Source organism: Lepus europaeus, chromosome X (genome assembly GCF_033115175.1).
Source record: "Lepus europaeus isolate LE1 chromosome X, mLepTim1.pri, whole genome shotgun sequence".
In the NCBI taxonomy this organism is placed as follows: Eukaryota; Metazoa; Chordata; class Mammalia; order Lagomorpha; family Leporidae; genus Lepus; species Lepus europaeus.
This window is the reverse complement of record NC_084850.1, coordinates 22,247,046-22,823,761: the sequence shown is the minus strand read 5'-3', so window position 1 is coordinate 22,823,761 and position 576,716 is coordinate 22,247,046. Positions and strand designations below refer to the sequence as shown.

Here is a 576,716-nt window from a genome sequence, read left to right as displayed (position 1 = left end):
TGAATTTGGTCTAGGCCAGCCTAGTTGTTGGGCACATGGGGGCATTGGGGGAGTGCAACAATGGATATGAACTAGTTTCTCTCTCTCTCTCTCTCTCTCTCTCTCTCCTCTCTCTAGTAAGTAAAAAAAAAAAAATGATGTAGTACCCATGGAAACTAGCTGGTCTGAAGAAAAGTTAGACCTAATTGACCCACAATTGATCTCCATATTGAATACATCTGCCTAAATATACCATAAAGTGGCAATAACTGTAGATAAATGAACAACAAATTATGAAAGTGTTTGTAATGGAATCCTAGGAATGACAAGTTGCTTTTTAAAATCTTTTTCTATACCACATTGGTTACTTCAAATATGAGGGATGTTTCTAGTACTCTTTAATCATATCTGCTTTATAAATATTTGCTGAAAAAAGTACATGAAGACAAAAATTATGATCATGGGATGGTTATAAATGATCCAAGAGGTTACTGCTGTCACAGAAATATGACTGAGGTCCCATCAAATCATGAGACTCCAAGATGTAGCTCTAGATTTGGAATCAGCCTCATGATCACAGTCTTTCCTTTTCCTTTCCCTCCTATATGGGACATGATAACCTTGGGATGAGCCCACCTAGCAATGGGGGATTTTCAGTTTGTGCTATGAGTTTCTCCATGAGAATAGTCAATCACCATTTTTTTTCTGGAGAAAAGTTTTGATCAAAAGGAGAGAAATGAGAAATGAATTTAAAACCAGATAAAACTGAGGCTCACTAAAAATCATTAGCCCAGGGGAAAACTAGGTTATGGGATGGTGTTAGTCAGGTTCTCATTATTATAACCTGAGAGGAACTACTTAGGACGGGAGGAGATTTATTTCATCACATCATTTTGGAGGTTCACAGTCCAAGATCAAGTGGCCCTGTTAGACTGGCATCTGGTACAGAAAAGATAACGTGGCAAGCTAGGAAGCAGAAAGAGAATGGCTAGGCTGAATCTGGCTTATATAACCAACCCCCTTGTGAGAACTATCTTCCAAGGGCATGCTCTCAACCATCTAAAGACCTCCTACTAGGTCCACCTCTCAGACACCATAATGAGCCTTTGGAAGACACCAGGCTATCATCCAAACCATAATAGATTGTCATCACATAAGATCCTGAAGTATTAGTTAAGTTTTGCTGGTTGGTTGACACCATTTGGACAACAAAAATGCAAGCAAAGTGTATGTTTTCTTTAAAAACTCAAGTAAAGGGCATGTTCCTACTTATCACCATTTCTTCATGGAAAGGATAGCATGAAGTAAACAATTGTCAACCAACAGCTTGTGCTACTCTTGTTAACCAATGCAATTGTAACAAGCACTTGGTGGTTACCCCCTCTGTTCCTCTTTTTTGTTGTCGTTCTACTTTAGTCACCCCGCTCAGACACCATTTGGGAGTACTTATTCTGGGAAATCAGAATGTGTACTTCCCAGTGGCCACCCTCACTTAGCTCAAATAAACTCTCTGATTCTCACATTGGGTGAGATGTGACTTGCTTTCTAGATTGACAATTTAGAAAGTGTTTCCTTGGCCTGACAAATGGGAATCATTCAGCTCACCACGAACACTAAGCCAAAGAACGGGGTAGCAGGGAAAGAAAGGAACAAGAGAACAGACTGGGCTTGGTTGTGTGGCACAGTAGGTTAAGCTGCCACTTCGGATGCTTACATCCAATATTGGAGTGCTCTTTCGAGTCTCAGCGATTGTGTCTCTGCTCCAGCTTCCTGCTAATGTGCCTGGGAGACAGCAAATGAGGGCCCAAGTACACACTTGGGCCCATGCCACCCACGAAGGAGACTAGGATGGAATTCCTGGCTTCTGGATTTGGCCTGGCCCAGAACCTTCTGTGATCATTTGGAAGAGTGAACCAGGAGATGGAAGATCTCTCTCTCTCTCTCTCTCTCTCTCTCTGCCTCTCCCTTTACTCTGTCACTCTGCCTTTCAAATAAATAAATCTTTTTTTTAGAGAGGAATGACCGTATACAGAAATTATCCTAGTAGTTATAAGTCATATATGCAGCCACGCAGTAAAGTAAATGGTACTTTAATTAAAGTCATCAAAGCTAGGACCACCTCCTGGACAACTCCTCTGCTTTTAGAAAATGTGTTTATATTTTTATTTATTTTATTTGAAGAGGAGAGAGAGAGAGAGAGAGAGAGAGAGAGAGAGAGAGATCTCCTATCTACTTCATTTCCCAAATGCTCACAACCACAGAGCTGGGTCAGGCCGAGGCCAGGAGCCTGGAATTCAATATGAGTCTCCCATGTGGGTGGCAGGGAACCATGTACTTGAGCCATTACCTGCCATCTCCCAGGGACTGCAATTGGCAGGAAGCTGGGATTTGAACCCAGGCACTCTGATATGGAGTGTGGACATCCCCAACAGCATCTTAACCACTATGCCAAACACCCACCTCCTCCCCTGCTTTGGAAGTTTGGGGCACAAAATCTGAGGTCAAGCATATAGTGTGAACAAGGAATAAGCCACAGCCTTGGCCTGTCCATCCAGAGCATCCACTGTTGACAGGGTCCTAAATATTAACTCTCAAGGCAGGTGGCATGTGTTCAATGCAGACAGTCGGCGGTCACGATCAGGGGAGGGCTAAGCACACTGCTGCAGGTGGTTCAGGCCAGGGGACGTATTGACAGCAGGTAGTAGAGAAACAGAAGACCTTGAACAAAGGCCTGGAGGCCGAGGGACATCTGGGGACAGGCAAAAGGAGGAGAGTGGGACATCTCTGTGCAGAGGGTGAGTGGCCACAGAGGGAGGGGGGCAGCAAGTGAGCAGAGTCCCTGGGTGAACGGCACAGAGGCCTGGCAGGCAGGAAGGAAAAGCTAGCTGGAAACGTGGCACTGATCGGATCATGTTCTTACTGTACCAACCGAGACCAGTCTCTTTCTCTGTTAGCCTTATCCTGTAAGCCAACACTATTTACACCATCTTTAACACATGTATTGACAAGGGGGAGAAGAAAAAGCCTGAGCAAAGCAACAATAAATACATCTGGCCCTGTGTCTGATTAATAGCACACTTGTGGGTTGTCAGAGTGAAGCCATCCGCAAGGAGTTGGTGCGTTTCATCTCGCACAGGGAAATTTTCCTGTTTATTCCTCCCACTCATGTTCTAGAATTTTATTTATAACACTTTTTTGGCCTGTTCTTTAAAGTGTGTGTGTGCTTCTGTGTGTGAGAGACTGACTGAGAAACTACTCTATTGGGCTTTGAGCGTCTGGAAGCCAGGCCCCACATACACTCCAAGTCTTCCCATTCTGATTCGCTCTGCATAAGGAGAAGCAGAATCGTCGGTGCCCCTCTCTCTGGCTCTACCGTCTTGCATGGCTCCTCCTAGAAGCCCAGCAGGCCAGCCTCAGCTTCCTAGGCCATCCCAGCAGGGCCACCAGTCCCCCAGGGCCATGGGCATCTCTGGGCGCCTGACTCACTGCACTGGGGGCCCACCTCCTGCCACCTGCCAGGCAGGTCCCAGACAGCTGGCTACAGAGCAGGAGAGCAGGAGACAGGTGGAGAGAGGGAGAGGCGGCCACCAGCCCCACATGGCACCTGGCTCAGGATTGACCCAGCCTGACCAGCAGGGACTGCTTCCCAGCTCCCAGAGGGAGCAGTGGGCCTCCTGGTCACTGTTTGTGGCTTGGAGGGAGGCCCTGGGAGAAGAATGCACCTTGCCCACGCTGAGGCCAAAGTGAGCCACGGCGTCTTACCTGAGACAGCGCTGCCGCTTCGGCTCTGACCCAGGCCTGGACAGTCGCTGGTCCTCTCACTGTGGGGAGGCTGGGTGACATCCTTCCCGGGGCAGTCTGTGGCTGTGGCTCCTCTGGAGGCCCACAGACAGAGAGGGAGTAGCTTAGCACTTGGCTTAGGGCTCCATGGACAGGACTGAGGCTTGCCCTCAGTTGTCTCCAGGTGTGGGTTTGCCCATTAATTGCAAAAGGGCAGTGTCATAACAGTAGAATGGGACAACCTTGTGTTTGACCTTGAGACTGTTACTGAATCTTTCTAGGCTGCCATTTCCTTAAGTGTAAAGTGGGAATAAAAGCAGTGCTTTCCACAAATGATGGTTTGTGACAATGAAAGGTTATCTTGAACATACACAGGATCTTCAAAAAATTCATGGAAAATCTATATTTTTATTGGCATTCACTTAAGTGTACTTGTATTTTCTTGCATTAATTTAGGAATTCAATGTGAAATACGCACACACAAAAATGTCCCAGCCTCTGTACTTTTACCACATACTTTTTGATCCATTCTTATAGGAAACAGTCAATGTAAAAGATGGGCCATTTTGTAGAGGGGTGCTGAAAGACCCATTTGCAACAGGGGTGCTGAAATGACTTTTGTAGGGTTGGTTGTTGAGTTCTCAAATGGCTGTCCTAGTTTATTACTGGTAAAGAAAAGGAAAATGTGTTGAGGCTGGTGCTGTGGTAAGGGGTTAAGCCTCTGCCTGCAGTGCCTGCATCCCATATGGACACCTGATTGAGTTCTGGCTGCTCCACTTCTGATCCAGCTGCCTGTTAATGTGCCTGGGAATGCAGTGGAAGATGACCCAAGTGCTTGGGCCCCTGCACCCACCTGGGAGACCCAGGTGAAGCTCCCGGCTCCCAGCTTTGGCCTAGCCCAGTCCTGGACATTGGGGTCATTTGGGGAGTGAACCAGGGGATGGAAGATCTCTCTCTTTCAAATAAATGAATCTTAAAAAAAAGAAAAGGAAAATGTGATTTGAACTATTGTCTATTTCTAAAAAAATAAGACTTACAAATAGGGCACTTTATAAACAAATCTATGTTGTGTTCATATCTGGTAGCCACTTTAGGGAAAAATGAGAATCTGGAGAATGAACAGTTACATTCTATTATGACTACTATGTTCTTTGTTGAAAAGGTTGTAGTGAGTCTTCAGTTTCAAGTGCAGTTTGAACATGTAAACATTATCATGTGATTCATATAAATGCAATGATGCCCATGAAAGCACTCACTGTAACAGCATTCACTCTGTGTACAGCTCTAGGACTATGGAGGAAAATCTCTTCAAATAAAATAGTTCTAAACCAAAAAAACAAACAAACAAAAAACTATATATGCATTTCGAAAAATTTTTAGCACCCAAAATAAACATAGTGTTTACTTCCATTTTCCACGAACTCTTTGAAGTACTCTCATAATACAGAGATGATGAATGTCAACTCCTTTCATTTGTTTATCCTGATGTACCATCCAGATTTTTAAAATTTCAAAAACCATAAAGGGTCTCAATTTCCGTTGCTCTAAATATTGCTTTTAATACATGTGCCAGAGTCAGTGTTATGGTACAGCTGGTTAAGCCACTGCCTGCAATGCATCCCATATGATGAGCACTAGTTCAACTCCAAGCTGCTCAGCTTCTCATCAGCTCCTTGCTAATGCATTTGGGAAAGCAATGGAAGATGGCCCAAGCACTTAGGCCCCAGCCACCCATGTGGGGGACCAAGAGCTCCAGGCTCCTGGCTGTGGCCAGCCCAGGCCTAGCCATTGTGGCCATTTTGGGGAGTGAACCAGCAGGTGGAAAATCTCTGTTTCTCCCACTCTCCCTGTCGCTCTGCCTTTCAAATAAACAATTTAAAAAAAAATATGCCACTGCCTAGCAGTTTAGCTGACATTTGGCAAAGGAAGGTGGGGCTGTGATGGCAAGTCTTCTAGCAGGCCCTCCTGTGTATATCGGGAGCTTTTCATTCCTTCGGTGGTTTTTTTTTTCCCCTAAGCCCTTTCCACATTTTTTAAAAGATTTATTTATTTCAAAGTCAGAGTTACACAGAGAGAGAAGGAGAGGCAGAGAGATAGAGGGGTCTTCCATCCACTGATTCATTCCCCAGTTGGCTGCAATGGCCAGAGCTGTGCCCATCCAAAGCTAGGAGATTCTTCCAGGTCTCCCACATGTGTGCAGGGGCCCAAGGACTTGGGCCATCTTGTACTGCCTTCCCAGGCCATAGCAGAGAGCTGGATTGGAAGTGGAGCAGCCGGAACTTGAACCGGCACCCATATGGGATGCTGGCACTGCAGGCGGTGGCTTTACCCAGTACGCCACAGCACCAGCCCCCTTTTTCACATTTATTTTCTCCATCCATCCTACAGAAGAGTTCCAAATTGGACCCAGAACTTTAGCTAAGTTTTTCATCATTAAAATGGCAAATGGGAGAATGTGTTCTTGTTTCTGCAGATTTAATGTTTGTGAATGAAAAACCCAAATCCTACAGCCGTATCTTCATCTACATTGAAAATAATAGTCCTTCCTATTGAAATAACAAAAGCTGAGGGTGCTTCAAATAATTCCTGGGAAAAAGGAATTGAAGATCACTCTATTTTTTTAGAAAGCTTCTATTTAATAAATATAAATTTCATAGGTACAACTTCTGGAGGTCATTTTCTTTTGGTGAAAAAATTTGAAATCTCTGCATAGTTTTTCCATAATATGCATTTTCTAGCAACTTTTTGGAGATTGCTCATAATATAAGTTGTATTATATTATATAAGTTATACTATATTATTTAAGTTGTATTAAATGAGATTCGATGGGTCAAGTGTTTGGTATAGAGTAGGTGTAATTCACAAGGTCTGTTATTATTTATACTTCGCTTCTTGATGATGAAGCAGAAGATGCTGGAAGAAGACATTTGAGCAAAATGCTTTACCTTCCTGTCCGTCGCCAGAATGCTGCTCTCGGGTTGGGAACACATAACATCAAAGGCCTATTCAGGCATCTCAGCAAGATTCTGAAATTCCCATCTACAGTCAATGAAGTCCTCATATTTGTCAACTTGATCCTGGAGCCTGAGCCCAGAGACAAAGAGAAGGAGGCGGGTCAGCCTGAAGTTCTTTGTAATTGCTCCAAATAAAAGGTTAATGAGGAACTGGAGAGGCCCTTCCTGGGGGGACCCGAAGATGAGGCCCTCCCTTCAAGGAACTTAGAATCTCCCCTTGACTCGGTCTGTGTCTTATTATGCCCACTTGTATGTTGTTTCATTAAGGGTCCTCAAGTCTTTTCTCAAGAGAGTGCTTGGAGAGCACTAATTAGGCCTGTAAACCTATTGGAAACAAGGACTCCTGGCTTTTACTCCTTTTGTTTCCCTCTCCCTCTCACAGCAGACCACAACAGTAGCCAGCACATGGCAAGGCCTCAATAGAAGTTGCTGACTGTCCGACCTTGGGGACTTGGTCAACAGGCTAGTTAGAAGCCCCAGCTTCAGTTGTGTTAAGTGGCATTCACTGATGACTGAAGCTCACGGGCTGGTGCAGACACAGCAAAAGGGACCCCAAGTCCAATCGTGCCAAGGACGGGTCAGTAGGGAAAGCAGGCTGTGAGCGGATGGGGGTGGACACAGGGATGGCTCTGCCTTCTCGCTTAGTAGGTTGGAGGTAATTACCTCTACTGCAATAGCCCAGATCACCTTCCTTGAAACTGAACATTTGACAGCAAGCCAGTGAAAATGCTAGAAGCCAAAGGAGGTGCAGGTGAAGAGGAGGGGGAAGTTTTGAAAGGCCTGACGTTAAAAAAAAAAAAACACACCTTATTTTCATTTTATTCGAAAAGCAGAGAGACACAGAGATCTCCCATCTGCTGGTTCACTACCCAAATGCACGAAATAGCTAGGGCTGGGTCACATCAAAGCTAAAAGTCTCCCCACCCACCCAGGGGTGTGGTGCTGTGGTGCCTCCATCCCATATGGGCATCGGTTCAAGTCCCAGCTGCTCTTTTTCTGATCCAGCTCTTTGCTATGGCTTGGGAAAGCAGCAGAGGATGGCTCAAATGCTTGGGCCCCTGCACCCGCATGGGAGACCCAGAGGAAGCTCCTAGCTCCTGGCTTTGGATCGACCCAGCTCTGGCCATTGCAGCCAATTGGGGGAGTGAACAGAGGATGGAAGACCTTTCTCTCTCTCTCTCTGTGTGTGTGTGTGTGTGTGTGCGTGTGTGTGCCTGTAACTCTACCTCTCAAATAAATAAATAAGTAAATAATTTTTTAAAAAAGCTAAAAGCCCAGAACTCAATCTGGGATCTCACATGAGTGTTAGAGATCCAAGTACTTAAGCCATCACTTGCCACCCCCCAGGCTGTATACTAGCAGGAAGCTAGATCAGAAGCAGTGTCAGGACTCTGGGTATCCAAATCTACAACTGAACCCCTGGGCCAAACACCCGCCCCAAGCCTGGCCTTTTAAGGTGTGTTTAATACTTTATACATCTTTTTCTTGAGTTTCATATGGTATCTGCCTCCATTTGCTAAGGACTCATTTCGTACCCTAGCCAAAGCACAGCATTCTGGTGGATCACGGGAGTTTAGGGCAGCCTTTTTGTCTGCAGGAGTAGAGAGAGCATGCCTGAGTCAGGAGGGATTCTGAGTGCAGCCACTGGGATGCTGTGTGCCTGAGGGACTGTTGTCTCCCTGCTTAGGATCAGCTTCTTCCTCCGGGAATGGAAGGACGAGAATGCATCTAACTGACTAGCTCGTGCCAGAGCAAGTGCCTAGGCAAATCCCAGGGTCAGTAATAATGTTGCTGAGGCCCTACTGGAGGAATTGGGAGCCGATTTAATCCCCGGGATTCCTTAGGGCAGAGCTGGGATCAAAGGGAAGTTACAAGGAGGCTGATTTCAACTTGCTAACCCATTAGAGCTGTTGAAAATTAAATGAGGAGCCGGTGCCCTGGGGTAGCTGCCGCCACCTGGGGTGCTGGCATCCCAAATAGGTGCCAGTTCGAGTCCCAAGTCCAAGGCTGCTTCACTTCTGATCCAGCTCTCTGCTATGGCCTGGGAAAGCAGTACAAGATGGCTCAGGTCCTTGGGCCCCTGCACCCACGTGGGAGACCTAGAGGAAGCTCCTGGCTCCTGGCTTCGGATCGACCCAGCTCTGGCTGTTAAATCCATTTGGGGAGTGAACCAGGAAATGGAAGATCTCTCTCTCTCTCCCTCTGACCCTGTCCTTCAAATAAATAAATAAAATATTTTTTAAAAATGTAAATGAGTTCCTTGCTAAAGTAAAGAGTTCTGCTTTCGGGGAAGTGTTTAAAGCTGCAGCTTTAGTCCTCCCAACTACACACCTCTGTCTGAATTTACAAAACCAAAGCCGTAACCGCCCACTAAATAAGGAACATCCACATCCCAAATCAGACTGCTTGAGACCTGGTGCTCTGCTCCCAATTCACCATTCCTGGCAATTCACATCCTGGGAGGCAGCAGGTGATGGCACAAGTCCTTGAGTCTCTGCAATCCAGGTGGGAAACACAGATGGGAATTCCTGGTTCCTGGCTTCTGCCTGGCCCTGGCCCTGCTGTTGCCAATATTTGAGGAGCGACAGTCTCCCTGTCTGTCTGTCCTGCTGCCTTTCACATACATAAAAAGAAATCAGTAAACATTTTTTTAAAAGTGACTACATTCGGCACATTGTTATGCTGATCTACCTTTGTTTGGCTCCAGGAACACTGCCCTAAAAATAGAAGCAGTGGCCCGCAGGCCAGTCTTCTAACTGGGGCGGGGCTCCAAACTCTGCACTTCCTAGAGAGGATTAAGCTGCTGCTGCTGTGACCCTTGGTGGGGGGTGGGGAAGCGGGGACTACAGACCCAGGTACTGAGGCTTCCTTCCATTGTCTGGCTTTCCAGGTGCCAGACGGACCCTGGCCCCCTACCTGTTCAACCAATTCCCCAGGCAGGTCCATTCCTCGGCCTCCAGGGAGAGCCGCCACCAAGCAAGCTTAGCAAGGAAATGCAAGACATTTTACAAACGCCAAACCATTTTTCACCAGCTTGCCAGTCCCCTAAAGGTACTCCAAGGGGAAAAGACATGAAATTAGCATTCTTGACCTTTGACCTCTCACAAATCATCATTCCCCTGCAAAGGCCACTGTTCACCAAGCAGAATTCAGCCATTCTGGCCTGATACACAGAGCATTTGTAAGACCGATTTAGAGCCATCCTGAGTTCCCTCCGACCTTTAAATGTATTCAGCCTGCAAATGTGTGTTCAGTACTAAGTGTTCCAGGTGAGACTTTCAATCATAAGACTTTACATAGTGGGGGAGGGAGTCATCTATTTAAGATTTGCAAGCCTTTTCTAGAATGTGGACCTAACCTGTGTGCTCAATTTCAACAGCCACCCAGGAAGCCGAGGCCTTCATGTATTCAATGACTGGCCTCTGATATCATTTGCTGATCTGGAGCTAAACAGAGAAAGCAGAAGCCATGACAATGAGCAGGCCTTCCTTCCCCGTTGGTCTGTGTGAGGCTGACCTGTTACGGGGCGGAAGGAAGCATCACTCCAATCCCTTCCTGGGGCTGTGCCTCCTGCCCGATCTCTAAGAGGTGTGGCTGTGGAGAAGGTTTTCGGCGTCTGATATGTCTTCTTCCACCTCCAAATCTGATCCTAGAGGTGTAGGAACAGATCTTCATTATTTGTGTAACTCAACAAGCCAGATATTTTTCTTGATGTCTATTGTTTTTGTTAGATTTGAGAAAACTTTTTTTTTATTGTCCATTTTGGTTTTCAAAGGCTTTTAGAATTTTTAAAAAGTTCTTCTTCCTTCTTATTTTAAACAATATTTATTTATTTATTTATTTGAAAGGCAGAGCAGCAGAGAGAGCAAGAGTGAGAGTGAGAGTTTGAGTGAGAAAGAGAGAGGCAGAGAGAGAGATCTTCCATCTGCTGGTTCATTCCCCCAAATGCCTGCAATAGCCAGGGCTGAACAAAGCTGAAGCCAGGAGCCCAGAGCTCCACGCAGGTTACAGGGGCCCAAGTACCTGTGCCATCTTCCGCTGCTTTCCCAGGTGCAGCGAACTGGATCAGAAGCAGAGCAGCCAGACAGCCAGGATCTGAACTGGTGCTCATATGGGATGCTGCTCATATGGATGGCAGCTTACCCCACTTAAACCCACAACACTGGCCCCCCTTCTTCTCTTTTAAATGAGGGACTACACTGGAGCTGGGAAGCTCTCAGCATTTGCTTAGCTCTTTGAAATACACTTGTAACAGGCCCCTTGACTGGTTCTTTCTGCTCTTGGCTGGCTCAGAGCCCACTACCATGCACTTCCGTGAATGGTACAAAGAGCAAGGAATGCCCTGTGGGTCCCTGCCCAGGCACCACTTTCTGTCTGGCCCTGGAGGAGCTGCGAGTCCCTGTGAGAGCAGCAGGGCTCAACTGGTCACCAACTTGGTCCAGCTGAAGCTTTGCAGGAGTGCTGGGGCGTGGGGTGGGTGAGGAGTGGCCACAGCCGTGTCTACTCTTCCTCATGGACACATGGGCAAGGGGCAGGTGCAGAAGGGCGCATGTGCCCCGTAGCACAGCTGGAAATGGTGTCAAGGATGCGATTCCGTGGAGAATTTACAGATGCATGCCTTGCCAACGTGGGTGGCAGAGAGGATGTTGAAGGGGGAGGCATTTCGCACCTTATTGTTTCTAGGTGCTTTCTTATGCTATTAGGGCACTTGAAAAGGTTCCTGGAAAATGGAATTTAAAGATGAGTTTACTTTGAAATCTATGCCTTCGAGGAGTCTTCCGAAGCTTCCTGGGAAATGTTTACTGTAGGAAACTGCATGAATTTCAAATACTTTTGGCACCAAAATAAGCTTCTATTTCAATTCCATTGTATACGGACTTGTTGAAGTACCCTCGTGCCCTAGTTTCTCATGTAATCCTTCTAGCAACCTCCTGAGATAGATGTCACCACCCCCATCCTATAGATGAAGAAACCGAGGTGCCGGCATCTCTCCAACGTCACACAGCTGGTTGTCCGGGTACTCCTGTGCGTATAACTTCCACACCCATGGCCTGCTGGCTTCCTCATCACAGCACACCAGCTGCTCAACGCAGCCGGACAGGGAAGAAGAAGGAAACAACCGGAGATGCATTTATTCCCTGGGTAGTAGTCCTAGCTATGTACTATGCTGGACCTGGGAGGGTCTTGGGTTACCCAGCTCCTTTGATACCTGCGGGCCTCTCCCCATGTTTAACCCCGCAGATACCCCAGGAACACACAGAATCTTTAGTGTGCCTGGCCCCCCTTCCCTCCCCCTCAAATCCATGCTGCAGCTCTTATCCTAGAATGCAACCCTCCCCCGGAAGCAGGAATCTATGTGCTAATGTGTTAATCCCCCTATTCAAAAGGTCGCTACTTCCCTACTGTGGAGACCTGCAGTGGTCTATAACCCGCCTGGTACAGTATTTCTGTCCTGGGGTGAGCCTTGTTCCAGCCTAATTATGGCACAAAGAGGAGTTTAGACCCACTCAGGCACTTGTTTAAATTTAGAGAGCCATTGGGGCGAGAGGATTTGGAAGGTAGCAGTAGGGCTCCGACATCTATGGCCAGAGCTCTTCTTGCAACCACGAAGGCACAGAGGAGTTAGGCACGTGTGCCCCAGGCACAGGGATGCCCCAAAGGGGCTGGAGTGGGTGGGCAAACTATCTGGGACCCAAACAGGAGGAGCGGGGCCCTCCCTTTGGCCTGCCATTGGTGCCTTTGGCCTGCTTTGGGCACCTTTAGAAAAGCTGCCTGCATTGTGGGAGCCTTTCTCTCCTGTGTGGGGAAGAACAAGGCTCGGAATTCCACCTAGCAATTCTGAGAAAGTCTAGGAAGAAGACAATGGGGGCTGGCTTTTGTGGCGCAGCAGGTTAAGCCACTGCTTGCTTGTGATGCCTCATCCCATATTGGAGTTCTGGTTCGAGTCCCACATTGGAAGTGGAGCAGACAGAACTGGCGTCCATATGGGATGCTAGCACTGCAGGCGGAAGCTTAACCCGCTGTGCCACAGTGCCAGCACCACGATCTACTTATTTTAAAGAATATTTTGCATGCACTTTTTGAAGTCTTCTCATGTAAACAAAAAGCACTGTATTTAATCACTAAGCGATGTGGAAAATAATTTTCCTAACACCTACTGTGTATTTCTCAAACCATACCTGGGCCTTCCCCAAGCCTTAACCTCTCCTCTACCAAATATCACTTTGCTTCTGAAAAATCATCCTATTCCTCATCCAGTGTGAAACCAGGTTTTTTTCCAAGACATATTACTAAGTAAAGTGCAGGTGGAGGCGGCCCCCCAAAATCTCTTTGTCAAATAAATAAATAAATCTTTTTTTTTTTGACAGGCAGAGTGGATAGTGAGAGAGAGACAGAGAGAAAGGTCTTCCCTTCTGCTGTTGGTTCACCCTCTAATGGCCACTGCAGCCGGCGCATCGCGCCGATCCGAAGCCAGGAGACAGGCGCTTCTCCCAGTCTCCCATGCGGGTGCAGGGCCCAAGGACTTAGGCCATCCTCCACTGCCTTCCCGGGCCATAGCAGAGAGCTGGCCTGGAAGAGGGGCAACCGGGACAGAATCCGGCGCCCCAACCGGGACTAGAACCCGGGGTGCCGGCGCCGCAAGGCGGGGAACTAGCCTGTTGAGCCACGGCGCCAGCCAATAAATAAATCTTTAAAAAAAATAGAAAGGCGTGGTGGGCACAGGCAACCAGGGCCTCTCATAGTGGTGGCAGGTGCTGAGGAGGGCCAGTGGCAGCCTTCTTATGTAATTGGGGCTTCCTTAAGAATACAGGCTAGGTCTACCTAGCCTATGTCACTGGGTGGATGTGGAAGGGACCTGTGATGGACTGGAAGGAGCATTGCACTAGGAGTCAAGAGCAGGGATCCGCTCTCTTTCGTGCTCTGGCCCTGGGTCTTCATCCTCTGGACTCTGAGCTGGACTAGGTCATGACTGGGAACGTTTACAGGTCTACTATTCCAGAATCTGCCTCCTGAGGAGGGTTCGTGGACATTAAAAGGTAGCATAGGATGTGAGACTAGAACACACGGAGGACTCCGCCCCTCTGGGGAGTCAAAACTGGGATGCCCTGGTGGTAGCCCACTGCTCAGCCCTCCTGAAGCACTCTGTGAGATCACAGATAGCCACCCATGGCTGGGGCCCACTGAGCACCAGTCTATTGTTGCCCATAAGGACTTTCAGACTGGCCAAAGTCGTAAGATCCTAATGAGCATGCCAGGCAAATCAGCGCTCATTGCATCACTGAGATTAGGGATGATGGATTTCCCCCCCCCCCCTTTTTCTTATCAGATTCTTCAGGAAAAGCGAGTTATTTTAATTTATCTAAAAATTGCTCTGCTAAAAGGAAGTTTTCCAGGGAGCGCCATCTATAGGTGGCAAAGATGACTAGGGCCTTAATTGGGCTGAAATTTACTTTGGAATTACTTTGTCCAATAAGCTAACCACTAGCCACATGTCATTAAAATGAAGCAAAGCTTAAATGTCAGTTTGTCAACTGTACTAGCCATATTTCAAGTTCTTAGCAGCTACATGTGGCTGAGGACTGCAAATCAGACATAGAATATTCTGTTATCTCAGAAAGTGGCACTGGATTGTGCTGCTTTGGAACATCCGTGAAAATGGGCTTGGAAGGCAAAGTTATAGCAAATGTCTGCTAATGGTACACTGGCCCAGAGGGACACCAGGGACATGAGTTGGCAGGGAGGATCGCAGAGAGCCCTTTGAGAAATTTGGACTTGATCCTGATGACAATGGAAACACACCGGAAGGTATACTGCTGAGGATGGATTGGAGGGGAGTAAGTTTGGATGGAAAAAGTCAGTGGATTTTCAAAAAGCCCTTCTTCTATTCCCAAAACACTTACTAGAGTCACTCACCAAGCTTCCAACCCATTTCTATGTGTCTCTATAGTACATCCTTTTGTCTCTGAGAGTGTCTTGCAGGTAACAGCCAGGAATCAGTCAATAAGCTAATTTACATTTGTTTAACTCACTTATATAAATGACTATAGGTGCAAGGCACAATGCTAAGCAATATGGGAAATATAAAGAAGAATATGGCCTAGTTACTGCCCACAACTCTTACTTTAAAAGAAAAAAAAATTATTTATTTATTTGAAAGGCAAAGTGACAGAGAGGGAGACACACACACACACACACACACTTTCCATCTGCTGGTTCACTCCCAAATCTAAATGCCCTTAAAAGATAGGGCTGGGCCAAGCTGAAGCCAGGAGCCAGGAACCCCAACCATATCTCCAGAATGGGTAGTAGGGGTCCAAGTACTTGGGCCATCATCTGCTGCCTCCCAGGCACACTAGCAGGAAGCTGGAATGAAAGCTGAGGAACCAGGACTCAAACTGGCACTCTGATATAGTATTTGGGTGTCTCAAGCAGTGGATTAGTCCACTGTATCACAATGCCCAGCCCTATCCTACTTTTTGAATATTCTAGGAATACATCAGAGGTTTGTTTTTTTTTTTTTGACAGGCAGAGTTAGACAGTGAGAGAGAGAGACAGAGAGAGAGAGAAAGGTCTTCCTTCCATTGGTTCACCCCCAGATGGCCTCCACGGCCGGAGCTACACCAATTCAAAGCCAGGAGCCAGGTGCTTCTCCTGGTCTCCCATGCGGGTGCAGGGCCCAAGGACTTGGGCCATCCTCCATTGCCTTCCTGGGCCACAGAAGAGAGCTGGCCTGGAAGAGGGGCAACCGGGACAGAATCTGGTACCCCGACCGGGACTAGAACCCGGGGTGCCAGTGCCACAGGTGGAGGATTAGTTAAGTGAGCCGTGGCGCCGGCCCGGTTTGGCTGTTATTTAAACAGTACTGAATATAATGCAACTCTAAGACGCTGATACATGTTTAAAACTATAACAACTAATAATAACTTTTGTTTATATTAGAAAGCGATATGGGCTGGCGCCGTGGCTTAACAGGCTAATCCTCCGCCTTGCGGCTCTGGCACACCAAGTTCTAGTCCCGGTTGGGGCGCCGGATTCTATCCCGGTTGCCCCTCTTCCAGGCCAGCTCTCTGCTATGGCCCGGGAGTGCAGTGGAGGATGGCCCAAGTCCTTGGGCCCTGCACCCGCATGGGAGACCAGGAGAAGCACCTGGCTCCTGGCTTTGGATCAGCGCGATGCGCCGGCCGCAGCGGCCATTGGAGGGTGAACCAACGGCAAAAAGGAAGACCTTTCTCTTTGTCTCTCTCTCTCACTATCCACTCTGCCTGTCAAAAAAAAAAAAAAAAAAAGCGATATGAATTTAGGTAGAAATTTGCTCTACCAACATTAAAATACAGTATGGAGATGTCGTGATTGGCCAAGAGAAGTGAGAATGTGAACAAACTCTCTGTGTATAAGCAGTTGGCTCTTCTGAACATGGCGAATGGACTGACAAACAGTACTTCTTATTGCTGACAAGGCGGTGATAGAAAACTTACTATCAAGTCCCATGAGCTATTTCAATATGAACTTGTGTATGCAAGACATTTCCCTTTCTGTTCTTTTTTTCTTAAAAAGAAAAAAAAAAGTTTTCCCCTTACTCTATTTCTCAAGGGGATTTGGTTCTCTTTCTCCACCATGATTTCCAGAACATTTCAAAAATCGTCAAAGAAAAATATGCGAGTCATGACTTGCGGGTAGCAAGTTAGGAATTGTGGGGACAGCAAGGGGGAAGGCTAACCCTGAGATCGGCCAGCAATTGTCTCTCCCCTTGATTCCAATGAAGGAAAAGCTCATGTTATTTATACAGCATAAGGTTCCAGATTTTCAGGAATGAAATCTGAGCCCAGCATGTCAACATATTGGTCTGGTCTGTCTTGGAATCTACAGTAGATGGATTTCTTTGTGCTGGGAACCATTAGGAAGGTCAATATTCTTTTCTGATTTTTTTTTTCTTTTAAGAAAAGGGTTCATTCTCACACTCTAAAGTGGTGGTATTAGATATCACCCAGATAATACAGTCAATGGTCGTGCTGGCTTCAGTTTCAAACCTAAAGCCCCAGGGCAAACAGCTTTTATGGATTCAGTTACATGTTCTTTATTTCACAGATAATGTTCTTCAATAAATACTCTGCGCTTGGGAGGAAATACAGAAGTGAACAATCCAAATAAGAAATAGTGAAATCAAAATAAGAGTGATGTTAGTAAGTCCCAAATCGCAAAGAATCTACACAGACATCATGCTGGGTTTCCCAATCACCATCGAGTTGCCCAGGAAAGAACCCAGTGGAAGCAGCACGTTAGGCAGAGGCCTGTTGGCAAGGGTGAGTGGTTGGCCCTGCTGGGCAGTGAAAAAAGTGTTAGGCTGGCGATCAGAGGACTTGGCTGCGTGTCCTGTCCTCTTTCTGATGAGCTGTGCAAGAGGTGTGATCTCTTCGCCTCCCTGGCTTGCAGTTTCTCAGATTCAAAGAAAAGGGGTTGGCCTAGCCCGGGAGGAAAGGGCACACACAGCCTCTGGAATCAGACAGTTGGAAGTCTGCCTCCTGGCTCTGCCACCCTCTGCTGTGTAACCCTGGTCAGTTACTCTCCAAGCTGCAGATTCCTCCTTGTAAATCAAGATCACTAGTGCCTTCCTAACTGAACTACCCTAAGCGTTCAAAGGGTTCCCGTTTTTGAAGTGCCTGGTACACAATAGGCAGCACTCAGCACTTCTCATTCATTTGCAGCTCTCTCTAGAAGTCCAACCCTAGAACTCTCAGGCTACAATCCAGTCCCTGTGGCTGCCAAATCCAGTCCACGGCTTAGAGAATTCCCTAATTCCCAATCGCTGCAAGAGCACACACACCTGAATTGCCTCTTTCAGTTTTCCAAATTGCCACTAAAACATTCTTCCTGGGAAGTGTTTGCCCGGATTCTGCATCTCTTAAAGAGCCCATCCGCCAGGGGTTTTCTTCCCTAACTGCTTGGACTTGCCTTTGGCAAGGCAGCAGCAGAATGCAACTTAGGACAAAAGCGACTGCCTATGGGACCGCCCTGGGCACAGAACTCCTCTTAGCGTCCCATTTCCGCCTCCAGGTGTTGCATGGCCAGGCCAAGGTTTAGCAAGTGTTTCCCGTGGTGGGGTACAAACTCGGCTTACCTTCCAGATTCCCACTTTGGGATTAGTGGATTCAGAATGAGGGTCCCGGTGGAGGTGTGGTTTCGCGGTGGTTTGACCCTAGAGGCGTGGGTGGAGGGGCTGCAGCTTGGTGGGCCTTAATTCCAGGAGGCTTCAGATATGTATTTATGAAAGTAACATATATAATTTATAGATAGTTATAACAGGGATATATTTATAACAGGGATCTAACCACATTACAGAAACTTTAAAAAAGGACTGGCAAGTGGAATTAAAAGTACGTTTATTTTGCTGCCAAAAAAACATTGCTGTGAATGTGTAGTGGGCCCACTGGAGGAACCCATTGCCTTGATGTGGTCCAAGCTGCAGGTGTGAGAAAGGTATATCTAGAAGCAGCCATTTGGACAAATTGAAGGCAAAAGAGGCTGGGCTCCAGACATGAAATTGGCATCAAGGATTTGGCAAAGAGATGAAAGCAAAGTGAATCTTGGATTTGGTAAAGAAATAACAGAGTCTATATCGGGTCCAGGGAGGAAGGAGCACTCCACTGGGACTGTCATTTATTGAACACTTTCTCTATGCCCAGGCACTTTTTGGAGGCTATCACAATGAATTCTCACAATGACCCAAGGAGAGAAGTACTCTTCATTATCCACCCTTGCACATGTGGAAACAGGATCAGAGAGGTTCAGAAAGTTCATGAAAGGGCTGGCATTGTGGTACGGCAAGCTAAGCCACCATTTGCAAAATTGGCAATCTACATTGCAGTGGCTAGCTTGAGTCCTGGCTACTCCACATCCAATCCAGCTTCTTGCTAATGTGCCTGGGAAGGCGGCAGATGATGGCCCAAGTGCTTGGGTCCCTGTCACACGTATGGGAGACCTGGAAGGAGGACCTGGCTCCTGGCTTTAGCCTGGCTCAGCCCTGACTCTTGTGGCCATTTGAGGAGTGAACCAGCAGATGGATGATCTCTCTCTTTTTCTCTCTCCATCTGTTGCTCTCTTAAGCAAATAAAGAAATCTTTTTAAAAATGTAATGGGAACATGGATTTGAAAGAAGTTTATTTTGCTGCAGAACTCTTCTGACATCTTTGGGTGATTGTTTCATAATATGCATTGCCATGAACTCTGTGAAGGTCCCTGGTATATTTATAAGCAGCGGGAGTGAGGATGTGAAACAGGGTCTTTCTCCCTCAAACCTGGCAGCGGCAGCGTTGAGAACAAGATGTGGACAAAAGGAGGAAGAGAAGCAATAGTTAGGCAGCTCATGAAAGCTGGCGGCCGGGCCTGAGATGAGAGCGCAGTGGTCCACACGTGCATATTCTGTTGGAAGGGAGGGCTGATCAAGGCCGGATGAGGACTCTGAATTCTGGCTGCTCACCTGTTTGAGGGCCCTGTGCCACAGCGCTCTGCCAGGATGCCAAGTCCTCTTAGGACCAGCATAGTGAGTGCAAGGCTATGGGGACATATTTGCCTCGACATGCTTTACTTTCCCCCAAATCAATAGACGGATATGTCTTGTGCTCCATTCCAACTGCCTCTCTTGCTCCCAATTAAAGTGGGAACTCTGTTGGGTTTAGGGGGTTTGTGGCAAACAAAGCCAAAATTGAGGTGTTCATCTCCCAGCCAACCCATTTCAACTCCTCATTTCTCCAAAAAGAAAAAAAAAATTGAAAGGTAGATTGTGTTTGGCCACCAATTCAAATGTGTTCTGATTTTACCACTTTCCCTTCTGCAGATGGTTGTTGGGCTCAGGAAATTATGAGCCAACACAAAGGCCTCGGAAGCAAAGTCTCTCTCTTTCACCTGGCCTCCTGTCTCCTGCTCCTCCTTCTCCGCCATAGAACTGGAATTTCTCTTCACTGAGGAGTGCCTTAGAAACTAGAGACTAGGTTTTGTCTTTTAAAAAACATATTTATGGGGCCTGCACTGTGGCACAGCAGGATAAGCCATGGCTTGCAGTACTGGCATCTCATATGGGCGCCAATTTGTGTCCCGGCTGCTCCACTTCGGATCCAGCTCCCTGATAATGCGCCTGGGAAAGCCCAGAAGATGGCCCAAGTGCTTGGGCCTCTGCACCCATGTGGGGGACCCCCAAGAGGCTCCTGGCTTCCGTCTGGCCCAGTCCTGACTATTGTGGCCCTTAGAGGGAGTGAACCAGCAGATGGAAGATCTCTGTCTCCCACTCTGTCTCTCTGTAATTCTGACTTTCAAATAAATATGTAATTCTGACTTTCAAATAAATAGATCTTAAAAAAATGTGCTGGCCTAGAGCTGGGAACTTGGGCGAGGGGAGATTAAAAGGGAAAGAAGTGAGTGCCTGTTACTTACCAGGTCTGTTTTGGGTGTTGACTCATTTTCCCTTCCAACAATCACTGTAGTAGTAACACAGATGAGGAAGCTGAACCTCAGAGACATCACTTAGCACAGCTAAGCCCACACGTGGCGTTAGTGGAAATTCTGGGCCCAGAAGGCAGATCTTCATACCTCAGAGCCTGTGCTCTTAATTATACACCATTTTCTCCCATTATACATACCTTCATAACATGCTATACGATTCCTGGCCTTTTAATCTTACAATCTTGTAGGGGAGATAAGATAAATAAAAATACATACGCAGCTGTGGGCGTTTGGCATAGTAAGTTAAGATGCTACTCGGGATGCCTGCATCTGCTATTGGAGTCCTGGGCTGGAGTCCTGACCCCGCTTCTGATCCTAGCTTCTTGATGTTGTGTACCCTAGGAAGTAGCAAGCGATAGCCCAAATACCTGAATCCCTACCACCCACATGAGAGACCTGGATTGAGTTCATGGCTCCTGGCTTTTGCAGGCATTTGGGGAATGAAATGGCAGATGGAGGATCTCTCTGTCTCTCTTTCTCTCTCCATATATATATATATATATATATATGCCTTTCAAATAATTTACTAAAATACAGATACAAGCAGTACTTGGTTTATGGATCCTCATCACAAGTCTCTTAGATCTCCCAGCTGGAGACAGCACCCCCACAGGTGTTTTAGAAGGCCAGATTGGGCTGGAGAAAAACTTGGCTTTCATCCACACTAGCCTTGCCCTTGGGGTTTTTAATGCTATGATCAAGGCTGACATCCACCACTGCTGTCCCAAGTCCTAAGACTGCAGATGGAGGATTTGTTCCATGCTCCCTTTAACAACTAAGGTACTGCTTCTCAGACTTTAATACACAGACGAATCACCTGGAGACATACTAACAATGCAGCTACGGAATGAACAGGTGTGGAGGTGGGGGCTGAGTGTCTGCAGTTCTACCGAGCTCCCCGGTGGTGCTCATGATGCTCGTTTGAGGGCTGGGCAGGTACAAGAAGTTAAAAGAGTTAACCCAGACCCAAGCCTCAGTCCTGTCCATGGAGCCCTAAGCCAAGTGCTAAGCTACTCCCTCTCTCTCTGTGGGCCTCCAGAGGCGCCACAGCCACAGATTGCCCCGGGAAGGATGTCACCCAGCCTCCCCACAGTGAGAGGACCAGCGACTGTCCAGGCCTGGGTCAGAGCCAAAGCAGCAGCGCTGTCTCAGGTAAGACGCCGCGGCTCACTTTGGCCTCAGCGTGGGCAAGGTGCACTGTTCTCCCAGGGCCTTTGCAGCCTGTGGCCGCTCCCTCCAAGCCACAAACAGTGACCAGGAGGCCCACTGCTCCCTCTGGGAGCTGGGAAGCAGTCCCTGCCGGTCAGGCTGAGTCAATCCTGAACCAGGTGCCATGTGGGGCTGGTGGCCGCCTCTCCCTCTCTCCACCTGTCTCCTGCTCTGTAGCCAGCTGTCTGGGACCTGCCTGGCAGGTGGCAAGAGATGGGCCCCCAGTGCAGTGAATCAGGCGCCCAGAGATGCCCATGGCCCTGGGGGACTGGTGGTCCTGGTGGACAGCCTAGGAAGCTGAGGCTGGCCTGCTGGGCTTCCAGGAGGAGCCATGCAAGACGGTAGAGCCAGAGAGAGGGGCGCCGACGATTCTGCTTCTCCTTATGCAGAGAGAATCAGAATGGGGAAACTTGGAGTGTACGTGGGGCCTGGTCTCCAGACGCTCAAAGCCCAGAAGAGATGAGCATGCTTTCTGCTAGTCTGGGCACCCTCCATAACTGTTTCAATGTGAAATGGTTTGCAGTTTCTCCATGTTTGATTGCATGCTGGGAACGGGTTGCACGGTAGAAGAGGAGAGAGGCAATGTGCGGTAGTGTTTTACTAAGAGTTGAAAAAATTATTTGGAGCATGTGCGCTTTAGGAGTTCAAACAGGGTGGGGGAAGGGAGGGCCACGGTATGAGTGTTGACAGCAAATTCCCTACAGCTGAGGAGCATGAGCTGCGCCTTTAAGGAAAACCAGGATTTGGGCAGGGAGGATAAAAGGGTCCAAAAACACTGAGGCAGGAATGGAGCGCTCACCTGTGTGCTCCTCACACAGGTGAAATAGACTAAGGCCCTTGGCTGGAGTCAAAATATCAGGCCCGATGGAATCGGAGGAAGCAGCATCTACAGAGCTTTTATGAGAAGAGTAGAAGAGGGGAGGTAGAAGACGATTAAAAGGGCCACCAACTATCACCAGGACCATCGGCCAGGCGCTCTACCTACCTCCATTGTCTTGCTCACAGGGCTCTAGAAAGATGGGTGACGTCCTCCTTGCTTGGATGAGGAACACCCTGCAAGAGGTGAAGTGACACTTTTGAGCCTTCACGGCTGTAAGTGCTAGAATCAGGCTTTGAATCCAGATCTAGGCGGGTCTTTCCACGATTCTATGCTGTCTTCTCCCTGAACATGGCCCTGACTCATGTGTTGGCTTGACAGTAGCCAAGGAAGTCGACGTTTATGAAAAGCTTCCAAAAGCTGTCTAGCCTCGGTCCTTAAAGTCTGAAGCCAGTGCATCTGTACTACTTTTCTAGGGCAACCTCCTGTCCCAAACATTTATTGCTTATGATGTTGAACTCATCCAAAACACCCAGAATAATGAGTTTTACAAATATCAGTTTATTTGAAAGGCAGGATGACAGAGAGATGGTCTTCCATTGTTGTTTCACTACACAAATAGTCGCCACACCCAGGTGTAGACCAAGCCAAAGCCAGGAGCCAGAAACTCCAGCTAGGTCCTCCACGTGGGTGGCAGGGGCCCAAGTATCTGGGCCCTCTTCCACTGCCTTCCCAGGCACATTAGCAGAGAGTGGGATTAGAAGTGGAGCAGCTGGGAATTGGGATGCTAGCATTGCAAGCCAAAGTTTGCATCCGTGTGCCACGACGCTGGCTTCAAGTTTAGTTCTACAATGTATTTGAGCTTTATTTTATATAAAGTTTTATTTTACATAAAGGTTTCCTTCAGCAGCCAGATAGAAAAGGTTTCATTTTTTTTACATCTTCAATGTTCGCATAAGAAACTTGAAAGCACAAAGTGAATGACTTGTGGTTTTACCACCTTCATAGAGCTGCTTTCTGTTCTTCACAGTAGTCCATTTCATTATGGTCCGCGTATGTCTTACCTCCTTTGTGGCGTCTCCACGTACTTTTTCCACAGGCTTTAATGTTCTTTCTGCCTTCCAAAAGCATTTTGCGAATTACAATGCTTTTCCATTTGTTTGCATGACTGTCTTCTGCTTTGACTGAACCTCCTGGACAGTCGGGGCTGTGAGTTCTTTGTATCTCCCATACGCATCACAGCACTTCATTATGGCTTCTGAAATGAATTCATACATGTATGTGCATAGTGATAATCATGCCAAGCATGCAATTCTGTTATTTGCTTCTGCCACTGAGCAGCAGAGTCTGTGTGTTTGTACGTGCTGTTCCTAATCTCACGTAATGTATTTCAATAGTTTGAATATGTAATATATATATATATATATAGTTCCATTAGTAAGTGCTCATTAGTGTAACCATTCCCCTCTTTGGGGGAATGTTGTTTTCAACCTCACACTATTCAGAATAATACTGAACTAAATGCCTTCGTTCACATGGTGTCTTGTTAATTTTTCAATGAAGGAAATTTGTAAGAGACCTGCACTTTTTAAAAGACTTTTTTATCTGAGTGGCAGAATTACAGAGGCAGAGGCAGAGAGAGAGTCTTTCATCTGCTGTTTCACTCCCCCGTTGGAGTTTTTCTGAAGGAAAAACTATGTTTGTAATTATTGTCAAGCATTATCATAATTTTTCCATTTGAATTCAATGGAATTTAACAAACACTTATTTTGAATTCTATGTGTAGTGCACACTTTGGAACCTAGATAAGTCTAGAAGTTTCTGGGTGTCCAGTGCTAATCCATATAGAACAAGCACAAGAGCAAACTTTACTGTTTAATAAAACGTGACCCCTAAGAGAACCTGCTATCCCAGTACAGACTAGACACCATGAGAGGCCAGACCTTCCTGAGACACACAGAGCTGGTGTAAAGGATCTGTTCTGGACATCTCTAGAATGGCTCCTCCAGGTACAGCAGCTAAAGCCTCTACTTACAAGTACGTGTAGTGAAACAGAGGGGAGACCAGCGTGTCTTCTACAGGAAGAAACATCTTGTGGCTCTCTGCTATAGTGTGAGCGCTGTCGTTTAATCGAGTTTTGATACCTTCTTGAAGTCCTTTCAATCATTTCCAGCTCTTAACATCAAGCCAGTTGACCAAAAATATACTTCGTGACTACCGAGTTTGTATTTGGATACTATTGCTGCTGTTCTTTTCCTTCCTGAAAATGCTTCTTCCTCCCATAATTTTTTTCTGCTTCTTCTATGAAGTTCTTTTGACACAGGTCCACTGACAATGAGTTCTCTTAGTTTGATGAAGGTCTACTGACAATGAGTTCTTAGTTTTCTTTTAGCTGAAATTATCTTCTATAGGACAATTCTTCAGCGGCCTTGGCGCAACCAAGCTTTTCCACGTTCTTGCTTGTAGTTATCAAGAACAACTGTAGAATGTGCTGGGCCTACAGAAACCGGAGATAAAGCAGAGTAGTTAGTAGAGCTGGACTCTGGTCCAGCCCCCTCTAGAAACAGGAGGTTTTTTTTTTTTTTCTTAAGATTTATTTTATTTGACAAGCAGAATTACAGAAAGGTAGAGATGGAGAGGTTTTCCATCCACAGGTTCACTCCCCAGATGGCTGCAACAGCCAGAGCGGCACCAATCCAAGCCAGGAGCTTCTTCCAGGTCTCTCATGTGGGTGCAGGAGCCCAAGCACTTAGGCCATCTTCCACTGCTTTCCCAGGCCACAGCAGAGAGCTGGATTGGAAGTGGAGCAGCCGGGACTAGAACCAGCATCCCATATGGGATGCCGGTGCTTCAGGCCAGGGCTTTAACCCACTGCACCACAGTGCCAGCCCATGGAGGGGTTCCAACATATTAGCCCAGTGTGTCCTGAGACCCTGCAGTATAAAGCCCAGGCTTCCTCAGCTGTGATGCAACAGAGTATGAGTGGTTGATACTTCATCCACTATGGGGAGCGTTCTTTAGCCCAGTAGGGGTGGCCAATGTCCAGCTCATGGGCCATGTAAGGCCTGGGGAATCTTTTGGTCTGGCCTTCCTAAGGCAACTGCAGGTAGATTTTGAAATTTAATAAATCTATGGCAGGCTGATACTTAAGTTGATAATTTTGTATGGCCTGTGAATGATGTTATAAAAATCCAAATAGCCCTCGGCAGGCAAAAAAGGTTCCCACTCCTGGAAGGCAAAGACTCTCAATGATCCTAGGCTCCATTTGTCCTTTGCTTGCTCTCTGCAAGTGATAGATGTGACTTGTGGGTGGGTCTTCAGTCTCGCCGGATTCAGACAAGTGGTAACCGGTGTACAGTGATTCTGCTTCATATATTTGTTTCACTTTCACTCTTTAAAAAAAAGATTAATGAATTAATTTGAAAGACAGAGTGAGAGAGAGGGAGAGAGAAAGAGATCTTCATCCATTGGTTCACTCCCCATGTGCCTGCAACACCCAGGTTTAGGCCAGACCAAAGCTAGGAGCCAAGAATTCCATCTGAGTCTCCCACATGGGTGGCAGGGGCCCAAGTACTTGGGCTATCACTGCTGCCTCTCAGGGTGTGCATTAGCAGGGAGCTAACTTTTCATTAGAGAAGTCAGGCCTTGAATTAGGTGCTCCAATATGGCATAAGGATGTTCCAAGCAGTGGTTTAACCACTTGTATGATGATGCTTGTCCCTGACTTTCACTGTTGAAACATTTCAGTTGTTATATAATTCTGGCTTTTTTCTCTCTCGGTGCTTTTAAAGGTGTTTAACTGTCTTCTGACCTTCATGGTTTCTGATAAGATCATTGTCATTTGAACTGTTATTCCTCTGTATGTATTTTATCTGGCTATTAGTGCGATTTACTTTTTAAAAATTTATTTGAAAGGCAGAATTACAGAGAAAGAAGGAGAGACAGAGATCATCCATCTGCTGGTTCACTCTCCAAATCATTGCAACAGCCAGGGATGTGCCAGGCCGAAGCCAGGAGGCAGGGGCTTCTTCTGCATCTCTCACATGGGTGGCAGGGGCCAAAGCACGTGGACCATCCCCCACTGCTTTCCCAGGCACATTAGCAGGGAATTGGTTTGGAATTGGGGCAGCTGGGACACGAACCAATGCCCATAGAGGATGCTGATGTCACAGGCAGCAGTTAACCTGCTATGCCCTGGGATTTTTTTTTTAATTAAACTTTTATTTAATGAATATAAAAATTTCCAAAGTACAGCTTATGGGTTACAACGGCTTCCCCCCTCCCATAACTTCCCTCCCGCCCGCAACCCTCCCCTTTCCCGCTCCCTTTCCCCTTCCATTCACATAAAGATTCATTTTCAATTCTCTTTATATACAGAAGATCAGTTTAGTATATATTAGGTAAAGATTTCAACATTTTGCCCATATAGCAACATAAAGTGAAAAAACTACCATTGGAGTACTAATTATAGCATTAAATAACAATGTACAGCACATTAAAGACAGAGATCCTACATAATATTTTTTAAAATTAATTAATTTTCTATGCCATTTCCAATTTAACACCAGGTTTTTTTTTCATTTCCAATTCTCTTTATATACAGAAGATCAATTCAGTATATAATTAGTAAAGATCTCATCAGTTTGTACCCACACAGAAACACAAAGTATAAAAATACTGTTTCAGTACTAGTTATAGCATCACTTCACATTAGACAACACATTAAGGACAGATCCCACATGGGGTGTAAGTACACAGTGACTCCTGTTGCTGACTTAACAATTTGACACTCCTGTTCATGGCGTCAGTAATCTCCCTAGGCTCTAGTCATGAGTTGCCAGGGCTATGGAAGCCTTTAGAGTTCGCTGACTTTGATCTTATTCCGATAGGGTCATAGTCAAAGTGGAAGTTCTCTCCTCCCTTCAGAGAAAGGTACCTCCTTCTTTGATGGCCCCGTTCTTTCCACTGGGATCTCGCTCACAAAGATCTTTCATTTAGGTCTTTTTTTTTTCATGATATCTTGGCTTTCCATGCCTACAATACTCTCACGGGCTCTTCAGCCAGATCCGAATGCCTTAAGGGCTGATTCTGAGGCCAGAGTGTTGTTTAGGACGTCTGACATTCTATGAGTCTGCTGTGTATCCCGCTTCCCATGTTGGATCGTTCTCTCCCTTTTTGATTCTATCAGTTAGTATTAGCAGACACTAGTCTTGTTTGTGTGATCCCTTTGACTCTTAGACCTATCAGAGCCATCAATTGTGAACTGAAATTGATCACTTGGACTAGTGAGATGGCATTGGTACATGCCATCTTGATGGGATTGTGTTGGAATCCCCTGGCACTTTTCTAACTCCACCATTTTATGCCCTGGGATTTATCTTTATCCTTGACTTTCATCCTTTTGATTATAATGTATTAGTTACACCATTCTTTATATTTGTCCTGTTGGGAGTTCATTAAATTTTAGAAGTTTTTGGCCTATTAAAAATTTTTTTTCCTCTTCCATTCTCTTTCAAGAACAATTACTTTCCTGTATGTTAGATCCTTTATCTAGGGTGGACACCAGAAAACTATCAATTCAAATTATTCTACCTTAACTGTAAAAGTGATTTGAGTGTGCCCCAGGCATACAGCATTCAAGGGCCAGTGGGTCAGCCACTGGCCTTAGCAGAGCTAAGAGAAACCTTAACAGAGCTGATGACTAGGAATTAGAGCTACCCTGTTCTGTATCTCTCCTTTCTAGAATTCCTCCAACACAGTCCAACTGGCTAGAGTTACCTTGGGTTCTGATAGCTGGCTCTTTAGCCCAGAAAGATGGGAGATTTTATATTGGCATTTTATTGACTGATTTTTCTTTTAAAGATTTATTTATCCGTTTGAAAGGCAGAGTCAGAGTGGGAGAGACAGAAACATCTTTGATCTGCTCATTCACTCCAAATGGCCACAATGGCTGGGGTTATGCTAGGCCAAAGCCAGGAGCCTTGAACTCCATCTGGGCTTTCCACGTGGATAACAGGGGCCCAAGGACTTGGACCATTGTCCTCTCTTTGCCTAGGTGCACAAGCAGCAAGCTGGAACAGATGGGGCTGAAAGTGGTGCCCATATGGGTTGCCAGCATTTCAGGGGGTGGCTTAACCTGCTGAGCCACAAAATCAGCCCTGTATTAGCATTTCAGTTGCCTTGTGCTATTCTATAAGTAGTCTACATTTAGGCTAGAGTCTTAAAAAGGAAACTCGCTGCCTGATCGTCCCTTCTTCCCAGGTTAAGCTCCCATCTCAAATTTGCCTGTTCTGTCATTCATCAGAATCTCCAGGCCTTGTTCTTTTTTCTTTTTATATTTTCCTCTGAGTCTGTACTTGTTATTTGCAGAGATATTGCACTCTTAATGGTGTATTCCTCCATGTTGGTAATTAAATTATTTTCAAGCTTTGAGTAAAAAAAATACCTTGGACTTATTGTATGTCACAAAATTAATAGACATTTAAAAACTTTATTAAAATTATATTTGTTTTTAAAATGCTTATTTTTTATTTTAAAGGCAGAATGTCTCTTTCTCACACACACACACTCACTCACACACACACACAGATTTTCCATCCACTGGTTCATTCCTCAAATAGCTACAACAGCTGGGGCTGGGCCAAGGTGAAGCTAGGAACTCCATGTCTCCTATATAGGTGGCAATGACTTAGTACTTGAACCATCATCTGCTGCCTCCTAGGTGCATTAGCAGGATGCTGGATTGGAAGCAGAGGTGGAGGGGTGACTTGATCCCAGGAACTTTGATATGGGATGTAGACATCCCATGTAGCAGCAGCTTAAACCACTGTGCCACAATACCTGCCTCCTATAACCTTATTTCTAAAGGACACTTTGTGTTAACATTTTGACATTTTTCTTTCTAGTTTTATTTCTTCATGTATATTTATATCCAAATGTGCTGATCTATGCATAGAAATAAGTATTTCTTATACTAAAATAGGATACCATTGTAGTTGTAATCTGCTCCCCCCCCCCCATTTTAGCAATATGTAATAAACACTGAAACGGAGCTATTCTGGGTTTAACAATAAAGGGTTGGAGCGCTTATTAAAGACACTTTGGAAAATGAGGCCTTGGCTCCAGAAGGGGATGGGGCTGGGGACCGAAGTTTGGCCTACTTGTTCAGTGCCTGTGTTCAAGCCCTACCTCCAAAGCGGATCCTGGGAGGCGGCAATGATGGCTTGAATAGTTGAGTTCCTGCCACTCATGTGAAACTTGGAGTGAGTTCTCAGTCCCTGCCATTGGGTGTGAGGTCTCTCTGTCTGTCTCACTGCCTCTCCAATCCATCTTCAAAACTAACTAAAGGGGCTGGCACCATGCTGCAACTAGGTAATTCCATGTAGGTGCCGGTTTGAGTCCTGACTGTTCCCTTCCGATCCACTCCCTGCTAATGCACCTGGGAAAGTAGCAGAAGATGGCCCAAGGACTTGGGCCCACTGGGAGATGTGGATGGAGTTCCAGACTCCTGGCTTTGCACTGACCCAGCCCCAGCCATTCTGGCCATTTGGAGAGTGAACTAGTGGATGGTAGACCTCTCTCCCTCTCCCCTCTTCCCCCACCTCCAGCTCTCCTTCTTTCGCCTCCCTAACTCTGCACCTCAAACAAATAAATAAATCTTTAAAAGATTAACACCTCTCAGCACTACCCGCTTTTCAGTTCTCTTGAAGGATGAGGTCTGTAGCAGGTCTGAGGCCCCTGACCTTCCTGGCATGATGGAGAAGAAGGAACGAGGGTGTATATGTGTGTGTGTGTGTGTGTATTTCCCAGTGCTAACTACCTGGGGAGGAGCTGAGGGTTTGGGATTGGGCTGTGGTTTTTTTTTTCCTGCTGACTCCTGGCTATTAGGGACTCTGATGGGAGGAAGTCCCAGCCCTGGAGTCTGTGGTGGACTAAGCAGGCCACACACACAGTTCTGCAGGATACTGGGAGTCCCTGAGGCACCTGGGTGGCCCTCCAGCTGCAGGTCCTGACCAGTGCTGAACGCACATGTGAGAGGTGAGGGTAGGGTGCTGACTTAGTAGAGCACAGCTACTGTTGGCTGCATTGCTTTGTTTTTTTTTTTTCACTTGCTATTGACCATACTCAAGGATAACTTCCTTCAGAGTCAAGTTACTTGATGCCAATTCATTTCTCATTCTTCAGAATTGGTTTCCTTTTAGACAAGTTTGACTCAAGGTACTCACTATTCTTTCCTACCAATCTGTTCCAAATGCCGAGTCTTCAATGAGATACACTCCGTCCATTTTTTTTTCCTTGCCACCAACCTCAAACTCTGTGTGTATTTCAGTTCATCGTTTTCCCTCTAGGGCTTACCTACCTTCTACCTTTCATATGTCTGTTCAGAACACCTACCCCGCGACCTCCCCAGGTCTCCCGGCTGCAAACAGTCTTCACTGACTCCTCCCCCCAGGCCTCCATCTTGCAATAAATTGCAAGTTTCGCTCAGTAGAGAAGAGCCAAGGGAGGATCTCGACTACAGTCAAATGTGGTTGAATGTGAGCTTGAGTAAGGAGAGTGAACCCGAGCGCGCAGGGGAAGCAATGAGAGGCAGAGTGACCAGTTTGGAGCACAGCAATAGACTTTGGGAGGGATGAAAGCAGTAACTGACATGGAGGAGAGCCTTTCCAGAGACAGCTCGCAAATGAAATACCCGAAAAATAGAAAAAACAGACAAAGCAAAATGAGGAACTCTTCCGGTTCTTTCACTTTAAAGGCAGAAAAACACATAGATCTCCCATTCACTTTTTCCCTCCACAAATGCCCACAACAGCTGGAGCTGGGTCAGGCTGAAGCTAGGAGATTGGAACTCAGTCTGGGTCTCCGATATGGATGGCGAGTAGCCAAGTACTTGAACTCCCAGGAACCTTTGTCAGAAGTACAGCTGGGACTGGAACCAATGGGCTGTCGACACTGCAGGCAGATGTTTAACCTACTAGGCCACAGCACCAGCCCCTAAGATAAACTCTTAAATTTTTATTTCTTATTTATTTCAAGGGAGAGAAAGGGAAAAGTATCTTCCATCTACTGGTTTGCTCCCCAAATGCCCATAACAATTGGAGCTGGCAAGGTCAAAGCCAGGAGTCAGGAATTCCATTTCTGTCGGAATCTCGTAGTAGATGGCAGGGGCTCAAGTACTTGAATCACCACCTGCTGCCTCCTAGGTGTATTAGCAGGAAGCTGGATAAGGAAGCGGAGGTGGGACTTGATCCCAGGCATTCCGATATGATATGCCAGCCTCCCATACAGTGGCTTAACCTGCTACACCACGTAGCTCAACCCGAGGTAAAATTTTAATGGAGTGTAACCTATTCATAAAAGTACACTGATCATAAGAGTTGGCTTGATGGATTGTCAATCTAAACACACCTATGTAGCTATTACCCAGATTGAGAAATGGAACATTATGACATCCTCAAGCCCCTTAACTCCTACTCCCAGTCACTCTTCTCTAAGGGTGATCACTAACCTGATATCTAAAAACATAGATTGATTTTGCTTGTCTGTTAATAATATGAATGGGATCATATAATTTGTATTTTTCAGTGTCTAGCTTCTTTCAAGTCAGCATCCTATTTATGAGATTTATTCATTTTTATTTAAAAGATATCTTTTGAAATTCTGAGTTATAGGCGCTGTGGTGCAGCGGGTTAAAGCTCTGGCCTGAAGCGCCAGCATCCCATATAGGCGCCGGTTCTAGTCCCGGCTGCTCCTCTTCCCATCCAGCTCTCTGCTATGGCCTGGGACAGCAGTATAAGATGGCCCAAGTCCTTGGGCCCCCGCACCCGCATGGGAGACCCAGAAGAAGCTCCTGGCTTCAGAATGCCACAGCTTTGGCCGTTGCAGCCCTCTGGGGAGTGAACCAGCAGATGGAAGACCTCTCTTTCTGTCTCTACCTCTCTCTGTAACTCTTTCAAATAAAATAGATCTTTAAAAAAAAAAAAGAGCAATATCTTCCATCTACTGGTTCACTCCCTAGATGGCTACATTGGCAAGAGCTGGGCCAGGCCAGAGCCAACGGCTTCATTTGGGTCTCCTATGTGGGTGGCAGGGATCCATGCACTTGGGCCATCCTCTGCTGCTTTCCCAGGCCATTAGCCAGGAGCTGGATCGGAAGTGGTGCAGCCGGAACACAAACAGGCGCCCATACAGGATGCTGGCATCACAAGCGGCAGCTTTACCCACTACACCACGACACTGGCCTCCACATTGTTTTTAATATAAATAGTTATTTCCTTCTGAAGTCTGTATAGTGCTGATTCTATTAATAGCTCCCAACTGGAAAAGACCCAAATGTATTATGAATAGTGCTCCATGAGCATTCTTCTGTATATCTTTTTTGGTATATATGTGCCTACATTTATGGTGGGAATATAGAAGTGAACTTGGAGGAAGGTGTGGCACAGCAGGTTAGGCTGCCACTGGTGATGTCTGCATCCCATGTGGGAGTGCCTGGCTGGAATCCTGGCTGCTCTGCACTTTCAGGAGGCAACAGATGATGGCCCAGGCACTTGGGTTCCTTGCCACTCAGATGGGAGACCTGGATGGAGTTTCTGGCTCCTGATTTAGCTTGACCCAACCCCAGCCCAGCTGTTTGGGCATTGGGAAGTGAAACAGCAGATGGAAGATCCTCATTTCTCTTTCTCTCTCTTCTCATTCTGTTATTGTTACCCTTAAAATCAATCTCTTTTTAAAAAGGAGTGAATTTTATTGGTTCATAGGATATATGAAGATAATTTAAACAGTTCATGAAAAGTAGAATCAAAATAATTTTTGGTGCAAAACATTTCTTGAAATTCATGCATTTTTTCCAAGACTTTTATTTACTTGAAAGGCAGAGTAATGAGGGAGAGAAGGAGAGACAAAAGATCTTTCACTCACTAGTTCACTCTCCAAATGGGTGCAACGGTCAGGGATGGGCCAGACTGAAGCCAGGAGCTTCTTTCAGGTCTCCTGCATGGCTGCAGGGACCCAAGCACATAGGCCATCTTCTGCTTTCCCAGGCAAATTAGCGTGGAGCCGGGACTTGAAGAGGACCCATGTGGGATGCCAGCATTGCAGGTGACAGTTTTACCCATTATACTACAGCACCAGCTCCCATGCATTTGTTCATAATACACATTGTACATGAAATTTTTGAAAATCAATCTCTCTCTCTCTCTCACACACACACACACATACATACACACACATGCATGATACTGCCAAATAGTTTCTCAGTGTGTTTGTGTCAATTTATACTGTGGTTAGCAATGTAAGAGAATTCCAATTGTTCTAACAATTGGCATTGTCTACCTTTGACAATTGTAGTCACTCTGAAAAGTATGGCAGCTGTTTCTTCTGCTGTCAGATGTAACCAAATAGAATCCTATGCATTAAGTTGATTCAAAATACATCAAATTAAAGAGTGAACCTACATTCAAGCAGCTCAAAATCCAGCTGGGGACTCACTGACATGTAAACAGATGACTACAACATCGTGTGCTGTTATAAGTATTAGAGTAGAGGGAAGATAATGTTAGCTTAGTCCAGGGAAATAAGTAGCTTGTTCTGGCTATAGCGGTGTAAAACTGATCAGAAGGGTCTAGAGGAAGCAAGGAGACTAGTTATGTGACCGTTAAAACAGTGCAATTGTGAGGTGAATAGAGAACAAAAGTACTGGGGCTGGTGCTGTTGTGCAGCAGGCTAAAGCCCAGGCCTGTAGCACCAGCATCCCATGTAGGCGCTGGTTGGAGTCCCGGCTGCTCTACTTCTGATCCAGTTCCTCACTGATGTGCCTGGGAAAGCATCAGAAGATGGCCCAAGTTCCTGCACCCGCATGGGAGACCTGGAAGAAACTCCTGGCTTTGGCTCAGCTCTGGCGATTTGGGGAGTGAACCAGTGAATGGAAGACCTCTCTCTCTCTCTGTCTCCACCTCTCTCTGTAACTCTTTAAAATAAAAAAAGAGAACAAATGTATTAGAACTGTAAAGCAGGTAGAAGTGACATGATTAAATGATTTCAAAATGGAGAAAGAATAGAATCACCGGGTAGTGATATTAAGGAAGTAGAATCTGCAAGTCTAGGCAGCCAGTGAAATGTGGAAAATTGGAGAGGTATCAAAAGTGACTCCCATTCGGGGCTGGTGTCATCAGTTGAGAGAAGGGAAATGGGTGACAATATAGGTTGAGAGTGGAAAGAAGGAAAGATGGCTTCATTTTGAACATTCTGGGTTTGAAGGGCTTATGGGATATCCAGGTAGGGTTAGTATCAGTAGTAATTTGGCAAAATTAGCCTGCAGCTCTTGTTATTTGACCTCCTCTAGACTGAGATCTATGTGTTATTATAGGTTGGGGGAGAAAGCAAGCAGACAGGAAGGGGTTGGAAAACATAAGCGGTAGACATGAGGAATGATTGCAGCAAAGCCTCATAAGGGTGAAGGGATTGACATTGAGGGCCCCGGAGATGAGGAGGGACATCACTGGCTGATACTGGTGGGATATAAAGACAAGATGGTTTTTGGAAACATGCACATACAGGTAAACTTGAAAACGGGAAAGGAAGTGGTAGTTGGCTTTTCATTTCTGTAATAGAATACCTGGTATAACCTAACCTGATGAAGAAGGGAGGTTTAGTGTGGCTCATGACTCTGGAGGTGCAAGGTCTAAGGGCCTCATCTGGGTGTGTGGTCTTGCTGGCAGTCACCAAGTGGCATTTTACAGCAAGAGAATGTGATCACACATGTTTGTGTCTGCCTCTCTGTCTCTCCTAGTGAAGTCCTCAGGATTCAATCCTGAGGGCTCCAACCTAATGACCTTATCTGATCTAATAACATCTCACAGGCTCTGCCTCTGAACTCCATAATCAGATTCAGTTTCTACTCTCTTGGTACCATGGATGCATAAGATTCTGGGGACTAAATTGCATGAGTTCACCAAAGCCTACTCAAACCATAGCAGGGAATCTGAAGGTCACACTAGATAGCGTGTATTTTCTTGGGAAGGATTTCTGCAAGGCAGCTTGCTAAGGGTAAGGGACAGAGAGGTGAGGCTGGGGACTTGAAAAGTGGCAAGCCTTGGGTTAGTCATTGTGGTTAAGGGAAGGCGCAGATGACTAGGGACAAAACGGGACCGCAGGGTAGCCCTGAGGTCAGCTATTAAGTCAGTCAACATTTCTTAGCGGAAGGAGAGCTGTGCAAGCAAATTGGGCAAGTCAACTCCCCCCTGGGGCCAACATCCCACCAATCTACATGCTGAGCTTCCTGAGCCTTGCTGTTTGTCGAAGGGACAAGAAAAAGCTTAAGTGGGGAGAATCCTCAGTGTCTTATTAACTTGCACAATGGGAAGAGGGAATGAAGCCATGTCAGGGATGGTGTCCTTCAGCTGGGTTTCTCATTGGTCCCTCTTAGGGTCGCTTTCCCTTCTCGTACCTGTGGGATCCAGCCACCTCCCCTTTTGCCCAGGCTGTTGGCAACAGTGATAGAGTAGAACTCTCAATTATCCTAGTTAACATCTGGAGAATTCTTAGCGGTCAAGTCAAAATGAACTCAGATTTTTGCTTCCACTTCGATCTGCTTTTTGTGCTGGCTGGGTTCCTTAGCCAGTCATCAACAGAGCATCCTGTTCTTCCATTTGAAACTAGCCAGTGGGAAAGCAAAGGCACCTTACAGATGATAGATTACACTTGAGAAATGCAGGCCTAGAAGCATCATCTTTCCAAATTAGATGGGAAACTAGGGGAGGTTGTGATCCAGTGGGACCTCCAATGAAGATCTCATTACAGCGTTAGCAAAATTTTGGATGTTGACCAAAAACTGTCCATCAACTTGCAACTCCAGCAATTATAGCTTCCACATGGGGATTTTTACTCTAGATGGGACTACATTTCATCCAGGGAGAGCTATGGGGATGGCTCTTATTCAGGATGCAGGTGTGCTGGGAGACGTAAGAAGTTAACTGTTGTAAAACATGCTGAGCCCTTTCAGTGAAAGGCATTTTGACAAGAGCCCACTATTGCTAGCATCATCTTCTTGAGACACTCCAGGAGCCAGAGCACTTGTTTCCACACTAGTTTCAGGAAAGAAAGGCACTAAATGAACCCGTTCCTGAAACAGGCCCCAGGATCCAGCACAGGTTCAAAAGTGACTCTGAAGAGTCAAAGTCCTCCCAGCACCAATTATGCCAAGAGTTGCTAAGCAAATTAGCACATGGGCTAATTAAAAAAAATAGCTTAGAAATAGTCAGTGAAAATGGCCCATCACCTTGACAAATAGTCCCTCTGTTTGAGTAGCATTTCCAGTGTTAATTGAGGTCTGGGTGACTCTGTGCCCTGGTGGCTAAAAAAAATAAGTCCTGAGAAAAAGTTCAAGGGAAGGTACTTGGAGGCCAGGCCTCAGAGCCCCTGGCTTCTCACATCTGCACACAGCCCCCAGGCCAGCCCTTTAGAGCGCCAGATGTTTACGCTGCACTTCCTGACCTCCTTTTCAAATGGCAGTTCTTGGAGCCCCACGGAAGGGCTTTGCAGGCTGCTTGTTATTTGTGTGGAGTGCTGTGCATTTGATTTTTGCCTGAAATGACTTCCTACAGAATCGTTGCCCCCAAATGACAACATTTCACTAGGAAATGGTTTGAAAGCAAAAGCCAGCATGGCTGCAATGTTCTCTGTAGGCCCGAGACCCCAACAGTACCCAGGGGTGGGTGAACAGAGATTCCCAAAGAGCCAAAGATCTTTGTTTCAAGGCAAGCTATCTTTCAGAAGCCCTTGGGAGATGCGAGTCTGGGAGAGGGCTGCCTTCCCCAGTGTGGAAACCATGCCAAGGGGAATGAGAGAAGTAAATGAAAATGTTAAGCCTGGCAGTAGGAAAGACTGTAGATGGCCGCCTATGGGTTTACTCAAAGTGGCTGGAGAGACCACCTTGTTGGTGGGGCAGCCCCACCTAGGCAATGACACGTCAGTAATGATGGGCCTGTCACTCTTATTCGCCCCAGACTTGGGTTTTGCATCCCATATGGGCACTAGTTTGAGTCCCGCCTGTTCCACTTCCAATTCAGATCCCTGTTCATGGGCTCGGGAGAGCAGTGGAGGACTGCTCAAGTCCTTGGGCCCCTGTACCCACCTGGGAGACCCAGAAGAAGCTCCTGGCCTCAGATCAGCCCAGCCTCAGTCATTGTGGCCATTTGTGGAGTGAACCAGTAGATAGAAGATCTCTCCTTCTCTATCTTACCTTCTCTCTAATTCTGTCTTTCAAATAAATCAATCTTTGATAAAGTTCATGGAAAATGCATATTGATAAAACTATGCATGGATTCTAAAACGTTTTGGCCCCAAAATAGACTTATCTTTTCCATTCCATTTTCCATGAACTTTTTGAAGTACCTCCATCGAACCAAAACAGCCTGGAAACTACTGGCCACTCATTCTAGGCCCAGGTGCCCTAGAGGACAAGTGCTACATGTCAGTTTGCTGGGGAGCAGAGAGAGACACACAAAATGACTAGAAGCTGTCGTGAAACAATACGACCTGAGCTGTGCATTGCATGCTGGGAGAGGGCTCACGGATTTTTAGCATCCCAGGTGGAGCATCACAGCATGAGCAAAAATGCACAGGGCAGGAATGGATAGGCCAGAGTGGGCCAGGTCTATGAGCATGAAGCGAGGGAGGGTAATTGTTGCAGAAAGTGGGAGATGAGGCTCGGATTGGGTCGGGTAGGGACATGGACAGACACCCAGCTGACGGCACAGATGGGAGCCCTGCAGTTAGGGTTAGTGCTGGGTTCAAATCGCCCTTCACCGCTTCTCCTCTTGGGTGAGGAACTCCACTTCTTTGATCCTGTTGGCTTCCTTGTAAACTGTCTTGTAGGGTGATGTCTGGGACAAATGGAAGTGCCTTCCCCTCCCCACCAAGCCCAGCCCGGCTCCCTCGCAAAGACTTCTGGAAGAAGAACCGATGGGATTTAGTAGCAGGTAGGACTAGAACTGGGGGAGGCTGGGAGCCACCAAGGATGGCCCTGGCTCAGATGGGGGAGAGTAGCGGCCGGGCTGTGGGAGCCTGACGGAGGAGCTGTGGCTGGCAGGGGCTGGTGACAGGCAAGCGGCCCTCTGGCTCAGAAGCGCTGGTGAGGCCCAGGGGAGCCGCCTCGGAGGCGTGTGTTTTCTGTGTGTATTCTTCTTCGCTGGTGCTCCGCCTCCAAGAGGGCCTTGTTTAGAGAACCACCGCGGCCAAGCTGGGGAAGGTATATTTTAAAGTGACAGGTCTAAAAATACTGCTCTCGTCTTGCCCTCTCACAGCTGCGGATTCCCAGTCCTGATCCTCACTGGGAGAAATAATAAAATGCATATGTTTATAATAAAAATCATATTTCCCTCTTCCTGTGATGTCTCCCAGTTGTAGGTTCCCATCCGTTTGCTGTTTTACCTATCATTTAACAAATGTATTTTAAGAAAAGTAATCTTTTCCACTGACATTTCCTATAAACGTCACATCCTCAGCTTTGGTTCTCATTGAGGAGCAGAGATGCATGTTTTGAATATTTCCAAAGATGCTTTTTACTCCATTCCCAGGCAGGGAGTTTTAAATGCTTGGTCTGAGACCAAACAGACAGACCGTGCATGCTACAAGACCGTGGGTCCCTTGGGCCTGGTTGTCAGAGGGCAAGAGGAAAGTTTGGGTTCTGGGAAAACTCGCGACAATCGGCAGCTGGCACCCAGGCTTCAGTGCCTCTGTGGCTTGGCACTCGGGTGTGCTTGGCTCAAGACCTTCTGGGAAGCCAGAACTCGGGCACTCCAGTGGGCTCTGGCAGACTTCCCACGAAGGAACGGAGTGGTGCTGTGGAAGGCAAGATCGACGTAGGCCGGTTGGCCAGCTTGGAGTTCAGTGTGCAGGGCGCAGAGAGCACTCCTTTCCTGGGGCTGCGAGAGGAGGCCCAGGCTGAGGGCACACACAGCAGCCTCGGACATTTGGAGGGGAGCTGGCTTTGTTTCGTGACACCTCTCCACGTGTTCTATGGATGAAACAAAATGTGTACAATGTACTTAGTGTGGGGACAAGCACACAGCAGACACTCAAGCAAGCAGTGTGTGCCCCAAGGGAAGACATGTCAAGACCTCTGCTATGTGTGCTAGAAGTTCAGGTGGGCTTGGGATAGCGACCCAAAGTGGGGAGGAGACACGAAAATGGTGTTACAAGAGCCAGAACCATCAGAAGAGAAACGAGGGAGCTAAGACAGGCAGAATCGATAGGATGGGGGAGAAGAGGGCAGAAAGAGCTTTGGTTAGGGCACAGGCATGTAGCGAGTTCCCTCCCTTGGTCATTTCGCTGGTTCACTCATTCATCCAGTCAACAAATATTTATTAAGGATCCACTATGTTCTAAGTTACCGATACAGCAATGAACCAAACAGAGAGAAGGATTCTGCTGGAACAGTGTTTATGGACTCATGGCAACAGGCAACAGAGGTAATTAAGGGGTTGGTCAGTGGTGTTGGAGTCCAGAGCTGGCCTACCCAAACCCCAAAACCTGAGTATCATTTGCCCTGAACAGTGGTGGATGACCCGCCCCCACCCCCAAGCTTCTTTAGAGGGCTGGCTTTGTAGAGAGCTACAGAAGACACCTGATGCAAAGAATATTTCTGGGCGCAAAGATGGGTTCCCCTGCCCCTACTTCCTGTTGACTGTGGTTGGAAATGCCCTTTGCAGAGATGGAAGACTGACTTTTCCCTTTCCCAAAGCCCACACGGATTAGCAGGATAAAAGCTTTGCCTAAGTGACTGACTGCAGGGAGGGAGAAGGTGGCCAGGTTCTGTTATTTGTTCCGCTATCTCTGAGCATTTACTCAGTGCCAGTCTCTGCTGGACGATGCAATAGGAAACAGAAAGCAGTCTCTGCCTTCATGAAACTTGCACTTGGAGGGTGAGCATTGTGGTGCAAAAGGCTAACCTGAGCTTGGGACATGAACATCCCATATCAGAGTGCCAGTTCAAGTCTTGGCTCCTCCTCCACTTCTGATCAAGCTCCCTACTAATGTACCTGGGAAGCAGCAGATGATGGCTCAAGTGCTTGAGTCCCTGCCACTCCATCTGGGGAGACCCAGATGGAATTCCTGGCTCCTAGCTCCTGGCTTTGGCCTGACCTAGCCCTGTCTGTTGCAGGCATTTGGAGAGTAAACCAGCAGGTTGAAGGTTGATGTCTGTGTCTATCACTCTGCCCTCTACCTTTCAAATTTTTTAAACGATGTATTTATTTGAAAGGCACAGTGGCAGAGAAGCAGAGTGAGTGAGTGAGGGAGAGGGAGAAGAATCTTCCATCCACTGGTTCACTCCCCAAATGGCCACAATGGCCAGGGCTAGGCTGATATGAAGCCTGGAGCTTCTTCTGGGTCTCCCACATGGGTGCAGGGGCCCAAGGACTTGGGCCATCTTCTACTGCTTTCCCAGGCCATAGCAGAGAGCTGGATTGGAAGTGGAGTAGCTGGGACTCAAACCGGTGCCCATATGGGATGCCGGCACTGCAGCCAGTGGCTTTACCCACTACACCATAGTGCCAGCCCCATAAGTTTTTTTTTTTTTTTAACAAAGCCTTGATTTTTGGCAGATAATAAATGATCACAATGGAAAGAAATAAAGGGGAGAAAAGAGAAAGGAAATCTTGGAGAGGGCTACACATTTAAACAGTAGAGTCCAGGAATCCTTTGAACAAGGGACCGTTTGCATGTAGACTTGAAGAGGGAAAGGAAGCATAGCAAGCAGGTCTGAGGGGGTGGGGAGCGCTTGTTCTAGGAAGAGGAAATGGTCTGAGCAAAGGTCCTGAAGTACCAGTGTGCCTGGAACAATAAGGAAGTTGTTGTGTCTGCAACAGAATGGATGAGGTGGCGACAGTGCAGGAAGGCACAATGCGAGGCCAAATCCGGCGGGCCTTGGAGACCGTGGTAAGGATCTTGGCTTTGACTCTGGCTGAAATGGGGAGCCACGAGAGGGTGCTGAGCAGAAGTGTCATCCTGTCTGAACTAGAGTTTAAATGGATCAGTCTGGCTGCTGTGTTGAAGGGAATATAGGAGAGTAAAGGTGGAACCACAGAGGGGGCTATTGGCATAAGCCAGAATGGGGAAGGCAGTGGCTCAGGCTTGGGATGGAGAGGCAGAGGAGATGAGAAGCAGTCAGATTCTGGATCTAGTTGGCTGAACCCACAGTATTTGCTGATGGAGTGGATGTGGCATTTAAGAGTGAATGAGGAGTCATGGCAGGGACTGACATTGTGGCTCCAGAGGCATCCCCCCCTTTTTTTTTTTAATTTATTTGACAGAGTTACAGACAGTGAGAGAGGAAGAGGTCTTCCTTCCGTTGGTTCACTCCCTAAATGGCCACTATGGCCGGTGCGCTGTGCAGATCCGAAGCCAGAAGCCAGGTGCTTCTCCTGGTCTCCCACGCAGGTGCAGGGCCCAAGGACTTGGGCCATCCTCCACTGGAAGAGGAGCAGCCTGGACTAGAACCGGCGCCCGTATGGGATGCTGGCACTGCAGGCAGAGGATTAACCAAGTGAGCCATGGCGCCGGCCCCCAGGCATCCCTTATGAGCACTGGTTTGAGTCCTAGCTGCTTCACTTCTGATCCAGCTCCCTGCTCACGCACCTGGGAAAGCAGCGGAAGATGGTCTGAGTGCTTGGACCCCTGCCACCCACTCGCCCACATGGGAGACCTGATGGGAAGTTCTGGTTCCATTTAAGGAGTGACCCAGCAGATGGAAGATCTCTCCCTGTCTCCCTCTCTCTAACTCTGCCTTTCAAATAAACAACAAAAAGAGAATGAAGAGGCAGGGATGAGGCCCACATCTTTGTTTTGGCTTATTTATTTTGTGATGCCCACCTCTTTGAACCTGGCAACTGGAATAATGGAATTGCATTCCAAGAAAGTGAGAAGACTTGTGGGTAGGTTTGGGGAAGGAGGCAGAAAAAGATCGAGTTTGGTTTTTGGTGTAATAAGTCTGATGATCTCGCCTGACATCTAAACAGAAAGTTGAGTAGACAGTTGGCTGTATGCATCTGGAATTTCTAGAAGAGCTTTCTGTGGACCTTTGATTGCCCAAGGGAAGCTTCTCCGGCAGCGATGTGGAATCTTCTCCTTCATGTCCACTCTCGGGACTGGAGCTGGAGCTGGGAATGGGATCAATCTTTGGTGGAGGAAGTTGAGCTTCCTCCTCCATTTTCTGTCCCCTTGGCCTCTCTTCCCTGGATTCTAGCCTCTCTGTGCTATTTTTTGGCCACTCGGAGTTCCCCAACTCGAGGCCCCTCTCGTGTGTACTTTTCCCATAGGAAAGCTCCTGGGAAAGGAGCAGCAGAGACAAGGTGCACGGTTGGATGCGTGAGCTGGGTGGAGGTGGTTCCAGTCACCCCAGAGTGCTCAGGGTCACTGGCTATTGGCATCACCTTCTGAAACAACTTACAGGGATAAAGTGCTGGGGATATGGCAATTAGTGTGTTCTTTGAACCAATATGTGTAATTAACATCTTCTTTGGAGGTCACATTTCTCATGTTTGTAGAAAGGATTTTTTCCCCGTGATGCTGTAGCGACATGTGTAAGTCAAGTGAAATAGTGTACACAGACTGGAATCTTTCTTGGATGGTTGCCTGACTCGTTCTTTTGGATTCTTCATTTTCTCGCATGGTGCTGTGAGTTCCCAGAGGGCTCATGTCTGTTCTTAGGTATTCCTGATGAAGAGGGCCCCTGCACATTCCAAACTTCCAGATGGCTTACCTCCATAATTTTGTGGCAGCCCAACTTGGTACCCATGAGTTGGAGAGTGAGCTGCTGCTTCCGAAGTGTGTGACAATATCACGAATGCTCTTGCCGTGTGGCCAGCAGCCAATCGCAGAAGACCTGGGCTCTGCCGGTGCACACAGAGATACTCCAGTTACTAACTGGAATGAGCCCTCTCTTCTTGCCACCCGACACTATTCCCGAACTCTGCTCTTATGGAGTGCACATTTAGGTACACGGATACGCTTGGAAGAAGCATGGAATTATTTATTTTCTCATCAAGTTATTCTGACTTAATTGCATAGAAACCTTATGGAGCTTTGGAAATCTTCTGTTTATGAGTCACAGAAATTAACTTTCTCTTCATAAGAGCTCTTTATAAAAAGAAAAAAAAAACACAGCCAAATGCCTGTTCTTTGAACTTAAGTTGCCTTTCTGTGACTCGCTGAAACCTGAAGCTGGATGTCTGTTAGTCTTATCCTGGTTTTAACTTTGAATTCAAATTATCCAGCCTCTGCCTCTCGGAGAAGGCCTGGAGCAAATGTACCAACCTGGATGCCTCCCACTTCTGAACTCCATCTTTTCCTGCCCTTGTCCCCATTCCTATGTGGCCCTCAAAGGGAGCAGAGGGAATTTAGAGGGAGCTGTGGCCAAGTGGTCATCCAGGGTTTTATAAAAACCTGCAGGGATCCTAGGCATGGAGATTGTGATGGCACCTATCATTCTGGGTAAATCAACTAAACTAGCATTAAACTGAAAATAAGTGTCAGCAGCCCAACAAAGTTCTGATTTTGCCAGAATGACTGCTTCAATTGTATTTCTCAAAAATCTCCAATGCTTTCAGATACTTTTGGAGGATACATTCACTGGGCAGGCACCCTGAGCAGGGGTTACATCCATGTTGCCAGGGAATTATTTGTGACCATGTTAAGCTCCATAAAAGTAACTGGGGATAAAATTGGGTCTTGGCACGGTCGTCATCACTTTATAATTTTAGGCTTCCTGGAATAACCTTTAAAAGATCTATTTTCTATTGAAAAGGACTGAACTTATTTGATTTCAACCACTAGAAATGAGAAGGTATCTGAGCTGGGCCATAGACAACTATTGATCCCTGGAGGGATTAGGGAGAGGTGAAACTTGCAATCAGTTGGAGCTGGGGTTCTGAGGCAAGTAGGTAGGCTGGGGGAAAGAGACAGGGCAATAGGGTACATATGGGGGACTTCCAGAAGTTCTTGGAAAAGTAGAATTAAAAGATAAGCCTATTTTGGTACAAAATCTTTTTCCAAAAATGTTTGCCTTTCAAGTAGGTCAAAATAAACAAAAAGAGACAAAAGTAAAGTAAAAACAAAATAAAAGTGCAAAAGTAAAGACAAAAAGCAGGCGGAGGATTAACCAAGTGAGCCATGGCGCTGGCCCGGGATATTTTTAAAATTTATTTGACAGAGTTAGAGAGAGAGAGGGAGAGGTCTTCCTTCCGTTGGTTCACTCCCCAAATGGCCTCTATGGCCGGCACTGTGCCGATCTGAAGCCAGGAGTCAGGTGCTTCTTCCTGGTCTCCCATGCAGGTGCAGGGGCCCAAGCAGTTGGGCCATCCTCCACTGGAAGAGGAGCAACCAGGACTAGAACCCGGCGCCCTTATGGGATGCCGGTGCTGCAGGTGGAGGATTAACCAAGTGAGCCATGGCACTGGCCCCAGCTTTATCTTTTAAGCTTTGCAGTGCCCCCTGTCAAAAGAGCTTAGAGCAAGCTCACCAGAGACCAGACTGGAAACACTTGAGGAACCTCATGCTGGGTTTGCTGTAGTTAAAGTACTTCCTCCAGACTGATGGTCAGTGGGTGTCCCAGACAAGCCATGAGTCTTTGTTCCCTTCTTCTGCAGACAGAATTCTAATTTTCCTGATGTGCACTCCTCATAATGAGCATCACCTTACTCTTCTTTGTTCAGAAATTCTTAATCCAATTGACCCAGAGACTTGCTTGTTAATACTCCAAATTCTCTTTAGAACTAGATTCTCCTCCTCTTTCTTTTCCTTCTACTGTGCTAAAAGTATATAAAAATGTTATGTTATCCATTTTAAGTGTACAATTCATTACCATTAATTGAGCTCACAATGTTATGCAGCTCTCACCATTATCATTTTCAGACTATTTCATCACCCCAAGCAGAAACTCTGTTAAGCAATAACTATTATAAACCTATTAAGCAATAACTATTCCCTACTCCCTCCAGCTCCTTGTAACCTATAGTATACCTTTTGTCTTGACAAATTTGCCTATTCAAGACAGTCCATGTAGGGGGAATCGCACAATACGTGGCCTTCTGTGTCTGACTGACTTCCTTCAGCATAATGTTTTCAAGGCTCATTCCTGTTGTAGCATATATGAGGAGAACTTCACCCACATTTAAGGCTGTATGTTCCATTATTGGGATATAGCACATTTTGTTCATGCCTCTGTTGCTGGTCACCTGGGTTGTTTCCACTTCAGGGCTCTTGTGAATAATGTTGCTAGTAACATTGGTATACAAATACCTGTTTGAATTCCTGTTTTCAATTCTTTGGGATATATATATATATATATCCCAATCTCCCAATCTTTTATGTACTTTATATATGTATATATATTTATCTTTTATATATCTTTTATATGTATGTATGTATCTTTTATGTACTTTGGGATATATATAAAATATGAATCTGGTGGCAGAATTGCTCCACCATATGGTAATTCTGTGTTTAACATTTGAGGAACCACCAAACTGTTTTCCACAGCGGCTGCACCATCTTACTTTCCCATCAGCTCAGTTTGAAAGTTACACATTCCTCCATGTCTTCGCCAATACTTATTATTTCCCCTTTTTAAAATTATAGAGGGTGTGATGTGGTGTCTCTTTGTGGTTTGTGCTTCCATTACCATAATGTTTCGTGATGTTGAACATCTTCTCATGCACTTAGAAGCCATTTGTATATCTTCTTCAGAGAAATGTCTATTTACATTCTCTGGTGTTTCCTTAAATCTAAAAATGTTTTCTATTACTGAGTTGAATTTCTTTTTCAGAAATTTAGATGCTGCCTTGGCAAAAATGTACTCAATTCAAAAGAAATCTGTAAAAGAAAAAAGATGAACAAAAAGGACATGAGATATAGAAATACCCAAACCAAAATTATAGCTATACATCCAACTATATCAATATTCAGTGTGAATGAATTAATCTCTTCAATTATAAGGCAGATATTGTGAGACCGGATACAAAAAATGAAATTCAACAGTATGTCGCTTACACAAAAAGCACTAATACACTGAAAGCAAGAGGATAGAGATATAATTGTTATAGAAACAACTACAGAGAAATTAGAATGTTTATCATAATAACAGGCTTTAAAACAAAATACTACTTCACACTCGCGAATTGTAACAATAAAAATGATAGTGTTTCTAAGGATATAGAGAAATTGGAGTCCGTACACATTACTGGTGAATATTGAAAATGATGTATTTTGGAAAATATTTTGTAGATTCCTTAAAAGGTTAAACAGTTATCAAATGACCCAGAATTTCCATTCTTTCAGAAACTTGTACATGTGATAGCCAAAGAGTACTAAAAACCCAAATACCAATCAACTGATTAACAGATAAATGAAATGTGGTATATCCATATAATGGAATACTATGCAGCAATAAAATGTTTTTGGCATATTGTTACATGCTTAAACAGGAAGAAACTTGGAGAACTCTGTGCTAATAGCATCTAGTTCAAAGCTCACATATTTTATTTATACAGCATATGCAGAATAAGCAAAGCTAAAGATTAAATGTAGATTTGTGGTTGCTTTGACCTAGGGGATGGGGTGGAGGTGAATGGAATGAGGATTGATAGCTATTGGGTATAGGAATTCTTTTTTTTTTTTTTTGACAGGCAGAGTGGATAGTGAGAGAGAGACAGAGAGAAAGGTCTTCCTTTTTGCCATTGGTTCACCCTCCAATGGCCGCTGCGGCCGGCGCATCTCGCTGAACCAAAGCCAGGAGCCAGGCGCTTCTCCCGGTCTCCCATGTGGGTGCAGGGCCCAAGGACTTGGGCCATCCTCCACTGCCTTCCCGGGCCATAGCAGAGAGCTGGCCTGGAAGAGGGGCAACCGGGAGAGAATCTGGTGCCCCAACCAGGACTAGAACCCGGTGTGCCGGTGCCGCAAGGCGGAGGATTAGTCTGTTAAGCCACGGCGCCGGCCAGGAATTCTTTATAGTGATGAAAATTTCCTGAAATTGTTTTGATGATGTAGAACTGAGAATATAAAAAAATGAACTATATACCCTGATAATGTGTAAATTGTATGTGACATACATTTCAGTAAAATTGTCAAAATATATAAATATCAGGTGAAATGTATGTTTGGTTAAAATAGAATTTTTGACATACAATGAATGTTTAGCTTATGCCATCTATTTACATGTGTCACAAATATTGCATATTATAAAATCACTTGTATTTCATTTAATAACAAGTTTATAAACTATTGTTTATATCAAATTCAAATTTAACTTAGTATCTTGTTTTTTAAAGCACATTTACTTATTTGAAAGAGTTAGCTCTTCCATTTACTGGTTCACTGCCCCGATGGCTGCAATGGCCACAGCTGGGCCAGGCTGGAGTCTGGAACTGCATCTGGATCTCCTATGTGGGTGGCGGGAGCCCAGGCACTCGGGTTGTCTGTTGCTTTTCCCAGGCACGTTAGCAGGGAGCTGGATTGGAAGCGGCGCAGCTGAGACATGAACTGGCACCCACATGGGATGCCCATGTAGCAGACAGCAGCTTTACAGACTATGTCAGAACACCGGCCCAGTATCCTACACTTCTATTTCACACACCTGGCAACCCTACATCAAGACAAAATAGTCTGGGCCTAGATAGCACTTTATCTGGCTTTCCTTTTGAATAACTGCCTACAGTACTCCAAGCTGGGTTCACATCTGGATACTTTTTTTTTTGATTGAAAAGATGTATTATTTGAAAAGCAGAGCAATGCAGAGAGAGGGAGAGAGATCAGTTCCTGATTAATCAGAACACTTAGCCTTTAATTTCTTATCTGTACCCACTTCTGGAACTCATTAATTCTTAATGTATCAGAGATGGAAGGTACCCGAGTGACATTGTCAAGAGGTTTCCAAACTGTTCCACAGAAATCTGGTCCTCAGGTATCAGGTGGGGCATAGCAGGGTGGCATTTGGGTGCCCACCTTTGTTCAACCAAAGCTCCACTCCTTGTATCTGTTTTATGGATTAGGATTTAGTGTATGGTCTTGCTTGGAGAAGGGGTTGATTGCTGTATCATCTTTGTGAAAGGCAGAGCATCGCGCACACACACACACACACTCTGACACTCACTGATCAACTGAACTTCCATGAGCTTATTCATTCCCCAAATGAACTGCAACACCCAGGGCAGTGCTAGGTCAAAGACAGAAGCCTGGGACTCCATCCAGATTTCTCACATAGGTGACAGGAGCATAAGGACTTGGACAGTCTTCTGCCTTCCTAGGTGCATTAGCAGGAATGTGGGTAGGAAGTGGAGCTGCTGGGACTTGAACCAGCACTCCAACTTTGATTGCAAGCAGTGGTTTAACTTGTGCCACTACACTGACCCTGCTATATCTTTTGGTTGCAAATAATTGAGACTGACTGAAAAAAACAAGTAAATGAATGGAGGGAATAGACTTGGTAAGGAGGAAATGGGAGTCGTTGAAGGAAAATATGAACTATTGGTCTCAGAAAGAATAGGGACAGGACAACCCTGGAGATGTCCATTGGGGGAACTCGGGGTCAGGCTCATCAAGCCCCTCTGCTGAGATGAATCAGTGCCAACTGATTTTCACTTCTTTGTCATTTTACTTGGCTAGACATTCACTGTCTCTGGAGACTGGCTTATTTTAGTTCAGCTGGTTACCTCTGGCCAGAGCAAGACAAGAAATCTTCACTGACAGTTCCAACAAGATAGCATGAAATGGAGCATGAAATGGAGGAGAGGTTGCTTCCCAAAAGAAAGCTCAGGTTTTCTTATGAGAAAAGGGAGTTACCTAAGTGTTACCTAGGTGATACCACTAAAAAATTTGAAAACCCATGGTCCAGACCAGGACTCAGCAAATAGCTTATGGGTCGAATCCAACCAGCAGCAAGTTTTTTAAGACCTATGAGCTAAGCACTCTTTATATATTTAAAGGATTTTTTGAAACTAAAAGAATGGAACAAATATTTATAAGTCATGTGTTTGATAAGGGATTTGTATCCCTTGCCAATGAGTAATAAAAACAACTCCATTTTAACATGGGCAAAGTATTTAAGAAGATGTTTCTTCAAAGAAGATACACAAATGGCCAAGAATTACATGAAAATAGGCTCAGTACCATGAGTCATTAGGGAAATACAAATTAAAACCATAGTGAGACACCAATTCACACCCACTAAGATGATTATAATCAAAAAGATACACATGGGAGAGAAGCTGGAGAAATTGGAACCTTCATACTTTACTGGTGGGATGGGAAATGGTGCAGCTCCTTTGTCAAACAGATTGACCATTCCTCAAAAGGTTAAACATAGGTATTATGTGACTTGGCAGTTCTGTCCCTAGTTATCTCCCCAAGAGAACTGAACATATAGGTCCATACAAAAACTTGTACATGAATGTTCAGAGCAGCATTATTCATAGCGGTTCAAAAGTGGAAATGACTCAACTGTCCATCCGCTGAGACCTAGCACAAATATTCAGTCATAAAAAGGAAGTGTTGATGCATGTAGCCATGTAGATGAGACTTGAAGATATTATACTAAGTGGAAAACCAGGTCTAAAATATTTACTTTATTCCATTTGTATGAAATGAACAAAATCTACCAATCTATAGTGATGGAGGGGTTGGTGGTGTGGCACAGTCAGTTAAGCTGCCATCTGCGATGCTGACATGCCATATCGGAGTGTGGATTTGAGTCCTGGCTGCTCCGCTTCCTATCCAGCTCCCTGCTAATATGCCTAGGAAAGCAGTGGATGGTGGCCCAATACTTGGATCCCTTCACCCACGTGGGAGATCCGTGTAGAGTTCCAGGCTCCTGGCCCAGCCCTGTTGTTGGGGGCATTTGGGGAGTGGGCCAGCAGATGGAAGATCTGTCTCTCCCTCTCTCTCTCTCTCTCTCTCTCTCTCTGCCTTTCAGATAAGTAAATGAGTAAACTTTGTTTGAAAAGAAAGTAGAGGCTGGTATTGTGGTAAGCAGGTTAAGCCACTTGCTATGCAGGCATACCATGTGAACTCTGGTTCATGTCCTGGCTGCTCTACTTTCAATCCAGCTCCCTGATAATGTTCCTGGGAAGGCAGTGAAGATGGCCCAAGTCCTTGGGCCCCTGCACCCACATGGGAGACCCAGAAGAAGCTCCGCATGGCTCAACCCTGGCCCTTGTGGCCATTTGCAGAGTGAACCAGCATAAGGAAGATTCTATCTCCAACCACCCCCCCCCCAACACTACCTTTTAAATAAATAAATCTAAAAAGGTAGAAAATAGATTAGTGGCTTCCTGGGGCTGGAAGCGATGGGAGCAAATGGGTACAGATTTTTGTTCTGTGTGTAGTGATGAAAATCTAAGATTATGGAGTCAGACAACCTAGTTAATGTACAAAACCCCCAAGAACTGAACTCTTCAAATGGGTAAATTGGATGACCGACAAAAGCTGCCACAGAAGGCTAGGGTCTGAGAGCACAGCATGTGGGCCCTGCCGGTGCTCGATCAGCTTCTGAGTCATTCCCCAGACCAGCTCTTTTTAACTCGCTTCTGTTCCCTAGAGGGGTTGGAGATACCACCCCCAAAGCCCTGGGGCTAAAGGTTTCCCAGCACAAAGTAGCAAACTCCTGGCGAGACTGGAGGAAGTGAGCAACTTTCCCTTTCCCATCAGCTATTTCCAGGGCTTGGGACCTGCTAGGTTTGTGCTACTTGGGATTTAAAAACACAATTTATTTTCTTTGCTAAGGCCTATTCTCCTAACACCCTGCCACATTTACAAATCGCTTTGGAGGAAGAATCCTTCGAAAGTGCTCTCAGTAAGACTCTGGATCCCTTATCATAAAACATTGAAAGTAAATTTTAAGCGCGGATTTGGGACTGAGGTTGAAGGGCATTTCATCTTGCTCCTGTAGGATTAAAGGTGTGCACGAGCCTCTTGCTGGGGGGTGGGGAGTAAATACAAGAGCCCTGGAATAATGCTTTAACTCTGGTCCGGGGAGTGCTGACAAGTAGGCTGGCCCCTCTGTCCCCTGGGCATGTGTGAGATGCTTTTGGAGGCTGCCCCCCTCCCAACCCACTTAAAGTGAACTTTGATCTCTTTCTAGGATATGGGAATCTTTACATATATAGATACTTCAAAAAAATTCATGGAACATTGAATTCAAGGATAAGTTTATTGTGTGGAAAAAAAAATTGAAATCCATGCATAGGTTTTTTTAAATTTTCAAATAAAATTTTGTATTTAAGTAGTTTTTAGCAGACACATAGATATCGTACATGTGTTTTGGCGTTCCATGTGTAGTTGTGATACATGCTTACATTGTGCAATGTCCAATCAGGGTCAATGTATCTTTTGGGCGAAAGCATTCCAAATCCTATCTTCTAGGGGATTTAATGTATATACTTAAATTTAATAGAGACCAAAAAAATTAGGCCCTCCGTGAATGTTCTGAAGACCCCTTGAGAGGCCAGCAGGAAGGGGTGAGAACATATCACAACATATGTTAGGGTAGGGATGGTGTCATCCTAAACAGAGAGCATCCCACACAGCCCTCTCGGATCCATGGAGATAAGCAGGTGCCAGTCTCTGGGGAGTGTCTCTAGCTTTGTTTCCCACACATCATCTGGCCTTGAATGGGACTTGCGTAGCAGGTACAGATGAGTTCCCTCCCTCCTTGGCCCATGTCTTTGTTCCCCTCTTGTACCAGCCCCAATACATTCCATGTCCTGAGTTTGGCCTTGGCTCCCAGCACCAGGCCCTGGGTCAGTACTGGGGTCCTTGGTCCCCGGAGGAGAATTCCCACAGTTTGTTCTCGGCTCTTCCTCCTCCTGGCCTCTTGAGCTGAGGCTCCAGTGGAGCCCTGCATTTCCTGCAATGAAGTAAAGGAGTGGCCTGAGGTGTCCAAGTCAGAAAATTCGCTCTTGCCACTTCTGCTAGCTTTGGGGACAAATTCAAGCTAACGGGCTGCTGTCTGTCCTGATGCCACCTCCTCCCCAGCCTGCACCTTGGCTTGTGAAGTTTCTGCTGGCGAGCGAGTCAACCCCTAGCTGGAGTATTTCTGCTGGGCTGGGTTCGGTTTGCCTTTTGAGGCCAAGGAGGTAATAGACCCATGCAACAACAGAGATACATGCAGGTCCAGGTAGGGGTGAGAAAAGTGTTCCCAGCAGGATAACACAGGACTCTCATATCATCGTGACGATAAGGATAACCTGTGTCTGAAACAGCCCAAGCGCCGTCTACAGCCACAGCTGCCAGTCTTGAAACATTCATTTCAGGACTTTCAGTCACATTTTCCAGCCCAGTTCTGAGGCTGGGAAACATGGAGACAGTTGATGAGCAAGCTCCTCTCTTTCCAGGAGTGCCGGAAAATGCCAAGAAACTTCATGGATCATTTCGCTGCTCTCGATTCTCTCTCTCGGGTCATTGTTGGCCTTCGTCCCAGGCCGCCTCTGGTAGCCAACTCCCTCATTCCAGCAATCATTTCTTTGCAGGAGTTTGCTTCTAACCTTTCAGCGTGTGTCCCAAATATTTAGCGATGGACTCAATCCAGTAGAAAGATGTGTGTGTGTGTTTTTTTTTCTTCTTTAACTCATTTAAATCACTTAGGAAAAATGAAAGCTATAAGCTGAATAAACATTATAGCTGCCTCAGTGCAGTCCCTGCTGGCTGGAGCCTCCCTGATCTGGCAATTCTTGGGGCCCCTTCCGTTCTGCCTCTCACCTGCCCCCGCCCGTCCAAGGGCACTTGGGATTTAATGATCCAGTCCCACGTGCAGGGTTCTTTGTACCGTGCCAGCCACTGGTGCCCCTTGAGCAATCAAACCTGGAGTTTTCTCTATGCTCTTCTTTGTTTCCTCCAGGTTGATTATGGGGCGTGACACCTGCCATTGATCATCTGACCCCGTAGCCTGGCTTAGCTGTACAGGGATGGAAAAAATCGACTTCCCTCTGCGGGCGGGGCGGGGAGGTGGGGTGGGAGGGGGGCTGAGGACTGGCACAGGGCGAAGCTGCATCAGGCTCTCTGGCTCTGTTTATGACTTGCTATTTTGGGACTTTCTTCCCATGGAAATGTCGCATGGCTCCAGTGCTAGCAAGAAGCATGAGATGAGTTCCATGTGAGGCAAACATTTTGAGTGTGTTGACACATGTTTATCTTCCCAGACAAAGTGAGGAGAAATGGAGGGCTGTGAGGATTAGATTACCTGAGTCCTTCAGGGCTGGAAGAAAGAAGTGCACAGACAGGGAGGGAAGGAGGGAGGGAGGGAGGGAGCAGATATTTGGCACCGTGGTTAAGACGCTGCTTGGGATGGCTGCATCCCATATTCGAATGCCTGGGTTCGAGTCCCAGCTTTGCTCCCTATTCCAGCTTCCTGCTAATGTGAGCCTTGGGAGGCAGCAGGTGATTGCCCAAGTAGTTTGGGTCCCTGCCAGCCACATGGGAGACCCAGATGGAGTTCCCAGCTCCTGATTTTGGCTTGGCCCAGCCCCGACTATTGCAGGCATTTGGGGAAAGAACCAGTGGGTGGGATCTGTTTGCTTTTCAAATGAAGAAATAAGAATTTGACAAGAAGGAAGGAAGGAGAGAGGACAAATTCAAAGCACGTGGTCCCAGTTGTCTCCCATAGTCTGAGGTACCAGATTCGTGTGGGATGCTTTTGCTCTCTTTCACACTTGATTGTGTGTGCAAGCAGCTCCAGCGAAGCCCCTTTTTACTTAGTGGTTATGACCATTGAGGCTCTGGGGAAGCTAAGGGGAGAGGCTCCTCTTAATGCTAGGATCGCATTATGGTTTCCAAGACAGCCAATTTACTCCCATAGCTCTTCTTCGTGTGAGAGGGAAGCGGGCATTCCGGTTTCCCAGACGGAGGAGGAAGGACCGGGGAGCCACAGGCAGTCAGCAGAGGACCCAGACTGCCTCCTGCCTGCCTCTGGGAGAAGTAGGAAGCATGTTATGAACAGGAAGAAGCCATTGAGGCGAACCTTCCCATCTTTGCGGGATTGCCTTTAATCCCATCTTTCAGCCCTTTCACCCTCCCTGATTCTTCCTGACTTCTCGCACAGATCTAGGTGTCTCATTCTGGGGCTGGAGCTGTTCTCACGCGGGCAGCCCGTTGCCCTGCCTCTGATAAGCTATTCCATATGGCTGGGGCCCTTTGTTCTCACAGTGCTAGGTTTTACAACTTCCCATTGACTTGGAGTTGCTTATGTTTTCAATGGGCTCTTTGGGGATTTGCACCTCCTGCTAATAGACAAATTATTTTCTCAGTTGCGTCATGTCCGTTCCTGATGTTGAAGCCATTTTATAAGGAGCGCTCCCAAATAGGGACCAGCCCGAGGAATGCAGGAAATAACCCATGGAGCCTCAATTCTCCAGGCCAACCTTTCAGACACCATCTTGGGCAGCCTGCTCAGAAGGAAAAACAAACCCTAAGACTTTTGCTGTAAAAGTCGAAGGAAGGCAGCTCAGGATAGTCAGGGCCTACCTGCGGTCTGAAAACTCAAGATAGGTAGAAAGCGCAGGACTCGGAAGTGAACTGAGGACGCTGTTGAGGGGTAGACATTAGAATGGAGGCCAGGTAGCCGCCCTCGCCTCCCCCAGTAGGACAGGGAGCAGCATCCATCGCCAGTTGTTTGATGTTAGTGCTTTAAATAACTTCAGTCTTGCTTTTTGAAGCAACCAGTGCTAAAAATATAAAGAGCCCAATAGTTCACATCTATGCCAGACGAATGTACCTAGGAAATAGCAGGGTACAAAACGGTGGTTTTACTGCTATATATTAGAACCACCTGGGGAGCTTTTAAAACCTAGTCATAGCCAGGCCTCACCTCCAGGGACTCTGCTTTAATTGGCCTGGGATGGAACCTGGGCATTGGGATGCTTTATAGCTCCCCCGGTGATCCCAATGTGCAGCCAAGGTTAAGGACCACTAGTGTCAAGGGAATGACACGGTCTTTGGCATTAGAACTAGATTCCAATCCTGGCTCTGGGCTGTACTCGTGGAGTCTCTTGAGCCTCAGTTTCCTCGTCCATAAACCAGAGATAACAATGCTGCCTCTATTGAGAGGGAATGAGCTAATGTATATACAGCACTTAACACCGAGCGCACAGATTCCCCCGACACACAATGCCATCTTTTAAACCATTGAGCCCCAGCAGTTTGTTCAAATGATTCCTATTTAAACATTTTGTCAGATCAAAATATATGATGCGGAGCAAGAGCTAATGAGAAAGAACTTTTTTTTTTAAATCTATTTGAGAAGGAGGGAGAGGGAGAGATGCTCCCATGTGCTGGTTCACTCTCCAAACACCTGCAACCACCAGGGCTGGGCCAGAGGCAGACACTGGGAACTCAATCCATTATCTCCAACATGGGTAGAAGGAACCCCATTACTTGAGCTATCAGCGAGAACTTCCAGGGTCTGTTTTAGCAGGGAGATGGAGTGAGGAGTTGGAGCCAGAGCCAGGAATCAAACCCAGGTAATCAGGAAGAATATGGAACTCAAGGTTCAACATTGAGGTCTAGGCCTTCTGGTTAGAAGAATTTCACAGCAGTTTGCTTTAGTGTCTAGAACTTAGAAAGTGGGACAGACACAAAGGGATCTGTATAGTTCAGAAACAGTTGATTGTACAAAGGGCAGGTACGGGAGACATGGTTTGAGGAATGGTTCACATGATAAAGACCTTGGGAGCCTGAGCTAACCACAGGCTAAATAACAACTGCCCAAACAGCCAACACATTGTAACAACATTCAGAAGAACAGGCAAAGAAACCCGTCATGCCCCTGCCCTGGCAAGGGCAATCCTCTGCAGAGGTTGGCACCCACATCTGGGCATCTGTCAGAAGGATTTTGGATGAGTCCAGAGGAGGGTGATGGTGAAGACAAGTGGAAAGCACGCCCCGTGGAGAACCTGTGGAAGGAACGCAACATTTGGAGAGGCTACACTGTCATCAAATCCTTACCAGGGAGAAAGATTGGCTTCCGGGATGTCCCAAAGGGCAGAACTAGAATCAGTGTGGGTGGCAGTTACGAGCAGCTCTGTTTCAGCTTATTATGGGGCACCGGGTCCAAAGCAATCACTTGGACAGTTCTGAGAGAATATAAGTGTAAAAGGATCTCGTTTTTAGCGCCTCAGAGCAGGCATTTTGCACAGTGATTAAGACACTGTTTGGGACACCCACATCCCTTTGCTTCCAACACCAGTGTCAGTGTCCGGCAAATGCACATCCTAGGAGGCAGCAGGTGATGTCCCAAGTACATGGGTATTTGCTGCCCACGTAGGGACCTGGATACAATCCCAGGCTCCTGGCTTCAGCCTGGCCCAGTCCTGACTGTTGTGGGCATTTGGGGAGTGAATAAGCAGATACGGAAAATCTCTTTTACCCTTCCAAATCAATCAATCAGTAACTTATAAACTGCACTTGTGACTGTGACCCTGGGCAAGTCACTTCTTTGTCTCTGGGCTTTAGCAAGATGGTATTGAGCTAACTGATAGCCAACTATTTACTAAGCATTGGTTATGAGCTCATCACTGAATTAGACTTGTGCCCAGGTATTGTTTCATCCAGGACATTTCAGCACTTGTTCACAGCATTTCCTCTGTGTTACGTGATCTTTCAAAACACATTCCCATCGGCCTCCCCGCATTGACCCGCTCTAAACCCAAGTGTTGCAACTGAGCTAAAGGAAGACCCATTGCGTTCTCAGACCAGAACAATAGGAGACTGGAGAAACTTGCTTATGTGATTTGCCCAGGCTGAGTGGGAATTAAATCCAGATTTACCCCCTGAAGAAGATAAATGCTCCTTAGAAGAGAGCTTTTTAAGAAACTTCACTGTAAGCAGCTTTTCTATATCAGATTTGTGGATCAAAAGCATTTTCTCCACATTCATATGGGTATAGATGTAGGCATATGGCAGGCTTCGGGAACCTCTGGTTCAGTGCCTAATTGCATCCAGCCCTGGCGAAGTTCAGTTGAAAGTTTGGGAGTCTGTAGGAGGGGGACAGGGTATGCTGGGCCCTCTAGTGAACTGCCAAGTACCCTAGGGTGATCACAAAGCATTTTCTGAAGGAATTGGGCTGGAGGGACCCTGACCGAAACATAAACCTGACGTTGGCCTGGATCTCTCTCTCTCTGTCTGGAGTTAGCAGAGTAGAGAACCGGGGGTCAGCCTGGGGCGGGAGACATTTAATCCACGTTACCTCCGATTTCCCAGGAACCTCCGGCATTTTGTGACTTGACCCCTGTGCTTGGCGCTGGGGGTGGACATGTAGATCTGCCCTGAGGAAGAACAGATACTCAGCCTGGGGCTTAGGCTCCTGCTTTGGGCTGAGGGAATCAACGGGCAACACCAGGGGGCTGTGTCCCCGCGCCTGTGCCAACCTGGGGACGCCAGCAAGCCCCTTCCAGGCAGCCTGCACTCTTCCATACCTAGCGGGTCTGAGGCCTCCAGGTCTGGTTACGCTGTCTCTGTCAACTGGATTCAGTCTGGTGGGGTCTGAGGCCTTCTGCTTTCCTCCCTAAATTCAGGTTCATCATGCAACTTCAAACCTGCATAAATGTTGTCTGGACTTGCCCTGAAAGTCTGGAATGTGGGACTGCCTGTACTATGATGGACATACTCCTGGCCTGGGAATGTGGAGAACTGAATCCCGGCCTCGGCTCAAATAAAACCTTGGCCAACTCATTTCCCTTCCCTGGGCCTCAGTTTCCCTTGCAATAAGAGAGAGACTCTGATTTCCTGTTGCATTTTCTCTTCCTTGTATATTTTTCCATCTTCCCTTTCTCTGTTACACTCATTGACCTCTTTGTCTTCCATTTTGTTTGTTTCAGTTCTCCCTTGCTGCTAACCACGGTCTCTTTTCCCCCTCTTTTATTTATTTATTTATTTGACAGGTAGAGTTATAGACAGTGAGAGAGAGAGAAAGGTCTTCCATCCGTTGGTTCACCCCCCAAATGGCCGCCATGGCTGGCGCTGTGCCGATCTGAAGCCAGGAGCCAGGTGCTTCTCCTGGTCTCCCATGCGGGTGCAGGGGCCCAAGCACTTGGGCCATCCTCCACTGCCCTCCCAGGCCACAGCAGAGAGCTGGACTGGAAGAGGAGCAACTGAGACTAGAACCGGTGCCCATATGTGATGCCGGCGCCGCAGGTGGAGGATTAACCAAATAAGCCACAGCATCAGCCTCATCCCCCTCTGTCTTTTTTGATCACCCTTCTATCTTTCTTTTCCCTCTCCCATCTGTTTGCCTGTCAGTGTCCTTATTCCCACTCTCTTAAAGCCCTCTCATTTAACCACTAGAGGGAATAAGGCATATTTATAAAATAGAGTGCATTGTTGAACAAGTGTGTATGGTTCACTTTCTTAATTATCTGGTGTGGGATGCTAGAAGGTAAAAGCGTGCCCCAACACCTTCCCCTTCCTTAACAGTCACTACCAACAGAAGTCACTTTTGATCATTGTGTGTGACCTACACTTGACATTTGGTTTATGGGTCAGTGGCCACCATGGAGGAGAGGCCCCCTGCCCTTGTCTGTAGCATGTGACCCACTTGGTTAGCTCAGACTGTTGAGCTGGGCTTTCCTAAAAATAAGTAGGTGTGGATGGAGGCATCTTCTGTGTAGCTTGGGACTTGTTGCATCTGTGAGATGAGAAGGGAGTGCCTTGCTTTCTATATAAAGCAATGACCTTGGATGCATTTAAGTCTTCCGTTTTTTTTCCTTAAGACTGGAAGGGAAGGACACATGGACTTGATGAAAAAAAAAATCCCAATTTCAGATCTTTTCAAAAAGAGCCTCACCAGTAAGAGCAGTACATAAGTAGTTAGACTTTGAGCAGTGAGCACATCCCGGGGTAAGCAGCAACAGCAGGAGGGTGAGTAGCAAGGACTTCACTAAGTCCTGGATGTCCCCAGGCTGGAGGCCTCTCTCCTGGGGACCCTCTATGTGCTTGGTCCATCCTTGCTTTTCCCATAGAGAGTCCAGCTGGTTGGACGATTGCAACTGCAGATTTGGTGGAGTGGGAATGAATGAAGCATGGCTCTGTACACTTGAACTTCAACCCAGTTACCTCCAGGCCCCTTTCTGTCTTCCTGTCTTCTGATAGCTGGGTGTCCATTCCTTCTACTCCAAAGGAAATTGTGTACTCTTTGGCATTTCAAATTTTCTTGTGTTCAAGAACCCTCACTAGCTTTTTCTACCTAGTGTCTGCTACATTTACAAATGTCACTGGAGCATCCACTGGGAATGTATTAGCCCCTCTGTCAGGTGACCTAAGAGTGCAGTCAGTAGATGTGTTCACAAAAGGGAGAGACAAGCGAAGTTTCTCACCGTGATAGGAGGGATGTGTAGTCAGCAAAGGGTAAGCTCATCAAGTGGTAAAATTAAGACCCTGTGCATTTCCAGTGTGTCAATTTTGCCTCAAAGAACAATAAACAAATATTGCATTCTAGTTAACAATATGAAGGATCCAGTGTTCAGAGGTAAAATATACTTATGTCTGCAGCTTGCTTTGAAATGAATCCAAAAAATGAGATGGACTCATGGTTGGATAGAAGGATGAGTAAATGGATAAAAAGTGATGTAAAGCAAATATGGCAATATGGAAAATGAGAGAAAAAGCTGTCACTGGGGTGGTGCAAGGGTGATTTGACCAACTGTCAAGTCACCCCTTTTGCTTTCTAGAATCAGCATTTGTGAAAAGCCAGTGGTTCAGTGGCTTGGAGAGAAGTTGAGAGATTCTTGGACAAAGTCAGGTACATTTTCTCCTTAGCCTTCCCTTGACCCGATCACCAAGTGTCAACTACAGAAGCAATAGTCCCTCAGCATGCACACCTGTGCCCAATTGGGTCACTTCAGCCACTGTTAGTCATTCAACAGGTGGATGTTGGCCACTGATTGCTTGCCAAGCAGTTTTAGGGGAGAAAGAGAAATGCTGACATGAGCAAGTGTCAATGTCTGCTCTTGAACTGTGTGCAAACCAGTAGCTGAGCTACACAGAGGGTGACTTGGGGGGCCATCTATGCAGTTGGTTTCCTCCCTCCCACTCATGTGCTCACATTGTCTAAATCAACATTTCCTGAGCTCCAGACCCAAGTGAGTGTTGCCTCCTTACCATCTTCTCCAAGATAGGTCCCTGAAACTGAGTGTGTCCCAAGCCCAACTCAAGATTGGCCTTCTAAAACTCTCTCCTTCTTTTGCATCTTCTATCTCATATCCTGATTTCTTTTGAGACACAAATCCCACTTCACTTCTTCACTGTACCTTTTCCAGATCCCTCCGTGAAGGTTTATTGACCACCCCCTTCTAGCTGTTTCCATTATACCTTGTAAAAAACACCTATCAGAACACTTATCATCGTGTGTTGTAATTTTTTTAAAACTTGGCTTCTCCTATTGTACAGTGAGTTCCTTCACGGTAGCATTTGTATACTTTGTCACTAGTGTATCCTTGTGTTTAACATTGAATGGCATGTGAAAGGAGCTGTGTATGCATTAGCCACACTGAATGGAACTGAGTGACTATACCAGTCCAGGAATTTTTTTTAAAAATTTATTTATTTGTTTGAAAGGCAGAGTTACAGAGAGGTCTTCCATCTGCTGCTTCACTCCCTAGATGGTTGCAACGGCCAGAACTGTGCCGATCTGAAGTCAGGAGCTTCTTCCAGGTCTCCCACAAGGGTGTAGGGGCCCAAGGCATTGGGCCATCTTCTGCTTTCCCAGGCCATTAGCAGAGAGCTGGATAGAAAGTGTAGCAGCCAGGCCTCGAACCGGTGCCCATATAGGATGCTGGCCCTATAGGAAGCAAGGGCTTCAACCTGCTGTGTCACAGTGCTGGCCCCTCCAGGAAAATTTGATACGATTTCATAGAGGAGATTATATTTATACTGGATCTTGGATACTAAAAGTTCGCTAGTTGCTGGGGGAGTAGGACAGGAAGGGGAGACGGAAAACCTGGCTCATTTGACACAGAATAAGAGCATGGGCTAAGGGTCAGAGAGAAACAAGGTATGGCATGTTCCCAGCATGGCAGGTGGTTGAAGTAGCTGGAAGTAGAAGGAGTGAGTCTGAAAGAGTAGGTATGGCCCAGATCACAGTCTCCAATAGTAACCTATGGATTTAGATTTTAGCCTGTAGATATAATTAAAGGGGACTCATTGAAGGGTATTAAAAATGGGTATGACACAGAGATGGGCATTTGGCACAGCAGTTAAGAGGCCAGTTAGGATGGTCATGTCGCATATCCGAGTGCCCAGGTTTGAGCCCTGGTTCTGCCCCCAATTCCCAGCTTCCTGCTGATGTACACCTTGCGAGACACCAGGTGATGCCTCAAGAGTTGGGTCCTTGCCACTCATGTGGGAGACCCAGATGGAGTTTCTGGCTCCTGGTTTCAATTTGGCCCAGACCTGGCTGGTGTAGGCATTTAGGAAGTGAATAAGTGGATGGAAAGCCAGTTTCTCTTTCTCTGTCTTTCAAATTAAATAAAGGAAAATTTAAAAAAGAAAGAAAGCTGCTTAATCAAATGGGCACAACATAATGAGCTGTCTGTCAGTGTAGAGAACAGATTTCAGGACTAGGAGAAACTGGAGGCAAGGAGATTAGGAGACTCTTATAGTCTAGGTGAGAGAGAATGAAAGCATGGGTCAGGGAGGGATAGCAGACACGGGGAAAAGTGAAATTGAACCTGGAAATATTTTCTACCTTCCATACCTTACCTAGAAGGTAAATTTCAGGCTCGTCAAACAATTGGGCAATTTTTTTCCCCAAACATGTCCTATTTAAGTATTTTATTACCTGAAGTACTAGGCCAGAAAGTAATTCCATGTTTTCAGCCTTTGTTGAGCTATTTAGAAACATCTAAAGCAGAATCCATAGATGGTTGTGACTAATTAAAAATATGGAATGAGGAGCCAAAGAATACTTCAGGGTTTGGGGCTTGTGTGACTGAGTAGGTCTGGACTTGAGCGAGTGGGGAAGGTGCTGTCTGGACATGTTGATGCATGAGGTGCTGTGAGACACCCAAGTGGAGCCATCTGGGAGGCAACTGGATACATGGGCCTGCAGCCCAGGAAAGAGATCTAGGATGACAATGATGATTTGGGAGTTGCCGACTTGGAGACAGAAGTGAAGCTATGGGGCAGATGAGATCACCCAAGACAGAGTGTGAAGGGAGAATAAACAGTGAGGACAGAACCCTAAGGAAGATCAACTTTAAGGAGTTAGCAGGGCAGAAAGAACCCATAAAGGAGACCAAGAAGAAGAGCAATAAGATGTGGGAGATGGAGAGCAAGAGTGTGATAGGAGGAAAAAAGCAGAAAACAAGTGCAGAGTCCACAAAGAGGTAGATCTACCCCAAAGAACATATAAAATGGCCAACAAGCATGTGAAAAGATGCTCAACATCCTTAGTTGTTAGGTAAATGCAAATCAAAACCACAATGAGCTATTACTTTATACCCACTATTTTTAAATGAAAAATAGCAGGATGGGTAACATGGTATAGTGGGTTAAGCTGCCACTTGGGACACACACAAACCATAGTGGAAGGCCTGAGACCAACTTCCACCTCTGCTTTCAATCTAACCTCCTGCTAATGCACTTGGAAGGCAGCAGATGGTGGCGGTGGGGCGTGACAAGTACTTGAGACCCTGCCATCCACATGGGAGACCTGATGGAGTTCCTGGCTCCTGGCCCAGCCCAGGCTATTGCTGGCATTTGGGGAATGAATCAACAGATGGAATCTCTCTCTCTCCCTCTGTTTTTCTTTGTTGCTTGCCTTTCAAATAAATAAAGATGAATAAACAAACGCTTTTAAAAAAAACAAGTGTTGGCTAAGATGTGGAGAAATTTGAACCCTTATATAATGCTGTTGGGAATGTAAAATTGTATAGCCACCATAGAAAGAGTTTGGTTCCTCAAGAAGTTAAACATATAATTATCAATTGGCCCTGAAATTCCTCTATTAGGCATATACCCAAAAGAATTTAACCATGTTCAAAGAAAACAGTGGATACAGATGTTCATAGCATAGTACCATAGCCAGAAGGTAGAAACAATCCAACTGCAAATGCCCATCAGTGGATGAATGATATATAATACACACAATGGAGTATTATTCAGCCATAAAAAGGAATGAAATACTTACACATGCTGTAGCATGGATAAACTTTGAAAAGATTGAAGTGAAAGAAGCCAGACACATAAGGCCAAATTTTATGATTCTTTTTATATAGACTATCCATAATAAATCCATAGAAACAGAAAGCAAATTAGTGATTGGCAAGTGATTGGGGGCAAGGGACATTAGGGAATAACTACTAATGCTTATAGTTTCTTTTTGTTTTTATTTTTTATTTTTATTTTTTTTTATTTTTGACAGGTGGAGTGGACAGTGAGAGAGAGACAGAGAGAAAGGTCTTCCTTTTGCCGTTGGTTCACCCTCCAATGGCCGCCGCGGCTGGCGCGCTGCGACCGGCGCACCGCGCTGATCCGATGGCAGGAGCCAAGTGCTTCCTCCTGGTCTCCCATGGGGTGCAGGGCCCAAGCACTTGGGCCATCCTCCACTGCACTCCCGGGCCATAGCAGAGAGCTGGCCTGGAAGAGGGGCAACCGGGACAGGATCAGTGCCCCGACTGGGACTAGAACCCGGGGCTGGCGCCGCAAGGCAGAGGATTAGCCTAGTGAGCTGCGGCGCTGACTATAGTTTCTTTTTGGATTGATGAAAATGTTCTGAACTTATGGTGATGATTGCGCAACTTATTCAATATCTACTAAAAATGACTGAGTTTTATACTTTTAAAAGGTTTAATTGTATGACATATGCATTCCACTACAGTAAAACTTCTCCAGAAAAAAAAAATGTCCTGATTGGAGTTTGTCAGTAAAGTGGATGGTGGTGTCATTTTCCAGGGCAGAGCAGATGGTGAGAAATGTGGAAATAAATAGATTAATTCAACAGGTCAAGGATCAGGCACCACTTAAGTGGAGATGTGAATGAGAGGGGGAAAAAGCATAAGGTCTTTTTTGTTGTTGAGGAGGGAGGGAGGGAGAGAGAGACAGACAGACAGACAGACAGAGACCTAAGGTTGAAATGGAACTGAAGGGAGAGAGTTGCCAAGCGCTGGAACAGAGGTGGGGGTGGAAGCTGGGGGTTGGGATAGGCTCACCAGGAAGAGGCAGAGGAGATGATGAGAAAGCTCAGGTGCAAACTCTGCAAAAAAATAGTTAAGGTGTTGGAGGAGAAACACTGTTATGAGGAGACCAAGAAGGAATAGGCTGAGTGGTAGGGGGAAGGAGAAGGGACAGTGACAAAGTGTCAGCAGTGAGAAAGTTGAACAGGATGAGGGAAACACGAGAAGTCATGTGTGCTTTTGAGAGAGGGAGCCTGCTCCCTGTCCTGGATCCAGGGGAGATGGAGAAGTTGTAGCTCAGGGACTCAGGCCATCTCCTTTCTAGGCCCTGCTGCATCATTCTTGTGGCCCAATCTCTTCCTCCTCCCAAGCTCTAGGCACTGTTTCCCTGTGATCTTGGCCTTTAGCTCAGTGATTGCTGGGGGGGTCTCTGTATTATGCTGGCTCCCATCAAGCTTTGTGTCACGTTTGCTGACAGTTAGCTGAACTACCTGAGACCGGCTACCTGCCACTGCATGCCATAGCACATGGCTTGAGCCTCAGGACACTGGTGTGGTGTCCCCTTCTATTGCTGTATTTGTTCTCACACCCCACCCCACCTTCCCTCCTTCTTCCCTTCTTTTTTCCTATCTTCCTAGAATACATATTTCTTTTTTTGTTTCATTATAATATCTATTTTTTAAAAGCTCAGATGCAGAAAACAACATAAAACAAAGCCATGGCTCAGTTCTAACCTTCGAACTACAACCCAGGATGTGAAATAGGACTTGTCAGCTACCCCAGAAGCTCTTCTGTCTGCCCCATCCCAGTTATAGCCCGTCTCTTCCCCTAAATGTAAATCACTGGAGTCTGCCCTTGTATACAGGTGATGACAGAATCTCCATTTATTGAGCAATTATTTCATGCCAGGGTGGCTGTACTAAGCATGCTTCTTGCGTGTTATCTCATTAAATCTTCACAGCAATCCCCTGAAATAGGCACTGTTTTTTTTTTAAACAGGCAGAGTGGACAGTGAGAGAGAGAGACAGAGGGAAAGGTCTTCCTTTGCCGTTGGTTCACCCTCCAATGGCTGCCGCGGCCGGCGCACCGTGCTGATCCGACGGCAGGAGCCAGGTGCTTCTCCTGGTCTCCCATGGGGTGCAGGGCCCAAGGACTTGGGCCATCCTCCACTGCCCTCCCAGGCCACAGTAGAGAGCTGGCCTGGAAGAGGAGCAACTGGGACAGAATCCGGCACCCCGACCGGGACTAGAACCCAGTGTGCCGGCGCCGCAAGGCAGAGGATTAGCCTAGTGAGCTGCGGCGCCGGCCCAGGCACTGTCTTAATAGCCATTTTGGAATTGCAGAAGTTGAGCATGGGAACATATAGCAATTTGTCCAAGGTCACATACAAAAGCCAGAACTGTAGCCGTGGTGTGTTTCACTTCCTCCCATGCCAGGCAGCACCTCCGAGCTGAGATCTGAACGAGGTCTCATGGAAGAGGCTGTCTGCCTGAGCTTGTGGGGATAACAGTTGTCATAGAACTCAATCCAGTGGCCTCCCCAGCAGGAAAATAGTAAAACTGGAGCAGCCATGCCTCACCGGCAAGGAAGCTCCATGAGGTGGGCTCTTGACTCTCACCAAGCCTTTTTTGGATTCCTCAGAAAGACAGAAAGCAACTTCACACACACACACACACACACACACACACCCCACCAACACATTTGCAACTGCCTGTACATTCTCCTTGTCATCTGATGCTAACGTCTCTCCATAACCCAATGGGAAAATAAACAGTGAATGGCCACACCAGTTAAACTGTTTAATTACGTAGGTTAGGAAGAATGACATTTGTATACATTCCCAGGAGACATGGATTAAAGAAATGACCTTTCCCTCGGTGTGAAATTAATTTGTCGTGTATCGGCGCTCTGATCACTTCAATTGGGCCATGCATTTCGTTGCCCTGATATTTATGGCAGAGACTGGAGACGAAGCTGAATGAAGCTCCATCTTCGGCTGCATTGATTTGTATATTAGCATTTTTGAAAACATCACCCTCTGAAATATATTTTCAAAGAAATCTCTCTTCCTGTAGCCATTCCTTGTACTTTGTGGCTTTATTCTAATGTAAATGTATCTGAAGACATTAAAGGAACAAGAAAACAGTGTTTGCTATGAGTCACAGAGTGGAAAAAATGCCCACAGTCCAGTAAGGGCTGTTCAAGAGATATAGGAGCATCATTTATGGCACTGGTGCTCTTTCTGTAATTAGAAAAAACATCTGGAACTAGCAAACAGTCATGGGACCAAATGTCAGGTGTCATATTGTGAGAGCTTTATTGATTACTAATTAGTAAACGTCATTAATTCTTAATTAACTTCATTATAATGTTTCTCTCGGGGAGCATTTGGGCTGTTAGTCAAAACACAAACACATTCAGATTGTACTCTTCCTCTTAAGTGTTATTTCAGAATGAATCATGGGTACATTTCTATAGTAGTCAGAATGTTCAAAACATTTTAAAGTGCACGAACAAACTCAACTTCTATTTATTTAGGTTCAGGGAACTCTTGGCTGATTTTTCTTTCTTCAATACAGAAAAATCTTTTCTGTATTGAAAAATCTGTAAAAATTGGTTCTCTTTGGAATCTTATGTTAAGAAAAATTAAATCTATTTTCATTTTATCTGAAAGTCAGACACAGAGCGATCTCCCATTCAGTGACTCAACGCTCAAATGCCCCAGCAACAAAGGCTGGGCCTGACTGAAACCAGGAGCTTGGAACCCAATCTGAGTCTCCCACATGAATGGCAGGGAGCTAAGTACTTCAACCGTCGCCTGCTGCCCTCCAGGATAAGCATTAGCAGGAAATGGGATAGGAAGCAAAGCCAGGACATGGACCAGGCACTCTGATATGGCAGGTGTCTCCAGCAGGGTGTTGACCCCTGTGCAAGATGCCCATCCCAACGTCTGAATTGTAAGGGAAGCACGTGGAGTGACAAGCTCCTGGAGCTTCAAGTTTCAGAAGGAGAGAGAGCAGTGATGAAGCAATATTGTTCCTCTGATGTCCCACTGAGCAACACCAGCCTCCACCAAGGACAGGAAGGTTCACAATTTTCAGCCTAACGGGTTTGGCCCTGTGGTTTGAATTTTCTAAAATAAAATGCTTTTTTTAGGGGATAAAAGTCACCAAAGAAAATCTACATGACGTAGCACTGAAAGAGGAAAAACTCCAATAGATTCTCCATAGGCCAGAGTGGTGAAATAAGATCGGATGTTTATTTTGAAAAGGATCTAACTTTAAACAAAATATACTCGATTTGATTAACAGAAACTTTCTAGACAACAAAATCACTAGCTGTATAAACATGCCAGGAGCTGTTCCTAGGCTTCTAACAGGAACCCCCTTACCTCAGCTGAGGGGAATGCCATTATGTTGCAACCAAAAAATCTGACACTTCCTAGGTTCTGCTTCCTTGCCTGCTACCTCCTACCCCCACTGTGGGCATGAGCACCCCCCTCAGTGTTTCTCCCAGGACACAATGCTGGCCTGCGATGGCTCCACATGCCAATATCTGGTTAGGAGCTGGACGCAGCCAGGCCTGGTTCTGTTACTTCTCAACTTCAAAGTCCCGATGTTCGTCTCAGATAATGACTTCAGAGCCAACCTATTGATCTGTTGGCCTGCGCTGAGTTCCCTAGGAGAATCTTGAAACGTTTCTTTCTTGGCTCTTTCTCTTCTCCCAAGATAGCCCGGGAGGTACAGAGTCGTTTTGTTTTCTTGTACATTCCCGGCTGAGCCCCCTTTCTCTCTGAGGACGGCTTCAGCTCTGTTATTCTTGGCTGGCCACAGAAAACTCAAATTCACCTTATTGTGATGTTGGCTCCTAGCTGCTGAGTTCCAGTTATAGTTTCCACACGAAACCAGTGCAGTGGTACCATGAGTTAGGTAGCTGTAAAAACACACAAAGAAGGTGCAAATTTGGTCATGTTTTATTCAAATAAGTCTGCCTGAAGTCTTCATTTTCCTCCCTTATGAGACCTGGCTCTTTTTTTTAAAGGTTACAGATTTCTCAGACACAGAACTCTGCCTTGAGCATCGGTTGGCTATTGGACAGCATCCTTTTCTCAAGACAACCAAGATTCAGGAAGCACTTCCTCTTTTCACGTTTGAAGATCACTGGGCCTTTGACAGTACTATGAGAGTGAATAGCTAAGTAGAGCTCAGTGTTGAGATCAAGCCTCACAGAAGAGTTTATCAGACTTGTGTAACGGCATGTTCACTTGGCTCTATGGGGGCATGGTAACCAAGTATAAATGATGCATGGTTAGTGAAAATGGCAGTGACTGGTCAAATTTCAAGATAGCCAACATAAGTGTTCCAGGAAGAAAACTCCGGAAGGTGGAGAGGAAGTCAGTTGTCCTTAGTCCTTTCCTGGAGGAGGTCAGTCATTGCTCTGGTGACATCCTACACAAGCCTTCCTTCCATCAGGATAACTGAGGCCAGACCTGCCAATGTCCTAGGGTCTATGTCGCCTTACATCAAATTGTCCCAGAACCCCAGGGATTGGTGAGTCTGTCAATAGGTTCTCTTGGCATGCCTGTCCAACATGCTGGTCCTCCTGGCTCTTAAGCTAGTCTTTAGTGGGAACTTAGAAGGGCTTTTTCTTTCACCTAAATTTTTTTGCCTCATCTTCCTCCATTTCAGCCAGAGGAAGGGACTGGGTTGGAAGTGAGATGTCAAAAGATGCTTATCCTCTGTCTTCCTCCATCCTGATCTCCCAGGGTTGCATTATATGAGGGTACATTAAAAGGTTCATGGGAAAATGGAATTAAAAATATCTTCATTTTGGTACAAGGAAATTGAAATCCACGAGTAGTTTTTTTTCATAACATGAATTTTTCAAGAACTTTTTGAATACCCCTTGTATACATGGATTTTGAAATGTTTTATATAAAAATAAAATTATCTTCTTATTCCATTTTCCCATGAAATTTTTAGAGTCCCCTTGTACAAGAAGGTAAAACCAACTGAAGGCTACGGTTTAAGTATCAGTCCTCAACCGTGGCTACACAATGGAATCATCTGAGTGGGGAGCTTTTAAACATGTTCATACCTGGGTCTCCTCCTCACAGATTCTGATCTAACTGTTCTGGGTCATGGCTTCCACATTGGGAGTTTTTTTTTTTTTTAAGATTTGTTTATGTATTTGCGAGGCAAATACAGAGAGAGAGGGAAAGAGAGAGAGAGAGAGAGAGAGAGAGAGAGAGAGAGAGAGAGAGATATCTTCTATGTGCTGGTTTGCTCCCCAAATGGTTGGGGCTGGGCTAATTAGGAGCCAGGAGCTTCTGCAGGGTCTCCTATGTGGGTGCAAGGGCCCAAACACTTGGGCCATCTTCCGTTTTTCCAGGCACATTAGCAGATAGTTGAAGTGGAAGTGGTGCCCATATGGGATACCGGTGCTGCAGGCAGCAGCTTTACCTGCTACACCACAGCACTGGCCCCACATTGAGAGTTTTAAAAGTCTACCAGGTTAAAATAAAATTCAGCTAAGGGCAAAGGGAAGGTTTATAGCTAATAAGTTTATGCAAAAGTACTTTCAGATGATTGTTTTCTGAACCACTCACCAGGAAGATTTGAGAAATAATCAAAGACAAGTCTCATGGAGTTCACTCTTGCCAATGAGTGTGATAGGAGGACTTTATCCTGCCACAAAGTATTTCAACATTCTATAGTTGTCTAGTAAATTTCTGTGACTTGAGATCAATCCAGTTTCTTCCATGCGACCCCAGGATTCCTGGACTCTAAAGGCTCACCTTAGGGAACTGAGGCCTCTGCTGGTTCTATTGTTCTCCCTTCTTTGGTATATCATGGAGGGAATAGACAGCATCTTATTGGTCAGGGAGGGAGCTTGCTTGAAATTGAGGGGCATCCATCCTGTATTAGTTTCCTAATGATCTAAGAAGTTACTACAAACATTGTGGTTTAAAAGCCACAGAAATTTATTCTCCACACTTCTAGAGTCCAAGTCCAAAGTCAGTACTAGTGGCCCCAAATCAAGAGGTCACGAGGGCTTCATTCCCTCTGGAGACTCTAAAGAAACATCTCTTCCTTCTTCCCGCCCTGGTTGCTTCCAGCATTCCTCAGCTTGTGGCCACGTCACTTCAATCTACTCCCAAGGTCACATTGCCTCCTCCTCTTCTGTCTGTCCAATCTCTCTTTCTCTCTTAGAGACTTTGAATTGCCTTTAGGGCTCACCCAGATAATCCACAATGATCCTCCCATCTCAATATCCTCAATTTATTAACATCTGCAAAGATCTTGTTTGCAAATAAGGTAACATTAATAAATTCTGAGCATTGGGATGGAGGATGTTGGATGGCCACATGTCGGCCCACAAGACCTTCTGGGAGGTCATGGTCATGGATTGGGGGTGAGCCAGTCCTATCAGTGGAGCATGTTCTCAAGAGGTTGTTAAAGCCTGGAGAAGGAAGCAGGGTGGAGGCCTGAGGGCTGGAAAGATTAGGAGTAAAGGCGAAGCCTGGACAATTGTGCAAGCAGTTGAAGCTGGGAGTTGTGTAGGAGGTGGAGAGGAGTTGTTGCCTAAGGCTGGGTTGGTGCCTGTTTCTGGCACTTGCTTTCATGGGCCTCAGAGGAGAAGCAGCCTCATCAGAGCAGGCTTGATGAGTCGTTCCAGCATGTGTGGAGAGGGCAGTAGAGAGCCCACTTGCACCGTGAGCTGATGGAGGATGACCTCACACTGACATTTCACCTTTGACCTTAAGAGGGGCTGATCCTGCCACTGACAGACCTGCTCGGAGTTCCTTTGTACCCCATCCCTTCTTATGATGCCACCCATGGCCTTTGTGCCTTAGCATCCCCTTGTCTCTAACTCTGATTCTCTAAGGTCATATTTTTGGGGCAAAAATTCAGGACTGGCTTGGACTGCCAATCCCGTGGTTTTTTACCAGAAGGTTTCCTTCTTTGTAAAACAGAAGATGGGCTCAGCATCAAGCATTCTGTGGAAACATTTTGTGTTTCTAGACTTTGTAATGCTTCCAGTGATCACTATAATACATTGGGGGAGTGCTGGTCAAAATAAGCTTGTTTTTTTTTTTTCTTTACTTTTGGCTTCCTTACAGTCATGAATATGTGTTGCAAAACTGAACGCTAATATCACATTGAATCTATATTATCATTTCCAAATTATCAGAAGGACCAGATAGCACCTAGTTCTTGGCTAAACCACAAAACTCGTGCTAACAGCCGAGCTGAAAACCTAACAATTCGGAGAAGCACTTTTATGCTTCTTGGCTCTGGCCTTGACTTTGGATAAAAGGAAGAAGAGGTGTTATTTCTAAATGCCACCATCTTACTGTGTTAGGTGGGGCTGTGTAAGAGAGACTGAACCAAGGCCTCTTATTTTGAAAACTTGGAGTTAGAGATGCCACTTGCCATACGTGCAGCTGGCAGCTCACCCACATATTTACCCAAGCGCTCAATGTGCCCGGGCAGAGCACAAGGAAAAGGAATGCCCACGTTGGGCAGGGAAAGTACTTTTGCCGTTCAGAAGTCGCCTTTGCAGATTAGGAGCCCAGGCCTACAAAGGCTGCTCTCTGCAGTGTGATTTCCCACAGGGAGAACAACAGGGCACCTGGAAAATCAGTGTTTGAACCCTGTGCTCACTGAGGCAAATGGCCAGGGCTGCAACGGAGCCAGAGTGAACATCAGAGAGAACCAAGCGCAAATTTGCAAACTGGTGGCCACTCAGGTGGGTTCATCATGTCAGAGTTTCCTTTGAGCCAGATACATATTGCTTTCAGCTTTAAATTAGTTGCCAGCATTTAAAATCCATATATTTGGCTTCTAGAGGGAAATGAGAATTTGGGCACCAAAGGCCCGACTTAGCCTTCGACAATGAGCTGGGCTGGCCACCCGCTGTTCCCTTGAGACGGGCCATGCATTCTCCAATATACCACAGTCATTCCTTGGCCTGCTGTGCTTCACATATTGAGGTTGCTTGCAGGGTCCCAGTTAACACTTGAATTTGAAACCTCTGCCACGGTTCAAACCCCTTCCTGAACTTATATGGCCTTTATCATGGATACTGGGTTCCCAGAACAGCAGAGTAGAACGGACAGAGCATGACCTTGGAGGTGGAGGACTGCTGTCTAAACCTGGCCCTGCCACTTAGCTCACTGTATGACTTTTTTTTTTTGACAGGCAGAGTGGACAGTGAGAGAGAGAGAGAGACAGAGAGAAAGGTCTTCCTTTTCCGCTGGTTCACTCCCCAATGGCCGCTGTGGCTGGCGTGCTGTGGCCGGCGCACCGTGCTGATCTGAAGCCTGGAGCCAGGTGCTTCTCCTGGTCTCCCATGCGGGTGCAGGGTCCAAGGACCTGGGCCATCCTCCACTGCACTCCCGGGCCACAGCAGAGAGTTGGACTGGAAGAGGGGCAACCGGGACAGAATCCGGTACCCCGACCGGGACTAGAACCCGGTGTGCCAGCACCACAGGCGGAGGATTAGCCTAGTGAGGCGCGGTGCCAGCCACTGTATGACTTTGATCCAATAAATTCCCTCCTATATAAAAAGCACAACCAGAGCACGGCTTACATGAGATGATGTGCCTGACAGCACTTGGCATGGACTCAGTAACTAGCAACTGCTCAGTAGCTCTCATTGTGTTCATTGTTCTCCCTGCTTTGATCCAGCTCCGGCCCAGCCATGGTGAGCATTTGAGACATGGATTAAGAGGACGTGAGACCTCTGTCTACCTGGCAACAAAGTGGCCTGGAGCAATGGAGAGAGTTCAGTAGATTTTAGTATGTTCAAAGAATCATTCAACAGTGGCAGGTGTTGTGGTATAGAGGGTTAAGCCACCGCTTGCTATGAAAGCATCCTATCTTGGAGTGATAGTTCAAGTCCTGCCTACTTTGCTTCTGATCCAGTTCCCTGCTAATGCGCCTGAAAGGTAGCAGATGATGGCCCGAGTAATTGGGCCACTGTCAACCACATGGGAGATCAGGTTGGAGTTCCTGGCTCCTGGCTTCAATCTGGCCCAGCTGTGGTTGCTGTAGCTGCTGTAGCCATTTGGTGAGTGAACTTGCAGATGGGAAATCTCTCTCTCTCTCTCTCTCTCTCTCTCTCTCTCTCCAACACTCTGCCTTTCAAATTGATCAACCTTAAAAAAATTGTTCAACCATTCCCTACTATCTAATTTTGTAAAATTTCAACACTCTCCCCAACAAAGCAACTTGTACTTATTAGTTGCATTTCCTCCACAGTGAGCCCCGTACTTCAGCCCTAGGTACCCAGTAATTAATTTTCAGTCTCTACAGCTTTATCTGTTTTGCACTGTAACATGGGTGCAATCATATAGCAGGTGGCTGTTGGTAACTGGTTTCTTCCCCTTAGCATGTTTTCAAGGTTCAGTGATGCTGTGGTATATGTTAGTACTTTATTCTTTTCTATGGCTAAATAATATTCCACTGTACAGATAAATTATATTTTGGCTAATCTTTTCATAGAATGGGCTGTTTCCATTCTTGGGTTGTTTCCACCTTTTGGCTCTTATGCATAACCCTGCAAATAATATTCATGTACAAGTCTGTTTCTTTTTAGGTATATACTTTGTTTTTCTAAGCAGCATTATTGAGGTACAATTAATGTATCATACACTTCACCCATGTAAAGTGTACAATTCAATGGCTTAGGGTATATTACATTATTAATTTTTTAAAAATCTGGTAAAAGGACCAGCATTGTGGCTTAATGGGTTAAGTTGCTGCCTGCAATGGTGGCATTGCATGCGAATGCTGGTTTGAGTCCAAGCAGCTTCACTTCTGATCCAACTCACTGCTAATGCACCTGGGAAAAGAGCACTGGAGGATGGCCCAAGTCCTTGGGCCCCTGCACCCATGTGGGAGACCTGGAAGAAGCTCCTGGCTTTGGCCTGGCCTAGCCATGCCTGTTGCAGCCATCTGGGGAGTGAACCAGTGGATAGAAGTCCTCTGTCTTCTCTCTTTCTGTAACTCTGCCTTTCAAATAGGTAAAATTAATCTTTAAAAAAAATTGTGGTAAAGTACATGTAATATAAATCTTACCATTTTTACCACTTCCAAGTGTAAAATTTTGTGTGCTTAATTACACAATATTGTGCAGAAATCACTATGTATTTGAAAAGTTTCATCATTCCACATGGAAAGTATGGAACCATTAACAATAACTTCCTGCTCTCCTTCCTTCCTCCCTACCATTGGTAACATGTAATCCACGTTTTGTCTCTGTGGCTTTGTCCATCTAGACACTTCACATAGGTGGAATCATAGTATTTGTATTTGTACCTCTGTGTCTTCCCTCGCCTGGCATAATGTTTTACAAATTCATCCATGTGGTAGCATGTATGAGAACCTTTTTCATTTTATAGCTGAATACTATTCCACTGTATGACTATACTCATTTTGTTTGCTCATATGTTGATGGACATTTGATTTGATTCTACCTTTTGGTTACTGTGAATCATGCTGCAATGAACATAGTTGTACAAGCATGTGTTCAAGTCCCTGTTTTAAATTCCTTGACATTTATACCTTGGAGTTGAATTGATGGGTCATGTGATAATTCTACATTTAACATTTTGAGGAACTGCTGGCTTGACTTCCAAGCAGCTGTGCACTTTTACATTCCCACCAGCAATGTGCTCCACTCCCGCACTATCACTTGTTATTTTCCAATGCTCTATTATAGTCATCCAAGTGGGTGTGAAATGATATCTCCATGAGGTTTTGATTTGCATTTCCCTAGTCATGATGGTGGTGCTGAGCATCTTTCTTTTAAATGTTTATCATTTTGTTTTTTCATTGTCTTTATAATTTTTATTTAAAAATTTTTAGTTTCTATCAGATTCGATATAGTTTGTAGATACTGTTCTAAGAGTGTAATGGTATTCACTTCCCTCCCCCCCATCTCTCCCTCCCTCCCCATCTCTCCCTCCAACCTTCCCTCCCTCCATCTCCCTTTCTTTTTTTAGTTTTTGAGATAACATTTTAAATTTGTATCACAGTAAAATGTAATGCTTCACCAAAGAAGTCGAATAAGTAAAAAGCAAAAAGACCTAGTTTAGTGGGAATATAGGCAATGACTATAAACAATAAAGAAATAGAAAAATGACAATTTCTCCCATATACAGTCAATTTGATGTAATCACAGATCATTGAAATTGTAGTAGAAGTATCACATTCTTAACCATCGGTTGACAAAGGTATAGAAGAAAGTTTTACAAATCTATATTTGGAGCCATACAGATGCATATGAGCCTTTCTTTTCTTTTTTGTTTAATATTAGCTCACACATATAAGGGAGAATATGCATTATTTGTCTTTCTCTGGCTCATTTCACTCAACATGATGTCTTCCAGTTGCATCCATTTTGATGCAAATGGTAGAACTTGATTCTTTTTTATAGCTGAATAATATTCCATTGTGTATATATACCACATTTTCTTCATTCATCTTATGATGGACACCTTGGTTGATTCTAAATTTTGGTTATTCTGAACAGCGCTGCTATAAGCATGATGGTGCAGGTATCTCTTTGATAAAACATGTTCATGTCTTTTGGATATATACCCAGTAGGGGGATTGCTGGATCATATGGCAAGTCTACTTCTAGGTTTTTAAGAAATCTCCACACTGTTTTCACAGTGGCTGTGCTAATTTACATTCCCACCAACAATGTATAAGTGTTCCCCTTTGTTTACATTCTAGCCGGTATTTGTTATTCTTTGTGTTTTGGATTGTAGCTGTTCTGGCAGGGGTGAAGTGATATCTCATTGTGGTTTTTGATTTGCAATTCCCTGATGGCTAGTGATTTTGAGCATTTTTTCAGATATTTGTTGGCCCATTGTATTTCTTCTTTTGAAAACTGTTCAGGTCCTTTGCCCATTTCTTCGCTAGTTTTTTTTTTTTTTAGATCTATTTATTTATTTGAAAGTCAGAATTACAGAAAAAGAGGGGAAGAGAGAAATGGAGAGATCTTACATCTGCTGGTTCACTCCCCAGATGGCCACAAAGGCCAGGGTTAGGCCACGCCAAAGCCAGGAGCCAGGAGTTTGTTCCAGATCTCCTACATGGGTGACAGGGGCCCAATACTTGGGGCAATCCTCTACTGCATTTCCTAAGCATTAGCAGGGAGCTGGATTGGAAGTTGAACAGCTGGGACATGAACCAGCACTCACATGGAATGCCAGTGTTGCAGGCAATGGCTTTACCTGTTACAGCAAAACACTGGCCCTTGGTGGTGGTTGTTATTTTATTGCTATTGTTGAGATTTTTAAGTTGGTGACATATTCTGGATATTAACCTTTTTTTAGATAGGTAGCTCACAAACACTGTTTTTTTTTCCCATTCTGTTAGATGTCTTTTCAGTCTATTGTTCATTTCCTTGGCTATGCAGAAGCTTCTGAGTTTGATATAAGCTCATTTGTTTAGTTTTGCTTTTATTGCCTGTGCTTTGGGAGTCTTGTCCAAGAAGTTATCCCCTATACTATTGTCTTGGGTTGTTTCCCCTACATTATCTTCCATCAACCTTATAGTCTCAGGTATTAAATTTAGGTCTTTGATCCATCTTGAGTTGATTTTTGTTTATGGTTTGAGGTAGGGATCTAATTTAATTCTTCTGTATATACATCCAGTTTTGCCAACATCATTTGTTGAAGAGATTATCTTTATTCCACTGTGTGGTCTGAGCATTTTTGTCACAAATCAATTGGCTGTAGGTATGTGGATTAATCTCTGGGCTCTGTTCTGCTGCATTAATCTATGTAATGATTTTTATGACAGTGCCATGCTGTTTTAATTACTATCACTTTGTAGTATGACTTGAAGTCAGATATTGTGATGCCTCCCACTTGATTTTTCTTACTCAGGATCACCTTGGCTATTCTGGGTCTTTTGTGATTCCATATGAATTTTAGGATTTTTTTCTAATTCTGTAAAGAATGTCATTGGTTGCCATCTCACTAGTCCAAGTGATCAATTTCAGTTCACAGTTGATCACACTGATAGGTCTAAGAGTCAAAGAGATCACACAAACAAGACTAGTGTCTGCTAATACTAACCGATAGAATCAAAAAGGGAGAGAACGATTCAACATGGGAAGCGGGATACACAGCAGACTCATAGAATGGCAGATGTCCTAAATAGCACTCTGGCCTCAGAATCAGCCCTTAAGGCATTTGGATCTGGCTGAAGATCCCATGAGAGTATTTTAGGCATGGAAAGCAAAGACACTCTGGGGAAAAAAAAAAAACCTAACTGAAAGGTCTCTGCAAGTGAGATCCCAGTGGAAAGAATGGGGCCATCAAAGAAGGAGGTACCTTTCTCTGAAGGGAGGAGCGAACTTCCACTTTGACTATGACCCTTTCGGAATAAGATTGAAGTCGGCGAACTCAAAAGGCTTCCATAGCCTTGGCAACTCATGACTAGAGCCTAGGGAGATTACCGATGTCATAAAGAAGAGTGTCAAATTGTTAAGTCAACAACAGGAGTCACTGTGTACTTATGTCTCATGTGGGATCTGTCCTTAATGTGTTGTCCAATGTGAAGTGATGCTATAACTAGTACTAAAACAGTATTTTTACACTTTGTATTTCTGTGTGGGTGCAAACTGATGAAATCTTTACTTAGTATATACTGAATCGATCTTCTGTATATAATGATAATTGAAAATGAAAAAAAAAACCTTGTGTTAAATTGGAAATGGCATAGAAAATTAATTTTTAAAAAATATCATGTAGGATCTCTATCTTTAATGTGCTGTACACTGTTATTTAATGCTATAACTAGTACTCAAACAGTATTTTTCACTTTGTGTTGCTATGTGAGGGCAAACTGTTGAAATCTTTACTTAATATATACTAAACTGATCTTCTGTATATAAAGAGAATTGAAAATGAATCTTGATGTGAATGGAAAGGGAGAAGGAGTGGGAAAGGGGAGGGTTGTGGGTGGGAGGGAAGTTAAGGGGGGGGGAAGCCATTGTAATTCATAAGCTATACTTTGGAAATTTATATTCATTAAATAAAAGTTAAAAAAGAATGTCATTGGTATTTTGATAGTGATTACACTGTATCTCTAGATTGATTAAGGTAGTATAGACACTTTCATTATATTCTTTTTTTTTTTTTTTAAAGATTTATTTATTTATTTGAAAGTTAGAGTTACACAGAGAAGGAGAGACAGAGAGAGGTCTTCCATTTGCTGGTTCACTCCCTAATTGGCCACAATGGCTGCAGCTGCGCTGATTGGAAGCCAGGAAACAGGAACTTCTTCAGGGTCTCCCACATGAGTGCAGGGGCCCAAGAAGTTAGGCCATCTTCTGCTTTCCCAGGCCATAGCAGAGAGCTGGATTGGAAGTGGAGCAGCTGGGACTCAAACAGGTGCCCATATGGGATGCCAAAACTGCAGGCGGCAGCTTTACCCACTACCCCACAGTGCCAGTCTGTTTAAATAAAATTTAAAAATTATCAAATATTGATGAAAGAAATCATGAAGGACACAAAAAAATGGAAAGGTAACCCTTGTTCATGGATTGGAAGAATATAATGAAAGAGGCTTGCTGGGAAAGCAGTAGAAGATGGCCCAAGCCCTTGGGCCCCTGCACCCACATGGGAGACCTGGAAGAGGCTCCTGGCTCCTGGCTACGGATCAGCTCAGCTCCAACCATTGCAGCCATTTGGGGAGTGAACCAGTGGATGGAAGACTTCTCTTTATCTCTGCCTCTGCCTATCTGTAACTCTGCTTTTCAAATAAATAAATCTTTAAAAAAGAATATAATGAAAGGGCCCGACACTGTGGTGTTACAGGTAAAGCCACCACCTGCAGTGCTGGCATCCCATATGGGCACCGGTTCTAGTCCCAGCTGTTCCTCTTCCAGTCCAGCTCTCTGCTACGGCCTGGGAAAGCAGAAGAAGATGGCCCAAGTCTTTGGGCCCCTACACTCACATGGGAGACCCTGAAGAAGCTCCTGGCTTTGGATCGGCGCAGCTCTGGCCGTTGTGACCAACTGGGGAGTGAATCAGTGGATGGGAGACCCCTCTTTCTCTCTGCCTCTCCTTCTCTCTCTGTGTAACTCTTTCAAGTAAAATAAATCCTTAAAAAATTTTTTATGGGGCCAGCGCCGTGGCTCAACGGGCTAATCCTCCGCCTTGCGGCGCCGGCACACCGGATTCTAGTCCCAGTTGGGGCTCCGGATTCTGTCCCGGTTGCCCCTCTTCCAGGCCAGCTCTCTGCTGTGGCCAGGGAGTGCAGAGGAGGATGGCCCAAGTACTTGGGCCCTGCTCCCCATGGGAGACCAGGATAAGCACCTGGCTCTTGCCAACGGATCAGTGCGGTGCGCTGGCCGCAGTGCGCCAGCCGCGGTGGCCATTGGAGGGTGAACCAATGGCAAAAGGAAGACCTTTCTCTCTGTCTCTCTCTCTCTCTCTCACTGTCCACTCTGCCTGTCTAAAAAAAATTTTTTTTATGGTATGGAATTTTATGTATTTAGATAATTTTCATTGTAGAGATCTTTCACTTCTTTAGTTAAATTTATTTCCAAATATTTGATTTTTTTTGGTGGCCATCAAAAGTGGAATTTCTTGATTTCTCTTTCAGTAAGTTCATCATTAGCATATAAAAAGCTGCTGTTTTTGTATGTTTATTTTGGAACTGGCAACTTTTCTGAATTAGTTGATCAATTCTAATAGCTTTTTGGTGGAGTGTTTAGGTTTTTCTGTGTACATCATGTTGTCTACAAATATAATTTGATTTCTGCTTTTCAATTTTGATGCCCTTTATTTCCTTCTCCTTCAAAATTGCTCTTTTTTCAAGATTTACTTATTTGAAAGAGTTACACAGAGAGAGAAGGAGAGGCAGAGAGAGGGAGGGGGTCTTCCATCCACTGGTTCACTCCCCAGATTGCCGCAATGGCCGGAGCTGTGTGGACCCAAAGGCAGGAGCCAGGAGCTTCTTCCAGATCTCCCATGTGGGTGCAGGGACCCAAGCACTTGGGCCATATTCCACTGCTTTCCCAGGCCACAGGAGAGAGCTGGATTGGAAGAAAAGCAGCCAGGACTTGAACCAGCACCCATATGGGATGCCGGCACTGCAGGCGGCAGCTTTACCCACTACGCCACAGCGCCGGCCCTCCTAATTGCTCTTTCTAAAAATTCAGTTACTATATTGAATAAGACTGGTGAAAATGGACATCATTGACTTGTTCCAGATCTGAGGGGAAATACTTTCAGCTTTTTCTCATTCAGTATGATATTGGTGTTTGTTTGTCATATATAGCGTTTATAATTTTGAGGTATGTTCCTTCTATACCATTTTTGTAGAGAGTTTTTATCATAAAGGGGTATTGAATGTTATCAGATGCTTTCTCTGTATATATTGTGGTGACCATATGTTTTTTTTGTAATTCTTTGATGTGATTTTTTTAAAGATTTATTTATTTGAGAGGCAGAACTACAGAGAGAGGGAAAGACAGAGGTCCTCCATCTGCTGGTTCATTCCCCCAGATGGTTACAGTAGTCAGAGCTGGGCAAATCCAGGACCAGGAGCTTCCTCAGGGTCTCCCACGTGGGTGCAGGGGCCCGAGAACTTGGGGCATCTTCCACTGCCCTCGCAGGCCACCAGCACAGAGCTGGATTGGAAATGGAGTAGCAGAGACCTAAACCGGCACCATTTTAATGTAATTAGTGACACGGATTTTTGAATGCTGAACCACTCTTGCCTTTCTGGGATAAAACCCACCTGATTATGATGTATGATCTTTTTGATGTGGTTTTGGATTTAGTTTGTTAGTATTTTGTTGAGAATCTTTGCATCTGTGTTCATTAAGGATATAGGTCTATAGTTTTCTTTACATGTCATGTCTTTGGTTTTTGCATCAAAAGTGATGCTGGCCTCATGAAAATTGTTTGGCAGAGTTCCATCCTGTTCAGTATTTTGTAATAGTTTGGAAAGTACAGGAGTTGGTTCCTCTTTGAATGTTTTGTATAATTCAGTAGTAAGTTCATTAGGTCCTGAATTTTTGCTTAATGGAAGTCTTGTGATTACTGCTTCGTTATCATTGCTTGTCATGGTTCTGTTTAGATGGTCTGCATCTTCTTTGTTTAATCTTTGTAGGTTATATGTATCCAGGAATTAATCCATTTCTTTGAGGTTTTGTAGTTTATTAGCGTATAGTTTTTCAAAGTAGTTTCTTATGATCTTTTGTGTTTTGGTAGTGTCAGTTGTAATATCATCTGTTTATCTCTAGTTTTATTTATTTGAATTTTCTCTTTTTTTCTTTGTTTGGCTAGAGGTTTATACATTTTGTTTATCTTCTTAAAAAAAACCCAACTTTTGGCTAGCGCCGTGGCTCAACAGGCTATGGCCCAGGAGTGCAGTGGAGATGGCCCAAGTGCTTGGGCTCCGCACTCCATGAGGGACCAGGATAAGCACCTGGCTCCTGCCTTCAGGTCAGCGCGGTGCGCCAGCCACAGCGCACTGGCTGCGGCAGCCATTAGAGGGTGAACCAACGGCAAAAGGAAGACCTTTCTCTCTCTCTCTCTCTCACTGTCCACGCTGCCTGTCCAAAAAAAAAAAAAAAAAAAAAGATTTATTAAAGAAAGAAAAAAAAACCCCAACTTTTACTTATCCTATGTTTTTTTTAGCTACAATTTAATTTATTTCTGATATGATCTTTTTATTTCTTGCCTCCTGCTGACTTGGGGTTTGGTTTGTTCTTGCCTTTCTAATTCTTCAAGATGCATCATTAGATCTTTGAGACATTTCTCTTTTTTTGATGTAAGTGCTTAATGCTATAAACTTCCCTCTTAATACTGTTTTTGCTGTATTCCACAAGTTTTGATATGTTGTGTTTTCATTTTTGTTTCAAGAAAGTTTATTTCCTTTTTAATTACTTCAATGACCCATTGATCATTCAGTAGCATGTTTAATTAACAAATATTTATTCTTGTTGTTGATTTCTAGAAAATGCTACATGTGCTGATGAGAAGAATGTGTATTCTGTAGCTGTTGGGTGAACTGTACTGTAAATGTCTCTGAAGTCCATTTGCTCAATAGTATGTTTAAACTCAGATGCATCTTTATGGATTTTCTGTCTGGACGATCTGTCCATTGATGAGAATGGGGTGTTGAATTTGCTCACTATCATTGTATTAGATGAAGTTTTTCTCTCTCTTTAAGTCTAAATACCCTTTAGGTCTAAATGCCCTTTAGGTATTTTCTGTATATATCTGGATTATCTTGTGTTTGGTGCATATATATTTATGATTGCTAGGTCATTTTGCTGAATTGAACCATTTATCAAAATGTCCTTCTTTATCTCTTTTTACTGTTTTTGACTTAAAGTCTGCTTTATCTGATATCTGGATAGCTATTCCTTCTTGTTTTTGGTTTTCATATTCCTGGTATATGTTTTTCTAGCCCTTCACTTTCAGTTTGTGTGTATCTTTATAAGTGAGTTTCTTGTAGGCAGCATATAGTGGGGTCTTGCTTTTTTCTCCATTCAACCAACCTAAGACTTTTGGCTGGAGAATTTAATCCATTTACATTCAAGGTTAATACTGATATATAATAACTAAGGCCTGTCATTTTGATGATTGGATACTGTTTCTACCTGCTCTGTTAGTGGATTTGATGGTGTCCTGTGTTTTCATGTTTACTTCTAATGCAGGATGCCCTTCAGAATTTTTTGCAAGGCTGGTCTGATGGTGGTGAATTCTCTGTTTTTGATTATCTGGAAAATACCTTATTTCTCCATCACTTTTTAAAAAAGATTTATTCATTTATTTGAAAAGCAGTCTTACTTAGAGGCGGAGGGAGGGAGGGAGAGAGAGAGAGAGAGAGTGAGTGAGAGTCTTCCATCCACTGGTTCACTCCCCAGATGGCCACAAGGGAGCCAGGAGATTCTTCTGGGTCTCCCACATGAGTGCAGGGGCCATCATATATTGCCCTCCCAGGCCATAGCAGAGAGCTGGATCAGAAGTGGAACAGCTGGGACTTGAACTGGTAACCCATATGGAATGCCAGCACTACAGGCGGAGGCTCTATACCACAGCACCAGCCCCTTTCCATCACTTTTTACTTTTATTTTTTTATTATTTTTTATTTTTTTAACTTTTATTTAATGAATATAAATTTCCAGTGTACAGCTAACGGATTACAATGGCTTCCCCCTCCCATAACTTCCCTCCCACCCGCAACCCTCCCCTCTCCCCTTCCATTTGCATCAAGATTCATTTTCAATTCTCTTTATATACAGAAGATCAATTTAGTAGAAAGATTTCAACAGTTTGCACCCACATAGAAACACAAAGTGAAACATACTGTTTGAGTACTAGTTATAGCATTAAATCAAAATGTACAGCACATTAAGGACAGAGATCCCACATGAGGAGCAAGTGCACAGTGGCTCCTGTTGTTGACCCAACAAATTGACACTCTAGTTTATGGTGCCAGTAACCACCCTAGGCTCTTGTCATGAGTTGCCAAGGCTATGGAAGCCTTCCAAGTTTGCCGACTCTGATCATATTTAGACAAGGTCATAAAAGACAGAGTGAGGATAGTAACCAATGATCCTAAGAGTGGCATTTACCAGGTTTGAACAATTATACAGCATTAAGTGGGGAAGAGGACCATCAGTACATACAGGTTGGGAGTAGAGCCATTGGTGGTAGAGGTTATGATTACAAAGGAATGAGGCCCAAGTATGCTAGACAGGGTCTAGAACAAAGGACAGAGTCATTATTAGAGGAGCTAAGAAAGGTGCTAAGCTACAAGTAATTTTTCGGATTGAGAGGCAAATGGAACCTGATAGAAGGGGCTTGATAATAATCTGGTGGGCTTTAGGCCTTGTAAGTTAAGAGGCCCAGACCTATCTATCTCTTCACATGGGGTATATCCTAAGGGAGGTGTGAACCTCCTAGGGGAAGGCACTCTGTTGACTCTCATTACTTGGCTGGTCTGGGAAGAGAGCTGGCCAGGTCAAGGCAGGTGGCATCTCTAACAAGAAATGTACAGTTCTGCCTGCAATGTTGCTGACCCTACTTGACCATACCCTCAGCTGCAGTGGTCACTTTGGAAGTTGGGCTGAGTGAAGGGCTTTTCAGCTTAGAGCCAATAAGATCTGTGGCTCTGACCTGGGCATCCTTCGACTCCAGGGCAGGTCCATTTCCAGTGATCCAACTCTTGGCAGAGCTGCCAGGGCTCTTCACAAGCTGACTTCTGCTGAAGCCCAGGCTTACCACATTGAAAGCCACTGCAGTGGACTGGCCTGTTGGGTCTCCTTGAGGGCAGATCACTGTACAGATCAGCCATTAATAGGCCTGCCACCCATTGCTTCTGATGCCTAGCTTTCATTTCTTTCTGGTTTGTGTTAAAGCAGACCAGAGGATGCAAGTCAAGGGAGTGCCCGTATCCCATCTCTAATCTTCGGTGGCCTGAACTACAAGTCTATAGTCACAGGCATGTTCTGTAGTATTTTTTCTAAGGTAGACAATGCCCATGAGGAAAATTATATTCTCACTTTAAAACTTTCTTTCCATTTTGTCTGAAAGGGAGGTTTTTTCTACTTACTGTATACTTCGCTGATGGTGAAGTAAATCTAGCTATGAGATTATTATTTAAGTTCTTATTTTGGCTATGCTATTACAGAAAAATGTTAGCCATCTCTTTTCGCTGGATATAATATTATTGGTTGAAAAGTTTTTTCTTGTAAGACCTTAAATATATCATCTCACTCTCTTCTGGCTCATAGAGTTTCCGCTGAGAAGTCTGATGTTAATCTAATTGGTTTTCCTTTATATGTAACTTAACGTTTTTTTCTTAATGTCTTTAGGATTCTCTTCTTTAATTTGTGATAATTTGACTACAATATGCTTTGGAGAAGATATTTTTTGATTGAGCCAGTTTGGGGTCCTCTGAGCATCTTGTATCTGGATGTCCTCGTCTTTTTTAAGACCCAGAAAATTTTCAACTATTATAACATTTAACATGTTCTAAACAATTTTCCCTTTTATTCTCCTTCAGAAATACCTATAATATGAATAGTTGGTCATTTACTGGTATCCTAGATTTCACATAATCTTTCTACATTCTTTTAATTATTTTCTCTTTATTTTTTGTCTGGGCTATTTCAAAAGTCTTGTCCTTGAGGTCAGAAATTCTTTGTTCTACTTTATCTATTCTGCTGTTAAAGCTCTCAATTGCATTTTTTCACTTCACTGATTGAGGATTTCATTTCCAAATTTTCTGTTTGGTTCTTAATGATTTCTTTCTCCTTAGTAATATTTTTATTCATGTCATTCATTGATTTCCTCATTTCTTTTATCTCTATGTAGTCTGTTTTTAAAAGATTTACTTATTTATTTGATAGGCAGAGTTAGAGAGAGTCTTCCATCTGCTGGTTCACTCCTCAAATGGCCACAATGGTTGGAGCTGTGCAAATCTGGAGCCAGGAGCTTCTTCCAGGTCTCCCACGGGGGTGAGGAGCCCAAGGACTTGGGCCATATTCTGTTTTCCCGGGCCAGGGAGAGAGCTGGATCAGATGTGGAGCAGCCGGGACTTGAACCGGCACCCATATGGGATACTGGCACTGCAGGCTCTTGCTTTATCCACTACACCACAGCCCTGACCACTATCTGTAGTCTCTTGATCACATTTAATTTTCTTACAATCATTATTTTGAATTTTATATCTGTCATTTCCTAGGTTTCCTTCAGTTCAGGATCTAATCCTGGAGGGTTATTGTGTTCTTTTGGATTTGTCATGCTACCTTGCTTTTTCATGTCTTCTGTGTCCCCATGTTGACTTCTGCATATCTGGTGTAATCATCCCTTCTTTATGGAATATATTTTATTGGAAAATAGATTATGGTTTAGCTCTAATTCAGGGTATCACTTGGCTTGTTGCTTTGGCTTTGGTTCTAATCTCTGAGTGATTTCTTTTGTCTTAACATGAACTATGTCTATATGTGACACAGTGGTCTAATCTGTAGTTTGTAGTGATAGAAGTGTGACTTTGAAATAAATGTGCTAGGGGCTGGCACTGTGGTGTAGCAGGGAAAGCCGTGGGCTGTAGTGCCAGCATCCCATATGGGTGCTGGTTCGAGTCCCAGCTGCTCTGCTTCCAATCCAGCTCTCTGCTATGGCCTGAGAAAGCAGTAGAAGATGGCCCAAGTCTTTGGGAGACCTGGAAGAAGCTCCTGGCCCCTGGCTTTGGATCAGCACAGCTCCGGCTGTTGTGGCCATCCAGGGAGTGAACCAGTGGATGGGAGACCTCTCTCTGCCTCTCCTCTGTGTAACTCTGACTTTCAAATAAAATCTTTATTAAAAAAATGTGCTTTTCCTAGGATGTGTATTTTCAGTGCATAGAGTTCTGTGTTAGTATCCCTGGAGGTTGTGATAGCCAGGACCTTGTTTTTGGTGCTGAGGGAGACAATGGGGGCGGTTCCCCTGCCGCGCTGGCAGACCTGAGGGATGCTGAGCCTTATGGCACCAATTGCTGTGGCTCTCAGACTGTGTGATGTGGATGGGCTGTTCTTCAGATCCTGCTAGGAGTGTCCAGCTGGTGCTGTGGCTATGATACCAACAGCCCTGGTTCTGGGACTAGGGGATGAGTAATGAATGTTCTGGTTTACATGATGACTAGAAGGTATACAGGATATTTTGGTCTGGCAGGTATGAGTCCAGAGAGGTGGAATGCAAGTAGAATCTTCCCAAAGTCCACCAAGTATATTCCAGTGGCACTGAGAATTTTAGAAGGAATTGTTACAGTCTTGGTATTACCAGGCATAGATCTTCCAGTGTGGGAGCAGACTTTTTAATTAATTAATTAAGGAATACAAATGTCATAAGTACAACTTTAGGAATATAGTGATTATAGTGATTCTTCCCACCATACCAGCTCTCCTACCCACACTCCCACCCCTCCACTTCCTACCTCTCCCCTTACCAGTTCCATTCTCCATTAAGATTCATTTTCAATTAACTTTGTACACAGAAGACCAACTCTACACTAAGTAAATATTTCAACAATTTGTGCACACACACGCACACACAAAACTGTTTTGGGGAAAAAGTATTACATTTAACTCTCATAATGCAACTCATTGAGGAAAGAGGTCCTGCATGTGGAGATAGTGCACGGTGACTCCTGTTGTTAATTTAACGATTAACACTCTTATGTATGATGTCAGTGACCACCCAAGGCCCTTGACATGAGCTGCCTAGGCTATGGAAGCCTTTTGAATCCACAATCTCCACCAGTATTTACACAAGGCCATAAGCAAAGTGGATGTTCTCTCTTCTTTTTAGAGGAAAGTACATCCTTCTTTGATGGCCACTTCTTTCTCCTGGGATCTCATTCACAGAGATCCTTCATGTAGAATATTTTTTGCTGCAGGGTCTTGGCTTTCCATGCCTGAAATGCCTTCATAGGCTTTTCAGCCAGACCAGGTAGCCTTAAGGGCTGATTCTGAGGTCAGAGTATTACTTAAAGTGATTGTCATTCTATGAGTCTGCTGTGTGGACTGCTTCCCATGTTAGAACATTCTCTCCTTTTTAATTCTATCTACTATAATTACCCCACACTTGATCCTATTTACATGGTCTTTTTAACACTTCATCCTATCTATATGTTCACTTTAACACTTAATATGATTACTTTAACACTTAAGATGGCATTTTTATCACCCAACGCAATGGGATTTGGGGTCCCATGAGAATTTTTAAAACTATACCCTTAGAAGTTCTTAGGAATGTGTGTAGAACTGTACAGCTTTACAGTTAGAAACTTCCTCCTCCCTCTCTTATTACCATTCTTATTTCTTACTGAAATCCATCTTCAATTGACTTTATACACATATGATTAACTATGTTAAGTAAAAAGTTCAACAAATAGTATGAAGAGAAAAAAAAAGGCCAAAAAAAGCTGTTCCTCTACAGTCAAGAAAAGGGCAGCTCAAGTCATCCCTTCTCAAAGTGCCAATTTCACTTTTGCAGATTTCGTTTTAGGTGCTCTATTTGTTCTCGTAGATCAGAGAGAACATATGGTGTTTGTCCCTTTGGGACTGGCTTATTTCACTAAGTATGTTTTGCAGATTCATCCATTTTGTTGAAAAAGACCAGATTTCATTTTTTTTACTGCTGTGTAGTATATTCCCTAGTGTACATACTCCATAATTTATTTATCTAGTCTTCAGTTGATGGGCATTTAGGTTGGTTTCATGTCTTAGCTATTGTGAATTGAGCTGCATAAACATGGGAGTGCAGATATCTCTTCAATTTACCGATTTCATTTTCCTTGGGTAAATTCCCAGGAGTGTGAAGGCTGAGTCATATGGTAGGTCTCTATTCAGATTTCTGAGGTATCTCCAAACTGATTTTCATAGTGGTTTGACCAGTTTACATTCTCAACAATAATGGATTAGTGTCCCTTTTCCCCCACATCCTCGCCAGCATTTGTTGTTTGTTGATTTCTGTATGAAAGCCATTTGAATGAGGGGTTAGGTGAAACCTCATTGTGGTTTTGATTTGTGTTTCCCTGATGGCTAGTGATTCTGAATACTTTTTTCATTTGTCTGTTGGCCATTTGGATTTCCTTTTTTGAAAAATGTTTAAGTCCTTTGCTCATCTCTTAAGTGGGTTGTTTGTTTTGTTGTGGAGTTTCTTGATCTTTTCATAGATTCTGGTTATTAATCCTTTGTTGGTTGTATAATTTGCAAATAATTTCTCCCATTCTGTTGGTTGCCTCTTCACTTTCTTGAGTGTTTCTTTTGGAGTACAGAAACTACTCAATTTGATGTAATTCCATTTGTTAATTTTCGCCTTGGCTGCCTGTGCCTCTGGGGTCTTTTCCAAGAAGTTTTTGCCTGTGCAGGGTTTCCTGTGTCTTGCAGGGTTTCCTCAATGTTATCTAATAATTTGATGGTGTTGTGTCATAGATTTAGATCTTTAATCCATTTTGAGTGGATTTTTGTGTAAGGTGTAAGGTAGGGGTCTTGCTTCGTATTCGTATTTCTGCATGTGGAAATCCAGTTTTCCTATCACTATTTGTTGAAGAGACTGTTCTTGCTCCAGGGATTGGTTTTAGTTGGTTGTAGATGCTTAGATTGATTTCTGGTGATACTAGTCTATTCCATTGGTCTATCCATCTGTTTTTGTAACAGCACAAGGCTGTTTTGATTATAACTGAACTGTAGTATGTCTTGAAATCTGGTATTGTGATGCCTTCAGCTTTGTTTTTGTTGTATAAGATTGCTTTAGCTATCCAAGGTCTCCTATGTTTCCGTATGAACTTCATCATTTTTTCTAGATCTGAGAAGAATGTCTTTGGTATTTTGATTGGTATTGCAATGCATCTGTAAATTGCTTTTGGAAGAATGGACATTTTGATGATATTGATCCTTTCAATCCATGAACATGAGGATTTTTCCATTTTTCTGGTATCTTATTTCTTTAATGTTTTGTAATTCTCATCATAGAGATCATTGACATCCTTGGTTAAATTTATTCCCAAGTATTTGAATTTTTTGGTAGCTATTTTGAATGGGACTGATCTTAGAAGTTCAGTCTCAGCCTTGGCATTATGTATACAAGGGCTGTTGATTTTTGTGCATTGCTCTTATATCCTGCTATTGAGTTGCAATAGTCTCTTGGTGGAGTCTTTTTTAAAGAAAGCTTTTATTTAATAAATATAAATTTCATACATACAGCTTTTAGGATATAGCAGTTCTTTCCCCAATACCCACCCTTCCACCCCCACCCCCGTTCCACCTCCTACTCCATTTCCCAACCCATTCTTCATTAATATTCGATTTTAATTATCTTTATATACAGAAGATCAACTCTATACTAAGTAAAGATTTCAACAGTTTGCACCCACAGAAACATACAAAGTATAAAGTACTGTGTGAAGACAAGTTTTACTGTTAATTCTCATAGTACAACTTATTAATGTCAGAGGTCCTACATGGGGAGCAAGTGCTCAGTGACTCTTGTTGTTGATTTAATAATTGACACTCTTTTTTATTTTCTGTTTTTTTTTCACTTTTATTTAATGAATATAAATTTCCAAAGTACAGCTTATGGATTACAATGGCTTTTTCCCCCCATAACTTCCCTGCCACCCACAACCCTCCCATCTCCTGCTCCCTCTCCCATTCCATTCACATCAAGATTCATTTTCAATTCTCTTTATATACAGAAGATCAACTTAGTATATATGAAGTAGAAATTTCAACAGTTTACACCCACACAGAAACATAAAGTGTAAAATACTGTTTGAGTACTACTTATAGCATTAATTCACATTGAACAACACATTAAGGACAGAGATCCTACATGAGGAGTAAGTGCTCAGTGATTCCTGTTGGTGACTTAACAAATTGACACTCTTGTTTAAGGCATCAGTAATCTCCCTAGGCTCTTGTCATGAGCGGCCAAGGCTATGGAAGCCTTTTGAGTTCGCCAACTTTGATCTTATTTAGACAAGGTCATAGTCAAAGTGGAAGTTCTCTGTAATTAACACACAATTATTCTTAGGTGTTTAAATTTAACTGAAAAGTGATCTCTGTTAAATATAAGAGTGGGAATAAGAGAGGGAGGAGATGTACAATTTGGGACAAGCTCAAGTTGAATTGCCCCAAATGGTAGAGTTAGAAACGTGCCTGGGGATTCCAATTCAAGGCCATCAAGGTGGCATGTACCAATGCCATCTCACTAGTCCAAGTGATCAATCTCAGTTCACAATTGATCACACTGATAGGTCTAAGAGTCAAAGGGATCACACAAACAAGACTAGTGTCTGTTAATACTAACCGATAGAATCAAAAAGGGAGAGAACGATCCATCATGGGAAGCGGGATACACAGCAGACTCATAGAATGGCAGATGTCCTAAATAGCACTCTGGCCTCAGAATCAGCCCTTAAGGCATTTGGATCTGGCTGAAGAGCCCATGAGAGTATTGTAGGCATGGAAAGCCAAGACACTCTGGGAAAAAAAAGAAGACCTAACTGAAAGACCTCTGCGAGTGAGATCCCAGTGGAAAGAACGGGGCCATCAAAGAAGGAGGTACCTTTCTCTGAAGGGAGGAGAGAACTTCCACTTTGACTATGACCTTGTCTAAATAAGATTGGAGTCGACACTCTTATTATTTATGACATCACTGATCACCCAAGGCTCTTGTCATGAGCTACCAAGGCTATGGAAGCCTTTTGAGTTCACCAACTCCAATCTTATTTAGACAAGGCCATATTCAAAGTTGAAGTTCTCTCCCCCGTTCAGAGAAAGCTACCTTCTTCCTTGGTGGCCACTTCTTTCCCCTGGGAACTCACTCAGAGATCTTTCATGTAGGTCGTTTTTTGCCGCAGTGTCTTGGCTTTCCATGCCTGAAATGCTCTCATGGGCTTTTTAGCCAGATCCAAATGCCTTAAGGGCTGATTCTGAGGCCAAAGTGCTGTTTAGGACATTTGTCATTCTATGAGTTGGCTGTGTAGTCTGCTTCCCATGTTGGATCATTCTCTCCTTTTTAATTCTGTCTATTATTATTAGCAGACACTTAGTCTTATTTATGTGATCCCTTTGACACTTATTCCTATCTTTATGATCAACTTAAACTGATCACTTTAACTAGTAAGATGGCATTGGTACCTGCCAACTTTGGAGTCCATGGTAAGTTTATAGTTTTACCCTTATGGGAAAGTCCGAATGAGTATATGCCGAACTGTGTACCTCCTCCCTCTCTTATTCCCACCCAACCAATGAAATTAAGTAGAAAGGGAAAATACTGAAAAGAATAAAATAGTAAGCTGTTCCTCGACAGTCAGGACAAGAGCTGATCAAGTCATTGTTCCTCATAATGTCAGTTTAATTTTTACATGTTTCCTTTTAGGTGCTCAGTTAGTTGTCATAGATCAGGGAGAACATGATATTTGTCTCTTTGGGACTGGCTTATTTCACTAAGCATGATGTTTTCCAGACTCCTCCATTTTGTTGCAAATGATCAGATTTCATTTTTTTACACTGCTGTGTAGTATTTCATTGAGTACATATCCCATAGTTTCTTTATCCAGTCTTCTATTGACAGGCATTTAGGTTGATTCCATGTCTTAGCTATTGTGAATTGAGCTGCAATAAACATGGTGGTGCAGATAGATCTTTTATTTGCCAATTTAATTTCCCTTGGTAAATTCTGTGGAGTGCGATGGCTGGGTTGTATGGTAGGGTTATACTCAGATATCTGAGGTCGCTCTAAACTGACTTCCATAGTGGCCTTACCAGTTTACATTGGTGGAGTCTTTTGGATCCCCTATCTATAGAATCATGTCATCTCCAAATAGGGATAGTTTGACTTCCTCCTTCCCAATTTGTATCCCTTTGATTTCTTTTTCCTGCCTAATGTCTCTGGCTAAAATTTCCAGGGCTATATTGTGTAGCAGTAGTGAGAGTGGGCATCTTTGTTTGGTTCCAGATCTCAGTGGGAATGCTTCCAACTTTTCCACATTCAATAGGACACTGGCCATGGGTTTGTCATAAATTGTCTTGATTGTGTTGAGGAATGGTCCTTCTATACCTAATTTTCTTAGAGTTTTCATCATGAAAAGGAGTTGTATTTTATCAAATGTGTTCTATGCATCTATTGAGATAATCATATGGTTTTCATTCTATAGTTTGTTGGTGTGATGTATCACTTTGATTTGCGAATGTTGAACCATCCCTGCATACCAGGAATAAATCCCACTTGTGTTGGGTGAATGATCTTTCTGATGTGTTGTTGGATTCGATTGGCTAGAATTTTGTTGAGAATTTTTGCATTCATGTTCATCAGGGAAATTGTTCTACAGTTCTTTCTCTGTTGCATTTTTTTGGGTTTAGGAATTAAGGTGATGCTGGCTTCATAGAAAGAATTTGGGAGGATTCCCTCCCTTTCAATTGTTTTGAAAGCTTGAGAAGAAGTGGAGTTAGTTCTTCTTTAATTGTCTGGTAGAATTCAGCAATAAAGCCATCCATTCCTGGACTTTTCTTTGTTGGGAGTCTTTGTTGCTGATTCAATTTCCATCTTGGTTATGGGTCTGTTTAAGGTTTCTATGTCTTCATGGCTCAATTTAGGTAGATTGTATGTGTCCAAGAATCTATCAATTTCTTCTAGGTTCTCCAGTTTGTTGGCACACAGCTCTTTGTAGTTCTTTCTGATGATTCTTTTTATTTCTCTCATATCTGTTGTTACATTTCCTTTTTCATCTCTAATTTTATTGATTTGGGCCTACTTTCTCCCTTTTTTGGGAACAGATTTTTTTATGGGCTGCTTCTGCTAGCCCCCAGAAGCTAAGGTGAATCCCTCTTGCTCACATAGACTAAATAAGCATAGCTCTGGAGCTAATGTCCCAAAACTCCCAGTTGCAAGTTGCAGGGAATCTCTGCTTTGCTCCACACACTTCCCTCACTATGAATATGACTTTGATTTTTGGTAGGAGTGGACCAGCGGTCCTCTGTGCAACTTTTTGCATAGATATCTGGTGCTCTGTGGTGGTGGGAGTGGGGAGGGAGTCAATGCAGCTTCCCTTTTCCAAGCCTGACTGTTATTCAGGTACTGAGCATCTTGCTTGTTGGCCTTTCCTTGAAGAAACATCTATTCAGATCCTTGCCTGGTTTTTGACTGGATTGTCTTTATATTATTGAGCTATAAGAAGTATTTATGTACTTCAGACACAGATACAAGTCTTTTATCAGAAATATGATATGAAAATGTGTTTTCCCTTTCTGTGTGTCATCTTTTCATTTTTCTTGATATCCTTTGGAGCACAAATCCTTTAATTTTTTTAGGTGTGCAATTCACCTACTTTTTTCTTTTGCTGCTTATACTCTTTGTGTTTTCTAAGTACCAATTGTCAAATCTGATGTCATAAAAATTACCCTTAATTACCCTTGTTTTTCTTTAAGCATTGTATTAAGTCTTATACTTTAGTCTTTGATCCATTTTTGCTTCTTTTCAAGATTGATTTATTTGAAAGGCAGAGAGAGAGAGAGAGAGAGAAAGAGAGAAGGTTGCAGTTTCACTCCTGAAATGGCCACAGCAATCAGTGCTGGACCAGCCCAAAGATAAGAGCCAGGAACTCCATCCTGATCTTCCACATGGGCCATCATCCACTACCTTCTCAGGTACATTTGCAGGAAGCAAGAATGGAAGTGGAGTAGCTTGGACTTGAACTGGTGCTCTGAGATGGGATGCTGGAGTTGCAAACAGCAGTTTAACCAACTGCACCAAAATGCTGACCTCCCTCCCCACACACATACATTTTAAGTTAATTTCTTGTGTATAGTGTGATATAGGGGTCTGATTTTCTTATACATGCAGGTATCCAGTTGTCTCTGTCCCATTTATTGTATTTTTAAATGTTTATATATTTTTATTAAAAGGCAGAGCAAAAGTGAGAGAATGAGCGAGAGAGATATGCTTTCTACATTTGGGGCTTGTCCAGGCCAAAACCAGGAGCAGGAACTCTATCCAGGTATCACACATGGGTGGTAGGGGCCCAAGTACATGGGCCAGCATCTGTTGCCTCACAGGGTGTGCATTAACAGGGAGCTGGATTGGAAGCAGAGGTGGAACTCGAACCCAGGAACTCTAATATGGAATGAGCACATCTCACGTGGTGATTTAACTGGCTTACTCCCTCACCATTTATTGAAGAGACTGTTCTTTCCTCATTGAATAGTCTGGACTCCCTTGTCAACAATCAACTGGCCACAGATGTGTGTTCATTTCTGGAATGTCAGTTCTGTTCCGATGATCTGTATGCGCAAGTACAACACTCCCTTGAACTTGATTATAGTTGTTTGGTAATAAGTTCTGAAACGGGAAAGTATGATTCCTCAAACTTTGGTCTGTTTTCAATGCATTTTGGCATCAGCTTGTTGATTTCTGCCAAAAAATAAATAAACCGACCAGCTAGTATTTTAAGAATTTATTGTCATTTCATGAGAGAGAGAGAGAGAGAGAGAGAGAGAGATCTTTTCCATCTCACTGGTTAACTCTCCGAATGCCCAGAAATGGCAGAACTGGGCCAGGCTGAAACCAGGAGCCTAGAAATCCAATCCAAGTCTCCCAGCTTGGTAGAAGGAGTTAAGTACTTGAGCCATCCCCAACTGCCTCCCAGGGTGCTCATAGTAGGAAGCTGGATCCGAAGTAAACCAGGGACTCTACTATGGGATGTGGGGCATCTCAAGCAGCATCTTAATTACTGAGAAAAATGCCTGCCCCCAGTAGCTGATATTTTAATGGGAATTATGTTGAATTTGCAGATAATTTTGGAGAAAAATACCGTGTTTTTCCTCCTGGGCTTTTTCAATAGCAACAGGCCCTGCTAGCTTCCCCATCAGTGTTGAGCATCTATGGTGGCAGGTGCTATGAAAAGCCAGAGAAGTCAAATATTCAAATTTCTTATTAGTCCTGGATTGCCCTGTCCAGTACAGAGGCCACTGGTCACATGTGAATCTTGAGCATTTGAAATGTTGCTGGTATAAATTGAGATGTGTTATATACTGAAAGACACACCTGATTTCAAAGATTTTGTGCAAAAACAGAAATGGAAAAGATCTCATTAGTAATTTCAATAGTATTTACAAATTGAGATGACAGCATTTTAGGTATTCTGGTTAAAATTAAAATTTTATTAAAATGATTTTCACTTTTTTATTTTTAAAAGTGACTACTAGAAAATTTAAATACCTATGTGGTTTGCATTATATTTCTGTTGGTCATTACTGCTTTAGGGACTTGTAATGTAGAGTTAATTTAGAAGGACCACAGTAGGAGACTCAGGAGCCAAGTCTGGTGTATCTGGGTGTAAGTTATATATTGCTGCATAACAAATAACCCCAAATGTAGCAACTTTAAAAGCAAACATTGATCATCACATGGTTCTGTGGGTCAGGAATCAATGTGGCTTAGCTGGTTTTGCAGTTTCATGGTCTCTGGCCGTCATCAAGGGCTGCATTTCGCTCAGGGCTTGGCTGGAGGTAGCTCCGCTTACACACTCATTAACTGGGCTGTTGGCAAGCTTCAGTTCCTTGCTTGCTAATATGTGGAGACATTCACTTTCGTCATGGAGACCTCTCTACAATTGCAATGTACAACTTGGCAGCAAGAGAGCAAGTAAGATGGGAGCCACAGTCTCTTGTTTGTGTGGGAAAATATAAGGAAGCTACAGTCTGTCCCCAATCTCATTGCTTTTGCTTCATTAGAAGCAAGTCACCAGTCACCATGCCCTGTCTATATCCAAAGGGAAGAGATTACCCAGGGGCGGGGATAACAGAGGATCATTGCGAGCCATCTGTGCTACGCTTGAGAGACCTAAGCTTCATCTCATTCTCAACAACATCTCTGGCTACCTCTCACCCAAAAAATAGAGGAAGAAGGGAATTCAATGGAAGGGTTTGATTAAAGAAGAGATTTCTTGCAAAACTTCGGTGCTAAGTACAGGATCTAACCATTTTGTATCAGCTTTTTAAAAAAGATAAGGAAACAGACCCAAAACTCAATGTATCCTTAAGTGGAGTTATGAAATGATCACAAAGTGTATTGTCTCCACTTTACAGTTTTCTCCCAGATGTAATAGATTTTATGGGCTGCTAATGTTCTGTGTTCCCACCACGGGATTCGCCTCTCAGAGCCTGTAGCTTTCTTCTGTGACTCTAGATTTGAGTATATATAGATCATTCTAGTCCAGATGGCTTTACAGGCTGTGGCGCATTCTCTGTAGGATCTCGGTCTCTGCCTACTATATCTCACGTAGATTTCCTATACCTGAGGAGCCAGCAGAGCCTCTGAAGCAGGTATACTGAGTCCCAAGGGAAGCCAAGTCCCTGTGGCCGCATCACTTAGCGTGGGTGGATTTTAGTTCAAATCCAGTGAGCGTCTACTGCGGGGATGGTGTTCGTTTCTTCTCATTTTTAATTTCCTGCCTTTGTTAACCTTTCTCCTTGGCTCCGAGAACCAGGTGTGTGACCCTTTCCGTGAGCTAAGACTTGCAGAGTCTGGCCATGGCCAGGCTGCACTGATGAGGGTGAAGGAAAGGGAATGCCCAGCCTTCTGCTGCTGCCAGCACGTAGAAGTGAAAAGCACAAAATATCGGGCCAGATACGCTGTTATTCTTGGAAAAGCATTCTGGAATCGGCAGTTGAATTCTGCCTCCCTAGAATGGAGGCCTGAGCAGTCTTGTGAAAGGCAAGTCTCCAGATAAGTGCATTGCTAGGCTCCCAGGAGGAGAGGCGGGGGCCTGTGCGTGAGTTACTGCAGGAGAAAAAGACCATGCCATTTGAGCAAATGTGTTTTTTCTTCTCCATGGCCCTTGAAGTGAATCTCCATCTGTTTCTCTAAGGAAAATTCATGTCTTTTAGGCCTCGTAGGGAATGCCGATTCTAATAGGCTCTCCATCAATTGCTCTGGCATCTGCCTTGCAGCCTCCAGGCGATGTAAACACTCTATAAGGCATTTCTTTGTTTGATTCTTGTCACCAGCACTGATGACAACTGGGAGTTGGTGATAAGAACCCAGGAGCTCTCACATGGAGAAAGCTCTAGATTCTGGCCAGGGAGAGGCTGCTTTGTTTCGGATCCCATTCATGAGCTGACCACCAGGAGAGTTGTGGACTGGATTGTAGGAGGCCCCAGGCTCTAGCACAACCCCAGTATCTCCTTTATCCCAAGGCCATACTTTCCCCCCTCCATTGGCTGAGGGAGTTAGTGAGTTGGTCTAGTTGACCTCAAGGGCTTGCCTGCTCTGCTGGGGGTGGGGGTGATTTTTGTCACTTCCTATATGTAGCACATACAGTGGATGTGCCAAGCCCAGGGCCGGGGGGAGGCTCTGCTCTGGACCTTGTGCTCACTGCAGCACAAGGTCTACCAGTTGCCCTTGACTAAAGGCCTATGCTGAGCTGCTACCAGGTCCTGGCCAGTCTTTCCCCTCCTGGATCCAGGACTGAAGCTGGACTTCAGGCACCTTCCCACCATGTTCCTGGCAACCTCAAATCCTGCACCTCCACCATCCCAAGCAGCTATTCTGACTAGCAGTAGAAAAACCGTATTGGGTTGGCAGGGGTTGGGGGGTGGGGGTGGAGCTCAGGCAGGAAATCCACACTCCCTGAGAGCTCAAACAGGGCCATCCAATTCACTTCCCATTGCAAATCGGCACCTAAGAGTGAGTGCGCCCTTAATCATCTCCGTTTTTATAAGAATGCAGAGTGGGTTTGGAATGATTACAAATACAAAATGCCAGAAGATTTTTGGAGAAGAAACTCCGAGCTCTGCAGCTTCCGGAGAATTCTGAGCAAGGAAGAATGTGGAAGGCACTTGAAACCAGTCCTGGCCGGCTGCCGGCTCGGAAGCCTACGGCTTCATGCGGGCTCCCAGAGACCTGATGGATGGCACCGCTGGGGAGCCCAGCCACTGAGCAAGTGGGGTGCAGCTGCTCCCTTGTGCCTTGCATCACAGCCATGTCTGCATGCTGGCTTTGATCTCACCAGGGAAGGTGAACTTTTTAAGATTTTTAAAAAGTATTTATTTATTTAAGAGTCAGCCACAGGGAGGGAGGGAGAGAGAGGGAGAGAGGGAGAGAGAGAGAGAGAAAGCTAGCAAGTGCAAGCATTTCCATCCTCTGGTTCACTCTCCAAATGGCCACAACGGCCGGAGCTGCGCCGATCCGAAGCCAGGAGCTTCTTCCAGGTCTCCCACGTGGGTGCAGGGGCCCAAGGACTTGGGCCACCTTCCACTGCTTTCCCAGGCCACAGCAGAGAGCTGGATTGGAAAACGAGCAGTGGAGATGTGAACCAGTGCCCATATGGGATGCTGGTGCTGTAGGCGAAGCCTTAACCTACTACGCCACAGCAGCAGCCCCCGTTGCATGGACTTGTATGAGGGGCCTGGGCCTGGTCGTGGGAGCAGGCGTGTGACTCACCATGTCACAGCCCAGCGGTGGGCTCCCATGGGAACTGGGTGTTGGCTGCGGGCACAGGGGCTGGTGGACTTCCTGCCTCCCTGCTGGAGAATGGCTCGCGGTCACTGAAGCGCTCTCATCAGGATTAACTGGGTGGATGGGCCTGGCAAGCTCTTGGAGGACACGAGTGCCTTTTTCCTTAGGTCTGTGGCCAGCTCATAGCACAGGCTGCAGCTGTTCTTCTCAACTCTTGGGAGGCCTAAGCTTTCCTCACGGTTTGGCTGTACCGAATCTGATCTCCCGTTAGACACTCCTCCTGCTCCTAGTGTCCTACTGGCCTGCAACCCGTGCTCGCCCCTAAACTGTTGATGGCCCTGTGTGTACCCTCTCGAAAGCTCGGATTGTGACTAACAGTTGGCAGGTGATCCATTTGGATGTGACAGTGCCCTAGAGCGGACTGACATAGATGGACATCACTCTGGGCCTTACCTCAGCCCTAGCTAAGCAATGAAGCAAAAGGGACCAAGAAGAGCAATGTTGCAAGATATCTGAGACAGAGTCTTGAGCCCCGAGATACAGAAGATGGGGGGACTGGATGCCCACTCATTGTCTGTTACAGTCAGACCGATGGAAAGTCTTGACCAAAGGCCATTTCGGGAAAAATCAATGAAGAGATGAGGTGAGGCAGATTAGTAACCTCTTTCAGCTGTGGTCATGTGGCCTCAGCCGTGGCTGTTTGTGAGTAGTCCATGTTCTCTTCAAAAAGGCACACTGATTGTCAGCGTGAGACGAAGCCAGAGTCGTCCCTTCTTCTCTGTCTTGGTCTCTTCCTTCTGACAGCGACCTCTGGGCCCCAAGGATGAAATACGGACCTATGAGGGTGGGCAGGCAGGAGGCGGTTACACAGGTAAGCTCCTGAGCATGCTAGGCCAACAGGGCCTGGCGGTTACAAAGGCCCCAGCATGCCCAGGGGCCTCCCCCTCCTCTGGGGCATGCCATAGTGTTCTCCGGTTCTTGATCTCATCTCATCACATCCAACCACTGGTGCTGATGAAACTCTTAAGGAATGCATCAAACTGTTCAAAACACTCCCTCACATAGACCTAAGAACACGCCCGGGGTGGGCATTACAGCACTTACTGTAATCTCGGGTTTTCGTGACACGGCGGCAGGGCTGGTGATAGTGAGAGGGTGTTGACGGCAACATCTCCAGTTTCCCCAAGTTTCCTCAGATTCACATGAGGGAGCCATGTTGGGAAATCATCACAGCATCAGGTGCCGTAGAACTAAGGGAACATCTGAAATTGCAGCAAACGAAACCATTAACATTAGGAAAGAACAACACAGTTTATCAGCAACCTAGGGAACTAAAGAGATGGAAAAAAAGTTTGTGGCAATTAATTTGGAAGAGATTCTCATTCCTTGGGAGCCCCAAGCTGTATTTTAAATACTCATGATATTAGACAGATGATCTCCAATGGCTTCTCAACTGAAAAAAAAAATAATGTGACACATTCTTTATAATGCAACAGATCTGCCAAAATAAATACTCCATTTTCTTCTTGGATATGTACATATACAGCACATGGATTTTCCTAAAGTACTGAAAAAATACATGTGACAGAAACATTGGGAAAATATTTAATCTCGCTTTGGTAATTTAGGACTTGGATTGCTCTGAGCAGGGAGTTAGGGAGAAAACTCATTCAGAGAGCTGGTCCATTTGGGGCCATTTGTAAACAGCCCAATTTTTGCTGTTGTGCCTAGACATTTTTGCCCCATACTCATGAACAAGTGCAAGACAAGTTTGGGGAATAAAACTTTCTTGTTGGTCAAGTTGCAGAAAATAATGTGATATCTGTGTGATGTAGTGGACTGTAAATTACTAATGAGTGCGCCACTAGTAGAAGATTAGACAGGACAATTGGCCAGTACCTGGTAGCCTTGTTGCCGTATAGATACGGGCATGGTACCGGTGGTCTGCGAGAAAATGCATAGTTTTCACCCCATCTGCTGGACATTCCGATACTGAAATGAATGTTCATTCCATAAACATCTGTGGTGGCCATGCCGGGAGAGATCTCAGGTTGAAGCTTCTAAAGGTTCTCATTGTCAGCAAGTTTAAGGTACACATCTTTTCTTTTTATTATTTTAAAAAAAATTATTTAAGGGACAGAATTGCAGAGCGAGCGAGTGAGCTTCCATCAGCTGGTTCACTCCCCAGATGTCCACAACAGCCAGAGCTGGGCCAATCCAAAGCCAGGAGCCAGGTGCTTCTTCTGGGTCTCCCATGTGGGTGCAGGGACCCAAGGACTTGGGCCATCCTCTACTGCCCTCCCAGACCATAGCAGAGAGCTGGATCAGAAGTGGATTAGCCAGGGCTCGAACTGGCACTCATATGGGATACGGACTGTAGGCCAGGGCTTTAACCCATTGAGCCACAGTGCCAGACCCTAAGGTACACATCTTATTTGGAGTTTCTAACTTTCCAGACGCTTCTCCCATCACAAGCATGGTGAGGCTCTTGGGGGGCAAGGTACACGTCTGTGGATTTTCCAGAAGGGGGAATCATGGTTACTATCAACAGTGTATCATAATAGTAAAAGTAAATGCAATCAGCCACGTAAATTATGAAATGGAAATCATGCTTGTGTGTATTCCATGACAGCATAACAATGCAAAATAATTTGTGTTGAGAGAGCAAGCAAAACCCACTGTAATCTAACTCGGGGGAGCTGCGCCTTGCCCTCCTCTGGGGTCTCTTGCCTTGTTGTATTTTGCTGGCTCAGGGTCCAGTAAAATCCACACTCCTCAACGTAGACACAAGGAAGTCAGCGTGCTGGAGACCACGCAGGCAGAGAGAGAGAGAGAGAGAGAGCGCGTTTAGTGTGCTACGACAAAAAGAAGGGCAACAATTCAGCCCAGGGACTCCACAAAGATGCCGAGGTGACCGGCACTATTTTCCAAGACGGAACTCTTCCCGGCTCCTCCATTTGAGCGCTCGGTCCATCCCGTCGTCCTTTGCACGTACATCTTGGCTGAGGGGTGGGGGTGGGGGGCCTTAGAGGCTTCCCTGAGGGAACAGCACAAGGAGTTACCTAACTCCCCTGTGGGAGCTGTAGCCGCGTCCCGGATGGTTCCACGTCTAGACTGATTACAAAAGCACCGAGAAAACAAAACAAATACCTAACATCTTACAGAAAAGCCAGGAAACCCAGTGCTACGGGCCAGGAGAACAATGCCTCTGTTGTGACAGGGAGCCTTCACGAGGGTGATGGAATTCCCACACCCCAGGTTCTAATTTGTAAGGGCAACATGAAACGGCTCCGAGCAGGCCCTGGCTTGAACGCATTAATTTGGAAAAGCAATGTGTTTTGTTAGATAAGGGATTTTTTTTCCCAACTGCCAGTAGGATCAAAATGAAGATCAGTATAACTAACCCTGTCTGTGTGTGCACAGATTTCGGGAAACAGCTTCCCTCATGCTCAGCTATGTAGCCATTTGTTAATTTTGCGCTTTGAGAGTGAGGGAGCTATAGATAATGTAATTCAAAAGCCTCTGACTGAGTCAGGCTTGACTTTGCACTCACCTTGCTGTGTGACCTGAAGGAGGTGTCTTAACCTCTCTGAGCCTCAGTTTCTGCATCTGTAAAATGATGGGGGTTGGAGGTGATAATCTATCTTTATGAGTTAAAGACTCCATCAAAGCAGAATAGAGCCAACAATTGCATTGCTTAATGGTGCTAAGGACTGGAGATTTCACCCAAAAAAGAAACCTATAATTATCATGTCCCAGTCAGCTCTTAAATATGCCATTGCAAACTAAAGCTGCACAGTTGAGTGATTGTTTACTCTCAAACTCTGGGTGGCAAGTCCTGTGTATCACAGAAATCGAAGGTATTTTTGTTCAGTCAGTTGTTTCAAGTACCCTGAAGCAACACACTTTAAATGCTTCTGTGTGCATCACCTGAAGACATATTTACTGAGCACCTACTATGTACCAAGCCCTGGAGAACAAGACTTGGCTCCTAGAGTCCTATGCTTTCTTGTACTCCCTCCCTCCATTTCTTCTTTGGTTTTGTTCGTGTTCTTGACCTCAGGTGCAAAGGCTTGAGTTAAAGCGTGGGCTCAGGGGTGGATATTTGGCCTGGTGGCTAAGCTGCCAATGAAAATGCCCAGTTCACAGTACCCGGGGTTGAAGCCCAGCTCTGGCTCCCGACTCCTGTTTCCTGTACAATGGCAATGGCTCAAGTAGCTGGGCTCCTGCCGCCCACCTAGGAGACCTGGATAGAGTTCCAGATCCTTGCCTTGGTCTGGCCCAACCTCAGCCACTGTGGGCATATGGAAGGTAAACCAGCAAATGCATGTGCCTTCTGTCTCTTTGGAAAAAAAACACAAAAGCAATCTACTGCTCAGCTGATGCTATGTCAACATAGTTGGTCCAGACAAAGCCCCTGTCTTGCGTGGTTTGATTCATGAATTCTGTTTCCTCCCGAAAGCCCCTTCCATTGCCCTCCCTGCTAGGGCATCCATTCTAATGGCACGTCCATGTAAACCTTTTAGTGAAACTTTTTTTTTTAATATGAAATGTATATTGTCTTTTGTGCTGGTATTTTAATTCATCCCAATGGAGAGACTCGACATAGCCCACTGGATTTCTTGCCTTGTTTACCCACACTATGATTTTAAGATCCTTCCATGCTGCTGGCTGGATACGCGGTTCATTGCTTCTGACTGCTGCATATTATTACATTGTGTGCGCCTTCCGCTGCCTACCTGGCCCTCTCCCGCGGAGGTGCCTGCTGGTGGGCAATGTCTCACCATGGCAAAGTAACAAACGATGCGGCTGCATCACGCTATTCTGAGACATCACCCCGTTCGGAGACACGCTTCCCCCTTCACAGCCTGGACAAGGTCTACACTTCCTTCAAATGGCCTTCTTCCTCTTAACTTGGACATGTTCTTCATTCTGTACCCTTTTCAAGGATCATATCCATAATCCCGTTGACCGTACTATGTAGCCGTTCTGCTCTCCCATTTATCCCATGTAGTGTTTATATTGCACTGTAATTTTTAAATTCATTTACTTCTTTGAAAAGCAGAGTGACAGGGAAAGACAGATTTTCTGTCTACTGGTTTACTCCCCAAATGGTTTTAACAGCCAGGTCTGGGCCAGGCTGAAGCCAGGAGCCAAGAAGTCCATCTGGGTCTCCCACATTGGACAGCAGGGGCCCAAGTACTTGCCCATCATCTGCTATCTTCCAAGACCCATGAGCAGGGAGCTGTAATGTAAGTGGAGTAGCCGGGACTCAAACCGGCACTATGATATAGGGTACAGGTATCCCAAGTGGTGGCTTAACCCACCACACCACAATGCTAGACTGTAGTTATTGTAATTTTTTTAAAAAAATATTATTTTAGTCAGGGCAGTGGTAGGGGAAGTGCATGGGAGAGTGAGAGTGCACTCGCTCCCATCCACTGGTTCACACCCAAATGCTCACAGTGGTCAGGACTGGGCTGGGCTGAAGCCAGGAGCTGGGGACTGAATCCAGGTCTCCCATGAGAGTGGTAAGGAAGTCAGTTACTTAAGCCGTCACCACTGCCTCCAAGGGGCCACACTCACAGGAAGCTGGAGGCAGGAGCCAGTCAGGACTTGAATGCAGGTACTTAGAGGTGGGACATAGATGTCATTTCTCTGACTCCCACAATACATGTAAAACCCCTGAGGGCAGGGGCTGTATCAGATATCGTGTCTCTAGGCTACAACTCAGGGTCTTGCACAAAGCATTGCTCAAAAATCCTTGTCGAATGAATACTGGATTAATCAAGTCATTACTAAGCACCAACTGCATACTAGCCATGTGCTCTTTTTAATGTGACTCTTTCAAAAGATGATCTATTTATTTCTAAATCAATCAAAGGTGAATAACAAGCAGTAAGCTTATTTTGTTGGCCACAACAAACCCAGCAGAGCGTCTACATCTAAACTAGGGCCCTTACAAGAGCCCCCCTGCTCCAGGGAGAGTGTCCTCAAAATTTCTAGAACTTTTCTTTGGCAATAATGAAAAAACCTTTCTAGCTTGTAGCACATTCTTTGGAACCTTCTCCGGTGTGGGGGTGGGGGCATTTGTTTCTTGAGGGCAGATTTGGTTTTTGGAAACAGATAAAAGCTACTTGGCAGCAAATGCAGTGAATGAGGTGAGCGATCAAGCAAATAATATTATTTTTGGTTCCAAACACGGTGTGACTATAAAGAAATAAGGCTGGTTTTCTTGTATGGCACATCAACTGGTTCAACAGCAATTCCAGAAAAAGGATTTCAAAAATGCTGTGGCCTTGGCAAGAGAAAAGTATTTCTCCATCCCAGTACGTGTGCACACCCACACTGAGTATATAGTGTGTGGCACGATACATAGACAAATAAAACCAAGAACCTTTAGAATTTCTTCGTATTAAAAGATTTAGTTATTTGAAAGGCAGAGTGACAGAGACAGAACTTCCATCTGCTGGTTCACTCTTTAAACTGCAGCATCAACCAGAGTGGGGCCAAGCTCAGAACTCCAGCTGGGTCTCCCACATGAGTGGCAGGGGCCCAAATGCTTGAGCCATAAGGTACATTAGCAGGAAGTTGGATGGAAAGTAAAGAATCCAGGACTTGGGCCAGGCACGCAGACATGGGATGTGGGTGTTCCAAGCTCCAGCTTAGCTCAATGCACCAAGTGCCTGCCCTGGAATTTCATTTTTAAAAATCAGTTATTGGGTCCGGCACTGTGGTGCAGTGGGTTCATCCTCCACCTAAGGTGCCGGCATCCCATGTGGGCACTGGTTTGAGTCCTGGCTGCCCCACTTCCAATCCAGCTCTCTGCTATGGCCTGGGAAAGCAGTGGAAGATGGTCCAAGTCCTTGGGTCCCTGCACCCATGTGGGAGACCTGGAGGCAGCTTCTGGCTTCAGATCGGCCCAGCTCTGGCCGTTGTGGCCTTTTGTGGAGTGAACCAGTGGATGGAAGACCTTTCTCTCTGTCTCTCCCTCTCACTGTCTGTAACTCTAACAGTAAAATAAATGAAAATCTTTTTAAAAATGGTGTGGGGCAGTCATTGTGATGCAGAAGGTTAAGCTGATACTTGTGATGCCTGCATCCTATAGGAGTGACTGAAATGGAGTCCCAGCTCTCCAATTCCATATGATGTACCATGGAGACAGTGAATGATGGCTCAAGTGCTTGGGTTTCTGCCTCCCACATTGGAGGACCCAGATGGATTTCCTGATTTCTGGCTTCAGCCTGGCCCAGCCTTGGCAGTTGTGGCCATCTGGGGGAGTGAACCAGCAGATGGAAAAATCTCATTCTGCCTTTCAAAAAAATAAATCTAAGAAATGAGTTGTGTAAGTATGGGATGGAAGAGACCAGGTTTGATGGCGATTCTTGCAGAAACATCTCGGGGGTTCAGCCAGCCAGCAGTTCATCACGTTTTAGAGTGTGATGTGTTTGCTAAGCGAGTGTGTGCATTCCCAAAGTATTCTGGTGGAATTCCTGGGCTTCTACGGGTACATAATGACCCATCATCCTCTGCTCAGGCTCTAGCTGCATCATGGGTTCCGCTGTGGGCCCAATTGCATGAGAGGACCTCCACCCTACTGGGCCATGGAATAAGGCTGCAGGAGGTTGTAAACCTTATACGTGCAGGAAAGTAACCATCACAGAAGAGGCAATCCCATGATTGAAGGCAACGAGAATAGTGGTGTCATTTTAATCTCATGGTGCTCTTTACAGAAGATTCAGACCAATGGGTGGAAATCATAGATGTACAGATTTGGGCTCAATCTGATGAAGATGGGTGCATATTTACAGAATTCTGTGTTCAGCATATCCCCGTGTAGGAGGCTACATACACAGCGAGGGCAAACAATGACTAGAAGCCCTGTACCTCAGTCATTAGTATTGGATATTTATGAATACAGAATTATGGGGAAAACAGCACTTCAAAAACTATAAACATTTGTTAGAACTTTTATGAGTTGTAATACTTCTGTTGTAATAACCTATCCCTACTATACAGCAGTCAAAAACAATGAAATCCAGTCATTTGCAACAAGATGAAGGAATCTGGAAAACATTATGCTGAGTGAATTAAGCCAGTCCCAAAGGGACAAATATCATATGTTCTCCCTGATCGGCGACAACTAACTGAGCACCAAAGGGGAAACCTGTTGAAGTGAAATGGACACTATGAGAAACAGTGACTTGATCAGCTCTTGTCCTGACTGTTGATGTACAATGTAATACTTTATCCATTTTAGTATTTTTTTTGTTCTAGTACTAGTGGTTGAACTCTGTAATTAACACACAATTATTCTTAGGTGTTTAAATTTAACTGAAAAGTGATCTCTGTTAAATATAAGAGTAGGAATAAGAGAGGGAGGAGATGTACAATTTGGGGCATGCTCAATCGGACTTGCCCCAAATGGTGGAGTTAGAAACGTGCCAGGGGATTCCAATACAAACCCATCAAGGTGGCACATACCAATGCCATCTCACTAGTCCAAGTGATCAATCTCAGTTCACAATTGATCACACTGATAGGTCTAAGAGTCAAAGGGATCACACAAACAAGACTAGTGTCTGCTAATATTAACTGATAGAATCAAAAAGGGAGAGAACAATCCATCATGGGAAGCGGGATACACAGCAGACTCATAGAATGGCAGATGTCCTAAATAGCACTCTGGCCTCAGAATCAGCCCTTAAGGCATTCGGATCTGGCTGAAGAGCCCATGAGAGTATTTTAGGCATGGAAAGCCAAGACACTCTGGAAAAAAAAAAAAAGAAGACCTAACTGAAAGACCTCTGCGAGTGAGATCCCAGTGGAAAGAACGGGCCATCAAAGAAGGAGGTACCTTTCTCTGAAGGGAGGAGAGAACTTCCACTTTGACTATGGCCTTGTCAGAATAAGATCAAAGTCAGCGAACTCAAAAGGCTTCCATAGCCTTGGCAACTCATGACTAGAGCCTAGGGAGATTACTGATGTCATAAAGAAGAGTGTCAAATTGTTAAGTCAACAACAGGAGTCACTGTGTACTTACTCCTCACGTGGGATCTGTCCTTAATGTGTTGTCCAATGTGAAGTAATGCTATAACTAGTACTGAAACAGTATTTTACACTTTGTGTTTCTGTGTAGGTGCAAACTGATGCAATCTTCACTTAATATATACTGAATCGATCTTCTGTATACAAAGATAATTGAAAATTAATGTTGATGTGAATAGACTGGGAGAGGGAGCGGGAGATGGGAGGGGTGCGAGTGGGAGGGAAATTATGGGGGGGGGAAGCCATTGTAATCCATAAACTGTACTTTGGAAATTTATATTTACTAGATAAAAAGAAAAAAAGAAAAAAATATTAAATAAAAAAATTTAGAATATTAAATGATAAAAAAATACCTATTCCTTTGAAAAAACAATTTTTAAGGATTTCATTTGAGAGATAGTTACAGAGGAAAGAGAGAGAGAGAGAGATCTTATATCTGCTGGTTTACTCTCCAGATGGCCTCAATGGCTGGAGCTGAGCCACGAGCTTCTTCCGGGTCTCCAATGTGGGTGCAGGGGCCCAACGACTTGGGCCATCTTCTGCTTTCCAAGATCACAGCAGAGAGCTGGATGGGAAGAGAAGCAGCCGGGACTTGAACCGGTGCCCACATGGGATTCCGGCACCTTAGGTGGAGGCTTAGCCCACTACACCACAGTGCCAGCCCCCCCAAAAATAATTTTGCTTAAAACAGGCAGGTGTCCAGCAACGAAACAGGCTGCTTTGTGACCTCATAAGTGCCCTGCCTCAGGAGGGCGGGATGAGCTATAGGGTCCCTTTCAGCCATGAATTAACCCTGTTGAGCCAGTGGAAGTTCGTGTGCTCATCCAATGAGAAGGAGTCCTGGACATTTCCTACAGGACGAGGCAACTGTCTAGCCACCGGGCCGCCTCTTCTGACAGTAGTCACCTCAACCTCATTCACGTCTAGGAAGTTTACATTGAAGGGTAAAATAAACATCTCCAAGGTGAAAAGCCACTACTCGCCTGTAAAACACATAGGGGGATCCAAAAAGGCACCAAGAGTTCCAAGAGACAGACTGTGGAGGAACTGTACATGTCAATAGGAGATGGTAGTTTTGCATGCTTTCTAAGCGTGGGTGGTTATCCATTTAAATCGCACCTGTGTTGCTGAAGCCAGCAGGCCTTGGGCGTTACAGGGGCATTGTCTTCAGGCCCACATCACTCAGCCTGGGGAGGATGATAGCTGGGAGATAGAGGGACAGGACAGCAGAAACCCTGGCTGCCTTGGGTCATGTGCTGGGAACTGCTGAAGCATGTCAAACATGATCAGATGCTGGCGTTGGTGGTGTGTGGGGGAGACGAGAAATGTATGACACAAATCCTACTCAAATACAGAAATATTGGGGAATTTAAAAACAAAGAGAATTGGCTGCTGCTTTCGAATCTTACCAATGATTACAAGTTCTTGAATTCATCTTAACGAACACAACTGCCTGTAGTCTGAATTTCAACATTAACTGCAGGAAAACACTAGACGGAACCTTTCCTATCTGTGCCTGTGGGCACGTCTGCAAAGGACAAAACTGGACATTGGAAACCTGTGCTCCGCAGGAGACTGACAGAAGTGTGTTGGGCACAGCAGGAGGGGGGATGATAAGTTGTGAGAATTTACACCTACCGCTTCCCGCATGGTGACCTCCTGCCATTGTGCTGAAATCGGAGCTCCTGACTGGGACCACCTCCTAGAATCAAAGGGGATTTCTCAGCCCATTCCTTGACCTCTGCTCACAGCCCTTCCCTGCATTTCATCCTTTCTCATACTTCCCAGGTGGGAGGTCGGGCTCTCACTCTTTAGAAAGAATCAACAATGTCTCCATTGACTTCATCTGGCAAAAGAGCAATGGGCTGAGTGTCACACACATGATAATAAAGGCAAGTTGGTTATTCTTGGGCTTCCCTGGGAGCAGAATGTCCATGTAGCAACCTAGGTGCCATTATTGCAATGTCATATGTGGGGAACAAACAGAGTCAAGTAACAGTACTGGGATTATGATTGACAGAAAGCTGGTGTTGCGATTGGTGTTGGTGCCAGACCGTTAGTCCCATGAGAGCAGGGATTGAATCTATTGTGTACCCCACCGTCTCCGGCCTCTGGGACAGTGTCTGAAACCCAATAGGTTGGCAAAACAACATCGTTGAATGCATAAATGCTAAAGATGCCCACCTGAGGCCAAGGGTGAGCGTTCTTCCTAGACAGGCTCAAGGATGACATCCTACCCAGGGCAATTGCTGGCCTTGCCATGTGTGGCAGCCCCTGGAGAGAGAGAGAGAGAGGTGACAAAAACCAAGCCTGAGTCAGCAGCATGGAAACACAGGGCATTATTTCTTTGCACTGTTTGACCACCTTTTTTGGGGGGACAGGGGAAGGACGAAGAGTTTTTGTGCAACTGTATGATGAGCTGCACAGAGGATTTCTTAGCAAAGTGACGCTTGTTCAGACAGACCAGCCCTGGGAAATCTTTGGCGACACCTGTGGTATCACAGGCGACATTCCAGGCAGGGGCTTTAGCTGGAGACTGCGGAGTGTGTGTGTGTGTGTGTTGGGAGGGAGTGGGTTTCACTGGGGCTTGGGGTCAGTTTTGATACCACCTCCAAAAGGCCAGTGGGGAGGTGGAATGTGAGGACTCCACTGGGTTGGACCTGATGGCATTTTCATAAAGAGAAAGCAGGGTGAGAAGGAGGAGGGTTTGCAGAAAAACAACAACAACAACAACACATTTTTATTTGATCATTTATTTTTTTCCAAAGAAATCCATGCAAAGAGAAAGAGAGAAAGACACATGGTAACCATGTTCTAGCAGCCAAACATAGGAAAATAATTTGGCACAAGTTGATTTCATTTTCTCTGCAAAAGGACAATCTATCCTACCACTAAAATTTACCTTCCTCATAAAGATACCATTTGATTTTCGAAAAACGTAACTCGTGGTTAGTCCTCTACTTAATGGCTGGAGGAGGTATACGAGATAAAAAAATAGAAAACAATAAGAAGGTGGTTCCCTTTATGCAGGAAAACCACAGGGTGCTGCAGGGCAGCACGGGGACTGGGCACTAAGAAGTCAGTGCACCAGGAAGAAGAAGCACGCCACATAAATGGCCATGCTGACGAGCAGCGGCAGCGGGGACCGGGCATTCCCGAGGTTGTGTGAGGTGGCCAGCTCATTGTCCTTCTGATTCACGTGTTGCTTGCTTCCAGGAGCATCGTCCACGTCCAGGTCGTAAGCCAGTTCTGCCGAAAGAAAAGAAGGATTTGAAATGCGGGAGCACCCACGGCATCAGGTAGACACTTCTCATGGCTCCAGCATGTTTCTGAACTGTTGGGAATCCCTGGCTTCGATTCCCTCCTTTCTTGGGAAGAAAAGGCTCTGGGAGATGGGAAAGATGAGAACGATGTGTATGGGTGGTGGTGGTCATAGCAAGAGGGAGTGAGTAGGTGGCACCCCCGCCCCTCTGGCTGCACCCATAGCCCAGGGCGCACGTTGGTCCTTTGCAACATCTCATGGGTATGGCTATGCTTGAGGGACATTATCACCACATCTCATTGGTATCAAAATGTACGGTGCTATGTGAGTGATGGCACTTGTGTCTTTTAAAATTTTTTTTTAAATAGATAGAGAAAGAGAGACAGAGAATCTCCCATCCACTGGTTTACTTCCCAAATGCCTACAACAGCCAGGGCTCAGCCAGGCCAAAGCCAGAAGCTGGGAACTCAGTCTGAGTTTCCCATGTGGGTGGGTGGCAGGGACCCAAATTCTTGAGCCATCATCTGTTGCCTCCCATGGTGCACATCAGCAGAAAGCTAGAACTGGAAGTAGAGGCAAGGACCCAGGCATTCCAATATGGGGTGTGAGCACCAAGACATGTCTTAACCACTGCACCAAACCCTTGCCACTACACTTGTGTCTGTGTGTATGTGTTGGCGGGAGCCTATAAGCATACTTTACCTGTGTGCTACACCCCATACACTCTTCTTTGTCTTGGGTACTTTTCTTTTTAAAGATTTATTTATTTCTATTATATTTGAAAGTCAGACTTGAAAAAGAGATCTGCTATCACTGATTCACTCTCCCAGATGGCCATAATGGCCAGGCCAAAGCCAGGAACTTCTTCCAGGTCTCCCACATGGGTGTCAGGGGCCCAAACACTTGGGCCATTTGCTGCTGCTTTTCCCAGGCCATTAGCAGGAAGCTGGATTGGAAGTGGAGCAGCCGGGATTCAAACTGGTGCCCATATGGTGATGCTGGCATCCCAGGCGACAGCTTTACCTGCTATGCCCCAGCGCCGGCCCCAGGTACTTTGCTTTAATTAGGGTTGAGGATAGGGTAGTTTATTTTGAAGGTTATTTTACTTTTCCCAAATAGTTCTTTTCTTTACAAGGCCTTTTCTACCACCTTCCCCCCACTAAAAAGTAAAAAATAAAATCGATCTAAAACATAGAATTTAAAGTGTTATCAAGCTTACTGAGATGAACAAGAGGTTAATGGGTAAGGCTACTTCATCTGTTCACTGCCTGCCATTCAGAGATGTATTCTTGGTTCTGAAACCAGGATGCCTTGGGCTTGGCTGGATACAGAGAGGTCTCCCAGGAGGCAAGTCTAAGCAGACAGCAGTTTATCAGCAGATTCAAGATGGCTGACCCTAGCGCAGGGTTCCATTTCTTTCAGGTTTTCTTTTCCAAATTTAGAGTTCAAACCTACTCCCTTGGCATCTCTCGACTCCACAGCCAATGTTTCTATGTCAATATTTTGTGAAGGTGATGTGATGTGAGCACCCTCACCCGCCAGCCAACTGTCCCGTGGCCAAGGGAGCTGGAAAGATCTCCCTGAGACTCTGAGATGCAACGGCAGCAGGCACAGAGGAAATGACTGGGATTCTGCCGAAGGGAGGAAGGGGAAGAGGCAGCTCCTCTTACAGGGCATGAAACACTCAGTAAGTCACAGGAAGAAAGTGTGGGGAACTCAGCTGGTCCAGGATGTGTGCGGATCGGGGCTCAGGACCAGGGCTGCCCTGAGGCTGACACTGGTTAGAGCAGGCAGCAAGGTCAAGGTGATCAAAACCAGAGGCTCTCATTTCATAGACTGTGACAGCCCTTTCCAAAAGGGCTACTGCAATTTCTACAGCCACCAGCAAAGATGAGGGAAACACTTTACTGTGCTACCATCGAGGAAAGGGATTTTTGTGAATATCAGGTGATATCTTAAGGTCTCTTTAATTTGCATGTATTCGATTACTAGTGAAGATGAACTTTTTCTGTGTTTTAGTTTACTAATTCTATCTCTCAATGCATAACCCTTCATATCCTTTTTAATCCAATGGGTAATGATATTTTTCCTATTCAGTTGAATAATATATATTGCATTGACTCCTTTGCCTCTGGGCAATGCAAATCTTTTTCCATTTTGTTATTCATTCTAACAACTTTTCATTGCTATACAAGGAAATGATGTCTGAACTTTTCATCTATATGAATATGATTACATCGTACTCTGTAAAAGTTGGGAAAGTCTTTCTTCCGGAGTGCTGACAGTAATTGAGCTCAAATTTTCCAGGGAACCCTCTTATCCACGGAAAAGCAACAGAGCAAACCATGTAATCCAGATCCTCCATCCCCAAAGAAATGCGCTCAAATGAAATATAAAGAGAAATGGAACAAAGAGCAATGTTTTCTTGGGAAATGAAACCTCTCTCTCTAAAAGGTGAACGATGCAGGGCACACAGAGAAGGCTGAGGTCAGCTGTCAGTCGGCAAGGACAGCACAGGCTTAGGTCACGATCGGATTTCACCCAAGTGGAGGGCACATATGGCCGGGGCTGTTGAAAGCCCTGCCTTGAGTCCCACGGCAACTTCTCCACTTCAATGAAGGGGAGTATTTTTAGGGCTGACCTGAATGAGAGCACTCTCAGTATTGCTCTCAGATTCCTTTTCTGGGTGATGCCCCTTGTCCAACATCAAGATGAAACACCAGCTATTAATGTGACCACTCAGCTCCTACACGATTTATTTTGCTCTTCAAATAATCCTCTCAAATAGTTTTGTTTACTGTAGCACTTATGGTAAGCCCGGCAGGTCAGTTAACTCTAGCACTTTCTAAGCATTTCTTTTTCTTTTTCTTTTTTTAAGTTGCCAAAGGCATCTTTTGTTGTTTCTATCTCCTGGGCTCTCTTTTTTGAAATTATAGAAATGACCTCCTGCTATTGAATTTTCATTGCATGCCAGGCACCATGTTATGCGATTTATATACATTATCTCACTTAATTTACCCTTCTCCACAGTATCTTGAAGGTGGGTACTATAAGTTCTCATTTTCCCAGTAAGTAGGCTCAAGCTCAGTTGAATCATGTGGCTCACATTTACACAGCTGGTAAGCAGCAGAGGAGCCACTGAGAATCCAGGTCTGATTCTAAACTTCATTTGGAGCTGTACTGCCTCTTGAAAACTTATGTATACAAAATACATGGCAGTGATGAATTAGTCATAGATTGCTTCTTGGACAAAAAAAAATTTTTTTTTTGATTAGTAAAATATACACAGCCAAAGAGAATATCCCCAAAGTAAGAAAAATGGGTTTACACCTAAAACTGACCACATATCTGATAAAGCAGCTTTGCTGAACTTTGAGACATACTGCAAAAACTCTGGGGTTGGGGATCTGGAAGGAGAATTATCATGTCTATTTCCCTGAGGAAATGAAAGCTGGCCCCGGGCCATTTAGACACCCCAGGCACCAAGCTGGGTCAAATGTTCTATCTCCAAAGAGCTCTTAGGAATATTCAGACGTTACCTCTTTTTGCGTTTTAAACAGTGGCTACAAATTTCCTGAAGCTCTCCATCCCAACTCCACTCTCAAGCTTCTGTGGCCGACATTCCTAGGAATCCAAGCAAAGCTACACTCTGGGCCTGCGCCACCGTCATAAAGGTAAGCGATGAAGGGGATGGTTTAATATAACAAAGAAGCCTTATGGGAGACAGAACAGGATTTTCATAGAGGATAAATATGGACATTCCTGGACAGGGGAAAGATAATCCAACGTAATCCAACAAACAACGCTAGCCTGCTGAGTCTCAAGGCCTGAGCTAAGAGGTTGCAGAAGACTTAGTGTGTGTCTTCAGGAATCCTACACCCTGGCAAGGGAAACAGCCCATCAGACAAGCCAACTAGCTTCTTGGCTCAGATAAACGCACAAGTAAAAACACCATGAGGTAGAAGGGACAGAGAAAAATTCCAAGTAGAAGGATCTGGGAGGACTTCTGAAATATTTAGGATACAGTCCGCACCAGGACACAGGAGGAGAACTGTGGCAGGGCTGAATGAAATGGTTATTCCAGGCAGATGGTTTAGCTTGAGCCAAATCGCCAAAATCAGAGAACATAGGGAAGGCATGGTCAGGATGTACGAGAAGTCTCCATGGTAGTAGAGACCATGGAGTGTACTCTGTTGTGGGTTGTGCACGTGTAGGGTGGTAGGTGGTGGGGGATGAAAGAAAGGTAAGGCAAGATGGACAAGTAAGGGTCAAATCATGGTACAGTAGAAGTGCTACAACTATTCTGTGGGCAACAGGGCACCACTGAAGACTTTGAAGTAAGGAAACCACACAATTTGACTTGTGATCTTGGAAAACATGTAGCCTGTGGGAACTGTATCTGGGTATTAGCCAGTAGCACATATAAAAATTTTTTGACAAAAAAACCTACAAAGCAGCTAAATCTACACCAGACCAAAGAATTTCCAGTTTGTTACAAACCATGCATATTATGGAACCACCACCAACCATTCTCTTTTAAATAATTCATCTTTTTATGTTTATCACTGATTTTTCCAGAACATAAATTGTTTCTTTCTAAAAGTCAGTCATCAGTGAGAACCTTTTTGCAGCCAACAAGGCAGTTTTCATACCAAATCCAAAAATCTGTTTCTATTTGTAATCAGTTCAACTATGCCCAGAGACCCAGAGGGTAGGCCCAACAATCTGTACTATTTGCACACTCCTCCGACTCTCCTTCCACCTACGGGTCCTTTGTGTTGCACATTAGATGCTCATTTTAAAGTACCAGTCACTAAGATCTGCACTATGTGTTGGCAAGTTCTCTGCACTGGGGAAAGCACCGAGTGGGGGGAGTCGTCTGTCCTTAGCGATTCTGCCTCTAAGGAGACTGTAGCATGCTGGGAGTCTGGAGTCCTGGGTTCCTGGCCTGACTCAGCTACTGGCTTACTGTTTGTCCTTAGACAAGTAATTTCCTCCTCTGGTCTTCAGCTGCCTCATCTGGTACAATCAGAGTGTTGAACCAGATGACTTCTCAGTTCCCTTCCAGTTTGATTTCTCTCTGATTCCAAGTTCTTGGAGCCCAGTGAGGGGCACAGTCTGTTGCAGCCAAGGCAGCTGGCATCAACAGAGCCTCCCTAAGCAAGTGGTGTCCATCAGCTGCTTCTCTCGGGATGTTTCTCTGGTGGAAGTCATCAGCTACCGAATTCTGAATTCTCTCTCTTCTGGAGCTGATCTGCTCTTGGATGAGAGACTCGGGCAATCACTAAACCCATGCCAGGCTGCTTTGGTTTTGTTTTTAAACCCTGGCATAATAACACCCACTGAAGCCAGTACACATGAAGCTTTCCGTGGCGGGGGAGAGACGGACAAGCAGCTGGACCAGGGCACATCAAGCAGGCATGCACAGGCAGCAGGGAGGATCTGTCAGCCAGGGAGACAAGCCTTTGGACAAAGAGTTGCCATAGGGGCTTGACGCACACCAACAAGAAGACTTCACAGAGCAGCCTGAAAGAAGAGCTGCTTTCAGAATGCCAGGGGAGAGAATGCTGATGCTGAGCCAAGCTTGGGGGCTTCTTCCTTGCCAAGCTTGAACCAGCAGATAGCTTCATTCCGGACCTAATATAGCAACCGAGCAACACTGCTAGGCCTGTGGTTTTGCATTTGCTGTGTACACTTGGCCCCCACGACATGAATATGTGAAGACTCAAGACACTGCTTGGCAAACCCCAGAGGTTGAAATCGGGGGAAATCTCCAGGGAAATTGCAGTCATTTAATAGGGCTCATTCTGCGCATTCCCACAGAAGCCCTTGGGCACTGCCATTCATTTCTGAATCCCAAACAGATCTTGGTTCCTTGGCCTCTCCTAAACACAACCTTCCTCCCTGCCACATCAATGCTCCCTCCTCTGGGAACATTCTGACCTGTAGGTCTCCGGGAGTCTAGATTTTCCTCACCACAGATCCGACCAGGAAGAGAAGGCACACTTGGGCCTCTAGTTTTTAACGGGTCTAATGGGATCCCTTTTTGACTGAGCCCATATCACAAGGTGCCTTTTTCACAAACAAGTAAGCTGCCAATTCTGCCCTCTAAATGATCATAAAAACAGAAAATAATCCAATTTCCTAACCTGGAAGAAGGTTGGGGCAATGAGATGCCCACTTATTTTAGGATTTTTTTTAACATTCCACAGGGGTTTTATACATTTTTGATTAACATATACATTTTCATTAACACATTTGCATGGCATAGCCAATTCTAGCCTGAAAACATCTTCAATTACAGCCACTAGATATTGAAAGAACACAATGGATTTTCCCCATTAGTTGAGATGTGGCCTCTCATTATTGGCCTCAGTTCCTCAATCAATATATATATCTATATTCAAGACACACTTCAGTGGGCCATGGGTACATGGAACCCTGGCATGCTTCTTCCTAGAGATGCAGGCGAAACGTACACTATTTTATACTAAAACATCAAGCCTTTAAGATGGAGTAGAAACATACTATTTGCTAACTCACTGAAGACTTTATAGAACATTTACTATTAGGAGGACCCTCAGTCCTGGGTGTCCTAGATCCCCAGGAGCAGGGATTCCCTCTCTCTCTCCTCTGATATATGAGGGACCTAGATGGGAAGATTCCTACCTCCCATTTTTTAAAAAGATTTATTTATTTGAAAGGCAGAGCTGCAGAGAGAGAGGTCCTCCATCTGCTGGTTCACTCCCCAAATGGCCACATTGGCCAGAGCTGGATTGAAACAAAGCCAGAAGCCTGGAGCTTCTTCCAGGTCTCCTATGTGAGTTCAGGGGCCCAAGGTGTTGGGCCATCTTCTACTGCTTTCCCAGGCCACAGCAGAGAGCTGGATCAAAAGTGGAGCAGCCGGGATTCAAACTGGTGCCCATATGGGATGCTGGCACTGCAGGCGGTGGCTTTACCTGCTTTGCCACAGTGCCGGGCCCTGGGAAGATCTTAAAAGCATTGTTAAGTAACTTGGTTCACCTGGGCTTTGTCAACTAGAATGCTGAGCATGATCAGTGACTTAATGTGGCCTTTTCTTTCTTTTAGAGATTTTTTTTTATTTGAAAGAATAACAGAGGACATGAGAGAGGGAGAAAAAGATATCTTTCTTCCACTGGTTTGCTCCCCAAATGCTCTCTTTTGGCCAGGATCAGGCCAAAGCCAGGAGCCTAGAACTCCATCCTGGTCTCCCACATGGGTGTCAGGGGCCTAAGGACTTGGGCCATCCTCTGCTGTTTTCCCAGGTGCATTAGCAGGAGGCTGGATCAGAAGAGGAGTAGCCAGGATTCAAACTAGCACTCTAATAATGGGATGCAGGCATCCCAAGTGACAGCTGTTAACCTGCTTTCTCATAATGCCCACCCACATTTCGCCTCTTCCGTGGCGGTTTTCTTGGCAGGAGGGGAGCACCACAATAGCTGCCCTTAAGGAGGGCTCAGACTGTTTACTTTCCTGACACAAATGGTTTCCGGGAATTTCAGCCACAGACTATGCCTCACTGTTGGGTTTAGCCATTAAAAAATGAACAAAAACAAAACATGACTTCATTTGTTTGAAAAGAAATCAGCTTACTGTAGATTCTTACAATCTGGGCCACTCCTATACTTCTTTAGGTGCATCATACGTCACATGATGGTCCCAGAAACAGAACACCGCCATCCTGGAAACCCTGGGAGTATGAGTGCACAGTGGGTACGCTGGTCACCTTTGCAAGACCACCCTGTGTCTGTCACTCTCGTGTCTACACATGCTTCTCACCCCCCCCCCCCCAGGAATCCCAGCTCATCATAGCCTTGGCTTCCCACAAGAGAGAGGGGCCCACGCTCGAAGGGAAATGATAGACCTGAGAGCCCGTGGAAGAACAGAAGCTTGGGACAGAGACACCGTTCCGCTGACAGCAGTGGAGAAGCTGCAGAGCATTGGCCTAGAGAGGGCAAGGCAAGCATTTTCATTAAAGAGGGTGTGCGGCAATGCAGGCAGATGTTGTGGAGGGTCAACAAAAATAAGAAGCTGCTCAAGAGGTTGATTAGATGACAGGTGATTTTTCAAAGACTAAATTTTAGTAGGGGGAGTTAGGTCAAAAGCCAGGTAAGACAGTACTGAATTAAGAAGAGTAGGAGGCCGGCGCCGCGGCTCACTAGGCTAATCCTCCGCCTTGCGGCGCCAGCACACCGGGTTCTAGTCCCGGTTGGGGCACCGATCCTGTCCCGGTTGCCCCTCTTCCAGGCCAGCTCTCTGCTGTGGCCAGGGAGTGCAGTGGAGGATGGCCCAAGTCCTTGGGCCCCTGCACCCACATGGGAGACCCAGAAGAAGCTCCTGGCTTCAGATCAGCTCTGGCTGTTGCGACCATTTGGGGAGTGAGCCAGCAGATGGAAGACCTCTGTCTCTCCCTCTCTCTCTCTCTCTCTCAAATAAAATCTTTAAAAACAAAATGACGTCTTGCCACACACTACCACATGAATGAGCCTTGAAAATATTATTCTAACAAAGAAGTCAGTGATGTGTAATGTACTGTACAATTCTGTTAATAGGAAACTTCCAGTGTAGACAAATATATGGAGGCAGAAAGTAAATTGGTGATTTCCTAGGAGCAGGGGAAGGAACAGTTATAGCTTAATGGTTACAGAGTTTCTTTTTGGGGTGATAAGGTTTTGGAGAGCTGCCACTTGGGACTCCCCTACATCCCACATCAAAGTGCTTATTTGAATCCTGACTACTCTGCTTCCAATCCCAGCGTCCTGCTAATGCATCCTGGGAAGCAGCAAGGTGACAGTTTAAGTCCTTGGGACCCTGCCACTCATATAGGAGACCAGGATGGAGGTCCAAGTTCCTGGATTCTGCCTGGCCCAGCTCTAGCCATTGTGGCCATTTGGCAAGTGAACTGGCTCTCTCCCTGTCTCTTTCTGCCTTTCAAGTAGATAAAAATAAACATGTTTTTGCTTAAAAACTACTCCTCAACAAATATAACCACCTTTAACAATTTTGGGGGAAATAGCAGTGATGTTTGCACAACATTGTGAATGTAATTAAAGTCATTGAATTGTACACTTAAACTAATTAAAATTACAAGTTTTATGTCACATATTTTACAATTAAAATAAAAAACTAGTAATCAAGAGATAATGGAAGCTGAGGCACATAGACTTTCTACTTTCTAATGGGAATGTCCTGCTACTCTGGTATCTTACCTTGTAAAGGGGTGTGTGTGTGTGACAACAAAGCAGCCACCCTAAATGGTACTCATTCAACGCTTTGAAAGTCAAGTCATCCAAGAGACATGAAATGAATGGATATTTAAACACTATCCAGGAATTGCAGATATGGCTTCCCCATTGGGAATTGCAATTTTTGTCAAGATTTTAATATGAAGCTATATTTTTAAGTGTTTTTTTTTTTAAAGCAGCTGGCATTGTGGAACAGCAGGTTAAGCCATACATCAGAGCAGCGGTTCCAGTCCTGGCTGCTCCACTTCAGAGTTGGCTCCCTGCTAATATACCTGGAAAAGCAGAGGAAGATGGCCAAAGTACTTGGGCCTCTGCCACCCACATGGGAGATCCTGATGGAGTTCTGGGCTCCTGGCTCTGGCCTGGCCCATTCCTGGCTTTTGAGGGCATTTTGGGAGTGAACCTATAGTTAGTAGACCTCTTTCTCTGTCTCCCCCTCTATCACTTTACCTTTCAAATAAATAAATGTTAAAAAGATAAACTTTTTAAAAAAAGACTTATTTATTTGAAAGTCAGAGTTACACAGAAGAGAGGGAGAGAGAGAGAGGTCTTTCGTCTGCTGGTTCACTCCCCAATTGGCTGCAACGGCCGGAGCTGTGCCGATCCGAAGCCAGGAGGCAGGAGCTGCTTCCCAGTCTCCCACATGGGTGCAGGGGCCCAAAGACTTGGACCATCTTCTACTGCTTTCCCAGGCCATAGCAGAGAGCTGTGGAAGTGTAGCAGCCAGGTCTCAAACCGGCACCCATATGGGATGCTGGTGCTTCGGGGCAGGGTGTTAACCCACAGCGGCAGCCCCCCAAAAGATAAACTTTTAAAAATATATAATTCATTAATTTGAGAGGCAGGCCGACAGACGAGCGAACTCCATCCATTGGTTGATTTCCTAAATGTCTGCAATGGCTGAGGCCAGGGGCCAGGAACTCAGTCTGGACCTCTCACATGGATGACAGGAAACCAAAGACCTGAGACATCTGCTACTGCCTCCCAGGGTGTGCATCAGCAGGAAGCTGGAATTGGGACTGGAGCTGGGACTTGAACCTACGTACTCCTATGTGGGATGTGGGCATCTTAACTGGTGTTTTAAGCTCTCAGCCAAATGCCTACCCTTACAAAAACATTTAAAATCACCTCAGAAAACTTATATTTGCTTTTGTAACTCACAGAAATGATGTTAAGGTGCAAAAAAAATGAAAGAGTGCATGCTATTCCAATTACTTTTTTAAAAAAATTAATAGTTTAGAAGCATGGAGCTCTGATTATAATATAAATTTTAGGTATGACACAGCTACAGAACTATGCACCATGGACTGGTAAGGGGTCAGGGGAGTGAGGAAGTGGCCTTGTATTCCCTCAGAGCCCAATCAAATGTACCATATCAGAGTTCCATCAACTATACCAGGACTTGACTTGGCTGGGAAAACCCTCAATGTGGTAACCTTCCTTTTTTTAATCAGCCGTGGTGGATCTTACAAAAAAAAAATGCACCTGGGAACTAAAATGCTTGCCATGTCCCAGCAATGCCCAACAGCAAGGGAAATCACCGGTACAACAGCCAAGGGGTCACAGTGACTCAAGTCCCTGAAAGCACTGGGACGGAGTGTGAGAACAGTGCGGTCCAGAAAGCAGCAGCAGCAGGCAGGTGTTCTCATAAATGAAAGATGAAAAGCCTCCCTAAGTTGTTCCACCTAAATTTGCTCCTTACTTGCCCATGGAGAAATTTCACCCTCCTCGTCAATGGGATTTGGGAGACACGAAACAGTTTCCCTTCCCTTGACTTGGAAGCACACATTGTCATCCTGGCTCCATGCTCCTACCTTTGGCTCTTGACTGTCAGCGGGTGCCCATTCTCACATTGACACAGGCACCAGCGCAGCGCCTCTCTCTTTGGATGCTCGCCATTTCGCCTTTTGCCTTTAGCTCCCTCCCCCATCCCAGTCCTCAGTGCCCCAGCCAAATAAGATCTCTGTTTCTCTCCAACAGCCCCTGGCTGTCCAGGGAGAAGGAATGCCCTAGTCTGTGACAGCTGGAACAGGACAACACTCTTTTCCTCAAACACATGTTGAAGCCCATTTCTCTCTCCTGCAAAATCCTTTGGTAACTCCCTACTACATGTGGAAATAGTCCCAGTTCCTTACCACAGCATTCAGGGGCTTCTCCATCTCCTCTCTTCTGGCTTTCAAGTTCCAGTTGCTATGATACTGCAGTCACACCACCCCATTCACCATTGGCTGAAGGTGCCAAGTACTTGGAAGTTTCCATACCTTTCTCTTCATGCTGCTTCCTCAGCCTGGGATGGTCTCACTCTCACTCACTCCTCTCTCAGTTATATCTTTCAAGCCTCCACTAACATGATATTTCTTCCAGGAAGCTTGTCCTTCTCATCTAAGCCTAGATTCTATGGCTATTCACTGGGTTGTACTTTTGTTAAAACACTCATTTCCACCTGTCTCAAAGTTAGTCATTTCTAGAATGTTCTCTGCAACTATGCTAAGGCCTAGTGAAGTAGCAAAAACGAGTCTGTTTTCTCAGTACCCCCCACACGGCATTTGGCCAACAGAGATGGTTAAAAACATGCTTGTTAACCGACCAAATGACTTACATGGCTTCAAGAATGAGGACATTATCCTCAGCCTACTGAGAATGTGCAGGCGAACAGGTACCTCCTTACAAGACACTCTTTCCAAGGACCTGATCCTTACCAACTGGTGTTTCCCCTAGGGAAAGGAACCACCGCTGGTCCATGCTGAAGTTAAAAGGAAGACAGGACCAGAAAGCAAATGGCAGGGCTCAAACCCCGACCCCTGGATTCCAAGGCATCTCTGAGCAATAGCCCGTTCTGATTACCCATAGCATCAGTTTACTGCACTCAGCGTGGATGGAATCCACACAGATTCTTTCCTTATTCCCTTTTGCTGCTTGGAACTTGATGCTTTGTTATGTGAGCAGCTGACACATGCTGCATTCTGTGAACCATGCTGGGCAGGAAACAGGTTTTCTGGTGAGCAGGTTCCAGTCATTTCTCACTGGGAGCCTTTGTGATGGTGCTCTCATACCTTTGACCCCTGTCTCTACCTCATAATAGTCCCACCCCTGGGCCACACCCTGCCCTTCCCAACACCACTCTATCCTGTTCCCAAGCACAGGGCTTGGTGGTGACTGGGGCTCCAATGCCTGTTTCTGTGACATCAAAATCTAGCCTCATTAATGAAGTCCCTCACTTGGCTTTAGTAGAGCAAAGCGAGAAGACTTCAATTGCTGCAGTAACACATGCCGGCACCCCTCTCCCCTTGCAGAGGTCTGTGGGATGGCTGCCAGGAAAATACAATTACGTGCTGGCACAGGAATACATACAATTCCTTAACCTGAAAGTTCTATGGTTTCATCCCCCCTCCATTTCCATAGCTCTAAGTCACTCCTGTTTCTCTTGCCATTGCTCTTTAAACTGATTTCCTGTGTCCAATCATTCTTGTCATTTCTCTACACAGCATTCTCTCTTGTTTCCACAGTGCTCTTTCCATGTCCTTAGGCAAAGGATAAGGTTGCAATCCTTTGGTTTGAGGCTTAAAGATGCTTTTCTGATCCTCCCAACTTTGATTTAAACTTTTTACAAAACGTTGTATTTATTTGAAAGGCAGAGTTGTAGAGTGAGAGCAAGTGAGTGAGTGAGAGAGAGAGAGGATGGCGAGATCTTCTATCTGCTGGTTCACTCCACAAATAGCTGCAACAGCCAGGGGCTGGGCCAGGCTGAAGCCAGGAGCTTCGTCCAGGTCTCCCATGTGGGTGCAGGAGCCCAAGGACTTGGCCCATCTTCCACTGCTTTCCCACGTGCATTAGCAGGGAGCTGGATGGGAAGTAGAGCAGCCGGGACTCGAACTGGCGCCCATATGCGATGCCAGCACTGCAGGCAGCGGTTTTACCCGTTACAGCACACAGTGGCCCCTGATTTAAACTTCCAACATGGGTTGTTCCATTTCTTTTAGAAGATGTTTCACAATAACATAGAAGAGCCCTTGTCTAGATTGTTGAGGAACAGTTCTCTTAGTTTTTAAATTTTTTTTTCCTTTTTCTTTCTTAGACTAAACAGGAGTGGGAGGAGGAAGGGTGGAGTGGGTGGGAGAGTGGGTACAGTGGGAAGAATGACTATGTTCCTAATGTTGTATTTATGAGATACATACAAATTAAAAAAAGATGCTTCAGTATCTCCTCCTCTGACTTTCCATTTCGTCACTGCTTGGCACCACGTCTGCTGCTTCCCTGGGCTGCTTTTGTCTGCCCCGCTAGAGCTGCACACCTATTTCTCTGACGCTGCCGAACACCCGACAACTGCCCGCGCCTTGTTTATCATTTCCCTTCTCTACTCTAGATTCCTCTTGCCCCACAGCCATGCCCGACACCATGCTGCTTCGTGCGGTCACCGTTCTTCTCAGGGGAAAATGATTTTGGATTTATAATAATAAAACTTCGAATGAGTAGTACAATTTGAAAACAGGACATGTAAAGGATCAAGAACTAGCTAGTAATTAGAATTGTCTGAAAACTGTAGAGGCTGCCTGTGAGCAGGGAGGCCTATCTCAGAAGGTGGTCCAGGACAGTTTGGACAGTCAGTAGGTAGAGATGTTAGCGGAGGGGTCTAGACAGAATGAGCAGTGATGGCAAATCATTTCGGCTGCCTCTTCCAGCCCTGAGACACTAGGAGTTCGTGCAGGATGGAGAGGTCTCATGGCAGGGATGAAGGGTGAAGGCATAGGCATTAAAGTGGCCCTTGTAGTCTTTCCTTTGACACAGACAGTGCCAGCAGTGGAACCCAAACAGACTGTCTTGGATCCTCTCTCAAAGAAAGCAGTGTCTACTTGAGACCATGGCTAACGTAGAGGAGTTAGCAACCAAGACATTTCTAGGGGAGTAACTAATTCCTGGCTAGTCCACAGAGGTGGAAATAACCACATAAGCTCTCCAGCTTACCAACACTGTGCATATTTATCAGGTAACATGGCATAGAGCTTACATGGTCTGACATGGTCATATGAAAACACTGTGTTTGTGAAAGATGGCGTAACCAATTCATGAGCTGTTTCCATTGAATTGGTTCCCCTACCAATAGGAAACCATCAGTAATTGCAGGTAACAGACACATCGCTTAAGGCAATCATACAATGGGATCACTCAGGATGCTGTGGAAGAACAGAAGGGCCTCAGATGGAGAAAATTCATTTTGGGCACATGATTGGGACACAAGTTGGAAGGACCCAATGGAAAGACAACTGAGGAGAAAAAGCTGGATGATCCTCATACAAACAGCTCTGTGGGCATTAGAACAAAGTAGGCAAGTGCAAAAGGAGGCCAGGAAAGGTAGGAAGATGCCAAGTGGCCCAACACATAGCTATAAAGATGTAAAGGGAAAAATGGAAAAGTCTACAAAGAATGGCAGGCAGATCACTGAGGAGGAGTATAAAAAGCAATAGGAGATTGAACCAAAATAAAAAGAAGATGCAGTTGGCAAGAAATGAACACTTTAATTAAGTAGAGTCATTGGCAGCCTTTGTTCCTTATAACTAAGGAGTGGCAACAGCATTCCATTTTCTTTTTACCTAACCACAGAATATATCAAATGTGCCTGCTAACCAAGACAAATCTATCTTGTGATTAGATTAGTCAAATTAAGGAGGAAAATGAGATTGACAAAGCATCATGCTACAAGTATCACAGAGGTATTAGAAAATACAATGGAGCTGGTACTGTGGTGTAGTGGGTTAAGTCTCTGCCTATGGCTTTGGCATCCCATAGGGGTGCTACTTTGAGTCCCAGCTGCTCCACTTCCCATCCAGCTCCCTGCTGATGCAGCTGGGAAAGCAGTAGAAGATGGCCCAAGTGCTTGGGCACCTGCACCCATGTGCAAGACCTATAAGAGGATCCTAGCTCCTGGCTTTGGATTGATCCAGCTCTGGCCATTGCAGGCATCTGGGGAGTGAACCAGCAGATGGAAGATATTTCTCTTTCTCTCTTCTCTCTCTCCTCTCCCCCCCTTCCTCCCTCCCTCTGCCTTTCAAATAAATCTTCAAAATAAAACAGATCTCATATATTGCAGGGCCAATAGTGAAACCATGCAGAAGCATATTAAAATGCAAAGAACAAAAACATATAAAGATTAATGCTCTGTAGCCTGATGATCTAAACTTCTTTCAAGATAATAATAATACCAACAATAATCCAAATACAATGAATCTGTAATTATCCAAAGGTGGACAGGTCCTAGGGTAGTAATATTCATGGGTTGGTAGAATGCAAATCAAATGTATAAACTAGTTAACATGGCAGGGTGGAGGGACTGAGGTGTGGCATCAGTAATCTCCTAAGTTTCTTGTCATGCTATTTCATGGGGCTTTTTCCCAAGGTAATTAAGAAGAGATTACATTGGAGAGCTCACTGTTGGAATCACAGCTTGCCTCAAACTAAACTTCAATGAATTCTATTTTTTTACTTTTCATTTTAAACAATGTTATAAAGACATAATTTACATGCCATAAAACCCACCCATTTCTGGTGAACTCCAAGTATACACATACAACGATTTTTGGTAAATTTACTGAAGTATGATGAAAACATCACCATAACCCAACTTTAAAATATTTTCATCACCCTGCTGAGATCCATCATGCCAGTTTACAGTTAATTCCTCAATAGAATCTTTACTTTTTCATTTTGAGCTCTTCTTAGCGAGTAATACTGTTGGCCACTGCCTGCCTTGAAATTTGGTGTTCTTAATTTCTCACACAGCTTCCTCTTGATCCTCTCCTACCTCTCTGATCATCCCAGTTCCTTTTTTGGGGTTTTTTCTTTTGCTTGATTCTAGCTAGCTAGCTAGCTAGCTACATATCTGGCAGACACACACACACACACACACAGAGGGAGAAAGAAACAGGTACAACTCCCATCTGACTCTCACGTTTCTCACAATAGTCAGGGCTGGACCAATCTGAAGCCAGGAGCTGTGAACCGAATCCAGGTCTGTGCTAAGTGCCTCCCAGGGTCTGCACTGGTGGGAAGCTGAAATCAGGAGCTGCAGCTTGGACTTCAGCCCAGGCTCTCTGATATGAGTGTGCCTTAACTGCTCAATGTCACAATGTTGCCTGGACCCTCTCTTCTGTGCCCTTAGTTTTATCCATCACTGAGGATTCCCAGATCAGTCTTTAGCTCAGATGTCCTTCTGGAGATCGATCTAACTGCTATGAGACTGCTAACTCTCATGAAAAACTATACACGGATTTAAAATATGTTTTGGTACCAACATAAACTTAATTTTTTATTTCCTTCCATTTTTTCCACAATTTTTTATATGCCCTTAACTGCTCACCCTCTTGTGTTCCCCAGGTCCGTGAATGTCTCCATTGGTCACCAGGTTGTCCAAGCCAGAAATCTGCCATTGACCCTAAGATTCCTGTCGCCACATCCTGTAAATTCTTTAATATTCTGTGAATCCTCCTTCTCTTCATAGCCCCTGCTTCCTATTGCTGAGATTATGTCCTCATTGTCTCTCAGCAGGACAACTGCAACAGCCTCCCCATCTTACCCTCCTCCAAAACCACCCTACCAACACTGTTGAGAGAGTCCTTTAACTTTGTTAATTTTTAACCACTCAACATGTGAATATATTCTTTAAGCTAAAGACTCAAACATTACCTAAGTATGTAGAGGAAAGGGGAAAATAACCCTTCAACTCCCTGCCCCCAGCACACACAACTCCCTGGGGGTAATTACTGGTAAGTATATTTTTATGCATGTGCATAATTGGATTCAGACTATAATGTCTTGGAAATCTTTGCATGTTAATACAGGTCGATTTACCTCATTCTTTTTAATCATTGCAAGGAATTCCATGGTTTGAATATAACACAGTTAGCCATTTTAACAATGATGGGGGCATTTTTAGATTGCTTCTAATTTCTCCCCCTGTAAACAATACTGCAGTGAACATCTTTGGCCATCCATGGTGTGTACTGACAGGCCCTTTCCCTATAATAACCTTGCCATGTAGGAATGGAGGCTGTTTGGGGGACAAGTGGTAAGAAAGGAGGACAGAAGGTGGGACAGAATGGAGAAAGCCATATTGAGACAAGGGGAATTAATGTGTTGATTTTTCTTCAAAAGATGATGTAGAACAAGAAAATATATTAAGACATGTTGGGGGAAATCATCTCATAAAGCTATCACCCTAACACAGCAGCTATTAAAAAATAACTATTCATTTAAAATAAGCTATGCATTTTCAGGATATAACAAATTTAGCTGGGCACAACTGCTGTAGATTACCTGAGTCACAGTGACCCATCACTAAATATGACTTGGCAATAAGTGTGCATTCATCAGCACACTATGTAACCAGCATGAAACTGGGTTACATAAATTGGATTGTGGAACAAATCCTAGTACATAAGCTACCATTGTGGATCTTGGTTCTTGGTTGGACTCATTAAGAATATTAACTTGGAAAAAATATTTATTTGAAAGGCAGAGAATGAGCGCGCAGGAGAGACTGAGATTTTTTTCATCTTTGGTTCATTCCACAAATGCCTACAATAGCTGGGGCTAGGCCAGGCTGAAGCAAGGACCCAGAAACTCCATTCAGGTCTGCCGTGTGGGTGGTAAGGATTCAAGTACTTGAGCCATCACCTGCTGCCTTCCAAGATGCCTATTAGCAAGAAGCTGGAACACCAGTAAAGGAGTCAGGACTAGAAGCAAGCACTCCAGTACAAGATGCGGGTATCTTCAGTGGTGGCTTACCCTGGTATGCCACAAGGTCTGCCCCAGGAATATTTCATTTTTATTTTTACAATTTTGAGATGTTGAAAATACTTCTCCAAGAGGAGAACCAAAATCATTAAGCATGTGATAAACAGATCATTTGCAGAAGTGTTAAAGGGAATGTAATTACCTAGTGACCTTTGATTCACTTCCAAAAGTGACATTTTGGTGCTCAGATTCGCTTGGTCAAGAATTTTAATGGAAGAAATAAGTGCATTGCTCAGCCTGCAAATTCACAACTTCCTAAGTAGCAAGTGACAATGTAAAGAGAAAGTCAAAGTGAACAAACTATAATTATGCATGCAATGTCACCAGAGAAAGCAATTTACTGAAGGGATTACCACGATTAAAGATGCATTCTCCTTAAATAAAGATTGTTTCCTTCAATTGATTTGTCCCAATCAGTTCTCCCTGTGCCATGTAGAATTCGAGTTGGAAAACAATTTCTGGTTGTCTCTTTAATTTTTCTGCCAAGAGATTAGAAGAAGTAAATGGAGCCTCTCCAGTCACGATAATTCTCTCACAAATGGAAGAAGTATTAACAGAGGGCTATGGAGACAGATTACAGCTTAGGTCACCCAAGGGAGAAATCCGAAGCCCCCTTTTGACTAACAACAAGGTAAGTAATCCTGAAATCTTTTTTCTTAATATTAAGCCTAAAACGAAGTTTAGGAGGCCTCCTTTTCAATTTGATCATTTTCTGCTGGATAGGCATGGGGGCAGGTAGGGGGGATGGGTTTACCTTTCTCATGTCCCAGCCAGCCAGGCAAGGAGGCAGGCGGCATTTAGGGGTTGCAGGTGCCACAGCACAGACGTGGGCAGCATTCCTAGCCTCTCAGCCTCTCAGCCTGCTTTCTTTACTTCAGGATTTAGTTTGGCTTCTTTCCCTAAAATCTCTGTCTCGTCTTTGCTATTTCCTTATTGGAATACCTTTTTAGGGAAAATCTAGAGTTAGAATATGTCAAATTGTGGCTCCTGATCTTTGTTTTTTAAAAGAGTTATTTATTTGAAAGGTAGAGAGCGAGAGCGAGAGCGAGAGAGAAAGAGGGAATTTTTCATCCTATGGTTCACTTCCCCAGTGGCTACAAGGGCCAGGGCTGGCCCAGGCAGAAGCTAGGAGCCTGGAACTCCATCCAGGCCTTCCATATGGACGGCAGGGGCCCAAGGACTTGGATCATCATTCACTGCCTCCAAAGTGTCTTAGTAGGGAGATGGATTAGAAGCACAGCAGCCAGGACTTGAACCAGCACTCTGATATGGGATGCTATCTACACAGTCAGTGGCCTAATCCACTGTGCCACAATGCCAGGCCCTGGCTCCTGATCTTTGTTGTTATTATCTGCATCCTTATAAAATATTTGGCCTAAATATGTTATGGATTATTTCCTGAAGTGAATGCGTGGTGGCTATAGCAACCACAAGTGAACAGACAAGTTTACATTGTGTTTAGTACAATGGGATTAACTTATTTGTTCTGAAACTGAGTTACATAGAAAGAGAGGGGGAGGGACAGAGAGTGAGATCTGCCATCCATTGGTTCACTTCCCAGATGGCTTGCAATGGCTGGTACTGTGCCAGGCTGAAGCCAGAAGCCAGGAGCTTCCTCCAGGTCTCCCATGAGAGTGGCTGGGGTTCAAACACTTGGCTCATCTTCTGCTTTCCCAGGCCATTAGCAGGGAGCTGGATTGGAGGTGGAGCAGCTGGGGCTCGAACCATAGGGGATGCCAGCATCACAGGCAATGGCTTTACCAGCTATGCTACAATGCAGGCCCCATAGAGCAATGGGATTAGCTTAATTCATTAAACGTGTATTGACTGTTAGAAACATTTGCTGACATACTAGGAACCAAACAGGCCAGGCACTGGGGATCATGGAAGCTGCTCTCAAGGAATTCTCCATTGAGTAGGAGATGGATGGATGTTAAGAGGGGCAACAACAAACACGAATTAGGCACTTGTTGTTTGTAAGACACTGGGCAAGGGGCCAGCACTGTGGAATAGCAGGTAAAGCTGCTGCCTGCAGTGCCGGTATCCCATATGAGTGCCAGTTTGAGTCCTGGCTGCCCCTCTTCCAATCCAGCTCTCTGCTATGGCCTGGGAGGGCAGTAGAAGATGGCCCAAGTTCTTGGGCCCCTGTGCCCACAAGGGAGACTGGGAGGAAGCTCCTGGCTCCTGGCTTCAGATAAGCACACGCTTCAGCCACTGTGGTCATCTGGGGATTAAACCAGTGGATGGAAGACCTCTTCCTCTCTCTCTGCCTCTGCCTCTCTATAACTCTGCCTTTCAAATAAATAAATAACGACACTGTGCAAGGTGCTGTGGTGGACACAGAGAGGAAGAAAACAAAGTCTTAGCCTGAAGGAGCTATCTGTCTTATGAGCAAGATGTTTTTCAGGCTGGAAAAAAAGTGTCAAGGGAATTGTGAGCCATGGCTGAGCCTCTTCAGGGTTCTGAGAAGAGAAAGGCGGGGGAAGACTGATTCACAGACCGCTGCTGCGCTGCATGTAAACAGAGCTCACCTGATTATTCTGTAGCAAGTTGTACCGCTTCTCAAGTGAGAAGAGAGAAGTAAATGTTCTTTTTTAAATCTCAACGTGCTCCAAAAGCATAAGATGCTGTGTTTTTTTTTTTTTTTTTAACAGGCAGAGTGGACAGTGAGAGAGAGAGAGACAGAGAGAAAGGTCTTCCTTTTTGCCGTTGGTTCACTCTCCAATGGTCGCCGCGGTAGGCGCGCTGCGGCCGGCGCACCGCGCTGATCCGTTGGCAGGAGCCAGGTGCTTCTCCTGGTCTCCCACGGGGTGCAGGGCCCAAGCACTTGGGCCATCCTCCACTGCACTCCCTGGCCACAGCAGAGAGCTGGCCTGGAAGAGGGGCAACCGGGACAGAATCGGTGCCCCAACCGGGACTAGAACCCGGTGTGCCGGCACTGCAAGGCGGAGGATTAGCCTATTGAGCCGCGGCGCCGGCGCGAGATGCTGGGTTTTTAATTTGAGAAAACTATGAAGATGCCTGGAGAAAACACTGCTCTAGAACCTTCGGAAATCTCTCAGGCTTTCACATTATGCCCCTCCCCTTTTTATGTATATATTCATTCATTCATTTATTCTCTCTCAACCCTTGTGTGTATGTGAGTCCATGTCCTCTGTCTCATCTCATGTCTGTCTGTCTCTCATCTTTATAATTCAGTGAGCTTAAGTGTTCAGGGACACATCTTGTGCTTTGATCTGTCACTGACTGACTGACTGACAGGAGACCCAAGGCCATCACCCAGGCAGGGCCAGATGTACGGAAGGCACAGATTGCTGGCTGGGGGCCTCTGCCCTGAGGTTGGCTATGGCTGCACTTGGGGCAGTTCCCACTGGCCTGCCTCAGCGGCGTGGGGTATGTTTGAGTACAGGCACCGAGGGGTACAGCTGCTATTGAAATGAAACCCTACACCCTTTCAAACACATGACAATCCGTCTACTTTCTCCGTTTGTGAAGCTCTAAAGATTTCCCTCTGTGCATTTTTCCAGCATGATGTGAGATGCCAGTTAGTCAAGAGAGATTTAGGAGCACGTCTTAAATGTAGTAGCTTCCTTTAAAAAGGATTCCCCTTCCCCTGGAGTTTTTTGCCATGAACTGTCAATTTATTTGCACATTTTTTTTGTTGAACTGAAGAGCACATGTATTGTCATTTTAAAAGAAATCCTGATTTAACCATTCCACAGATGAGAGGACTTGAAAATGTTCATGGAAAGGGGAATTCAAAGTTAAATTTAATCTAGTATGAAATTTTTGAAATCCATGGGTAGGTTTTTGTAACATGCACTTCCATAAACTTTTCACAGACCCATCACATATATCAAAATATCACATTTCATCCCCTAAATACATACAACTATCGTTTGTCAATTTAAAAAAAAAAATCAGATTGGCTTCTCTGCCTGTGCCAATTATGGAAATGAACAGAATTAAAAGCCAGACAGATATCATCAGAAAGGTCAGAGGCAATGAGATAAGGGAGTGAAAACCCTGTCTCTTGGTCTCACTTTTGCTTAAAGAAAGAAGAGGGAATGACCCATCTTAGAAAGTAAGGACACAGAGTCCTTTGCTTCCCAACTTATTCTCAATCTCCTGTTTAAAAATATTGACTCACCTTAGCTGAGAAGCACATCAGTACTGTAGTGAAGTGAAGGTTTCACCCAGAAGATTGGTAAACACAGGCTATCAGCTTGAATTACTGCAATTAGCAAGGCTAATGCAATGTCACTATTCAAAACAGTGCCAATTTGGAATTTCTTAATGGCCTCAGGAGAGGGAGTCCTTATACATCCTCTTTATACATCTCTTCATTCTTACCTAAATTCCTTCTCATAGATGTTGTGAATGGCCTGTTTTGTAGCCAACACAAACTTTGTCCAGTAAAATAATGTAAGGAACTCGGAATGAAAAGAGATTAGCTGTTCCTGGCTCCTGTTATTTTAAAGCAGAAATAACTTTGGCTTCTACCGATTCATAGACAAAGCTTGAAATGCAAAGCATGCTCAACTCCAGATTCAGCATGAAAAGGACCTTAAAATATGCCCAAGTGCAAGTGATGGACTTATTAAAGGGAAGAAAAGAGGCACTTTTCACACACTCCCAAGCGCTTTAGTCCTGTCATATCAGTAATCTTGCTTAAGAATTTCATCCTATTTACATTTCTTCTCCCTTTAAATATCCTCAGGACTCATATGGCATCAAATATTGAAGCTTGTAAGACATTAATTTCTTTATGTTAATTATGAGGAAGGCATGTAAATGCACAAGTGATAGAACTTGGGAGAACTGGCAATGATTTCAATAGGAATTAAAAAATCGGTTCTGTAGTTTTAATTGAACACCTGATAATTTGTCAGCACAGATATGTTAGGAAGCAAACTTGAAGTATCTTCTTTGGACAATTTTTGGCATTGTTCCAGAGTGAGTGCATTTTTTCCATCAGGAAATTTAGTTTCTATTTTATGACAAAAGCATGAACTGTACCATTTGGGTGATTATGAAAACATTTATAAAATGAAAATAACATGAAGGCTTTCAGGCCACAGCACATAAAACACCACACACAGTTCTAAAATATGTGCATGCACACAAATATAGGCTTTCTGTTTCAACTTTAAGAGAAATTAAAAAAAAAAAAAAGAAAATAGTGCCTGAAAAAACATTTGGGTATCTTGGAATATTTATGTGAATTCAAAAAGGTGAAGGAGTCATGAATGCTGCATGGTATTAGCTATGCTGATTTTCCAAAGACTAAATCAATTCCTTCATGCCAGTGCCTCAGTCTCCATCTGTGAAGAGCTTAAGGTAGCACAGTGGGATTCAGATGGTGTTAGCCACGTACGTTCGGATGAAATGTTCATCTGTTCTGCCATGATTAGTTAAATGAACATCCCCACCCTAGGACCACCTTGGAGATATCAGGGTCTAGAGGGGCAGGATGACAGATTATCCCAGGTTGCCTACTATCTATGTGACCCGAGTCTTTCAAACCTGAAATTTTATAATATTCAAAATAAGGACAATGATGCTGCCTTTCTAAGATAGTAGAAGAAATCGAGATATTATATGACGATACTTCAAAAGGTTTGTTAAAGAAGTGGAATTAAAAGGTACACTTAGGAGTGGGTGTTTGGCCTACTTATTATGATGCCTACATTACATATCCGAGTACCTATATTCGATGCCCACCTATAGCTCCTCACTCCAGCTTTCTACTCAAGTAGTTGGATTCCTGTCACTCACATGGAAGATCTAGATAGGATTCCTGGCTTCTGACTTTAGATCTGACCATCCCAGGCTGTCATAGGCATTTGGGGAGTGAATCAGTAGATGAGAATGCTCTTGTTCAGGCACGCACACTCTCTGTCCCTCTCTTTTCCTTCCCCCTCCTCACTCCTCCGCCCTGTGTGTGTGTCTCTGCCTAAGAAACAATACATTTTTCTAAGAAATCAAAAAGAGAAGTTGGGGCACATGTAGTGGGTGCAATGGGTTAAGCCACCACTAAGAATACCCACATCGCATATCAGAATGCCTGGGATAAAGCCCTGCCTGTACTTCTGATCCAGCTTCTTGAAATTGCACCTGGGAGGCAACAGATGATGGCTCAAACACTTGGGTTCCTGCCACCCACCTCAGAGACCCAGATGGAGTTTTTGGCTCTTGGTTTTGGCTATCCCAGCTCTAGCGGTTGCAGGCAACTGGTGAGTGAGTCAGTGGATAGAAGATTTCTGTCTATGTCTTAACCCCCCACCCAAACCCCCATAACTCTGCCTTTCAAATTAATAAATTTAAAAACTTGAAAAGGAAGAAATAGTGTAAAACATTTTGAAATTCATATGTAGGCAGGGTCATCAAAAAGTTCATAGAACATGCACATTATAAAATACCTGCATGGATTTGAAAAAATTTTCACCAATATAAAATCTTTTTTTTTTTTGGACAGGCAGATGGACAGTGAGAGAGACAGAGAGAAAGGTCTTCCTTTTGCTGCTGGTTCACCCCCCAATGGCCACCATGGCCGGCGCGCTGCGGCCGGCACACGGTGCCGATCCGAAGGCAGGAGCCAGGTGCTTCTCCTGGTCTCCCATGGGGTGCAGGGCCCAAGCACTTGGGGCATCCTCCACTGCACTCCCTGGCCACAGCAGAGAGCTGGTCTGGAAGAGGGGCAACTGGGACAGAATCCGGCACCCTGACAGGGACTAGAACATGGTGTGCTGGCGCCGCAAGGCGGAGGATTAGCCTATAAAATCTTTTTATTCCATTTTCCACGAACATTTTGAAGGATCCTTGTACATGTCCCTGTTTGTGGACCACAGACAGGGAAATGATCAAGGACATGGAGACAGTAAAGTGACAAATATGTTGCTGCCCTTGAATAGGGTTAGAGAATTATGTCAGGTTGGGTTTGGGTGTTTCAAATTTGTTTAGAAGAGGCAGGTATGTGACACAGTGGTTGGATTGCCACTTGGGATGCCCACATCCCATTCTGGAGTGTCCTGAGTTTGGGTCAGAGCTCCACTTCCAATTCCAGAGTCCTACAAAGGTGTGCCTTGGGAGTCAGCAGATGATGGCTAAGGTTGGGTCCCTGCCAACCTCACTGGAGACCCCTATTGGATTCTTGGCTCTGGGCTATGGCTTGGCCCAGCCCTGGTTGTTGTGGGCGTATGGTGAGTGAATCAGGAGATGGAAAATGCTCCATCTCTCAGTGAAATAAAATTAATTAATTTAAAAAAACTTTTAAAGAAAAGAGAATACTAAAAATAAAAAATTAAAGACCCACAAAATATTTTTTTAAAAAGGAAGAAACATTTGTTTAGGAACCAATAAATAAAGCAGGGATATAGGATTTGAAAATAGTTGAAAAATAAAAGGCAACCTAGCTACCTAATGCAATGTTCCCAAGACACAGCTGTTTTGTCAAATTCAATATTATTTTTTGGAAAGTCAGTCCTACTGATTTTCATCTAGGTAGACTGAACTTGAATATACACATTTAGTTATACTTAGTACTAAAAACACCAGAAGTGATCATATTTACAAATTCTGCATAAATGAGAAAACAAAAGAGATGGTTATAGGTAATAGCTAAATCTGAAGATATGAAATATTTCTTATATTAAGTTCCAGTAACTACAGTGAAACGCCAGATCCTGGGGTCAGGGCTGTGGTGTGGTAGGTTAAGCTATCATCTGTAGCCCTGGCATCCCATATGGGTGCCAATTCGAGTTCTGGCTGCCCTGCATCCTATCTAGCTCTCTGCTATGGCCTGGGAAAGCAAGGGAAGTTGGCCCAAGTGCTTGGGCCCCTGCACCCACGTGGGAGATTTGAAGAAGGTCCTGGCTCCTGGCTTTGGCCTTGACCAGGGTTGGCCATTGTGGCCACTTGGGGAGTGACCCAGCAGATGGAAGATCCCTCCCTCCCTCCCTCCTTCTCTCTCTCCCTCTCTCTGTAACTCTCAAATAAATAAATCTTTCAAAAAAATCCTAAGTCCAGATCCTAGATTTTCAGATATACATCAAACTGCTGCTTCTCCTAACTTTATTACTGGTGAAACCCAAAGAGCCAGCACATTGAGCAGTTTTAAAGTAACAAAGCTCTAATACTTGCTTTTTCCCTTTTGAGATGATTCAGTCTCCTTGGCTCTTAATTTTCTGAAAAGGTTCCCATAAATTTTAGTTCTCCACGGCCAGGACCCCCAGTCCCAGGCACTAAGGAGGATTTTATTTAACCAGGCTCGACCCTACTTCACATTTCTAGCTACAGGAAGAAGTGAGGCTTGAGCAAGCCATTTCACCAGGTTCTATTTTCCAATCCCCAGGCTGTTTCTACAATTATCTTGGAAACAGTGTGCTAGAAAGTTTAGGTCAAGTCCGAATTATGAAATCATAGCCTAACAGGGGAGTTAAGGGACATGGGGTCCCAAAATCAAGCTGTGTATTTAGATCCACCCGCCAGTGACCTGCTACTGTTAGTTTGACTTGGCCTGGTTTATTACCCTTGTACTCTGCAACTAACTCATTAGCCTTTTAGGGAGAGACTGCCCACAGAAGTGACAGGGATCTGTACCTGCCTCTCCCCCCACCCCCAACACACACACAAGAAAGCTAATAGCACTGTCGTATTTCTACCCAAAAATTGACATGTGGGACATCTTTGTTCCCCTCTTCTTAAACTATTTGACAGGCAGAGAGAAAGAGGGAGCTCTCATCTGCTGGTACATATCCCAGGACTGGTCCTGGCAAAACATAGGAGGTGGGAACTCAATCCAGGTTTCTCATGTGGGTGTCAGGAACCCAATTACTTGAGCCATCACCACTGCTTCCCAAGATACGCATTAGCACAAGCTAGAGTTTGTAGCCAGAGCCAGGAATTGAACCCAGGTACTCTAATCAGGATGCAGATATATATTTTTTAAACATTTATTTATTATTTATTTGAAAGAGTTACAGAGAGACAGAAGGAAAGACAGAGACAGTCCACCTGCTGGTTCACTCCCTCCAATGGCCACAATAGCCAGAGCTTGGCCAGGCCAAAGCCAGTAGCCTGGAACTCCATTTGGGTCTCCCATGTGGGTGGCAGATGTGCAACATCTTTCACTCCTTTCCCAGGCACATTAGCAGAGAGCTGGATTGGAAATGGAGCAGCCGAGATTCAAACCAGTACTCATATGGGAAGCTGGCATGGCAGGTGGTGGCTTATCCCACTGTACCACAATACTAGTACCAGGATACAGACATCTTAACCAGCATCTTAACTGCTAAGCTAAACGCCTACTTTCTTACTGCCATTTCTATTGTGGTCCTTTTTAAAAAAGATTTATGTATGTATTTATTTATTTGAATGTCAGAGTTAGAGGGAGGGAGTGAGGGAGGATGGAAGAGTCAGTCTTCCATTTGATGGTTCACTCCCCAAATGGCCACAACAGACAGTGTTGGGCTAGGTTGAAACCAAGAGCTTCATCCCAGTCTCCCACATGCGTGGTATGGGTCCAAGTACTTGGGTCATTTTCTGTTGCTTTTCCCAAGCCATTAGCAGGGAGCTGGATCAGAAACGGAACAGCTTAGACTTGAACCAGTGCCCATATGCGATGTTGCTACTGCAGGCAGTGGCTTTACCTGCTACTCTACAAAGCTGGCCCTGTCCAATGTGGTCCTTATCCTGTGAAGAGATATGCTAGCTTCATGTGTCCTATAGCTGATCAGGCCAGTCTTGGAGTGACACTGCTCAGTCAATTTTCTCTCTCCCTCATCAGAATGTAAGAGTCTCACACCCTATTTCTGCAGGGCCATGTGTTTTGTTTAAATGGCAATGGGTTGTCATGAGCAAGTCCTAGAATTTGATCCCTTTCCAATGATTCATACTGTGCACACTCTAAGAGAATGAGATGTAGCAGAGAGGGAGGTAGTGTGGAATAGCGGCAAAAGTCCTAGGCTTGAAGCCAGTAAACACAGCTTTTAATACTGGCTCTACTACACATCAATTCTGACTTTAGGCAAGTTACATAATTTCTCTGCGCCATATGTCGTTTCCTCACCTATAAAACAGGGTTGCTGTGTGGATATAGGAAAATATTTAGCATGGTGTCTGGCACACCAAAGGTGCCCAATAAAGGTCAGCACTCCAATGAAAGGTGAGCAGGGATGAGAGATTCAAGTCCCCCACCCACCCCGGCTTTAGCCCTCAAGATGTAAAAAGGCCTATGGAAATACGAGGTATTTTGGTCATGCAGATCGATAGATCGAAGCTATAGGGAAGTTTAATTCTCAAACAGATTTTAACCTCTCTAAAGTAATGCTTTACAAATTCTTTCTCTCAAGGCATCTCCTGGCAAAACCCATACAAATATGCTAGTAACGAAGCACCAGAAGAATGGAAGATGAACAATCGATATAACCACTACAAAAATATCAGGCAGATGCTCTTCTTTCCACTGGTTCAAAGTTGCTAAGTCTTCATGCTGGTGTCTCCTTTTTAAACAAATATGTTGCTGCAGATGGTTTATATCCTTTCCATTAAACTGTGGGATTTCACATGTATGGGAGGTGCTAGGCAAAGATGCAGAAACTGTCACATCTTTAATACCCCAGTGAAGTACAGTCAGGCTTTTTCAACACCCACTGCCCTGTGATCCTCCCCAGCTGCTCTCTCCTGACCCTCACAGTAGCCCTGCATGAATAAATAAAAGCCAACCTTGGGAGCAGTTGTCACATGTCTGCTCAAAAGCCATCAATGCCTCACCACTGTTCACAAGATTAAATCCAAACTCTTTTGTATCTCCCTTACCCCTACAGAGCAGGTTCTGTCACATGAGAGAACTTGAAAAAAGTTTGTAAAAAAAGGAATTAAAGGATAAGTTTATTTGGGTGCATTTTTTTTGAAATGCATGAATGGGCTTTTAAAAAATATATTTGTTTAATTTATTTGAAAGGCAGCGAGAGACAAAGACAGAGACAGAGATATTCCATCCGCTGCTCTACTTGTTTGCAACAGCCAGAACTGGGCCAGGGGCAAAGCTGGGAGCCAGAAAATTCATCCAGATATTTCATGTGGGTGGCAGGGACCCAACTTGGCCATCACCTGCTGTTTCCCTGGGTCCACATTGGCAGGAAGCTGTCATCAGAGCGGAGCTGGGTCTCAAACCCAGGTACTCCAACATTGGATGTAGGCAACCCAACTTCTGTCTTAACCACAGTGCCAAATACCTGCCTCCAGAGCTTTCTTCATAATGGCCATTTTTCCAGAAACTTTTTGAAGACCCCTCATACACGGCCTTTTTATCGAAGCCCTACCTCTTTGTCTTCATCATACCTAACACTCCATGCTAGGCACGAAGGAAAGAGACACTCCATAAATCATTGGGAATTGAACCAAAATAACTAGCTGACCTGAATTCTCTCTCTGATCACCTTCTCTTCACTCCTCATGCCCTCTGCAAGTTGTCTTCAGTAAGGCCATTTGCATTATGTGCATGCCATCAACTAAGGAGGAACTCTGGGAAACTTGGAAGGTCCTCACTAACAACAGTTAAAGGGCCCACCTCCAAAGGACTTTTGTAGCTGCGGAGCCCTGAACAGATTTATGCTTTTTTTTCCCCCAGAAGTGAGCAACGAAGTAGTTTGTGGTGAGAAGGAAAAAGTGATCCTGGGGTGCTGTAGAGCAGAATCGGGTGTGTTGCAGGAAGAGACACACCTGATTTCAAACCCAAGTCCTACCCCTTCACAGCAGGAAGACTTTGGGCAAGTGACATTAGTTTTTTAAGCCTCAACTTTGTCATCTATACAGTGGTCATACTTTACACCCCCACAAGGTTGCTGAGAGAAGTAAATGAGAGTATTTACGTAAAATTCTTCACATAAGGCTTGATATTTAGCAGGACCTCAATAAATATTTGTTGATAGCGTTGGAAGAGTGAATGCTTTTTTTTCTAAATAAAGCAGTCAGACCCAGAACTGGATGTGCTAGGAAACTTCTTTTTAAATATAACTGAGCTTTACATATAGAACTTTCCAGGCTCTACCATGATACCCCTCAATGTGCACTGATAGCTTCATGGATTCTTTCAAAGACTGACACCTGTTTAGATGACACTGGGTCTTCCAGCAAGACTGCCAGACTGTCTAAAGGGCAAGAGCCAAGGGGAGGAAGTGATGTATTCCTAAGTGCAGCTCAGAAAACACTATCCACTTCCAGACTCCCGTAGGGTGGTTCTCCCCCAGAGAGGACAGGAGAGGCCAACTTATATACAAGTATTAGGGGGTGTTTTGACTTTCTTTTTAAATAATAGTAATAGTAATAGTAATTGCATAGTGGTGGAAACCAAACATGTACTAACACCACTACTTGCCTCCCTACACTTCCAAAATCTTTAGCTCTACTGCAGCTAAGCCTGGGACACCTACTAAAATCACATGGGATATCAAATTGAACATCACCTACGTGGATAGCTGTGGGTGTCTTATGCAAATACAAGACCCACCAATTGGTATGTGCTGAGGAAAGTGAGCAGTCTCTAGGCAAAACACGGCCAGGTCTCTTCTTCTTACAGACAGGGCCTTATTCCCTTGGCATCACCCTGCCTCTTCACTACCAGATGCACAGAGCTCAAACACACTAACACTGATGGATCTTGTGATTTACCTCAAGGTCACCTTCCAGGCTATAAAAAGTGCTTTGTTCAAAGTGGAAAAAAAAAAAGATTAACAAAAAGAAAAGCCTTAAAGTCTGTCCAGATGTCAATAGGACAACGAAGATGGAATAAAATTTCAAAGGTATTTTCACTTTCCCTCTAGTAGGTCCTTATTGTAGCTCTAAGAAATCAGAAACAACACAGACTAAATATCCTGCACATTTAAAAACCATGGCTAAATTTATGAGTATGGGCAATTCACACTTCACTGTGTAGAGTCCGCTAATTCCAAGAGGACAGTAAAGAGCTGTACATGTTGCCTATGTAGGACCAAATGTACATTTTCCTCAGCAGTCAAACCAATGGTCCATGGCAGAGTCCTTTCACTTGGTTGCTTTTCTTCCACTCGAGTTCTCTGATTCCTGTTTGAAATCATCCTTACACTTATCTTCAGAAAATGTGGTTAAAACCTATTGACCAATGTCTTGGGGAACTGAAGATGTTTTTCCTTTCCTGTAGGAGTATTTTTCTTAAGGAAATATAGAAATGCAGTTGAATTCAAAGACAACTTAGAATTCAACATTCTTCCATGTATCTGCCAAAAACGGACTGCAGAGAGGCCCATATCCAACAAATAAAAACTAGGGCTCATTTACAACGCATGTCTTCCTCTTGGCTTTATGAGAGGGGCACTTTAGGAGAAACCAAAGCATTTCTCATTTACTCATGAAACGCTGAATGACATTTCAAATATACCCCAAATTTTATATACCCCTTCGAAGATATTTTGAGAAAAAGGAAGTCATAGTGGTCAAGAATAAACAAACTACCAAACCAGTTGAAATGATTTAAAACTTAACAATGCAAACTTTCAAATGGATTCGATCTTAACAAAGGATGAGCTCCAGGAGAGCTAAATCCTCAGAGAATAATCACAGAGCTGGAATGAAGTAACAGCCAATGAACCTGAATTGCTCATCCGGATCCCCAGTTCAGGAACAGAGAATTCAGCTATAATCCACAAAGGATGGCTCCCTTTTGTAGGCTAACAAGAAAGTCATTGGAAGGCAAGTGACAGAAACAACAGATCACCCCCCAGAATCCTGGAAAGCACTTCTCTGCTCTCCACCATCTTCCCATCTCTAAAGGGGTGCCTACTGACTCTACAAACATTCACATGGTACCTACCCTGTGCCAGGCACAATCTTAAGTGCTGAGAGTACAAAGTGGGCCCTGTCCTCAAGGACAGCTACAATTGATAGAGCACCTAATATGTGAGTCCTTAGCATACATAATCTCATTTAAACCTTACAAGAATCCTATGGGGGGGCAGGGGACGGCACTGTGGTGTAGTAGGCTAAGCCTCTGCCTGCTGTACTGGCATCCCATATGGGTGCTGGTTCAAGTCCTGGCTGCCCCGCTTCTGGTGCAATTCTCTGCTGATGGCCTGGGAAAGCAGTGGAAGATGATGCAAGTCCTTGGGCCCCTGCACCCACATGGGAGACCCGGAAGAAGCTCTTGGCTCCGGATCAGTCCCACTCTGACTGTTGCAGCCATCTGGGGAGTGAACCAATGGATAGAAGACTTCTCTCTGTTTCTCCCTCCCTCTGTCTATAACTTAAGGAGACTTCAGTAGTCTAGATAGAAAAAGAATGACACATATAGGCATAGAGAGGCACGGAAAAATGGACAATACTCAGCAAACAGTTCAGCTGCACTATGGGAGAAGCAGCAAGAAATCAGACCAAAAAGGTCAACTAGGAAGAAATTACAGAGGGCCATGATGAAATGAATCATACATGAAGAAATGAATGAACAAGGCTAACCAGTTGCTTAATGCAGGTGAGTTCTCAATGCTAGTCATAATCCTTTGGGAGCTGCCATGCTGCAGCTCTCTTTCTGACTCCACTCAAGCATCAGTAAGATGCCAGGACCAACTATTGGAAGCTGGGGATAAGAGCTGCCCGTCCTCAGAGGAAAGTCTACTGCTGTGAATCCTGTTTATCTTAATTATCGTCCATGGGAGTTTCAGCTGAAATGAAGATAGAGCTTCAATCACAATAGCTTTGAAACATCATTCCATAAAATCTTCACTAACCAAGCAGGCTTAATATTTTTCTGAGAAAACCATTTGGGAATTAAATGTCATATTTTAAATCAATATGTGCTGAATGGATGTTGGCATCTATTTTACAGTTAAATTTAAGACACATGTGGCCATAAACACCTATCCATGTAGTGTACCTATAGATACAAACAGTAAGCTCTCAAGAGTAATTTCCATATTGCATAATGAGCAATAGCAGATGGAAGTTATTTCTAGATTACACAAATTTTGGTTATGCTGGAAACATCAGCCTTAACACATTTGTATTGAAAAAGAACATTTTAAAACAGAGACATGAAGAAATACGAGATGTAAGGGGCACATCTGTGGGATGACTCATTCTAAGTTGAATGAAAGAATTCCCTTAACAGTATCTATTCTCCAACCTCTCGGCAGATTTAGGCACCTTTGAGTCTGGGCTTCCTTTTCAGCTTGGGAGTCATTGCCCTCACTATCGTCATTTACTGAAGTGCAATTAGAAACACAGTCTAAGTCCAGGAGTCTGATCTTTGGCCCCATGACCAAATGCTCAGAGTGATTCACCATTCTATGTTGCTCTTTGGCCATCATTATACCGCTGTGCCAGTGTACCCAGCCTTATTACTTAGAGACAGGATACTCTGTAGTTGGGTTTTAAGAGTGCTCATACAGGAACTCAAAAAATCTCATAGAAGAAGATGTGTTTGAATCTTAAACCTACCTATTGTCTGTTATTTTAGTATTATATAGCTTTATACACTTATACATATGTGTATGGTACAAGTGTCATGAGAATTTAGAAGCATGAAAAGAGATCAGACTTTTTTCTTCTTGTGTTGAAGCCCACATCTTGGTTGAATGCAGTATTTTTATTTCTTTGATGTTTATTTGCATTCCCTCGTAAATCTACAAGTGAGAATGGTTTCTCCGACAAATGGCAATATTGAACACCATCTAAAATAGGAAATTAGTTCCAGAACTTATTTCTCAAGACATAGCCAGCTTTCAAAAGTGTCACAAATGACACCAACAGACAGTTAAAGCATCATATTTGACTTTTGCCAGCCACTTATAGTCTATGCATTTAGGTTAGCTACTTTTTCCAGGTGTCCTGATAGCCATTTTCTGTAGCTGTTCTGATTAGGACACTGAGAACACTAGTTGGATTTTTTTTTAACTTATTGGGTGCCTGTGTCTTCAGCTTCAGGCTAACAAACCACCATGTTCTGAGATTTAACTCTACTCTACGCTTACTTCAGTGCCATAGGCTCAGGACAGGGTGGCAGAAAGATTGAGAATCATAGGTTACTTCAGATAAGGTTGCAGAATGTTAAACCTTTTTGTTGCCTCTATGGTTCTAACGATAAGAGACATTGAAATTGCAAGGAAAGGACTGCCTATAGGCCTGTTTTCCATCCAGAGATCTAATGGTAACTATGAATCACATGTTCTTTTCTGAAAGACATACAGCAATATTATTATTATTATTGATTGAATCTTGTTTTAAGATATTAAGTTGAAGCTAACAAAGTACTTTACAGCTTCTTATTAATCATTTTAGATAATATGGACCACTTCACAGCAGAATACACATTTTTCTCAATTGTACATGAAAAACTCTTCAGTATAGACCATATACTAGGCTATAAAACAAGCCCCAATATATTTTGGAAGATACAAATACTGAAAAGTACATTTTACCATTATAGTGGAGTGAGTTTAGGAATCAGTAATTGAAAGCTATTTAGAAAATTCACCAATATGTGGAAATTATACAATTCCACATAAATATTAGTTAAAAGAGGAAATTTCAAAAGAAATTGGAAAATACTTTGAGATAAATGAAAATGAATATATAACATACCAAAACTTAAGGGAGTCAGGGAAAGCAGTGCCCAGAGGGGGAAATTTACAGCTATAGTCACCTACATTAAAAAAGAAGAGAGGTGTGTGCTGTGATGCAGCAGGTAAAGCCACTGTCTAGGATGTCTGCATCCCATATCAGTGTCTAGGATATAATCTCACCTCCACCTGCAACCAGTTCCCTGCTAATGTGCACTCTTAGAGACAGCAGATGATGGTTCAAATACTCGAGTCCCTGCTACCTATGTGGGAGACCCAAGTGGCTTTCCTGGCTCCTGACTTCAGTCTGGCCTAGCCCCAGCTGTTGTGGGCATTTTGGGAGTGAACCAACAGATCAGAGTTCTCAATTCCCACCCCTGCCCTAACCCCCTCCCCTGTCCACACAACACTCTGTAACTGCCTTTCAAATAAATTTTTTTAAAAGAAAGCTTTTAAATCAATAAATTCAATCTTCCATTAAAAAAATAGGAAAAAGAAAAGCAAATTAAACTCAAAGCACCCAGAAGGAAGGAAATAATAAAAATTACTGATGAAGTTAATACAATAGAGAATAGAAAAACAATGGATAAAATCAACAAAACCCAATAGTTGGTTCTTTAAAAAGATGAAAAAAATCTGAACAGGACAAACCAAATTACTAAAATCAGGAATTAAAGAGGTCCATTACGAAATGACTTTACAGAAATAACAAAGGATCATAAGGGTATTTTATGAACAATTATAAATTATAAATTAGATAACATACATGAAATGGTCAAATTTCATAGAAACACACAAACTAAGAAAAACTGACTTAAGAAGAAATAGAAAATCACTATGAAAAACCCAGGACCAGATAGCATCACTCTACCAAATGTTAAAAGAAAAATAAACAATATACAATTGCAACTCTTCTAGAAATATGAACAAAGCAAATCCATCAAAGTACATAAAAGACTATAATCCATGATCAGGTGGGATGCATCCCAGGAAGGCAAGGCCGGTTTAACAACCAAAATGGGAAAAATATAATACAACATATTAATAAAATAAAGAATAAAATCCCAAATGCTGGCCAGATTGTAGTGAAAAGGGAACCCTAATGCACTTCTTTTGGGGATGCAAATTAGAATAGCCATAATGGAAAAGGGTAGGTAGTTCCTCAAAACACTAAAAATAAATTTAAAACACCACATAACTTAGCTATCCCACTTCTGGGAATACATCAAAAGGAAACGAAGTTAGAATGTGAAAGAGATATGGGTACTCTCATGTTTATTGTAGCACTATCCACAATAACAAAGATATGAAATCAATTGATATCTACCAATGGATGACTGGATAAAGAAAATGTATATGTGCATGCTACGCATGTGCTGTAGCAGGTGGAGTCACCGCCTGCAGTGCCAGCATCCCATATGGGCACTGGTTCGAATCCCAGCTGCTCCACTTCCAATCCAGCTCTCTGCTATGGCCTGGGAAAGCAGTAGACAATGGCCCAAGTGCTTGGGTCCCAGCACCCGTGTGGGAGATCCAGAAGAAGCTCCTGGCTGCTGGCTTCAGGTCGGCACATCTCTGGCTACTGCGGCCATTTGGAGAGTGAACTAGTGGATGGAAGACCTCCAACCCCCCACCCCCGCCTCTCTGTAACTCTCTGCCTTTCAAATAAATATTAAAAAAAGAAAATGTGTTTTTATATATATATATATATATACACACACACACATATATACACACACACATGCACACACACGTGATGGAATATTACTCAGCCATTAGAAGAATGAAATCATGGCATTTGCAGCAACATCAGTGGAATTTGAGATTATGCTAAGTGAAATAAACCAGACAAAGTCAAATACCACGTTTTCTCTCATATGTGGAAGTAACATTGTGGATGCCATATTATTTGGTATATAGACATTTATAAAGGTTGTCTTCACGGACTTATACCCCTTTTATAATAATATACCTTTCTTTCCATGTTTGATGATCTCTGTCTTGAATTCCAAGTTATGTGATAGTAATATATCTATGCTTACTTTTGTTGTATTTCCCTGCTTGTATTCTTAATTCTCACACTTTCCAAATCATTTTGTTTGGATGTATCTCTTATATATAGTATGCAGTTGGGATTGCTGTGTGACCTATTCTGAAAACCATCTTATCTTAATAAAGATTTCCTTGTCCTTAAAGGAAAATGAGGTGTATATTCTGTTACCGTGAAGAATTAGGGTACAAAGAAAAAAACAAGGGGAAAAAAACCTTTACATGATTATCTCAATAGATGCAGAAAAAGTATATGACAAAATTTAATATCCTTTCATGGTAAAAACACCTAACAAACTGAAAATGTAAGGAAACTCTCTTAGCCTGATAAAGGGCTTCTGTAAAAATCCCAGGACTAATATCACACTAAAGGATAAATTAATGAAAGCTTTCCCCATAAGATGGGGAAGAAGACAATGGTATCAGCTCTTGCCTTTTCCATTCAATGTTGTACTTGAGTTAGAGCCAGTGCAATTAGGCAAAAAAAAAAAAAAAAAAAAGAAAGAAAGAAAGAAATAAAAGGCATCCTAATTGGAAACAAAGAAGTAAAAATCCTCACTTGCAGACATCATGATCCTATACATAGAAAAATTCTAATGAAAATCTACTAGAACTATTAATGAGTTCAGTAAGGTAGCAGAAGTCAAGATCAATATGTAAGAAACAACTGCACTTTAGGACTGACATTGTGGCACAGCAGGTTAAGCCATTGCTAGGGACAACTGCATCCCTGCAACTCCACACTTGCAATCCACCTTCCTGCTAATGCGTCTGGTAGGCAGCAGCTGACGGTCCAAGTACTTGGGTTACTGTCACCCACGTGGGAGACCTGGATGAATTTCCTGGCTTCTGGATTTGGGCTTGCCCCAGCCCTGGCCACTGTGGGCATTTGAACAGTGAAACAGTGAATGAAATATATGAAAGATATATTCATTCATTCATTCATTCTCTCTCCCCTTTGTCAAATAAACAAACAAAACATAATAATCAATTATATATCCATACACTTGTAATATATGAAAGTTAAACTAGGAAAATGACCCCATTTATAATAAAATATACATAGTAATAAGTTTAACAAAAGAAATAAAATACTTATACTCTAAATACTACAAAAAACTATTAAAAGAAATTAAGACCTAAATAAATGAAAAGACTCCCCATGGTCTTAGACTGAAAGAAATAATATGGTTAAGATGTCAATATCCTCAAAGTGATCTATAATTTACAGAAATTCACAAAGTGATTCTAAAATTCATATAGAAAGTCAGAACACTAACAACAGTAAGAAAAATTTGAAAAGGGGAAATAAAATTGGAAGACCCATACTTCCCTATTTCAAAGCTTTCCCATCCACATTTCCCCATTTCAATATAGCTATAGTAATCACACAGGATGGTACTGGCACAGGTTTATATCAAAAGAATAGAATTGAGAATCTAGAAATCAGCACTCAAATTTCTAATAATTGATTTCTGACAAGAGTACTGAGATTGTTCATTGAAGAAAGAATGATTTTTTCAATAAATGGTGGTAGGACAACTTGATATCCAGTGGCAGAATGAATGTAGACCTTCTTTTCCATCTCACAGCATATACAAAATTAATTAAAATGAATCAAAGACCTAAATATAAAGAACTAAATCTACAAAACTCCTCGATGAAGACATAAGTGTAAATCTTCCTGACCTTTATTAGGTGATGGTTTGTTAGATATGACATCAGAAGCACAAGTGGCCAAAGGAAAAAGAAGTAAATTGGATATCATCAAAATAAAAAATTTTGTACTTCAAAGGCTACCATCAAGATAGTTCACATAATGGGAGAATATATTTGCAAGTCATCCATTTGATAATTGTCTTAGGTATAGGATACATAAGGGACACCTATAATTTAGCAATAATAAGACAACACAATTAAAAATGGTCAAAGGCTCTGAATAGACATCTTTCCAAAGAAGAGATATAAACGCCAATAAGCACATATAAAGCTACTTAATATCATTATTCCAAGAAAATGCAAATCCTGATTACAAAGAGCTACCATGTCACAAGACTAAGAAGGTTATAATCATAAAAACAGATAGATATTGTTAATGAAGATATGGAGAAATTGGATCCCTCATATACTGCTAGTGATACTGTAAAATGGTATAGCAACTTTAGAAAACAGTCTGGAAGTTCTTGAAATATTAAAGATAGAATTATCATATGACCCAGAAATCCCAATCCTAGTTATATACCAAAAAGCAAGGAAAATGTATGTCCACACGAGATCTTACTCATAGCAGCCTTATTTATAATAGCCAAACAGTGAGAACAACACAAATTTCTGTCAACTCATGAATGGTTAAGTAGAGTGTGATGTAGTCATACAATAGAATATTATCCAGCAAGAGAGAGAAATGAAATGCTGATACATGGATGAGTCTTGAAAATGTTATGCAGAGTGAAAGAAGCCAGTCACATATGACATTTCAAAAATAGGGAAATGCATTGAGACAGAGAATAGGTTAGTACTTCCCTAGAATTGCGCTAGTTGGGAGGGTTGGGGAGTGATGGTTAAGGCGTCAAGGGTTTCTTTGTGGGGTGATAAATGTGTTCTAAAGTGGATTGACGTGACAATTGCACAGTTCTGTAAATACATTAAAGCCCCCGAATTCTATACTTAAAAGTGGTCCAATCATATGATTACATGAATTATATCTCACTAAAGCTGTTGTTAAGAAAAGACCAGTTTTCCATACAGAGCCATATTAATAAAAGCAACATTCTGAATATAGGGGGGGGGGATAATAATTTTTCATTGGCAACATCATATAGACCAAAGATAGTCACCAGTTCAAAGTTATTCCAGTGCACTGGTTATTTCTTACTAGACATCCTTAAGAACACATTTTATATTTTTTAGCTAAAGTTGTAGATTTTTAAGACCAGTATCTTCTTTATGGAACAACTCCAATCTTTGGCTTGCCTGCAAAGCTGAGTGTGAATTATGTGAGTATGTCTGGGCCTAAGGAAAAAAAGAGTATTTATCTGGAGCAGATCTGTTTATATTTCTACAAAAGTCCAAGAAGACTAAATTAATTTAGTCATAGCACACCCCACACACTCCATCTGCAGTCTTATTTCTACCTCCTTTGCTAGGGAACCAAATGTAATGAGGCTCAACGGTTGGCTGGTGGATCACAACAGTATGGTTAGAATGACCAGTTTTAGTCTTTCTGCTGTATGCTGGCTGGAGCACTTCCTGTGGGTCTCAACTGGCTTCTGGCTGTAAGGCTTACAGGGTATAGACAGGAGTACCATGGAGCATAAAGGCAGATGGAGGAGCAGAGGTTAGTATAAAGAGTTTCATGGCCTTTGGAGCCAAAAAGGCACAAGTTTGAATGTTGGCTTAACCATTTATTAGTTGTGTGACCTTCTTGAATTTACTTCATCTTTTTGAGCTTCATTTTTCCTTATTTATAAAGTGAGGGTTATATATTACTAACCTTTCCTAGGGCACTGTAGAGATTCAATGTGGTAACACTCACCCAGACCAATGGAGCATGGTGAAAACAATTAGCTCTAATTTTTAAAATTTTTATTATAGCCAAAATGAGATTCACTCCCACATTCATTATGAATCTCTATAGCATACAATTCTCTGACATACCAAACACCGACTAAAAGTCAGCGTTCCTCATGATCATACACTTTTAAAATTTAGGGTTAAGCTGAAGGGCTAAGAAATAATTCTAATGGTAATATTTTAGTTGGGGCATTGAACCCAAGAACAGCACACGGGGCCTGTAGTCTGGCTGCCATTGTTTAACTTAACTTTCCAAAGCTACATTCAGAATAAACTGTCCAAACCAACTGCTGCCCCAGCAAGTGACAGCCTAGGATGTTACTCAGGCCAGGTGGTCATGGAGCACAAGGCGGCACTATGGATGAAAATTATAGCCCTCCAGTTGGCTCAGAGGAAGGCACACAGATCTCCTAGGCATGGCTAGTGACTGACTGTAACGCCATGTGCTCAGTCCCTCCTTGCTGGGTCCAGGTTCAGACACCCACAGGAATTATGATTCATGGGAAAGACAGAGGGAATGCATAGATAGATATGTAGAGAGAAAGATCTCCTACAGTCCAGAATATTCCAACTCATCTGAGCCGAGAGTTCTGCTGTCTGCTGAGGCTACACTGATCCTGTGCATCAACTCCATGGGAAAAGTCAAGAGTGACAAGCACATTATCAGCTACATTTGCTGGACCATGCAGCAAGGGGTTATGGAAATGAATTGACATCAGAAAGATGTGGGCTTCAATCCTAATTCCTAATTCTTACTATACATTAACCTTAGGCAAGTTATTTAACTCTTTGAGTCTCAGTTTTCGCCTTCATGAGTTGTTATTAAAGCCTGCCTTACAATGTTGTAAGTAAGATTTCATCAGGTGATGAATTTGAAAGTTATTAGTAAATTGTAATCTGCTAGTTGGTTGTTGTTATAAACAGAATGGTGGTGATAAGGGTTTTGGAAAGCAATGTCATGAAGAACTGAGGCAATCAAGAGTAAGTTTTCTGGAGGATGTGGTCTTGAAGTATTGGGAAGCTTTTGAACAGGGGATCTGAGAGAATCACAAGCAGATGTAATGGTGCGAGCAAAGGTCGAGAGGTGCTCATGAACATGGCATGTCAAATTCTGTACATTTACAGTTCACTTAAAGCCATTCCAAAGGACACTGTGGGATCAGTAGCAAATCCACAGGCTCGTGATCTGAGTTTAGGGTTAACAAAAAACCTGGTCTATAAGTTTGAAAATCCAGGTAGTTCAGTTCTCAGTATACCCTTACTCCAGTGCTGAGCTACACACATGGACATTCACCTGCTCCTGGCTAAGGCACCTGACTCCTGGTACCACTTGCACCTGCAACACTGGGACAGCCCAGATAGCAAGAGAGCCAGGCATGATGCTAAGACGAAAGAAGTAACATGGTTTGTTAGACATTGGAATAGTCTGTTTCTTAAAGTAATTGGGCTTCTGTAACATGCAAACAGATAGGGCACGAGAGATTGCTTTGAAAAGTATGAAGTCATTAAGCAAATGGAACGTATACATTTACACACACAGAGATGCACACAGATGTATATAGTATGATTACTGAAATAAGAATAGGGTAATCATGGTGGGGGAAAGCACAATTTAATGTGATGCATTCTCTTAACATTTCAGGCCCTTCCTAACCTTGTCCTTTAAGTTTTTTTTTTTTTTTTCAAGGTGGAAGTGTTTTTATTATAGCTCTGGTCAGATGGAGTACTTTTGTGGGGAGAGAGGATGCTGAGAATCTATTCAACCTTCAAGCCATCTCCTTTTGAATTTTAAGAATGGTAGATGCATTTTACTTGTGAAGATTCATTTTGGAAATAAATAAGGTCATCATTTGGATAGATTTGTTTTAAGTCCTATCCCTACTCATGTTTGCCACCACGTGCATAGAACAGATGGGGTGAAGGCAGGATGGATTTATGCACACTGAAGTGGGCCTCTTCCAAGAACGGTAAATCCTTTGGTTTCCAAAACATTAAAGATGAATTGATAAACCCAGGGCCGAGTGCTTAGTGACCTGGCTGGCTCTACCCATGTTCATCTAAATGATGCAGTGATGGGCTTCTGCATTTCCTGCTCTAACATTCTCCCTTAGTTCCCTTGATTTCTCTGCTTTTCAACAGTCTATACATTTTTGTGCAGTAAACAGAAATAATGTAGTGACCCCACAGGGTTGTTGGGAGGATAAAATGAGCTGATCCATATTTAGTGCTTAAAGCAGTGCCCGGAACACAGTAAGTGCTCAAAAACTGCGAGCTGTGGACTATTATTATTATGGAAAACCTGTCATTATCTCCTTCACGCTTTCTTTTTGAATGGCACTGGCATCTGCCCATTTGCCCAAGGTAGAAACACTGACCTCACTCCTGACTACTCTTTCTTCCTCACTGCCACATCTAAACAATTAAGTCCTGTTGCTTCTTCTTTCTAAATCTGCACTTCATCTACTCTGCCAGAGTGAGCTTTCCAAAATGCAATTCTGACCATGTCATAGTTCTCCCAGCACTTGCAGTCTCTTACCACCCTGCAATCCCCAGGTACACATATTTAAAGCTGTTTACCATCAAACCAAAGTGCCATCTTCAATTTCTTGGTGGTATTTCTCTGCAGTGCCATGTTGAGAAGGATTAGGAGGTCACATCTGGGCTCTATGGAATGGGGTGCTGTGATTGATTATCAATGTCTACCATGGAGAAGGGTGGGGGCTGGGGAGCCTGATGGCCCACATGTTGTGAATTTATAGGATCAAGGCCAAGCTCCTTAACAAGGCAGAGAAGGCCTTCCTGATCTGACTCCTAAAAAAAAAATCTTCTAGCCTGACTTCTTGCCTTTCTCTGCTCTAGCCACACCAGAGTGAATATCATTCCCAGAACCACCCAGCTCTGCCTTGCCTCCATGTCTTTGCTCATATTATCCTGCCAGCCTGCACTTTCCTCCCCTTTCCACCTGGCTCCTACCCACTGTTTCAGACTCAGCTGTTTCTGACCACCTCACTCCGGGTTGCAAAATTCTCCTTTGTGTTTCCACAACTCCCTGTGCTTACTGCACTCAGTGTTTTAACTACATTACATTATATTTATCTAATTAGGTGTTCCTCCTTCTCCCATTTGCTCCCCCCATTTCCCTCCACCCACCCCAACTAGACTAGAAGTTTATATGGCTAGTTACTGTGCTTATTCGTTTCATGGCCAGAGCCATGCAACAAACACTAGCTGAACATCAATTTATGTGTCTGTCATGGACTGGAAATTATCTGATCTCAATGTGAGAAATCCTAGAATGAGTGTTAACAAAGCACTGTATCTAGGGCAAGCTTTTTCTCGGGGGAGGCTGCGTATGAACTGAGTTTTAAAGGCAGAGAAGGGAAAACAATTGTGGGCTAAGGGACCAGCATATGCAAACTATTAGCAGCCAGCATTTTGGAAAGCTACTCAGGTGCATACAATGTGCTAAGTGCTGTACGTATAGCATAAATACAGGGCTTTGTAAACTCAGCAACAGCCAGAAGAACTTAGGGATAGTTGGGACACAGGATGGGGTGGATGTTACTGGGAGAGAAGAATCGAGAAGTAGCCTGGGGTTAGATCAGGGAAGGCTAAGTGGTTAAGAGATTTAGGGTCATTACTCACCGTCCATTCCTGGAATCCAGGAACAGCAATGAGAATGCCCTTCTGACTCCAAGCTGGCTAGAGGTGGGAAGACTACAATCTGTCTTTGAAGGAAGGCAGAATAACTTTCATTCCTTAAGATGAACCTGGTCCTACACTCCTTTGAGGTCTTAAAAAATGCTGTTTTGTTATTTAATGCTATAACTAGTACTCCAACAGTATTTTTTCACTTTGTGTTGCTATGTGAGGGCAAACTGTTGAAATCTTTATATATACTAAACTGATTTTCTGTATATAAAGAGAATTGAAAATGAATCTTGATGTGAATGGAAGGGGAGAGAGAGTGGGAAAGGGGAGGGTTGCGGGTGGGAGGGAAGTTATGGGGGGGGAGCCATTCTAATCCATAAGCTGTACTTTGGAAATTTATATTCATTAAATAAAAGATAAAAAAAAATGCTGTTTTAGGAGAAAGTAAGACTTGTGCATTCGTGTTTAGAAGACCCTAGAATGGAAATGTGCATGATTTCCACAGATATTGCCCAATTCATTACCATGGGCTCCCTAATCTGTCTTCCCTATGCCACCGACCATTCCATAGAAAGTGATGTGTGTGGAGAAGCAAAGTTACAACAGGAGAAAGCTAAATAGATAAATGCCCGAGTCAGAAGGATACTAGTGCAGAAAGTTGCTATCTCTCTGCGTGCAGACTAAAATGATCAAGAACTTATGAACTCTCTGGCACAAAATCCCTGGGTCCCTTTTCATTATTGATTTTTGTCTTCCTGTGCTGTTTCACAGACAGCTTCAAAAATCTGCAGAAGCAGAGTGCAGACATTCTTACTGCAGTGGTGCAGGCTCGTACAAAAAATCTCCAGTGATCCAACCATATTTTGGGAGAATCTCATTTCTCAGTCCTCTAGCAGTTGGTGGTGTATGTGAGTATGAGTAATATGTTGCCTGCTTGCACAAACAAGAAAGAAATGTTGAACAGGAGAGTGGGAGTGTGTTCCAAATTTAGCTTTCCTTCCAACCTTTGCCCATATGGTTGGTGGTTACAAAAATGATTACGGAGCCAACAAGATGTAACCTGATATTAGGAGTTCCAGTTCTAACTCTATGAAACCAGGGTTAATACCAACACACGGTATTCATTTGCCTTAATGCCTTCTGATATAGGGAGGCTGAGCCCTACAAGTGGTCCTTGCCTCAGTGCCCCAATGAGCAATACAAGACCCTCTTCTAGGTTTGGAATAGGACTGGTGAGATTTCCATTGGTTAGCAGACTTCAAAAGGTGTCTCTCCACCTCAATGGAGGAATAAAGTGTTTTAAGAAGAAAGTTTATGGATTGGTTCACAGTGTCCAAGTGAAGGAAGTTTCCAAGTCTAAGATTCCTAGAAGTCAGAGTCGCTAAAATGAGGAGTTCTTTCACTTGTCAGCATAACTAAGGGTAGATAGGAATTTTCTCTCATTTATAATGGGAACAGGTATTGACGTAAGCCAAGAATGTTTAAGGATGAAAGAAGAAAAAGAAATCCTCTAAATACACCCTTTTACCCAGGGTGTGCTGCTAAATGTTTAAAAACTGGCTTTCAAAAAACTAAGTATGCATGCCAGTTTATTTAAAAAAATTTTTTGGGGAATAAAGGATGTACAGCACACAATTTACAAAAATTATATACAATATTTTATAATACTCTTTATTATAAATTCCATGTAGTCAATTGGTTCTCACAGAAGGCCTTCTTTCTCTCTCTCTCTATTTTTTTTTTTTGCCAGACCCTTGTATCTCAAGCAAAGCAGGATTGTGACTGATGAGCAAATGCAGTCCCTATAGGAATACTGGTTGATCAAAGAGCAACACAAAAGTGAAATAACAAAGAAATACTTTGGAACATCACTCCATCAAGGACAAGAGCAATTTCTTCGCTGAACTATATCATAGTTTTAAAATGCCGAAATAGCGTTTCCTCATTTGTTTTGCACTATTCCTAATATAATGACCATAAAAACAACACAATTTTAAGTTTAATCTGCACTTATAGCATTTTTCCTCATCACTTTCTTAAGTCTAGAATCTAGACAACCAACAAAAGTATAAATCAATCTATGATGTGTAGTTTTTTTTTTTTATTTCTATTCTTCATCGTGGACAACTTGAAGCTACCAATAGGACAACACTGGACAGAGTTGGAAGAGTATACCACACAGGTATCACAGATGTACGATTTTAAGAGTGTAGATAATTGTAAAATGTATTAGGATGTGATGTGTTATGAGTGCTTTTTAATAAAATTTGTTTCATTGTGAATTTATATGCAGGTAGAATATTCCTCTTCTGAAAAGTTTGGGAGCAGAAGCATTTTGGATTTTTTCAGATTTTGGAATATCTGCACATATATAATGAGATATATTATGGATGGGGCCCAAGTCTAAATATGATATTCATTTTTGCTATACCTTATATACATAGTCTGAAGGTAATTTGACACAATATTTTTAGTGTTCTTGCTTTTTAAAAAAATATTTTATTTCTTTGAGAGGCAGAGTTACAGAGAGAGGGAGAGACAGAGAGAGAGGTCTTCCATCCACTGGTTCACTCCCCAAATGGCCACAATGGCCAGAGCTGGGCCGATGCAAAGCCAGGAGCCAGGAGCCTCCTCCAGGTTTCCCACGTGGGTGCATGGGACCAGGCACTTGGGCCATCCCCCACTGCCTGCCCAGGCCATAGCACAGAGATGGATGGGAAAAGGACATGAACCAACACCCACATGGAATGCCAGCACCATAGGTGAAGGCTTAGCCTAATTACATGAGCCATTACATGAGGTCAGATGTAGAATCTTCCACTTGAGGCATCATGTCGGTACTCAAAGTTTCATATTTTGCAGCATTTTAGACTTTGCATTTTTTAATTAAAAATGCTTAATCTGTAATTTAATTTTTAATAATGTCTAGGTTGAACAACTCATCCACAAAGATTATGCATATTTAATAATTGGCTTCCAGGAGCCAATGCAAGTCAGCTCTACGATGACACCAATCTCACCCTATATAGGGTGCCTTTGAGCTATTCCATGATGGGATTGAAGGGAAGGAGGGATCCAAGGCAGAGATCCACAGGAGAGGCTACATCTCCCTACTCAAAGTATTGTCTGCTGTTCTGCTATTTGTTGCCCTACTATGCAAGAAGATAAGTACAGAAGTTGTAAATAAGTGCTTAGGAATTTCTATAACAACTTGACAGCCATTTTTAGGTTTGTTGAATCTCATAATTAAAAACTGTGGCTTGTGTTTTGTAGGCCTTTTGTAGTAACTTATTTTTACTGTGTTCTACAAAAGCCTTGGTGCATGATAGATTTGGGAAGAACAAAAACCCACGTTCTTTAGCACAGACTACTTGAGATGCCCTGGTGTATTTTGTGTGGCCAGATCAGAAGGGAGAGAGTGGTGGAGATGAGCGTGAACCAGGCAACCTTGATTTTGACAATTCAGCCATTAGAGCTAATGGCTTGTAGCTGGGGGAAGGGTTCTATCCCAGATTTGCTTTTCTAACACGAGGGCAGGAAGGCCACAAGCCTGGAAATAATTGAGAGAAATGAGAACTGAATTCTTGTAGTAGCAAAATAAATCCGGAGGCTATGAGTGACAGAGGATGTTAAGAATTGCTCCCTGGAAAAGGCTCTGCCATTTCTAAAGATATGTTTGCTTAGGAAGATAGTTACAGAAAATGATAATTGGTGACATGTGGTCAAATGCAAACAACCACAGAGAGCTTTTACTCCTTTCCTTCCTGCTGTCTGAAAAATTGTCTCGTTGGTTTGCTCCATCATCTTGGTTCTCTCATACACTGTTCATATGTTTGCATTGTAACTTCACAGCACCTCAGAACTATGCAGGACCTTAGAAATCAAGAGCCCATGACACAGGCATCTATCCACTCATTGACACCCCATTCTCACCCAGCCAGTCTTTTTGATATATGCTTATTTAATCTCCAAATACCTCCAGAGTCAGGAAGCTGATTGTTTCCTAGAGCGATCTAGTCCATTGATGAATAGCTCAAAGGGTTAGCAAGTTCATCCTTCTGTCAGTCAAACGTGTCCCCTTGTAAATTCCATGCATTGGTCCCAGATCTACCTTCCTCTCCCATATTCCTTCAAGGTGTCCTCTATGCTGCAGACATACAGCGACCTCCCCAGCTCAACAGAGCCCCTCTTCCTATGTGGACGGGAACAGGGCTCTGCTATCTCTTTACTCGCAATGTCGGCAGCTAGAAGTTGAAGGGAACTTCGAGGAAACTGGTTTAACAAGCAGTCTGAGCTGCAGGGATTTAGGCTAGTGATGGAGACATCCATGTTCCATATTGGAGTGCTTGAGTCTGATGCCTCCGACTCTAGCTTCTTGCCAGTACAGACCTTGGGAGATAGTGGGGACGGCTCAAGCGTTTGGGCTCCTGCCACCCACGTAGGAGATCTGGATTGAGTTCTTGGCTCCCAGATAACTAGCCCCAGCCCTGGACTATGTGAGCATTTAGGCAGTGAGTGAGCAGATGCGATTTCTTTGTGTGTCTTTCTGCCTCTTAAAAGTTCATAGCAAAAGTGAATTAAAAGTTAAGTTCATTTTGGTGCCAAAAACTTTGAAATCCATGCATAGTTGTTGCATAATATGCATTTTCCACAAACGTTTTGAAGATTCTTCCTGTTTATTGAACACTTACTAAGTGACAGTTACTAGGCAGAAGGAGAAAGGAGACTGAGGCTGGTAACTGACAGTGAGAATGTGAGCACTGGTGCAGACAGAATCTCCTAATAGCTCCGTGGTGGACTGAAGCAGTAATATAATTATCAAGTACATAAAAAGACAGTACATGCTATCTTACAAGATCTGGTGCCTGAGGACAGCCTGTGTGAGAGCAGGGGGAATCTCATTAGCACCTTCAGGATGGGTTTCAGAGTAAAGTGATTTCCCCAACTAACTGTGAGCTCCTGGGAAGAGAGAAAGAGTCTTTTTCATTCTATATATACAGTTCTCATCCCGAAGGTGCTAATGAGATTTCCCCTGCTCTCACACAGCCTGTCCTCAGGCACTGGGACTTGTAGAATAGCCTCTAACCCACTTTTATTTACTTGGTAATTATATTTATTACTGCTTAGGTCCACCAATGAGCCACACATGAAAAGATTCCATCTGTACTAGTGCTCCCATTCTCACCTTAAAGTAGAGTAGGGGATGTCCAGCACGTGGGCCATCCAGCACATGGCCCACGAAATCACTGGGTCTGGCCCTGCCAAGGCGACTGCAGGTGGGACTCGAAATTCAGTAAATCTGCAGCAAGCTAATTTTTAAGTTGATTATTTTGCATAGCCTGTGAATGATGTTCTAAATATCTAAATGGCCCTTGACAGAAAACAAGGTTCCCCACCCCTGCGTTACAGGCTTATTTATCATCAGCTATATACACTAGGATCATTTATTTTTTAAAAAAGATCAAAAAGCTGTTTTAAAATGCCAGCAAGTGTATTTGGAAGTGGTAAGAACAAAAATTGCCATGGATCAGTTTGCTGGATCATTAAATATCTCTTAGCCAGGTGTGTATGTGGACAGGCTCTGTAATAAAGTTTCAGAAAAATTAATCACACAAAAAGTTGCAGGTAATGCCATCATTAAGGAGGAGAATGGGAAATCTCCTTGGATTTTTTTTAAAAGAGTTTATTGATCACATTTTCCAAGCATGCTACACAGAGCCACAAGGGCCCACACTATAGTTAGCCAGGGGACAGGAAACCATGGGCAAAAGTCTTTACTATGGGTTCCAATGAAAGGAATGGGTGAGGCCTGACGGATAAGCAGCTGAGCAGACTCAGCACTGGGTAGCTGGCATCATTTTGGCTGGCTCTGGTCTACAGAGGTGGTCTCTAGTGCTCTGGTACCTGGCCCCTGACGTTGGCCTGGCCCAGCATTGGCTGCCGTGGCCACCTTGGAGAAAAGAAAGGGAATGTCTGCATCTCTACTCTTTATGCCATATTAACAAAAGGTACAGGGCAGCACTGACTGAATGGAGGGAGAGAGAAGGGGGGAGGAGAGAGGGAGGGAGGGAGGGAGGGAAAGAGAGGGAGGGAGGAGAGTGGGAGTATTGGGGGCAGGTATGTGTATGTGTAGGTGTATGCGCACATACCTGCACAGTTTTAGGTGCTTTGTGAAAGTGACTGCTTGCAAGGCATCTAATAACTTTAAGTCCTCCCTCTTCTCAGGGCAGGACTTCAGTCTTGGCTTCATTTCTGAGCTCCACCGGTAGCCACCAGGTTTGCCCACACCAGTCATCTTTCAGCTTCTGTCTCATTCTGCCGGTTCCTGCCCGATTCCTTGTTATACTGAACTCCTCTGATTTGGCTCCCCCAAGAAATCATGGCTTCTCATGAAAACTTTGAACCATTACATAGGTTTAATTAGATAACTTCATCTTTTTCTCTTTTCGATATGATATTTTTTCCTTCAAAACAGTGCTTCCCATCTGATGGCATACCAGTCCCTTCTCCCAGATCCTCTGGGGATGTTACACTAAAGTGATTGCCTCACTTCGGTTTGGCAGTTTGGTTAGAGGCTTTGGGCTTGCCACTTCCTGCCACTTCCTGCTGCACATTTTCACCAGCTGAAACCTCTCTCTTCTATTCATTTTTATCTATACTAAATCATCACATTTTGGTTGAGGCTTTTGCTAAACTGGCCAACAAGGCTTCCATCCAGAGAAAATCAATTGCACTGTTTAGTCAAATTCATATATTCAACAGTTTCCTCTTAATGTGAAAACTCATTCTAAAGCACAATGACTCCAAATCATTCACACTATCTCTAATACTTGCCCCTTTCATGAAATCATGCATAAAGCTCACCAGCAAGTAAATCTCATAGCATCACCCCTAATAAAAGCCCTAACATCTCAGACAAGCAGGAAAAGCAAACCTGAGAAAATCTCTTCCCAGGGGGTGGGTATTTTGCCTACTGGCTGAGAGGCCTGCGTTTCATATCTGAGTGTCTGGGTTCAATGCCTGGCTCCAGCTTCCTACTCATGCAGACCCCGGGAGGCAGCAGGGATGGATCAAGTGATTAGGTTCCTGCCACCCATGTGGGAGACCTGGATTGAGCTTCAGCCTCAGCCCAGTCCTGACTGTTTTAGGCATTTGGAAGACTGATCCAGTGGACAGGAGCTCTCTCTATTCGTCTCTTGCTCTCTCTTAAATAAATACAATTAAAAATAGAATATCTCCTTCCAAATAATACAAAATTCCCCAAAAGCATCTCACATTTTGGTAAATATGGAAAGTGTGTGCCTTCGTTTACTCTCATCTATCACCAGCTGACCTGTAGCAATTCCCTGGTCAACAATGAGGTATGGGGGAGGGTCCTTTCTTGGTAAACTTACACAATTGGCAGCTAACAGCACTACTAAACCTTGCATCTAAGTCCTTCTTTGTGAACCCTGGGAGCTCCCAAAGCTCTGGAGTGAACTGTATTGTGGATCTATAAGCAAGAACCACCTGGTCAGTATCTGTGTGAAAAGTGCTTTGATAGTGTGAGCTTTGCTTCCCTCAGCTCCTCTCTGGCACTTGATCTCTAAAAGGCAACCACAAGGCATGAAAGTAGATCGCTTATACCTAAGCTCAGGACAGAATAGAAAGAATCAGGGGCCCTCTCTTGATCCTCCCCAACTCATGGTCCACTCCTGCCCTCACTGCACCACTACCACCAAAGAAAACAAAACATAACTAGCTGTGATTCTTTCAAGATGTAGGTGACTACTACTGTTTTGACTATGTGGTTATTTGCACAACTCGGCTGACATATTTGTCATTGTTTAAATACCTTCTTCTCTGGCTTCAGACTACCCTGGGCTAAAAACAAGTTAATGAGTAATTGAAAATGCCACCTTTGGGATAGAGGGGAGGGAATGCTTTTGTAATAAAAATTTGTTGGCCAGACATTTAGAAATTCATTTATAATTTTAGCTAATGGTTTCTGGTGAATAAAACTAACTTACGATAACCCAAAGGTACTTAAAAACAATATTAGTAATACCGCCCTAAATGGGAAGGCTGCTTATAAAGGTGTGGTTATGTCCATTATCATTTGAAAACATTTTATCACCATTTTTCCCATGAAGAAACTGAGGCTCAGATGAATAGAGTAGCTTTGTCCAAGGCCGCACCAGTGGGAAGTGGCAGAGACAGAACAGGGACTCAAGCTTTAGCAGCTTAAGGTTTGTTCAAGCAATAGAGCACATTTTGGGAACACTGCTGTAACTTATCCTTGGACTTGCTATCAACAGATATAAGTGGATACATGATAAGCTATAATGTATTTTGAACTCTGCGTAGGCCTCAACAACTTCCCCCATCACAAACCCATAGGGCATTTCATTCCCCTACAAATGTTCTACTCATTCTGCAGCAGGCAACACGATCCGTCCTACGTCATTAATATTTGCAGGTGTTATCCAGGATAAAAGACCAAATAGAAACTTCCTCCATTTATCCTTTTCACCAGACTAACCCATAGATGAATTTATGAAAACAAAGTGACTACCAGTGCATATTTATGAAGGCCAGACTGGGAACCTTTGAGCGATGGCTAAGCCACTGACATGTCCTTCATCTCAACTCTGTGCACAGCTTTGCTAGGAGTACCAATGTATAGTTACACTTGATCCAGTGGGGGGAAAATAATAAAAACCCTTGGCTTAAAAAATATTTCCTCATTGCTGTTATTTGGAAGTTGTTATTTTTGCCTGCAGATTGAGGAGTGACTTCAGAGAGGGAAGGGAATTTATGGAGGCCACAGCTTTGAAATCTTTTTTTTTTTTAACCGCTGTGAGATCTTTAATGGATTTCTCCATAGTACTACTGGGAAGAGGTGGCCTGCAAGGGGCAAGCCACTGCTTTCCCCCATAATACTGGGAGATGACAGAGAAGAATGGTGAAAAGAACCAGCTTCACCCAGAGTTCACCTTCACCCTCAACCCCAGCAAAGGAACACATGGCAAATTCTCTATTTCTATAAAGATATCTGTTTACCACGGACAAAACACTGCCATTTGGTTATAATATTGGTTCAAGCCTTAATCCTAAATGACGCTTCAGGAATTCTACTCCCCAGCTCACCACCAACCAGCTTAAAACTCTCTTATTCACATAGACTAACAAGGAACGTTTCTGTCTTCTACAGTCTGTTTCCACTTCCCTCGCCCAAAGAAATGGGCTTTTGCACTGTGTCCTGTTTGTGGGCCAGCTTGAGACAAGATTATGTTGTTTTTAAACTTGCAGTTATGAAGACATTAGGTTCCCTAGAATGTTCTGGCTGTACCCACAGAGAGGTGTAAGGTGGAGCAAGAACAAGTCCAGGGAGGACAAGGGGTGGGGGAATGGTAATAGAGATGTCTCGGAGATGAGTGCTTGTTTCAGGGAGTAGCTTTGTGAGTGTATGCTCTAATTGTGCTTCCAACAGGAAGGGTGTGTGTGTGTACTTCTGTGCAAGAAAAAGTGGGGACTTGGTGGAGAAAGTGTAGATGCTTAGGAGGCTTAGTCATCACTTCTTGGCCAGGGACAGCTGGCCAGAGCTTGCAAAGCTTCTCAGGGATCGGCCCCAGCTTAAAGCACTAGGAGTAGCGGACATCCCAAACAGCTTACAATAAGAGCTTTGAGAAGGCCATTAACTAGGAACACTGCTGATAGTATCCTGGTACAAAGAAAGTGGACTTACTGTACCTGGTTCATCATGGATGAAGACCTGTTTTTGAAGGGCAGTCTGTACCTTGGTGTTCACACTCAAGGGCGAAATTAAATTGCTGCAGAAAATACATGAACTAGGGGTCCTGAGAAAACTAAAAAAGCTTCCAGAGATTTAATAATATAATAATAATAATAATTTCCTGGTCATTTTAAATATTCGTACAACTCAATATTTGTGCTACAGTGGCTGATGCCGTGGTGCTCTGGCATCTCCTATTGGAGGGCTGTTTCGAGTCCTGGCGGCTCCACTTCCAACTCAACTTCCTGCTAATGTGCCTGGGGAGGCAGTGGAAGATGGACCAAGAATTTGGGTTCCTGCCACTCTTTGGGGAGACCAGGATGGAAGCTTCAGCCTGGCCCAGCTCTGGCCATTGCGGCCATTTGGGAAATGAACCAGCTTATGAAAAATCTCCATCTCTGTCTCCCCCGCCCCCCGCACTGCTCTGCCTTTCAAACAATCAATCAAACCATTAAAAAAGCCCTTTTACATTCATTAGTATATTTTTACAATAACTCACTGAAGCAGGCAAGGCAAAGGTGATTGTGCCCATTATATACCTGGGAAAACTGAGGCTCAGAGAAGCTAAATAACTTACTCAAGGTCTCACTGCTAGTAAATATGCTAGGACTGGAACCCAATCAGTCACATGGATTACAACTTTGGTGCTTTCACACTTCCTTGAAGCTTGCTGTTGGGTAGAGTTTGGAGGTTTGTTAGATGCCTGAAATAATACATCTAAATATCACTTGCTGGTCATGGTGAAAAAGATCTGTTCAGTGACCAAGGGGAGATGCAAGAGGCACTGATCGGCCAGTGCCGCGGCTCAATAGGCTAATCCTCCGCCTGCAGCGCCAGCACCCTGGGTTCTAGTCCCGATTGGGGTGCCGGATTCTGTCCCGGTTGCCCCTCTTCCAGGCCAGCTCTCTGCTGTGGCCAGGGAGTGCAGTGGAGGATGGCCCAAGTGCTTGGGTCCTGCACCCCATGGGAGACCAGGAGAAGCACCTGGCTCCTGCCATCGGATCAGCATGGTGCGCCGGCCGCAGCACACCAGCCGTGGCGGCCATTGGAGGGTGAACCAATGGCAAAGGAAGACGTTTCTCTCTGTCTCTCTCTCTCTCACTGTCCACTCTGCCTGTCAAAAAAAAATTAAAAAAAAAAGAGACACTGATCATATTCTGAGCTATGTGCTTTATTTGCAAGTCATTTGTTGAAGGAGAAATTTGGAGTACTAAATGAAAAGGTGGTAAATGCACATGGCATTCCAAGTCTAGTTGACTAAATAAATGGATGTTGATGAATTATTATACCAGATTGCATCTCCCCAGATGCCAGATAAAATTATATAATAGCTGACCAAGGTATATAGCCCGCTGTTCCAACTAGCAATAGTGCCATGTGTCTAACAGATTGACAATGAGTCTCCTCTCTATAAGCAGCATTTTAAAGGAGACCCAAGGAACTTCAGACTGGTGGGATCACTGAACAAGTTAGGCAAGTGTAACGTACTGGGGGCAAGGAGTCAGTTTTCCTGTTAATTAAACAAACAACCATTTATGTAGTTTTCACAGTCTACAAAGCACTAAGGATTAGTCATGCTTAACAAATTGACTAGAATTCTTTGAGAGAATAAATGTACATGTGGACAAGGGAAACCAGGGATGTAAACTATTTAGATTTTTGAACAGGCCCTTGTCAAGGTGCCACATCAAGCACTCCTTAAAAAGTGAAGGCACCATGGAATTGTAGAACTGTTGAAATGGACCAGAAGTGGCTTATAAGTGAAGATGATAATGGAGAAGTCTGAACAGTGATATATACTGGCAATCAGTGCTGAGAGCAGATAATATTCTGGTGAATCATATGGACAGCCTTTAGATGACCCCAAGATTTCCACGTACAGGTTTTAGTATCCCTTATCTGAAATGCTCGGAACCAGAGAGTTTCAGATTTTGGAGTTTTTTTTTTTTTTTTTAGAATTTTGGAATATTTACATAGACTTTTACCAGTTGAGCATCCCAATCTGAAATTGTCTTATATGATAGAGTTTTGAGTTAAGAATGTTCAACAAGTAGTAAAATGCAAAGCCATTTGAGGCTTTTTACAATTGCACTGCTGAGCAGACAAGAGTCTCAGTAGGGGCTGGTGCTGTATAGTGGGCTAAGACTCTGCCTGAAGTGCCGGCAACCTATATGGGGGCCAGTTCGAGTCCCGGCTGCTCTACTTCTGGTTCAGCTCTCTGCTAATGGCCTTGGAAAGCAGTGGAAGATGGACCAAGTGCTTGGGCCCCTGCATCTCCATGGGAGGCCCTGAAGAAGCTCCTGGCTCCTGGCTTTGGATTGGCTCAGTTCTGGCTGTTGTGGCCATTTGGGGAGTGAGCCAGTGGATGGAAGACTTCTCTCTCTTGTCTCTCCTTCTCTGTGTCTGTAATTCTGCCTCTCAAATAAATCTTTTAAAAAAGAGTCTGAGTAGACTTGCTCAAGGACTGACCTCTGAAACCTGACTGCCTTCTTCTGACTCCTAACCCTGCCATTAGTGATTGTGAGCTTAAGGAAGTCACTATCTCTTCAAGCATCAGGTTTCTCACGTATAAAGTGAAAACAATAATAACCCCTAGTTCACAGTGGTGTTGTGAAAATGATATGAGAGACTGTGAACTTCTAGCATACTGTTTGGAGTATAGTCAGTATCCAATACACATTAGCTCCTATTTTTTTAAAGATTTGTTTATTTGTTTGTTTTAAAGATTTACTTTATTTGACAGACAGAGTTACAGAAAGAGGTAGAGACAGAGAGAGAGGTCTTCCATCTGCTGGTTCGCTCCCCAAATGGCCACAATGGCCAGAGCTGCACTGATCCGAAGCCAGGAGCCAGGAGCTTCCTCTGGGTGCAGGGACCCAAGGACTTGGGCCATCTTCTACTGCTTTCCCAGACCATATCAGAGAGCTGGATTGGAAGTGGAGCAGCTGGGTCTCGAACCGGCACCCATATGGGATGCCGGCGCTTCAGGCCAGCATTAACCTGCTGCGCCACAGCGCTAGCCCCTACATACATTAATTTTAAAAACCCAACAACTGCATTAAAGTAGCCTGTAGCTCTATTCTTCTAGTTTTCTCTTTTTTAAATTAAAAAAAAAATTTTTTTTGACAGGCAGAGTGACACAGTGAGAGAGAGAGACAGAGAGAAAGGTCTTCCTTTGCCGTTGGTTCACCCTCCAATGGCCACTGTGGCTGGCGCGCTGCGGCGGGCACACTGCGCTGATCCAAAGCCAGGAGCCAGGTGCTTCTCCTGGTCTCCCATGGGGTGCAGGGCCCAAGGACCTGGGCCATCCTCCACTGCACTCCCGGGCCACAGCAGAGAGCTGGACTGGAAGAGGGGCAACCGGGACAGAATCCGGCGCCCTGACCAGGACTAGAACCCAGGGTGCTGGCGCCGCAGGTGGAGGATTAGCCTATTGAGCCATGGCCCCGGCCCTAGTTTTCTCTTAAAGAGAGGAATTGGGCCACCTTCTACTGCTATCCCATGCCATAGCAGAGAGCTGGATCAGAAGAGGAGCAGCCAGGACTAGAACTGGTGCTCATATTGGATGCTGGTGCTTCAGGCCAGGGCTTTAACCCGCTGAGCCACAGCACCAGCCCTTATTTATTTATTTGAAAGTTAAAGTTACACATAGAGAGGGGAGGGGAAGGGAGAAGAGGCGAGAGGAGAAGGGAGGAGAAGGGAGGGAAGGGGGGGGAGAGGGGAGGGGAGGGGAGGGGAGAGAGGGGAGATGGGAGGGGAGAAGGGAGGTGGGAGGGGAGGGGAGGGGGGAGAGGGGAGGGGAGGGGGGAGAGGGGAGGGGAGGGGGGAAGGGAGAGAGGAGGAGAGGGGATGGGAGAGGGAAGAGAGGAGGAGAGGGGAGGGGAGAGGGAAGAAGGGAGGGGAGGAGGGAGGGGAGGGGAGGTGGGAGGGGAGGTGGGAGGGGATGGGAGAGGGGAGGTGGGGAGAGAAGAGGAGAGGGGAGGGGGAGGGGAGAGGGGAGGGGAGAGGTCTTTCATCCACTAGTTCATTCCCCAACTGGCTGCAATGGCCTGAGCTGTGCTGACCCGAAGCCAGGAGCCAGTAGCTTCCTTTGGATCTCCCACGTGAGTGCGGGGGCCCAAGGGCTTAGGCCATCTTCCACTGTTTTCCCAGGCCATAGCAGAGTGGGATCAGAAGTGGAACAGCCGGGACTTGAACTGGGGCCCATATGGGATGCCAGCAACGCATGCAGTGGCTTTAACCTGTTATGCCACAGTGCCGGCTCCATTTACTTTTTATGCTTTTTTCTTTTTAAGTTATTTACTTGACACAGAGAGAGATCCCATCTACTAGTTCACTTCCCAAATTCCCTCAATGACTCAATGATCCCAAGCTGGGCCAGGGGCTAAAGTTTGGAGCCAAAAACTCAGTCCAGGTTTCCTACATGGGTACAAGGAGCCCAATCACTTGAACCATCACCACTGCCTCCAGGGGTCTGCATTAGCATGAAGCTGGAGCCAGGAGCTGGGAGCCAGACATCAAACCCAGGCCATGGAATATGGGCATCTCAACCGTTATGCCACTCGTTTCCCCATGAATTCGCTGAAGACTCCTTGTACGGTATATGCTGTGTTAGATACTTTATAAATCTTCCCCTCTATCAAATCCTACGATCGTCCAGTGAAATTAGGGTTATGATTCCCATCGCATAGATGAGGGACAAGAGACTAATAGAGGAGACTAAGAAACATCTCCTAGGTCATGCTAGCTCCTAAGTCGAGTCAGAATTCAAATACAGGCTTGTTCTACCCCCAGAGCTAATTTTTTGGCCCTGCATCATACTTGAATTTCACTTCGAAGGATAGGTCTAGTTTAAGAGGGCAGACAAGGGGCATATCCAGACAGAAATAGACATGGACAATGGTATGAAGATAGAAATAAGGATGCTTTGTTTAGGTGGTTGTGGAGCACAAATATGGCTGCTACCAACATGGAGAGTTCTAGTGGAAGGAAATTAAGGGGCTAGTGCTAGGCAATTAAGTTCATAAGGGTAGTTTAGGCTACACCAGAGGGCCCTCAAAAACTGCTAAGGAGTCTGAACTTTATCCTCAAGACCATGGGGACAGGATGAAGGAAGCTGAACGAGGGACAGGTTTGAGATGCTTTAGAAAGATTAACTTGGCAGCTGTGCAAGACGAATTTGATAGAATCTTCTGCCTGGGTCGATGATTCTTGGTTCTCTAATCTGCTAGCCTAATGCTCTCAATACTCCTGCCTTAGCCCAGAAATCTGGAGACCACTTAGGATGTAACTGCAGTAGCACATGCAGGAGGGTGGAGGGAGGGAGTAGGCAGGACGTAGTAACAGAAGCAGATAAAATTACAAAGAAAGAACGGATAAGGATTTGTTGCCCAACTGTGTAGGAAGGGTACAGGAGAAGAAAGAATCAAAGATGACTTTAGATTCATGCCTCCGTGATAGAGAGAACAATGGTGACATTAGAAAAATGTGGGAGATGTGGAAGGGTAGCTCAGCGTTGTACACAAGACCGGCAATAATGATTTTATGCTAGTTCCACAACGGTATAATAATTAAAGAATGTTGCTTGTAATATTATGTACAGAAGCTAGGAAGTAAAATCAATCTACGTGTCCACAGATGGATGAATACATAAAGAAGCTGCAGTATAAACAAACAGTGGAATATTATTCAGCGTTAAAAAATGGAAATTCTTGGGGCCGGCACTGTGGCACAGTGGGTTAACGCCCTGGGCTGAAGCGCCGGCATCCCATATGGACGCTGGTTTGAGACCCGGATGCTCCACTTCTGATCCAGCCCTCTGCTATGGCCTGGGGTATCAGAAGATGGCGCAAGTCCTTGGGCCTCTGCACCCACATGGGAGGCCGGGAGGAAGCTCCTGGCTTCAGATCAGTACAGCTCTGGCCATTGCGGCCACCTGGGGAGTGAACCATTGGATGGAACACCTCTCTCTCTCTCTCTCTCTCTCTCTCTCTCTCTCTCTCTGCCTCTCCTCTCTGTGTAACTCTGACTCAGATTAATAAACAGATCTTTTTAGAAAAATGAAAATTCTGCCATATGCAACATATGAAAAAAACTTGAGGCCATGATGCTAAAGTAAATAAGTTGCTTGCAGAAGGACAAATACCACAGACTCTGCTTTATATGACGTAGCTAAAGCAGTCAAACTCAGAGAAGCAGTAAGTAAAATCATGGTTGCCAAGGGCTAGGGGAAGGTTCAGAAATGAGGAATTGTTCAATGGATACACAATTTGAGTCACGCAACCTGAAGAAGTTCTAGAGATCTGCTGTAGAACAATATTCAAACAACAGGCCAGTCCACTGCAGTGGCTTTCATTGTGGTAAGCCTGGGCTTCAGCAGAAGTCAGCTTGTGAAGAGCCCTGGCAGCTCTGCCAAGAGTTGGATCCCTGGAAATGGACCTGCCCTGGAGTCGAAGGATGCCCAGGTCAGAGCCACAGATCTTATTGGCTCTAAGCTGAAAAGCCCTTCACTCAGCCCAACTTCCAAAGTGACCACTGCAGCTGAGGGGATGGTCAAGTAGGGTCAGCAACATTGCAGGCAGAACTGTAAATTTCTTGTTAGAGATGCCCCCTGCCTTTACCTGGCCAGCTCTCTCCTCCCAGGCCAGCCAAGTAATGAAAGTCAACAGAGTGCCTTCCCCTAGGAGGTTCACACCTCCCTTAGGATGTACCCCATGTGAAGAGATAGATAGGTCTGGGCCTCTTAACTTACAAGGCCTAAAGCCCACCAGATTATTATCAAGCCCCTTCTATCAGGTTCTATTTGCCTCTCAATCAGAAAACTTAATTGTAGCTTAGACAGCACCTTTCTTAGCTCCTCTAATAATGACTCTGTCCTTTGTTCTAGACCCTGTCTAGCGTACTTGGGCCTCATTCCTTTGTAATCATAACCTCTACTCTACCACCAATGGCTCTACTCCCAACCTGTGTGTACTGATGGTCCTCTTCCCCACTTAATGCTGTATAATTGTTCAAACCTGGTAAATGCCACTCTTAGGATCATTGGTTACTATCCTCACTCTGTCTTTTATGACCTTGTCTAAATACGATCAGAGTCGGCAAACTTGGAAGGCTTCCATAGCCTTGGCAACTCATGACGACAGCCTAGGATGGTTACTGGCGCCATAAACTAGAGTGTCAATTTGTTGGGTCAACAACAGGAGCCACTGTGCACTTGCTCCTCAGGTGGGATCTCTGTCCTTAATGTGCTGTACATTGTGATTTAATGCTGTAACTAGTACTCAAACAGTATGTTTCACTTTGTGTGTCTATGTGGGTGCAAACTGTTGAAACCTTTATACTAAATTGATCTTCTGTATATAAAGAGAATTGAAAATGAATCTTGATGCAAATGGAAGGGGAGAGGGAACGGGAGAGGGGAGGGTTGTGGGTGGGAGGGAAGTTATGGGAGGGGGAAGCCATTGTAATCCATAAGCTGTACACTGGAAATTTATATTCATTAAATAAAAGTTTAAAAGAAAAACAACAATATTCAAACAACTAAGAGTATTGTACACTTAAGAATTTGTAAAAAGTTCTAGAGATCTGCTGTAGAACAATATTCAAACAAGTAAGAGTATTGTACACTTAAGAATTTGTTAAAAGGGCAGATTTGCAGGCATGTGTTACAGTGCTTGGGATCCCCGTATCCTATACTGGAAGACCTAGTCCCAGATATTCTGCCTCTGGTCCTGCTTCCCCCTAAGCCACTGAGGAGGCAGCAGATGGTGGCCCAAATACTTGAATTCTTGCCACCCACATGGGAGACGCAGACAGAGATGCAGCTAGCTCTCGGTTTTGGCCTGGCCCAGTCTTAGCTGTTGCAGGCATTTGAGTAGTGAACCAGCAGATGGAAGATCTCTATCTGTCTCTCCCCCTCTTTCTGTCACTGTGCCTTTCAGATAAATAAATCGTAAAAAAAGGAGGAACAGAGTTCATGTTTGATGTTTTGATTCCATGAGAAAAAAACAACTTAAACAAGTCATAAAACAAAAATTGAAAGAGGGAGAGTGGATAAGATCTGCGTTCTCCCTAGAGATGGGGGAATGGACAGCAGCTTAAGAAGAAATCTCTGGATAATAGCCAGTTGTGGGGTAGGATTAGGAAGCAGAGTTAGTGAAGGAAAGAGATTGCAAAAGAGATAAGAGCATGCAGTGTCTCAGAGGCCATAAGTGATAGAGTTCCAAGGAAAAGGCTGTGTACCCTAAGAAAGGGCATGATACTGCAAGCCTCAAGATGCAATTTACATGTCCTGTTCTTTCACCTAGGGAAATCTCATTTCTCCTCTCAGCCTTAGGTTTTTAAATGTGTAAAATGGAAGAACGCCTGTTCCTATGAAAGTACTCTGAAAATTCTGATAAGCCATACAAATGTTGTTGTGCCTCCTTGGCCTTGGCAGCCCTGTGTTATTTTTCTATTGCTAGTGTTGTTTCTCCCTAGCTCTGCAGTTACGTGTCACAGCCTATCTATGTTAGACTGTATGTGAGAAAACAAGAGACGTGATGTTCTAAGACGACAAGGTCAGCTGGTGGCTCTTCTTCTGAAAGCTTTCACAAGACACTCAAGGCTGCATGTCTTCTTTTGCATCTCTTTTTAAAACTGATAAGAACCAAAGAAATCTCCAACAGGAAACAGGGCCCACAGATTATGTAGGTTCACATTAGACAACAAGAAAGCAGAAGCTACCCTTTTAATCCACCCAGGGATGGAGATTTTTTTTTAAAGCCTATCTCAAAACTTCACTTTTTTAGAATATAGTCTTTCCTTGGAATTATTTGATGGCATTGTGTGTTGCAGGAATTTTAGATGCATTAGAGAGAGCAGATTCAATTGATTTTTTTTTTTGACAGGCAGAGTTAGACAGTGAGAGAGAGAGACAGAGAGAAAGGTCTTCCTTCTGTTGGTTCACCACCCCCCCCAAATGGCCGCTACGGCCGGCGCTGCGCCGATCCGAAGCCAGGAGCCAGGTGCTTCCTCCTGGTCTCCCATGCAGGTGCAGGGCCCAAGCACTTGGGCCATCCTCCACTGCCTTCCCTGCCACAGCAGAGAGCTGGACAGGAAGAGGAGCAACTGGGACAGAAGCTGGTGCCCCAACCGGAACTAGAACCCGGGGTACCAGCGCTGCAGGCGGAGGATTAGCCTAGTGAGCCGTGGCACCAGCCTCAATTGATTTTTAAATGTCTGAGCATCACCACCTTATCCAAGCTTTGAGCCAGCACGAATCAGTTACCTGCAAGGAAGCGGAGCTGATTCTTCACTTTCATCATTCCATCACCAGAGCCTCCGATGCACTCATCCTCATCGTCGCCGCAGTCTCCGCTCTCAAGCCCTTCCTCATCCAGGTTTTTATCGAGAATTCTACCTTTGGGCACAGACATGGTTCTCAGGAGCTGAAAGAAGACAATAAGGAATGTAGCAGCTCTTCATGGTTCTCAGCTAGGTGTAGAACAGCGTGTTACTAACAGGACGCATGAAGAATTCTAAAAGAACTGCAGATTCTTTCAAATAATTGTCTTTACATTTAAACACAGGTGAACTGCTTTTACTCTTCAGTGTTTCATACTTCTGGATCCCTTGATACCACTGACATGATTCTCCTCTCTTCGTTCTACTTACAGGGCGTAGTGACCACATACAGTCACCATGCTAGGACAACTCACTGATGAGGAACTTAACACATGACAGGCAAAGCACATAAATAGGCCAGGAGGATATCAAGATCAGAAAAGATGCGCATGGAGTCACCCATCACCATATTTACAGCCACTGAATTAAAACAACAAAGGTTCCTCATCAAATAAAGAGAATAGCAGTACCATTGTACATGTTTTATTTTTTAATTATATTTATTTATTTTTCATCTTATTTGAAAGGCAAAGAAACAGCAATCTTCCATCCACTGGCTCATTCCTAAAATACCTGCGGCAGCCAGGGCTGGGACCAGACTGAAGCTAGGAATCCAGGACTCAGCCCAGAGCCTCCTCCTGGGTGGCACGGAACCAAGTACTTGAGCCATCATTTGCTGCCTCCCAGGGAGTACGTTAGCAGGGAGCTCAAATCACAAGCAGAGCCAAGACTCAAACAAGACACTGGGATAAGGAATGCAGGCATCTTGACCATTACACCAAACATTTGCCTGTTTTTTTGTAAGGAAAGGAAGAAAAGCTCAAAATGTTCTTTCCTAGCCAAAATCCTGTAACAATGTTGGAGAAGTCAACACACCTACTATCTTCTTGTCTATCACCAGCTCCATTCTGTTACTCTAATGCTTCCTTTTTCTAACTCTCCCACCTCCTCTACCCCTCACACTACATTTAAATTTACAATATATAAACATAGGCTAAGATAAGCTAGATTAGAGGTACTCAAACATTTTAGCTCCATGTCTCCTTTATATACACAGTGAGGACTCCAGAGAATTTTTCTATGTGTAAGTTTTATCTATCAACATTTACCATCTTAGATATTATGAGAAACTAAAATATATGTACTTAATAGCTCATTTAAATATAATAATCAACCCACAATGTGTTAACCTAAACATTTTATTTATTTATTAATTGCATTTTTATTTATTTGAAAGGCCAAGAGGCAGACAGAGGGAAAGCTCCTAACTTCTGATTCACTCCCTAAATGCCTGCAACAGTTGGGCCAAAGCTACTAGAAGTTGGGAACTCAATCTAGTTCTTCCATGTAGGTGGCAGGAACCAAACTAGTTGAGCCAGGCCCATTTCCTCCCAGGATTTGTATTAGCAAGAAGCTGGAATCAGGAGCAAGGCCAGAGACCAAATCCTGGTACTCTGTGGGACATGGACGTCCTAACCAGCATCATAACCACTAGGCCAAACATCCACCCCAACGTAACATTTTAAAATGAGGAATAAATATATTTAGCCAGAAATAAAAGAATTAGTAGGAAGAACAGCATTGCTTTATGTTTTCGCAAATCTCTTTAATGTTTGGCTTAGTATAAGATAGCTAATTATCATATCTGCTCTTTAATCTGTTGTGATATGTTGTTTTGGTTGAAATATTCACAGAAAAATCCAGCTTCCCACAGACATGCAGTGAGAAAATAGCAAAGTATTTTAGTACATCAGATAATGATGGGTATTTTTCTGATATTACCTAAAAACTCCACAAGTAGCTGCAATGTAGAATATGAAACCATACAAATTAATACTTCATACTCTTATATTAAAGCCCATTGGTATGTTTTGGACTTTGAATAAAAGTATGTTTTTTAGACAATTTTCGCAATGATGTCCTTAAGGGAAATCGCCTTTGATTTTCCTACAAGTGTACGCTAGTGAAGATTACAATGACTGAGTACATTTTGTTGCCACTACCTTGATGTATACAGTGCTGTCAATAATCGTACTTGCCTCTGATTTTGTATCATTGATCCAAACAGTAACACAGTGAAAAAGACAATAATCTCTTGGCATTATTGCACAATTGTGACCTTGTGGGTCCCTGTATTTCAGGAACTCCCAAGGTCTTTAAGCTATTCTTTGAAAATTGTTAATCTAGACTATGGCAGCACACCAGTTTAATTAAAATCCCTAATCTCCTTCACCATTATTTTTCATGGGATATTGCTTGTAATACAAGCATTTTATTTAATTTTCAAGAACGCATCTTTGTGTATGACATTTGTGTATTTCATAGGCTACCTAAATTGATTTTTTTTGTTTGGATTTTTTTTTTTTGAAGAGAGAGAGAGAATGAATGAATGAATGAATGAATTTCTCCCATCTACTGGTTGACTTCTCAAACTCCCTCAACAGCTGGGACTGGGCCAGGCTAAATGCAGGAGCCAGGAACTCAATCCAGGTTTCCTACATGGATATCAGGGACCCAAGTACTTGAGTCATCACTGCTGCCTCCCAAGGGGTATATCAGCAGGAAGCCAGAATAGCGAATGGAGCAGGCACTTGAAGTCAGGCACTCCAATACGGGATGCAACTAGCACAAGTAGTGTCTTAATCACTAGGCCAAACGTCTGCCTCTAGAGTTTTTTACATGGAGGAATTTGTGGCTAGGTGTAGACTAAAGAGCTTGCACTGTCTCAAATATACCTCACATCTGTACATTTCATTCATACCTTTAGTAAACATTGAGAGAAACTGTAAGCTATTATTCATTTCTGTTTATTGAAAACCCTCCATCATTTCAAGCCAAGTTCCAATGTTATGTCATTAATAATGTCTTCTTCCTGGAAGATGGTCATTATAGTTCTCCCTTTCCCACCACTGTTCCCTTTATCTGAACCTTCTACATACTATCTTCTTCTTCTTCTTCTTCTTTTTTTTTTTTTTTTTACAGGCGGAGTCAGACAGTGAGAGAGAGACAGAGAGAAAAGTCTTCCTTCTGTTGGTTCACCCCCAAAATGGCCACTATGGCTGGTGCTGCGCCGATCCAAAGCCAGGAGCCAGGTGCTTCTTCCTGGTCTCCCATGCAGGTGCAGGGGCCCAAGCACTTGGGCCATCCTCCGCTGCCCTCCCGGGCCACAGCAGAGAGCTGGACTGGAAGAGGAGCAACCAGGACTAGAACCCGGCACCCATATGGGATATGGGCGCCACAAGTGGAGGATTAGCCTAGTGAGCCACGGCACCTGCCTAATACTACCTTCTATATGCAACCTGTTATTTTTACATAAGACTTATCTCCATACCATGCTATGAGCTGCCCAGAAATTCCACCTTATAGATTTTTGAATCCCATATCATTTAAGGCAGTGTCTGGCAGGTAGTAGGCGCTCAATAAATGTGCTACCGAACTAAAGTGGAATGAAGTGACATGGTATCTTTAATTATTTAAAAGCTACCTCCACAACCTCATAAAGAAGGACCAAGCCAAGTCCAAGATTAATTATAGGAGAACTTGTGAATGAATAGCTAAACCCCTTTGGATGGCCCTCGCTAAGACCTGTAGCTAATCTTTGACAGGCCATTTTCCAACCTCATGTACAATGCCCCCAGTATTCTCCAGTAGCTCAGTTGAAAACAAAGTGTAATTTAAAAAATAAAAAAAAAACCTTTAAAACTTTGCCAGTGAGGTTACCCCTTTAGGTCTTAAATTACTCCCATTTTGGAGACAACTTCAGCATTGAAGAAGGGTTATAGTACGCTTTTAAGTTATTTTGCACAGAGAGCTACTGATGAGCCTAACCTTCACATCAGTGTGCTGAAAGAAGGGTAATGGGTCATAGAGGAGAAATTGCCAGCAAGGATTGTGGATTTAGGGCAGCCTGGAATTTGGCCCAGAAATCAAATCAGCTAATTACAATTCACAATATTGGCCTTTTTTGTTCACTCTCTCACTCTTTACAATGTCTCTCAGTCTGAACTCTCATTTTATAAAAAAGAAAATTATGAGGGGCTTGCACTCAAATATCAGGTAAATTTAGGGACCGAATGCTTTTGGTTAACTGTTTGCCCTTTCAAAGCACATTGTACTATTAGCTTTCTAAATGCCAAGACTCAGAATAATGATTATCAATGTAAACTATTTTATTAAAACACATGTCTGACTATGTTACACCACTGTCCCCTTAGCCATTCCATAAAACTGACTCAGGCTATGCATTGCTTTCTGCATAGAGGATACTTGCTTATACTAAGGTCATTCATAATCCAGCTTTTTCTATAGCCCCTACCCACTAAACAACTCTATTTTAGCCAATGAGATTATTGTAGCTACCTAAGCATATATAGTTCACTTTACTGTAGAATCTAATATTTTGAGTATATAAGTATCAAATACAATATAAAGTGAAGAGAAAGAAAAATGAGGGGGAAAACTTAATTCTCAAGCTCTAACAATGTTTGTGTTTTAAAGCTAGCTTTTTCAACGTCTTTTTCATATTTATTTTTACATAGTTGAACTCGGATTTTGGAATTAGACAGATTTGGGTTACAATCCCGGTTTTTCTACTTATTAAATCTGTATTTTCAGAGGAGGTACTCAATCTCCCTAAGCCTTAGTCTCCTCATGTGTAAAACAAGTGAAATAATTGCTGCTCCTGCAAATGTTATAATGAGTAGATATGATACATGTAATGCTTTCGGTGTGCTAAAGCATCCAGTCACTAAGGAGTTTATCAAAATTTACTTAACCATTTTCCTAACATTGACTAGTCACAATATTTCCAGTTCTGTTGTTTTTATAAACAAAGATATAATCATCAGGAACATTCACATTACCTTTTACATATTTTAGATTGTTTCCTTAGTAAGATTACAGGGTCAAGATTTTTGTAAATAATTGTATTTCATGGGAGTGCATCTCCAACTTCCATGAGAATCACCTTGGATGCATGTTAAAAGTCAAGCTCTCTGGCTTCTGATTTAGAAGGTCTTGGACACAGTGCATAGACCTGCATTTTAGACTATCCCTGTCCCCCCATCTCACTGTGAGTGAAGCATATATCCACCCTTTAACAAAAATTCCTCCAACATTACTCCATTTCCCAGAAACCCTCTGAAATCATCTTTGGACAGGAGTTACCTTAGCACCATGTATGTTAGAATTCTTAATACCTGCTCTTCAAACCATTTTTAAAAAATAAATGCAATCTGATACTTTCCTTTTCACTGAGGTATGGACATCATGACCTTCTGTCTTTGTAGCTAATGAAAATGCCCTTTGTATAAAGGTGGATGACTTCATTCGATTTCGAGGGGAAACACTTCAAGCTGGCCTTGGAACAGATACTCAGAGTTGTGTGATAAAAGGAAACAAAAAGCCTAGATTAATTGCTCAAGAAAATTAGAAATACAGCATAAGAGAAAAAAACTTTCTGGAATACAGCAATTCCATAATCTTAAAGGCATGGGACAACACAATTTGGCCAAATCTCTTTATGTGCTTGGTCAACAAGAGCACAGAGATCAAAGGACACACTTGTTCTTAGAGGGATCAAATAGGCTGAAATTAGATCAGTGAGAGCAGCAAGTCTGATCTGTCTATATTGTACAAATACTGTGCCTCTTGGAATGATCTTGACTGCAAAGATATGAACCTTATCAGCCACACACTGTGCTGGGGCTTAACATATGTTCTCTCACATAATCCTCTTCACCAATTTGTGTAACAGGGAAGACTGCCAGCCCCATTTCCCACACTAGGGGAGGATACCAAGGCTCAGAGAGAGGACATGCCTTGACAAAGTCATTAGTAAAGGATCAAGATCGCATTACAAACAACATCCTCTTCCCCAAATTCCAGAACTCTTCAAGAAAAACAAGTCTTAGGCGAAGATATCAACTAATGGGGCCTTCATTCCACATTTTTTTGCCATCTTGCCTGCCTTTACCCTCACATAACTTCCAATAAAATCCCACTTTCTCAGATGTTGGGCTTTAACTATAACTTGATGGGAAAGCCCTTTAGTATTGGGTAGGAGGGTGGGAAGGAGATAAGCATTTCACAACACTTCCTGCTGGTTTCCCCAGCCTTGCTATCTATTGTGTCTCAAATAACCCACCTATCTCATCGTGAATGGGATGGTTTTTCAAAAGCTTCAGACAGCTGGTTAGGATGTAACGAAACATTCCAACACTGCTCCTACACAGTTAAAGAGTTTTCTTGACTTTGAGCTCTTCCCCATTTTCAAAAATAAAGGATAAGTAAGAAAGCACATACTGCAAATACGAGGCTGGTTACATATTTTGAGGATTTAGCTGATTTTGTCTCTTGTGGCTACTCACATAACTTCTCTAGGCATTTTTTAATATCTGGAATCCAGGTTACATTTTAAGGCTATTAAGCTGGGCTTACAAAACTGATTTTGAGCAATTTGGATGCTTAGCTTTGTACAACCTGCAAGGAATGCTTTGGGGGCCCGGCTTTCCGTGTCCACAGCAATGTAAACACATGCTTTACTGTTTGTATTTGAGTAGCATAAGCTAATGGGAAACAAATGTGGTGACTCCAATGAATCCCAGCTTTTTTCGAATTCTATTATTTATACGTTATGCACATCCACAAGGCCGAGCACGTGACCTCTGCTTGGCATGCACACTTTCTTTGAACAAATGCACCAAACCCCAGCCACAACTAATTGGAAACAATTGCAACTCTGCACATTTGAGATGAAGCCAGAACCCAAATGTATGGGGCAAGAATTAATGGCTATATGTGCACTTCAGACGCTGGAGTGAGGGCAATAAAGTCTAGGCGTTAAGAGTGTGAGCTTTGGAATTTGACCAACAGAGTTTTCTATCTCTACTTAACCTAATCACCGTGTGCCTTTGGACGAGTCACTTAAATTCTCAAAGGTTCAGAATCCTCACCTGTAGAATGGGGTATAATACTCTTTATTAACTTTGTAAGATTGTAGAAGCACTAGGTGAAATAGTACCATTCACCTTTCACAGTCCTGTGGATCCTTCGCTCATAGAACTTTCCACAGTTTGCAATTATATATTCCCTTGTTGCACCCCCACTAGACTAACAGAAGGGATAATGGTCTGTTTCGATTACCAGTGTCTAGCACAGGATTTGGTACAAAGTGAAGTAATGTTCAATAAATATTCATTAAATGGATGAATGAACGCAAAAATAGAATAATGCATGTACAGTGCTTAGCACATTGCCTGGCAACATAATAAGTTCTTGGACATGTTAACTCTGCTACTCAGGATAATGATGATGATCTTGAGAAGAAGAAAGAGGGGGAAGAAGAAAAGAGGAGGAGGAGGAGCGGCCGCAGCAGCAGACATGAGGAGCTTGCTACAAATGCCTTGTAAGGCAAAACAACTACCGCTCCATGGCCACACACTGAGGCCCCAGAAAGAAGGCTGGGTGGAATTTATGTGAGAGTCTGAAAAAAAAAAAAAAACCCTTCTGGATATTCCCAGTAAGATAAGGATCTAAGCATCAAGGTTGAATGCAGAGATGTTTAGTAATGAAGAGCAAAGAGAGCTGCTAGAGGCTTTGCTTCCAGCTGGTCTCAGCAAGGCCACCCGTGTTCCCAGACACTCTCGTCTGGGCCTTTCTTCCACATTGGCCTCTTAGCCCCAGCACACACTTTTTCTACCGCTCCCAGCTTCCCTGATTCTTACTTACTTTGCGTTTGGCAATGTGGCACTGAAATATATGCAAATAACTCTCTCAATTCAATACATACCTGGAGATGTGAAGGAAGCAAACCCCGCAAGGAATAAAAACCACTTCCTCAATGGTAGAAAAGGTTCTGGGCAGTTTTAGAAAACTGACTACTACCTCAAAGTAGAATATTTCCAGTAATATTACCAATAGGTTTTTAGGCTGTCCAGAGTTTTATTCTAAGTGGAGGCATAGCATGATAGTGAAGGCGCCTACTCTGGAGTCAGGAAATTTGGGTTCACATCTAAACTATCACTTATAAGCCTTTGAACTGTAAACAAGTTATTTGTTTAAAATTTATTTATTTATTTGAAAATCAGAGTTACACACAGAGAAGGAGCAGCAGTGAGAGAGAGAGAGAGAGAGAGAGAGAGAGAGAGAGAGAGATCTTCCATCCACTGGTTTACCCCCCATTTGGCCACAACGGCCAGTGCTGAGCTGATCCGAAGCCAGGAGCCAGGAGCCAGGAGCCAGGAGCTTCTTCTGAGTCTCCCACATGGGCGCAGGGGCCCAAGGACTTAGGCCATCTTCTACTGCTTTCCTAGGCCATAGCAGAGAGCTGTGTGGGGAAGTGGAGCAGCCAGGTCTTGAACTGGCGCCCATATGGGATGCCGGCACTGCAGGCAGTGGTCTAACCTGCTACAGCATAGCACCAGCTCCTAAACAAGTTATTCTTTAGCCTCTCAGAGCTTTAGGTTCCTTATCTATAAGATGGGTATAACAGGGACTGGTGCTGTGGTGTAGAACGTTAAGCCTCTGCCTGAAGTGCCAGCATCCCATATGGGCAGATTCAAGTCCCAGCTGCTCCACTTCCAATCCAGCTCCCTGCTAATGCACCTGGGAAAGCAGTAGAAGATGGCCCCGGTCCTTGGGCCCCTGCAGCCATGTGGGAGCCTGGAAGAAGCTTCTGGCTCCTGGCTTCAGCTTGGCCCAGTTCCAGCTGTTGCAGTCATTTGTGGAATGAGCCAGCAGAAGGAAGATCGATCTCTCTCGCTTTCTTGCTCGCTCTCTCTCTTTCCGTTAATCTGCCTTTCAAATAAATAAATAAATAAATAAATAAATCTTTTTTTAAAAAAAGATGGATATAATAACACCTCTACCTCTCACATAGTGTAATTATTGGGATTAAATGAGGTAATCTGTGTTTAGCATTGATCTTGGCATCAGATATACAGTTAGTCCTCACATAGTAACTAATATTATAGAAAGTACTTGAAAACATTTTTGGAAAAACTGGGGCAGGCATTTGGCACAGCAGCTGAAGTGACTGCTTGGGATGCTGGCATCCCATATCAGTGTCTGGATTGTATCCCAGAAACTCTACTTTCAATTCAGATTCCTGCTAATGCGCACCCAAGAAGGCGACAGATCAGCAGATGATGGTGGAAGTAGTTGGGTCCATGCCACACATGTGAATGACTTGGATGGAGTTTCAGGCTGCTGGCTTCAGGCTGCCCACTTGCCAGGTGTTGGGGGCATTTGGGGGGTGAACCAGTGGATGGAAGATTTCTATCTCTGCCTCTCAAATTAAGAAAAAAAAAGAATTTCAAAAGGTTTGTGGAAAACTGGAATTGCAAGTATGTTTTAGTGCAAAAAATTTTGAAATTTATGCAGTTTTTCCATAATATGCACTTTCCATATATTCTGAAAAAAATTTGCAATAAATAAACTTATACTTTTAATTCCATTTCCCATGAATTTTGTGAAGTACCTTGGTATATTAAAACTATACATTTATAAAATATGAATTTTCAAACTTGGTGAAGTCTGAATTTTGGGGACAGGTTCACATTCAATTATGGCCTGGGTACGGCTAATTCTGTGGAACTCCGTAAGCCCTCCTATTAGCATTTCATTATTTTTATACTTGAAAGCACTTCTGTATCTGTTCTCTCAATTGATCCACCCAGCGCCCCTGTGAAGCAGCAGGGCAGGTGTTATTAACCTCATTTTACAAATGAGGAAATTGGAGTGGAGAGAGATGAGGCAACATGCTCATTTTTTTAGCCTCAAGCCTTTAAACTGGGGTGGCTACTGTAAGGTTGTTAGCATGTGGAACAAGGCCAAGGATGAAGGGCTTTGTACTTCCTCATTAACTTGGAGAGGACATGGCCCTGAGACTGGCACAGTGCCTGGCACATAGTAGGCACTCAGCACATGCTTGGTAACGGCAAGAATGAATGAACCAGTGGGTTAACAAAGGAAATAAGTAACTTATTCAACTAACTTGCAATTTCTCCCAAGCTCTAGCTCTTTGAACTTGGTCTGATGTGCCACTGCTGTTGCCTCTGATATGGTAATAGCTGATTCCTGCTGGGGAGTCCTGATCCGTGGAGGCTAGACAGCTAGACAGATGCACAGGGAGACTTCGCGGGACTCTCAGCATTTACTTCGCTGGGTTACCCTGAGAATCAGGTCTCATATTCCCCTCCAGCTGAGGGAGTCTCCTCCTCTGACAAAGCGAGGTAAAGTCAAAGAGGAAGGAAGACATTTGACCTTTTTAAGCAAATGAACCAACTTACCCAAAGGGATGTGGCCAACCAAAGCACTAAGTGGTTGAATGAGGTTCCCAGGGCCACCCAGTGAGTCTCTTCCAAACCCCAGTTTAAGACTCTATTTGCTAGGTTAGTGTGTCTGTGGGTGTTAATTCTGGGTTCCACAAAGCCCTCCTTGAGGGGCTCCCCCCACTTACTAGAATAAACCTCACTTTAAGGGACCAAAAGCCCCACAAATTCCAAGTTTAGTTATTAGGCCAGGGCCAGCCAGGATTGGCCTAGCCCCAAGAAGCAAGCCAGATCAGGCGGATTTGCTAGTCTGGCAGCAAAGTACAAACACAGCGAGGTACCCTTGTCAATCAACCAATCTAAATCCCTTTTTGAAGGTCTCTGACCCTGGCTATCTCCTTTGTTAAAGAGCAGTGATGTTTTGTGTCCCTGTATCACTTTTTAAAATGTATTTAATTATTTGAGAGGCAGAAAGACAGAGAGAGAAAGAGAGAGCTCCCATTTGGTGTTTTACTCCCAAAATACCTACAATGGCCAGGGCTGGGCTAGGGCAAAAAGCAGGAGCCAATCCAGGTCTCCTATCTGAATGGTAGAAACCTACTTGAGACATCGCTGCTACCTCCCAAGGTGTGCATGGGCAGGAAGCTGTTAGTCAAGAGCCAGGGTCAGGAATTGAACCCAGGTACTCCCACATGGGATGGGGAAGAGTGTATCAACCACTGGGACACATGCTTGCTCCCTGGATTAGTTTTAAACCACTGTGAACAACCACATGAACAAAATGCAACTTCTTTTCTGGAAGGAAAACCTGCTTGGAGGACCCTCTGTGAAATCCTGCAGATGGAATCCCACCAAAGGAATCACCTCAGTCAAATGGAGGCAACCGACAAGAGGGCAAAAGCCACAGTGTGAACGTGTACTGAGATAGTACATAGGTTTTTTGTTTTTTGTTTTTTTTTTTTTTTCAGGGAACTGATGTTACACAGACATGCTCTGAGCATTTCCTATTGTCCCAGTGCAGAAATGCGATTCATTCCAAATAGACATCTTGTGGTTATACTTTTGGGAAATGAGAATTCTTGCCTCTAAAAATAACCTTTGTGTATGAACCACAGCAGCCATGTCATTAAGCCTTGGGCTTGAAGAGTTCCCCTCAATGACAGGGGGAAGATGGTTCACTCTTTCTCCAGAAGACCTCTGGACCACTGAGGATCACAGAGATCTCTCTCATTTCTCTGACAAAAGCTTCTTTGCTTCAAAGATGAGGTCCAGATCATGGTTAACACATGGGTTTCCATTATCAGGTATAGTATTTGAAAACCGTGACTTTTGTTTAAAGAAAGGATTCATTTATTTCAAAGGCAGAATTACAGAGAAGCAGAGGCAGAGAGAGAGAGTCATCCATCTACTGGTTCACTCCCCAAATGGTTGCAATGGCCAGGGCCAGGCAGATCCAATACCAGGAGCTTCTTCCTGGTCTCCCACGTGGGTGCAGGGGCCCAAGGCCTTGGGCCATCTTCTCCTGCTTTCTCTGGCCATCAGCAAGGAGCTGGACCAGAAGTGGGATGCCGGTACTGTAGGTGGTGGTTTAACCCACTACACCACAGTGCCAGCCCCAACCATGACTTTCAAAACTATGTTTCAGTTAATTAAGGCTACTTTGACTTATTCTAAAGTATAATAAATGACCTGGGGCATGTGGTACAAATAAGCAAGCTAGGGCTTAATAAAACACTATAGTGGCAGTTTCTTGTTTTCTTGAAGGTCAGAGTTTGAAACATTTTCCTTTCCAAGTTTTAGATTCTAGAGTCAAAAGGGGAAAATGGGCTCTCACAGGAAACAGGAAACCTGAGTGAAATTATCACAATATTCATATATAATCATATACTTTTAAAGGCTGAAATACAAGAAGCCAAAGAATGGTACTCTTATATTCCTTTTAGCCTTACTCTGTAAGGGAAACATAGCACTTAAGAAGTGCTCAAGGGGCCAGCGCTGTAGCGTAGCAGGTAAGGCCACTGCCTGCAGTGCCAGCATCCCATGTGGATGCCGGTTCGAGTCCTGGCTGCTCCTCTTCTGATCCAGCTCTCTGCTATGGCCTGGGATAGCAGTAGAAGATGGCCCAAGTGCTTGGGCCCCTGCACCCATGTGGGAGACCCGGAAGAAGCTCCTGGCTCCTGGCTTCAGATTGGCTTAGCTCCAGCCATTGCAGCCATCTGGGGAGTGAACCAGTAGACGGAAGACCTCCCTCTCCCTCTCTCTCTCTCTGCCTCTGCCTCTCTATTTGCCTTTCAAATAATAAATAAATAAATCTTTTTTTAAAAAAAATGAAATAGTCAAATAGGGGCCAGCTCTGTGGTGCAGTGGTTTAAGCTGCTACCTGCAATGCTGGCATCCCATATGGGTGCTGGTTCATGCCCTGGCTGCTGCACTTCTCATCTAGCTCCCTGCTAATGTGCCTGGGAAAGTGGGAAAAGACAGTCTAAGTGCTCAGGCTCCTGCACCCATGTGGGAAATCTAGAAGAATCTCCTGGCTTCTGACTTGGGCCTGGCCCAGCCCTGGCTGTTGTGGACATTTGGGGAGTGAATTAGCCAATGGAAGATCCCTTTCTCTGTCTCTGTCTCTCTCTCTCTCTCTTTCTGTAACTCTGCCTTTCAAATAAATAAATAAATCTTCAAAATATGCTTAAAAGATTTATTTATTTATTTCAAAGGCAGAGTGACAGAGAAAGGGAGAAACAGAGAGAGTAAGAGGTCTTCTATCCACAGGTTCACTCCCCAAATGGTTGCAATAGCCAGAGTTTGACCAGGCCCAAGCCAGGAGTCAGGAACTTCTTCTGGGTCTCTGCCATAGGTGGCAGGGAACCAAGCACTTGAGCCATCTTCTACTGCCTTCCCAGGCACATTAGCATGGATCTGGATCAGAAGTGAAGCAGCTGGGACTTCAACTGGTGCTCTGAAATGGGATATGGGATGCCAGCATCACAGACAGTACCTTAACCTTCTGTGTCATGATGTCAACCACGGGTAGTTCTTGTAAATAGGAGAAACTGATACAAGTCCTTGGATGAGTGTTTCCTTTGGCAAATATAGCATTAAAGATGCTAAAATGATGAATTCTTTCTGAATCCAGTATGTGGAGTTTTTACAATACTTTGGTCACAGCAGATGAGTCTTACGAGGGTCCCTGCCAAGCCTAGCTATGTACTGCAGTTTGCCAAGTGATTAAGTACTTCCTTGCTTGGAGTGGTTTGACTTTCTGTACCTCGAATGATTTGAATGGAGTGGTCAAATAGTGGAAAAAGGAGTGTGCAAAGGAACTGCTGGTATTCTCCAATAGGAAAGGAAGTTAAGCCCTGCCTTTGGTAAGGGCTTTAGGACACTGTTTTAAAGGATATCACTGGGGGCTGGTGCTGTGGTATAGTAGGTAAAGCCACTGCTTGCAGTGCTGGCATCCCATATGAGCACTGGCTCAAGTCCCAGCTTCTCCTCTTCCAATCCAGCTCTCTGCTGTGGCCTGGGAAAGCAGTAGGAGATGGCCCAAGTCCTTGGGCCCCTGCACTCATGTGGGAGACCGGAAAGAAGCTCCTGGCTCCTGCCTTCGAATAGGTGCAGCTCCAGCCATTGCGACCATCTGGGGAGTGAACCATTGGATGGAAGACCGACCTCTCTCTCTCTCTCTCTCTCTCTCTGCCTCTCTGTAACTGTTTCAAATAAATAAATAAATCTTTAAAAAAAGGATATCACTGAACACTGTAGTTCAGCTCATTTGGCTATTTAATGCTTGCAATACATTCACTACCTTGTTGGAATCTTGTATTACTCAGAATTTTAACACAGTCACTTCATATCTACTTATTGATATTATTCTAGCACGTTTTAGCTTAGTCAATTCTATCATATACTTGCATAGTGTTTTCCTAGTTATAAAATGTTTTGTTGGGTTGATTGTATAAGCTTATGAAATGACTTCAATTTAACATTTGCCTAAACTAACCTTCACAAAAGAATTGCTATTTAGCATTTGCCTAAACAAATCTTCAAACTTACTTTTCATCTAAACAAAACACTAGTTTATTCAATATCTAAATACTTGCCTGGGGGGCAGCATACCTTAGGTTAATTTCTCTTCTCTGAAATAAGGATAGTTGAAGCCTCCTACAGATATAATTGTTTGTGCTCCCATCTGAGTCTCTCTCGTCACTGCCTTTTCTTCTTGAATTCCAGACATCATCAAGCATTTCTCCTTTTGGCTCTGCCTAGTGATCCATTCCTCAGACAGGCTCCTTGTTCTTCCAAAGAAGCTTATTAGAATTTAGCCACAAGGTCTGGGAAGAGCATCATGTATCCGTGCCCAGCTAATTTGTACTCGGTGTCGGGCAGAGCCTGATCCTGCGCTATTCCGGCTAGGCATATGTTGGTAGATACTGTCATGGATTATCTTCTCAGTTGGCCTTCTCTGGTGGATAGGGTGTGCACATTTTGTTTGCTCCTGAGATTGAAGTGCATAGCTGGCTATCTTACCTGGACTCCGTCCCTATTTCACAAAACTATTTGGTGATGATGGTGATGACAGAGTAGCAAGAATAAGAGAATGTAAGTGTGGGAGGGAAAAAGGACAGTGTATAACAGGCTATCGCCAACACACATTTATAATTCCACCTTTGTTTCTCTTCACTGAGCTCAGCAGGTAAGAATGTCTTGACCAGTTCTAGCCTGGATTTTTCCACTATCTTCTGAGATTCACTGTGATAAAATTCAATTAACATCTTGCTAAATAGACACATCTTTCCCTCCTTGATAACATTTAAATCCTGTTTTGTGTGCCAGGCAATATAAGCACACACATTCTGAACACTGTGTTTGTTCAACATAATTCTGAATACAACGATAGGATTCAGTTTTTAAGAAATCAACTTGAATGCCCTAGCTAGATGCAACAGGAAAAGAGATGTCCGAGAGACAGAAAACTTGCCTCCGACAGTCTAGCATAAGAAATGCTGATACAAGACACCCTGAGCACCTAGAGGTATTCAGCATTATATTCAACAACTTACTAAGAGAATTAGTAGGGAGTGGGGAAGAAGATCACAGACATGGAATGGTAAGTGAGGTAGACAAGACCAGAAAGACCATATGGTCCATTCCTTCCATTTTATAGATGAGGAAAGCAAGCCCATACAGACAACAGATACAGATAGTATGTACAGATATACAGATAGTAAGTAGAGCTTTTCAACTATACCAGTGCTACAAGGGATGCTGAATTTCTGCCTCATTATTGAGGATTTCACAGGAGAATGAGTTAAGGGCAGGGGAAATTTAAAAATAAAAAATAAAGAGGCAAAGGGACTTGAGAGTTACAAAATTAATTTAGGTCTCAGACCAGGAAAATGAGGTTCTTCTTTCTGTGTTCTTAGTCAAACCTGAGCAAAACACAGGCTAGAGAGAGCAACATTGGCCTTGGAGGCATGGAGCAGCCAGTTCCCAGAATGGCATGGATGAGTGGTAGCCAGAGAACACAGAGCCTGCCCTCAAGGAATACACAGTCCATAAGGAGTTCCTCTCCAGAAGATGTGGAAATGTAGCGGAATGAAACAAGTTTAGTGCAGGACAAGGAAAAGCCTTGGTTTCTGCACTCAAAGCATCAATTACTACAACAGTTCAAAGTCCTCATTCTCATTCTGTCCCGATTAGGAGGATAAATCAACCTGCGAAAGTATATGCTCGTCTTTGTTTTTTCCAATTCATCTCTTCCTGCATATTTCCAAGTAATTCCAGGTGAACGCATCTTAGAGAGGCTTAATCATGCTGAAATCTCTGCATTTGCGTCCACTTCCATTTCGTTTTCTATACTCTCAGCTTACATAGGTTTAAGCGTTGGATCAACTTTATTAATACAAACAGTAAATTCCTAAATTATGGCCCCTTTCAACTAAATCAAAACTTCAAATATGTTGTTGTCCTAAAGAATAAATTCGGTGCAATGGTTATAATTTATACATCTTTACATAGCAACTGTATTTCAGGACTGCCCTGACATTTCAGATGGTCAACATCTTGTGTTTCCATGTTTGCAGAAAGAGGCAGGAACATATACAGTGCGATCATAGTAAAGTCATGTGTAGTGATTCCACAAGCTAGTGCTAAATTCTAGCACTGCTATCTGTGAGTTGACTGTGCAGAGATCTTCTGCCATAAATGTGGCATCCACAAGATCAGAGAGAGTGCTCCCAAAGTTCACACACACAGGTACTCACATTTATACAGACACTTTGATGGAAAGCAAATGGGTAACTACTTTACAAGTAAAGTGGAGGATCTTGGGGGTTTGGAGAAAGCTACTGTTGCTTTTAACCAAATCCAAGTCCTTTTCCGTCCTTCATGTCCTTACTCCAGCCCACCCCGACGCTGACTTAACCCCTCTGTCTTATTTCTAGGTACACCAGCTAGAAATAAGATTTCTTTTCCATCAACTTAGGTGAGAAAAGTTTGTTGATTTTTGGAATTAAGGCCTTGGCTCCTTTACACTCAGAAATACTGCCTAACTTTTAGAGAAGCACATTAATTCACTGCATTGCTTTGTAAAATTTCACCTTCTAGCTGTACGATGACTAATTATTCAAACCTATTATTTCTCACGTCTCTGTCTCTACTTCCTTGTAACTTATAGCATTTTTCACTACTCAGTCTGGCTGACAGGGAAATAGGAAAGAAATAGTTCCTTCGACTGTACAAGAGTGATCTTCTCAATCTGTTTCTCCCCAGAGGATTGAGCCTTCTCAAAGTGTGCCAATTCGGCCATCAAACTGGGATGCTTCTCCCATGTTTCAAGTCCTCTACATTAGCAAAACCTATCTGCCAATTCAGCTAGGATCTTACTTGTGGGGATTTAAATTAGCCAAGCGTTAGTCTCCACATTTACCCATGGCGATAATATCACCTACCTTCTATATGGCCTGTCATAAGGAAACAGCATAGTATAGTGCTTGGGCACAGAATGGATGTGGAAGGTATGTCAGATTACTTTTTCAAAAGTGAACAATAATGGTTTAAAACAAGAGACTCCCTTTGGGTGAGCTGTGCCCTTTATAGAGCACCTTGAAGGGAGAACGGCTCACCCAAAGGCGTAAGACTGTCACTGGGAATTGCTGAGACTGAGGTACACTGGATGGAGAGGTTTTTTTTTTTTTGATATTGTTGGAATATCGATGGATGGCTATGGACTCACTCCACATTGGCAGCTGTATTTTCTCCTGTCTTCAAAAACTAACTCAAATTCCCTATATTATAAAGAAAGAGCTTTGGCAGTATAAAAATTAAAACATTAAAAGGAAAACAGCGACCAAATCAAGGAACATATAAAATCAACCTGACTACAGGTGAATTTCTCCTAAATGAAGAATTTTCTTAGGAACCAGAAGTAAATCTAAATATTTATGCTTTGGGTGAATGTGGCTGTTCTTCCATTTAGTTTGTTTCAACAAAAGAATTTAATAAAAAAGTGTTCCAAGAGCTTTAACAAAAATCTTAAACCTATTTTGGTAACTATCTGGAACCATATCAAGAACAAAGGATAAAAGAGACCAAACTGAGTTTGTACATAAAGCAACACAGGGGAATTATCAAAGGCAGCAAGCGAAGTGTAAAAGACAGGGAGGCATATAAAACCTACTGTATTACAGAAAAGCCTTGGCATGGGAGTTTCAGTTTTCTCGTCTGTAAAACAGAACTAAAAATAATGTCTGCCCTGGCAAATGTAATGAACCGATGAGCCGAACTAAGTATTTTAGAAACTGTAAGAGAGTTTTTAGTAAATAAAGTGGCCCCACAAAATCAAATAATTTCATGGTCATTCATGTTATTATTCATGGAAAAACAGATTCTTAAAAGGGATGCAACAACTACAACCCATAAACAGGAAGCAAAAAAAAAAAAAAAAAAAAGGCAGCCACTAGAAACTGTCCCTGAAGAAGCATTGAAGTTACTAGACAAAGACTTTAAATCAGATTTTTTTTCTTTTAAATAATTTTTAAAAGATTTATTTATTTGAAAGAGTTACACAGAGACAGACGGAGAGGCAGAGAGAGAGAGAGAAAGTGAGAGAGAGAGAGAGAGAGAGAGCGAGCCTTCCATCCGCTGGTTCACTCCCCATCTGGCTGCAATGGTCAGAGCTGCGCCGATCCAAAGCCAGGAGCCAGGAGCTTCCTCCAGGTCTCCCACACAGGTGCAGGGGCCCAAGGACTTGGGCTATCTTCTACTGCTTTCTCAGGCCACAGCAGAGAGCTGTATCAGAAGTAGAGCAGCCGGGACTAGAACTGGCATCCATATGGGATGCTGGCACTGCAGGCAGCAGCTCTACTCGCTACGCCACAGCGCCGGCCCTTTAAATCAGATTTTAAAATATGTTTAAACGACTAGAGGAAACCATGTCTAAAGAATTGAACAAGTTTAAACTGAAAGAACTATGACAGCTTAAAGGCAATCAGGGAAGAAGTTTTACTCTTCACTGCTTTACAAGAAGGCCTCACTAAATAGACAATACCAATAAAGAGAGAAATTATAACAAAAAATACCAAAAAAGAAATTCCAGAGTTGAAAAGTAAAACACATGAAAGAAAAAGGGCTCAATGCAGGTTTGAGGAGGCAGAGGAAAGCAACAATACATAGGACTATCAATTGAGGGAATTCAGTGTGAGGAAAAAAAAAACAGGATGAATAACAATGAACAGAGCCTTAGAGTTCTGTGTGAAACCATCAAGTATACCAACTCACACATAATGGGTACACCGGAATAAGAGGAGAAATAATCAAGCAGAGAGAATATTTGGAGGCCCAATGACTAGAAACCCCTCACATTCATAAAGAATATGGATCTATGCCTCTAAGAAACTGCACAAGCAATAACTAGGATAGAGCCGGTGCCGCAGCTCACTAGGCTAATCCTCCACCTGCGGAGCTGGCACCCCGGGGTTCTAGTCCCAGTTGGGGCACCGGTTCTGTCCCGGTTGCTCCTCTTCCAGTCCAGCTCTCTGCTATGGCCTGGGAAAGCAGTAGAAGATGGCCCAAATCCTTGGGCCCCTGCACCCGTGTGGGAGACCTGAAAGAAGCTCCTGGCTCCTGGCTCCAGATCAGCTCAGCTCTGGCCATTGCGGTCATTTGGGAAGTGAATGGAAGACCTCTCTCTCTCTCTCTCTCTCTCTCTCTGCCTCTCCTTCTCTCTCTGTGTAACTCTTTCAAATAAATAAATCTTTAAGAAAGAATGAAAGAGGGGGATACTATTACTGATCTTACAGAACTACAGAATGTTACGCTGGGATACTATGATCACTATATGTGAACAAATTAGGTAGCTTAGATGGTATAGAAAAATCCCCAGACACAAGTTACTGAAACTCAAAGAGAAAGAGAAAAGCCAAATAGATCTACAGCAAGAACAATACTGAATCAGTAACCAAAAAACTTCTGCAAAAAAAGAGTCCAGGAACAGATGGCTTCACTTGTGAATTCTATCAAATTCTGAATAATAACTGATACAGATCCTTCACAAGTTTTCACCCAAATTGAAGAGGAAATAACAATTCCCAACTCATTCTATGGAACTATTACCAAACAGCACTAAAACCAGGCAATGACATCACAGGAAAACCGTACATCAATTCCTCTTATAAATACAGACAGAAAAATCCTTAGAAAATACTAACAAATTGGGCCGGCGCCGTGGCTTAACAGGCTAACCCTTCGCCTTGCGGCGCCGGCACACCAGGTTCTAGTCCCGGTCGGGGCGCCGGATTCTATCCCCGTTGCCCCTCTTCCAGGCCAGCTCTATGCTGTTGCCCGGGAAGGCAGTGGAGGATGGCCCAAGTGGTTGGGCCCTGCACCCGCATGGGAGACCAGGAGAAGCACCTGGCTCCTGGCTTCGGATCAGCGAGATGCGCTGGCCGCAGCGGCTATTGGAGGGTGAACCAACGGCAAAAAGGAAGACCTTTCTCTCTGTCTCTCTCTCACTATCCACTCTGCCTGTCAAAAAAAAAAAAAAAGAAAATACTAACAAATTGAATCTAACAATATATAAAAATAATAATACACCATGAACAAGTAACAATTATTCTTGGAATGCAAAGTTGGTGGAACATATGCAAAACAAGGTATATATGTTAATATAATTTATTACATTAACATAAATTAGTAAAGGACAAAAATCACATGATTGTCTCAATGTCAATAAAGCACTTGAAAAAATTAAAGTTTTTTATAATAAAAACACTGAACAAGCTAGAAATAGAAACATCATTTACCTGATAAGCAATATCTACCAGAAATTCATATCTACCACTACACTTAATGGGAAAAGATTAAAAGTTGTCCTCTTAGGATGAGGAATTTGGGGTCGGCATTGTGGTGTAGCAGGTAAAGCCACTGCCAGAGATGTCGACATCCCATATGGGCGCCAGTTCAAGTCCGAGCTGTCCCTCTCCTGATCCAGCTCTCTGCTAATGGCCCAAGCATAGATGGCCCAAGTGCTTGGGCCCCTGCCACCCACATGGGAGACCCAGGCACAGTGTGGGGGGTGGCTCCTGGCTTCAGCCTGGCCCAGCCCCAGCCAGTGTGGCCATCTGGGGAGTTAACCAGCGGATAGAAGATGTGTGTGTGTGTGTGTCTGTCTCTGTCTTTCCCTCTCTCTGACTTTCAAATAAATAGATAAATCTTAAAAAAAAAAGATGAGGAATTATCAAGGCCAGCATTGTGCCTCAGTGGGTTAAGCCACCTGTGATGTTGGCATCCCATGAGTGCTAGTTCAAGACCCGGCTGCTCTTCTTCCAGTCCAGCTCTCTGCTATGGCCTGGGAAAGCAGCAGAAGATGGCCCAAGTCCTTGAGCCCCTGCACCCATGTGGGAGACCTAGATGGAACACCTGGCTACTGACTTTCGCCTGGCCCAGCCCCAGCTGTTGCAGCCATTTAGAGTGTGAACCTCTCTTCTCCCATCCCCTGTAACTCTGCCTTTTAAATAAACAAATCTTTAAAAGAAAAAACACATCTACTCTAATCACTCCTACTCTACATTGTATTGGCGGTTGTAGCCAGACAAATTAAGTAATAAAAATCAGCCAGATTGGAAAGGGGAAAGCAAAATTATACTCAGGGGTAGGTGTCTGACCTAATGGTTAAGATGCCTATGTCTCATACTGAAGTACCAGGGTTCAATGTCTGGTTCTGCTCCCGATTGCAGCTTCCTGCTAATGTGGACCCTGGGAGGCACTGATGATTGTTCCAGTGTTCCTGCTACCTACATGGGAGGCCTGGATTAAATTCCTGGTTCCCTTTCGCCCCAGTCAGGGGCAGTTGCAGGCATCTGGGGAGTGAACCTGCAGATAAGAGATCTCTCTCCGTCTCTCTCTTACTTGCTCTCTCTCTAATAAATAAATAAAATTGCATTTACAGATAGCCTTTTTATATAGAAAATTCTAAGGCACACAGGAAAAAATGTATCAGTTATTAAATTCAGCAAGATTATAGGATACAAGCTTGAAATAAAAATCAATATGCTTTAAATACCAACAATGAACACTCTGAAAATTGAACTGATAAAATAATTTGACTCACAATAGCATCCAAAAGAATAAAAGGCTTGAAAATTAATTTACAAAAGAAGTGTGAGACTTGTATATTGGAAAATATATAAAACATCATCAAAAGAAATTAAGAAATGGCAAATTAAAAAGACATTCGAAGCAGCATGTGTTGTTGTGAAGCAGGCTAAGCCAATGCTTGGGACACCCACATCCCATGTCATACTGCCTAGGATCAGATGCTCCCTCTGCTTCTGACCCAGCCTCCTGCTAATGTGCCCGGGAGGCAGCAGGTGATGGCCCAAGTACTTGGGTTCCTGCCACCTATGTAGAATGCTCAGATAAAGGTCCTGGCACCTGGCTTCAGCCTGGTGCAGCCCTGGCTATTGCAGGCATTTGAGGAATGAATCAGTGATGGAAGATCTGTCTCTCTCTGTATCTCCACCTCTTTCCATTACTCTACCTTTAAAATAAATAAATAAATATTTTTAAAAAGAGACCTAATATCTATGTATTAGAAGCCTTAGAATTATGATAGAAACACTCTTCAAATTGATCTACAGATTCAAGATAATCCCTATCAAATGTGCAGCTGCATCTTTTTTTTTTAATTGACATGCTGATCCTAAAATCCATGTGGAATTTCAAGAGATCCAGAATAGACAAAACAATCTGAAAAAGCAGAACAATGTCTAAGGCCTTACAACTGCATGCTTTAAAATTTACTGTAAATGTATGGCAATTAAGACATTGTCATACTAGAAGAATGATAGACACATAGATTCATGTGATAGAATTGAGGGTGAAGAAAATAAATCCTTACATTATGCTCAATTGATTTTTGACAGGGTACAGAACACAGTTCAGTGGGGAAAAATATTCTTTTAAACAAATGGAGATGGGAATCCTGAATATCCATATACCAAAGAATGAATCTGAATCCATATGTCAGGCCACATACAAAACTAACTCAAAATGGAACTAGGGCCAAAATGAAAGACTAAAACCTTTTGGAAGAAACATATGGATAAACCTTTATTAACGTGTATTAGCCATGATAAAGGAAAAAAGTGAACTGGAATTCATCAAAATTAAAACCCTTTGTGCATCAAAAAATGTCATCACGAGCCAGCATTATGGCACACTGGGTTAAGCTGCTACTTGTAATGCTGGCATCCTATGTTAGAGTGCTAGTTCCAGTCACAACTGCTTCACTTCCCATCCAGCTCCCTGTCAATGTGTTTGGGAAGGCAGTGGAAGATGGCCTAAGTGTTTGGGACCCTACGACCCATGTGGGAGACCTGGATGGAGTTCTAGGCTCCTGGTTTTGGTCTGACCCAGTCCTGGCCTTTGCAGCCATTTGGGGAATGAATCAGTATATGGAAGATCTTTCTCTCCCTGTCTCTTCGTCTGTCTGTCTGTCTCTGTCACTTTACCTTTTAAATAAATAAATAAAAAATATTTTTAAAGAAGATCAAAAATTGAAAAGAATGCTTTATAAATCATGTATTTGACAAGCAACTCCTATCTAGAATATAAGAACTCTTACAAGTCAAAAATACAAGGACAAATAACCCATTTTTTTTTTTTGACAGGCAGAGTGGATAGTGAGAGAGAGACAGAGAGAAAGGTCTTCCTTTTTGCCATTGGTTCACCCTCCAATGGCCGCTGTGGCCGGCGCATTGTGCTGATCCGAAGCCAGGAACCAGGTGCTTCTCCTGTTCTCCCATGAGAAATAACCCAATTTTAAAAATGGGCAACAGGTCTGAATAAACATTTATCAAAAGAAATGGAAATGGCCAAAGAAAATGTGGTCAGCATCATGAGTAATTAATGAAATAAGAATCAAACCCATGAGATACCCCTTTTCAATCATTAAGATGGCTATAATAATGATTATTTTTAATGGGAATTAACAAGTATTAGAGAGGATGTGAGGAAAGTAGAATCATCATACAATGCTGGTGGGGATGAAAAATGGTGCAACTATTGTGGAAAACAGTTTGGTGGTTCTTCAACTGATTGAACAAAAAATTACCATATTATCCAGAATCCTAATCCTAGGTAGATATCCAAAAGAACTGAAAGCGCAGACTCAAACAGGTATTTGCACACCAATGTTCATAGCAACATATTCACAACAGCCAAAAGTTGAAATGATCCAAATGCCAATTGATGGATGAATGGATACAACGTGATATTTCCATATAATGGAATATTTTTTTCAGTCATAAGAAGGAATGAAGTTCTCATACATGCTACAACAGAGACAAACTCTGAAAACATGCTAAGAAAGCCAGGCCTTAAGAAAAAAACTGCATATTGTATGATGCCATTTACAATGAATGCCCAGAATTGACAACTCCACAGAAGCACAAAGTAGATAAGGAATTGCCCAGGGCTGGGGGAAATGGGCAATGGAGAGTGACTATGCTAAGGGGATGGGATTTCTCTTTGGGGTGATTCAAGTATTTTGGAATTAGATAGTGGTGATGGTTGTACAACTCATCAGTATACTAACAGCCACTGAACCGTACATTTTGAAATGCTGAATTTTATGTAGATATATATTTATTCCAATAAAAAAGAGAAAGAAACGAAGAATTTGCAAACTCCCATTCAGAATTAATACTTCCTATTGTTTGGTGGTAAAGAGATCCTTGAAAACTTCTATTCCTTATAGATAGGATTTGATGTCCCCCATAACCACCCCGTGAAGTCATTTTCTTAAGACAGTTTTTAGGAGGAAACTTGATTTTCAACTTCAGTTTGCCCAAACACTAGTATGCCAGTGCTGAAAGACTCACAGATTTGCTTTCAGTGGTCATTTAGCCTATGGAAAGTTAATTATGCATGGAGACAAGCCATCAAGAAGAAGAAATGCAGTTGGTTCTGATATGACAAGCATCTGTAGAGTTTTAACACATCATGAAGCACTGGGGAAAAAAAAAGAGTTCAATAATAGTTCTTATTTGGCTAAATTCTTAGGGTAGAAATTTATTCCATGAATAAAACATTGGAGAGTTATGGTTCCCTTGGGGAGTTCAATTCGCTCCTATTATTAAGAGTAATAGGGACTGTATGAATGGCTCTCTGGATACCAAGCTGGTATAGTTCTGGAATTTCCACCACATTTTCAGCTTCATCTTACAAAAGACATATTACCATCCAATGCTTTTGGGACATAACTACACTCTCCTCTAAACTAATGTCACTGTCTTTCTGTCTCATAAGTACAAATTCAACAAACCTGGTTAGGTGATTCAAAGGTTTATAGGTTTTCAGTCCACGGGATCATAGGGCAGCAGATGTAATGTTTCAGGGATAATTGTTACAAAATCAGAAAAAAAAAAGAAAAATGTAAATTCCAAAACCCATCCTGTGCAGATAATGAAAATAGAGGATTCTGCAAGAATTCTCTCTATGAGGAAACTGGAACTGCCTCTATGAGCTCTGTGGGCTATGAGAATACAATGCTCACTGACAAGTATTACATTTCCCAAGTCATTGATTCTCTTCACAGAGAGCTGCCTATTGGGCTTCCTGTTTACACTACTTTTTAAATATTTATTTATTTATTTGAAAGGCAGAGTTACAGATAGAGGGAGAGACACAGAGAAAGGTCCTCCATCCACCGGCTCACTCCCCAAATGGCTGCAATGGTCGGAGCTGGGCTGATCCGAAGCCAGGAGCTTCTTCCTGGTCTCCCACCTGGGTGCAGGGACCCAAGCACTTGGGCCATCTTCCCAGGCCATTAACAGTGAGCTGGATTGGAAGTGGAGCAGCTGGGACTCGAGCCGGTGAAAATATGGGATGCCGGTGCTGCAGGCGGAGGCTTAACCTACTACTCCACATTATCAGACCCTGCACTAGTTTTTGACATCAGTAGCTGACATGAAGAGCCTGGGGTCTAAGGCAGAGGAAAAATACCTATGTCTTAACCAGTTTGACTTGTGATTTGTCAAAGGTTTAAGTATCTTAGTGATCTTTAAATTCACCCTTATTTTTGTTGTTATTTATAACTTCTCCATTGTGGAGGCTGTTGTTTAGCTGTTCTAAACTAACTAGACGCTACTTATTTCAATATTCATAAACCAAAGAGGTTTTTTTTGCTTGGTTGATGTCTTGTCCCAAGCGATTATCAAAAACAGCACATCCCTATTCTAAGTAGGCGAATATACTAAGAATCCCTGAAGAGATCCATGTAATAAACCACAGGAGAAAACTGTCATCTTAATTGGTTGACTGTTCATGGATTTAAAACTGGTTAGTGGCATGTGACCTTACATACATACACACCAGCATGTCAATTACCAAGTAAATACAAACATTCACAAAGATTCCTCTTTTTTTCAAAGTAACATATAATATCTTCCTTGTACTCTAGCAGACCTCTCCTACCGAGTCAACTGTTTCCTGATTTTAATTTAGCTTCATAGCATGTATAACAATTACACAGAGGGTATATCATACAGAGTACCTATAAAGCCAGATAATTCATAACAAAAATTCCCTTTAGAATCTGCTATGGGAAGCTACACAAATCAAAGCCACCAAATAATTCCAGTGGATATATCTGACCTAATTGCTACGTGTTTGTACATAAAACAAAATGTTACCTTACAGTTGGCTGTTCATTCTTACATTCCAGGAACACTGATTTATTTCAGGTTTTAAATTTCATGCTCAGCCTACAAATTGTATTACCTACGAGACATCACATTCAGGCATTCAAATAAAGCCCTTGTCATTTCCTTGCTTAATAAATTATAAACAAATTTGACCTGGAGTCACAGACATATTGGGCCCCCATGGATCATCTTCTAATGAGGTAGCACAAGTGTATTAGAGAAAAACACAACACAAGCATTCAGCTGTCCACAGCTCTGCCCTTTTTGGGTCTTCGGGGAAGTCTCCTCTCTGGGTCTTGGTTTCAATTTATGTACATGGTAGGAGTTGGACTACATGAGTTGTAAGTCTTTCCTAGTTCTGACAGTCTAGGATTCTTCGGGATTGCTAAGGAGCAGGAAAAGGGAAATTATTTTAGAATGATTCTTTGTGAAAAAGTTATTTAGACCTTTTTTGTGGTAATGCAAGGAGATCTGATCCTAATTTCAAGTCCAACACAGTAAGAAATAATTGCTAATCAAATGTTAATAAAATGCTTACAGGCTTCAGGTCTGGAAAAGTCATTTTAAACACTTAGAAAAACAATCAGGAGCGTCAGCTGTTTTTTCACCTGCTCCTAGAGGAAATTCTTGGCTTTTAACCATGACATCCTCCTCTAACTCAACTACAGTACATTTAAACCTACGAGCAACCTCTCGTTTTAAATTACACATGAAGATATCCAATCTAGATAATTATCTTTCCCTTGACCTGAATTCTGGCCATCCAAAGATTCCACTACAGAATTAAAGCTCTTGCTTAGCAACGCTTGCTATCTGTATTGGAATGACCTGATGCCTGAATGAAATCCTGAAGCCCTGTAGTCCGATAGTGAAGTTTCCTCCTAAGAGTAGTTTCTGAATCCGATGGCCCACCCTCTTAATTGCCAAAATACCCGGCTGACCTTTCCAGAAGGCAAAAGAGTTGGCTGTTGACAAGTTGAGATCTGAGAGGTGGTAGGTGGCCCTGTGCCCCAAACCTTGTCCTTCTTAGGCACTTACAAGGCTTGACATTCTATCTTTAGAGACATGTTCTTTTGGGATCAACATTGATCACCTTGGGTATCTCCTTGAAATCAATGTTCTCTTACAGAGGTTTTTAAATTTTTATTTTTATTCATTTGAAAGGTAGAGTGAGAGTGAGAGCAAGAGCGAGAAATCTCCCATCCACTGGGTTCACTTCCCAAATGCCCACACAACTGCCAGGGCTGAACCAGGAGCACAGAATTGGCAGGGACCCAATTACTTGAGCCATCATGGCTGTCTCCCAAGGTCTGCTTTGGTATGGAACTGGAGTCAGGAGCTGAAACCAGCCATGGAACCCAGGTACTCTGCTATGGGATGCAGACACTTTACCCATAGAGCTCAACACCCATTCCACACCTTAACAATTAATTTGTAAGTGTACAGTTCAGTAGTGTTAAGTATTCACATGGTTGCACAGCCAATCTCCAGAACTGGATGATCTTGCAAAACTGAAGCTCTATGTCCATTAAACGATTCTCCATATCCTTCTCTCCAAAGTCTCTAGCAACTACCATTCCACTGTGTGTTTTATGTTTCAACTACTCTAGATAGGTCAGGCACATAGTCATACAGCATTTATTCTTGTGTGATAGACTTATTTACCTTGGCATAATGTCATCAAAAGTCATAGCATGTAACAGGATTTCCTTCTTTTTAAGGCTGAATAGTATTCCATTGTGTGTATGTATCACATTTTGTTCATCCATTCATTGCTGATGGACACTTGAGTTGCTTCTACCTTTTTGCTATTGTGAATAATGCTCTCACGAATGTGGGTGTACAAATACCTCTTGAAGACCCTACTTTAAATTCTTTTGGATCTATACCCATAAATGGGATTGTTGGGTCATATGGAAATTCTATTTTTTTGAGGAACCACCAAACTGTTTTTCATGGCAGTTGCACTGTTTTACATTCCCATAAACAGTGCAAAAGATTTCCAATTTCTCCATATTCTCACCAACACTTGTTACTTGTTGGCTTTTTAAAAAATAGTAGCCATCTTAATGGGGATGTGCTGATATTTCATTGTGCTTTTTAATTTCATATTTATCTAATGATTGATAATGTTAACCAATTTTTATATGCTTTCTGGAGGATATTTTTTTTAAGAATCACACAAAACTTCTGTGGAATGCAATTTAGCATAGATTCCCAAGGCAAATGAGTTATAATGATTGTTTTTCAGGGAAGAGAAGTTTTTGTTTATTTTAAAAACAATTAACATTTAGTATTTTAAAAGCAACACTACAGGCTGGCGCCGCGGCTCAACAGGCTAATCCTCCGCCTTGCGGCGCCAGCACACCAGGTTCTAGTCCCGGTCGGGGCACTGATCCTGTCCCGGTTGCCCCTCTTCCAGGCCAGCTCTCTGCTGTGGCCAAGGAGTGCAGTGGAGGATGGCTCAAGTTCTTGGGCCCTGCACCCCATGGGAGACCAGGAGAAGCACCTGGCTCCTGCCATCGGATCAACGCAGTGCACCGGCCGCAGCGCGCCTACCGCAGCGGCCATTGGAAGGTGAACCAACGGCAAAAGAAGACCTTTCTCTCTGTCTCCCTCTACTGTCCACTCTGCCTGTCCAAAAAAAAAAAAAAAAGCAACACTACATAACTACATACAGTAATTATGTGTTCAAACATAGGTGCTCTCTGAGAAGTAGAATTAGGGGTAAGATGATTTATTTTTGCTTATCTGTAATTTCTAGATTTCTGCAATGAATGTATATTATGCGATTTTAAAAGTTAAAGATAGATGGTTCATGGGTAGATAGATCAACAGACATATAGCTCAGTATTGAGTTTGATGTTTTGGCCATAAGCACTCAGCTTCTAGTGATCTCTTCTTTCTTAAACTTTTTATTGTTCATGTGCTCGATTTAGCATTCACTTAATTTCTTATGTTCTTTTTAAATTATTCTATCTTGGTGAAAGACATTGCTCCATAATTTACAAGCTTTTTAGGGGGTTATATTTCTCTTGTTTGCCCCATTAATAATAACTGTATTTTCTAATCCCAACCAAAGCTTATTATCTACAAAGAATGTGTATGTGTGTACACACACATGTCATACCTTTTCAAGTATTTTTTTTGAAAGGCAGAGTGATAGAGAGAAAAGGAGAAACAGAGACTGAGACAGAGAGAGATCTTCCACCAGCTGGTTTAGTCTCCAAATGCCTGCAACAGCCAGGGCTGGGCCAGGCCAAATCCAGGAGCCTGGAACTCCATCCAAGTCTCCCATTTAGATGGCAGGGAACAAGCACATGGGCCATCATCTGCTGCTTTCCCAGGTATTTTAGCAAGAAGCTGGATGGAAGTGGTGGAATAGCTTGGACTCAATGTGGCACTCTATTAGGAGATGCTGGTACCACAAGTGGTGGCTGAACCCGCTAACCCACAATACCCTCCCCTGTGTGCTATATCTGAGTATGTGAGGCAGTTTGGGAGTTTACATATGGGTATTCATGGGTATTCAATACTGAAATTGTTATACATTTGCAATGATACGTGGCTAAAAACAAAGTTGTTTAGAACTGTGCCCCTGAATAATACAGAATTGTTATTCATATACAACAATAAACCTTTCTGAAAACCTTAGGGGCCACTGATATTATAATAAATTTTAAAGTCACTTCTCCAGTAACAAATACACTTACGTTTTTGTGACTATGGCAGGAGATGTTAATTTTTATAATAATGCTCCACTTAATTTTTATAATATTTTGATAAACAACTCAGTATTTTTTCAAAGATTATTTGGTTAGTTTTATGTGAACTGATTGGTCTTAAAATAATCTCCAATCAGAACCTGCCATCTCATCTCTTAGATTTCCTCCTCTGAACAGATGTTCCGAGTCCTCATTGTTTCCAGATTACAATCAGGTTGTCCATAACACAGAGACCCAGACATCTGGGCTGAGGGAATATGGGCAAAGCCATTTAATCAGGTAAGGGAGGAAGCACTTCCTGAAAGTTTGCCCAGCAGCTATTCTCACATGTGATATCCTGAAGGTGTTGGGCTGGCCTTTGCTGAAGCTCTGACACGTGAAACTAAAGTGAACGCTACAGTGTGACTGCCTGCCATGGAAGGAACGGTAAGGGACTCGGAGACCTGGGCTCAAGACCCAGCTCTACCAATAAATATCCCAACGGATACCCCTGTACAATCCATTGTTACTCAGTAAGAGTCTCACCTGTAAAAAGCAGAAAATCAAAGTGTATGCCCCATGGAGCAACTGTGAAGACACAATGAAATAGTAGTATGAACGCACTTTGTAACTTCTTACCCAAAGACACTTTATCTCTGCTCTGGAGCAGAGATGCTCTAACCCTACCCCAGTTAGAAGATGTTCGGCGGCCTCAGAAATTCTCTTTAGCTCAGTGAATTACTTATCACCATTTCAGTCCTTTACTTGTCTAAAATGAAACAAAACAAACAAAAACTCCAGAAACAACTATACTAACAAAGGCCAATTAATACTTAGGAGGAGGGAGTGCCAAACATCTCCTGCCATAGTCGCATCCTTTCTACTTCTTTTCTCCTATTTATTAATGGTAAAATATCTATAAAAACTATTTGAATAGATACTTCATCAAAGGATATATACAAGTGGCCAACAAACACATGATGAGAGACATACTCACTAAGGAAATGTAAAACCACAATGAGATACCACTGCATACCAACTAGAAAGCTTATTATCTATATTTTATTTATTTATTTTACAGTCAGAGTGGACAGTGAGAGAGAGAGACAGGGAGAAAGATCTTCCTTTTGCTGTTGGTTCACCCTCCAATGGTCGCTGCGGCCGGTGCACTGCGGCTGGCACACTGCGCTGATCCAAAGGCAGGAGCCAGGTGCTTCTCCTGGTCTCCCATGGGGTGCAGGGCCCAAGCACTTGGACCATCCTCTACTGCACTCCCGGGCCACAGCAGAGAGCTGGCCTGGAAGAGGGGCAACCGGGACAGAATCCGGCGCCCCGACCGGGACTAGAACCCGGTATGCCGGCGCCGCAAGGCGGAGGATTAGCCTATTGAGCCGTGGCGCCGGCTTTAGAAAGCTTATTATCAACAATTGGTAATGCGAAGCACAGAACAGAATGTGGATATTCAGAACTGTCACACATCACTATTAGGAATGTAAAAATGGTACAATCCTTTTGGAAAATATTAATAGGTTAGCAATTTCTCAAAAAGTTAAACATACATTCATCATATGATCTAGCTATTACACTCCTAGGTATCTTCCCAAAAGAAATAAAATTATATCTACACAAAGACTTGTATATAAATGTTCATTGCAGCATTATTCATAATAGTCCAAATCAGGAAATAATCCAAATGTCCATTAAATGGTGAATGCATAAACAAAATGTGCAATAAACTTATAATGGAATGCTATTCATCAATGAAAAGGGGCAAAATACAGATACATGCTACAACATAGATTAATGTCAAGGGCATTAGGCTAACTGAAAGAAGCCATGGGGCCAGCACTGTGGAATAGTGGGTAAAGCTGCCACCTGCAGTGCTAGCATTCCATATTGGTGCGGGTTTGAGGGTTTGAGTCCCAGGTGTTGCATTTCCAGCCAGCTCCTTGCTAATGGTCTGGAAAAAGCAGCAGAGGATGGCCCAAGTGCTTGGGTCCCTGCTACCCACATGGGAGACCAGGAAGAAGCTCCTCAATACTGGCTTTGGATCCACCCAGCTCTGGCCATTGCAGCCATTTGGGAAGTGAACCAGTGGATGAAAGACCTTTGTCTGTCTGTGAGTCTGCCTTTGAAATAAGTAAATAAATCTTTTAAAAAAAGAGCCAGACACAAAGGACCAAGTCTTGTATAATTCCATTTTTATGAACTATTGCGAAAAAGCAAATCTATAGGGATGAAAAGTAGATTAGTGGTTGCCTGAGGCTGGGGTGGGAATGGAGAGTGTCTGAAAACAGGCATGGTGGAAGGTGTGGAGGTGATGAAAATATTCCAAATCGTGTTGGAGTAAATGCTGCCCAATTGTATAAATTTCAGAAAATCCTTTGGACTGTCCATTTATAATAGGCAAATTTTAAGACATATAAATTATACCTCAAAATATTTTTAAATATCTTTGCAAAAAAAAAAAGAGAGAGCGATGTGTAAGTCAGTATGACAAGTGAAGAATTCAAGCTTGGGTTAAAATGTCTGTCCTTGAAGTCAAAGCCTAATAGGTAGCTGGTTATCTTTCAGCTAGAAATGTCTTACCAGACTCCTTCCCTGTTCTAGCATTCAACTGTCATCAAGCAGGAGTCACAGTAACTACATGAAGTTCAAGTTGAAATTTAGAAAAACTCAATTACTTTTCTTCAGAAATCTTGTTTTCCTTAATATTTGCATTATTTTTGCCTAATCTGCCAGGAAATGTTCCTTTGCTCAGTTGATACCTCTTTCATCTATAGCATGCTTGAGCTACTTTTTTTTTTTAAATTTCTCATCTAATCCCATACTTCATGCCCCACCCACACCCAGCCAAAGTTTAATAGCAATGAATCTGGAGCAGACAGATTCCATTACACAAGTAAACCACTTGCTTTGTAGAGTTAGTCATTCCAAACTTACACTCACTCTTTTACCCATGCAAAACACTATTATTTATCCCACAACACAGAAGGGACAAGGAAGTGAAAATGAGCCAGCTAGAGAGCACTTATTTGAGTTATGCTGTGAGGACTAGAGGTCTCAGGGACAGAGCCAAAGCCAGAAATAGCTAGAAAGAGTTCGAACGTAGGGAAGTCTGTTTTAGATAGGTTTCTACTTTGTAAAAACAACTTGTGACGAGATGACCGTGAACAGTCCTTGTCAACTGTTGAAGGGCAGGTTTTTTTTTCCATACTTTTTGTTGAACTCTTTACAGAGTTACTCTTATGTGTATAAAGTTATTTGAAAATAGATCCTAGCAAAAAATAAGACTGGGAATAGGAGAGGGAAGATGAAGGGTGGGAAGAATCACTATGTTCCTAAAGTTGTATTTATGAAATGCATGAAGTTTGTATATCTTAAATAAAAGGTTTCTGAGAAAAACAATTAACATTTTGAAATTTTTGACATAAACTTCAGGGGTGAAGGAAAAAAAAATATCTTCCTAGAATCTCTAAGAATTCTAGTCATTCAGTGTTTAAAATATACCTAGGAAGGTATGCTGGATACATGCTCTGTTTATTAAACTACAACTAACACACTCATCGAGTTACCTGTGCTGCAAGGAATAAAGATTTTGGAATCAGAAGATCTGGTTTCATATTTCTTTTGTTTTCTCCACTTGCTAGAACTGAAATCTAAGGGCAGTTCATTGGGCCTCTCTAATCTCTAGTTTCCTACAGTTATGGGAATTAAATAGGTTTGTATATATAAAAAAGCACTTTGTAGACTGTAAAAGACCCATACAAATAGAAGCTATCTACTTTTCAGCAAACTCCGAATGTCTTTACATGCTATTCTCAATATATAAGGCACCCTCCAAAATTACTTTCTAAAATGTTCTGTTTTCATTTTCCTGTCTCTAACAGGTCTGGCTCACCCTTGGCACACTTGGCCATGCATATGGCCATTGCTTACTCTGCTGTACACATTAACAATTATTCTGAAAACTGGATTTGTTTTTTACACTTACACTTCCTGGCTCATGAAAGAAAGGAAAAAAAAAAACACAGTTGATGCAACAATTCTATAGCACACTTCTCCCAAAGGATTTCCACATGCATTTCCCGCTGGGTGAAATGCAATTGCTGTTTAATAGCACATAGCAACACTACACTACAGTCTAAGACAGGATGCGAGAGAGGCAATATTGTAGGCAGCTGAAAGGACAAGGGAAGCCCATGTGAACACATGCAATTACCAGATGTGAACTTTGGCCAAGGAGGTCAGGGCAAACACTCCCTTAAGAAGTGCTATGGGATCTTTCATGCCCAAAAGTCACTGCAACCTTGGCATCACATCTTATTCAAAATGGAATCCTCTGGAGCCCTGACCCTTGGCTGTTCCATCAATCCAGTTTTGAGGCGGGGGAGGGTGACTCACATGGCTTTCCTAGCAGACCTCAGCTCACGATTCAGAAAGAGGGCTCTCTGGAAAACCTCCTTCTAAATAAGTTTGGGGTGATTTAAGGAGATGATAGCTCGAATGGATATGGAAACACGCCACCATTCAACACTTCTTCCCCTACAAGGCTACCCTTCTCCCCCCTAACACAGTGGGAAGAGCCATTGTTCTCCAGTCCCACAAAACCTTGGAATGAGTCAAGCATCCTTATTTTGTTCTCACTTTGTCACTTTTTTCCTTTCCAATAGAAGGAAGACGCAGTGGTCCCTGTAGTATACGGTGATGGAAATGAACTGGGAAGAATTATGTTTTAAAAGGCAGCATATGCCTGCAGCTAACCAGATTCAAAGGGACAATTAGAAGTTTACTCACAGTGAATGATACTCTCCACAGGACTTTCCTCCTAAGGTGATCTATGGGGACATACATATGCTGACCGGAAGGAAACACTATTGGCAGAAACACTGATTCACCCAAAGATTGTCCTTCAAACCTATGAAAATCTCAGAGGCAAATAAGGATGTATAAGCACCTGGCACTCAAGATGAGTCATTACTAGGGCAGCCACTGTGGAGCAGCAGGTTAAACTGCCACTTGGGATACCCACATCCCATATCAGAGGACCTGATTCAAGTCAGGAGAACTCTGCTTCTTACCTGGCTTCCTGCTAATGTGCCTGGGAGGCAGCAGATGACGCCTCAAGTACTTGAGTCCCTGCCACCCATATGGGAGATCTGGATGGAGTTTTAGGCTCCTGGCTTCTGTGTGGCCCAGGCCTCCTGCTATTGTGGCCATTTGGGGAGTAAACCAGCAGATGAAAGCAGACTCAGTCTCTCAGTGTCTCTCTCTCTCTCTCTCTCCATTTCAAATACACCAGTCTTAAAGAGATAAGCCATCACTAAATATTATTTAATGAACCTATTTTCAATACAGCAAATAGTGTCAAGTGCCTATGATTTCATACATGATAAGTTGGAATTTTGTCTCCTAGGGAGTCTATATGTGTGGGTCAGAAGAAGTTCCCATTCTCACACCTTAGAAAAGCAAAAAGGAATTTGGCTTGCCTGCTTATTCCATTTTATGCTATGAAGTGTTACTTTCAAAATGTGAGCAGGTCCTTTATTCATGATAAAAACAGGAGAAAAACCGATTACCTGGAATTTATGATCAGTTAATTTTCTCATTCCCCATCTAAAAATGAATTTACTTGTTCCATAGCCAGGCAACCTTTTCTCCTCTGTTGCCTTCTTTCTCTACTATTGATGAATGAAGTCTGTTCATGGTTTGTGGCAGTATTTGTGTAGGAAGGGTGTGATATTTGAATGGGGGGAAGAGATTATAGTAAGGCTCCAAATTGGCCTCCAAAATGATAAATCACCAATAATGTACCTTGTGTTTTCCTGTATGCACCCCTTCGCTGGTGTGCATGTACATCACATCATACAATACTTAGGTCATCCTTGGTTCCACTGCTAGATGTAAACGAATGTACTGTCTCGAATTTAGTACTGGCCCCCAAAAGAGCCAATGTTGTGTTCTAAATACCAGCCCTCCAACCCCAAGGGGATTTAGACTTTTAAGTAAATAAATATTCTATTGTCTAGACTTTTCCCTCAGGCTCCTAACCCACATTTCTAACTGCCACTTGAGTCGCCCAACCTCACCTCCACACACCTTCATAAATCAATGTCCCTTCCAGAGACCACACAGTTTCACACCTCTGTGCTCTGCCCATTTCGTCCTCTTCACCTCGGGTGATCTCCCTGTGGAAGTTCTGTTTATCCTTTAGGAACCCTTCCGTATGTCATTTCCTCTGTGCCTTCTTCCCCGCTCGCTGCAGCTGAGTCTGATCATTTCAGCTGCATTCCCACAGCACTTTGTTTGGACCTGTCTTACAATCCCAATGACATTCTGCCTTGTGTTGTAATGATGTGTGTCTGTGTCTGTCTCCTGTGTGAGGCCAAAGGCTTCTGGAGGGTGGGACTGTGTCTGATTCATCTTCGTGCCTCTCCAGATTCCCAGGGCCTACCAGAGGGCCTGGCACTCAGCGGACAAATCAACAATAAACAATTAGAGTCAGAGCTCAAGCACTATGTGTTGATTTCTTCAACTGTCGGGATGACTTCTAGCTGTTACTCAAGGAGCCTGGCACAGACCACAAACCTAATACAGAACACAGAACATCTGTGGCGGAATAACTCCAAAACTTTTGAAATGTCAATTTTTTTGAAATTCATTTAAATTCTTTCACTTGCATGAAACCTTTGTAGGCCTGGCAGTTAATAGGAAAAAAAAATTCAAATCACTGACTTACCTCCAAGACTTTTAGCCACAGAACATTTTGCAGACCATTAAGAATGAGGGCTTCTGTTTAGGCAGTACTGGTTGATTTCTAATACAGAAAGTTATTTCTAGTCCTACTGTCAGAGGCTAGATTTTGTTATTGTTTTCTCAGCACTGTCGTGCCCTGGGCAAACACCCATTTTGGAGAGTCTGCCTTTGTGAGGGTCCTAGTAGTAGAAACTATCATAGTACAAGCTGATACCCTCTGTCTATCACAAACTAGATGTGGTGTTTCCCTGGCAGGATGTTCTTGCCTCTGCCACCAGAAGCTCCAGATAAATTACATGGAGTTCTTTTCTAGAAAAAAAAAATCAGGGAGTTGGAGAGCACCGTGGAACATATTCCATTGATACTAACAATGTTTCTCACGTCAGGCACAATAAATCAGTGGGATGCTAGGAGTTGATTTGTGTGTGTGTGTGTGTCTGTGTATGTTTTTCTTCCATTCTGAATCCTAGACAGCTTGGAAGCTACGCCATTGATATTCCAACATGCAAGTTATTATCATGACTAACACAGACAGAATTACCTGCCACTACATTCCAGGTATGTTTATGTATTTCCCTTGTCTAACCTGCTTCCTCCCTCCAGCTGTCTCAGAGTGGGGGAAATGGGGACTTTCCCCCCTCCTCTGCATTTTCTCTAACAACTGTGATGTCAAATGCAATTATTTGTGGAGGAATCTGCTGTATGCATGGATGAAAGGGACACATGCAAATCCTCAACAAGAAAGGGAAATACCAGCTATCGGGAACTATGTCCCAAAAGCATGCCGCTCCGGCTCTGGCAGCCTCTGCCCAAGGCCCCCTGTGCAGATATTAACAAGCTGAACACAATATGACTTTAGGAATGCAAAAGAAAAAAACTGTTTAACATTTGAAAAATCTCCTCCTCAATCTGGGGTCAACCCAGCTAATAAAAAAGCTTCAAAAACTTCTGAAAAACCATGAATAAGCCCCAGATGTTCCCGTTCTCAGCTGAACTTTCCAGCAAGTTATTTCATACCCTCTATTTTTCACAAGTAGAGCTATTTCAACCTCTTGTGCCGTCCTATCTCTTTCCAAAGAAAATTGCCTCCAGCCAAATTCCTTCTCCCACCCACAATAACTAATTGTCCATACTGTTATTCATCTCCATTTCTGAAAAATTAAATTGGCAAGACGCTTAGTGCAAGGGTGGAGACCTTTTTTCTACCAAGGGCCACTGACCCAAAGGGGAAAAAATCAATTGGGGCCACACACACATGTAAGAAGCTGCTAGATTCAGTTTACTTTTTGTTTATTTGTTTTTGTGGAAGAAACAGTGAACATTCGCCCCAACCAACCATGCTTTTAAAACAATAACAACGGAGAAAGGAAAATTCCATTCAAGAGATACAACGAATAGTACTCTAGGTCCACGTTCTACATTAAGTTTGGAGAATGATGTGGTTTTAAAAAAAATGTGGGGGAGGAGGAGATGAGGAGATTGGGAAAGAAACAGCAATAGAAAGAAGCCAGGTGATGGAGAAGGAGGGAAGGAGAAAAACAGAAAGTACGAGAAAGGAAGAGAGGGAAAAATACAGCCAAGCTTTCAGCCCGCTCCTTCGCTCCTTCGTTCAAGGGTTCCTTGCAGTAAGCAGCTTGTCCCACCCCTGGCGCTCCCTGTATTGTGGGCATTAGAGTAAGTTATCACTGCCCTTTGAAATCCTTATTAGCTTTCTAGCAGTTTAGGAAAAGTCCTTTTTGTGCTGAGAAACAGCTGGTCTGCTTTGATTTTCAAACTTCAAAGCAATTTTTTTGAAATAAAGGTTATTTTCTCAAGAACGTCTGAAGGTTTTACATGTGTGTAAAGGAACGACTGAAAGTCTCTGACGTTGCAAAGCTGTCAGATGGCCTTATCTTTGGTCTTTGAGAGATTAGGGCTGTCTTATTCCATAAAGCCTGCATGTTACATTTGGAATCAGCACTTATTTCACTGATTTCAGGGTTTTTTTTTTCCCCAAAAAACAAACTTAGTTTGGGGTTGGTTAGATCCTGGTTTAGAGATCAGTATAAGTAGAGACCAAATTCACATGGCTAAGTAAGAAAAAACAGATCAGAATTCACAGTTCTTTAATTACTCAGCTTCTTCCATTGAAAGCGAACTTCTGAATGTGTGCACCTAGCAACCCCCTCAGGGAGAAGTGGCTTTCAAGCTGCAGGACTGATTTTGGAGCTGCTATATCTGTGATCCTGCACCTTGTTCCCAGAATATGTGGGGTTATGTTCTGCTGCTGGCACAAAAGGCAACACGAAAATGTCTAGAGAAGGGAAAATAAAATAATGAGGAATGGAGAACAAGGTAAAGGCACACAAAGGAAAAAAAAAATCATTGACTTCTTGAGTCTGAAAAGAGGAAGGCTAAAGGGGAAAATGAGAGAAGTGCATACAATTGTGATAGGTAAACAGGAATGCAGGGCCTAGAACACTGGAATTGGTGGGGGGTGTTCACCTGAACTTGAAAGAGATGATTTTAGTTAGATGAAGGGAAGCCCTACTTTGCACATCAAATACCAAAACGTAAGGAATTCATTTCCTTAAGGGGTGATGCAGGCAAAAAATAGAAATAGATTTCAAAACGTTTGAGCCAATTAGTGAGTGATGGATTCACATCGGGATATTCTAGGAAGCTCAGATGCTTGAGGGCCACCTCTCCCTGTGCATAGTTTCCTCAGTGTGCCTGTCAGCAAGGAGTTTTAGGTGCCGTGGATCATGCGGCTCTGCCAAGGATCATTTCTCTAAAAGGGCCTTTGTGCTACCCTCAGGATTACAGCAATTACTCCTGGACTATGAAGCTTAAGCGCTGGGTCAGCATACAATGAACAGGCAGCCACCAGGGCCGATATGACTCCTGCTGCCACTTCTCAAGTGGCCAGGTTACTTCTGAGATAGCCAGCAGACATGGAAAGAACTCAGTGGCTGACAGGGGAGATGGGAGTGCTTTGGTCTGATCCAGGGTGGTTTGAATCCCACATCATCTCTATTTCAAAATTTTTGTTTTAAATAGAAATGGATGTATCGATTTTTTTCTGAGATAGAAAAAAATACTGTCTAAAAAGGTCTTCGAGGGGCTGGCACTGTGGTGCAGGTTAATCCTCTGCCATATGGGTGCGGGTTTGAGTCCCAGCTGCTCCATTTCCAATGCAGCTCTCTGCTATGGCCTGAGAAAGCAGTGGAAGATGGCCCAAGTACTTGGGCCACTGCACCTGTGTGGGAGACCTGGAAGAAGCTCCTGGATCCTGGCTTTGGATTGACCTAGTTGTGGCCATTGCAGCCATTTGGGGAGTGAACTATTGGATAGAAGACCTTTCTCTCTGTCTCTACCTCTCACTGTCTATAACTCAACCTCTCAAATAAATAAATAAATAAATTTGAATTAAAAAAGGTCTTTGAGCAGAGTATAGAGATGGATTAAAAAGAACATGAAAATTACCATAATGCTGTTAATATTTTGATATATATTCATATAGACCTTCCCCATACAGAGTTTTGTAAAACTTGGATTGTACTTTAATATCAGCTTAATATTAAAATCTTTTTTTTTCAAAATATTTATTTATTCGAAAGGTAGAGAAACAGATCTTATGTTCACTGGCTCACCCTCCAAATGCTTACAACACCAGGGCTGGGCCAGGTCAAAGTCAGGAACACAGAACTCCATCCTGGTCCCCACTGTGAGTGGCAGGGACTCAAGAACTTGAGCCAACATCTGCTGGCTTCCCAGGAGCATTAGCAGGAAGCTGAATCAGAAGTGGAGTATCTGAGACTGGAAGCAGCACTGAGATAATGGGTTTCAGGCATCCCAAGAGGCACCTTAACCCACTAAACCACATACAGAAATAAAAAAAAATTATTCATGGGGAGGCATTGTGGTACACTGGGTTAAGTCCCTTTTGGGACACCCACATCCCATACAGGAGGGGCAGTTCTAGTCCTGGCTCCACTACTACTGATTCAGCTTCCCACTGATGTGCCTGGGAAGACAGCAGAAGATAGACCAAGTCCTTTGGGTCCCTGCCACCCATGTAGGAGACAGGGATGGAATTCCTGGCTCCTGGTTTTAGCCTGGCCCAGCTCTGGCTGTTGGGAGCATTTGGAAAATGAACCGGCAAATAAAAGGTTTCTCTCTCTCTCTCTCTCTCTCTCTCTCTCTCTCTCTCTCTCTCTCTCTCTCTGCTTTTGAAATATTTTTGCAAGACAGAGAGAATATGAATGTCTGTTCCCATCCAATGGTTCACTCCCCAACTACCACCAATGGCCAAGGCTGAAGCTGGAAAAAGGAAAAGGAACAGGGAAAGCAAGCCAGGTGTCCCATATCGGTGAGAGGAATCCGACTACTTGAGCCATCACCACTACATCATTGCAGGGTCTGCATTGGCAGGAAGCTGGAATCAAGAGCCAGAGCTGCAATTCAAATCCTGGCAATTTGATGTGGGACCCAGGCACCTTAACTGATGTTTTAACCATTAGGCTAAACACTACTCCTAGAGATTCTTATTTTCTTATTAACATCTCCTAAATGTCTCCCACAGAGAGAGGGCCTCTCAAAAGTCTCACCATCATACAGAATAAGTTCCCAGAGCTGATTCAGTGGCATTGGCAGGCAGGGAGGGCCCCTTTAACCTAGCTGATGTCTGGCTGGCACATAGCTAGATAACATTTGGCTGCTCAAAAATTCTGTGCTACATAGCGTTCACCTGGTCCTCGCTTGCGTACTGGGGCAGGGGGTAAAGTATCATGTTCTCTTCCTCAGTGGGCCCTCTATAAATACACCAAGGTTGCGTGGGCCTGAATTGAACACTCTGGCAAGAAACCAACTTTCTCAGGAAGAAAGAGATCAGTTGCATTACAACACAACTTGCAATTCCTTTCCAAACTTCTGGTGCTTTTTGCTTTTGGAAAAAAAAATAAAAACTGCTGCTGTTCATTATTGCTAGCCAAAAGCATTTATAGATTATGGATTTCTGTTTCATCTCGAAGGGAGCACATGGCAAGCATGGTACTCTTTATTTGAGATTGTGAGAGATTCACCCGAGTACTGCCCACGCTCAGCAAGCACTTCATAAATGTGACTTGGTGTTGATCACCAGCTTTCTCCAAGTCATTTCTTATTACTTTTCGTTAAAGACAGAATCACCAAGGGTATAGAGAGGAAAATCAACATGTAACAGAAATTCTTTAATTATGTGGAAGATGAGAGTGGGTGGATACGAAGGGAAAAAAGGAGTTTTGGAGAAAGAGAAGGTGGTATGGCAGAAGTGGGAGTGAAGGAAATAAAGGACTTTAAAAAAGGTAGCAAGTCTTTGTGGTGGCAGAGCAAACAGTTACACAGAAAGCCTGTTTCAAGATAAGCAAAATAGGGGCAGGTTCGGTGGCAGAGTGGGTAAAGCCGCCATCTGCAGTGCCGGCATCCCATATGGACACCGGTTCCAGACCCAGCTGCTCCACTTCCAATCCAGCTCCTTGCTATGGCCTGGAAAAGTAGTGGAAGATGGCCCAAGTCCTTGGGCCGCTGCACCTACATGGGAGACCCGGAAGAATCTCCTGGCTCCTGGCTCCAGATCGGCACAGCTCCGATGCAGCCATTTGGAGAGCGAACCAAAAGATGGAAGATTCTCTCTCTCTGCCTCTGCCTCTCTGTAACTCTGCCTTTCAAATAAACAAATAAATCTTTCAAAATAGATATGCAAAATAAAATATATAAGTCAAAATATAAGTGGAAGTTATGCTTGGAGATCATATTACATTATTAAAACAAAGACAAAGGAAAAAAATGTAGGTTCCTAGAAGCCAAGGGCAGTGACTGTCTCATGGATACTTTTCTAGTTTTTGTGCCCCACATGGCAATGATGGTAAAGGAGGGTAGGCCTGGACTAGGGAGGTGGCATGGAGACAAAAAAGGGTCTCAGAGAATGTTACAAAAGATAGCCCCAAAGCCCCTAGTGACTGGCTCCAGGATTGAGTATAGGACCCATATATACTAAATTGATCTTCTGTATATAAAGACAATTGAAAATGAATCTTGATGTGAATGGGATGGGAGAGGGAGCGGGAGATGGGAGGGTTGCGGGTGGGAAGGAAGTTATGGGGGGAAAAAGCCATTGTAATCCAAAAGCTGTACTTTGGAAATTTATATTTATTAAGTAAAAGTTAAAAAAAAATTTATTTATTTGAAAGAGTTACACACAGAAGGGAAGATACAGAAAGATCTTCCATCTGCTGTTTCACTCCCCAATTGGCCACAGTGCGGAAGGCTGAAGCCTGGAGCCAGGAGCCAGGAGCTTCATCAGGTTTCCCACGCAGGTGGCTGCTTTTCCCAGGACACCAGCAGGAAGCTGGATTGGCAGTACAGCAGCTGGAACATGAACTGGCAGCCATATGGGATGCCGGCCCACGTAGGTGGCAGAGGCCCAAGTACTTGGGTCATATTCTGCTGTCATCCCAGGCACATTAGCAGGGAACTGGATTGGAAGTAGAGGAACTGGAACTGGAATCAGCACTCCAAAAAGGGATGCATTGATATGGGATGCTGGAGTCACAAGCAGCAGCTTAACTTGCTGTGCTACAAAATTTTTGCTTGTTTCCTATGCTTTGGGGGTTTTATCCAAAAACTACATGCCCTTTCCAATGTGAAGTGTTATAATTTTTTCTATTGGTGAATATGTTCCCCCTACTTTCATGCTTTCTCTCTATACATACATATGCATTTTCCTTTCCAAATCCACACCTGTTCCATGTGCAAAATACATTCACTCCATCCCAATAGCCCTAAGAAGTCTCACAGAGCATCAACTCTAAGTAAAAAATCTCACCTAAAGGTGTTGGCATTGTGGCATAGTGGGTTAGGCCCTTGCCTGGGACACTGGCATCCTGTATCAGAGTGCTAGTTCAAGTCCTGCCTACTCAGCTTCCAATCGGGTTCCCTGCTAACATGCCTGGGAAGTAAGCAAATGGTTCAAGTGCTTGAGCCCCTGCCACCCATGTGGGAGGCCTAGATGGAGTTCCTGGGTGCTCTTGGCTTTGGCTTGGCCCTGACTCAGCCATTACAATCATTTGGATAGTAAACCAGTAGATGTAAGATTATTCTCTCTCTCCTTGTCTGTCACTCTGTTTTTCAAATAAGTAAATAAATAAATTAATGTTAAAAAAAAAACAACTCAAAACCTAAATATCATCAGCTCAAAAGTCCAAAATCTTGCCATTTGAACCAAGTATGGGCAAGTATGTGTATGATCCATCCTAGGGCAAAATTTCCCTCTATGTATGTAGCCATGAAAGTATAAAACAAGTTACCTGCTTCCAAAAGATGATGGCAGAACAGCCATAGCATAGCAATTATGGATATTCGTCCCATTATGGAAATAGGCAGGTCACAAATTGCAATAGGAGCTCTCACTTATTTATGCAATAAATATTTTTGGTCACCTAATATATGGCAGACATTGTGCTAAGAGCAGAGAGTGGGACAGACAAGATCCCTTGCCCCAGTGGAATCCCTGTAAACAAGCTCCTACACTGCTTAACCGTGACACTTTGTCAGCCTGTTTAGTATCTGCTCTGACCAGCAAAGGCTCATGGGTACTAAGGTGGAGAGACAAAGCCGTGTCAAGTGCCAACAAGAGCATCTTGGTGAAAGATCAGGTCGGCTCATTGCTGGCACACGCTGGAATAAAATGAACAGGCAGGGCCCCATATGTAAAGTGTATAAAAGTTCTTGGAGACCATTCTAGGAAAACGGCACAAACGACAAGTAGCTGCTGCCATGATTAGCAAACACGGGAGTCGATAACAAATAGGAAAATGTGTTCTAAGAAAGTATGGAGAAGGCAAACAGTCACTGCTTCCCTCTAGTTCCCCCACTCGTCTTTGTGAGGCTGTCACGAAACACAGTAGTCTCTCTAACACATCTAAGCACCCACAGTGGCAGCTGAAGAAAAACACTATAATCTCTCTCGGTCTTTCTCACAGTTTTGGTAATTTTTGAGCCTTCAGTGAATGGATGGCACTCAACATTTCACAGCCAAGGAGCCACTTTTAATTGGAATCCTGACTGGAAAAAGGTGTGTAACAAATTGATTAAAGACTAATAGTTAACACATTCATCAGGGAATCTAAATACCTCATTGTGAAACTTCTGCTTAAGGTTCAATGAGGGACAAATCTCTGCAGGTACTAGAATTTTCTTTTCATTTTGTGCTGCAGGACCTGGAGAAGCTACTGGTCTGCTGTGACAGAATCATGCCGTACTACGTTCTAGTCCTGAGAGCAAACTGCTGCCTGCTACAGCCCCTCCTGTGTCCTGGCTAATGGCCAAAAGATGATTGACCCAACTCGAGGGACAAAGCAGTTCCCATCCCCCAAATATTCATCAGGCAGGGGAAAGGATGGTTAATGAATTTTAATAGCAAGCTTATTTCTTTGCCTTGTAAGCCCTTTTAAGGTTAACTAGGCTCCTTGCCTCCAATCTCTGCTCTCTAAAACACTCTTCACAAGGCCGGCAGAGTTAATGTCATAAAACTGATCTGCCCATGACACTTGTGCTCCAACCCTTTCACACACTCCCCACTGCCAACAGAATAAAGCTCAGGTTCCATACGATGGTATTCATGGCCCTCCAACATTTTATACCTCCTTTTCAGTCTCGTCTTTTACTGCCCATGTCTTCTCCCATTCTGGCCTCTGGCCCCAGCTCTCCAGCCACATAAGGCTATTTGATGTCTTTGAGTCATGGCTCCTACTGAATTCCTCTGCCAGGAAGAGCCTTCCTTCCAATTGCTATCTGTCAAAATTCTCCTCATCTTTCAAAGCCTGGCTTAAAGGCTACCTATTTTTGAAGTGCTGTCTAATTCCCTCAGTAGGAATTAATCCTTCTCTTCACTGAACTAACATAGTATTTGCTTTATATTTTTCTTATGACACTTTTACTATACTTTGGATTATAGTAATGTAGGTATGTGCTCAATACATTCTTTGAAAGCAGAGATTTGGGTAACTTATCTCTGTATCCCTGTCCCCAGTCCCTCTTTCCAGTGCCTGGCCTATGAACTACTTAATAGCAAATAAATGAGTCCAAATAGTAATGATATCTGCATATGTGAAGTTACAGATGTGTGTGGGGGGGGGGAGCTCTCTACATCCATATCAATAGAGCCCACCAAACTCATCACTCACAAACCATAGACGTTTCATAAATACATCCTAAATAAATGGTAAGGATACATACAACATATTTTATATATTGTACTGTATTTTACTTTTTGCTTTATGAGTTTCAATGTGATAAGGAGTCATAGAAGTAATCATGCTTTATGTGACTTCAAGAACAATAGACAAGAACAAAGGCCATTCAACCAAGTAGAAGTTCAGGTCTGAGCTCCATGTCAGCATCTTGCAATGAAACCTACAGCTTCAATGGTAATTTGTACCTGGGTTATCAGAGTATAATTACTGAGCAACCAATTTGCCAAAGGGTAGCTCATAGAATGGCATGACTAAAAAAGAAGTCAGGATTAGACAATCGTTCCCCACATAGATCCCCTTATTCTATACTTGAATCTGGCAAACAAAGGTAATGGCATCACTGGGTTCTGGTCTGGACATCTTTCAGCTCTCTACCGCCTCCAAAAATCCATATGCATCTATTAATGAACTACCTCCAGTCTGGCTTACTCTTTTACGTTAGCTCATTAGTGAGTCTGGATTCTTTCCCCTTTTTCCATGGTATCCCAGGCAGGGACAAAGGCTCAGCCAACAGGGAACAACTTTCCTTTTGCCTGACAACAAGTGCTCACTTGTCCCAGTCTGTGGCTAACACATGCCATAGTTCTCTGAAGGTAGAGCCCAGGGCATGGGTCTCATCTTCCCTAGGCTCCATAATACAAACTAGAGCTCTGGGAATTTGGGCCTCGGCCGTGCTCCTCACAAGAATGACATCACCTCAACAGCTGACAGTGATGGTGTCTCAGGAAAGCTCAGTAGCCCCAAGCCTTGTGAATTCCTTCTGCCACACTGGTATGTGAAACACACACATACTCACAAACATGTTATATGCCGCTCAAAATCATTCTAAATACCTCCTGGGAGACATCTGCCAATAAGGATATCATGTCAGCCGGTTTTTAAATATAGGAACCTCTTACCACCTTCAACCCGACAGCAAAATGCGAAAGGAATGCAGATTCACTTGCTCTGAACTTTATAGCTCTGCGGTCTCTCCACTTGATATTGTCCTTCTGTGAAAGGTCTTGGTGGGGCTGAAGATTAAAAGGGGACTTCTGAATCTTCTAGTAAGATCTCTAAGCTGTACTCCAAGGGCAGCCTGCCTATATATAGTGTCTCCATTTTAGGGCAGAGTTCAAACTTAGGAAAATCTAAAGAGTTTCATTTAAATATACGCATATACATATACATACATATGTACTTATATATGCACATATATATATATATATATAATTTACCATCTTCATTTTCCATTCAGTCACTTTGAGCCAAGCTAAACTTTAAATAGTTCAAAAATCTGTCGAAGTTTGGCTAGATATGTTTTTCCAAGAATCTTTAGAATTTAGATTATTATATTTAGAATTTTGAAATCATCGAAACAACATTCCAACCTAGAAAATGTGTAGTCTTTCCATTTCTGAAGGCAATAAACTAAGGCACAGGTACTCAAGTGACTTTAAAGGTCACTTTTATCCTTCCCTTATGCCAACTCTTCATTCTGTTATAATCGGAAGAAAACGATTAGCTAATAACATCTTGAGAGCCCAACCACATGCAGTATCTTTAATACTTGTAGTAACCCTTGGAGACAGATAACAGCATACCCATTTCACAGATTAGGAAGCTTCTGAGTAGAGGGAAGTAAAATAATTTGGCCTCAAGCCAAGTAACCATAAAGAGACATATTTGGAAATTAAACACCGACCTCTTTGGCTGCAAAGCCTTTGTCCTTTTCAGTAAACTAGATAACCTAGCACTGCAGTTCTCAAATGTCTCACTGTGACTGCAATCACTCACCAATAAGGCCTTGCAACTAAAATGGGTAGCACTGGTTGAATAAAAATTCATATAGAGCAGTGAGTATTACAGTCCCCAAATAGTCCTTCTTAAAGTAAACGTTCCACTTACAAAAATTACTTTGTTTTAAATGGAGGGATAGGGAGAGAGGGAGGGAGAGAGAATCTCCCATCCACTAGATCACTCCTCAAATACCTACAATAGCCAGGCCTGGGCCAGGCTGGAAGCTGGGAGCTGAGGAACTCAATCCAGATCTCCCACCTGCTGCTCCCCAAAGTCTGCATTAGCAGGAACATAGATTTGGGAGCAGAACTGGGACTGGAACCCAGGCACTTGGATGTGGGATACAGGCATCCCAAGTGGTGTCTTAGCTGCTACAGGCAAGCATTCATTCCACAAAATAGTCCTTTTAAACTCTGAAACACGGTGGAGAATATTTGCCAGTCACTTATTTCCACGGCCCCCCTTCCTCATCCTAACATACATATATACACTCTTCCTCTTGCCAATAACAGTTATAACATCAAAAGGGCTGCCAAGTGATTTGCTACAATAGCAGGATATTGCTGTGGGTCACTGAAGGTTTCATAGCTCCTCATTGCTGTTTCCACCCTAACGAAAAACAAAAAGGTCTGCTCAGTTGGATTTGCCCCCCCCACACACACACTTAGGCACTCGGGTTTGTGAAACCACATGTAATAGATTACGTTTATCGCTAGAACATTTCAATCTTGCTAGTTTTTCCTGTCACTGCAGGATATTGAGATAGTTTGGGATTCTGATTGTGTTATCTACACTAGCAAACTCTGCCTATCTTAATGCCATCCCTAAATATTAGAAGTATGACTCCTCTGCCTTCAGTTAAGGCACTGCAAATACAAAGCAAACAACTCCAGGCTGACACTGGTAAGCTAAGAAAATACTCTTCAGGTCTAATAATTAGTTAGCTACACATTTACCAAAGTCGACGATCACTTAGCCAACATTCCTTGTTACTTGCTTGAAATCTCTGTCATACACTTTGCTGACATCTAGACATACCAAGTCTGTGCCAGCTCTCTGATCCTGTAAGGGGTGTGCACGCGCCACACGTGGAAATGGTCTGATTTGTTCCAAGTAAACTTCCAGGAGCTCCTAGTCATCTCCATGACTGCTGCGGAGAACCCGTGCTCTTCAAGAATCTACTCTTGAATTTTGATAATATGTGATACCAGGTTCTGTGGCTACTGCTTTCCACAATCCAATGTCTATACTTTATTGAAGGTGAGGGCAAACAACTGTACCTGTCCCACTCTTTTGGTTCTTCTTCTATTTGTTGTGATGCCTTAAAGTTTACTGACAGTGAAGCATGATAATAACCATTAGACTCCTCAATGCCCACGATGTAACTGGCTTAAACTTGGACTTCATTGTTTTGTGATACAGGCCAAGAATAACTCTTAGCTTTTTGGGGGGCCTTGTCAGCTGCTTGCCCATAATACACAATAGATATAACTCTGAGAAGTGATACTTTGGCAAAATATAGACTATGAATAAAATAATTTATTAAGCAAAAAAGATCATATTCTAAAACTCTTAAGTTATCTAATGAAACCCAGTGCATACAAATAATAATGTAAATTTCACTTTGGACATTAATTATAACTCTGCTGGAAACACCTCAGTTAATAATTACTATGCAAAATCACTGTGGTTACTACATAAAGAAAGCACACCGTTAGGGATACAGATGAATCTCAGTATTCTCATTTTACCTTCACTGCATACCAACACTAAGCCCACACAGTGCAGAGAATCACCCCTGGTCACGTGTTAAATGGAATTATAGTTGAAAGTGAGTTTTCCAAATAATCATGGGCATATAGTAGTGAGAGCAAAGATTTGGTTGGGCCAGTTAATGTGTGACTGCTATGCAGGGGCAACAGTGTCTCTTCTGAACAGAGAAGCTAGTTCAAGACACAAGAGTTCAGTACTTTCCTCTCAATAGATTGTTGTCGGAATCCTAATGACAAGTACAAAGAATATATACATGTGTTTGTTAATTAGGTGCCAAGAAGACACAGCTAGCTCACGTATACTAGAACATGGACCTTCAGTTATCACCGCCAATAGAAATCATGTTACCACAAAGCCATTCTCATTCTTCCATTTGGGCCCCATTTGGACCAATGCTTCATTAGGTGGTGACAGATGGGGATGGGAGGGCATTTTGTGAATTCCTTGGGTACACTAGAGACTTATACATTCACTGGACACTCACATGAAGAAATCGCTCACATGGGATTAGATTAGACCTTTAAGGTTAGTCCCAGAGCACCATGGGATTTTTGTTTTTGCAGTTGGAACCCTTTAAATAAAATCTTACTTAGAAGAGCAATATATAATAGTTTTTTTTTTTTGACAGGAAGAGTGGACAGTGAGAGAGAGAGAGACAGAGAGAAAGGTCTTCCTTTGCCGTTGGTTCACCCTCTAATGGCCGCCGCAGCCAGCGCGCTGCGGCTGGCGCACCGCGCTGATCCGAAGCCAGGAGCCAGGTGCTTCTCCTGGTCTCCCATGGGGTGCAGGGCCCAAGCACTTGGGCCATCCTCCACTGCACTCCCTGGCCACAGCAGAGAGCTGGCCTGGAAGAGGGGCAACCGGGACAGAATCTGGCACCCCGACCGGGACTAGAACCCAGTGTGTCGGTGCCACAAGGTGGAGGATTAGCCTATTGAGCCACGGCGCTGGCCCATAATAGTTTCTTAAATGCAGCTGCTCTAGTTAAAAGAGGAACGAGGGAATCAGAACCCCAAACCACTTCCACACTCTCTATGGCACCCAATCTGCATACAAACAACTGAACTATCTGGCACATAAGCCCTCCGCCTAATACGATATTAATTCTGCCATTCTGGAAGGAGGGAGGATGCACTAGATAATATTACAGGATGTCCAGGAAGGTGCAAGAATTGAGAACCAGGGTATGGAGGGAAAGGATGACTCACTCTAAACGTGGACAAGGGCCCGAATCAGACTGTCAGTGGGTACCAGGTCACACGTAACAAGCCCTACTGACTCTGTGTGCGTTGGGTTCAGTGAGTCCAACAGACTGCACGAGGCACTTGCAACAACTGCTCAGTGGGTTTAATGAGGCAGTAGGCATCCACATGCACTTGTTATGACCAAAGCTAGTTAATATCCACAATGAGGTGAATAATTAACAAGTTCAAGCCTCATGCTGTGCAGCCTTTCATTTAAAAGATGAACTTCTTAGTACAGGTCTCTGCCATGACTGGGAGCACCTACTGTATACCCAAATGTGCTTACATATTTGCAATTATACAAGAAGGGTCTGTGGGAGCTGAGCAAGGGTACTAAAGAATACTGATCAGTTCATTGTCAAGTCCTAGCCTAGTCAAAGCCAGTATGACTTCAGACAAGTCATTAACTCTTGGTTAATTACTTCGTCTATAAAATCAGAGGGTTAAACCTATGATCCTTGCATTTGTGTAACCTTGCTTGTTAGCAGAGAACATGAAAAGTGTCTTAAATGGAATCTAAATTCAGAAATCAGTTGAGGGAACCAAAAATTTATTCCTTTGAATAGATCAATAAAAATATTTTTATGTATTGAGTGTACTACTATGTTAAGTGCTATAGGAATTATATGCATGATCCCACACTTGAGCTCACAATCTAGAGGAAATATATTCATAATGTATATATATATTCATAAACGTATCGAGGTAAGAAGATATCTCTGAATTTTTCAAATAATATTCACACACATACACATGGAAAGTTTTCAAAAAGCGCATGGAATGATGTATTATGAAAGAACTATAGAGGCCAGCACTGTGGTGTAGTGGGTAAAGCCACCACCTGTAATGCGGGCATCCCATATGGGTGCCAGTTTGAGTCCTGGCTACTCCATTTCTGATCCACTTGCTTGCTAATGCACCTGGGAAAGCAGCAGAAGATGGTCCAAGTGCTTGAGTTTCTGCATCCACTTAGGGGATCATGAGGAAGCTCCTGGCTCCTGGTTTCAGATCAGTACAGCTCTGGCCGTTGTGGCCATTTGGGGAGTAAACCAGCAGATGGAAGGTGTCTCTCTCTCTCTCTCTCTCTGCCTTTCAAATAAATAACCAAATCTGTATAAAATTTTGAACGAATTTTAAAATCTTTACACCAAAATAAATTTCTTTTGAAATGTTTATTCACTTATTTTTATTCATTTGAAAGGCAGGGAGGAAGGGAGGGAGATGGAAGGGAGGGAGAGGGAGAGAGGGGGAGAGGGAGGGGGAGGGAGAGGAGGAGGGAGAGAAACAGAGAGAATATGAACCAAGAGAGACAGAGATCTTCCATCTGTTGGTTCACTGCCCAAATGCCTGCAACAGCTAAGGCTGAGCCAGGCCGAAGCCAGGAGCCTGGAATTCCACTTGGGTCTCCTACACAGGGACTGAAATACTTGAGTCCTCCTTTGCTGCCTCTCAGGCTACACGAGGAAGAAGCTGGATAGGAAGCAGAATAACTGAAAGTCGAACTTGACTTTGATATGGGATGTGGTATCCCAGGCAGTGGTTTAACCTTGCTGTACCGCAACACCTAATTTTTAATTCTGTTTTTCCACAAACTTTGTCTTGAAGTATCCTAAAATTTTCTGCATGCAGTAAGGGTTTACAAGAATAGAGAGCAACTATCTGTAACCATTTATTTAAAAATATCATGCTGCATTCGGCCAGTAGGTAACTGTAAACAGAATATGAGAGTCTATGGATTTCATAGATGATTTAGTAACGTATTTCTAGTTTGTAACCTGGTAGCTTGTATAGTCTGATAGAATTCTCTTTTCCTATGTTGTACTTGTTTTTTCCATAGCCAACACTTCTAATACTTCTTTTGAAAGGCAAAGAGAGAGCATGACAGATAGATACACAACAACAGACGGACAGACAGAAAAGCTCCTCTTGCTGGTTCAGTCCCCAAATGCTGGCAATGGCAGGGGTTGGGCCAGTAATCCAATCCACATCTCTCACATGGATGGCAGGGACCCAAATCTGTGAGCCATTACCTGCCGCCTGGCAGGGTGCACATCAGCAGGAAGCTGGAGTGAGGAGTGGAGCCGGACCGTGAACCCAGATACTCTGCAATGCAATGCATGTACCCAACTGGAGGAGGGTTAACTGCTAGGCCAAATTCCTGCCCCCACTTCCAATGCTTATCTGATTTACAAACTTATGCAAGTGTATAATACTGTAATGGAAAAAAAAAAAGCTTATTCCCCTCCACTGCTCAACCAAGAGTACCACACACTGCCCCCAACATGTTGGCTCGCCATTCCCAACTCACCTTCCATTTTTGAGTAATTTAATATGTAAGGACTAGAATACATGTCCCAGTTTAAGTACCTTTAATCCTGTATATTCTAAATATAGCAAATAGTTTATTTTTTAAGAAATTTAATATGAAATACTTGGGAATTCTTCTTGGTACAGTGCTATTAAACCATACTTAGTAATTAAGATATTAAAAACACATGCTCCACAAAGCAAGCAGACAGTGTATTTTTCAGGCTATTAAGTAAAATGTTGGAAGATTTTTTTAAATGATAAGTGTGTTTTGGACTGTATCAGCTAATTCTCTTTTACTTCCTGAAATAATGTTCAGCTCGACAGTATCTAACTCTGGTGTTTAAAAACTAACATTGTCTAGGGTCAGCATTGTGGTGCAGAAGGCTAAGCCTCTGCCTGCAGTGCCAGCATCCCACACGAGCGCTGGTACGAGTCCCTGCTGCTCCAGTTCCAATCCAGCTCCCTGCTAACGCATCTGGGAAAGCAGTGGAAGATGGCCCAAATGCTTAGGCCCCTGAACCCACGTGGGAGACCCGGAAGAAGCTTCTGGATCCTGGCTTTAGATCAGCTCAGCTTCAGCCGTTGTGGCCATTTGGGGAGTGAACCAGTGGATGGAAGATTTTTTTTCCTGTCTCTCATTCTCTCTGTAACTCTCTCTCTCTCCAATAAACAGATAAAATCTTTAGAAAGAGGGGCCGGTGCTGTGGCATAGTGGATTAAAGCCCTGGTCTGAAGCGTGGGCATCCCATATGGGTGCCAGTTCGAGTCCCGGCTGCTCCTCTTCCAATCCAGCTCTCTGCTATGGCCTGGGAAAGCAGTAGAAGATGGCCCAAGTCCTTGGGCCCCTGCACCCACGTGGGAGACCCGGAAGAAGCTCCTGGATCCTGGCTTCACATCAGCACAGCTCCAGCCATTGTGGCCATCTGGGAAGTGAACCAATGGATGGAAGACGTCTCTGTCTCTCTCTCTCTCTCTCTCTCTCTCTCTCTCTCTTTCTGTGTGTGTGTAACTCTGACTTTCAAATAAATAAAATAAATGTTTAAAAAGAGTAACACTGTCCTTTTATGAGTGAGAAGTCACTGGTTGGCTCTTAATATTGCAGATACTCTCTTTTATGAGTGAGAAGTCACTGGTTGGCTCTTAATATTGCAGATACTCTCTCTATTTCAAACACACACACACACACACACATTTTGGTAACATATAAAAATAGCAGTCACCAGAGTTTTGTCAAGATATTTGTATGTGAAGAAGTGTGATAGACACAGTAACATAATTCCATTGGAAAGACCTTTTTTTGAAATCTGACTTTCAACAGGTTTTCCCCTCTATTTAGAAAGTTTAAATCAATGTTGCCTATTCTAGCAAGCATTGAACTAAGCCAATGTTTTATGATTCTCACTGGTTTTATTGTGTGAAGAGTATGAGAACAGGTTACTTGAAGTGCTTTCTGTCATGCTTGAAATTCATTAGTTTTTTTGAAATCGTATGCTAAGGAATGTGCTGTGTACATCTCTGGCACTTAAACCTTTACTAATTATCTTACTTAACCTTTTAACTTTCTGTTTCAAAAACTCAGGTCATCATTATACCAGGGTCTGTGAGGCATCTTGAGAAATACTTTTCTGATACCTACAGAGAGGGCTAGATAGAAGTACAGACATTTCACTACCTGCTGTATATCTGATTTTTTTATTTTACCATTTAACATCATTCTATGAATTAGAGGTATCAAATGGAAAGTGTGTCTGTGATCTATAACTGGAATCCAGGCCACAAAGTGGCACCTGGGTTTCTAAACCATACAAGGTGGTGATTACTTCTCTCAGAATCTTCCCAACTGAGACTTGGTAAACAATGTGCTAATCCTTCTTTACTGCTGATTTTACAATTTTGGAGCATAGAAATTCCTCTACTAGGTACTTGGAAATAGTTAGGCCACAGACGAGGGAATTTTTGTTATCTGTACTCCCGTACATCTATTGTTTCTGAAACTTGCTAGCAGGTGTGCCATGTCTTTATGGAAGTACAAGGAAAGAGCACAGGGAAGGAAATCATTCGCCCTGGGTTCTAGGTCAGGTTCGGCCACTGATTGTATGTAAACTGCTAGCCTTTAGTGCTCAAAGGTTCTTCATCTGCTAAATGCAGGTTTAAACGCCTGCCTTGCTTTCCTCCCAGAGTCCTTGTGAAGTCAGATTTATCGAATACACATGATTTTTTTTTTAGGTTTTTTTTTTTTTTTTGAACAGAGTGGATAGTGAGAGAGAGACAGAGAGAAAGGTCTTCCTTTTTGCCGTTGGTTCACCCTCCGATGGCTGCTGCAGCCGGCGCATCTCGCAGATCCGAAGCCAGGAGCCAGGCACTTCTCCCGGTCTCCCATGCGGGTGCAGGGCCCAAGCACTTGGGCCATCCTCCACTGCCTTCCCGGGCCACAGCAGAGAGCTGGCCTGGAAGAGGGGCAACCGGGATAGAATCCGGTGCCCCAACTGGGACTAGAACCTGGTGTGCCAGAGCCGCAAGGCGGAGGATTAACCTGTTAAGCCACGGCGCAGGCCAATGAGAGATTTTTACAAATGAATTGTGCTGTGTAAATCCAGGGCAGAATTATTGTCATTTATGTGGAGTCACATGGTACCCTATATGGCCCTGCATGAGGGAAACTTAGGTGTAATAAATGCAGAAGTGTTTTTATAAGATTCAGTGTTTTCCTAGTCTGATGAGAACAAGGCAGAGGAGCAGAAGAATGAGGTGAGGGAAGGGCAAGTTTAAGTTCCATCTGCCCAGACTGGAAGCCTCGGGGGAAGGGAACAAGCTCTGAAAAGCTGAGAGATTACAAAGTGAGAGGAGTGACCTGGGAACAGGGTGGCTTACAAAGAGTGGCAGAGTAGAGAATCAAGTCACAAGGCCTGTTCACAAGAGGGTGCTGGCCTAAAGCCTGACCTCGAGCCACCAATCACGGAATCACAGGGCTGGAAGGAATGTCGAAGAGACCATCTCGTCTAAACCCACCCCCCACCCCCCCACCCCGCCCCGATTCAGCAGGACGTGTCAACCATCCCAAACAGGTGAGACTTTATCCAACTTTGAATGAATAGCTCTGCACGGAATGGGCAGGTACTGATCGACTGCTCTGGCTTCCACTGTTTACAAACGGCAAGAAAACAATTTCCGGATTTCATATGAACTTGAACTTATATGGGGAAAATGATAAATGGCTGGATTTTCCTTGGGAACAAGCACTTCCGTAGCAGTCTAGGGACTACTAAATTAGCACTAACTACACAGTTATCTCTAAAGAGAGCAGCAATGTTCCCCCAAAAAACTGGCTTAGCAGATGACAGCCCACAGTGTCCTATGGGTAAGGATGCACTGTGATCACTCTGAGAAATTGTGGACTCTGCCCTCCATGCAAGAGCCTGGGGAAGAATGACACTAAGCAAAACCAAAGTTGCTGCAGAAACAACAACAACAACATGATCCAGCAGATTCAGGAACAGACGATGAAGAGTTCAATCCCTCTCCCAATGCAAGGCAATAAATCCTCGTACAAATTAGAAACTGCAAAGGAAATAAAGCGGTCCTCATTTCCAGTCGTGGGAATGTTACACATGAACTCTGGCTTGGAAGGAGAGAAGAGGAAATTCCACACCTGCAGGCCTTCCCAGGAAAGGGGCCCGCGCCTGATCCTGAACCCATCCCCTCAAGGTTACACCATGGGACTATCACTATGGAAATAATGCTACTTTAGTCCCTTAGTGAGTATATTATTTACAGGGCTATCAACAGCAACTATAATCTGAAAGGAGGCAGCTGAGAATTTCCAAGAAAGAAACTGAAGAAGTTATTTTGGGATAGGCTCATAAATGGCCTGGCTACATACAACTCATATGGATGTGCATACATGCACAGGTAGAGGAATTTATCCTTTTATTTACAGATAAGTGTGTTGGGGGCATGCCCTTGTATTGTTTGAAAGATGCGGCATTAATAAAGAGGTTTAGGAAAATAATTGCACTCCCAAATTCGCCATTCACTTACATGTGAATGTGGGCAAGTGAATTTGATTCTACTTCCCCATCATCAAAACTATAAGTCACTTTAGTCAGGCCTTCAGTGACTCCAGATGTTTGGCAGTGTACAGAAACAACATCTGTGTGATTGATTGACTTTTCTCCTGAACTCACTACAAGTTCTGGCAGCATGCCCACCCAGCATTTAATGGTGTTCCTGCCTCAGTTTCTCTAGCTATAAAAAAGGATAAAGATTATTTATCACTTACCTCCCAGGGAGAAGAGAGGATGAGATAATGTCCAAGAGGAACAAGTTATTCAAAAGAATGATTCTGTGAAAGTACTATATCTTACACAATTCTGAGTTGCATACGTTTTTCCTAAGCAATTTGTCTTTAGAACATGAAATCAGTTTAAAATACGGCTAAATGCTACACAAATACAATATATTATCATTATCACCAACATCATCATCATCATATCTTTCTTGTTTATGACTTCCCTAAAGAGTCTCACTTTCAGATTGAATCATGGCCAAAATATGAACTTTATTTAAGCTCTGAAAAAAAATGTGTTTTAGCCATGTAAAGCAACACCAATGAGAAAAAAGAAATCAGTGTGGGTGTTTGCAGCCCAACCAATTTTAACAGCTCAATTGAAACAGGTAAAACTGGTCTATCAATGACAATTAATTGGCTGCTCCATGGTATTTGTATGGAAACTGGAAATGTTCACAGCCACAGGTAGGAGAAGAGAAATTTAATGATGACCTTTGTTACTATGACTCTCATATACTTTCCAACCTATAAGCTTTTGTAACTAAAAGAAATAAGGAAAGGAAAATAAGGAAATAACATGGGAGGGAGCGGAAAGAAGAGATGCATTATAGGGATCTTCACATACAAAACTGGGGGAACACCATTAGATAGGCACATAGAGTGGAACTCCTTTTCAAACTCTGCTGCCTATAGAGAAAATCTTCAACATAATCCTCTTAACTACCATTTAATGAGTGCCAGTCATGTTCGTGAAGTTATGTATATATTTGTGGCATGGTGGGTTAAACCTCCACCTGTGATACCGGCATATCATATCGGAGCACTGGTTCAAGTCCCAGCTACTCCTCTTTCAATCCAGCTCCCTACTAATGTGCCTGGGAAAGCAGCAGAAGATGGCCCAAATACTTGGCCCCCTGCCACCCGTGTGGCAGATGCCGATAGAATTCCTGTCTCCTGGCTTCAGCCTGGTCTAGCACCAGCTGTGGCAGTCATTTAGGGAGTAAACCAGCAAATGGAAGATGTCTCTCTTCTTCTCTCTTTCTGACTCTCTCTGTCCATCTGCTTGTGAAAATAAATAAAAATAAATCTTTATAAAGAAAAATAAATGCAGAACAAATGGTGGGGGGCAGGGGGGGCGGGGGGGGCAGGGGGTAAGGCATCTGCTAGCTGCTGGATCACTCCCTAAAAGGCTGCAGTAGCCAGGGCTGGGCCACACTGAAGCCAGGACACAGGAACTCCATCTTGGTCTCCCATGTGAGTGGTAGGGGCTCAAGCACTTATACCATCATATGCTGTGTCTCAGAATGTTTTAGCATGATTGGAAGCACAGTAGCTGGTACTTGAACCAGCCCTTGGATATATGATATGGGCCTCCAAAGCAGTGGCTTAACCTGGTGAGCCACAACCCTGGCCCATTTGTGTGCATATTAACACACACACACGCTTTTGATGTCTCTATTAATACTACAGATGAGAGAAATAAAATGCAGAGAGGGTAACTGATTTGTACAAGGTTATATACCTACTAAGATCCATAACTCAATTCAATTCCACCTGAACCCCAAGCCCATACTCTTTCTATGACAGCCAAAGACTTTGGTAAAAAAAAATGTTTGCTCCAAGTATTTTTTAGTGACTGTAACATTATGTATATAGAAGCCCACATTTGATGCAGTGTTCTCTTCTTCTAGGGTGGGGTCCACCCACAGGTCTTTGATCAGATGCCTGCCTCTCTCTGGCTTGCCTTCACCTATTCCAAGCCTACTCATTGTTTACAGCAGCTATCAGCCCTGAGATCTTCCCATGAGCTTCGCCCACCAGCCCGAACTGATACACAGCAACCTTTTCAGGTTGTTCTCTACAGGCTGCCCTCTATCCTTACTACACCTCTTCCTGAGTGTGTGATTCCCTTCCACAGGAGGCTGGGGAAAACAGAGGACTCGGCTTTATTCGCACCCCTTAAGTCCAGGGTGCCTGGCTGAGCACACAGTACGTATTCCATAAGGTTTGTTCTCTAAGGAGACCTGTTGACCGTATCTCTCCCGTAAGCTGAGGGAGACAGTGATGGATCCTTCGATTTTGATCTCAACAGTGCTGTTTGATTGAGCGGAGTCACCCAGAAACATTTGATGTGAGACAATCTGTAGATCATTTGGAAGACAACACCCACCTCTGTTCTCAGGGGAAGCACATCATGCCCTCAGTGCAGCAGCAAGTTTTTACCGCGTCAGTGCTCTGGTCTTTTCAGAGGTGCATTTTGAAATAATCATAACCAGCCATCAACCAGGCTTGACAGAACTTAGTGAGGTTGTGATCTCCCAAAAGGAAGGTCCTGTTATGTTAACACTGTCATTATCATGTGCGCAGCAGCAACAATGATTTATTAAGCACTCACTTTATAGGGCACTGGAGGAGTTACACCCAAGCATGTTGTCAGTACGTTCACAATGCAATTGCAGTGAAATGTACCATTCTAAGAAAGCCCTTTGAAACATTTTCAAAGAACCACAAAAATTTCACTGCTAAACTGTGTATTTAAAAACAAAATCATTCCAATGCTTTCATACTGAAACCTTACTCCTTGCATAAAGATTTTAGTTTCATTAAGTTCCTCCTCAGCTACAAATAGAACTCAGTGATGCCAGGGCCCTCCTACTCATGGATTATGGGGCAGGAACACTGTCACTCTGACATATGGTGGCCTTTTTGGTGGCATTTTTTTATTGTGGCCACAAAGTAATCACAAACAGATGGCACAACTAACTTCTATTTATGTCTTGTTACTAAACTCCTTATGAGAGGACAAACTATGTGTACAGGTCAAGGAATCTGTGGGTGTCTCTGTGCACGGCAGTGAGTCAGAAACTGGCAAGGGTGCAATGCAACTGGACCTCTGCTATCTTGCTGGTGGCAGTGAAAGCTGATACATTCTCATTGGAAAGCAATTTGGAGACACGCATCGAAATGCTTGCATCCTTTGACCCCAGGAACTCCAGTATTTTTAGAACTAAAAAGCTAAGTTCAAGAGGCAGCACTATGTTGGGAGAGGTAGTTTTGTTTATGGTGGCACAAACTTGGAAACAAACTTGAATGTCCAAGAAAAACATAGAATACTGCATACCCATAAAGAAAAACATGGAATACTGCATACCCATAAAGGGGTTAATATGAAGATTTGTGGCAATATCAAAAAGTATTGGCAATATACTACCAAGAATTTAAAGATCGCTGGTATACTTCCAGTTATGTAACAAGTCTGTGTACGTGCGATTTTCTGCACAGATATTAGAAGAAACAGTAGGAGTGGGTGTTTGGTACAACACGTAAGATGCTGGTTGGGATACCCATATTGCATACATGAGTGCCTGAGTTTGAGCCTCAGCTCTGCTCCCATTTCCAGCTTCCTGCTAATGTGAGCCCTGGGAGGCTGCTGGTGATGGCTCAAGTATTTGGGTCCTTGCCACCCACATGGGTGACCCAAGTTGACTTCTGGACTCCTGGCTTCAGTCTGGTATGGTGCCAGCTCTGCCAGGCATTTGGGGAGTGAACCAGCAGATGGAAGATCTCTTTCTGCCTTTCAAATAAAATGAAAATAAATAATTTAACACAAGAGACATGTAAAAATAAAAACTAGGATTGTGAGAAATAGTTCCCTCTCTTTTTAAAAAAAAAGATATATCTATTTTATTTGATAGGCAGAGTGATAGAAAGGGAGGCAATAATGGCCAAGGCTGGGCCAAGATGAACCCAGGAGCCAGAAACTCCATCCAGGTTCCCACATGGGTGCAGGAACCCAAGCACTAGGGCTCTCCTCCATTGCTCTCCAAGGTGCATTAGCAAGGAACTGGATTGGAAGCAGAGCAGCCAGGACTGGAACCAGCACTCCAATATGGGATGCCAGCATTGCAAGCAGTGGCTTAACCTGTTGTCCCACAAAGCTGGCACATTCTCCCCTCTATTTTCCAAGCTTTCTCCATATGGCAAGATTTTCTCTATAATTTAAAAAGCAGGATGAACATTGAGAATCGGAAGTCCTTTGTAGCAGAGAGCTGCTTTGAAGAAAATGAAGGATGGTTGCCTTTCCTAAGGCCCAAGAATACAGTTTGAACAGTCGAAACCATCCATCACTCCCTTTTTGGCAATTTCCACTGGTGCTGGGTATACCACATACCTGGTTAATGTGCTTCAGTTTGTCAATAATTTGACTGACCACTGGCTCAGGACCCTTCATTTTCAGCTCGTGGAGGTTGAATTGATTTTTCATTCCATTCCTTGCTGCCTTCTGGCTGTATCTGTTAAAAGTAAAGATAAAGAAAAGGTTTGTCAAAGAAAATCCTAAGCCCAGTGAGAGCTGACTGTAATCGGTACCAGCCAAGCAGACTGAAGGCTCCCTTTAGTGTGTTAAACCATGGGAATGACTGCGTGGTGTAGAAGTACCCACTCCAGATACAGTGTGCGGTGCAGGATATTCATTCAGGAGGCTTTCTCAAGCCATTTGCAGCATGAAGTCTGCCTGCCAGCTTCTCTCTGTGTTCTCCATGAGAAAGAACATTGGCTCAAAGGAAGATCTTTTTGTTAATAATAATAATAATAATAATAATAATAATTTGTTGGGACCAGCGCTGTGGCATAGCATGTAAAGCTGCCACCTGTACTGCCGGCATCCCATATGGGCACCGGTTCTAGTCCCGGCTGTTCCTCTTCTGATCCAGCTCTCTGCTATGGCATGGGAAGGCAGTAGAAGACGGTTGAAGTTCTTGGACCCCTGTACCAGTGTGGGAGACCTGGAAGAAGCTCCTGGCTCCTGGCTTTGGATCAGCCCAGTTACAGCCATTGCAGCCATCTGGGGAGTGAATCAGCGGATGGAAGATCTCTCTCTCACTCTCTCTGCCTCTGACTCCGCCTCTTTGTAACTCTGCCTTTCAAATACATAAATAAATCTTAAAATAATTTTAAAAAAGAAAACATGTGCTTGATATACGCTTGTTTATCTGAGAGACAGTGAGAGTGAGCTAGCTCTCACCTTCTGGCTCACTGCCAAGTCTGTCATGGCCAAGGTTAGACTGGGCTAGGCCAAAGCTAGGAGCCAGAAACTCCATCTAGGTCTCCCATATGGGTGGCAGGGATCCAGGTACTTGAGTCATCACTTGCTGTCTCTGAGACTATGCATTAGTAGGAAGCTAGATCAGAAGTGGAGTCAGGCATTCCAATATGGCATGTGGTCGTCCCAGGAGGTGTTTTAACCACAGGGCCAAATGCCTGCCTCATTAAAAGAAGGTCTTAATGTGCTCCTCCATGAGAAGCTTCAGATTTAAAGTTTCAAAGTATCAGTATCTATGGACATCCTCATCAGTGTGCAAAAGGGGAGTGCTGGTAGATCTGCCTTTCAGGGTGGAGTTTTGCTCATTTCAACAGGGATAGTGACTTACAACTAAGGGAGTTCTTTCTGCTGTACCTACAGTTCCAGACCTCTACAGAGAGCTATCTCCCATTTTGCAAACCAAACACACAGAAACAAGAAACAGATTGATTTCTCCCTTTCTCTTTCATCATGTGCAAGCAGCCCACCAGTAGGGAAAAAAGGTTTTGAGTACTTTTTGCCTTTCACCTCATCCTGATGACGGGAAAGCTTTCTTGAAGAAATGCGATGAGTCACAGTTCTTTTGCCCTCTTTATAAACCATTTTGTCAATTACAATACAGTAGCCAGGACTCAGGGCAAATTCATATTGAATTTTTAAATTTGAGAGCCAGGTCATCCCAGCTCCCACCTGCCACATACACACAGAGAGAGCTCCCATTTGTTACTTTGCTACCCAAATGCCTGCAACGGTCAGGGCTGGGCTGGCCCAAAGCCAGGAGCCAGAGAGTCCATCCAGGTCTCTCCCTGTGTGGCAGGAACCCAGCTACCTCAGCCATCACACCTGCCTCCCTGTTTGTGCATTAGCAGGACGCTGGGAGTGGGAGCGGAGCTGGGACTCAAACCCAGGTTCTCATATATGGGATATGGGTCTCCTAACCAGTAACTTAAACTTGAGACCAAACATCTAGCCCCTAAATTAATATTTTAACTACAAAAATAGTAATTCTCATTGTAATGAAATCAAACAGTACAGAAATAAAGCATCAAGCACAAGTTCTCCCATTAACTTATCTTTCTAAGAGAGAATATGGTTAACAGTTCCATTTACATGTATATGATTGTACAGGCTTCCACACACATATACTAATACATAACTCTAATCAAAAGTTGAAATCATACTATACATACTGGTTTGCAACCTTTTTTAATCACTTAAATATATACCTGGGACATGTTTCCATGTCAGAACAACTGAATTCATTCTAATATTTTGCTAATATATATGTAATTCTGCAGAGAATGTCCTTGTATACTGATTTTTATACACTTGCACTAATCTCTAAAGGATAAACTCCTGGAATTGCAGCAATTCATATTTCGAATCCCAAATTATGAAGTATGATGAAAAACATCACTGCATTTTTGCAAAGCACGTCACAAAGCAACCTTTATCACTCTGCTAATGTGAACTTGTCAATGACCCTGTGAGGCACACAAGGCATTATTGTTTTATTACCGAAAATTTTACAACTTTGGGAGATACTAATCTGATTCTGTTGATTGTCCTCCTCCATGATTGAATGTATCTGCTGATATTAAGGGAATGCTTTGAAAAACATACATGGTAGCAGAGGAGGTCAAAAAAATCGAGTTCTGACATTCATAATTAAAAGTCATCTTCTGAAAAGGAAAATATTTTGCAGTAAAAGAAGCTGAAGAGAACATCTGATCACATTTCTTCTAAAGTTGTGTTCTAACATATTCAGCTTATTGAACTTTAAAAGTTAATTAGTGAATATACAGATCATAAACCATCAAATACCAATTGCCTTTGGGGGCTGTTCTGAAGAAATGTAAAGAAAGATTCCTTATCTGGTGGGAATAGGCCCACTGCCAGCCTCCTCTTTTATGTTCATATAATGCTATCTATTTAAATATCATGGACCTCTTGATGATACCACTAACTCCATCTTCCCTCTCGGATGCCTGAAGCAGAGACCCTATTGACAGATAAAGAGGTAAAGCTCATTATACGTCTTCTGAAATGAACTCTGGAAATGGGTCTCTAGAGGATTCTCCTTGGACTTGCTCATATCAAAGCTGGCCGGCCACTTTTATGCCCACTGCTACAAGACAAGTGTCCTTCTGAAGCTTGTTATCTGCATTGCAATGGTGTAGAGACATCTGCCAACTTAGTGATTTTGCCCTGTCCTCCCTCTCCGGAACCTATTATAAATATTAAATCAAATTAGTCCCACAGCTGATCCCTTGTGGTCTTACTGCATCATTTTCTGCCATCCAGAAAATGCCCCCTTTAGCTCTATTTTCTTTAAAATTTCTCTCCAAGCAGTAGATAAAGAATAAACATTGCAAGCTCTAAACTCTGTTCCCCAATCTCATGGGGACTTATTTAAAAAAAAAAAAAAAAAAGCTTTGGGTTTAAAAGCTTGCCGAACTTTTTGAAAGTTCAAATAGCATCCACTCTTTCACTGCACCCATGTGCTATTTAAATCCTCACAGGCCTCTAGTAAATTAAGCATGGGTTCTGGTTACAGAAGTGTTGGGAAGAGCTGACCTGCGGTTTAGACCTAAAACTTGCCTTTGTTTCATTTACTTCACAAAACAGTAAAAAAGGAAAAAAAAAAAAAGTACTGAGCCAACTGAGGCGGATAGTTGCCACAATTTACTGGCACTGTTTTAAAACCCTGTGTTTCTGCACTATCCATTAGGTATCTTAATACCTCTGCCCCAACTTCCGACATCTTTTTCCGAAGTTTCTTGTCTCTTTTTCTCCTTAGCTGGATAAAATGGTAAACCACATTTTAAAAGCAGTGAGTGGCAAGATGGAATAAAATGCAGATTAAGAGGGCAAAGTAGATCTGAATGTGTTGATAGGGAGCCCAGGCCAAGACACATTGTAACAGACATCACCAGCAGTGGTTAAGAATGTACAGTAGGAGTCTGTTTGTAATAAAAAATGGGTCTGCACATTCAGTCCAGGAGTTTCCCCTGATCCACGGTTTCATTGCCCACAGTCTCAGTTCCCTACCATCCAGCAGGGTTTGAAAATATGAAATGGAAAGTTACAGAAAGAAATCAGCAATTCATAAGTTGTAAATTGTGTGCTGTTCGGAGAAGCATGAAGAAATCGTGTGCCATCCCACTGCATCCTGCCTGGGGTGTGAATCATCCCTTTGTCCAGCAGATCTACACTGCCTGCCCCCATCAAACACTAGGTCTGTCTCGGTTATCAGGTCAATTGTTGGAAGTATAGAGGGAGAGAGGGAGAGGGAGAGAGAGGGAGAGGGAGAGGGAGAGGGAGAGAGGGAGAGAGGGAGAGGGAGAGAGGGAGAGAGGGGGAGAGGGAGAGGGAGAGAGGGGGAGAGGGAGAGGGAGAGGGAGAGAGGGGGAGAGGGGGAGGGAGAGAGGGGGAGAGGCAGAGGGAGAGGGAGAGGGAGAGGGAGAGAGGGAGAGAGGGAGAGAGGGAGAGAGGGACTGATTCACATAACTTGTATTACAACCTATTGCTTTACATATTACATACATATCATTCTACTTTATGATTGGTTATTTTTGTGACTGTCTCATTGTGCCTAATTTATAAATTAAACTTTATCACTCACACGCGTGTTTAGGAGAAAAGTGTAATATTGTCATGCCTCAGTGTCCAGGAGTCTCCCACAGATACCGACATCCAGAGAACACTTAAGCCCCTTATGTAAAAGGCATAGCATTTGCATACAACCTACACATATCCTCCTGGACACTTTAAATGGATTCTAAGTTCCTTATACCATCTCATGCAATGGAAATTCTATGGACATAGTTGTTACACTGTATTGTTCAGAGGATAATAACAAGGAAAAAGTCTGTGTGTTCAGTACAGACATTATTCTTTTTCCAAACTTTTTTTGAGGTATCACCGACAAACAGATAAACACTGAACATATTTACTAGGCACAATGTGATGATTTGAGATGTATTCGCACACACACGGTGACATGATTGCCGCCAAGCAGCCCATTAAGCTTTCCACGTGTTTGGTGGAGAACGTTCACGATCCACCCTCTTACAGAACCTCAAGTCTACAGAGCAGTATTGTCAACTCTGGTCACCACCCTGGACCTCAGACCGCCGGGGAGCGAATCTGTTTAAAGGCCAAAGAGAACGTCTAACGGAACAAAAATCCACAGTGAGGCTAACTCACACGCATCCCTCAGGGCCTCTAGGAAACCTCTCTTCTGAACACTGGCCCTCACCAGCGTCCTGTCTGAAAGGTGCTTTCTCCTGACACAGTACATAACGGTGCCAATATTCACGCTGTCACCCCGAGTTCCTTCAACCCTCACACGCTCATCTGTGGCTCCCCAGCGTGACTGTCAGGTGCAACAGTTCCTCTGGTCCCTACTCTCCAGTGATGTAACGACTCGCCGGGGTTAACAGGACACCAACTCAGAAGGGATGTAAATGCAGATGTAAATGATCACTAACTCTCTCTCTCTCAAGACAGGGCCAGGAAGGGTGCTCTAGCTCTCTTCTCCTTGTCTGTAAACACCTAACTTCCTCCCTCCCTGAACACCGTGAGCCATCCTGACCTGTGTCTAAACGTTACTACGGGCACCGCCCTGAGTTGCCTGCACATGCTTGCAGCATGTTCCCTTGGCCAGTGCATGTGGTCTGTGAGCTCTTTGAAGGCAGAGTCCTGCTGCCCCATTCTCTTTCACTGTATCTACAGCCCCTCACAGTATTTGCACTAGCTATTAGTTATAGAGTGCTTCCTCTGTGCTAAGTACTGTTGTGAGCACTGATGAAAAAGAAAACTTAGTCCTCCTAACAGCCCTGTTATCAGCCCTTTTTGCAGATGAGGAAACTGAGGCACAGAGACGTCAAGTCACTTGCCTAAGGTCACACAGCTAGTGTGTAACAGAGCTGGCTTGAACTTTGAGAGTCCATCTGCAGCTTGCTCTGTAGACCCTGCTTTCGTAGAGATCACTGATGCTGGCAAAATCCCTCACACGTCGTCCCCACACCACTCCTCCATTGCTCCATTGTCTGAGACAGTCTACAAGGCTCCCAACGGTGCCTGCAGCCATTGCTCTCTGGACCTCTCAGAATATTTCGGGGTTTGCCCTTTCAAAGCCTTTGAGGAGAATTCTGAATCTGGGGTTCCTTCTTTCAAGCAGAAATCCAATGGTGTCAGGGTTCAGGGAAATAATTACATTCTCCAGAGATAAGGGGTTGAAGTTGGATAAAGAAACCATATCCCACCCCCACCAGGGCCATGCCACTGGAAGCTTCCCGAATCTCATAGGACAAAGAGGAAAACCCATGCAGAACGCTGTGCTGAATGTCCCCTTGCCTCCATCCCCTCGGCTACAGCAAAGCAACATATGTCAAGTGCTCCGGGAGCGGGGGTGGGGGGTGTGCATGGAACAGCCCCGCTCTGAGCTTCGAGCCCAGGGGGGATCTGTTAGGGGTGTCTGTGTAGCTTTGAGTTAATTAGTTCGCTCGGCATTTCATTTGCACAGGCTCCCTCTGCAACAACTGGCACGCGCAGTGCATGACAGGCCTTGAATGAGGACTGAGGCACCAGAGCCCCAGTTCTTACCCAAGCACTGTGCAGAGGGTGCCAGGAATGGAGACACTGTAGCCCCTCCCCCCGGGGGGGGGGTTCCACGATGGGCTATCTACTTCATAATACTCACCTGGGACAAACTTCACTGTCCCCCTGCCCAGCACACTGCTGCTTTCCTCATGTTCTCACACAGGGCTGGCAAAGAATACTGGCCAGTGGAGGAGGAACAAAATAAACTGCGAGAAGGTTCCACTTCCACAATCATCTGTGTTCTCAACCGCACGTGTAACGCATGCGGTTAGAAGTGTCGTCCTCTTTAAGCTGGGTAGAAAACCCTATGTGTGGAGTCAAAGGGGGGTGGGGATAGGCTTCTGCTTGGGCAGATCACTTAGGGACTGGGGGCTGAGGAGGGAGTGGGGCGGGGGCGGGGGCGGGGGTGGGGTGGGGGCGAACCTGTGTAAGAGCCACACAGAGAAAAGGAACCTCATTAAAACAGGACATCTGGGCATGCCTGTCTTGGGACAGCTGAAGCAAAGAGAGCACTTGTAGAAGAGGAATAGAATCAAACAAGCGTAAAATGGGCATCTTTTCTTCCCGTTTCTGTGCTGGCTGGGGCTGCAAGGGCGTAGTGGAAGGAAAGCAACGAATTCAAGTGCAGACCACTTGAAGTGGATGCGCCCTCGGAGATCATCTGGTCCACCCCACTCATTGTGTCGCAGACGAAACGGAGACCGGACACGGACTCTTCTAACAGTTCACGCTGTTAGGATCACATGCTCCCCCATTGACAAGCAATCTCTTTAAGAGACGCCTCCAAAGCCACTTTCCTGATTTTTAACACTGCGAGTACTGATTCAGGACAAGCAGACCTAGAGAGAAAATTCACTTTCCTTCTTCCCCGAGGCAAGAGAACGGTGGCAAGTGTCTGAGAGGGATTCTCAAAAGGACTAGTGTCTCATCACAAAAAAAAAAAAAAAAAGTGATTTCAAAAAAGTTTCATTTGCTGCCAGCTTAAAGAAAAAAAAATTGCTACGATCGCACATTCTCAGAGCGCCATCTTATGGAAAGACTGCAGTATTGCAAGGAATCCCTAACCCAAAGTGATTCGTTGGACCGTCTCCTTGGAAAGTACTCCAAGCCGCAATGATCACAGTGGAAAAATGGGATAATTTAAAGAACATACATTGCTTTAAAAACAAACTAGAACTCAGAGAAGAAAAGCCATATTATTAAGAGGCCTAGGAAAATGTTCTGTTTTCTATCTGAGATGCTGTTTTAATTTACATAAGTGCAGAGAAAAATAAAGCAAAGCTGAGATTTGTGAGTCCATTTCATAAAGATGGGAACAATTTGCTTCGTATTTATTTATGCAAAGAAAAATGTTTTGCATCGTTGTCAGCATATCAGTAGCACTTCAGTGCAAATTTTAGCCAGGAGGGTACAGAAACAAATACAATCCCTTGGAATCTCAGGAAACTGGTTTCAGGACCCACACAGTGAACAGCAAAATCCGCAGATGCTCAAGCGTCCTCTATAAAATGGTGTGCTATTTGTATAGAACCTACACACACACTCCCATATACTTTAAATCACCTTTAGATTACTTGTACAAGCTAAATTTGAAAAGTTGTTTTACTGTATCATTTAGGGAATAAGAAAAAAAGCCTGCATATGTTTCGGATGGAAACTATCGAAAAATTGGTTCTTGAACTGAAACTGATTAAATCTGTAGATGTGGAAGCCAAGGATATGGGAGACTGACTGGAAATCTACCATATTCCATGCAGTGTCTGTGTTCCCAAATAATAGCCCATCAGAAATTATACAAATAGAGCTCAGTAGGATGGAAGCAAACTCAGGAGGAAACCAGGGGGCTCTCATAGTGGACATTAGCTACCTAAGGGAATAAGTACAATTAGAATCCATTATTAACCTAATTTCAAACCTTACTCTTATGAGGGACTAAGAGTTTGGCTTTTGAATATAACCAAGAAGTCACTTAAACCCAGGGAGGCAAAGAAGGTTTTCAAGATGGTGAGGAAAACCTGAGAAGTTGGTTGCAGTCCCCCAGTAGAGAGGGACGGTAGAGAGAAAACACCTGGCGACCACTGGCATGTTAGCCTGAAGAAGCAACTTCTGCAGGCAGCCTGGAAGGCAGGAGAGCGAGGAGGAAACACAAACAGCAGAAAGTGAGTATTCTGAGAACTGTGGACAGCCAGAGCCCAGGGTGCAGGCGAGCTGGTGAGAGCTGACGATGGCAGTCAGGATCCCAGGCCAAGGCAGCTGAGACTGGCAGAAGGCCCTGTGATGGGTGTCCCTGAGGGCAAGAAACCAATGCGGAAAGGACTCCATCCACGCATAGTTCTTACAAAACCAGAGAACTAAAAAGATGTAATTCAGAGCTCAATGATGAGAGGAGGGGAACGGAGTAAGACAGCAAGGAGTAATAGGGATTTTAGTGTTCAGTCACCTCCAGATGTTTTCTTGCACCATTGGAGTTAAACCGAAATGAAAGGATCTTGATATGTTTTAGGTGAATTTTTATAGCCCCCCCCCCCCCCATTTGAGAGTCAGAGAGAGAAAAGGAGTTCTGCCTATGGGTTCACTCCCTAAATGCTCACAAGGGCCAGGGCTTGGACCCAAATACTTGAGCCATGACAGCTCTCTCCCAGGGCACACATTCACAAGAAGCTGCAATCAGAAGCAGAGTGGGCACTCAAATCCAGGCCCTCCAATACGGGCTGTGGGCTTCCCAAACAATACCTTAACCAATACAGCAAATGGGCACCCATTAAATTAGATTTTAGCTCATGAAATTAGGAGAGTTCAAAAGGACTTTTGAAGTCTAATGGAGTCCAATGCCTTCTCTTACAGATAGGCGATTTGGGGCTCAGAGAGGCCCAGAACACTCTTATTGGCATCATTGTTAGTGCCAAAACAAAGGTACAAGCAACTGGTCACATACCTCAACAGTCTGTCAGGGCACTGTATGAGCATAACTGATATTCAAAATAACCACCAATTACTGTTTAAGGGATGAACTCAGTTTGGTACACCCAGTTTACAGAGGCAGCAAGTACATCATTCGTTTTTGAAAGGCTGAGTCAATGTGAAAAGAGCACTGGCCTTGGAGTCAGAGATACAGGTTCCAAAGTTGATTGTACTACCCACTATGTGACATTTTTTAAGAGAGAGAGAGAGAGCAAGAAAGCTCCTCTAACTCATGTTTGACTCCTCAAGTGTTCATGCTGGCCAAGTTGTACCAGGCTGAAGCCAGGAGCCCAGAACTCAATCCACGTTTTGGGGACCCAAGTACTTGAGCCATCACCTGCTGACTTCCAGGGGATACATAAGCAGGAAGCTGGAGTTGGAAGTGGAGTCAGAATTTGAACCCAGATACTCCAATATGGGACATGGGTATTTTAACTGGCATCTTAATGGTTAGGCCAAAAGTCCACCATACTGTGTAACTTTTAAAAATTTTATTTCTTTCATTTTACTTGAAAGGCAGAGCAGTAGAACAACAGAAAGAGAGATCTTCCATCTGTAGGTTCACTCCCCAAATGCCTGCAATAGCCAGGGCTGGGCCAGGCCAAAGCCAGGAGCCAAGAACTCCACGTGGAACTCTCATGTGGGTGGCAGGGACCCAAGCACTGGAGCTACCATCTGCTGCCCTCCTGCGGTGCATTCGCAGGGAACTACAGCAGAAGTGGAGGGACTGGGACTCCAATGGCCACTCTGATAGAGGATGTAGACATCTCAAGCAACACACTGCAGCGCATTGTCTACCCAGTGTCTACCATGTGACTTCTGAGAAGTAATTAAACCTTGCTGAGCTTGAGTTTCCTCTTCAGAAAAGTGGGCAAATGCTACCTGCATTGCCTTAAGGATTGGCTGATATCACAAAGGTGAGTAAATTGGGCCAACTTAGACAAACGGGCTTAGAATAGCGCTCAGCAAGAAGCAAGGTCCACAGGAGGGCTGTCACTATGCGAAAGTACCAAACACAATGCCTGGCATGCAGCCGGCATTCAGTAGATGCTATTTGACAAAGCTTCCTGAGAGTGGACAAATAAAGCTTGCAGTAAATAATGAGGGTAAATCCCCACGTAGAGGGAACTTCAGAACCCTAACAGTCTTGGTTGTCTTCAGTATGGTCCTCGGTAAAGTGTAGGTGGAGGCAGGGGTGGGAATAGTTTAGAGTGAGGGCAAATGGGCCAGGACAAAGGCACTGGAACTTTGGGCATTACCATCAAGCAGTCCTGTAGAGGTGCTCGCACAAAGCTTCCAGGGTTCAGGGGAGAACCTAGCCGACAGGCCTCCCAAGGTCCAGAATCAATTTTAGCGCACACAAGAACTCATCATCCACCTGTGGCCCAGGGGGCAGCCCTCCAAGTTTCCCAAGCCATCACCTTCGGGCATCAGAGGCCTGTTCCACTCCTCGCGCCTTCTGCAGTTCATATCTCATCTCTCAGCGACAGAGCATATCCTGCTGCCATTTTGCCTAACTGTCCCAAATCATGAACTAGATGGCTCTTGAAAATACCTACCCGCTTTTGCAAATCTCTCCCCCTCCCCAAGAATGAGGCTGTTTGCCTCAGATACCCTGCCAGATCCACAACAAACAGCCACTCGTTGATGTGGGGATCTTCAAAATGCAGACCAGGAGCCCCAAGTCCATGTGCAGTCACAGGTCATTGCTCTAAGAGCATGTTGGGAGGGAGGCAAGTGCGAGGGCGGGCGCCGTGGGACCTGGGGACGTTTTTCTTGTGTTACATTGACCTATCTGTGGTGATGCAAAGGAAAGGCTCCTTGGAGTTGCTTTGCATGTCCCGTTGAACTCCAGTTAATGAACTGCCAGAGATCATGAACAAAGGACAAACTGTTTTCGTATAATGAGCACCGCAGAAATATGTTAACAAAAGCTAAATGTTCCTGTCACTGTTTTTCTGTCAACTCCTTTGCTCTTAGCCACACTCACCTGCAGGCCCGAGAACCTTCAACCTACAGGATTAGGCCTACTCCAATGGTGACAAAGGCAGGGAAGTGTTAGCTTAGGTGACTCACCTGTCAGGCCCCAGGCTCTGGAATTAATATTGCTTCTCAAAGCCATTGTTTTAGGTTTTTAAGAGTGAGCTCCAGGTGTTCAGGCAGTCATGTTTCCATGGGCTGTACAAATTGAACTCTGACCCATTGTCCTTGTTTGTAACCATCTCTGGGTCTACTGTCTCACCTGGTACATGGCACATAGTAGGTACTCAATAAGTGTCCTTCCCACAATGCTCAGCTTATGTGGAAGAGACCTTGACCTAATCTGCCTAGCCTGGTTAACCTGTTCCTCCTAAGGCCTTTTGCCCAAATATGCAGCCATTGACTGGGGACCTGCCTGATCCTGCACTTGTACTCTGGGCCCTGCTGGGTAAACCTGCCATTGTGGCCCAGCCCACTTTAGAAACCAATGGCCGAGTTCCTGCCCTTTGTCCCACCAAAAATCATCATTCAGGGGGCACAACACATCCCACCCAGGCCAGCCCGTGAGGTCCAAGCCCCATTCCTTCCAGCCTCGGTCCCATCCCCTTGAACCCATCATCAGTGGGCTCCCACACTGACTCCACCTAAGAAACACCTGTGAGCAGTATCAATTTGCATTACCAACTCTTTTCTAATATAATCTTGGCCTACTTCTGGGAATTAGTAAGATTGTACTGTTGTAAAAACAAACCTAAGATTTTTTTTTTATATATATTTACTATAGCTCAAGGCAGCAACCTTGAAAGGATTTCCAATCAGATGATGAGGTTTCTAGGTTCCAAGAAAGTATTTGCTGTCTTCCATCAGGAACAGAGCCAACAGAGAGCAAATGCTCTCTATGCCACACTCACTTGGTAAGCTTCTATATAACCCCAGCTTAGCCACAGAACTCTGGCGGTTGGAGGTGCTAAATTTTCCAATATTCTGCCCCGCTCATCCCAATTTGGACTTTGTTGACCGGATCCCAGTTTGGGCTTTGGCAAATCTGGTCTTCAGAAAATGCAGCATTCATAGGCCGGCGCCGCGGCTCAGTAGGCTAATCCTCCGCCTTGCGGCGCCGGCACACCGGGTTCTAGTCCCGGTCGGGGCACCGATTCTGTCCCGGTTGCCCCTCTTCCAGGCCAGCTCTCTGCTGTGGCCAGGGAGTGCAGTGGAGGATGGCCCAAGTGCTTGGGTCCTGCACCCCATGGGAGACCAGGAGAAGCACCTGGCTCCTGCCATCGGATCAGCACGGTGCGCCGGCCGCAGCGCGCTACCGCGGCGGCCATTGGAGGGTGAACCAACGGCAAAAGGAAGACCTTTCTCTCTGTCTCTCTCTCTCTCTGTCCACTCTGCCTGTCAAAAAAAAAATAAATAAAAAAATTAAAAAAAAAAGAAAATGCAGCATTCAACTGATGATTTCCAATTTCTCCAAATTTTGGTATATCTGCATATACCTAGTGAGATCTCTTGGGGGAAGAATGCAAATCTATACGTGAGATTCATTTCTGTTTCATATATACTTTACACAGAGAGCCTGAAGGTCATTTTACATGATTTTTTTTAACATGCCTGCTTTTTGACTGCGAGCAGTTGAAGCATCATGTCAGTACTCAAAATGTTCCCGAGTTTGAAGCCTTTTGGATTGTTAGGGTTTGAGATCAGGGATGTTCAACCTCTACTTCATGATCTATTGACAGATACACCAACTTACATCATAACACTGCTATCATAAGAAGGCTACTAGGAGGGAGATGGAACTACCAAGTCTATGGTAATTTCATGTTAGCTTTGTCCAAGAACCCTGAAAAGTATTGTCTGCAGAAAGTGGAACTGCCATTTATATTGTCTTCTCTTAAAGTCATTCCCAGAGTGCCAGAACCAAGGCTGTGGACACATCCCAGAAGTAGAAACACAGTTATCCAGCTTTTGCCTGGTACAAGAGAGCCCAACGGAGGGCTTGGGCAAAGACCCTAGAACAGGGGAAAGAGGCGATCACTGGCAGTACCCAGAGAGACAACATCTCTGCCCTCCACAGGCCCACACCTGGCACTGCCACTAGCTAGTTGCCAGCAGTATAATAAAGCTGAAGAATGACAAAGGGAAGGAGAGGTGAATGACAGTATAAACTGCACCCACTCCAACTGCTCTAGCAGCTAGCTGCAGGTGCCCTCGGCGGCTCCACTCTTTGCACCTGCTCTCCTGCTGGAACAAGTGGTCTATTGTGTGAGGCTGTACACATGGAGGTGCTAAGCAAACAAGAAATGACTCTCCTAATCATAAACTAGATGGGATTCCAGGAAAACTTTACTAAGCCAAATAAAAATGATTGTAAAGCACTTGGTAAAATATAAACTGCTACATAAATACTTGATAAAAGCTCATGGCAATGCACACAAGGACACCTGGGTCAAAAATTACCCAAGCTTTCTAGCCCAGAGGGTCTTGAAAAGAGCGCAAATTGTCTTCTTGCCTTGGATTTTTCAGCCACTTTGTATTCCTCTGCTCTTACCTGGCCTTCAGCCCCCAGCACTTCCCTAGATGCAGCTCTTCTGTCACTGATGCTCTGTCTCTCTGGTTAGAGGGCTTCTCATTTTCATTCTGGGCAGATGTGTCACATATGATTTGGAGCCACAGACAAGGAATTCCATTTCTTTTAGCTCAGAAGTCCCATTGGAGTTATATGGCACGGTGGGGGAGCCATTTTCTTGCAGATTTAATTATGGGACTCTCACCCCAAACTCTCCAATATCAGGAACAGAACAACTCTGACAACATCTCAAACAGCAACCCCCTCCCACCCTCACCCCCGTTCTCCTGCAGCCCCAAGTGATACCTGGAAGAGGCAAATGCTCACTGCTGGCCTAGCAGGATGATAACACCCTGGGGCTCCTTTTGAATCATTTTCACTTTGGTCTATTTGGGAAGCCATTAGGGAAAGAACTGGAAATTCAAAGTCATTAAGTTGGCTTTATGGTATTCTTCTACCTTTTGGACTCCATTCTCCCCTCACCTCCCCAAAAATATCCTTATTATAGGAGCCCACAGACTGTTAGAGAGGGAAAGGGTTTTAGAGATCATTTTGTCAAATTCCCTCATTTTAAAAGTAAAGGAAAAGAATGAAAGGCAGTAACTTGCCCAAGGTCACACAAGTTCATGATAGTTAGGACCCCGGCTGGACTGTGAGTTTAGGGCTAAAGGTAGGTGTATCCTTTTCCATGGGTTCCAAAGCTCCAAAGAGGATACACAGGCAATGGTTTTATTATGAGAACTGTGTGTGTAGAGGAAACTGAATGTAGGGGTAGGCTCAGAGGAGGTGAACTTTCATCTTCTAGCAAGGGGCAGGAGTTGCTCACAGGGAAGGGGGATCTTTTTTCTGGCAAGGGCTATTTGGATATGTATAACATCATCTGCAGGCCATGCACAATTATCAACTTAAAAATTAGCCTGCTAGGGGACAGCACTGTGGCACAGTGGGTGAAAGCCCCAGCCTGCAGTGCCGGCATCCCATGTGGATGCCAGTTTGAGTTCCAGCTGCTCTTCTTCCAATCCAGCTCCCTATTAATGGACCTGGGAAAGCAGTAGAAGATGGCCCAACTCCTTGGGCCCTTGCACTCATGTGGGAGACCTGGAAGAAGCTCCTGGCTCCTGGCTTCAGATCAGTGCAGCTCTGGCTGTTGTGGTCATTTGGGGAGTGAACTAGAAGAATGGAAGACCTCTCTCTCTGGCTCTACCTCTCTCTGTAACTCTTTTTCAAATAAATAATAAAAATAACTCTTTAAAAATTATCCTACTATAGATCTATTGAATTTCAAGTCTCACATGCAGTTTCCTTGGTAGGGCCAGACCAAATGGTTTCACTGGCCTACATGGCCTGTGGGCCAGATGCTCCATACCCCTGCTAGGGGAAAGAGCTCCTTCTCTCAAGAGTTGCCACCTGATAGCTTTGAGACAACGTGAGAGCAGAGAGGCAAGAAAGGTACTGCTGCTAGTCTAGTCTTTGTGGGCCTAGACCAGGAGTTAACAAGGAAAGGGTAGGAGACAGGACTTACCAGCACAGGTTAGAGAAAAGCTAGATGCACGACTTCTTCCAGGTGTGCTGAACGAGAGATTAAAGCAAGCTTAAGCCCAAATTTCCCATCAAGAATGGGGACATGGTAGGAGGGCTGTGAACTCTAAGGGATAGAAGCTAGGCACCGGACAAGGCAGGGCAGCACAGTGCAAAAGGGCATGGACTGGTGCAATGGGAATCCCATCTCTCCGACTTCCTAGTGTTGTTGCCTCTGGGAGTTCTAAACTCATCAGTAAAATCAGAAAAATGGGAGTGATACTAATATCTACCTCAAAAGATTGCTCTGAGAATTCATTCCGTTCACATAAAGTGTCTAGGACAGCACTCAGTTCATGGTAATATACCATGGAAGGCTTAGCTATCATTATCACGAACCAGCTCTACTGGTTTAGTCCTGCTTTCTGAAGTTTCCCTGCCTCTGGGGTGGCAGAGGGGCAGGGTACAGCATGCTTTGGGGAGGAAAAGGCAGTCAGAGTTAAAAAGTAAAGACAGATAAACCAACAAAATAAGTAAGCTGTAAATCCCCCAGCTCTCCTCTGCCCCTCCAAAGTAAATCCCCCATCGTGGCTTCTCTGCCCCATACGTAGTAACAGCTAGAGTCACAGGGGCCAGTAAGTTTGCCTGGGACTGAGGGCTTTCCTCGGACTTAGGACTGTCTGTACCAAGGTTGGAAATTCCCAGGCAAATTGCAAACACTGGCTCACCATGGGGTCCAGACAGAGGGTGTCTGCTGTTCGAGATTATCGTTTGTCATAACCAGAGTGCAAAGCACTGTGGCTAGATGCTACCCACTGGAGTTTGGAAAAGCTGGATTACCCAGAAGCCACGTGTAGGGATTTCTAATGGGAGTTTTTTTACGCATCTGAAGAGAAAAATACAATAGGTTTCACCAGGGGAAGTGTTAGCCAATGTGAGGATGATGATCTTTAGCTGGACAGTTGCATAGCAAGAGCCTCATTGTCAATGATTCACAGTTGTTTGCTTCGATTCTCTGATATATTCTGTCCGTCTCCAAGTTAAACTCCCAGGACTATCATTATATGTGTTTGAAAGTAATAAAACAACATTTATTTTAAAATGGTCATTCAGACTCTTCATTAATTTAAATGGATGCTACCCATCTCTCAAAGGACTCCCTTTATTTGGCACCATGGGAGCAGGGGCGGGGTGGAAGTAGGTGCACATGTTTAAGGGGAAAAAAATTAACGTTAAGATTTCTGGTGAGACCCGTAGGGTGTGATTACTCAAGAAGCTGCTAAAGAGCCCATGTTGTAAAGAATCGAGTAATGCAGTGTCAGGTAGCCAGGGCACAGTTCCATTTACCTCAGGGCAGGACTTCCCCCACATCTATGAATGGAGGGCACTTTTACAATTGCTAAAGCTAGCCTACATCGATTGCATTAGTGGAGGCTCACACCAACCCTTTTGTGAGCTCGGAGGGGGAGGCACTAATTTCACCATTCACAAAAGAAGAAACAAAACAGAGAGAGGAGAAGTGACATGCTGTAAAAGGCACATATGATGTTATGGGGAAGCCAGGTCTAACAATCAGGTCTCTTACCCAGAAGTCGCTTTCCTGGCTCATCCACTGAATTCAATAAACATGTATGGGAATCTATTTAATGTCAGGTATAACTACACAATGAGGATTTATAGATAGAAGACATAGTGTACTCATATTTTTATTTATGTATTTATGTATTTTATTATGTATATATGTATTTATTTGAAAGTCAGAGATGCAGAGAGAGAGACACACACACAGAGAGGTCTTCCATCTGCTGGTTCACTCCCCCAGATGGCCCCAACAGCCAGGGCTGGGCCTGACCAAGGCCAGCAGCCAGGAGCCTCTTCTGGGTCTCCCACATGGGAAGCAGGGGAACAAACACTGGGGCCATCTTCTGCTGCTCTCCCAGGCTATTATCAGAGGCTGGATCAGAAGTGGAGTGGCTGGGACTTGAACTGGTCCCCATAATGGATGCCAGGGTTGTAGGTAGTGGCTCTGCCCACTATACCATAATGCCAGCCCCCATGGTGCTTATCTTCAAGGAGCTAGTAGAAGATGAGAGGCAGATTTGTCAAAGCTTGGCAGTTTTTGCAAGCTGGCACTGCATCCCCCTGGAGAAGCCACCTCCTGCTGGAACCCTGTCTTGATCCCCCTTCCCAAAGCAACCCCTTTTCAGCATGAAGGAGCCAGAGTGATCATTGCCCAGTTCGCTCTAACAGAAGTTAGGCTTTCAATCTTTGAGAGGTGGGAATGTAAGGAGTCAAAGGGGTAATAGGCAGTCAGAGTGGTTCCCTAGTAAAAATCTGGAATAGCGAGGTACCTGCTCCCCCCAAAAGATTATCTTTAGCAAATCAAAGTCTCCTGCTTCCGTAGGAATCTCCCTGTTATCTTAAGCAGAACAAAGTGTCTTGCTTTCTTAGGAATCTCCAAATTTACAAATTTACCATGAGAACAGCAAGGGAGTAGTGATTTTCACCTCCACCCTTATGGATGATTTTTTTTTTTAATCATAAGCGAGCCAGACAGGATGGAGAATTCTAAATCAGGCCATTGTTGAGTTTATCTCCACCTTGTTGACTGACAGTTTAGTCCCCAAGATTGTACTTTAAAACCCGAATGCTACAGGGCCTTTTGGGTTCTTTGCTCTCTTGGAAGGACCCCCCCCCAACCATGCTGCTCTGGCTGGAGGTCTTTGACACTAATAAATCTTTTTAAATCTCAAAAAAAAAACCAATATAATATAACTGGAGATGTGCTAAAGGGAAGCCTGAATGTTGGGAAGCTGGGGAATGGGACAGCAGGATCCAGGGGCCTCAGAGGAGATGACAGTGAATTGAGGATAAGTAGGGATAAGCCAGCAAAACTATTCTTTCCCTAGTTGTTTCTTGGATGGTTCTGCTCTTAGTCCTCCCAGTAGTATTTAGAAATCCACTTTCAGCATGACTTCTCCCATAGCACAGCCAATTACGTGTCCTTCCAATTCCACTGCTGTATTCAAACCTTGGGTAGGAGCACACAACTTTGGTTCCTACTGAACAGATATCCATCCCTGCTCAAGGCACAAAGCTGTCCCCAGAAGAAAGAAGGATGACAAAATTGAGTGAATCAAACCAAGGAAGAGTTCATTTCGGTGGTTTTAAGATCCAACTGACCATGTGATTCACAAAGATATAAGGGAATGCAGGCCAGCACTGTGGCACAGTGAGCTAAGCCCCTGCCTGTGGTGCCAGCATCCCATATGGGCACTGGTTCGTGTCCCAGCTGCTTCACTTCTGATCCAGGTCTTGCTATGGCCTGAGAAAGCAGTGGAAGATGGCCCAAGTGCTTGAGCCCCTGCACCCATGTGGGAGACCTGGAAGAAGTTCCTGGCTCCTGGCTTTGGATTGGTGCAGTTCCGGCCGTTGGAGCCACTTGGGGAGTGAACTAGCAAATGGAAGAGCTTTCTCTCTGTGTCCTCCCTCTCTATGTCTATAATTTTACCTTTTAAATAAATCAATACAATCTTTAAAAAAGGAAAAAGATATTAAGGGGGCAAAAAAGTAGGTAACTCCTGTGACACTGGAGTTACAAAATAAGCAGTTCCCCTTTACAAGGAAATGAAACTATATTATAAAAGAGACAACCCCAAGGATCAAAGCCATACTCACGTAAAATAGTAAAATTCACTGGCTTGAGAAATTGGGAAACTGTGACTTATTTTAATGATCTCTCCTTTTCTACAGAGGTGAACTCAGGAGTGACAGATAGCACTTTAGAGCACTGAGCAATTGGATTTGACCTGAAGCTTCACTCATCCTGGTTTCTAATCTGGCTTAGGAATATTCACGGAATTGATCACTATAAAGAAGTCCTAGGAGGAATGTTTTAAGATACCTTTGCTATGAAACAAGTATTGAAGATAAGAAGGTCAGTATGGTACATAAGCTGAGATGTAAATAACTCTCACTTGTTCCCCAGTGGACTCAAATGCCCACCTTTAGCACCAACCAAGACCAAGGGTAAGGATTTTGATATTTTTTCAAATACGAGAGGAGATAAGAGGAAAATGAGAGAGGAGCAAGTACAGATGTTCCTGAAGAATTCAGAAATGGGCCATTGGGGGATGGGCATTTTGGCACACCCTGTTAAGCCACCACTTGGGATGCCCATATCTTGCCTCCACCTCTTAGCCAGCTTCTTGATCATGCACCTGGGAAGGCAGCAGATGATGGCCTGAGTAGCTTGGACTCTGCCATCCTCATGGGAGACATGGATACATGTCCAGGCTTTGGACTTTGATTTGGCCCAGCTCTGGCTGTTGCAGGCATTCGAGGAGTGAACCAGTAGATGGAAAAGGGATAGGTTCATTCATTCATTCATTCATTCATTCTCTCTCTCGCCCCTCCCCCCATGTCTCCCTCTGTCACTCTGCCTTTCAGATAAATAATTTTTTTTAAATAAATGGGTCATCAAATAGAGCTAAAAACAGGCCTAGTTCTATCTATTTTCCAGTAAAGATTTACAAGTGGTGTTTTTAGCAGTCACGGCTAAACAATCTCAACAATCTCGTAGGGGAAAAATTATTAACTCCTTTTACAGACAGGAAAACTGGGGCTCAGAGACGATAAGGAGCTCGTGGAAAGGACTTCACACCCAGGCTTTCTGACTCCAAAGCTGTGCTCCTAAACATTCAACTGTCTCTTTAAGGTTTGCCATATCATTTTGAAATTTACCTCTGTGTGCTTTTTATTAACCTCTAATTGTTTGCTATATCCTAGCAAATCATCACAGAAACTCATATTTTGCATTTAAGTATAGAAGAAAAGGGTAAAAAAAAAATCAGGAGAGCTGAGTTTCTTTTCAAGGGGCCACCAAAAGCTTGCAACTCCCAAGAGTGTTTTCTTTGGCACTCAGTGGCTGAGTACTAGAAGCCACCCTTCTGAGTCAGTGTAATTAAAAAAAAAAGTTTCAGGGGGGTGTTACTGTCTGTAGAGGACAGTGTCACTCTGATGAAGTGACACTGGTATCACTATAGAAAGCTGACCAGCCACCTTATTAGGACAAGGTCAAGAGACTTATCATACCCAGCAGCCTTGTTTCAAATCAGAATGCATCTTCTCAACAGCCCTGGAGAGGAGGCGCCATTATCTCCATCTTCCTCATCATGTAACAGAATTTAATGTTAAATGACCTGCTCAAAGCACACAGTCAGTATTTGAACCCAGGATCGAAATCTCCAGCTGGGTCAATCTAAAGACTGTACTCAACCCACTGTGAACCAATCACTGGCTCTTGTCTTCTAACCTCTCTACAATCCTCAGCCTGTACCACTGATGATCAACCGGCTGAGACCACCTACAGACAGTGGGGACTGGCCATAAGCCCATGAGGCTTTTTCCAAAAAAAAAAAAAAAAAAAGATGTAAAAATGTATTTGGAGGACTGGCAACATCAGTGACACCAGCCTGCGAACTACCAAAGCATCTACTTTCAAGACAGCAATAAAACCTAAGGGGGTACAGAAGCCCTAACATGTTAATTCACTAATTCTTAAGAGCACTTATTTCCCTTTTTGGTCCCATTTCCTAAGTTTTACAGGCTTACATAGAAGAGTAGTGCATAGGGCAGTGATGGTAAGGAGAAACAAGCCTTACTCAAGCATCAGAATAACATTTCAAAGAGGAAATTCAGAGGTGAGAATTATTTGTTGAGGACCAGATATACTGAGACCTGCCCTGGAGGCCCTGAAATGCTATATTGTACAAACATGATCCAACTGAGCCCTCTTCTGACATTGTGTACTAGTAGGACATAAGCTACTTAAGGCAACAAGCCATTCAGCCACAGACATATCAACGTTGCACCATGCAAACTGTCTCTGCGTGGCACTTGAGACGTGTGAGTCGACCGAGAACAGCACATCCTGAAGGTGGCACACTGTATTAAGCCATCGGTCAGAAGCGTAAGCTGTGCTTTTCTCATTCGGTGCTGAAGGTGAAGCTATGGTATGTGACACCATAATCTCCAGGGATAAATGTCGCTCGATTGCCATAGAATAGGTCCTGATAAATAGCTGTCACTAAAGGCTACTTTTAAGATAAATCTATGATGAAAAATATGCCAGCCTAAGCCCTGAGATGTATTATTCCAAGTGGTGCTCCCCAAACTTGGCCATCTCGCCTTACCAGGATTTAAAAAACAAAAAACAAAAACAAACCAAACCTTAGCTGCCATGCATATTCCATGACATACCAAATTAAGTCATTTTCTACCAAATCCATTTCTCCTTCAAAGCGTTTCCATGACCAATATTGACTTACCTAAGGTAAGGCAGAATATATAAACTGCCACACTAGCAAGCTGCACTACACTTCAGTAATTTCATCCTAGGGCATACACGCCAGCTTACATAACAGTCCCCCGACCACCCCCAGTCAAAAAGAACATAGGGTAGTGCTTCTGCTCGCAGGCAAACTAAAGTGGAAATAAAATTCAAAAATGTCTGAGGGGACCAAGAACTTTATTTGTGAAAACAAACACCGAAACCCTATTTGTCCCTCTCTTTGTCTATCAGCCTTTCCTAAGTAGGCTAGAGGGTAAAGGAAGAACTAGCCTTGGGAAGACTGAGCTGGGAGGTGGAAGACCACACCTAGTTCCTAACACTTAAGCCATCCTGATAAGAGATGCTACCATGAACTACTGAGTCTTCAAGTCAGCATGATTTCAGTCTAAATTGGACTTACCTAGGTTCTGAATCAAAATGACTTCAGGACATGACTCAGTGCCATTGAACAGTATTTCCCCTGTTGTTTAACTGTACCCTCAGCCTCTTCTGTATTTTATCTTATATTATTTGCTTCCCTGTTGTTGCTTTCATTGGCTAGCCATGTGCAAAATTGTAGGTGCACTGCCTTGGGTACTTTGGAGAAAAGTCATCATATAAATCTAAAAAAAAAAACCCTAGACAACAAATAATAAACTACCTATTTTCACACGAGCACAAGGGAGATATGTATAGCAACTACTGCATACCACTGGCCTGTTTGGATGGCACTGTGATGAGTTTTGCATGTTTATACATATGTCTGAGTATGTATGCACTGTAGCATGTAGGTCTTTTCTTTACATGAGTTGTCTACCACCTGACTGAGGATTCTGAGGGTCTTTTCCATTTGCCATGCAAAATAGAGACTCGTCGGTGCTAGAAAACTGTCACATCTACCCACCCAAAGTCCTAGTAAATGTAAAATCATTGCACTATAACAACAGAATTAACTGTTATCTGTCTTTCCTAGACCCTAAGGGGGGAAACTATAATGTTCATCGCAGTTTGAAAACGTCTTTTGCTCATGGAAGGTGTTATGGGAGTTATGGGTTCTCCTGTCCACTCCCACTTGCTGATATGACCCAGTGCATCCCTCCAAGGCAGCAGAAGAGAGAGAAAGAGTCCTTTTACTCCACTTTTCTGAAACATCCAGAAGGTTTTGAAGGCAAGAAAAAAGCTCCTTAAGAACAAAACTAATTGATTGGCATATTCCCACTTTGAACTTTCCAATTAAGCAGAGACATCCTGGAGAGGCATTACAGTGAGCGACTTCCTGGTTCAGTGTAAGTAGGAGAGGGAATTGAGAGTGTGAGTGCAAGTGTGAGTGTGTATGTGTGTGTGTAATTTCTCAGGTGCATGGGGGCGGGTAAGACTGCACAGGGCAGAGTGAGGCACCTTCATGGCAATGTGCCTGCTGCAGAGTTCCGGGAATTTATTCTCTCAAGCCAGGTGTTCTGAGAGTCCCAGAGCTGTGAGAAAATACAAGGTGAATATGGATTCCTAATGGACAGAAGTGGCTATGTAGACCTGCCAGCCAAGAGGCAATAGCAATATCCTGGAGTGGACATCTGGAGCCAAGCCCATTCAGCCCTGCAAGGTGACAAATGAGCAGCGAGGGCTGAAGCAGAAGGAAGTAAGGTACCAGGGTGCTTCAACAGGTTCATGGGAACTGGAATTGAAAGTTTAATTCTGGTGCCGAGAAATGTTGAAATGTATGCATACTAGAAGACTTCAAAAAATTCATGGAAAATGCCTTTTGTGAAAATCAATGCACCAAAATAAGCTTGTAATCGCAGCTTTTCATGGACTTGGTGACATACTCTCGTATCTCACAACCAAGTAAAACAGAAGCAGTTTCCTGTGCAGTTGATACACCTCCAAGTCACCAGGGGGAGACAGGCTAATGGTAGGAGAGGCCAGCTGACTACATATATAGGGACAAGAAGAAAAGACTTCAGGGAGAACACCTGCAAAGGGTCCTAGTGATGAGGCCAGGTAACAAAGAGGACAGCATTTATGTGGTGGTCAAGGATGATGGGATGGGCAGCCTAAAGGTCTGGTTAGTCTGTCCCTAAGGTCAAGGGTAAGCCAAGCTGAATCTAGAGGTAGTGGGAGAGGCCTGCTAGAAAAGTAGTTTCTCAGCATTCTTATAAAAATGAATGGAAAAGTGATGAATAGATACAAAAATGTGCTATCTGCATGTAACAAAATATTATTTGGCTATAAAAAAAGAATGAAGTCGTAATACATGCTACAAGTTGGATGAACCTCAAAAACATTACGCTAACTAAACGATTCCATTTACATGAAACATTTAGAATCGATAAAGCAGAAAGCAAATTGTTGGTTGCCAGGTGCTGGGAGAAAGGCAAATGGAAAGTGACTAGTAATGAACACAAACTTTCCCATTGAGTGACTGCAATATCTTGGAAATAGAGAAGGTGGTTATACAACACCAGGACCATACTTCATGCCACCAAACTGTACATGTTAAAATCATTAATTTGAGGTATGTGAATTTTATGTCAATAAAACACACACATGTGCATACTCAATACAAATGGATAGAACCTTTGTTATGACCTCTCTGAGGGGAACTGTGCATAGGCTGCTGATGCTGGGACTGACTTGTTGATTTTCTGCTCTCATTCTCACAAGCATGTGAACTTCTCAGAAGGAGAAAGCCCTGGATTCTAGTTATCACTGTATGTCCCACAGGGCCCAGTACATATACTAGTGCCTCCGTATCCATTAGGATATGCACCAAGACTCTCAGTGGATGACTGAAATCACAGATAGTACCAAATCTTTACATATACACTATATTTTTCCTATAATACATACCTATGATAGTTTCATCTATACACTAGGTCCAGTAAGAGATTATAAATAATAACCAACAAGAAGATGGACAATTACAACAACAGATCATAATAAAAGCAATGTGAATGGGGCCTCTTTCTCTTTAAAAGCATTGTAGTATATACTATATTTATATGAGTAAGGATGGACTATTATATTAAGTATTCAATCTGTGTTGAATGATCTTGAATTATCAAATATAAACTGTAAATTCAAGGGGTGAGCATTGTGGTACAGTAGGTTAGGCTGTGGCTAGGGATGCCAGTAATCCCATATTGGATTCAAGTCTCAGCTACTCCACTTCCAATCCAGCTTCCTGCTAATTGACTTGGGAGGCAGCAGGTGATGGCTTAAGTACTTGGGTTCCTGACACCCATACTGGAGACCAAGATGGAACTCCCAGTTCCTGGCTTCAGCATGGCATAGCCCTGGCTGTTGTGAGCATTTGGAGAGTGAACCAGCAGATGGAAGATTCTCTGTTTCTCTCTCTCTCGTCACTCTTTCAAATAAGCAAATAAATCTTCAAAAAGTGTAGACAAAACTACATTCTATTTTTAAACTAGGGCTTTTTTTGTACATAAGCTTAAATAATTTATCTGCTATACTAATTTAAACATAAACTTGATTAAACAATGAAAATGGGCTTGCTATATCAGCATCTCCAAACGAAGAATGAAAATTAGTCAGCTATCTAGATATTTGTGCTAACAGTTCCAAAAGGATATTTGAATGTATTTACTCAAATGTTCACTCTTCACACAGATTCTATCAGTGCCAATGCAGGTAAAACCTACATTTATTTATTGCTAAGCCCAGTATTAGCTTCTGTGGGTTCCTTTATTTTTCTTGTGGTCCTGGGGACTCTCTAATTGAAATTCTCTGTAGTTTCACAGGGGAAAATGCTGGAAGATTTTCCGGCTTTGGCAGTTGTAGGAGATCTTTGCCCATAGGATCTGTGGGTGGCTCACATGAAAGAGGATATCTCACATGGACCAAGCTTGCTAATTTGAAGACTTCTCCGCTAAATCGTGGGAACCAAGCCACTGTTTATCTGATGCCAAGATGGGGTGGTGATGATGAGGAGGGAAGGACAAATGATACACTCACATAGCAGTCCCTGAGACCAGATCTGTGAAGACAGCCTGGTCATCCATCTTTCAGTAGAATATATTCATAAAAGATAAAAATTAAGAGCACATGAAACATGATCATATCTAGAGAGACAATAATTTGTTTAACTCTTCAAAATTCAAGTGAAGGTACATCCATGGTAGGAAGGGATAAACAGCTCTGATAACCCAGGTGACATGACCATTCCTCAATATTTCCTTCACCATCAATATTTTCTTTTTAACCAAGGGCTTCTACTGACAAGTCTCCTTCTCTGTCAGGATCCTTGATTTTCCTAATTTTTGTTGGCTAAAAGTAAATATTTTCATAGGAACACAAACCCTGCCTATAAAGATAACAAAGTTACAACCTACTTGACAATATGAAATGATAACTGTTACTTAAGATTAATTAAATGAGAAATTCAATGAAGAGCACTGGAAAGAGGTTTTAACTATAGATGAGAGAGACATCAATACAAAGTTAACCTTTATAAATGGTACAAATAGAGGACATACATGTCTTCTGGCTAAAGAACTTCATATTATTAAATGTATATTCCCAAGCAATTAAAAAAAAACAGTTTAACACATTCCCTAGCCTCATCATCGCATTAGGTCAGCAATGCAAGTACAGGTTAATTATAACCTGAGGTTACTAACCAAGGAAGAATCACTTCCTGGATTAGATCACCATTTTTCCGTCTACAAATATATTTGGCTTGATTTGTTTCCTTCATTCTTTACTTCCTTACCTTTTCCTTCCCTCCATCTCTACTTTCTTTCCTGGATAATATATGAAGGGGCTTTCCAAAAGTTCATGAAAAATGCTTATTATGAAAAACCTAGGGGCTGGTGCTGTGGTGTAGCGGGTAAAGCTGCCGCCTGCAGCGCCGGCATCCCATATGGGCACCAGTTCATGTCCCGGCTGCTCCTCTTCTGATCCAGCTCTCTGCTATGGCCTGGGAAAGCAGTGGAGGATGGCCCAAGTCCTTGGGCCCCTGCACTCGTGTGGGAGACCCAGAAGCAGCTCCTGGCTCCTGCCTTTGGATCAGCGCAGTTTCAGCCATTGCGGCCATCTGGGAAGTGAATCAGCAGGTGGAAGATCTCTCTCTCTCTCTCTCTCTCTCTCTCTCTCTCCCTCCCTCCCTCCCTCCACCTCTCCCTCTCCCTCTCCCTCTCTGTAACTCTGCCTTTCAAACAAACAAACAAATCCTTTTTTAAAAAAAGAAAAACATATGCATACGTTTCAAAGTATTTTGAACCAAAACAAAGTTACCTTTTAACTGCATTTTCCCATGAACTTTTTTCCTTCTTTCTGAAAAATATTTCTATTTATTTGAAAGGCAGAGTGACAGAGAAAGAGAGTGAAAACAAGATCATCTGCTGGTTTACTCCTCAAATGTCCACAACAGCCAGAGCAGGCCCAGGCCAAACCCAGAAGCCTGGGATTTCATCCAGGTCTCCTATTTGGATGGCAGGGTCCCAAGATGACTTGGGTCATCATCTTTCGCCTCCCAGGCATTAGCAGGAAGCTAGATTGGAAGTGGAGGAGCCTGGACTCGATCCCAGGCACTCTGATACTAAGTGGTAGCTTAACCTATTGCTCAATAACACTTGCCCCTCCATGACCTTTTTGGAGTTCTTTCATGTATCAAAAAAAAAAGTTGTTTAGAAAGAATATATGATTCTTAAGAATAAATAGGAGTTTCTACAAAATTTATTTTATTTTATTTTGTTAAATGCCTTAAGGTACTTGAAGTTAGCAAATTAAATAAAAATTCTTAGTTAACAGAGTTCCTAAATGTTGCAAAAATGCACTTGGCTAACTTTTGGCCTCATTTGAATCTAGCAGGCTTTGCATTCCACCATTTGATAGATGAGAAATTCTTGGTTACAGGGCAACATCCTTCATAAAAGTACCCTGGACATGAAGTAGTTAATAAGAGCAAAAATTCAATTTAAAAAATTCTACCAATTCAAAACCATAGGACTGGGAAGAAATTCTTCTGAATTTACTAAAACTAGATAAGCTGATTTGTCTCTCTAAGCAACAGAAGATATATCTAGTGGGGTTATAACATTTGCTTTAAAAATTCATAGCAATGGCTGGCGCCGCGGCTCAATAGGCTAATCCTCTGCCTGCGGCGCCAGCACACCGAGTTCTAGTCCCGGTTGCCTCTCTTCCAGGCCAGCTCTATGCTGTGGCCCGGGAGTGCAGTGGAGGATGGCCCAAGTCCTTGGGCCCTGCACCCGCATGGGAGACCAGGAGAAGCACCTGGCTCCTGGCTTCAGATCAGTGCAGCGGCCATTGGAGGGTGAACCAACGGTAAAGGAAGACCTTTCTCTCTGTCTCTCTCTCTCACTGTCCACTCTGCCTGTCAAAAAAAAAAATTCATAGCAATGAAGAAACCAATATTAGTGCTTGATACATAGGGGGTGCTCAAGTACGTTTTGGGTAAGTAAATAAGTGAATGAACATGTTACTAAATAAATATAAACTCAAATTCCATTTTTAATAGGATATCATGGTTAAAACAGGTATTCAGAAGTTGTTGGTTTCTGTCATATTAATGTAACTGTGGCTAAGTCAAAGAGAAGATTTCTCATCAAGTTTATGAAAGAAACAAATATTTGACCTGTGGGTATTTTCCTTTTACAAATACTATATTGTCTGTGCCTGTATTATTTGTTTTCTGAAAGATTTATTTATTTATTTATTTATTTGAAAGAGTTACCGAGGGTGGAGAGAGATTGAGATTCCATTCACTGATTCGCTCCCCAGATTGCTGCAAAAACTGGGGCTGGGTTAGGATGAAGCCAGGAGCTTCATCTGGGTCTCCCAGGTTGGTGACCGGGGCCCAAGTACTTGGGCCATCTCTGCTGCTTTTCCCAGGTGCATTAGCAGGGAGCTGAATCAAAAGTGGAGCAGCTAAGATATGAACTGGAGCTCATGTAAGATGCCAGTTTCACAGGCAGCAGCTTTATCTGCTATGCTACAACGCTGCCTCCTCTATCTGTCTTAGAGCATCAGCTTTTGACAAAGCTAAATACCAAATGTTTTTTTCTAACAATGACAAAATCCGTCACAACAGTGAAGTGCATTTCTATGAGTCTACTTAGTACCTGATGAGCTTTCAGGATAGCAAGTACACATGGTTTCTCCAGGGTAGGGTGGGTTGCCTGGCATCATTAACCCCTCCAGCATGGTTCAAATTTGCAAGAGGGAAGTCTCTGTCCATGCAAATTCAGTGCATCATCCAGGGTGGCAGGCAACATTATTCTTTTGCCTCAGGTCAGCAAAATAGCTTAGATCAGAAACAAGCAGTTTTTAAACTTGAGTCTTGTCTTTTATTGAGGATAGGGGAGGAAGAGAAGCACGTGGCATTATGCAAGGGGCTTCATATTTATGCTATCACCTAATAGTTCCAACACTGTGACAGACCTTCCCCTCACCCGGAGACTTCCAGGGTAAGTGACTCACCCAACACTACACATGGTAAATAGCAGCACTGACATGCAAAACCAAGTTTGTGTAGCTCCAAAACCTTTCTCTACATGTCCATTATATTACATTGCTAAAATAAACTCTACTTAGCAGCCTATGTCCTTGGTCTTGAGGCCATGAAAATATGAGGGGTCATCAAAAAGTTAATGGAAAATGTGTATTAGGAAAAAAATTCACATGGATTTTAAAATCTTTTGCCCCCAAATAAACTTATCTTCTTATCTTCTACTTGTTACTCATTTAAATAGTTGGGGGGGGGGGAGAGAAAGTAAGCATTCTTTCTTATCTGTTGGTTCACACCCCAAATGCCCAGGTCTGGTCCAGGGCTGGAGATAGGAGCTAGAAAGGTAATCTGGGTCTCCTACATGGGCGGCATGTATCCATTCACTTGAGCCATGCCCACTGCCTCATCAGGTCTACATTAGCAGGAAGCTAGAGTCAGGAGTCAGAGTCAGAATTGAAACCGGTGATCACTGACATCATAAATAAGAGTGTCAATTGTTAAATCAACAACAGGTGCACTTGCTCCCCATGTAGGAACTCTGTCCTTAATGAGTTGTACTATGAGAATTAACTGCAAAATGTGTTCTCAAACAGTACTTTATACTTTGTGTCTGTGTGGGTACAAACTGTTGAAATCTTAGTATAGGGTTGGTCTTCTGTATATAAAGTTAATTAAAAACAAATCCTAATGAAGAATGGGATGGGAAAGGAAGTAGGAGGTGGGATGGGAGTAGAGGTGGGAGGGCGGGTATGGGGGGAAGAACTGCTATATTCCTAAAGCTGTACCTATGAAATTTGAATTCATTAAATAAGAGCTTTCTTTAAAAAAAGAGAATTGAACCCATGCGCTCCAACGTGAGACACGGGCATCTTAATCACTATACTACATGCCCACTCCCTAAATTTAGCTTTAATTTCATTTTTCTATGAATTTTTGAAGTACCTTTCTATTAGCTCTCTATAGTAGGCGAATTGTGTTTTTCACCCTTATAATACACAGCATCTAGCCTGGTGCCCAGTACATAATATCTTAAAGCATATATGTTGAAGGGGTGAGTGAATGAATAAATTAGTATGGAAAAAACCATAGAGACTGTCAGAGCTGGAGGGGCTCATTTTGTTAATGGGGAAATCAAGGCTAGCTCTATGTAAGTGATTATTTACTGAAAGATGCAGAACTTGATTTCAGGACTTTTCTGTATACCTCTCTACCACATACTACTACTTGTACAAACATTTTTGGAAGCTGCATGGGGTTTCTTCAGGACTCTGGACTCTTGATTTAATTCCATAAAAGCAAGCTTTTCGTTAAACACATAAACCTATGGCGTTAGGAATACCATTATCCCACCAGAATGAAAACTCCATGAAGACAGGAAATTTTGTCTGTTTCATTCCCTTCCACATATCTGGCACTTAGAAAATACCAGTAAATATTCATAATCAATGAATACTATTTTTCAGTAATGAGGTGACAATGGTTAGCATAGATTATACTGTTAAGGACTGAAATCATTGAACATTTCATTAAAATTGCTCAGTGAAATGATTCTCCACTCTCACCTCCCTCTCTTCTTTCCTTCATCTTCATCTCTAAAAAGGGGGGGAAATAATGGTATTCATTTCACAGGATTTTTGTAAAGATAAAAAGTGTTGATACAAAGATTGCACTTAGCATGGTGCCTAATATACAGTTAACTCTGAATAAATGATAGCTACTTACATGATTGCTAAAAATCAAATAAATAAGGATCACATTAGGAAAAGACGGAAGAACCAAAGACAAAAAAAGAGCTGGTTCACACCTCACCCTTTGTAAAATGTCCCTGAACACACAGTTCTCTGTGCATCCAAGTTTGTAAATTCCATTAGAGCTGTAACTATAGACAGCATCAGGAACATCACAGAAGCTCCTACGTATGCTTTGGCTAGAATTTTTCTTGTGAAACTAATGGGAGCAAAGAGAACCTTCAGACAAACATATGATGATGATTCCTCAAATACTGCTAGATTTAAATGGTAAAACAGATCACCTCTCCACGAGTTCTTGTCCATTCCAGCAAAGGGTGTCATTTTCCGCCACAGGGCTGTGGCTGCAGATGTAGCCAGGCAGAGCACTATAGAAGCTGATGAAAGACTTCAACTTCTGAATTAGTTCCCTGAAAGAAAAACAAAACATCTGTGCATAAGAGGCAAGTAAGCCCAGTGTGAGAAAAGTTTAATTTCCTTATCAGCATGACAGAAAGGCGCTGGCAGACGGATTAGAGCAATAAATGATTTTTAAGGACATTCTTGGTTACACGGCCACAATTTAGTTTATTTTTAAATCAATAAAATGATATTAGAAAGAAAAAACATCGCCTGCCATGTAAGACGCTGTTCCTATCAGAGGATGATTTAATTCCAACATCCATTTTCCAACACGGTTAGCAGCTTCCATTCTTCGTTCAGAACGCTGTTACCTGCATTCTCAAAGGTGCTGATTACAAGGCACACTGGAGCACTACATATCTTTGCTTTCTGAATGTAATTGAGTGCACTGATTGTAATTGACAATGCTATTGCCCTAGAGATGGCCCCTTTCCATATAGGCTCTGGCTAATGGCTGCAGATCAGAATTTCAGGGTGCTCAGAACAGTACAAGCCCTCTGCCAGTCTCCTGACAACCTAGTCAGGGGAACTCACACTGCTAGAGGAGGAAGGTTTCTTTGTTCTTTGTAGGTATCTCGTGTTTCCTATGAGGAGGAGAGTAGGGGGAGAGGTTTCTAGCGCATTTTATCACTTGCTTTGGTTTTCACGCTGTATAGGATAAGACAAGCATGAGAAAGAGACAAAGAATGTGTACTATGTACGCAAATATGTATAAGACACATAAACACCTGCACAATTTCTTGCATATTATATTGTTTCAGACAGGCATGGATACACAAAATTAAGACACCAGAGACTCAACAGATGTGTGTTTTTAAAGAAATATTAAAATATCTATGTAGTAGGTATCTAGTGGTAAACACACAAAAATTATTTTCTAAAGTAACGTTCTTGAGAGAAATAAAGGTAAAATGTCCATTGCATCCAAGTGTATTGTAAGTCTACACTAAGTCATGGAAATTCTGGTCAGAGAATTTTCTGGCAGTGAAGTAACTGTTCAATACTGTCTACAGGCTAAGAATGGACTGGCCTGATATACAGGCCTCTCGAGGAGTCAGAGGCCTGAATCTCATCGCAACAGTGGTGCAGTCTTAGGCTCCAAAATGCCTTCTGGGGTTTGATCTTAGATCTGGCCAAAAGAGGAAGACTTGTGAAAATGATCTCCTTGCACTTAGTGTACCTTTCTATTTTATTACCATAAACCTACTTATATCAGCTAATGATTTGAGAGAGGGAAAACAGAGAGAGAGAGAGAGAGAGAGAGAGAGAGAGAGACAGAGACAGAGAGAGAGAGAGAGAGAGAGCGAGCGAGCTCTCAGCACATGTTCACAAAGGCTCAGGCACAGTAAAAGCCAGCGTGATGGACAGAACAACTCAAGGAATGTTATTGGGACATCCATAACTCCTTATACTCCAACAGTTGCTTCCTGCTACGCTCATGCCACCCTTGAAGCCTACTCGTGGTGGCTGAGCACCATCAATCTCCAAAGAGAACAGGCTCAATACAGAGCTCTGAAAATAAAAGTCAACATTATAGTTTCTCACAGAGGAAAAAGATGGGTTCAATTAACAGCTAATAGGAGAGGTGCTCTGTTTTACAAGGTAATAATACAGTTTCCAAGAGTGGAAGCTGAAAGACTAAAGGCTCAGGCTGAGTAATTCTCCCCACTCCATGAGGAAGCAGAATATGGCCATTATTCTATGGGAAACGATGGCCTTCTCTTTAATGAAAGAGTTTCCCTTAGGCATCCTCTTACCTCCAAACCCTCGCACACTAACAGCACACAGAATGAAAAATTGAACCCTAGCAATGTCTTCCCAATTTGATTTCCCTAGAAGTTAAAAAAAAAAAAAAACCACCCTGAACTTCTCCCGGCCTCTCAACCTTTGCAGTTTTCTTAGCTGATCATAAAGATCATTGACAAGTTCAAGAAGATCCAGATGAAATTCGATCTAAATGTCAAGGGGCTGAGAGCCTGCAATAAACATAAAGCCTCCCATTTCAGTATGGAAGGATATTACCTGGAAGGATGCAGATACAAGTCTAAGGAAACCACAAAGAATGTGAGTAATGTGAACACAGTCTGGGTCATCATATTCTTGAACTTGGGGATTCTCTTTGAAACATGAACAAGGCAACTTGGGGAAATAGGAGTAAAAGGTCATCCTACTTCATAGAATACTCATAACTTCCGCAAGACATGTAAGATGGACAGAGTAAGAGACTGTGCTTTTCAAGCTTACTTCCAAATGATTTATGTTGAATTTGCAACAGTTTCATGTAACAACCATGCCATAATGATGGCTGGCTCCTGAGAACAGCCCATTTAACTCTGTGATGAGTATTATTATTTAAACACCCTGATTTTGGAGTCTGACTCAGCTGGATCTCAAATGCCAGGTATTCTCTCACTTATCTAGCAGGGAAACATTAGGCAAAATCTAGACTGCTCTGAGCTTTAGTTTCCTCACGTGTAAAACGAGACAATGATGCACCTGTCTTGAAAGACAACTGTGATGATTCAATGAAACCACACATTTAAAATGTTTAGCAAAGCATTCACACGAGTCATCACAAGCAAACACAGAGAAATCCTGCCTCAATTAAAATATTTTCAGGTTCCACATGACTTTATGTGCACAAGCTAACTGAAACTCTCATCTGGTCCATTGTTGTGATATAGTGGGTTATGTCACCACCTACAGTGCTGACATCCCATATGAGTACCAGTTTGAGTCCTGGCTGCCCCACTTCTGATCCAGCTCCCTGCTAATGCACCTGGGAAAACAGCGGAGGATGGCCTAAGTCCTTGGGCCTCTGTACTCACATGGGAAACCAGGAAGAATCTCCTGGCTCCTGGCTTTGGCCTGACCCAGCCCCGGTCATTGCAGCCATTTGGGGAGTGAATCAGAGAATGGAAGATCTCTCTGTCTCTCCCTCTCCCCTAACTCTTTCAAATAAATACATATGTAAATATTTTTTAAAAGCCCTCATTTCTTGAGCTGAGTATTAATAACTACAACCATGTTCTTTTCCATCACATTTCTCCTAGTGTTCTTTTTTAAACACTAGCTAGGTACTGGGCTGGGTAAATCTCTTGACTAATTTGGTGTAGCAGCTTGAATGGTCTTTTTCTGCAAGCCTGGCAAGGAGATAGTGGTAGACCACACAGAAAATCATGTCTGAGAATTTAAGCATCATATGTGGAGGGCCAAGATGAAATGTAAAAAGATAGATTCATCATCAGATAAATGCAAATCAAAGCCACTCTGTAATACTTTACATTCACTTAGGATGGCTATAAAAAAAAAAGCAGACAATAACATGTGTTGGTGAGAATGTGTTGAAGTTGGAACCCTTAAACATTGTTGGTAGGAATGTAAAATAGTGCAGCCACCATTGAAAAAACCTGTCAGTTCCTCATACAGTTAAGTATAAAGTTACCAGATGATCCAGTGATTTCTAAGTATATACCCAAAAGGACTGTAAATAGGTACTCATATAAGTACATGTTCTTTGCATCAAAATTAATAAAATTAGTAACCAAAATGTAGAAGACGACAAATGTCCATCTTCTGACAATTACAAAAGATGTGTGCCATATACACTCAGACTCATACTCACACACATACACACACGAGAGGTCTTCAAAGAATTCAAGGAAATTTGGTATTATGCAAAATAATACATGCTAACAGGCCCCAGGAAAAAAAGAGTTTCCTTATAGAAGTTGCCATTCAATGTGTTAAATGCAGAACCACAGGCTAGGGCCTGTTAGCATGAATTATTTTGCACAATACCAAATTTCCTTGAATTCTTTGAATACATGGATTGCAATCTTTTATACCAGATAAGGTTTCTCTTAATTCAATTTTCCCACAAACTTTTTGAAGTTCCTGAGTATATATAATGGAATATTATTCAGCCCTCAAAGAGAATGGAATTCTGATGCATGCTACAGTATGTGTGAACTTAGAAAATACTAAGTGAAAGAACTCAGTCATGTAACACTACATATTTTATGGTTTATGTATGTGATACGAGCAGAAAAAGCAAATCTGGATCTCAAATCCTTCCCAGTCCCTGGGACAGGAAGCAGTACGTGCCCTTTGGTGAACAAAGAGCAGGGCTTGCATGCAAGCAAACTGGGCAACACCCAAGGGGCCTAAAGGACAGTGTCACAGTGCAGGCCTTTCCTTCATGCAGAGCCTTCTGAGGTGCTGTGGGTCCCCAAGGAGACGTTGACTCCGGAAAATAAATCAACATGTACTATTTTGCAGGGTACAAAGCAAGACTTTCTAAGCTGGTGGAGAGTTAATGAGCTTCTCAAAGGACAGCAACAACAGGTGATAATGTCCTCTGACACCACAGCAGCAGAGTGTGACAGGAATAGTTTACCTCCTACTGTGCTTTCTGGGCCTATGTCTTCTCTCCTCCCCTCTGTTCCTTCCTATCCATCCTTCCTAAACTTCTTCAGCAAGATAAGAATTACATATATTTTATTTTCTCTTTTCTTCAAGCTTTACAGTCTCCTGTTTATAATTTTCAAAAGAGATAAGTTGATTATTTGTTTTTCTCTCTTAAAAGAAAAAACACCTCAAACCAAATTATGTGATGCATTAGTTATCCATGTATGAATCGGTTAAGATTTTTTTCCCTTTATCACAGACAACAAAAGCATCTTTCCCCAAGACACTCTGCTCAACTGGATTGTCTGCAGAAAACATAAAAAGATAGAAAGTTGGGACAATTAGTTGCCCGAGATAGGAAAAAGTGTTTGGTTGAAGGAAATGTTCTTGGATTCCAATTTCATTTTACTTACTACATACACACCAAATACACCGCTGACGTATAAATGGTGGCATCTATTGCTCTCAGTTAGGATGAATTCAATATTTGCTTATGGCCCTGGAAAAAAAAAGAGTCTCCGCATAGAAATTGCCATTCAGTGTGTTAAATGTGGAACCACAGGCTGGGGCCTGCTAGCACACACAAGTCATTTTCAAATGTTGTGCTAGGTGCAAGTGGTCTTCCATCAACCTGGAGAGAAGCACCCCCTTCTCTGGTTGTGGGGCAGGGGACTGCCTTTGCTTTCTTGCAATGAGTGTCTTGGGCAGGCATCAAGGCAGGACTACTTAGAAACCACTGTAAGTAAAAGCAGCTTTTTCATCTCCAACTGTAGATCATGAGCTTTCTTTTCCTGTGTGATTAAGGTTCATTTTTTTCTTAATGTGAGCTAATGTGAGCTCATTATTTTTTTAAAAAAATTTACATAAAAGTACATAAACTAAAATAACCAAGACTGGAACGACACAACTTCATGTCGAATTCTGCTGGAGAGAGCCCTTCAGAGTCTGACTCTTAGCTACAACTTTCTCCCATTCTAGAGCCTAGCCCGTACATCTTGTCCTCCTGTTCCCTTTGCTTGGAACATGTTCCTTTCCCTCCTCCAGCTTTTGAATTCCTACTTACCGTTCAGGCTGAACTCGAAAGTTACTTTTCCAAGAAGCCTTCTTTGACTCTTTCAGGAGAGCTGTTGATTTTGCCATCTGTGATGCTGCCACTCTTTTGTACCTGGCCTTGTTTTGGCCCCCACTTCAATGTATGAAAAGTATTTATTTGGAGATCTGTCTCACTAACTAGGCTATGATGAATGGAGCACCTCTATTCATCATAGCCTAACCTTTACACAACGCCAACTATACAGATGATGTTGACAAACATAGAAAGCAGCAGAGACCTATTTAGGACAGACTGATCTGTACCAGATCAGAAGCTGATTGATTTACTCAGGATATACTTGTGTTTTGTTCAGAGGGTGGAAGGCATCACCAAGCTTACAAAGCTACCTAGTCAGAGTAACAGCCTGAGATGGAGTACGAGTAAGCATTGATTTTGGATGAGGGAGCTGAGATCAACTTTTGTCTGTTTTGGTTTTTTTAGGTGATTTACTAGTGTCTTCTAAACCATTGCCCCTTTAGCCAGAGTCAGGGAAGTGTAGAAAACAGAGGACTTGGATACAAAAGTGGAAGAACAGTGATTTTCTCACAGGTTAGCAGTTGGGCCAGAAGCTTGATGCAAACTGGACCATTCTACTATAGATTCTGAGTTTGGAAAAAGGAAAGATATTATTCATGTATTTTACCAAATATTATATGAGATATGAAAAGAACAAGGAAAACTGTTTCCTAAGTGGTGAAGGACACATTGAGGAGGGCAAACGGGGAGACGCTGACAACTGAGATGTGCTGCCAAAAAAAAAAAAAAATCTGATTGCTTGTATTCTCATTGCAATACTTGTGCATCCTATTCTGCCCTCATTGTTTTCCATCTGACAGATAATTTACCCCTTAAAGAAACACTGAGTCCCATACATAAACTACCAGTTGAGTATCCAATTGCCTTTAAATTGAACTAAGCTATTTAGATGTGTGTTGCAAACTACCCAGCTGGGGGCAGACAAAACAAACAGATGACTTCTGAATGCTATCAAAGGGATCCTGCATTTCTTTGTGTGTTGTTATTTTAATAAGGCAAAAGGCTTTACAACTCATAATCAGATTCAGATAGCTTCCTCACAACTTTCACAGTCTAAATGTTACTAAAAGGTTCCTTTCCAATTACCAGATTTTTAATGAGAGGATGGAGCTTGGGCATGGGTGTGGTGGGGGTGGGAGCACATATATTTTTTCTGGACAGTGTAAAATGCTGTGCAGAACATACTGAGAAATTTTTAGGGGCTACTAACATTCTGCCCAAACAAACTCTTAAGCTTCAGATTGGAGGGGCAGTGCATTTACCAGATTATCTTAATCCTCACTTCTTCCCTCTCCGTAACAGGGTTTGTATTGTCATTTTAAGGCAGGTAAATCAAGTCACTCTCCTGTTTTTTGTCTGTTTTCTTCTTCCACCATAGATTTCAGAAAGAAGGGCTCCATCTCAGACTCTAATGCTTCAGTTTGGGGAAAAAAGATGAGCAACATCACAGGGCAGGCTAATGCTCCCAACACCCAAAGGAGCCCTGCCTGACCATCATTTATTCCCATTGACAGCTTGTATCAGTTTTTCTTTTTCTCCTTTCTTTTATTTGAAGGCTAGCCACAAGTTCCAAAAATACAATCTGAACAAAGTGCCAAATCCAACTGCCCAAGCAAAAACGCATTTATTAATTTCTTCTTGCCCTGAAAGAATCAACATCCATAGAGCTCTCTCTGGTAAGGTGAAAGGAAACAGGTCACACAGAGCCCAAGAACAGAAGTCATGACAGCAAGGTCTCTGTAAACTTCCTACTTACAAATGTGTCTGCAGTGACAGGAAAATTCCAAAATGAGACTGGATTGTTGTGTTTATTCTGATATCAGCTCCACGTGTGATTGTTACAAATCCACCTAAAACTTCCTCCAAGAAAGCCCTACTTAACTCACCTAGAAACAGCTTCTATTGTCCCCTGTAGATGGCTAACTCTGTACTCTGGACATTCTTTTGCTTTAGAACTGATTATTTGTACTTAAGTCCATTACTACATTAGATTGTGCTAGAAAACAGAGATTATGCCTTGGTATTTTCACTGCCTAGTATAATACATTCTGGTGTATCCTAGGTGTTTAATAAATTTTGATTACAGATATATCTATAACTTATTTCCATCAAATATGGAAGAAGTTTCTACTAAAGAGCAATGCCTTAGATGAGCTGAAGTTAATTCCTTAGGTGGCTCAGGCAGACGATGGACAAAGGACAGTCACTAAAGAGGGCCTTGATAAATGGCCTAATGTTATCTTCCTGGAGGGAAAGAAAAAGAAATTACCAAAGAACACCTGTGCTATAAGAAAATGGTTCTCAAACATTTTGCTGTCAGAGTTCCTGGCTATTCCTCCTTTCAGGAGGTGGAGCTTACTTTCCCACCCCGTGAGTATGTATCATAACCAGTGGCTTGCTTCGAACCAATCAAATATGCAAGAATTGACAATATGTTTGCTTCAAAACTAGGATGCTAAAGACAACACAGAGTTCTCCTTATTGTCATCCGTGGATCACGTACTCTGGGGAAGCCAGCTGCCATGTCCTCAGGAGAGTCATGAGGTTCTTGCGGCTGTGGCACTGAGGCTTCATTACAACAACTAGCAGTAACTTGCTGAACCTGAACTTGAACCTGAGTCACTTTGGAAGTGGATCTTCTAGCCTCAATCAAAACTTGACTAAAATTGCTTTAGAGACTTTAGAGAGCTGAGAATCGCCCAGCTAATAAGCTGTTTCCAAATTCGGGACAGACAGAAACAATGAGATAATAAATGTTTGTTGCTTTAAATAACTATGTGTAGGGATAATTCGTTATGCATCAATAGATAACTAAAACATTCTCAGTACAATCTTCAAAATTATTGAGGACTCCAAAGAGCTTTTAGTTAGACACCATGTATCTATTAATATTTACTCTTCTAGAAATTAAAACTCAGAAAAAGTTTTCAAGATTATTAATCTGAAACTAATAATCAGAAACCCATACAGTATGAAAATGAATGAGAAAAGTGACACTGTTTTTCCTTTTTGCAAGATATCTTTGCTGTCCAGCTTGATAGTCAATAAGTAGATCCTCATATTGCCTTCTGCATTGAATTTGTTGTTGCAGTATGCTGGTTTGGTTGAAGTATACGAAGTATATGAAAATCCAGCTTCACACAGATATACAGTTAGCAAGACAATGATCTCCCAGACCCCAGAAAGGGTCTCTGGGATTCCCAGGAGTCCAGGAATCACACTTTAATATGCATGCTATAGGGAAATTAGAAATCCATTAGACTGCAAATCAAGCAAAGCTAAGCAAAGCAAAGGCAACATTCTGAAATGCTTCATGGCAGGGTGGGGCAGGGGGAGACTACTCTCTCAATTCTTTCCAGCTGTATTACTGCCTTCTGTCATTCTACACTGTATCAAATAGGACTGAAAATTACCATCTCAAACCCTCCTGCAGTAACTTGATAGGAATGGAATAACTTAGCACACAATTCAAACCTCAGATGTTACTGAGTTCATCTTTTATTTTTTCATCTACAGACCTATCTTTCCCAACTTCCTCAAGGTCACCAAGCAGAAATCACGTGTAGCTGGTCCTGAGCCATGGGCAAAATTGGCTACACGTTCAGTCTTTGGGGTAAGAGTTGTCTTTGGCTTTCTATTCTATTTCTACCCCTTAACTGTAACCAAGAAACTAGAATAGGAATGGAGAGAATCTGGGTAGGGGGAAGCAGAACAAAGGGAATAAGAAACAAACTTGTATTTTGCCCCTTGACTCTTAAGAAACAGGAACTAGATTATTTGTTTAATCATTTTTAAAAGAGAATATAAATAATGCTACTTTTGTTGGTGCTGCTGTGTGTGTGTGTGTGTGTGTATACCCTGCCAGCTTTCCTCTGGTGAATTTAGTCCTGACTCACTGTTCATAATGAGTAGACCCACAAACCAAGCCATGGAATGTTGAGACCAGATTGTAAGTACAATTTCATTTACTCAATAAAAGATGTTGAATAAGGCTATTCATTCGACACTGTGTCGCTGTACTATATATTTACACGTGTAACATTACATTTACATATGGCTTGGATAATACAATACAGTACCTTTTTCCTTTAACATTGACAGATGATAGCATTTAATTAATCAAACACTCCACTCTGAAGAACTGAATAACACATATTTGAGAAGCTTCACTCCAATAGTTTTCTACCTTAAAACACAATTGTTAATTGTATTGCTGAAAAAGAAAAGAAAAACCCTCTCACCTTCTTCGGCTGGATAAGGTTTCTTCATGTTCTACATGAGCTACTTTTAATACTTTCTTGTCAATAAACAGATCTTCAGGATAATAAGCAGATCTATATTGGCGTTGTTGAGAATGGGCACATAATTTGCCAATCTGAAAAAAAGAAATGCAATATAATCATACGATCCTTTCATGGATATAATAGTAGAAACAAATTCTAAAACAGTTTCTTCCCCCAATTTCATTTTAAAAAGCAGAACAAGACTATTATTAGAGTTAAAAAGTTGCTAAGTTCTTAAGGTCGAGAACCACTGGAGGAAAGAAAGGCTGAAGACTGGGGAAGCATTCTGAACACAACCTATTCAGAGATTTCCTAAGATGAAAAATACTTTTTTTCCTATAGTGAAGTGGACATTTGAGAGGATCCTACATACAGTCCTCCTGCTATTGATACCTTTCAATGGCACTTGTGTTTACATGTATGAAGGAGTTCACAAAAGAGAATTGCAAAGTTTAGGAAGAACTGGTACAGGAGAGGGGTTGTGAGTACTGTGTAGAATAACCTGTTAATAAACAAACAAACAAACAAAAAAACAAAAAAACCTCTTTCCGTGCACGATCGTTCTATTCTTATAAACATTTCATTATATGACTCAAGCTAAGGTATTCTGGAAAATGTCACCATGGTTCCTCATCTGTCTTTCCTAAAACTCCCCAAGGGACGAAGGCAAGTCAATCAATCAATACCCCTTGTCATCAGCTGTGAATCACATAGCACTAGGTCCAGTACTGAGAGTATTAAAGAATACAGGTGCTCAAGAGCCTACCTCCTTTCATTTCTTCCCCTATTCCCTCCCCCTTTTATACTCATACAGCGATGGTTTTTAAAAATGGCATAAGCTTCCTTGTTTAGCTCCATTCTAACTGATTTCTTTGGTTAAATTATTCACCAATCTGCTTTTTTTTTTTTTTACTTTAAAAGAAAGGCCTAGGGGCTGTTGCTGTGGCGTAGCAGGTAAAGCCGCCACCTGCGTGCCGGCATCCTCTATGGACACCGGTTTGAGTCCCAGCTGCTACACTTCCAATCCAGCTCTCTGCTATGGCCTGGGAAAGTAGGAGATGGCCCAAGTCCTTGGGCCCCTGCACCCACGTGGGAGACCCAGAAGAAGCTCCTGGCTTCAGACTGGCGTAGCTCCAACTGTTACAGCCAATTGAGTGAACCAGCGGATGGAAGACCTTTTGCTCGCTTTCTGCCTCTCCTCTCTCTGTGTAGCTGACTTTCAAATGAATAAATAAAACTTTGAAAAAGGCCTAAATGAACTTGCATATAAGGGAGTATGAATATTAACATTCTCATAAGTCTCCCTTGTGCCAGATAAATAGCACCCCCATTTCATAGATGAGGAAATTGAGGCTCAGGTAGAGTATGCCACTTGCCCAAGGCAAACAGACAGTAGATTCACTTGTTTGACTATGAAGTCATTTGTCTGACTTCAAAGCTTAACCATTACAGCCTCCCTACAAGAGGATGCTTACTTTCCATTTGCTTACATGGTTCTACATTGTTGGGAGAAAAAAAGAGTACTTGGTCTTCAAAAATATACAACCAGCCAAAATAGCCAGGGTGAATATATAGATTGCAAACTTCCAGGAAAAATATTAGCAATATATTGTGAAGACAAAGGTTGTATCTTTGTCACTTTTGTACCTGCATTGAACTCTGAGGCAGTGCTAAGTGACTTAAGGGAAGCAAAACGAAGTAATCTCCTATTATCAGGCTGAGCACACTACTGTACTGAGAAGCCATGGGCTCTGTGTGGTAATCTGAGCTTCTAGATTTCTCAAGACTGTCCTGATAGCATTTATTAAGTTATTTAAGCATATATAACAGCATAAAAGTTTGTATGTCTTTGAGAAGCTATCCATATCAAGTTAGAAAACACCCAGAAGCAGCAGTAACATCACCTCCATATATAAAAGACAGTATCTACAGTTTGGGGTTTAGACTAGCTATTCTCAATAGTTTATCCTAATGGAGCTGAAATAAAAGCTGCAGACTCTTGAAAATATTCCATTTGGCCTTGTAATGTGTGATATTTAATTTTTCAGGTGTGTTCATGACTTGTGCCAATATCAAGTTCAAATGAAGAATCTGCATTCTCTGAATATGCCCCAGGTGGTAGCAGTCAGTAGGGTGTTCTAGGCTAGGGGCTGCCAGGCTGGACTAGACAGTTAAGTTCCAGTCACTTCCAAAGCACATGATACAGATTCGAATAACTGAGGGCACCCTGCACATAATAACCTTATAGCCATAGACATACACCCTTTCAGTTGACTAAACTACAGGTGGGATTTCATGGAACAAAACCTTGATTTTTGTTGCATAAATATCTATTGGTCCATGAATATCCATCTGCCTGAGAGTCCATTTCACCAGGATCAAAGTATTTCTTAACCAATTCAGGAGCACAGGACACCTTCTGTTGACCTAAGCTATTCCATATCCAGGACCAAGATGAAATCTTTCACAGTAACTTGTCTACTTGCAACCCATAGCTGTGAAATCTCTGTCCCCACTGAGAGTCAGCCCTTTGTGTCACTGAATACTAATTGGGTCTTGGCAAGACTTTAATGTTTTTAAGTGTTCCCCACCAAACTGGAAAGGGGTGCAGCTGAGGCAAAAGAAAGAAGGTTCAGAATAAATTAGAATGTACCCAGTCTTCAGCCTGGCCTTTCTTCCCAAGTCACCCTATGAGGCATTCTCTAGCAGACCTCTGAAAGTCCTGTGTGAGGTAAGGAGCAAACAACAGTGTGCAGCCGATAACCGCCACATCTTATCAGACAGGCTGCCTCTTCTTCCGCAAGTACCACGGAGCACATTCCTCTCATACACAAAGTGTTTTGTCCGATGTATCCCCCCTTCAGGCCCTTCTCTCCACGTCTTTCACCCCCACACTGTGTGGGCTGTAGGTGAATTTTATGAGCTTAGTTTGAAAAGTGGACACTGAAAGAAAGCAGGATTCACAAATTCACATTAAAGAGATCCTTTCAGTTTCACACTTGAGAAACATCAGACTACACTGGGAGACCCGAGTCTTACTCTTCAGCTGCACTTGCTAAAGAAGCCACTCTTCCAAGTGGCATTTTAGAAATCAGAAGCCTTCCCAGGAGTCTTAAACTCTTAAATACGAAGTGCAACACAATCTCCTTTCACTGACTAATGTAGTGCCTAGTCAAGAATATCGCCACCTTTAAATTTGACTACTTGGAGCAAATTTAATGGGTAGGGGAGGGTCTCTATCAAAAGACATGCACTATAAAACCTTTTTGTTTTCCATCACCCATAACTCCTGATGGTGCCTTTATTTATGTGCCAGAACCTGCGATGGGGAAAGCAATTGTTCTCTGAAGTGTTACAAGTCCTGACACATAAGAAGCCATGGTCTCTGGCCATACACAGGCTGGTGAGTCATTCTAGTAACCTGGGCACCATTCCTTTGTACTAGGGTCTAGAAGCACTGTCTCTGCACATACATGAGGCAGACACACTTCTGGGGCTTGCCAAGACATGGCGAAGAGCACAGTAGGCTGGGCATCAGGGGAACTAGTTGAGAACTGCACTCCTGCCTCTCACCCACAGGAGGACTTGATTTTGACCTCAAGTCACAGCTTCACCTCACCTGTAACTGTAGCCTTAAGAAAGGGAGAATCCATGACATTTGAAGTGCCATCATGTACTCTAGGTTTCCTTGAGACAAAAAGGTGAAAGTTACTTCCCAAGTAGGGTATGTTACTTTAGGGGAAGCAAATTTCACTTTCCTCACCTATTGTTAGGTTCATGGCAGAGATATCTATAATAACACAGATTAGAAAGGAAAAAGCCTCCAAATATGATTAAGGTAACTTTTACGTGATGGGGGAGCTTTCAGAAATGGAGATCCAAAGAAACAGGGGAACCTGTATAATTTTATGCTCAGTTTTTTTGAAGATAGGGATAGTTATAGAGAAGTATGAATGGGCAAACGGGTTCTGACCTGATGGTAACACACAGTGAGGGTGCTTAGCAATGCCTGCTTGTTTACATTTTCTGTATCCCTGGTTCTTTGGAATAAGGATTTTTCTTTTATCCAGGTATGTGTATGTGTCTTTCACATGAGGGTCTTAAGACCTGCTTTAGGGCAGGGTCAGGATTTAGGGCCTGTACCAGGAGAGAAGGGGTAAGAGGAAGGTGCGAGTGATCTTCCTGCTTCTGCAGTTTTCTTAAATGTTAAGTTGCCATATTGTGGGGTGGCACATAATGAAGCTCATCATTACCAAAGATTTTGAACCCCTGCAAAGCATTTGTTGTGATGCAATTACCACCTGTACCCCATAGTTGATAGTCAAGGAATGCAGATACTCCATTGGTTCAAATCTAACTGTATTCCTTCCCAGGGCCTCACTGGCTGTTGTTTCTTAGAACTCTCAAGTAACTTAAAATGCACACCTGATCATTCACTTTGGGTGACTGAGCAGAGAAAATCTTTATTGTGCAGTTCTTGACAATCCCATTACTGCACATTTGTAACACAATACCTTACTCCAGTCTAGAGCTTCACATACAACCTCTATATCCATTCTGCCTTCCCTCTACCAAGTCCTATGACAACCCTCTGAGGTATGTAGAGCAGATATTAACCCCACTTTGGAGATAAGGAAACTGAGGCTCACAAGGGTTTGAAAAACATAAACAAGGTCACAATGTTAGTAAATGGCAGAACTTGGACTTGAACACTTTGTCTAACTCCAAAACTCATGTTTTTGTTTTCTGTTCACCCATCCCCAAGTACCTGCCATGGATTTCTGCCAACAGCACATTTGCTGGTATTTCCCAGTAATTGGATGGGACCCAGGTCTGTAAGCCTGTGAACATCCCACCCACTAGAGAACAGTGATGATGAAAAATTTAAAAAAAAATACTCCAAATAAAGGTTAAAGTTATTCAAGACAAACAAAAATGTAACATCTAAATTTAACCTGGGCTTTATGCAGTATTTCTAATAGCTGTGAGGCAATAGTGGAATGATGAAAACTCTTTGGCCTACCAGGTAAGAGTCATTTAATAACCATAGTAAAACACTGGATTTCAAGTCCTATGGGACAGGCAGCTCCTAAATTGGTCCAGACTTTTGCTTGCTGTTTGCAAGACATCCCTGAACCCTGACAACTGAATTCAGAGTCTTAGGTCAGCTACAAAATCCACAATGACTATGGTTTAACTCAGGTCTAATCTGATATCTGATTTTACAATATCTTTTATAGCTTCCCCCTCAAATGGAGATTCCAGGTTAATCCTATGGCTATAAAACTGCAACAGATTCAAGCCTTTAGCTGCGTTAGCTCAAAAGGTTAGAAGATGGTTGTGTGGGAGGGTACAACTACATTAAAGTGTATCTTTGGCTTTCTCCTACTCCTTTTTCCTTTAAAATTTTAACTTTTGATTAACATTTCCATTTTCCTTTTCTTTATGTTTGAAGGCTACTACCTCCTCCCTTGCAGTTTTTTTTTAAATCTCTCTCCCCTTAGCTAACTCTATCAGATCTATTTTGTTGATGAATGGAATACCTTACAGGAAATATGTAAGAGGGTGTGTGTGTGTGTGTGTGTGTATTTGAAGCAGGGAAGTGTGGGGGAGGTAGAATATTTTAAGTTAAATAACCCACATAAAAGGAGGAGTATCAGGGAAGAGGAAGAAGGAAAAGGAGAGGGAGATGTAGAAACAAAGTGTAAATGTTCCCATGAGTGCGTCAGTAGCTCACAAATAGCAAGGAATCTATCACACTTGTCTGCTGTCCAGCTGAACTGTACTCAGAGATCAGCATTATTCCCCTTAAGAGCTGTACCTGGGGCCACCAAGACAAGGCCCTCTTGAGTACTTTATCAACTTTATTTAATTACAGAATAGTATTTCTGCTAGAACTCAACTGATTACTGTGGTCCCAAAGAGTGCTTTTTTTTAAGAAATAATGCTAAATGGTATTCATTTAGTCTTTGATCATCAATGGATTCACCAGAACCTTGAAGAATAAAAAATAAAACTTCCTCTCGGATTATGCCATTTAAATACCAATTCTGATGCCCTGGTCCAGTCTGGATGAGTTTTCCCTGGGCATTTGTTTAGGGTACCTTGGGACTGGGAGCGGAATATGGTGGGAATTCCGTAAGTTACCAGTTAAAATAATGATCTTCATTCTGTTGAACCACTTATTATACCGTTGTGCAATTTCGTTTAATTAAATCTTAAAAGTTTTAAAACAAAATATATATTGAAATTATATGATATACAACATAAACTTTTTAATAGTAGTAACCATGCCCATTAAACAATTCTACAGGTATAATAAAAATGCTAATATATGTTAATGTTTAGTCTGTGGTTAATGTTTTGTCTTGTTAATTTCCCCAGGGCTTTTATTACTGATTTAAATCTGCCACACTACTCAACTGATTGCATTGCTTCCACAAACTGCATGGAAGTAGCTCAAATGAATACTGATTAACAGAAATGAACAAACATTTGGCTAAGCAAACCATTCTTATTATATGCTTGTAATCATTACATACATTTTCTTAGAATGAGATGGGCATGGTAGGCATTTTCTACTAATTTTTCCTACAGGAAATATGCATGTGAACGTTAATTTGTAGCCTTGAACTTCAGGAAGCACATCATTATTAATTAACTATTGATTGATCTGGATATAGAACACAGAGGATAATGAACAGACCTGGTGACAACGTAAGCAGTTTTTTTTCTCACCCCACAGACATTTTGCTGTGACTCCTGATTAATTGCTTGACCACTGAAATAAAAGCTCACTAATAATCTGTAACGTATTAGGAATCGAGCTACTTTAAGAAATCAGCTGCTGTTATTTACACATTTCATACAAGTCGGCTCTTGGCGAATTGGGATCCAAGAAAAGGCTAGCAATGTCCTGCAGGCCAGTGTCTGGCATTACAGTAAAAAGCTTAGAGAATCTGGAGTCAGGAGATGCAGGTTCCAGGCGCAGGTCATCCGCTTACCATCTCAGTAACTCTAGACACATTATTTAATTTCATTGAAACTCAGCTGCAGTCTGAGGATCAAATCAAAGGTTGAGTGTAATGTCTCCTCCATCCACCTACAAATCTGACTCATTCATTCTTTTCAAGTCCAGGCGGCTTATTTTCTGCAACCTGCTTTGTGTGTCAGAATCCTGACTCTGCTTGTCAGATACAAAGGTGTAATTTACAGAAGAGTTCTTTAATTTGGGACTTCTGGAAGACAGTAAAAGAACTTTTTTTTTTTTTTGACAGAGTGGATAGTAAGAGAGAGAGAGAGAGAGAAAGAGAAAGGTCTTCCTTTTTGCCGTTGGTTCACCCTCCAACGGCCGCTGCGGCCGGCGCATCACGCTGATCTGAAGCCAGGAGCCAGGTGCTTCTCCTGGTCTCCCATGGGGTGCAGGGCCCAAGCACTTGGGCCATCCTCCACTGCTTTCCCGGGCCATAGCAGAGAGCTGGCCTGGAAGAGGGGCAACCGGGATAGAATCTGGTGCCCCAACCGGGACTAGAACCCGGTGTGCCAGCGCCGCAAGGTGGAGGATTAGCCTGTTAAGCCACGGCACCGGCCAGTAAAAGAACTTGATGAGCCTGGGTCTCGACTTGGAACCAGAGAGAGAGTTTGCCTCTATCTGATAGTCACACAGTCTGGGCTGTTCTGCTGTGGGATATCTTGAAGATTCTCTTCTGTTCTTCTGACTCTGAATCATGGATTAGCAGTACAGTACGTGGTTTCCGTTACCTTCCTGTGTCTCTAACCAACACATTTGTGTCTGCTGGGGCTGATTGCTGTGGGGATGGCACATAGGTTTTCAACGCTGCTTCTGTTGAAGAGACTTGCTTTTTCCCTAATTCATATCTACACAAATGGAATCTGAGCTGAAAATAGAATCCTGCATGCATGCCTAACACTTCTGATGCAGTCCCAAACCCTATCCAGCACCAGGAGACAAAGACATTATTGTTTAATCATATATGATCAATACTGTGTGAATTAAAAGAGAACTTTAAGTACTCAGTAAGTTCAATTCTGAATTTAAAGACCATCCCCCAAATTTGCTCATCTCCTTGTGTTGCCTGTCCCAGTGGGGAAAAAAATTACCACCTACTCACTTGCTCAACCTAGAAAAAAACAAAGCATTTCCATTGTTTTTTCCTTCTCTCTCCTCCCTACATCCAGATACTACATCTTGTTTCCTGTCTCTTAGAAATAACTTTTTTTAGGCCGGCGCCATAGCTCAATAGGCTAATCCTCCGCCTTGCAGCACCGGCACACCGGGTTCTAGTCCCGGTTGGGGCGCCGGATTCTGTCCTGGTTGCCCCTCTTCCAGGCCAGCTCTCTGCTATGGCCCAGGAGTGCAGTGGAGGATGGCCCAAGTGCTTGGGCCCTGCACCCCATGGGAGACCAAGAGAAGCACCTGGCTCCTGGCTTCAGATCAGTGCGGTGCGCCAGCAGCAGCGCGTCGGCCACGGCGGCCATTGGAGGGTGAACCAACGGCAAAGGAAGACCTTTCTCTCTGTCTCTCTGTCTCTCTGACTATCCACTTTGCCTGTCAAAAAAAATAATAAATAACTTTTTTTTACACACACACATTTTTCTGTCTTCAGGTACAGGACGTTTTTCTTTTTTAAAAAAGATTTATTTTATTTATTTGAAAGAGTTAGAGAGAGGTGGAGACAGAGAGAGGGGTCTTCCATACACTGGTTCACTCCCCAGATGGCTGCAATGGCCAGAGCTGTGCCAATTTGAAGCCAGGAGCCAGGAGTTTCTTCCCAGTCTCCCACACAGGTGCAGGGGCCCAAGGACTTCGGCCATCCTCTATTGCTTTCCCAGGACACAGCAGAGAGCTGGATCGGAAGCGGAGCAGCTGGAACCAGAACCAGCGGCCATATGGGATACCAACGCTTAAGGCTAGGGCTTTAACCCGTTGCGCCATAGCACTGGCCCCACAGGATGTTTTTCAAACTGTGATGTGTGTACAAATCATCTATGAACCTTTTTCACATAGATCCACAGCTGGTAGATCTAGAGTGAGGTCTGGGATGAGTAGTAAGGACCTCGTGCAGTGATTCTCAAAGTCTGGCCCCAAAACAAGCAACATCACACATCTGGGCACTTGTTAGAAATGCAAATTGAGGGGCTTGACTTGAAGGAAACCTATTGAACCAGAAATTCTGAGAGTGCAGCCTGCTATATGTGTTTTAAAAGCTCTCCCTGAGATTCTGATACATACTCAAGTTGAAGAACCACTGTGACATAGACCATTCCCAGTCTCTCTTAATTAGTTCCCCAAGCTCCAATTTTGACATGCTTAATCCATCCTTTACACACTTTTCTGAGACCCTCTTCAGAGGTCCTAAGGTCAAACCTATTTTCATTATAATTTTAAAACTGTATTTACCCTTCTTATTCTCTCACAAGCATACAGAGGAATTTTCCAGTGGCAAAATGACGTAAAATGACAGCATTGTTTTGAAATATGAGTTAATGATTCTAGAATGTCCTAAAGTAGCAGGTTTAAGGTATAGATATGAATTTTTTGGAGGCTAACTTAATTTGTATTGAGAACTTAGTGTTCTTATTGGCTATTTACGAAACACCTACAATAATCTTTATAACCTCTTATGTGGCATAACAAATTGCTATTTTGAAATCCAGAACTCTTGTGTCCATGTGAAGATAGAAGATGTGAATGAATACAATTTGTAGTCTTATTTTTCAATACTTTAAAATATTGTCTGAAAAACTGCTTAAAATTAATAATTATTAGAGATTTTGTATTTATTATATAAGATAAAATTACTTTATAACTTATTTTTCTGATCTATAAGAATGGACAGGTGGGTGGTTCACTTGCTCAACTGACAGCCGCAATGTCTAGATCTAAAGATGCTAAAAAGGTGTGGTGTGAGACTGACTTATAAATGAGTTCTCATGCAATAAAGGTATCTAGTTTGTAGATTAGAATTGTAATTAAGAAAGAAAAATATGACAAAAGTTATCTTTTCCATGACCTCATTAATACAAATTATCTTATTGTGTCTGACAAAATGAAACTTTTAAGAGTAGTATTGTAGCTGGTGCTGTGGCATAGCGGGTAATGCTACTGCCTGTGATGCCGGCATCCCAGATTGGCACCGGTTCGAGTCCTGGCTGTTCCACTTCCAGTCCAGCTCCCTGTTAGTGGCCTGGCAAAGCAGTGGAAGATGGTCCAGTGCTTGGGCCCCTGCCTTCAGCCTGGCCCAGCTCTGGCCATTGTGGCCACATGCATAGTGAGCCAGCAGATGGAAGATCTCTCTGTCTCTCCTTCTCTATATATAACTCTTTCAAATAAATAAATAAATCTTAAAAATAATTTAATACTTAATGAGCAAAATTTTACGTAGCAGTTATTTTTATTCTAGCTTTTTTGAGGTATCACCGACAAACAGATAAACACTGAACATATTTACTAGGCACAATGTGATGATTTGAGATGTATTCGCACACACACGGTGACATGATTGCCGCCAAGCAGCCCATTAAGCTTTCCACGTGTTTGGTGGAGAACGTTCACGATCCACCCTCTTACAGAACCTCAAGTCTACAGAGCAGTATTGTCAACTCTGGTCACCACCCTGGACCTCAGACCGCCGGGCAGCGAATCTGTTTAAAGGCCAAAGAGAACGTCTAACGGAACAAAAATCCACAGTGAGGCTAACTCACACGCATCCCTCAGGGCCTCTAGGAAACCTCTCTTCTGAACACTGGCCCTCACCAGCGTCCTGCTGAAAGGTGCTTTCTCTTGACACAATATGTTGTGGCCACATGGGAAGTAAACCAGTTGGTAGAAGAGAGAGGGATTTCTTTCTCTCTCTCTCTTTCAAGTAAATAAATGTATATTTTTATTTTTAAATATTTATTATTTGAAAGGCAGAAGTACAGAGAGAGAAGAAGAAAAAGAGATCTTCCATCTGCTGGTTCACTCTCCAAATCACCACAATGGCCGTTGTGGGGCCAGGCTGAAGCCAGGAGCTAGGAGCTTCCTCCCAGTTTCCCACATGGGTGCAGAGGCCAAGGAATTGGGCCATCTCCTGCAGCTTTCCTAGGCGCATTAACAGGGAGCTTGATCAGAAGCAGAGTAGCTGGGACTCGAACCAAAACCCATATGGGATGCCAGCACTGCAGTTGGAGGCTTAACGTTCTATGCTACAGCACTGGCCCCATAAATATATATTTTTAAAAAAGAATAGTACTGGGGCTGGTACTGTGGCACAGAGGGTAAAACTACCACCTGTGGTGCAGGCATTCCATATAGGCCCTTGGTTCCTGTCCCAGCTGCTCCGCTTTCAATCCAGCTCTCTGCTAATGGTCTGGGAGAGCAGCGGAGGATAGCCCAAGCCCTTGGGCCCCTGCACCACGTGGTAGTCTCAGCTCGGAAGAAGCTCCGGGCTTCTGGATTCGGATCAGCCCAGCTCCGGCCGTTGTGACCATTTAGGGAGTGAACCAGTGAATGAAAGATCTCTGTTTCTGTCTCTCACTTGGCCTCTCTCTAACTCTGCCTTTTAAATAAAATAAATAAATCTTTTTAAAAAAAGAATAGTATTACAGAATGAGTTAGGTTGTAGAATCATTTTGAAATCAATCAGAATGTAAGGAAAATGCAATTAAATATTGAAAGTAAATGTTATGAGCACTATAAAACTCAATATTAGGTGTTACAGCTTTTCAAAATAGAAATGAAAAATCCACTGAAACATACTTAGGGTAATTTATTGCATTATATCACCCAGAAAAGTATGCATGATAGTGAAGAAATTTTAGAGGTGACATTATCAAATGCATGCTGGATGAAAAGTAGATGAATTCATGCCATCTTCTAAGGAGAGTGAAACTAACTCATTTAATTAAAGGGTTAGCTGCAAACATGTAGTTAACATCACCTCTGATGACTTTTTTTTTTTGCCTTCTAAATGGACAAATCTACAGACATGGGCTGAAATTGATACCTTGGTTACATTCATCTAGTATCAGCACTAATTAATCATCTAAGATCTATTATGTGAAACCTGGAGGAAAAACACAAGTGGTGCTGAGCTATTCAAAGTGTTAAATAATGTTGAAATTCATGGATTCTCCTCAACCAAATGTGATGACGTTTGCAATAACAGTTCAAAAGTTACAATGGATAAAATTGTGGGCAGCTTATTATGAATCAGTGCAGAGACACCAAACTGCTATAATAATCATTGTCTTTTCATTGCCAAGAGCTCAGATTTCTTTAGAAAGCGAATTTCATTGAAGAACGCACTCGAAGAGGCAATAAAATTAATTTTTATTAAATCTTGACCCTTTGCTATAGGTCTTTTTAATATTATATGTGATGAAATGGGAAGTGTGCATGAAGTACTTCTGCTACAGGTTCAAGTATAATGTTCATCTAGAGGAAAAGTACATGTGTGATTGAGTAATGAAGTGAAGTAGACACTTTTTTTCACGAAACACTATTTATACTTGAAAAAAAAAAAAGACTGACAATTTTATTCAAACTTGAGTGTTTGGAAAGGCATTTTCTCAGAAATGAACAAAGTGACCCATTACTTTCCTTGAGGAATGTAACTGCTACTGTTCGCAGTCAATGATCAAATTTGCACTTTCAAGCAAAAATGAGACTCGAGAAGAACTTGTTACTTCTGCTATGAAGCCTGACAGCTTCCCAATGTATAAAGGCTTTTCTGGTGAGAAAAGCAGTGGTACTCAGGAACACAATATTCTGATGCTGTATAATGAAGTATGTAGCTATCTGGAGGATCTGCATGACTCAGTGAGCCAGTATTTTTCAAACATTCAATGCATCATGACTCAAGAGTCAGACAATGGTTAAAGATTCACACAAAATACAATATAGATTTTAAAGTAACACGGCAGAAAATGAAAAGTTAAAATGACATATGTAGCTTCCGTATTGTAACCAACCTTTAAGGAAATATCACTTTTCTTATGTTTCTCTAGGAGCAAGGAAAATTATCCTTAATTATCTGAAAAGAGTAATAAAATACTGCTTATCCAACTGTACACTCATATCTGTCAGAGGCTGAATTTTCCTCAGTCAAACCAGATGGAGTGTAGACGCAGATACGAGAATCCAGCTGTCTACTATTAAATCAGAAATTAGAGATTTGCAAAAATGGGAAATAATGTGGTTCTTCCCAGTGTTTTTCAAAAAACATATCTACTATTTTAGAAAATATATGTGGGCAACTGATAACTTTGTTATTTTTAAATTAGTGAATAATTTGAAATCCTGTTTTAGTTTCTAACTAAAGAAATAAACATAGATCATATATAGTGTTTTTTTTTAAAAAAAAGATTTATTTTATTTGAAAGAGACTGAGTGACAAAGAGGGAGAGACATCTGGTGCTAGGCCAGACCAAAGGTAGGAGCCAGGAACTCCATTTGGGTTTCTCACATAGTGGGCAGGGACCCAAGCACTTGAGCCATCATCCTCTGCCTCCCAGGCACGTTAGCAGGAAATTGGATTGGAAGCATGGAGTAGCCAGGACTCAAAGCAGGCACCTCAATATGGAATTCAGGCATCCCAGCAGTAGATTGCCCCCATTCCTTTATAGTTTTTAAGAATCTAAAAGTGTCCTGATACCATAATCTCTGTTCTATACTAACATGAAGAATAATCTGAAAATAATTTATAAGCAAAGTAGAAATAAATTATTGATAAATAAAACATTATTTATGAATAAAAATTTATTGATTCATCACCTAACATGTCGAATGGCATTTGTTTTTAAGTGCTGGAGACATTACAAATATAATTTTACTGTTTAGGTTAAAACTCCTCTGTAGTCTCCCATGGAACTTGGGGTAAAATATACATGGGAGTAGCTCAAAATGTTCATGGAAAACAAATTAAAGATTTTAATTTTGGTGAAAAAATTTTGAAATCCACACATACTGTCTTCATGATATGCACTGCCATGAACTTCTTTGAAGACTACTTTTATATAATTTCAAAACCAACTTATATTTTAATTACATTTTTTCTGTAAAATTTTTATACCCCATAAATGAACAAAGACTACAGTGGCAATATAAGACAAAAAACATAGGCTATCTAGAACTAATTCAGAAAAGTCATTAAACAAGTAACAACTACCATCGCAATAACAAAACTCAGCAAAAATAAAGCCTGGGGAAAGGGGAGATCTGACTTCCAGATGTGTCACATTGTATTAATTAAATATCTAGTGTTTTTTAAAGTATTTATTGGGGAGGGAGCACTGTGGCATAGTGAGTTAAGCCACCATTTGGGATGCCCACGTCTCATAATGTAGTGCCAGTTCAAGTCCCAGATACCCTGCTTCTGATCAAGCTCCCTGCTGATACATCTGTGAAGCAGCAGATGATGCTTCAAATATTTGAGCCCCTAAAACCCACATGGGAGACCTGGACTGAGTTCTGGGCTCCTGCCTTCAGCCTGGACCAGCTTAGGCTGTTGTAGCCATTTGAGGAGTGAACCAGAGGATGGAAGACTTCTTTCTATCTGTTTGTCTGTCTCTGTCTGTCTGTCTGTCTCTCTCTCCATCTCACTGTACCTTTCAAACAAATAAATATTTTGTAAAATGTGTATTTTCTCAATCACTTATTTAGGAGGGAGGGAGGAAGAGAGAGAGAGAGAAACAGAAAGAGACAGATGTACATACAGAGGAAGATAGATCCCATCTGTTGCTTTATTTCTCAAATGCCCACAGTGGGCAGGACTACACTGGTCTGACACCAGGAACCAGGAACACAATCCAGGGCTCCCATATAAATGGCAGGGATCCATTCAATTGAGGTATCACCACTGATTCCTAGGGTCTGACTTAGCAGGAGGCTTGAATCAGGAGCAGAACTGTGTAGTGAACCCAGGCATTCTGATACGGTACATGGCCGTCTTAACCACTAGGCTAAATGCCTGCCCCTAAATATCTAGTTTTTGACAAAAAGTTATGAGAGATGCAAAGAAACAATAAATCATGGTCCATATATGGGGGGGGGGGATCCATTAAGATACTGTCCCTGAAGAAGCCTAGACTTTGAATTTATTAAACAAGTATTTAAAATCACCAATCTTAAATACATTCAAACAGTTAAGGGAAATAATGCCTAAAGAACTAAGGAAAAAGTTAGAAAATTATGTCTTGTCAAATAGAGAATACAGACAGAAACATTAATTATTTAAAAGAAAAATCAAACAGGAAGCTGGTTCTGTGGCATAGTGGGTAAAGCTGCTGCCTGTGATGCCAGCATCCCATGAGTGCTAGTTTGTGTCCAGCTGTTCCACTTCTGATCCAGCTCCCTGTTAATAGCCTGGGGAAGCAGTGGAACATGGCCCAAGTGATTGGGCCCCTGGACCCATGTGGGAGACCCGAATGAAGCTCCTGGCTTTGGCTTGGTCATTGAGGTCATATGGATAATGAACCAGAGGATGGAAGAGAGACTTTGCTTTCTCTCTCGCTCTCCCTGACTCTTTCAATTAAATAAACAATAAAAAAAAGCCAAAGAGAAATTCTGGAATTAGAAATTATGATCACTGAAATGAAAAATTACCTAGAGCTGCTCAATAGCAAATCTAAGTAGGCAAAAAAATCATCATGCTTGAAGTGTAGTTGATTTATATTATTCTATCTGAAGGAGGAAAAGAAAAAATAATAAATAAAAACGACCAGTGCCTCAGAATCCTGTGGAACACTCTCAAGAGTACCGACAGACATACAGTGGAAGTTCAGATAGAGAAGAGGAAAATAAAGGAACATAAAGATATTTAAAGAAACATGGGGTGGACATTGCAGCAAAGCGGGTTAAGCCACTGCTTGGGATACCCACATCCTATATTGGAGTGCCTGGGATGTTTTTAATCCAGCTTCCTGCTAATGCACACCCTATGAGAAGGTGGCAGATGATGGCCCAAGTAGTTGAGCTCCTGCCATCCATGCAAAAAACCCAGGTGGAGTTCCAGGCTCCTAGCACCAGCTGTTGGGGGGATTTGGGGAGTCAATCAACAGATAGAAAGTCTCTGTCTCTGTCACTCTGCCTTTCAAATAAACAAATATTTTTAAAAAGAATTTTTGAAGAAACAATGTCTGAAAAGTTCCCCAATTCAATGTAAAACTTAATTGTCACATCTAAGAAGTCTAACTTGAAGTAGGACAAACTCAAAGAGAAACACAGTGAACACGTAATTATCAAACTGTTAAAAGAAAAAGACAAAGAGACTCTTGAAAGCAGCAAGAGAGAAGAAACTCATTGCATTCAAGGGGTCTTCAATAAGATAACCAGTTGCTTTCTCACCAAGAAGCAGGTAAAATAGAGGTAAACGAATGATATATTCAAAGCACAAATACAAAAAGACTGTTATCTAATAATTTTATGTCCATCAAAACTATCCACCAAAAATCAAGGAGAAATCCGGACAACCCTTGGCAAAGAAAACAGAGAGAGTTTGTCATTAGCAAATATGCCCTGCAATACACATTAGGAGTCCTTCAATACAAACTGTAGATAAATCAGAAAATAACATGGATGAAATATTACCACATGATGAATAAAGAGAACCAGTAAAGTTTACTATCTAGCTTAATATAGAAAACAGTGAAAATGCTTTTGGTTGCAACTTTTCCACTCCTCCTCTCTGATTTAAAACACCACTGTATAAGCAATAATTATAAATCTGTGTTAAACATACAATGTATAAAGATGCAATTTATCTGACAATAACATTACAAAGAGAAGGGAGGGAATGAAACTACATGGGAAAAAATGTTTATGTATTGAAATTAGGTTGGCAGTAATCCAAACTAGCTTGTTGTAAAATCTTAGTGGCATATACCACGGCAACCACTAAGAAACTAAAATTTAAAAACAGTAAAAAAACCAACAAGGGTATAAAACAGGTACACTAGAAAATAACTACTGAAAAAAAGAAAAAGAAAAAGGTAACAATAGACAAATGGAACATATAAAATATAAGGGATTTTAAAAACAAATAGCAAATTATAGATATAAATCCTATTTTATCAGTAATTACATTAAATATAGACCAAATATCCTAATCAAAAGTCAGAGGTGAAAGTCAGAGATGGACTAAACAATTTAAAACAACATGGTATAAGTTCTTGCTGTTTTTAAGAAACATTCTTTAGATTCAAAGACACAAATTTGAAAGTAAAAGGATAGAAAAAGAAACTATAGCAATTATAATAAAAAGAAAAATGGGATGACTGTATAAATTTCAGATAATATAGATTTTAAGACAAAAATTGTTATTAGCGACAGAAAGATATTTTATAATAAGGGTGTCACTCCATCAAGATATAAAAATTATAAACATATGTGTTTATGACAACAGAGTACAAAATATATATAGCAAAACTGTCAGAATAGAGGGAGAAACAGACAATTTCACATAATATTTTGAGCCTTCGATCCCCCGTTTTCAATAATGGATAGGACACGAATATCAACAAGGTACCAGCAAACTTTAAAAACACCATCAACCAACCAGATCAAAGAGACATCCATAGAACACTTCACAGAACAGCAGCAGGTCATATTTCTCAAGTGCACATGATACGTTCTTCAGGACAGAGCATGCATTAGGCCACAAAACAAGTCTCAATAAAATTAAAATGCTTGAAGTCATATAAAAGCTTCATAAATAACCATAAAGGAATGAGATTAGGAAAGAGAGAAGGAAATTTGTGAAATTCACAAATAGGTGAAAATTAAACACATGCTCATATGCAACCAATGGATCAAAGATTAAATGACAAGGGAAATTAGAGAATACTAAGAAGTGAGAGAAAAAGGGAACACAACACACCAAAAGTGATGGCACAGAGAGAAAACAGTACTCCAAGGGCGATTTGGAACTGTAAATGCCTTTATTAAAAGGAAGAACAAACTCTAACGTAAACCAGAAAAAGTAAGCTGAAACCAAGCAGAAGGAAACAATAAAGATTACAATGGAAATAACAGAATTAGAGCTAAAAATTACAGTAAATGAATGAAACTAATAATTGCTTATTTGAAAAGATCAATGAAAATGACAAATCTTTAGTAAGACTGAGAAAGAAAAAAAGAAGAGACTCAAGTTACTAAAATCAGGAATGAAAGAGGAGATATTACTAATGACCTTACAGAAATGAAAAGAATCTTAAGGGAATTTTATGAGCAACTTCACAACAAGAAAGTGGACTTAGATGAATTGAACAAATTCCTACAAAGACTCAAGGAACATAGAAAATGAATAGACTTATAAATAAACAGATTGAATTTTAATAAAAATCTGGGGGCCAGGTGACTTCACTGGTGAACTTTATCGAACATTTAAATAAGAATTTTTACAAGATTTATGTATTTATTTGAAAGGCAGAGTTACAGTCAGTGAGTGAGTGAGTGAGTGAGAGAGAGAGAGAGAGATCTTCCATCTACTGCTTCACTCCCCAGATGGCCTTAAATAGCTAGGGCTGGGTCACGCCAAATGCAGGAACCAGGGGATTTATCCAGGTCTTCCACATGGGTGCAAGGACCCAAGCACTCGAGCCACCTTCCATTGCATTTCCAGGCACATTAACAGTGAGCTGGGATTTGAACTGTCACCCACAGGATATGGGCATTGCAGGCAGTTGCTTAACCTGCTGTACCACAACACCATTCCCCATTTAGAAAAGAATTAACATCAGTCCTTCATAAACTTTTCTAAAGAAACAGAAGATGTGAGTCACTTCCCAGCTTCTTCTACGAGGTCAATATTACTCTGATATCAAAAATAGACAGACAAAAAAGAAAAACCACAGGCCAATAGATTTACAAAGACAGACTCAAAACTCCTCAACCAAAAGGTAGCAAGCCACATGTAGTGACATGTCCATGAATCTGGACCCCATCTTGTACCACACATAAAAAATCAATGCAAAGTAGAAAAAAATCTAAATTTAAGTGCTAAGTCTCTAAAACTCTTAGATGAAAACATAGTTGTACATTTTTGTAAAAAAAGATGACTTCATAAAAATTAAGGCACTTCTAGACATTATTAAGAAAATGAAAAGACGACTTACAGAATAAGACATAATAGTCTCAGATCACTGATCTGATAAGGGCGTAATATTGTGAATATATAAACACTTTTAAAATTGGAAAATAATAATATGGCTATCACAGACATGGATACAGTCTGAGGAGCACCTTTGTGGGTTGTCACTTACCTGATAATACAATGCACCCTGCACTTCATTGTTCAGAGCTAATTGCTATTCATTATGCACAATTAAGATTGAGTCTGATTTAAAAAGTAGTTTCTGGGATGCATGGCATATAAAACCACAGCTGACTACCATGTAACACTACATATTATCCTATCACAGAACCCTAAATGATACAACAGTGTCCTGATTTCCCAACCCCCAAGACTCATGGTGCAATATGTCATGCAAGTCCAATGTGGGATCTTATGTCACTCACTGTCGTTAAATTCTTACACGCTGAAGGAATACAAGATGGGTTCAAAGGGTAAAATTTAGTCACAACATATGTTATTTACATACTCTTATTTCTCATACCAATAGTAAAAACACTGTATTTAACCAGGTACCCTTCCTAAAACTGTATGGGAAACTGTATAGGTGGTGGACAACAGCTCTGTTCTAAGATTGTTCTTGACTGTAACCCCGGCTAAACCTACTAGCCACAGTCCACCTAAATGAAGACCTCATCGCTGACCAATACCTTTGGTTTCTGCTGATTGCCCTGCACTGTAGGCACACCTCTGCTGATTGGTTTTAGCAAAAGTTATAATCAGAATGACTCAAATACTTCTGTGATGAATTTTGCAAAGCACATGATTGAAAGGAGAGAAAAGAAATCAGGTGAACAGAGAAGAGTTGTGACCTCTGAACAGAAATAGCACAAAGAGACTCATCTTGCACCTTTCCCTCCGTGACAGCAGCAGTGGACATCACTATCATTCCAGTCCTTTCTGTCTGCACATGTTATTTTCACTCTCTCCTCCAATCTCTTCTTTATGTATCACTTCCTAAATGTCAGTCGTGGTTTCTCACACTCAGGATTGACTTCTCTCTTTGCCCACTCTATTAATGAAGCTTGTGTCACTTTGTCATCCCTAATTTTTTTCCCCCCTAGTATTTGAACAACTCCAGCTGTCCTACAAGACTTTGGGCATCATCTGAACTGGCTTTTTTGTGCTGCCTTCCAAATGTCCAGACATACACATGGATACCAGACATACGCATGGATACCAGAGCTGGCAGGAGCCGTGAGCTACAGGTAGGGAACAGGGCTTAGAGAAAGACAGTGACTTGCACATGTCCTACTTCTGGAATTCTACCACAGCTGAATTTCACTCTCAGCAAACAGATTTCAGAAGCTTTTGCCAAACACAATGTATTCAAACCCAAACAGAAGTATCTGGATGAGTTTCCCCTTTGTACTGTCTGTGCTCTTCTCCTCTGATGATTAGCGTGAATGATTGAGAGATGGGTGAAGCCGTGAGGGGTAAGCCCCTCTCTTCATAAAGCATTTGCCCACAGTCCATTGTCATAGGAACTTTGTAGCCAGCCCTGAGAAGGAAGGTATAATGCCTATTTTTTTTCCAACTAAGGCTTCAAGAGGTTAAGAGATCACCCAGGAGCATACAACTAGTAAAGGAAAAAATGGGGACTTGAAACCAGGATCTAGAACTCCAAAGCCTAATATGTTTGCTTACAGTCGCTGCTTCAGGAGCCTCTTTGGAAGTAACAGATGCTCAAAGGTTCAACCAGCTGAAGATTAAGTCCTTAAGAAACTGTGATCTTCAAGAAGATGGGAAATGTAATGAAAGAGAAGACAGAGAGCCCTGGCCCTTACTCTAGTTCTCCCTCTCTCTACATGTATCTCTGGCACCCCAAGCATGAACTTTAAAGGCTATTTATTGTTCTTTCTGGGGCACCAATTATAGATGTGACTATGCAAAGATACAGCCCCAGGCCTGCTACTGTGAATGCATGCCATTTTCTTCTGGGCCTCAGTGTCTTTACCTACAGAATGAAAGGGATTGAATTAGATCATCACTCCTGACTCTGGCATTTTATAATCTATGGGTCTAGGAGCACAACTCCTGTGAGAAACGGGAAAGAACTTCCCTTTGAAAATCGAGGATGTTTCTTTTTCCTATCATCCTGCCATTTTGTTTCTGGAGGTCATTCAGTAGCCGTAAGTAAGCTGGGTAAGACTTGGAGAAGAATACTGTTCCTTGTGCCACAACCTCTTAGTAGGCTTCACAAGTGAGATTAGTGATGTGACAAATGATAATGAAAATAAAGAAACAGTCAGGTGGGGCCACACGCAGGGCTCCTGATAGTCACCTCACAGCAGATGAGAGCAGCAAGGACTCAGAGCAGATGTAGGAGTCAGGTCACAAAGAGTGTCCCATTGATTCCAAATGCCCTTTTATAGTGCCGACAATATTTGGAAATAGAAATAATCTCCGTGCTATCACTGACTCGCTGTGAACAAATCATTTAGCTACTCAATAACACAGGAGAATTTTCAAAGCAAGTTTCTTCCAAGGAGGAAAGGTGCTTCCAGCACAAATTCCTACTGTGACATCAGATTCTTCCCAAGTGGGGATGACTTGCATAGAATCAGTGACTTCTGTTACAAAATGTTGGTAGACACAATTATGTAAGGTCCATGGTTTGTATGGCAGCTGCGCAAACCCCATTTGGACTCGGGACACCTGAGACATTGTGTTCCACTTGAAGAAAGATCCAATTACTTCATTTTGGAGTCGATTTGCAGGGAATGAGAGCAGGGCCTGGAAGACACAGGTCCAGAGGAGGGCAAGTGTGATAAAGAGATGAGTTCCTGTGAATATGACTGAAGGAGATAGGAGGAAAAGCAACACTTGGCTACACAGAGCTGGTGTCAATAATTCTTCCAGCTCTTCCAAGGAGTCAGCCCCCGGTCTTTTATCAAGAGAAAGAAAAACAAAATGTGATTTTCAGCCTTGACAGCAAGGGCACAGGTACTACTGTTAGTAACAGCGCCGTGGAGAATGGGTTGCAAGTTCAATAGAGGCACAGATGATGATTAGCTTCTTTTTTATTGACTTTCCTTTAGCGACTTTTGATTAACTGACACATCAGTAGGCCTCTTGCAAGCATCATGAAATCACATATATCTGGAGCCAAAGAAGGGGAGTGAGACTGGACAGATGAGCGCTCTATCTACTCAGCTTTATTAAAACTCATTGCTTGGTGCTAAGAAGTATCACAAAAAATTGCTTTTCTAATAAAGGCAATCTCTTCATTCTCTGTTTGCTTATCTAGGTTTCTCTAATATACAAAACAGTATCTGCCTCACGTCCTGCTATCCTGCCAGAGCTAATAACATACATGAATCAGAAATGCATTGTTTTCATCCAAACCTTGGCATCTCAGTTACAAAAGAACACACTAGCATTCAGGTTACAACTCCGCTGCAAAAGGCCACTGGCTAGGGCTCCCTTAGGACACTGTCTCAAATATGAACTCCAAGGCAGAGAATCCAGATTAATGAGTCATGATAAACATTAAAAGGCAAATAAATAATGACACACAGAATAACAATAACTACATGGAGGTAGCGTTCAATTGTCTGGATGACTCCATAAAATGTCCCTCATACAACTGTCCAAAGAGAAAGCCAGGCTGTTGGGCTTTCCTGGAGTTCTTTTGCTATCCCTTACTCATTCACTTCCCTAACCACTCATCTGCCCAATGTACCAACTCTCCCATTCCCCTCTTAATGGGATCCTTCTGAGCACATAGTCACTTTCTCATCTCTTTCCTCTCCTAGTCTTGATGCCATGGGCTCAAATTTTCCTTCGCCACACCTGGATCCATGATCACAAATCTTCTCTGGACTCTCATTTCTCCTAGAAGGCACTCTCTAGCTGGATGGCCTTATACATTGTCCACTGAAAAAGCTGCAGCACACATGTGTTCTATCACAAACTCCCTCCAAAGCTAGCCTTCCTACATCCTGATTTTCCCTCCTCTATGTGTTGACTTCAATGGTGACATGTGTATACTCCTCATATTTGCTCCCAGATTACAGACTTGGCAACATGCACCAGGAGACAAGGATTTTGACTTGAGTCCTCAAAACATGGACATACGGGCTCAGATATCCTGCTTCTTCTCAAAGGAAAAGAAAATACAGCATTCCTCCAAGCCTCTGTTTCTTCATCTGTAAAATGGGGGAAATAGTAAGTTCCACTTTAGGTGATTATGGTGAGGATTAAATGAAAGCATGTATATAAAGCACCTAGCACAAACCTTGGCACATAAAAAGGTACTCAAAAAGCAGCAGGTCCCTTTCTCCCTCATTTCTACTACATGCCCACTGTCTCATGCAATCGCCTAGTCTTACCTATCACTTTAAAGCATAATACAGGGCATTTCTTAACATAGTTCACCTTCTTTCTTTTGAGCTTCTCTTGCCATGGTTATCTCTAGGTCCCTGTTCTCCTGTATATGCATCTTACCTCCCAGATCTGATTCTTCATTTCCTTGTTAGTAAAAGAATGACATTTGACTGTAAGATCTTTAAGGGTCTTCTAAGAACACAACAGGGAATACAGCCTGGGTTTGGATGATTCAAAGTCAACCAAATGGTAGAACTTACTACTTCATAAACATGTTAAATAATCACAGTACATCATACAGGAAATTGTCTTACAGGAATTTTTTTTAAAGGACATTTCATGTTGTACTGGAATTTTCTCAGGTTAGGAAAAAATGCAAGAAAAAAATAGTTAAAGGGAAGACATTTGTCATTTCAATGAAAATTCTATGCAAAGCAAATACTTCTACAATCTGGATGAAGCCTTGGCCTTTCTGTTAAAAACATGGAACTGACATATGGTGCCTTCCCATCTCCAGTAAATCAAGCCTTCTAGGTTCCATTTATTAGCTTCTAAAGATTTTACTGAGTTCCTACTGTGAGACCTGTAACATATCCTAAAGGCAAGGGAAAGGTACAATGCTGGCTTCTATTTTCCCCATATGTAAACTGCTACACTCCCATGCCAGTGGCCCTGGTGTCATTGCAGATCACTTTGGTTTTATTTCCTAGATCAGCTAAACTTTTACTTCTGGAAGAAAAAAAAAACTTTTAGCACATTTTTCCTTAAAAGGAAATTGTAATCTAACTAGGGCATTTTTCATTCAGAGGAAGAAACAGAAAGAGGGAGGAAGTGGAGGGAATAAAAAAGGAGTGAAGGTGAAGAACCAGGAATCTTTGGGAGAGAAATCACATCCAAACCATAGCACAGTTGTCTTATTTTTCTCAAATGTGGGTCTGAACTCCTCATATTGAATTTCTGCTTTTGCAAAGAGTTTATTCAAAACCATCTCAACTTAATGGATTTACCCAATTCCATTCCCCAAAAATGAAAACCCATCAGTCCAGCCCAGTGGTCTCTCAGCATATGCCCATGTAGGCCATTTGGCTTACAATCTCCTTTAGCAATGTGCTCTCAAAACAAAGAGTGGCTACAGCTTTGCTTCTCAGGCTATGAATCCAATTTGAGACAATAAGTGCATTTTACTGTGGAAACTAGCAATTAGCTATTTGCATGCAATTTATGATTGAATATAATCTGAGTCTTGAAGGGCAATATGCTGAAAAGCTGTGCATTAGCTTTTCTAACCAGTGACTTCATGAAGGCTTTTAAAAAATTACTAACTCATAAAACACAAGTAGAAAAAGTATCGATATTAAATATGAAAATATTAATGATATAATGATATTCAGGTCTCTTAATTAGTTCTACATCCCCCTAATAGCAGTCTAAAAGCAAGGGTACAATTTCATAGGAAGTGGTTTCTTTAGAAACGACAAAAATTTTTCCCCCTCCCAAATCTCTTTTTTTCTTTTCTGGAACTAATCCAGGCCTCCCCAGACTTCCAAGCTCCTGTTTCCAAACCTCCTGTACATGACAATGGCTGACCCAATGTGGAATGCCTGACCTCTCCAGCCCTCTGTGCCCTCTTGCTGCCAGATTCAGCTACAGTGGTACTTGGGGAAATCAATAGAATGGTGTCCTTTCTCCCAGCGTTGATGTCAGGTGATCTGGGTGGTTTGATACTGCCCAGATGTGTCTGCACCACCGGATGAGTGCTGGACCAGAGTAATGATGGCCCTGTTTGATCCATCCCCATTCCTCAGCCTCCATTCAAAATCCAAGCTTCCAGTGTTTTCTGTCACCAGTTTTCTACTCCTCACAGACCCTACCTTTCCCCCTTCCGTGGTTAGAAGAGCTTGCACTCTGGAGAAATTCCTCTAGGACACCTTCCCTGATTTCCCAAGCTAGCTTATATAATATCCCTCTAATCTGTGCTCTTGTAATGTCTATGTATAAGCTGCTCACTGTTCTTGTGATTGGATCCCTCACTAGACTATAATATATCTTGAGAACAGATGTTGGACTTTTTTATTTCCCCAGCCATATTATATCAGAAGTACACAAAAACCCCTCACTGAATATATGGATCAAACTGTGACCTGGAGAACATTAGCTACTTCCATTTAGCCAAACATTTGTTATTGGGGATACACCTTATCAATGAAGTCAACTCTCAGAAATTAACCAGCTAACTAAAGAATCTTCATACATGTTATCAAATATTTAAGATATTACATTCAGGGGCCAGAGCTGTGGCATAGCAGGTTAAGCCGCCACCTGCAGTGCTGGCATCCCATATTGGTGCCGGTTTGAGTCCCAGCTGCTCCACTTCCAATCTAGCTCTTTCTATGCCCTGGGAAAGCAGCAGAGGATGGCCCAAATGCTTGGGCCCCTGCACTCGCGTACATGACCCCGATGAAGCTCCTGGCTCCTGGCTTCTGATCAGCGCAGCTCTGGCTGTTGCAGCCAACTGGGGAGTGAACCAGTGGATGGAAGACCTCTCTTTCTCTCCCTCTCTCTCTCTGCATGTCCGTCTCTCTCTGTGTAACTCTTTCAAATAAATAAATAAAACTTTTAGAAAAAGAAGCATAAAAAGATATTACATACAAAAGATATTCCATCCAAACATTCCTTTTACTTATATTTTAAAGTATTAGTTTAATTAACATTGACACTTTGGAAGTCCTAGAAATAATCAGGATCATTAGTGTCAGCCTGACAAAGGTATGGAGAAAGTTTCTGTAATACAGCCCAAACTGCTTTCACAAGATTGTCTGGAAATAAATAGCTCACTGTGAAATTTATGATTTGCTTTATGTATTAATCAACGGTACAGTGGTGCTCTAACAAGGTTAAAAGTGTTCTCTGATTTCCATTATAAAGATAATTTCAATCAAGCAGACTAACAGTCTAACAGTGTAGGTTGTTCTATAATTCAATTGTACTAATGACTATGGCATGCATGCAAACAAGAGAATAAAACAGGCTGAGAGACCAAACCCAGAAAAAATGCTTTTAACAAAGCATCTTTTATTTAAAAAATAAAAAAGCCCCACACACATACAACTATTTGCATCTTGCATTTTCAGTGACCTTTATGTTGCTCATCTGCATATGAAGCTGAATAAATTCTCATGGTCCAAGACATACCTTTTCTTCCCCCCACCCATTCTGTGTAAATTATAAGCTGCCCTTTAATTATCTATAACTGGAGCACATTTGGACCAACAATTTTATATTGATTTGCTTATACTTGTGCAAGGGGCTAAACAGGGAGAAACAAGATTGACAGTTTTTAGCCACTATTTCTATAGCAAACCATATTTAAGAGCTTCTCCTTGTCTCAACCTCATTTGATTTCTTCCTCATAAAGAATTTTTCAGATAACTTATAAAAACACAAATCCAAAAATATCATTGCAAGAAATTTCATCTTCTGCCTATTTCTCTCTTTTATATACGAATGCTTATAATAGTCTGTGCAATGAAATTCATACTAATGATGCATCTATTGTTATTTCTAGGAGCCCCACAATCAAAAAGCAAAGAAAATCAAGAAGCATCTCAGATGCCAGTTTGAATATTATTAGTTAGAAAAAGTTAGAATAATTCCAGAGGCAAATCTTAAAAGCATACTCACTATGTCATATCAAAGAAATATATGATGCAGTGGAAAGAATACTGGCCTAATTTTCAGAAGACCTGGGTTTTAGTCCAGGTTTTACAATAACTGGCTTGTCTTTGGCAAACCCATCACTTCAAATCATATGCATTGGTTTTCTCTTCTTTCACATGAAGAGACAAGACTAGCTCTTTGAGGGTCATTCAAATATTATTCTCTAACTGTAAATGTCAATGGAAGAAAAAAAATGACCTGACAAAACCAAAATTTTTATACTACCTATAGGACATAGGTAAGAGGAAGAGGAAATTAAGAGAAATATCTTCCAGTATCAGAGATGGGAAGAAGGCTTGGATAACAAAAGCCAAAGTCCTAATACTTGTCAAGGTTGGTATATCTTTAGTATATTTTAATAACAGCTTATCAAAGAAAGCTCAAATTGGGAGGATAATTCCTGTGGCACCCTATGAACGAGAAATGCCAATTTTCCAAAAATGCCAAGTGGTTAATGCTAAGAACAGAGTTCCAATTTCTATGGTCAGTGTCTTTTATGAATACGTGCACATATGCCAAGATGGACTGTCTTATTTAAGTGTTTCATTTTCCCTTATAAGCTGATTTTTCATTTGGCCAATTAGCCAAGCAGTACAAAGCAAACATCTTAAAGTATTTATGGATTTTTCCTTTGATCCCAGAACATCCAGATGCTACAAAAATATCCACTTGGGATTTGTTTTTCCTGTCTTTACAACCTTCAGCCATATCTCATTTTGCTTGCTTTACCATCACACTGAAAAATCTCACTTTTCTACCTTGCTGGTTTTTCTCCCTTAGTTGACCAACTCAGTCTCCCTATATTGGCTTGAAAAGATAAAACCAGGAAACGTCTGCCCTATGTTAAGCCTTCCAGTGGCTGGGCTGATAGATTTATTTCCTTTTTCTTCCAATAGCCTCTTTCACTCTGTAGCACAAAGCTTTCTAAACAGGTGTCCTCATTTTCTGCTTCTTGAAAGTTGTGCACTTCCTTGCAATACATTTAATGAGTATTTCATTCTTCCCCTTGTACTGTTACTTCAAAATCCAAAGCTACAGTCCAGCATAGTTGGCTAGGGTGGGTGTGGGTGGGATTTCCAGCTACTTCCCCAAGTTTACATGCTGAATTAGGAGAATTGAGTGAATGAAGAGAAGGAGAGTTAGGAAAGCTGGTGGGCCTTCTAGAATCAGGCTGTGAGGTTCAGTGATCCAGATAACAATCCATGAAACATGAAGAGTAGGAACCCAATCAAAGAATGTGGACAAGAAGAAAGCATCATTGACATACAGTCTGAATGGCAGGCTTGTGGAATTAACAGAAAGGAATTTTAAATCCCAAGCCACTTGGCAACTGAAGTTTGAGTAATAGATGAGGGAATAGAGAGCAAGTATAACCTCACAAAAAAAAAAAAGTCAGATGTGTAGATTGGACTGTCCCAAATAGAATAAACATGAAACTGAGTGACTTAAAACATTTTAAGAATTGGATGAGAGAACAAGGGATAACTCTTCTTTAAGAAGCAAAGCTAAGGTGAGAGGACTTAATTTCAAGTGATAAGAACTCCTTAATCATCTTCATGATGAGTCTAATCAGGCAAAACGATAAGGATTGGGGCTGATGTGCACATGGATCCTCTCATCTCACCACCTTCTAACCTCTAGCCAAAAAAGGAAAAAAAATGCACCATTCAGGATATATAGGGCTACAGAGAGCCTGGAGCTCTCAAAAGTGGCATGTGAAAAGGCACAAACTCCTCCAATCTCCAGATAGTTTGCTCCTTGCTTGGGCAAACTGTTTCAGTCCTTAGGAGGTGTTCCAGCCCAGATTGTTGGTATCAAGAGTTCATATTTCAGAGTAGGTGTTTGGTATGAGGGGGCCTGTATCCTATATCACAGTGCCTGGCTTTGAGCTGGTTCTGATTTCAGCTTCTTATTAATACAAACGCTGGGAGGCAACAGTAATGGCTCAAGTACATGGGTTCCTGCCTCCCTTGTGGGAGACCCAGACTGAGTTCTTGGCTCCCAACTTCAGCCTGGCACAGTCCCAGCTGTTGCAGGTGTTTGGCACATGAATCATTAGATGGGAGATATCTTTCTGTCTGCCTCTCTTTGTCTTTCTGCCTGTCAAATAAATGAACCTGAAAAAAGAGCTCGCATTTCAAATCTGAAAGACTTAAAATTACAACCTTATAGTCTTTGTGGGCATAAACTTGCTATTACTAACTGAAATATTAACAGGTTCTCATAAATTAATTTTTAGTGCATGCAAATGTGCTATGGATGGGCAGTTGTGGGTCCGAGACCACATTCTTCATTACTTCCCTTTTGTGTGTGGTTACTTCTCAACATGAAAGCCAAAAGGACAATTACTTATATTTGCAGAAAGCAACCTTCCTGGGGACAGACTGGCACTTCCACTATTGCCAGAAATCCAGATGCACTGATAAGAGCAGTGCCCAGTGAATGCATTTCTAGGAGTGAGGCTAGAACTTAACTGTCCAGTCTGCATCATGTAGCCATTGAGCACATGCCAAATCCAAGTAGAGATGAAAAAATAAAGGAACAAATCATCAACTGATCGCTTACTTGCCAAAGCTGGCTATTTGGGGGCATATAGAGTTGAATAAAATATCAATTTCACTTATTTTTCCTACTTCTTATATGTGGCTATTAGAAAATTTATAATTACATCCAAGGAGGATTGCATTTTATTTTGTTTGGGCAGTATTAATCTGGACATCACACTGAGACACAATGAGGACAAAAGACAGTACAAAGTACACTGAATTGTAAAGGTGGGGATACTAGAATCTGTGGAAGATTGAATATGAAAGCAGTGCATGATCACAAAACAAGACTCAAGGTCAGTTGGCAGAACGGATAGTAGGAAAGGTATTCTAGTGTCTTTCTCGGCAACAAGATCCTTTTTAAGCCCTAGAAAAAAGAAGTAGACAGTTAACTGGCCACCACAGCAGTCACACTTTGAGGGAAGTCAAAGGAACAGCATATGTACATATCACTAGAATTCAGCTGGTATAGATTTTCATTATATCTTGATCAGTTAAGATGTATCCTGTAGAGCTGGTGTTGTGGTGCAGTGGGTTAAGCTACCACTTATGACCCTGGCATCACATAAGAGTACTGATTTGAGTCCTAGTGAGTTTGCCAGCTCCCTGCTAATGCACCTGGAAGGGTAGCAGAAGATGGCCCGAGTACTTGGACCCCTGTCACCCAAAAATGAGACCTGGATGGACTTCCAGGCTCCTAGTTTCAACCTAGCCAAACCCTGGCTGTTGTGGCTATTCGGAGAGTAAACCAGCAGATGGAAGATAGATAGATAGATAGATACATACATACATACATAGATACATACATATGTAGATAAACAGATCTCTCCCTCTCTCGCTCTGCCTTTCAAATAAATTGATAAATATTTTTTTAAAAAGTAAAATAATATGCTACCTATGGGAGATACATTTTAGGTTCAAAGATACAAATACCTTGTAAGTCAAAGAATGAAAAAGATATGCTACACAAATAGCAACCAAAGAAAACTATGGTAGTTACACTAATATCAGAAAAACATTTTAATTATTACTAGAGGTAAAGCAGAATATTTTATACTGATGGAATCCATTATAAAGTCTATAAATTAACATGTATCTAATAAGAGAGTCTTCAGATACATGAAGCAAAACTGACATATTTGAAGGGAGAAGTAGATTATTCATCGATAATGGAGAATTCAATACCCAACTTTCCATAACAGATAGAAGAACTAGGCAGAACTGCAACATGGAAATAGAGGATTTAAATAACACTATAAATCAATTAGACCTAATGAACATCTGTAGAACACTGTGCCCAATGACAGCAGAATACACATTCTTCTAACTGCCCCTGGAACATTCTCTAGGACACACAATGTGCTAGACTAGAAAACAAGACTGAATAATTAATAAGAATGAATGTCACAGAAAGTACATTTTCTAACCACTATGGAATAAGGAATCAGTAACAAAGAAATCTGGGAAATCTGTATATATATGGAAATTAAACAACACACTCCAAGTATGATGTCCTTAAAGTAATCTCAGTATGAAGAGATCAAATAAGAAATCAAAAGGAAAATGAGAAAATACCTTGAGAGTAATGAAAATGAAAATACACCATGTCAACATGTATTGAGTATAATTACAGCAATAAGTAGTACACAGAGAGAAATTTATAGTTGCATGCATATTTTTAAAATGAAGAAAAATTTCAATTAAAAAATCTAAGTTGTCACCATAAGACACTAACAAAAGAAAAACACATTAAGCCTAAAGCAAACAGAAGGAAGAAAATAGCAAATTACAGTGGGAATTAATGAAACTTAGAATAGAAAAACAATAGAGAAGATAATAAAAACCAAAAGTTGATTTTATGAAAAAACAAGATTGATAAACCTTTAGCTAGACTGATCAAGAAAAAAACAAGATTCAAATTACTATAATCAGTAATGAAAGAAGGCATATTACTACCAGCCCTATATAAATAAAAATAATATTTAAAAAAATGTATGTTAACGAATTAGATAGCATGGAGGACAAATTCCTACAATGATAAAAACTACCATATCTGAGTTTTAAAATCTGAGTAAAACTTAAAACAATTAAGAGATTGATTTAGAAATTTAAACACTTTCCACGAAGAAAAAGCCCAAGACCAAAAGGCCTTACTATCAAATTCTACCAAATATTTAAAGTGTTAATATCAATCTTCATCAAACTCTTCCAAAAAATAGAAGAGGAAGGAACACATCTCCACTTATTCTATGAAACCTGTAGTACCCAAACCAGAAAAAGATCACAAGAAAACAGACTAGTATTTCTTACGAATGAAGATACAAAACTCCTCAACCAAATCCTCTCCAACTGAAGTCAGCAACATGTAAAAGGTATCCTACACCATGATCAAGTGTTGAGCGAGATCTGGTAGTCAATGTAATACACTGCATTAATAGAATAAAAGACACACCCACATGACTATCTCAATTTCAGATGAGGAAATTGATAAAAATCCAGTCTACTTTGATGATGATGATAGTGATGATGTTGATAAAAGTAACAAGCTAGGAACACAAGGGAACATCCTCAATCTGCTAAAGAGCATTTATGAAAATGCACAACTAATATCATATACTTAATGAGGAAAGGCATTCACGATAAAATTAGAAACAAGACAGGAATGCCCACTCTGGCCACGCTGTACTTGAAGGTTCAAGCCATAGCAGTGAGAGGGGGGGAAAAAGGAAAAGAGGAAAAGAAGGTGGAAAGAAGAAAGAAAATCAGAGAAAGGAGGGAATAAAATGAGGTAGGTAGGTAGGTAGGTAGGAAGGAAGGAAGGAGAGAGAGAGGGAGGGAGAGAGGGGGAGAGAGGGGGAGGGGGGGAGAGCAAGAGAGGAAGGAAGGAAGGAAGGGAGGGAGGGAGGGAGGGAGGGAGGAAGGAAGGTAGGTAGATGGATGGATTACTGAAGGCTGAAAAGAAATGAGCTGGGGCTGGCACTGTGGCATAGTATGTTAAGCCTCTGCCTGTAGTGGGGGCATCCCATATGGGTGCTAGTCTGAGTCCTGACTGGTCCACTTCCAATTCAGCTCCCTGCTAATGGCCTGGGAAAGCAGTGGAAGATGGCCCCTGCACCCACATGGGAGATGCAGAGGAAGCTCCTGGCTTCAGATTGGCCCAGCTCTGGCCCTTTACAGTTATCTAGGGAGTGAACCAGCGGACAGAAGATTCTCTCTCTCTCTCTGTCTCTCCCTCTCTGTAACTCTCTCAAATAAATAAATAAATCTTTTGTTTAAAAAAATAAAGAAAATAGTTATAAAGACATGAAAGAACCTTGAAAGTATATTACTAAGTGAAAGAAGCCATTCTGAATAGAATACATACTAAATAATTACAAAAATATATGATTTTGGAGAGGACAAAATTATGGAGACAGGTCAAAAGATCACTGGTTGCCAGGGGTTAGTGGAGAGGAAAGGGTGAACAGGTGAAACACAGAGAGGATTTTTCAAGCAGAGAAAGTCAAAGAATGCACCAAACCAAGAGTGGAACCTAATGTAAACTCTGGACTTTGGGTGATAATGATATGTCAAGGCGGGTTCAGTTTTAACAGTGAACCACTATGGGGCAGGATGTTGATAGTGTGAAAGACTATGTGGAGGGGCAGAGCGTTTATGGGAACTCTGTAATTTCTTTTCAATTTTGCTATGAACCTAAAAGTACTCTAAAAAAATACAGTCAATTACAAAGCAAATAAAAATATAGCCTAAAAATGAAAAGATGCACTCACTTCTTCACTTTTGATATATGGATGGAGATTCTGGTTCTCTCTTTTTTTAAAGATTTATTTATTTATTTGAAAGACTTAAAGAGAAGGAGAGCCAGAGAGAGATCTTCCACTCACTGGTTCACTTCCCAGGTGGCCACAATAGCCAGGGCTGGGCTAGTGTAGGCCAAAGCCAAGAGTTTCACTTCGGTCTCCCATGTGAGTAGCAAGGGCCTAAACACTTGGGGCATCTTCCTCTGTTGTTCCCAGGCCATCATCAGGGAGTTGAATCAGAATTCGAGCAGCTGGGACATGAACCAGCACTCATGTGGGATGCAGACATTGCAGGAAGTGGCTTTACCTGCTATGCCACAACAGCGTTCCTGAGGTTTTGGTTCTCTATACCTGCCATGGCTTCTGTCTACTGCAAGGATGAATCGTAAACATCTTTAGCTTCATTCAAGAGAAAAATTAAGTACTATCCTATGTAAGAATTTGTATGCTAGGAAACAAGAGGAGGAGAATGGTAATCTCCCATACTAAAACTGAAATTTGAGTTAAAAAAAAAAAAGCAAAGAAGAAATACATTTGGGGCAGGCATTGTGTACAGCAGGTTAAGCCAAAGCTAGGGATGCCCGCATCCCATATTAAGAGTTCCTGGGATCAAGTCCTGCCTCTGCTTCCAATCCAACTTCTTGGTAATGTGCCTCGGAGACAGTAGATCATGGCCCAAGTACGAAGGGTCCTGCCACCCATGTGGGAGATCTGGATGTAGTTCCTGCCTCCTGGCTTCAGCCTGGCCAAGCCCTGGCTGTTGTCAGCATTTGGGGAATCAACCAGAGGGTGGAAGATCACTTTATCTGCCCCTTCCTATCTCTGTTGTTCTGCCTTTCAGACAAACAAACAAATAAATAAATGTGTTAACAAATAAATACAAGGTGCCAGGTTGTGGCATAGTGGGTACAGCATCCGCCTGCAATGTCGGAATCCCATATGGGTGCTGATTCGTGTGCCAGCTGTTCTATTTCCAATTTAGCGCCTTGTTTATGGCCTAAGAAAAGCAGTGGAAGATGGCCCAAGTGCTTCGGCCCCTGCCATCATTGCGGGATATCCAGATATCCTGACTTCGGCCTGGCTCAGCCCTGGCCATTGCGGCCACTTGGGGAAGTGAAACAGCAGAGAGAAGACCTCTGTCTTTTCCCACCCTCATAACTCTGATTTTCAAATAAATAATAAATATAAATGATCAATACATAAAAAATGCTCAATATCATTAGCCATCAGGGACATGCAAATCAAAACCATAGTGAAGTATCATCTTACTCCAGTTATAATGGCTGTGATCAAAAAGCCAATAAATAACACATGCTGGCGAGGATATGTAAAGAAGGAACCCTTATACACTATTGGGGAAATGCAAATTAGGGCAGCCATTGTGGAGAACAGTATGTAGGCTCTTTGAAAAACTAAAAATAGATCTGTACGATCCAGCTATCCCACCTCTCAGTATGTATCTGAAGGAAATGAAATCAGCATATGAAAGAGGTATCAGCACTTCCATGTTCACTTCAGCACTACTCACAATAGCCAAGATACGGACTCAATCTAGGTATCCACTGATGAGTGAATGGTTAACAAAAATGTATATATGCACAATGGAATTTTATTCAGACATAGCAACTAATGAAATCCTGACGTTTGCAGCAAAATGAATGGAATTGGAGATCATTATATTACATGAAATTATCCAGACACAGGAAGACAAATAATGCATGTTTGGGAAGGGTAGAAGAAAGGGAAGAAAGAGACTGGATAATTGATAATAAAACAGGGTAGGGTGAATGTAACAGGTCCTGCTATGCTGTAGCACAGGGAAGGGACTATGGATCATAATGATGTATTATATTCTGATTAAAGAACTGCAACAGAGGTGCTTGCAGGATGCAAATAGAAAGAAAAGACGAGGAAATGGAAACTGCCAGCTCTCTAGTATTGTCACTTTATCCTGTGTATACGTATGGCAATGCTGTGCTGTACCCCTTTGAAATGTGCCAGTATTACATATTAATCCAAAATTTAAAAATAAAAAATTGAAAAAGCAAATAAATCATAGTTGAGATAATAGGTTTTTTCTGTATTTTAAAAAATCTACAGTTTGTGACATTAGTATTGTACTAGTGTGAGGCAATGATTATATTAAGTCAATACTGCCGAGGACCTACACTGGAAAAAATCATTTTCAAAATGGTCTGATTCACTTCCCATGTTTCTTGTACTTCCCTTGAACTCCCTTCACTTCTTCCCCCATTGCTTTCTCATTTTCTTCCTATCAAAGAAATAGAGTGATAACCCAAATCCCAAGAATCAGAAAGGTTTTTCATTATAAAGGAGGAAAAACTCTGAGACAGCAATACATATAAGAACAGATATGAACACTTAGGCATCTAATAAAAGGTTAATATCTAAAACCGGGGGATCTCATTAAATTATCCCAAAGACATATAATCGACATCTATTCATTTTTATACCAACTTAAAATTTAATCATTTAACAGTGGTACCCGGCAAAAGCAATTTAGCATTGTACTGCACAATTCACACTCCCAAACAAAGAAGCAATAAACACAGCTTGAGCACTCCCTCTACTCCTAAGGATTTCAACACTAAAGCCAAGCAAAAGAAGATGAATGCTAAAAAAAAAACCCCATCAGGAATTCCAGTTATATCACATCGCCCTTTATTCATGGGTCTTCTAAGAAGACCACTGTGAGGAGCCAGAAAACGTGTGTGTTCCACTTGGTCTTTCTAGCTGGGAATCAATCTACCTGTACGTCTGAGGGAACATGATTGATTCTCCGGGTTATTAGTGTCAAGAGTTTGGCAAATGGAGAAAGAGGCCTACAGCCATCCAGGCTGAATAAGCTTGTAAAACCACATCACCCTCTAAATGCAAAGATTTTTTTTTTGACAGGCAGAGTTAGACAGTGAGAGAGAGAGTGACAGAGACAGAGAGAAAGGTCTTCCTTCTGTTGGTTCACCCCCAAAATGGCTGCTACGGCAGCGCACTGCACCGATCCAAAACCAGGAGCCAGGTGCTTCCTCCCAGTCTCCTATGCGGGTGCAGGGCCCAAGCACTTGGGCCATCCTCTACTGCCTTCCCAGGCCACAGCAGAGAGCTGGACTGGAAGAGGAGCAACCGGGACTAGAACTCGACGCCCATATGGGATGCCAGCGCCACAGGTGGAGGAGTAACCATGTGAGCCACAGCGCCGGCCCCTAAATGCAAAGATTAATAGGAACCTCAAGTCCTGGGGAGAAGTACCTGGATGAACAGCTTCACCTGGAACCACCATCTTAATGTTAAGGAAACAAAATCCAGAAATTCTGTTGCAACCCAGCTAGTTCCCGATATGTGTGTTGCCAGCTGACATAGGATCTTTATCACAGGAGCTTGGTAAATACTCATATAAACCAATGATGGTGCTGTTCATGAGAGATCTCCAAAGATGGATACCCCTTGGAAGGGAAGACCGAGGAAGAAAAGGTTCTTGTGCTTCAGAGCACATGTTATAGGTCAGGTTTTACAGTGTTTCTAGGTGCTACACATTATTGCTAATTTTCATAGTAGTTCTGTGAGGTTGCCCTTTTATTCCCATTTTATAGATGAAGCAACTAAAGCTCAGGGAGATTATGCAATCTGCCAGGAGCTCTGCTATAAGGAAGGGTTGAGTAGAAAGTCATATCCTAACCCCTGAAACCCAAGTTCTTTTTACTAAATCACACAATCTTCTCATACTCCACTCCTTGTAATGTCAAGATGACCCATTCCAGAGCAGGATATTAACTCCACTTTCCATCTCAAAAGCTTTGTTCTTAAAAATCTCTCTGGTGCCATTGGAAATGAATGGTTGTTGTAATTTGTTATTCCTGGTATCTCCTAGAGACTTTGGTCAAGGATAACCAGAGCTGAGCCGATTCTGAATGGAGCCTTTCAGAGCAAAGTAGCTTGAGTCATGCATTAATTGTATTACAGATTCAGGAGAAATAGTAGGGGAGGAAACAGACTTTGGAATTTGATAAACACAGATGTGTGGGGGCAATGTTTCCACCAGTTTATATTCTTTCACCTTCTATGATCTGGGGACTGTTAATATCCTTTTCATATTGGTAGGAAATCTAACATGGATTCTATAGATACCGATTTGTCACAATTATTCATTTATTTATGATGAGATCAAGGGCACTAGTTTCCTGGTTTTTGTGTTTTTTTAGTCTAGAGTACGTTATGTCTAGAAAACTTGTGAAAAGACTTTTCAAAGATGATTTAAAGTGTTCTCAATTCAAAAAGATTCTGCTAGGAGGTTGATACAATTAAGAAATCCATTCATTCTGCATTAAGAATTTCTTAAGGGGAATGAGCAGTTGACTAAACCAGAAACTCAGTTAATAGGGAATACCCTTCATGTTTGAGAAGAGATAGTTACAAGGTTTAATGTGGAAGAGGAAAGCCCAGCACCTGGTATTTTTAAAGATCTCTTCATTTATTTATTTGAGGTAGAGTTATAGACAGAAAGAGGGAGAGACAGAGAAAAGTATTCCATCCACTGGCTCATTCCCCAAATGGCTGCACCGGCCAGAGCTGGGACAATCCGAAGCCAGGAGCCTTTTCCAGGTTTCTCACACAGGTGAAGGGGTCCAAGGACTTGGGCCATCTTCCACTGCTTTCCCAGGCCATAGAGAGAGCTGGATTGGAAGTGGAGTGGCCAGGACTCGAGCTGGCACCCATATGGAATGCTGGAGCCACAGGTGGATGCTTAGCCTACAATGCCAGAGCACCAGCACCAGCACTTGGTATTTTAGAATTCTTCGGATTTCTGATCCAAAAAAAAGAAAATGTTGGCTCCATATATCTTTTAAACTACAAAAACTCTATTTCCAAATAGTTTTAATTTACAAGACAAAAAATGTGAGGTAGTAATCCAGAGAGTTCCCATAAAACCCACATCTTGCTTCCCCTATTATTAATATTGTGTATTAGTATATTTATCACAATTAATGAACCACACTCAGCTCCCCCTGTATTTTTTAATCCAATCTTCTATCCCTTCCACCCCTGCCAGCCCCTATAAACGATCTTCTAAAGTTAACTTCATCAAGAATGGGTTTTTCTTTCTTTTTTTAAGGTAAGTCAAATAGGTCTTGATCCTGGGGGTAGAGAGAAGCCTGAACTCCAACATGATTTACACAAATCTAAGTAGGATTAATTAATTTAAGTATTAGGAAAAGCAGAGAAGAAAAGCTAAGCCCATTGGAAGTTTCCATACAATTATCAAGGCCACATATAGGAAACAGGATGAATAATAAACAGCGAGTAGGTAAGAATAAAAGAACCTCAGCAACTTCTGGCCCCCGTCTTGCCTCATTTCCAATAACTGAGTCAGCTTGGGTTCACTTCCAGACAAGGACAGGAGCCACCCATGTATTCTAAGACTCAATTTGTCCCTGGGCAAAAGATGCCTCTCAGGAGCTCCTGAAATAGAAAGCAGTGGATGCAGCCATGTAGCTGGTACCTCATTCCAAGTCTCTTTGCTTCAGTTCTTTAACTGGAAATGGCAATAATGATACCCCTCATTGGGATTTTTATAATCATTAAATGAGTTAATTCGTGTAAACAGCTTAGAACTGTATGTGAGGCACAGCAAGTTTTGTTTTTTTGTTGTTGTTGTTGTTGTTTTTTGTTTTTTTTTTTTTTTTGACAGGCAGAGTGGACAGCGAGAGAGAGACAAAGGTCTTCCTTTGCCATTGGTTCACCCTCCAATGGCCACTGCGGCTGGCGCACCGCACTGATCCGAAGGCAGGAGCCAGGTGCTTCTCCTGGTCTCCTATGCGGGTGCAGGGCCCAAGCACTTGGGCCATCCTCCACTGCACACCCGGGCCACAGCAGAGAGCTGGACTGGAAGAGGGGCAACCAGGACAGAATCTGGTGCCCCGACCGGGACTAGAACCCGGTGTGCTGGCACCACAGGCGGAGGATTAGCCTATTGAGCCACAGCGCCGGCCACAGCAAGTTCTTAATAGTCACTCATCATCACCATCCTCATTCTATAGAAATGGACACTGAGAAGTTGTTTTTCCAAAGACACTAACCTGGAGGCAGAGATACTATATCAAAATCATGATCTCTTAACTTATCTTGTTATATATCTTTTTTTTTCTTAAACATTTATTTAATAAATATAAATTTCCAAAGTACAACTTTTGGATTATAGTGGCTTTTATATATCTTATGAGACAAAGCGGGTGATTTCGTGAAGTCCCACATACATCTACATACTCACCCCTACAACTGCGTAACATTGACTTAGGTCTACCTTGCTTGATAAATAACACTTCTAAAAGAGTTTTCTGCTGATCAGTAATGTTGCTAAGTGAATTTGTTTTTCTAGAGAAGAAACATATTAGAGAACTAGAGAAGCAGAAATGGGTTATCTATGATGAATCAACCATGATCAAAGAGCAACATTTGACCAGGGCTGGCAAACCTCTGATCCATGAGCCATACGGGGCCCACTAAATCATTTGGTCTGGCACTGCCAAGGCAACAGAAGTCAGGCCTCAAAATTCAACAAATCTATAATAGGCAAATTTTTAAGCTGATACTTTTGTATGGCTGGCGAATGGTATTATACATATCCAAATGGCCTCTGGCAGAGTAAAGGTTCCCCACCATTACGTGCGGACCCTGACAATGACACATGGAGTAAGGTCTGATTCTGAAGAGGGAGAAGGGATATGCTTAAGAGTCAGGGTTAGCCAGAGGTGGGGTGACAGGCTGCTGGAATAAAAAGGCAAATGCTTTCCACAAAAGTTCACAGGAAGTCCTGAATTCCTTCACAAACACTGTGTTCTTAGACTTCACCCCATCAAACTGAGCCTCTAACTTAGATCTGATCATTCATAATTTTCTAGAATCATAAGAAAAATCTACTCCCAGAATGCTGAAATGTGTGTATGTTGATGACGACTTCTGTGCCAAATCAAAGTCTCCTACAGCTCTGCTACATGAGATTTAATGATAAAACTAATTCCAGGCTTAGGCTTGAGTTAAAGGAAAGGAGAGATCCATCTATTAACTATATAAGAATACCAAGAATGACTTTAAAAAAGTCATACATACAAAATTTTTCTTTGGGGAAAAAAAAGCACATTAACTTGAAGCAGTGCTCGGGCTGCATATTTTATGAGGTTTATTTGTACTGCATATCTTTGATGGGCTCTATTTGTGGCTGAAAGTACAAACATACTGATTACAATCATTCTTTCCTACATTTAGGAACAAAATTAATTATCTGCAAAAGGCAGTAAGGCTTAGATAGGCTCTCAGTCAGTAAATGATAATAGACAGCTCCCAAATATAATGACTCCGTTTCCTACTTTATCTGTTTTAGGCATTCTGAGCGGAATGAAAAAGGGAAAAATTAATTCACTTTCTGAATATTCTTCAGAAAGGATTTGAATTGGGTAATAAGGAGGCAGCATCATCTCCCTCCTGCCTCCCCCAACCTCTGTATGAAATAAGAAAGCAGCCTGGTTGGATTCCGTACTTCCCAAAGGGGACATTTTGAAAGGACATTAAGAAATCTGCACTTTCACCAACACAAAGGTTATTTGTTTTACCCCATTAACATTCTCCCAGCTAGGAAAGGAATGGTAGACTAGTCCAGAGCCAGTGTAGTGCGCAGCACTCAGCAAATGTTGCCTGTTGCCAATGGTAAAGTTGATATTCTAGCTTACAAAAGCTACAACACACTGGAAGATATTTGCCCAGAATTTCTTCACCTCGGTCTTCTGTGCAACTCTCTATTACAACAAATATTAAATCCCCTCCCTCCCCTTGAAGAAATGACTTCAGTCACAGTGCAACTTCATTAAAAATGTTTCTGTGGCATTCAAAATGTGTTTTGTGGTTTGTAAGTGAGAGTGGAAGGATTGGTCTTTTCAAGGAATGGTCCATGTTAGGAGCATTCTATGCCAGAGACCCAAGCAAGACAGCAAAATGCACCAACAGAAGAAGCCAGTGAGCCAAGGTTACCTGCGGAGCTATCGCGAGTGAATGCCTCGCACCACATTTGCCAAGACAACCGTATTCCAAGTGGGGAAAAAGGAATCGGATGTTTTCTGAGGCAGCTCAGCTTTTGCAATGAAAAGAGCAAGCATCCAGGGGTTTTCTGCCCTCACTACATAAGGGGGTACTTTCATTGTACTCTAATTCTCTGTCCACACAAAGTAAAACAAACAAACAAAAAATAACCTAGTCTTTTAGACTTCCTCACTGTTGTCCTGGGAGCACACAGGTTCTCAGAATATCAGGTCATAGGGGGTCTTCCTGGACTTCTGCCCACTTGGGCAAATATCTTTGACTTGCGAACTTTTCTGAATTATTCTCTGAGGATGAATCAGTGCTCCAAGTCACTCCCAGCAGGCGTGAATAAGCATCCGCTTACTGCCCTGTGGTTATCACATTCTTCACCTTAGAAGTGTAATAAAAGAGAAAACTGCCTTCAGCCAAGTCACTTAGCAACAGAGAACTTTCCACTCCACAGCTTGAACAAGCAAGAAAGGAAACGATAGCTTAGAGACTGAGAGAGAGAGAGAGAGAGAGAGAGAGAGAGAGAAATAGAGTTATAGCTGGAGGCCCCAAGTAGCAGAGTTTACTCCTAATGAGAGACCACAATCAAGTGCTCCTTTGATACTTTCGTTGTAAAGCAGTCTCTGAAGAGCTGAACAAACAGCTCCTGTTCTGTCTTTGCTTGTGTTGTCTGCTACCTTCCAACAGGTGGCACACAGCCCTGCCTTTTGGCCAAGCCAAAAGGATTGCTAATTGTGTTCTACTAACCACTAATGTCCTTGTCTGACCTTCCAAATGCATTTCAATTTGAGACTTTCTTAGAGCCATCAAGGGTGGGGAGCCATGAGTAGGAAGACAATTTTCCACAGATCTCTGGTACTTTTGCCTGTCTTGCGATCACACCCATTGAGTGCCCTTTGTTTGAAATAGCCATGGAAGACAAAGACACTTTTTCCCTTCAGAGAAAAGGGCAGGTGGCCTTACAACCAATTATAAAAACTTTGCTTTCACAGAGTTCGTCTCCTATAATGTAACTTGCTGTTGTGTGCAGGAGTCAGCCAACCCTTTTTTGTCTTAGCCTCTGGGAATTGGGGATTGGGGATTGGGCTACTGTGATTACTGCAAAGAAACAAATGGCCCTTTATCTCTGACCCTAGAGTCTTCTGCTTTTAACTAGCATCCAGGAAAGTGGGGCAGGCTAACATTAATTTACAATTACGGTTAAAAAAAAAAACTTAAGATCTTTCACAGTTCTTGAGGATGTGCTTTTGCCACAGTAGTCCATTGACCACAGAAAAGAGATACAACTTCTTTCTAGAGACTCAACATGTAAGCAACTAGTAATCATACTGCCACTTATTGCCAAGACAAAAGCAAGCAATTCCAGAAGAGTCAAGAGCCCACCACAAGGGGCCGGCGCTGTGCTGTAGCGGGTGAAGCCACTGCCTGCAGTGCCGGCAAACCATATGGGCACCGGTTCAAGTCCCGGCTGCCCCACTTCCCATCTAGCTCTCTGCTATACCCTGAGAAAAGCAGTACAAGATGGCCCAGGTCCTTTGGCCCTTGCACCCATGTGGGAGGCCCAGAGGAGGCTCCTGGCTCCTGCCTTCAGATCTGCACAGCTCCAGCCGTTGTGGCCATTTGGGGAGTGAACCAGCGGATGGATGAAAGACCTCTCTCTCTCTCTCTCTCTCTCTCTCTCTCTCTCTCTCTCTCTGCCTCTCTTGAACTCTGCCTTTCAAATAAATAAATACATCTTTAAAAAACAAGAGCCCACCACATTGCCTCATATGACCCATTATATGTGTGTGTATGTGTGTGTGTATACATACATACACACACAATTTCAGGGTTAAACATTTTTAAAAGCTTCCTTGTATGACCACTTTTTGAAACTTACCCTGAAATAAACCTTTAGTTCCCCAAAGCAGTGCCACTTTTTCTTTTTCAAGATTTATTTCAAAGGCAGAGTTACAAAAGAAGGGAGAAAAGGAGGGAGAGAGGGAGGGAGAAGGGAGAAAGACTCCCAGATGGTTGCAATGGCCAGGGCTGGACCAGGATGAAGCCAGGAGTCTGGAAATCCATCTGGGTCTCCCATGAGGGTTGCAGGGACCCAAGCACTTAGACCATCTTCTGCTGCTTTCCCAGGTACATTAGCAGGGAGCTGGATCGGAAGTGGAACAGCCAGGGCATGTACTGGTGCCCATAGGGGATGCCAGGGACACAGGGACACTTAACCCCTTGCAACACAACGTTGCCCCCTCTTTTGTATTGTTTTAAAGTATCTTTCCTCCACAAAGTCATGAAAGCTGCTTGGCTGTTCGCATACTGAATTGAAAAAATGGATAGCAGCCTGTAAACATTTTTGTCTTTCCAGAAATGGATCTCACGTACACAATGTCACTCCCTGCAGTTCAAGATGCAGACCTGAGACACTAATTAGGTAGTGAGCCATTTACTTGTTCTTATCACTTTCCAATCACTTGGTACTGAAAACAGCATGTATGAATTCAGACAAGGTATCTCTATCTGAGACTAAAAAATGAAAGCCCAAGGTGATAGCACAAGGAGAAAGACACTGACATTCTGACACCTGAGAAATAACCTCGGCCTTCAAAAGCGGAGAGAAAGGTGAGGCTAATCTTGGAAATTCTGATGAGTTATAGTCACTCACGCCGACAGCCAAATATAAGAATTTGATAGAGTGAATTATTATTGAGCATCAACAGAGAATTTTCCCCAGAGCTTCCTAGCACACCTAAATAAATACTGTCTTTGGCGCTATCTTCAGAAATCCTAGCAAAGGAAATGGATGTACCTGGATACCACAGTCTGTTAGGTTCGCACTAGGCAATGTTAACTAAACAAAGTCTATATCAGAGATCTGGGTGTCCTTTGAATGTCTGGAATCAAAGGCAGATGCATTTAAAAAAAATAAACACCGTATCAGTCCAATGAGCAGATACTCAACACTGCAACGAGAAGATAACCTATTCTACAGCATCGGCACTGCTCGCATCGATTCTAGGCAAAGTCAGCCGCCTGCGCGACTGCATCTTCCATCACCTGCAGAAGCATCCCCCTCACCTAAAAACTACTCGGTGCCTTTAAGTGTCACGAAGATGAACAATCTTCATGGTTTTTAGCACTTCACGGGGAAATACTAGAGCAGAAGTCTCTAAGGAGGGAGAATGAATTCAAAAACTGATCATGCAGCTGGAAAAACAGTAGGGAGTGATACAGGATATTAAATAACACAATAAAATCTATTTAGCTCGTGTTTGGGGAATGAAGATTCTGGTGGAGAGAGAGTGGGACTATGTGAGAGAGGAGAGCCATATAGAGTAATGGTTAAGAGCATGCGCTTGGGAGTCAGAGCCGAATTTGAATGCTAGGTCTGCCATCTACTAACCCAGCAATGTCTGACAGCAGCGACAGAATCATGGTCCCCTTTCCACTCCCTGCAAGCCTCAGTGTCCATCATAGTGCCTCCACAATTAGATGCTCAACAGATGTTCCATTAAATGAATACTCTTTCAGATAGTGCTAAAATGAACTTCACAATGAAGAAAAAAAGGGAGAGAGAATGGAGGTAGAAAAGGGTGCAATTTTGCAAAAACATTCAGTGAAGCATATAACAAGACAAGATAATGAAACTCTGAGAGAGGAAGCACTAATGTTGAGAAATGCTGAGATCTCTGTCTTTCCCCCTCTCTCTGTAACTCTGCCTTTCACATAAATCTTTTAAGAAATAGTTCTAGACCCTGTCTAGTGCACTTGAGCCTCATTCCTTTGTAATCATAACCTCTACTCTACCACCAATGGCTCTACTCCCAACCTGTGTGTACTGATGGTCCTCTTCCCCACTTAATGCTGTATAATTGTTCAGACCTGATTAAGGCCACTCTTAGGATCATTGGTTACTATCCTCACCCTGTCTTTTATGACCTTGTCTAAATATGAGCAGAGTCGGCAAACTTGGAGGGCTTCCATAGCCTTGGCAACTCATGACGACAGCCTAGGGTGGTTACTGGCACCATAGACTAGAGTGTCAATTTGTTGGGTCAACAACGGGAGCCACTGTGCACTTGCTCCTGATGTGGGATCTCTGTCCTTGATGTACTGTACATTTTGATTTAATGCTATAACTAGTACTCAAACAGTATGTTTCACTTTGTGTTTCTATGTGGGTGCAAACTGTTGAAGTATTTATACTAAATTGATCTTCTGTATATAAAGAGAATTGAAAATGAATCTTGATGTGAATGGAAGGGGAGAGGGAGCAGGAGAGGGGAGGGTTGCGGGTGGGAGGGAAGTTATGGGAAGGGGAAGCCATTGTAATCCATAAGCTGTATACTGGAAATTTATATTCATTAAATAAAAGATAAAAAAAATAAAAATAAAAAATAAAAAAAAGAAATAAATGCATGAATTATACAAGAAACATGAACTAGCTATGCACATAGTACATACATTGGGATATGGCAGCACCAATCAATACAGTTTTGGGAATAGCAAGTTATACTTTATTGTTTTAAAGATTTACTTATTTTGAAAGAGGGAGAGGGAGAGGGAGAGGGAGAGGGAGAGGGAGAGGGAGGAAGAGCATTAATCTTCCATCTACTGGTTCTCTTCCCAGATGCCTGCAATGGTCAGGGCTCAGCCAGGCTGAAGCCAGGAGTCAGGATCTTAATCCAGGTCTCCCACGTGTGTGCAGGGGCCCAAACACTTGGGTCATTTTCCACTGCTTTTTCCAAGGTCATTACCAGGAAGCTGATCTGGGGTGGAACAGCCAGGACTAGAACTGGTGCCCATATGGGATGCTAGTGTCACAGGCAATGGGTTTACCTGCTACACCACAATGCTAGCCTCCAGTAGTTATACTTTAAAAAGAAGCAGTAGTATTCACAATTTGGGTATAATAATGCAGAAAACATATGTATTGGAAAGTGTATGTATCTGTAGTTGCTTCAAGGTATAAGACGTGAAATTGAATAATGTACAAATAAACTTACTAATGATATTTTCACCTAACTACGATTAAAGTTCCACTCAATTCTCACTTGCAGCCAACATATTTATCCCAGTTTGAAAATGTATATGAAGAATCAAAATGGATCTATTTACAATCCCTCATTAATATTTTCTTGGACTTTTTAGTACAAAATTTCTTTCCTTCCTTCCTCTTCCCTCCTACACACACATGCGTGTGCGCGCACAAACACACACATTTTCACAGACTATTCCTATTCACTTTCTTTGGATTAAAATGTACTACAAGATCTTGACACTTAAAACTAATTTTAAGGAATCCCCATTGTCCATCTGGAACTTGGAACAGCATGAAATAATTCTGGAATGGCTTTAGCAAGTATTTGTCATGTTCCTGAACCCATGATTTCATTTAATCCCCTTATATCACACCCATTTTACAGATCAAGAATTAGAGGTTGGGGCTGGCATTGTGGCAGGTTAAGCCACTGCCTGCAATGCCAACATCCCATATGAGTGCTGGTTCACATCCCTGCTGCTCTATTTCCAATCCAGCTCCCTGCTAATGACCTGGGAATGCAGTGGAAGATGCCCCAGGTACTTGGGCCCCTACTACCCATGTGGGAAACCTGAATGGAATTCCAGACTCCTGGCTTCAGCCTAGCCCAGTCCCAGCCCTTGTAGCCATGTGGGGAGTTAAATAGTAAATAGCAGATCTCTCTGTCTTTCCTTCCCTCTCTGTAACTCTGCTTTTCAAATTAATTAATTAATTTAAAAAAAGATTTTGAGGGGCGGGGATAGTGGCATAGCAGGTAAAGCCACTGCCTGCGACACCAGAATTCCATATGGGCACCAGACTGTGTCCCAGCTGTTCAACTTCTGATCCAGCTCCTGCTAATGCACCTGGGAAAGGCAGCAGAAGATGGTCCAAGTGCTTGGGCCCCTGCCACCCATGTGCAAGACCTGGATGAAGCTTCTGGCTCGTGGCTTCAGCCTGCCCCAGTATTGGCCATTGTGGTCATCTGGGGGAATGAACCAGCAGATGTAAGATCCCTCTCTCTCTGCAACTCTGACCTACAAATAAATCTTTAAAAAAATTTATATCACTTTGTTCCTAATTCTGTATATATGAGATACATGAAACTTGTATAACAAATAAAATTTTTAAAAAATAACAAAAAAGAAAAAAAAAAGAGTCTGAGGTCCTATGTTTCCACTAACAACCAGTGGAATTTAGGCCATTCACTCCCAACCTCTGGCCCTTATTTTCTTTATCTTCCAAACAAGGAAAATGGATTTTCTCCCAAGGAAACATGAGAATCAACTGTGGCACTTGGTAAATGACAGATTCCCCAGTCTCCCCACAAACCTGTGTACCAGAATCTGCTGGGTACACTCAGGAATCTGTTTAACAAGTTGCTCTGATGATGGTGATGATGGTGATGATAAGCCAAATTTGGAAACTGTATGCTTACCATCTGCAGGTGGACTACCAGCAACAACGCCCCAACATTCACAATTAGTAGCCTGAAGTAGTGAGAATGACCCTAGGGGGAAGTACAGCACTGACAAGTCATAGATGTAAACACGTGGGGAAGTACAGCATTAACAAGTCATAGATGTAAACATGTAACAGTGCACAGCCACTAAGATCGTAAGGGCCTTCACAATCTGATGTGGATGGTAGTCACCAAAGCAACCAGGCAGCATCCCTGAGTGACAGTGACCTCAAAGCACATCTTCTAACTCGCTAAAAGCGAGTTAGAAGGACATATTTTTTCAAGAAGTCGCTGACTCAAACTAAACCACAAGTGCAACTGCCTGGCAGGGTTTTCATGTGTTACCACAACAGGAAGGCGAGGGTGCTACAGCGGAATCTCATTAAAGCTTTAGTTTTAAATCAGCTTTTGCTTTGGGGCATTCTGTGGCTTTGTTAACATAAACAGAGTTGTTCAGTCTACTCAGCACCCCCATAAATGGCTCAGCCCCTTTCTGGCCCATACAGAATATACGCAGGGTCACACCTTGCCCATGATCCTTCCCCCCTCTTCCCCCACCATTTCGTACATATTACTTAGACTCAGTGATCATAAAACAGGAACAAGGCAGAGTTGACATATGCTTTCTGGTTTAGCTCAGGCATTCCCTGGGGGTGGCAGACGCACACTCTCATAAGCAGCTGGGAGCTGGGAGCAATCAGGCCCTTAATGGCCAAAACAGAAAGGGACTGCCTCACTGAGCACCTCTTGACAGCCAAGGCCCTTTCTTCCTGAATGATAATGACATGAGATGCACTCCCCTTGCACAAATGCAAGTATGCTATGCGGGCAAGTGCATACACACACGTACCTAAAAGGTAGCAGGTTCAGAAACCTAAAGATTCAATTTATTTCAGCTCACTCTGTCTTTGCAAAAATCCTCATGAAACCTGTAGAGCGAAAGTCTGGAAAGGTCTAATGGGGGACAGACAGGTAGGGCAGAAAGATGATTAGACTGCAGCAGAAGAACACCCTGGTTTCTACTTCTGGCACTCCCATTAATTACAGCACTTTGGGCAAGCCTCCCTGAACTTTATTTTTTTCATTTGAACATCAGTGGGATTGGGCTAGCTAATCTCTCACGGCCCTTCCGACATTCACATTGCAGTGAGAAGCTTGCCATGGTGAAATTTATTCAGTTAGACATCTGTCTGCCAACCAGACTGTGACATTTTCAAGACTTAACTATGTCTTGGGTAGTTCTGAATAGCCAGCACCTCATAAAGTGCCATGCACAAGCAGATGCCTAAAACATGTTTACCAAATAAACCATCATGCCTAACACCTGATCAGAGCTGTGAATTTAATTCCTTGCCAACTTCCCGTCTGACTTTTTGGGTTTCAAAAGCACCCAAGGAGGACACGTGTTTTCAACACCAATCATGTTGCTGCCAAGTAACAGCTATGAGAGGCAATCTTTAAACACTCGCAAATGCTGTCTTTAATATTGTCTCCTTATGTTTCCTCTTCCTGAAGACATTTCCTCACCTCTGCAACTCTTGCTTTGTGTCTGACACATAGTGGTTCCTCGGTCAGTTTTTTTTTAAGTGAAGGAACACTGAATGTACTTTTTGTTTTTCTAATTCTGGGAGATTTACTTTTGCATAAGGTCCTAGAACCTGACCTCAAATTAAAAAGCAGTCAAGGGAATGATTAGCCCTTGAAGAACAACATTGTTGGATATTTCTATTCATTTTATTATAAAATATTTTCTAAGCAAATATATTTTAAACAGCTGAGATTGTGAACTGGGCAATTAGAGCAGTTCCCTAAGTAGCCAGGTCGAGGCTTGCATCATTTCTGTCCTCTTTCCTAGTCAAATTCACCGAAGAAACCAATTACCCCTATCATTTTGAACAGCCAGAGTTTTCAGACAAGGCTCACTGGCCCAATCATCCCTCTGCATTCTGGATAAGCAACAGCTCAGAGTACATAGCAGCTGCACTGTACAGAAGCTAAGGATGTGAGTCAACCAAGCCAAGCAAGCCTAGATTTGAATCCTAGCTCCTCCCACCCAAGTAGCTTTCGTATGGGCGGCAAAGTAGTTATTATGTGTAGAATGGGGACTCTATGAGGTCCTATCTCATGGTTACTGTGAAACAGTGTTGTGTAAACTGGCCAGCAGAGCAACTGAGGGGTAGTAGGAGCTCAACAAAGCACTTCCTCCTACAAAGCTAGCAAGATTCAGGAATCAGCCACTATCTCAGGGGGATCTGGCTCCTGGCCCTCAGCTGTATGTTCTGATCTGCAGTGGAAGAGGGTTCCAAGAAAACTTGTAGGTCTCTAATAATGTGTGACAGAAACCAAGCAACAGCTGCCCCACTTACAGAACTGTCCCTCCCCCATCACAAATCCCATCAGGTCTACAGTGGTTTAATCATGTGTACAAACACAACCATTAGGGAACATGGATGTTTTGCCTTGCTTATGTTCTTGTGTAGATTTACTCAGTGAGTTCTAGATACATATCCAGTGCTCAGAATCATTACTCAAGGGGCCAGCACTGTGGCATAGACAGTTAAGCCTCCACCTGCAGTGCTGGCATCCCATATGGTTGCGGGTTAGAGTCTGGCTACTCCACTTCCAATTCAGCTCACTGCTAATGCACCTGCGAAAGCAGTGGAAGATGGCCTAAGTACTTGGGCCCCTGCACGCACGTGGGGGACCTGGAGAAAGCTCTTGGCTTTGGCCTGGCCCAGTCAACCCTGGCCATTGCAGCTATTTGGGGAGTGAACCAGTGGATGAAGATTCATTCTCTCTCTCTTTCCGCCTTTCAAATAAATGAAAGTATTTTTTAATAAAGTCATTACTCAAAAGGCTCACATGATAAACACGATTAAGAGCACATGCATGAAATCAGAATCAGAAAAATCCATGATAACTAAATTACAGGCAGACCTGATCAGTTTCTGAATTCTGACTCTTCTACTTACTATACCTGGGCAAGTTGTAATTTCACCCAGTTCAGTTTCCTCATTTATAAAATGGAGATAATAGCTCCAACCTCATAGGGTTGTCATGAGGATTATGGTAACAGACAATAATGGTAACAAGTAGCTAACATTTACTGAAGACTTACCACATGCCAGACACACATTAAGGGCTTTAACACATTCCTCTTAAGAAAAAAAAATCTTTTAAAAGTTTATTTGTTTATTTATTTATGTGAAAGAGTGACAGAGGGGGAGACACAGAGAGAAAGAGATCTTCCATCCACTGGTTCACTCCCTCAAATGCCTACAACATCCGGGAATAGGCCAGGCTGAAGCCAGGGACCCAGAACCCCATCCAGGTATTCCACATGGGTGGCAGGAACTCATCATCTGCTGCCTCCCAGGAGCATTAGCAGGAAGCTGGATTGGAAGCAGAGTAGTCTGGACTCAAACCAGCACTCCAATATGGAATGTGGACATCCCAAGTGGTGGCTTAACTCACTGAGCCACAATGCCCATCCCCAAGTAGAAAATATTTTATCTATATTTTACAAATCATAAAAATGAAGCTCATAAAGATAAAATGACTCTCCCCTTGCTGTTCCACAGCAAGGAAATAGGTGGAATTTAAATTCAAAGCCAGGTTTTTTGAGTTTATAGCCTGTACTCTAATGTTCTGTCCAGCTCTGTGAGTTCATTCAGTCTATCCGTCATCCATGCCTACCTCTAATTTTTATTTTCACTTTTCTCCACTAATATCTGTTGCTGGCCAGCCTACCACACCCTAATAAAGCCGAATTACTCTGAAAACTGTAGACTGGTACTCACGGTGGTAGTCAGCTTTCCTCCATTTTTCTGGACATACTGGATGGAATCATGGATTGTCGAAAAGAGACCAAGCAGTACATTCTCCATGTCATAGATTCTGTACATGCCATTCACAAGTTCTTCGAGAGACAGGATGTATTCTCTCCAATACTTGTCAATCTCCACCACTCCTGCCATACAGCCTTGCATGACCACATTGCAATAGCCACCACAAGGCTTAACCATCATCAGTCCCTGGCAATAAGAGCAGTACCACATTCTGGTGAGCATTCGGCCACAGTCCTTACTGAACTTCAGGTGATCGGTTGTGTTGATCACTTCGATTCCAAGATTCAGGGCCTGAAGGAAGATCCTAGTGACTTGCAGTGACTTGGAAACCTGGGTCATAATCAGCTTAGGGAAGTTACCGAACACTTTCAGGTCACGTCTTGCTCCTCGGAGGCACTCGTTGATGTCAAAGGCTGACTCGGGCAGACCCGGGTTCATTAGCTGGGTATAGATGACCGGAAACAGGCTGTCAAACAATTCATTGACCATGTCATCCACGTTGATGTCAGAACCCAGGATGTAGAGTGACACATCTGTGAAAAATTCACCCACAAACTCAAAAGCTTGTGGAGTCAGGGTCGGGTAGTTATTCTTGAACATGGCGTTGGTGTAGTTCTTGGCATGGCGAACAACAATTTCAAAGGCCTCTGTAAGAAGAGATACAAAAATGACCACAAATTAAAGCACGAAAATCCATGGTATAATTGAATTTGAGATTTCTCTATTGCTGTGGTGATTAAGGCCCCATTTGCCTTAAATAATTGACTCACATTCAATTCTGGCATTGCTTTTACTCCTGCCGTTGTTTGCTCCTATAAATCAATTTTCCTTTATGAACATGAAGCCCAAACCATGATGTGCACATAAATTCTTAAACACACAAATTACATTTCAAATGACAAAAGCCAGGATTCAGTTAACATTTCAGCCTTTCATGAAAATATTGATTAAAAATTGGCTAAGTAAGAAGTTATTTCTCTTTCTCTCATTGATTTATTCAGCTAAAAAGAAACTGCATTTCACGACATCTCATTGTTAGACAGAGATAAATATTTGACAACAAACTCTATACTGTATAAACTCGCATAACAATCTAAGCCTGTTCAGCCCCAGAGGAGAGGCAAGTCCTTAGCCAAGAATAAAAGCTATCATGAATTTAATCATTTCAGTAGATTTTCTCCAGGAAAGTTTAAAGAGAATTATAGGACAGATTGCCAGACCTGAAAATGGAATTTAATCCACCGAATGGGTATCTGGATAGAAAAGACAATCCATGTACTTATCTATACATTTGATATTGAAAATAACACCTCTACTGTTTGCAGGTGAACATCTGGAAGGGTAACCACTAAGGTTCTTTGGTAAGTTGAGTTTCCACATGGCTCAGAAGCCTTATCTACTCTGCAGAGATCACGAATTCATGATTACATCTGCCATCCCAACCCCTTGGCATAAGGCCCAATCAGTGTCACTGGTTTGAGAGGGAAAGTGGTAATGCCACCATCTCATTTTCTCTAAACTGAAACATTCCAGGCACAAATTATCACAAATAACAAAAGAGTTGCACATTTATATTAGAGAAGGAAATTCAACCACAATAGGCTTTTCAATAAATAAAACAGAGCTTAGAAACAAACAAAAATAATCCATTTTCCCAAGATATTTAAAATTAACTTAGTATTTTCTTTCATTTCCTTCCAAAGTGCAAAAGTCCATGACAGATGTACTCCAAATGATGCCAATTCATGAGCCTTGAACAATTAAATTATTACTACTTTCAGACTCCTAGAGAGACTGTACTCCAACAGTGTCTTGGGATCACTTAGTCCAACATTTCAGTCATTTACGGCGGAAATAGGCCCTAGGTTGTGCCATCACCATCTGCCCCTGACCCCTCACAAGGTGGAACATGCTCCCTACATTCTCCCCTTGGGCTTCTGACATGCCCTGCAATGTTGAACAGATGCCAGTGCAATTCTAATGGGCTTCCAAGCCCATTTGAGAAAACAATGAATTTAAAATAAATAGACCTTATCTTTCCATGAAGGTTTTTGAGAATATGTGTTCTGGCCATCCGTCTCAGGGCAGCTAGCATGTAACCATCACTGGAAGAAACTAGTTTGTGTTGATTACACTTGCTTTGTCCCTGGGCAACAATCTCCATTTCCACCATTTGATCTATGTTTGTTTGTTAGTTTATTATATGGTCATTATTATTTATTATTATATGGTTATTATTATAACAATGTTCCTAAGCCCACAAGCTGCTTTATTCTCAATACTTAAAATCTATAAGTGAGGAGAAGTCAAGAGATCATGTAGCCCAAGGCAAGACAGTCACCAAATTATTTAAAATCAACAGAAATGTGGAGATTTAAAACTACTTATTCATGTTAATTTCAGCCAGCAATTACTTACTTTATACTGGACTCTGTGCTAAGTTCCAAGGGTACATAAGTGCTGGGTGAATGGAGATAAATGATACATCATCCTTTTCTTAGAACCATAAACAAGCTGAATGGCTTATAGTTTATAAAACATCCCCAAGTATATCACGACACCTATATTTTACATCAATGTTTTAAATTAGACACTGCAATTTCCATTTTATAGATGATGAACCTGAGGCTTGGCAGAGTTCAAGCAGTTTCCTGGTGTCACACAGCTACAGAATAGAAGAATCAATACAAACTTGAGTCGCTCAGTGATGGTTATACTTTAGATGGCCTCAGACACATATTCTCAAAAGTCTTCATATAAAGTTAAGTTCTATTTTGAACTCATTATTTTCCCATTGGCCTCCCCTCTCCTAGTGGAAATATACTGGAAGAAACTACAGCCTATAGACCTGCAAACCAAAGTCACCCACCTTGGCCCTGGGGCCAGTATGAAGCAAGGAAAGGGGAAAGACTGCTTCACGATGCTACCCCTGTAGATCTCAATCACCCAGACCACAAAAAATGAATTCTCTACAAGGTGAGTTTTATATCAATTACAGAGTGGATTTGTTCTCCAATCTGCAAGACATATGACATGGTAATCCCATAGATTGTGCTGCCCTATTTTTTTTAAAGTTTCTGCTACTAAACTGCTGGATCAATAGAAAAAGAAAATTAGAGAAGATCACAAAGTCTTCTGCAGAGAGAATAACAACAATGCATATACAGAGGGAAAGGGCTAGGGGTTCATATCAAACCTCAAGCTCACATGTGCTCCCTGCTCCAACTTCCATAGCTTAGAATTCACGTAGCATGTCTCTGTGTTTTCCCCCATGCTCTTACTTCTATATCAGATCAAACCATGACTACAACAGATCAAACCATGACTGCTCAAGCAAAGGCTCCTAGGTGAAAAGTGGTGTTCAGTTTTTCTTGGCAACTTGAGATTTCAGGAAATGAAATCAAGGGTGAGAATTACTGCAAAGAAGTTCAGTCCATTGATTTTTTTTTTGGTCAGATAATAATGTATACTTCAGCTTGGGGAGATTTTCCTCTGTCTCTTTTCTAGGAAGAAGTCAAGAGTTATGTCCAGGGGGGAAAATGCAGCAAACAATATAACATCAGAGTTATCATGAAAAAGTTCACACTGGATAGAATATACTCTAACTTTTTACAATATATAGAAAGATGCATGAAAATAGATCTAATAAACTGAGCCACTGGAGTCCTAATATAACCAGGTTTCTTGATTTCCAGATGACCCCTGGTCACCACTATTTGGACCCCCTCTAGTGTTGTCAACGTCTTCCCTTCAGTTATGGCGCTTACAAAGGGACACAGTTCTGCAGATGTAGTTAGATAGGCAGACTGCACACTCAGACTATTCCCTCTTTCAGCAGTTCAATCATTTCTACTACCCCAGTACATACAGCCTATTACTGTAGCAAAATGACAGTCCTTAGTATTTGGTGCTGGTATTCCTGTATTTAGATCCTGATGGAAGGAATGAACTTAATGAGGAGAGTATACTTGCAGTTTGAAGAAGAAAGCAATAAATGAACCATGAAATCTTTTTCAAGTAATTTAGAGTAAGAGAATCCTTATAGAAGTAGGTTAAAGTTTTTTTGTAGCAGCTTTTTTTTTTCTGCACAATAAGAAGGGCAAATAGTTGAAAAGAAGCAGGATAAATGCCCCAGAATGGGTTAGACTCAAAATGATCCTTGTTTTCAAACAGGAGTATTTTAATGGAAAAGGAGAGAATAAAGTACCTGCAAGGTACACACCAGAATCCATGCTAAACTTGCTCATGTATGTCCTCTGATTGCACTTTAACATAATCCCAAGTTTGGAATTACTTTATTTTTGACAGGCAGAGTGGACAGTGAGAGAGACAGAGAGAAAGGTCTTCCTTTGCCATTGGTTCACCCTCCAATGGCCGCTGCAGCTGGTGCGCTGCGGCCAGCGCACTGTGCTGATCCGATGGCAGGAGCCAGGTGCTTCTCCTGGTCTCCCATGGGGTGCAGGGCCCAAGCACGTGGGCCATCCTCCACTGCACTCCCTGGCCACAGCAGAGAGCTGGCCTGGAAGAGGGGCAACTGGGACAGAATCCAGCGCCCCGACTGGGACTAGAACCCAGTGTGCCAGCGCCGCAAGGTGGAGGATTAGCCAATTGAGCCGCGGCGCTGGCTGGAATTACTTTTATAGAACTGGTGAGGAAACTGAGGCTCCGAGAGGTGAAGTGACTCATACAAGGTAATGTGTCTAATTAAATGTCAGGTCCTGAATAGGAATGTTGGTCAGTCTAATAGCAAAGTCCTTGCAAATGTAAAAACATGCTTCAGCCTTGACAGCTGGATGTTGGGAGACTTCTGCTTCCAACTCTGGCATGTAAAGAGCTTGGAAATCATCACTTCCATCCTCAACAGCAAGACAAAAGCTGAACAAACCAAAAGTCAAATCATTCTTCCATTCATCAGGGCACAGATGTCAGTCAAAATAGGCACCAAGAAAGTCAGAGGCATGCAATATAAAGAATCACAGCTGAGATCAGCTTACCTGGAGCAGAAACCATGGGATCCATAAACTTGTATTTATCAACAATAATTTTCATCAATTGCTAGAGTAGCTTAAGAGTGAAAAATTCATGGGGGCCCAAGACTTATGGATTCCCTATACTTCCACGGGTTTTTACCACCCAAGTCTTCATAGTGAAGATCCAAAATAAAATATCCTTGCTTTTCAGGTGAGGGAGGGAAAAAAACTAATGATTTTGAAAATCACCATGAGCATTCTCCATAAAAAGTGCCTGCTGTTCAACGAAGGCACAACTTCACCAAAGCCTGATATGCTTGTGTGAAGGAAACTTATGTAACTCCAGCCCTATCCCCAGCTTTCTTGTTCTACCTAATAGAAGAAAAGAACAGGGCTAAGAAAAGAACAGGGTTAAGAAAAACTTCAGAAGGTCACAGCCCAAGGTCTTAAGCCAAATGCAATATTGAGATTAATCACAAGATTAGAGACAAATTCCACTTCCCCAGTAGCTTAGTGCCATATCAGTAGGTCCCAAGTATAATAATAGCAGATTACAACTGAGGGTGCTGCAAGACGCAGACCTGCATTTTAGAAGAAGTTCCTAGGAAAACTCAAAAAAATAGGTAAGAAACAATTAAATAAAAAGAGCACTAGAGGAAACTGAGGACTCTGGCACTTTCAGCTCTAACAAACATTACGTAGTCCAGCTCCTAGGCGGATTAATAAAAAAACTTCACATTTTGAATCTGATCACTTCAAATTCCTATTACTCAGTATATCATGTCCTGATTTAAACAATTACAGGCCATGTTAAAACTTAGGCAAGGAAACCACAGCCTAAAGACACAAAGCGATTACCAGATTCAGATATGGCACAGATTTTGGAATGATCAGACAGTGAATTTAAAAAATAACCATGACTTTTATGGTAAGAGCAGTAATGGAATAAGAATATGTAAGGAGAGATGGATAATTTAAACACAGAGACGGAGACTGTAATAAATATCTAAATGAAATGCTAGAAATCAAATATACTAAAACAGAAATGAAGCATGTCTTTTACAGGCTTATCAATTTACTAGATGTAACCAAAGAAAGAATCAGTGAGCTGGAGGATAATATCTGTAGAAACTCCCTAAACTGAAATGAGGAGAGAAAAAAGAATGAAAAAATAAAAGGAAAACCAAAATGAATATCCTAGAATTGTGCGATAACTTCCAAAGTAATAAAAATGTGTAATTGTAATTCTAGAAACAGAGAATATCAACAGAAAAAATATACTTGAAGATCTAATGGCCAAGGATTTTCCAAAATTTTTGATACTACCCATAGGTTCAGGAAGCTCAGAGAATAACCCACAGGATGAATACTAAAATATGTACTTCAACACGTATCTTATTCAAACTGGAGGAAACCAAAGGCAAAGTCTTCAAAGAAACCAGAGGTGGAGAAAATTTCTACAAATTTTATTTATAATCATCAAAACCAGAATCAATCAAATATCCTTCAATAGGATAAACAAACTGTGGTTAATCTCTACAATGGAACACTATTCAGCAATATACAGAAATGAGTTATCGACCCACCAACAGTCACGAAGAGACCTTACATGCCTATTTATAAACAAAAGAAGCTTGTATGAAAGGCTACATACTGTATAATTCAACTACATGAAATATGGACCCTAAAAACATCAATGATCACCAGAAATACGAGAGGTGAGAGTTGAAAAAGCATGGGATTTTTAGATTGATGAGACTATTCTATTATGATATGCTAACAGAGGACACGAGATATTACACATTTGTCAATTCGCACTATTTAACACAAAGTAAACGTTAATGTATGCTATGAACTTAATAACACATCAATATTGGCTCATTAATTATAACAAATGCACCACACTATTGCTAATAATGTTAATAACAGAGGAAACTGTGGGAAAGGGGAGAGGGAGCATACAGGAACTCTGTGCATCTGAATGATTTTCTTTAAATTGAAAACTGTTCTAAACAAGTAAAGTCTATTAATTTTTTATACACATACACACACACACACGCAAAACCAGATCTTGGAAATTAATCCATGCTAGAAATAGTGATTAGAACCACTGAAAAGTGTTAAGTCACTCATAGTATTTTTCCTGAATCTACTTTATTTCTTTCCTAAGTATGTAGTTTTAGCATAAAATGCATGCCATGTGGCATCAATGTACTTTTAATTGGAAAAACCACTGGAGAAAGTTAATAGATAAAAACACCCAAATAGGTAACACATTTCAATATTATTTTTGAATACTGAATGATTTTTTAAAAAAAATAAGTCAAACAGAAATTACAAATTTAGGTTGCATGAAAATCCCCATTCTAAAAAAATAAATCATAAAAAATACACAAAAAGTGTTGCTTCAGTGTCTGTTGGATTTTCCTGGCACTTTATGTTCCACATTAATTTTTTCTAGAATTGATCACGCTTAGAAATCAGTCACTATTTTTTTTAACAGGCAGAGTGGACAATGAGAGAGACAGACAGAGACAGAGAGAAAGGTCTTCCTTATCCGTTGGTTCACCCTCCAATGGCTGCTATGGCTGGCGTGCTGCGGCTGGTGCACCACGCTGATCCCAAGCCAGGAGCCAGGTGCTTCCTCCTGGTTTCCCATGGGGTGCAGGGCCCAAGCACTTGGGTCATCCTCCACTGCACTCCCGGGCCACAGCAGAGATCTGGACTGGAAGAGGGGCAACCGGGACAGAATCCGACACCCGACCGGGACTAGAACCTAGTGTGCTGGCGCCGCAGGCGGAGGATTAGCCTATTGAGCCACGGCGCCGGCCAAAATCAGTCACTATTAAACTTAAGCCATTTATTTGAGCGGGTCCATGACCAGCCTATAAATGTATGTGTCTTGCATTTGAAATTTCACACACTTGGATGCTAAATACAAGGTACATAGATTGGAAACACACAAATGAATGAAATATACTTTTTATGGGCTATTATATATATCAGTAAATAGATGATTGATACATTGATTGATTGATTGATTTCCCACAAAGGCTGTTATAGACCACAGAGCACATTTAAAATTATTCATTCAATGAGTCCTCAGAAAGAAGTGAATATCTCTAACTACTAGAAAATTTATTGGTTTGCAACAGCTGACCACCCTTTTGTCACATTATCCTAATTTGTTCTTATAATTTATCCTCCACTAGTTTTTCTGAACAACTAGTTAAATTTAACCTTCTGGACACTGTGATTCATAGATCTCATCTCTTTCCCCTCTTCACATTGATTAGAAGAAAGCTTGTAGTCTTTGTCTACCAAGCATAATAAACCTCAAGCCATGCATTTCGCATCACAACTTTACTCCTGGCTCCATCTCACTTTCCTACCTGACTGTGCCTATGCATTTTAGTTGTACTGCCTCTTACTTTTACAATGTATACTTCTGTAGAGCACTTTAAATTGCTTGGGGACAAGGCAGGATGTAAACAAACAGGTAGGTAAAAAAAAAAAGGAAAAGAAAGAGAAAGGAGCTGTTATCTATCACTTGAAGACAAAATATCCTTTCAACAGTGTATTCTCATGAGTTTGAGTAGCAACTATTGCAAAGCTGTATTCATAAATGGCCAGGACTCTGTCAAGGACTTGTTGGAAGCCCAATACTGTCTTCCCCAGTAGTTGTTAGGGTCCTTGGCTGAATATGTATTATGATGCTTCCAAAATCTTTCATCTTTTTATCCTTTTACCACATCTTGAAAATTTGCTACAAATATATATAGCAACTTTAAAACTAGGTAGACTCTAATAAGGCTGGCTTTATCAAGGCTCAGAATATGTCCATTTTCTTCAAATTGGATTTAGGAACAAGGTACTCTTGAGAATCCAGGAAAGTAGCTTAACAGAACAGTATACAAGAACCCCCAAATGACAACATGTTTCTAAAATAAATAAAGTTTATTTTAGAACAATGTATCTTGCAGAACCCACTAAGGTTTGTTTATATATATGAAAGGCAGAGTTACACAGAGAGAAGGAGAGGCAGAGAGAGAAAGTTTTTCCCATCCACTGGTTCACTCTCTAATTGGCCACAAAGGCCAGAGCTGTGCTGATCCAAAGCCAGGAGCCAGGAGCTTCCTCCAGGTCTCCCATGTGGGTGCAGGAGCCCAAGAACCTGGGCCATCCTCCACTGCTTTCCCAGACCATAGCAGAGAGCCAGATTGGAAGTGGAGCAGCTGGGACTCGAACCAGCACCCATATGGGTAGGATGCCGGCACTGCAGATGGCGGCTTTATCCACTAAGCCACAGTGCCAGCTCCATCACGAAAGTTTAAAAACCCATTACTGTGGATACACCACGAATAATTCCAGTTCTTGTAAAATGATCTTTAGGGACACCATTTTTCATGCCATCATCTCAGTGAGTTATTTCTGTTCTAAGACATGATCCTTAGTCTGTTCTCATTTTTTCTGTCTCCAAGACTTCATTTGAACTAGTCAGTTCTTGATTGATTGGAAATTAGTTATAAAATGTATTTATTCATCCATTTGCATCTTACTTGAATACCAGGGAGACAGAGAAGAGATCTTCCATCTGATGGTTCACACTCCAAATGCCTGCAATAGCCAGAGCTTATTACTGAAGCAAACCACTAATGCAGAGTATAGATACAAAGAGAAAATCACATTTTCAATGAAACACACTCAACTGTCCAGACAGTAGTAACATATCCAGCTTGATGTGGTTAAAATAATAGTGGCTTTCATACAGTATAAATTATGTGCCATCTCATGTGCAGTTCTTTGTAGACTTTGCTTGATTCTTCTGCAATGTCTCGTTTTGGTGTTGTACTTGATTTTTTACAAAAAGATTTATTTATTTATTTGAAAGGTAGAGTTACAAAGAGGGAAGGAGGGAGGAAGAGAAGGAAAGAGAGGGAGGGAGGGGGGAGAAGGGGGAGGGAAAGGGAGAGAAAGAGGAGAGGGAGAGGGAGAGAGGTCTTTCATCCGCTGGTTCACTCCCCAAATGGCCACAATGGCCGGAGCTGGGCCAATCCCAAGTTAGGAGCCAGGAGCTTCTTCCGGGGCTCCCAGATGGGTGCAGGGGCCCAAGGACTTGGGCCCTGTTCCACTGCTTTCTCAGGTGCATTAGCAGGGAGCTGGATTGGAAGAGTAGCAGAGACACAAGCCAGCACCCATATGGGATGCTGGCATTGCAGGTGGTGGCTTTACCAGGCGCGCCATAGCACTGGCCCTTGTACCTGATTTTATTACCACCTTTCATCTAAACCCATTGGGGAGTGTGGGGATTATAGAGTTTGTCTTTGCTTTTTGTCCAAGAATCTCTTGATCTTGAAGGTCTTGTGAGAAGATATGGAAAGGAATGGAATCAGGCACACTCACCATGATGGCAGAAGAAAGGAGAAAGCTAGTTCACTCCTGGTGCCAGCATTGTGGTGGAGCAGGTAGAGCCTCTGTGTGCAGCACCGGCATCCCATATGGGTGCCAGTTCGAGTCCCAGCTGCTCTACTTCCCAGCCAGCTCCCTGCTAATGCACCTAGGAAAGCAGTGGCAGATGACCCAAGTCCTTGGATCCTGCACTCACGTGGGAGAACCAGAGGAAGCTCCTGGCTCCTGGCTTCCAATTGGTCCAGCTCTGGCTGCTGCCACCATTATTTGGAAAGTGAACCAGTGGATGAAGGACCTCTCTCTCCGTTTCTGCCTCTCTGTAACTCAGCCTTTCAAATAATAAATAAGTAAATAAATCTTAAAACAGAAAAAAAACCTAGTTCATTGTTTACAAAAGAAAGCCTGACATTATCCAATGAAATAAAGTTCTAACATCACTCAAGAATTACATTGAGTAGTTAAAAGGGTTCAAGAGCTCATCAAATCATTCCACATAATTAAAAACACTTCATAAAAAAAGCCTAACAGGTCTTTCTCCAAAGAGCTTATGCGGGAGGGAACAAGAATTACTCTAGACGGCCATCAAAAGAATTGCTTATGTTTTAGCTCGCCCAAAAAAAATCTCTAAGACATATATTAATCTGGTTATTGTTTTCTCAACTTGTAAAATTTTCTTTTACAGTTCATGACCATAATCCCATGAATCCAGGGTACAGTTACTTGTCTTAACCATTTATTATTATTAACCATTCCTTAGGAAACTACAAATTGGCTTTTGAGGACAGATTGAAGGAAAGATTCTGCTTCATAATAAGTGAGTGGCTTCATTTAAAGATTTCCAAGCAAACATTCCAGTAGTGATTTTATCTCAAAACAACCTAAATTTATTTTCAATGTGCATTTAGTTATTCAAAAGAAAGAGCAAAACAACTAGAGGAAATTTGTGTTCTTTTTAGGCCAATAAATGTGTACATTCTATGCAGTCTTTCTCTGCTCTTCTTTCTTGCTTTAACCACTTAAACACTAAATTAGTATCCTAAGCAAGGTCAATTGTTGGTAGTTTATGGAACCATTGTTAGTGGAGATAATTGTGTTTGTAACGTGTTATTAAGGATTTCCACAGCACTTTGTATTTCTGCAAATGCTTCACAGTCAAAGCTTTAGTGACTATAAAAGCAACAGACTCCTCTTCCCCATGGTTACAGGAAGATGCATTTCCATCCTCCTTCCCCTCACTAATGAGAAATACTGAATTTGAGTTGGCTTATAATTTATATATATACACACACAGACTCGGGAGGCCTTAACTGTTCATACACTCAACAAGTACTCACAGAACACTCATTGCAACAATTTTCTATTCACTTTTTTCATGATAGAGAGCTATGAGACTGTCTTCAAGGTCTTGCGAAAGAGAGGTAGATCTAGCAGAAGAGATATTAAGCTCCAAAACTCTGGCCTACTGCTGACCTATCCTGCATTCTTGCAAGACTTGTGTGCAAGCCAAATTTCAACTTCTTTGACACCTAGATTATCAGAGGCCCCTGACATCATGTCAAGTCAGCAACCTTGACCACTAGCTAGAAAACTATCTAGAGACTATCTTGGAGGCTTAACTGTCTCATTAGATTGACTGCACTTGTATAAAATACATTTTCCTTTAATATTTATCCAATGCACACTATCTGCTAGACTATAAATAAAAACATGTAAACAACATGGCCCTAGGCACAAAAGGCTTGCAACAGCCAGCTGTGATGACATACCAGATGGTCTATCTCATTTGTAAAGAAAAAAATATATATATAAGCACAGTTTATTCCAAAAATATCTTTTAGTTTAAATAAATATGATATGCTGGGCAAGAAATCACCTTAAGCTACCTGTAAAACACCTCGTCATCCCAGATGTTGCACATCTCTCTCCTAATTTAATTCTCCTCCTCCTTCTCCATCACAGCAAAGTGAGCGTGTGTGTGTATGTGCACTGGGGCATGCAAGTGTGCCAACAGGAGCTAAGGGCAACATTATCCCAATTTCACAGATGAGGTAGCTGAAACTAAGAATGGCTCCCAATCAGGTTGGTGTGTGGTAAATAGGGGCAGCAATAAAATATGGGACTACAGATTATCTGAGCTTTATTTCCCCATTTGGTCCATCTCCTTCAAGGGCAAACACTCTACTGCATAGTACTTAAAGATGAGCTTTAGGAATACTACAGAATCAGCATCCTTGCAGAATTTACCATCTGCCAAATGCCAGCTAGTGTTTAAAGCATTTTATGTGAATTAATTCACATCATTATCAGAACCACCCTATGAGGTAAGTATATTGTTTCTCCATTTTACCAGTAAGAATATTGAGACACAGAGAGGTTAAGTTGCAAAAGGTTATATAGCCAGGAGGTTAGAAAAGCCAAAATTTGAATACAGGCAGTCTGAATTCAGAGCGTACCCACTAAATGACTATTCAGTGATGCCTAAAGGTGTGGGTAGCTTGTATGTTTTTCTTTTTTGGTTTCCTTTTGGCTCAACTCTAAGTAAACGATTTTTCAGTTGTTTGGTTATCCTGAATCTACTGGATATTTCAGAAATCCTCAGTGTTGGTGAGATATGAAGAATAAGGCAAAAGTCTGAATGCATTCACCTACTTATGAGAATAATTCCCAAGAAATGTGTTGCCTATAGTGCTTCACAGTCATGATGAAATGGAAATTATAAGAAAATAAGTTGAAAAGGTCAATACTGTGCATTTCCTAGGGATTACTGATATGGGTATAAAATCTCAGAGGTCTCAGCTCTAACTATAAAACTATGGTATTTAATTGAAAATGTAGCCTTTGCACAAAGGCCAGACCCTCCCTTGAGTTACAGTCCCTTCAAAGGATTACTGGCCGAGATGGGACTCAAGGGCTAGAATCTTGACAAGTTCCTGGGACTCAGTCTCCTGTAGGGTACCCTGGCGCATGAAACACAGGAATGGTGAATGCTGGACTGCTCCTGAGGCTGGCATGATTAACTCAGAGGGAGAAAGCTGTTCAAATCACTCAACACTCTCTGGCAGCAGGAAAATACTTGGCAGGAAAAGAAGTACCACCCCAGGGACTCCCGCCAAATTCAATGGCAGGTGGGAAGGGGTAGCACATAAGCAAAGGTCAACCATGTGGCTTTCCCCTAAGTTTGTCAAAAGGAGGGGATGTTATACGTTTAGCAAACTGCCCTTGTATTCTATAAACTTGGAAAATTATTTTCCTCCACATTATAACTGAGGAGTGTGTGTGTGTGTGTGTGTGAGTCTATATGAGAGTATGGAGCTGGAGAAAGGGTAAATCTCCAGGATTAAGGCTACAACCTGACAAATTGAGTCAGTTGGCAGAAAAAATACAACTCTGAAGTCTCTGGAGAAACTGGGCTGTTAGTTCCTGTTTCCTTCAATTTTCAAACAAGGTCATCGAGACACTAAAGCAACACAATGATTTGCAATTATGAATTGACTGCTGAAGAGTTGAAAATGCTGCATCCTTTTCCAGAAGTGTGTACTACTTACAGGCAGAGTATCAAGCACCTAGAGTAAAGAATTCCTCTTCCAGGAAGAACTCAAGGGTAAGTAAAGGTGACTCTATGGACCATTACATGAATCTAACTTTTCTTTCTTTTTCCAGCAGGTCTTCAACAATCTCTTTGAGATTTTCTTTCTTCATGGCCAAAGATCATTGTCCTGTACCTAAAACTACAGTGTACACATAACCTGAGCACTACCTATGATTACTGCCCTCCATACCCAATTCACCCATGACACTTTTGGATATAGAACCAATTCTACTGACGTCTAGAATGGTGAGGTGCTATAGCAATGGAGATGTCTGCACTCCCACATTCACTGTGGCATTATTCACAATAGCTAAGACATGGAAACAACCTAACTGTCCTTCCAAGAGTGAATGGAGGGAGGAAGTGTGGTACACACACATAATCGAACAGTAGCCAATCATTCAAAAGAAGGAAAATAATAAAAATAAGGACACTGGGGCTGGCGCTGTGGCTCACTTGGTTAATCCTCCACCTGTGGCCCTGGCATCCCATATGGGTGCCAGTTTTAGTCCTGGTTGCTCCTCTTCCAGTCCAGCTCTCTGCTGTGGCCCAGGAGGGCAGTGGAGCATGGCCCAAGTGCTTGGGCCCCTGCACCCGCATGGGAGACCAGGAAGAAGTACCTGGCTCCTGGCTTCGGATCAGCGCAGCACCGGCCGTAGCAGCCATTTGGGGGGGGGGGGTGAACCAATGGAAGGAAGACCTTTCTCTCTGTCTCTCTCTCACTGTCTAACACTATCTGCCAAATTAAAAAAAAATGAGGACACTCTGATGGTTATGATAGCATTATGCTGAGTGAAATAAACAAGAACAGAATGACAAATACTTCAAGAAGCCACTGTTTGAGGAAATGTAAAGTAGTGGAGCCCAAAGCAGCAGAGAGTGCAATGCTGGTTCTAGACGCTGGAGGAGGGAGGGTGAAACAGGGAAGTATTAGTCAAAGGGTACAAAGGGTCAGGTACCCAAGGTAAGTCCCAGAGTTCTACTGCACAGCATACTGCCTGTAGTTAACCATACTGTCTATACTTAAAATGTTGCCAAGAGGGTAGCTCTTAGGTTAATAAGTGTTCTTATGACAGAATATAATAAATTAAAAGGCTAGCAAGAAACTTTTGGAGTGGTTAGATATCTTCATGACATATATTGTGGCTTCGCAGATTACTACTTACCTCAAAACCCATCCATTTATAGATACTAAATATGTATAGCATTCTCTTTGACAATTATACATCAAAAAATGGAAAAAGTGGTACCAAGTACCGGTGTGATCTAGCAGGCAAGTTACCCAATCTCTCCCAATCTGAATAAAATATTACTTGGCATCTCTTTACACCAAAGCAGCTAAGTGCTAAGGCTAGGCTTCCGCCTGAATTCTGGTCTACAGCAATTGTGAGGGGCTTTACCAGCTCTGAAGAGCCTTAACACTTACTATGAATTCACAGAAATGATTTGTAGAAACACTTCTGTTATTAAATACTCGACCGTATTTACTTTTAAGAAAGACAAAATTTCATTTTTAAAACTTATTAAAAATACTTGGGGCAGCCAAAGCTGTGGTGCCGGCATCCCACATGGGTGCTGATTCGAGTCCCAGCTACTCATCTTCCAATCCAGCTGGGAAAGCAGTAGAAGATGGCCCAAGTCCTTGGGCCCCTGAATCCATGTGAGAGACCTGGAAGAAGCTCCTGGCTCCTGGCTTCGGATTCGCCCAGCTCCTGCTATTGCAGCCATTTGGTGAGTGAAACAGTGGATGGAAGATCTCTGTCTCTCCCTCTGTCTGTAACTCTTACCTCTCAAATAAATAAAAATCTTAAAAAAACTTGGACATATGTGTAGGTTACAGGGTGATATTTCAATGCATGTATATAGTATGTACTGATCGAAAGAGTGCAACAAACATTTACCATTCTTTGGCATTACTTTATGATTGGAGGCTTGGCACTTCTCCTTATTGGCTCATACAATATATAATAGCTTATGGAAAATTATAGCCTCCCCACAACACTGTGTAACACTAGGAACTTACTCCTTTGATTTGACTGATTTGGTATCCACTATCTAAACTCCATCTCATAGACTATATTTTGTAAAAGGATTTATGTATTTATTTATTTGAAAGTCAGAGTTATGGTGGCCAAGGAAAGAGAGAAAGACACTAGATAGCCACAATGGGCAGGGCTGGGTCAGGCGAAAGGCAGAGCTTCATCTGGGTCTCCCAGTGGAAGGGGCCCAAACACTCAAGTCATCCTCTGCTGCTTTCCCAGATGCATTAGCAGACAGCTGGATCAGAAGTGGAGCAGCCAGGACACCCATATGGCATCATATGGTGTGTCATATGGGATGATGATCATCCATAGGGGATGCTGGCATCACTGCTGGCAGTTCAAACTGCTATGCCACAACATTGGCCCCTCCTAGACTCTAAGAATAAACATGGTGAGCTCACATTGAGTTTTTTAGATCCCACATGAGGGAGAACATGTGATATTTATCTTTCTGTGTTCGACCTACTTCACTTAACATGATATCTCCAATCTGATCCGTTTTGTTACAAATGTTAGGAATTCATTCTCTTTCCTATGGCTGATTAGTATCTCATTGTGGGTATATACCAAATTATCTTTTTCCATTCATCTGATGATGGACACCTTGATTGATTCCATATCTTGGCTATTGTGAACAATGCTATTTATAATAAACATAGTGGAGCAGGTTTCTCTTTGATATAATAATTTCATATCTTTTGGGTATATAGCTAGTACTGAGAATACAGGATCATATGGTAGTTCTATTTTAGCTTTTTCAAAAAGATTTATTTATTTATTTGAGAGGTAGAGTTACGGGGGGGGGGGGTCTTCCATCTGCTGGTTTACTCCCCAAATGATCACATCGGCCGGAGCTGGGCCGATCTGAAGCCAGGAGCCAGAAGCTTCTTCTGGGTCTCCCATGTAGATACAGGGGCCCAAGGACTTGGGCCATCTTCTATGCTTTCCCAGGCCATAGTAGAGAGCTGGATTAGAAGTGGAACAGCTGGGACATGAACTGGTGCCCATATGGGATCCAGGCACTGCAGGTGGAGGCCCAGCCTACTGCACCACAACACCAATCCCTATTTCTTATTTTTAAGACATCTCCATACTATTTTCCATAATGACTGTACTAATTACATTACTACCAGCAGTATATGAGTTCCCCTTTCTGCAGATATTTGGCAGCATTTGTTACTTTTTGTCTTTTGTGTATTAGCTATTCTATTGATATCTCATTGCTTTCATTTGGAAAATTTTTTAATTCTTAAATCTATGCAGAATCTTCCAGAAGTTCATGGAAAATGAACATAATGAAAATATTCTGAACAGATAAACTTATCTTTCAATTCAGTTTTCCAGGAACTTTGTGAATTACCCTTGTATAAAGGATATACAATTGTTCCTGTAGCAAATGCCAGATGCCCTGTGTGTATGTCCATACACATCGTTCCTTCCCAAAGCAGTGAATTGGCTGGCCAAAAGGGTTGTCAACATTGTCCTATGAAATGATCAGGTGTGTGGTTGATAACTAAGGACCAGGTGCCATGAACAATCTAATCAGTTGATTAGTTTAACAGCATGTGGAAATGAGTTTAGCACAACGTTACAAAAATGGAGAGCCAGACAGGGGCTGGCACTGTGGCCTAAGGGTTAAGCTGCCACCTGCAACTCCAGCATCCCATATGGGCGCTGGTTCTAGTCCCGGTTGTTCCACTTCTGATCCAGCTCTCTACTACGGCCTGGAAAACCAGTAGAAGATGGCCCAAGTCCTTGGGCCCCTGCACCCATGTGGGAAACCCGCAAGAAGCTCTTGGCTGCTGGCTTCAGACTGGCACAGCTCCTGCCATCATGGCCATTTGGGGAGTAAACCAGCAGATGGAAGATCTTTCTCTCTCTCTCTGTAACTCCATCTTTCAAATAAATAAATAAATCTTTAAAAATGGAGAGCCAGCAATTGAAATAATTGTGTGACTATAACCTAGAAGAAGAGAGTGCATGGTCAGAAACACGAGCAACCATGACTACACATCCAAATGCTTGATGCAGCTTCCCCATTTTGTACTGAATCTGACTAAATACTGCAGGCCACCATCATATGGAATATTACAATCTCTGAAAAAGTCCCCGGTCCTTAGCTCAAAATAGGAAGCAAGCCACAAAGTGATGCCTTGGTGACTTGCAAGATCAGAGACAAGAATACTTTTTGCTGCAATTTGTCCACAAGCTTCTAACAAATCTCAAGCTTTTTATTAGCAAATCTCTAAGCCCATGATTTCAGAACTCTCTTTGGGAAACCTCTGGCAGTGTAGCTACACGTCCCCATGCTATTCCAGATAACGCAGGCAGACTGAGCTCAGAATCTTTTGCATAGCAGGATACTTTTCTATTTTCTTCTAGGAGTTTCCCCTCCTCACAATGAATTTCCTTCCTTCAACTCCCCTATCACTAACCCAACAAATTCAATTTAACATTTAAATCCGAGAGGGAATGGGAGAATAGGAGAGAATGAATCAGGGGAGACAGCTTCATCTGGATAGATGGATAAGGGACAGTAGACACTTCCAAGGCTCAAACCACGTGAAGAAAACATCTGTGGGAAAGGAAATTCAACTGTTGGCCCAGTCAGCCCCATTTATGTCTGTTCTTGATCCAGTGACATTTTCTGGGTTCAAAGGAAACAGTGCCTGATTAATAAAAAGCCTAGGCACTATTTAAAAATAATGCCTGGAGTGATCTGATGTCTGAAGTGGCTTTCGGCCAGAAGGACCTTTTGCCACAGTGCCACATTCAAACAGAGCTTATGTTCGATGGACATTCAAAACATGGTCCATTGCTCTCATTTGGCACTGTGCCTAGAAAAGGCTGCGTTTGAGACTGGGCGTTTTAAACAAAATCACTAAAACACAATTTACAGTCACTTTCTCTAACGAGGCCTTCGGATCCTGTTGTTCAGCAGTTTCCTTAAACACACCTGGGATCCAAGACCGTCGGTGCAGGCATAGGGGTGTCCCTGGTTCCAGTGCAAAGGGAGACACCATACAATTGCACCATGTTCTCTTCAGCTGACCTCCTAGCCTGACCCAAGTCACAAATTCCAATTCATGGGTTCGAGAACAGTGGAGGTGACCTCACTGAAAATTCTGCTCAAAGGAACAATGATGAAGGCAAACTCCTCAAAATGTTATTGTTCAGGTTTGAGATAAGCATCACAAGGAGATGATTTACAATCCAACTTGGCCACTTTTGAAAATGTACATGTACAAGTCACTAAAGTCAATGCCTCTGGCCCAGAATGACCAGAATCCAACCAGAGAGCTCAACTGCTACTTTCTATTCTTCTGTAGGCTATAAATTCTCTGGGCAGGGGGACGAGAAAGTAAACAGACATCAGCGTTTCACTGGAATATTAATATAAATCATGTGCAAAATGCCCCTGTAATAGACCCATAATTAGCTTATCCCATTCCTATGCTTTCTGCAAGCTTTTCAGAACTGTTCAGATCTGAGTTATTACAAGAAAAAGCTACCAGTACTCACATGTGCTGACAAATTACAACATGCCCCTTTCCTCTTCCTCTATTGAATTTTCAGTCTCCTTACTATGTGCCTCTCAACAAATGCCAGATAGAGGTCAGTGAATATTTAAAAAACAAAACAAAACAAAACAAGGGGCCAGTGCTGTGGCGTAGCAGGTAAAGCCATCGCCTCCAGTGCCAGCATCCCATGTGGGCACCAGTTTGAGTCCCGGCTGCTCCACTTCCAATCCAGCTCTCTGCTATGGACTGGGAAAGCAGTAGAAGATGACCCAAGTCCTTGGGCCCCTGCACCCATGTGGGAGACCCAGCTGCAATTTGTCCGCAAGCTTCTAAGAAGCCTCAAGTTTTTATTAGCAAATCTCTAAGCCCATGATTTCAGAACTCTCTTTGGGAAACCTCTGGCAGTGTAGCTACATGTCCCCATTGCTAACAGCTCCAGCTGTTGCAGCCATTTAGGGAGTGAACCAGCGGAAGGAAGACCTTTCTCTCTATCTCTCCCTCTCACTGTCTGTAACTCTACTTCTAAATGAATAAATATTTTAAAAAAAAGAATAAGCCTTGATCAAAAAGCTTCCATAGTCTTGGCAGCTCATGTCAAGAGCCTCGGGTGGTCACTGACCACCTCGGGTGGTCAAAAATAAGAGTGTTAATTATTAAATCAACAACAGGAGTCACTGTGCACTTACTCCCCCTGTTGGACCTCTGTCCTCAATGAGGTTTACTATGAGAATTAACAGTAAAATCTGTCTTCAAACAGTACTTTATACATTGTGTTTCTGTGTGGGTGCAAACACTGGAAATATCTACTTAGTATAGAGTTAGTATAGAATCTTAATGAAAAATTTAATGGGAGAGGGAATAGGAGGTGGGATGGGAGTGAGGGTGGGAATGGGATGAAGAAACACTATATTCATAAAAGCTGTACATATGAAATTTGTATTCATTAAATAAAAACCTTAAAAAAGAATAAGTGCTGGCGCCGCCGTAGCTCAATAGGCTAATCCTCCGCCTGTGGCGCCGGCACACCGGGTTCTAGTCCCAGTCGGGGCGCCGGATTCTGTCCCAGTTGCTCCCCTTCCAGTCCAGCTCTCTGCTATGGCCTGGGAGTGCAGTGGAGGATGGCCCAAGTGCTTGGGCCCTGCACCCCATGGGAGACCAGGAGAAGCACCTGGCTCCTGCCTTCGGATCAGCGTGGTGCGCTGACCGCAGCGGCCATTGGGGAGTGAACCAACGGAAAAAGAAGACCTTTCTCTCTGTCTCTCTCTCTCACTGTCCACTCTGCCTGTTCAAAAAAAAAAAAAGAAAGAATAAGCTTTGAATGTCTAATTATGCCATTGGGTCAAAATTTACCTATATAGATAGTATACTATAAATGTAATAACCTAACAATAGCTTGAAGAATTATAATGTGCCAGGCATTGGGCTAAACATATCAATTATCTCCTTTGATTCTCATAACAGTCTGTTATAGCAAGTATCATTAATAAAATTTCCATGTTACAGACAGAAACAGAGGCTTAGAAGAATAGAGTTGCATATTCAAGGGCATAAAGCTGGGGGGTGGTCAGCATGAGATATGAACCCCAATCAGCCTAGACATGGAACCTCACTTAGAATCACTTAGCTGTGTTCACTGTGTGCCTAGCTCAGAGTCTGAGATGGTGGTTTCTGCCTTGTCACAGTGCAACTATATTTCTCCCTGACTTTCTCCTTTCCAATCTGCTTTCACGACACCTGGCCCCGGTCCCCCACTCTTGACTGACACATTCTTTCTTCAGCTGGGTGAACAGCATCCATCAGGCCTCTGGTCTTTTTTTCCCTGGGAGGTGTTAAGCCTATCTGTCTCTGTCTAAATCTTGCTCTCTCTTGTTTTAAAATTTTAAAAACAAAAGTTCAAACCAGTAAAGTGACAGTTGGCTGTATTTCCATCAACTGTTCTCAGCAAGAGTTAACTTTGTGGAAATTTGCTTCTGCTCTTTTTCCTTCATGTATAATTTATTAAACAATTAATACATGACTACATTGATCTTTTGTAATTCATTCTCTTCAAAGGGAATTTTCATAGCTGTGTTCTCATCCATAACTTTGGAGAGCCCTCTCTATGTTGCTTCTATGTCACAACTACACATGACCAGATATGGTGAGATTAATATACACAGTCAGCTGGTAAACTGCTCAAAAAATTTCAATTGAGCATAAAAACTGCAAAAATTCATACTTTTCAGGGGTCAGTGACTACACAGTCTCACTCTAGTAAATAAAAGGATGTGTATATTGGCAAGGAAGTTACAGAATTGTACATAAACAATTTATTACATGGGTGACTTCGGCAGAATTGAAAGCATTGCTCTAAAATAGAAATACCTTGAAAATAAGTAAGCCATCAAGAAGGCAAATCTGGACATCTCCTGAGTATCACAGGCATAATTTGTGATATCTGATAACCATAAAACTTAGCATATATTTATTTCAAAATGAAAACTTAAAAGGCACATTGGTTTATGGGTTTAAAGAAAGGTATCCACTCAGAACTATTGTAAAGAGTTATCTGGGATAAAGAATAAGACCACAAAGTTAATAGACAATAAAAAGCCTCCCAGAAGGGAAAAACTGGTGTGCATGGCAAATATCAACACATGAGCACAGTGAACAATAATCAAAGACGTCTTTTCTAGCAAATCGAAGAAGCCATTTTCAGTCCATGATATGTTAAACTTTGCAGAGTTGGAATTACAGAGTTATTTTTAGTTTATCTTTCTAAATATATCTTTCTCATGATGCGTATTGCAAAAACTGGGGAGGCACTGTAAACTAAATTCATTGCTATTTTTGATCAAAACACACTATGGAAGAATTTCATCATACACATTATAGGGTATCATTCAAATGACTGGCGCCGCCTCCTGGCCTGCCCAGGAATGACATAGAGATTCTGCATGTCTCAGTGCTTCATGGAAGTCTTCTCAGGCATCACTTGGTGCATGCCTATTATAAATAGTTCTCCTGTGGGTCCTGCTGCTAACTTTTGGGGCCATCAACTGTTCTGGCACCCACATTCTTCCTGGCTTTCAACTAAAGTAGCAAAATGCACCTAATACAGGGCATTGCTGTACCTGGAAAATAGTCAAGTGAACAGGCTCTCCATTAGATGGAGCCACCGATGCCAAGAACCTTCACTATCATTCATTAATCTTTGCTATCAACCCTCTCTGAGTCATTTAAACTGGACATACCAGGCTCCTCCAGATCCACCTTGCACCCGCATGGGAGACCAGGAGGAAGCACCTGGCTCCTGGCTTCGGATTGATGCAGCGCCGGCCATGGCGGCCATTTGTGGGGTGAACCAATGGAGGGAAGACCTTTCTCTCTCTCTCTCTCATTGTCTATAACCTGTCAAATTAAAAAAGATTAAAAAAATTTTTTAAAGTGTACTGTAAATAAGCAGAATTGACATTTTGAAATTTATTGTTTAAAGTCCCTGTCTATATTCTTGAGGAACAGGGGGTTTTGTACTAACTTCTTGTTGAATTATGTATTTAGTGGAAGGTTAAGCTTGTGATTATAAAGGAAATTTAAAGTATATCATGGTAGAAATTAAAGAAAAATAAGAAGGATGGAAGGTGAGAGTGAGGGAAGGAGGGAGGCAGGGTATGGTGGGATATATCACTATGCTCTTAAAACTGTATATATTAAATGCATGAAATTTGTTCCGATTATATAAATAAAAGAATGTAGAAAAATTATTTATTTATGTATTTGAAATGAAGAATGACAAAGAGGGGGTGGATGCACAGAGAGACAGAGACAGAGAGAGAGAGAAATATCTTCCATCTACTGGTTTACACCCGAAATGCCTGCAACAGCTGGGGCTCGGTGAGGCCAAAGTCACGTGTCAGGAACTCAACCAGGTTTCTCATGTGGGTGGCAGGAACACAAGTACATAAGCCATTACCTGCTGCCTCCCAGGAAGTGCTTTAGTAGGATGTTGGAAGCAGAGATGGGCCCCAAATCTAGGCACTCTAATATGGGATGTGGGTGTTCAAAATGATGCCTTAACTGCTGTACCAGATGCCCACCCCGGAACCCAAATCTTTGACCTGAAGCCACATTCCTTTTCCTGGTTCCGACTCTGAACCCTGAGTCCAGCAACTATCTTGCCAATATCGTTTTCAGTCTAACACTCAGAATTTTGATTTCAGAACACAACAGCCTGGCAATAAAACATTACTATAAGCTTCTTCTCATCCATTCTGTTTATTTTCATCCATTGTTTAGATTGCAGTCTTTGATATTAAAATTAAATATACTTAAACCTGAAAAGGACATTAGAAAGCATCTAGTTCATTGGCTTCTAAATATTTTTGGTCAGCAAACCTATTATACCACAATCCCTTGGGGTACTTATTAACTATATAGGTTCTTAGGTCCTACCATATCCCTATAAATTTAGAGTTTTTAAGCATTGGTCCCAATAATCCATATTTAAACAGGCTCCCTAGCCCAATGTGATGCAGGGCCTGGTCTGGGCATTCTGATTATCAGTGCCCAGATGAGAAAATTGGTAGAGAGAGGACTAAAGCCCAGGTCTCATGAGCCCCAGTCTACTGTTCTTTCCATTGTATTTTGTCCTGTCCTAATGGGAGAAGTATTTGGAACTGCCTTGGCATAAGAGCTAGTTATAAAGTGCATTACTAACAAAATCTTATTTTTTGCTTTTTTTCACTAAGTCGGCACTGAAAGTAAAGAAGGAAGCTCCTACTCCTCCCAAAGCCAAAACTAAAGCAGAGTCTTTGAAGACCAAGAAGGCAGTGCTGAAAGACACCCACAACCACACAAAAAAGGTCTACACAGCCGGTGCCATGGCTTAACAGGCTAATCCTCTCTTGCGGCGCTGGCACACCGGGTTCTAGTCCTGGTCAGGGTGCCGGATTCTATCTCGGTTGCCCCTCTTCCAGGCCAGCTCTCTGCTATGGCCCGGGAAGGCAGTGGAGGATGGCCCAAGTCCTTGGGCCCTGCACCCGCATGGGAGACCAGGAGAAGGCACCTGGCTCCTGGCTTCGCATCAGCGCGATGCACCGGCTGCAGCGGCCATTGGAGGGTGAACCAACGGCAAAAAGGAAGACCTTTCTCTCTGTCTCTCTCTCTCACTATCCACTCTGCCTGTCAAAAAAAAAAAAAGTCTACACATAACTCACGTTCCAGCTGCCAAGAGTCTAATTCCTCTGGTGGCAGCCCAAATATCCTAGCAAGAGCGCCCCCAAGAGAAATACGCTTGACCCCTACGCCTTCAACAAGTTGCCCCTGACTACTGAGTCTGCCACGTAGAAGATAGAAGACAATAACACACACGTGTTCACTCTGGATGTCAAGGCCAACAAGCACCAGATCAAACAGGCTGTGAAGAACCTCTAACGTTGACGTGACCACAGTCAACACTCCGATCAGAGCTTACAGGGAAAAGAAGACATATATTTGACAGGCTCCTGACGATGATGCTTTAGATGTTGCCAACAAAATTGGGATCATCTAAACGGAGTCCAACTGGCTAATTGAAAATCTTATTTTGTAACTAACACAGTAGACCAGTAGACTATTTGTTGAGCTCTCTCAAATCTTCCTTTTGAAAAAGGTTACACAGTATTAAAGACAGCCATCTCGTGGTGACAAACATTAACTACTTAAGAGATACGCTGCCTCCTTCTAAAACGTACATGAATCAAAAGCAGGAGAGACAGCCGAATGTTTTAGCAATGAAGAAATGGCATTGTGATCTTAGCTTCCTTCTGCAGATGCTTGGAGTTGTGCTGTAACTCACATGTAACCATTAGAATAGGTTCTTACAAAGAAGTTTTCTATAACACATACATATTTTAGAAACAAAACTAGGGGTAGATCTACTTAGCAAGTGACATTAATTGAAACAGTTTCAAAAAAGAAATGCAAGAGCCAGCGCTGTGGCATAGCAGGTAAAGCAGCCTCCTGCAGTGCCGACATCCCATATGGACGCTGATTCTAGTCCAGGCCACTCCACTTCTGATCCAGCTCTCTGCTATGGCCTGCGAAAGCAGTGGAAGATGGCCCAAGTGCTTGGGCCCCTGCACCCACGTGGGAGACCCAGAGGAAGCTTAAGGCTCCTGGCCTCAGATTGGAACAGTTTGGGGCGTTGCAGCCATTTGGGGAGTGAATCAGTGGATGGAAGACCTCTCTCTCTCTCTCTCTCTCTCTCACTGCCTCTGCCTCTCTGTAACTCTTTCAAATAACTAAATAAATCTTCAGAAGAAGAAGTGCAAGAGACACTAGATTAGCACTTTCAGGTTATCTTCCTGACCTGCCACTGCCTAGATGCCTCTGAGAGATAGCAGGTGGGACCGTAAAGAGTCATAAAAAGATGTGACAAAGGCACTGGGCTTACACAAGTGAATAGAGGGGACATCAGAAGCATTTGGCTGTGGTCTGGGAAGCAGTCTTGTACTGACGTTGTCTACAAAAGGACAGAATCTGAATGTTTAGAAGTCGGTGCAGTATACGTGGTTGGTAGAATTCAGAAATTTTAATTGTCATCTCTACTTTTCAACCCATTAGGATTTTATTCACTTGAAAAGAGAGCATAATTGCCCAAACGTCAAAATTAATGAGAAAAAATCAGCAGCCTCCCTACTTTGTCTCTCCCCCCTGTGATCTCACAGAACGTTTTGTGTACTTTCCATACTAAATTGTGCACAGCAGAGTGTAATAACAGACTAGACTTACAAATCTGTCTCCCAAGCCAGATCACAAATGCTCTATGGGCAAGGACTATTTGTTTCTTTCACCTTAAATCTAGTAACTAGGTAGCTTCTGGGTATGCAGAAGGTTCTCATAAATGTTAGTGAGTGAACAAAGAAATGAATTGAGAAATTAAAAGCTGCTTCCTAGACATCATGGATGTCACACAGTACCAAAATGAATGTTAAAACATGGAGAATTTAACTAATTCATCAATCAGTTTGTCTACATGAGACCAAATCAGAAGTCTGCTTGTTTGTTCTTTCCTCAAGATACTAAAACGTTTCAGGTTACGTTATTACCCAATCAGAATTGAAGAACATGGAATATGTTAAATTAGTGTACAGGATTTGAAAAGATCAGACATTTTCTGCCTTTAGTTTTTGCCCCTAGAAATATGGTATGTAATTATGCTTGGTGTTTTGCAAAACTCTTTATTATCAAAACATTGTTAATTACAGTGACTTTATTAGCAGTATCTCATTAATCTTTAAAAGATAGCCGAAAGGCAGAGAAAATTGTACTGATGAGGACACAATTAGTAGTAGGCCAAGCGCCTAGCTAAAAGGTATTAATTCCTGACACAGTTACATTTGATATGTTGACACTGTCCATCCTAAACTGCTTACCCCTGACCTCCGTGGCACTAAAAAAACTATTCTCACTCTCTTTCTTCTGTTTATGAATTTCATTCTCTTTACAGGAGAATGAATCTAACCTTAAATTCAACCTTTTGCATCAAGCCAACAGTGTATTTATGTGTGGGTAGCTATGTTTAAATTACTCTTTGATGTTTTCTTCATGCACAGAGAGAGTTACACACAGAGTTCAGAGAGTGGGGCTGGCACAGTGTGCATAGTGGGTTAAGTCGCCACCTGCAACCTTGGCATCCTCTATGGCTACCAGTTCAAAACACAGCTGTTCTACTTCTGATCTAGCTCCCTGCTAATGTGGCTTGGAAATAAGAGAGGATGGCCCAAGTGCTTAGGCCCGTACCACCCACATGGCAGGTGGCCCAGATGAAGCTCCTGGCTCCTGGCTCTGGTCTGTCCCAGCCGTGGCCGTTGCTGCCATTTGGGGAGTGGACCAGCAGATGGAAGACTTCTGTCTCTCTTGCCTTTGCCCTCTCTGTAACTCTGCCTTTCCAATAAATAAAACATATCTTTAAAAAAAAGTTCAGAGCATGAACTCTGGAACCAGAATACATCCTTTCAAATCCTGGTTCTGCCACATGCCAGATGTATGACCCTGGGCCAGTCACTGAAACTTTCTGTACTTTGGATTCTCTATCTGCAACATTGAAATATACATGAAATGCCTAGCACAGGAAGCATACAATAAGCAATCAATACTATTATTAACAATATTTCATATGCATATTTTCATGCAGCTTATGGGATGTCCTGCTATGTTACTATATTAGCCAATTTCACCTTGCATGACTTTTGCCGAATTCATAGGCATTTCCTTGGAAAATTTAAAAATCAGGCCTTAGAACACATGTATCCTTTTTGTTATTCAATGTCTTTTTCCCCTCCTCCACCATATCCTGGTTCTTCCCTCCATCCCCAGGCTATTGCCACAATCCTTATCCAGGCACTCAGCACCTCATAATATTTTTTAATGGGGGCCGAGTAGGAGCATGGTGAACCAATAAAGTCCCCACCAAAGTGGAATACTGTGGCATTAGATCACAACACACCTAGCGATGTCTTTCTCGCACATGGTACATCTCTATAAATGCCATATGCGTGGATTAAATGAAATGATTATGGGGACCATATGGGAGAGGAGGCTGGAAGCAGGCTGGGGCCAGGCTGGGAAGGGACCTAGATGCTATGCTAGGGAGTTTAGGTTTGATCTTGTAAGATACAAAGAATCATTGAATCTTTCTGTTCTTGTAAAAGTGGGATTGGAGAGAAAGCTATCCGGAGGGTAGAGTAGTTTAGAGCTTCCTAAATATTCAATGGGGTAATTCATTTCTCAAGAAATATTTTTATATTAAATTTTGAAACTATTCCTTTCAAAACCATGTAAGAGTATACCTTTTCTTCCTTGGCCCTCCCACAAGGAGCGTTTTTAAAGGTAGGCTAGCAGTTTTTGCAACTGGGTATGTTCTAGAGGTCCCAGCAATACCACATTTTAAATGCCTTTCTATCTTATAACATTTAAGAGAGGCAAATTGGTGTCGCCGATCACCCTGCCTCAAAGACAGGTAGTTGCTGCTGGCCTGAGAAGCCTGGGCATGAACTAATTGTGAGTTGCAGCTGGGCGCTTTCACATTCATTACCCAACTCTGAAAGCAATCCACAGGCACATATAGTGACCTCCCAGTTCACTTTCCCAAAGCTGGATGGACCTTCAGAAATGCTGTCTTTACCTTAAGGAGGAGGCAAGTTCTGTCTCACCAGAGGTGTAGGAGGAAATCAATGAGCAACATCACTACCTCCGGGCTGGCGCTGTGGCACAGTAGGCTAAGCCTCCACCTGGAGTGCCAGCATCTCATATGGGTGCCGGTTCATGTCCTGGCTGCTCCTCTTCTTTTTTTTTTTTAAGATTTTATTTATTTATTTGAGAGGTAGAGTTACAGACAGTGAGAGGGAGAGACAGAAAGAAAGGTCTTCTGTCTGCTGGTTCACTCCCCAAATGGCCGCAATGGCCGGAACTACACTGATCTGAAGACAGGAGCCGGGAGCTTCCTCCAGTCTCCCACACGGGTGCAGGAGCCCAAGGGGTTGAGCCATGTTCTACTGTTTTCCCAGGCCATAGCAGAGAGCTGGATTGGAAGAGGAGCAGCTAGGACTCGAACCGGCGCCCATATGGGATTCCAGCACCTCAGGTGGAGGATTAACCTACTGCACCACAGTGCCAGCCCCTGCTCCTCTTCTGATCCAGCTCTCTGCTATGGCCTGGGAAAACAGAAGATGGCCCAAGTCCTTGGGCCCCTGCACCTGCATGGGAGGCCCGGAAGAAGCTCCTGGCTCCTGGCTTCAGACTGGCCCAGGTCCAGCTGTTGTAGACATTAGGGGAGTGAACCAGCCAACTGAAGACCTTTCTCTCCATCTCCCTCTCTGTCTGTAACTCTGCTTCTCAAATAAACAAATACTTTTTTTTTTTTATAAAAAATCACTACCTCAATCAAACCCTGTGCAAGCTACCTGGGCTGTTGTCAACCTCAAAGAGAAAGAACAAAGAAGTTGAGTACAGCAATAAAAAATGTCCACAAAGAAGGCTCCAAAGGATTTCTGTTTGAGTATCATTAGGTTATCGTCATGGTGAATAGCAACTCATCAGAGACTTTTTCCCCTAATGGCTTATTCCAAATATTTGCTTTATTTCTCTCATATCTCAAGCCCTGTGGAACTGCACTGCTCTCACTGACTTATTGAAAATTATTTCAGAAACGATGTTCTCAGTATGTGAGATATTGTAGTTCCTCCCCCAGTACAGCGTTACATTTTGTTTCTTTTTAATTCTGTATTTTTTATTATTATTTCTCTCTCAGAATCGATCCCCTGTAGGGGATCCACAAAGGTAGCTCTCTATTTTCTTTCTCAACTGCCTTACTGATGGTGAAGAGTTCTCAGACAGTATCGGCTAGATGGACATCTCTCTTGGTCTCATTTCCTTCCCCTCCAAGCTAAATGCACTTGCTTGCCTCGTCCACAACAATGGAATGGGAAGGCCTGCCTGCCTGCCTGCCTGCCTGCCACGCCGGTGAAGCCTGATGCAGGAAAGAGTGAAAGGTCAGACCAGATGGTGATCATCACAGCTGGCTGGCTATCCTGCCGGGATCACGGTGGCTAGAGCCCAGCCAGGTGTCGGGGATCAACACCAAGCCAACTGGGGACTGCACTGGCTGACTTGAAAGCCTATTCTCTACCAGCTGAGAAAGTAACTCACAATACCATCTCTCTGACTTCTGGTGGCAAGGCCAACTCCAGATTGTGTGGTACAATGATATATCGGAGTAGACTTCTTTGCTGCAACCCTTGGACACAGTTAATGAATTTGGAACTAGATGTGAGCATGCCCAGTGGGAAGGCAGGGAAGAGGCAAGTTGGCAGTGAAAGAACTGCGAAAGGCCAGGGAAACACGATAGCTAAAGCTACGCTTACCTGTTTAGCCCCTACTTCTTTTCAGTGAGTGCCAGCTCTGTGCCAGACACGGTACTCAGCGTGCCAAGAGCCTAAAAGACAGTCAGGCATGATTCTTGTTCTGAAGGCACTTCCTATCTGGTATGAAATCCAATCTCTATTATGCTCTCAAGAGCTTATTTAGGGTTCCCAGGGGCTTTAAATCTCCCCAGTACTTCCGAGGATGGAGATTCATAACTCCTTCTGGGTCAGAAGCATTGCCATTTGCAAAGACCTCCATGAATCACACAAACCACAGTGACTCATCAGAGAATCCATTCCCAAACGAGCAATTGCTCCAAGAAGAGACAGCCCTAAGTGCTACCAGAGGGAGCCTACTTATTGAAGATACTGGGCATTCTCTTCCATCTTCTCTGTGACAGAGCGACTACTAGCCCTGAACCCCTGGCCCAGCACCAAAGCAGCCTCATGGCTAATCGCGAACCCTGCCAGCTCATGTTTTCTGCTGGGGGTTGGGACCTTTGACGTAAATGAGCACCCCTTGCTACATTTCATCTCTACAAAGCTATAATAAAATGGTGATTATCTGAGAAGCACTTATTACAGTGACCAAGCTTACAGCTCTGTGATAGAAATGCAAATCCGGAGTTACCATTTATGGAACAGAAAGAAAAGCCACCTAGCAGAGCGAGCCAGTTACCTACAAAAGCACTTAGGGAAACACTCCACCTCGCAGCATGTCGCTCAGCGTTCCCTATTCCACATTTACACCTCCCTCTAGCCTTCCTCCCTCCTTATTGTTCTGTTCGTTTTTGCCATTTTCTCTTCCTTTTCCCTTCCTAGTACCTAACTGTGAAACAGAAGTCATGATCAGACTTAGGGCAGTCGCTGTTGATACATGGCTGCCTGATGGCGTGTGCGTGTCCATTCCAACTTCAAACACAAGCGAATTTTGGATCACCCACTCTGTCAGATTACCCATGCCTCTGCTCCTCTCCATTAGCTCTGATACCGCTTAAATGAGCATAGAGATCTAGACCGGTTGCCTGTTGCATAAACTTCTGTGCCTAGTTCCCATGGTTACAGATAGCGATCTGCCACAAGAATAGGTGCCACATCTATGCAAACAGGCTGCCAAAGCTGTCGACCCAGGCAGCAAGGAGATAGGTCAGCAGAAGCCCACTCTGGGTCTTCATTAGGCCTGCAGATGTCAAGACATCAATAGATAGAGGGGTGGACAGAGAGGTCTCTGTGATCATAATATCACGCCAGCAACCCCAGGTAAGACCTCCCCTTTTTTGATCTGAAGTTCTAGGTAGCGCTGCTGTGAGCTGTTTAACCAGCTGCTCACATCCACAACCTAAAAGTAGCATTTCAAGAAGTATCAAGCAATATGAGACCACAGCATAGTTTGCAAAGCCTTTGGGGTTCTTTCAGATGAGACAGAAAGCTAAGCTAACATGTCTTGGATGCCCTCAGGTCGGTCACCTTGCTCCCAAGTTCTTATTAGCCAAGTTAAGCAAACGAGAGGATAGGACACTTGACCATGCACTTCATTACCTTGATTTCCCTTTCACTTCTCCACTCTGGCCCTGCAGCTCATCAAGGAAACACTCTATTCTTCCCATTGAGCTAGCTGCACTTCTTTCTCTTCCTCTTTCATTCTGAGACATCCCAGAGCCCAAGGAGCACGTGCCCCAGAGGCAAAGACAAATTCTTTTCAGAGGAGCCACACCACCGTCTCCCTCATGATCACCTATAACCAGGAGCTGACTGGTTTCCAAGGATCCAGATACAACAGCTTCCAAAGTTTTATAAACACCTGCTGGCCGTTGCTGTAAGGGGACAAAACCTGATATTGGTTTGTATGACACTTATCCATATTAGAGTCTCTAGGACACATTAAACAGTATCTCAAGTCAGAGCAGATTGGACTCATTAATGGAATTGGACTGCCTCTCTAAACATCAGAGCAACTTTTTAGTAACAAGAAACCTGACTTCCTCCACTTAGTTGAGCTGGAAAATTAATGTAGTGTGCTTCTGAAGAAACACATAATGAACATGATGAATTTTCATCATCTTGCTGGAAAGTGATTCTTTATGTTCTTATTCCAAATTTACAGCAAGTAAATTTAACGTTCCAGAGCTGCTGAGCCTTTTTAAGACCTCACTATCAATTTGTGGGGCGCTTTAACTGATTCTGACCTGGAATTGATTAGTGCTCTCTGAGAAACGCACGTGTAGCAAATTGCTACACTTCGAGATAAATCAAGCTATTTGGGACAGTTACACATTAACTATACACATTTACCCTACAGGGGGCAAAAACAGCCTTTCCCTGAGTATCTTGACAGAGGCAGGGACCCAAAGAGGCTCTTCCAATTTCATAGGAAGTTTAGAATCGGAGGGTGGAAAGTCCCCACTGGTAACCAGGAGAATGCGCAGCTCAGATTGACCAGCCCCAGGGTAGAGGCGATTTCAAAGCCACCACTGTTGTTTAGCCAAGGGTCATAGGCCACAAATAGCATCCAAAAGCACTGTGAACTCCCAAGGACATGGGTGCTTTCAAGAGCCACTCCATCCCCAGGAACTCCCCCCACCATCAGCAGACTGTTTATAATACACAGAATTTAAAACGCTGTCACTGTTGGAAAAGCAGTGGGGTGGCCACAATCATTCCTTCGACCTAAGCTGAGAAACAACTTACATATCAGTACAATTCATTATTCTAGTACATATTCACAAAGACATACAACCATACTTCCAAAACATGAGCATCCTCCCAAAGCAGCGCTGTATATATTCACAGTCACTGCCCATACCCTTGCTTTCTTCTCCCACAGCCACTCCTCTACCCTTGTTCCTCTATAGATTTGCCTGCTCGGGAAAACCATTCCTTGTTGCCTAGGATTTTGGTCACCACTGAATTCTTCCCTGCAGGCACAGGTGTGAAGGGAGGGCGGTCCCGCTTGAAATTCACATCTCTGAATAAAGCCGTGCAGGAACTTCCGTGGCAGACACTTCCCTTAGGGCGCTTCACTTGTGCGTGTGGCCAGCTGCTGACCCACTGCTAGAGCACAGACTCACACCAGGGCAGATTCTCTCTTCCTCCCCTGGGGAGCTGAGGGGGTTGGGGGCAGGGGGATTGCATTGCTGTTTGTCTGAGACAGGGCACATCTTAGGATCTCAAAGCCAGGGCAATCTGTTGGTGAGAAGCAACACAGCTGCACAGACCATCATGTCAGGTAAACTAGGTTCCAAGCCATAGCTCTAGAACTCTGTGCAGGCTACGGCCACCCTGACCTTCTCAGTGTCTCAACTAAAAAAGGAAAATAATAGTACAATCTCACAAGACTTATTTTGAGTACTAAATGAAAGGTTGATGGAAGATAGAAGATACAAGTGCTTGGCGCTATGACAGACATTAGCAAGATATCAACAAATGATAGGTTAAACGCCTATTATGTGCCCCGTTCTGATTTTTGTATTGCCTGCTTACTTACTTACTGGTGCCAAGTGCACCCCATCCAAAGGAAATATGGGATTCCGAATAAAAGGTCTGGCAATGACTCTGTAAGATATCAGTGTAATAAGATGACATGATGTCTGATCAAGTATGTGAGACTGATATCACATCAGCAAACACTAGCCCCAGATTAATTTCTTGACAGGCAAGGCAAGTTGACATTCTCAGGAAATTAAAATTCATTGCATTCTTTCTGCCAAGAATACTATAGTCCATGAAAATCAATATGTTTCAACCTGACTATACAGCAGGCAGTTTCTCCGGTAACGCAGCAATAGCTATTCATGCACAGTATAATACGAAATCTATAGATCAATAAGAACTTTGATTTATAAAAAGTTACAGCCAATCACCAGGGACAAAAGATCTAGGCAAGATAAATGTCTCTTATCAAAAAGGCTACTTTGAACATAATCCTGTCAAAATGAAGAATACATATTTGATAAAGTATATGTGAAAACTCTGAAAGGATTTTTAAACAAAATCAAACATCTATCTGCACTAATAAAAAGGCCAAAGTCAAATATATTATAACTGCACGCACATTCAATCTGATCGACAAAAACAAGGGAATTAGCATACGTTCCCATCCGTGGTGGGTATTTAACTCCTTTCTCAGGTTTGCTCAACAGTAACTTGACACATAATACTGCTGATGGCAATTTAAAATAATCACAAAGCAGTGGTTCTCAGCAGATTTCTATTTCGGTAAGGATGTACAGTCTTAACAAACTACTGCCTTTTGAATCCCTGGTCCAGCATCATATAATTATGCCCAGGAAGAATCAACTGTAGCCTCTCATGTTTACCAATGCCAAAGGAATGAGGGGTCTGACACAGTTATTTGCCATCAACCTGGTATGGGAATGGATGCTTTCTTTCTCTCAATCATTAGCAATGGTCATCTAAAAGAAGCAGTCTAGGATTCTAGCCGGGTACTATGGGTTCCGTGCCAAAGTCCATTAGGATTAGGATTTTTTGCCCCATGAGTTGTGGGTAGTATTTACTTCTTCCAACAACCAGGCCTTGGTTCAAGCCAGAAGGAACACTGGGTAAATGGTGAAGAACCTGTAGGAATCCAATTAACCAGATCCCTCCAGCACAAAGAAGTTCTGAACAGAGAGCAAGCGGCAGGTACTCAAAGGGCCTTTGGCTGTTACCAAGTAGAGGTGAGGTTAGTCACCTTCTCGACTCATTTTATTCTATTCTGTTCTATATCAACGGATGTGGCTTCTGGTTGCATCTCTGCCAGTTTCTGCATAACCTCAGGAAGTGCCTTCAATCTTCTGGGCTTCTGTGTCCACTTCTGTAAAATATGAAAGTAGAGCTAGATAACCTGCCTTTCTGAGCATCCTATGATTCAATCTCAAGGTCTTTGGCTACTCTTTTTTTTTTTTCTCATCATCATTAGGACTTGGGATGAAGAAGATGTGACAGATCCACCTCAAATAAACTGATTTAGTAAGCAAGTGATTTGGGCTGTCATAAACATTACTTCCAAGTACCCTATTAGCCCCTGGGGGTTAAAGATGAGTATGTCTCTACCCTCAAAAGAAGCTTTATGAGATACGTATATATAATATATAGAAATATCTGCAGTGGCCCAAGGCAAATATCAACAGCTTCATAGTCAACTCATCTCATCCAGCTTCCTATGTAAAGAGATCCAGCAATCACAAGGAGGGCACGATGGGAATGTAAGGGGAAAACTGTACCCGGCCTATAGGAAAAGACATAGAAGGCAAGGGGATCCAACCTTGAGGAGGACAGCAAAGAATTCAGATGTGGAATGAGGTGTTTTCTCACTGTTCAAAATTCTTCAATGCTCTGTAATCAATCTCATCTCAGACAGAGCTTGGCCTCACTGTTCCAACACTGATATGAGAGTCACATCTTTTGACCTGCTCAAGAGCTCGCCCCTTTCTTGCCTTCCTATCCTCACCTCACAGCAGGCTATTTCTCACCCCTGTGCTGCTCCATCAGGTAGAAAAGATCACAGTGGCAGTCCCATGCTACTTTTGGCTGCCACTGGCTAGATATTTAACGTTTTCACAAATTACTTTTGTGGCTCAATGTCTAACTTGTTTTTTTCCATCTGATTCATAATGCCACTACCTTACGTTTGTAGTTTCCAAAGCACTCTAAGGATGCAGACCCACAGGTTGAGAGAGAAATGACTTATTCACGGTCCCATGTAGCTTCTGAATGCAGGAATCCTTAGACATTAGAGATTCAAAAGAACATGTATAATAGCAGTAATGAAGGCTGTCACTCACTCAAGGAAGAACTGACTAAGCCACCAGTCTGAGGCTTCACAGGAAGAGGCTCCACTTTCGTAAATTTCCTATGGTTGACAGTTTGCTCCTTAGCTTTGTCCATCCAGAAACTTGATATGGTGCGTCCCACTATTCATCTGATTCAGGTTAAGTAAGCTCTCATGAGATTGGCATGGGCAACCAGAATGTCACAATATTCTTTGAAATATGAAATATAGCTACCAAAGGGATTTCTTTTTCACATTCTCTGGCCACATACCAACTGCATGGACAAGCTACATGATACCATGAATTATAAACAAAAGGTTGATTGGTGAGCCTGCAATCATTACAAGGTAGGTTATTTAAACCATGGAAATGTTCAATGGTATCATATATTTGTAATCTAATGAATCATTTCTACAATGGAGGTAAACTGGCCATAGGAAGTAGCCCTTAGTACTGGACATGCCATGCAAGATGAACTCAGCTTTTCTGCCCTGCCTCTGCTTCATCAATATATCATTTTAAACCGTGTTAATACCTCCCAGACATGCCCCTCTGCTTTGACCTATTGTGTAAGTATCAGAGAACAAGCTATTGTCAGGATCTTTAGGGGACACCTGTCCCCTCTACACATTGCTAACACACACCAAGTTTTCAGATCCTCAGTCTGCAATGCTTTCAACTGCATCTCCGTGCCTTCCCATTAAACACGAATGACCTCATACCCTTCCTAGGGTTGTATGTGACAAATGCAAAGATGCTGGGGAAGTACTGTGCAAATGTAAACCATTATCATCTGTAAATCAGCACAAACGGATCATTTTGCTATCTTTCAATTTCATCAAATAAAAGACTGAATGACACAGAGAGCGCTTAGCGGAAGAATTTCCAAGAGGGTAAAACTCTCAGCTTAAAATTTGGGGGAACTCCTGCTCAAATATTATTTTGTTGTTGTTGTTTCCCCAAGGGTATCCCTTATTCCAAAACAGGGCTGACGCAAGATATACAATGAAACGAGGTCAGGGAGTGCAGGTTCCTCCCCAGTCAGGGCTAGGAGAGAGTTAGGGCAATCAGTGTACAATTAGTTGTTAACTGTTAAGTGAGGAGTCAATTGGCTGGATGACATGAGAGAAGAGGAAGTCAGCCAAAAATTTTTTTTTAAAAAAGATATACTAGGTGATTAACGTGAAAGGAATAAGAAGGGGAGAGAGAATGAGAATGAACTTGCAAGCCTCACTACTGAAGTATATACAGCAGAAAGGTCCTGGCAATCAGCAAGTGCCACAGGTAAATAAAGTGTGTCCTCCCCTGCCACCAGCCACATGGAGTGTCTCTCTCCCTGGGAAGAGGACATGGTCATTTCCTTAGGAGACGGATCACACTTAACATGAGCAATCTGAAGAGTTGACTTCAGATTACATTCATCACATTTCAATTCCAACGCTCATCTTTTTATTTTTTTCTGTCACATGTGCTATTCTGTGAGTTGGGGAGGGGCAGAAAGGGCCATGCTACTGCACAAGATAGAATATACTTATCTTTCAAAGGAAAATAGTTTCTGCTAGGAATTTTCTTGCTCCAAAAGGGCTGATTTTTTTTTTTTTAATTTCCCTTTGGCAGTAAAGAAAGTAGAGGTAAACATTGAATCACTGACGCACTCCAGTCCCATACAGCCTACTGGGGTGTGTTAAATGTTATGCCCACAATTAGGCTGTCAGATAGGATACCATATGTGCATATGACAAGAGATTTTATAGAGATGAAAGTCTGGCCTTAAAGGTCAACTGGAGAAATCCTCCCTTCTCATCTCTGAACCATAAAAAAAAGAAAGAAGTGAGAAGAGGGCATTTCTTCTGGAAAATCCTCGACGCAGTACGCACAATGCCATGAAAGGAATGAGAGTTGGAAGGTTACAGCTGGAAGGGCCAAGGGCAGGACGGTAAGTGTGAGTAGGACAAGGTCTCAACCCAGGCAGCATCTGCTGCATGTGTGCTAGGGACTGCACTACCAGTTTCTGAGCGCTTTGACCCTGTCTCAGAATCTGATGAACTCTGTACACCACCACTGCCACTGGTGGATAATAGAGACCTTCCCTCCACAGACTGCCTCCAAAGAAAGAAGAGGCTGGGACACGGGGCACAGCTAATGACCTGTTAATGCAGCTTCCCTGGAAACAGAATTTCATCTGCTACTTCTCCTGGATGCAGCTCAGAGATAAAAGCACTAGCTTTGGGATGAGGGAAGATCAGGCTAGTCCTACATCTACCACAAAAAAAGCTGCGACATCGAAGGCAAGTCTCACCCCCTTTTCTGGCCTCAGTACCTTAAACACATTGAGAATGGCTTTTCCCTAATTTCATTCATCTCTCTTCTCAAATACCAGCCCCACTCCCCACCTTGGGAAGGCCTTTCCTCATCACTTCATCTGGACTATCACCACAGCCAGCATCTCTCTCTCCACCCTTGTTTACTTGTTCTTCGTGGCACTTATCATGAATTTTAAATTACGCAATTACTTTATTTTCATGCTGTCAGTCTCCTTGCCATCTGGTCCCTACCCTACCAATTAGGACAGAGTGGAACTTACTTGAGAATGTAAGTTCCATTAAGGCAGAGACTTTTTTTGTACCTTTTCCCACTGTTGTATCCCTTGCTTCAGGGCTCAATGCCTAGAACACAGTAGAACTAATAACTATCTGTCGAGTTTAATATTACAAATATAGTAGATGCTCCATAAATGTGTGCAGACTGAGATAAGGATTGTGATGATATGGATAAGCCTCCAGCTCTTCCCCAGAGTTGAAAGTCTATAGACCACAGCACCCCCATCTCGGGGACTTTTCCGACAAGGCTTTCGCATTCAACAGCCACCTCGATAGCTGAGCCTAAGTATGAGACAGAGACAGAGACAGAGACAAAGAGACAGACAGAGAGACAGAGACAGAGCCAGAGAGAGAGAGAGAGAGAGAGACTCAAGTGTCTGTCCCCTCCAAGTTCCTAGAGTTCAGACGCCAGCTTTCGGCATCTCTCTAAGCTGGACACCAGAGGGCAGTATACCCACACTTACTGCTTCCATCCAGTAGAGGGCCCGAGGTAGGAGGAATCCAAGTTCTGGATAAATGGTAGTACTCAGGAGTTAAACTGGCTTGTCAGGACCGGCGCCTAACTGCCCCCTGATGTGAGGGGCTGCAGACTGCAGGACAAAGGGTTCAGTGAAGACTTCATTCAAAATTTGTAACATGGAAATCAAATGTGAACAACAGACCCCAAAACCATCTGTTCTTGCCAAAGCAGGATGGACTCCATGGCCAGCTGCCAGAATTGTCCTGGGTTGTTCTATACACACTAGAGGAGGGAGCCACATTTCCTTGTTGCAAAAGGCCATTATGCAAAGGACTGCCGAATACAATCTTCATTTTGATGTATTCTCTTTAACTAGAATAATGCAATAAAATGATAATGATAATCTTTTAGCTCATGATTATCCTGAGTTAACACCAAAAGATAGAAAGAAAGAAAAGCAGAAGAGAAGAGAAAGCCAAACCCTGGCATCTAAGTAAGCTGATCCTACAAGCTGATTATTTATCTCTCCATAAAATTGATCCTATTGACTTGGTGAAAATGCATTTTAATTACAACACAGTGTAAATTGGGGAGTTTTCAGAAGAGTATAATTAAATCCAAAAATTGAATACCCTGCTACAGTAGTAAAGTTGAACATGAAAATATATAAAGAAAAATCTATTAGAATGAACATGCATAGGCTTCTGCACATAATGACTATATAGAATTTGGGGAGCTTAATGCATATCTAAAACCATACAATATGAGAATGTCTATTGTAAAGGCAATTTGACTATTATTTTTGAATTTTTGGCTACAGTGATGTACACATTTAGGTTGACTAATGCCTTCTTGGGAAATAAGAGGTTGGAAGCTCTTAGTAAATAAATACTTTATGCCTTCGAATTAAATACTTAATCCTCATTTTTCCCCCTAACTCAAAGAAACTCAGACATACCTAATTCTGCACCCTGGATGACATCCTTTGAAACTCCACTCTCACACATAACCCTCAAGCTACAACTTTACGGCGGCTCACAATACTAACAGCCTATATATTTGTGTGCAAAACCAACACTCTCTTGCTTCAGAACCAGTTCACTGCCTGGGACCTCAGAGGGGCTTTTGTGTGGTATTTCTTCTATAAACCTGCATAGCCTCACTGTAAGCTTTTGATGAATTCAAGTGTTCATTTGGAACGAGATAAGCTTAGCAGGCTTGTCCCTGCAAGTTCCTGTTAATAAAGTTGAGAGTGTTTAAACCCTCAGGAGGTGGAAAGAAAGAGCTGGTCCATCTTGTGCTGTCGGAGCTGATCATTTTCAGCCGACCCCGATACATACCGAAGGAATGCAGGAGGCTTCTGCTCCATACGTGCAGAAGACAGCCGAGTGCAAGCAAAAATAAACAGCTCTAAACTTAGCAAAATAACTCCATGGCCAATTTGAAATAACCTGGCCCCTAATGCATTTCTTCTTCCTCTGAACCAGACATGTGCAGAAAGCTGGGCCCATAGACTGTTTTGCTCCTAAGTTGCCCTGGATTCGCCTCACCTGCACAGAGTGTGGACACCAGCAGGCAAAGCCTTGGTGTCTGCTCCATTTTTAACTTATCATTTCTACAGAGGCTCTAGTTTTTAATCAAGGGAACAGGAAATAAGCTGCAAGCAATAAAACACAGAACAGAGCAGGGCCTGTGAATTCCAGGGAAAAAACGTAAGTGCCTGAGAATGTCCCTAAGCACAAAGGAGGCCCCATTTGTGTGTAAGTTGCTAAAGAGAAATTCAAGGAGTAGATAGCTAAATATAGCTTATTGCAAATATATGAAGTCTATACTAGGGTCAGCCACCTTTTTAGCCTCCAAAGGCTGCATTTGGCAAGGAGGAGGGGATGTGGCTACCACCTGTGCCTTTTCCCTCTCTCTATTCCTTCCTCCTATGCTTCTCTAGCTCTCTCCTGTTCTTTCTGTTCAAAATGTATTTGTCTCTTTGAAAAGCGGGGAGGGGGAGGGAGGGGAGACAGGGGTCTTCTATCTGCTGGTTCACTCCCTAAATGGCCACGACCGCCAGGGATAAGGCCAGGCTGAAGCCAGAAGGCAGGAACTTCATCCTGCTCTCCTACGTGAATGGCAGGGGCCCAAGTACTTGGGCCTTCATCTACTGCCTTCCTGGGCACATTAGCAGGAAGCTGAATCAGAAGTGGAGTAGCTGGGACCTGAACCAGCACTCCGATATGGGATGCTGGCATCACAAGTGGTGGCTTAACCTACTGCATCACAACATCTGCCCCTCCCCCATTCTTTTCCTCCTCCGACGTCCACTCATTGTCTGTTCGTTCCTTCCGAATCAGAGAAAGAGAAAGACAAAATGTAACTACAGGGAACTGGGATTGTAAACGTGCCTCCACATGGAATCAGGCCCCCCGCACAGCCTGAATTTTTCTGATCTCAGTGGAATCCCCATCAGATAGGCATTTCCCCATGATAGCAGGTTGGTTCCTAAGTGGCTGAAGATGCTAGTGACTTCCCGGTCTAGTTTAAGGAATCATGTTTTAAATGCATTTAAAAATAAGCTGTAAGTAAAGAAGAGATTTAAAGAGGCAAATACAATGTTCTCATATGGGTACCAATAGCCTATTCTGTGTCCTTCAATCTAAGTGTATCACAATGAATTGAAATTTTCTACTTATCCATTTGCCTTCCCCACTGGACCGTGAGCCCCTGGAGGGCACAGATTGTGTCCCTCTTATCTTGGGGTCTCAGTATCTACCCCAGAACCAGACACAGAAGGGGACATTTAATACACATTTGTTTGAACCAAGCTCTGTATCATCAGGCAACAAAACAATGGCTTCAGCCTACAATATGCCAAGTGAAAAGAATCTGGTGTGTGGATCATGGAATGTTTTTCAAACATAGTAGCTAAGATACATGGCTCTCACAACCAGAAAACAACTGATATAATTGAAAAAAGTAAAGAACATTTACAAAGCCATTCTATTCTTCGGGAACAATGTCCTTTGGCAAGTCTATCCTTTTTCTGCTTCTCAAGGCCCAGTCCTCCCCTTGCGGTAATTCACATAAAGTGGTCACAGCCATGAAAAACTACAAAGGCATCGGGCCTGCTTCTGCTTTGCTAGGATTAGATATTAAATGCATGGATAAGGGTCACACATGGTCCCAATTCCAAATTCATGGTGCAATGCCTGGTCAAGGTGCAGTGAGACAAGAGAACATCTCCAGCTTCTATTCTGAACAACGTGGCTTAGTTCCCCATAACATCGATTGTCACGAAAACTATCCAGTGAGTCGTAACTTTTCATTCAAATCTTCAGAATGGAAAAAAATAGTGAAACAAGTTTACTATCTTGTGTGTGTATCTAAATGCTTATGGGCTAAAAATCTGTTTCTGAAAGGTTATATCACAAGTAATATAAATTATCTTGAGGCTTTTAAAAAACACTTTATGTGCTGGAATACCACTCAATTTCCTTGAACTGCTACAATATGAAAAACATGGACCAGCACTCTCATAAGAGTCTCTAAGTAAACAACCATCATCAATACAGTACAAGAATTCCAGTACATTCCACAGAGCAAAAGTCCTCATGGGAAGTAACTAGGGCCATTTTTCACAGTTTAATATTATTTAGACTTTCTCTTTGAAACATAAAAGGCTGTAAAAGAGTCATTTTTAACACATTTCAACAAAATTTCCTTTCTTTATGCTTAAGTATCAGTAGAAAATAAACTCTAAGCTGATACAGTTAAAATTACCACAGTCTTGGAGCAGGTATTTGGCTAGACAATTAACACCCTCTGTGGGATGCTCTCAGGCCCCATCAGAGTGTCTGGGTTTGAGTTTCAGCTCCCCTTTCAATTCCTCCAGCTTCCTGCTAATGCACACCTGGAGAGGCAGCAGGTGAAGGCTCAAGTGGTGGAGCCCTGCCACCCATATGGGAATCCTGGATTGAGTTCCCAGCTCCTGGCTTTGGCCTGACCCAGCCCCAGATATTTGTGGGTAGTTGGGAAGTAAAGTAGAAGATGGGAGAGCTCTCTCTTTTTCTCTATCTGCCTCCCAAAAATAAATGAATAAATAAATAAATTTCCAAAGTACCACAGTTAAAAATATGACTTTCTACCGCATAGGACAAGTAAATAAGCCTAAAGCGAAATACACGGCCAGGTTATACCTTGACTGTAGTAATAGCAAGAAAGAGGTGAACTTGAAGAAGATAGATGATTTTAAGTTAAACTACATTAAGTAGAAGTTTGGCATTCCCTATCCGAGACTCCAAACAGAAACTGTTTAAAAGGCAGCCTTCTCTAAATCTGGAACACCCTCTACTGCTATCTATCAGTTCAATGATTATTCGGATGAGGTTTTTCTAGCTTCTACTTCCTCTATTACTTGCAAAATCACCACTCAAATAAACATTTAACAGGACACATTATTGCAATCTAACCAGTAACTGAAGAGGTATAATTTATAAACTGTCACATAACCTTGTCTTCTTTTCAGGCTCTGAGAAATCATAACACTTTTCAGCTTTGTCTTCACATTTAAACTAGGCTCCACTTCCTGACTAGTGTCTTTCTGACAAGGCCTTCCTATAACTCCTCCCAGTAGCCAACTCCAAAGCCAGAGAAGCTCCCAGGAAATCAGCACAGTGTTCAGCTTCAAGCCTCCCTGGGCTTCCAGTTCTGCTCTGACACCTTACTTAGCCAGTTGCAACAACTCAGCCTTTGGCAATTCCTCATAATTTAACAGAACCTCAATTCTGCCCCTGACTTGATACTCTGTCTTGCTCGATTGAGGCCCTGCTTCGGTTTTATCACCAGAACTGCCACTGAGCCTAGGATAAGAAATCCAAGTTTTTAACTACAATCAGATGGCTTCAGCCACAATCCCGATAAAATATACACTATTTCTCCACCTAGAGTTTGAGCTGAAGAGTGAAGACCTTATTACAGAACATTAAAGGGGCCAGTGTTGTGGCAAAGCAGGCTAAGCCTCTGCCTGCAGTGCTGGCATCCCATATGGGCGACGGTTCGAGTCCTGGCTGCTCCACTTCTGATCCAGCTCCCTGCTAATGCACCTGGGAAAGCAGTGGAAGATGGCACAAGTCACTGGGACCCTGCACCCACGTGGGGGATCCAGAAGAAACTCCTGGTTCTTGGCTTCGGCCTGGCCCAGCCCCTGCCATTGCGGCCATTTGGGGAGTGAGCCAGGAGATGCAACATCTCTATTTTGGCCTTTCAAATAAATAAATAAATCTTAATAATAAATAAATAAATAAATAAATAATAAATCTTTAAAAATGAACATTATAAAACTATAATAAGAACTGTTATGTGGTATTTATGGGGCATTGTTTTCAGCACCTCCCTCCCACAGATACCAAATTCCACAAATACTCAAGTTTCTTGTGTAAGATGGCATGATATTTGCATTATAACCTACACCTTTTATCCTGTAATTTTAAATCATCTCTAGATTATTTATAATATTCAACACAATGTAAATGCTACATAAGCAGTTGAGATAATGTATTGTTGAGGAATAATGGCTAGAAAAAGTCCATACATGTTCAGTACAGCAGCATTATTTTTCCCAAATATTTTCAATCCTTGAAAATGCAGAACCTGCAGATATGCAGTATAGGGTTGACTATATTACAAAAAGTTGCTACTGCACTGAACATGTATATATGTATATATTCCTCTTTATGTATATATTCATCTTTATTCCACAGAACAGAGGACAATGCCCAGAATGTAGCCTAGAAGAGAATGAAGGAGTAGACTGTTGCCATATTTATCACCTGCTGCCACACTTGCTGGAACCTGGTAGTGTGCCCACAAAACTAAACTTTCTGTCATCACCAGCCTTTCCCTCAGTCTCCCTGAAGACTACAGGACAAGCATATTATTAGTTGTTGTTTCTAAAGCCCATAAATGATTGTTAAATCTAACATCTTATATGCTATTCGGCCTTGTTTCAATCTTCCTTAAATTATTAAAAACAAACGCTCTCGGGGCCAGTACTGTGGCATAGTGGGTTAAGCCACCACCTGAAATGCTGGCATTCTATATGTGTGCTGGCTCAGTTCCCAGCTGTTCCACTTCCAATCCAGCTCCCTGCTACTGCACCTGGGAAAGCAGGAGAAAACAGCCCAGGTACTTGGGTCCCTGCACCCACATGGAGACCCGGAAGAAGCTCCTGGCTCCTGGTGTCATTCTAGCCCAGTTCTGATGGTTGTGGCTATTTTGGGAGTGAACCAGTGGATGTAAGATCTTTTTCTCTCCATCTCTTTCTATCCCTTCCTCTCTGCAACTCTGAGTTTCAAATAAAATAAATGTTTAAAAAAAACTCTTTCTGAGGAAAATATACAATAACTTTTCTGAAGTCTCAAGTTGCAAAAAAAAAATCTTTTCTCAATACAGCAAGTTTGTCAAAATGTCAAGTTAGCCCTTTTTTTTGACAGGCAGAGTGGAGAGAGAGAGAGAGAGAGAGAGAGAGAGAGAGAGAGAGAGAGGTCTTCCTTTGCCATTGGTTCACCCTTTTTATAATGTGTCTTTAGCACAAGTAAGAAAGGACAGCTTTAAATTCAACTAGAGCTCAATTAATACATTATTAAGCTTTCATTCTTTGTGTTAAGTTTATGCAGCTAAAACAACAGAGCAAATCAACTTTCCCTCCCTGAATGATCGGACTGTAAATAATTACAAGAGGTCCTGGTCAGGCAGATGGTATGACAATGATGCTGGTGAGAGAGGAGAGCCAGGTCTGTGCATTTTCAGGCCAGTGGGTTTAGATGGACCCATGTGAAGGTTTGTGCATGAAGAATGAGGCCGCTCAGCCAGACACTGCCTCCCATTCTTACATGCTTTGGTGCTCAAATTTTCCATCCTAACTGATGCTGCCAAGGAAGGAGGAAGACCACCAAGACTTGTCAATAGTAAGCACAAACATTTGACTTCCCCCACCCCCTGTAAGTCACAGAATGAGTGTGCCTGTTTTAGGCAGCTTAGCCCATCACTCTAACTTGTTTATTTACCTTTTATGAACAGAACACCAAAACCATCAGACTGCCTGGGAATAGAATCATACGCAAGAATGAGCTTTGTAAACAACCCAGACAGTTCAGATGTTGCTGCTATTGCTGCTACTGTCACTCTAACTCTAGTGAATGCCTTGGATTAAAAGATCCACCTTAAAATGCATTCCCTTGCACACTATCCTTTACCTTGTATCCTTTCAAAGGCAAATACTCCTTGGAAGGGAAAGCCATTAAGCCCCTTAAACTAGGGAAGGAGTGGCTTTGTTGAAGTGTCCCTTACTAGGACAGAGCAAGGGGAGCATGACACAGAGGAAAGGGTCCTTAAGAAAGGGCAATGGCACTTATCGAAGTAATACGGGGCAAAAGCAGGACTGCCTTCATCATTGGGGGGCCCAGTGCAACATGAAAATTCAGTCCTTTAAAAAAAAATAGAAAGAATTGTAAGATGGGAACAGCAGAGCATTGAACTAAGTACTGGGCTCTTCTTAGTGGAGGGCCCTGGATGGCTGCACAGGTTGCATATTCCTGAAGCCAGCTGTGGAGACAAAGCATAAAGTTGACTGCATAAAGACAGAATCATTTTTGTTACTAAGAAAGTGAGTCACAATACGTGTCCTACCCACAAAGGCAGGGCTTGCCTCCACTCATCTCCATACACAGCTTTTGTACCTGCCATGTATTCCTTATGCCAAAATTCCTTTTTGTTTTTACACTCCCTTTTTTATTTTATATACCAAATCCTTACTGACCCTTAAAGTTTCAGTTTAGGCATTCCATGATACCTGTTCCCTCATCCTCAGGCAAGACCATCATTGTTGTCTCTAATAATGTGGCTACCATCTCTCCTGTTTGGGTCTTCAGATAGCTGTTAATTCTCTCCGGAGCCTAAAAGGCCAAAGGTCTGAGACTACAGAAGGAAAGGCAGAGTTTCCCACTGGCCCCTCATCTAGCCCCCTTTCTAGAATGATCGGCTCTATTACTTTCTGATGATGGTGGTGATGGGGGGGTGTGAGCCAACAAGGATGGCCAGTTAACCTGGTCCTTTGTTCGATTTGTAGTAACTCTTATCCTTTCTTTCTCTGGCCTCCCATAGATTAACTGCTTTGGGGAAACAGAGAGAGTGCAAAAAAAAAAAAAAATACCCAAATAGTCAAATTCAGCATTTGGATCAGATAAAAATAATTACGTCATCATGTGATTGGAAGACTATTTGGCTTCATTTGACCTCCTCCAGCATCCAAGCATTCCCTAGAGCCAAAGAGCTTTATGGAATGTACCATGGAAATGTTTCTTTAACACAGGAAGCAGGCAATCTTTTATAAATTCCAGACGAGTCCAGATATTAGAGATTACAATCCAGGGCATCCAGATTTCTGTGGGCTTGAGCAAAGAATTCCATGCTGCACTCTAAGTCTGATTTGCTCCAGGCATTTGTAACACTCAAGAATGCACAACTCTAAAATATGGTTATTATGATGTCAGGAGACAGGCAATAAATTGATAAGTACTGTCAATCTAGCCTGTTTGGGCTCATTTTGTTCTGAAACCTCTTTGGGTGGTCATTTCAGAAAAATAAACAATAGAAGAAAGCACATGTGAATGGCTTTGCACATAATAGAATGGGCTGAAGATTCAAAATTCAAAAGGAAAGAACTTTCCTAAGTGCATACTAGGAAGACTGTCAACAGAGAGCCACCAGAGTATGAACAGTAGGAAAGGCTAGTTTGATAACAAAATAGGACTCTCAGTTTTTATGGAATTTAACTAAAGTAAAAATCATAATGGGAGGCCGGCGCTGTGGCATAGCAGGTAAAGCCACCATGTGCAGCACCGGCATCCTAATAGTCACTGGTTTGAGTCCTGGATGTTCCACTTCTGATCCAGCTCCCTGCTGATATGCCTGGGAAAACAGTAGACAATGGCCCAAGTGCTTGGGCCCCTGTACCCACATGGGAGACCCGGAAGAAGCTCCTGCCTTCAGATCAGCCCAGCTCTGGCTGTTGGGGCCATTTGGGGAATGAACCAGTAGACAAAAGACCTCTGCCCTCACCCTGTAACTCTACCTTTCAAATAACTAAATAAATTTTTAAAAAATCAAAATGGAAGGAGACCACTAATGTCTATGAGGAGAACTTGAAATTGTATTGAAGCCCATCTCTCTCACTATCAGAGTGTTAAATGGCCATTTGTAAAAGGTATATTTTTATTTTGATTTATTTGAGAGCCACACACACATAGGGTAGAGGGGGCATACAGAAAGAGAGAGGTATCTCATCACTAGTTCACTCCTCCAATGCCTGCAACAGCTGGGGCTGGGCTAGTCTGAAGCTGGGATCCAGGAACTCAATCTAGGACTCCCACATGGGAGTCAGATCCAACTACTTGAGCCATCCATCATCACCTGCTGCCTCCTAGGGTGGGCATTAGCAGGAAATCTGGAATTGGGAGCAGAGCTTGGACTTGAAGCCAGGGACTCTGACATGGGATGTGGGCATCTTAACTGCCAGGTCGAACACCCACCCCTAAACAGTCATTTCATGAGAGAAGAAAGCCTTCTGTTTAAGCACATCTAGTCCATTTCAAATCATTTAAACTGCATCAATGCCATCCCTGCTTTCATTTGAAATCTACTACTGTATGACATCTTCCCCCACAAGCAACAAAGAGAATAAACAAGATTCCTTCTGGAAATGAACTAAGGGGTCTGAGCACTAGTAATCAAGGTTGCTAGGAAAGGCAGACTTGATCTAAGAATTCTGACACACTCTCAAAAGGAACACACCTCTGAAGAAAAAATAAAATCATGGCAAGAGAGCTCACAGAGGTGGTTTCATTTTATTCAAAGACACATTTCTACCACCACGAGCTTTTCATCTGCAGTGGCCATAGAAATTAGATAGACAAGATGGTCCCAGACTTTATCCCATGTAGAGTTGCTCTTTGAAATGTATTTTTTTACCTTTTGTCAGGCTCAACTGAGAGGATTTGAAACCAATGGAGCTGCCAAGTGTCTCTTTCCCTATTTTGGTAAATGGGGGTTCACAGGTCGGATATTTTAAATATTTCTTTATTTGAAAGGCAGAGTTACAGAGAGGTAGAGGCAGATAGAGAGGGAGAGAGGTCTCCCATCTGTTTATTCACTCCCCAATTGGCCACAATGGCCAGAGCTGTGCCAATCTGAAGACAGGAGCTTCTTCCTGGTCTCCCACATGGGTGCAGGGGCCCAAGCACTTGGGCCATCTTCTACTGACTTTCTAGGCCATAGCAAAGGGCTGGATCAGATGTGGAGCAGTCAGGACATGAACTGGCACTCAGAGGGGATGCTGGCACTGCAGGTAGTGGCCTCACCCGCTATGCCACAGCATTGGACCTTAAAGGTCATAGGTTTCAAAGATTTATTTATTTATTTATTTAAACAAAGATGGGGAGGGGGGGAGGGGAAGTGGGGATGAGGAGGAGAGCGGGAGAAGGAAATCTCTACCATCCACTGGTTCATTCCCCAAATGGCTACAACAGTTGGGGCTTGGACAGGAGCCTGAAATTCCATCCTGATTTCCCACATGGGTGCAGTGGTCCAAGCATTTGGGCCATCTTCTGCCATTTACTCAGGCACATTAGCAGGTAGCTAGATCAGAAGCGGAGCAGCCAGGACTCAAACTGGATCTCATATGGGATGCCAGTGTCATAGGTGGCGACTTAAGCAGCTGCACCACACCACTGGCCCCACAAGCCATATTTTCCATCGAGACATGCTTACTAACATGGCTGTGCATGCATCTTTCTTCCAGAATCTAGGAAGGCCATAGGAAGTGTAATACAATTTTATAAAATTATGTGGGAAAGCATGGCTTCCCTCCCTCTAGGGAAAGAGCAACCACCTGTTTTTTTCCAAAATAACTGTCAGCAAACCTGGCATCACACTTAACTTATGCCAATGTTAAGTAACTTTAACTAAATCTCTGCCATGTCTTGAAACTTTCAGATTTTAATTAAAAGGTCAAAAACACTAAAATACAACACAACACGTATTAGCACATCTCCATTAAACAAAGAACACTTAGAGAGAGATTTTGTCAAGGTTGTAAAGATTCTTTATACCCTAGGCACTCAAATGAACTTCACTAATAGGTCTCCTAAGCTTTTGTTTTTTATGTGTTGTCTCCATGAAGTCTGCATTCTAAGTTTAATTGCACATAAATGAATTAACCATCTAGGGGCACATGGGTGTGGGTGTGTGTGCTTAGAGACAGTGAGAGATTGCAACTGAGAAACAGAAAATGGGCTCAGGGAAGGAAAATGAATGTTTGCTGACTTCTCTGTTTCTGTTGGCCACTCACAACACAATTAAACACTCTAACACTCTTAATCATAATTCCCGAGTTTTATAACTGCTTCGCAACATGAGAGTCAATACAAATAGAACATGCAGATGGATACTAACGTAGTGAAGGAAGAGACACAAACAACAATTCACAAGATCATGTACTGTGTAATATTAAACATGGCACAGAAAACTGGCACATTCCCGAGACCCAGAGTCCTATATCATTGAGACAAAAGCCAAGGAACTCTAGAATATATACACTCACACACTTTCTCTTCTCAGGTCATGAAAAGTTAATAGCATTTAGGAGGAGGTATTATATTCAAAACAACATAAACTATGAAGAGCCAACTCTGTAACTCACTCCAGCCTGCAAATGGTCTTGCATGAACTGTGTGGTTCTGAATACTATGCTTAATAATTTTCTCCCTTTGGGAAAAACTCATAATGCCAATCACATGTCTGCCAATCTGCCAAACTTTTTCAAAGCCTAAGCACATATATTCTCTTGTCCATCACTCCTGTCTTGGTTTTACAGGAATTCTGAATATCAATGACGCTAGACTGAGACACTTCAAGTCTTAATTTCTCATCTATAAAATGGTGATCTTAAACCTGCTCTATGCTCTGTATTTCATACAGCTATTATGAGAACTGGCTAACACATATACAACTTTCAAAAACCATCCCCCTATTTGCCAGCATAGCATGTTATCCATATAAATCATCTATACATTACACAATAGTAATTGATCATTCCGAAATCTTTCCAAGCTTTCCATTTAATGTGAATTCCTGTCCAGAGAATAGGAGATGTTTCCATGAGGAAACATCTGTCTAGGTCAGCAGAGGGAAAGTATGAGTAGAAGTCTTGGAAATCGGTAAAAGATTCACTGTCACAATTCAGAAAGTAAGGTATGATTCCAGTAGAGCCGAGCCAAAATAAAATACTGGACTAAGATGATAACTAAGGTAGATATAATTTGTTTTAATAGCATAACCTGGAATTTGGACCAACTAATATTTCTAAGGCCCCTACCATGCTCCCAAACTGTCCTATTCCAGGCTTAAAGGTCATCTGAGAAGGCAAGCCTAGTTCATGCCATTGCGAAGGATTTTGACCCTTCGGGACCTGTAATAGCCATTGTTCCCTCCATCCTTCAATTTGACTACCTGAATTGGCCTTAAGTGTACCTGAAAGGAATGGCACTCTCTTCTCCCAAGACATAGTCAAAAGGGAAAAGATGCTTGATGCTTTCATCTATTTCTCAAACGAGAAATAGATCTGATTCAGGAAGCCTGGAGTGTCCTGGGTTTACATTAGATCTGGAGATAGCACTTAGAGGAAAATATCCAAAAGTCAACCTCAAATTATGGCGCATTCAGGTTATTTGTATCAGAACCATAAATTACCCTACATTACTGTCCAGAGACAATCTTTTCTCAAGGCCCAGGTATGATTTTCTTATCCATAGGGCTCTATTTCTTGAAATAAGATAGTATTTTCAAAGTGGAAGCCACTAACAGTTACTAAGGATAGTCTATTTATGTAACATAATAAAATTAGCCCAGCATCTTGAATTTTTTTAATTATTACTCTTTATGCGAGTTTTGAAAACATGCAAACATTACCTATTCAATGTCTGATTTAAATCCACAAGAAATTATTCCTGCTGGTTTAAACAAACAAATCAAACCCAGAAGTGCAATGGAAATGGCTCCACTGTTTCTAGAATTTTCATAAATATTTCCTTAAAATACATCTCTAAAACTTGCTTTGTTTTGGAAATGATCCTCTTTTGAAAAGACAGGAGAAGAATCTTTCACATTTTATGATCCCCTTTGGAGGCAACAAAGCAACAGCCAAGTCCTGAGTTGATGGATGAGCCAATGAACTAACCTGGCTGCAAATCGGAATGGCCTGGGGAGCTTGTTAAATAAAAAAAGGGGATGGGGGAACGAACCTCATCCCAGATGTGCTGAATCAGAACTTCCAAAGACAAGACCAAGGAATCTGTATTTTAAAACAGCTTCAAAACCATCTGTACTAGCTCAACACATCCTCAGGTGTCATCTCTTCTCTCCTCCAAGGATTCTGAAATCTCTCCCTATTCCTGATCTCTCTTGAGCTCCCTACAAATCCACTGTGTGTTTCCAGACAACTCAAATGCAGCAATGCCAAAATACTGAACCCACCTCTTTTCCTCTCCAACCTGCTCCTTTCTAAAGTCTGATTTCAAGTTTTTTTTTTTTTTTTTTTTTTTTTTGACAGGCAGAGTGGATAGTGAGAGAGAGAGAGAGAGACAGAGAGAAACGTCTTCCTTTTTGCCACTGGTTCACCCTCCAATGGCCACTGCGGCCGGCGCATCGCGCTGATCCGAAGCCAGGAGCCAGGTGCTTCTCTTGGTCTCCCATGCGGGTGCAGGGCCCAAGCAGTTGGGCCATCCTCCACTGCCCTCCCGGGCCATAGCAGAGAGCTGGCCTGGAAGAGGGGCAACCGGGATAGAATCCGGCGCCCTGACCGGGACTAGAACCTGGTGTGCCGGCACCGCAGGCGGAGGATTAGCCTGTTAAGCCATGGCGCTGTCAAGTTGTTTTTTAACATGATATTTCAAAAACAGACCTGTGGAAAGATTCCTTGAATTGTGATAAACTAGAATTCTAACTTGTTCCCAATCATATATGTCTCAATTTTTATTCAAAAATAATTGCCAAAACTGACCTGGGGGCAGGTGCTTGGCCTAGCAGTTAAGAGACTGGTTGGGACAGCTGCAACCCCATATGGCAATACCTGAATTTGAGTCTCAGCTCAGGCCCCTGAATCCAGCTGATATAGACCCTGCGAGGCAGCAGAGGCATCTCAAGTTCCTGCTACTCACATGGGAGATCTGGACTGAGTTCCTGGATCTTGACTTCTACCTGACCCACCTCTGGCCATGGTAGGCCATTTGAGGAATGAATCAATGGATAAGAGTGTTCTCTTGTGTGTTCCCTCTCCCCATGTCCCCTCACTAGAATGAATCAATGGATGAGAGTATTTCTCTCTCTCTCTCTCTCCCTTCTCTCCCTCCCTCCCTCTTTCTCTCTCTCTCTGGGATGAATCAATGGATGAGAGTGTTCTCGTTTTATCACTCTCTGTCCTCTCTCCCTCACAAATTTTATTTTAAAAACTGACCCCCCCCAAATATGATACAAACCTTTATCACTTTACATCTGCCATTTTTTCCTCACTACATATATATTTTTAAAGTAATGAATCCTAGCACATATCTGTACTAACAAAAATCTAATAGGTGCATTATATTATCTATCTGCAGATATGGAGCATTCCTATTGGATACTACATGGTCATCCATTTAAAATATTCCCTGGCTAAGCTATCAGTGGTTCCATGAGATATATACTCTATCATCAGTTTTTACGAGAAACGACTTGTTCACAAGATTACACAGAAGCAGATACCTCTGGGTCAAAACCAGACCTGGGGTTACATTAAGTTTTGAGAACGGAATTTAAGTTGTAGCCTTATTTCATTATCTGATCTATTATTTAGTCTTGCAAATCAAAGGGAAATATGAAAAGGACAAAAATCAAACATACATAGACAGTTGGGGCAGTGGCACAAACTGGACCTTCTGAGGGCCTCATTTTAGCCCAGTACCCCTCCAATTATCTCCATCCCCAAATCACACTAGTAGAGAAATTAAGGTAGGTAAGTTCATCCTGAAAATCCCTTTCTCAGAACATCTTAGGAAAGGAACTGAACCAGTGAAAGGAAGTGGAGGCAGCCTAGGATTTTGCAACAATCTAGTTCTAGGCCAAAGTTAGAGTTGAATATGAGAGAGCCTATCTTTGAATGGGATCACCAATGAACTCTGCTTCATTTGCCTCATCATAAACAAGTCTCCATGCTTAGCTACAATGTAAGAATGATGATACAGTTGGGAAAAACTTTACAATCAGCCAGATCTAAATTGGCATCCCATAAATGGGGATTGTATGAATTTGAGCAAGTTCCTTAACCTCTCTGAGACTCAATATATTCCTTTATAAAGAACATATATTGCTAGTATTAATAACACCCACCTCCAAAGGTTGTTGACAGGAGTTAATGAGAAATAATATCAAATGTATGGCACATAGCAGTCTCAATATAAATTCTAGCTATTATCCATATCACATCATCATCATCACCACCATCCTGATCATCATCATCAAGTGCCTTGAGAAGTCACTTTGTACTTCTATTTTAAAACTGTACTGTTTAAAAATATTGGGTTGAATGAACCAGATCAAATTGCCATTTCTTCTGATTTTTTTAAAGGCAAATATTAGCAATTTTATCTTGTGCAACCTAACATTTTAAGAAATATACCTTGGGAAGAGAGTACACTATGTTTGATATCTGGTTATATGTGGCAAAGATACAATCAGATTCTTTGGAATTAAGGAAAGTAAACAACTTCATGCAGTGGAAGGTGCATAGTGCAACTTAATATCTGTAGTGAGCTATGCTTCAGAGAACAAAAGCAAAATGTAGGAGGTTCTTATGGTTACGGTTTAGAAAAGACCGAAACTGGTATGATTCCCCTTTCTGTTTTTGCAACAAGACAAACAACAAAGAGTCATAGAGACTTCTTTCAGAATTAATTCAAAATGATAAGATCATAGAAAACTTAAAAATGTATCTAAGTCAGAAACCTTTGAGCCTTTCTTCTAAGAAAAGATAAAACCAGAGTAATGGAACAGTGATCAAAGCAGAACAGTCTTCATTTGATGTGCTACTCCAAGTCAGTCTGCAAGTTAAGTTAGAAGGTTGTATGCTATGCAGGCCTGATGAAAGGCCTGGTCTTGATTTAGCACCCTAATCAATGTTCTTGTTTATACATCAGGAAATTAGGCCGATTTTAAAAACAAGGCAAATAGCTGATTCATTGAAATTGTGATCACCTTTTGTAGTGGAATCCTGGAGGCTCACTTTTAGCAAATTATAAACGAGCAGGAAGAAGTATCCTATCCTACTGAATATTCTCAGTGCACTAAAACTGGGAAAAATCAATTGGTTTGAATCTGACACAGCTGCCTGATGCATAGGCATGGACTGGCAAAGGAAGATAGTCTCTAGAGTACGACCCTGCCAGACCAAGTAAATGCCAGTTCATGTTCTTGCACAGGTAACTCTGCAGTAGAACAGGCTGGCAAAATGAAAGGCACAGCAAATAAGCATGATTGTATGCACACCAAAATAAACATCAGTTACATGTATTAAGTACGTAATGGTTGTGTGGCCAGGTATTTGCTCAAGAGATGGAAAAATCTCTAAGAAAACAGTATCAAGTGGTAAAGCTAATTTCCCTTCATTTTCTACTGCCAGGACTCTCAAACTGTAGTCGCTGGACCAGCAACATTAGTATCACCTGGGAGCCTACTAGAAACGTGAATTCGTGGAAGCCCGTCCAGACTTTCTGAATCAGAAAAATCTGGAACAGGGCCCAGAAATATATGTTTCAACAAGTTTTACAGGGAATTCTGAAGCAAGGTCAAGTTGAAGAGTCACTGTTCTAGGACGCTGTCATCTCCAGTGTCCCTGCCTCTTAAGCATTTCCACTGGTCCAAAGCAACATCAGAAGAAACAGAAAATAACTCTGTTAACAAACTGGCCAAGTGCTGAAGGCTAAGTCATTACAATGACATTTCCATGACTTGGGTATACTACTATGAAGCAGTTATGAAAGGATCCTGACAGTAGGCTGGAGATCATGTTGGCAAAAAACGAACATTAAACATAAGTCTGGGCCCACAAAGGTGTTTCCTACAAGAAAGGCAGAGAGCTTAATGAAAAACATGTCCTCAAGACTGGGAAAAACTCAGCATACTTTGCCTTTCCTTCTTAGTCTCAAACAACAGTGTGATTTTCCAAAGAAATTCATGTGTGTTGAGGAAAGCAAGTGGGGAAGGGGCAGATTACCCAATCCCAAATATAAATCAAAGTTGACAACGCTTTGTACATTTAAAAAAAAGTGAGTCGACACACTTTGGGATATAAAGAAACTGAATCTAAGAACACTGAGGCCATTGGGGAAATATGCCTGGTCCTATATGCTGTAAGATTTAAGAGGAAAACCCAGAAAAAGTTATGGTTGGAATCAGTATAATAAAGGAAAGAGACAAGCACTTTGGAATCAGACAAATTTGCATTCCAACTCCACTTCTATCACTTTCTTGTTGAGATGTTATGGGCAGGAATCCACACACCTTTGTGGAATTTTTGTGAGGATTAAGTGAGATCATATATTTAAAGAGCTCGGGATGTGATAAGTGTTATAAAACCAGTATACAACAAAATACTTGTTCTAACTTTGCAAATTTCGAATACTATCATTTATAGTTTCTACTGTATTCCTATACATACTCCTATATGCAAAAATACATACAGCACAAAATGAAACTTAGTACACAATAAAATAGTTCTTAGCTTCAGTATTTCCAAATACAAACACAGGACAAATATATAGAGAGATGTTCATAGTGCATTAAAGATGTTCATTTTTTAATTATCTCTTAAGCTATTCTTTAGTTCCCATTAACATCCTTGTCAATGGTACTGACAAAAGACATAATATGGAGAAAATCTGCACTCGTATAAGAGTAAGGAGATGAAGTGAACAAAAATGACGACCAAGTAGTAAACCTTTGACTATGTTGAGTATAAAATACAAATGACTCAGGAAAATAAATAACTGGCCAACCCACAGCTATATTTACATAATTTTATATACCTCCATCAAAAAAGCTTTCAAGGGGTCGGTGCCATGGCTCACTAGGCTAATCCTCCACCTGCAGTGCCGGAACACCAGGTTCTAGTCCCGGTCGGGGCACCGGATTCTGTCCCGGTTGCCCCTCTTCCAGGCCAGCTCTCTGCTGTGGCCCAGGAGTGTAGTGGAGGATGGCCCAAGTGCTTGGGCCCTGCACCCCATGGGAGACCAGGAGAAGCACCTGGCTCCTGGCTTCGGATCAGGGCAGCGCCGCGGCCATTGGAGGGTGAACCAACAGCAAAGGAAGACCTTTCTCTCTCTCTCTCTCTCTCTCTCTCACTGCCTAACTCTGCCTGTCAAAAAAAAAAAAAAGAGAGAGAGAGAAAGAAAAAAGCTTTCAAGGAAGTTCACTCACAATGAAGTTATCTGAATTGTCCTTTTTAGTCATTTGTTAAAATGCACAACTTGTGAAGCCCAAGTGGCTAGTCTGCCTGGACACGCAGAGCTTTATTTGAAGGGAAGGGGAAAAGTCTCCAATGATCATTTCCGCAGACAGCACCAATTTAGGAATCAGAAAAAGAGAGGAGACAGTGCAAAGGAGTTAAAGACACCTCCATTCGCCATCCCTGGCCAGTCCAGATACAGTGAGTTGCAGCTTCCCAGCCTCTTAGCTTCACTTGAACCTTGCACTCCAAATGGCCAGTTCTTGGTAACACAAACCCCAATGTTGTCACAAGTAGCCACAAAACATCCTCCTACTTGAAATCATTAGACAAATGGAAGGAAGAACTCACAAACGCTTGAAGAATCAATGGTGGCATCCAGAAACACTATTTGGTCAACAAATGATTATTGAGCTACACATAAAGGGGAAGTGAGCCATTGATCTCAATGTCAAGGGCCTTGTATCAGTCACATCTGTATTTCCAAAAGAATCTGACAATATTTTTATTTTAGAAGTCCTTGTTTTCCAGTATCCTAATACACATCTTTATGTTCTTGCCATCAGCTCTACTATCAGTCACAAAATTTCTAACAACAAAGTGTTGCAGTCACAGCCCATTCTCTTCATTAGTGAGGGAATCACTATGCTGTCTATCACCAGAGCAAGTGAATTCGGTGTGTGAACAGGAATGAAAGAATAACAGCAAAAGGACACAGTGATTCTTACCTTTATAAATTTAATCCTGGTTTCTGGACCATTTTCTTTCCACTACATCCTGCTCAGTTTCAAAATATAAGTCAACTGAGAGTTTTCATTTTCACCTCTCACAAGCTCAAGTCCATTATCTTAGAAAAAACCATACTCCCCTGCCTTACCTGGTGGTCAGCAGACAATCATGCAAGCATGGCTAGTCTGAAGAGTGTGTCTCAAAATCAATTAAGAATACATACACTTCCGATTTGCAAAGAAAAATGTTATTTACTTGAATTACATGGATGTTTCTATAATATCTAATTGTGAATTTACCATCCTTCCTAAGCTACAGAAAATGGGGCAAAGGTCATGAATGAGTTCGCAGTTGAGGTTCAGCCAATATCAGTGTACTTGTTTCATTGGGAAGCACTGATTTGGAGGGAAGAGGGGCCAAGGAGTCTCACACCTGGAAAGCTGTGTTATAAAGGATACTCATTGGACAGAAAACAAAAATTTATGAAAGTGAGGCAGCTCTGTGATGTGTATGTCTCATCTTCTTGCTAGAGTGGCGAGACGGGAAAAGAGTTGAAAGACGTCTGAGCTAGAAGTTAGAACACCTGGATAAGAACCGCTCCTTGCTGGTTCAGTCTCAGTGTCCTCTTTTAAAGCGGAGAGGGAGGAGGGAGGAGGCTAGGTGCTTTCCAAATCTTCGTACACCTTGGCATCCTAGTTATCTCTGCCAATAGGATGAGAACACATACTTAGCCTGCTATGGTTCTGGCTATGCCTTGTACAGCAAGTACCCCATTCATTATTTTTAGCACTTTCTTTTACTCTCAAAAACATCCCTGCTTGAACAATAATTTATATCATCACTCTGAGTAATTTTTTTAAATGTAATCTTTTTATTTTGGTACACAGCTCTACCTAACTACATCTCTCTTGCTAACACTTAAAAAGTACAGAGCTTCCTTTCTTAAGCAAAGAGGGAAGTGAAAAAGGGAGAATAGAAGGGAGGGAGGGGAAGAGGGAGGGAAGGAGGAAACAAGAAAAGAACTATAAAATCAGTGAGATAAAAAGAAACAGCATCGAATGACAGCCACATAAAGTTGAGATTCACCTGTTTGGCTAAAGAGAAAGATCCCTCTAACTGAAATTAGGGAGGTTTTTGGTTTGTTTTCTGTTTATTTCAGAATAATTACACAGGAAACTCTCCTACGGAATTCAGCTCCCATCTCTACTGCATATCTAGAGACAGTTATTTATATTCTCCTTAAGAGGCAATGATGTTACTGCTTAACTGTGACTCATTCCCTTTTATCATCCAACATCAAGTCACATAATTTAAAACAAGTGAAAAAAAAAAAGGTCTAATTCTGAAAAGTAGCCATTTTAAAGTCACATAGTCAACAAAGCTGCTCATGTAGGCCAAAATCTGCCCTCAGGAATCCACAAATAATCCCCACTGGACTAATCACAGAGTTTAGGGTGCTAGTTTAAACTTGTCTCCAGAGTTTCAGGTTTAAATAACTTCTTTAATTTTGAAGCCACCTAAAAGAAATCCTTAGACAGGTATCTAGACCTAGTTATAATGTGTAAGTCTCACATACTTTTTAGCTATAGAACAAGTCAAAGACATTTTGTCAAAAATGGTGATGAAAATCCCAATCCTCGTGTTCTGAGATTAAAATAGTCCATAACTTCAAAAAAACATTCTATTATATGCACAAGTTCTTATTGAACATTTATTGAAATCTAAATATTGCCATTTTTTTCAAGATACATAGAGATATGAATGTGCCTACCGGACTTCATCATATAAAAAGATAAGATGTAGATACTTTGGTGAAGAGGGACCCGAAAGGTCTAATCCCAAAACCATTTACCATTCTGTCCAGAAAGATCTACTTTTTTATTCCAAAGCCATCTGAGAAACAAAACACTGTTAATATTTAAACTCAAAATGCATTTGGATCTCACTCTGGTTGACTCAGGCTGCGTATATAGATACACAGATGTATTTGCAAAGCAGTGGTTGTGACTGCCCTAAGCTCTATGGGAATTGGGAAGGAGGAGGGGCCCCAGGCAGAGGAAGGGGACCAGGTTAGGGATAAAAAGAAACCTCAGTCTAGATGTCCCTGACTTGACTTCAAACGGGTCTTGCTGCCTGGGGTATGACTCGAGTTTCCTCAGTAAACCATTTCTCTGGTTACTGGACTTTTGCTCCCTTGGCTGTGCCAGCCAAATAAGAAAATTCACTGGCTCTGAAACATGTGTCTAAGTCCTCTTAAAAAGATCACCCTTTGGGAAATCAAAGAGAAGAGACAAAGTGCTCAAGGTGACCACAAAATGCAATAAATGCAAGGTGTCCTGGCTCCCTGTGAGCCACTTTCTGGTGCAGCAAGCTCACATTCTTTGGGAATTAAACACCGGACTATCCAGGAAACAAGCCTGCCCACTGCACAGACTCTCTAGATTTGTAGGTAGATGTTTATCTACGTCTCTAGATTGCAATGCATTTGTCAAAGCCACCTGCTGAAGATTTATTTTCAACTGCAAGCTAAACTGTTACCTGCCCTACTCTCCGGCTCAGTCAACGAAAAGCCACCTGAGGAGGGTTCTATGCCAAGTATTTTACCTGAGCAGCTTTCTCTCAGAGAATTCTCTTGTCAGCTTAAATGGCAGGGGTAGGAGTTCCTGGCAGTTTCTGACGTTAGGAAAAGCATGCCCCACGGATCAAACCTTTTTAAGTTTAAGGCTTTCCTTCTCTTGATACTAGCAGTGACTACTCATTCTGGCCCCTATTCATAAGGCCTATACATCAGTTTTAGATCTCCTCCTAGCTGCTTAGTGTTACCTGTTAGAGCAAAGACTGTTCAAGAAACAAGAGCTGTCACAGCTCCTTAGCTAAAATGAATATCCACATCTTAGTTATAACGTTGATCACCATTCCGATAGCATTGGCTGAAGCAAAGATCAATAGACCTAATTACCCCGTCCTATGTACCCTGAGGATTAATCTCTGGGGAAAGCAGTATTGGTGGAAGGCACTATATACAGCATTAAGTATTAATGGCATGCTTGGGTTTTCTGAAAGGATAGGTAAAGTCAGGAAAGAAACAAGCCAAAAAGACCTTTGATTCTCTGGTCAGCATTAGAAAACCAGCCTGGCCGTGAATGTCAATAGCTTGTCAATAATTCTGATGCAGAATTAAAGAAGTGCAGTGCACAATCCCGCATTAACTGGAGGAACACCAGGTGACGTTCCTGGTGAGTTTGCATAATTAGTGAGGGTTTGGAGCTAGTGGTGCACAGAGCGCCCATCAGTAGAGCGCTCTGGTGAGCTACAATTCCAGAGGACATGCCAGTGTTTCTTCTTCCCACTCTGCTCGAGGGAACAACTGGAGGAAGCAATTTGGGCAGTTGGTGGAAATGGTGGATGAATGGCAATAAGATGCCATTCCACAATGCCCAGGCTTCTCCAGCCTCAATGGCCTGTTTATACAAGTAATGTCCGAGCTCCAGGAGGGGATTCAGTTGTACCAACGTCAGAAACATAAGGAAGGTTAACACGCCCTTGTGTTAAGCAATGCCAAAGAAATCTCTGTAGAATGGCATCTTGCAGGCTGTGAGGGCAAACAGTGAGGCTTGCAGCATGGAGAACAGACAGCTGTACTTTTAGGGGACATTTTCAGAGGCAGAGGTCACTGGAGAAATATGTCAGTTGGCGTGGTGAGTTACCCCATGCTAAGAGAAACCAGATCAAGTTTTTGGCTGGTTACCCAGGACACTCCAGGATACCTCCTCTCTAATATGATTTTCAACCCACATCCTCCTGCAGCAAAGGGAGTATTTGTTTACTCAGTTTTCCCTTTTCTCTGAAGCACACATACTTTGTGGGGCTCCTTGTCAGAAATAGTTCCCCACCCTGAAATGAAATCTGCTGATGTGGTTTCCTAAAACTGAGGCTTGTCTGCTCACTAGGAGAGACAAACAGTTTCAATTAAAGGCAGCACGTAAGCCTTGTCTGAGATGCTACATTCTGACAAAAGCCAAGCAAGCCAGGGCAGAGGCAGATAGCAAAGTTGAGCAAGGTCTTGGAACACAGTTTTAGTGTTATCAGCAGCCCAGAGTCCTGGGAGGCAAGCTTTGGAAGGGACTTGGGGAGTTCGCTTAGCCCAATGCTCTTGTTTAACAAAATATTTCTAGGAACGAGGAACATAAGGCAGCCAGAGAAGGGAGAAGGCTTTCCCTAAGCCACCCAGCTGGGCAGCAGATTTTATGTCTCCAAATAACTGAGTACACACAAAGTACATTATGGGCAGCAAGTTTTTCCAATCACCTGTCTTTTGCCTCCAAAGTTTAGAAAGTTGATAACTTATGAATCGAGTAAACTAACAAATATATCTATTAATTAGAGAGTAACTAGAAATTGTTGCAACTCACGGGCAATGGAAGAAAGTCCACAAGATATTCTGAGTGAATAGGGCAGTGAGCAAGGCAGCTTCATATCTGCAATACTATGAATCCATAACAAGAGCACAAACCATGCATAACAGAGAATAAGTTCCCAATTGAGCAGTAGACAGAATAATCACAAAAGATATTAGAATATGGCAAGATCTGTGGAGACAGCAGCTGTTGGAGAAAGTACAAGAGTTGGAGCTTAAAGAAAGGATTCGATATTCCAGATTGACGAAATAGCATGAAAAAAAATTTCAGAGGGAGGAGTGAGGTCAGCATCACGAGAGGGCAGTTTCTGGCAGGTCAGAAAATTCAGACAGGATTTTATGCACTGTCAAGGAAGCATTAGGGAGACTTTATGCTCTTGAGCAGGAAATTATAGCTGTCTCAGCCTTGTGTTAAGTTCCTGACATGGATTATTTCATTTAATCGTCACAGGCCTATGAGGCACCAGCATCATTACCTTATTTCATATGGAGAAAATGAGGATCAGAAATATTAAGCAACTTAAATATAGTTACATAGCAAACAGAGAGATTAAGATTAGAACCCACAGGGCCGGCGCTGTGACGTAGTGGGTAAAGCTGCCGCCTGCAGTGCCGGCATCCCATATGGGCGCCGGTTTGTGTCCCAGCCGCTCCACTTCTGAGCCAGCTCTCTGCTGTGGTCTGGGAAAGCAGAAGAAGATGGCCCAAGTCCTTGGACCCCTGCACTCCTGTGGGAAATCTGGAAGAAGCTCCTGGCTCCTGGCTTTAGATCAGCACAGCTCCAGCCATTGCAGCCATCTGGGGAGTGAACCAGCAGATGGAAGGACCCCCCCAACCCCGCCGCCACCTCTCCTTTTCTCCCTGTGTAACTCTTTCAAATGAATGAATAATGAATAAATCTTAAAAAAAATTTTAGAATCCACATAGATATATCTGATTCCTGTTAAAGACCATGCTATATATGATCATGGTAGGTTTTTTTTTTTTTTTAACATAAATGGAACATCATTGTAAACCAATGATGATTAGGAATCAAGGATGCCAGCTAGGAGAAATCTCACATATCCAGATACCAGGAAGAAATGTCCTAAGAGACAGTGTCCAAAGTAACAATAAAGGAGGAATAAATCCTAGCAGGAATGGTGAGGTACTGGATGAATGTGAAAAAGCAGAGGATGTTTAGGGGAGAAGTCATGGCACTAGCAAACGAGGGAGCGGGTGAGAAGAGTACCAGTTTTCAGGGAGGTGGTAGAGGGAGATATTAAGTATTAGAGATGATTACTTTTGGTGGACAATGCGAAATATCCAATAGAAAATAGAAGATATGAGCCTGATGATGCAACTTGGTTTTGTTTATGGGTCCCTAAAGAAATCTGTGAACCCTTTTCCCAGGAAGCATACAAATGTACATCAATGAAATTTTTGCATCACATTTCAGAGAACCAGTGACTCCTCAAACCGATCCACAGAAATTCTGGTATACTGAGGATGGAGATAAACAGATTAGGGAGTCTTATTCATAGTGGGTGCCACATGAACTGCTTTTGACTTCCATCCAGGATCCTGCCCTTCCTGGATTCTCTTCTTCCTTTCTCATCACAAATTTTCCATTTCTTTTGTTGGTTCCTACTCTTTTCCCTGTCCAGTAAAATTGGGTGTTAACCAACGATCTATAATAACCCTTGGACTTCCTTTTGTCTTTATATACTCAGCTCACTTTTATAGATTTTGTGAGAATTAAATAATACATGTAATCGAAACAGTATAGTCCCTGGCTTGTAAGATGCTCTTACTAAATGGTAGCCATGATATAGATTTGAGAATAACCAAACTTTTTAAAAACTCCAATCTCCAGAAAAGGTAATGAAGAAGCTGACTGAATGAGACAAGGAACAAATCATCAATGTGGTTCTGAGACTATTTCAAAAGAAAAATAGGAGACAAGCTACCTGGAAGAAGAGTTTATTACACAAGGAGAGAAAGCATGGTTAGTGAAGTCACGTGTCTCACAGAGAAGGAGGAAAACTGAATTAGAAGATCAATCAAGTGAAAACACTTATCTCAAATCAAAACAGTCCTGAGGGGGCCGACATTGTGGCACAGTGGATTAAGCTGCTGCCTGTTACACTGCCATCCCAGATCACAGCCAGTGGCTCTACTTCCAATCCAGCTCCTTGCTAATGTGCAGAAGATGGCCCAAGTATTTTGGGCCCTGCCACCCATGTGGGAGACACAGATGGAGTTCCTGGCTCCTCATTTTTTCCTTGCACAGCTCTGACTGTTGCAACCATTCTGGAAGTGAACCCATGGATCGAAGATCTCTGTGTGTGTATGTGTGTATCTCTGTCTCTCTTTCTCTCTCTCTTTCTCTCTGGGGCACTCTGCTTTTCAAAAAATGAAATCTTTAAAAAATCCCAAGGTGATTAATCTCACAAATCAAGAGGCGTTGTGCAGTTGATATGGTTTATAATTTTGGTTCTATCATCATTCGAAAATTTAGAAAACAAGTTCTCCAAAAAATGCTTCAACAAACTCCGAATAGTGTTTTCAAGCTAAAAACTCAGAAGTCAAGCATCTCAGAAGCTAATTCTCTCCCTAATCAGTTTCCATGCATTTACAACAACTATCCAGGCAAGAACTCCATGCAAACAAGGCTGTGGTAGCTTATAAATGAAACAGCATTCTCTTATCAGTTCCTAGCCTGCTCTCTCCCCAGGGGACTTCATATGCTTCTCAACATACAAATAAGTGCCTTGCTCTTTTCTATGCACTAGATGAATCAGGTCTCTTGGGTACAGCATTTTAGTTTCCTCAGCTAGGTTTGGTAGGACACATACCTAGAAAGATGTATCTCTCTGAGAAGGTTCTGCAGCTTATTTATAGCTTTTCCACTCAAAAAAAAAAAAAAACCAAATCAGACAACTTCTAGGGACTTATTAAGTGAAACTAACGCTCTGCAACCTGACTTTAAGAATGCAAGGTTAAGTTCTATCAGCTCTGCTCCTGAGTCACTCATTAGAAGTCAGCAGGACTCCCAGGAAAGCATATGCTTATTTTTTCTCCAACAACTGAGTATTATCACTAGAAAAATATGTGCATGGAGGAGAGAAGAGGTGGAGAGCATTTCAACCGTTTCTGTAAATAAACAACTCAGTGAGTATATCACATAATTCCTAAAATTTGCATCTGCAAATTTGCATTTCAGATTTCCCAAGAATTACAATGCAAGATAGCTGGATTTCCATTCCTGCTTCCCCCCTTCTGTGATCATCCCCAATTTCAACCATGATTCACTAAATATTTTTTCCCATTGGAAATTATAAAATGATATCCTAGCTCATTGTTTCATTTTATATTGAGCTTCATTGGGTTTTCAGACATTTACACTGTCAGCTCTCCTTCTCTTACTGTAAAATCTTTTTTATTGACAATTCAATCATGTCAAGTTTGGAACAGGAGAGGCACTGATTTGATCAGCTATCATTGGATTTACAATATATAAATGACAGTACCATATCTGCCCCTCGTCTAAAGCAGCTGCCTTTTATCGATTTATATTCCACTAGCAAGGAAGAAAAATTGCAGCACGATGTAGTGGTATGGTCCAAGATCAATACCAATTTTTTTCTTAATGACACAAAGGCCAAGATAAGGACAGCATAAGTCAAAACTAGACAGATCAAATTTTCTCGATATCCCTTTCAATTACTGAAGAACATGCACAGGGATGTATAACATTAAAGCAAAGGAGAATATTATTCCAAGTGGTTTAAAATTACGACATGCAACAAGACTGCAGAGCACCCTCCCAAGATATGGAATTAAGATGAGCTGCGAATGAAGGACCACCCAGCCTCATACCTTGGTCTAAAAGCAGTGGGCTGTTTCCAGATTTAGTCTAAACATTAGGAGTCAGAGCACTGATCCAACTGTGTAAGCCAAAAGATGAGTACTTAAACTAGGACCAAATTCAGCACCAAACACCCTGGATTCCTTAGGTGCTGGTATTGAACAACAAGTAACAGAAAGAATAAAATATGTGTTACAAGAGGCTACAAAACAAATTATTCAAACAAGCTAACATGCGCAATAGAGTGGTAGACCACATAAACTCTGGGCAAATTGGAAAGTTAACCGTGACCTCTACTATGGCAATAAAAGGCTTCCCAAGCCCTGTAGGAATCTGGGAAGATTCTCTATTTCAGCAAAAATGGAGCCCGGCCCAGGCCAAAGCAGTTGTTTCTAAAACTGGTGTTCCATGACCTCAAACCAATCCATCGTGTTTATCATAGCATGTTCAGTTATGAGAAAACTGGTTTGGAGGAATCCTGGACTGGAGACATTTTGGTGATTTCCTCTACGGATGGATATTTTTTTGCACCTGCTGCCAACACTTCAGGAGCCAAGGGCTTCTCCTCATTAAACAGTGGCCACATTTTGTTTGCATAGGCTTCCGATAACCCTTTCCTTTCCACAGGTGTTCTCTCCAACATAACACAAACATGTTTAGGTACTTTAAGTCACAGCAGTTTTGCCAGACTATATTCTCGGCACACATTAGGCCAATCATAAACAGAGGTGTTCAAGAGAAGCACGTTGAAATTTTGGCAGGCTTTTGTGAACTATGTTGTCAATGGAATTCAAATAGCTGGCTAAGCGGTGGATATTTGGCATAGTGATTGAGTTGGTACTTGGGATGCCCACATCCCATATCAGAGTGGCTGCTTTGAGCCCTGGCTACCCAACTTTTGATCCAGATTCCTGATAATATACACCTTGGGAGGCAACAGGTGACAGTTCAAGTACATGGATCCCTGCCACCTACTTGGGAAACTTGGATGGAATTTTAGGCTCCTCTGCTTCAGCCTGGCCCTGCTCTGGCTGTTGCAGCCATCTGGGGGAGTGAATCGTGAACCAGTGGAGTATGATGCCTCCCCACCCCCATCTCTTTCTAACTGCTTCTCTCTCTTTGCCATTCAAATAAAATTAAAAATAAATGAATGAATGAATGCATATCTGGCCAGTGGCATAACATGACATTTGAGTTCCTTCTAGACCTAAACACCTATATTTCCATACAATAAGAGCTAAAATTTGTTATTAATTATTTTAAGTAGAAAAAATCATGGCCTTTGGAATCAAGCAGATCAGTGCTCCAGACAGGACTCTGCCACTTACTAGCAGTGTGATCTTGGGCAAATTACTTAGCCTTTCTATGTAACACTGTCAGGCACAGCGACAACTGTGCTATAAACAACACTGATCGTTGAGGATCAACAGTGATCATTGAGGTAACAACCCTATTAGGTTAACTATAAATATGATAAAACTGAGGTTCAGTGAGTTTAAGGAAACTTGCTTAGCATCATAAACAACTAAATGTACAGTCCAGTTTCAGCTCATAATCTATACAGTTCCAAAATTTACTTACCACAACTCCCATAATACTACAGTCCTTCCAGTCCAACCTAAGCCTATGCTATGTTGTTCATTCTCTTGGGGTCACCAAAAATTCAAGTTTGGGCCACATAACTAACCACAAGTCATAATCCCATCTACACTGTGAGCACCCAAGAACAACTTTTGCCTGGTCAGGAAATGCTTAGAAATAACCCAAGGAAACCTCATGTCTTCAAGTAATATTTGTAAACAATGGACCATGGTAATATATCTAACTGAAGAGATGTAAAGAGGAATGGAAGTTTTAACAAGTTTGCAAAGGGCAGCGTAAGACATGCATCTTACACAATTTTGACTCAGTTTTCTCGTAGTGCTGCCAATGCATTTTTCCCTGAAAATTAGTGAACTATTCACTAATCATGAAAGCAGATGATGCCGTTCAGCTGTGGGCAACACAAGCAGTCCGTTCACCCTGGTGTGAAGCAATCAGAAGTGCTATGTTTGTTTTCAGTAAAACATCATGCTGGGACCTTGACTGGTAGCAAAAGTGGCATTACCAGATGGCTTGTAGGACAGGGAGTTTTGGTAAGACCATAGTAGAAGTTAGGGTTAACACATTACTTGGCATAAAAAGAATGTCTTTTAAAACTCCAAATCATATGGGCAAAGATAATGAATAGCTACCAGCAATGAAATGACACAGATGACAGAGTTATTAGAAAAAGATGGTGAAGGCCGGTGCCGCGGCTCACTAGGCTAATCCTCCGCCTTGCGGCGCCGGCACACCGGGTTCTAGTCCCGGTCAGGGCACCGATCCTGTCCCGGTTGCCCCTCTTCCAGGCCAGCTCTCTGCTGTGGCCAGGGAGTGCAGTGGAGGATGGCCCAGGTCCTTGGGCCCTGCACCCCATGGGAGACCAGGAGAAGCACCTGGCTCCTGCCATCGGATCAGCGCGGTGCCATTGGAGGGTGAACCAACGGCAAAAAGGAAGACCTTTCTCTCTGTCTCTCTCTCTCTCACTGTCCACTCTGCCTGTCAAAAAAAAAATTAAAAAAAAAGAAAAAGATGGTGAAGCAACTATTATGCAAATGTTCCAACAAATAATAGAAAAAACACTTTTGAAAGGAATGGAAGGGGCTGGCGCTGTGGCATAGTGGGTAAAGCCGCCACCCGCAGTGCCAGCATCCCATATGGGTGCTGGTTCAAAACCCAGCTACTCCACTTCCAATCCAGCTCTCTGCTATGGCCTGGGAAAGTAGAAGATGGACGAAGTCCTTGGGCACCTGCACCCACATGGGAGACCTGGAAGAAGCTCCTGATCAGCACAGCTCCAGCCATTGCAGCCAATTGGGGAGTGAACCAATGGATAGAAGACTCTCTCTTTCTCTTTCTCTCTCTCTCTCTCTCTGTGTGTGTGTGTGTAACTCTTTCAAAAAAAATCTTAAAAAAAAGAAAGGAATGGAAATATAAGGTGTGTTAATTTAAAAAAAGAGAAAGAAAGTATGAACCACATAGACATTTATTTTAGGATTGAGGGGCCAGCACTGTGGCACAGCGGGTTAAAGCTCTGGCTTGCATTGCCAGCAAACCATACGGGCGTCAGTTTGATTCCTGACTGCTCCACTTCCCATCCAGTTCCCTGTTAATGCGCCTGGGAAACCAGCAGAGGATGGCCCAAGTGCCTTGGCCCCTAAACCCACATGGGAGACCCAGAAAAAGCTCCTGGTTCCTGGCTTCTGCATGGTCCAGTCTTGGTAATTGCATCCATTGGGGGAGTGAACCAGCAGATGGAAGACCTCTCTCTATCTCTCTGTAACTCTGCCTTTCAAATGAATAAAAATAAATGTTTTTAAAAAAGAAACTGAAAAAATAACAAACACTTCAAAAAATAAATTTTAGGATTGAACACCATATTTGAAAAACTTACTAGATTGGCTCAATAAAAGTTTGGAGCTTACAGAAATAGAATAAATAATAAACTTGAAGATAAAGCAATAGAAATTACGATATTTGAATAACAAACATTTTAAATATTGCTTTAAAAAGAAAATAAATAGATCCTTAAGAATCTGAGGTATAATAACAAAAAGCCTAATATGTCATTGGAATCCCAGATAAAGAAGAATATGGTGGAAAAAAACCTGTATTTTAAGAAATAAAGGCTAAAAATTTTCCAAATTTAGAAAAAGGCATCTATTTACAACATTCAAAAATTTTAGCAAACTCCAAACAAAAAAACTCACAGAAGTCCACACCCAATCACAATAATCTAACAGCTGAAGGCAAAAGAGAAGAAAGAAGTCTTGAAAGTGGCTAGAGGGGCCGGCGCTGTGGCTCAGCGGGTTAACGCTCTGGCCTGAAGCACCGGCATCCCATACGGGCGCTGGTGGCCGCTGAGGCCGGTGCATCTCGCTGATCCTAAGCCAGGAGCCAGGTGCCTCTCCTGGTCTCCCATGCGGGCGCAGGGCCCAAGCACTTGGGCCATCCTCCACTGCCTTCCCGGGCCACGGCAGAGAGCTGGCCTGGAAGAGGGGCAACCGGGATAGAATCCAGTGCCCCGACCGGGACTAGAACCTGGTGTGCTGGCACCGCAGGCGGAGGATTAGCCTTTTAAGCCACGGTGCCGGCCAAGTTCATGGTCTTCTTCCAATCCAGCTCTCTGCTAAGGCCTGGGGAACTCCTTCTCTTTCTGTGTAACTCTGACTTTCAAATAAATAAATAAATAAATGTTTTTTTTAAAAAAGAACGGTACAAATAGTAAATATATAAAGAAAAATTAGTCATTAAGAGGCTGGTGCTGTGGCATAGTAGGTTAGGTCTCTGCCTGCGATGCCAGCATCCCATATGGGCATGGGTTTGTGTCCTGGCTGCTCCTCTTCCGATCCAGCTCTCTGCTTACACTTGGGAAAGCAGTAGAATAGAAGATGGCCCATGTGGGAGACCCAGAAGAAGCTCCTGGCTCTTAGCTTCAGACCGGCCCAGCTCTGGCTGCTGCAGACATTTGGGAGGTGAACCAGTGGATCAAAGATCTCTCTCTCTGTCTCTCCCTCTCTGTCTGTAACTCTACCTCACAAATAAGTTTTTTTTAAAAAAAGATCATTCTTCTTCCATTATTTAAAAATGTTTCTCAGCTTTAAAAAAAACACTGCAATAATGTCTGATGGGAAATTCAATATATTTGGATAAGACAACTGAAATAAAAGAGGAGTTAAAGGAGGCATATATGGTGAAATATTTCTGCATTAAGTAAATAAAGTACTTCAAGACTGATTGTAAAGAGGCTATGAAAAGTAAAGTATGTATATTGTAATCCCCTAGAGCAACCCATAAAAATCTAAAACTATACAAAGAGACATGAAAAAAAGAGATAAATCAAAACAGAACAAGAAAATGATCAGGGGCCAGCATTGTTGTGTAGCAGGTAAAGCTGCAGCTTGCAGTGCAGGCATCCATCCGTATGGGCACCAGTTTGTGTATGGCTGCTTCACTTCCAATTTAGCTCCCTGATGATGGCCAGGGAAAGCAGTGAAAGATGGCCTAAGTGTTTGGGTCCCTGCTACCCACGTGGGGGACCTGGAAGAAGCTCCGGGTTCTGGCCTGGCTTTGGTCTGGCTCAGCCCTGGCAGTTGTGGCCATGTCTGAACCAGTGAATGGAAGATGTCTCTCTGTGTCTCTCCCTCTCTCTTTTTAACTCTTTAAATAAACATTTAAAAAAACATGTTTAGAAGCAGACATTTACCATAACAGTTAGGATACCTGCGTCTCAGAGTACATGGGTTTGATATTCAGCTCTGACTCCTGCCCCCAATTTTCTGCTAATGCAAACCCTGAAAAGCAGCAATGATGACTCAAGGCATTGGGTTCCTTCTGCTAACATGGGATATCTGAAGGAGTTTCTGGCTCCTATCTTTGCCACAACATAGTCCTTGCATTACAGGCATTTGGGAAGTGACACAACACATGGAAATGCTCTTTCACTGTGTCTAATTCTGCCTCTCAATTTTTTTTTTATTTTTAGGAATGCTCAAATAACCCAAAAGAAAACATGAAAGGAAAACAAAGAGGAATGGGAAACTAAAGTTTAAAAAAAATGAATAATAAAATAACAGATTTAGTTCTAAACATATCACTAATGATATTAAATGTAAAGTCTCTAACAAACCAATTTAAAGACAGATATTGTAAACTCTGAGCTGTCTATAAGAGACATTTTCATATATAATAAGTGTATATTAAAAATAAAAGGATGGAGAGTGACATCAGTTACTAAAACGGAGAGAACTTCTGAAAATTGTTTTGCCATAAAATAGTGAAAACCTGAGAAAATTGTGAGAGTTGCATTTTTCCTGGATTCAGGAAATTAACCAAAGGCTCAGTGCAGCTCGATGGGCACTTATTCAAGACAATAGGTAAATTGTAGTGATAACAGTGAATTTTGTGGAATTTTCACTTGCTCTAGATAATCTCCTGCTATCCAGTTCTATGGTAGTCTTGAAAAATGACAGCCTGCATAACTGGTACAGCCTGGCAGCAACCTGAAGGAGAAGAATGGAAGTAAAGCTCTTACAAAGCAACATTCTAAAAGAATTCTCATTGTTTGGCCTGTGTACAGGCTCCCTGGAAGACCCAACTTACAAGACGGCCTGTATTTGACTTGATTTCGAGCGTACTCAGTGTGAAAAACATTTTCCCCTGTGGAAATCAGTCAAAGAAACAAAAAGCTTAACAGGAGAAACTGAGGAAAGAGAACCACAGGAACTAGGAAAATCTTGGATATATTCTTGAAATTCACAAGGTCATGTACATGTGTAGGGTTCTGTTCATGCTCAATAAAGACCTGAAAAGGCACTAAGCCTTTACTTATGGTTTACCTTGAGTTCTACATAACAAGAAGTAGTGACTAAATTAGGGTTGTAAAATACCTGGTTGAGTATAGAAGAGATGACCTAATATACACACTCTATAGCCTCTTAGAAAGTCCTAGAAAACTTAATTCCAAAGCATTTAAGGAATTCTCTGGACAATCATTAGCTGACCACTAATCTAACCAAGCAGAAATATCAGTGGCCATACACAGACAATATAGAGCTAGTTCCCAAAACTCAGTAATAGAATTAAAACAATTAGCAACAAAAAACACTGAGGAGGGGGGCAGAATCTGATTTCCTAACTTGCCAAATATTATTTTTTTTTTTGACAGGCAGAGTGGACAGCGAGAGAGAGAGACAGAGAGAAAGGTCTTCCTTTGCCGTTGGTTCACCCTCCAATGGCCGCCGTGGTAGGCATGCTGCGGCTGGCACACCACGCTGATCCGATGGCAGGAGCCAGGTGCTTCTCCTGGTCTCCCATGGGGTGCAGGACCCAAGCACTTGGGCCTTCCTCCACTGCACTCCCAGGCCACAGCAGAGAGCTGGCCTGGAAGAGGGGCAACCGGGACAGGATCGGTGCCCCGACCGGGACTAGAACCCGGTGTGCTAGCGCCACAAGGTGGAGGATTAGCCTAGTGAGCCGCGGCGCCAGCCGCCAAATATTATTATTTAAAATGTCCATTTTTTAACCAACAAAATCAAAGCCAAAGAAACAAGAAATTAAGGAACATACACAAAAGGAAATAAAAGTCATCAATAGAAACATTCTGAGAAGGCACAGACTTTAGACTTAGGAGACAAAGACTTTGAACTAGCTATTTTAAGTATGTCAAAGGGCTAAAGGAAACTGTCAAAGGTAAATATGAGAATGATACTTCAACATGTGGACAGTATAGACAATTAACAAAATTTAAAAAATAAAATAACTGAAATAAACAATCCACTAGAAGGACTCAAGTAGATCTGAGCAGTCAGAAGAATCTCATTGGTTGAGAAACAAAAAGGGAAGAAAAATAAACAGTGTCACAGACTTGTAGGACACCGTGTAGCATAACAAAACACACATAATTAATGTCCCAAAAGGAGAGGAAAATGAAAAAGGGGCAGAAAGAATATTTGAAGAAATAATAGCCCCAAACTTCCCAAAATTGACCAAAACCATCAATCTACACACCCAAGAAGCTCCACAAACTCCTAGGAAAAACTCAAAGATATGCATACTTTCACACATCATAGTCAAGCTTTTAAAAGACAAAGAGAGAACCTTGAAAGCGCCAAGAAAAATTGACTCATATACCAGGAATCTTCAGTAAGATTAACACCTGATTTCTCCTCAGAAACCATGGAGGCGAGAAGATAACAGTTTAATATATGCAATGTCCTGAAAGAAAAAAAAATCTACCAACCAGGAATTCTATACTCACAGAAACTATTCTTCAAATGAACAAGTACTGCAGCACAACCGCTCAATGGGTACATGGTTTCCGTTGTTTTTTGTTTTTTGTTTTTTTAAGATTTATTTATTTGAAAGGCAGAGCTACAGAGAGGCAGAGGCAGAGAGAGAGAAAGGTCATCCATTCACTGGTTCACTTCCCAGATGGCCGCAACAGCCAGAACTGGGCTGATCCGAAGCCAGGAACCAGGAGCTTCTTCCAGGTCTCCCAGAAGGTGCAGGGGCCCAAGGACTTGGGCCATCTTCTACTGCTTTCCCAGGCCATAGCTGTATTGGAAGAGGAGCAGCCAGACCAGCACTGCAGGTGGCAGCTTTACCCACTATACCACAGCACCGGCCCCTATATGGTTTCCTTTGATATTGATAAAAATGCTTCAGAAGTAGACAGAGGTGGTGGTTAAGCAAGACTGTCAGTGTACTAAATATTATTGAATTGTTTGCTCTAAAATAGTATATTTCATAGAACAAGAATTTTATCTAATTTTTTAAAAATGGAGGAGGAATAAAGACATGCCAAAACAAAAAGAAAACTGAAAGAATGTACTACTAGGATATATGCACTACAAAAATACTAAAGGAAATCTTTCAGGCTAAAACAAAAGGATACTGGACAGTGACTCCAATCCACAAAGAGAAAGAACACAGGTAAAGGTCATTACAATAGTAACTACAGAAGACAACATAAATGCCTTTTTAAAAATGATAACACCTTTTTTGTCCTATGTGATTTAAAAGAAAATTACCTAAAGCAAAATTTACCAATCTCTGATTATGGGCATACAATGTGTAAAGATACAATTTGCAACAATAGAACAAAGGAAAGGGAGAAATGGAGCTACAGAGGATCAAAGTTTTTGTGTTTCTTTAAAATACATTGATATGAATCTGAACTAGATTTTTATAAATTAAGATGTTCATAGTAATGCCAAGGGCAAGCACCAAGAAAATAGTGCATAATTATATTACATAGAAATGTATTAAACTCTCCAATTAATCTCACAAGCATATGGAATCTAAGAAAGTTGAGCTCATAGAATAACAGAGTAGAACAGTAGTTAACAGAGGCAAGGGAGGGGAGAAAGGCAAAGAGGAGATATTGGTCAAAGAGTATAATGAATCAGGATAAATAAATTGTTATACTCTATTGGTCAGAATGATGACCACAGATAATAATGAAGTATTGCATTTTATAAATTGCTACATGAGTATACTTTAAATGAGCTTATCACCAAAAAAGATATTAGATGAGGTGATGGATAGATTAAATAGTTGCATTAAGACATTTCATAATGTATACATATATTAAAAAACATCACACTTTATAATTATAGACAACTGGTATTTGCCAGTTAAAAATAAAAATAAATGGATAAATAAGTGGAGCAGGCATTTGGCCTAGTGGTTAAGTAATCAGTTAGGTCTGCATCCAATATCAGAGTACTTGGTTTCAATGCCTGGCCCTGGCTCCTGTGTCTGGCTTTCGACTAATTCTGAACATGGGAGGCAGTGTTGATAGTTCAGGTAATTGGGTTCCTGACACACACGTGGGAGATCTGGACTGAATTCTTGGCTCCCTGCTTTTGCCTATTCCAGCCCCAGGCATTGCAGGCATTTGGGGAATGAATCGGTGGATAGAAGCTGATTCATCTCTCTCTCTCTCTCCCTCTCTCTCTCCCTTCTTCTCCCTCTCCCCTCTTTCCTCTCTCCCACCCTCTCTCTCTCTCTCTCCACACCCAACTTCCTCTCCCTCTTAAGTAAATAGGTAAAATTTAAAATAATTTGGATAAATTGGATAGAGGAAAAACAAACCCTCCCAATTAAAACAGAGACTGGCAGAATAAAAACAAAACCATGATCCAATTGCATGCTGTCTACAAAAGATACACTTTAGTTTCAAAGACACAAATAGGCTGAAAGTAAAAGGGTAGGGGGTTCAGTGTTGTGGCACAATGGGTTAAACTATAAATTACCACTTGTGATGCTGGCATCCCATATCCGAGTGCCCATTTGAATCCTGGCTACTCTGCTTCTAATGCAGCTTCCTACTAATGTACCTGGGAAGGCAGCAGAACATGCTGGCTATTGTAGCCATTTGGAGAACGAACCAGCAAATGAAAGATCTCTTGCTCTCTCTCTTTCCCTCTCTGTTGCTCTGCCTTTCAAATAAATGCATCTTTAAAAAAAGAAAGAAAGTAACAGAGTGGAAAATGATATAACTACAAAGGGACTTCAAAAAGTTCACGGATTGGGGCCAGCATTGTGGCACAGCATGTAAAGCAGGTAAACTTGTGACACCAGAATCCCAAATAGGCAGCATTTCAAGTCCCAGCTGCTCCATTTCTGATCCAGCTCCCTGCTTGTGTACTGAAAAAAGCAGCAGAGAATGGCCCAAGTGATTTGGCTCCTACCACCCCTGTGAGCTTGGCTCAGCCCTGGCCATTGTGGCCATCTGTCTCTCTCTTTGTCTCTCCCTCTCTCTATGTAATGCTAACTTCAAATACATAAATCTTTTTTTTAAAAAAAAAAGTTCATGCATATTTTGCATTATCTTTTAATTCAATTCTCCATGAACTTTTTAAAGCCCCTTGTATATCATGAAACAGTGACCATCAGAGAGCTGGAGTGTTTTATATTCATACCAGACAAATATGTTACTATAGACAAAAACACTTTATAATGATAAAAAGTTTATCCCATTAAGATATAAAAATTATAAACATATTAATTTTATAACAGAACCACAAAATACATGAAGCAAAAATTAGCAGAATTAAAGAAACAGACAAAACATAGTCAGACACTTCAATGCCTCATTTTCAATAATGTACAGTGTAACTAGATGAAAGATGAGGAATGAACCAGAAGACTGAAGAATACTAAAAACCAACTAGATCTAGCAAATATCTGTAGAGCACTCTTCCCAGGAATGGCAAAACACATATTCTTATGAAGCAAACATCAAACATTCTCCAGGATAGATCAAAAGATAAACCATAAAACAATTTTAAATAAATTTTAAAGACTTATAATGATACAAAAGACATTCTTTGATCATGATGGAATGAAGTTAGAAATTAAAAAAGGAAATTAGAGAAACTCACAAATATGCAGAAATTGAGACCAGAAAATTATATGCCATGAAAACACTCATCAAAAGAAACCAAAGTAGACTAAAGAGAAAATAGAATTATCAGAAATAACGAAGTGCATTACATATTACATAATAGTAAAAAGGTCAGTAAAAAAAGAAGATATATATGCAAAACAATAGCAGAGCTTCAAAATATATATAGATTTCATATAGCAAAGATGTCAATTCCCTCTAAATCTATCAACAGATTTAACACAGTTCCTATCAAAATTACTGCAAGATATTTTTGTACATGCACACAAGCTTATCCTAAAATTCCTATGGAAATCGAAAGAGTGAGAATAACACAAACAAGTTTGAAAAAGAATACATTTAGAGGACTTCCAATGCCAATTTTAAGTTTTCACTGTAGAGCTTCAGTACTCAAGAGAGTAGAGTATGGTCCTAGTAAAGGGACAGACATATAGATTTCCAGAATAGGATTTAGTGTCCAGAAATAGTCATATACATATATGGAAAATAGGTTTGACAACAGTTTAATGGTAACTCAACTGAGCAGTGACAGTCATTCAGCAATAGTGTAAGAAAAATTACTCATGGAAAAATAGTGGACCTCTTCCAAAAATCACATCTGTTACAGAGATTAATTCAGATGTAGAATATAAAAGTATAAAATTTGTAGAAGAAATCATAGGAGAATTTCTTGACCTAGGGTAAGGTAGAGTCCATTAGATGACACCAAAATCACAATCCAAAGTTGAGAAAACAACACTTGGCGAACTTTGTCACAGTTACAAACTTTTTCTCTGAGAAAGATGCTTCTAGGAGAAGACAAGCTACAGAGTAGAAGAAAATGCAGGCATGTACTGCTTCATAAAGGGATGTGTTCTGAGAAATGTATTGTTGGGCGATTTTGTCATGTATCAGAGAGTGGACTTCTATAAGCCTAAATGGTATAATCTACTAGACATCTAGACTAAATGATGAATACACACACACACACACACACACACCCTCCACATGCACAGTATAGCCTACTGTTTCAAGAACTATGGTGAATAAAATAATATGAGATTAAATGAAACACAAAAGAAAAGGTTGTGGTAATTATGAGATATATGGGGCTACTGCCAGCATAACACAGCATTCTGGTTTTCAGCTTTCTTTATTAAATGTAGAAGAACACTATAAATTAACAAAAGCATACTAGATATATGAAATACTAACACAATCATTTATTAGTATTACCATATATTATCTTCTGTAAATAATTGTGTGTACTATACATTTATATGACAGGCAATGCAGTCAGGCTTTTTTTTTTACACCAGTGAAACTACAAATACCTGAGTAATGGCTATGACATCACTAGACAATAGAAATTTTTGCAGCCCATTATAATATTTTCAAAGTTTTATTTTGGTATTGAAAGGCAGAGAGGGAAAGGCAGAGTGCTCCCATCCTCAACAGCGCAAACATACATAAGTAGTAAACAAACATGCATATGTATGTAATAAAATAGGGCATTACATACAAAAGAGTGCATGTGAAAACTTTGTGCCTGGCCAATATCAATTTTGTGATTTTCACAATATACTACGATTTTGTAAGATATTATCATTGGGAGAAGCTAGCTGAAGGGCACATGGGAATTCTCTGTACTATTTTTTTCAATTTCTTGTGCCTTAAGCTATTTCAACATAAAAATTTATATTCCAAAACTTGGGGCCAGCATTGTGGCACACCAAGTTAAGCCATCATCTGCAACACCAGCATCCCACATGGGCACCAGTTCGAGTCCTGGCTGATCTGCTTCTGATCCAGCTCCCTAGTAATACACCTGGGAAGGCAGCAGAAGATGGCTCAAGTGCGTGGGCCCCTGCCATCCACGCGGGAAATCTGAATGGAGTTCCTGGCTCCTGGCTTCAGCCTGGCCCAGCCCCAGCTGTTGCAACCATTTGGGGAGTGAACCAGCAGATGGAGACCTCTCTCTTTCTCTGTGTGTGTGTGTGTGTGTGTCTAATAAATAAATCTTTTTTAAAAAAGCCTCAACAGTAAGAAAACAATCAAATTTTTAAATGGGCAAACATTTCCAACAGACACTTTGCACCAAAGAGGATATGTACACAGTCTACAAACACATGAAAAGGTTCTCAAAGTCATTAGCCAATATGGAAATACAAATCAAAACATCTATTAGTCTACTTAATTTTTCTAACAATTATATAAAGCGATGTTCTCTGCTTTACATGCAAGGAAAGTGATATACACTGAGGTTGAACACTTCGTCAAAAGTGACAGAGCTTCCCAGTGGTGAGACTGGGAATAAAGTCCAGCATCAGTCTAAGCCCAGAGTCTGCTGCTACTCATGAAGCTATCCTGTGATCTAGACTATTGCTACATCTTTAGAAGACAGCCTTAATAAACACAATAGTAAACCTATCTGAGGTACTCACGAATATTTTCCAAAGAAATCCCCTAAGATCCAGTAAGATAAATTCATACACCCAATTAGCCATAAAGAGACAGAAAGTGAAATATCTACCTCTTATAATTTACACTTCCCTCTCCCACACACTGTATTGATTAACACAGGTGTCGGGTTTCTCTCCACTCATTTTTTGTTCTCCTTGCGGAAATTCGTATGCTACTTGCTACTTAAATATAGGCAAAAAGTGAACATTAATCATTCACAAAATTTCCACAAGAAGTTTGGAGTCTCTTACTGTAGCTACAGAAACAGGAATTTTTGAACTTCTTTGCTGGCATTAAAATTAACTTCTCTAGGCATGCAGGACGATGGTACCAAAAACATTATTAATTTATGTGGCCTTGATTTATGTTTGTTCCTACCACACTGCCTTTGCCTGCATTCAGAATAGTTAATGAAAACTCACACATGCCAAAGTGCTGAGCAAAGACATAAAGGAAGTAATACAAAAATCTCTCCTTGGAGAAAATCAAGATGTTACAGAGCACCATGTTTAATTATTGCGTTTGAAAAAAAGTTGACCAGAAAATTTAATTGGCTGATACTGTTGAAATCGTACTGTCTCTGCAATATATGATCTTACATAGACGCAGATATGCTGTTTCAGGAAGGAAATGAGTCCTACAGGTTTTTAGAATTAGGATGTCTTGGGATTATTTCCTTTCATGTGTGCAAAGTCAGTCCTAAAATAAAAGGATATTTCATAAAGTAGGCAGGGAGTGAGTCTGATTAGCTTAAAGAATGTGTGACAGCAAGAGTATATATGAAGCTCACAGTTAAAGAATACTGAACATGTTCACTGACTATCCCTAAATCCATGTAAACACAGCACAGCCAGTTGTATGCTGTCAGGTCCATTATTTGAGCATCAAATGGCCTCTTTATATTTTTCAAACATGACTGCCAGTGATTCAAAAGTGGATGGGAGACCAGTGCTGTGGCATAGTAGGTTAAGGCTCCTCCTGCAGCACCCGCATCCCGTATGGATAGTTCCAGCTGCTCCACTTCCAGCACAGCTCTCTGCTATGGCCTGGGAAAGCAGTGGAACATGGCCCAAGTGCTTGGGCCCCTGCACCCATGTGGGAGTCCCAGAAGAAGTTCCTGTCTCCTGGCTTCGGATCAGCACAGCTCCAGCCTTTGCAGCCATTTTGGGAAGTAAACCAGAAGACTGAAGAACTCTCTGTCTCACTCTCTGTCTGTAACTCTCCCTCTAAAGCAAATAAATAAATCTTTTTTTAAAAAAAAAGTGGGTGGGCAGGATTGTACAGTGATCATGAAGGAAGAGGAAAGGGTCTGATTAAAAGTGAGAGATGAGTGAGATACATGGGCCATTCATTCAACAAACACACTGAATACCTGCTAAGTGCCAGGCACTGCACTAAGGACAGAAGATGCAGATACAGCTACAAGCCAGTCACCACCTGACACTAGGAGGTCACCATCTGGTATGGGAGATCCAGAGCATTTGGGGAAATCCAAGTGGCCCCATGTGCCAGGAGTTTACAAGGCATATATTAAAAGATGCGAGATCATCAAAACAGAAGCTAGGAGAATATGCAGTGACCATACACTGAATGGTTTCACATGCAATACCAAGGTGTTTTTGCAGTCTTCATATTTTGTTGAAACACACACAATCCATGCTTACTATGGAAATTTAAGATTTATTTATTTGAAAGGCGGAGTTACAGAAATGGAGAGGCAGAGGCAAACAGAGAGATCTTCCATCTGCTAGTTCACTCCCCACATGGCCACAACAGCCAGGGTTGGGCCAGGCTGAAGCCAGGAGCTTCCTCTGGGTCTCTCACATGGGTGTAGGGGCCCAGGCACTTGGGCCATCTTCTGCTGCTTTCCCAGGCACATTAGCAGGGAGCTGGATGGGAAGTGGAGCAGCCAGGACTCAATCAGTGTCCATGTGGGATGCCAGTGCTGCAGGCAGCAGCTTAACCCGCTATGCTACAGTGCAGTCACCACAGAAAATTTTTAAAATACTGAAAAATCAACTGTAAAAAAAAAACCTCTAATTCCACCACCCACCCAAAGTGCTTGCTGCCTGTGTCTGTTTTTCTCCTTTCTCTCTTTTCTCTGGAGATATATCTACATAAATCAAATTAGTTGTGTAGATACATCTATAAAAGGTGGCTTTGAAATAGTCATATGAAATGAAATTAAAAGATAATGTACATTTTCCATGAACTTTTTGAAGACCCCTTGTATATCTTTGTGTGTGTTACCTGTCTCTGTCTCACTCTCTAGATCAATCTGTCAAGAAATATAGGTACAAGGGGCTGGTGTTGTGGCATAGCAGGTTAAGCCACAGCCTGCCAGGCTGACATCCCATATGGATGCTGGTTTGAGAACCAGCTGCTCCATTTCTGACCCAACTCCCTGCTAATGTGCCCGGGAAAGCAGTGGAGGATGGCTCAAGTTCTTGGGCCCCTGCACCTGTGTGGGAGTCCTGGATGAAGCTCCTAGCTCCTGGCTTCAGCCTGACATAGCCCAACCACTGTTGACATGTGGGGAATGAAAAAGTGGATGAAGATCTCTCTCATTGTTTCTTCTCCCTCCCTCTAACTCTTTCAAATTTATATTAAAAAAAAAAGAAGCAATACATGTACATTTGTTCTGCAGTATCTGCAGGGGATTGATTCCAGGACCGTCTACACATACCAAAATCTATGGGTGCTCAAGTCTCTTACGTACAATTGTATAGTATTTGCATATAATCTATGCAATCTTCTCCTATACTTTAAATCATCTCTTGATTACTTATAATGCCTAATGCAAAGCAACTGCTATATAAAGAGTTGTGTCAGGTGCAGTGGCAAGTGCCTATAGTCCCAGCTACTCAGGAGGCTGCAGCTGAAAGAGTGCTTGAGTCCAGGAGTTCTGGGCTGTCATGCACTATGCTGATCAGGTGTCCACACTAAGTTCGGCACCAATATGGTGACCTCCTAGAAACAGGGGACCACCAGGCTGCCTAAGGAGGGGTGAACCGGTTCAGGTCGGAAATAGCTGTTATATTCTATTGTATGTGTCAGTATAGACTCAATTCTTTTTCTGAATATTTTTAATTTGCGGTTTGTTGAATACACATACACACACCATGCAACATGGTTTTTTTCCCACTTAAAAGTATATCAATATTTATTCCTGTCATTAAATTGCATTTAACATCTTCTTAACAGCTGCATAGGATTCCATCATAATGCTGTTTTGTATTTGAACCAGTCTTTTATTGATGGTTGTTTCCTATTTTTGCCATTATGGTGGGAATTATTTTTGAAATGCAATTATGTTTGTATTTTCATGACAGCTGTTGTCCAGAAATATGACAGATGTAGGCTGCAGAATGATATAAGTGGTAAAAAGGAATAGAAGACATTGAGGGATAAGTAAGAGAGAAGTCAAACACTGCATGGGGAAAAAACCAACAGATTCATGTGTTAGAAATGTGTATTTGGGCCGGTGCCGCGGCTCACTAGGCTAATCCTCCGCCTTGCGGCACCAGCACACCGGGTTCTAGTCCTGGTCGGGGCACCAGATTCTGTCCCGGTTGCCCCTCTTCCAGGCCAGCTCTCTGCTGTGGCCAGGGAGTGCAGTGGAGGATGGCCCAAGTGCTTGGGCCCTGCACCCCATGGGAGACCAGGAGAAGCACCTGGCTCCTGCCATCGGATCAGCGCAGTGCGCCGGCCGCAGCGCGCCAACCGCGGCGGCCACTGGAGGGTGAACCAACGGCAAAGGAAGACCTTTCTCTCTGTCTCTCTCTCTCACTGTCCACTCTGCCTGTCAAAAAGAAAAAATAAAAATAATAAAAAAAGAAATGTGTATTTGTAATATAGAGAGGGTACTAAGAGCGAAGAGAGAATCTGGGCATGCTGGGGACCCTAGTAAGTTATTCTTCAAAACCCTATTGAAGGGGCCAGCACTGTGGTGTAGAAGGTTAAGCCTCTGCCTGCAGCCCTGTCATCCCATAAGGGCACCAGTTTGAGTCCCAGCTTCTCCACTTCTGATCCAGCTCCCTGCTGGTACACCTTGGAAAGCAGCAGAAGATGGCCCAAGTGCTTGGGCCCCTGCACCTATGTGGGAGACCTGAATGAAGCTCTTGGGCCCTGACTTCGGCCTGGCCCAGCCTTGGCCATTGCAGCCATTTGGGGAGTGAACCAGAAGATGAAGGATCTCTCTCTGTCTCTCATACTCTCTGTATCTCCTGCTCAAAACATGAAGAAACCTAGACCCTGAGACCTAGTGTCACCTAAAATTTCCAATGTGTTTCCTACACAAGCTACCCTCAGTCAATCATGCCCTGGTGGCATATGACATTTGCACATAAAAGAACCAAGTGGGAATGCTGGCTAGATGATCACCCCCATTTTCCAAGTACTATATCCGTATGCAGTTAAATTATCAGAAAGCTAAGTACTGGGACTATATTGTCTCAATGTCCAACGAAATATCTGAACTGAGTTACAATTTAATATTATATTCTCACTCCTTATGTAAAAGGTCAATACAGGTATTACCCATTTCAACAGGCTTGTTGTTCCTTTGCAAAACTGCAGTTGAAGATGCCTACTATAATCTATTACCTCTCACATAAGGGACATATAATAAGTTTCACAATAAAATTTGTCTGGAGAAAAGAAGAATACATATTTTTCTGCAACAATAAAAAACTATGCAAGCCAATGTATTTTCCTGTTTATTTTTGCTGCTAGGAAACAGACTTGGATTGGCCTGTCCAGATACTTCATGGCATCCACCCTTTCTGATTCCTTTAGTTGGTCTCCTTGGATTTTAAAATTTAAAAGTTCTATATTTTACAGTGTTTAATTCCGTACATTGCCTCAGGTCCTTTTAAATGTGCATAGAATGAAAGACTCTTAAGTAAATTTGGTCATTAAAAGTTATTTTGTAACAACTGGTCCAAATACTACTAGAAATTTGCTCAATGGTTTTCAATGTTTGAATTAGGGGCAATGAAACTTGATATATTTACCTGATAGTTTTGAATGATATGTTCAAATAGTCTATGTATGATAAATACCCTGAAATACACATTCTAATTTGTTGCATAACAAACACACAAGTGGTAAAAATACAGCATCTCAAAATATCTAAACTTCTAGAACAACCTATAATTCCCATCTTTAATGAAGATAACCATGAGCCATTATTTTTCTGTGCAGAATGGAATAAGTTAAACTTGAAATTGTATGAGAGTGCTCTTCTCTATTTCTGATCTGTAGAAAGATGACTTTTAGGGCAAATTACTGTAAACCCTTCAATGGCTCTCTCCTGCCTTCAGGGATAAGGTCCGGCTATTGTGGTAAGATGTGCATGCTACATTATTACATGAAAATGGCAAATAACAGAATATGATCCCAATTTTATAACACACACACACACACACAAGTACTGTAAGCAATCAGCCCTGGAGACTACAATGGCCTTCCCAACTCCATGATTCCATTCCTTATAACTTCTAAGAGTCTATGAAATACAATCTGGCAATAGGGCCTTGTCCCAGTTGGGTTTCCCACAATCAGATGAGAGAGGCAAAAGGATTTTTAAGGCAAAATAAATTTTCCATGTAGATTCTATGTGTTTTTGTTAATTTCAGACTGTAGATCTTGCTTCTTCATAAATACCATTTTTTTCTATATGAAGAAATGTGGCAGATAAACAGAGATGGTACAGAAGCTTATTAAACACTATGTCAAGAGGCTGATTTTTCTTCAGGAAGTAGGATCTGGCCTGAGCTTCCAAATTCCACATTGTTAAATCCTATGTATTTCCTTCCAAGAGAATAGTCTTCAAAGCTTTGAGCTTTGGAGCTGGAGCTACATAAAATTTCAGTCAAATTAGTTTTTTTTTTCTTAAATGTGAGGGGCGGTCATAAATCAAACTAGTGTGTTAACTTTTGGACCACTGGGGTCCCCATTCTGAGGTCACAAGGAAAAATAACAGTGAGAAAGAGACAGCTTCCCAAATCTCTGGCCAAATATGGAGTCAGGGATGGAACAGCGTTTTTGTTTGGGCAAGATGAAGGAGCTTCAGGATCAGACGTCCAGACAAGAACAACAGTAATGTGTTTTGTCCTGTTTGCAGCAGCTCCCAAGGATGGATGGGGTGAAGCGTTCTTTGGAAGCCATCTTGGCTCTAGCTTGTATTGGGAGATAATTCTCCATGGATATCTTATGTTTATGCACATCGTGTGAGCAGAAACAGTGAGCGCTTTTGTTCTAGAATATCTTTTCAAGGATGTTTTGTGTAACAACCAACCTTGGAAGGCAAAGATAGTGTCCTACTCTGTAGAAAAGAGCAGGTCTGTTTACAGCCTTGAACACAGAGATGACAACTGTCCAATGTAATAAAGATAATGTCACTTTCCAGAACAAAGGGCTGATGTGGTTCGTGCCCATTATTAAAGATCTGAGCTCCTAACCTGGGATGCCTCTCCTATAATTCCACCCACCAATTATGCACACATCACATGGTCCTCTTCACATCCACTTGTGGATACTGGGGCTAAGAGAATCAGGGTAAAAATGCTGTCACTCTGGTAATGCTACTGTTGCAATAAACTGGTCTTCTCTGAGCCAAGGATCTTGTCCCTCCTGCCAGCATCCAAGAAACTGTCTCAGGCTATCTTGATGGCTTGCAAGTAAAGTAAAATTCCCAGACCCTTCATGGTTCTTAATAGTCTAGGAACTACATGGAAGGAATTAGGAAGAATGTAAGGAACCTGTATCTTAGAAGCTAAGGGACTGCTAGTGTTTAGGAAAAGCATTATTTTAAGAAATTATGAAATTATGTTTAAGAAAAGACATACACAGTACAGTAACTGTATGTCTTCTGATAATTATTATTAGCTACTTTAATTGCATCTGGAGCCTCACTCTTAGTGTCACAAAACCTCTCAGTGCCTGATTTGGGGTGATAGCAACAAAAAAACAGGGTTGTATCTAACCCAATGTGTCTTCAAGGGAAGGTTCTGAGAGAGTTTCAATTATCTTTCCAGGCAGACTTAGACAGAAGCTAAGCCTCTTTGTGAAGGAACTCTTCCAAAGTAGCAAAAAGTCTAGTAACTGATCAGTTCTGGAGCAAAGAGAGCACTGATTTCACTCTGAGATGAAATATCATTAGGCCATTTTTGATATTTAGTTCAATGTACATAGTAGCACTGTTTAAAAAACTAAAATACTCAGAATAACTCGTTCCTTGCTAAGGGTTGGTGGATTTCTTTTTCATTTTGATTTCCAGCTCATTATAAACCAAACAACATGCCAATGTATTCCTTTAGTGCAATGATACAGAAGAAATCGAATGCACGACTGGAAGCCTTTATTCAGCAGTGGCCATGTTCCAAAAACTAACTGTGAAAGATGTTACTTCCACTCCAAAAAACAAACAGTCATTCTTAAATGCCTACAGAAAATGGAATGGATTTTTAGAATTCCTAGATTATTGCTCTACTATGAAAAAATCACTAATTACAGCTTAGCTGGGGTTTTAACATTATTCCAAATGTTATTTTAATACCATACTTCACTCCATCCTAAAAAGTAACCCTATCTTTCACTTCTGAATATTGTTATATCTGAAACTGACTCATAATTAATTTTTTCCTGAAATAATAGGCTACACTGAGAAATCATCTTCTCCATTTTAAAGCGATGCTTCCAACTTCACCTCTGTGTCTTGCAAAGAACTCCAGGTCCCCTACTGCCTTTGCCTCAAAGGGTCCCAAAAGCACTTCTGGAAACAGATGTGATGTGAGTGTCATACTGAGTCCTTGAGTCGTTTTGCTCCCTGAACACATTAACTTGACATTTGGAAATATTGTGTTTGAAAGTTATTATCACATATAAATTTCTTAAATATTTCTGAAGTTATGGGGGGAGCCATTGTAATCCATAAACTGTACTTTGGAAATTTATATTTACTAAATAAAAGTTTAAAAAAAGAGAATCAGAAACCTGATTTAATCTGTTCAGGATGGTCCTTGAACTTCAGTTAAAAAAAAAAAAAGAAAAAAAAAGATCTGCAGGGTATCGATGAAAACAATAGTTTAATTAATTTTCATATACAGAAAAAGCTTGTATTTTCCCATCCCTTCTACCTACTCCTGGTTTTTGGCCAAATTTAATCTTCAAGTATGTGCACATACGTTCTTTGTATCTGTAAAGGCCATAGCAACCCTTCTTGCTCCTAGCATAGCTCAAATACAGATTTTACTAAAATTAAAGCAGTGACAAAAGGCATAACCCTGTGGGATCTTCTCCCCCAACAACTACCCACCTTCTGCAGAGAAAGCAGTAGGCGGCTTTTTATCAGGTCCTCTTTAAACTCCTTTAGTGGTATGTGGCAGAAACAGCTCCAGTGGGCTGATGGGGCAAGATTATTGACCCAATGCTGAGGGAGCAGACTTCAGCAGACATCTGATCCAATTCCCAGATACAGAGGCAGTGGCGAATGAGGAGCTTTGCAAGACAAAGCTCCAGCAGGAGAAAGAAAACAAGTGATGAGAACATAGTGCTGACTGGTTGCACAGAGGAAATTTATCTCAGAGTTGAGTGTGGATGAAATTCCCCCACCCCCATCACATGCCCATATACAAATACACCACTGTGAGCATCAGCTCCATCTGCTTTTCCTTTATGGAGGCTCTGCGGGGAGGGTGTTACCAGGAAAACAAAGCAGAAAGAAAACAGGGTTCTCCGAACTTCTTATTCCAATGTTTTTGTCCCCTAGCCCCCAAAGTGTTTTTGGCTCCCTCTTGTGGAAATAAGTGGTATTAAAACTCACTTTGCAGGAGGACCAATCTGGAGGGTCTAGGAATCCTGAGATAACAGGATTTATTTTAAGTAAGTTAGATGTATCTAACTTGAAATCATCATGTTGTACAGCTTAACTGTATATAATTTTTATTTGTCAATTATGCCTCGATAAAGCTGGGGGGGGGGGGTTAAAGGATCAGAAGGGCACTTGGATGAAGACAAATTAGTCATCAATACTTATGGGGAAATTCTCAAGCACATGATTAGTATTGGTCATTTGTTTCACAATTTTAAAAGTCTACATCATTTGAGCTATCTCTAGTCATGTAGTCATGTGTCTCTACTGATTAATGATGATTAGAATTGTGGCTCCATGTTGATAACTCTGAATACTGAAAAAGAAGAAGAAAACCTAATGAACTGAGTATTAAGAAACCTTGATTCTAGTCCCAGCTCTGTCACAAGCTCACTGAATGACTTTTGGTGAATCACTTAGCTGCTTGAGTCCCTATTTTCAAATAAATGCTAGTAATAGCTTTCATAGATACTTCATTGATCTGTTGCAAATTTCAAATTAGAGAAGACACCAAAGGGATGGCAGTAGTTACCGTGTCTCATATCTACCATGTGAAGATGTATGCACAACAGATATGACTTTTGGGGTTCTGGCTAACTCAGTCATTCTAGGCAGTATTACCTCCTCTAAGAAAGTATGTGTCACCCTCTAAGCTACATGAAGCCAGGGCATGGGATACTGGGGAATGGGCCACAAGGCGATCTTGAATCAGACAGACTTCAGTCTTAACCTGAATTCATCTCTTAGGCACTTTAGGATCTTGGGGGGGGGGGGGGCTAGTCTCTAAAATGGAGTGAACGGTAACAGCACCTATGCCATGCATTTGCTGCAGGGTTAATTGAGACAATGCATACAGACCATTCAGCACATTACTTGGCACATAGAAGAAAATCTTTAGATGCCAACTTTCACCATCACCATCACCATCACTGTCATTCTTTCTTTTCCCGTCCTTTGATGGAGCTTTCAGTGTAAGCTTCTTGGAACCAGTGCATTGTAAGGGAAGGTAAAAGGAGAAAGCTAGTATTCTTCTGGGGTTGGAGCAAAGGGCCACATTTGTAGAACATCCAGTGAAGGAATTTTCGACAAGGGCAGAACGTTATTCTCACGCTGATGATAATTAGGATTGTGGATTGTTTTTGGCAGCATTGGGCATTGAGATCTCAGGCAATTAGACACTGGCTCTCAGACATATTTTCTGGTACATAACTAAGCACTTGAAACAACCCATAAATTATATGTATATACTTATTTCTGACCATCTGACCCCCCAATGAATTACCTATACTTTAAAAACTGCTTCTATCGAACTTTGCTCCTGATTTCTTTTCGCCAACTTCATACCCCACCACCCAGAAAAGCACACAAATAGAGATTTCACAATGCACATGGTTCATTCAGCAAACACTCCAATGTCAGCTTCATGTCAAATGTCAGATGTCAGATAGGAACAGGGGTTGAAAAGATAAAAAGCCAGCCCTACCCTCAAGAAGTTCTCAGTACAGTGGGACAAGCAAAAGGGCAGAGGAGGAGTAGGATTAAAGAGGAAAGAGATCAGCTATGCTTTGAATACACTCAGTGTACAATGTCTTTGGAAATGGATGCCTGTTATGAAAGAAGTTTAGGCTGAAGGTATGTGTTTGAGTCCTCAGGAGTGGGTACACATGATGTCACTTAGTAACATGCAAACAGTGAGAATGGAGAAAAATCAAAGAGGAAAAACATTGAAAGAGTGGAACGAATAAAGGGAGCCATGAAAGTGACAGACATAACAGAGGCAAAGAAAGGAGAGAACTGAGAAAGAATGCCAGGTCAGAAACTACACATTTAGTTTCTAGACTGAAATCTACAAAGCAGAAAAACAATAGCTTCTATTAATAATAATAATAATACTCAGAAGGTTTTTTCTCATTCACGTGGATGAGCCAGCCTCCAAGATGGCCCCAGTGATGTGCACTGCCTGGCATTTGTGCCTTTGGGTAATGTTCTTTCACAGTGCAATCTAGCCTGGCCGTATGTGACCAATAGAATGAAACAGGATGATGTGTGACCTCTGAGTCCAGGTCAAAAAAGGCCTGGCAGCTTCCAACCTGGCCTCTTGGAAAAGCCAGCATCCATGCTGTGAGAACATTCCTGCAGGTCTATGGAAAAGCCCACATGAAGAACTGACGCTCCCCACCTGCAGTCGGCTCCAACTAGCCAGCCATGTGGGTACGTCGTCAGGAAACAGATTCCCCAGCCCTAGACAAGCCTTCAAATAACTGCAGGCACAGCTAGCACCTGAATGCAAATCCGCTGGAGACTCCCAGCCAGAATCATCCAACTTAACCATTCCCAAATGCAAAATTCTCACAGACCAGGAGAAACAATATATTACCACTGTTGTTTTTTAAGATGTATTTACTTGAAAGAGAGCGAGAGAGCGAGAGAGAGAGAGAGAGAGATCTTCCATCGTTGCTTTACCTCCTAAATGGCTGCAACAGTCAGGGCTGGGCCAGGTTGAAGTCAGGAACCAGAAATGCCATCCAGGTCTCCCACATGGGTGGCCTGCAAGTACTGGAGCTATCTTCTGCCACCATCCCAGGCACATTAACAGCTATGCTGAATCAGACGCAGAGCAGCCTGGACTTGAACCAGCCTCTAATATGGGATACTGGTGTCACAAGCAGCCACTTAACCCACTGCATCACAACACTGGCCCCATTGTTACTGTTTTGAGCAAGTAAGTTTTGGGGTAATTTGTTACACAACAACAGATAACTGTACAAGTAGTTCCTTCTTATGAACCTAGAGCATATTTTTAAAAAAAAAAATCTGGAAAGTTTTTGTAGCAACTATGCATTTCCCAGTATGAAAAGGCTTGTTCCACAGTCATTTTTGTACATTTCATTAAACCTTTTTTTCCTCTGTCCTTTGTATCGGTTAATAACTTAATACAACATGAATTACATGGCTGTTGCTAGGGAGTCTTTGCTTGGTTTATACTTTCTTTTAGCAAGGGATGAAGCCCTAGCTAATAGATCTCACAGAGGATAATCACCGCAGAAAGACTGAAAACCGTAATCCACATGTCTTCCAAAGGAGCAAACATGGCTGCAAGGAAATATGCCTGCAGGGAAAGACAAGCTAACCATGACATCTAAGACCGCGAGAACAATAACACCTGAATGAAGAGGTAGGAGGAGGGATAGAGGGAAATGAACACACAGGACAACAGTACTGTACTGTATATTTGCAATTTGCTTAGAGACTATATCTTGTGTCCTTACGACATGCAAAAAAGGAAGTTCTGTGTAGAGATGGATATGTTAATTAGCTTGTCTGTAATAATTATTTCACTGTGCATGTGTACATCAAAACTTCACGCTGGGGGAAGACATTTGGCCAAGTAGTTAAGTCAGTGCTTGGGATGCCTGGACCCCATATCGGAGTGCCTGTGTTTGAATTCCAGCTCCATTCCCAATTTTGACTTTCCGCTAATACACATGTTAGAAGGCAGCAGAGAATGACTCAAGTACTTGGGTCCCTGACACCCATGTGGAAGACCTGGATGTGAGGGACATGGATTGCGTTTGCAGCTCCTGGCTTTGCCCTGGGCCAGTGCTGACTATTGCGGGCATCTGGGCAGTGAACCAGAGCATGGAAGCACTCTCTGTTTCTCTCCCTCGCAAATAAAAAAGTCACCTGTGGAATTCAAATTCACCTCAACAAGTTCTTTTTAAAAAAATCCTATCTACATTAAATATAGATAATCTTTGTTTTTCAATTACATGTCAATAAAGTTGGAAACAACTCAAATCAAATGACTGCGTATCTCCTGGTGAGGTAGACTGTGCTTATTCACCAGAAGATAAAGTATGAAGATGTCACTGACCATACAGACCCTTCGCTGTTGGTACAGGGGTCCGAAATCAATGAGCAATGGACTATAGCTATTTTTGAAATATAACTTTAAAAAAATTAAGAAAGGAAAATGAAAAGAAAAAAAGAAGGGAAAAGAAAGAAAAAAATGATCAAGAAGAAAAGAATCAGAACTTAATCTTCACATTCAAAGCGAGGCCAGACTTATTTTCACAAAACTGGCCAACTCTCTACTTCTATTCCCCCTCATGCTTATGGAAAGTGGGGGAAAGCTGGCTGAGTTTCAAGGATAACAGTAGAGGAGTAATTCTGATTTTAGATGCTTGCTCCTATTTGTAGACCACATGCCTCAACCATGTTTATTTCAAAAATATGCTCACTGTTTATAAAGGCTCAGTCAGTCTCGGTGAGTGTGTGACTGGAAGGAGCTACAGGGGGAAAAATGGCTGACCCACCTGAGGGAGGGCATGGGTTCAGAAAGCAGGAATGTGAACGGAGCGGAAAGCGTCCCAGTTTATATTCCACTCACCTTCTGCCTTGGTAGGGACCAGATGGTACCTTCCAACTTTAGACAAAGCACTTTGCTCATCTATGCTAATGTGGGCTAGATAAGGGTCTGGTCAGGAGGAACACAAACTAAGACTTAATAACAGATAAAGAATTCAGGCCTGGAAGAAGCTGGAAACTGATTTCTGCTGATTCAAACAACAACAACAACAAACCAGGAGGATCAGACTTAGGGCAACAGTGGGCCTAGCTGAGGGCAGAAAATAGGAGTTGAGATAAAAGCCAGGAGTCAGGAGCTTGTGCTGCATCTCCCGCATGGGTGAAGGGGTCCCAGGTACTTGGCCATCTTCTGCTGCTTTCCTAGGTACATTAGCAGGGAGCTGCATTGGAAGCGGTGTAGCAGGGACTCGAGCTGGTGCCCATATGGGATGCCATATTTCTTCAGAGATGAAGGGAGCATAGGAGAATCCAGCCAGAGGCAAGAATAACAGAACAGAACTAGAAAGAGAAGGCCTGCTTCTCACTCAGGAAAGCAAGGTCCCAGTGAAATGACACTGTGTCCCAATAGCTGAACAGAAATACCCAGGACCTTGGGCTCCCTCAGAACTTCCCTGCAGTTGGATAATGCCACACTCTCAAATTCACGAAACTGTGGTCACAAGTGTAAGAGCACTTGGGCTGGTGTAGTGGCACAGAGGGTTAAAGCCATGTCCTGCAGTGCTGGCATCCCATATGGGCACCAGCTCGAGTCCTGGCTGCTCCACTTTCAATGCAGCTCCCTGCTAATGTACCTAAGAAAGCAGCACTAGGCTAATCCTCCGCCTTGCGGCGCCGGCACACCGGGTTCTAGTCCCGGTCGGGGCACCGGATTCTGTCCCGGTTGCCTCTCTTCCAGGCCAGCTCTCTGCTGTGGCCCAGGAGTGCAGTGGAGGATGGCCCAAGTTCTTGGGCCCTGCACCCCATGGGAGACCAGGATAAGCACCTGGCTCCTGCCATCGGATCAGCGCGGTGCGCCGGCTGCAGCGCGCCAGCCGCGGCGGCCATTGGAGGGTGAACCAACGGCAAGGGAGGACCTTTCTCTCTGTCTCTCTCTCTCACTATCCACTCTGCCTGTCAAAAAAAAAAAAAAAAAAAAGAAAGAAAGCAGCAGAAGATGGTCAAGTACCTGGGACCCCTTCACCCATGCAGGAGATACAGCAGAAACTCCTGACTCTTGACTTCAGCCTGGTTCAGCCCTAGTTGTTGGAGCCACTTGGGGAGCGAACCAGATCTCTTTCTCTCTTTGTCTCTCTTCTCTCTCTCTCTCCTTCTCTCTCTCTCCTTTCTCTCTCTCTCTCCCTCTCCCTCTCCCTCTCCCTCTCCCTCTAACTCTGTCTTCCAAATAAATAAATCTTTTCTAAAAAGTGTAAGAAAATCATAAATATTTGTTAATGTTCATCAAAACAGAACAATGGAAACAGTATATTAAGTAAAAAGATTATCAATTGTTTAGTAGGTGGGAGCTAAAGGATAATGCACAATTGAGTTTCTTTTACCATTATCTGCCTCATACCAACTTGCCAGGATCTTAATCCCTCAGAGTTTTGAAGAGGTCCTTCTACATTCACTTTTCCATGTTACAAGTAAAATATTAGGAGACTTTTTTCCTTTATTCAACCTTTGAGCAACATGTTTGATTTTGGTCCCTTGATAATACTCCTTAAAGTTCACGACGGGGAGTAGAGAGCTGCATAATTATGACCCAGAATCCCTGCGACAATGAGGACAGCACAGAAATGTAAGTCTGCAGGAATTCAGGCCTAGGGAGGAACGACTGTAGGTTCCATCACTAGGGCGAAGTGAACAAACTGTTGCCTAGCAAGGATTGTTGCCTCCCATGCAAGTAACTTTGAAATGAGTAAAGCAGGCTCTACTTCTTACATTTTTGAAAAGTTTACTCTCTTTAGCAGCTTAAAAGCTCCCTCAGGCAATCTTATTTACAAATTAACAGAGTTCTGCATTCATGAGGTCCAACTGCTTTCTTTTTAAATAACTTCAAATACAACCTAACCCTGACACATATGGAAATAATCCTCCTCCCACCCAAGAGATACACCGGGCCTCATAAACAGAACTCTTCTCTTAGGACCTGCTGCAGACTTCTTGCCAGAGATTCATTTTCCAATGGCAACCTTCTGAAGTCAATGACGAATACTCTAATATTTACCTCCTTTCTACATAACATGGCTAACGAAAGGATGTATTTGTTTTCTCCACTACTTTTTCCATATTTCTCTCCAAAGACCTGAAGGGATGGTTTGGTTTTTGCAGTCATCATAAATTTATTATACTGAACTTGTGACCCAGTCTGGATGAAAAAAAAATCCTGAAAAATCGTTCCTTTTATTTTCTTTACATTGTTCTCCTCTTTGCCACCAGAATATTTTATTTTCATAGCTTAACTAGCCCTGATAAACATATACTATGCTGTTTTTGTGCCCGGGAGTTACACATGAAGCACTCTAAGATTTGATATCATAAGCTTTGATATCACTTTATCAAACAAAACTTCATCATCTAAATCAGTTTTGCCCATAGAATTCACTCAGAAGCTTCCATTATCTGAACTGCTTCTTATTAGACCTGATAGATACCAGATTTTATTTTTCTGGGACTGATACCTTAAATGTGTTTTTGAAATCTCTGGTATGTGACTGCTCCAGCCACATAGCAAAGGAAAAGCCAAGAGTGCGTAATTTGAATGTATTTATAGAATCAAATCATACTTATACACTGGGTATGTATAGAATGATAAAGACAAGATAAAGGCAGGAGATATCCAGCAAGGCAAGATCCATTGAATTCTTCAGGATGAAATGATATGAATATACATGATACTACATACACAGCATTTGCCTACAGTCTGGCATCTGCAGTAAAGGAATATTATTATTTCTCTCTTACTTCAGCGTGGTGACAGTTACCTTTTTTTAAAAAAAAATGCTTAAAAAGCTGATTCCTGCTTGAAGATTTCTTTGCCTACCATGGTTTTCTTTACTCAGGAAGAATGTTTTATCATATGAATTGTGGATTTCATATGCTCTCAATTTTGGGTACCACTTCGCATGCACTCACTGAATGCAGAAATCCAAATGCCTATATAATAGTTTTATAAATGGACCACACTGGCTTACATTGGAATGATTTTAGGAGACTTTTCCATGACAGCTCTGCAGCTCAGGGCTCTCAAATCTGAAAGAAAGATCTTTTACAGAGCACACACACATATCTATAAACAGGACATTTTTTGTAAGTCATGCACAAAAATAAAAATGAGCCATTTTCCAAACTAGAATGAGTTAATCCTTGGGGCTTAGTGCACTTACTGAGAAAAGCACAATGCAGAGAGTCTGACTTGTTGACAACAGTCAGAATCAAGATTAATATTTTGGGCTTATTTCTCTGATACCTGTTTGTATTTACATATAGAAGAAGTTGACCATAAGAAAGTAAATTTGTATTTAAAAATATTTCAGAAGAGATGAAAGAAACAGCGACTAGCAGAGATGTGTGTTTGTGTTTTATTTTTTCTGAAAATGGAAGCAAAGATTAACAAGAGAAAATCAATGCTGCTACGTCAATGGGGAAAGAGAAAAGGAGGAAAGGGAAATAGTGTCCATGTTTCTTGTGCAAGGTCAGTCAGTATTAATAAAAAACAAAAGTAGAAAGGGATGCTGCCAATGATTACCACACAGGTATACAGAACAGTCAAGAATTCAAAATTAGTTCAGATTCAAACCTGAATTGGAGTCTAATGACATTTCATGGTCACTGACTCTGATCATGTTGGGGGGGGGGGGCAAAGAAATATGGGGTTGAGATTGGGCATGATGGGAGGGGAGGGGGTTGAGGAAGAATTTGTTACTTTGAAAACCACATCACAGCCCTGTTGCCTAACAGACTCCCTGGCATTCCTCCTGAACAGCACACAGAGAGGAGAGGGGTAATGGACTGGAAGATGAACTAGGAGACACACAATCTTCACATAAACCAACTGAAGTGGCCACACCAAACAAAATGCAGCATTAAACCATGCATGCTGACAGACTGCAAGAATATCAATGCTGCCCACATGCCCAGAGGAAGCTGAAATCAATTGGAAGTGGACAAGAGATCTAGCATGTCCAGTGACACTGACAAGATTTCTTTTGCATGACAGTCATCAAAAGTGTGAGAGTCTAAGGTACATGCTTCCTTTATGGTGTCAGGAGAGTCCCTATAAGGGCCATGCAGTCCCACAAGCATAGTACCAGCAAGATACACATGAGCACTGAAAGGAAAGGAGAGCTGATATGTTGCAGCACTCAGCATCGTATCTGACACACTGTCTCTGTGGGAGGGAGAGCAGGAAGGCAGGGAAGAGGCATGGAATATAAAGGCTCAGAGAAGAATGATCATCAAAGCGATGCAGAGTCTGGAGCCTGGTTTGCAATTAAAGTTAGTGATAGCGGGACTACTTCCACCCAGACAAAATGGAGGAAACATTTAATAAGTCCTCCAGGATATTATGCACATGGCAGATCTCCACCTCTACTGAAGACAGAAGAAGATGAAATACCATTTACAAAAGTTAAGTATAAAGAATACTTTTCCTACAAACTTCTTGCCAGAAACTTGAATAGATGAATAAGAGAAACAAAAGGTACTTTAAAATAAAGTATGTTCTTACCTAACCATGATACACTAGGCTGGACACCAAATTAAATGAGTCCATGGAGGCTTTATAAGGCCATGATAACTTTCTGACCAACTCTAGTAAGAAATCTAAAATTCCGGCCGGCGCCGCGGCTCAATAGGCTAATCCTCCGCCTAGTGGCGCCGGCACACCGGGTTCTAGTCCCGGTCGGGGCACCGATCCTGTCCCGGTTGCCCCTCTTCCAGGCCAGCTCTCTGCTGTGGCCAGGGAGTGCAGTGGAGGATGGCCCAAGCCCTTGGGCCCTGCACCCCATGGGAGACCAGGATAAAGCACCTGGCTCCTGCCATCGGATCAGCGTGGTGCGCCGGCCGCAGCGCACTACCGCGGCGGCCATTGGAGGGTGAACCAACGGCAAAAGGAAGACCTTTCTCTCTGTCTCTGTCTCTCACTGTCCACTCTGCCTGTCAAAAATAAAAAAAAATTAAAAAAATTTAAAAAAAAAAGAAATCTAAAATTCCAATGCAAATGACAGAAACCATGGTGGTACATCTATCCTGACCTGTCAAGGTCTCACAATTAGAGCCATAAAACCAGTATCCAGTTGAAGAAGTAAATATTTCTATTTCATCAGACTTTTTTTTGTAAGCTCCCCTCAACTACTTTCAAATCTTTTCCATCTGGCAAAAAAGTAACAGAAAAATTTCATTTCCTGTGCCCAGCCTGCCTGAGCCTTGGTGGAGACAGGACCCACTTAACTGTCACCTGATCCCTTGGTCTAGTCCTCACCTGATCTCCCTACCCCCAACTCCACTGTAATGTCAGCCACTCTTAAATTCACAGAGGGCTGTTTACCGCTTTTAATACATGTTCTGCCATGGATTATTATTGGATTGTGTCTTCTCTTTCCTACCAGACAAGAAGTCCCTTGAGGTCAGATATCATAGCTGACCCATTTCTGAATCCCTGTGGCTCCAAGAAAACTACCTGAGTACTAATGTTTAATGAGCTAAACTACACTCTTCTTTGGGCTTAAAGACACGGTCATCTAATCAGTAGTTCACCGACTGGAATTTACCTACTTTTATATTTCAATTCAAGTCTGGATTATTCTGCAAGCTACTGTGAGAGATAAAAATCAATAACATTTACTTTAAACCCCAAGACACTAAAATTCTGGTCACTGGTTATGCTCATATTTATGATCAGACTTATGTGGGGTTTTTTTGTATTAAAATAAAGCTAGCTGAAGTTTTTCTTACAGCTTAAGATGAAAAAGAAAATTCCAAACTTTACTTTCAAACCCAGAAAATTCACAAGATGCTCATTAGCTTCTCTGCAGTCATTTGTAAAATGGTTTAAAGAGTGAGGGTTCAAAACTGCACACAATTATCAGAACCTCCAAAGCGAGGGAAGCACACTGAAGAACGGGAAGAGATCATTGCTGTCAAATTTCTAAGGAGGGTGGAGATCAACAGTTAACAACGCTCTACCAAACAGAGAACTCACATTTACTCAGTAATCCGGACTATAACAGCAGCTGCTCTTGGTCAAAAACTTGCATCATTAGCGTAACCGAATGCTAGCTGAGGCAGTGGGTTCAGAAGCACGAAAGCTCTATTTAGTAACTACCACAAGGACTGTGGAGTTTGAAGTCTACATTTTGTATTTCCTGAGTTCATCCTTCTTCAACTCCTCAGCTAAGGGTCCCAAGAATATACCTTGGGTGAGAATAGTCTCCATCAATTCCAACTTCCACTTCCCTCCAACTAGGAGTGAAACAATTTATAATATTTAGGATTAAACGTTGGTCTAAATCAGCTATTCCAAAATTCAGCCATCAGAGACTATTTGTCATTTATATTCAGCTATTCTCTGGGAAGACCTCCACCCAGGCCTCTATGAATACTGGCTCAAGGGGCCGGCGCTGTGGTGTAGCGGGTAAATCCCCAGCCTGCAATGCCAGCATCCCATATGGGCACTGGTTCGAGTCCCAGAAGCTCCACTTCTGATCCAGCTCCCATCTAATAATATGCCTGGGAAAGCAGCAGAGGATGACCCAAGTGCTTGGGCCCCTGCACCCATGTGGGAGACCTGGAAGAAGCTCCTGGCTCCTGGCTCTGGCCTGGCCCAGCCTGGGCCATTGTGGCCATTTGGAGAGTGAACCAGTAGATGGAAGATCTCTATATCTGTGTGTGTGTGTGTCCCCCCCCCCAAAAAAAAGATTATTGGTTCAAAATGGGTACTTCTCAAATATGACTTCTCATTTTGCCTAGGCCTTACAAAGGCTCATCAATCCTACTGTGGTATCATTGGAGCTTTTCTTCATTCATGCTTCAAAATCATTACTTAGCTCTCGAGCCACTATACCAGCACCCCGCTCTCCTAATGAACCAGTTGGTACTGTCAACTGCATCTGCTTCCCTTCCCTACTGTCCAGTACGCTAGTTACAGTGGAGACTGCATGAATTTTGTGCAATCTCGTTCTCTCAATTTACAATCTATCCCACTCAAATCTCTTTGAAGTGGACCCCATCTCTTCTAATTATTTCACATTATTACTCTAAAATCTTTCTCCTCTACTGATTTATTTTCAATGACATTTATATGAGTTCTATTTTCCCTTCCTATTTCTCCCATACACAGCTTCATCCTTATTTGCATGCAAATCCATGATAAAATCAGCTATACATTTTCCTATTTAGCTTACATCCCTGCAGGCTGACACGATTCTTCATTGTTTCTACTATAATCCAACTCCAAGTACTTTTCAGCAAATTTCAATGTCATGCATATCCCCAAGACTTCTAAATTGTTCATATCAATTGGGCTTAAAAGCATAGCTAGAAAAGAATTCAAACATTAGGGAGAACTTCTTGACCACAAGAGAGAATTATACGTAAAGAATGGAATAGAGTACTGGGGAAAAAAAAGATACAAAATATCTATCTTTAGAAAAATTTTTGAAAAAATTTTGAAGAAGATGAAAAACCATCACTCATTTATAATTTAGGTGTTCGGGTACTTGAGCAAAATGAGGAACTAAACAGCTTATCTATATCCCTTCCAGATCTTATATCCCAGCTTAACTGTGCTTCTCAAATTTTGTTAGAAAGTTTTAGATTCTTAGGGCCACCATTGTAGCACAGTGGGTTCAGCTGCCACCTGCAACACCAGCAACCCATATGAACACTGGTTCGAGTCCTGGCTGCTCCACTTCCAATCCAGATCCTGACTGATGTACCTGGGAAAGCAGTGGAAAATAGCCCAAGGGCTTAGGCCACTGCCACCAATGGGGGAGACCCAGATGAAGCTCCTGGCTCCTGGCACTGGCCTAGCTCAGACCCTGCCATGGCAGCCATTTGATTGAGTGAAGCAGCAAACGGAAGATCAATCTCTCTCTCTCTCTCTGCATGTGTGTATCTGTGTGTGCATTTCCTTCTCTCTGTAACTCTGCCTTTCAAATACATAAAATAAATTTTTAAAAGTTTAGATTCTTACAGAATGAAGATAGAATGCATTATGGCAAAAGATATTCCACCAAAACACCCAATATGTCAGTCTGAGTTCATGTTAGGAGTAGATGCAATTTAATTTAATATGATCTTTGAGGGTAGTGGGGTAAGACACACCCATCTTCCTGTTTTCCCTAATATATGGTGCCAGGTTGCCTCCAGAAAGGAAGTTGTAAATGATCAGAAAATCTTTATTGGGTCTGGAACATAGTTTAGCTAGCTAAGTGTAATCAATTGCTAGGGATATTAACTTCACTTTTGAGAACACATAGCTAAAATGGGACTCTTAGACAATTCAGGCAAGATTTTCTCATTCTTGGGAAACTAAATGCATGCTAAAATTTTAAAATCCTGGATAGCAACTAATCACTTCTAATGAGCTGCCAATTGCTTGTGAGAGGCTGAAAAATGGGAACTGTGCCAGTCAACAGATAAAGCAGCATACTGAGATGAGGATCACGAAAACGGTGGGAAGTTTGGTAGAGCCAAGAAAGAGGGCAAAGTGCTGGACGTGGAGTAAAGGTGGCCAGACTTGCACCAGCAACACATGAGCAGACATTATTTCTCTTCAATGATGAGGCAAGATAATCTATGCCTAACTTTGGCACTTTCAAATACTTCTGTTGCTTTTCATTAAAACCACTGTTGCTTGTAACTTCTCATTTATCCTGCCTCATACACTACTTCACAAGTAACATTACAGAAATGAGCTAAGAACAATAAGTAAATTTGGGAGAACATCTCAAAAGATGGTATGGCATTAATATCTGGGTAATGTGACATACACCTTTGTAATAGTGCTTTCTTCTATTTGATTCATTTTTATGCCAGTGACCTCCTGCTGTCTAGTAAGAGACAGGATGGATGTTAGAAAGGTATGTGAGGGGCCTGCGCTGTGGCGTAGCGGGTAAAGCCAGTGCCTGAAGTGCCAGCCTACTGTATGGGTACCGGTTCGAGACCCGGCTGTTCCACTTCCGATCCAGCTCTCTGCTACGGCCTGGGAAAGCAGTGGAAGATGACTCAAGTCCTTGAGCCCCTGTACGCACATGGGAGACCCAGAAGAAGCACTTGGCTTCTGGCTTTGGATCGGCCCAGCTCTGGCTGTTGCAGCCAACTTGGAAATGAACCAGCGTATGGAGGACCTCTCTGTACCTCTACCTCCACCTCCTACCTCCCTCCCTCCACCTCCACCTCCACCTCCACCTCCACCTCCACCTCCTACCTCCCTCCCTCCACCTCCTACCTCCCTCCACCTCCACCTCTCTCTGTGTAACTCTGACTTTCAAATAAATAAATGTTAAAAAAAAGTATATGAAAAATAGGATATGAAATCAGACAAACATGAATGTGGGTTCCTGCTCAGCCACTTCTTGACTGTGAGACCCTGGAAAAACCAGTTTAAATTTCCCAATTGTTTCAACTGTATATGGGTGCGATATTACACAGAGAATTCCTGTGAAGTATGTATGCACATAAAAAAGATACAGCAGGGGTGGGTGTTATGGCACAGTAGATTAAGCTGCTGCTTGGGATAGCCACATTGCGTACTGGAGAGCCTGGAATCAAGTCCCGCTTCTGCTTCAGGTCCAGTTTCCTGGTAAGACACAACCTGGGAGTCAGCAGATGACGGCCCAACTAATTGGGTTCCTGTCACCCACATGGGAGACTCAGATCAAGTTCCTAACTCCTGGTGTGGGACTGGCACAGACCTGGCTATTGCAGGCATTTAACCAGCAGATGGAAGAGATCTCCCCAGCCCCACCTCCCTCCCTCCTTTCTTCTCCCTCCCCCTCTATCACTCTGCCTTTCAAACAAATATTCTTAAAAGTCACCTAGCACAGCAGCACATGGTTAACAATAACAGTACTTTTCTCTTAGCATCGCCTTCCACCCACTAGCTTCCTCCTTTACCCTCTTCTGTTCTCCCTAATCTATCTATCCCCCTCATATTCTTTTGTTTCTGGTCCTTTCTCCATAACAGCCATTCTACTCCTTTCCAACTGTAGGGTTACTTGTGACTAAATCCTAACAGTTAATAGAAATTACTCGGAGTGATTAGAAGCCTGGCAAATTTTTTTTATAACTACAAAGACTTTCAGTTGCTTGAAGTTTGAATACCCACACATAGCAGCCAAGTTTGGGTAATCAGCATGATATCCTTCACAAACAATCATTAATCACGCAGAGAGCATCAAGAATTATGTCTGCTATTGGAATTATAGAGATGAGGACCCAGCGCTTGTCCTCAGAGAACTCAGTCTATCAGAGGTGACAGACACAGAACAAATAGAGTGCAAGATGTGCAGGGAGAGATGCATCAAGTCCAGAGCTGGAAAGGAGATTGGAGAAACCCGAACTGCTTTATGGTACTGCTGTGAGGGATGGGGGAGCGGGAATAGGATGGTTGTCAAGGAAGAGCTTACAGAAGAAGACAGTCATCCCAATCCTAGCTAAGCTCTTACACAAATTCTATCACCATGGCCAAGTCCATTTGTGTCTTAAAGCACCTGGTTCCTTATTAGGAAAATGAAGGGATGGGGCCAGCATTGCCCCACAGCGGGTTAAGTCACTACCTGTGATACCAGCATCTCATATGGACCCTGGTTCAAGTCCCAGCTGCTCCACTCCTGATCGAACTCCTTGCTACTGTGCCAGGGAAAGCAGCAGAAGATGGCTCAAGCATCTGGGGCCCTGTCACCCCCGTGGGAGATCTTGATGGAGTTCCAGGCTCCTGGCTTTGGCCTGACTTAGACCATCCTTTGTGACCATTTGCAGAGTGAACCAGCAGATGGAAGATTGATCTCTCTCTCTTGATTGATTGACGGATCTCTATCTCTCTCTCTCCCTCCCATCATGTGTGTGTGTGTGTGTGTGTGTGTAACTTTTTCAAATAAATTTTTTTTAAAACATGAAGGAGTGTAAGTTGACAGTCTCCACTTGTTGCTTTTGGCTTTAATACTCTATGACTGGGGCCAGTGTTGTGGTGTAGAGGGTTAAGCTGCTGCTTGCAACACTGGCATTCCATATTGGCATGCAAATTTAAGTCCCAGCTGTTTCACTTCCAAAACAGCTCCCTGCTAATGCTCCTGCGTGGGAGATGGCCTAAGCGCTAGGGCCCCTGCTACCCATGTAGAAGACCAGATGGAGTTCTGGGCTCCTAGCTTCAACCTAGACCAGTCCCAGTCACTGGCCATTTGGGGTTTGAATTAGCAGATGGAAGAGCTCTATCTGTCCCCCACTCTCTGTGTTACTCTGCCTTTCAAATAAATAAATAAATTTTAAATAAAAATACTCTATTTATCCAGTAGAGATGTGAAGGGGAAACAGCTCTAGATTCCATGTTTCTTCTCTCCCCCCCCCCATGTTTATTCTTTTAATTCATTTCCCCTCGAAGCCTTTTAGTCATTTCTTGCAGCTTTAGCTTTTGACTATCCTCTTTGATGGTGGCACTCTGTGCATTTGATATCATGGCAAAAAGAAGAACCCTTGTACAGAAGGGTCTAGTTCTTCATGGTTCCTTAGAAACTGAAATGACAACTCGAGTCTTGAGTAATGATTTTACATTTTGACTCCAGGGACTCTTTATTTTCCCCCATATGTCAAGACTTTAAACCTCATTTTATTTATTCAGTGAACTCTTTATTTAGTGGAACATGAAGCCTTTGAGTATCTTGTCAATTAAAAAATGTTATCTCAAAAATTAAAAGTTAAAAAAAGCCTCTTTTAGTAATTTAACATAGACCCTCACAAAAGCCCCACCTTCATATCCGTTTAACAAACATTTATTAAAGCTTTCCCCGTGTCATACATTCAGGCTGGGGGCTATGGGGGATGCAGGCATGATTAAGATATGGGCCTAGTTGTCAAGGAGCTTATGATTTATTTAGCAGCTGTGGCACTGAGCCCAGTGCTATATAACACATATTAGCAAGGCAATCTTTGTTCTGTCACAACTGGAGCCACGAGTCCTAAACGTGTATATGTGGTTTTGACTAGAATGTGTGCATTCAGTAGGCGTTGAAAGCCACATGTCAAAAAACTCAGTTGCTAAAAATAAAATTTCAACCCTATTAGCCATCAAAGAAATGAATGTTCCAACTATGAGATGCCATCACTCTTCTAGTAAACTGGCAAAGAGGGAAAAAAAGAAAACACAATGGCAACAAGAGTGTAGCAGTTTCATATGCTGGTATTGGAAGTAGTAAATAAGCTATAGTACATCCATAATCAAGTATGGTATATACCACAAGTAAACTCTATGAAGTCTTTCAAAATCATGTTATCATGTTCAACTATATAATAAAATACTCATGATGTAATAGTAAGTGAAAACATCAAGTATCGAATCACATATAGAGCATAAGAGCATTCTGGTAAATAATTTATTTTTCTTTGTTAATCTGTAGAAGAAAACACTATGAGGAACTATACCAGAATATTAATAGGAATTATTATTTGGTGAGTGCTTATAGCATACTGTCCTGTTCTTTTTAATATTCCAAATTTTCTACAATATTTTGTATCTTTCTAACATTAAAAATCTCTTCAATGCATAGAAACAGAATATATACTAAAAAGTTACTATTAACTTAATCTGGATATCTTATGTTCTTTATGTTTTCCTTATTTTAAAAATTTCCTATAGTGAATGCATGCTGACGTTATAGACCTAAAAACTATGGGCAAGCACTGTGGCGTAGTGGATAAAGCTGCCACCTATGATGCTGGCATCTCATATGGGCACTTATTCCTACCTATTCTGGCTGCTTCACTTCCAATGCAGTTCCCTGCTAGTGACCTGGGAAAAGCCATGCAAGATCAACCAAGTGTTTGGGCCCCTGCCACCCACATGGGAAACCCAGATGAAGCTCCTGGCTCCTGGTTTCGGTCTGGCTCAGCCTTGACTGTTGCAGTGATCTGGGAAGTGAACCAGTGGACAGAGGATGAATGGATTTCCCTCTAACTCTTTCAAAAGAAAAAAATAAATCTTTAAAAAAAATAATTAAAATATAATGTTGAATTAAGAGAAACTGGACCATCAGATGAATTAGCAAAGACTAACATGAACAGGCATATATTATTTAAATGAGTCAGTTCTACAGCCAGAGATCTGCAGTACTTTTAGGTTCTATCTCCTCTGAATCCAGTTTTGGGGCAGTCACTTAATTTGTGTGTGCTTTAGGTAATCGATAATTACTGTACACTTCTAAGGGATACTGTGATGGTGAGTGTGATAGTGTTGGTGACATGCTTTGAACTCGGGGGAAAAAAGATATACAGCCAGGTGTAATGGACATTTTAATTATCCACTGTGTAATGAGTCTGTTTAGAATGCCCTTAGCAATTTCACCTACTCTCATTTCTTCAACCATCATCTGTGTACAGATGACTACCAAATCTCTGTCTAGCCCTCTCTACCACACATACAGCACTGCTTTTTCTGAGTGCCCATTCTTTTGCCTTATTCTTTTCTGGCTCCTTTTTCCTCCATATCCTGCTTGTACCACAAGTATTTTCTTATCAATTGAAACTGCTTATGAATGAATCATGAACTTCATTAACCAGTTTCTCTTAAGTCAATGAAGATTTGTTTAATTAACTTGGACGTGAAGTTTATAGAACTATTTTAAAATTATTGTTCTTCAGTTCCCGCTAGATAAAGCTACCTACAGGAATCTCAGTGTTACCAAACATCACAATATAAATTTCATCTCCCCTTTCACTGTGTGAGGCCAGCCCACAAAGCTATGAGTTTGAGAATCCTGGTCTCAGAGTCAGGGAAACTGGGTTCCGTCTTGTCCCCACAGTGTGAGCTTGGATAAGTCACATTCAATTTCTGGGACTATTTTCTCACTTTTAAGATAAAGGCAGCAGACTGGATTTTTCTCAAAGGACTGGATGGTAGCTATGAGAGCCCCACAACAAACAGGAAATGGGGAAGCACCACAGTACAAATGATGCACTGCCACTATTCACTCTATCCTGGCCTAGAACAGCAGCAGGTACACACCAGGAGCTCAATACATGACAACATAATTGGAATGACACAGTACTTCAGAGGAGCCCACATCCCAATCCAGCAAATAACCTTTACTGGCAAATACAGTCCACTACGCCTTTTGGCAATTATTTCTGAACAATAAAGCTGTCAGCCCTTGTTTTAAAAAGTACTTATAGATAAAGGGATAAAAAAGGGGAGGGGGGGGGCTAGTCTTGTTTAGAAGACTGGGTGAGCAGAGCTGGGGAGATATTTTAATCTACCAGACAACATTCTGAGAAGGTATGGTAAGTGGGAGATCTGGCTGAATATTAATATGAATGAATATTAGGATACAAAGAATGGGCCACACATAGTCTAGGAAGTAGAACAATATGAGTAATTCAAGAAAGGGTGCTACTGAGGGAGTGCCTTGACATGATCTGGAGAAACTTCCCAAGCAGCACTAAGTTTTCCTCCACCCACTCATTCCATTACTACCAAACAAGCACTCTGGCCTTTATACCACCTCCTGTAACTACCCTTAGGGTCATACCACTAGCACATAGGCCACCTTTGTGTAAATCACGAAAGGGCTCTTCTCTGGTGCTAAAGCATACCTGCTCTGGCTTATCCATAAAAAAATAGAGTGATTGCAAAGATACTGTATCTGGGTGGACTAACCAAAACCAGTTTGTCATGCAGTGCCCTGCTTGGGTTTCAGCTCCTACTTGTACCTCCTTGGCCTAGCATGGACCATTTCTATTCATCCATATTCAATCAATCAATCAATCAATCTCTCTGTGTGTGCGTATGTATGAGTGTATGGTTTCCACACCAGTAACAATACAGGGCCAGACCAAATTTCTAACAAACCACTGCCTACTACTGCATTTACCTGTCCCCAGCTCTAGACTGGGCACTACCAGAATTATTTCATTGGATCCTTGGCAATTCTGTGAATCAAGAAAAGGAAGTAGGGGCTAGCATTGTGATGCAGCAGGTTAAGCCACTGCTTGCAACTCCAGCATCCCATATGAATGTCCTTTCATGTCCCTGGCTGCTCCACTTCTGATCCAGCTCCCTGCAAATGCGCCTGGGAAGGCAATGGAGCATGGCATAAGTACTTGGGCCCCTGCACCCATGTGGGAGACTCAGATGGAGTTCCAGGCTCCTGGCTTTGGCCTGGCCCAATTTTCCCAGCCCTCTCTTCCCTCTCCCTCTCCCTGTTAGTCTTTCAAAAAATAAATCTTTTTTACAAAAAGAAATGGAAGTAATAACTAGGGGTTAGCTAATCTATGTGAACCCTAACAACCCTGTGAGAGTGGGTGTCATTATTAGTCCCATTTTTTTCCAGATTGTGAAACTGAGGCTCAGTGTGCCTACTGTATAACAATCGCTGGGCTTAGTGCTGAGAATACAAAGAAGAATCAGAAAGCCAAAAATCCTTTCCTCGAAGTATTCACAGCCTATTGAGGGAGGCCAGTAACTAAGCAGCACTCAGAGAACACTGTGAGAAAACTACTATGACAGTTAAAAATTGCAGTAATAGCTAGCACTTAATGAGTGCTTATTACCAGCCAGGCCCCATGCTTTGAATGCATCATATTATTTAATCCTAACAACATTCCCATGAGGCAGCGTCTGCCATCATTCCCATCCCAAAAATGAAGAATCGAAGCCTGAGATGAATACAGCGCTCTAAGGTGGACAAGTTTGCAAAGGGGGAAGCCAGAATTCTCAAGTGTGTTTGATCACACAACTGAATTAACTACAGTTAATTAGACAGAGTCCTATGGAAGGTTCATCAGAAGCCTCATCATATTTGAGCACACATGGCAAAACATCTTTTTAAAAAAAATTGACTGAAATATTCACTTTAAACCAGTTGGGAAGGGACTTTATTTGTATAGGTACAAAACTTCACAGGCTCAACATTGTAGTTACAGATAATCTCATCATAGTGAGTAGCTAATCTGCATCTAATCTTGTTACCCTTATCTTGGGGTACACCTTGGGGCTGCTGGGCTCTGAAAAACAGAGGCTCTTTGGGTGGGACCATTTAATTCAAGTCCCAAGAATGAAAATGGCTTAGGCATGTCTGAATTTGAACCCCAAGAGCTATAATTTGGCCAGTTTCTGCAACATTACCAGACGCGAAGTTTGATCAGCTAACATTTGATTTTGTCTTATGTGCCAGTTTAAATAGGGAACAGATTGCAGACAATAGTAAATATATTTGGAGATGCTTAAAAAGACAGAATGGTTTGCAAAGTCCAGAATCATACAAGAAGTTTTCAGCTCAAACCAAATTCATAAATTTAGTCATGAATATGAACAGGAGCCTACATTTCCTCTTTATTCATTACATTTTTGGTATTTTAGGAGAAGTGGATTTTTCTTCCATTTGCTAATTGAGGAGTTTTATTCTCTACCCTTGAAGAATGGAACACTTCCGAGTCATACTTGTCTTCCTGGGTAATCAGTACTTGTCAAAAAAAATCATTTTCCAGTTCCTCCCACTATGAAAATATAATCATTTCTAGATGCCACATAAGGATGCATCAACATGTAGTTAATAATCAATCAACAGACTATACACAAGAGTACATCAAAAGTTTCATGGAAAATGCAATTAAAAGGTAACTATTTTGGTGCAAGAAAAATTTAGAAATCTATGCATAGCTTTTTCATAATATGCATTTCCATGAAGTTTCTGAAGGCCTCCTCATAAAGTAGGTAAAACTAGCAACCCTCGCCTGTATGAGACATCCAATTATAAAGTACAGCTATCTCATGGATATATCTTTTCTTTAAAAAATACTACAAATAGTATTAAAAAATCTACACTATTTGTTGAACTCTTTACTTAGTGTAGGGTTAATCTTACGAAAATAGAGTTAACTGAAAACAGGTCTTTATATAAAAGAATGGGGATAGGAGAGGGAGGAGGAAAAAGGGTGGAAGTGTGGGTGGGAGGGAGTGTAGGGTGGAAAGAATCATTATGTTCCTAAACTTGTATATATGAAATGCATGAAGTTAGTATTCCTTAAACAAAATTTGTTTAAAAAATACTGACTACATTCATCACAGAAGAGACACAAGTTATCCTACTGCGTCCCTCACTTCCAAATATGGTTGTGCCTTGCACAACTCTAGAGGGCATCTTTCACGTGGATCAAGATACCAATGTGCAGAGCACAAACTATACAATTGTATACACCATTCGACTTCCCCCTTGCACTCTTCATTCCCCCAAACACCATACTGGTGATGTTTTTGCTCACACAAACTGGCTCTGCTTAGCAGCATTAGGAAAGTACAAGAGATACCCACACGCATGGCTACTCTCCTGTCGATGCTAAGAGCATTCAACAACATTTTCATTCTTTATTAGACATTAATGAAAACAATGAGCAAAGCTGGGTCAATAGTAATTGGTCTCATGTAGAAAATGGCAGCTAGTCAATTATTTTTGATAAGCCCCTGGAAACAGCAAATAAAACATCTGTGCAATAGCCCCTTGTCAATAGAACAGCCATAAATCCGGGTCTCAGGACTCTGACCAATGCTCTAAGGAAAACAATATTTTTTTTCAAACATAGTAACAGAAGAATTTTGAAGAAATATGTCTTCTCTCTTTCTCTCTCTAAATAAGAATGAACATTTTGATAATCTTGAAAGTTTCTTCTTAGCTGCACTGGGTAAGAGGAACAGTTTAAAACTGTGTTTCTGGCAGACAGTACATAAATGGATGTAAACAACTCCTAGTCAGGGTAGCCTTCGCAGGCAGAGAAAAGAGGGGCCGCTCAAGTGATGGGATTTGAAGAGTGCTGGGCAGGGCACAACACTAATAAATTTGATCATTTATGTTCCATCTCTTTGTACTAAGAGCCTTGTCCAACCACTACCAGCATCACCACACGGGGTGGGGGGGGGGAGTAATTCCTGGTTAAGCTAAGAACATTCCTAAGAGAAATAACACATTAAGCTCCTTTTGATTATCGGAGTATTTCCCTTCCCACAGACAGTGTCTAAGACCAGTAATAGCTCAGTTTAAGCAAAAGCAAAGGCGGGTAAGACAACAGATTCAAAACCTTGAGATCACAGGGTTTCACAGGTTGTTGTTGTTGTTTCTTCTGGAAGAAGCGCTGCAAGATGGCAGTGAGGGAAAAGGGAGAAAATGGTAGATAAAAGGACAGTTGGGGTAGTGTTTAAAGGCATAGGATATGGAGCACCTTAGGAAAAGAAGGGATGACAGATGAAGGAGAGGTTATAGGGCATAGGGCCCAAATTGCACTTACTTCACGGTTTTGACTCAAACCATTCCTGATCCCATTTCACAGGGATTGACTCTGAAGAAATTTCCCATAATAGAATTAGGAAAGTAGGCTATTATTTGGTATGTGTTCCTGGAAGGCTCACATTAACCGACAGTAGCTCCTAGGAATTTATACCAAATTGGTTCTCCAGCTGCAGGCGTACGTATCATGATGGTGGGTACATACAAACAGCTGCTATTCCCATCCCCTCCCTTTTCCACCTGGCCCCAGCACCGTTCGGCCCCATCCCTAATCTCTGTGAACAGCCAATGCTCACATCTCCAGCAGTGTCTGTCCAGAACCCAAGTGTAGCTGACAGATTGCCTGTGTTTCCTGATTTTAAGTTATTTTGCCATGAGACTACAATTCTGAAAATTTGGTGCAAATCTGTGAGAAACTGTGTTCCCATTGACCAACATTTGATTTTTGACTTTTCTGCTGTTGAAAATGTTTATTCATTTTCTTATTCAACTGGAAGTATGGAAGGTTTCTTATTCAACTGGAAGTATGAAACACAACTCCCAAACTGTGAATGAAATGAAACTGAAATGACAAGTGTTAATTTTGAGTCTCCTTTCATCCTGAATGCCCCTTGCATTTAAAGAGCTTATAGGGACATACCTGGTGTTTTACACAGATTACAACTTGCCAGTGGGAAAAAGAATGAATTGAAAATATGATGTGTGTAACCATGAACTTCCTCTTCGACACTAGTACTTTAAATATGGCATTGTTTTCTGTCTTTTAATTTAACATGTCCAGCTGTAGCCCTATTTACAAGTTCTCTTCCTTCAATAAAATTCAATTACAGTTATCTGTGGGATGTCTTTTTATTTAGATTCCACACAAAACAAAAAGATATTTTACTATTAATGCTGTCTCCCTCAATAAGTTAAAAATTCAAGCCTACCGTGGCAGCCGTAACTGCTAACAGAGGATAATTTCCCCCACTGAGTGATTTTCAAACAGGGAAGCAGTAAGAGTCATTCTGATTGCTTGTACATATATAAAGCAAGAAAACAATCTAATTAAGGTTAAAATGCTGCAGATGGTATTTTGCAAAATTACTTTGCAATTTTTCATAATATTAGATACACATAAATATTGTGATTTCATATTGGAAAGTCACAAGCAATCCTCTCCACGGGGTGGCTGCTCTATAATGAGCTATGCATGTCCTTCACTGAATAAAACAGGAGTAAAAAGACAAGAAACATTCACACAGGAAAATGCACTGAGAGAAGGGGAAATCGGTTCGGATTATTGTTTGCCACAACAAAAATCTATACAAAGTTTGCTTACTTTAAAATGTATAGGCAGATGTAAATCAGTTTGATTCTGTTGTCTCAGTAAAATGGAGTGCCTTTTTCATCTTTTCTTATATGTGGTAATTGGTAAGCAACCAAGCTGATAGTTACAAAAACCTGAGGCCCACATCTAATTAAGCCCTAGCACCATTTTGGCATTAAATCTTAAGCACAATTAGGAGAGCCAAGCAATTCACCCGATTCTATACCAACAAGCTCAACCCACGCCACTTCACATGGGCCTGGACCGCTGGGCCTCATTGGTTTTAGTAGACAATGCTACAGGGATGGCTGGGGCATTGTAGATTCACTTAGGCAATTCTGCAAAGTAACTATTACTTGTCATGCAAGTTTTAATCAGTAGACAGCTACTGAGATCACTAAGCTACATAGACAATTTCAGGTTGAAAAATCGAAATAAAAACACATGACTATATGCAATAGTTCCATACACAATCATCTGGAGCAATTTTTCTGTCTTCTTCTAATGTGAGCAACAAGAGACAGAAAATGATACTTAAATTGAAAGAAACTAAAGAGAAATGACCTCATGTTCCATTAACCAAAATCAATACCTTATATATGCAAATGCAAGTTTCAACAGGGTATCCATATGCAAATTGTAAATATGAAGCAACATCCCTTTTAGTGCACAATTGAGCAGGAGGTCACTATTTATTTAGGGGATTTTCAGGAAATTGCAAGCTTTAATCTCTGTGTTATGGGAAATGGCTGCCCTCACCTCGTTCAGCAGTTACCTATGGCAGCTATTAATGCCCACAAGCAATGCCATGACCCTGGCAGTGCATAATTCCACAGCGACTATTTAATTTTGAAGGTGAAAAATGAGGCATACTCCCCTCATAACACTTCTTTTTTATGACTCTCTTAATTCTTGGAAATTTATTATTTTCACTAAAAGCACCCAGAAGGTAATTGAAATAGATTTTCCAGATACATTTCTAGATTATCTTAACCTATAGTAACATGTTAACTCATACATAATGTTCTTAGCAAATACAGGAAGTAGAACTTCTCCAATAAAAAAAGAAAACCCTACTAACCTGCTAGTTCATTATTCTTTAAAAAAAAATTGAAGTATTTTTCCAAGAATTTTGGATGTTTGTTTGTATACCAGGTTACATCCTCAAAACCTCTCCAGTCATCATCGGGACTAGAAAAAGGACTAGGTAAATAAGTGCCGAGTGTGGTCCTGCAGGTATGAATATCTGAGGGAAGAGCTATCATCTCTCAAGTTCCTAGCCTACCATTTAGTGCCTGAACAAGCCCATTCACTCTACGATTCCCTTGTGGCTTGAAATGGCTGAGTGGCTCCCAGGAAGGACTTAGTTCTTGTCACTGTCAGTCTAGCAGTGGGTCTTCACCGAACCAGATATTGAATTATTGGGCTACTGGGCCCAGAAAATAAATGGCTGAGGGAGAATAGGTAACACTTTTCAGAACAAAGAGATTATTGTTAAAATTGCATCTGAGGAAATGAGAAAGACCCACGAATGACTTATCAGCGAGCAGAGAACCGAACCGAGCCTATGGAATCACAGGTAGGGCAGCCTTTGGTGTCGAGTCTGCCCACCTAGCAGCTTCTGGCAGGCCTCTATCCCAAAAAGTTCCCTGTAGCTCCATAACGGTAATACCTGCAGAAGCAATGGGGGAAATGGCATTTCGTCATTTACATTCCCTTGTTCAGTTAAAAATGTAACAAGTAGTCATTATCAACAAGGCACTGGAACAGATGCTGCAGGACAGACAAACCATATCTCCCCACCGAAGCTCCTAGTCTAACTGGTGAGATGAGGCCTTGCTTCCAATGACAGTCGTGTGTTGCTTCCTAACAGGGACGCATTCTGAAAAGTGTGTTGTTAGTTGATTTTGTTGCAGTGCGAACATTATAGAGTGCATAAACCAAGAGGCTGTATAATCTTATGGGAACCACCATTGCATATGCGATGTGTCACTGACAGAAATGTCGTTACATGGAGCATGACCATTGCTACTAAAATAGAAGATAGCAAGTCCAAGACCCTAAATAACAGGCCCCTTTGAGAGAATGCACATAAGGTCCAGAGGAAAGCAAGATGAATACCAGCTGGAGGAAAAGGAGAAGCCCTCCGGAGAAGGTGCCATCTGCAAAGGGAACTCTGTCCTGGGCCCTTTCCAGCGTCCCTCCAGTTGACACTCACTTTCTCTTCGATGGGCTAGAGGGCTGGCCTCCCTCCCTACCCCCACCCCTTCTCTGCTGCCAACACTTATTCTTTGCTTTGGGTTTTCTCTTGGGCCACTGCCAAGCAGAACACAGCTATATAGTTTCCCCTCCTCCCCATCTGTGTCTACTTAAGCCCAGAAACCCTTTTGAGGTTTTGTAAAGGGTTTTACAGCTAATAACTAAAGGGGAACAGACAAGGTTTAATAACACACACAGAGAAGTGGCAAGAAACCTAAAAAGCCTCTAGAAACAGCTAGCACAGATCCTCAGCAGAATGGAGAGGAAGTTATGCCTGATTTAGCTCGTGCCTTTTGCCGAATTCAAAGCCTTCATCTGCTATTCGCCACTACTTCCCTTTCTTCATCCTTGTCCCCATTCTTTTCTATTCAAGTACTAAAAACTCAAAGAGGAAATGAAATGTCAAGAAACTGGATGTCACTGGAGGTAAACATGACAGGAAGCTACATCTCATAGACTGGAAGGTATGGGTCATGTCTGCTTGTGTTGCTCACAAAAAGAAAAAAAAAAGTCATCTTAGCTCAGGAGAGTCATGGTTCCTAGAAGAACTAAGAAGTTTTAGAAGGAATGCTGTACGAAATCAACCCAAGTTGCAGCAAAATGTCAGAAGCGTAACTTCACTCAAAGCACAGACGGAATCCAGTTCTGACAGATGGTTCCACGCATCTTTCTTTGGAGTCCACATGAAGTGACACCTGTTGAGATTCAGTGACCATCAGCGACCATAAACGTGATGGGAAAGACCACTGACACAAACCATGGCAACACAAGCAGATTTCAAGCTTGACTGGCGCAGCCTGCTTTAAGAACAAGCACAGAATAGTAACATGAACTTTCCAAGGGGAACGGAAGAAGCGTGACTTATTTATTTATTTATTTATTTATTTATTCCTTATTTTTTGGTTTTGAGTCCTGTGCAATTACAAAAATCACCACTTTGTGTTTCATGTGGCGTCAATGAAGTCTCACACATGGCAGTTCTACTCTGGTTTTTCTCATCACTCTAACAACAATAAGTTAGGGACTGGAGGGGGATCCCTCTTGTTTAAGCCACAGTTGGAAGGACAATTCATTTCATTTGCTGCAAAGCAAATGAATGGTCCAAAATGTATTATTTAAATAATGATTTTCTTATTCTAAATATTTGATGCTCTTGGTATCTGCCTCAAACTTCTCATTGTGTGATTTTTCTCTATCCTCAATCCACCAATTCCCAAATCATCTCCTAGCTCTGCTCCCATTCAAATTTTATGACTTTTGTCTCCAGTTAGCACTAAGTGTCACTGGAAAAAGTCATGTCATTTTGCCATTTTGATTGTGTAAGCTCAAAATATAGTTTAACCTTAGCTGGGCCTTGGCTGATGTTTAACAAGCCTTTTAGGCATTCCACACTAACTACATGTCATTTCCCAGGGCTAATCTAAACCTTTCCCACTTATCACTCTTCCCCAATTGCCCAAATCCCAAACTCAATCTCTCCCTCTTTGCTCTTAGCAAATGGTATTTCTTTGATAAAACTGAAGATCTTAGATATGCTTTTGTTTCATGCCCTGCCTCTCTCTTCACTTCTCTTTTCTCTTCTTTTTCCCTCCTGTCTCAAACTGGCACACTCTTCTCTCAACCCCAAAGAGATTAAAATAAGAATCAACATTTGCTTTCTCAATTCGATCCATATAACTTTCCTAACCATAATTCTAATGAAATTTGGTTCTTAAATGTCACCAATAACCTCAGAATTGCTGAACATAATGGCCACTCCTAACCTCCATCCTTTTCCACCTCTCTGAAGAATATTTTTTTCAATTTTTAAAATTTATTTGAAATGTGGGGGGAGGCAGAGAGGGAGAGAGAGAGAAAGAGAGGGAGGGAGGGAGGGAGGGAGGGAGAGAGAGAGAGAGAGATATCCCATCTGCTATCTCACTCCCCAAGTGCCCACAACTGCCCAGGGCTTGGCCATGCTGAATCTGGGAGGCGGGAACTCATTCCAGGCTTCCCAAATGGATGGCAGGGACCTAACTACTTGAGCTATCACTGTTCCCTCCCAGGGTGTGCACTAGAAGGAATCTCGAATTGGAAGTGGAACTGGGACTCAAACTCCAATGTGGGAAGCAGGCATCCACCTGGAAGCTTAAATCCAGGCCAATGCCCAACCTTCTGTAGAATTTGCCACTGCTTCTTCTTCAGTTTCTCTGCCTTCCACACTAACCTACTGTTGTTGAAGGTTTTATTCTGATTCTATTCCTTTGCTGTATCTTTTTTCTTTAAAAAAAAAAAAACAACTCTTCATTGGCAAACATTCCTATTTTCACGACTTCGGTGAGAATGCCTTATGTAGATAACCCACAGATTTCTCTATAAATCTCTGCCTCTCCCATAGCTGTGAGTGTACATTTCTGACTCCTCTTGAACATCTCCCCATGGATGGATCATTCACTTGCAAACTCAACATAATCAAAGTCAAATTCATCATCTTCCCTTCCGTAGTGACCGCCTCAGGATCACTGCTTCAACCAACTTCTCTACTTTTACTCATGCAATCACTTCCTACTTACTATTCTCTCAGAGAGTAAAATGGAAACAACAAACCAAACCAAACCTCTCATTCTTTCCTTTCATTCAACCAGTCACCCAGTCCTGCTGTCAGTTCTTTTCTCAGGGTTTCTCACCCCCACATCCAGCTTTTCTCTATCTCCGCAGCTACAGCCCAAATGTACATCTTTATCCTCATATCCTCTGTGAGAGGCATTATGGTCATTGCTTTGCATAGATCACGTAGGAGGTGCACAATAAATCTATAGCAAATATGCCATCCATTTTCTACCAAAGATGTCATTAATAACCATCACCTCAAACTGGCACTCTCCAAAGAAAATTCCATTAAAAAAAGTAAAAGCCTTGAATAGAAAATACCAGGCAAGAGATCATGTACTTTTAACCACATATAAAGTAGCAAAGAAGAAGTGATTAGGTGATTTATGAGTGTAGTATCAATTCATCATCCTCAAGTATGGCAACTATACAAAACACAATAAGTAGAATCATATTGCCACACATTAAAAATGAACATCACAGTATAGTGGAGATGCTGCCAACACATTTAATCTCTTTCAAAGAAATCAACAGGGATGCCAAATAAGGCGCAAGTATGGACCTTGATATGGCTTTAAAGCTGTTTCTTGCCCAAGGAACTGGAAGATGATAGCAGGTTGCCTTTTACACTAAAAGTCTCCGAGCAGATCATACAACATTTTCCTCAAAGACTTTTAAGGAACATGACAGAAAGAAAAATTGCAATTTTCTGTTTAAAGTATCCATAAGCCTCATGTATTGTTTACCTCTGAGGTTCAAACATGTTCCATTGATATACTGATTCATTCATTCATTCATTTGAAAGGCAGAGTTACACAGAGAGAGGGAGAGGGATCTTCTATCCTCTGATTCACTCCCCAAATGGCCACAAGGGCCAGGGCGAAGACAGGGTGAAGTCAGGCACCTGCAACTCCATCTGGGTCTCCCATGTAGGTGGCAGGGGCCCAAGTACTTGGGCCACCTTTTGCTGCTTTCCTAGGCATATAAGCCAGGAACTGAATTGGAAGTGGAACAGCTGGTATTTGAACTGGTGCTCATATGGGATGCCTGCAACACAAGCAACCTCAACCTGCTGCACCACATCACAGGCCTCACTTCTTTGGTATATAAATATCAAGGGAGTGGTAAAGATTCTTGCAGAACAAAGCTAGCCATATGCTTACCTGCTGAGTGTTTCTGTGAGCCTCCTGGTGCCATTAAATCATCTAATATTATTTACAGACACAGTCCTGCTTTTTAAAGCATCATTCATTGTCCTTTGGAGCTCAAACTATTCATGCAACAAATAATGCTGGAATGGGGTTGGATGAGGAAGCAACTAAAATACTATTATGATTTCTCCTTCCACCCAAGCAACTTTTCCTCACTCTTGTATTGCTTTCGGATTTTGGTGGGACCTGAGAGCAATGGGGATGAAGGGAAATATAGATGAGAAAGAACTAATATACAGATGTTGGTTCTAAGTCTTTACAACGTAAGCCTACTCGTTTCAAAGTCTGACTCTCTTACTTCCTTCAGTATTGTTCTTTGCTATTATGGGCTTAAGAAGCTGCTGGTACCACTGATTCCTACAGTCTCAAGCAAGAATAGCACCCATGTTCTAGAAACATGCCTAACCTAAATGCCCTGGATCTTGGCATTTATCATTACTTTGCCACAATTGATGTCCCCAAATCACAAATGTTCAAACCATCCCCTCTGAATGATGACTGCCCTCCTCACTTAGTGCCAACTGCCAAGATGGCTAGCATGTTTTAAAAGGCTCCCAACAGAGGCAGCTTAAAGTCTTTCCTTTCCCTTCTATTTCCTGATACAGACTGCTTTCCTGAAATAGGGACTACACAGTGCCTAATAAAAGCTGAATTTGCTAAGAAGTTTTTATACCCTCATAAAGTAGCCCTAGTGAAAGTCACCTAACTGGCACGAATTATGCAGGTAACAGACGGCTGGAATATCTGCCACATATTCTTCAAACTTTGGTTAATGGGCCCTGGCAGGCTGCCATCGCAGAAAGTTACTAGAAATGCAAAACTCAAGGCTATTTAATTTTAAAAATGATGCCTGGCCTAAGCACTATCCTTTGGTATTCTTCGGCTGTTGGACAAAATATCACAGACAACTCTAAAGATTCCTAGGCAGGCCAGCCAACAAAAAGTGCAGGCAGTACTACAGCTAGCCTCAATGTGTGTATTTCTCTTCCAAACCCAAAGAATGCTGCTGAGATGTCAATAATCCACAAAGAATTATTAAAAATAATTTCACCACTTTCCCATTCCATTCTCTAAGCCACCTGGTTCCCCAGATATTTTGCAATTGAATTTTAAGAACGAATAATCCATTCCCTTTATCTCAGAGAAATTATTTTCCTCATTCTACGTGAACGTTTCTGTTTGCCTTGACCAATAACTTCTAGAGCATTAAATGACATGTTTTGTCTTATTTCCACCCATTGATTTCATGTAGTCTAATGATTTATTGACAACACTGTACTCCAATCCTTCCATTTATGTCTATATTTCTTTTGCTATAGTTCCATATATGCAACTGCCCTGCTTTTCCTTTTTTAAGTTCTCAGACCATTGTCCCTTCCATATTTATTGAGGACAAGCCAAGCTGTAAGCCACAGAATAAAGTACTTCAGTTAGACATGTCAGTAGCACTTAGGCTGATGCTATGTAAGTAAGAATTTGAACAACAGGCAATGTTTTTCTTCTCTGCCCAGCATGGAGCAGGTTGCAGGAAATTAGGCCAGCCTCTCAGCAGCTCAAGTCGGACCTTTACAGTATGACTTCATTATTTAGCTTGAGAGTGAATTTCAAAAACATACTCACTCATAGTCAAATGTAAGTATAAGCACACTTTCCAAGTCACATATAAATGGAGTCATTCATCGTCTGCCATTTGCAATTGCCCATACCTTTGGTTGCCTGTCATTCACTTCCACCCATCACAAGATTGACCATAGAATGTTGATTTAAGGTAAAGTTCTAAGTTCTTGCTTCTAAAGGTACAGACAGCCAAAGGCAGTGGCCAAGATAGAAAAGAACTAAAACAGATGTGTCCAGGACAGTTTCTATGCTATCCTCAGCTAGTGGAGTATATCACATGAAGGTCTCCGAAATGAGATCATTCCATCAATGACCTTTACTTCTAAACATCCAAAAATATATACTTCATCATCAAACTAGAGAGTAGTGAATTTGAAATCACACAGCTGGCCCGATTGATCCAATGAGATGTGAACTGATCTGGCAAAATTTTCCAATCCAAATCTTTCATTTCCAACTAGCTTCACTGGGTGGCCCACAAGATATATGCAGAGAATAAACAGGGGAGAGTTTAAAGTAGGACGCATTGGAGGGTTATTTTTAAGTGCCACATGTTATACAGATGGACTCAAGATTTGTTCCTTGAGTGTTGCTTTAAATTAGACAAATTTTTACAAGTTACTCATATTTGTTGAGTTCTTGACACATAGTCCTAGAAAACATCTGGAAAATGCAAATGAGGGTATTCTTTCTTCTGTCCGCCTTTTCAACTTTCTCTTCCACCGCATTATTTACTTTAAGGAATATTTTATTCCAGCCCAAACAGTTTTTGGAACCCACCAAGCTCATTTTTTCCTGCTTTTAAGACTCCATGAAGTCTATTATATCTACTTACAGCAGATTTCTCGGTCTTTCATACTCATTTATCAACAGCCTTCCCATCATTCAAGTTTAGTCTAAAGGGGCAGCATGGGGCCAGTGTTGTACTGTAGCAGGTGAAGCCATCGCCTGCAATGCTGGCATCCCATGTGGATGCCAGTTCATGTCCCAGCTGCTCCACTTCTGATCCATCTCTCTGCTAATGGCCTAGGAAAAGCAGCAGCAGATGGCCCAAGTGTTTGGGCCCCTGTCACCCACATGGAAGACCAGGATAAATCTCTTAGCTCCTGGCTTCAGCCTGGCCCAGCACTGGCCATTGCAGCCATCTGTGGAGTGAATCAGTGATGGAAGACCTCTGTCTCTTCCTCTCTCTGTAACTTTGACTTTCAAATAAATAAATAAATCTTTTTAAAAAGGGGTAGCATGTGTATGGCCTCTTTGTCACCAAATGGACTCACTTGAGAGTAGAAATATCTTCTGTATCACCCATACAGTATCTTTGTGCTTGTCACATTGTAGATGCTCAATAGATATTTGTGATTTGAATGAACGCATTGATGTGTTTCAAGGTGCTTACTATGAGTATTATTGAGAACTTAACTTCAGCAGATACACTCGTGCAAAATATAACTTGTGGGGCCACCGCCTGCAGCACTGGCATCCCATATGGGCACCAGTTTAAGTCCCATCTGCTCCACTTCTGATCCAGCTCCCGGCTAATGCACCTGGGAAAGCAGTGGAGGATGGCCCAAGTGCTTGGGCCCCTGTGCCCGCATGGGAGATCCAGATGAAGTTCCTGGGTCCCAGCTTCAGCCTGGCACAGCCCTGGCCATTGTGGCCATTTGGGAAGTAAACCAGCAGATGGAAGATTTCTCTGTCTCTCCCTCTTTTTCTGTAATACTGACTTCCAAATAAATAAATATTAAAAAACAAACAAAAAATATAACTCGTGCTGTCTGAAAAGAGTTCAGCAATAAGGATCTATACTATTATCAGTATTGGGATTCAGTATAAGCAACTTGATAAAAAAAAGTCATTTCCTGAAACACTGAAGAACTCTAACAGAAACATTATTAGGCTATTTACATCTTTATTACTAATGCCATCGTGATTTACCATCTACCCCAAAGGTTGTTCAATCAACACGAAACAACTGAAGTGAAGAACATTAATACTACATTGTAGGCAATGACTGTAACATGATCATAATTCCTTGACATCTTTAATTTTTTTGTCAAACACAACAAATTCATATTGCATAGACTCCTGTTTCATTAAGATAATGTGATTTGAAATACAAATGGCAATAGTCTAAAACAGAATACAGACTCTGTTAACACCTGAAGAGCTTTTCTCCCCTACATATCTATCAAGATACCAGAGGAGGGCTTCAAGCAATACAGTCTTAACCCCCAAAGGAATCATACCTAATAAACACTTGGCAGGGAGAGGGTGGTTCCCAGGGTAAGGTGTTACAAAAAGAAACACAGCCTCTAATAAGATAAAGCATGTTAGTTTTAAGAATATACATGTTTTAATTCTAATTTATGTCCCATACACCTGAGAATTCCAAGCAAAACAACATCATGACATTGATCTTCTAAGGCAATGAGCAAGAGGCATTGAGCAGAGTCTAGATATGACTCTCTGATGACCTGAGAGTTGTGAAGGGGCTAGCCTCAGACAAAGGCCATGGTGTCTAGCTGTTCAAAAATCTCGAAGGAGGTTACAGGCATTTGGCATAGAGGTTAAGACACCACTTGGGACACCCACATCTGATATTAGAGTATCTAGGATGGAGTCCTGGCTCTGCTCCTGATTCCAGTTTCCTGCTACTGCACACCCTGGAGGCAGCAGTAATCGCTTAAGTCCTTGGGTCACTGCCATCTATATGGAAGACCTCCATTGAATTCCTATCTCCTGGTTTCCACCTGGCCCAGTTCTGACTGTTGCTACCATTTGGGGCGTGAACCAGCAGATGGGGTTGGTGGGTCAGTCTATCTCTCGCTCCCTCCCTGTCCCCGCCTCTCTCTCTCCCTCCAAATAAGTAATAGATATATGTAAATTTTAAAAACTACAATTGAACACGTTTTATGAGAATGAAATGAACATTGATGTGGTTTGTCTGTTGTTTTGTTTGTGCTTGAAGGAGTGAGGGTAGATATTTGTTTCATTTCCCACATTTGGTTTTATTATGCTTAATTTAATGAAATCATCTTTAACTGCCATATCCCATTGTCATTCAGGAATCTTGATGGTAAAGTAGTATGTTTCTTACTATTTCAAAAATGTGAGTCAACAGAAGTTTCAGTTCATTTTTTAAATGATGGTTTGAGAGGTTTAATGCTGACAGAAGTAATCTTTTCAATGTCTTGATGTTGACCTGGAAAGATTATTACTTAATAAAGAATAATATTGTAAACCAGCTTTTCATGACCAAAAAGATGCAACAAAATCACTTTAGGCATTATTTCTCAGTTAAACATAACCTCTATAGTGGATATTTTAAGTGTAAGTCAGAAAACATATTGAAAATATAAAAGAACACCTTTGGGAAGTAAGTCATTACTATATATCAGATTCCACATATTACAGTTTATAATAATAATAATAGAAGTAAATTTATTTTAAGGTCATGGCTGCATTAAGTTTTCCTTCACAGATAGCATAGCTAAATCACTACAGATCTGTCACTAAATTTTACTACAACCGTGTTACAGTAGAAAGAATACAGAACTGCCTCATAAAACCAAAGGCTAAGTAATATCATCACATGACCTTGGGCAAGTCTTGAATCTCCCTAGACTTGAGTGAGCCTTTCCATCTGTAGAACAGGGGGGATAGCAGCTGTTCTCTATTTACATACACTGCTGGGGGGCCTGAACAGAAACAACCTCTCAGAGTGCAGTATGCAAACCCATCAAGGAACTTTTACTCCTTTATACATTTTTGGCCAAGTAATGCTGAATTTTCAACATTTATTCTGATAAAAACAATCAGACCTGGGCTCAAAAATGTATGTATCAAAATATTGATTGTAGCATGAGCTCTAATCACAAAATACAAAAGCAATATTATAGGTGATTAAGTCAAACTACTCTAGAGCCATACAACGGAGACATTGCAGCCATAAAGAGGTTTTCTAAAAATATTCAATAAACTAGAAAGTTCACAATAGTGGGGGCAGGGGTTGTAATACAGTAGGTTAAGCCGCCGCCTACAACACTGGCATCCCATATGAGCACTAGCTGCTCCACTTCCAATCTAGCTCCCTGCTAAAGTACCTGTGAAAACAGCAGAAGATGGTCCAAGTACTGGAGCCTCTGCCACCCACGTGGGAGACTTAGAGGAAGCTACTGGCTCTTGGCTTTGGCTGTTGCAGCCATTTGAGGAATAAACCAGCAGATGGAAGATCTCTCTCTCTCTCTCCACACACACACATACACACACACACAACCTGTAACTGCCTCTAAAATAAATAAGCCTATTTTTTTTAAATAGTGGGAAAAAGTGTGTTTCAAAGCAATACACATATTATAATGCGAACTGTAAATGCACCCACCCACACAGAAAAATCTAGTAGGAAATATCCCATCTTATTAACTATTGGCAACATTATTATCTTTGGGTATAATTATGGATGACTTCTGTTGTCTAAATTTTTAAAAATTGACCTTTTTAAAAAAAAGTGAGAGAGAGAGAGAGAGAGAGAGAGAGAGAGAGACTGAGACAGCCAGCCATAGAGATATCTTCTATCTACTAGTTCATTCTTCAAATGTCGGCAATAGTATAGGCTGGACCACGCTTAAGCCAAGAGCCTGAAATTCCACCTGGGTTTCCTATGTGGGTGGCAGGGACCCAAGTATCTGAGCCATTACCTGCTGCTTCTCAGAGTGCACATCAGCACGATGGTAGAATTGAAGCAGAGCTGGGACGCAAACCCAAGCCCTCCAATATGGGATATGGGCATCCCAAGTAGCATTGTAAACACTGTGTCAAATGCCTGCTCCTTCTATTGTCTTTTTATACTCTTTGACATTTCAAATTTCCTTTCAGAAATGTATGTGGAATTTAGAATCAAGAAAAAGTAAATTTTAACTAATACTTCTCTGTAACTCCATTTTGAAAATTATGAGATATTGGAAACACTAAGATAACATTACAGAGTAAGAACATATTATCATTAGAAAGTTCTCAGATCTCACTGTCAACAGACAACATTTAAATGACTCAATGGTGGAGCAAATGTAAAAAGGGTGTTTCTGTAAAGAACTATTCTGAGAAAGTTCAATTCCAGTGACCCTGATGGACTTTCCTGCAACCCAAAATGTGATGGTGATGTTTGCTTTTTGTACTTCAGTAACTGATAGTACAGATTGCAGTTCGATGCAACATCATGGTTGTGTATGGCAATAAAAAAAAAATGTGTCGTTACTCTGCCTGGTTAGACACACAGCCAGTGTCCACACGGCTATGGAGTCAGGCACTGAGGAGTGGCTGAGAAAAGCCAGGTCAATGTGGTGAAATCAAGTGTTCTGCTTAATTAAGATGAATGAAGGCGCACGCAGTTATCTCTCTCTCATCACCAGCAAGGTTCCAAGTCCAGAAGACAAATTTAGAATGTAGACATTGTTGCAAAAGAGAGAAAATCTGGAAAATGACCCAAGTCACTTATCTTCTTCATAAAATGCAGGAAAATGGCAATCTATAAGACAACTATGGAAAAGCAGAGGTCTATGAAAGACGCAATGTCCAGACGTGTTTGTTGGATTACTGTGCCTTTGTTGGACTACAACAGTCTCAGAGTGAAAGGGTTAGAGTACATCCAAGGAGGGGTTTTAAAAACTGAGGAACCAGGCTATTTCAGTCAATTATCTGCATAAGGTTAAGTCATTTGCCTCTCCATCCTAGAAGATAAGAAAATTTACCCAAATTTCTGTCCATTTATGGTTTCCAAGCTTCTACAGACAACAGTTAGTGTGCTTAATGATGCCTAACACATTCAAAATGCAAAAATCACCTCTGTAACATCTACATGCAAATGCAAAGCATAATGACAGAGAGGTCTATCAGTCAAATGATCAACTGAGAAAACTGGTAAATGGAAACAATGAGAACATTCCCATCAACAAATCGATATAAAGCAAACAATGTAATCTTTATTAGGATCCTTTGCATCAGTTATGGATACCTTGCTTCTCTTCAAGATTCTTCCTTCTCTAGTAGTTTTACACTGCTTAAAATAAAAATGAAATCAACCATTTCTGTTTAGGAGCATGTTTTTCTATACAGTCCTCTAAGACTGACTATCACAGGAAGTTAGAAACAGAAGTTCTCTAAGAGAAAGCACTAAAAGTAGGACAAAAGTCCAATGGTACTTCCATCCCAATGTTTATGGCCACATATCTGAGAGAGTGAAAATAAACACAACTTTTATGAGCTCAGTAGCTGACTTCGAGGCAAACTGTAATCTGACCCTCATGTGATAGAAAATCAGGTCAGGTCCTCATAGCGAAATTAGATATCCTGATGGAAGCCAGCCGCGAAAGATCTCCTCCTATACTTTACAGACGCTATTAAATAATTTTTCACTCACTCAACCTCAACAACATTCACTTGAACTTTCAACAACCTATTAATATGAGTTGAAAGCAAAATACGGATGTTACTGTACAACCACAGTTGCCTTCTCAGAAATGTGAACCTACCCTGGCAAGGCACCAAGCACAATGGGCCGCATATTCTCTCCCACTGTTCCATAGTTAAAGATCAAAGACCCACAGGAGCACCTCATTGCTTTCAGCTACACACGCTGAATAGATTACTCCACCACCACCACCCCCAGAACATTTGAATACTGATTTAAAAAAAAAAAGAAAATCCCATTCCACACTGAAGGTTTACATTGCCTTATTTACCTACTTCTGTCAGATGACAAGGAAAAATTATATAATGGGATTCACTGTAGCAAAACACTGATTGGGTTTCCAGGAAATTGTGAATGAGATCTATCCACAGACCAGAAAGACATTGAAAATAACCCAAAGGGTACCAAGCGCGATGTGTTGCAACTTTTATAATCACTGACTGCAAAGCTGGAATGAGGCTATTCAGAATAAGATGAGGTAGAAGTCTTCAAAGGATCCTGACCTGCAAAGTTTATTATGAGATTTACCCTTTGAGTTACTTGTTGCTCTACATTGCTATTTTCTAAACATAACCAATTGTTTAGGGAAACCCAGCAAAGTTACTTGTTTACAGCAAGTTAATAAGCTTCTTACAGTTGTTAACCACTTTGCAATCATTTGAGAACCCTTCTTTCCTGAGCTACTCCAGGAAAGGCAAGTTTGTTAATCATTTGGTCATGCTGCAATTCAATATCAGCAGCGGAATCAAGCCTTAAGCCCCTTCAAATTCTAAAATACCTTTCTGAATCCCTCACAGTATTCCAAAGGGCTTTTCCTGCTCTCCGTGCGCCCCCACAATCCCCATCAGTATTATGTGCACATGCACCATTTGTCGCTGACACTCATCTAGAGACACACAGACATGCTCCACTGGAGGACTGATTTCCAGAGAGAAGAGATACTTTAGATGAGAAAAACAATTTACCCTGCATGCTCTAATTGACTGTACACTGTGCAGGATTTGAAAGAAGGAGGAAGAGACTGGGGGGGGTGACAAATGGATTTTAATCTACAAAGTTAAAATTAATATGTACAGCATTTTATTTTAAATTTGAATCATTTCCATTAAATATAATTTACCTAATTGTTAATGAGTTAGCAAACACATTTAGCAACCAAATCACCTACTAATTGGATACTAATGAAAACTACTTAGCTGCTTGTTTTCATGTTGATCATCATGTAGGTTTCAGCAGGGTGAACTACACCCCAGGCTCCTGGCTACAGAAACTGTAACTTTCTATTTGTCCTTCTGTTACCTGGATCCTCAAAGGGGAAAGTCCTCTTTTCCCTTCCCTCTAGTGTCAGGGACAGTATTTTCTGGCGACTATAAAGTAGCACAAAACATTTACAAGCCAGGAGATCACCCAGCTCCAAAAAACCAGAACTGTACAATGTCCATATGCTGCTGCTTAGTGAAACATCTCCGAGTTGCTAGCTGAAGTTTCTAAAAACCTCACCCTCACCGTTTTCAATGTGCTTTAGAAAGGTCTTCACTGGATACCAGTGAGCCCTCCCCCATCTCCCACCCACCCACTCTGATTCCTCCTCCCTTGTTTCTTCAAGGCAGAGATGTAGCCAGAGGCAGGGCTTCTTCCTGTGGAATGTATGGCCAATTATGTGTGAGTCCTTCAAGCACTCTGGGCTCCTTGAGTCTGGGGGCCAAGGCTTCAAATGAGGGTCTCCCTCCCCCACAGTGATTCCAGCGATAACAATCTTGCAATCCATTCTCTTTCCTCTATAAACACAACTCAATGACCTGCTTCCTTTTGTAACTGGTGCCAGACTCTCTGAGTGGATTTCATCTGCCACCTTTCCTAATCTCTAACTTGACCTGGGGAAAAACTGTTTAAATCTGGACCCTGACTAAAATGCTTTCGTAAGCAAAATCAGCCTGAAATACTGCTTGGATTTTGCGTGGCTTTTTTTGCTCCTGAAAGACACTGGGCCACGGATGCACACTTCAGAAACAACTGTTTGGATAGATCATCTTTTGGGTTTTTTTCCCCCTGGAATGAAAAAGTTAATTTGGCTTGATTTTGATTTAAATGGCCACCAGATATTTTCTACAGTTTTGTGTGGTTTGGATGCCAACTGAATGAACAAGGAATTGCCCTGGTGGCACCGGTAAACAAGGGTTTACTGGGGATCTGAACAGTGCCCTAGCAACTGTGCCCCTAAGCACGAGATTAGTTGCAGACCCCATTTTTACCAACAAGGAATTTACAGTCTGGTTCCGGCATGCACTCATCCTGCGACCATGAGCAAGTTCTGCAAAGAGCAAGGGAACAAACGATATAGAGGACTGGGGCAAGACCGGAAGATGTCCTGCTCAGAGTCAGGACACATGGGAGAGGAAGGTCCAGCCAATATCCTGAGAACATTATTTCCAATCTGACTCCCAGTATGTCTCAGAATTCCACATACACTTGCCCATAGTGGCTCCTACTTTCTCTTCCGCAGATGGTCTGTGGCAGACCCATCATCTACTCAAATACACGCCCCCAAGGCCCAGCAAAACGTCTCAAGCTGAGCTCTCAGTTAAATATAGGTTCAGAACTTTGTCCCAAATGGCCTCACTATATATATATATCCTCTCCCTGATAACTTTTTTTTTAAATGTTTTTAAATCCTGCCAAAGGTTAAGAGTGTCTTTATTATTCTGACCATACTTTTATTCTGGACTTCTTAATACTTACAGCATCCATTTGCACTGCTTCCCAATACAATTACAGTGGAAGGTTATAGAAGTATTTACTCAGAGACACCACTGCTTTGGAATCAGCAAAACAACGCCTTTTTGTGCAATCATACCCATACTTCCATTTCTGTGAACACTTAGAGTGCTCATGTTAGCATGGCTAAATCAGAGCTCTGTAGGCTTTACTTTGGGCATTTATATTTAAATATGGTTCTAAAACATTGTGATCATTTTTGCCATACTGCCATTAAATAGAATTTCACTTGCAATATTTACTGAATGCATATTTGCTGAAAGGACAGAGAATGAGGTAGGGGAATGTAAAGTCAAGTTTAACAGAATATAAGGAACTTAAGCTGGAGGACAAGAACAAGAAAAAAGGCAATTAAGCTAAGGAATTCATTTAAGCTGCTCTATTGGGGTAGAAATTAAAAGATGACTAGATGTGCCCTAGAATCTAGACATGCAAATTCTGAGTGCTATCAACTCCACTTGTAAGGTGTTCATTCCTCACATACTTTCCTTACTACTCCACCCTTCCTTTATTTGTATTAATTTTCACATTCATTAGAGTTCCATTTGTCCACAGGAAATGTTATTCTTCAACACTGCAACCATAATATACTACTAATTGCCTTAGAAGTGTGTTGCATGAATTGTTAAATCTTGGTTAAACAATTAAAATAGGGCTGTATTCTACTTTCTGGCTCTTTGTCAAAGATGTGTTAAATGGTCTTTTAAATTTTTTAAATAATTTAGTTCCTGAATTACATTATACAATCCTTATGCACAAATTAACCTGTGGCTTTCAATGGTGATTAGTGAGCCTTTATTATGGTAATGATGGCTCATTCATTGATGAAGTTTATTAAGTCTATGGTCCAAAGCTCAGTGAGATCCCAGAATCGAGAAAAGTTTCAGAGGGTCTTCATCTAAAGAATTATATATGGGGAAGGGGACAAATTTTAAAGTTTCGTTAGCAAAAGAAATACACAACCACTAACTGCATTTAATGGAATCATTCATTTTGCTGAGTCAAGAACACTGTATTACAACTGCCTACCAGCTTGCCATGAGGAAGTTGTCGCTATTTCCCAGACTAAAACGAGCCCTTGGGCCTTTCAAGAGATTTAAGAAATTGCAAGAAAAAGATACAGCTAGTTTACTGGCTGGATGTCTCCTTGCCTAAGTATCAAAGCTAAGTATAGCTTTAGGTGGTAATATTAAAATCAATGATTTCCTGTGATGTACAAGTTCCATACTTGGTGCTTTGCAGATACTAACTTATTTAATCCTCACAGCATTCCTTTAAGAAAATTGTTATTCCTTCCTTTATAATCATATATAGATATATAGATATAGATGTATGTATATATATTAAGGAAACTGGATATTGGTATTAAGTAATTTGCCCCAAATCAAATGGCAATAAATGTTGCTGGTCTGACCCTAAGGCCCCAGGCACAATGTTGTAATCTCTCTCTCTCTCTCTCCCCTACCCCTACCCCCTGACTTTCAAATAGATGGAAATAAATAATCATTTTAAAAAGGTTTTTTTTTTCATACTTAAGTTGGGTACCCTCTGATATTTTTAGTTTACTCTTAAAATATCTGCCCACCACTTTGATTATTGTAATTAGTTTTCTGTCAAATATTAAGCATGTTGAATAAAAAATATTTCCCCTTCTCTATCAATATGACAATGTTACCATGGAATGAAGTATTTCACCCTTGCAAACACAAGTCATTTGATATAATTTAAAATGTTCCTCCATCCCAAGGCATTTGACTCTACATCAGTTCTGGTAATTTCAGTAATATTTGACCCAGTGTAACAATTCACTGTGGCAGAATTCTTAACCACAGCCTCATACCATATCTTGCTCCCAAAGTCCATTCAAATTATAGCCATTCTGGTTGGACCAAGCTGACTTTGTCTTCATGGAGATGTCACATTACACGTGGTTTACTGTCTAGTTCCTTTTAGTGATTAAAAAAATAATTCCTCCCAGAAGTTAACAGGGTTACAAAGATTAATGAGAAATATCATTTGGCATTCTCTAATATATGATCCTCAAGTACTCAGAATATAGAAAATAATAAGAACATAATCAAAGAAAAGCTATCTCAGCAGCAAAAATGGAAACTTCTCTCCCCTCAACTCAAGGCCTTACTAAGAGTTGACGACTTTTGTTTTACCTGCTATCCAAATAAGTTTTGTAAACTAGTATTCAGGCCCCAAAAAAATTAACAGCAGAAAGCTAGAGGGAGAGTGGTGTGTTACTAATAGACTTATGATATTGATGAGAACCATAGAAAAAAACTACAAAACTTTATGTTTGAAGAGGCCAAATCTATTAAGATCTAGATATGTATTTATCACTGTGAAAGGCCAAAATCTGGGAAGAAAAAGAGTAAGCATTAGATAACTATAAGTAGGCATGACTTCATGATTGACGAACATAGGCTTTGCTGAGTAGAAATGCTTTGCATGTTATTTTGTTAAATGTCAAGAGCTCTTAAGTCCAGTCCATATTTCTTCACTGTGCTATAAAACAGTCTTAAAACGGGCATTTATCCTATCATTTAAGATACCAGTTATGCCCATGTCCCATATCAGAGTGAGTTCAATGCCTGGCCCTAACTCCTGATTCTAGCTTTCTGCTAACGTAGAACCTGGGAGACACTGGCAATGACTCAAGTTATTGTGTCCCTGCTGCCCCCATGGGAGACCTAGACAGCATTCTCATCTCCTGGATCTGGCTCAGCCCAGCCCAATCTACTGAGAACATCTGTGAAGTGAAACAACAAATGGGAGAGCTCTTTCCCTCTCTTCTATCTCCCTCCTCCACTACCCCAAATATTTTTAATATATACATATATATATATATATATTGCTATACATATATTTGTTATGCTCTTTCTGGAATAGCTATTTGGTTCCATTGATATATCATTATTTCTAGTACCATCCTTTTTTAAAAAATATTTATTTTAAAGGCAGAGTTACAGAGAGGCAGAGCAAGATCAATCTTCCATCCGCTGGTTCACCCCCCTAATGGCCACAAGGCCTGGGGCTTGGGCCAGGCCAAAGCCAGGAGTCAGAAGCTTCCTCGGGGTCTACCATGTGGATGCAGGAGCCCAAACCCTTGGGCCGTCTTCTTCTGCTTTCCCATGGGCATTAGCAGGGAGCTGCATGGGAAATGGAGCAGCTGGGACTCAAACCAGTGCCCCTATGGGATGCTGGCACTGCAGGCAGCAGCTTTACCCGCTACACCACAGTGCCAGCCCCACCAAATTAATGTTAAAAATTGAGTTCTAGCAGTTTTAGCAATTCACTTTAAGCAAAGAGTAAGGAAAACAGTATGACATGATGGAAGGGAATGATTGAATCAAGTTAATTGACAATATCTATCACCTCAAATACTTATTCCTCGTGTCAAACTGAAACATCGTACCCCTTGACCAAAATGTCCCCCGTTCCCCAATTCCTCAGTTTCTGGAAACCATTTTCTGCTTCTATGAATACAATTGTTTAAGACTCCATATATAAGTGAGAACATGCAGTATTTGTCTTTCTGTGTCTGGCTTCATTCACTTACCATAATGACTTCCAGGTTCCTCCATGTTGGGGAAGATGACAGGATTTTGTTCGGATTTAAGGCAGAATAGCATTCCACTCTGTGTGTGTGTGTGTGTGTGTTTCACGTTCTTTTTCCTTTCATCTGCCAATAGACAATCAGGTTAATTCCATAACTTGGCTATTGTGCAGTAAGTAAACATGGGGGTACAGATGTCTCTTTCTGTTGTCTGACCATTTGTGTGTATATTCATAGTTGGAACTGCTGGATTATATGGTAATTCTATCTTCAGTTTGTTGAGGAACCTCCATACTCTTTTCCATAATGGTTGATTTCATTTATATTGCCACTAATGCACAAGTGTTTCCTTCTTCCCCACATCATCACTAACAATTGCTATCTTCCATCTTTTTGACAGGTGTCAGCTGGTAGCTCACTGTGGTTTTAATTGGCATCTCCTTACTGATTAATGATATCGAGCATTTTTTCATATACCAGTTGGCCATTTGTATGTCTTCTAAGAAACGCGTATTCAGGTTCTTTTCCCATGTTTCCTTTCTTAAATTTATTTTAATTTATTTGAAAAGGCAGAGACACAGAGACAGAGAGAAGTCTTACAATTGCTAGTGCATTCCCCAAATGCCCACAAGAGCCCAGGCCAGGCTAGGCCAGGCTAGGCCAGGCCAGGCTGAAGCCAGGAACCTAGAACTCAATCTGAGTCTCCCACATGGGTGGCAGGGACATATCTACTTGAGCCATTAATACTGCATCCTAGGGTACACATTAGCAAGCAGTTGGAATCAGGACAAGATGAGCTAGGACATGAAGCAGACACTCCGATATGGAATGTGGGCATTCCAACTGGCATCTTAACTCATGCCAAATGTCTACCCATCCATGTCCAAGTTTAAATTGGACTATTTCTTTCTATTGAGTTATTTGTTCCTTATATGTTAGATATTAACCTTTTATCAGATGCATGACCTGCAAATATTTTGTCCTGCTCTGCAAGTTGCCTCTTTACTCCTGTTTCCTTTGCTGTGCAGAAGCTTTTTATTTGATGTAATCCCATTTCTCTATTTTTGTTTTTGTTGCTTGTGCTTTTGGAGTCAAATTTTTAAAAAAAAATCATTGTCTAGACCAACATCATGTAGTTGTCTCTAGATGGAATTTTTATTTTAAAAAATTTCATTTATTTGAAAGGGAAGGGAGAGGGATAGAGAGAGGGATAGAGAGAAAGAGGAGGGAGGGAGAGGGAGAGAGAGGAGAGAAAGAGAGAGATTTCCTTCTGCTGATTTACTCCCCAAATACCCAGGTTCCAAGTAGTTAGTCCATCTACCACTGCTTTCCCAGGCACAGTAGCAAGAAGTTGGATGAGATCCACTGCACCACAACACTGGCCCCTTCAGACAAAATTCTTTTTTAAAAAATATTTTTATTTATTTATTAACAGGTAGAGTTACAGAGAGAGAGAGAGAGAGAGAGAGAGGTCTTCCTTCCGTTGGTTCACCCCCCAAGTGGCCTCTAAGGCCGGCACTCCACCAATCCAAAGCCAGGAGCCAGGTGTTTCCTCCTGGTCTCCCATGTGGGTGCAGGGGACCAAGCACTTGGGCCATCCTCCACTGCCTTCCTGGGCCACAGCAGAGAGCTGGACTGGAAGAGGAGCAACCGGGACTAGAACCCAGAGCCCATATGGGATGCCGGCGCCACAGGCGGAAGATTAACCAAGTGAGCCACGGCACCGGGCCCAGACAAAATTCTTAACCTCAGGCATGGGCATTTGGTTCAGCAATTAAGTTGCCACTTTGGATGCCTGCACGCCATACCTAAGTGCCTGGTTTGAGTCCTGCCTACTCCAATTATGATCCAGCTTCCTGCTAATGTGCGCCATGGGAGCAGGTGACGGCTCCAGTACTTTGGTCTTGGCCACACATGTGGGAGGCCTGGATTGAGTGCCAGGATCATTGCTTCAGCCTGGCACAGTTCTGACTGTTGCAGGCATTTGAGGATTGAACCAACAGATGGAACATCTTTCTCCATCTGTATCTCTTTCAAATAAAATAAAATTTTAAGAATGGATTTTTTTAAAAAGTTCTTAAACTTAACCTTATACTATAGCCTGTTCACAAGAAGTAATTCAAGTATATCCAAGAGGAATTACATGCATTCCTTTTGGGCCAAGTTGACTTCATCTTCAAATAATCAGAATGATTATATTTCAACACACAAGCTACTCTGACTCCTGGTGATTGACTTTTGGTGACTGGCTTGATGGCTTGATGTGACAAGCCAGTCAAAGCAATTGAACTGAATTTGTGTGTACTGTACTGATGTAGACCAAAGCAAGACTAGCTTATTATTAGAATACACACATCTCATTTATGATGTAAATAGAACATAGCTTTAAATTTCCTTCACACAACAATGGCATGAAACAAAGTAACACTTTCTGAAAGAGTTTACACCATGCTGATCATCAACGCTTAATGAGGTCCTTTTCTCCAGATTCAAGATCTTTATGTTACTGTCATCCTGTTAAGCATCTCATATTTCCTCACTTGAATAGCTTTGTCCTCTTTCAAAGGTCCATCACTATGTGAAAGTGGCAGTATAATTAATTTTTTCAGCAAAAGCTAAGTTGTTGGCTCTCAAACATCCTGCCGCTCAGGAAATGTCAAAATGTCAGACCCTGTAAGCAGAAATATACTCTGCATTCCACTTCTAGTCACTTCCCCTAGAAATAGAATAGCTAGACATTCCACTAGGCAAAGATGCACAGAGCCACTTCAAAAACGTGATTCAATGTCTTTCTTATCTGATACATATGTCATCAGTAAATCTTCATCTATTTGGAGTTCAAACATCACACCCTAGTGCTGCTTGTAAGATCCTATCACATCACCAGAAGTCGATGTATGTATAAGCATGGGTACATAATACAAAATCCCACATTCTCCCTTAACATTTCTATTTTCTTACTATATATATGCATTACTATATATTATATACATTACTATATACTATATACTATATATATATATTACTATATATATATGCACACACACATACCATATAATGTCTAGCACATACTATATGTTAAATAATTATGGAATAATTTTAGAAAGTACGGATAAAAAATAAAACTCCCCATATTCTCAAGAAAAGAGAACCACTGTTTTCTGTTACCTATGATTCCCAACCTTCTATGTACATGAAATATGCTTTTAATAAAAATGTGATACACTTTATGTACTGTTTCATCACTTAACAGTAAGTTGTCAGCATTTTTCTACACCACTATGAATTCTTTTACAACACCATTTTAAGAACTGTACAGTCTTCTATCAAGAGAGATCTTCAATCGGTTAGTTAACTCCCCAAATTCCTGCAATGCACAGAGCTGGATCAAGATGAAGCCAGGAGCCCGGAATTTCATCCTGGTCTCCCAAGTGAGTAGCAGAGATCCAAACATTTGAGCCATCATCACATTAGCAGGAAGTTGGATGGAGATTGGATATTTTGGACACAAACTGGCACTCTTGATGTGCAATGTGGGCATTCCAAGTAGTGGCTTAACCATCTGTGCCACAACACCATCCACAAAACTGACCTTTTAATTTTATTTGTCCACATTTTGAGGTACTCTCTTCTCTTAATAAAGTTTTCATTAAATATTTTGTCATGTGGTTTTTTTGGTCAAAGCTTATGTAACAATTTTAAACTTTTTTTTTTTTTGACAGGCAGAGTGGACAGTGAGAGAGAGACAGAGAGAAAGGTCTTCCTTTTGCCGTTGGTTCACCCTCCAATGGCCGTCGCGGTAGCGCGCTGCGGCCAGCGCACCGCGCTGTTCCGAAGCCAGGAGCCAGGTGCTTCTCCTGGTCTCCCATGGGGTGCAGAGCCCAAACACTTGGGCCGTCCTCCACTGCACTCCCTGGCCACAGCAGAGAGCTGGCCTGGAAGAGGGGCAACCGGGACAGGATCGGTGCCCCGACCGGGACTAGAACCCGGTGTGCCGGCGCCGCAAGGCGGAGGATTAGTCTGTTGAGCCACGGCGCCGGCCAATTTTAAACTTTTAATGTGAAAGAATTATTAAAGAAATTTAAAACTGATCTTATTTCAAGAATATTCTGAAGATTATGCAATACCCAATGAGGCCACATAGACTGAGATTTCCCTGTCTTTTTTTTTTAAGATTTATTTGTTTACTTGGAAGACAGAGAGGCAGAGAGAGATAAGAGTTTCCATCTGCTAATCACTCCCCCAAATAGCCCCAACATCTAGGGCCCAGGCCAGGACAAAACCAGGAGCCAGGAACTCTCTACATGGGTGGCAGAGACCCAAGCATGGCCCATCTTCTCTGCCTACCCAGGAGCATTAGCAAGAAGCTGGATCAGATGTGGAGCAGCTAGGCCTCGAAGGGGTTCTCTGATAATGGAATGTTGGTGTTGCAAGGCATGGCTTAGACTGCGGTTCCACAACACCAGCCCCTAGACTGAGATTTCCGAACCTGGGGATTAAAATATTAACATCATGAACACATGAGGGTTTATTCCTTATATATCACAAAAATTCAAAAAGGGCAAATGTGGGTCCAGTATTGTGGCATAGAGGTAAGGGCCACCACTTGAGATGCTGTCATCCCATATGGGCACAGATTCGTGTCCCAGGTGCTCCACTTCCCATCATGTTCCCTGCTAATAGCACGAGGAAACCACATGGCAAATCCAGATGAAGCTCCTGGTTCCTGGCTCCAGCCTGGCCCAACCCCAGCCATTGTAGCCATTTGGGGAGTGAACACATGGATGGAAGCACTTTCTCTCTCTCTGCCTTTTGAACAAATAAATCTTTTTTAAAAATTTAATAAGGATAGAATGTTTTATAAAGATTTATTTTTTTCCTTTGGGGAGAGAGAGAGAGGGGGGGGGAGAGGGAGAGAGGGAGAGAGGGAGAGAGGGAGAGAGAGAGAGAGAGAGATTGGTTGATTATTCCCACTGGTTCACTCCCCCAGATAGCCATAATGGCTATGACTGGGCAAAGTCAAGAGCTCCATCCAGATCTCCCACATGAGTGGCAGCGGCCCAAGCACTCGGGCCATGTTCCACTACTTTCCCCAGGTACATTAGCAGGGTACTGGGTCAGAAGTAGAGCAGCCAAGACATAAACCTGCATCCGTATGGGTTGCCAGCATCACAGACACCAGCTTTACCCGCCATGCCACAATGCAGGCCCCAGGAATGCTTTTCCTGAGCAAGGTAAATAAATATAATTATAGGCATGTACATTCGTGCATATATACTTTTGTAAACATGATAGAGTACAGCAGTTTTCAGCAGTAAGAAAATATATCTGTAGTATCATCATCACACAAAATTCCAGAATCTGGGTCAAGTTACTGACAGAGTGATGGCTGAATCCAATTCATCCATGATTTTTTAGGTGCCTATATGCGGCCAGGAAGTGGACCAGCTTCGTATTAGACACTTGGACTGGGGTAATCTGGTACTAGGTACATGACTGCCCATGGGCAAACACTGAACCTCTTCTCTCCTAAAGGGTTAAGTGTCACACCTTGGGAAGGAGTTCCACAGACACTGGCCTAGCTAGTATCTTATAATGTAGTGCAGTCAGCTTTCTGTATGCATGTTCTGTGCATCCATGGATTGAAAATCTTGATGAAAAATTTCATCCGTACTGAACATAGACAGACTTTTTTCTTGTTATTATTCCCGAAACAATGCAGTATAACAACTATTTCTAAAGCATCTACATGGTATTAGGTATTATAAATAATCTTGAAATGATGTAAAGTATATTGGGGGAACATTCGGGCTAACAGGTAAGATGCTGGATTGAGATAGGTGCACCCCATATCCAAGTGCCTGGGTCTGAGTCTTGGCTCTGCTTTCAATCCCTTCAGATGCAGCAGGCGGTGGTTCTAGTAGATGGATCCTGCCACCCGTGAGAAAGACCTGGATTGAGTTTCTGACCCAGTTTTGGCCTGGCCCAGCCCCAGCTGTTGCAGCCATTTGGGAAGTGAACCAGTGGATAGAAGGACGGAAAATCTCCATCCTCACTTTTCAAATAAAATAAATGAGCTTACAACCAAGAGATCTTGGATCAAATTGAAGCTCTTCCTTTAACTAACAAATCCATAGAAGTCCTTTAAACACTAAGAGCTTTAGATTCATCTAGAAAATGAGCCCCCACCTCACTAAGTGTTTGTGAAAATTAAATGAGATTGTATAAATGAAAGTGCCTGACGCACAGAAACTCCCTAAGTATTAGATGAATAAATGCTTGCAGATTATCTACTTACCACGGTACCTCTGTGCACAAAGCACTTTTCTGAGAGCTCCATCAGGCTCAGTCCCTATCTCTGAGACTCTTCTCATCTAAGATGAATTACATAGCTTTTTCAGCTTCCCTCCTACTGTCTCTGAACAAACCACCACCAAACACCATTTTACTTTCCGAACAGAGCTTTTAAAAAAAATAACAAAACTCTAGACAAAGCCTTCAGTGTGCATTCTGCTTTCCTCTTGGTGCCCTCTTCATTTCAAATGCTGTAATGAACTCATTTGTGCTCCTTCAACTACTCCTCTCTGGTATGCTGCTCCCATGGGCACCTCCTAAGTGGTTCAAGCAAAAGACCCATCATTGCTCAGCAGTCAGGGCAAGTTAGAGCCACAAGTCAAATACCTTCCTGAGACCTTTAACCTTGGCATACGGGGTGGGAGAGTGATGAAAGCCATTCTGCATACCAGGAAGGTCTAATGTCACAGCTTACAACCTGTCCAAACAGGATGCTTGGACTTTTTCTTTTCTAAATAGTGATCAGGGTGGCTCAAAACAGTGTGATTATGGTGACACCCTTCAGTCACCCCACACCAAAAGGAAAGGAAGGTTAAGCTGGAAGATGAGAGATATACTTGGCCTGACAAGTCAGCCTCAGGAGGTGCCCGTATGAATCTTTGGAAGAAATGCTTCAGAAGTCCTTGTAAGGGACTTCACATACTTGTGAGAGCACCAAAAGAATGTGAACAGGCAATGCTCACACAAACAACTAGTCAGGACAATCTTTGCCAGTAGGGTGCAGTTTAGGTAAAGCAAAAGCCACAGTTGAAAGACACCTGCAAGAAACTGAAGATTTATATGCATCTTTAATTACTTGATTATACTAGCCCAAATATTTCCCAGAGCCTCTATCTTTCAGAAAGCCATCAGCACCATCCTGAAATCCTGCATCAAGTTATGTTCTTAAAGTGCCTATCATTTTTCAGTGATTTCTAAAGCCATCATGATACCTGGAATGGATCTGGGGAAGAGAACGCATTGTCCTGGGAGGTATAGTGTAGGTACTCCTTCAATATCATCTTCACTGCTTTTTACAAGGTCTTGCTCAAAGTGCTTACATAGGTAGTGGCATCCTCATAGGAAGACATTTTACCATACAAATGAATTAACTTTTGGGAAGTCTGGGAATTCTATGAAGAACATCCAATCATTATCAAATGATGTAAGAGTACAATGGTCGAAGTTTTGTTGAGGAGGAAAACCCCTGCCTATCCATCCTTCCTTATTTATGGTGTCACAAGAACACAAAGGCCTGACCAAAAGTCCTGACCTTTTGATTTTACGATGCAAGCTCACAGGCCTCTGACCCTTGGAACTGCAGATACTTACCTCTGGAATTTGCTCAGAGGTCTCTCACAAGGTATGCACGAGACATTCACAATGTACAACCTCTTGTCTCTCAAGAACACACAAGAACTTTTAAATTGTTCTCTGTCCTATGTTTTTATATAAACTTGAGTGTAAGTCTTTCTGGATTTTGCAGTCATGCATGTAACTCTGATAATGCTTACCCAATATTAAAATTGTGTTTTCTCACTCTTCTGTACTGGTACAGAAGGGTCTTATGCTGATAGAACTGTTTAAGTTCTCTTAACAATGACAAACAGCATGATCAGTTGTGAATAAAAATGTATAGAAACACTGAAGAAAAGGGAGGACATTGCAGTTACATATAAGCCAATTCAACACACTTGCTCTAAGGAACAAAAGCATCTATCTTTCACTTTCAAGGACATTTTCAGTTAATCAATCAACAAATATTTTCTGAGATCCTACTATGATCAGACCCTATGCTAAATGCTGAGGATATAAATAAGACAAAGTCTAGGTCCTGAAAGTATACACGGTGTTGTAAAGAGATCACCAGGTCACTGGAGCCCTACAGGTCTACCACAGGAAACAGAGTCTAACTTCCTTTCAAAAAAATTATTTTGTACTCCAACTAGGACTATGAATAGGGAATGACGATGAGAATTTTGCTAACTCCTTTAAAGAGCCTGTTTCCTCTTTGGGTAGTTTAGATTCTTGGAAAGTTACTGTCAGTACTGACCAAAGTACGTCTCCATCTAGCTTTCTTCCTTTGCCTCCTCCCATCTCAGAGCCACATACACACACACACACAAACACTAATTTAATGCAACTTTGACTTGAGAGCATTCATGTTTTTGATCATTTCCATCATGGCCCCCATAAGTCTCCCTCCCCCCAGCTAAAAAGATTCAATTCCTTCAACTTTTTCTTGTGTAATGAAATCCTGAGTATCCCTGTCATTCCTTATGAAAGAAATCACAGGTAGCAGTACACAGAGATGGCATTTAGGGGGCTGGTAACTGGGCCCTGATGACAATTTACAAACCTATTTTGATGGAGAAAAGGGGATGCATTAGACCTTCAAATAATAGGGTCCCCGTTTGCGGTCTTCATTATCAAGTATAAGCAGAATTAATAATTCATATGCAGCTAATGCACAGCAAATCACCTAAGAGCTTCAGCTGTAGAAAAGTCTTTAAATGGAACACATGCTCACACACAATTCAAAACCATGAATAAAAGCAATCTGTATATCCACCCCAATCAATCAGGCCTCCTGATTACTAAAGAGTTCCCTCACTTTCAAGAGACGTTTCTGTCCTTGCCAACCTTCCCCACGCTTGGACTCAGCAGTTTCTGCAGTAACTTTCACTCTACCTGAAAACTTTCTATCCACATTAATAAGCACACAAAAGCTAACTGACTCCAGGAATTTAGAGTGTGAGGAAGAATCACAGTGGTTTTTTTTTTGTTGTTCACCTTTTCTCTTTTCTTAGGACTGGAAGAAACTGAGCCCAAGAAAGAAAAATACGACTTGCAAGTGGCAGAGCCCTAACTAGAACTCAAGTTTCTTGTCATTCTTTCTGCTCCAGAAAAATAGCTCTAACTTCCTTTAAAAAAAAAAAGATGGCAAAATGCATTGAGAGAGTCATAATTTACTGATAGTGACAACTTGGGGGAAAACAAAAGGCTCCTGGGAATCAATGTATGTTCTGTGAGTTTGGGTCTCCCCTGCTTCCCCACACCACTTTTGATTCTCCTTTCAGCTCTCTGTAAATGAGCGCTTTTTGTAGCTTCCTAAGACCACAGATGGTATTAAGTCTGTAAACTAAACCCCATTCGGACAACCTTTACTGAACATGCACTAAGTGCCAGGGATTTCCATGCACGTGATCTCGTATATTCATGGCAACCACCTCATGACACAGATGCTATTAGATCTGCTTTCCACGTGAACTGGTGGAACTCAGTTCACACAAAGCACTTAGCACCTGTCAGACTCAAACCCAGAACTCTTCTCTCCAAGCCCAATACTCTACTGCCTTCTTTGTGCACCTTTTAATATCTTGAACAATGAGGTTGATGCTAATGGTGTATTCTGCCTTAGTTTTTGCTTGCATCACAAATTGATACTTTTTTCAAAGTTCTATCAGGTAGAAATTCCTTGGTGAAAGAAACCAAAGATCCAACATCTATCACTCCCCTTCCATATCAGGCTACTGTGGTAATGAGCATATAGCACCAGTCAGGACTGAGAGATCCCATCAGATGTTGGCAGACTTACTTAAGAAAACTGAGAGCCTAAACAAGGCGAGGTGAGGTTGTTTCTCTAAACATGGTCTTCTGAATGGAGCCACAAAGCCCTCAGAACAAATAAAACAACAGGGTGCTTCTTTGGAACCCTCAGATCACTTTAGCCTCGAATCAACTCTGACACCCAAGTAGGAGTATCAGGCAACCACATGGGCCATTTCTACCTCTGGATTACTGTGAAAAAGGAGGAGAAACTGTCCTAATCCGGACATAGAAACCCTAAATGGCAGCCTCCCGTTTGTAACTGAGGACTATTCACAAGGACAGGTGGGTAATGGAGGATGAACATTCCCTCTCAGCATTTTTAATTAACTGGTTGTTGGATTTATTGGTCAGCTCAGTGGGAAATCAGAATCTACTACTTAGGGGCTATTTTTATAGCCTTCTGGAGTTGGGTTGCCTTAGTACAGACACCTGGCACAATTCCTAGACGTGGTTAGATCTGTATTTTCCCTTTTAAACAGCAAACAGTCAGTAGATCTGAGCATTCCAGGCATCTGGCAGTAATCTGATATAATAAAGGTACTCCTCTCCCTTCCCACTTTGGTAATTCAGCATATGCACCATCAGGTCGTGCCTTCGCTTTCAGCAGAAGGCCAGGGGCAACAAGAATGTGGTTAAGACACAAAATAAGCTCTGCACAATCCTGGAAGCAAGAGGCTGTAGCCACCATCAATATGTTTATAAGCTATAAAACCAACATAAATAGTCATCTTTGAATAAGCAGTATTTGATACTATCAGCTCTAAACTCCTCAAATCAGAGTTTCAGCTCATTTCCTCTTTTGCTTCCCTCAGACGAAGCGCTATTTAGGAACGACATAAGCCTTTTGCAGTTGGGGATTTTTTTTTTTTTTGACAGCATACACTAACAATTTCTGTGCAGACATTTGGGTGGCAAATAGTAACCTGATACCTATTTTGCAATAAAATTACCACAGCATTAAATTGACATAATAGAAACTGAAATTCTATTCAGTTGAGTTTTGGTCATGCAGGCACTCACTTTAATGTGGGAGATGAATTAAGCTCATCCTTGGGAAATCCAAGGGTAATGACCGAAACACAATGTGATTGAGCTAATTATCAACCAGGTGTGCTTTAAGGCGTTGATGGTTCAATCTATTACTGCTAAATGCACAAGCCTGTTTTGGGGAGGAGGAGTTTATGACAGCACATCAGGCACTGCAACTTCCCAGGGGGCAAAGGACAAGGTTTCAGTAGATCTGGTATTATGTGGGACCCGCATGAATCCAGCCTGCCTATACACCAGCTTAAGACCCTGGGAACTTTTCCATACTACCCAAGACTCCAGGGAGCTAGCCATTCCCTGAAGGCCACAGCAGTCACCATACATAAGCAGTTGGCCTGTACTACCTGGTACCTAATCAACTTTTCATTTGTATATGTCTGGTCTTCTCAGCTAAGTAAACTGCTCAAAGGCACACATATGTTTTTTGTATCCCTCACAATGTCTGACCTTGTTAAGTATTTGCAGATTGAGGTCTTCTGGATAAAAAGTAATTTTGTAAATACTTACACATTGCTGTATGGATAGTTCTGGCATTTGTTTGTCTCTGTAAATCAAGTACTGGATAAGAAACATAAACTGTTTGATGGCTCTGCTTCATTGTAATGAGCATCAGTTTCATACTGTGTGGGATACATAGTGTACTGAGCTCAGGATACTGCTGATCAACCTTGGCACATTTGACAAACAGAACCCTGTTTCTGTGAGGCCACGTCCACCTTCCTCCAGCCATCTCTTGCTCCTTCCTGCATTGTTCATTGCTTCTTTACTTCCACATCTCCCTTTTCTCCTCCTTGTTCCTGCACACCAGCAGCTGGGCATTCACAACCACTAGCAACCAATTCTAGTACACATTTCTTTTGGTCATCTCTGTGTATTCCTTAAACTGTGCGTTATTTGTCTTCTTCAGTGAATCTCCCAGTCTGCTAAAATGAAGATTACAGAGAATAGAGTCTAAGTCTGGACATTATTGTGTGTAAGCTCTACTTCCTACATTCTACCACCATCACAACTCAGAAACCTAGTGTAGAGTATACTCAATAAAAAGTTAACTGAACTCCAGGAGTCCAGGTTGCCCACCAGCTATTAGAAGACCCTAATATTCTCTCGGTGGACTGGTAAGTGACTTGACTATGGTCTAGTGGTTATCAAATTCCACTTAAACTAAGGCACAGAAACAGAACACATGCATGTCAACTCGCCTACAAGAGCTGATTACAAGTATTCAGGCATGCCTTACCCTAGAAGAGATTGCTTTGTATTTTTTTTTTTTTTTGCACAGGGAAACTTCAATATTTGAATGTTAAATGTTGAATTTGCATTTAGAAGATAACAATCAATCAAATATTTATTGATTGTCTGGCACAGAGGGCCGTATGCAAAAAGTTCGTGAGAAAATGGATGTGTTTTCAATAAAAAGTACAATCTAGTGGTGGAGGCAAGAACACAGCAGAAACTCCACACACTTTTTTAACAGTCAGAGGCTCTCCAGACAGCATAGCTGTGGGTGCCTGAGAAAATATCAGATATGTATACCTTACTCCATGTGGAAGGTTGGCGGATTAAACAAAACAAACAGTCAAGGCTTCATCTTCTTTAAACCTTTCAGAGACTTAAATCTTCCCAGTCAACTGAAAATCAATTTCCTTCTCAAACACTTCAACAAAATGACAACGAGGAGGGCAAAACCCGATTCCAGGATATGAGATCTTACCTAGGGCAATTTCAAATATTCTCCGAGGGCTCCCTGTTACTTTGCCAATGAATTCTAATGGTGATCCCTCTGCTCAGTTATACTCCTCGTACTCTTGGCTCTTTCGTGGCAAGAGTCACCTCTATTGAGAAATATAGGCTTCCTTCCACACAAGCTCCAACTGGGCCAGGGTTGACAAAGTGCAAACTACTAATGACCAAAGGCTCACCAACCACCACCCAGAGGGAAGTTGTTCACTGAGCAGTATTCAATTTTAAAAACAAGTTTTGTTTTGTATCACCCAACCCTCTATTTCTGGTTAATCCAATAATAGGGCACTATAAAATCCATGGAGGCACAGGAGTTATGGTGCAGTGGGTTAAGCCACTGCCTGCAATGCCAGCATCCATATGAGCACCAGTGCCGTTTGAGTCCCACCTGCTATACTTCTCATGAAGCTCCCTGCTGATGTGCCTGGGAAATCAGATGGCCCAAGTGGTTGGAGCCCCACTACCCATGTGGGAGACGCACATAGATTTTGGGACTACTGGCTTTGGCCTGGCCCAGCCTTGGCCATTATGGTCATTTGGGGAGTAAACCAGGGAACAGAATATTCTCTCTCTCTCTCTCTCTCTCTCTCTCTCTCTCTCCCCTCCCCCCCACAAATAAGTAAAAAAGTAAATGAATTAATGAATCAATCAATAAACATTCACAGATAGAACAATTTCTGTGATAAACATTTAATGGCATCTGAAATTATTTGAATTCAGAAATTATCTAAGTCAAACAATGCTTTTTTATGCCAAAGGGTACATCTAAAAGGCTTAGAAGACATTAACATAATTAAATTTTTAAACAAAATATTTATGCAATATTAAACTTTTCAATTTGAAAATCGTCTAAAACACAAGCACATTATTTTATTTGACCAAAACAAAGAACTTGTTCATTTATTTCCTCTCTCTCTCAAACACACACCCACACCCACACCCATACGCAGATTTTTTTAACTTGTCTCTAGGTATTTTGGGGTTAAGATTTATATATATATATATTTATATATATATAAATATATATAAATATAAATATACACATAAATATAAATATTTATATATTTATATTATATATATAATGTATATTATATATAAATATATATTTTTATATATTTTATATTTATATATATTTTTATATATAAATTATATATATAAGATTTATATATGTATATATATTTATATATATAAATTATATATATAAGATTTATATATATATGTATATATATATATGGAAGAAAAAGCTAATTCCTTCTTTCAGAAAAGAAATAAAACACAATCCCATCAAGATGGCATGTACCAATGCCATCGCACTAGTCCAAGTGATCAATTTCAGCTCACAATTGATAGCTCTGATAGGTCTAAGAGTCAAAGAGATCACACAAACAAGTATCTGCTAATACTAACTGATAGAATCAAAAAGGGAGAGAAAGATCCAACATGGGAAGTGGGATACACAGCAGACTCATAGGATGGCAGATGTCCTAAACAACACTCTGGCCTCAGAATCAGCCCTCAAGGCATTCAGATCTGGCTGAAGAGCCCATGAGAGTATAGCAGGCATGGAAAGCCAAGATATCATGGAAAAAAAAAAGACCTAAATGAATGATCTCTGTGAGTGAGATCCCAGTGGAAAGAACGGGGCCATCAAAGAAGGAGGTACCCTTCTCCGAAGGGAGGAGAGAACTTCCACTTTGACTATGACCCTATCGGAATAAGATCAAAGTCAGCGAACTCTAAAGGCTTCCATAGCCCTGGCAGCTCATGACTAGAGCCTAGGGAGATTGCTGACGCCATGAACAGGAGTGTCAAATTGTTAAATCAGCAACAGGAGTCACTGTGTACTTACACCCCATGTGGGATCTGTCCCTAATGTGTCGTCTAAAGCCAAGTGATGCTATAACTAGTACTGAAACAGTATTTTTATACTTTGCGTTTCTGTGTGGGCACAAACTGATGAGGTCTTTACTAATTATATACTGAAGTGATCTTCTGTATATAAAGAGAATTGGAAATGAAAAAAAAAAACAACCTGGTGTTAAAATGGAAATGGCATAGAAAATTAATTAATTTGAAAAAAAAAATTATGTAGGATCTCTGTCTTTAATGTGCTGTACATTGCTATTTAATGCTATAATTAGTAATCCAATGGTAGTTTTTTCACTTTATGTTGCTATATGGGCAAAATGTTGAAATCTTTACCTAATACATACTAAACTGATCTTCTGTATACAGAGAGAATTGAAAATGAATCTTTACATGAATGGAAGGGGAAAGGGAGCGGGAAAGGGGAGGGTTGCGGGCGGGAGGGAAGTTATGGGAGGGGGGAAGCCATTGTAACCCATAAGCTATACTTTGGAAATTTATATTCATTAAATAAAAGTTTAATAAAAAAAAAGAAAAGAAATACAAGGTACAGGTTTCAAAGAAAGCTAATACTTAAGAGAATGTCAAAAATGTCTTTCTTCATTGTAAATATAGCTGATGATGCAAAAGACTAGGTATCTCCAGTTTTCTAGAGCCAGCTGTGTGACATGAAGCATACCATCTAGAGTCACTGAATCACAGGTGCCTATCACAGAATAATATCAAACCTTGTTTAACTTTACCTATGGGTAGAGCCAGAGGAAACACAGAATATGCTTTCCATTTCTAAAAGGCATAGATGAAAATGTCACAAAAATATAAGAATCTATTTGAGACTATTTTCTGTTAACCAAGTATTTGAACTCTGATTATTTTCTTAGGTAACAGAAAGTACAATGGTAATTCAAGTAAGCCTTTCTGAAAAGGAAGTTAGTTTTATTTAAAGAAGGGCATGTTAAGGTACTTCATTGATGTTTTTTCTGCATTTTTTCTATATTTTACATTTTTTACCATAATATAAATACATTCCTTTTGTTCCCAGAAAAAAATAATTGTCTCCATCTTAGCCTGTTAGTATGGAGGTTGAAGACAATGGCAATAAATATTTTCTTTTCATTTTTCTGATTATAAAAATCATAAATCTTCATTGTAGAAATTTCAAAATATATAAACTATCCATGATTCCACCACCAAAAAATATATCTTCCATCAATATTCTAGTAGATTTCCTTGTAGTATTTCTTTATGTGTACTATAAATGATCTGCCAAGATCAGACATATTGCTCAATGCTTTTTCTATATGCATTACTTTGTACTTCTCACTGTCATTGAAAGTCTTTGAAAACATTTTAATTGCTTTATCATAGTGTGCTCCACACAACCATTCCCTTATGTTTAAACATTTGTTTTCCAATTGTTCACTATTCTAGACAATGCTACAGTGAACCTCCTTATAAATGTTTCTATGCACATCTCTATTACTGTTTAGAGACTTGCCCCTTCTTTGTAGCAAGCCATTGGCAAAGAATGGAAAGGCAATGCTGTATGGAGTCAGTTCAGATGGACTTGTACCATTCCCGCTGTACTCCCTTCTGATCAATCTTCTCTTCCCTCCCTGGACTAAACCTAGTTCTGGATACTGACTGCCCCCAATGCACTGAACAGAAATGGCTGAAGGGGTAGGCAGAGGTACAAAAGACTGGCTGGAAGCGGAGGGGAGCCACCTACCACCTAGCTCACACAGCTGTCTGCCTCTATCCTGGCTTAGGGTAGCAAAGGGATCACAAGAGCCCCACCCCAGTAGCTCCTGCAGCCTGGGTAACTGCTGTTCTAATATTGAGGTACAGATAGCCAGTGGAATCGAGAGGTCAGAGTAGAAGTACAGCACAAGTGCTTCAACTAACTCCATGTACATGAACATTCTCACCAACACCTGGTGTATTTTTTCTGATAAATATGACAGGATTTTAATTTGTATGGAATGTAAGCTTCTTGATGCCAACCACTTCCCTCCCTTATTTGTATTATTTTTTTAATCCTGTGTTTCTCATATCATTTCTTCCTCTAGTAACAAACTGTGTGACAACAAAGTGTGTCCCTGGATCATAAACATTGTGTTAATAAGGGAATCACTCTGTGAAACACGCTCTCTGTCTTCAGAGCAACGCAATCTAACTGGGAAGCAAAATGGAACACAGAAGAGAGAACTAAAGAATACTATGATTAAGTGCAAAACTCGTGTCAGGACAGCAGTAAGTGCTCTGAGAGATCAGAAGAGGGCCAGATACCAGTGTGAGCTGGAGAGGAAGCAGGAGGACTTAGCTGTGAAGGCGGGTTGTCTTTGGCTACCCAGAGAGGGACAGGCAAGACATTCCCAAGACTAACAAGGCCACGGAGGAGGAAATATGTGCCCAACAATAGGCATTCTACTAGCATGTCTACTCCTATAGACCAAAATCTTACTGAGAAGGCAGGAGGCACTTGGGCAAAAGGTGTTGGCTATGTTGCTGGCTCTTTCTCACTACAGCCTTTAAGAAACTGCATTACAGAGGTGGAACTCAAGACACTTCGAAGAAAAAGCTAAGCCCTTGATGAAGCAGTACTAAATAAGCAGCAATAAAAAGAGAGACTAACAAACAACACAGGGGCCTAAATCTGTATAAAAACAAAATAAGATAGTCTTTCCTGAAAGAAAGTTGATATGTAAGTGCAAACGGCCTTGGGAGTACCTTTCATGTGCTTTTTGGCCATTGCACAACACTTTACATACATGGCATAGAAAGTAACTTTATCACATCATCTTCACCCCATGGGGTACCATCTGCTCCCTTCAAAATAAGTTTTCCTCCTGTCCCCACCAAGCACCAACTGTTTACATGTTTAACTACCAGCAGATATTTATACTTAAAATCATTTTATAAAATAAAAATAGAGTTTTGGCAAACCATGTAATCAAGAACCTCATTTCATAAGGAAGTTGGAACAACAGAAGGAGCACATCTTCGGCTGATATTTGCCAACATATTTTGGATATACTGGAGGAAAACATTCATAAAACTGTGCTGTCTCTGCCATAAATCACTCCAACAGAATTCTTTCTGAATTATGCTATCTCTATCTATATGGAGATCAAAGACCCACTGGCTATTCCCCACTGAAAAAAATCTACAATTTCCAAAGGCGCTATCTGCCAGCAAATGATCAAACTATTAACACTTGCCAAGCCAGGGAGATTTTCATGTTAACTGTGGTTGAGGTGAAAGGAGCTTTGAACAACACAGCTTTCTTTCATGTTGGGGTGAGAAGTAGTAAGGGGTATGTTTAAGAATATTCATCCCCAGGATACCACACCTTCAAGTTATCACAGGGAAAATCTCTTGGTCAGTTGAATCTAAATAACCTGGTCAGCATCAACTAGCCTAGGTCATCTTCAAAGAAAGTGTATTAAACCCTTTCCCAAAGATTCTCCATTTTTTGGTGCTGTGGAAATGTCAATCCAACACTGCATGCAACTTCTCATTTAGCAGAGATTTGGAGGGATAAAAAAAATAAGGAAGTTGACAAGTTCTGAAAAATAATCTGCTTCTCACCCAGACAGAAATAAGGTGGTGTATGAAGAAAAGTACTTAAAATGGGAGGTGGGAAAATGAGGGAAGGGAGAGAAACAGGTAAGGAATACAAAGAGTTGTGAGATGCATCTTAATAGTACGGTCCACAGTATCCTTATCATGTAATATATATGAGACTATGAGGCAAAAATAAATTCTACGGAGATATGTATACATACTGAACAGAACTATAATTCAGAAAGAACACAGGGATATCAAATGTGAACAAATATTACAAATTTCACTATTGTCTAACTCAGATTGTCTTCAAACATTCTGAATGAAACCAGATCTGGTATGGCCTTCACTCCCACTAAAATGCTGATATTCCTTACACCATAGACAAAACTTACCACCATTCCGTTTTCTGAGATCTGCAGTGCCTGTTATTTGAAAAGAAGGGGGAAAATATGCAAGTAATTCAAGAACCAACCTATATCTGCCATCATTAGAGAAAGAGAAAAGGACAGGCTGCATTAATTCACAGCCTGAAATTAACTTAAAAACCTAAAAAAAGGACATGTGCAGCAATCCTGCCAGTGAACATGCCTTGACTTTATAGAAGGTAAGTCGTGTATTAAACAACGCACACTGGGAGAGATCCTAGTAATTTGGACAGAAGAGGGAAATTGGACGGGATTGAATGTCCAGCGTCATGGGCTAGTGCAAATTACCTGTAATGGATGCATTTTTACAGCATGCAAAGGTCTGACAGCAAGAACTTTGATACATCTGAGCAATGTATAAGTATCCACTAAAACAGATCTAACAAGATGACATCTGATTTCAAGATCCTTCCAGTATACATCAAATCTTTCAGTCTTATCCATTTATAATCAACCTCTCACACTCTTCCCTCCTCACCTCGAAGAGCCAGCCATTCAAAACTTCATTAAGTGCCTGCTACCTGCAAAACACTTTTTCATTTTGATCTACAAAAGATGCCTGGCTCTCTAGAACCTAGGATGTTCAATTTTTTGTTTTCAGGAGTTGTATTATCTTTTCTTATGAAATTCCTTAACAAATTCTTGATCTATTAAGGCTTCATGATTTACATGCATGTTTTACATTACAGTGAACTAAAATTAACATTAATTAAATTTAGAATTAAAATAGGTTTTGCTCTGAAGATATTTATGTTTGCTTCTCCTCACAATTTCATAATGTCCTCTATGTCACTGGAGATATTTTAGGGGTATTAAGGACCTGAATTAGAAATCCAAAGTTCTACAGGTCTGTTTCACTTTAAACCTGTCTTCAGTGGCCAGCATTGTGGCACAGCAGATTAAGCCACCACCTGTGATGCCAGCATCACATATTATAGTGTGGGTTCCAGTCCCAGCTGCTCCACTTTCCATCCAGCTCTCTACTAATGCACCGGAGAAGGCAGTGGATAATGTCTGCAGTGCTTTGTGGCCCTGCCACCAACATGAGAATATAGGAGAGAGATGGAGTTCCTAGGAGATACCTATGTCTGTCTGTTTCTCTCTCTCCTGGGAGGACTCTCTCTCTCCTAGGAGATCTCTCTCTCTCTCTCTCTCTCTCTCTCTCTCTCTCCCCCCACCCCAACTCCCTCTCTGATGTTCTGCCTTTAAAATAGATAAATCTTTAAAAAGACCATCCTCAATATACAAAACTTTTTAAAGAAAAATTCAGAAAATGCAAAAAAGGCAAAAATAATTGAACATCTCACCACTGAGAAACAGTCACTGTTGACACTGAGGTATGAAACTTTTCAGGGTTTTTCCTACAGACAGGTTTAGGTTTAAGTTTGTTGGTTTTTATACTGTGGTATCATACTATATACACCACTTTGTATCCTGCAGAAACTACAAATGACAAAGTTTTATAACAGTCTATCAAATGGACATATCATAATTTATATAGCTATTCACTCTTCTATTTTTAAACACTTTTATTGCTTCCAATTTTTTTGCTATCATAAAACACCTCTGTTCATAATGTTTTTTTTCTGTATTCAGGATGACTTCTTAGGAGAAAGTCCCAGAAGTAGAATTATTGGATCAAACAATGAATATTTTTCAGACCCTTGCCAAATTGCTATTCCAAAGGGGTTGTACTGTGTGAGTGTGTCCATCTGACTAAACCTTCACTGGCAGTGATTATCTTTTTTTTTTTAATTTTCTTCTCCTAATTTGTGAGTTTAAAAAATAGTATCTCACTGTTTTCTTTTGCATCTCTTTGATACGAATGCCAGGATTTTTCCCATTTTTTGAAAGGCTCCTTTAGGAGAAAGGCTTTTTAGGATTCCTGTTCAAGCAGATAAGCACGTCTAATAGTAAACCCTATTTAGAGGCCAAAAGAAAATCAGATGAAGAGGTCTTTTAAAAAAAGAACTATTCAAAAAACTTTAGAAACTCCTTGGAGTTCCTTTTTTGTTCCTTTATTTCATGACTCTGGATGCCAGGCACTATGGCTCTTTATCAGTTTTGCCCAGCTGTCCTCACAACTGGAACTGTGCTCACTCATTCCGTCAACATTGCTGAGGATCGGTGCCAGGTCAAGCAATGGTGCCGGGTCCCACAGCTTCAGCAGTGAACACTGAGCCCCTCTCCTGCCCTAACAAAATCCTGCTCTAGTGAAGAAGGAATGAGGCTAGTTCAGAGGACTGTGGGGCCCAAAGCAAGGGAACCAAAGATGAGAAGGGTCTACATTCAAGCAGCCTAAAGCAAAAGCTAAATATTCCCAGTTCTTTTCGCTAAACCATTTCTCATGTGACATGATTTTTCAGAGCCATCCTGGTCACTATCTTCTGAATTCGCTCAGCTTTGTCAATGTTCATAAAATGTGGTGACTATAGTTGAACATAATACTCCAGATGTGGTCTGAGCAGCACACATGCTTCTAATACAGCCTAAAATTGTTTTTGCTTTAAAAAAAAAATAAGCTACACCACATTGTTGGCTCATATTAAACTTGTGATCAACTAAATCCCCAAGAACGTTTTACATAAACTGCTGCCAAGTCACATCTCTCATATCCTGTACATATGCAATTTTTTTAACCTAAACTCAAGACTTTACATCTATCACTGTTAAATTTCATCTTGTAGGTTTTGACCTAGAGTTCCTACAAGTTGAGATCATTTTAAATCTGGATTCTGTCATCCTATATATTAAACTACGCCACCCAGCTTTGTGTTATCTGCAATGTGGAAAGCTCGTCTTTGTGATCAGTTCTGACAATCTGCTCCTTTAGGGCAAGGACCACGTACAGGAAAATTCTGTATTCCTCGTATTCCTCACAGGGCTTTTTGGTAGGCAACAGGTCTTGGTAGAAGGGGTATGTTTAGCATGATGGTTAAGATGCTGCTTGGGACACCCACATGCCATACTGGAGTGCCTCTGTTTGGGTTCCAGCTCTACTCCTGATTTCTGGCTCCTTAATGAATCACACTCTGGGAGGCAGTGGGTGATGGCTCAAGTAGCTGGGTCCCTGCCACCCACATGGGAAACCTGGATAGAGTTCCCAGCTTCTGCCATGGGTATGGCCCAGCCCTGGCATTTGGAGGAGTGTCTGTTTTCTCTCTCCCAAATAATTAAAATAAATCATTTTTTCAAATAAAATAAATAGGTTCTCAGTATTTATTGAATGAACAAATAAAAGCCTGGCCATAGCCCAAAAAACAGTCCTGTGGCCCTTCAGTAAAAAAACATCTTCTTCCAGGTTGACATTGAATCAGTTGTTCAACCAGCTGTGCATTTGCCTAATTACTAGTTATGCAGTAAAATTTCACAATCTTCTGCACACTGATATTACAGAAGACTCTCCAATGTTTTGCTAAAATCAAGACATCCTATATTTATATTTGACATTTAGCACGGTTGTTCTGATACAGCCATCATGATGCAGCCATGACAAAAACAGACTACTAGAGGCCCTGTATCATTTATCTCCCTGATGATTTTTCTTCAACCTTTACCTAGATTATGGGGGACTTTCATTTTCTCCTCTCTTCAATCTGGGTATTTTTGAGTATGCATTCCTTGTTGCCTTTAGATTCTTTACATTCAGGAATAAAATTTAAAGAACAATTATACTTTAAAACTGCAATGAGGATATAAAATTTTCATATATTTATCTTCAGAAAAAATATATTTTAAAGTGTGTTTGGTTCAGAAGATAAACTGTTAAGGAACCTACAAGTCCTAGCCCATCAAACCATCATGATACTGAAGTGTTTCAATTTTCAAAATAGCAGATGCATATTACTTTCCCATAGGACTTTACAGGGAATTAATTAGAGAACTGACAGACCGTTACTCAAGGCTTCCCAGTGAAGCCTGGATCTGGGGCTAAGGGACCATATTGTGACCCAAATATTCTCTCCGACTTCACTCCTGTCCCTTGAAGGTTTGAGAACCAGAAATTTTAATAAACAGACTATTTATGAAATCAGGGGATTCTCAGAGAATGAACAGATAATGCACCCAAAATGATTAATGGCCTTTCCAAGATGAGCGAGTGTGGGAAACATGTGACTCCTGGTGATGTGTGCTTTGGCCGCCAGATGGTGCCTGACCCCCAACACTATCCCTCATCTCTTCTGTAAGCTTCACTCCATCCATGACACCCATTCCATCCTTGACCCCTGCTCCCACCTTATCCTAGATCTCCAGCCTCCAGGCTAAGGAATGAAGCGAAGCTGAGGTATGGGCTGAGGTTGTCTGTTTGGCACACGGCTCGATAATTTTTAAAAAGGACCTAAATGTTTTATTGGTTTGTTTGGTAGACAGTTGTAGAAGTGCCCACACATCAAAAGGGTCCCACTGAAAAGTTCCTAACATCAGAATAACTCATCAAAGCAAGCCTGACAAAATGTCACGCAACAGTAAAATGGTACCTCAGAATTAGAAAACTTCCAGACCATATAAACTAATTCCTATCTGAGCATAGTTTCTTTGTAAACAGAAAATTTAGACTTTGTAGTCCTTCTTAAGGTGGGATTTCCGGACTATCTAGAACTGTTAATCTGTTTTTTTGGTGACTATCTTGTCTTAAACATCTCTGAGATAAGAAACACGTCTTGTACTTTCACAGGAGACGTCACACCATCTGGGCACAAAGTAAGCACTTGCAATCCATTTTATTTGAGTTTGTTATCAATGGATAAGCAAAATTGGCTTCTATTCAAATATTTTTACTCTGAAGAACATAAAACATCAGAGTTAACTTTGACAGCTGGTCAAACTCTAAACAGCACCAGGACAAAGTCTTTCCTTGTAGGACACAGGGATTTCAGGGAAAGCCCAAGAAAATATTTAGTCTGTAAAAGAATCTGATGCAACATTCTCCATGACCCACTGTGGCCAGATAGCGTGATACTTCCAAGTGATCCTCTGTTCGACTTTGCCTCCTCACCACGGCCCTCCAATTAATGTGTGCTAAGTGCAAAAAAACTCTCTTTGCACTATAGCCCAAGAATTAAAAAAAAAAGGTACCTTGGTGACATACTGTTAATATTTTACATTTTACAATAAAGCTTTTTAAGACATATGCATTTCAATGATCTTTCTTTCAAATTAGATTTTATTCCTTTCAAACTTATTTATGCCAACTCTTTATAGGAGACATTAATAATTCAGCATTAAATTTTTGTTTTGCTGGGGCCGGCACCATGGCTCACTTGGTTAATCTTCTGCCTGCAGTGCCGGCATCTATATGGGCGCCAGGTTCTAGTCCCAGTTGCTCCTCTTTCAGTCCAGCTCTCTGCTGTGGCCCGAGAAGGCAGTGGAGGATGGCCCAAGTGCTTGGGCCCTGCACCCGCATGGGAGACCAGGGGGAATCACCTGGCTCCTGGCTTTGGATCAGCATCACTCCAGCCGTGGCGGCCATTTCGGGGGTGAGCCGATGGAAGGAAGACCTTTCTCTCTGTCTCTCTCTATATATATAACTCTAATAAAAAAACACAAGTTTTTGTTTTGCTAAAACAACAAATTTTAATTGAACTCTCAGTACAAGCTAGGCACTGCACTAACAGCAGACAAATCACATACATATGCAACACATATAGGATGAATTTATATAAGGATGAATTTATATATTTCTTCAACCAGATACAGGCCTAAATCCTGGAAAACACATCAGCTATGGCCTTCCTTTCATGACAGTGATTAACTGCCTAGGTCCAGGATTTTTTTTTTTAAAAAAAGATGTATTCTAATTTCCTTATTAAGATGTTTCACCAAAGGCTAATCTGAGCCTCTCTTCCAATGCTCTGCTGCCATCCTGGTCAAGGTCTGATTAAACAGCAGTGTAACTACAATTCAAGGCACTCATACCTTACTAATGGAAGAAACTGACTTAGCTAACAGACAATTGAAATTTCTCAATGAATCTATGCTTTTTTTAGCCCAACTTCGCAAGAATGGTATATAACTGAACCTCTGGGCCACTGAAAATGCTGCTCCCACTGAAAATGATGGCAGCTATGGCAGAGTTGTGATTTTTTTTTTGACAGGCAGAGTGGACAGTGAGAGAGAGAGACATAAAGAAAGGTCTTCCTTTGCCGTTGGTTCACCCTCCAATGGCCGCCGCGGTTGGTGCGCTGCAACCAGCACACCGCGCTGTTCCGATGGCAGGAGCCAGGTGCTTATCCTGGTCTCCCATGGGGTGCAGAGCCCAAGCACTGAAACATACCAAAGATGCTAACAGAGTAAAAAGACACCAACTAAAGCATTTGGTTTGGTATGTGGAGAATCCTCACTGAGCTGATGTTGCTGAAGATGCTGTCATGGACTTCAAAAAGACACCGAGTTTCTCAATTCTCTGATTCTTAAGTGGTATCAAGTTAAACATGTTATAGCATTAGGCAACTATGCCACACAGAGATGAAAGCGGATCCTCACCAACGGGCATTTGGGCCTTCCTTTATAATCTATGGATGTGGTTTTCAAAGTCATTGTCTCAACACATTGGTATGTCCAGATCAGCTGTAAATTCATGGTTTCCTTTTTGCATTAGCGATTGCTAATACTAAACAACCAATGGTTGCAAGTAATTTTTGTTAAAAACAAAACAAAAACAACCCACACAATTAGAGAATTACTCCCATGATATAGAAATTCCATCACTAAATTGCTCACATTCCAATAGGTTTTCAAGTCCAACAGAGAAGAAAGGGGCTGTATTACAGCTGGTGTCCTGGAAACTACATAGAACCTAGGCTAGCCCCGCCCATGGGCGGGGCCTGCTTGGGAACAGTGAGTCCTGAGAACTGAAGAAAGTACAGCTAAATCCTGAGAATTATGCTTAACCCTGGGCAGTCCAGAGCATGCAGTATGTGAAAGCTATCAGATTTAGTGCTCATGATAGCGGAGAATTACTCATCTATATGACAGCTTCAACTTGAATCTTCAAGATTTAAGGTTGCAATTAATTGGGCTTGGGAGTTTGGAGGCAGTTGGAGGGGATTTTTTTTTTGGGGGGGAGGGAGGAGAGATAGGAAGAGTATTGTTCCAAAGCAGTTACCTGTCTTATTCTTGGTTCTCTCAGCTTGCCAGTGATATAAGATAAGGTGGGGGAATGACATAGCCTTCAAGTGAAAAGCAGAGCTAGTTTGAAGCCAGGACAGAAGGAATCCTTTTCTGGACTTAATGAATTTCGGTTTATAGTAGGAACTCTCAATGAAAATAGGCAAACATACAGACATGAGATGGTTTCCTCATCTGTAAAATGGGCCGAAGACCACCTGCCTTGAAGAGTGTCATGAGGGTTAGAGTATAAACAACATGGATTTATGCCTGGCTCATAAAAGACAATTCTCAGTTATTAGTAGGCAGTAAGAAACAGAGCACTGGGGCATGGATAAGAAAGCAGAATTGGAGGGTTTAATTACACTGCAGGAACAACTGGAGCCATGCGAATGAATGAGGAGTAGAGGGACAAGAGCCCTAAAGATGCCACATCTGGAGCACAGCATATGTACACGGGAGGAACAGAGGAAGAACTGCCTTCACAAAGGACAAAGAATATTCAGAGCGGCAGACAGCAAGTCAAATTCATGTAGTGTCACAAATCACAGGAAGAGAAACATTCAAGGGGCAAGGGGGTGAAGAAAAATAAGCCCCAGTGAACTCAGAAAAAAAAAAAAAGGCAGTCGCTGGTATCCTGCAAGGGTGCAATTTTAGTAGAGATGTAGTGGCAGAAGTCAGATTACAAGGTGTTTCAGAATTAGTGGTAAGGAAATGGAGCCAGCAGATGTAAACCACTCACTGGAGAAGAGAAAGTCAATAACGTCTCAGGCCGGCAGCTGGCCCCGGTCCAGACACGCAAGAACAGACTTTAGCCGTAAAGACTTCAATGTGGGATTTTAATATGGAATTTCTGATGGCTGCAGGTATAGAGGGGCCTCCCAAGGGAAAAACACATTCCTCCTAAAACGAAATATGGCTTTCATAAGCTCAACAAAGAAGGGCCAACCTGGGTTGTTTCTCAAATCTCCATAGCTTCAAGATGTGACTCTATCCTAGGGACTGGAGAGAAGGAGGAAACTGAAGGAAAAATGTAACAGTGTCCAAGACTGGTGAAGAGCCTGCTCTCTTTGGTGGCCTCCCTGCAGAGCTATTGTTCTCCAAATTCCCAGACTCTCCAAGAGTTTTAAAGGAGCCTAACCCAATCAAGCCTCCTCAGGTTAAAGGGGGGGGAGGGGGGAGGGGCGGGTTGCCTATTAACTCCAAACCCATCACCTCCTGGTTCCCTTGTATTACACAAAGTTCCTATTTTCAGTGAGTAAATAAATAATCTCCTAGAAAAGCAGGGAGGCTTTCTGACAAAGCTGGTGGGGCCCACAAAGCTGATTAGGCCTTGTTTATTTGAAAGGTTCAAATCAAAGGCATTTCAATGCTTAGGAATGTTTGAGGACTATTAAGATGTGACAGGATTCACTAGGGTAAACATGTCCTGCCTTCAGGCTTCTTGGAGCCCCTAATCCCTGTAACAAGCGAGGTCCTAAATAGAGAAATAATACTACTAGCTACTATTTATTGTGTAAGCCTGTACCATGTACCCTTTTACATGAATTGTCTCATTTAATCCTCACAATAGCACCATAAGTTGAGATATTATTAACCCTAGGGATCCAGAGCCCCTGGGCTAACCCCTGGCGCCAAAGGACCTCCCAGGTTTCCCCAGCATAAATGCCTAGGCCTATATCCCGGCCTTCAATGTGTACTTGCTTGTCTCAGTGCTCCAGTAACTGCTTGGTTTTCCACCAGTTTAAAAAAGAAAAAAGAAGAAACCTCCTTGTAGCTTGACTACTACATTTTCACTTTAAAAATAAACAGACCCAAGTTGAAATCCTACCTCAGTAACATCCAATTGATGTGGTCTTGGGCAAATGACCTCCTCAATCAAAAATGTTACTTTTAATGTTCCTTTTCAAAATTTCAATCATTAGGTAATGATTTGATATCTCCCTCTCATCAGATTTTATACATCTATACAAATGCACACACAATATATTTCTATAAGTTTTTAGAAAATTCCCAAAAAGAATAAAGAGGAACAAAAATTAACTGTCACTCCACTATCAAAGTACCAGATATTTCAACTTACATGTATGATGCATGTGTTTTTTTCCACCAAATTGGAGATATATATATACACTTAAGTATCTCCAATACACACATATCCTGTTCTTTATAAAATGCTAACATTTATCACATTTTTTCATATCATAAAATATTCTACAATTGTCAGCAGCTTCAAATATTTCACCGTATAGGTGTACCATAACTGATGTAACAGAAACAATTCGGGACCCCAAACCAGAGAACATGCCCAAGGAGAAGTCAAGGGAAAAGAATGTCTCTGTTTCTCTTAAATTACACTGTGTATTTGGCCACCATACTTTCACCTCCCTCTGTGGGGTTCCTGGCTTTAGTGTTATCTATGGCTATGCAACCAAAAGCTTTAAAACTCAGGATTTGCAGCCATGTCTTAGGAAACCACCACCTTGTAAAACAAATAAGCAAACATGATGTGTATTCTACCATAGCTTCTTGCTTAAAAATGCATATTGTGAACATATTTAAAGATTCATTTATTTATCTGAAAGGCAAAATCATACACACACACACCTTCCATGCACTGGTTTCACTCCCCAAATATCTCTAACATCCAGGACTGAACCAGGCAGAAGCCAGGAGCCCAAATCTCCAGCTGTGTCCCTCATGGGACTGACAGGGAGCCAAGTATTTGGTCCATCACCTGCTGCCTTCGCAGGTGCACTAGGAGGGAGCTGGATTGGAAGCAGAGCAGCAGGGACTTGAACCAGGCACTCCAACATGGGAGGCAGGCATCCCAAGTATCAGCTTAAGCTGCTATGCCCAAACACCTGCCCTTCTACAAATTTTAATAAGCCACTCTTCTAGACATTTTGTGGTATCAGAAGGACATTTTTAAACCAGAAGAATGGTTCTCATTATGAAAGGCAGGATTGGGGCCGGCACTGTGGCATAGCAGGTAAAAACACTGCTTGCCGTGCTGGCATCCCAAATCAGCGCTGGTTCAAGTCCCAGCTGCTCCACTTCTGATCCAGCTCTCTGCTATGGCCTGGGAAAGCAGTGGAAGATGGCCCAAGGCATTGGGCCCTTGCACCCACCTGGGAGACCCAGAGGCAGCTCTTGGCTCCTGGCTTTGGATTGGCATAGCTCCGGCCCTGCTGGCCAACTGGGGAGTGAACCAGCGGATGGAAGACCTTCCTCCCTCCCTCCCTCCCTTTTTCTCTCTCTCTCTCTTTCTGCCTCTCCTTCTCTCTCTGTATAACTCTTTCAAATAAATAAATAAATCTTTAAAAAAAAAGGCAGGATGGAATGATTAAATATATTGTGGTATACACTGACAGAACACTACATAGCCATTAAAATGTTATCTATGTAACAACATGGGAAAATGTTCATAATATGTTGTTATGTTACTTAGAAAGCAGAGTATAAAATGGTATGTATATTACAAGCCTTTTTTAAAAGTACATATATTCTATTAAGAAGTCTGTTAACCAAGCTGTTAAGAGTAGTCATCTATGGAATTTAGTATCATAGGTGAATTATTTTCTTATCTATATTTTTGAATTTACAAAGTCAACAGACATTATATAAACAAATCTTTCTTAATGTTTAAAAAACAGTCAAAAATGTTCATTTGCCCACCTTCGGAACTCCCTACTATGATATATTCTGTCACTCCCTAAATAGTCTGGCTTATGAAGACTTCACTGTCATTTAGCGCAGAGGTTAAGCAAATGCCCGGGATTCCCACATCCCATATCAAAGTCCTGGCTCTCCTCTGCATTCCAGCTTCCTCCTAATAATGTGCACCATGGGAGGCAGCAGGTGATGCCTCAAGTAGTGGAGACCCTGCCACCCACCAGTAGGGAGATCCAGACTCAGTTCTGGGTTCCTGGCTTCCATTTGGCCCAGCCCTGGCCATTACAAGCATTTGGGGAGTGAACCGGTAGATAGATTTCTGTGTCTGTCTTGACCTTCAAATAAATTAACAATTTTAAAGACTTCATTGTATCAACAATAATAAATTAGCCTGGTGGAGCCAAAGGAACATGGAATTAAGTAAAAGTTCTGAATTGGAAACTGAATTCTTCCTAGCATTGTGCCTTTAGCAAATTACTTAATCTCCCTGCTCCAGTCCTCATCTCTAAATCAAGGAATAATATCAGCTACCCTACAGAGTTGGTGTGAGTTTAAATGAGACAGTGCAGATGCAAGATCCTGTCTCTCCATGCTTGGCGCACAACAAGTCAGTTAAACCTAATTCTAATACCTTTCTCCGCAAGATAGGAAATGTAAAGTAACTCGTTTTAATGATTCAATTCCCACTCTGTTTCTCTTTTCATTCAGTGGGTTCCATGTGTTCAGCCTGGAATCAGAAAGAATGCACAAACAGGAGAGATACCAGTGAGTGGAAATACCTGAGACAATAGGGGTAGGCAAATGCCTGAGCGGCACACAACCCTTACGTGTGAGTTAAAGAGGCTCAATCACAAACTGATTCTAAATTAATATAGTGGATTGCCCCTACAGACACCATAGCCATGAATTAAACCAAAAACAGAAGAGAACCCTCAAGTTTAAATGACCCAGCCACAGTTGCCAGAGGCATATATCTGATTTAAGCTCTGGAGGGAAATGTATGTACGAGTATGATTAACAGTCATGAGGGAAGGTTAAAGAATCCCCCGTTGATTTCCTAACAGAAGAAAAGGGCTGTACAGTCAATGTTATTTATGCTCTTGTTTGCTATATGAGTTTAGGAGAACTGATCTGTCCTCCACTGTGCTAATGAACACCTAAAACTAAGAATCTGTCATGTGCATTTTGTTATTGGCATTGGTTTTTCCAAAAGCAGTGTCATATTTGTCCTAGAGAGAAAAAGAAAGGCATTTCCAGAGGAAAGTTATAACAATAATAGTAAAAAGCTCCCAGTCCTTCCTCTTCCTCTTCCCTCACCCATCTCTCAAACACCGCTGCCTTACCATTCTATGATTCACAACTGCTAAAACCAAACTGAAAAATGAGGTGTATTAAATATAAATAACCATCTGCTCTATCCTTCTGAAGAGAGCTGGAGTTCCAAAACCCAGATACAGGACCCCAAGAAAGCCCACCCTCTGGCACAGTTATTCTTTCAACGCACACACTTAAAAATTGAAAAAGGCAGGTGCAAAAGTGAGCTCTTCAGTCAAAATCCTCACTTTTAAATGTGTACAATTTTATCCAGCATTCAGAATTGTATCCAGGGTACACCTTCTTAAAAAAATCATATAAATCAAAAACTACCTAGAAGTCTGCAAACATCAAATAGCATGATTGGTTTTATGTCTTTATGACTGCCTGAGAAGAGAGGTGAACAGATTTCAGAAATATCTTATTTTTTCCAGAAGCTTTCTTACAGAATAATATACTTTCATAATGAAATGTAAGATTATAAATGGCCAAATTGATTTTGCATCAGTGGTAAAAAGTCATAAGTGACTAAGTATCCTAAGGTGACCTAGTATGTTATAGAAAATGTGAAACCATAGTATACTGACAGTTTAATTGGTTTAGCAAGAGTTCATATCACTTGGCTGAAATGCATCATTGGCCTTTTTATCGTTACATCTTATTGCAGCTTTAAAAATAAAGTAGATGACAATCTAGTGAAATGTTTCCTTTACTGAATCAGGTTCCTGTCCTTGACTTTATTGCTATGCCTAGCTTTCCAAAGCAATGTTTACAAACTGCCTCTGCCTTCTAATATATTTTGAATAGTGAAATTTATCTCCCAACTTGATCCTTTCATGCCAGGAGATGGGAAAACACTAGTGCATGATCTATGTAAGGAACCCCAAAACAGATGGCATCAAGGAGTTAAATACCAGAGTGGATGGCACCTTGACATTTATTGCTGTCTAGTGCAAACCAGAATATATAATTTGACTATTTTACAGCATTAGGAGGGCAATTTAAATGCGTTAAGACTTGAACTACCAAAAGATGCTGTCTCCTGCCTCCAGATGTAATTACAAGACAAGACTATTAAAACAGTCTTATAAATACAAGAGGAGTTGAGACTGTGAAGGGCAACAGAAGCGGAAAGAACTATCTCCCAAGTGCTAGCTGCTGTTTTCTAACAGAGCCGTCAGGGCAGCAGAACCAGGGACCAGCATACTGGCTAGGATACTCTCAGTATCATAGAATTGCTAGTGGTGTCGAGTAAGATCCCTGAGTTCACACGAAATATGACACAGCAAGCTAAGAGCAGAAATGGCATTCCCAGCACCAAGAACGTTCTAGGCCCTTCTGCTTTACTACCTAGGGTTATCCTACCCTAGGTTAAACCACCAAATATCAGCAGTCAGTTCTATTTATTTTTTTATCTTTATTTTTTTGATAGGCAGAGTGGACAGTGGAGGGAGACAGAGAGAAAGGTCTTTCTTTTTTGCCGTTGGTTCACCTTCCAATGGCCGCCGCAGTAGGTGCGCTGTGGCCGGCGCACCGCGCTGTTCCGATGGCAGGAGCCAGGTGCTTCTCCTGGTCTCCCATGGGGTGCAGGGCCCAAGCACTTGGGCCATCCTCCACTGCACTCCCTGGCCACAGCAGAGAGCTGGCCTGGAAGAGGGGCAACCGGGACAGGATTGGTGCCCCGACCGGGACTAGAACCCGGTGTGCCGGCGCCGCAAGGCGGAGGATTAGCCTGTTAAGCCATGGCGCTGGCCAGTCAGTTCTATTTATTTAGAAGCTACTTAACAATATGTGAACAGCACTTCTAGGAATGGTGCATTTCATTAAATCCAAGACATGCACTTTCCAAGCCCCTAAACTCCAGCTTTCACCTGTCTTCACAACCCTTTCCCCTTCAGTGATGTTAAACCATAAGCACGTGTGTGTGTGTGTGTGTGTAAACATCCAAAAAACCAAAATATACGTCTGTGAATTTCCCAATATTCTCTGAAATAAAGTTAAATAAGACTATCTCCAGTTCTATATCAGTAAGATATTTTCTTTAAAAAGATAATGTCTCAGGTAGTTATTATGTTAAGGAAAAATATACAAAAATGATAAGAGTGAGAGAAGAAGGAACAAAGCCTGGCCATTATAGAACTGCAAGGTTACAACTGAGATTATCAGCAGGGAGCCAAGTTCAACCAAATGCAGGAAGTGACAAGATGCCTTTTCCTAATGGTGAGACTCAAGGTTGATTAGGACACAGTGAAATGAACACCTGCACATTGCTCATGGTTGTATATTTTGGGCAAACCCTTCTGAAGGGCAATATAGCATCAAGCATCAAAATCTTTTAAAAGCTTTATATTCTCTGAATTTATTTTAAATTCTCTGAATATATTTTAATTCTCTTTATATTCTCTGAGTTATTTTAATTCTCTACATTCAAGGAAACATCATAAATGAACACAAAATATGTATTTAAAGGTAATCATTACACGATTATTTATACTAGAATAAAATTGGAAATAACCAAAATGTACAACAGTAAGGGGCTGGTCAAATACATCAAACATATTAATAACAACGTTTAGGTGTGCTTTGATTTTTTGAATTTCAGAAGCAGAGAGACAAACACACACACATAGAGTTCCCATTAGTCGGTTCACTCACCCAGATGTCCACAATAGCTGTGGATGGGCTGGCTGAAGCCAGAAACCAAAAACTCAATCCTGATTTCCCACATCGGCAGCAGAGACTCAACTACTTTTGTCATCACCACTGCCCCCAGGGGCTCTAGTACGAAGCTGGAGCCAGGTATCCAATCCAGGCACTCCGGTATGGGAAACAAGCATCTTAACAAGTGTCTCACTCACTAGACCAAATGCCTACTCCTTAAATGAATTTTAATAGCATATTAAAAATATGCACATTAAGAGGGAAAAGGGTACAGTTCAAAAATGTGTATAGAGTATCTTAATCCACACCTCAATCCTATGCATTTTCAAAAATGTCTTCAGATATCATGTAATAAAATAAAAAGCATAACTCATCACCATTGAAAGTAAGGGAACTAGAGTGGGTGGGTGGCACTTGTTGAGTTAAGTGGTTGCTCTGGATGTCTGAATCTCATGATGCTTGCATTCCATTTCAAAGTGTGGGATTCAAGTCCCAACTACTCTGTGCTTCCCATCCACTGTCTTGCTTCTTGGATGGGGAGGCAGCATATGATAATCCAATTACTTGAGGGATGAAGATGAAGTTCCTGGCTCCTAGCTTCAGCTTGGCCCAGCCATGACTGTTACAGGCATTTGAGAAGTGAACCAGCACATGAAACATATCTCTGTCTCTTCCTCTTCTTCTCCTTCCCTCTCTTCCTCTTCCTCTCCCTCCCTCTTCCCCTCTCCCACCCCCCTGTCTCTCTCTGCCATTAAAATAAGTAAACCTTTAAAAAAAGAAATGGAATTTGCCCACCTAATTTTTTAAAGTAATTATATTTTAAAATAATTTTAGTTTTACATAAGTGTTATAAAATTAGTTTCATCTAGCTTCCCGTAGTATTAACATCTTACATAACCATGGACCATTTGTCAAAACTTGAAAAGTTAACATTGATAAAATACTACTAGCAAAACTACCAACTTTACTTGGATTTCCCCAAAATTTCCACTTATATTCTTTATCTGTCCCAGTCACTAATTCAGTAATCCATATTGCATTTATTCTGTCATTTAAGTTTAACAGGATAATTCAAACTTTCGCCTCTCTCTAGATTCATAAACAGCCTTTTCACTGAACCAAGTTTTCTTTTAACTTAGTAGTTTCTATTAGAAGGATCATAAAAACATAAATACCATTTTTTAAAGATTTATTTATTTATTTGAAAGTCAGAATTACACAGAGAGAAGGAGAGGCAGAGAATGAGAGAGATGTCTTCCATCTGCTGGATCACTCCCCCACTGGCCGCAACGGGAGGAGCTGCGCTGATCCAAAGCCAGGAGCCAGGAGCTTCTTCCAGGTCTCCCACGTGGGTGCAGGGATCTAAGGACTTGGGCCACCTTCTATTGCCTTCCCAGGCCACAGCAGAGAGCTGGATCAGAAGTGGAGCAGCCAGGTCTCTAACCAATGCCCATCTGGGATGCCAGCACTGCAGGCTGCAGCTTTACCCGCTATGCCACAGCACCAGCCCCCATAAATATCATTTTAAAATAAGTCAAAATATTTTTTCTGATTTTCACATAAATTCATCTATCTTAAAATTCTTCCAAGAGACCTTTATATTGTTCCTCTCCAAATGACGAAGACTGTGATCACTGGGAACCAAGGAAGCACTAAGTAGTTGCTCCATTCTTCTTAGACAAGGAACAAAAACAAGTGCTAAAGTGAATGAAATAGAACTCTGAGATGGGGAACTACTACCAGGAACTCCAATCTTGTTAAAAAACCATCAGTGGATAAAAATGACTACCTCCTCAACCCCTTCTATAGCCACTACACACATGATTTCGGCATGGTGCAAGAAAGCTAAGTAACTTGACCAAGTCACTTAGGTTGTAGATGATGGTACAAGGATTCCATCCACAGTAACTGTGACTCTAAAATCTAACACCTTAGCTATTCTGTAGTTCTGTCTTTCATGAAAGATGTTCAATAAATGATTGTACTCAATCATCCCAATCCTAGAACCTCTACTGTTCCAACCTGGCACTGGTTCTGATTGGATCTTCATGGCAGTCTGCCTTCTCCTTTTACTAAACCTTGGCACTACTGACCCAGATACATTGCACTGTAAACTAACTCAGTTGACCTCTCTATGACAGGTTTCAGTCATTTTCTGTTAACACATCCTGGGTGTGTCTGCCTCCTTTGATTGAGGACCACGCTGCCTCTAATCTAACTATGAGGTGGCCTCTTGGTGTCCCTTGTTCTTTTTCAGCCAGTCTGGTCACCATTCAGCCATTTAAGCAGCTCTAGACCTACTCCTGGCCCTCTGCTGCCCCCTAGTAGTCACCAGTCACTCTGCCCCCACATAGAACACAGGGCTAACTTCTTTACCTTACAGTAGTCTTGGCAATTTTAAAGTCAGGAAAAAGGAAGTCTGGCTGAAATGGCCTGGATCCACTGTGAGAATGACACTTGGCAGCAAGTAGCTAAAGGGGAACAACTTTCTCTTCTTCCTTCTTAAGAGAAGGCTGGAGGGAAGGGAAGAAGCAAGGCCAGTCTTGTTTTTTTTTCTGACAATCTCTCAAGACATGCTCTTCCCAAAATGGCGATGTGGAAGACCTAGTGGATCCTACTTGCAAAGTGTGTTTGCACTGGCTGTGCCCCAGCTTACAAAGGAGGCCTTCAGCTTTGAGAATGAAGGATGGAGGGGGCAATAAGTCCTTTAGCTTAGGGAAATGGATGTACCAGTGGCTTGGTCCAGTGGAGACTTGCCAACCTCCTCTAGTCACTAGGGGTGCACTCAGAAACGACCAGCTGTGCACAGGTGGCAGAAGCCTTTGATGACTGGTTTCCTCTTCCCTGGAGTCATTTAGCAACAGGAGGGGGTGCAGGGTGGAGGCAGCAGCTGTTTATTCTCACGACACTTCCCACTGCTGAAGACAGCTCTTTGATTGATCCTCCCTCCCCCTTCCCCCAGATCTAGCTTATTCTCTGGGGTTAGCCACAGTTTGGGGTTAGATAGGTTGTACAGTTTCCTCCCTGTCAAACATATCCTCAAGACAAAAAAAAAAAAAATCAACTGTCCTGTTCTTTGTGTTGCCAGAGGTGAAAGAGGGGGATTACAAAGGTACAACTGTTAGCATCTCCCACCCACCTTTGCTGGGCTTATGCACATGATACCCACTGCAACCCTAGGAGCTCAACTCTTCTATTATCCCCATTTTAAAGATTGGGAAACTGAAGTTGTAAGGATAAGCCTTTTGTCCAGGTTCACATAGAAGCAGAGCCGGAATTTAAACCTAAACAGCCTTAGAACTAGAAGAGCCATTAGGATTAAAAACACATTTCAGAAAACAAGTTTTGCACTCCCTGCCCAAGCACCCTTTGCAAGCAAACACACACACACACACACATCCAAGGCCAGCGATTGTTTCTTTTTCAGCAACAAGTAATTTAATCTCCTTTCAGGAAACAGAATCTGACCCACTTAGTTAGGGAGAGGAGACAGGCTGAGAATAGAAAAGCAAGTGAAAGTAAAATTCAAACTTGCTGAAAACAGGAAGTGGAGCAGGCAAGCTGGAAGCTCTGATCAGAGAGATGAGCCAGGGCAGATCTGAGACACTGCTCCCCTGTTGGTGAGATATCCTAGGGCAAGAATTCAATCCTGCCTACCCCCATCCTGAAATAGAGTGTAGGACTTATCTGATCACTGGGAAGACAGGGGTAAATGATTGGTTTCCCCCTCTAGCCTTCCCTGAATTCCAGCACGTGTCAATCTAAGAAATAAGAAAACTGGAAGCCTCTCTGAGAGAAGGGCTTTATCCCCTAGCCAGTATGTCAAAGGATTGGAGGACCACCCTGAACAGCATGGGAACAACTGGAATACAACAGCTGGTTGGGTCCAGGATTCCCAGCTTACAGCTGGCAATGGCCCAAGTCTATAGTTTATTTGCACTGCAAAAGCATATCGCCCTCAAGCTGGATCTTCCAAAGATGATACCATCAGCTCCCATTGAATTATGAATAAGGAACAGACAAAATAAGCAGATGACTCTCAGCCTTCCTTTACTGCCACAGGTAGGATTTCAATGCTGACTGACACTGACAAATGCCAGGTTGGAGGGGAAATGGCAGAGTCTTGAAGTGTTCTGTGGTCATTTTCTACCCTATAAATCACCCAAGAATGTTGTTTTTAAAGGAAGAAATCAACTAGATGTTCTGATAACTCTAAATTTCGGAATTGTCAGATGCCAGTGGTTTTTACATGATATTTTCATACACAGATGTTTTTAATGAAACCTGTATTTTCTACACATTTTAGCATAATATTTGGCTGGAAACTGTTCCACTATGTGTGCTGGTTCGGGGATTTAATTGAAATTCCAGTCACGTTTAGAAAAAGTTTGACACTTGTAAAGCTTTTCCCTACCAATGAGTTTATCACACAGTATATAGAACCCGACTGGTCACTATAAATGACTCCAGAAGGCAACTGTACATCAAGCTCCCCCATAATGCATTTTTTAAAATTGTTAACCAAACTCATCAATCGTCTGTAATCATTTTGAAGTAAAAGTGACTCACTCATAACCAGAAGCTAGCACAGCCTCTGCCCCCACTCCATAAGCCATGACCATGAATAACTCCAATTCACCCCCCAACTCTGGAAGTACTAATTACCTCCAGGGATGCTACACAGGCAGTTGAAAAGCCAGATGACCACAAGCAATTAGCCAATCAATCTGGCTTGAAATCGCCTCCAACACAATTGGCAGAAAGCCATACAAGGAGTCTAAATGGGCAGTCACCTATTTGAGAGGAAACAAAAGGTTTTAGGCACTCACACTGCATTAATAACCTGCCATGGTGCCCAAAATTACCACCATTCTAATCACATGTTGGGATTTAGGCTCTGCTCAAAAAGCAAATGGATTATTCAAAAAAGCCACAGTAAGTAGCTCTCACCTAGGGCAGTTTTGTGAGTGAATGTGAAGAAGAGAGTCAGCCCAGCAAGGGGAAAGGGCAACAAAGAGAGGAGTATTTGTAGAAGCAGAGGTGTGAGGGGGGTGGCAGAGGTGAAGAAAAACAACAAAGCCCACCAACTTCCCAGGTCCCTTACAGGGAAAAAGAAGACTGAGTGTCACAAATGATCATCTCACCAATCTAACATTCATCCCAAGCCAGATTTCAGGACACACCAACAAGAAGATGATTTCTGAGCATTTCAAGAAGGCAGAGGCAATCCTGCCGAGCTGGTATTGCTTTATAAGAACAAAGCATGCTAGACTAACTTCATTTCCTTCTGTGATGGGAGTACCAGGCTAAAAAGCAGAGAGGAGTTCAGTAGACATGCTGCTTCCGCATTTCAAGAGGGCCCACGACAAACCCAACACTTGTGTCCACAACTGATTGCTCTGGATTACAAAGAACAGCACTGGCTGTTTCCTTCACTGATTTAATGGCTTTACATAAAGGCGCTAGTTAACAGATTCACAGCAGTCCTAAAGGAAGTCTCTAGTGGAGAACCTAAGGGATCTGCTCTGTTAAGCATTTTTATCAATGACCGACATGATGGTACACTAATCAAATCTACACATTATATGAAGATGGAAAGAATGGTTAACCCATTCTGAAACTCTAGAATTTGGGCTCAAATTTAGTAAAATGTCATATTAATATACTACCAAAACCTTCAAAATGGGCTAAAGGCCAGTCACAACAATTTGGAGTATTTGGCTGGAGTCTAAGTTCAACAGTGAGTAGCTGTTATGTTGGCCGCCTCAGTAAAAGTATAATATGTAGACCATAAAAACTGATTGCTACCCTGTGCTCTGCACGAGTCAATTCCGGGTACCTCAATTTAGGAGTATAATCACCAAGCGGAAGCCTACCCACATGCAAGCGACAACCATCGTGAAAGAGTTACATGGAGATTGATTTTGGCCCAACAGACTTAAGAACTAGCAATTAAAGCTGACCAAAAATTAAATGGCTGCCTCTTGAGGGGGTGGATTCTTGATCAGAGGAGGTTTTCATTCCAAAACCAAGTGGTCACTCACCCAGAGAATGTTATACAGAGGAGTCACACAGAGGTAGAGGGCTGGATTCCTTGGTCTCTAAAGCTCCCTGGCAGCTATGAGGTGCCTGGACATTATGGAACCACCTTCCTAATCTACAGAACTGCAAAAGGACAAGAATGAAAGGCCAAATTAACATATGAAAAGTAAAACTCTGAACCTGGTAGAGAGAACAGCCAAGTAGCAGACAATCGCAATCCTTTCTTCCTCGACTTCTTAGCTGTAGGGGTCTTGTTTGCATGGATGGCTTGGGAGTTTAAATAAACTTCACTTGGGTGGCTGAGATGTTTGTAATGAGGACAGGGGTGAAGGGAGTCAAATGGTGATGTGTAAACAACTTATTTCCCTGCCTTCTGTGAAAACAGAATTTGGTATTTTTATATAGAATGAGTGATTTATATGGATAGGGGAAAAAAAACACAATAAGCTAACACACTTTAAGAGAATTATTTGTGAAATATTATTGAAACAGAATCTAAAGCAAAGCAAAAATTTCTTCTGTGAGACCTTAATTAAGTCATAAAAGTAACACGGAGAGATCATGCCCACCTAAAATTTTTGAGGAATATAACAAATACTACTGTGTGCATGTCCCAAAGTGTCCAACATGGCCTGGCATACAGTAAATGCTCACCAAATAGTTGTTAACTGGTAGATAGTCACAGAAAAATAATAAAGATTTTTGAGGTATCTAACCAAAACTGCCCCCTAATTTCCAGCCTACAGTATTACAGCAGGATTCAGGTCTTGAGCCTGATGTACCTTAACTGGGCTGAGCCAGGAACTCCGTGGTCCTTGGCCTCTGTAATGCTAAAAAGGAGAACACAATTGGCTAAGCAGATTGTTCAGGGTTGGTCTTCTGGGGTGATGAAGTCAGTGGCTCCCCTAGTGAGTAATGGAAATTACCAGCTCTTTCTGCAAGTTGGGAGGCAGTAGTGGGTGCAACACTGGCTTGGGGAACTGGGAACTCTTGCTCTGGACATAACATTCCAACTTCTAGAGTGTTCTGTTACAGGAATAGTCTTTCAAGTGCATGAAAATATGACTAAAGATATCCTCTTTAGCACTGTGTAGAAAACAAAAGTAAAAATACAGAACACACCTAAATGTTTGCCAATAGGAGAGCAGATGGATAGGAATATTAATACCACTGTTCAAAAAAAGGGACAAGGACTTTAAGTACTTGTTTTAAAAAATGCCTAAGATATATGAAGTCAAAAGGTATGACATGAGCCCATTTTTGTGATTACGTATGTATGTATACAAATACACATCAAAAGGTTACAAAGTATTGATACATCAAACTCTTTATACTGTTTGTAGTTGGCAAAAAGCATTAAGACAGGGTGATCTACATGGGGTACCTCTACTTTTCTACTTTTATGTTTTACTCTAGGTATTTTTTTATAAACAGATTTTAACCTGTATATGTTAGGTATATAACATGATGTTATAAAATATGTGCATATATAGTAAAATGGTTTCTATAGTGGAACAAATGTACATATCCATCATCCCACATAGTTATCCATCCCCACCACTCATGGTAAGAGCAGCTATAACCTATTCATTTATCAAAAACCTTAGTACAACAACTATTATTAACTAGAATTCCTATGTTGTCCATTAGATTCTCTTCTATTTATTTGAAAGACAGAAACAGGCAGAGAGAGAGAGAGAGACAGACAGAGAAATACCTTCCACATCTGCTACTTCACTCTCCCAAATGCCTGCAATAGCTGGGGCTGGGCCAGGACAAAGCCCGAAGCCTGGGACTCAATATGGGTCTCCCAAGTGGGTTACAGGGACCCAAGTACTCGATCCATCACTGTTACCTCTCAGTTGCACATGAGCAGGCTGCTAGAATTGGAAGCACAGCAAGCATTCCAAATGGCATCTTTACCACTGCACCAAAAGGAATCAGAATCACTGCAGAGCCTTGAGCCCACACCCTCTTGATCTGGGATACTTGCGCCACCAGTGGCATCTTAACTACTGGACCAAACACCTGCCCCACATTAAATCTTTTGACTTGTTCATCCTACGTATTTGTACTTTGTATCCTTTCAGCTATATCTCCCCATTTCCTCACCCCTCCCACCTTGGTAATCACTATTTTATTCTCTTTTGTATCTGATTTTAAGATTCCACATGTAAATGAGATCATGTAGTATTTTTCTTTCTGTGTCTGACTTATTTTACTTAGCATAAGGTCCTCTAGACCCATCCATGTGGTAGCAAATGGCAGGATCTCCTTTTTTGAGGTTGAGTACCATTCCATCGTATACATACTTCAACGAAAGCACCCTAGCAAGCCAACTGTGAGCTTCTCTTTGGTTAGTCAACAATTTTCACAATGTGGAGAAAGCGCTTCATGAAAAAAGTTTCACACACAAAAGCATTGCACGGATCACCACTTTCCTTAGAATGAGAACAGGAGCCAACTCAGAGAAATGAAAGAACTAGATTGAGAGTTCAGAAGGCCAGTTTTGGGTCTGAAGTTGAGACTTCAAACCAATGGTTCTCAATGGAAGGTGAATCTGCTCCAGGGGACATTTGACAATGTCTGATAACATGTTTAGTTGCCACAACTTGGGGGGCGGTACCTCTGGAATCTATTGGGTAAAGGCCAGGGATGCTGCTAAATATCCAATGACACTCATCCACCCACCCCACCAACAACAAAGAGTTATCCAGCCCCAAATGTCAATAGTATCAAGGTTGAGAAACCCTGCTTGAAGCAAGTCACTTTGCATAACTCTATCATTAGTTTTGCTACTTAGAAAACAGGAACTATGTGTTTTGTGGAAGCAGAAATGTTTTAAGTGTTTAGCTTTATATAAATTTTGGATTATCTGACCACACGGTCATTTTTAGTACTTTCAGTCTACCACAAATACCTGAGGACTCCTAATTTTTAGCTTCAAACACTGGATTTTTAGAAATTCAAATCAGTTTGAAAAGTCATTTAGGAATGAGCCATAGAAGGTCTCCTGGTGAAAGTAATACTTGAGGCAAAATAGTATAGAGCAGAAGCTGATAGACCAGGTGGACAATTGTGCCTGGGATACAAATTCCAAAACAACCATGTAAGAGCATTGTGAGAACAGGCAGGTTACTTAACATCTGGAAAGCAGGGTACTAATAGAATCTACCTCATAGAGTAGTTCATTGTGAGTGTTCATCAATGAGTTAATGCATGTAGTGAGCTGAGAACAGTACTCAGTACATAGTAGTCCCTCATGAAATATTGAGTATTATTATTTTTAATGAATGAGATTGGAAATGCACGAGGTATTACGAGACCCAGAGGAGGGTAAGCTGATGCAGTGAAGGGAATGGTTATAAAAGGTGTCCTAGAGAAAGTGGTACCTCAGGACACCTTAAAAGCTGATGGGTGCTAGAAGAAGGCTTTAAAACTGGAGGCAGAGAGCCCAGTTAGGAAGTTAGTAAAAAGTCCAGGCTGGAGCAGAGGTCTGAAGCAGGGCAATGGTTGTTGTGATGGGGAGGAGATATAACCCATAGAACTTGGCGCCCACTCGCTACTGGAAAAGAAGAAATCAGGAAGGAGTGGCTACCTAGCCCAAGTGGCTCAGTATCAGGAAAAGATTTGCCTAAACAAAAATTGTATCTTCTGCTTCCTACCCTGTGGTGTTTTTCGGCCACTTTTTTAAATGACTGGTTAGAGGATGCTCTCCTCCCAAAGGTCAAGGTGAGCCCACCCACATAATAGTATTCTAAAGCAGACTGAAGAAGCTGCTTCTTTCTAACTCACTATAAAAACTGCCCATACCTCTTAATGTCATAGTCGCATCCCCACGTGTTTTTATTAAGATAGAAAACCCAATGTATAATAACTGAATGAATACATTTGCTATTTCCACAGATGTTGCAATTTAACTGTGTCTCTTCCCAGGAGAACCAAATGGTCTACAGTAGCCTGATTATGATCAGAACAAACACAGCTGGATTTCTAAATGGTGCAACTCCTTTAGTGCTTCCACAAATAGCTCTGCTATTGCTATTTGATTCCTTTAAAGGGTATTTATTATATTCAGTTGACAAACATGTGGGTAAAGCTTCTAATTCAGCAGGCCAAAACCCAGCCCCTCCTAAAAGCAACATAGGTGAGGATGAAATAACTACATTTCAGACAGGAGATGGGAGGCAACATCAAAAATAATAGTTCTTCCCTCAAGCCAAGTAGAAACCCGAGTGGTAGCAGAATATGCCAGCAATCAGTACCATAATGGGTATTATTAAATCTGAGAATCCTGAGTTTATTGCTAGTAAAATAACTGAAGCTACTTGTTTGAGTCCATTAAATAATCATAAATTGGAATCTATTTGTTCAGACAGGGATTTTTCATAGAATCAAATTAGAGCTGAATAGAATTTTAGAGATTAGCTATTCTTGTGGCTCTTAGCTGTTTGGAAGGTACAGATCCCTTTATGAATCTGGTTTATACCATGTGCTCTCTTCAGGAAAAACACACACACACACACACACATACAAGAAATGTTACTTTGAGGACACACTGCAGCCTATCTATGGACCCCAGTAAAGGACCGAAGTGCTTGCCTATTCATCTCTTTGAACAAAGAAAGGCTACCTCAGAAAGATTAATTTACCCAAATTCCCTGTAAGAAGATAGCCCTACACATGTGGTTTTTAAAACTTTATATTAATAAAAAGAGAACAGAGTTAATATATTTCATGGATACAATTCTAATGTAACCATACTTCCCTCCCTCCCTCAATTCCTTTTTAAAAAATTTTTTGCAAAAACATACTATCAACCCACTCTATAATCACAGGCTTAATGCACCACGAACCATAAGATTCAACAAGTAAAAATTAGAAAGACCACAGTTCCACAGAAATTACACTTATTTGAGAGGTAGACAGAAAGCAAAAGAGAGAGCTCCCATCCACCGGTTCACTCCCCAGGTGCCTACAACTCAACCCAGGTCTCCCTTGTGAGTAGCAGGGTCCCAGTTACTTGAGCCATCACTGCTACCTCCTGGGGTGTTTGTTAGGAGGAAGTTGGAACCAGGAGCCCAGAATCAACCCCAGGAACTCTGATATGGGCCACAGGCTTCCCAACTGGTATCTTAACTGCTAGGCTAACCACGCAGCCTGACAGCCACATATTTCAAAATGCAAACTACGCACAGCAATCTTAATTAGTAAGAGCTCCCTTATATCAGTCATCAGTGTCCATATAGTGACTTTTGGTTTACCCTGCAATGTTATATACACAGCTTCATATTCTCATAACTAATTCTGATAGAACACACTGTAGATCCATTTTGTACAGGAAAAGTCCAAAGTTTAGAGAAAGTAAATAAATTTGACAAAAATCCATGGAAAAATCTATTTGTGTGTTATGTAATACCCCCCCCCCCCAATATTGAGTGCGAGGACAGAGACAGAGATAAATTTAAAACAGAACCTCGAGTTGCTTTCAGTCTAGTGAAGGGGATGGACAAAGCTCACCCCAACCTGGTGCTAATACAAAGGACTGGAAGCAAGCAGGAGGCAGCCAAGGAGGGATGGCAAAGAGACCCAGCAGACCTGCAGGCTTGGGAAAGTATTCCTAAACTGACTTGACAGCTTGATGCGGATCCCAGAGCTAGAAAATGACCATGTTGGAACTGGACCCCACGTGTTCTGATTCCAAGGCTTTTCCACAGGCTGAGCTTTTCAACAAGAACCTTGCAACTGCAAGAACATGAGAAATCACGCTAGGGGCACAGCTCTAGGTACACCGGGAAGAGAAGACATCTAGCTGTTCAGGTTTCAATAAGCATCACTCTCAGTCAGTACATGCTCAATACATGGCAATTTGCTACAGCACATGAAAGTTAATTACCCGTGACTCAACTTCAACATGAGATAATTCAGTAGGTGAACCTGCAACACTTCCTTCCCACAAGTGGCCCTGCTCCTCCACTCAAATGTCCTCCCTCCCTCCACACTTCTCAATTTTCTAATCTTGCTTCCTTTGTGTTCTGCTTTGGCACTAGGTATTTATCTCTTTTCTTTCCTGGGATGCTGGTAACCAAGGCTTCTGAATGGCTGGGTGGAAAAAAAAAAAAAAGAAAACAAAGTGATACTTAGAGGGGCCACACAACTTTCTTTTAAAGGCAAAGGCACATTTCTACTACACTTTCACCATCTGTATTAAAGGTGTCTGGGAAAAGAAGTGTGTGGTGGGGGTTAGAAGTAACTACATGGACTGCCAGGGAAATAATTGTGCAGGACAGCTATAATGCAAATGTCTTTTTCTTCTCATGTTCTCCTCTTGTTGGCCTCCTACTGCCAACTACCATCTCCCCTACTCCTCCTCACTCCGCAAAACGCATTTCTAAAGCAAGATAAATTATTTCCCTTTTCAGAGTCTCTGTAGTTATAGTCTTAGCACTGTATTTAATGATTTGCAGAGCTCATATTTCATTGGAAAATTGCTCATTTTTCAGTGAAATATGATTTTTTAACTTTGTTGAATCCTTTAATTTTTTATGACTCTGGAGGAAAAAAATTTTTTTGGGTAATATATCAGATACCACATAAACATAGAAGAATCTTGATTTGCAAAACTGACTTCTACCTAACTTTTTAGGGCCCTATCTGTCAAGTCAAGTCAGACCTCCCTACAGAAGTCCTAAATAATTGCATTGAACAAAATGATAATAATAAAACCTCACATTTGGATGGCAAATTATCTGATTTGAGTCTCACAATAATTTGAGGTTGAGGAAAGACTAGCATTATTCCCATTTTATAGATAAAGGAAATGAGGCTCAGACAGGTTAAGTGGTTAACTTAAGGTCACACAGCTTCACATGACAGAAAGCAGACAAGAAATCAAAGATATAAGTTTTTCACACATGCTTAAACCCCTAGGATAAAAAATATCACAGCTCTCTCACCTTGACTTAAAAGTGCTAACAACAGCTTGTGAAAAATGAAAAGCCTTGAAGGAAGGCAGAATAAAAATCTTAGAGACAATCACTGATCTTTTATCTTCTAGACTTCAAGTCAAATCAAGTTCTTCAAAGAAAACCCAACAAAACCCAGACATTTTCATCATAACAAAATAAATAATTCAGTCAGTTTGTAGAGGACTTCTCTGTTATGATTGGCTATTTGATGTATTTGTGACTTAGCCATCACCAAACTGATTAAAGCTAACCTTATTGATGCAGTTATGTTGACAGAGCCGTTGATGCTGACAGCTATGAATGGAAAGTGTAAATAACAATGAATAACTTGGAGCTTCCACATTTATTCCTAATGGAGAGTTTGGCATGCTCAAAAATCTAACTCTTGATAGGCTAAAAAGTACAGCCTTTGGTCTATCTGGTGCCCCAAAAAACCCTGCTGAGATTCATCACCCCTCCTTTCTTCAGGTACATAGCCACAGTGCCTCAGGTTCTTCCAGGCGAGATAGGCAAGTTTGTGTTTTAAAAGCTCAGACTCTGAGCTGCAAGGACCGTAGAAATGATCCGCTCTAACTCCACATTTTCTATATGAGAAAACTAAAGCCCAGATGAATGGAATTAATTGCCCAAGGCCATCCAGTGAGTCATGACAGAGTCAGAGTCACAGCCATATCTTCTTATTCCCAGTGCGATGCTCTCGTCCCAAGACCACACAACAGAAAAAAAAAAATATGGAACACACACATACACACACACTTACTCACTCACATCTACTCTGAATTTATAATGGACCTACAAAGATAATTGAAGCCATATCCCTCTGCTGAATTTCTATTGGTCACAACAGAAAAAGACCTTAGAAGGGCTCTCACATATAAAATTACAGGCAATTTTTCAAGTTCAAATCCATCCTATTATTACAAATGACCCTACCTGGAAATAACTGAAGGAAACATTCATAGTCTTTTGTTTATCACCAGCATCATTTTTAAAAAAAAATGTGCATATTTCAGAGGCAAAAAGAGAGACAGACAGATACAGCTTCCATCTACTACACAAATATCCACCCCAGCAGAGACTGGGCTGGGCCAAAGCCAGGAGTCAGGAACTCAATCCAGGTCTTCCACATGGGTGGCAAGGACCCACCCAACCCCTTGAACCATCATCTGCTGCCTCCCAGGGTGTGCATTAGCAGGAAACTGGAATCAACAGCATAGCAGGGCTCAAACCCATAAAATCCAATATGGGATGTAGGTGTCCCAGTAGGCATCTTGACCACCAGGCTGAATGACCAACTGTCACCGGCATTGCTTTTAATGTTGACTATGACTTCATTTTCTTATAAAAAAAATCTGTATTTGCACATATGCTCATGCAAAGAAAAAGTCAGACTCTATGCTAACCATGGTTATTTTTGTATGTTAACATTCTGGACAATTTTTATGTTCTACTTTACATATATCAGAATTTTACTAACTTCTCTTCTAAAACCTATTATCTCCGTAAAGTATCCTTATCAGTAGGGCACAGAAGAGGGATAATATCCGAAATGTTATAAAATAGTCTGACATATAAACTCTTGGTACTTTTCAGGCTCCATAATAATTTCAAATCATAAACTTGTGGCCAACTAAGCTTTTAACATGAAACCTGTTCAATTAGGATTTCCCGCTGGGAAATTGAAAAGACTTTATCCTTGTGTATATTTGAATCATAAAACAAGTATTGCAGCTTAATAAGTTACTGTCTCTAGACAGCATCTCACTTGAATTTAGGAAAAGCTAGGAGCAGGCATCTAACCCACCAGCTAAGACACCCACGTTGCACAGCAGAGTGCTTAAGCTGGATTCTCAGCTCTGGCTGCTGACTGCAGCTTCCCACCAGTGCAGCTCCTGGGAGGCAGTGGTGATGGCACAGTTCTTTGGTTTCTCTACCACTCATGTAGAACACCAACATTACATGCAGATCTCCCAGCTTCAGCCCAGCTCAGCCCTGGCTGTTGCAGGCAATTGAGGGGTGAAGAAGCAAAAAGATTCTCTGTGTGTGTGTGTGTGTGTGTCTGTCTGTCTGTCTTACTCTCTCCAGCTCTCAGCATCTCCATTAAATAAAATTTTGGGGCCGGCGCGGTGGTGCAGTAGGTTAATCCTCCACCTGCGGCACCAGCATTCCATATGCACGCCGGTTCAAGTCCTGGCTGCTCCACTTCCGATCCAGCTCTCTGCTGTGGCCTGGGAAAGCAGTAGAAGATGGCCCAAGTCCTTGGGCCCCTGCACCCACATGGGAAACTGGGAAGAAGCTCTGGCTCCTGGCTACAGATCAGCGCAGCTCCAGCCATTGTGGCCATTTGGGGAGTAAATCAACAGAAGGAAGACCACTCTAGCTCTCTCTGTTTCTCTCTCTCTCTCACTGTCTGTAACTCTGCCTCTCAAATAAATAAATAAAATCTTTAAAAATAAAATTTTTTAAAATTTTACACAAGCTGAAAGGGAGGTTTTTTCTACTTACTGTATACTTTGCTGATGGCGAAGTGAATCTAGCTATGAGATTATTATTTAAGTTCTTATTTTGGCTATGCTATTACAGAAAAATGTTAGCCATCTCTTTTATAAGGTCTAAAGATTAAATTGTGGTTCCTACAGATTCCTTCTTAGCTCCTCTAATGACGACTCTGTCCTTTGTTCTAGACCCTGTCTAGCGTACTTGGGCCTCATTCCTTCGTAATCATAACCTCTACTCTACCACCAATGGCTCTACTCCCAACCTGTGTGTACTGATGGTCCTCTTCCCCACTTAATGCTGTATAATTGTTCAAACCTGGTAAATGCCACTCTTAGGATCATTGGTTACTATCCTCACCCTGTCTTTTATGACCCTGTCTAAATATGATCAGAGTCGGCAAACTTGGAAGGCTTCCATAGCCTAGGCAACTCATGATGACAGCCTAGGGTGGTTACTGGCGCCATAAAGTAGAGTGTCAATTTGTTGGGTCAACAACAGGAGCCACTGTGTACTTGCTCCTCATGTGGGATCTCTGTCCTTAATGTGCTGTACATTTTGATTTAATGCTATAACTAGTACTCAAACAGTATGTTTCACTTTGTGTTTCTATGTGGGTGCAAACTGTTGCAATCTTTATACTAAATTGATCTTCTGTATATAAAGAGAATTGAAAATGAATCTTGATGCAAATGGAAGGGGAGAGGGAGCGGGAGAGGGGAGGGTTGCGGGTGGGAGGGAAGTTATGGGAGGGGGAAGCCATTGTAATCCATAAGCTGTACACTGGAAATTTATATTCATTAAATAAAAGTTAAAAATAAAAAAAATAAAATAAAAAAAATTTTACACAAGCTTCAAGTATTTCATATATACAGATTTGGGAACATAGTGATACTTCCCACCCTACCCTCCCTTCCGTCCACACTCCGACACTTCTTCCTCCTCCCTCTCCCATTCTCACTCTTAATTTTTACAAAGATCTATTTTCAATTAATGATTATAAAGTTTACTCTCCACTAAGTAAAGAGTTCATCAAATAGTATGAAGATCAAAAACGCTGTTCTCAACAGAAGAGACAAGGTCTAAAAACAATCATCGAATCTCAAAACGTCCATTTCACTCCAATACATTACATTTTAGGTAGTCCATTAGTTACCTCCAATCAGGGAAAACATATGGTATCTGTCTGTTGGGGACTGGCTTATTTCACTAAGTATAATAGTTTCCAGTTGTGCCCATTTTGTAGCAAATGACAGGTTTGTTTGTTTTTTAATAGCTGAGTAGTACACCATAGTGTATACACATATACCATAATTTATTTATCCAGTCAACAGTTGATGGACATCTGGGTTGATTCCTTATCTTAGCTATTGCAAATTGTGCTGCAATAAACATGGGTGTACAGATAATTCTTTCATATGCTTATTTCTTTTGGTTTGGGTAAATTTCCAGGAATGGGATGGCTGGTAAATAAAATTTTTTAAAAATTGGGAACTGGGGTTGGTGTTGTGGCGAAGTGGGTTAAGCCATTGGTCTGCTTTGCCTGCATCCCATATAGGCACTGGTTCAAGTCCTGGCTGCTCCATTTCCAATCCAGCTCCCTCATAGTGTGCCTGGGAAAGCAGTGGAGGACGGCCCAAGTGCTTGGGCCACTACCACGTGGGAGACCCGGCTTCAGCCTGGCCAAGCCCTGGCCATTGTAGTCATCTGGGGAGTAACTCAGCCGATGGAATGAATGATCTCTTTCTCTCCTTCTGTAACTCTTTCAAGTAAGTAAATCTTTTGTTTTCCTAGAATATATCCACTAATCTGAATTGATGAAGAAAAGGATAGTCTAAGTTAGTGATGTGTGATTTACAAATGCTCTCCAAGAATAGCAAACACCAGCTAATATATATTGAACATATAGTATATATTAGGCATGATCCAAGTTAAGTTTTAGAAGCATCATTATTATTCACTCTTCACAAAACTTGTATAAGCTTAGGTCCTATTATTGTTCCTGTTGTAAATTGACGTTTAGAGTAGTAGACTCCCCCATGCAACAAGATTCAAGTCCAAGTCAATTATTTCTATTTTCTTAAAGATTTATTTATGTATTTATTTTGAAAGTCAGAGAGAGAGAGAGAGAGAGAGAGAAGAGAAGAGGAGAGGAGAGGAGAGGAGAAGAGAGGAGAGGAGAGGAGAAGAAAGAAGAGAAAAGAGGGAGGGGAGGGGAGGGGAGGGGAGGGGAGGGGAGAGGAGAGGAGAGGAGAGGAGAGGAGAGGAGAGGAGAGGAGAGGAGAGGAGAGGAGAGGAGAGGAGATATATCTTCTATTTGCTGGTTCACTCCTCAGATGGTCACAACAGCCAGCACTGGGATAGGCCAAAGCCAGGAGCCAGGAGCTCTATCTGTGTCTCCCACATGGGTGGTAGGGATCCAAATACTTGGCCTATATTCCACTACTTTCCCAGGCACATTAGCAGGGAGCTGGATTGGAAGCAGTGTGGCTGGTACTCGAACTGACGCCCATACGGGATGCTGGTGTCTCAGGTGGTGGCTTTACTTGCGATGCCATGATGCCGGCCCCCAGGATCCATTTTCTTAAACAGTACACTGTGTTTTATTATTTTTCCATACCTAGAATAACTCAAGCTTACCGCTAATAAAGTGTTTCCAAGTAGAGGTTCTATTAGGTTTGCTTTAATAAGCAAAGCTCAATGTAATTAGCAGCCCCAATTAATGGGCTTGCTCAAGCCCTTCAAGCAAGTTCAACATAGCTTCCTGAAATATTATATGCACTACCAATTTGTTTAGCAGATTCCTTCATAAATGTGATGAAAGTAAACTTCAGTCTAAGTCAAATTATCACAATATTCAAATTAACAGAGCTCGAGTTAATGAGAGTTCACTGTAGATCATTAATTTTTACAAAATATTTACCTCCTGCCTTGAGTTCACTTCTGCCATTTCAGCATTTATTGCCTGTATATTGAGTGTACAAACATGTTTGCACCGGTACAGTTTTTACATAAAAGGCTCCTGACCACCTTCAAAAGAAGTAGAAAAAGCTTGAATATGGTCCTGCTTAACTGTCAAACATTTCCAACAGTCTCTAAACAACTGGGTTTCAACAATTTGTTAAAAACCTAGTCTGGCACCAAGTAATATAAAATACAAGAAAATGCTCCAGTTGGCATACGTGATGAACAGTTCCATTCAATTTTCTTAAACAATCGGCTCTCTAAAGCTAAGTTTAATGTTCTACAATTTTGGTGCCTGAATTAGTAGCTACTCTACCCCACTCTCCAAAACCAATAAGCAGAATTACATTGCTTTTTTTCTAGCTTCTCTCTCCCATGCACATCCCATTAGATAAAGTTCCAGATCAGCTACTGGTGACAACCCTCCCACGTCTACATTTACACAATAGAGAAAACAACAATAGTGCTACCAACTTTCAACTGAAAATGCTTGAAAGTATAATCACTGCCTGAAAAGCACTTTGAAGTCCCTTGGGGGAAATAGCAGTGTATTAAAACATAATTGATTATACCTTGAAATTATTGAATATTTCTATTGCTACGTTCTTTGTATGTCTAGTAAAAAAGTAGACAAGCAAGAATTAGAGCTTAAGGAGTCTAAGTTATTCTCAATGGATTTCATGAGCGAAGAAATGGCAGACCCACATGTTCCTCTAACACTGTGGTGACTACATTTTAACTAGGCCAGGAAAGAAAGGCCCCTGTGTGGCATGGCTAACTACTTATGGGAGTAATTTTGCCATACAACTATAGCAAATTTATTTCAGGTCCAGATATCACTTTCTCCATTAACTCAGGAGACCAAAGGAGCACAACCACTTTCTTTTCATCCCTGTGAAACACAGCAAATTTCTCAGGAAGCAAATACTATTTAAGTCATTTTCATAATTCTAGAATGCCTGTAAGACAAGTCCAGGGTCTAATTATACCACTTAAATTTGTTGAAGATGTTTGGGTTTTTCTTTTTTTTTTTTTCTTTAGATTTCAATAACGAAAGAGCCCAAGGGTTTAAAGCCCTAATAATCTAATAAACTTTGCTAAGTGAACATTGTAACAGATACGCCTGGATGGGATTTTGTAAATACCAGACAATTTCCCCTGATCTTTATCAGGGAAAAGAAGTCTAAATCTTTGGCAGGAAGAAATTAAATGTAGTGCAAAATAATAACATCTGGCCAGATTGTGTTTGTCAGGGTAGCAGCTCCTTTAGATGTCAGACTGAAAAGTACTAGAAGGAACTCTGAAGGGTGTGTGTGTGATTCGCTATGAGGCAATATGAAAGGCTGCCACACTGCCATAGAATACTCAGGGTACAATTAACTCACACTAGCATGTCCCTACAGAGGATTGTTTCACATGGATGGAATTTGAAGCCCTCTGCCAAATACAAGTTTGGGGCTCTTCTTGGGGTATTTTATTTATTTCTCCATTAGAGAACAGATTCCTAATAGCACTTTGTACTTTGCAAAAGCCACTATGATCATTTAATGAGTCATTATGGCTTATTTTTATCTTCTAACTCTAAGAGAGACAATGTGCTTCAATGAAAAGAGCAATGACTTTGAAGTTAGAATCTTAATGCTGCCACTTTCAGGTTCAGTGGCCTGGAATAGATTGCTTAATAGCTGTTAACCCCAGTTTCCACATCTGTAAAATGGGGATAATAATATCTAACAGTATTGTTGCCATTATAAAGATGACTCAAGTCTAGTAGTACATAGCAGGCTTTTAGTAAATTTAGATAACGTTGTTTCTCCTTCACTTAAGGAACCCAAATGAGTTCAAATGTCTAACCTCATAAACTTCCCAGAGTCTTCTGAACTTCAAGAAGGGTTACTTCATGCAAGCATACACTATCATCCCCTCCCATCAAAACCCAAACTAAAACCCTCAATGTTACATTTGAAATATATGTGCATCATTTAAGCTTCTTCTTCCACTATAAGCCGCCTCAACCATCTGCCCCAGATCATCAGAAAGAACATACTTTGTTTTTCCACTAATGATTACTTTGACACATGCGAAACTTTGTTTTTCCTGCCTCTGGCATTTAGAAAGGGAGAATTATGGTCATCTCACAGTTAAAAAGGTTTTCCCAATAAACAACTCTTTCCAGACTGTGTACCACAAAACAATGCTAAGCCACTGGTTTATCTGATCGGCCTGAGTACTTGTTTAAAATGTTAATTGCTAGAAAGAGTATTGTTTTCATATTCCCCAATGAATAGGAATGTTGACAGAAGACTTTGAGGGTTTTCTCCCACTTACTACTCTGTTGGACAGTAACAGGCACTTGGGCCTCACGCACTGGGTTTCTTAAGCTACCTTAAGGGCTGAGGCATGTGGAAGTAAACACACATATTACATCAAAGAACAGTTTCAGGGTCCATTTTCCCAGCTGGAAAGGTGGGACGGATGCCCAGAATCCACACTCCAGGCAGGCAACATTTCACCACCCTCCAAGCACCTTTCCAACTACTGGAGCACCGGCTCCAGTGCGCTTCTAAAACAAGACTACTTCCTATTAAAAATGGCCACAAAGGTTTCAGATCTAGGGGAAGGAAAGGCAGTACTGATGGCAGCACGGGAGACATGAACTCATTCAGACTGATAGTGTCATGGAACAACTGAAAAACAAGTACAGTAATCACTTAAAACTTTCAAAGTATTTTCATATACGTTACCTGTTTTGATCCTCAAAAGCTCTGGCATGTTGGCAGGTCAGATGTTATCATCTTGCACATAAGAAAACAAACTAAGACACTTAAAATTACTTACTCATTTCACACTGATGGTGACAGAACAGGAAACAGAATACATCTCCAATTCATGCTAAAGCTAATATTAATCAAGAATCAAAGAATACACTGGAAACCAAATGAAGATACTGATGCATTTTGCTGAAGCTGTTTTAACCTCCCCATAGAAAATGAAAAACTGAATTAACATCAGTAAAAGCAATTTTGTAACATTTAAAATAGGTTTCCATCCTGAATATATAAAGAGCACTTATAAATCAATAAGAAAATAAATGGTCATCTAATAAGGAACAGTGTCTAATTTAAAATAAAATAACAAAGTATTACAGAGAAAAATCACAAAATAAAAGGTACAAATGATCAACAAATCTTAGCAACCAAAGTACTATTTTTTTCACCCAAACTGGAGTTACTGTAAAATGGCAAATAGTTAGGAAAACATTCACATATTGTTAGTGAAAATGGAAGTAGGAACAAACTTTGGAAATCAAAAAGGGTAAAGAAAATGTAAAAAAAAATCTTCAAATTTGCGTAACATCTGACCCAGCAATTCCAGTTCCAGGAAGTTATCCCAAGGAAATATATAAGGATTATTTGTATTAATTTTAAATTGTACTGCTATTTGGTTACCTGAGTATTATTTCTATCACTGTGGTATACTGAAGGTAACCTCAATTTCCATTAATAGAGAAGGTTATATTCATAGTACATCAAATAACCACATTAAAGTAAGGGGTGGAATCTAAATACTGTATTTCTATCATGTTATGGGAATATATTAACATTAAAAGTAGCTCTATTACATGAAAAAAATCAGTGTAACTCATTTTTGGAAAAAAATACACACATATCAATAACAAAAATGTGTGCAAGCTAATATGCCAAAACGTTAATAGTAGTTCCCCTCTGGTGGATAAAAACTGAGTCATTTTATTTTTCTTTGTATTTATTCAATTTCTGTAATAACAAGTATAGTACTTATTTGTATAGAAAAACTTATTTTAATGAAAGAATAGCCTCAAGTAAACTTTACGCTATTACTTTCAAAGATTCAGAATGAACAAATAAACCACTGGCCTCTAGAAACCTGCCTTAACAATACTACTTTCTAATGAATCTAATGATTACCGATTTCTTAAAGTACTCTGAAAATTTTATTTAGAAAGTATGTTAAATCAGTTAATGACTCTTCCCTATCATTTTGTTTGCAATATTCATTTGTCTAAGTCCTTTTCTTCAACTTGAATCAATTTTAGTCAAACTTACCTCTGATCAAATTCCTAAATCTAAATCAAATTCCAATTTAGAGTTGATTAAAAAAATGTACTACTACAGACAGAAGATGTGAGAAAGAATGAGATCCTTAGTCTTTATCTTCAAAGAATACAAAGTGTTACCGGTTATTGAACATCTGTTATATTAGTATACCAATGATGTGGTAAATGCTTGACATAAATTGTCTCATTTTCACAAGTCTGTAAGATTGCAATTATTGTTCCCATTTTGTATAACTAAGTTACAGCAGTATTTGAATTCAGGATTGATTTTTATTCCAAAGTCTGCATATTTTGCCATTTTGCCTTTCAGCAAAATATCAAATATAAAATTCTATAGAAGACAAGATAAGGTTATATGACTGGCCCCCAAAGTAGAGGAACTAGCAACCACATTGAGAGAGAACACATAGTAATATAGGAGAAAAGCATGTAATTTAAAAATTTCATATTCTTGGGTCAGGCAACTCTACCATTTAGCACTGAGTTAAGCTGCCTGCAATGAAATTCTAAGTTTTAGTTTCCCTGTGGAATTACTATCACCTTTTTGAAAGGATGCTGGAAAGATTAAACTAAGTACAAGCATGTCTCCTTGCTGCATAAGAGACATTCAAGAAAAGTTCATTTCTCATCCCTTCAGGTTATTGTGAAAGGGTACGAGGAGGTCACAGAACTGCACTGGGACGAGCTGATATGTGTCACCATTCTCATGATTCTTGGTCACAAGATGTCAAGCTGGGACACTGAACCTTATTCACACTGCTCCGTGAAAAGCCTAGATCAGACTGGAAGTAAAAGCAACCAGCAAGCCTGGGAGTGAAGAGGCCAGGAACAGGGGCAGAGGCTTAGGGAAAACATAAACTTTCCAATTCCATTACCAGGACTTTAAAAATCTTATATCTGAGCAGATTTTAAAACCTGCAAGTAAATGCTGCAGGCAACAGGTTCATCTTCTCTATTTGGTCATAGTGGTAGTTGTCGCAGGGGGAAGGGTTTTCAGTTGGAAATTTGTGTCTGTTAATACTGCTGATTTTAACTGTGGAGGGGGCAGAGAAAGATCAAGAGTGAGAAAGGCAGAGCAAGTTTATTCAAACATTTATTGAGTGTCTACTGCATCACCTGGGGACACAGACGTGTGGTAGAATAGACATAAGCCATACCCACCGAGAGCTCCTTCTCTGTAAAGGAAACTCACGTTAATCAAATAACCATATATACACATGTACCACTGCAAACTTGATAAGTGTTCGAAAGGAAAAACACAGGTTCCCAGGAGAGGGAACAGAGTGGACCCTGGTCTAATCCAATGATTACATTTCAGTTAATCAGATCCAGAACTAATGCTGAAAAACTTCAACTGAAGGAGGGAGACATCATAAAAATTCTAATTTCCTTTCAGCAGTTTTGTTGTCCTTCCTCTCATAATGCAACCCAATGAAATCAGAGTCTCCCTTTGCTGGTTAGATCCAGTGACTACATTAACTCATTCAGACCACTAGGGGACCATTTAGAAACTGTATACTACATAGTCTTAAATACAGACATTCACACTGAGAGAGAAAAGAAGAAAACACATAAAATGTTACAAGGGAATATGTCTGAACGATGGGATTGTAAGTAGATAGACATTAGAGCACTTTATGTTAATTATAATGATATTAATAAAAATATTTAAACATATGCATGTGCCAGATATGTGATATTCAAAGCAGCAAAGAGATTCTATTTCATACTAATGATGTTTATAAATGCACAAGCGGGAATAACAAAGACAACAGCTACTGTGCATCCGATTCCCATGGGTCAGCAAAGGGCTGACTGCTTCACAGCCCTCATGCAATATAGCCCCTTTTGGTTTCTTTCTTTTTTTTTTTTTTTAAGATTTATTTATTCACTTTGAAAGTCAGAGTTAGAGAAAGGAAGAGGGAGAGAGGGAGAGGGAGAGGGAGAGGGAGGAGGGAGAGGAAGGAGGGTAAGGAGAAAGGAAAGGGAGAAAGGAGAGGGAGAGGAGGGGAGAGAGGGAAAGGGGGAAGATGGAGAGAGGAGTGGGTAGAGGGAGAGTGGAAAGGGAGAGGGTGGAGAGGAAGAGGGAATAGATGGAGGGAGGAAGGGAGAGGAGGGGAGGGAAAGGGAGAGAGGATAGGGAGAGAGGGGAGGGAGAGAGGGGAGGGAGAGGGGGAGAGGAAGAAAAGGCAAGGGAGAGGGGGCGAGGGCGAGATCTTGAGATCTTATATCTGCTGGTTCACCCTCCCAGATGGCCGCAATGGCCAGGGATAGGCCAGGCCGAAGCCAGGAGCCAGAAAGTTCACCCAGGTCTCCCACATGAGTGGCAGGTGCCCAAAAACTTGGGCCATCTTCTGCTGCTTTTCCCAGGCCATTACCAGGGAGGTGAATCAGAAGTGGAATATGGGATAGTGGCATGAGAGGCGTGGCTTTACTAGCTACACCACAATGCTGGTTCCCTGATTTAAGCCTCAATAATTAATGGCTCAGAGCAAAGGAATCAGCCTTTGGGAACAAAGGGAAGAAAGAGCAGAGCTGGGACCTGAACCTCCACCTCCCTGAACCCAGAGCACACACCATGCACACTATGTCCTCTACTTCCTTGCTGGGTGTTTGCAATTTTCATAGGAGAAGGCTACATGAGAGTCTATAAATCTAGCCAAGAAAGGAGTTCAGAAAGACTAGTATCTGGGGCTGGTGTTGTGGTATACTGGGTTAAGCCACAACCTGCAATGCTGGCATCCCATCTGAGCGTCACTTTGAATCCCAGCTACTCTGCTTCCAGTCCAGCTCCTGAGAAAAAGCAGTGAATGATGGCTCGAGTGCATGGGTCTCTGCCACCCACGTGGGAGACTCAGATGGAGTTCTGGGCTCCTGGCTTTGGCCTGGGCCAGCCCCAACCACTGCAGTCATTTGGGGAGTGAACCAGTGGTTGGAAAATTTCTGTATCTCTGTCTTTCTCTCTAAGTAAATCCTTCAAATAAATAAACATTTTTAAAAAGACTAATATCTAATAGGCAATAACTTGAATTTCATTGAGAGAAAGATGGGCACTGGCTTCCTGGACTCTCTTCCCTTTGATGAAGAGCCATGTCTGACTGGAGAACTGATATGGGCAATCTACTCCACGAGTCTCTGCCCTCTAGTTGGATTTAATCTTTTTCAATCCCACACTGCCATAGAGGTGGACTTCCTGTAAGCTAATGAAACTTAAGCTGCAGAAATTGGCACTTGCATCCCGCTCCCAGAAGAGTCATAGGCATTTTCTGTTTTGAAGTTTGCCTTCTTTTCCTTCAAGTTCCAAAATTCTATAAACTTCAAGACCCACAAAATCTAGATCCATCCCTAGAAAACTGCTAAGGTTTCCGTCACAGCATTTCTCTCACAATGCCTTGTGCTCAAGTTACTCATGTATAAGTGTCTTAGTTTCTGAATTTTTCAGCTTCTAGACTATAAGCATGAGGTAGTTTTATCCCTGAATTTCCCATAATACCTGCCTTCAGACATCTAGGGACTTACATGGCAAATGGTTTTAAATGAAATACAACTGAATTCCCTTGTAAGAAAGCAAGCCAGAATGGAAGAGACAGTCCAAGGCCATGAAACAGAATACACAAAGTCTATGTAACACATGGTGGATTAGGAGACAGGCTATGGAGCTGACTTAATGGGTCAGTTCCTGTTTCTGTCATTTCATGACTATGCCACTTTAGGCAAGTTACTTAATTTCTGTTAGTCTCCATTTAGTGGTAAAATGTGGCTAATGAAAGTACCAAGTCATGGCAGGTGTTATGGTGCAATAGTTTAAGCTACTACTTGGGATGCTCATGAGTGCCATCTTGAGACTCAGCTACTCTGTTTCTGGTCCAGCTCCCTGCTAATGCATCCTGGGAAGGTAGCAGAAAATGGCCCAAGTACTTGGATCCCTGCCACCCACGTGGGAGACCTAGATGGAGATCTGGGCTTACTTGGCCTGGCCCAGCCAGAGCAGTTACAAGCATATGGGCAGAGAATGAGCAGGTGGAAGATAGATAGATAGATAGATAGATCTCTCTCTCTCTCTCTCTCTCTCTCTCCCAAAAAACTACCTCCTTCATGGTGCTGTGGTGAGTCTTAAGTGAGATAATCCCAGTAAAACATTTTTTAACATGAAACCTTCAGTTCATCTCTGACTTCGTACATGTTCAGAGAGATGGTTTCTGATCTTCATGAAAACCCTCGACTCTACTTTGCATCTAAGCCTGCCTACTCCACCCAGACTCATTCAAACCCAGCCTACATGACCCCAAGAGCCTGCACTCATGATCACTGCATTCCATTGCCGGGAAGCAAAGGAGAAGACTAATGACTTAAAACCCATTTCTGCCATGGAACCTGAAACTGAAATCAAGGCAAAATGCAAATCAGAAGGCATCAGGATGTGATAAATGAGAGAACTGAGGCCCAGAAAGGGCAAAGGGGAATGGAATGTAGGCAAAAGATGTAAGGAAGTATGGAGGAAGCAAGAAGACCTGGAGACTGGCTGAAAAGTCAGGTGAGCAAAAGGAACAGTGTTGGCACTAGTCAAGAGAGGAAAGGCGCTTTTAATCTCAACATGCCCGTGTCCAGCTTAGAGGAAAACCGTTTCTATGTCCACTCCACTAAGAGGATAATGCAAGTCTCTTAAACATACGCTTCATTACTCAGATATATCAGCCAGGGCAACTCAGGGAGGGAGACAGAGGAGCAGCACATGTTTGCAGGAAGTAAACAAATCCCAGTGGCAGAGCGGTGGGGAGTAATCACTCAGCAAAAGTGGGACTTTTTTTTTTCTTGGAAGCTTCTAGAGAGCAGGGACAGTAGTCTTTAATGTGCTTTAGGGAGAAATGTGGGCAGTGATGAGAGCAGGGAGAGGTGCGGGTTCAGAGCCCTAACCTGAACTGGGGTAAAAGCTAATGTGCATAACGTTCTCACTGTTGTTGGCCCACAACAGTCTGCCTGCACACTGAGGCACTTCCCAAAGGTCTCTTTTTTTTTTCTTTTTTACAAAGGGAATGGGCATTTTTTGAAGATTAATTTATTTACTTGAAAGTCAGAATTAAAGAGAGACAGACAGACAGACATAGAGGTCCTCCATCCACTGGTTCACTCCCAAAAATGGCTGCAATGGTCAGAGTTGGGCCAATCCGAAGTCAAGAACTCTTGGGCCAATCTGAAGTCAAGAACTCTTCCGGTCCCCAACATGGGCACAGGGGCCCAAGGACTTAGGCCATCTTCTGCTGCTTTCCCAGACCATAGCAGAGAGCTGGATCAGAAGGGGAGCAGCCAGGACTCGAACCGGTGCCCATATAGGATGCCTGCACTGCAGGCAGTGGCTTTATCCACTACGTCACAGCACCACTGCCTCTCAAAGGTCTTTATATTAAATAGTTTTCAGCCTAATGACTGACTTTCCTAAATCAATATAGGGCACAGGCAAGGTTTACAACTCCCCCTGCCTCTGTCTCTGCTATAGCCACAGAATTTGGAAACCCAATTGAATCCAAAAGTTCTTACTTTAAAGACTGACATTTTAAACACCCTTTTTCTAGTTGTTTTCCCGATAACTCTAATAATGAAAAGAACTGCATTTTTAAAAAAAATTTTGTAGCCAAAATATCTCTTTGAGTCAGCAGCCATAAAGTCCACTAATTAAAGCCAGCATCTTCTGGGCTCTGCTGAGAAATTCACCCTTTTATAATGGGATTTACTAGAGCTTTGCTGTACAGATGAGTGGTTTGATTAATAATTTACATTTTGAGGATATATAACTCACTCACGCTCATGATATGCATTCCCAAAATTCTTCTATTTGGTTGAATCTTATTATATTTAGCCCTGGCAAATGAATTAAGTTCTAATTAGACATCAATGTAATTATTCTCGGACATCCATTATTTTCAATGAAGAAAGGGCTGTGGCAGAATGACCAGCAGTTTGATGCAGTGACTAGTGCAAGTGGGTCTACACAGAGCCAGAGCATGGGCAGGGGAACTGTCAGACCACTCAGGGGGGAAAAAATTGTGAAATGGAGAAAGACGGCCCTGCATTCACTTAAAACCCTCACTATGTTATGAAAACTAAATTAACAAATGATTGAACCTCAAAAACATGTTTATCAACATTCAAGCAATTATTTAGTCACATATTAGCTGTGAAGGAAAAAAGCTTTGCTTGAATAATGTCCCTAAACAGTGATTTCAAGCAGAAATGACTGGAGAAATTGCTGCGAGCTGATGGAAAAGGGTGTTCGAACCAAGGTCAATTTTATTTAGGGGGAGTGGGAGAGACAGCAGTCTGACAGAAAAGAATGTAAGAACTGCCAAGAGCATATGGAAACAGAACAGAAAGGAGAGGAGCAGCAAAACAAAGCCCAGAAACCTTGTCCACCTCGCCATTTTCAGAGGGCCCTGGTCATCTCCAAAGTACCCCGGCCAGCAACAAGTGAAGGTGCCCAGACTGAGACCGCCTTTACCTAACTCTCTGCCATAATACATGTGGACCAGAAAACACAAGGAAAAATCCAGCCTGGCAATAACAAGCCAACCGTGACCTAGCTACTTGTCCGTGTGTGAAAACAGACCAGATATAGGTCAGAAGAAACTTCTGGAGACTGAACAAAGCATTGCTCCTGGCAGTACTGACATCTCAACCAGCGTGGGTTCACATCCAATGGTACAGAAACGAAACCCCTTTTTCAAAGAGTCCTTTGCCTAAGTACTTTCTCACTTGTGCCCTGGCGATGTTGGTAGTTGTATCATCTGTATGTGGAACAGTTATTGAAATGTGTCACGAACTCCAGCCTTGTCTAGGATATTATCTGTAAATGAGCTGTAGGGGTAATGCAGGCATATAGTGTTGTGCTTTTCAAGAAACTTTCACATATATATTATCTCTGCAAGATAAGCAGGACTATAATTTTTACCCCGTTTCCCAGATAGGAAGACTGAGGCTAGGTCTAAATACTTACCCCATATCAGAAAACTCATAAAGGCAGATCTAGAAGTAGAACTTAGATCTCCAAATCCAGTGTTTCTTTCATTTGTCTTAAGCACCCCAAAAAGGAAATATTAAGAAAAGGACAGTGAACATAATCTGATCATTGCTTAGTGATCCACAGCCACGACAGAGACCAGGACTACAGGCTAAGCAGGATGAGAAGTGGGTTGGAGTTTCTTTGGGGATGCCTGGCCCTGCAGTAGTGTTAGCCAGGCAACCTGTCCTAACCTCATACTTCCCTGTCCAGGTTCTGTCCGGCCCAACATGCCTTGGAGATGAGCTTTCCATGACCAGCTGCGTAGCTGCAGGCCTTGGAACCATTACAGGGCGGCTCAGCGGCAGGTGCCACAAGTTGTTCTTCACCTATCAGCTTGGTATCTCCTGCAAGTCTCTTTCCTTAAGGCTCCACTCCTGCTTACTATCATATGGGGCTACAGAAGCATGTGGGGCTATGCCCCTCTATTACATGCCCCCAACTGCCACATTTACTGAGCCCTGAAATCCACTTTGAAGGCATCGGCCCTAACTGTCACTTGGTACTTCTGGTTGCTCATAGGTACCTCCCCCTCATAGTCCTCTAAGGCTTTCTATTTGACTGCTCATCTACCAGGGGCTAGAAAGCCAGAAAATCCAGCCAGTAAGGGGACTTAATTTAGATCAGTAGTCAGCTCTAAGCAAGGATCCATACAGGAGCTCCATGGCAGTTCAGGTGTGCAGAGATGTTGTCTGCTTAACTACTACTTTTTCTCTCTGATAAAGAGAATTCAAGCTATGGCAACTTCCAGAAAAAGCAAAGTGATGCTGCCTTTGGAACAATCTGCTCTCATTCGAAGTCAGTGGCACTTTGAGGAAGAATAGAATGATCTGTCACACAGGAAACCCCTGGACATGCCCCAAAGGTTTCTGGATGATTCACGGTTGAAAGTCATAGTGAGATTTTGCAATGAAAACAGAACTCAGGGCCTGAAGGTGTGGAGCTGTTGGCAATGTGATGAAAAATTCAGAATCCTATCTCACTGTTCTTCACTAGGACACAAATCCTTCAAGTCAAATTTATTTTACCTCGTGTACACTAAGGACAGGAAAACCATGCCACATGATGGCTTGGGAGAAGCTGTGGCATCAATGAGTTTCCTCATCTGTAAAATGGTGATAATTACAATACAGACCTCATAAGGCTGCTGGGAAAATTTAATGAGATAATTATGTAAAAGTAAGCATCATATATTAGGCTCTTAATAAATCTTCACTTTTATTATCATTATAATTATTACAAGGTAGGGGAGAAGAAAAAGAGAGAAAGGAAAATCTACTTTCAGTGGAGTTTTTCAAAAAGAATTAATTAAGCAGAAACAAAAAACGATCGTGCTGCCCCATTTTACTAAGCACATCTAAGTAAATTAAATTTAGGAAACGAGGCAATGCAAAGATTGAAATAAAGAACAACTTTTTTTAATGCTTCAATCATTATCAAAACAACATTAGCAACAGAGCATTCCAACCACTGTAGCAAAGGGCCCTAGGCTCATTTATGAGGGCAAAGGCTTCCTGCAAAACGAAGACATAAAAATCCAAATCAAGGCAGTAAGGGTTGCTTGTGGAACTGTGCACATATTTGCACAAAGCACTCACTGCTTAAAAACCCCCAATGTGGACTAGGGGAGGAATCCTGAAGAGATTGTGGATCTAGGCCAAGATCAAGATGAGCTTTCTTCAACATCATGTGGTAGAGAAAAATAGCTCACAAAAGCTATTATGAGCAAATTATTGGGGCAATTTTCTCAATAACTTGGTGCAGCAGAATCTTGGGGAGGGAATGTATTTTACAGAAAGCAAACGATTGTGCCCCCATTCCATTTATTGGAATAAGAAGATGATGAAAGGAAGAAAACAAATGTGTTCTCTCCTCTTCTTAGCAATTAATAATGCCTCATCATGTAGTGATCTTTGGTTTCAAGTTTTACCTCTCAAAATGTTTGTTACAGGACAAATTTGTGGACAATGTCTCTCCAAATATGGCATAAATGCCTTGAGCTCTGAGACTATGGTTTATTTTTTCTTATGAGTGATTTTTTTTCCTAAAAGTAGGGCAGGAAAAGAATAAGGATAGAGAAAAAAACAAGATGAAGAATGAGTATATAATATGCACAAGGTAGAAGGCACAAGCAATAATGAGTTAAGACATCATTTAGATGTCTCCGTGTTCCTTTGCTAGGATTACCCTTCTCCCTGCCTCCACAATTTGAGAGAGAGAGAGAGAGAGAGAGAGAAAGCAAGAGAGCGAAAAAGGAGGAGGAGGAAGAGCAGGAGTATTTGATGCAGCCAGGGGTGCTACTTCTACGTCCCACTCTCTCTCTGTTCACATGACTAGTATTTTGCCCCTAAGCCACAGAAGTCATATCCTGAAGCTAAACCCAACAAAATCTATTCAGAACTCCTTTGCTCTCCTAGTCTCACGCTGCTGCAAACATAAAAAACACAGTATTCACAGTGCAGGCCTGGACAGAGCTAAGAATGCTGACACCAAGAGTCCTCCGAAAGACAGCTAGATCAGCTACTGTACATGCTGGAATACCACTCCACTCCAGCCAGGTAATGGTTGTAAAGTAGTATCTGAGGGTTTGGTTGTTCTAAGGATTAAACATCACCTTGATGCCCCCAAAGGGGAAGAGTCAGCTCCTTACTTCAACCCAATTCTCACATTACATCACTTTATCACCCCACTTTCAGCCACCAGATCAACTCCAAAACAAATCTGAGAAGTACATGAATGGTACATGTATTTTTAAAATCCGCCTAAATTATTCATTCTGTCGCCAAATTGCTAGTCTCAACAAACTCTTCACGAGAGTGTGACTGCATAAATAGGTTAACAAATATTTCAAGCTTATATATTGTACTTCACATAATCAACCTAACATCCCCCTGAGGTTTGACCCAAGGAATTGTTCTGAATGTAAGTTTTATTAGCGAATTTGAATACTTTCCTTAGCTAATTCTAAGAATGTCATTATAATGCACAAAACAAGCTAGAATCAATCTACCTAACAATTCCAAGAGGTTAATTCTTGTAAAGGTGCCATAAATCGAAAGCTTTAGAACGTCAAGTACTCAGAAGTGTCATTTTTCTATCTGACCCCAGTGCTCTGTTTATGGGCTAAGAAAATGGCAGTGGATTGCATCTGGTCAGAGAGAGACAGAAGAAAGCCCCAATAACCAAAATGAATGTTCCCAGTAAGAGGAGGCAGCCTACTGAGGTGGTTAAGAACACGGACTCAAAGAGCCAGGCCACTAGGGCTCAAATCTGCCTTTATGATTTATCTATTAGTTGTGTGGCCTTGGAAAACCGATTTAACCATTCCATGCCTTAGGTTTCCATCCTTAAAGTGGAGATACTAATATCTATGCATAAGTATATTTTGAGGACTAAATGATTTTATATATGCAAAGCACTTTAAATAGAGTATACAGCATATGGGGCTATGTAAGTGCTTCTTGCTATCATCACTACCACCACCACCACCATCACCACCCTCCTCATCTCTAGCTGGGTTTTTACACTGCAAGAATACCTCCCCAGGTTCCTATGATAGTCCCACACGTCGGCAAGAAATGTAATTTCCTACCTCCTCTGGCAATGCCACGACAGCTTCTTTCACAGTCATACATAGGTGTGGTAAGAGCAGAGACTCACAAAGAGAAAAGTAACCATTCACACACATGAGGAAAAAGACCAGCCACCAAGCCCCTTTCTCCCTCTTAAATGGTCCTAGTGGTCAGAAGGAGTCTATGTGTTTCCCACAAGCATCTAACTCACTCTTGCAGAAAACTGGGCTCAATGTTTAAGAAAACTTACTTTGTTTTTGAAACAAGTCTTAGGGACTAGCCCAAAGTATCATTTACTATTTGTGCAAAAATTTACAACTTTTACATATAGGTAAACAAAGCATCCTTGGACCATCATTTTTTATAATACCTACTTTTCCAAAGATTGAAATGAAGCTTCTCTAAAAACTGTTTTTCCTTAACCAGAAACTCTCACTGGGAGGTTTTGTTGTATCAAGCATTAATGCTGGAATGGTAATTTATAAATTATACTTAGCATTTAAAAGCCCAGTGCCCAAATAATGATACCATTGAGTAACACATCCAAAATGGTCCCCAGAACTCACCTTGGAAAACCGCGGCATTCTGAATAATTAAGAACTTGAGCTCCATACTTGCAGACTGAAGCAGTTGTTCCATGTTCAACCGTGCTGTTAGTTGGTATTTTTCTTCCATCTTTCTTGAACAGCATGTTGGACCCTTGGGGAGACATACTTGCAAATCTGATCCTGAAACAAACAAGGTTTTCATGTTTCAGTGAGCAGAATTCTTTCTTTGTCTCTCTCTCTCTCTCTCTCTCACACACACACACACACACACGAGGCAAACAGGGCAGAACAATGCATTTCTTGTAAAATCTTGATTATTCAAAATTAGCATTTATCTTAATTAATCTTGGCTTTCTTCTAATCATCCTTATGACTGATTCTTTTTTGAATAACCATCAGAGAATTGCAAAGGCTTGAATCATAAATTCTGCATAAACCAATATGTATCACCAAATACATGTCATTGAATACAGATATTTGTTAAAAGATCAATTTTTACCTCTATAATTCATTTTCCCTAATTAAACTTTATGAAAAAGAACACAGCCATGAAACAATTTTCAAAATTTCAGCTACAATTTCCAAATGAAATCTATGGCTAGCTAACCCAATGTTACTTTTTAGGATAAATCATGAAAACATCAATATCACAGTTAACCACTGCTGCTGTTGTCCTAACTAAAGGCCTAGAGCAAAACAAGTTATTCAACATGCATTTCTTGGTGTGTACAATAAGCACACAGTATATCTGTGGTTGCAGGAGACAACAAACAAAAGTATGAACAAACAAAGGAAGGGAAAATAAACTGTGGTATATCCATACAATGGAATTCTCTTCATCCCCCAGAAAGGAATTAAGTATTGATAAATGCTACTATATGGTTAAACCTCCAAAACATTATGCTTAGTGGGAAAAGTCAGATAACAAAAGTGCATGCTTTATGATTCCATTTATAAAAAGTTTAGAAAATGGAAACTACAATGACAGAGAGCAATTCAGTAGTTGTTAGGGGGTATGAAGGGCAAGAGATGAGAGGGAGGCAAATTGTAGTGAGAAAACTATGAGGACTCATAGACATGATCATGATTTGGATTGTGGTGACAGTTTCATGGGTATATACCTATTTCACAATTATCAAATTATAGTCTTAAAATATGTATATCTTATCCAATAGCAATTATACCTCAATAAATTATTAGCTTTTTTAGACAAGCAAAGTGAGGGAGATATAAAATGGGGTGGTACCAGCCTATTTTATTTAGGACAATTAGCAAAGACTTCTTTTTTTACAGAAAGTTTTTATGTAATAAATATAAATTTCATAGGTATAACTTTTGAATTATAGCAGTTCTTCCCCCCATACCCCCCACTCCCAAACCATCCCACCTCCTACTCACTCTCCCATCCTATTCTTCATTAAGATTCATTTTTAATTATCTTTATATACAGAAGATCAACTCTATACTAAGTAAAGATTTCAACAGTTTTCACCCACACAGACACACAAAGGATAAAGTACTGTTTGAAGACTAGTTTTACCATTAATTCGCATAGTACAACACATTAAGGACAGAGATCCTACATGGGAGTTAAGTGCACAGTGACTCCTGTTGTTGATTTAACAAATTGACACTCTGTTTATGGCGTCCGCAATCACCGTCAGCAATCACCCAAGGCTCTTGTCATGAGTTGCCAAGGCTATGGAAGCCTCTTGAGTCCACAAACTCCATCCTTATTTAGACAGGGCCATAATCTAAGTGGAAGTTCTCTCCTCCCTTCAGAGAAAGGTACCTCCTTCTTTGATGGCCCATTCTTTGCACTGATTCTCACTCACAGAGATCATTCATTTAGGTCATTTTTTGCCACCCTGTCTTGGCTTTCCATGTCTGAAATGCTCTCATGGGCTTTTTAACCAGATCCAGATGCCTTAAGGGCTGATTCTGAGGCCAGAGTGGCAGACTTCCTTGTAAGGCAACATTTGAGGAGAAAGGAGAACATCAGGATTTTATGTTCCTCACCAACACTAGCCAATATTAGGGTCAGTGGCTATTAAGTACAATCACCTTCCTTTCTACAACACCTGTTTTATACTCAAACCGTCTCTTCAATTGCATTTATTGAGCTGCTGCCTATGGTAGCGATGCAAATGTATTCCACCAATTCTCCTATTGTGGGAGTGTAACTGACCATCAGGCCCAACTGCTGCCCTCTGAATTCACTGCCATGTTACAAAGAGGCCACAATGCAGTTTACTGGACCAGGAAGGGAAAAGGCCCCATGGGGAAGAGTGGCTAATGTAAATTTAAATGAAGCTGGTTGGGACATACACACAGATATGAAAAATATTATACAGTAGATATTTTCCATATACCAAGTTTCCATCCATTTACTTTCTTTGTAAACCTAAGTAGTATGTGTTTAAAATAGCTGTAAGTCCATAAAATTAATTGCTTCAGGTAAAACCCTTTGTGTTTCTCAATTTGCATTGGTAATGATGTCTAGTTTCAGGAATGGTTGAGTTTATTTAGCAGGGTGGTAGGCTGTTAGTGCTGTTCCTATTACCAAGTGGGAGTTATAAAATAATAAGGCTTAGATCTTCCCTCTGTAAAGTGCCCTGAGTTGTTCAGATCTTGGAAGGTACCAAACTGTTACTCCGTGTGCCTAAAGAAACCCAGAAATGATTCCTTGAATTACCGTGACACTAGTCTGCTTCGCCTTTGATATGATAATTTAGAAAGTAACTTAGAGCTTGCACAGTGTGCCCTTTTCCTGAACTGATCAAGTCTCATCATTGTATAAACTTCTACCACCTCAAGAATCAATTTATCCAAAAATCCTTAAAGGAATAAAACCTCAAATGAGAACATTTGGAAAAATACGTCAGATACCAAGAAAGCTACATGCTATATCAAAAGATGAGTGTATGTATATATAAAACAATGTTTACTCTTTCTCCCAGCACTGTCTGCTTAATCAATAAAGATACAATTGATGTAGGGCTAAGAGTTAGCTACAGATTTGAAGACACAAGACATCTATAAACTGATAACAATTCAGGATTTCCAAGCCAGGGATAGAAATGCATACCAAATAGAAAAATATTTTAAGTAAACTTTTACAGACCAGCTTTATTAAAAACCCACCACATGAGGAACAAAGGGGCCCAAGGAGAGCTAGACACACCTGAGTGAAATGACAATAATGAAATACAATCATTTCAATGCACGAGCAGAACAAAAATAGCAGAAAAGAACACAAAAACAGAAAGAATATAAGAACTTTGAGGGGGGCTGGTGCTGTGGCGTAGCGGGTAAAACCCACTGCTTGCAGTGCCAGCATCCCATATGGGCACCAGTTCAAGTCCCGGCTGCTCCACTTCTGATCCAGCTCTCTGCTATGGCCTGGGAAAGCAGTAGAAGATGGCCCAAGTCCTTGGGCCTCTGCACTCGCGTGGGAGACCCAGAAGAAGCTCCTGGCTTTGGATTGGCTCAGCTCTGGCCATTGCTGTCAACTGGGGAGTGAACCAGAGGATGGAAGACTTCTCTGCCTCTCCTTTTCTCTCTGTGTAACTGACTTTCAAATAAAAAAACTTAAAAAAAAGAACATCAAGGAAAGCCTCATCAACTAAATAAAGAATTACCCTGAAAACTAAATTCTAAATGGGATGAAAAAAAGTAAAAACAAGGGCAAATGACTAAGGACGTACACCGAGAACTGATACAAAGCTATATGAATAAAAGCAAAAAGGTCAATTCAAGAAATAAAATGCCACCTACAAAAGACTTAGTAAACAGGAAAGCAGTCTGTAAGTATATGAGGAACAAAATAAGGTGAAATGAAAATAGACCCTTTATCAGATGGAGAGGAAAAGTTAATCATGAACCACGCTGCTCATAAAGGGGTACTCACCTTTTCTTTTTTTTTTTTTTTAATGTAAAACTGGAATTCAGCTGGGAAATGGGAATAGAAGCAAGCAATATGGCCTGGGCTGGAGATAAGAAGAAGACTTAGCAATTGACTATTCAAATGAGCCAGAAATGTTCAGCTCTTTAGGGCTTAATAACTTATATTTCCAGATGCGGGGAAAAAAATTAACTGAAGTCATTACAGGGCTGCTAGTTCCCATTTAGTTTGAAGGATTAAAAGTACCTTCATACTATAATCTCCTCTCCTAGACTGTAAATTCCTGAAGAGCAGAGAATGACTCCCATTTCCTTTGGGATGCCCTGTCGATCCCATTCAGCCCTGTGCACATAGTGTTGAATTAATGAGGGCCATAGACGGAGAAGACTAGCAAAGAATTTTGTGTCTATATCTAAAAGGAGGAAGTGGATACAGATGACCCTGAAAATGTTCACCTGTACACTTAACTTTCATCTTGGTAAAATATTGGAAAATTTCATACAAATCCATTCCCAAACATCTTGGAGATGCACAGATGTTTCACTTTAAGCAACTGTGAAGTAAGATACTTGTAATTCTTTTGGTACAATGTCTTGCTTGCACACTGGCTCCGGTTCTGGGTCCCAGAGGGGATATTTAAACTATGGAAGCTGCTTCTCTGGAGGAGTATTCCCCTGTGTACTCAAACTGGCCATCCTTACCCATTGCCTTACCTCCCAGAGGATAAGCGCAGATGGTCCACAGAGACTCTCTCCTGATTCAATAAGCTTGAGCCAGTGGATCTCTTCTGGTTTGACTACCTGTAGCCTGGCCTTCTTGACCTTCATCACACTTTCCTTTGGGTCAGTTCTTACTCTTTGTTAGCTCAGTGTAAAGACCTGACATTTTAGACTGCTGCTGACTCCCTTTAGCCACCTCCCCCAGGACTGGGACTTTAGTTTCTCTATGCAGTGAAGTCCCAGGCTCATCAGACTTACTTGGAGACCCCACTGACATTGGTGTACGGGACTCTTTTGAACATGTCAGTTTTATCGAATTATATTCCAAGTCAGTTAAGTATTAATGGCCCAGAGATCGGCATCATCATAGACACCAGTAGGCAGGAAAGAGCAAAAGCATTTATGGTCCCTGGATTCAAGCTGCTTATAATTGAGTCCTAGCTCCACTATTTGCTAGCTGTGCAAGCAAGTGCAGTTCCTTAACTTTTCCATGACTTTTTTGCCCTTATCTATGAAACGAGATTATCAATACTACTTTTTGTATAAAGTTATTGTAAGCATTAAATGAAAGTTTGTATGTAAAGCTCCTAGCATTCTTGAAACAAATATTCAATATGTGTTAATCAGAATAAAAAATAAAAAATTCACGCAGAGACCAGACTTCCATGCACAAAAATAGCTAAAGTTGATATATGGTTATGTGAAAAAAAAATGCAAGATATTTCCTGAGCTGATAGAAATAGTCTATACTTTAACTGGGATAGTGGTTATATAGGTACATACATTTGTTAAAATTCATTAAACTCTTCACTTAAAATGGGTGCATTTATTGTTTGTAAATTACATCTCATTAAAAATATACATTATAGAAAATATTTCCTAGATAGGGGAATGCTGGTAAGGGGCTCTAGTCAAAGAAGACTTCCAGGAGGAGGTGGGGCTTGAGCTAGACTGTAAAGGATGAGAAGGATGTAAAGGGATCAATGGATGAAATGTGTTGGGCACCAGTGGAGTAGCAGGCAAGGCTAGCGGGCCAGGAGACAGGCTGGAATCTGGGGTATAGTTAGCTTATCTGGCAAGATAAGCCTAAATTTGAAGGCCCTTCAGTGCAGGCAGAGGCCTGTATAGCATTGACCCCATGGGCAATAATGGACCACTGAAGGTTCTCAAGCAGAGACGTAATATGATGAAGAATACTGTTTAGGAAGATTAGTCATATGGCCTGAAGTTGGGAAATGGACTAAATAACCCCTCAAGGTCACTTCCAGTCTTCTGATTCTCTAATTACCTTTATTATGTTCTATATGTTGGTTATTTTACTGGACCACAATTTTAGCTAATGACAATAAATTGTCAAAAATCACATTAAAAGGCACATTAAAGAACTGAAGGAACATTAATGCAGACCTCGATCCTTACACTTTTCTAAGAGCAGATAAACCATATTCAAATAGCAACAAAAGAGAATAAATCGTCAGGGCTCAGTAACAATGAAAATTGAAATCTTTTCTATATATATATATATATATATATGATTTGACACATTTCATTGCCAGAAGGTCTGCTTTATGAATGGTCTCTTTTATTTTTTTTTGGCTAACAAAGGTTCACTGTGCTCAAAATAATATTATCATTAAACTGATATTAAACAAAAGAATTAATGATATTCAAAACTGGTTGCTTCATGACTTGTAGAGAAAATAATAATGTCTATTAAAATTATCCAAAGGATTAAGTGCAGGTTGCTCTACTAATGAACCAAAAATAACATATCAGGCATTTTTAAAAGGTATTTTTTTAAACAGAGGACAAGTCAATTTGCCATCCAAAACTATTAACTAATTTCCTTAGCATATAATAGTGACTCACTATTAGAACGGTACCTTTTCCCCTAATTAATCATTATCTAAATCAAATCTTACACGCTCATTAATTTCTCACTAATCAAGATAGGAATACAGATGAAAGAAATAGCTGCATTTGAAACCGGTGGGGAAAGTGATGATTGCTGGTGGAAGAAAAAAATCATCTTAGGGAACCCAGCTGAAGGTTACCCTTCTGTTATTTAGCCTGAAAGAAATGACCTTGTAGAGGGCACAACTGGGTATCAGGAGCTCAGACTTTAAATCAAAGACCATGCCTGGGGCCACCATAGACTCTGTTTCTGTAAAAGGCAGGCCAAAATGTCTCTACCACAGTGGAGGACTGGGAGTTTAAAGCAACCCTGGAGATAAGCCATTCTCTAAGCTTGAGAATTAAAGAATGAATTACCTTTATCTCTACTGCCAACTGTCAATTAACTGCCTATCATTTCATGCCTGGTAAAGGTTGAATCCCCAGATCGCTACACTCTCTCACAAAGAGGTTTTTTCTGGACCACATTCCCAACCAGCAGTCAACATGTGCTGTGGGAATACAAATTCACTGATTACATTTAGTCTGCCAAAGTGGTAAACGATTCATTCATCCAGCATTTACTCAATGGCTACTTTGTGCCAGGAACTATGCCCAACCCAAGGAATACAGTCATCAGTAGCACAGTCCCTGCGCTGGAGTTCCCATATCGATCTAGGAAGTGGATTCCCAAACTAAGTAGTAACCTGAGTCACTCTGGATTCCTCCCTCGCTCTCATCCTCTACAAGCCAAATGTCACCAGATCTAACTGATGCTCTTTTTTAAATGTTTATCACCATTTCCCTCCTTTCCACAGCTGCTCCTACACTCCTTTCATTTGGATGACTACAAGAGCTGTCAAACCAACCTTCCTGCCTTTCTATCCTCCTCCAGACAAGCCCCAGATATTTCTGAAGAACACATCTGATCAAGTCATTCTACTTGTTTAAAAGCCTCCAAGGAAATGTAGCAAAGGCACCATGGGGGTGTGAAAAGTGGGTGGCTTATTCAGGCACTGCCAAGGAACCTGGCAAAGCGAGGAGGAAAAAGTGAAGTGGTGGAAAGTGCCAGGGGCCAGATGAGAAAGAGCTATGTGAGCCCTGCTACAACCAGATGACTCCTGGTTATCTTTGGACTGGATTCCCACAGGAGAGACCATTCGTGGGAGCAGAAAGAGATGGCCTCCACAATCTCTGTCCTTTGGATTCCCATAGCACTCTCCATCCCTTAGACACTTCTCACACTCCTGAACTTGACTCACAGCTATATTTATATGCCTCAGCTCCAACCAGATTTAAATTCCTCGAGGGAAAGACTTCACTTGACCCCTCTTTGTATCTCATGGGGCTCACTGTGGTTTGAACTTGAGGCCCTCCCCTTTCACTAGGAGGTAACACCAGAACTTCAAAAGAATTCATTTTTAAAGGAGCTGAGATTAAATTCTGCTACTAGAATAGCTTTTAGAACAGTGAAGTACCCAAGCACATATATACATGTCAATGGTTATTTGGGTTGACACCCTAATAAAAATTGGGGGTGGGGGTGGGCATCTAGTTTAGTGGTTAAGACACAGCTTCGGATGCTTTCATACCATATTGGAGTGCCTGAGTTTGGGTCCCAGTTGTTGAGTTCAGTTTCCTGCTAATGTGCACCCTAGGAGGCAGCAGGTGATGGCCCAAGGCCTTGGGTCCCCGATACCCATGTGGGAGACCTGATTTAGCTCCCAGATTTGACCTGGCCCAGCCTAACTTTTGTGGGCATTTGGAAAGTGAAGGCAGTGGATAGAAGATTCTCTTTCTCTCTTTCTTTCTCTCTCTCTCTCTCTCCTTTCAAATAAATACATTTTCAAAATTTTTATAAGAAAACTGGGTTGCAGAACAATACCAGATTCTCTAGAGTTGGCATGCAGAATCCTTTAGTTTAACATTCTGCCAGAGACTGAGCTAAGGTAATTTTCCTGTCTCCCCTAGTCACTCCTTCACTAATTGTTATTCTACTCAGATAAGTAGCTGAGATCCTGTCTTTCAGGAGATATATAATTTTTATTTTTCAGATACAATCTTCAAATATGCAGACCTGAGGCATTGCTGAGCATTCAAACACCCTGGGTCCAATCTAAGTGCCCGGCCCCTCTCCATGTGTATGAAATCCCATTGGGAGAAGAGAGCTCTTCCCTACCAAGGCTAATGATTTTATCTGTCCTACTACCAAATTAGCTGTGTGACTTAACTAAGTACCTTTCCAAATCTGATTCTGTTTTCCTGAGAGGGATCTGACTAGAGAGTCAAAGATTCCAAACTGTAAGGCAATTGATATTCACGAAGCCAATTCTGTACTGGGCATTGGGAGGATACAAAAGCAGCAGAGGCCTTGCTTTGGCCCTTTTAGGAAGGCTATGTCAACAGCATTTGAATACACATGAACATGGATATGGGGCCAAGGCAATTACAGTAGAGTCAGCTTTTACAGTGCTGCAATTCATGTAATAACCACATACTCTTTTTATAGGCCCCTGTATCTCCAGAAGCCAGCTAATGGCAGATGGCTTCTTGATAGGACGGCATGTGGTGGCCATGGGAGAGACTCTGAAATCAGGCAGGCCAGGCTGTGAACCCCAACTGTGTCACATAACAGCCAGATGATCCTGGGAGTTACTTAATTTCTGCACCTCAGTTTCTCTATCTATAAAAGAGGAACAATAACACCTAGCTCTCAAGGAGGTTGCAAGGGTTAAATTAAACTCTTATTTAATGTTTCCTAAACACATGCCTCCATTTCCTGCTCCCCCACTTTGGCTCATGCTATTCCCGTCTCTGGAGTGCTCTTCTGCTAGTTTCAACTATTAAAACTTTCTCATCCATAAAGGCTCAAGTATCTCTTTCATAATGTTTTTCTCCCCTCCCTTCCACATTAAGCGCCATGAGCGGTCATCTCAGGATTTTCAGTACACTTTGTACCTCACCAACTGCACTTTGCAATCTAGGTTTTGTAGTCATCCACATATTTTCCTTATCCCTACTATTTAGGCTGTAAGTGTCTGTAGGCAGGAGCTATATCTTGGCCATCTCCATATTCTCAGACATAGCACAGTGCCCAGTCTACACTCAATAAATGCTTGTCACATTAATGAACAGAGTGTCAAGAAGGACAGCCTGCTTCCTATACACAGCAAGCTGCCTGTCTCTTGAAGCAGTCTAGCATAATTTGGGTAGGACTCTCAGAGATCCCACAGAAAAGACTCCTGCACTAGGCACTAGGCAAGGAGCTGCACCTGGTTATCTTCGGGGTTCTTTCTCCTTGTGTTTCCATGAAGGCCGAATCTAACTCACTGATCTCCTTACACACCAAGGTTGTTGCTAGTATACTCTGGGAATGCATCAGAAGAGAAATGGCTCCGCAGCTGTAAATGTTCACAGTGTCCTTTTGCCGTGGGCAAATCTGACAGAATTTCTTCAGAGAGGGTCTCATCCCTGGTAACTGTATCTATGCACCATGTTGCATGCCACTTGGACCTACAACGCAGGATACCTGAACCTCAGAAGGCAGTCTTCTGCTTCACAGAGTTTCAGGCTTCTGTAACTCTCTAGAGCTGCTCTTGGAGCAAACCACAAAGACGAAGCAGAAAGCTGTGCGACACTGATATGTACCACCACCTCAAGCCTACATCCTGTGAAACAGTTTCTCAGCTGGGAAATAAACATCAATTGCCTTCCCATGGCTAAACTATTTAGGAAAAGATGAATGTTTTTAAGGAAAAAAAGCTAACAGGAATCACGAGGTAAGACATACAGTCCAGCCTGTTTGAGTTCAGAACGCTTCTCCTAAAGAGTCTAGAGTGGCTTGGGTAATGATTTTACTCCCTAGGTCCTCAATGTAAGCATCTGAAAAATGGGTTGACATTACTTGTCACCCAAATTCCTTTTGGAAGCACAATGACATTTTGCATCACATTTCAGCTTTCCTCTAACAAGCTCTCCATAGGGTAGAAAGCTCTGTTAAATTGATATGATTCCAGAAGCCCATGGAACCTCTCCTCTATAGTGGGCTGAATGACATCCCCCCACCAAAAAGAAAATGAAAAAAAGAAAAAAGAAAAAGAAATAAAAACCTGACTTCGGAAATAGTGAATATGACCTTATTTGGAAACTGCGGGTGGGGGGTGGGAGGAGTTTTTCAAGATGTGATTAAGTTAAAGATCTGGATCTGAGTAGACTCCAATTCCAGTGGCATGTGTCCTTGTTTTTTTTTTTTTTTATTAAACTTTTATTTAATGAATATAAATTTCCAAAGTATAGCTTGTGGGTTACAATGGCTTCCCCCCTCCCATAACTTCCCTCCCGCCCGCAACCCTCCCCCCTCCCGCTCCCTTTCCCCTTCCATTCATGTAAAGATTCATTTTCAATTCTCTTTGTATACAGAAGATCAATTTAGTATATATTAGGTAAAGATTTCAACATTTTGCCCATATAGTAACATCAAGTGAAAAAACTACCATTGGATTACTAATTATAGCATTAAATAGCAATGTACAGCACATTAATGACAGAGATCCTACATAATTTTTTTTTCAAAATAATTAATTTTCTATGCCATTTCCATTTTAACACCAGGTTGTTTTTTTTTTTTCATTTCCAATTCTCTTTATATACAGAAGATCACTTCAGTATATAATTAGCAAATGGTGAAATTAGAAATGTGCAGGGGATTCCAACACAATTCCATCAAGATGGCATGTACCAATGCCATCGCACTAGTCCAAGTGATCAATTTCAGCTCACAATTGATAGCTCTGATAGGTCTAAGAGTCAAAGAGATCACACAAACAAGACAAGTATCTGCTGATACTAACTGATAGAATCAAAAAGGGAGAGAAAGATCCAACATGGGAAGTGGGATACACAGCAGACTCATAGGATGGCAGATGTCCTAAACAACACTCCGGCCTCAGAATCAGCCCTCAAGGCATTCAGATCTGGCTGAAGAGCCCATGAGAGTATAGCAGGCATGGAAAGCCAAGATATCATGGAAAAAAAAAAAAGACCTAAGTGAATGATCTCTGTGAGTGAGATCCCAGTGGAAAGAACGGGGCCATCAAAGAAGGAGGTACCCTTCTCCGAAGGGAGGAGAGAACCTCCACTTTGACTATGACCTTATCGGAATAAGACCAAAGTCAGCGAACTCTAAAGGCTTCCATAGCCCTGGCAACTCATGACTAGAGCCTAGGGAGATTACTGACGCCATGAACAGGAGTGTCAAATTGTTAAGTCAGCAACAGGAGTCACTGTGTACTTACACCCCATGCGGGATCTGTCCCTAATGTGTCGTCTAAAGCCAAGTGATGCTATGACTGGTACTGAAACAGTATTTTTATACTTTGCGTTTCTGTGTGGGCGCAGACTGATGAGGTCTTTGCTAATTATATACTGAAGTGATCTTCTGTATATAAAGAGAATTGGCATGTGTCCTTGTAAGTGACACACTGAGACACAGGAAAAGTTGAAAGTCCCATGAAATCACAGGCAGAGGTCAGAGTGATACAACCACAAACCAAAAAATGCCTGGAGCCACAAGAAGCTCCTAGAGGCAAAAGAAGATTCCCACCAATAGCATTTCAAAGGAGCACGACTCTGCTAACACCTTGACTTTGGACTTCTGGCCTCAAATACATGTCCACTGTTTTAAGGTGGTGATTTGCTATGACAGTCCTTGGAAACTAATATACATCCTCTCCCTCTACCCCACGTAAACCTACCTGCCTAGCAATGTCTAAATGTGTCACGACAGGTGAGTTACCACTTTGGTAAGCCTTTTTGGCAGGTGTTGTCTTAAAGTGCAACATGTTCTTGTACCTCAAGAGTTTACTTGGGAAGGAGGGGGGGAGAGGAGGCAGTCCAGAATAGCTGGACAGGGACTAGGGGAGGTGTCAGAAAGGATGGAAATATCAGTAAAAGTTAAATAGGGACCAAAATCAAATTTGATGTGAGGTTGGGACTAAGAAAATAATGTTGTTAGGCCCAAATATTACCTTAACAGCTCATTGCTTCATATTAAAAGAAGGAAGAAGCTTTTGCAGAGGCAAAAAAATAAAATCCTTGGGCTGGCGCCATGGCTCGCTTGGTTAATCCTCCACCTGTGGCGCTGGCATCCCATATGGGTGCCGGGTTCTAGTCCTGGTTGCTCCTCTTCCAATCCAGCTCTCTGCTGTGGCCCGTGAGGGCAGTGGAGGATGGCCCAGGTGCTTGGACCCCTGCATCTGCATGGGAGACCAGGAAGAAGCACCTGGCTCCTGGCTTCAGATCGGCATAGCTCCAGCTGTAGCGGCCATTTGGGGGGTGAACCAATGGAAGGAAGACCTTTCTCTGTCTTTCTAACTCTGTCAAATAAAATAAATAAATAAATAAAATACTGCCTCAGTCATTGGCCCATATTCCTGGAAGTCTGGTAGGAAATGTTGAGACCAACCCACAAAAGCCTTATTTTCACTGTTCAAAAACATTTGTTCTCTTATGCTTAATAAATTAGGTGTATTTTTGGATAAAGTATTTCAAGCTATTAGCAATTAAATAATCCAAAGGGAGCCAAGCAATAAAGAAAGATGTATATCAGTCTGAGCCTCCAATGCAACCTTGAATTTGGTAGGAGTTTTCCTTCTCATTATCCCTGCCCTAGACTTGAGCATTTCTGGAGATGCTGTTTAACCAGCTTGCAGGCAAATCTTTCCAATGCCCAATTGCCCTTACTGTTAAGATGCTTCTTCCAGCTCTAATGGCTAATCTAAATTTCAGTTTCAAGCCATTGCACCTTGTAATTACATTCTCAGCCACTGTAAATAATCTGTGCCCTCTATTATATCTTTCCCCTTTGCCAATGATAGGAACCTGTGGAAAAGGGAGTCGGTTGCCTTGTTAGTACAACATACACAGTGCACCTGAGCAAAATGCAACCAAAAGAAAATCAAACCCTCACTCTTGATCTCTGAGAAGGGCTGCTATGGCTCTTTTCCTTTGTGCCATCCTTCAGCTTATCTGAGTGTCTACACTGACGCGCTCTAGTGCTGTGGCATATATGCCATCTTGGGGAATAGCTGTGTAAATGCTCTTTAAAATGCTGTTGTGTTAGAACTTGAGTATCTGAAGGACTGGGAAGGGCAGATCTTCCTCCTCCTCCCCCCACCCTCATGTAACACAATCAACATCCTCACTAATTGGTCCGCCTTCGACATGTTACTGAAGTCTAGACTTGGTGGCAACTCCTTGCTGTAGAAAAGATTTAATGGAGGAGAAAGTGCACAGGAGGGGGGGGGGTTAGAAGCTGAGGTTAGAAGCCAAAAAATTTCAAACACACACACACATTGGTGAGTTCACTTTCCCTGAACCAAATATTCTCTAAAATTGAGGAAAATCAGTGTTATTAATGCAACGCATAAAAGACTTTACAACGATGCCCGGTAGTGACTTTTTTCCTCTTTGCTTTCTTCAGAAGCTATGAAAAACAAAAATAAATTACCCAAACAGGTGATTTGGGGATTTTCCTTCTGTTTCCATGATTTCCCTGAAAAACTCAAAACTGCTAATTGTAACATCCTTCTCCCATCACGCCATGGGTGAATCAAATCCACCGCTCTCCAGAGCCCAGTGTGGGCTCCAAAAGGCAGTGCCAGGAGGGCTCCAGATCAAGCCAAATGAACTAGGCCTGGCTCCAGGGTCTCCCTGTGGCTCGCTAGCATTATATGACCTGCCGACGGCTCTTGAGACCACAGCAGTTTGTTTCAGGAATACCTGCCTCACTTCATTCTCATTTCTGATCTTTAGGGAGAACTTAAATAAAGGAGAAATGGCCACAGAGGAACTATGGGGGCAATTATCCCAAGACACCCTGACCATGCATCTCTAAGGAGTGCTGGGTTAAAGGTGGTGGATGATACAGTGGCTGAGGCAGTGATGAAATGAGGTTGATACAATCACCCACAGAGGCAGATCAACTCAAAGGATGACCTTCAACAAAGAGGAAAGAAACACTCTTGACCCAAGGCTAGTGCGGTGTATTCGAGATGCAGCAAGCCTCTGGTTTTCCCATGGCTCATCCTTCCCCTAAACAAATTATTAGGACCTCTTCATGCATGGTCTTCATCTGTCTACACTGTCTGCTTGCCCAATCAAAAGCAGGGAGAGTGGAAGAGTGGAATCTTTGACTTCAAATCCCCAGCTTCTCACACATACGGCATTCTCTAAACTGGTTTGGGGAGGAAATCCTAGAAATGCTGAACCGATCACAAGAGTACTGGTTAGGACCATGGCACTGGAACCAGACTACCTGGCTTCAATAGATTTCATACCTATTTGACCTTGGACATGTTACAAAGCCTCGCTAAGCCTCAGTTTGCTCATCTGTAAAATGGGGGAAATACTACTACCCACCACCTGGTAGTGCTGTTGTGAGGATTAAGTGGGATGTTGCCCATAAAAGGCTTAGCACAGCGCCTGGCTCAATAAACATTAACGATTATTAGCGCCGCCCCCACCACAGGTGCTCAATAAAAACTTGTTGAATCCAAGTCACACCAGTGGCAATGACTAGCAGATGTGAAAGCAACCTGGGATTCCCCCCCCCCTTTTTTTTTTTTTTTTTTTTTGCTTTTCCCACCTCTGCACCAGATGACCTGTGAAATATTTTTTATATAGAATAGGGGCTACTTCGGCAGTACTTCTGCTGATACTCATTGTTTCATTCCTGGCAGAAAAGCAAGTCTGGCAATGTCAGGTATGTGACTGTCCACGAACTATGACAAGGCGATTAAAAACTCTCAATCACAGTTGTGGAATGAGCATGACTCTGAATACATTTCAATTTCCTCTAGAGCCGGTCATTCTGCAACATCCTTATACATTTCTCCAGTGTGCTTTTGCAAGTGTGAGAAGATCAAGGCCTTACAAGACAGCAGAATGGCCTCAACGTTGGGGGTGGGGAGGTGACACAATTGTCATGAAAATTAACCCCTCCAAACCCGCGGCATTTTATTACCAGATGCCTGAGGAGATTACTAGATTTTTAGGGTCTTTACTATGAAGAGAGCAACCTGCGTGCCTGAAATAATTAAGAAGAAGAGACTCAATTATCTAGTAAACTGAAATTTCAAACCACTCTGCTTACCTAAATGAGAAAAGCTGCTTAGACGAAAGCGTCATTACTTCTATTTAGACAAGCCTCAGCAAAGATATACAAGGAACTGAAGAATGGGAGCCCACATTCTTCCCTAAGCCACAACAATGCCTGTTTATGTAAATAGGATTTTCAATAACAACGGAATCTGAAAAAAAAAAATGTTTTCATTATTGTCTGTGAAAAAAATGCAAATACCGAAGATGAAAGTCAAGGGGCTTCCACTATGATGGGCACTGAATACCCTAAAATATTTATTCTATGTGAGTCTGAGCCTGGATTCTAAATGGATCTAATAGCCACTGACTACTTTTCCTTTAAAAAAAAAAAAGTCTGAGTATACAATGTGAAGAGGCACAAAGGTTTCTCTGACTCCATGGCAAGTTGAATGCCTATTTATTCAAACACTCAGTTTAAAATGAAATAAAAGTAGTAGTAGGTATCTGTTAGCCTTTATTTGGCAGCCCCTTCCAAAATCTAGGCCAGAATATAAATATTCTTTCCTCCATCATCATCACCACCTGACAATCAAATGCTCCCACATGACCATAACAACCTCCAGGCTCCAACTAAAAGCTCATTAAAGACTATATGAAAGCAATTTATAGAAGAACTAAACAAAGAAGGAAAGAACTATTAGCAAAATTAATTAGATCGTTCATACTTTTGACAACTACTACTATTTGCGTGAAACTCAAGTGCCTAACTCCTTTATTGACAGGTATTGATGACTATAGAGATACCACATACCTAGAGTTTTAAACTGACCTTCTAGTTTTTGGTTCAAGAACTCAGGTTTTGACCCATACTCTGTACGTCGGTCTTCCTGTTGCTGTTTGGGCAGTTGATAAGAGGCAGAAATCCTTCTTGCTCATTAGACCATTAGCTGCTGTTAAGCAAAGGGCTGGGAGGGGCGTGCTCAGTGGCCCAGAGGAATGTGTCCGACTCCACATATAAAGCCAGCCTCGATTTGGGGTTAAGAATTTAACCTTAAAAGGCTGACAAGTCATAAATTTGCCTGAGGTTCATATATATGTGTGACTTTCACAGTTTATATTTCCTAGCCAGAACTCAAAGTCAAAACAAGCCCCCTGATTAATGAATGGGACTAATTGTTATTCCTGACTCCAGAACATTAGTCTTTATCCATAATATTTTCTTAAAAAACACACAATCTCATACCTAAAACTCTCTGGCTTAGGCGAGTTTGGATAACTACTTAGAAACAAAAGGGTAGGCAGAAGAGCCTAATGTTATCTGTTACTTGGTGCTACCATTTTGGTAGTCAAGATGGACTCAAAAGCTTCTATTTCATTGTGTCTATCAAGCAAAGTGCAAAGGAATGTCCTCCAAATCTAAACATCTGCGATAAAGCAACCATCTGTGATTCTACACAAAAAATGATGGGGGGGGGGGGGGGGAGCCATGGGGGCACGGCTGAAATGTCATCAAGCACATTTTGTCTAACTTATCTTGTTAAATATTTATACACAAATGCATAACCTAACAACCTTGGCCAAGCTTGGCAAAGATAATACAGGACAAACAAAAGATCCTCATAAGAAGAAAAAAAAAAAAAAAAAAAACAAGGACTAGTCCAAATGGAATACAATCTAACCTGAAGTCAAGATTGTAACTGGGACAATAAAACCCCACAAGCGAAACAATGTCCCTGAAATGTGATAACTTCATTAGGGAAAAGAAGTGTATAATGTGGTTAGCCTACAAGGTAGGTGTCAGTTCAACTCTACACTAGCAGTGTTTCAAAGGGACTCACTTATCTTTAGTAAAAAAAAAGGAAAGCATTCAATGTAAAAAAAAATTCTAGGAACAAAGATGCAATTTGCATTCATTAAGAATTATGACAAAGTAAAAGAGAATGTAAACTACATAGCAATGATCTGAGGCACTCAAGTTGGGTATATCTAGCCTTGTCCTATCTGTACAAAAAGCCTTTTAAATACTCAGAGTTCTTAGAAAGTGGAATGTTAAGTTCATCAGGGCATATTTTAAAGCCCTCCATGTCTAAACTAAGAAATGAATTCCACAATATCCCAAGAGAAATAACCAGGTATCTAGACCAGATATGTGGGCAGAAAGGGGAAGCTTGTTTTCTCTCCAGAGTCACTGAGGGTAGGAGTATGTGGAGAGGGCACAAGAATTTGGAGGAAGAGAGGAAAAAGAGGAATCAGGAGCTACAGGAAAAGGAAACACAACTTAGAACGAAAATGCAGAGGAAAATAATATAAAAATTCCACTCATCTTCCCCCCCCCCCAAGAACAAGAAACACAAAACCATTCAATAAATATAACAAACCATAAAACACCTTCTGTTTTAAATTACAACCAGTTGAGAGGGAGGGAGGGAGGGAGGGAGGGAGAGGGAGGGAGAGAGAGAGAGAGAGAGAGAGAGAGAGAGAAAGACAGGGAGGGAGGGAACATGCGGAAGGGAGGAAGGGGAAAAGGGAAAACTGTGGGGAGCCGTGCAGCAGACAGAGGAGGGCAGGCCCTCGGTAGCTTTGGAGGTATACTGAGCCCCAGGAAAGCTGTGATGAAAGCACAAAGAGTACCCCTTGTTCCCCTCGGCTACGGGTGTTAGAGTAACTTAGTCCACTTAATCATCACTACTCTAAGAAAGGGTTGATGAGCTTTTCAGGAACTTGATCCATTTTATTCAGAAGTGTTAGTAGTAAGTCTCATTACCACTAGGACCTCATTTGAAATAAAATTGGATATTACTGGTGAAGTGCTCTGAATGTTTGAATAAATGCTGGTTCCAACGACCTCTTTTAGGCTTTAGGAGCAAGGCAACCTTACTCTCTCAAAGAACAAAGAAAAGCCAATCTGACAGCTTTTGAAAGCCAAAAAAAATCTTCAGGCAACTTTAGGAAATTGACCCACAGCACTGAGGTTTCAAAGTCAAGAAATGACTTAGATTTTTAGAAATTAACACTTGCATAAAAACTTTCAGGATACCATGGGGAAAATAAACCTTTATTTTCAGATATAAACTTTGAAGTTTGAAAACAAAGCAGAATATCTGCTTCTGAAAACAGAAGGGGCTCTTGGAAATACTGGGCACATTTTTTCTACGGCTCTTAGAAACCCTTCAAAAATCTTGTTCTGGCTTCTAGGGATGGCCAGAGAAGATATATTCAGGAAAGCTAGCAAAAGAGAAAGTAGGAAACCATCAGGTTCCCTAGGGTAAGAGCAAAATGATTCCAGGAGATACTTGCCCCTGGCCACATTTAATTAAGCCAAGGCTTAGACTAGAAATTCTACCCATCTAGATGTGCAAAGATAGTGTTTTCCAACTAGTCACATAGTTATCAGCTATGAAGCTGCGAAATCCTGCTGAGTTTCTCTAGCACGTTCAGTACCACATCCTCATTCATCTCTCTACCTCACTACCTTCCCCCTACTCCAACCTTTCATAGGCCGGGCCTCCCAATCTCTTGGCACCCTCCTTTCCCTCTCTCCCCTCACACCCTCTGTCATTTCCTTCCTCACTCCCTAATTCATTTCTTGTGGATAGATCTCTACAACACTTCAACGAATGAATAGCCAAAGCATAGCACAAATGTGAGAAATCAAAGTTACATTGATCTATTATGTACAAGACCCTGTATTAAATCCTGGCAAATTTTTGCCCTCATTGAACTTATACTTGGCAGGAAACTTCTCGAATTGAAAAAAAAGATACAAATCATCTGGCGATCTTGTTTAAAAAATACAAATTCTGAGGCAGGCTTTGTAGTGCAGCCAGGTAAGCTGCTATTTGGGACACCCACATCACATTTCAGCATGCCAGTTTAGAGTCCTAGCTATTCCACTTCCCATCCAGCTTCCTGCTAATGCATCTTGGGAGGAAGTAGATGATGGCTCAAGTACTTGGGTACTTGCCACCCATGATAAAAGACCCAGATGGTGTTCTGGGCTTCAGCCTTGCCCAGCCCCAAATGTTGCCAACATTTGGGAAGCGAAGCAACAGATTGAAGATCTCTCGCTCGCTTGCGCGCTCGCCTTTCAGATAGATGAAAACAAATAATAAACAAACTTTTTTTTAACATTTATTTAATGAACATACATTTCCAAAGTACAGCATATGGATTACAATGGCCCCCCCCATAACTTCCCTCCCACCCGCAACCCTCCTTTTTCCCGCTCCCTCTGCCCTTCCATTCACATCAAGATTCATTTTCAATTCTCTTTATATACAGAAGATCAGTTTAGTATATATTGAGTAAAGATTTCAAGTTTGCACCCACACAGAAACACAAAGTGAAAAATACTGTTTGAGTACTAGTTATAGCATTAAATAACAGTGTACAGCACATTAAGGACAGAGATCTTAGATGAGGAGTAAGTGCACAGTGACTCCTGTTGTTGACTTAACAAATTGACACTCTTGTTTATGGCATCAGTAATCACCCTAGGCTCTTGTCATGAGATGCCAAGGCTATGGAAGCCTTTTGAGTTCACCAACTCTGATCATATTTAGACAAGGTCATAGTCAAAGTGGAAGTTCTCTCCTCCCTTCAGAGAAAGGTACCTCCTTTGATGACCCATTCCTTCCACTAGGATCTCACCTGCGGAGATCCTTCATTTAGGTAATTTTTTTTTTGACAGAGTGTCCTGGCTTTCCATGTCTGAAATACTCTCATGGGCTTTTCAGCCAGATCCGAATGCCTTAAGGGCTGATTCTGAGGCCAGAGTGCTGTTTAGGACATCTGCCATTCTATAAGTCTGCTGTGCATCCCACTTCCCATGTTGGATCATTCTCTCCCTTTTTTATTCTATTGGTTAGTATTATTCAGAAAATAAACAAACATTTCTAAGATGCAAATTCTGATTCAGTAGGACAGGGATGGGGCCTGACATTCTGCATTTCTTATGAGATCTTGAGTGATGCTAATGCTGCTGGTCCACAGACTGTGCTTTGAGAAACTAGGCTCTAATATGAAGAATAAAGTCAAGTCCATCTTAACTACAAGAGCAAGCAAGAACAAAGGCCATAGTAGAAGTACAGTGACAGCAGCAATCAAAGGGAGAATCGTCTCTAGCTATAGTCATGAAGAAGATGGCATTGCACTGAGATCTGCAAAGATGGGTAAGACTACAGCAGGCACTGGTGATAGTCAGGTGTTCTTAAATAAAACCTTGTAGGCCGGTGCCGTGGCTCAACAGGCTAATCCTCTGCCTAGTAGCGCCGGCACACCGGGTTCTAGTCCCGGTTGGGCGCCGGATTCTGTCCCAGTTGCCCCTCTTCCAGGCCAGCTCTCTGCTGTGGCCAGGGAGTGCAGTGGAGGATGGCCCAAGGGCTTGGGCCCTGCACCCCATGGGAGACCAGGAGAAACACCTGGCTCCTGCCTTCGGATCAGCGCGGTGCGCCGGCCGCAGCGTGGCGGCCATTGGAGGGTGAACCAATGGCAAAGGAAGACCTGTCTCTCTGTCTCTCTCTCTCACTGTCCACTCTGCCTGTCAAAAATAAAAATAAATAAATAAAAAATAAAAAGAAATAAAAAATTAAAAAACAACCTTGGAGGCAGACAACTACAGAACCCTCTAAGTAATGAGTCAGCAGCCTATTATACTTAAATAGATGCCACACATGCCAAGGGAATATGAGAGGCATGGTAGAGGCAGAGTTAGAGTATTTAAGCTACATGTGTAAATGGAGAACTCAAAGGTTTCGAGGTCTCAGGTCTACCATAGATGCCATCACCAACAACGTAGAATGTTGGAGAGTCAGATTTCTATGAATGGGAAAAGAAAATGATGGACTAATTATTGGTTCTGTTGAAAGCAAAGCACTGCTGAATGGAGAGCTCTGGCAGTCAACTGAGAAATGCTGAACCAGAGAGGGAGGAAGAGATCAGGTTGGAGAGATGGACGTCAACCAAACAGAACGATAATGAAGTTGAGGGGATTAGCAGAGTCGAAGGAAAGAGCAAAAAGCAAAACACTACTAGAACACTTACATGTAACAAAGGGGAGGAGAAAGAGGGCAAATATGCAAAGGTAGAATCAAGTAGGGGGGCTGCTGCCTGCAGTGCAGGCATCCCATATGGGCTCTGGTTTCAAGTCCCGGCTGCTCCACTTCCAATTCAGCTCTCTGCTGTGGCCTGGGAAAGCCGTGGAAGACGCTCCAAGTCCTTGGGCCCCTGCACCCACGTAGCAGACCTGGAAGAAGCTCCTGGCTCTGGATCAGAGCAGCTCCAGCTGTTGCAGCCAATTGGGGAGTGAACCAGCAGATGGAAGACCTCTCTCTCTCTCTCTCTCTCTCTCTACCTCTGTGTAACTCTTTTAAATAAATAAATCTTTAAAAAAGAAGAGTCAAGTAGGAAAGGATCACAATTCACAAAGGAGTGTGGGACTTTAAATCAAATGCTTTATATGCAGCCTATATTCCTTCCCCCTCATAGTCCAATGGGTATACCAAAAACAGCATGAGCCACAAGTGACAAACTTTGAGAGGCAAATCCTGGTTCTACCATTTATACAACAATCAGGAAAGTAAACCGTTCTGTTTCTTCATCTATGAAATGGGGATGACACCATCTGCCTTTGAGATTTGCTGATTAAATTAGAGATTAAGTATAAAGTGGAGACTCGGTAAGTGGTATTTTTCATGATCTTCCTGTGGCCCTTTCAGACTATTCATCCAACCTGAAAGTTGCCTCAAAAATCTACTGGAAAACAAGGAGTTTCAAGTTCATGGTGAATCAAAGTAGAAACCTTGATGAAGGCAACCTCTTACATAAGGACAGGGCCTGCACTGTGGCACAGCAGGTTAAGTCACCACTTGCAATGCCAGCATCCTATACTAGAGTGCCAGTTCAAGTTCCAGTTGCTCTCTTTCTGATCCAGCTCCCTGCTAATGTGCCTAGGAAGACAACCAGTGTGCTTGGGAACCAGAATGAAATTCCTGGCTCCTGGCCTCATGTTGGCCCAGCCCCAGCTGTTGTTGTTGGGGAGTAAACCAACAGATCAAAGATCTTTTTCTCTCTGTTTCTCTCTCCCTGTTACTCTGCCTTTCAAATAAATAAATAAATCTTCAAAAAATAGTAAGTATGAAGCAGCCTGCAACACCAGTGTCCCATAGGGGTGTCAGTTTGTATCTTGGCTGCTCTACTTCTGATCCAGCTCCCTGCTAATGGCCTGGGAAAAGAAATGGAGGGCAGACCAAGTACTTGGGGCCCTGATACCCACATGAGAGACCTGGAAGAAGCTCCTGGCTCCTGGCTTCAGCCTGGTGTAGGCCTGGTTATTGCAGCCATATAGGGAGTGAACCATCAGATGGATGATCATGATCTCGGTATCTCTCTCTCCCTCCTTCCCTTGCCCCTCCCTGTGTAACTCTTTCAAATAAATAAATCTTTAAAAAATAAACAATTTATGCCAAAGAAAGAGAATTTTAAACAGTGGGCCCCCCAGAACCAAAACTATGTTACATCTTCATAGACAATTAAAGAAGGATCAGGCCAATTACCACAAACACTCCTAGTCTTTGCAGACCAGTCTCAGAGACCAGTCTGGAGGCCTAGTCTTCAGTGGAATACAGACCAGCGCTCCAAAGGCTACACATTGCTACAGCTTATTTTCTCTAGGGGAGGAGAGGGGCACAGGGGCTACCATACTAGAACCAGGAAGGTCACTGGAACGGAGATGCTACCGACACTTGAATGGTTGCATTCATGTACGTGACACATAAAAAAGACTTTTACAACAAACGTTAAGATATGATTGTGAAAGACCACACACTGCTAAGAGTAACAAGCTTTAATTTTATAAACATGCAGAAATATTCATCATTGCTATTAAAAATAACAGAAATCTGATCCTTGATTCTAATGTATATCTATATAAAAGTCTCTGTGGATGCAGTGTATGGCTGTGTGTGCGTGTGTGTGCACACATGCTTAGTAGCACATCATCTGATTTGCAAAGTCTTGCACTATGACAACATATAATCATACTTTCTCCTAATCAAGAGAATTTTTTCAATCCTTGGCAGTTTTTTAAATTCACCAGATGTTGGCAAAATACATTTTTAAAACATGTCACATGCAAAAGCCTGGAGAATATCATCCACACCCATGACTTCGAACTTGAGCCTATATGGTGATGAGTCCCAACTATGCTGCTCCTGAACTCCAGAGTCATATATACAGTCTTTCCCGGTGATTTCATTTATTCCCAGGACTTTAATTACCATCTATTCCCTGGTGATTTCCAAGCATGTAGCTCCTTCCCTGATTTCTCTGCTTTCTGTGATCCAGAACACTACTTGAACTACCTAGCAGATCTAAACTACCTCAATGCTCAAAGAACTCCTCCAGCCCAGCCTGTTCAAAACTGAATTTACCTGAAAATATGCTCCTGGAGTGGGCATTTAGCCTCGTGATGAAGATACCAGGTAAGATGCCCACATCCCATATTAGAGTACCTAGGTTCAATACTCAGCTATGGCCCCTCACTCCAGCTTCTCACCAGTGTAGATGCTAAGAGGCAGCAGTGGTGGCTTCAAGTAATTGGGTTCTGGCTACCCATATGGAAGAGCTGGACTGAACTCCCGGCTCCTAGCTTTAGCCCAGTCAAGCTCTGGTCATGGCAGGCATTTAGGGAGTTATTCAGGAGACAAGAAAGCACTCACTTGTATGCTCACTCACTTGCTTTCTCTCTCTCCCTCTCTCTCTCTCCAACCTCAAATAAATGCATAAAATGGCCCTAGATTTTACTCATTTATTCAAAAAATATTTACTGAGCACCTATTATGTGCCATGGTCCCACACCCAGAAAAACAAGAAGTTTAACTATTCCTTCTGTCTTCATACCTAGTCACTAACTCATGTCTTCTCTACTTCCTCTTTCTCAAGCTTAGCTTTTATTCTGTTTACTAGTCCCTTGCTTCCTCGCCTGCACTGCTCAAATTCCCTGCCACTACTCGATTTCCAGTCATCTCCATGTTTCCCTTCTTAAAATGTTTTTATGGCTCCTCATCATCCTTGGATACAACTCAGACTCCTCAGCATATTTCCCATCTACTTTTCTAGTTCATCGTCCCTCCACCTTCCCATCTGTCCTCCAAACTAAATACCTCCAGCCCAATAAACGTGTATTTTGTCTCCTAACTCTGTACCTTCTACACACCCCTTACTTAACAGCCCTCTTAAGGCAACTGTGCATCAGCCAGACCCCTACATGGTACCCAGCCCTATGACGGCCTTGACATCCATGGTTTTGTTTGCCTTGTTTGGCTCTCTCACTAGGCAGGAAGCTCCTTGGTGGCAGTGATTTTATCTCATTCATTAGTTCCTAGTTCTGTACCTGTTATGGAATCAATGTTCAAAAAATATTGGTCTAAATCAAAACTGAAAAGCTTTCTCTGCATATGCTTGCAGAGAGAAAGCATATCAAGATCATCATTAGTGAGTTTCTTTTCTGTGAATTTCCATCTGATCTGTGTTCCAAAACAGAGAAATGTGGTCCTCGATACAATCATTACATGAAACCTAACTTGCAAAGTACCTCCTGGGTCACATTCTCATTTCTATGGAGCTCAACAAGCCATGCATCCAGTGTTAGAAGCAGTTCTCCAAAAATGGGCCAAATTCACAGTATGGGTTGACTATCACTACTTAAAAAGTATCACATTTCTGTATTGGGGGAAATGATGGAACTTGACAAGTAAGCAATAGGTCTATGAAATCAGGGACTATTTGCTCAAACAATTTGGGACCAGTAAAACTGAAAATGGTTTATTTGATCTCTGAAGAGCTGTACCCCCTAGGTCTTCCAGGTATAAATTCAGCTTATTCTCTGGGTTATTAAGGGTGTAAAGCTGTTGGGTCATATGTAATGTATGCGTATACAGATGTATGTGTGTGTGCGCATGTGTGTTGGAACCAAGCATGTATCTGGAAGCTACAAACACTTTAGGATTGACTGCATTATAGATACTGAGCTGTCTGAGAACAAGCTTTCAGAACACAAAGGAAAGACCACCCACTGCTAAGAGTGATAATTAACTTTTAAACAGTTTAAATAATATGAATAACTATTGAATACTACTATCAAAATAATATAAACCTCTATATATTTATGCATACATATAATCTATGAATTTACACTTCAGCTCTCCCACCACCTCTTCAGTCTCTGCGACAAATCAGTATGGACAACAATGCATTTAGGGAATCAGTCATTCTATAGTTAGAGACCGTCTCAGAATCTCAGCAGACAGTGGTAAAGCCCACAATCAGAGAGCATCTTGGAATCTCACGGACAGTGGTAATAGCCCTCTAAACCATGTCTTTAGGTATTCATTCCCACTAATTACTCAATTTATTAACAACTGGGCAAGGCACTCTACTCACATTAAAGGATGTCATGAGGAATCAAACATGGCTCCTGCATTCAATGAGCATAGAGTATAGATGAGGCCATGAATAAGCTATATATTTCAAAAACTATGGATAGTGAGTAAGCAGAAGCACAGATAAATTATTTCTGGGAACCAAACACGATTTGGGTATCCCTCTGTATTAGCTCTGCACACATGACAATTTCCATATTCAAATGCTTTCCATCTGTTATGTGCCATTTAACTTTCTAATTTATAGCAAAATGTTTTCCAATCTTTTCTGTCAGTGATGTTCCAGATAACTCTCTGATCTATACCACAGTGAGGGTATTTAATCACCTGCCTGTATCTGTCACTTGAACTCCTGCTCTCTTGACCATGCTTCCCTCAGCTTCAACCATTCAATCCAAAATTTGACAAAGAGGAATGGAGAAGCTCAGGATGTGATGATACTGTATGTGCTAACACGAATGCGCAGAGTTTGAGAGAGCGAACCATAACTAAGGATGATAGTATGCAAATAGATTTACAATATTTCTTTCCAAATGATCATCTTCTCTTTCTTTTCTACCCTCTTCCCTATCTGGCCTCTACTTAAAAGAACCGCCTGATGGATCATCCCTAGCCAAATAATTGAAAGTTTGGCCTAATCCATATAAAAATTAAGAGAATTCTCATGAGGGCCTTTATCCTACTCAAATGAAATATCCATAGCTATGTCCTTTTCTTATTTTTAGGTTTTTTTTTTTTTTGAGAGAGAATGCTCCCATCCACAAGTTCACTCCCCAGATGCCCACAACAGCCAGGTCTGGGCAGGGCCAAAGTCAGGAACTGGGGATACAATGCAGGTCTCACATGTAGGTAACAGGAACCTAATTTCTTGAGCCATCACCACTGCTTCCCAGGGTCCACATTAGCAGGAAGTTGAAGTCAGGAGTCAGAGCTGAGAATTGAACCCAGGTCCTCAGGTACAGAACATGGTGTATTAGTTGTCAGATTAAATGTCGGTCCTGGATTACGTCACTTTAAATGTACATTTATGAAGCCTGATGTCACAGGTAAAAACACCAAACAGTAGGAAAAACTTACATACATTCAGTATATGCTTCTGTAGCTGACACCAAATTGCATTACTTTTTTTTTTTGGACAGGCAGAGTGGACAGTGAGAGAGGGACAGAGAGAAAGGTCTTCCTTTTCGCCGTTGGTTCACCCTCCAATGGCCTCTGCGGCCGGTGCATAGTGCCGATCCAAAGCCGGGAGCCAGGTGCTTCTCCTGGCCTCCCATGCGGGTGCAGGACCCAAGCACTTGGGCCATCCTCCACTGCCTTCCCGGGCCATATCAGAGAGCTGGACTGGAAGAGGGACAACCGGGATAGAATCCGGCGCCCCAACCAGGACTAGAACCCGGTGTGCTGGCGCCGCAGGCAGAGGATTAGCCTGTTAAGCCATGGTGCCGGCCCAAATTGCATTATTTTCACAAACCTAAACACCACATATCTGTAAAGTGAAGACAGCTATATATACTTATATATGTGTGTGCATAACCTTAATTTATCATTAAGTTACATAGAATAAAATTGGAAATGGACACAAAAGACTTACCTTTTGTAAGACTTGGCTAGTCTACTTCGTTCAGGAAGTTATAGCACAGCCAAATGAAATAAAATACCCTTTATCACTTACCTATAGACAACAAATGGAGTTCTGATCTGAAAAGTAGTAACTTTTCTTAGAAACCTTAGTAAATCAGTAAAAACAGATCAACAGTAAAATACTGGTTTACGGAAATCTTATGTTTGTAATACATTTATAATCCCATTCATTCATTTAGTCTACAAATACATTTAGTCGCTACTATCTGTACAATGAATACAATTATGAGTAAAATACAGCTTCTAACCTCAAGGAGATCACAGTCTAATGGGGAAGATATAAATTGTTATGAGCATGTACCTTAAAGTTGCCATAATCAGGGCTTCTAATTTTCCAGTAATAATCTTATTTTCAAAAGGCAATTAAAATTTTACTCTCAAATTCTGCCTTCTCAATTAGTAAGAAATAAATACATGATTCATTCTGGAAACTTTGAAAAATACAAAATATTTTCAAAATCATCACTTCTGAGAAACGTATCTCTTTCAACCTTCAAGCAGATACATGGAATACAGTGGGTGGAGGTTTCTTTTATAATGGCTCTGACTTGCCTGTCTCTTCTTACTGCTACTTTCGCTTGTATTTTATCTCCCTTCCTATCAATTATTTATCAATATCAGCCTATTAAGTACAGTTCAAATAATTTAGCAGATTTACTAATTTAGTATAAAAATACAACTTCAGCTACAAGTAATTAACTGTTCGGAACAGTAGCAATGCATTTTGGTCCTAACATTGACTCCCTTTATGTTCATGAAGAAAAATACAAAAGTCTCAAATGAGACTTTGTCCAGCTATACATAAAGAGAAGTAAAAGTGAAAACGCCTTTTTTCATAATGAATCTGGACTCATTTTTGCTTGAAAATGGCAGATAGTATTTTAAAATATCAGGACTTAGATAACTGATCTTTAACTGGCCTAATTTGAAGTGTGGCACTAAATCTCCTTTTACTTTCTATATTCAACAAGATATTTGAGAATTTAATGATCCAGTGAACATCACCCCCCACACACACACACAAATTTCACAATGCACATTTTCTCTAATATTCCCACCTTTACCTTGGTTTCCAAATCACATTCCCCCTATCATTATATCTCAAAGGTAAATTCCCACTCCTCTATGCCGTCTCTAAAGCCAGTCTGGGGCTCATGACTTGCAGTCTATTTTCTGATACTCATTTCTTAATGGAGTGCTGGGGATCCTGTTTCAAGCCAGACAATTTGCTAAATATGGGCAGATGAACAGGGGATTTTTCTCCCCACACTTCCCATTAGACCCTACATTACCAAAACCATCAAACCTATTTACAAGTTTGTCTTAGGGCTAAATAGACACTGGCTTCTGGAATGGTCTCTTGAATGGAGCCTATACATGAATTTTGACCTGGGTTACAGAAACCTGGATAGTACATCAACAGGTCTGTGCATGTGTTATATTTCAACTCCCAAATATGGTAATATCACCATTAGCGAGAAAGGTCTAGCTGACATTAAATCAAACATGACTTGATTTAAGGGATGTCCTACAATTTATGTGCTGTAACAGTTGAACTTTAATGATACTAAGCCAGTCATAACAATGCTGCTGATTTCTTTGGGCACTCAACCGCCTGAGAGTGAGAGTTGCCAGCTAACTGAAGTAAGCCTGTGTCTATCCTTAGTCGAAATATATGTAACCTAAAAAGTTGGTACACACACCCCAGTAATGTACCACAGCAATTCAGAGTTAGGCTTTTAAAATAGGCATTACAACATATAGCTTGAGAAATCTTGGGAAGGATAGGTGTTTGGTACAGTGGTTAAGCCAGCGACTGGGATGCCCACACCCCATATCAGAAAGCCTGGGTTCCAGTTCTGGCTTTGCTTCTAATTCCAGCTCCGTGTTAATGTGAACCCTGGGAGGCAGCAAGTGGTGGCTCAAGGTCTTGGATCCCTGCCACTCATGTGAAAGACCTGGATTGAGTTCTCTCCCTCTCCTTGCTGTTGCAGACATTTGGGGAGTGAACCAGAGGACAGGAGACATCTCTCTCTCACTTTGCTTTTCTTCTCCATCTCTGCCTGCCTGTTTCTATGCTTTTCCAATAAAATAAACAAATAATTTTTGAAAAGAAAACCCGCGAGATTTCATAGAGGCCAGAATGATCTAGAAATCCTATTTTCATCACTTATTTACTAAACGCTATATGGCGGTCTTAACATTGTGCTGAATACTGCTCACACACAGTGCTTTCCCTTTAAGAATCTTATAATCTAAAACATACAAATAACCATATGCAGAAAAAAAAGCCAGAGATCAGAGTAAAAGGAAGCATTCACAAAAATGTACAAATTCAGCATGCCAGAACTTTTTCAGTTGAGCAACATGATCCCCAGTGAAATTCTTTCCAAATGATGTATCGTGTGCACAAGTTATAAGTGATTATCTTCAATTTTCTTAGAAATGAGTAATAAGATACCTCTTAAGACCCATGCTTTTGTATATGCATCAAACACTAAAGTTGGCATGGTCATTGATAGCTGCCATTTAACGAGAAAACATATTTTCTGTCTTGTCTCATACCAGACAAATCCAGGACTCTTTTCTCCCTGGTTGGTAATAAGCAGTCTTTTCTCTAGGCTACAGTGAACAGCAAACATTGCAACTCTAAAGATGGAAGGAGCAGAATGCTCAAAAATATTGCATCAAAATATTGGATACAACCTACCTACTAGGCCATAAGAAAAAGCACATTGCAAAACTGACACCATCTGTGTCATGCAGCATTCATTCAAATCTTCTGTCTGTATTTCCTAATGCTTACAAAATGGAATTTGCTCCAAGAATTAAGCAAATTCTTTTTAAGATGGCAGCCCTATTAAGACACTTCTCCCTATCTCCCACTTCATCTCTTGAGTTCTTTTCCCTTGCCCAGGCTCGCTATTGTGACCACTTCAGCCAATTTCCTGGAGGTATTTTCTAGCCCTTTTCACCCTATTTAATCCTACATGTTTCCTGGGAAGCCTGTTTGCTCCCTCACTAGACTGTGAGCTGCTTGACAAAAGGGACGGTGCCTCGCTCTGCTCTGCAACCCCACCACCTAATACAGAGCCAGCCAAGGAGTGGAGAGCCATAGACTCCTTTCAGGCCAAGGTGCCCCACCAATCACCAGCCATCCCTTCCTTCTGATGGATAGCTTCTCCTAAGCACATCTCACTACCAGTATCAAGATTAGCATAATAGTATATTTTCAGGCCACATCAGGAAGAATTCCCTAAAATGTTTCATTAGCATACAATAGAACAACTTTTTCAAAGTTTCAACAACTCACCTGCTAACCCAACAATCTAGTACAATCTCAGAGGAAAGAAAACCCTCCTACACATCACTTCTTATTCTGTCTATAAACACCGAGACCGCTGAATACTTGAAACTAATTGGGGAACCACAGCTGGCAACCCAGTTACGGTTGCTAGTTCTCACACTTAAAAAAAAAAAAATACCAAGCTCTCTCTTTGTTTTGAGAATGCTGGTTTTTTTTTTTTTTTAATGTTGTTTCATCTATTTCAAGAAACTCCAAGTGGATTTTGGCTCTTCATAGCTGCCTTTTACCCGTAGGGGCATTTGGCCTTGTGGATTCCTTCTCGCACTTTCCAAGGCCCTCCAAGGCAAGATCCTCCAATCTTTTGGGAGTTGCAACATTAGTACGGTTTGTTTGATTTTCTCATCCCCATCCGTCCTCTACACCCCCACCCCCCACAAAAGTGGTGTATGGCATTCATAAAGTGAATTACACTTGATTTTTGTTTGGAGGAATTTTTTTTCAGACTTCTGTAACATTCCCTTGAGACAATTGGAAACATCATTGTCTGATTACTAGCTCACTTCCCTTGCCTAAAATTGTATCCATTCTTGATTGCGCCTGTGGGTAGGTTAGGCAAAACAAAATAAACATCTAGACTTATGAGCTCATTGGCTTTTTTTCTGAATTTTTCTAAATTAAATAAGGGCAAAAGAGCTGCACTGAAAGTCAGTTAATATGGATTTTTCTGCCAAATGCTAACTCTGTGCGCCTGGTTTCCATCTGTGGTGCTTTCCAAGTTACAAATCCTTGGGAAAAAAAAGAAGAGTAGGGTATGAAGAGATCTATGGATTTGGGGGACATGCTATTTAGAATTGCTATCTTGCATCTTTGAACAGTCTGAAAGAAATGGGAACATGAGATTGTAAGGCTTTAGATCAGCTTTGTGGAAGTCTAGCGTAGTCCTTCAGCACCAGTGATTTATTTTTTAGGCTGGCTGATTTCAAATGCCATTTAGTCTCATCCATATTAGCATAAGAAATGTACCTTATCCACTCTAACCCAATTCTGCTAATGGCCAAAGTTAGCAGTCAATCCAAAATGCTCCTCGTGTAAGTGAAACAAGACATTCTGGAGGATTTCGCCTTACTGTGAAGGATACTCATTTGGGACAAAGAAAGCTCTAATGCAGTTAATACAGTGCAGCAGGCAAACTGAACATGACTTAAAATATAGATGGGGGGGGGGGAGTCCAGCGGTCATCATGATGGTTCATAACTATCAAATAATTTGCAGCTCTCTTTCAATTTCCAACCACTGAATGACAGCAGCAAATTGCACATTAATTCATTTTGAAATTATGCACTTGGCATTGTATTAAGTCTGCCATTATCATCTCTTCTGTGAAATACTGATGAGCTCTTTCCAGACCCGGACTTGAGGATTTGCACCATGTTTGCCCTATCTGTAGTGACCATATTTGTCCAACGAAAGTTCAACACACATGGTTTCCAGGCAGAACAGAGTATTGGAAATCTGCACTGCCCCCAGAACATCCAAGATATGTGGGTATCGCCATATTTGTAGTTGGGCTTTGCTCCAATGAGAGTCAGGATACTGGCTGCCATGTGTACTCAACAGTTTGTTAAACAGAACTAGAGCGGGCAATGCTGGCTTTTAGATGCCGAACACCCTTGAAAAGTGATTTCTTCTACAGAGTTTTTGGAACAGTAGAGGGAAATGAAAAGAAAAAAAAAAGCTATATTGCAAGTCCCCCTTCTCTGCTAGTACAGCCATCCCTAGGCGCAGAGTAAGGGCGGGAGAGGGAAGCCCAGGCCAAATCGCATACACGTAGTGTGTGGGCCCTCCCGATACTTTTATACAGATGCCGCAAAGAGGCAGGCAGCCAGAGGGCTGGGGGCAGGGGGGAGGGGAAGCGTGCATGTGTGTTGTGTAGAGAAGAGGGTTACTAAATGACTTATCTGCGCTTTCCTCTGGTGTTTTTGGCTTTTAAGTGCTACCTTTACTCCCTGACCCGGAATCAGCCAAATGTGGCCCCAACCCCAACCTCAGACCCATTCATTTTGTAGGGGTTCGGTTGGTGAGGACCAATTTTTATATTATCAACAAAAGCATGTCCCCAGACCTCAGCAGTCTAATTACCACGGCACTTGCAGAAGGATTCGCCTGTTGTTTCAGCTTTGTAGAACTGATTCATAGGTTGCCCCTCACAGCTCCTGCACACGCCCACGTGGTACGTTTTTAACACTCAACAGCGGAAGAGGTAGTTCTACCCTCCCTTAGAATGGTATCCTGCGAAGCAATATTTAACATATGCGCAAATGCATTTCCAGTCCCCAAAAAGGGTGACCAATTACCTTTGCAGAACTAAACAGCAGGCTCCTTGGGCTCTTTTCATCAACCTAAAGAAAAGGCTGAGGGCGCGCTGGCTGCCTAGGTAACCTCCTGCCAGTGAACGCTCGCTGGCAGCGCCCACGGGGCGCGCTTCCACATTCACAACTTGGTCCAAGCGTCAGGCCCGCCTCCCGGACTTGTTGAGAGCCACACGGTTTGCGAAGGCTGCTCCCCGATCCCTCGGAAGCACGGGACGCGCACCTAGGCTCACTGCCGGGGGTCGGTTAGAGACCCGGGAGACCACAAACGTCTTGTTTCCGAACAGAGTCAGCTGTTTCTTCTGAGCGCACCTCGGAGGAATTAACCTGCTGGAAACCGACTCTTCCAGCCTGCATTGTCAAGTGTAGCGAGTTCTCCTAATTGGATTCTAAGGCAGGCGTTGTTGGAATTGTCCAAATGCTGGACAATCACAGAAGACCATTCATATTCATCTGTTGACAGCGGCAGCCCCCGGTTAAGGTTAAAATATGCCCTTATGGCACGATCTGATTGTGCAGAACAAAAGGCAGGCGTTCACAAACTTTCCTCCACCTAAAACCATCTCCCCTTCAGGGTCCAGCCTGTCAAGGAGGCAGATAAACCTGGGAGGGGGGAGCATTTCAATCATCTTTAGACTCCTACTCCTGGCCAGAAGCACCGGTGTGGAAGCATTTTATCAACCTGCACCAGGGACTCTGTTTTAAAGGAAAAGGTTCAGTCCTCCTCATGTGGGGGACCTTCCCACTCAAAAGTTTCCCTCCGCGAGTCTTCCCCCGCCACTGCGGATTCGGAGATCTGACCTCAACTTCGCCTGCACTTGGGGCCATGAGCCCTGGGAACTCAAGCTGGGGTACGAAAGGCGTGAGGGCAGCGGTGGGGAAAGGATGGTTGGAGCTGCGGTCCAGCTAAGGTTGAAATTTTGACATGTACGTGCGAACAAATTCCCGAGGCACCGGCTCGGCTGTGGGGCGCGCCAGTTCGCTGAGGCCCGGGGAAATAGCGCCCACCTTCCCGCCCTCCAAAAAAAAAAAAAGGTGGGGGGGGCTCTCAGCAGCAGGCGATCCCCGCGGTTCCTCCCGCTCCCACCTTCCCTGACAGCAGCGTGAGCCCTGGAGATGCAGACACCGTCCATGCTTCCCCTCCCTCATTAGACCCAGCTGGTTCCACTCGGCGATCACTCCTGGGTGCCCAGCGGCAAAGGCGCACGAGCACGGCTCCGCGGGGCTAGCTCGCTTGGGAGGGTGCAGCCCCCACGCGCCCCGTGGCTCCCGGCTGGGAGCGGAGAATGCACCTCAGAGCCCTACTCACCTGGCACGGGGGTTTCGGGAACCCACTTGAGTCCGGGCTGCAGTCTCTGGAAAAAGGAGCGGACCTGGTGACAGGTGGCGTCCGGCGGCGGCGGCGGGGGCTGCGCTTGTCCCGGGGAGCCCAAGCTGAGCAGCATCGCCACCACCAAGCACGCGGTGCGCACGGGCCCGGCCATCCTGCTTCGCCGGGAGCTAGGATGCGCGGTGAGAGGGTGGCAGCAGGAGCGGGAGCAGTCCCAGGACGCGGCAAGCCTGGCAGTGGCCCTGAGGAGCGAGAGACTAGCCGCTAACCAGCCTCTGCAAAAGTTTCCTCGCAGCTACCTGGGCGCTGGGCGAGGGCGGGAACGGCTGGGCTGCGCGGGGCGGGGCGGGGCTGACCGGGGTAGGGCGGGGCGACAAGGAACAGGGCGGGGCGAGCGGAGCCGCGCGGCCGGCCCCGGGGTCGGGGGGTTGGCGGGGGAGAGGGGGCGGTCGTGCCGCGGTTAGCTTGCGGGCTGAGGGGCCGCGGCTCAGAGCACGGCGGGGACGCCGCGACGCGGGGAGCAAGCGGGGCGGCGGCGCGAGAGCACGGTGCGCAGCGCGTGCGGTAGCTCCCCGCAGCCCAGCGCAGCTGCCCGCTCGCCGGCGCTCTACACAGGGCGCTCTGGCATAACTACTGCAGAGGGGCTGCAGGCTCGGCGCGCTGATTGGCTTCCCGGCAGCCGTCCCTTCTGACTGGCTCTCGGAGAACTTCCCCAGCCTCACTCCTCCTTCCCGCCGCTCATTGGCCTACAGCCGGGAGGGCTTTTCCCTTCAGGATTTTTGCAACCTCTCCATCCTTCCCTTGGGCTGGGTGGGGGTCCCTGGCTGAAGCACACCACTGCTGTGTCGCGAGCCCTCTCCAGGTCCGGCCCAGCTCGTCTCTGGCCAGCAGAGCCACACAGGGTGTCCGTTCTCCAAGCAAAATCCACCTCTTCATCCCGCTCGCTGAGGCGCTTCCCGCGAACCGTTTGCCCAGCTCGGCTCTGGCCCGGTTCGCATAGCCAACCCACAAATACTGACGTTCAGACGCAGCTGGGGCCGCTCGGGATTTCCCAGCCTGCCTCCTGTTGGATTACTGTACCTAAAAAGTCTGAAAGTGTTAAGTTTGTGTCCATAAAACCACACAAAGTCAGAGAAAACACTTGCTCCCCAGAGACAGTCCCGGATGACCCTTAATGAAGCAAAGCGTTTCCGGGCAAGAACGAAATCACCTGGGGCTTGAAGCCAGCCTAAATCGCTAGAAAATCATTTCACACAGCAAATTCTCAGAGCTGGAGCTCGCTGGTTTCAGAGGCGGAGTAGAAGGCGGTTTGACAAGTCTCCGGGACTCAAGTGCCCACCTTTCCTGCTGAAATTTCACAGTTAACGACCCAGTTCTTTGAGAACCAAGTACCTGTCTTAGGAGGGATGCCTGTAATCATCAGTTAGGTGCTCTTACCTACGATGCTAAGGGTGATTCTTTTTCTGAATGTACACACACACACACGCACGCACACGCACGCACACGCACACCTTAGCAGAGTGGCTTACACACCATTGGAACTCAATCAGTGCTTGTATGAGGAAATGATCTAACACCTTAGTGTGAATTAGTTTATCTGATTACAAGGTTGTTTTTTTTTTTTTTTTAGGACCTGGAAGAAAGCAGATTTTAAGACTCAAAAAAGAGAAAAAGGAGAACCTCAGCACCAGGAATTGTATAGGGGTGGGGGGACCGTGCTAGGCTAGGAAAGAGAAGTCTATCCCAGGACTTGTGAGGTGAGAAGAGGAGCCAAAGAAAAGGAAGTTCACTGAGGAGTGGATTCATTCATGAATTCCTTCATTCATTAACAAATATTGTGCCAGACACTGTGGGATACAGACAATGGAGATACCCATGTTAACCTATGGTAGGTACCTCACCTCAAACAGCTACAAGCTTCACGAGCAACATAGCCACACACAATGTGAATGCAATGTGTGTTAAGTGCTAAGAGTTCCAAAGAATGAGAGGGTGGATCAGAGAAAGCATCCCAGGAGAGGTGATACCCTAAACTCAGACTTGAAAGACCAGTAGGAGTTGAGGTGAGAAAAGGGTTGGGGGGCAGGGTTGCCTATGCAAAGGAAGCAGTGTGAACAAAGACACCAGGGAGGGCCTAGGGTGGCCCAGTGGCAGGGGGAGAGGTTTAAGGAATGATTTCAGGCCGGGAAGTTAGAAGAAGTGAGGCCGACAGAGGTAAGCAAGGGCCAGATTACAGAGAGTCTGGAAGGTATGCAGAGGGGGTGGTGAGTTCATATTTGGCTTATTAAATTATCTCTGTAGCAGCAATTGTGGAGAACGGTTTGGAGAAGGAACAGGATCCGAAGCAAGGAGACCAGTTAAGAGGCTGTGAAAATAACTCAGACAAGAAATGATAAAGCCGTGTGGCAGAGGAGATTTAGAAATGAAAAAAAGAACTATGAGATCTTTAGGAGATAGAATTAAAAGGGCATAGTGACCTAGTACGTATGGGGGGATGGGAAAGGAGTCAGGGATGGAGGGCTCATTCAGTCTTTTTTTTTTTTTTCCCAACAAACATTTGAGTGCCGCCTATGTATCTGGCATTCTTCTCCTACTTCATAATTTTGCCTGGGGCTAGGCCTGCGCCTGGATTGAACATTTGACAAATGACATATCCACTTTAAAAGAAACACCAATTAAGAGTCATAATTTGGCTGGTGAGTTTGATATGTTCCACCTGTGGAGCCCTGTGACCAAAGGGCAGATTGGAAGGCAAGCATTGATTGAATTTCGTGACCTCGCAGAGGAAGACATGACCTCCCATAAATTCATGATCTTCCAGAGCTCATGCAACTAACTACAAAGGCAACAGTTGTTTTCAACTACTGGGTGCTGAGTACCTGGAAAAGGAGGGACTCTGACTTATTTTTAATACATGCTTTTATATCTAATGCAGTTTGTGTGAGTCAGGATGGTGCTTCCCAAAGAGAGGGGTGTGAATCCCTGGTTGCGGTGAAGTGCACCAATGAAAGTTTCGGTTCTTATGTTAATAAATATTTCTTTTTATGGAGGTTGGAGATATTTATATTTAACTAGTGCATCCAGCCCGTTTTTGTTTGGACAAAATTAAGTAATTGGTGCTGTGATACATTTATTTCGCTAAAAACATGAGCTGATTTAAAGAGAACCATCAGATAGTACTGGGAAGATGAAGATACAGCAAAATTGTGTGTAGTAGTATACGAAGGACAAGCATTTGGGCTCGGTCACAGGCAACTGGCCCTGAGGTTTTGTAAAATATTTCTTTGGCCTGAAGCTTCTTCTGTTCCCTCTGCTAGCAAGCTACCTCAGGGCTTTTAGCCAACCTAAGGTAGGCGTCAATAAAATGTGCTAGGCTTATGGAGTGCTTCCGTTTTTATAAAAGCCACTCATAGACGTTCTAACCTCCCAGCGCCTAGGCAAGGAGTCTGCCAGGGGAACCTCAGGCCCTGGAGCAGGCACTGAGGGAGAAGGTTTTGGTCTCAAACTCCCCGGAATGCCATAGGCAGCTGCTCGCTCTGCCTCCACAGCGACATGGAATTTTACTGATGAAAATCCAGTTTGTTAACCAAAGTATAAAATCTGTTATGTTGTATACTATATACTGCCCAGATGGATGACTGCGAATTAAGACTGTTTTCCTTTTTTCTCTTTTACATAAACAACCATCTTATCTTTCAAAGCTGCCTTCCTCGTGTTAGAAGTCAGGCCAGTGACTCATGCTTACTCTTCATGTAGAAGAGACAAAGAGAAACAGTCTAGAAACACAAGAGGCTGTGCTGGTTGAACCAGGGCTCACTTTTCCACTGTTCCTGGTCCTGTGCTTGGAGGCTCAGTTGGAAGCACTTAGGTAACTCCACTGAGTTCCGTTTTCCTCTTTGGACCCCAGAGGAAGGTTACCTAGCACAGCGGGCCCAGAAGAACTTTTCTTCACCTTTTGCTTCTAGTCCCCAGTTTGAAAGAATACGAGAATTCCCAGCTGTAGCCAGCAGCTATTATCTCGCTGTAGCTGGGAGGAGAGTCTGATTCCGTGGCTCCAAAAGCAGCATAAATCAAGTTTTCTGGGAGAGGGTTAAGAAAGGGTGTTCAACAGCTGCCGCCATGGGAGGAGCTCGTACACAGCCGTGCACATGGCCACACACGCACTCATTGTTTGTCTTGGGCCCAGTTCCCTTTGCACCCCCCGCCCCAGGTGATGGTCCTCTCTTCCCAGCCCATTCAGGTACACAGTCTCTTCTGCTCTTAAGCCCGCTCTCAAAACCGGCTTGCAGAGAGGAAACTTGAAAACGCATGGGCTCACAGTGTGTATGGCTGAGAGGAGATCATGGGGCTGCCCACCCAGGGGTAGGAGCATTTCAACAGGGATCAAAGCCTTAAACTAAAGGAACAGAACTCTCCAAACTGTGGAATTCCAGGCATCCGCCAGTGGGAAGGGAGTGTTTAAACTGAGGGGCAATGAGGCCTTTTTTGGTGCACCTGAAATCACATCATATAGACAGTTGCTTATATGTGAGACTGGTGCTGCCCACAGTCAACACCTCCCGAGCCACACCTCCGCACTCGATGGCACACAGCCACTTTGTCTCCCCTTCTCTTGCACTGTATGACTCCTTTGTAGGGCAGAGGGGAGGGGAGGCGCCAGGCTCACGGATCCCAATTCTCCCACATGTATAAGCTATGATCAGAGAATGAATTATGGTCTTTTGGGAAAGAGTGTTCATTCATTCATCCCAGCCAGCGGGGCCAGTGCAATGTAAATGGTAACTTTGTAAGTTGAAAGACTTAAAGCCATTTTGCAAATTGCATAATAATCCCAGGCAGAACTTGGCTCCGTGTGTATGGAAAATTAATAGACCCGGCTGAGATGCTTGCCTTACCAGTTGTGGATGGATAGCCTCGCCTCAGAACAGGGACCATGCGTTGCCCTCACTAAATCCACAAAATATATTGCGGTTCTTGTAAGGCAAAGTCCAAGGCTTGACAAAAACTATTGAAGTTTTTTATTTGTAGCATCATGTTGATTACTACAAATAAAATTTATTCTATTCAGTCTTTCTTTGTATAAAGCATATTGATCTAGATTCTGAACATATTTCTTGTACCCCTGGGCCATTGATTTTTTGTTTTTCTGATTGGATATATATATATATATATATATATATATATAAAATGTGTGCCTCTTGCATAAGATACTTGGTTTTCTATAAAAATAAGGGGGGGCAGTTGGTGTGGTGGTCTACTGGATTAAACTGCCATTGGGGACACCCGCATGTCAGAGTGCCTTGTTCTAGTCATGGCTACTCCATGCGTCTGATTCAGCTTCCTGCTAATGCATCTGGGAGTCAGTAGAACCCAAGTACTTGGGTTCTTGCCAAACGTTTGGGAAACCCGGATGGAGTTCCTTCCTCCTGGTTTTGGCCTGGCCCAGCTCTGGCTATTGGAGAATTTGGGGGAGTGAACCAGTCTCTCTTTCTCTCTTTCTGTCACTCTGCCTTTCAAATTAAAAAAAAAAAGGAAGAGATACGCAATTTGGTGATTGAGAGTACAATAGCTTTAAATACAAATGATGGTGAGGATTGGGGGCAGGACTCATATGCCACAGGGCAATTTACACATACTTTGTTTTGCTTCAAATTATTGTGGACCAAAAAACAATAGCTTGAATAATGTATTGATTTTGATACATGGTATTTAGGACCTATGAGGGATTTCACTAAGTTTTTTTCTGAGTCTTTAATGCTTTGGAGCCTGGGTCCCCTATAAACCAACTAACATTTAAAAAGTGACCTCTTTTTTGCTCCCATCAATGACCTTTTCTATTCCCAGCACTATATGGGAGGAAATTAACAGCTACCACCACAGACAGCAAGTCAGACTTTTCATTATCTCTCCTATCCCACTTCCTAAATCCCATCTACAGTCCTAAGTCTTGGGGAATTTCAAAGCAGGTCTCACAGTAAAGGCCATCCCTAGCACCACCATCAACTCTCAATGCTGTAAAAAGCTGTTCCTTTAAGCAACTGTTTTCTTGAGAAGCTGTATAGTTGGAAGGAGGTAGAAAGCAGTACCAAAACAAGCCATATGCCCCCAACCAGTCTCAGGCTCCACTTGCTGTAGCAACACTTGCGGTGAGCCATCCACTTGCCACATTGTATAGCTAACGGATGTTTACCTGTTTGTCTCCATGATAACCTGAGAGCTTTACATGAGCAGACATTCATATTATTTTTTTCAATATTTCTTCCAGCACGGTGCAATTGAAAGTGCAGTTCATGGACAAATGTAAGTAGAAAAATTTGAGTAAGGATTTACAAGCTTTTATAGCATTTTAATATTGCTGCCACATATGAGAGGCATAGTTTAATAAAAGAATTGCTTAAAAGTGATGTTATATTTTGTACTTCTTTTTTTCAGTTTTCATATTGGTTCATTTTTATAGATAGCTGTATAATTTTTGTCCACTGATCATACTCATAACCAACACCCAAATTAAAAACAAAACATTACCAATACCTCAAGATTCCTCACCATTCTGCTTGCCTTTTCATTTTTTCTTAATGTGAAAAAGAAGAGTTTATCATTTTAAATGGGGTATGATTCAATAAAGCAATATTTATAACTATATACTATTAACTCACTTTATTGCATTTCCCTAGATATTTGTCCATATGAAATAGGAAATAAAAATAATATAAAATAAATGGATTCTTCACTACAGATCATTTGAGAAGCATTGCCCTAGTATTTGCATGGTGCTTTGGCCCATAGCGTCAGGAAATGTTTTTCAATGAAGTTCTGTGATGCTTTTCATTGCAAAAAATAAATAAATAAATAAATAAATAAATAAATCCTCACATCCCTATTTATGGAGAGTTCCTAATAAAATCACAACACATAAAAACTTTCCAATAATAGGTAGCCTATTTAAAGGTAAGTTTGTAGCCAAATGACTTGCTGTATAAAAATTATCACACAAGAATGCTCTCCTTCTTTTGCTCACTTTTACACAGGAAATACTCAAAAGAGACTAAAAGTGGTTTACATGAGATTTTGCATCTCAGAAGATCTCGGTATAAACTAACCTCAATAACCTTGCTATTTTATCAATTATTTCTCTCCTAATTTATTTCATGTTTCTTGTTATAAATGAAAGAGATACTAGCCTGTGTACCAAAACATATCTTCTTAGAGCAAGATGATAAGATCCAGAGGGAAGTACTGCTTCCTTGGAATGCCTTCATCTCATCCATCCTTACTACATGTCAGAAGCATAGCGAGTCTCCCCTGCCATAAATAAATTGCCTGCCATTACTCAGAAGATTTACGCTCTGTTGGAAGTCTCCAGTCTTTCTTTAACTCCTGTTAAACTTATGGTTAATACCATATGGTTGGGTAGCAGATTTTTATCTGTTTTTTTTTTTTAAGTTGTTTCATGTGGGAGTATCCACTCTGACCAAGTAGATTGGAATAATCCAAAAAGCAGAAAACGAGCAGTTAGAAGAGTTAGTTTCTAGTTCTTTGCTGACACCCTGAGCACTGTGAGCCTAGATCAACAATTCACATTTTGGAACCACAGTTTCCTTAACTGTAAATTGAGGATGGTGTACTACATGATCTTTAAGGTTCCTTCTGCCTCTGACCATTGGAGGTTCTATGACGGCAAATTTGCCAAGGGAAGAAATGCATATATAGAATGCAGTGGGCCCCCGATACATCTTGTTGGATACCTGAATAAATATATACTCAAAACACAGAGCCTAGTGATGATTCCATAGCAGATACTCAAGAAAAAAATTTTTATTGATGACTGTTCTTAATCAAAAGAGTTTAAAACAAGATTAAAAGCTAATTTTTCTCAGAATGGGCAGGATATGTTATAAGCAATGTTATGAGACTAGAAATATTAACAGACATACTTCTCTCATATTCATCTCCAGAAATCTGTGTCAGAGATTTAAAAAATTAATTTATTAACAGTCTTGTATAACTCAGCCTTTGAATTTGCTATTTTTTAAGATTGAAAAGTACTAAAGGCAAGAGATTTCATGTCTCTAAATCTCACCATATGGGGATGTAACAGATTATTACATTGTTTGGAAATGAAGGTATCAAACTTTTAGAAGGGTTTATGAATTTTTCTTTATGGAAAAACATGTGTAAATCCCTTCCACAGAAATCTTTTTGAAACGTATTGCATATTTCCCTGCCTTAGTAAAAGCATTTTTGCAATAACAAATCTGTTTATAATATTCAGTTTTCATTATGCTGTGAATAGACAGAGAAGGTAAGACATTGAGCTGAATCTGTATTGGAAAAACATCAGAAAACTTTATTTTTTGAGAACAGCAAATCCTTTGAAGTGATTTTTCTCTTGCTTGTTATCACATGACATAGCATGAAGATTGACATAGCACATAGATTCAGCGGTTCCTATGTTAGTCTGCTTTTTGCAAAGTGTAACTTTGCAATCAAAAGCTAAAGTAGACCTTCCTAGGTTGTTCTTTTGGTTTCAGTACTAGTAACTTCAAGCTCCTAATCGATTTCAACGCACTGTCCAGTTAACTGCTTTAACTTCTGTTGCAACACTGTGGTCATAAGAGGCAGCACGGTGTTGTGGTGTGGGCATAGGTTCCAGAGTGAGGTAGTCCCAAGTCCAAATTCCAACTCTGTTACTTCCTAGCTGAGTGACCTTGGGCAAACGGCCTTATCAGGGTGAGCCTTCACTTACAAAATGAGGATTCAAAATTTAACCTTCTAACGATAACAAGTGTTAGCAAGAATGTGGGGAAACTGCCAACTTTGTGCACTGTTGGTGGGAATATAAGATGGTGGAGCCACTAGGTAAAACAATATGGAGGTCCTTTTAAAAATTAAAACTAAAACTAACGTGGTCCAGCAATCCTATTTTGGGTATTTATCCAAAAACAATTGAAAGAAGCATCTCAAAGACACTTTAGCACTCCCATGTTCATTGCAGCATTATTCACAATAGACAAGAAATGGAAGCAGCATAAGTGACCATCTAGGGATGAGTGGATAAAGCAAATGTGCTATATACATACAATGGGATGTTCTTCAACCTTAAAAATCCTGCCATTCGCAACATAGATGAACCCAGAGGCATCATGCTGAGTGACATAAAGCTTGTCACAGAAGGACAAATATTGCATGATTCCACTTATCAAAAATCTCTAAAATGGCCAAATATGTAGAAACAGAGAGTGGAATGGTAGTTACCAGCAGCTAGGGGAAAGGAAAATAGGACATAAAGTTTCGGTTAGGCAACATGTTATGCTCTAGAGACTTGTTCTACAACATTTTACCCAAAGTCAACAACACTGTTTTGTACACTCAAAAATTTGTGAAGTGAGTCTATCTCATGTTAAATGTGTTCTTACAATAATAAAAATAAAACTTAAACTTGGTTAAGGAACGGATAGATACATGGATCCACGTGATAACACAAATATAGTACAAAGCTAATTGTAAAAGATACGTGGCAGATATATTGGTCTCCACTGTAGAACTGTTTTAGTTCTGTGTATGTTGGGAAAAATAAAACCTCAAGACTTTGAGAGGACATGAAATAATGTAAACAAAGTATCTTGCACATTGTAAGTATTAAAATCATTGTGTGAACCTGAAGATTCTTTCTTTCCTTTTTAATTATTTTAGAAATACAAGTAAGGTTGCTTTTCTTTAAACATTTTTGTTTTGAAAGGCAGACACAGAGACATGTAGAGACGGACAGATAGAGATTTCCATCTGCTCATTCATTCCCCAAATGCCCACAACAGCCAAGGTTGGACCAGGCCAAATCCGGAAGCCAGGGACTCAACTAAGGGCTCCCACATGGGATCCAAGTATCTGAGCCATCATCTGATGCCTCCCAGGGTGTGTATTATCAGGAACCTGGAATCAGAAACAGAGGTGGGACTCAAACACAGGCACTCCAACATGAGATGTGGGCATTAAAATTGTGCATTAAACATGATACCAAATGTTCACGCCAGTGTTATTTATTTTAAAGGCCCTAAAAACCATGTTTGTTCATTTCTGCTTGTTTTAATAAATGTTTGCTTATTTATTTATTACCGGCATTTATTGAACTGTCACTGTGTTCTGAGCACTAGTGATACAGTGATAAGAGAGAAAAATTCTTGTGCCCATGGGCCTTAGCCAGCTTTGTGTGTAACCACCAGGATGATCAGCTATAACTTAGATCTTGTGTTTTTGGTTCTTAGCTCACTGCCTGGTTTGCCAGAATGGCAGATTTGGGGAGTGCCAGATTATCAGAGGTTTGCAGGTCTCTGAGTTAGAAGGTGGCACACACACCCAGTGGGTCTCCTTTTACTTTACTGTCTTGCCTCCAGCTCATTCTTCAGCCTCTCCTTAACACAGGGCCGTGTGGTGGGTGTGAGAGCTCAGTGGTGTTCAGTGATGGCCAGAGTCCAGCCAGAGACCTGCCACAGGCCCAGGAATTCTCAGACATGATTTGCCTTTCCATTTCCCAGGGCTTAACCTCTGTCGTTTGGCCTCCCCAATTACAATTACATTTCCAGGCCTTTTCTTTTTTCCTTACCCTCAATTCCCAGCCTTAGTAATGGCTCGTATTTCCTGGATGTAACTACAGGAGCTCAAATTCACTTCTTAAAAAAAAAAAGTTTTCAAACTTGAGCTTGCAGCCAGATCTACTCCAGGTTTAAACTTCACAGTCACACTCACATACACTCATATCACTTCTAATTTACTGCTTTATGGAACCATCATGCCATATTTACTTTCCCTTTCCTCTACTCAATACTAGGCAATGAAGTGACTGCTTTTCAGAGGAAAACAAGCCAGTGAGCTCTTGACAACTAGAAACAACGCTAGCCTCTTTGCTGATAATGTGTATGTATGGAGGGGAAACCCTTATCCCACATAAGGAAGGGAAAGTTCATCTCCCTAGATGTAACTCCTCCTATGGCTAAAAGATCATTTAGTCACATGCAAGCAACTAGACAAGATGATAATGTAAAGCAGGATTCTGTGTGCTTCCAAACCATCTGGGGCTTATCAAATACCCCTGCACCCAAGGATGGAAAACCCCAAGCCAGTTAAAGAGAAAGATCAAAGAATGAAAGATGGAATAGCCTATTGTCCTTTTGCACATTTGCACAGAAGTAGTTCAGTTCTTGACCCAGAGAAGATCAGCAGAGTATCATTCTATGAGCACTATTATAGTCACAGCCTGAAGAAGCCAGGATTCTGAAATCCAAAGATAACGTGTCTGGTGTTCACCTTAG

At 42.3% G+C, this 576,716-nt stretch overlaps 1 protein-coding gene across 1 annotated transcript; it reads right to left on the bottom strand.

The window, feature by feature from the left end:
* Positions 1-111,240: 111,240 nt before the first annotated feature.
* GPC3 (glypican 3) lies at positions 111,241-565,755 on the bottom strand. The gene is made up of 8 exons (XM_062183209.1): positions 565,390-565,755; positions 530,728-530,889; positions 329,818-330,512; positions 277,887-278,020; positions 267,989-268,114; positions 236,596-236,716; positions 174,710-174,869; positions 111,241-111,738 (listed from the first exon to the last, which is right to left on the bottom strand). Exons 1-8 carry the CDS (start codon positions 565,562-565,564, stop codon positions 111,569-111,571), a joined length of 1,743 nt encoding a protein of 580 aa, XP_062039193.1. The 5' UTR covers positions 565,565-565,755; the 3' UTR covers positions 111,241-111,568.
* Positions 565,756-576,716: the final 10,961 nt, after the last annotated feature.

Excerpts from the sequence above, each read along its gene's own strand:
- GPC3 (XM_062183209.1), bottom strand. The coding sequence starts at position 565,564 with ATGGCCGGGCCCGTGCGCACCGCGTGCTTGGTGGTGGCGATGCTGCTC. Across the intron at positions 330,513-530,727 it reads GAATGCCGCGGTTTTCCAAG|AGGCCTTTGAAATTGTTGTT; the intron begins GTGAGTTCTGGG and ends CTCTTCTTACAG. Across the intron at positions 174,870-236,595 it reads AACTGAAGCACATTAACCAG|CTCCTGAGAACCATGTCTGT; the intron begins GTATGTGGTATA and ends GTCTTCTTTCAG.